Raw genomic sequence first — 576,716 nt, forward strand, 5'->3', positions numbered from 1 at the left:
CAGGCAGGACCGGCTGGCTGTGGGGTGTTGGAGAGCCCTGGCCACAGCTGTCAGTGTATGAGGTGCCACCAGGGCCCTCTCCAGAGCAGGCAGGGGATCTGCCAAAGCGCGGCCGGGCAATAGGGGTCTGGCTGCCACTGGTGTGGGTCTCTGAATCATTCAGTGCCCATCCCTTAAGCCCTGGCGGCCAATCCTGGGTCAGCCGTGCCTGAGGCAATGCCACCGCTTGCTCCTCCTCGATGGCGATGCCATGCAGACCTGACACCAGCCTCGAGCTCTGCTTCGGAGACGGGTCCCCGATCTGGCTCATGCACCAGCTCTGGTGGGAAGGGGCCTGCGCTAGAATCATGACACTGCAGGCAACAGTGACGGCATGAAAAATAACTGCTCTGCTCACATCTCATCATTGACTGAAGTCATTTCAATCCATTCTCTCTCCCGCCCCTCTGCAGCTGGCCTGCTGAAAAACCAGCATCTTCTCTCTGCGTGCTGAGGAATTACTTCTCCCCTCACTGCCCGCGGGAGCTTTCTGCTGCCAGGGACTTTGGCCACCTGCAGTGGCTCTTACTTGGCAGAGCCATTCATCCCCATTCCTACCAGTCTGTGAACCGCCTCTGATCTGCTCCTAACTTTCCCAACGCCCCAGCTTCTGTGAAAGACACTGTCAGGGAAAGGCAGGGCTCTCTGCTTTCCAGCTTTTAGTTCACTGAGCTTTTCCTTAAAACTTCCTATCTCTCACAGGACATGTCCAGTAGGAGACCAAAACTAACAGGTGTGGCAACACCTCGCCCAGTAGAGATCTGGCTCAGTTTGGCAGGGAGAGGCCAGGAGGAGCTCGCTTTCTTTTGCCTTCAGACATAGATTTAGTGGCCTTGCCCACCTTCATGGGTCTTAAAAGCGAAGTACAAAGGTGCTCACCATTGTGAAGGTGGCATGGATCTATGTGCTGAATTCCCCCACTAACCAGGCTGGGAGGTGGGCATTCAGGACACAGGACACCAAACCCTGAACATACCTTTACCCTTTGTAAAAATACTTGTACAGTATATTGCTGGCTATCCAAAAAGCATGGGGGCCATGGATTTTATTTGGATAACTGAGAGGGCAGGAACCATTCAGCAGTGGCTGGGGGGGTCATCCTCCTCCTTGCAATCCTGGCCGGGGAGTCTCTGCTCTGCCCCGCTCATACACTCCCATGACGACAGGTCTGTACTGCCGCAGGGCCAGTGACCCCCGATCCCTGCAGGGCAGAACAGAGTTCTGGCTGGGGGCTTCTGCTCAGCCTTTCCAGGACCTCAGCCTCCTCTCCACACCTTGTGCCTGAAGGGTTCAGGGGTCACTGTCCCACTCACTCACCCCATGACAGTGGGGCTGCAGAGAGCTCCATGTGCTGCCGCAGGAGCCATTCAGGAGTGGGGAGGTGTCTCCCACAGCCGGGGGAGCTTGTCCTCCTCGTTGTCCTGGCCAGGACCTGTGCTCTATTATCTGAACCTCTGCATGAGCCAATCCCCTCCTTATTCCCCAGCACGAGATAGAGAGAGACCGACTGCAGAGGGCATTTATCCATCTCATGCTGGGGGCCAAGGGGCGGATTTGGATAAGGCAGCAGTTCGGATGACAGGGTTTTGGAAAAAGGAGAATACACTGCACCCTCCTAGAGGAGGGAGAGCCCTTCACATGTTTTAGCTCCCCCTGTGATTTGTGGGTGGAACCTTTGGGCTGAGACCGAGGAGAGTCAGCAGTTGCATGTGACTAGAGGTCCCATATCCCGCCCCCAGGCTGTGGACCTGGTGAGATGTTGCAAGGCTGGGCCTGGTGAGTAGGAGGATGGGAGCCCTCCAAGGAACAACCCAAGAGCTTCAGCAGGTCTAGCACCTCCTCCTGGAGTATGTGCTGAACCAGGGTCCCAGCGTGGCACTTGAACAGTGATTTTCAACCAGAGGTACGTGTGCCCTTGGGGATACGCAGAGGTCTTCCAAGGGGTATGTCAGCGCATCTAGATATATGCCTAGTTTTACAACAGGCTACAGAAAAAGCACTAGTGAAGTCAGCACAAACTAAAATTTCATAGAGACAATGACTTGTTTATACTGCTCTATATACTGTACATGGAGATGTAAATACCATATTTATATTCCAATTGATTTATTTTATAATTATATGGTAAAAATGAGAAAGTTAGCAACTTTTCAGTGAGTGTGTTTTGTATTTTTATATCTGATTTTGTCAACAAGTAGTTTTTAAGTGAGGTGAAACTTGGGGGGTATGCATGGCAAATCAGACTCCTGAAAAGGGGTACAGTGGTCTGGAAAGGTTGTGAGGCACTGCACTAGAGGGTGCAGTGCTGATAAAGGGCGCCCCTTCAGGTCAGGGGTAAAAACTGGGCTCTGAATTCTTATGAGTCAGTTATTGATGAGTAGACAAAAGGCCCGTGACAGCATTGGCGGGAGGAAAGGTGGTGGTGGAATCCTTGTTTTCCTGGCCGAGTTCCAAGCTGGGTAAAGAGATTTTCAGCTTCCTAGTTCAGTGAATGCCTTCGGATCAAGACCTGTGTTTTCCCGGGATTAACCGTTCTAGATATTCTGATCAACGTTTACCTCAGCAGAACTCAGTGCGTCCAATTCTCTTGCCCAAGCAGATCCCCTCTGCCTTCAATACTGTTGCCTGGCTGTAACCAAGAGCTCGGTCTGACCATTCTTCTGCTTATGGTCACACCTCATGCTCTACAGTCCATTGCTACCTGGACAATTTCCACGAAAAGCTGAAATATGCCTGCTGCGAGCTCTCCCTCAGTACCACTCCTTCACTAGTAACCTTTATCCACTCTGGGGGATGGGCTCTTTCTGATCCAGGAGTCTCATCGTTCTTCAGGCTCATTTCTCACTCGTTCGTTCTGTGGTCCTTCGGCTTTTCTTCCATCCCCGTTTCCTGGCATCCCTCCCATCCCCTCTCCATCTGTCCCTTTTGTGAGCATGGAGGCAAAGAATTAATTGTAATTGTTCAGCAACATTTACTCCTTTGATCAATAAATTACCCTCTGCCATCTCTTAAGTAATAGAACGAACCTGCAGACCTAGAATGATTTTATTGAAATTAATGATTCTCTCCTCGTTTCCAAGCAGCAAATAGCTCATTCCACCCAACTATCGTTCCAGTTCCTTTCCACTTTCCTCTTTCTCTGAAGTCCCCAGGGTAAAACTGTTCTGCTCTGAGGGGGGACAGGGGTGATGCTTCAGGGGCCCTGCCTTTCACTTACTGTTCACTGAGTCCACCAGATTGACAGGAATCCGTTGTTAGCATCTGATAGCTGCACAGTGACTGACACTATGGGAAAGGAGTTACTGGCCTCAGGCTATTCCTAGTGGACAGGTGTAATCACAAAACCTGTCACCACAGGTTCTCCTCCCGCCACGCCCCAGGGGGCAAGGAGAGGTGGGATGGCCCAGTGGTTAGGGTGCTAGCATAGAGCTGGGTGACCAGGGCTCAATTCCCTGCTCCACCACAGATTTCCTTTGTGACTTTGAGTCATTTAGTCTCTCTGGGCCTCAGTTCCCCATCTGTACAATGGTTGGGAGTGGGGGCATAATAGCCCTGCCTGGCTTGTTGACTGTAACTATGGAGGAAGCTTACACTGTTGCTGGCCAGATGAATGCTGACACTGCAATCATTAGTGGTAGAAGCACCATACCGCTTGCCTGTGTGGTGACATGGCTTGGGCTGGCCTGAATGGATGGCATGAAATTGTGTTCTCTTTATGTGAAAGGGTTGTGCACTAGCCCAGGTCTTACACCCTTCTGGGAAGCTACTCCTGGGGGAATTCTGTGCCACTGTGCATGCACAGAATTTATGTCCTCAGCAGATTTTTTTGCTTCCCTACAGAAAAGTGACTTTCTGATGGGGAAGCCAAGGGCAGTCATATGACCCCAGCGGTATATTTCAGGTGCCTAGCGCAGCTGACGGAGAGGTAAATCACTGTGGGGTACAGGGAGGGACTGGGGAAGACCCAGCTTATGGCTCCTACCCTGCGCTGGGCTCAGCCGCTAGTTCTGGCTGGGCTGGGGAGGACTGGACTTTCTCTTTCCGTGCACAGCATCCAGGGCTGTGTCAGACCCACCCCCAGATTTCTCCCCCGACTGTAGGAAGCTCTGAAAATTCCATCCCCCTGTGCTTCCTGCACCCATTGTTCCTCAGCTGCAGGGGGAGGGATTACTATACAGGGAGCTGCTCCCCTATCTGCCCAACTCCCATGCATTCAGACCCCCTCATACTAGGACCCTCCCACCAAGCCTCACCCCCCCACACCCAAAACCCCCCCTATAAGCCCCCTTCCCCCCTGCACCTGGACCACCCCAATGAGCCACCTGCACCTAGATCTCCCACTGTACTGAGCCCCAACCATCTGCACCTGGATCACCACCCTACTGAGCCCCACTCTCCCAGCACCTGGAACCCACTACTGAGACCCTGAATCCCAAACCTCCCTGCTGATCTCTATCCCCCCCACACCCAGACATTCCCCCGCTGAGCCCCAACCACCTTCACCTGGACCCCCCTGCAGGTCCCATTACCGTTGCACCCAGAAACCCCCCAACAAGCCCCTCTGCATCCAGATCCCCCCTGCACCTGGATCCCCCACTGAGCCACCCACACCCAGATTGCCCCATGCAGAACCTTCTTACCCCACACGTGGATCCCCCCACACTAAGCCCCTCCTCACTTGTATCCTGCCTTTCTGAGCCTGCCTGCCCACACCTGATGCACTTGGCAGAGAGGGGCAGGGCCGTGGGGTGTTTTTGGGGCAGGCCTGGTATTTGTGCTGTGCCAGGGTTGGATGCAGCCTCACTGCTGAGTCCGTGTTCTGTGGGGAAGCTGCACAGTGATCTCCCACCTCTGTGCAGCCAGTGGTCTGTGCACCCCAATGCCATGCTGGCACCTCCACATTTTTTATTGACAAATAAAATATGCAGAATTTTAAAATATTGTGCGTAGAATTTTTAATTTTTTGGTGCCAAATGCCCTCAGGAGTAGTGAAGCACATGGAGTCAGAGCCAGCATGCTGGAGACAATGACTGATAATTTCTATTCCCATGTAGCAACTCCTGAAGCAGGGATTCCTGCCCCAGTGCCTAGGTTAGGAGAAGATCTAGGTTCTCTCTGCTTGGGAGTTTTTCTCCTCTTCAGCTGCAGGTGCAATGGAAGCTAGGCATACTGCTCCCTGCTCCCCTTTGCTTCTGCAGTCAGCTTTACACATCGCCTTGCATAGCAGTGTCAGGGCCTGCTCCTCACCCACCGAGTCCCAGTAGACATTGCTGCTTTGCCTAGCCCCTCTGGGGAAGTGAAAGGCTGGGTCTATATCAGTGGTTCCCAAACTTTAACAACCTGTGAACCCCTTTCACAAAAATGTCAAGTCTCGCAAACCCCCTCCTAAAAATAAATATTTCCAGGGATTTTCTCCTTTACCTGAGTATAAATTATGAAAGCAGTGATCTTGGAAATATAACATTTGTTTTTATGACATGCTTATTACACACTATTTATTATCAATTATTATCATTACAGTATTTTTATTACATTATGAAAACAGCAACGTTCTTCCAAGATCTCACTTTCGTAGCTTGTATCACTTTGAATAAGCCTGTTATAAGACAAGTCTCCTATGTTTCATCAAGGAGTATCAGACGTGAAACAGTATTTAAGTATTTAAGAAGCCAACTCAAAGAGTTCCTCCTACACAAGCATTCAGGTCTTGAGCAGTCCAGGCAAACAACACACGTTACAACAAAGCTTAAACTTGCTCTTCATAATAATTTTAAAAACACTACTAGTTGCCTATTTAATTTTAAAAACAGCAAAAAATGTCCACCTCCCTTTCCATTTATTATAAGGAGTCTCAGAGTAGCAGCCGTGTTAGTCTGTATCCGCAAAAAGAAAAGGAGTACTTGTGGCACCTTAGAGACTAACAAATTTATTTGAGCATAAGCTTTTGTGAGCTACTGCTCACTTCATCGGATGTCTTGAAGTTTAAATCTCCTCAGTGTGATAGATATGCTTGCTTTGATCCGCCCAGCTCTTGGAAGTCCAGGGGCTCCAGGCTGCTGGCCCCGTGCTGCCCAGGGTCCCCAGGGACAGCTCTGTCTGCCATGAGGGAGTTTTTTTCCTGAGAACTCCCTGTAACATTTCACGAACCCCCAGGGATTTACAAACCCCAATTTGGGAACCACTGGTCTAGATTTAAGCTTAACCATCCGTTGAACTGTCTGACGTACAGGAGCTTCACAGAGACTCCTGGCTGCAGCTGATTTTGTATATGTGTGCTTTTTTATGACATTTTAAGGCAAACACCTAGATCTGGGCAAAATTTTTCAACTAAAATTTTTTCCAGTGAAAAATGCAGATTTGGGTGGTCTGAAACATTTAAAGAATTTCTGTTTGTGTGGCTGAATTGTTGTGGTTTGGAAAAAAAAAAATTTCCCCCAAACTTGAAATGTTTCCTTTCCATGTTTTCAAAATGATTCTTAGTTTAGAAATTTCCTTCAGTTTAATTTTAAAAAAAATTAAATATAAAAACTCCTCAAAATCAAAATGAAACATTTTATCTTCCCCAAATTATTTTTTTTAACGTTTCACTTTGCCAAACAACTTTAAAACTTCAGTTTTTTGGATCTACGCAAATCAATTTTTTTTTAGATGTTCTGGATTTGCTAGCAAACTGAAAAATTCTGTACACACAGCTCTAGCAAACACAATACACTGCAGCAATTGGACTTTGAGTACTGAGAAGTGCGTAACAGTCACAGTATACTGCAAATGTGGTTTGTGGGGGAAGTTCTCTTTGTGCTGCACCTCCAGAATGCTTCAACCTGGTTAGCAGGGCAAGTGACTTTAGGAGTCAGAGGGTATCTGAATCTCTGTCCACATTCATCTCTCCCCTGCCAAAGCACAAGGCTGCCAACTACAGTGGTGGTTGTTTGAAGTGGATTCTTGTCCACTGGGTCCTGAACTGAGACTACATTTCATATAGATCAGACAGCCAATAGTAATAGCTTTTGGCTATGTCAGTCCTGGACTAGGTTGCACTGAACTACAAACCCACAATATCAGTGGGTTATTATCAATCCCTCTGCTTAGCCAGTCTCCAAGTCTCAGCTTTGCAAAGAATCAAGCAAATGTATCACAGATTTTTACAATTTTCCTCCCTATGTTTTTCTACTCACCCGGGTGCTAAATGACGTGAGAAGTTGGTGGTGGGGAGGGTTTAAGATCAGACACCAGACAATAGTTTGGGCAGCTTTCTCTCACTGTGCCCCTGACAGTGTGTTTGGATTTGGCAATGTAGACTTTGAGCAAAGACTGATCATTCAGTCACCTACTGTGAAGGGTTAAACCCTAGCCATCTAAAGGTTAGTAGAGAATCAATGGGATCTGTTGGTGCCATGTTTTTAAAAGTATTGTCTGGGTCTCCAGGGGAGAGTGGAAGTTACAGAAACACAGGTAGCACCTGCGAGGACAAAGGCGTTTAGCTGGTGGCTAGAGAAAGGGGAAAATAAGCAGTGCTCCAGATGCTTTTCCAGCCACTCAGAGATAATACTGTCTGAAAGGTGACCTTTAATGTAGGTCCGTGAGTCCGACCTGCTGTGACAGGCCAAAAGAATCAGGCCAAGCAATGCCGCTCTGAGGCTGAATGCGCCACGGCAAGAGGAAGAGGGGGAACTGCAGTCAGCCCAAATAAGGAAGGGAGAATGAGAAAATGCAGCGGTGCCTGAATCTGTGAACTGACACAGACAAACTTCAGTGCTGTTACAGCACAGGAGAGAAAAGGAGCCAGAGGCTGCCACTGGAGCCGAGAGGAGAATGCTGAAGTGTGTTGCAAAACACCAAGAGAGTGAGAATTGTTTACATGGGGCAATAGCCTTGCTCTGAGGGCCTTGCACTCCCATCTAGTGCATCCCTCCAGCAGGGTGAATGTCTGTGGGCTGTCAGAATACAGTGGAGAAGAAGGAAGGGTGTTGTTGTTATAGGGTCTAGGGGCTTCTTGGTTGTTGGTCGCAGTAAGGTCCCTTTGTGTGTTTCTGGCCTGAAAATGGGCGTAAGGTCCCATTACACTGCCGGGGTGCTCACAGAGGCTCTAGTGTAAATGAGAATTAGATCCCATGTCTCTGTTCTACAAAGAGCCATGTGAGGCGCCACATGCCTGTTCTAATACACAGAAAATGACAGCCACAGGCAGTCTCCATTTGGGACAAAGTTGTCCCAAGACTCCTCCCTGCTGTGTGTTGCTGTGATGTGTCTGCCTCCAGCTGTATGCAATTCCCCTTCCCCCTTTGTTAATAAATGCAACAAGGCTTATTTTTAAAGGTGACCTGTGAAGTGAGGAAATGGGTCTGTGCCCTTTTTTTGCCTGCTTCATGATTGATAAAGAACACTTGCAAGGGGTGGTTTTATCTTAGAACAGGGGTGGCCAACCTGAGCCTGAGAAGGAGCCAGAATTTACCAATGTACATTGCCAAAGAGCCACAGTAATATGTCAGCAGCCCCCCCTCCCCTTCCCCGCACTCCCAGTGCCTTTCGCCCACTGGCAGCCCCCCCCCGATCAGCACCTTCCCCTCCCTCCCCACACCTCCCAATCATCTGTTTTGTGGCGTGCAGGAGGCTCAGAGGGGGAGGAGTGAGGGCATGGCAGGCTCAGGGGAGGAGGCAGGAAGAGGTGGAGTGGGGGCAGGGCCTGTGGCAGAGCCAGGGGTTGAGCAGTGAGCACCCCCTGGCACACTGGAAAGTTGGCAGCTGTAGCTCCAGCCTCGGAGTCAGTGCCCATACAAGGAGCTGCATATTAACTTCTGAAGAGCCGCATGCAGCTCTGGAGCCACAGGTTGGCCACCCCTGCCTTAGAATCTCAACTCATGTCTGGCCTGTTGGTCCTGACAGAGACTAAAATGATTGGAGAACTAGCAGGATTGAGAATAGTTAGTGATTGCTGCACTCAAGGATAACAGCCTACAACTACTACCTGCTACCCCCGTCCCAGACACCTGCCCCTTCTGCGGCGTGAGGGAGACCCTGGCACATGTGTATCTGGAGTGCTCCAGGTTGGAGCCCCTGTTCCAGCTCCTCTTAGATATCCTATTGCATTTTTGGCTGCACTTTTCCTCTCACCTCCTTATCTACACACTCTCTATCCTTGGCCCCACAAAGTCGCGGGACCACCTTGTCAACCTCCTCCTAGCACTGGCCAAAATGGCCATTGTAGCGGGGTGGTCACCTGCTCTTGCCTTAAAGGGCTTAAAACGGCCCAGGAGACGGCTGTGGCTGGGAGCAAGCAGTTCCCAGGCTGATTGGGGGAAGCAGGCTCAGCTGTGGCCATGCTCCAATCAGGGCTCAGCTGGCCCTTATAAGAGGGCAGTGGGCCAGGAGCAGACAGAGTTTCCTCTAGCTGTGGGGGGAGATGGGTCTGGCTGCTAGGGAGTGTACCTGAGGGGAAACAGGGCTGGGGAAGGTTCGAGGAGCTGGGAGGCTCCAGACTGGAAAAGCCCCAGGCTGCAGGCCTGGCAGATGGCCTGAGACAGAGTACTGGGGTTGTAACAGGGCAGCGTATGGGTAGGGAGAGGCAGCAGGTCCAAACCCCCCTTGCCTGTGACGATTGGCTTACCCACTGCAGTATGTGGGGGCTCAATGGTGACTGGCAGTAGCCAAAGACTGAGGTGAGGTGGGGATAGTGGGTGGGGGTTCCCTGTGGAGGGGAGACCCAGAGGCTAGGGGTACTGCCAGGGGGCAGCATCCTGGGTAAAAGGGGCACTGGGGTCTGGGAGAGTCATGGGGGCCAGTGGCAGTGAGACACCAGCCTGCAGAGGGTGCTCTGGAGGCTGGAAGAGCTAATTCCCTGAGAGACCAGCAGGAGGCACTGCAGGGGTGAGTCCCGCCTCGTGACAGCCATCTACAAGACCAGGGAGAGGAGGTTGGCTGATGGGGTTTCCTGTGACTGTGGGACCTATTTCTGACTCTCTGTCTGCTCACGTGTCTAGGCAGAGTCCCTCTGGGTGGCATCCGCTGGCTCCCTTGACACCTTTAAGGAGCTGTGAGTGCTGTCTGGGGTTCTCTGCTCAGTGTCCCTGTCAGGTTCCCTTCGTTTAGCCCTGTGACCTCACTCCTGTCCCTGTTATATCTTTTGTTGCTTCCTGTAATTAACTGAGAGGCTGGACCTGGTGGATCCTCCCCTTAGGCTGGGGGAGGCCCTTTAGCAGTGGGCTGACTTCTGCCCGCCCACTTCCAGGATCCCAACAGGACTGCTACCAGCTAATGACATTTGTGCTCTAACTCCACGTGTAGAGGCCTGTGCTGAAGGGTACAGTTCAGCTAGTCGCTATAATGCTGTGAAAGTGTCATTAGAAAGGGGGAGGATCTGTATAGATACTACCTGAATTTTGAACTAGGCAAGTCTTTATTTGTGGGTTTTGTTTTTTGTTTAAAATACCCAGTTTCTTACCTATAAAATAATGTAGATATTGGATGACTTGTCTGCCAGTCTTCCCCCCACTGATCTGAAATGGGTCCACACTCCACCATTCTGCCTTACAGCTCCCACTAGCTGGGTGCCAAGGAATTACCATATGGGCTCAGACCAGTGGTCTGTGTAGCTGTTGAATGCTTCACAGAAAAGTACAAGAAACAATTATGGAATAATATACTTCTAGGGGAAACTTTTTCCTCCCCCCAGCAGCTAGTGATTGGCTTGTGCCCTGAAACATGAGAGCTTATCTTCATATTTTTTTATCCAATCTATTGTCTAGTGTGGCTCTACTATCTAGTGGGAGTGTTTGCATTATGAATATAACATTTTTTTGAATCCTTGGGAGCTCTTGCCCTCAATTATAGCTTGTGGCAATCAATGAGCTCTGCAGGTTAATTATATGTTTTGAAAAAAATCCTTTTATTTTTAATTTATTGCCTTTCAGTATTTTGAATGGGTGTGGGGTTTTTTTTCCCCCCCTTGTGAGAGAGGGTAAACAGGCATGTCTGGTTTACCTTCTCCATATCGTTCATAGCTCTGTAGACCTCTCATGTCCCCTCTTGTCTCCTGTCTGAACCTAAACAGTGCCTCCCATTCAATCTCTCTTCATATGGAAGCTTTTCCCATGCTGCTAATTGATTTGTTGCTTGTCTCTGGAAACCCCCGCCCACCCCCGGCCCCTTTTCTGAACTAGCCTCCTATGAGAAGAGCAGACCTGAACACAGAGGGCCGGGAGAGGGCATCCCATTGATCTGCAGAATGGCAGCAGAATAATTTTTGAAGAGTAGGATTTTCAAAAGGACTCCGCGTTGGCCTAACCCAGCTCCCATTGGCTTCAGTGAGAACGGAATTAGGCTGACCCGCTTCTGAGAATCGCACCCTTTTGTCTTTTCCCACTCCCGACGGCTTGGTTGGCTCTTCTTTTTGATCGCTGTTTCACTCTGCTCAGGGGGTTTTCATTGAACTGTCGGCAATGGGACTCAGATTTCTTTCCTAAATGGTTCTAATAAACTTAAAACCCAGCAAATTCAAATTATTTCTTTTGATGTGCATTGCCTTGCATTTGTTGTCAGTGAATTTTGTCTGCCATCATGCTGCCCTTCACCTACCTTTGACTCTGGAGTTTCTCAGTCTTTTTGACTATCCTGAAAAATCTACAGAGGACAATTAATTTTCACCAGCTTTTCCAGATTCTTAACAGACACAACACCAGCTGCAGCTGCAAACACTGATCGTGCTGAAAATTGACCATTTATTCCTAGTCTTTGTTCTTGGTCTCTTAGCCAGTTTCTGATCGATGATTGTAACTTACCTCTCACTACATGCCTACTAGGTTTCCTGAACAGCTGCTCATGGGGGACTTTATCAACAGCTTCTAGAAAGATCAAGTAAATTATACCAGCCAGTTCTTTAGCCACTCTCTTGCTGACATGCTATAATGTTCCAGTAGATTAGTGGGGCATGAATTTCCTTGACAGAAGTCCTGTGGGTTTATCACTACCATACATTCTTCTAGGTCAGTGGCTCTCAACCTTTCCACACTACTGTACCCCTTTCAGGCATCTGATTTGTCTTGTGTACCCCCAAGTTTCACCTCATTTAAAAACTACTTGCTTACAAAATCAGACATAAAATTACAAAAGTGTCACAGCACACTCTCACTAAAAAGTTGTTGACTTTCTCATTTTTAGCATATAATTATAAAATCAACTGGAATATAAATATTGTATTTACACTGAAATGTATAGTATATAGAGCAGTGTAAATAAGTCATTATCCGTACAAAATTTGTTTATACTGACTTTACAAGTGCTTTTTATGTTGCCTGTTGTAAAACTAAGCAACTATCTAGGTGAGTTGATGTACCCCCTAGAAGACCTCTTCATAATCTCTGCTCTAGGTCTTTTAAAATTCTATTTTAATTATAATTTCAACCAATTTCCTTGGCACTGAAAACAGCTCACTGGTCTGTAGCAACCAGCATCATCCCACTGCTTCTTCTTAAAGATATGGTCAACATTTGCTAATGTTTAATCTTCTGGTGGCATAGACTCCTTCACACCCAGTGGACTAAAGTCAGAGGTGATGGGTGAGGAGGAGGTTGTCCGTTACTCAGGTCTGACCTACACTACAGAGTTAGGTCAACATAAGCTGCCTTGTGTGGACGCTTCCATAGTTAGGTCGACACTTAAATTTCACTCCTAACAAGGTAAGTGCCCAACTGTGCTGACTTAATAACTCCACCTCCATGAGCAGCATAGAGACACAGTTGCTGTAGTTAGGTCAACGCAGTGTCAGCATAGACACTGCATTGCTTATGCCGATTTGTTATTGGCTTTCAGGAGCTGTCCCATGGTGCCCCACATTGACAGTAGGATTGATACAAGCGCTCCTGGCGAGGATGCGCACCAACAGAAGAGGCCAAGCACAGACATGCACAAGCAATGTAATTATTGGGGCAGCTGTATGCTGACTTAATTTTGTAGTGTAGACATGGCCTTAGACTCATACCCACATAGCATGTTAAATCTGGAGGGAGTCTAAGCTGATGTAGCGCTGTCCGGCTCTGGGCAAAATCGTTAAGGGTAGGCCAGGATGTAGGTGGTGCGTGAGGGGCTTGTTTCATTGCTGCTTGTCTGGTTACAGCATGGCATGTCTTATGGTGTGTGTGTGTGTTTCAGTCTCTTTGCTGCTCCAGAGTGTCCCACTTGGCTTGGTGGGTTTTTTTTTTCCTTGTAGGAACTAATTAGCTATGGGCTTGAGCAGTCAATTTTGCAGCCAAGGTAAATCATGGGGGGGCGCGTGGGGGGAGAGACGGGAGGGGCGGGGGAGAAGTTGCCATGTGCTGCTGAAGGGGACACGAGAGACCCCCTGGGAGGCTGGCCAACCTAATCCTCTCAACTAATCATAATTACAGCTCTGCCCAGCGAGATGCTCCCTGCAGTCAAGAGGGATGTGCACTCCCCGGGGCGCAAAGGCTGCACAGACAGGAGACAGCACAAGAGAGCAGAGGCTCTTGGTTGTGCAAATGAGTCCCAAGGGCTCTTAAAGGGATGCAGTGCCCTCCCCCACGATGTTTTAGAGAGGCTTTCAGGGCATTTAGATGCCAGATTGGTTATAAGCCAGGTCGGGAATGTCTTGTTGGATTCTAAGGCTGAGATTTTTCCTAAATCAGTGGGTGCTCAGTGCCCATTAAAACTAATGGGAGCTGGGCATTCAGATCCCATGGCTAGTGGCATTCGACCTCTTCTAGGGTGGGATCTAGCCAGGGCCTCCCTCCCATCTAGCCCTATGTGAAAGGCAGGGTATGGGGGAGTTCTGGGGGTACATGACTCCCTGGCTGAGAGCCCAGGCCTTGGGTGGCTCTGCAAATCTCAGACTAAAGACCTGCTTCCAGTTTTTTAAGCATGTTCTCCGCCCTCTCATAGGGGAGACAGCCTAGCCCTAAGGAAGGGGACACACACAAGCCTGTCAACAGTGTTCAGCCGGGTGCAATGCATTTGCCGTCAGCTAGTAACTTTTACAGCTAGAGCTGGGCTGCTGTCCGACATTGAGGCTGGTGCACCAGCCAGGAGGTGAGCAAAGAGCCAAGCTAAATGCAAACTCTGCAGCTTCAAAGCTATCCAAGGGTGACCTCCAATGAGACTTCGATGCCTAAGTAGCCAGAGTCACTACAGAAAATGGGACTTAAGTCAGATTTTTAGAAGTGTTACCTTTTAGGTGCCTTTTCAGTAGCTTCACTGACATCAGCAGAAGCACAAGGGAAAATACCCTCCGGTGTTAACCAAATGACAGATAGGAAGGAAAAGGAATATTCTCTTCAGCTTTGTCTAAAGGAAGAACCAAATTTAATGGGGAGTGGGGGGGGGGGGGAAGAGGAAGCAGCCAATGCAGAGGGAATGATTCATACTTCAATTCAGTACATATTCTTTCCCATTTTCCTCCAGTTCTCTTATTATCATCCCTTTGTTTGTATTATGCTAGCACCTTGAGGCCCCAACTGGGATCAGGGCCCCCTTGTGCTAGGTGCTGCACACACAGAGTGGGAGATGAGAGAGACAAAAGATGATGTCCCCATTGTACAGATAGGGGAAACTGAGGAACAGCATGATTAAGTGTCTTTTCTAAAGACAGTCAGTCTGTGGCAGAATGGGAACTGAACCTAGCTTTCATGAGACCCTGGCTCTTGCTCCCTAAGGGTGTGGGGGGTATCAGACAAGCTGAAATACTTTGTTTCTGGTATTTCCATTCTCAGAGCAATGGAGCTATGTCAATGTATACCAGCTGAGGATGTGCCTGTCCCTGGGTGACCATGGGGCAAAGTCCACAATAAACTGCTTTCTGCTCTCTCCACCCCACCTCCATCTCTCGATTGCTTTTTTTTTACAACTGTGTTGGTCTGATCTGACAAATAACATTTGGAAACCTAACTTGTTGTGTGTGGTTTCCCCCCCCCCCCTTGGAGAGAGGGGAATCATGTCCTGGATAGGTCACCTTGGGCCCAGTAGTGAGAGAGAAGGGAATCATGTGCTTTCAGTAAGTTTTACAGAAGAGAACAGAAAAGGAAAGTAACTAAACAATACCAGACTGATGCCTTCTGGGTGAAAACGCTAATTTAACCATATGATAGCTGTGTGGTAGCAGTTTGTTTTGTGTAGCCTGTGCTGGGAGGTGACGTATCCTTCAATGCCAAGAATTTTGAACTAAGTTGCATTATGGCTTTTCACGTATTTAGTGAAAGAAAAATGAATCTAGCCACTTTGGCACACAGTAAGCTCAAATCAGAGCTGTTAGCATTTTCTGCAAAAATATTATTTGTATTAGGGTCATGCCTAGAGATCTCAGCTGAGACTGGGGGCTCTGTGCTAGGTGCTGTACAGACAAAGTGTCAGACAGTTCCTGCCCTGAAGACATGGAAATCTTAATAGAAAAAGGGTGAGAGAGTAAGAATTAGTACCTGTGGTTTTTTTTTTCAAAGGGAATTGAGAGCCAAAGAGTTTAAAGGTAAAATGTTCAAAAGCACCTCGGTGACTTGCCCAGGGTGGGTCCCACAAGGAGTTTGCAGCAGAGCCAGGATCTGAGCCCAACTCTGTAGCCTAACTACAAGCCTGTCTTTCTCTAAAAAGAGTAATCGAGTGTCCAGTTATTTTCCTCCAAGGAGATAATGTAACTGTTAAGTAGGGCTCAATGCAAGCGCATTATTTATTTCTGGAATTAGTACGCCTCTGGCTGGCATCAATTGGTGTGTGGGTTTCATTAGTTTTGTTTTTGGTTCTCATTTGTGTTTGTAGTTACACAAAGTATAATAAGCAAATCATCTACAAATATTATGTGCAATAAAGCACTGACAAAACAGGTCAATTTCCTGTCTATCACTCTGAATACCCTGGGTTACAGGGCAGGAAATGCGGCTAGTTAAGAGAGGATGGTTTCAAAGCTGATGTCAGGAAAGTTCCATCCCTGGAAATCTTTTGGCTGAGCTACATTTCATTTCTCTAAAACACCATCATCCAGATGAATGCTCTGGTGCCAAGTATTGGTGAGATGGCAGCTCTCAATGGGAGATACCAGCTCCCTTCACATAGTGTAATAGAGTTCCCAGTGCTTTTGAAACTTCCTTTTGCACTGGACCCTTTATTTAGCAATCTGAACTATTAAACTGCAGTGATGGATTCTTGCTTTAATGAGGTAATAATACAAGTTACAGTCAGGGGAAAGTTCTCTCCACAAAAAACTCTTCAATGGAAGGTTACGTCACAAGGTTAGGAACTGAGGTGAACGCACAGAAAACATGATGCAGCAGAAACCCATCTGGTCCTAACATGCTCCACACAGGGATTGGGGGCAGGGAAAGAACACCCAGCTACTCTGCAAAACAGCAGCCTGTCTCAGCAGGGCCTACATTTTAAAGTCTTAGTCCTGGATCCTGACTAGCTTTTTCCCAAAAATCAACACTGTGGCTCAAGAATAAGTTGCAGCTCTGCCCCATGACTGTGAGTGAAGATGGCTGTCCCCTCAACAGGCCATTGGCTGTCTGGCATGTATGTACTGTAGCATGCCATGGCAAAAGACAGCCAGCAGGGACACTTTGAATGTGGGTAGGCAAAACTGACAAGGATTGCACAGGGACAGTTTACACTGGCAGGTAAAAGTCAGTATAGGAAATGGCTATCCTGAGGGAGGGGTCGACTCATCTGAGACCTGGCCTCCTGTAACATAAATAGCTGTGGCATCCAGGAAGGATCGAGGCAGTCAAGGGGCTCAAAGGACACTGAGTCCCCGAGGGAATACAGCCTTGGAATAAGGGAAGGATGGTCCAATGGTTAGTGTGCTGGACTGGGACTATTGTTGGCTCTGCCATAAACTCCCTGTCCGATCTTGAACAACTCAACTAGGAGAATTTTCAGAGGGCAATTCTTGGGCATGCTGATGGGTACTAGGCACCAAGTTGGGCACTCAGGGCATGTCTGCACCACCACACTACATCAGTGCAGCTGCAGCACTGTTGGTGAAGACACGCTATGCCGATGGGAGAGTGTCTAACCCGCTGACATAGTGTGGTGTGGATAGTGCATTAAGTCAATGTAACTTATGTTGCTCAGGGTGGTATCATTTTCATACCCCGAATTACATAAGTTACATGAACTTAAGAAGTAGTGTAGATAAAATGGAGATTTGACAAAGCTGAATGTTGTTGGTGCCTCTACTCTGCATCCTGTGCATGCAGAGGATCTGGTCCTGCAGATAACACGCGCTCAGGCAATGATACTTCCTTCGTCTCCCTGTTCCTGCGAAGTATGGTTTTCAGCCAGCGGTCTGCTCTTCATTTCAAGGTAAGTTTATGGAGGGGATGGTATGATGAGACTACTACAAAGGCATGTAGCTGATGTGCGAGTGTGAGCTGCAGATATCTCCAATGACCAGGATGAAGGGGGGTGAGTTACTATAGAGAATTCTTTCCCAGGTGTCTGGCTGGTGGGTCTTGCCCACATGCTCAGGATCTAACCGATCACCATATTTGGGGTCAGAAGGAATTTTCCCCCAGGCCAGATTGGCAGAGACCCTGTTGTGGGTTTCCCCTTCCTTTGCAGCGTGGGGCCCAGGTCACTTGCAGGAATAAACTAGTGTCAATGGTGGATTCTCTGTAATTTGAAATCTTTAAACCATGATTTGAGGATTTCAGTAACTCAGCCAGAGGTTAGGGGCCTGTTACAGGAATGGGTGGGTAAGGTTCTGTGGCCTGCAATGTGCAGGAAGTCACAGTGATCATCTAGTCTGGTCCCTTCTGACCTTAAAGTCAGATGAAGGGTGCAAATGTGACTCAAAGATAGCAGCTGACACTGCATCAACTCCGTGTGCCATTCCAGGACTCCACAGATACCTCACGAGCTCCAGATGGGGGAGAGAGAAAAGTCCCTTAACTACAAAGTGGGTGGGGGAAGGTAACCTGGAGCTGATGGTCATAGTGACTTTTGGATTCCTTTGAGAAGAGACTGAAGCAGATTAGAACGTTCCAGAACTATGCAGCTTCTTGAATTCCAAAATGGTCAGAACATTGGGCACCACCATTAGGGACAGGAAAGATACAAGCAAATTTCTGTGAGGGACAAACAGCCTGTGTTTTGCACTATGTTTTGTTACAAAACATTGAGAACTACACTGAATTCTCCTCTACCCCAAAGGACCGAAATAATTTTTCTAGGAGGTTTTACTTAGCTCGTTGCTAGAGGTGGGTGGTATCCTTAGTACAAAACTTTTTGATAAAAAATGCAGATTCATCAACACTGAAACCTTTTGTGAATTAGTGTTTTTGCTGAATTGTTTTTTTTTGGGGGGCGGGGGGGATGGGAAGGGTCGAATGTCTGGACATTTTCTAAAAAATGTCTGGTTTTTTTTTCCCGTTTTTTTTCTTTCCCAATGTGAAGGGACTTTTGCTTTCAAAATGTACTTTGTTTTAAAATCAAATTAATCAAACATTTTAAAAATGCTCAAAGCTAGATACTTTGGTTCAGTTACTAAACATTTTTTACTTTGATTTGTAAGAAGGTTTAAAAAAATCTTATTTTTGGTTTGCCCCCAAATGAATTTTTTTCCAACTTCAGAATTGCTAACAAACCAAAAAGATGATTATTCACACAGATCTAGTCATTACTTCATCCCATTTTTTTTTTTAATCTCAACCATACAAAACCAAACACTGTCATGAAGGATAGGCCCAAAATATAGTGGGGGAAGCAAGTCCAACAAAACTTAATATGAATCAAAACATTTGTGAAATTTAAAATAAAGATCTGTGCTGGCCATTGTTGGAAGACAGGATGCTGGGCTAGATGGCCCACTGGTCTGATTCAGTATGGCCGTTCTTATATAAAGTGTTTAATAAGGTGAAAATCCTGGTTAGTGTAGGGATCTTGACCTATCATTTCCTATTTGTTTATTGATTCTGTTGGTCTGATTTGCATAATCACTGTATGCTTAATGCTAAATGTAGAATATGCAAATTCCTATGCTGGGACTAGCTAATAACAGTAGTCAGCCAATCAGAGTGCAGAAGTTTGCATAATCAGGGAGCAATTTGTCCATAACCATGTAAATCTATGCTGATGGGCTACCATCATCCCTGTGTTCTGTTTGGTTCATCTAGCCAGGATTTTTTTGAACTGTTTCCCAGCAACAAATATGCCTCTGCAGCTTCTGTTTCCCTTCAGCAAAAGCAAGACACCAGTGTTAACATGCAAGAGAAGTGGGGGAAATACCAAATAGCACAGAAAATTAAGGCTGTGAAATTGAAAGGAAAAATGTTCTTAAAGTTAAGATTACAGCCTCCCCTCCCACCCCCCAACCCAACACAACCCTGGCCTTGATTCTCTTCCAGTGTCCACATTTATTCTGGCTCCCTCTTAATCTGATGGGAATTCTCCTTTTGACTTTATTACCATCTCCAGTGTGTTTTCATCAGTTGAATCCCAGTCTCTCCCTGTGAAATCAAAGCTGGTTGAAAAATGGCACAGTAACCTTTTTTCGCCTTGTCAAAATTTCTAAAGGTTTGAAGTTTTCCAACCAGCTCTCCAGATTAGTTTTGAAACACAGCGGAAACAAATATACTGTAGTGCAGTCTGGGGAGAGGAGCCTGTGGAACTCACTGCCAAAAGACATCCCTGAAGGCGAGAGCTTTGCAAGGTTCAGATAGAGGTTAGACATTCATGTGGATTAAAAATAACCCAAGTTAGAACAGCAATAATTAAAAACAAAACTCACCCAAGAGTTTTGGAGATGGACTTCAGACCCTCACGCTTCAAGGCTTAAGTCAATAATTGGAGGGAATTTTCTCTGGAAGCAAGTTCATTTCATAGCTGCCTGCTGCAGAGTTTTCTCTCTGGTGCTAGTCACTGTCAACCAGGATACTGGACTAGATGGATTCAGTATAGCAATTCCTATGAAGGGGTGGAGAAAGGAGGGAAATTATGGGGTGGAGAAAGAAGGGCACAAAATGGGTTAACTTCTTAAAAGCAAGTCTATTTTTCTGCAGTTTTGTGGCCCACTCTAGGGGTTTGCATTATCTTTCTTAGATTTAACATTCGAAAATTTCACTTAAAATATGCACTACAACAACTTGAGTTGTTCTCATCAGCTCGTTGCTAACCAAGTCCTTCACTAAGGAATCTGTAGGCATTTATCTTCTGAACTTAATAAAAATACCACAGCCACAGGCTGGAGTATGTTGTTCAGCCCTAGATACAATCACCTTGTAAATAGGACACACGCGCCTGTTATCAGAATCAGGACCTGTGCACACATGATCTCACTCCAGTCTGACTTCATGGAGTTATATACCAATTTGTGAGAGGGGAATCCAGCTCCCGGTGTGTGGAGTGGCCACTAGTGGTAATTCTAAATACAGTACTGCTTAGTACAGAAACTACCTTTTTCCTATCCAGAAGTCAGGTGTGTCATTCTTTTGGAGAATGAAAATAAAGTTTATGGGATTGTTAGCCTTATGGTCTGTTCCTACCCAGAGTCCAGTTTGTGAACCCCTTGCTACACTGGTGAGTAGCTATTCACAGGAGTATCGTCTCAATTCTTTTAAAAAGCCTACTCTATTTTGAACCTGACAGCATCCTTCTGTCTCGAACAATGTGGAATGAGCAAAGAAGTCCTCTTAGAGCAGCATTCTCAGGTTTTAGTTAGCTAACATGTACAAGGCCTTTTTGCGCTCAATGGTATAGTGCAGCTTTCCCTTGGAATACTCTCGCAGACCTGTTCATAGCATGTACAAGTCACCGCAATGAGTGAAGTATAGTCGGTGAATCAGAATTAGTTCTAGTCACTCCGTACCACTGAGCACAAAAGCAAACAATTTGCATGGGCCAAGGGGCTCTTAAAATATGAATGCTCTGGCAGTATGTGCTTTTTTAAAAATATTGAACCTCACTCACTGCATAAAGAGGGGAGCTACTGACTTTTGTTCTCCTCCAACCCACCTGGAGGCTTAATTTTCTGTCAGGGGCACAACATTGATGTTTGTACCAAAGAAGCTTCTAATGGGCAAAAGTTTGGGAACATCTGTAGTGCTCACAGAATGCACGTTGCCTGGAAGTCCCATGGCAACTCTTTACAGTGACTAACAGCCTCCTATACCAACATGTTCCTTCACAGTGGAGGGGAGGGAGAGCTCCCACTCACCCTGCACCTGGGATAGCCATCTTGGGGCCAGAGCAATCTCAAACTAAGCCTTCCTGCTGCCTTCCTAAGACCGCTCCTCTCCCTCAGTGTTCAGTAGAACCAGGGCTGTAGCCAGGGAACAGCTGGACACAGTTCTTTGGCTTCCTTCTCTCTTCAAAAGCAAAACCAGAGTTTAGCCCTGCTGTGGATTCAAACACAGCTAAGCCCAGATCTACACCCTTTCTTCCTGCAGGCTGAGTTGAAGGTCCTTTTAGCAGACTGCAGTACCGCTGGCCCTCTGGACACTCTCTCTCCTCAGAGCAGCACAGCCTTGCGAAGCAGGTGATAACCAAATATAGACAAATAAAAACTAACATGGCTTCTTAGAAGGAGCACATGTTTCCTGGCTCAGCCAGCCACTTAGACTGCTGCTCACACTCAGCAGCTGAATTCCTTCTTATAAACTTTCCCCAAAGGTTAATGGGCACCAGCTGTTTCCTGGCCTGGGTTGTCAATGTTTCCTTCTCTGCGTGGAGCTCCATGACTTTCAGACCCAGCCACTCTTGGGGCTCGGTTGGGTGATGGATCCAATCACATCTCTTCTAGTGCAGCCTTTCGGTCTGGGGATTAACATATACAGGGCAAGGCAAGCATGATTGGGAGCTTTCATTTGACATCAATGGGATTCCATCAGCGTTGCTGCACCTGCCTTTCCCAGCAGCTGTTGCTTTAGAATATGGTGCTGAAAAAGTGATAGAACGTCAGTGTTACTCCTAGTTCTAGGCTTTCTCCACCTTGGAACCACTGCAAGGAGGGATTTAGAGATTGGGCGCTGAGCCATGAAGGGCTGAGTCTGGACACTGAGTTTCTCAGTATAGCCATATCTGCTCTACCCTGCGTTGGCTTCTGTGGCCCTGTTGTATAGACTCATGGACTATCAAAGGCTGACAGAGGCAAAAGGAATTCAGGAGAAGATTGTCCACTTAGCACCGTGGCATCATGCCTGCAGTTCCCCTTCAGGTGCTTCTCACTCCTATCTCAGTGCCCCCAACGTCTAGTTTTTACCACTAACAAGAACTGTATCCGCATTCTCACTTTTTCCTGCTCGCATGTTAGCTCATTTCAGTAAACATGAGGGCTATTGAAAGTGAGACAATCAGTAGCACATGCCTGAGCTAAGCACAGGATGGACAGGAGATGTGGGAGATGACTGTACAGTGCTGCATTGATGGCTCAATAGTCATCAGTTCTGATGTGGGATTCTGAACATGCACCACCCATTGTAATCCTACTAGTATGTATCTTCCGGTTAGATACTGTCCTTTCATTCTAAAGGATCTCAAAATAACATGCAAACCGTATATGGGGATTGCATCCTTGACATGCAGCCACCTCCAGTGCAAAACATGGTAACTGCTTAACGCTGCCTAATGACACGAGAATTTAGGATATGAAGAACAGTGCAGCATCCTCTTGAAATGGCAAGGGGATTTAGTTAGACAGAGTGTGCACAATGGCTATTTTACCCCTCCTCCTCCTGGAGCTAAAATACTTGCTGGAGTAGTAACAGGCAATGTCTGATGATTGATCTCTCTATGGACTGTTCAGTCAATCATACTTTCCCCTTCCATCCTCTCTCCTACCAGCTAAGGCCCTAAAACTGACACAGAACCATGTTTCTTTTGGACTAATGTGAGATGTAGGCTTTGTCCTGATGAAGGCATACAAGAGCTGGATCCAGTTTAAATCACAAAATTCTCTGGAAACAGACAATATAATGCTTCAAAATTGCAGAAATGCAGGACTGGAAGGGACCTAGATAGGTCATCTTGTCCAGTGCCCTGCACTGAAGCACAACCAATTATTGTCTAGAGACTATCCCTGGCAGGTATTTTTCTTAAAAACCTCCAGTGATGGAGATTCCACAAGATGCCTAGGTAACTTGTTCCAGTGATTGATTACCCTTAAATTAGGGTGTTTTTCCTAATGTCTAACCTAAATCTCCCTTTCTGCAATTTAAGACCATTACCTCTTGTTCTGTCCTCAGTGGTTAAGGAGAAGCATTTATCATCCTCTCTCTCAGTACATTTTATGTACTTGAAGACCATTACCATGTCCCCTGTCAGTCTTTTCTTCTCCAGACTAAACTAATTAAATTTTGTCAATCTTTCCTCATAAATCATGTTTTCTAGCCCTTTAATCATTTGTGTTGCTCTCCTCTGGACTTTCTCCAATTTGTCCACTTCTTTCCCAAAGTGCGGTGCCCATATCTGGATACAATACTCCAGTTGAGGCCTTATCAGTGCTGAGTGGGAGAATTACTTCTCCTGTGTTGCTTACAACGCTCCTGCTAATACGTTTACCCAGAATGACGTTTACTTTTTTTTTTTTTTTTTTTGCAACAGTATGACAATGTTGAGTCCTATTTATTCTGTGATCCACTATAACCTGATTTTGATGTGTGCAACTGATTATTCCTTCCTAAGTGGAGTACTTTACATTTGTCCTGATTGAATTTCATCCTATTTACTTCAGAGCATTTCTCCAATTTGCCAAGATCATCCTGAATTCTAATCCTGTCATCCAAAGCAGTTGCAACTCCTCCCAGCTTGGTGTCATTCACAAACTTTAAGTGTACTCTATATATCATTATCCAAACCATTTATGAAGATATTTAATAGAACCAGACTCAGGACAGATCTCTGTGGGATGTGCCCTTCCAGCTTGACTGTGAACCATTGATAACTACCCTGAGTCCATTTTCCCAAACCGTTGTGCACCCACCTTATAGTAGGTTTGTCTAAGCTATATTTCCCTAGTTTGCTTATGAGAAGTTAATGTGAGTCAGTATCAAAAGCCTTGCATGGCCTTCTCATAAGCATGACTTCAGAGAGAGCTGCACATTAACAAACTCCTCTTTGTGCTCCACTTACCAAGATACCATTTTGGTGACATCCGTATGAGAGGTGACGTGTATTTAAAATGGTGCTCAGACCTGCTTTGTTCTATCTAAGGCAAATGAACAGAGCAAGAGTGAGTAGATGGATTACACACTTGAGGACACTGGAAGGGGCTGAGAGGGAGGAGGAGAGATGGCCTGGATTATGCTTCATTTCTGTGAATTTAATCCTACAGACTGCTTGATTCAGTCTAAATAAAACACACAACCCTTGATTTGTTTCCATAAGAGATGGCCAATCCCATAAAAGGTAATATAAAGTTGGGTTATTGTTGACCTCTGCATTGGTTTGTTCTTTGTGTAAGTAACTGCTTTAGCAGGATTCTCTACGGCACATGCTCTGTCTCCTCAAGTTATCGCTGGGGAAAAGAGAGGTTGGTCTGTCTGTTTTTTGTCTGGACTGAAGAAGCTTTTTTTTAATCATCCCATCACTGCAAACTAGCTGAAGGGAAGTTGGCTCAGATATTTTAAAAATACCCACTTTCCAGCAGCAATCCAGTGAAGAAACCCTTTAGCTTACAAGCTGAATGTTTCTGGAAGTTGAATGATAGCTACTTTACAGGGGTGGGACACAGCCATCTAAGTCTAGATCTGACCTTACACATAACTGAGGCTCTGTTTACACTGCACAGCCTATGCTGGCATAGCCCCCTAGTGTAGACACAGCAAACACCGACAGTAGGTGTCTTTTTGTTGCTGTAGGAACACCACCTCCCTGAACGACACTAGCTGCGTCACAAACGCTCTTCGCCAGCATAGCTGCGTCAACATTGGGGGGTTTGCCAGCACAGCTGTGTTACTTAGGAGTGTGTTTCTTTCACCCCCTGACCACTATAGCTGTGCCAGTATAACTTTCAAGCTAGGTCTGCACTTCTAAATTATGGCTCAGAAGTGTATTACGTCATGCCTTTCTTGGGCCTGCTTCATGGCTCTCATTCAGACTGCCTACGAATGAGATCATCTCTCCCAATATGTGAGTGAAAACACTTAAGATTTCCTCTGCGAGAGCATGGACTCAGACCACTTAGGTCTTCCAGTGCCCTTGTGGCTAGAAGAACCAGGGGGCTCGTTACGTTGAACATTAGGCACCAGCTCAGTGGCATTCATTTTTGTTGAGTATTTATGAAAGGAGTTGGATTGACAGCTCTGGGTTTTGTAGTGTGGTTTATTCACAAGACAGGTGCAGCAGCACAGGCACTGGCCGTGCGAGCTTCCCCAACCTTCACCCGCCAGGGAGCCTTAGTCATCTCATGCCCATTCAGTCCTTGACCTGAAAGACTACCAGCAAAGATGCCACTTGTGGTCCTGATTGTACCCACTGGGAAGTGGATTGAGGAAACCACTCATGCATTTCACCCGTGCCACCAAACAGCCCCTTGAAGGTAACAATTTCCCTCCTGACTGGATTCAAACCAACAATCTGGATGGGAAAGGCTCTTTACCAGTCCCCTTGGGATCTCATTTCAACTGACATACTGGGTGAACTGAATTAAACCTGATAAGAGCTGTCTCAGAGATATCCCAGCTCTCCTAGATATGGTACCTGACAGCCATTTCTGGAAGAGCTTAAATCACATTGTAAATAGTTCTGCTAAGTACAAGGATAAGAGCTATTTAGAATAGCTGAGGTTTAGGATATGGAGAGGTTTAATGTGAGTGGCTTGAGGATTAGTTTTAAGCATTGGGAACGTCTGCTCTTGCTTTGCGGGGAATGTGGAATGTAGCCTGTGCAGTAAAATCACTGCAATCTCCTTGTCATGGTGATTGTTTTCCTCGCTGCTCCTCTAAGTAAGCAAATGGCCCATAAATGACAGCATGCTAGTCTCTGGACACAGCTAGCACTGTTCATGATTGAAATGTAGACAGGAACACTGATGCTTTGGGAGTGTGGTTTGGTCCCATTCTGTGCTGCAAGAGTGAATGAGACTTTAATCTTATGGGGAACCCCTGACTCTGTGACAGGTCTCCTCACTACTGGAGGAACTATCGCTAGCTAAGAGAGGGTTGAAGAGCAACTTGATTATAGTCTATATGGACCTCCATGGGGAGTAAATATTTAATTATGGGCTCCTCGCTCTAGCAGCGAAAGGTCTAACATGATCCAATGGCTGGAAGCTGAAGCTAGACAAATTCAGACTAGAAATAGGACATACGTTTTTAACAGTGAGAGGAATTAACCATTGGAATAATTTACCAAGGGTCACGGTGGATTCTCCATCACTGACAATGTTTAAATCAAGACTGGAGGTTTTTCTAAAAGCTGCTCTAAGAATTACTTTAGGGAAATTCTGTTGCCTGTGTTATCCAGAAGGTCAGGCTAGATGATCACAGGGGTCCCTTCTGGCCTTGGAATCTATTAATTTGGGAGAAACTAAAACTTGGCTTCCCCAATCGCCTTCTGGGCTTTCTATGTCCAGGTTGTTTTTTGAAGACCAGTCAAGCGCACTTTGGGAAGGCGGGGGGTGGGGTTGCATACACAGGTGCCAACTTTCCAAAGTGCTGGGGGTCCTCGACCCCCGGCTCTGCCCCACCCCCACTCCACTCCATCCCTTCCCCCTAGGCCCCATCCCACCTCTTTCCACCCCCACTCCACCCCTGCCCCGCCTCTTCCTGCCCCTGTTCCACCCCCACCCTGCTTCTTCCTGCCCAGTTCTGCCCCCTTCCCAAAGCGTGCTGTGTCCTTGCTCCTCCCTCTGCCCCCGCAGCCTCCTGCACACTGCGAAACAGCTAATTGTGGCGGGCGGGAGGGAGGGGGAGGAGTTGATTGGCAGGGCCTGCTGGCAGGCAGGAAACACTGTGAGGGGGAAGGGGGAGGTGCTGATAGGGGGGCTGCCGGTGGGTGCTCCGCACCCACCATTTCCCCCTCCCCCCTGTGGGTGCTCCAGCCTCAGAGCACCCACGGAGTCGGCACCTATGGTTGCATACATACTTGAGTTCAGCCCCTAAGTATGAGACATTTTCCTTTAACTGCAGCTCAGAGGCATCCCCTATACTCTCCCAGAGGGATCAGGCTGCTCAGAGGCCAGAATTCCCAGCTGTCTCAGCTTTATAGTCTCTTAAAAAAAAAAACCAACAAGCTGTTGATTGTGAGAAATATTCCTTTTGTTTCTCACCTAGATGCGTTTGAATCCTTCTAGTTAAAGGCTGCCTTCATGTGTTAGCAGGAGGATAAACTTTGGGACTCAACTAAACTATAATATGTTGGATTATTGTTCATTAAATATTACAGTAATAACTAAAGGCCTGAAGCACGCTGGGGCCACTAGCAACCGGCCTCAGCTACCTGTTGAAAATGGCTTGGTTCCTAGTGAAGGGGAGAGGAGACTTTCCTGTACTGGTTCAGAAGGCTTGTTATAGACCCGTCAGAATGTGTTGTCTAGCTCACTGCTAACAGTGTTGCCAAAGGCTCTATGAAGTCCACTAGAAGCTCTGCTCTTACTATCCATTGTATGTGGAAGGCACTCAGATGCAATGGTAACGGGTTGCAGTATGAAACCGTAAGAGAAACAGAAAAGAGCATGGTTATTTTTTTTACACTAAGGGAATGTCTACACTATGAAATTAGGTCAAATTTATAGAAGTCGATTTTTTAGGAAGCTATTTTATACAGTCGATTGTGTGTGTCCCCACTAAGCACATTAAGTCGGCGGAGTGCATCCACAGTACCGTGGCTAGCGTGAACTTTTGGAGCGTTGCACTGTGGGTAGCTATCCCACAGTTCCCGCAGTCTCCGCCGCCCATTGGAATTCTGGGTTAAGCTCCCAATGCCTGATGGGGCAAAAACATTGTCACGGGTGATTTTTGGGTACATGTCATCAGTCGCATCTCCTTCCATGAAAGCAATGGCAGACAATCGTTTTGTGCCTTTTTTTCCATGCGGATGCCATACTGCTTTCTGCAGACGGTGCAGTAGGACTGCTAACCGTCGTCATTGAACCACCGCTTCCGCTGCAACTCTGCTCTCCTGCTCTTGTCTCAATAGTGAATTTCTCCATGTTGGCTGTCATGGGCTCCTGCTTCCGCTGCAACTCTGCTCTTCTGAATCCACCTTTCAGATCCTCTCATCGTTCTCTATAAATATCTATTCTCGTGGCATCCATCATCAGCCACCGCTTCCGCTGCAACTCTACTCTCCTGCAGATGCCATACCACGGCAAGCATGGAGCCTGCTCAGATCACCATGGCAGTTATGAGAATTGTAAACACCTTGCTCGTTATCCTGCAGTATGTTCAGAACCAGAACCTGCAAAAGCAGACGAGGAGGCGACGGCAGCATGGTGACGAGAGTGATGAGGACATGGACACAGACTTCTCTCAAAGTACAGGCCCCAGCAATTTGGACATCCTGGTGGCAATGGGGCAGGCTCATGCCGTGGAATGCCAATTCTGGGCCTGGGTAACAAGCACAGACTGGTGGGACCACATAGTGTTGCAGGTCTGGGATGATTCCCAGTGGCTGCAAAAGTTTCGCATGCGTAAGGGCACTTTCATGGAACTTTGTGACTTGCTTTCCTCTGCCCTGAAGTGCAGGAATACCAAGATGAGAGCAGCCCTCACAGTTCATAAGCAAGTGGTGATAGCCCTCTGGAAGCTTGCAACGCCAGACAGCTACCGGTCAGTTGGGAATCAATTTGGAGTGGGCAAATCTACTGTGTGGGGCTGCTGTGATCCAAGTACCCAACACAATCACTGAGCTGCTGCTATCAAGGGTAGTGACTCTGGGAAATATGCAGGTCATAGTGTGAGAAAGTGCAGCTTTGCTGCAATGGGATTCTCTAACTGTGGTGGGGCGACAGAAGGAACGCATATCCCTATCTTGGGACCGGACCATCTTGGCAGCCAGTACATTAAATCGAAAGGGGTACTTTCAATGGTGCTGCAAGCACTGGTGGATCACAAGGGACATTTCACCATCATCAGCATGGGATGGCCGGGAAAGGTACATGACACTCGCATCTTCAGGAATTCTGGTCTGTTTGAACAGCTGCAGGAAGGGACTTACTTTCCAGACCACAAAATAACCATTGGGGATGTTGAAATGCTTATAGTTCTCCTTGGGGACCTAGCCTACCCCTTAATGCCATGGCTCAAGAAGCCATACACAGACACCCTGGACAGTAGTCAGGAGTTGTTCAACTATAGGCTGAGCACATGCAGAATGGTGGTAGAATGTGCATTTGGACGTTTAAAAGCGTGCTGGTGCAGTTTACTGACTCAGTTAGACCTCAGTGCAACCAACATTCCCATTGTTATTACTGATTGCTGTGTGCTCCACAATACCTGTGAGAGTAAGGGTGAGACGTTTATGGTGGGGTGGGAGGTTGACGCAAATTGCCTGGCTGCTGATTATGCACAGCCAGACACCAGGGCAGTTAGAAGAGAACAGCAGGGTGCGCTGCACATCAAAGAAGCTTTGAAAACCAGTTTCATGAGTGGCCAGACTATGGTGTGACAGTTCTGTTTGTTTATCCTTGATGAAAACCTGCCCCCTTGGTTCACTCTACTTCCCTGTAAGCCATACGACCTCCCCCTTTAATCACCACTTGCAGAGGCAATAAAGTCATTGTTTCAAATTCATGCATTCTTTATTAATTCGTCACACAAATAGGGGGATAATTGCCAAGGTAGCCCGGGAGAGGTGGGGGAGGAGGGAAGCACGGAGTGGGGTGGGGGAGGAGGGAAGGACAAGGCCACACTGCACTTCAAAACTTATTGAATGCTAGCCTTTTGTTGCTTGGGCAGTCCTTCTGGGGTGGAGTGGTTGGGTGCCCAGAGGCACCGCCCCCAAGTTCTTGGGCGTTTGGGTGAGGAGGCTATGGAACTTGGGGAGGAGGGTGGAGTGCATGAGCTCAGAGAACATTTCATCGTGAGTGCATTTTTTTCGCCTTCTTATCTGTGTTAGCCTCTGGGACGGAGACGATAGGATGAGCGTTGAAACATTTGCAGCTGCAGGAGGGAAAAAAAGGAGAGTGGTATTTAAAAAGACACATTTTAGAGAACAATGGGTAGAGTCTCTCACAGTGAACCAAGCTGCTAACATTACATAGCACATGAGCTTTCGGTACAAGGTTGTGCATGCATCCCTCCCACCCCACCCCACCCCGTAATTCTCTGGGATGATTGCTTCACCCCTCCCCACACCGTATGGCTAACAGCAGAGATAATTTCTTTTCAGCCACAGGCAAACAGCCCAGCAGGAATGGCCACCTCTGAATGCCCCCTTAATAAAATTCCCCTATTTCAACAGGTGAACATGAATGATATCACTCTCCTGAGGATAACACAGAGAGATAAAGAACAGATGTTGCTTGAATGCCAGCAAACACCTGGACCATATGCTGCCATGCTTTGTTACGCAATGATTCCAGACTATGTGCTACTGGCCCGGTGTGGTAAAGTGTCCTACCATGGAGGATGGAATAAGGCTGCCCTCCCCAGAAACCTTTTGCAAAGGCTTTGGGAGTACCTCCAGGAGAACTTCATTGAGATGTCCCTGGAGGATTTCTGATCCATCCCCAGACAAGTTAACAGACTTTTCCAGTAGCTGTACTGGCCGCAAATGCATCCCAAGTCTTCAGGGCAAATTAATCATTAAACACACTTGCTTTTAAACCATGTATTGTATTTACAAAGGTACACTCACCAGAGGTGTCTTCTCCGCCTTCAAGGACCAGGAGCCCGCCTTGGGAGGGTTGGGAGGGTATTGGCTACAGGGTGATAAACAGTTCCTGGCTGTCGGGGAGAACAGTTTCATCCTCCTCCTCCTCATCTTCCTCTTCCCCAAAATCCTTATCCCTATTGCGTGAGACTTCCCCCTTGCAGGAGTCCATGCACAGGGGTGGGGTAGTGTTAGGGGCACCCCCTCGAATTGCATGCAGCTCATCATAGAAGTGGCATGTCTAGCGGTCTGACCTGGAGTGGTCGTTTGCCTCTTTGAATTTTTGGTAGGCTTGCCTGAGCTCCTTAAGTTTCACACAGCACTGCTGCGGGTCCCTGTGATAGCCTCTGTCCTTCATGCCCTTGGAGATTTTTTTTCAAATATTTTGGCATTTCATCTTTTGGAGTTCTGATAGCACGGATTTGTCTCCCCATACACTGATCAGATCCAGTACCTCCAGTTCGGTCCATGCTGGAGCTTGTTTGTGATTCTGGGACTGCATGGTCACATGTGCTGATGAGCTCTGCATGGTCACCTCTGCTGATGAGCTCGCCACACTGGCCAAACAGGAAATGAAATTCAAAAGTTTCCCAGTACTTTTCCTGTGTACCTGGCTAATGCATCTGAGTTGACAGTGCTGTCCAGAGCGTTCATAATGGAGCACTCTGGGATAGCTTCCGGAGGCCAATACCATTGAATTGCGTCCACACTACCCCAAATTCGACCCAGCAATGTCGATTTCAGTGCTAATCCCCTCATCGGGGAGGAGTACAGAAATCGATTTTAAGAGCCCTTTAAGTCGACAAAAATGGCTTCGTCTTGTGGACGGGTACAGGGTTAAATCGATCTAACGCTGCAAAATTAGACCTAAACTCGTAGTGTAGACCAGGGCTAATACTCAAGCCATTTCCAAGCAGCTGCAGAGGGGTGACACTGGATGTTCACCACACTGCTGTGTGTATTACCAAGACATTTCTGGTGGCTTCAGCACAGAGTGGAGGAAATGAGCAGTCGAGTCAGTCCTCAGTTGGAATGCCCTTTAGGGCGCATCATGTTCTTCGTATGATTATTTCAGAGCACATTATAAACATGAATGGGTTAAGGCTCACAGCACAGCTGGGAAGGTCGGTACTCTTCCCATTCTGCGCATAAGGAAATTGAGGCACGAGTGACTTGCCCAGGTCACACGGGCTCTAGGTAACATAACAAGAAGAGAGAATCCAGAGCCTCTGGCTGCAGCTTTGCTTCTTCATGTGTGTGTGTGATGTATAGAACCCTGAGCTGAACAAATGCCTGGAGGATTCCATGTCTGTATCTGACATTCACATGGTTTTTCAGTTCACCCTTTTCCATGCGATTTTTCTTTTAAACGGCTTATTCTGAGAATCCAGGGCCTGATTCCTCTCTGCCTTATGCCAGACCTACGCCAGTGAAACTCCACTGATTTCATCTTACGCCAGCATAAAGCTGGAATAATGCAGTGGTGCGAAGCAGGCCAGAGTTATTTAAGCTCCAGTCGGAGAATAAAGGGCTTGCAGTCTACCTGTTGTAGTGTGGGAAGGAGAATGCTTCTGAGGGTCCTCCACAGCCAGACTGCTTTCATTGCCACAGACAGTAACTATAATGAAGTGATGGGGAAAGCCCCAAACAGTTGGGCCAGCATCTCATGAGTGAACAAGGATCTATCCATAAATTCCTAGGCAACAATACCAGGGGAATGAGATTCATGCTCCTTTGGTGTTCAGGAATGTGGGTGAAAGGATTCTGTCTGCTACATCCTTCAGCATCAAAGCAGATGAATTAAATTCTGACTGCCAAACCCAGGGGCATCAAAAGGGGTGAATTAGGCACTGCCCACTAAACCCCTGGGTGTATTGAACTGCAGTCTCTTGTGTGAATGAGGAATGGAAGCATTTAGGGCAGTGATACTCAGACTGTGGCTATTGAGCTGCATATAGTGCTACGTGCCCCTAAACACTGCTCTCTTGGGGCAAGGTTCAGCTCAACCTCTCTAGCTTGCTCTGCTGGGTCTGGGGTAGGGTGAGAAGAATGCTTGTGGAAAGAAAGTGAGTCTTTCAAGCCACTGAAACTCCATGGGCTCTGCAGGTGTTGAAAGTTGAGTGCCAGACTAGTAGAGTGTCTGAAATCTTCCAGGAGCGAATGCTGATACCTGTCCACGTTAGCTGATCATGTACAGATTTATAAGGGATGTCTGTGGCAAAATGGGAATCAGGGGTCAGGAGGGAAGAGATCTAATTGCATGGGGGAGGTTGTTGAGTAGCTCCTGGAGTCTTTCTACAGTGTGTAGGGCAGTGGCTCCCATCCCCAGCCTCCCGTTGGTGTCCCTCGCTCCATGGCTCAGCACCATTGCAAATTTTCTCCGTTTTCCTCTCCACTGCCATTTTTTTTCCTCTGGTTGTCCCCTCTCCGGGGGGGGGGGGCGGGTTTCCTATTGAAACAGAAAAATTCTTCTGTTTTATAAATATTGTTCTCTCTGTGTGGCTAGGTTCCTGCGCTCCCCAGGAGGCTGGGCTGCTCGCCACCGACAGATGAGCGGCACTGGCAGCCCTGCAAGAGCAGCTCCCAACAGCCAGCTCCCTTGGAAAAGGGAGGGAAGATGAGGAGAAGCCCATGTGTGTTGGGGGGAGAGAGAGGTGGGAAGGTGGATCTGGGTGGGGTCATGCTGCTTGGCCCTTGCTGGCCCACTCCCCCAACCCATCTGCCACAGGTTTAGAAATACCATCCCACTCGCCGTAGAGGGCTCCCTTTCCACTACCCCTCCAGCCCAGGACTCGTCACACCCAGTTTGAACTAGCCACTATGTAGTAATAACACCCTCACCATTCAGAGCTTTCTGAATTACCCCAAGGTACCCGCCCAGTGCCTTTAGTATTCCTAATCCTCAGTTCCTCCTGTGTGACTGCACCTATTGGACAGCATTAAGGGCTGAAATCATTGATAAAGATCCCATTGACTTCTGTGGGACAGGGTCAGGCACCAAGCTACTTTTCCCTAAACTACCGTGTATCAATGACACCCAGTGCAGAAAGAATCAACTTCTAGCATTGCTGCTGCAAGGAATCAGCTTAAAAGTAGAAGGTAAAAAAGCTCTGATTTGCAGAGGGAACTTGCTGAAGCTTTAATATTGTGACTGAGTGCCAGTGAAATCCCTATAAATACTTGAGTCTTAGCTGGTGCTTCCAGTTCGCTGATAAGGAGAAGAAGGTGGCTGGTGGGTCTTGCCCACATAGAATCATAGGACTGAAAGGGACCTCAAGAGGTCATCTAGTTCAGTCTCCTGCACTCACGGCAGGACTAAGTATTATCTAGAGTCTAGACCATCCCTGACAGGTGCTTGTCTAACCTGCTCTTAAAAATCTCCAGTGATGGAGATTCCACAACCTCCCTAGGCAATTTATTCCAGTGCTTAACTACCCTGACAGTTAGGAAGTTTTTCCTAATGTCCAACCTAAACTTCCTTTGCTGCAATTTAAGCCCATTGCTTCTTGTACTGTCCTCACAGGTTAAGAAGAACCATCTTTCTCCCTCCTCCTTGTAACAACCTTATATGTACTTGAAAACTGTTATCATGTCCCCTATCAGTCTTCTCTTTTCCAGACTAAACAAACCCAATTTTTTTTTCAATCTTCCCTCATAGGTCATATTTTCTAGATCTTTAATCATTTTTGTGGCTCTTCTCTGGACTTTCTCCAATTTGTCCACATTTTTCCCAAAATGTGGCACCCAAAACTGGACACAATACTCCAATTGAGGCCTAATCAGCACAGAGGCGAGCAGAAGAATTACTTTTTGTATCTTGCTTACAACACTCCGGCTAATACATACTAGAATGTTGTTTGCAACAGTATCTTGGTCTGGTGTCTTTGGGGTCGGGAAGGAATTTCCCCCAGGATCAGATTGGCAGAGACCCTCTGCAGCATGGGGCACAAATCACTTGTAGGTTTAAACTATGAGTCTATCAGGGGAGAAATAGGCATGTGAGCAATGGCAGGCCATTATTAAAAAAATAAAAAGCCCCATGGAAATGAACTTCCCCAATACTTGGCAGTAGAACAGGGAAGTTTGGAGTCCAGTTATCCCATCAGCTGCACATGTATAACTCCCACTGACTTCTTAATAACGCAGGCAAGGTAAAAGTGTTCAACAAAAATGTCTGTTCTATATTTGCAAAATTTATTGCCAGATGATTTATTTGTATCAGATTATTCGTCTTTCGTATGGCACGAGAGGTGATTAGCAATGTTCAATATCAGATGATGAAGAAATACTTTTCCATTCCAACAGTAGCTAAAGAGGATGTTAACAGCAGCTATTTATGTTAGAGAGGCCATGTGAGTGAGGTAATATCATGTATTGGACCAACTTCTGTTGGCGAGAGAGACAAGTTTTAAAGCTTACACCAAGCTTCTCTTCTTCAGGTCTGGGAAACAACTTACTCAGAGTGTCAGCTAAATGCAAGATGGAACAGGTTGTTTTGCATAAGTAGTCAACACCTATTTCAAGGAGCTGTTCAAGAAGTGGGCCATTAACACCCCTCCAGTCATAGGGGGGAAAGGAAGTGGGAGGTGTGGGGGGGGGGGGGAGAAGAGGGGAGGAAGGTAGCTGGGCAGAGGTAAGGGCTGTTAGTGGGTTATATATTATTGTAATAAGCCATAAATCCAGTGTCTCTGTTCAGTTCATGATTTTTAGTACCTAGCAAAGTTATGAATTTAAGCTCCCAGGCTTGTCTTTTGAAGGTGGTGTGCAGGTTTCCTTTGAGGATGAGGACTGAGAGGTCGGATATGGAGTGATTGTTTTGTGACAAGTGTTGACCCACAGATGATTTGGTGTTTATGTCTTATTTTCCTGTGTGAGTTCATTCTAGACTTGAGCACAGTGACTGTCTGGTTTCAGCCACATAATTGTTACTGGGGTGGTTAGTGCATTGGAGGAGGTACACCTCATGTTGTGATAGGCATGTGTGGGACTCATGGATCTTGAAAGGTGTGTTGTGGGGGGTGTTGATTGTAGCAGTGGAGGTATGTCTGCAGGTTTTGCATCTGCTGTTCTGGCAGGATTAGGTGCTGCTTTTAATTGGTGTGTCCTGGTGTGTGGGGAGCTTGCTTCTGATGATGGGCTTGGAGAGGCTGGCGTGGGCAGGGGGAGTTTGTTTGAACGTCTGAAGAGGGGGTTCAGGGTTCATGGCTTCACTTTTAGCCCAGTGGATAGGGCACTGCCTCTAGGGTATGGGAGACCTAGGTTTGAATCCCCTACTCTGGAGCAGGGACTTTAACCCCAGTCTGCCCCTTCCCAGGTGAATGCCCTACCAACCAGACTATTCTGGGGTGGGCATCTGTCTCTCCTGTGGAAGCTACTCCACTCTGCACAAATACTTAACTATTCATTGGGCCAAAGAGAGAGAGAGGGAGAGTGACTGTAGTCTAAGGAGTAAGAAACTCCTCTGATTGCTGATAAAGGTAATAGTGTTTGATGTAATATACTTAGACTTCTGTAAGGCATTTGACTTGGTAATGCACAACATTTTAATTAAGAAACTAGAATGATATAAAATCAATGTGGCATGCATTAAGTGGATTCAAAACCAGCTGACAGGTCTCAAAATGTAATTGTAAATAGGAATCACCAAGTGGGATTTTGTAGGGATTGGTTCTTGGCCCTATGCTCTTTAGCTATTTTGTCCTATTTCTTTATTATTAAAGAAAGTGCAAAATCATCTCCAGCAAAGTGTGCAGGTGAGACACATATTGGGGGAGCAGTAAATAAGGAAGAGGACAGGTCACGGTTACAGAGCAATCTGAATCTCTTGGTAAGCTGGGCGCAAGCAAACAATATGTTTTTTAATACTGCCAAATGTAAAGTTAGATAGCCAAGAACAAAAAAGGTAGGCCATGTTTACAGGATGGGGTGTCACAGTTCAGGGAAAATGCACCTGTCTTTTCCTCTTGTGGTCTACCAAGGGCACCTGCTTCAGGCTCCTAGCTCCTCAGCTGTCACCTCTCTTGGGTGGAGTTGCTTGTCTCTCTCCCTCCTGACCGGAGTTTTTCCAGGTTGCACAGTGCCCTGCCTACACTGTGATATCCTCACACAGACAGACTTGACAGGCCAGTGTCTGTGCTTTGCTTTCTCTTCGAAGGGTAATTGGTCACGGTTTTAAGTTACCACATAGCTTTTTCTAAGCAATCACGTTAATTCTTAAGCGAAAAGCATTACAGAGAAAACACATTTAAAAACAATAAAAGTATCTATATGTAGGCTAAGAAGCTCACCAGAGATCCCCACAACTCCAGCAAGGGCTCTGGTCGGAGTCAGTCCTTCCAACCCTTCTCTAAGGATTGGGTCCTCCCGGGGACAGAAGGTCCCGTCTGTTTGCTGGATCAGAATGAAGGCCCTGAGACAGTTTAAACTCAGGCTATTTATCCAAATGTCCTTTCTTTGTCTATTGATCTTTGGAAAACCCAGTTTGAATTAGTATAGGTGAGCATCCCCAGGTGGGGGTACTTCACTGGAGGTGTTACAGCCTGAGTGAATTTGCCTAATCACTCTGCATTGTTCTTAATTCCTGGAGGACTGTAGTGACCCTCCCCCATGGAATTACATACAGCCCACAATGATACATAATCTTAATGCAGTAAAAAGAAAAGGAGTACTTGTGGCACCTTAGAGACTAACCAATTTATTTGAGCATGAGCTTTCGTGAGCTACAGCTCACTTCATCGGATGCATACTGGGGAAACTGCAGCAGACTTTATATATACACAGAGAATATGAAACAATACCTCCTCCCACCCCACTGTCCTGCTGGTAATAGCTTATCTAAAGTGATCATCAGGTTGGGCCATTTCCAGCACAAATCCAGGTTTTCTCACCCTCCACCCCCCCACACAAATTCACTCTCCTGCTGGTGATAGCCCATCCAAAGTGACAACTCTTTACACAATGTGCATGATAATCAAGTTGGGCCATTTCCTGCACAAATCCAGGTTCTCTCACCCCCCTCCCAAAAACCACACACACAAACTCACTATCCTGCTGGTAATAGCTCATCCAAAGTGACCATTCTCCCTACAATGTGCATGATGATCAAAGTGGGCCATTTCCAGCACAAATCCAGGTTTTCTCACATCCCCCTCACCCCCATACACACACAAACTCACTCTCCTGCTGGTAATAGCTCATCCAAACTGACCACTCTCCAAGTTTAAATCCAAGTTAAACCAGAACATCTGGGGGGAGGAGGGGGAGGAAAAAACAAGAGGAAATAGGCTACCTTGCATAATGACTTAGCCACTCCCAGTCTCTATTTAAGCCTAAATTAATAGTATCCAATTTGCAAATGAATTCCAATTCAGCAGTTTCTCGCTGGAGTCTGGATTTGAAGTTTTTTTGTTTTAAGATAGCGGCCTTCATGTCTGTGATTGCGTGAAGCAAATACTCACCAACAACCACATACCACACAACAGAACCACTAACCCAGGAACTTATCCTTGCAACAAAGCCCGTTGCCAATTGTGCCCACATATCTATTCAGGGGACACCATCACAGGGCCTAATAACATCAGCCACACTATCAGAGGCTCGTTCACCTGCACATCCACCAATGTGATATATGCCATCATGTGCCAGCAATGCCCCTCTGCCATATACATTGGTCAAACTGGACAGTCTTTACGTAAAAGAATAAATGGACACAAATCAGATGTCAAGAATTATAACATTCATAAACCAGTCGGAGAACACTTCAATCTCTCTGGTCACGCAATCACAGACATGAAGGTCGCTATCTTACAACAAAAAAACTTCAAATCCAGACTCCAGCGAGAAACTGCTGAATTGGAATTCATTTGCAAATTGGATACTATTAATTTAGGCTTAAATAGAGACTGGGAGTGGCTAAGTCATTATGCAAGGTAGCCTATTTCCTCTTGTTTTTTCCTCCCCCTCCTCCCCCCAGATGTTCTGGTTTAACTTGGATTTAAACTTGGAGAGTGGTCAGTTTGGATGAGCTATTACCAGCAGGAGAGTGAGTTTGTGTGTGTATGGGGGTGAGGGGGATGTGAGAAAACCTGGATTTGTGCTGGAAATGGCCCACTTTGATCATCATGCACATTGTAGGGAGAATGGTCACTTTGGATGAGCTATTACCAGCAGAATAGTGAGTTTGTGTGTGTGGTTTTTGGGAGGGGGGTGAGAGAACCTGGATTTGTGCAGGAAATGGCCCAACTTGATTATCATGCACATTGTGTAAAGAGTTGTCACTTTGGATGGGCTATCACCAGCAGGAGAGTGAATTTGTGTGGGGGGGTGGAGGGTGAGAAAACCTGGATTTGTGCTGGAAATGGCCCAACCTGATGATCACTTTAGATAAGCTATTACCAGCAGGACAGTGGGGTGGGAGGAGGTATTGTTTCATATTCTCTGTGTATATATAAAGTCTGCTGCAGTTTCCACGGTATGCATCCGATGAAGTGAGCTGTAGCTCACGAAAGCTCATGCTCAAATAAATTGGTTAGTCTCTAAGGTGCCACAAGTACTCCTTTTCTTTTTGCGAATACAGACTAACACGGCTGTTACTCTGAAACCTGTCATTAATGCAGTAAGATATTGCAGGAAATTGCCACATGTGTCACAGAAGGACTCTATTGTGGGAAGAGAGACTTGAGGTCTTGGTGCTTCTCAGCTAAACATGAGCCCCCCTCCCTGTGTAACGGTGTGGCCAAAAGGGCTAATGGAGTCCTTGAGTAGGGGTAAGGAGGTTATCTTACCCCTTTTTAGTGCCCTGACTTCAGGAAGATAGGGTTCAGTTCTGCTGTACACAATTCAAGAAGGATGTTGATAAGTAGGAGAGGTTTCAATGAAGAGTCACAGAATGGTTAAAGGATTAGAAAACATATCTTAGTGGGAGACTCAATGAATTCAATCTGGTTATCTTAACAAAGAGAAAGTTTAAGGGTGACTTGATCGCAGGCTATAAGTACCTCCATGGGGAACAGAAATTTAATTATAGAGGAATCTTCAGTCTAGCGCACAAAGGTGTAACAAGTTCCAGTGGCTGGAAGTTGAAGCTAGACAAATTCAGACTAGAAGTAAGGTGTAAATTTTTAACAATAAAGTTAATCAACTATTGGATCCGTTTACCAAGGGTTGCGGTGGATTTTCCCTCAGTGGAAATTTTAAAATCGAGATTGGATGTTTTTGAAAAAGATCTGCTCGAGTTCAACCACAGCTTGAAGCAGAAATGAATTCAGGGAAGTCCTATGGTGTGTGTCATACAGGAGGTCAGACTAGATGATCACGACTGGATGATCATCAGACTAGATGATCACATTCTGGCTGAAAAATCTATGAGATAATAATCAGGTCTTTTTAATGCACAGCAGCCAAATGAAGCCACTCAAGAGGCTTATTCTAGTATGATTTCAACAAGTTCCAAGCTACCTGCTGCTAGGGGCTGGGGGGAGTGCTATAGAAAGTGCACTGCTTCCAAGAGGAAGCTAATTAATTGAAAAGGAATTCTTATTTGTTTAATTTTTCTTTTCCCGTGTGTGAGAGCCCAAACTTGAACAGAATGACTAATGAATCAGACTGCAGGGCCTTGGAGTGCATGGCGGGACCTGGGCATGGTGCTTTAACTGAAGGATTTCTTCCCCAGAGGTGCATTCCCGTGGGAGGATTTAGGTGTAGGTACACTAAGAGCACTTGGAGAAACCTAGGGGTAAATCAGAAAGCACTGAGCTATGGTAGTAACAGTGGAGGAGACAGGTTTTGTGTGTGGGGAAGAGAGGAATACAATTGGGCTCCCACTGACTGAAGTTGGAATGTGGTGTTAAAGTGGCAATTCCAGTGGACAGTAGAGAAATCCCGTGACTGTGTTCGCTCAGTCCTGAGCTTCCCCAAGCTGTTCCTTCAATATCCCACATAGTTCGTGAACTGGACTGAACTCCTCCTCCTAGGCAAAAAGTGGGATTCAGTCTGTATGTTGATTCAGTGCAAGATGTCCTCTTCAGCCAGTGGTCTCCCAACAACGGACCTGACTGGGGTAGGCTCTGCACAGACATAGCGCTGTTATAATAATAATAGCAAGAGACAGTCCCTATCCTGAAGAACTTGCAGTCTAAGCAGATGAGACAGACGAAGGCTGGGAGAAAAGACACAGATCAAAGTGTGCATTTAATATAATTCAGCAGACCAGGCATCAGACCACAACAACGTCCAAAGCGATCAAAATCAAAGCTGTGGTTTGGCCTCTCGGATAGATCCCGAATGCTGAGCTTTCTGCTCCAGACTGAGTTTTTACCTTAAGTTCCTTTATTTGGCCCCTTCCCTTGTCTGAAGAATGGGCCTTTCTTGTCTGTGTGTTAGGGCCCTTCACAGTCCTCTGTTTTTTCACCTCATCGGTCTAGTTGTCACATGAGCAATGCCCAAGTCTGACTTTCAGAGCATGCTGTAGGGTTTATCTATTCCCCCAGGCAGTCAAGAGGGTTAGGTTAGGGGTTTATTACAGGAGTGGGAGGAGGAGGTTCTGTGGCCTGCGTTGTGCAGGTCAGACTAGACTATCATAATGGTCCCTTCAGACCTTAAAGTCTATGAGTCTATGACGGGGAGGAAGGACCCTAATGGTACACCAATGCTACAATAGATACATGGCTGTGACTGGCCCGGGTCAGCTGACTTGGGCTCATGAGGCTCCAGCTGCGGGGGATAAAAATTGCAGTGTGTGAACATTCGGGCTCAGGCTGGAGCCTGGGCCCTAAAACCCCACAAGCAGGGTGAATCTGAGTCTGAGCTACCTCCAGCCTGCGTGCCAATGTCTACACTGCAATTCTTAGCCCCACAGCCAGAGTCCCACAAATCAGAGTCAATTGACCCAGGCTCAGTGCCAGGAGTTTATTACAGTGTAGACATACCCTTTGGGTGGCTGGGTGATTACAACTAGTTCTCAGTACTTGAATGGCTGATTGACAAGGATTTGTAGCTGATTTTATTGTACATGTGCTTACAGCACTGTGACCTGGCAGGTACGCTTAAAAAATTACCCCAACTATGTAATAATGATGATTTTAGGAGGATTTTTCAAGGCAGGGAAATGGATCTTCTGGAAGATCATAGGAAAATCCAGTCACAGACTCCATTTATTTGAAGGCTAATGTGTGTCTCACTCTTTGCCAGGGGACAACATTTCTAGATGATATGGCTAGAGCATGAACATGTAGAGCTTTCCCTTCTGTGAGAGATGAGCAGGGGAGAGGGAAATGGGGAGTGCCTGAGGGAGGCGAAGGGACTTTAGGGTAATTGTGGGGGGGGGCAGAGGGGGCAAATGTGAGAGTAGGAGACAATGAATGTAGGGAGCATGGTGCCGCAGGAGAGTGTGGAGGGACAATGGTGAGGAGAGTGGGCAGGGAGGAAGACAGTGGTGGGGGATGGAGAGGAACAGAATAGTAGCAGCCCCAAGAAGGGAAGGAAAGGGCATTCTCCGAGCAGCCAGCGAGGAAAGCTGAATTGTTGCATCTTCCCTTCAGTTGAATTTTGAACCTGAAACGATCACACACACGTTGGGGGCCAGTAGCTTCCCCCCAAAGTGGGGCCAGTAATGCTCCCCCCAACCCCATGCACACCTGCTGCTGCACAGACCCAGGTTTTTCATCTCCTGATTTTTGTGCTGGCTGGCTCATTATATTTGAAAGCTGGGCCCCAGCTAACAAAGGCCCCAACGTGGCAAGTAGGTCAGCACAGGCCTTTCCCCTGCACTCCTCCAGGGCTCTGTGCAGGTGCGGGGGTCAGCCTGCGCAGAGCAGCTTGCCACATCAAGTCAAGAGGCTTCCCCATGGCCTAGTGGACTGTAAGAATTTAGACCTAAAAACAATAAACAAGACTCCATAACAGGCCTCCCCTTCCAGTGTCAAGATGCTTCTGTTGGAGTCCTTCAGAATTAAAGAATTAAAACAGCCCGAACCATCAACTCCAACTCTCTGGGCCAGAGTCCTGATTGCAGACTCCCTGTCTTCCTGCTAGGCTCACCAGCAGGGTAACTAGGCCACCTGCTGAGCAAACCCACTCACATAGGCCAGGGCAATATGAGCCAGTTGCTGAATCTGGGAGGACTTTGAGATATCTTATTAAAAGCTGAGTGAACACTGTGACAAAGTTCCTGCTCTACCTCGGTGGGTCTTGCGCTTATTGGTGGATTTGCTCACCTTGGAGCTTCACAGCAGCCCTCAGCTTGGCCATTTTTCTGAACCCACAGTCCAGGTCAACTCCTCCTGTGTCTGACCAGGATTTGGAAGGATTTGGGGGGGAACCTGGGCCCGCCCTCTACTCCGGGTTCCAGCCCAGGGCCCTGTGGTATGCAGCTGCTTAGAGTGCCTCCTGGAACAGCTGTGCGACAGCTACAACTCCCTGGGCTACTTCTCCATGGCCTCCTCCCAACACCTTCTTTATCCTCACCACAGGACCTTCCTCCTGGTGTCTGATAATGCTTGTACACCTCAGTCCTCCAACAGTCCACATTCTCACTCTCAGCTCCTAATGCCTCTTGCTCCCAGGTCCTCACACGCACACCACAAACTGAAGTGAGCTCCTTTTTAAAACCCAGGTGCTCTGATTAGCCTGCCTTAATTGATTCTAGCAGCTTCTTGATTAGCTGCAGGTGTTCTAATCAGCCTGTCTCCTCCTGAAGGTCGAAACAGCAGACTGGACTTCTACATAGACTGCTTCCGCCAACGTGCATGGGCTGAAATTGTGGAAAAGCAGCATCACTTGCCCCATAACCTCAGCCGTGCAGAACACAATGCCATCCACAGCCTCAGAAACAACTCTGACATCATAATCAAAAAGGCTGACAAAGGAGGTGCTGTTGTCATCATGAATAGGTCGGAATATGAACAAGAGGCTGCTCGGCAGCTCTCCAACACCACTTTCTACAAGCCATTACCCTATGATCCCACTGAGAGTTACCAAAAGCAACTACAGCATTTGCTCAAGAAACTTCCTGAAAAAGCACAAGATCAAATCCGCACAGACACACCCCTGGAACCCCGACCTGGGATATTCTATCTACTACCCAAGATCCATAAACCTGGAAATCCTGGGCGCCCCATCGTCTCAGGCATTGGCACCCTGACAGCAGGATTGTCTGGCTATGTAGACTCCCTCCTCAGGCCCTATGCTACCAGCACTCCCAGCTACCTTCGAGACACCACTGACTGTCTGAGGAAACTACAATCCATCGGTGATCTTCCTGATAACACCATCCTGGCCACTATGGATGTAGAAGCCCTCTACACCAACATTCCACACAAAGATGGACTACAAGCCGTCAAGAACACTATCCCCGATAATGTCACGGCTAACCTGGTGGCTGAACTTTGTGACTTTGTCCTTACCCATAACTATTTTACATTTGGGGACAATGTATACCTTCAGATCAGCGGCACTGCTATGGGTACCCGCATGGCCCCACAGTATGCCAACATTATTATGGCTGACTTAGAACAACGCTTCCTCAGCTCTCGTCCCCTAATGCCCCTACTCTACTTGCACTATATTGATGACATCTTCATCATCTGGACCCATGGAAAAGAAGCCCTTGAGGAATTCCACCATGATTTCAACAATTTCCATCCCACCATCAACCTCAGCCTGATCCAGTCCACACAAGAGATCCACTTCCTGGACACTACAGTGCTAATAAGCAATGGTCACATAAACACCACCCTATACCGGAAACCTACTGACCGCTATTCCTACCTACATGCCTCCAGTTTTCACCCTGACCACACCACACGATCCATCGTCTACAGCCAAGCTCTGCGATACAACCGCATTTGCTCCAACCCCTCAGTTAGAGACAAACACCTACAAGATCTCTATCAAGCATTCTTACAACTACAGTACCCACCTGCGGAAGTGAAGAAACAGATTGATAGAGCCAGAAGAGTTCCCAGAAGTCACCTACTACAGGACAGGCCTAACAAAGAAAATAACAGAACGCCACTAGCCATCACCTTCAGCCCCCAACTAAAACCCCTCTAACGCATTATTAAGGATCTACAACTATCCTGAAGGATGACCCAACACTCTCACAAATCTTGGGAGATAGGCCAGTCCTTGCCTACAGACAGCCCCCCAACCTGAAGCAAATACTCACCAACAACCACATACCCACAACAGAACCACTAACCCAGGAACCTATCCTTGCAACAAAGCCCGTTGCCAACTGTGCCCACATATCTATTCGGGGGACACCATCAAAGGGCCTAATAACATCAGCCACACTATCAGAGGCTCGTTCACCTGCACATCCACCAATGTGATATATGCCATCATGTGCCAGCAATGCCCCTCTGCCATGTACATTGGTCAAACTGGACAATCTCTACGTAAAAGAATAAATGGACACAAATCAGATGTCAAGAATTATAACATTCATAAACCAGTCGGAGAACACTTCAATCTCTCTGGTCACGCAATCACAGACATGAAGGTCGCTATCTTACAACAAAAAAACTTCAAATCCAGACTCCAGCGAGAAACTGCTGAATTGGAATTCATTTGCAAATTGGATACTATTAATTTAGGCTTAAATAGAGACTGGGAGTGGCTAAGTCATTATGCAAGGTAGCCTATTTCCCCTTGTTTTTTTCTACCCCTCCCCCCGACGTTCTGGTTAAACTTGGATTTGTGCTGGAAATGGCCCACCTTGATTATCATGCACATTGTAAGGAGAGTGGTCAGTTTGGATGAGCTATTGCCAGCAGGAGAGTGAGTTTGTGTGTGTGGAAAAGGAGGGGGGGGGGGTGAGAAAACCTGGATTTGTGCTGGAAATGGCCTACCTTGATTATCATGCACATTGTAGGGAAAGTGGTCACTTTGGATGAGCTATTACCAGCAGGAGAGTGAGTTTGTGTGTGTATGGGGGTGGGGGGGTAAGAAAACCTGTATTTGTGCTGGAAATGGCCCACCTTGATTATCATGCACATTGTAGGGAGAATGGTCGCTTTGGATGAGCTATTACCAGCAGGAGAGTGAGTTTGTGTGTGTGGTTTTTGGAGGGGGGTGAGAGGGTGAGAAAACCTGGATTTGTTGTGGAAATGGCCCTCCTTGATTATCATACACATTGTAAAGAGAGTGGTCACTTTGGATGGGCTATTACCAGCAGGAGAGTGAGTTTGTGTCGGGGGGGCGGAGGGTGAGAAAACCTGGATTTGTGCTGGAAATGGCCCAACTTGATGAACACTTTAGATAAGCTATTACCAGCAGGAGAGTGGGGTGGGAGGAGGTATTGTTTCATGGTCTCTGTGCATATAATGTCTTCTGCAGTTTCCACAGTATGCATCCGATGAAGTGAGCTGTAGCTCACGAAAGCTCATGCTCAAATTAATTGGTTAGTCTCTAAGGTGCCACAAGTACTTCTTTTCTTCCTGTCTTAATTGTCTCCAGAAGGTTCCTGATTGTTCTGGAACCTTCCCTGTTACCTTACCCAGGGAAAAGGGACCTACTTAGCCTGCTCTCCTGCTGCTGCCCTCTGGCCTGGGCTTTCCTTGCTTTTTGCCCCTGCTTTCGGCTTCCCCCCCTGACCGGGCCAGATGCTCTCCCCCCTTTCTTTTCTTTTTGTTGTTTTTTTTCTTTCTCTGCTGTTGCTAGAGTGCTGGCCGGCTGCTGGCCAGCTGTTAGGCCCCCCCCCGCCATTGGATGCTGCTGCCGCTCCAGGTGAAACCCCCCCCGAGAGAGGGGGAGCCTGCTGACCCGCTCCCTGGAGGGGGGGAGTGGAGGGACCCAGACCCAGCCGCTTGCTGTTTGTTTGTGGACCCGTATTTGGCCGAGAGGAACTTTTATCATCTGCTCCGGCATCCCTGGAATTTTACAGCTATGGAGAAAGCCCGGAACAGAGAGAAAGAGAAACAGCTGTCTACCAGAGGAACACCACCCAGGGAACTTACAAATCGCTGTGGAGGGGGCCCAAGACTGAGTAACTTTCGAACTGTGCTCGTGTGTGGGGGGAGGCCTTGACTGTGTCTTGACTGTGTTTGTAGGGACACAGGGGGTGTGGCACGGAGCTGCCCCCCAATCCATCTGTGTCCTCCCAACCCTCACACTACGATCTTCCTCACTGCCCCCTCCATCGTCATTGCTGGCTGTTTAACATCTGCCTCTGGACTTAGCTGCTTGCCCTGATTCCACCGTGTGGGCCAGAGGCACCAGCCAACCAAACAGGACTCTCTGGACAAGCGTACGGTGGTTCATATGCCCCTGAACTGCCCATCCCACAATCTGTCCCTTTTTACCTGACCCCAACTCCTGTTAACCACCTGCCACCACCCCCGCTGGGGCATTGGCAATGGAGGGCACCAGGCTGACCTCCGTCGCTGCCATGCCCACTGCCTCCCCAGACTCTAGGGGAGCCCCCTCAGCCGGCAGGAAAGGCCAGGGCAAGAAGAAGGGGAAGGGCCCCGGTAACACCACCAGGCCCTCCGTGGCAGGGGCCACCCCCACTGACCACGGTGTCCTTCCCCACTACCCCATCCACCAGCTCTGCGGGTGTCCCTCCCTCACCCCCCAGGATGTATGCCCAGGCGGCAGCAGCCCCCCGCCTGCCGCCTCGTCATCTCTCCTGCACACCGCCTCCGCCACCATCAACAGCGGCTGGGGCCCCTTCCCCACCATGACAAGGAAGCACGGTGTCCGATGCCTCCTGGTGCCCGCCTCGGCCCACGTGGAGACCTACGTGCAGGCGTTGGCGAGGGTGGTGGGGCCCTCGGCCATTGTGGCAGCCTCCAAAATGTATGGGAAGGTCGTCTTCTTCTTAGCATCAGAGGCTGCCGCCCAGGAGGCGGTGGAGAGGGGCCTGGCGGTTGGGGGGGTGTTTGTCCCCCTAGAGCTGCTAGAGGACCTGGGTGTCCGCCTGATCCTGACCTCTGTCCCTCCTTTTCTCCCCAATGCTGCCCTGTTACCCGCCCTTTCCACCCTGGAGAAACCTGTTTCTGTCATCAGCCCTCTCCCGTTGGGCTGCAAGGACCCCACCCTCCGTCACATCTTTTCCTTCCACCGGCAAGTGCAACTTCTACCGCCGTCGGCGGCGTGTGACGGAGAGGCGCTTGAGGGGTCCTTCCTAGTCCCCCACCAGGGGGCCTGTTACCAGGTGTATTTCTCCATGGGGGAAGCCCAGTGCTACCTCTGCCGGGCATCAGGGCATGTCCGGAGGGACTGCCCCTTAGCCCGCAAGGAGGGGCACCTGGGATCCCCGAGACCTGCCAGGACATCGGCCTCATCATTGCCAATGCCCCTGGCCGCCCGATACCCGAACCCGCCCCCCCTTCTCTTCGGACCACCACTTCTCCTGCTCAGACCCAAGGGGCACCTCCCCTACAATGCCCAGACGAGCGGGAGAGCCCCGCCCTCGCTGCTGACAATCTGGCGGGGCCTATGGAGGAGGGTGTGGCAGAGATACCACCAGGCATAGGAGAGAGCCTGCCCCAGGGAGAATCCTCCCTCCCTTATGCCGCCTCCCCCGCCCCCGCCCCAAGTCCCTGAGCCATCGCCTTTACCCCCTGACATGACCCCTGCTAACCAGCCCCCAGATGATGCCATGGAGGGCTAGGCCCTAGTCCAGGGGAATCAAGGCAAGCGGAAGGCTCGAGCTCCACCTCATCTACCTGAGGCGGAGGCCCCCCGGAAGACCAGGAAGGGGGGCACCGATGCCGAACCTTCCGATTTGCCCACGAGTGCGTCCCATCCACCGGTGTCAGCCGGGAAAGACGTGGTAGCACCGGAGGGTAGTGTCTGCCCTCCACGGGAGACCCTCCCCTCCAAGACCCTCGAGGAAGCCCCTCTTGTTCTGACACTACCCGAAGCCCCCGTGAACCCCGAGGCAACCGTTGTGGCGGGTGCCAGCGGGGAGAACCCCGGGGCGATGGAAAGTCTCCTCTCCTCCATGTTTGAGGAGATCGAGGCCCTAGATCTGACCCCGGTCGCCCAGGGGGAGGACGACTTTTTGCCAGCAAACCTCGATTTGGGTGACATCACTCCACCCCTTTTTTCCCCATGCTCCCTCCCCCTAACTGCTGCTTCTGCTTCCACCTCTGAAGAGCCCCTAGACTCCTTCATCGACCTGGCTGCTGATGGCACCCCGCTGACGACCACCGAGCCTGCTCAGGTGACAGCCGGCGCCCCGTGGCTGGGACACGAGTCGCCAGGGGCACCCCCCGTTGGTGCGGAGCAATCGACTTCCTTCCCGGGCGGGGGCCCAACAGAAGATAATCCACCTCCTGATGCTGTGGCCGCTAAATCCACCATAGAGCCCATGCCCGGTGTCACTGAGAGCTGCCTCCCCACCCCCTTAACCCTCGAGCCTGATCGGGAGGCGCCACCATCCAGCTGCTTGCCTCCCAAAACCCAGAACCTCTCCTCTGCCCCTGCCCCTATCCCTATCCAGTCTACCTCCTGCAATGTTATCGCCGCCCCCGGAGCTGTCTCCTTCCCTTTTCCAACTGATGACCCCCAGGGAGCGGCCTTTGCGTTCTCCTGCCCCGACCCAATAGGGGCTGCTATTTTCCCTCCACCACCCCCTATTGCCCGAGGGCTTGAGGCAGACCTAGAAGGTCCAGCCCATCAGGCACCCTGTCGGGGGTCCGCACCCTGCTTGCCCATTTTAGTGGGCCACGGGGCTGCACCAAGGGCCCCGCTGGGGAACAACCGGGAAATCGTAACCCCACCCTCCCCATGAGCTGCAAGGAGAGCTGCGGAAGTTTTTAGAGGATGTCCGTGGCTCCCGCAACAAGGTACAGCTTGCTCTCCAGCGATGGGGGGACTTTTTTCAAATCCTCCGGGCCATAAGGGCCCTCATGGGGGAAGGTAAAGGGACGGGGAAACAGGATGCCACGGCCTACTGGCGGGTCCGCATCTTCCGTGACCAATTACTCATCTACGGGACAGTTCAAGGACTGTTGCATGGCCCACTGGGGGATACGAGCGTCCCTGCTAGTGAGGATCCCCCCCGGCCCTCCCCATGACACCTCTCACCATCGCAACGTTGAACACCCGGGGTTGTAGGATGGCTCTCCGCAGGTCCCAGATGCTCTCCTTCCTTCGGGAGGGAGGGTACTCTGTGATTTTCCTGCAGGAGACCCATACGGATCCAACCGCCGAAGACAGTTGGCGACTGGAGTGGGGGGACAGGGTCTACTTTAGCCATTCCACGGTTCGGTAGGCTGGAGCGGCAACCCTGTTCTCGCCCGACCTACGGCCCGAGGTGCTAGGGGTTGCCAAGGGCGTGCCAGGTCACCTGCTGCATCTCCGGGTCTGTATAGAGGGGCTCGTGGTTAACCTCGTTAACGTCTATGCCCCTACATTGGGCCCGGAGCGGCTGCAATTCTATCAGCAGGCGTCCGCCTTCCTCGGCACCTTAGATTCTCACGAGTGCCTGGTCCTGGGAGGGGATTTTAATACCACCCTCGAGAAACGAGACCTCTCGGGGACCGAGCAGAGCCCGGCCACCGCAGACACCCTCCAGGAGATAGTTGAACATCACTCCCTAGTGGACATCTGGCGTGACCACCACCCGGATGACACTTCCATGTTCACCTTTGTCTGGGTGGAAGCCCATCGGTCGAGCCACTCCCAGTTGGACCGCATTTATTTATCATGCTTCCATCTCTCACGAGCCCACTCCTCCAGCATTCGGCTGGCCCCATTTTCTGACCATCTCCTAGCCACGATGACAGCCTCCCTCTGTGCGGAGAGGCCGGGGCCGGCCTATTGGCATTTTAACAACAGCCTGTTGGAGGATGAGGGCTTTGTGACGTCCTTCCGGGAATTCTGGCTGGCCTGGCGAGGGTAGCGGCGTGCCTTTCCCTCGGCACGGCGATGGTGGGACCTGGGGAAGGTGCGCGCCTGGCTTTTCTGCCGCGACTACACCCGGGGCACCAGCCGACGGAGAAATGCGGCGATAGAGCAGCTGGAACGGGAGGTCTTAGAGCTGGAGAGGCATCTGGCCGCCAGCCCCGAGGACCTGCTCCTCTGCGGAGCGTGCCGGGAGAAGCGGGAGGAGCTCCGGGCCCTTGAGGACCATCGGACCCGGGGTGCCTTTGTTCGATCCTGCATCCGCCTCCTTCGGGAGATGGATCATGGCTCCCGCTTCTTCTATGCCCTGGAGAAAATGAGGGGGGCCAAGAAACACGTCACCTGCCTCCTGGCAGAAGACGGCACCCCCCTCACGGAACCGGCAGAGATGTGCAGGAGGGCCCGAGCCTTCTACACAAGTCTTTTCTCCCTGGATTCGACCGACCCTAGCGCTTGCAGAGTGCTTTGGGAGGAGCTCCCTACGGTCAGCGCGAACAACCGAGATCGGCTAGAGTTGCCTCTCAATCTAGCCGAGTTCTCGGAATACCTCCGTCGTATGCCCACTAATAAGTCTCCAGGCATGGATGGGCTGACCGTGGAGTTGTACCGTGTGTTTTGGGACGTCCTTGGCCCAGACCTAGTCACTGTCTGGGCCGAGTCTCTGCAGAGCGGGGTCCTCTCTCTTTCATGCAGGCGAGCTGTGCTCGCCTTATTGCTGAAGAAGGGGGACCTCCATGATTTACGAAATTTGGCGTCCTGTCTCACTCCACAGCATGGACTGCAAAATCGTAGCGAAAGCAATTTCGCTGCGGCTAGGGTCTGTGCTGGTGGACATGATCCACCCAGACCAGACCTACACCATCCCGGACTGCAGTATCTTCGATAACCTATTTCTGGTTCGGGACCTTTTGGAACTCGGGCGCAGAGACGGTCTGTCATTCGCCCTCTGGTCCCTAGATCAGGAGAAGGCATTCGATCGGGTGGAACACGGGTACCTCCTGAGCACTCTGCGGGCGTTTGGCTTCGGACCCCAGTTTGTGGGTTTTCTCTGGGTGCTGTACGCCTCCGCAGAGTATCTGGCTCAGCTCAACTGGACCCTGACCGAACCGGTCAGCTTCGGGCGAGGAGTACGGCAGGGGTGCCCCCTCTAGGGCCAGCTGTAGGCTCTGGCGATAGAGCCCTTCCTCTGCCTCCTCCGCAGGAGGTTGACAGGGTTGGTGCTGCGGGAGCTGGAGCTGCAGCTGGTCCTGTCGGCATATGCTGATGATGTGCTTCTTGTGGTCCAGGACTCGGGCGACTTGGCGCGGGTGGAGGCTTGACAGGCCATCTATTCGGCAGCCTCCTCTGCCCAGGTCAACTGGGTCAAGAGCTCTGGCTTGGCGGTAGGAGACTGGTGGCAGGCAAGCTCCCTCCCACCCGCGCTTCAGACCATCCAGTGGAGCGCGGGTCCGCTGCTCTACCTCGGCATTTACCTTTCTGCCACGCATCCCTCTCCGCCAGAGAACTGGGAAAATTTAGAGGGTGGGGTGATAGAGCGGCTCCGGAAATGGACGGGACTACTCCGATGTCTCTCCCTTCGTGGGAGAGCGCTGGTGCTTAATCAACTAGTCCTGTCCAAGCTCTGGTACCGGCTCAACACCCTGGTCCTGGTCCCGGGTTTCCTGACCAACCTCCGGACATCGATTCTGGGGTTCTTTTGGTCAGGAATGCACTGGGCCCCTGTAGGGGTTCTTCATCTACCCCTGAAGGAAGGAGGACAGGGCCTGAAGTGTCTGCACACGCAAATCTGCGTCTTCCGCCTCCAGGCCCTACAGAGGCTCCTTTATGGTGCAGGCAGTTCGGCGTGGAGCATACCGGCACACGCCATCCTGCGCCACATCCGAGGGCTCCGATATGACCGGCAGCTCTTTTATCTCTGTCCGGGAGGTCTTCTGTGAGACCTCTCCGGGCTGCTGGTCTTCTACCATGACCTCCTCTGGACTTGGAAACTGTTTTTAATGACCAGGTCCGTGGCGACCACCGAGGGGGCAGATCTCCTTGCGAGCCCCTGCTACACAACCCTCAGCTCCGTGTGCAGGTGGCGAAGTCCCGCTCGGTGCGCCAGAGCTTGATCCTGGCAGAAGTCACAGGAGTCGGAGACCTCCTGGACTATGACTGGGGAGACTGGCTGGATCCCCTGATGCTCGCTCGGCGCATGGGGGTCTCCAGACCTCGTACCCCCCGGCGCGTACTTCAGGAGGTGAAGGCCGCTTTGCCGCCCGCTGCTAGAGCTTATCTTGATCGGGTCCTGCTCGAGGGCACGCCCCGCCCACCCTCTACCCCATGCCTGTCGGACCTGTTAATTGGACCTCTGCCCCATAGACCCAGTCGACCCCCTCACCCCTTTATGGTGAGCTGGCTGCATGAACTGCAGCCGGTATGCTTCCAAACCGTTCCAAGGAAACATCTATACACTCTCGTGCTCCACACCCTTCACACCCTCACCCTAGTGTCCCGCCCCGACACAAAGTGGCGAGACCTGCCACCTTTGGAGGGTGAGCAGCCCCGGTGGGCCAGCTTATATTCCACCTTGGTTCCGAGGCCTGTCGGGGACATCAGTTGGCGGCTCCTTCACAGAGCTATGAGCACAGGCACGTACTTGGCACGGTTCAACCCCATCCCAGATACTTGTTGCTTTTGCGGTGTGAGGGAAACCCTGGCGCACGTATATTTAGAGTGCGCCAGGCTGCAGCCCCTGTTCCGGCTCCTCACAAATCTTTTATTACGTTTTTGGTTGCATTTTTCCCCTCACCTTTTTATTTATGCACTCCCCATCCGTGGCCTCACAAAGCCACGGGATCTCCTAGTTAACCTCCTCCTGGTCCTGGCTAAAACGGCCATCTATAAAACCAGAGAGAGGAGGTTGGCCGATGGAGTTTCCTGTGACTGTGGGGCCATTTTCCGATCCTCGGTCCGTTCCCGTATCCGGGCAGAGTTCCTCTGGGCGGCGTCCACCGACTCCTTTGATGCTTTTGAGGAGCAGTGAGCGCTGTCCGAGTCTCTCTGCTCGGTGTCCCCGTCCGGCTCCCTTTGTTTTGACCCTTTGATTGGGGGAGAGAGTAAGGGACCCCAGCCCCAGCCATTGCTGCTGTGGACACCATCACCTTAGAGGGGCCCTTTCACACGTGGGGTGCTGCGGACACCACCACCTTAGAGGGGTCCTTTCCCCCCTCTCCCGGGTTGTCCACCCCACAGCCTGCCCCTTTTGTTGGGTGCTTTCAGAGGAGGGAATTGTTGGTGACACTCGGGCGTGGTGCCAGGTAACTCTAGGGGGTGGCAGACCTTGAGAGTCGATGAAGCCCCCTCGCTCTGGACCACCAGGTAACTTGGAAGGGTGGAAGACCACGAGAGTCGAGGAAGCCCCCCGCTCTGGGCCCAGGCAAGCTTGAACACTTCCCTCCCCTGAAGCTAATGAGAAAACAATTGTGATTGGTTGCTGTGTTACACATTGCATATGCTGTTATTTTGTTTTGTAAGTGTGTTATGCAAATAAAAAAATTACTCTCCTATAAAAAAAGAATTACTTTCCTATAGCCATCTGGCCTGACCCTGTCAGAACATGGAATGTGACATGGCTTTGCAAGGGGCAGGCTGTTTCAAGAAGCTAATGTAACCTGATCCAGAGACCTTTACAGAGTGAAATTACTAATTTACTAATAAAGTGCAGTTGTGGTCTCTGTGATCTAATACATAATGTGCATTTTTCATGTGGCATCATTTCAAATGTCTAAAACTAGAAAGGATGGAAAACAAAATAATAATCAGGATAGGAATAAATGGCTTCTGGCAACAATTTCTCCCGCACTAGATGCGGGGAGGAGACACAAGCCAAGAAATTGCTCAGAATTTGGTCAAATATGTCAAATGCAGCTAGAAATATAATCAAAGGTGTGTTGTATGCTTAAATCCAGGCATTTCAAAGTGGTTGGAGCACAGCCAGGCAATGTTGCAGATCTCTTTGTAGGCATAGTCACAGTGTCTAATTGGCAAGTGCAGCTTCAACGCTTAATGGCAGAGTTGTAGCCTTTAAACTGGATACTGGAGCACAATGCAAAATTAGTGCAAGGCAAATATATAATGCTAAGGCTAAGGAAACAGATTAGAAATCTAAAATAAAGCTTGTTTTGTAATCAGGACATAGACCAACTGTACAAGGTAAAGTACCTAGTGGGATTTGCTAGCACAACCTTTTCAAAACCAGTGACTTAGCATATCTGCTGTTTGGAAAGTTATCTGTGTTAGAATTAAAATTGCCATGCCATGAAGCAAATGAATGTTTGCTGTAAATGTAAGAGAATCACATAAAGAGTACATTAGGGACATTCTTGGATATCTGCCAAGGCCTATGATGTCTGAAAGATGAATGCTATATTAAAATAGACAAATCTGTAATTTCTGTGATCCATCAACTAAAAGAAATATTCCATTTGCCATATGTGATAAATTAACTAAACTTGATATTACAGTAAAGCTGGGAGTTACTGAATAGTAAGACCATCCTACAGGCTGGGTTAATTTTTCAATTGGAATCCAAAAGCCAAGTTAAATATTGATATGCATTGAGCCAGGTGATTTTTAAATGAAGTCCTAAAATATAAGTATTGATTGACTAAACTGTTGAAGTGGCAACCAAGTTTTCAGAAATGAAAATATTCCTTAGGATTTACAGCTGGTCAAAAATACTAATTTTTCTTGGCAAATCTTTCATTTAAAAATAATTCCCATGAAAACTTTTTGTTTTTTTGATGAAAACCCAAAAGAACAGCAAAGTCTCCTTTAGTTTTTAAAACTGTTTTTGGATTTTTTTAAATAGGCATTTCAGTAAAAATTCCTGATTTTTGAAAATCAAAATGATTTTTAAAAAATGGAACAAACCCCCAAATTTTGTTGGTTTGCTTTATTTGGAGGAAAACTGGAAAACTTCAACCAAAATGAAAATTTTCCACAAAGGATGTTTGTTATAATTTTTTTATGAACTCAAGTGGTATGAAATGTGGGACATGCATTTTGTTGCAAATAGCAATAAAAGACACAGCTTTAACAAGTATTTGAATACAGCATTTAGATAATATACATTTGTACTAAAAGGCATTCTCTTTGTTCTGCTCCTGAGTAGTCGGTGACTAATTTCACAGGTTTCTGAGGCATTACAAGGTGTTGAAACTATATGGAAATCTTTAACCTATTTATATTACTTATGGAAATTATGGGCCAGATCCTCTCTCCAATGGAAGTACAGTGATTTACACCAGTGGAGGATATAACAGGTGCCATGGTCTGCTTCTCTTTTACAGTTTTGCACTGATGTGAGAAGAAAATCACATACCCCATATCTTTGCAGCTTCAGCATCATCATTGTGCACTGGATTCTAAGCTATGCTAAAGATAAAGATAGATGTGTTTTTTTTTTCCTAAGAACAAATTTTCAAATGGCTTGTCGTCAGTTTTTACCTGTATCTTTTCTCTCAGATATTAAAATATATACATGGAAACAGGCTGGATTCCCTTAGCACAACCGCAAATAGATCACCTTGAAAGAGACTTTGATGAATATGAAATTCAGGAAGTGAAACTCATCCTGCTGCTACTTCAAAATTAGCAGCATTTCAAATCACAAACACAATCCTGCTTTGAATATTCTGAAATTAACAATTTTACAAGGATGCCCTCAAAAAAAAGCAGAGCTAGAGCCAGAAACTTAATCCATCTTGGAAATAAATTGATGAGGGGGCAATGCTTTATGAAAAGGAGAAAGAAGGCTTGTTCCAGAGAAAAGAAATGCTCATTATAACACATAGTTGTGATTTCTGTGCTGAAAAACATAAGCAACGGGCAAGAGCTATTTTGTCCTTGCCTAGGACAAGTGATAGAACAGTATCAGTAGTTGATTGTTATCCATCCAATTGTTTCCATAAAGAGCAAACAAGAATATACAGGATCACAAAATCACAGGGTAACCCTGGCAAAGCCAAGAAGGTGACTGATTTCCATTTGACAAAGACATGGATTTATTGTTAATTGATGGTGATTTCTATATTGATGGTGGTTTCAGAAATACCCAACACATGCAGAAGAATGGTGTTTCCCAGGATCAAATTATGATTTGAAAGGCACGGAATGTAGGAGGTTCCCATGATTGGCAAGAGGTAGATGTCCTCACAAGTGAGGCACGTCAGAAAATCCTACCACAGCTCATCATCTCCTTGCCAAAATCACCCCAAGAGTAATGGGATGGCCGAGAGAGCCACATAGAAAAATCCCTTAAAGATAGGATGATAAAATCCTTTGACTTGTGATGATAACGACCCATTTCTAACAACGCTGGATCTTACAAGAACAATAGTATGATGTGTGTGGCATTCTCTGCACAGTTGCTAAAGGGAAAATGGAGACTTTACTTCCACAAGACCTCAGTCACTCAAGACTAACCAAGGTAAAACTGGAAGAGATGGGGAAAACCATCACTGTGATAAACCTATCTAACCATTGTCCAGATCAGTCCACCTGATAACTGACTGCACCAGCTGGAAGCCTGTTAGCAGTGAGCATGGTTATCCCTGTTGCACAATCACAACCTTATGTTCTGGAAATGGAGGACGCAAGGAAACCAAGGGTTACTTGCAATACCACCTGTTGATACAGGAGAAGATGGCAAAAGCCCAGTTCCTCAAGGAGCAGATGTGGGAAACAGGGAGGAGACCTGAACTTTGCACCATAAGTCCATCTTGTCTGTACAGAGCTTAGCACAGTGGGGTCCTGGTGCATGGCGAAGGCCTGTAGATGCTACAATAATACAAATAATAAATAAGCTCTAGTTAAAATCCTGGGAACGCCAGACTGGCAGACTGCTGTGGAGAGACTCCAGCATGTGGGCGAGTGTGTGTTTTGTGATTTGTTCCCAAGAGACTAATGCAGTCTCAATGCTCAGTTGTCAGCACTGATATGACTACATCTTCCCGTGTTTCATTCCAGTCTATCCTTAGCTGAGTTAGTGGGAGTAGACTCTTTTTTCCTCTCTCTCTGTGGATGTGGAGTCACCTTCCTTTCGGTGTGTATAGAATCCCTTCCCTGTAATGCCCATTAACATCTGCTTCCCTGAGGAGCTGGCAAATTATACTCTTAATGGAGCCCTGGGGAAGAACCCTGGTTTGCTCTGCTCCCATAGAGCAGGTAAGGGCTGGAATTCACACTGGCATGGCTTATACCTAGAAGAGCAGAGCTGATCTGTGATGAAATGCAGAGAGAGCAAGAGTGCTGAATAGTGAACCCCAAGAGCTCAATTACCCCAGCTCCCACCACAAAAGGTAACCATGGAAACATCATAATCCAAGGCATCCATCGTCCCTGAGCAACAGCAAAAATAAAATAAATAAAAAATAAAAATCCTGAGCATGTCAGTGAGGGGGAGTAGGTTGTGTTGTATACACACAGCATGGGTGCCATGTTGGGGTTCCTTTGAGTTGTGCGTAGGCAGTGCCATTGGGCAGGCCATTTGGGCAGGGGAGCAGTACAAGATTCTTGTGTGCCAGCTGTCCTCTTGTATGTATAAGTAGGGTTTATGGCATGTACGTGTATGTTGGAATGTGTATGTTCCCAAACTTTCCTGAGGATGCTGAAATTGTGCATACTCACATACTCTGTGCATACTTCTTAGTGTTGGGTGTGTATATATGGAAACTGGTGGCTTAGTCTGCAAAGTGTGAACTGTAGTAATAAAGCGCATTAAAGTGTGTGTGGATGTGCTGTTCCGCATATTATGTTGATATGCATGGCTGCAGATAGGATGTGTATGTAATTCTGCCTCTGTGCTACACATGTAAAGTCTGAACCTATCAGGTTTTGTTTGTGCATATATGTGGGCACTATTTGTTTTCTCATGTGTGTCCAAAGGGGTGTGTGGACTCTATGGTTTGGTATAGGTTTGTTAGTCATTCACTGTGCTGTGTACTGTACTTCTGAATGAATCTGTCATAATATTAATGAGCTGGGTATGTGCAGTGTTTGCATGTGTTGTGCCCCAAATGTGGGTATACGGGCTTTTATTCAATTTGCTTGCTGTCTGAATGGGTGGCTCTCTTCATTTCGTACGATTGCCATGTCTCCGAGAAGCCTACAAGTAGAATTGCATTTGCATGGGAGCATATTCATTCTGTGTGTGTGAATGAAACACAGAATTCTGACGGCAGCATTTGAACAGAACACTTGTCTACAGGATTTTCCTTCTCCTAGTTTCATTCAGATTTACAGCTGAAGGTTTTAAAGGGACAGTGTCAAAATGGAACATACCCATAATATTATGGGTAAAAAAAAACCCACCTCTGGATCCTCCAAAACCTGACAATCCCTCTAAAAGAACTCAACTGTTTAAAATCCTGGCTTTTCAGCTAGACAGCCCACTTGCCTGCTCAAACCACTTTCCCAGCCCGCTTTTCTCTCCTGAGCAGGAAGTGTCAGACTGCCAGATTTACAAAGGCTGATGTTTCACTCTCCGGGGGTATCTTTAAAAACAAAACAGTAATTACATCTCAATTATATTGTAGGCCTGTCAGCCTTCCCAACATCCCTAACTTGCCGGATTGTCTGCAAAGAGGTCTGCTGCGTGAATCGATGTGCAAACGGATGTGTGACCTCCTGGGCAGTGGGCATTTCTATGCAGGCACTATTATGCTTGGCTATGCATGTGTGACTTTTTTGCCTTGCAATATGCCTCACCATGTTTAGCTGGCATGTGGATTTGGGCGTACTTCGTGTGCACAACTTTGTCCCCCATTTTGTCTGGGCAGCGATCTTGATTTGGATCTAGTGGCTCTCCTGAGATTGTACAAATTCCTCCAAGCAATTCTTATTTTCTTTAAGCAAGACAAAAGCCAAACAAGGAGAGGATGTCACACAGGCTGATGCCTTCTGGGAGCTGAGGCACTTTTGTGACATTAGTTGCAAGCAATCAGCAAAAACAAGGAAAGTGTGAAATCTGAATAGGATTAATAATGCTGGCAGAGGCTGCCTGTGCCAATATGTCATTGGAAAGTTTATGATGCCTGATAGTGTGTGCATGTGTGCACGCTCTTTCTTTTTTTCCCTTTCCCCTTCTAATAATGTCCTGCTTACAATTGGATGTCAGCAAGCTGGTTGCCATGGCTACTAAATGGAATCCATGCTGTCTGAATTATTAAACCGGGCCTTTTCTTCAGAGCTGCTGCTCCCATTAAAGAAGCCACTTTAGGTGGCACAGTCTGTGGAATGGAGCATTTGCTAGGCTATTGAAAGGCATTTGCTGTCGGGAGTGGCATCGGGAGTGGCTTCAGACACAGCAGAGAAGTGCAGGGAAAGGCCTCGCCAGCGAGCTCGACATAGTTAGAGAACCTTCCTTCAATCCCCCTGCCCTCCAAACGTGTGCGTTCAGGGATGCACGCTGGCGCATGGGGAAGAAGGGTACTTTTCAAGGGACCTCCCAGCCGCCTTGCTCCAGCCCCTCTGCCTGGAGGAAAAGGGCAGGGACAGAAGCCGTTGCTGGAGTGTGAGGGATAAGGACCAAACCCATATTGTGTGGTGCTGTTTGGAAGGACTCCACCTTGCTCTAATTGGTTGGTGGGTTTTGAGTGTGGTAGGGAATGAGGTGAGTGGCTGAACTGTGCATATTTGGGAGAGCACATGAGTATCATAGGGGCTGTGGACTCCCCACCCACCCACAAATACCCATCAAGCAGGGATGCCCTGGGACCATCCTATCATGGGGCTAGAGGTGGAGAGGATTTGTTGCTCCAGCATGGGCCTATGGGACAGATGCTTGGTGTTTGGGCGGGAGCGGGAAGGCCTGACTGTTGTTCTCTTGGTGATTTCGAAGCCAATGTCCTTGGTGTTGAAATTCTTCACTCCAATCAGCTGGTTTCTCAAGTGAATTTAGTATTGCTGAAAGCTGCTGGTTTGACAGCTCTGTGTCCGAGCTCTCTAGGACCCACGGGGTGGGCAGCCACAAGGTGCCCACTCAGTTCACCTCTGTACTGTGAGAAGGGAGTTCAGCCACCATGCACATCAAGTCCTTGGCCTCTTTGGCTTAGTTGGCAGAATCTAGCAGTGGTTTTTGAGAGGCAAAACCCCTTTTTGCTAGGAACCGGACTGAAATTCCTCATGATGTATCTGGCACAACTCAAGCAGGATACCAACTGACTCTCTGTTGATGCCTTTTCTTCCATCACTCCCTGGGTAAACAGGGCTGTCTCTCTTGGTGCCATTGAAGGGGACATAATGAAGGTTCTAGTTAACAGAGCATGTGGGACTAAGTCCACCCATCAAATTCTCCATTCTCTGCCCTCACTTTGAGTGACAGCATTCAGAAAATTGTTGCTAACAGCTGTACCTGCTGATGACCTACCTCACAGCATGGACCATTGATTGCAGTTACATGCAGTCACAGCATCAAGCCTGGGCTTCTAGTTGGAAACTTTTAATATGGAAACTTCATTCTGGGTGTTGTGCCCTTGAAAAATATATACCTTAAATCTGCCTTTGTCCAGATGGCTGCGTGGCAAGGATGGAGCTGGGGAAGCCATGTGTTATAGTAGCTCAGTTCCGAGTATCCTCATGCTGTTCCTTCAGTAGACCATGACCTGGGAAGGCCACCCTTTCCTTGAGCTAAGGGACGAATTCAGTCTCATGTTCATTTAACCATAGATTATTCCATATCTCTCCCTAATGAACCCTAAGCCTGGATTGGTGCTTGATCTCCTGGGAGGAGAAGAGGAATGCTGTTTGTACTGACATTCAGATATTTCAGGATTATTTATTTTAGCAAAGAGGAGAAAAGACCAGGAATAACCCTTAGCTTCTCTCTTGGTGTGTCTGCCTGTCCCATGTGGGACTGGGAGAGGAATGCCTAATGGAATGACATGGATTTCAATCTGGAATGCTTTACATAGACCCTTCCACACTTTTTTTTTTCCTTCTAGATTCCGCTGAAATTGGGGGTGAATATTTCCCAGGTTCAAGGAGCCTTTTACACAAGAATCCATTTAATTAATTTATCTTATAACTCTTTATTGTTAATTAGGGCTGAACTCAACCTGGAGTTTTTTTATTCAACCCTGTCTCCTTCTCCTGGACTCCGGGCTGTTGAAAAATGGGATATGGATAATTCTTGGCTGTGAAAGCAAAACATCACTGGTGTCTTCCAGCCCCGTTGCTGATCTCATTGATTGGCCCAAAAAACGGACCTCCTGATTCTCCCCACCTTCCTCCTTGTGGTTCCGAGCCATGCTTCAGTGGTTGGTTGAGGTAGAAATGATCATCAGGTAGGATTCTCATTAAAAAACTTGGTGTAGACATGTGAGGGGTGGGAAGTGTGGGCCATTTGAATGGGATTATGCTTTTCTGATTTATGATGTGGCACTTAGCATGTGACTATACTGGCTCGATTTACAGAGGTGTCCAGTGCTGTGGATTTTTAGTGCCTTTGAAAACCAGGTCATGGGCACATTAAAAACCAATAGGTAACTGGACTGCAAAGAAATCCAGCCTGTAAAGAGAATTTAATGACATGAGAATTTTGGCAGCCATGCATGATCTCCTTCACACACAGGTTGCCCATCCCGACTCCCCCGTCCTGGAGAACTTCCTCCCGGCAGTGCCCTGATCAATAACTCAGCAGCCTGTCACAAATCCCAGTCAGAGGTGGCAGAGCGAGACTGGAGCATGTGCGGTGTATTGGTTCCTCTCTGCAGAGATGGGAGGTAGATGCGGTTTTGGAATATTACAATTGTTTGTTTTTTTGTCGACTACAGCTAAGGAGTAAGTTACAGGGTGCTGAACTCTTAACAACAGTGCTGACCTGAATTCTCAGGCACGTGGCTGTTTACAACTCTAATTATGCAAAATGGGCCAAGCCTTTCCCCAGTCTTTTGTGTGTGTGTGTGTGTGTGTGTGTGCGCGTGTGTTTGATATGCCTGGACATTTCTTTTTCTGTTTTGATTTAGCTCCACTCGCTATTTCTGCTTTGTTATTCCCCGTCTGCCCCCTCTGGTATATGTGTGAGTTCTTTTTCTGATTGTCAGAAATTTCTTTTCCACTGTGTGGGCAGGAGACAGATTTTAACTGTCTCTATTTTTCCCCCTTTAAAAAAAAATCATTCTTTTATCCCCCCCCTTCCTTCTCATTCCTCTTTTTCATTCTCTCCTTCTCCCCCTCCTCTTCTTGTGTCTCTCCCTCCCCCCTTCTCTTCCCCCCTCCTCTGTCTTCTTTTCTCTTCATATTACAAATAATGTCTCTGGAATAGTATCATAACCTCTCCCAGCTTAAGTGCAGGAGCCATGCATTTAATACAAGGTAAGCTCTTGCTTTTGCTTGCTGTTTGTATGGCTGGTGTTTCTCAGTAGCTTTCTAAAAGTAGATAATGCTGTGTGGTTTTTTTTGGCATCTTGCATTCCTACCTAGTACAGGGAACCTTAGACTGGAGCCAGACTCCGTCAAGTGCTGCTACCTGTTGGGGGGGAATTGCTGGTGTTCTGCTCTCCAACTACCCCACACCCTTTTAAAAACATATTTATATATATACTTAAAAAAAATCCTCTCTGGAGAATGCGTGCCTCTTTGCTTTTATCTCAGGAAGAGATTTAGTCTCTGCTGAAAATTTTGCAAGGCTTTGTGTTATCTGTCCTTATGGCAGTGCTCTGGGCTCTGGGTCTGTATGTTGCTGCCTAATACAAACCATGCGATGGGAGCCTGGTCTAAAGCAAAGTACTGTGTTGTCACTTACAACTCTCCTCTCTGATGGATCTTCTGCACGCTACTGTGTCTGTGTGTGTTTTTGTGTATATTCTCTCTCCTCCCTCCCCACCAATGTCTCCACATTCTACTACAGGGGATTTACACTGCACTTAGGTGGCTTTGAAGTTGGAAGAGGAACTTCTTCACAGGAGAATTCTCTGCACCTTTGGGGCTTTGCTGTGCACAGGAAAAGCTCTGGCTCAAGAAAGTTTTTATTAAGGTAGCCTTTGTGCATTCTGAGGCTATTCAGTTACTTTAAGGTGGATCCTTTCGTTCCTTAAATGAGCTTTGACTAAGTGGGCAGAGGCTCAGGAGAAGGAGAGGGGCAAGATGCCATTCATTGGGACTGCAAGCTGAAGGAGGCTGGTGATGGGGAAAGTGGTGAGCTCTGTGTTGTTGGATTTATCTTGCCTTGGCTTGTTTTTTTTAAGGCAATTTGAGGCTATTTCCATCAGAGCAATTCTGGTTGCTTTCCCTTCCATGCAGGCAGAGTGTTCTAGCTCTTGCTTTATTGGTGCCAAACTCCTCAGGTCTCATTTACGGGTCTCAGAGTCGCAGCCGCGTTGGTCGGTATCCGCAAAAAGAACGGGAGGACGTGTGGCACCTCAGCGACTCACCCATTTATTTGAGCGTGAGCTTTCGTGCATCCGATGCAGTGAGCTGTAGCTCACGAAAGCTCATGCTCAAATAAATGGGTGAGTCTCGAAGGTGCCACACGTCCTCCTTTTCTAGTTACATGTTTGCGGACCCCATTCATTGGGGCTGCAGAAATGAGGCTTCCATTCACCTCTCTCCATGCTTGGGCCAATTGCCATGCAAAGGAATCCTCATTGTTTATATGGTGGGGGTCTGCGAGGGTCTTTTGTGAGGCTGTTGGTCTTAATATGCTGAAGGCTTAGATTTGACCCATTGGTGCCTCTGGTCCAGTGGTGTTGGACCAGTGTTTATAGTGGGGGTGCTGAGAGTCATTGAACAAAACTGTAAAACCTGTTGTATGTGATGGAAACCTCTTCAAGCCAGGGATTGCTGCCGCAGTGCCCCTAGTTCCAGCACTCCTGCTCTTGTCTCAAAGTGGGATGGTGCCATCCTACCCTTGCTCTTCTCTCTTGGCTGCCCTTTGGTGACTTGGGGTTGCGCCCTATTAGTGCAGCCCCCCAACTCCCTTTACTACTTTGGCTTGGCTGCTCCATAGGGTACAGCTCTGGCCCCTCCTGGTGCACAGCTCCTCTACTCCTCTGGCTTGGATGCACTTCAGTGAAGCAGCTCCAGACCCAATTGGCACATTGATTCTCTCTCTCCATTAGCTTGACTCTTCGTTAGTGATGCTGCTCTATATTCCACAGCTTCCTTGTTTCTCTAGCTTGGCCACTTGGCTCAGTTCCCTGCTAGTGTGTGGCTGTGTGTTCTTGTGACCCACGACTGCTGCTTTCATTTGTGTTCCCCTTCTCCCTATAGGGAGCCCTTGGAAACCTTGTTCCCCCTTCCAAAGGTGTTTTGAAAGCCTACTTGGGCCACAGCTGTCCAGGGTCATGTCCATTGCCCATCGGTTGGTTAGCCTGCTGGCCTTGCTCAAACAAGTCTTGGTTCTGTCCTTCTCCCCACACCTGAGGCCTCTGTAATGTACCGTATCTCCTTTCCTTTAGAAAGCTTGCCTCCCTGATTTCCCCCCTATAAAATGCATGTCTTTATGACATGTCACTTCCCTCGCTGCTCCACCTGCATGCCCTTGGAGCGATGACCCTGTAATAATCATACACATTGCTCCCTTGTCAAATGAGTTTGCATTTCTGTTTGGTCTGAGTGAGGCTGGGTCCTACTGCGGCTAACAAATGGAGCTCTGCCTGGGGCCATTCAAGACTCATTGGTTGCAGAGTGATGAATGATTGGCTCCAAGTTGTAGCACTGTGTTGTTTGTCTTGCTTCTGCAGCTCTCTTGGCTCTTGAGCATTATACTGAGTGCATGTCTGGCAAATGTTGTCCCCGCCTTAAAGTGCTGTGACCTGGCTCAACTGCAGCGTTCACTATAGGGAAGCCAATTCTTTCCTTTCTGAAAGACACTGAATGGATTCTTCTTGGCTTGCAGGAGTTGGATATTGTGGTTCGTAAGATCTTGGCCTATGTTACATTCCAAGATGCACCATGCCACCTGGGGCTGTGATTGCCTCCTAGTTCACAAGCTGGAGCAAGTTAGGCTCAGTCAGCGTGCACGTAGGACAGCTCCACCCTTGGTGCTGTAGGAGGTGGATGACACTCTTTGAGCTGGTACTGACTATTGTTCCAGCATGGGGTTAAAGAGGCATTGTGCTGCCAAAGGTGCTATCTGTTGGATGGGACATGAACTTGCAGCCTTGCCATCAGGAGTCATCTTTGGCAGGATCTGGTGCATTACGACTCTTGAATCCTTGGAATACTGGCTGCCAGCTGAGTAATGATTCTCCTTAACAGAATCCATAGCTTCTTTTAGAGACATTCCCTTCCACTGCCGTCTCCTAGTATCCTTTGTGTAGAGTTGTGTGTATGGTAACACCCATTGTTTCATGTTCTCTGTGTATATAAATCTCCCCACTGTATTTTCCACTGAATGCAGCCGATGAAGTGGGCTGTAGCTCACAAAAGCTTATGCTCAAATAAATTTGTAGTCTCTAAGGTGCCACAAGTACTCCTTTTCTTTTTGCGGATACAGACTAACACGGCTGCTAGTCTGAAACCTGTTGCAAAGTAGCTGCTCTGTGCCAGGGCAGCCTAGATCTGCTACCTGTCATCTTGCCCAAACCAGCTGTAGCTTCAGGCCAGCTACCTGCAGTCCTCCAGTAGTTCTCATAGTGCCTTCTGGCCACATGGATGCTGTGCAGGATGGCCTCCCTGGCAGCACTGCCCAGGAGATGAATACCCAAAGTTCCTTGGCCAGTTTGCTTATCCCCCAGCCAAAGGGAGAACTATGCGTTGCTTGCTGGAGGCCTCCAGAAGGAGTGGTCAGTAGGGGCTGTCCCAGGGAGTGTGATTGCCTCTGGTCTCTGCACCCTCTCCGCAGAGGAAGAGAGAGCTATGCCAGTTACCACCATCTCCAAGCTGGCCTCCTCCTGTTTTCATGTTGGGGGGTGTTGTACGTTCCCATGGCTCTTTACGTCCCGTACTGCTAGTGATTGACTCACTCTGATCACCCTGCTTCTGTCATTGGCAGGTTTCTTCTTCTTCTGCCCTGAGCATGCTCCACATTAAGGAATTGGACTCCAACCCTGGTGAAGGTCTGGGGTGCAGCACAGTCCAGCAATTTGGTTATAATGTGATTTGGGTCCTATCCCCACACACGAGACCAAACTGTATTATGTCCTGGCCAGGTGCTATTAAAAGCAAGAGCTGGAGCCTGCTATTGTGTGTAGTGTTGATGGGTCTCTGCTGCCTTGCTTCCTGTCTGTTGGCCCCCCCTCTGCTCCCTGTGAAGGAAGGCACACATTAGGCATTGTGGATTGAACCCTGCACAGCAGAGACTGTGGGCAAGTGTCAGTTCTTATTCAACGTGAATAAAACTCTTCCATTGATTATGACTTTGTGGCCCCTCTTCTCTCCTGCTCCCCCCGAGTGGTTGAGTCAATGCAGCCCACCCACTGAATCCAGTACAGTGAGTCACAGGCTTTTCGTACACTGGTGTGAATCACTCACTCACAGCAACAATGATGACTATAGTGACAGCTGAAAAGATAAAACAATTAATGACCCCCGCCGCCCCCCCAACGAACCAAGCTCTTTGGCTCAGGCCAGGTGGCTGGAGGCTGGAGCCAAAGTTCCCCTCACTTTTCTGTCCCCATGAACTACATCCATAGATTGAACCAAGGCACCTTCTGATCTGTATCCAGGGGCTTTACCAGCAGGGACCCACTGCTTAATGTCTAGGAGGATCCAGCAGTTTAGCCTTAAGGCTATTGGCTATGGGCTGAGGGGACATCCACCAGCAGGGGATGGAACCCCTGACCCACTGACTGCAGTCGTGTGTGTGTGTGTGTGTGAGAGAGAGAGGAACAGGCTTGGAACCTCTGGCCCACGGGCTGTGGTCGTGGGGTGTGTGTGTGTTTATGTGCGCAGAGAAGCCCTTGCCCATGGACTGCAGTCAGGGACGTGTGTGTGTATGTGAGAGACTTGGAACCCCTGGCCCACGGGGGGTGTGTGTGTGTGTGCGTGTGCGTGCGTGTGTGGAGGGATTGGAAACCCTGACCCATGGGTTTTGTGTGTGTGTGTGTGTGTATACAGGCGCCTTGGAACGCCTGGCCCACGGGCTGTGGTTGTGTGTTGTGTGTGGGGGGGGTGCTTGGAACGCCTCGCTGTGGACACGTGTGAGAGTGTGTGTGTGTGTGTGAGCGGAGGGCTTGGAAACCCTGGCCAATGAGCTGCAGTCAGGGGTGTGTGTGCGCGTGTGGGGCGGAGTTTGCAATCCCTGCCCAGGGGCTGTGGTTGGGGTGGGGTGTTTATGGGGGTAGCTTGGAACCCCTGGCCCACGGGCTGCGGTTGGGGGCATGTGCAGGGTGGGAGCGGGGCTTGGAACAACTGATCTGCGGCCTGGGTGCGGGTGGGAAGGGAGCTGGTTTGGAGGCCTGGCTCCACTGACTGTGGTGGGGAGAGTAGGGGAGAGGCATCTCCATGGGTAGCTTTGCCAGTGTCCCTTCCGATTCACTCCTGCTGCAAATACAGAGAGAAACCAGACTCAGTCTGCAGATCTGGTGACTATCCCCCAGCCCTTCCTGCCCGCCACAGGCCCCTTGAGTGCACAAGAAACATCTTAACCCCAGCGTGAGGGGCTGACAGGAGCCAGAGCCTTCAGAATGCTCTTTCTGCTCTTCTCCCTCATGCTGCTGGTGTGACAGATGGCAGCAGTCGTCTGCTCAGCAGGTGGCCAGGATACTTGGTTTGCTTCTCTGCTGAAGGCCTGGGCTGTGGCTGTGGCTGGCCCCCTGGAACCGGAGATACTGTTTTAACAATGGGAAGATGCTTGTTAATTACCTTCCTCAGCCCCCCTCCCACTCCATTCCTACTGCGCTTCTGAGAGAGAAACTCTGAATCATTGCAGAGATGGAGGGGTGCAGGCTTGGAGGGATGTTTCTAGCACCCTCCCTTCCCCCGTTCCCCTGCCAGGTTGAGTGTTAGAAACGGGGCTGGCGGCTGTTCCAGGTAGTGCTGTTTCTCGATGCTGGAGGGATCTTTCTGCTGGGAAGAGGATTCACTCTGGTAATTAGTGCAGCAGCCACGTGGCTCTGGTTTCCAGGGTCCATGATCTCATCCAAGTTGGATGGAGCTGCATTGCACAAGTTGTGGATTACTGGAAGTGTGTTTAATCTGCAAGAGTGGAGTTAGTGTCCTACATGCCATTAGGGTCCTAGCCCCCTGCCTCCAGCCCTTTCCTCTCTTTTGGCCAAACCCTACATCCCTGGCACATTTATTTCTGTTGTGCTCGTTGCTCTTGCTGCAACCCCTCCCCTCTGTCATTTCTGGCTTGGCTCCTCACCATCATGTCCCTCCTTCTTCCTTATTCCCTGCGGCTGAAATGAAGTGCTGGAGTATTTCAGAGATGTCAAAACATACCATTAGTTGCAGCTGTGAGGCCTTCTGCCCAGGGAACAACCGCTGAGCTCCATGGCAGGCTGAGAAATGAGCACAGTTTGCAGGAGCAGTACGTTTAGGGTGGGGGGAGAAGGGACTGTTGGAGGCCAGATTCTGGCTTTGGGATCTCCATGCCCTCTACTCTCTTCACCTGCTTCCCTCTGGTTCACGATTACTCTGGTGCAGATTAAGGCTGTCTTTCCCCCACTTTATGCTGAGATGCTGGCTGACCAGACAGGTGCCTCCTCGGCTAAGCTGCCCCTGATTAAGTTAGTGAAAGAATATAACCTCCCCAAAGGCGGAGAGGAGTGTAACTTGTGTCCATGCAGCAGGATGCTGAGGATGGGAGCCAAGTTGAAAGCTTGCTGGGAGATAGCCCATGGCTACAGCCTGAGATTATTTCCTGAAGCAGGTTTGAAGGCCGATTCTTAGGACCAGATGATAAGAACATGTGTTGTCTGGTGCCAGCTTGTGTGGGAAGAAGGGCGCGCCTTCTAAAAGTTCTCAGCAATCGTTCAGTTGTTCCAGGATATGGCCCATGGTGTTGGGTAGGTGGGGATTGACTCAGCATCTAACTCTCTGAGTCAGCGTTGAGCCGGTGCCCCGGCATAGTGCCAGGGCCACTGAGGCTAGAGCTGCCCTCTGTCAGATGAGACCTAGAACCAAAGTCCTGATTGTGAGTGGTCATTAAATCTGACATGACACTTTAACCAAGCGCAGGAAGAGTGTTACCTTTGGTGCTGTTGCTGGGTTACTGCAGTCCGCCTCTGAAAGCAGTCTAAATTGAATACTGTATTTTTTTTCAAAATATCATCTAAACAAATATGCCCAATGCTGAGTCCTGACTAGACCACTCCCTGTCCAAAACAGGACCAAGGAGTCCTGAGCTTCAGCCGTCTATTGCTGTCTAGTAAATAGAGGCACATGGAATTTTTTTTTTAAATGAGCATACCTTAGAAATTCCCCTTAAAACACACACACAAAATATTCGGGAAAAGGATGTCATTAAGGCTGTGGAGTCCAAGTGCTCCAAAGTTAGGCTTGGTCAGAATTAAGGTAGCCTGTGTAACTTTAATTCTGCCCCCCGATAAGGCTGGTTTCCCTTTCTCCTAACTTGGCAAGGTGGCAAGAAAACTCAAGATTGTCTAAATCCTTTGAAGGGGTTGGGCTTAATCTCTTCTCAGAGGTCACAGAGGATTGGTGCCTATAAATAAGTCTGAAACCAGCCAGAAGGGGTTCCTTAAAGTGCTGAGATGTAGGCAGCACTGGGCAGATAATGAGACTTCTCCCTCTCAGATGAGTGCACAGGGAAAGCTAATTAAGCCAAGGCTAATATTTCTAAGGAAGTCTTTTGGTTCAGCAAAATATTTTGTGTTGCCTTGTGTCCCCTCTTCTCGGTGTTGTCACTACACTGCAGGGAAAAAGAGAGCTCATTGTCACCAACGCTGTCTGCATGCTTTTATTATCCAGGGATAGCTGAGACATTGTGTGAGCTTCCTCACAGCAGTGTCCTGGCAGTGCCAATGGGTTGCTAGCAGCTTGTGCTTCATCACTGTAGTCCCCTGGTGGTGACAGCAGTGCCGGATTTACAGTGGCTCCATGGAGCCGGGCCCATACTCAGAAGGGGCCCCGGCCTGCTCCGCTTGTACTGTACCCCGAGATCCTACTGGCTTCCCCCACCCACCACTTGCTCCTCTCAGCCTGCCTGCTGGCTGGCTGAGAACTCCTCTTCACCCCCTGGCCCCACCCTGTGCTCCTCTCAGCCCCCGGCCGGACTCCAGTGCACCTCCGGCTCCAGGCAGTCTCTGCTTCCCGCCACCTGTGGGGCCCCACCTGTCTCCCCGGAGCTGAGCTGCCTCGGACTGATGCAGAAGCCTGGTCTGTCTCAGCGAGTGTGTGTGTGTGTGGGGGGGGTGCGGGGGGGGAGGGAATAGTGTGGAGGGCTTGGCTGGGCCCTTCCGGGCAAGTGCGTCTTGAGGGACCCCAGCCGGGGCAGGTTCTGGCCTGGCTGATCGTGCCACTCCTGAGGGGACGGAGCGATTCCTGGCCCTGGGACCAGCCCCGGCTGCGCTGCCGGCTTAGCCCGGCAGACACAGTCGCCTCCCAGCATGGCTGGTGAGTACGGCCGGGAGGCAGGGCTTGCAGGAGTGGGTCTGTGGGGAGTATGGGGGTGTGCTGGGCTGTGAAGGGGCGGGGAGGATCTCTGTATGTTGGGGAACTAGGGAGTGCGGGTTCTGTGGGGGGTGCTGGGCAGTTGTGGTGGGGCTGTGAGCAGAGGCGTGCAGGGCAGGGGTGGTGTCGTGCAGGGCGCTGTGCATTTGTGGGTGGGTCTGGGGGGGGTGCTGGGCATAGTGGGTCCAGGGGGCCTCTGGCCATAGGGAGTCGGGGGGTGTTGGGTGTGTGTGTGGGGGGGGGGAGCTGTGTGGTGTGGCATAAGTCCACTCCCGAGGGGAAGGGGCATGCTGGCAGCACAGGGCCGGGTGGGCCACTGTGTGTCTGGCAACTGCCGGTTTGTAAATAGTGCTCTCGCATTGGGTGGAGCAGGACCACCCTTGCCATGCCATGCCATGCCCCATTGCCTCTGGCTGGCCCCTCGCTCCGGGGACTGATCTCCCTGCGCCATGCTCCATTGCCTCCATGGGGGCCCACAAAATATGTTTGGCGCTGGGCCCACAAAAGGTTAATCCAGTCCTGGGTGCCAGTTGAAATCTCCAGCACTTTGAGTAGTCTCCCTGCATCGTGTCTGGAACAAAGCTCCCTATTAATGCCAGTGCAACCTTCCTTACCAGGGTGCCTGGTCAGATAGCTTTGTGAAACTGATAAACGTGTGAGGCAACGGAAAGAGACTAATGGTGACGGCTCCAGATTTCATTTGTGAAGGATAATCAACTAAATCCTAGCCAGCGGAGCACTCAGTTACATTGCAGCAGGCCTTGTCACCCAGTGATCTGCAAGCAGCCCTGGGAAATTTGCATGTCTGGGGGTTCAGGGATGGCCCATTCCCAATAAGGAAAGAAACAGCAGGCTGGCTGCTCCCTTGTAGCCGGAAGTTGAGAAGGAAATATGAGCTGTGGCAGTTAAAGCAAGTGTGTTCGCTACCCTGTGTCTGTGACCTTGTAACAGCTGGGCCTGGTGCCCTGTGTGAGGTGAAAGTGACATGAGCATGGGTTAACTGAGAGATGCCCCTCCATGTGATAATATGGAGGTGTTGGTCACAACTCCAGAGTTAAGAATGAGTTCTGTTTTGCATTCAAATCAGGGATTCAATCTCTTTGTTATGCATGAAAACTACAGTGTTGCCTCAAATTTACAGTGCTTGCCCTTTGAGTCCAGAATGAATTTTGTGGTAAATCCTGCAATTAGTTTGAGTTAAAATTAATGGATTTCGATCCCTGAAGAAATTTAACATTTGCCAGTCTTTTCTTTATCCAGAATGATCTTAACAAGGGACTAATGCAGACCCTTCACTTTCCATATAGTTAGAGTTAATTGAAATCTTGTGCACAGACTATATTTGAAGAAATTTAGGTTGTAATTAAGTGAAGTTATTAATGATTGTTGGATCTAATTGCTATGATTAATAGGCTACAGACAAGCTCAGCTCAGCAATTCAGATAGTTCTTAAGTGGGGGCATTGTGAAATCAGAGATAACGCAACCATCATTACTCTTCCTCTACAACTATGTTGCATGACTGATTCCGTTGGTTGTAGTGACTCAGTGGTGGGAGGGAGATTGGACACATGTCCAGAATTCTCATTGATCGACTGCTTGGCCCAGCTGTCCATGCTCTTTACAGGTTGTATGGCTGCATGCTAGTCTGGGGATCAGTGCATGAGAGACTTGCCATACCACTGCTGGTTTAGCTCCCCTGTACATCAAGGGAGCACTCTTTGAGGGACTGAGGCAGGGGCACATGAGGAACCCTCACAGCACAGAAAGATTGGGACTCAGGGAGTGGGCCGCCCCCCCCACCTCCCTTCACATTTTGCCTGTTTCATTAATACAGCCCTCTCAGCCAATCAGTCAGCTGCAAAGGCGGGGCCAGATTCACCAGTTGCTTGGGCTGCTTTGGACTGCTCAGGTGTCAGTGATGAATCTGGCCTTAAAAGTTAAAAGATGATTGAAGGTTAATGTTATAAGTCTTCATTAGAAGTATCAGATAGCAGTTTTCACTCTAGGTTTCTTCTTCAGTGTTCATGTCTGCAACGTTTAATAACTTTAATAAACGAGGAAATCCCAAGGGAAAAAACCATGCACAGAAGCCACAAATTCTAAAATGTCTTAATCACAATTGTATTGTGAGTCCCTGGCACAGCTACAGGACAGCGGGAGGGTTATCTGGGTGCCTTCATTGTGCATTTCTTATATGAACGTGCTTGGATTTCTTTTAAGTGTAACCTGAACTCTGAATTTCTGGATTTTTTTCCCTAATGTTCGGTTTGGGGATAATTTCAACTTCCCTGTGATGGTTTTTACTCTTAAGTTACTGTATGGACTCTCAACCTTACCTCCATCTTAATGGATCATGTTAGCTTGGATGTGAATATTATTTGTATTGGACAGACTCGGCTGCTTTGGAAAGGAGGACATGGAACCTTATGGCCTATGGCACCTGTTACCCCTACCTGAGCTGGCATTTAGTGGAGCATGAGGGCAGTTGCTAGCTCTAGATGGTTGCCCTCTGCTGGAGGTTAAGAATATGGGAATTGCTGTGCAAATGGTAAATTGTCTCTGTACTAGATGCTTCAGAGAAAGCTGTAAAATCCTCCGCATGGGCCATTGTGCAATAACACGTTCCTGGGGGAAATTCCCTCCTTACCCCAAGCGGGTAGAGGTTAGTGTAAAAAGAGCTGAGTCCGTAGCTTCTCCTATCTCAGCTTCTACCATACTCAACAGTTCAGACAGGTGTAGGAAATCCTCTGCCATAGCCCAGGCACCTGGCCTCTTTCCCTCACTGCAGGGCTCATCTCTGTCTCTCTCCTCCTCTTGCTCAGCCATTCACTCTCCATTTCTCTTGAGCTTCATTGTGCTCTACCCTTGGGTAAGCCCATATTTGGCTCTGTTGAGGAATATCTTCTCTTAGCTTTCTCTGACTTTGTCTTTCCTGGTACTTCCCTGGCCCTCATCATCATGGTATCCGAGTGCTTCCCGTGAGCTAAACGAGGACATTTGCTGCCCTGCCCCCACTTCACTGCCACCGCTCCTCTATCTCTCTCTTCTGTTTGTCCAGTTTGGGATCAAATCCTGCCCCCAGTTACCATCTCACAATCTTGCTGATGTCAGCGATCCTTTGCATCTGCGTTTCCTCTGAGCCCTCTTTTTCTCTTGTCTCTTTCCTATTACCTACCTTTTTGCCCTTTCCCCCTCTTTTCACCCCCAAGGTCTTGCTTCACCTCTCCTCATGGGGGTTTATATTTGCCATGTAAAGGTAACTGCACCAGCTGGGACAGATACCCCCACCCACCCACCCACCCACCAACCACTGTGACTTCTAGTTTATATACCAAGGTGCTATTGTCCCTAATTTTCATGATCCTGCCAACCACCCCCCTCCCACCGCAACCCGTTTTTAAACCTGGTTGCACTGTGCATGTATCTTTCCCAACTTCTGAGGCTGCCTGTTTCGCGTGTAACTCAGAGTTCATTCACTGGCTTGTCGTCACTTGTGTATAGTCTATATTTTCCTTGCCATGTGATTTTTTTTTTCTCTTTAGATCTGTGGATTTTCCCACCATCTGCTTCCCCACAGAATCATAGAAATGTAGGGCTGGAAAGGACCGTGAGAGGTTATCTAGTCCAGCCCTCTGCGCTGAGGCAGGACCAAGTAAACCTAGATCATCCCTGACAGGGGTTTGTACAACTTCCTCTTAAAAACCGCCAACGATGGGGATTCCACAACCTCCCTTGGAAACCTAGTTCAGAGCTTAACCACCCTTCTAGTTAGCAAGGTTTTCCTAATATGTAACCTCAACCTCCCTTGCTGCAGATGAAACCCATTATTTCTTGTCCTACCTTCAGTGGACATGGAGAACAATTGTTCACTGTCCTCTTTATAGCAGCACTTAACAAATTTGAAGATTGTTATCAGGTTCCCCTCGTCAGTCGTCTTTTCTTAAGACTAAACATGCCAGTTTTTTTAAACCTTTCCTCATAGGTCATGTTTTCTAAACCTTTTATCATTTTTGTTGCTCTCCTCTGGACTCTCTTCAATTTGCCATGTCTTTCTTAAAGTGTGGTGCCCAGAACTGGACACACTACTCCAGCTGAGGCTACACCAGTGCTGACAAGAGCAGGACAATTACCTCCTTTGCCTTACATATGACACTCCTGTTAATACACCCCAGGATATTAACCTTTTTTGCAACTGCACCACATTGATGACTTATATTCAATTTGTGATCCACTATAATCCCCACATCCTTTTCAGCAGCACTAAAATCCTAGCCAGTTCTTCCCCATTTTGTAGTTGTGCATTTGATTTTTTTCCTTCTTAAATGAAGTACTTTGCTCTTGTCTGTATTGAATTTCATCTTATTCATTTCAGACTAATTCTCCAGTTTGTCAAGGTCATTTTGAATTCTAATCCTGTCCTCCAAAGTGCTTGTAACCCCTCCCAGCTGGGTGTCATCTGCAAATTTTATAAAAATGTTCTCCACTCCATTATCCAAGTCACTAATGAAAATATAGAATAGTACCAGATCCAGGACTGACCCCTGGGAACTGCACTAGATACATCCTGCCAGTCTGACAGCAAACCATTGATAACTACCTTTTGAGTACAGTTTTTCAACCAGTTGTGCACCCATTTTATAGTAATTTCATCAAGACCACATTTCCCTAGTTTGTTTATGAGAATAACATGTGGGACACTGTCAAAAGCCTTTCTAAAATTGAGATGTATCACATCTGCTGCTCCTCCCCCCCCCATCCATCCATTAGGTCAATAACCCTGTCAAAGAAGGAAATTAGGTTGGTTTGGCAAGATTTGTTTGGGACAGGTCCATGCTGGTTATTCCTTAGAACCCTAGTGTCCTCCAGGACTTCACAAACTGATTGTTTAATAATTTGTTCCAGTGTCTCTCCAGGTATCAAAGTTAGGCTGACTGGTCTGTAATTCATGTTCAGCTAAAATGACTAAGCTGTCCCCACCAACCATCTGTGCTCTGCTCTGCAGCTACAGCCCAGATCTAATTAGCAAAGACTGTAAGTCATGTAAGGTTAAAAGCCACCCAATTCCCCCATGGTGGGAAGGCTTTCTTTGTCAGCGCTCTGAGTCCCACCACTCCACCCCACCACTTTATACCCCATTGTCGTTTTGCTCCCACCAAGCACTCTAGTAGCCCAAGATTGGATACTATCATCAGGGCAAACTTGCCAATGCCACGCCTCAGCCAGCTTAAGGAATTGCTGCTCGTGGCACATTCCCCCGCTCAGCAGAGCACCCTGGCTGCACAAGGGGCTTGGGTTGGATAACAAGCCTGGCTCTTCTAATGGCAGTAGTCTGCACTGCCCTGTCGGTCACCAAGTGCTGAGAGTTATATTTGAAGGCCATTGTCAGGTGGCCTAAGGGCTGCTGGCACTTCCAGGATGCACGCGTGTGTTTGAATGAACCCAACCATCTGCTCTGCCTCCAAGACGGAAAAGACTGTCGGTAACATTTGTTTCCCAATGTCACCTGCTGCTCAGTGCGGTGGGCCCTGTGGTACTCGGCCCGGCTCTGTCACCCTCCACTGGCTGAGCCACATAGAAGCTGAACGTTCCACTGCAGCCTTTGAGCTTGCAGAGCTGGGTCTTTTTGCTCCGGCTACAGATATTATGGTGATGGGAGGCTGCAGAAATACGTGTTTAATGTACCCCAGAGATGCCTGGAGGCAGATTGTACCTCACTGTTATTTCCAGCTGCCTGAAGACTTCATAAGGCAGTGTCATGCCAGGTCACCTGCAGGAATCCTTCCAAACAACCCAAATGGCTCGGACTAGTCATTAGTTGTACTACAGTAGTGCCTGGAGGTTCCAGTTGAGGCCCATCATGGTAGGCGATGCAGGGAAGGAGCTGTGCAGGGAAGTAAGTGGACATCGGGTACCTTTATATCTCTGGGCAGAGACCTGGATTGCAGGCCACAAAGGAACAGAGCAGCATCTGTAGAGCCTTTAGCGACTCTCCTATGCAGGAAGTCAGGGAGGTGGGCAGGCAGTGGTGAGGACGGGCAGAGCAAGTGGGCAAGAGCAAACAGGACAAATGCCCACTTTTGCCAAAAGTCAGGACAGCTGGGAGGGGCTTAAAAAAGGGACTGTCCCATCCACAATGGGGCATATGGTCCCCCAACCCATGCAGCCAAGAGAGAAATGGGGAATGAACTCAGAGTGGAGGGTGCTGCTGTGCACGATACACCCTGCCCCAAAGATCTCGCTGTCTCAGTGGAGCAGAGACAGGGTGGGAAACTTCATTTAAAAATAAAAGCTTAGGTTTTTCAGGAGCCGCTGGGTTAGCGCTACACCCTTCCGTGCCCCCAGTGAGTGGGCAAGCAGTGTCTTTGTATGGTTTTCATAGTGCCACTCTGCATTTTGTCTCCTATTAGCCCCCCCTTTTTATCTCAGACACATCAGAAGAGCGCTGCTTGTGTTTGAAGTTTAGCGACTTACTAAGCAGCCTGAAAAATGTTTACAAAACACAGCTCCGGTGATGCACGCAAATGTCTAGCTCTGTGTTCTGCCGCTTCCTTCAGCTATTTGCAAATGTGTCATTTGCTCCGAAAGTTGCTTTTAGAGTTTAGTTTTGAAACACAGGCACTGCGTGGGCTCTTCCACGGTGCCTAGTTCAGCATCCACATGCTACCTGCAGCCCTTCTTTCCACCATCACCTCCACCACTGCAAGATTGTGGCCAGTATCCTCCTCTGCCATGAAAACCTCCAACCTTGTGGTTAACTTCGATTTGTCCCTGTCCTTTCCAATAGTCCTCTCTTGCCTGGGCTTGAGTAACCAGTTCCCGGGGAGCCTCCTTGGCTCAGCCTCTTCAGCCCATGCAACTTCCAGCAGTTGAACTAGTATCTCAGAGGGCAGGTCAACATTACCGCTTAAATCGATGTAACTTCCATCGCTCGGGGGTGTGAAAAAGACACTCCCCGGAGCGACTCAGCTTACAGCGACCTAAGCACTGTCCACACTGGTGCTATGTCAGCAGGAGACACTCTCCCGTCGGCATAGCTTCTGCCTCTCGTGGAGGTGGAGTAGTTACGCTGACGGGAGAGTGCTGTCCCATCGGCACAGTGCATCTTCACCGGACGTGCCATAGTGGCACAGGTGCATTGGTGCAGCTGCTCTGGCACAGTGCTGTGGTGTAGACTTGCCCTGAGCTCCAACAACATCACCCTACCTCCAGTTCCTGAACTGGCTCCTTGTCTCTTTCTGCCTGACATCCTGGTCTTTGATGCTCTGCTCAGTGCTGTCTCTCTTCTCTCCTCTCCAGTCACTCTCCCACCTTGCGCTCTGTCTGGTCTCACCTTTGCTCCCTTTGTCTCCTCTTGCTGTTGCCTTTGTGCCTTTCTTTTCATGCTGCGCGCTGTGGCTGGGTTGACATCTCTCTGGCTGGGCACCCAACGGCCTTGCTCTCCTCCTGCAAACGCATTTCTGTCACCTTCCTTTCCACGGCTGATGTCCGATCCTGGGCGACATATTCCTCCCCTCTCACCCTGCCTTAGTCTACGCTAAAAATCATTAGCACCTAGCCTACAATATTCTGACTCTATCAATGCTGCAGTGTCACTTACGTTAATCCTCCTCCTTCTGTCCCATATCACCATGCCTTGCCTGCCTGAGTGTTCTAGGTTTGTCTCCTTTAGATTGTGAGATCCTAGGGGCATGGCCCATGGCCCTTTCGGGGTGGGAATTTCCAAAGCATTCAGCATCAGCTGCTCCCATTGGAGTCAATGGGAAAATTCGCAACAATAGGAAAATTCCCATTGACTTCAGTGGGAGCAAGTTGGATTGGTGCTGGGCATTCTTGAAAATTCCTCTCTTGATGACATTGAAAATGCTGCTGCTCTATTCTGTGTGTATCTGTGATTATGGAATAACAGTGTAATTCCTGTGGCTGGGAGGGGGAATTTCTTTCAACCCCTCTCCATCTAGTGGGATGCAATTGAGTGAAACAAATGTAGGCTGAAGTATTTCTTAATGGTGAAACCTATTAGACTGTGAAATAGGCTCTGCAAAGGCAGTGGTGCAAGCCCCATCGTCTGAGCCACTTACAAATCGATTGGGCAAAGCCCTGGGGAAGAGGTTTAGTAAAGGAGTGATTCTGCACTGGCCCCCGAGGGATGGACTGAATGACTGTGTCCCCAGTCATACTGGGAGCTCCTTAAATCAAAGTGCGTAGATTGAATAGTAATGTTGCTAGCAGCTTTATTGGTCATGTCTGCACTGCGTGGATATCCTAGCTACGCAGCACTCACGAGAGCCTGATCCAAAACCCACTGAAGTCAACGGGAGTCTTGGGCTTTGAGTGAGGCCCTAAACTCTTGTAAGGGTGGGATTTTTAGGAATATGCCATGTTGGCCTAACTCTGCTCCTGAGGAAATCAGTGTGAGCCACACTGTTCTCAGTGGGAGCAGAGTTAGGCCAAGGCACTGGCCTTTGCATTTGACTTGAGATGGATTTCCTAGGGGCTGTCTCTACTGAGGTTGTTTCAAAGCCCAAGACAGCAGTCCAGAGGGGATGTTCCCAGAGCATAATGATCAGGACTGGGCCTAGCCTATTTTGGGTAGGGCTGCAAAGTCATTTTTTGTCCCTCCTTCCTTGGACAGAACTGATTCCTTCCTTATTGCATCAGTATGCCTGGGGCCAGCCTAAGGGGGGCTAGTGAGATGATCCTTTGGGATGCACTCCATGCTTGACTGCAAAGTGCGGAGTGCTGGAGATCTTTAGAGATGAGGGGAGGACAAGAATTCTATTTTGTGGCAATTTTTGAAGTTTCAAAATGTGTTTGTTTCTCATTGGAATAAAACTGGAAGCTTTTGAACATTTTTGCAACAACAAAATTGTGTCAAAATGTCCATTTTCGGTTCAAAATCTGGGTTTCTTGTGTGTGGGTATTTAGCACTGGTGGTTAGGCCACTTGCCTAGGCTATGGGAGACCCAGGTTCAAGTCCTTGCTCTGACCGATTCATCTCTGATTGCTTGAATCGGGCAGAGCAGGGATTGAACCAAACTTCATTGAAATAATACATCTCTGCAAAATGTTTCCATTTAGAGGAAACAGCATATTTTGGCAAAATTTCATTTTGTGGAATGCTCAACCAGTTCTAATCTTTAGGTTATGCTTTGAGCAGGTCCGAAGATCTTCGATGGAACCATTTTCCTTTGCAGAATGTGGTTCTATCAAAATCAAAATGCTCTGTGAAATTGTCAGTTTTGCTGAAATTTTGTTGGGAAGAGAAATCAGGAGAAAAAAGTTCTGACAACACTGAAAATTTCCATTTTGATTTCATTTTGAAATGACTCTGCGTTCAGAAATTTTTATATTTTCTTATGAAATAAAGTGAAATTGAAATGAAATGTTTCAGTCAACCCCAAGCAATTTCTTTTGCAGAGAATTTAGAATTTTACAAAGTTTTGTTCCTCCTCATAATGTCGAAATTTTGAAACCCTCCACAAAACAGGATTTCCATCCTCTGCACAGCTCTATTGCTTATATCTTATGAGGGCCTATATGCAATTGCCAACGTTATAAAAGCATTGCAAGGGAGCATTGTCCAATTAAACTCAGGGACGACGGTAATACCTAGCTTTTATTATAGTGTCTCCTCTTCAGATGTCAAAGTGCTTTACAAAGGAGGTGTGTATCATGCTCCTCGCTTTACGAATGGGGACACAAGGCCTACAGGCAGTGTAGGGTTTTGAGCATGTTCCAGTGAATTACAGCACTTTACTGATACTAACAGCTCATCACCGCTCCCTGTAGCGGAAAGGAACTATTCTTACAGGATGGGAAAACTAAGGCAGAAAGGATCAGTGACTTTACCAAGGCTCCAGAGGGAGTCTGCATTGGAGTAAAGACTGGAATGCAGGGGACCTTGTTCTCAGTCCTGTGGTTACTTCACTGGACCCTACTATTGTATTGGGCCCTCCTTCTGGCCAGAGGTCAATGGCCACTTAGTAGAGGAGCCACCTTCAGAATCAGTCTACAGAATCGCCTCTGTCAGCCAGCAACTGATCATGAGTCCTCCCAAATATCGAGAGACCTCTGACCATATGTGCAATGGATGCTAAATTCCATCTGAGGCTGCTGGAGGGGAGATTGGATAACCTGTGATTACCAAGAAAAATCAATATGGGGCTTTCAGCCCTAGTGATCCATTGGTTTCCAGGGCTGCCTTCACAAGGAAAGGGGCTAGAGCTGCCCCTGGCCTTGTGGGTGCACAGAACCTTTGAAATTCAAGCCCATCGCTGTGATTTTTAAGTGAAAACTAGTCTTCTCCTTTACCCTTCTGCTTCTCTGTAGCAGGGGGACTCAGCAGTGGCTTTGAGGTCAGTAAATGCCAGCTCTGATTACTATAGCCTGATGCTTTTCCTATCTGTAATGTGTCCGATTCTGTGCTCATGCCACGTCCATGCAACCCATGGGCGTTCTATCTCTGCAGATGTAACAGTCCCATAGTATTGCTTTTCTCAGTCCTAGAAGAGCGTGGCGCAATTGTGGCTGTTCTGTTCAGGCGCATTAAGAAGAACGCGGACTCTTTCCAAAAAAAAGTCACACATTCATACAGGGTGGTTATTTGTAGGCCTGGGGCTGGCTCCCCAGGGTTTGGAACTTTGACACTCAGTGATTTTTATTCTAGTGGTTGCTTACAGCTAATTGACGAAACGTAGCTATGTGCATATCTCATTTGACTTATTTGTGAGTGTCGTGACTTAGTTTTTGCCATTTTTATGTTTTACTCATGCAGAAAAATATTCGTGTCATCAGGGGGATTATTAAGTTGAAAACTGTCACATGTTTTCTTTGGTATCCTAGTTGATTAAGTTAATGCACTGGGTTGTAGATGCATTCAGTCACAAAGGACAGTCCTGGACATTAGCTCTGTGCTAGATCCCTGCTCTCCAATAGCTCTTGTACAGTAAACATTACCTCTTCTCAAACAAGGGAGCCTACTGCCCAATGTTCATTAAGTACTGAGCTTTCCAGTCTGTTCTGTCACTAGGACCTGAAAGGATCACTCTCTCAAGCCTCGTCCGTGTTACGACAGGCTGTGATGGATGCACCATGTGGAACTTGCCATAATGGAAGACCACCTGGTCATTAAGCTCGCAGGAGCTGTGATCGGCTGAATGCCATTGGGAGCCTTTTTGTGGGTGGACATCTGAAGGTCATATCCTTGGTCATTCCCAGGGTCTGAGCCCAGGATTTCCAGAGCTAAAGAGTGAGCCTCTACAGCTTGGGCTAAAGGACCGAATCCCCAAGCTAGTGGCTGTAGCAGATTTGTATCTTCTGTGGAGCAGGCTCAGAGGGATATTCATAATGCACTCTGAGCAGTGGGTTAGACACATGGCGTGTCAAAGAATATCTGAGACGCTACTTCTCCAGCACTCAGCACGACTCACTCAGCGTATGGCACGGCTGAAACATGGTTTTGGAATTGTCATGTGGTCGCAAACCACGCTGTATATGCTGAAGCTAGTAGAGTGTGGGCGGGGCTGTGGAGCATGGGATTCATACGTTCCCCATTTCCCTTCATCCCGTCCGCTCTTCTTGCTGTTGTATCAACAGACAGCAATCCAACAGAGCCTTTCTCCTGCGGGGGAAGGGAAATCCACTCTCCAGACTCATTCAGTCTGAGCTTTTCCCACACTGCCCCTCTGGGGGACCTCAGTTCTGAACTGGCAGGAATTTCCCATAGCTATCAATGTGGTGGGGGGATGCTGGATTCGGCCTATCCCACAGTGTGTGGAGCTGCTGTTCAGCGTCCGTAGCCTTGCTTAGAATTGCAGATTTTTTCAGGTGGAATTTCTTGGCACTAGCCTTGTCTAAGCAAAGCTGAAGTCTGAATTAATGCTTTAATTATCTAGGAATCTTTCCCCAAAGGCCACATTCTCCATTTTAATTTTAGACGTTTCTCATACGCAGGATCTTTCTTCTCCTGATCCTGTCATCTATAATGCTGAAAGCATCCCCCAGGGAGCGTGACTGGGACACAAACGACTTCCCTGCATGAAACTGTCTGTAACAGCTGAGCGTGTTTGCAGAGCCATGCCCAGCGTTTTAGTGCAGCATAGAGCCCTTGTCAATGAAAGGGGGGGCTGGTGCCTTGATTCAGAGGGGCGAAGAACTTAGGGCCACATTTACAAAGGTATTTCAATGCCTAAAGATGTAGACGGGTGCCCAGTGGGATTTTTGAAAGTACCTAAGCAGGCTAGGTGTCTGACTGCCATTGGGATTTAGGCATCCTAACCTGCCTGGGAACTTCTGAAAATCTGGCCCTAGGCCTAACATGCAGGGCAACAAATTCTGTGTAGACTAGACCAGACAGGGAGTCCCCCACCGCCTTGTTCTGTAATAGATGGCACTTCCAGGGTATTTTCCCTCCAAGGATCTCTGAGCACTCTCCAAAGTGAAGAGAGCCTCCTGCCACGCTGGCAGATCGGGAAGTATTAATGTGCCCATTTTATGGATAGGTGAAGCTGAGGTACAAGGAGATTAAGGCCTTGTCTAATACACAGACTTACGCTGGTGTAACTAAATGTAAGCGGGGGAATAGTCCTGCTATTGCGGGGAACTTTCCTGGCTTCTGCACTACCCTGGTGAAGTGGGCTAGCGAAAGGATCTGTGTCCTCACTCCCACTTCCTTTACCCAGTGGCCTCCCTGCCCTTGAGGACTCCCCTTCCACTCTCCTGTCTGGCAGAGTCCTCGTAACCCCAACAAGGCTGGGCCCAGGATTCCTGGGGGGCTCAACCCCCAACCCTGCTGTGGTCACCTAGGACAGGGGCTAGGGTGTCCCCACTCCGGGGTACTCTCTCTGCACTGGGCACTTCTCTGACCCACTGACATACAAGTTAAAGCAAATGCAAGTTATTTAATCAACAATTAATTTTAAAAAGAATAAGGAAAAATGGGAAAGGTTAAAGGAAACACATCAACCGGCTCTGTGGCAGGGAACATCACAAACAGTGTCTCGGGAACATCCGGGCAGTTTACAGTCTGTTCCTTGTAAGTCCCAGGCCTTCTTCTCAGGCCCTGGCTGTGCTGCAGGGATGCTGTGGGTTGGACACTTGCTCTGGTGGTGGCCACACGCTCTCAGGCTCTAAGTGGTAGGACCCTTCTTCCCAGTATCACCCCCGCCCTGTCGGGGTTACGATCCAAGCCTGGCCTGCAGAGCCTCTTGGCTGAGGCGTCTCTCTGTGCTGGGCCTGCTGCCCAGGGTCCCCCTCAGTCTCCCCAGCTGCTCACCGCACCCAGCTCCGGGCTGCTCCAGCCCCAGCTGCACCACTTGGTCTCTGCGCTGCTGCTGCTGCTCTGTCTCCAGCTCCCTGGGCTGCTTCTTTGGCCCCTCTGGCTCTGGTTGCTGCAGCTCTGCTCCCAGCACAGGTCTGCTCTGCAGGCTGCTTCTGTGACTCTGTTCCCAGCACTGACCTGCTTCCTGGGCTGCTTTTCTGGCCCCTCTGGCTCTGGTTGCTGCTGCTCTCCTCTCAGGGCAAGTCTGCTCTCTCTGGGCTGTGCCTCTGGCTTTGGGGCCGCAGCTCTGCTCCCAGGACAGGGTCTGCTCTCTCTGGGCTGCTTTTCTGGTCCCTCTGGATCTGGCACAGCTCTGCTCCCCAGCTTAGTTTGGGCCCCGCCTTTCTCTTTAGCTCGGCCCCACTCTGTCTGACCCAGGGAAATCCAGCTCACATGGAGGACAGGAACTCCCTGGCCTCCTGACTCTCTGATTAGCCTGCCCACCCTGTCATTCAGGCTGACCCAGAGCATTGGCCTCTCCCCATTGTTCCTGGGGACTGTCAGTCTCAGGGTCCTGGTTTCCCATAGACCCTTCCCCTTTTAGTACTGGGAGCTAGCCAACCAAAACACCCCCACTGAATGTTAGTAAGGGGGCAACAGTCCCATTACATAAAGGTGTGTTCTTACAATGATTTGGGGAAACCAGTGTGTAGCCCTGTGTACACACCATTACTTCAATTTGAGTGGCTCATGTTGATTTAGCTTAAATTGATTCCTTACAAGCTTAATCTAACCCGAAATAAGAGTATCTATGTAGAGTTTTGCACTGGTTTAAGTTAAACTGGTTTCTCTGTAGTTTGCAAGCCATCAGCCCTAGAATATGGCTTCTCTTATGCTGTCCAGACCAGGAGAGAAGATTGTATTTTGAAAGGTGTCAGACTGAGGGCCACTGAAGCCAATGTCCTCTCTGCACAAGGCAGGTATGATCTGGCTGGCAGCCACAGGACAAATTTCCTACCCTTTGCCAGCGGGCTTCGACCTTGTCCTGGACTGAGGTACCATGTGTTGTGGTGGAGAGGGTAGCTTAATGTGGTATGTTGAGGAGTGTTTTGGAATTGCTCGTGTGTATGAGGCGGGGGAAGGGGGCGGTCCTGCTTGCAGGCTAGGAGCTCTGTAGCAAAGTGTGATATCAGAGTCATTGTGAAAAGAACCAGCTTAAAGCCAGGTGGGGTGAGTTGTGGCTTGTTGCTTTAGGGAGCAGCCTGTTTTCTCTCCCTTTCTGTTTTTGGGTTCTTGTGTGGTGGTGGTCCGAATTCTCAGAAATAAAATCATGTTACGTTGCCACCGCCCGCAAAAGTGTTTCTCTTTTTATCTAATTTCTCTGTGTGTGCTGTGAACATAACAGTTAAGACTCCACATTCAGTCAACCCCTAGCCTCTCTGTGGAGGCTGACAGCAAGGGAGTCTCTGCCAATTGGACTTGTTGCTTTTTTGTTCTGAGGTGAAGCTGTACTGAAGTTGCCAACTCCTTTCACAGAGACCAGATGAGGAACGGCTGCTTTCTGTCACCACTGACCTTGTAGGAGTTTAAGAGCAGTTGAAAGCTTTCATACCCTATTACTAGCTCCTTAAGTCAGCCAATCTCCTGGGACAAAGCGGCTTGAATTCCACAAAGCCTTTCAAGTAACTGACTTTTTTTGGCTTCATTCTCTAGTTCTCCAGCCAGAGCCTCGTTCCCCTACGCAGCCAATCCTTCCCCACCTTCTCTTCCTCAGGGATGAGCGGCAGCTTCTCAGAGCATTACCTTGTTAGCGTTTGTATTACATAGCATCCTAAGGCCCCAGACTGGATCAGGATTCTATTGTGTTAGAAGGTGCCGTGCAAACATATATATAGAGAGAGATGGTTACTGCCCTGAAGTAGTTACCATCTACCTGCAACAGGACACCATGAATGTAACAAACAGTAGGAGGGAGCGAGGACCCCAGCCTTCTCCCATGCAGAGCCCTGAAGCTGCCACCTTCACAGCACTGGCTCAAGCATGAAACTCTAACTGTCCCCCATCCTCTACTGTACCACTGCCGCTAAATCACCAGGCCCGCCACAGCCTATTAGTGTGTATTATAGGGAGAAGAAGACAAATAACCTCCCATAAGCCGGGGCTGATTCCCAGCACTATTATTTATAAGAAGCTGTCTCTAAGCGTGTTGAGTGCGTTTCTGGAGGGCTGGGTTATCTACACAGTTTGGGCTAGTCTCCTTGCTTGTTGATGGGGGATGGGTTAACACCTGATTTCAACACCCCCTTATTATGTGAGTTCAAAGTTTCAACATTAAGGGGCCAATTCACAGTTGCACTCCCAGTATTGCTAACTCCTAGTGTTCAAAAATCCTGAGTCAGGCCCCCCTGAAATCTGATATTCTTTCAAACTTACAACGCTCTTGCTTTGCTTTCTGGTTTCTGAGCCTTTAGAATGTGTTTGGGTCATGCTTCCAATCTCTTCGCCACAAACCAGGAGGGCTAGTAACTTTAAAAAAAATTTTTTTTAATGAAAGCAGAGATGCTCACCCAGTCACCTGACTCCAGAAGCTGGGGCTTTAAGAAGCATGTTGAACATTGTGAGATTTGAAGTAAAGTTCTGAGAGTTGGTAGCATAAAGGGGCTTTAAAATGGGTGTAAGTAGCTTCCAGAGAATACCTCCTGGCCAGTTCTAAACCAGACCTCCACCAAGGTCCTGGCATGGGGGCACATCAGGGTGTGTTGGGGACATGACCTGAGTGCAGCGCACTATGGCAAGTCACACTCTGCGTCCCACAACCTTGAGTAGAAAGTTAGAGCAGTCTTAAGGCTGCTCTAACTTACACTGGGGCTGGGTAGGCCCCTGCACTGCCCCAAAGTATGAAGAGTGCAAAAGTGGTTTTCAAAGCCACCTTAATCCTCCTGACCCCAGAGCAGGAAGGGAGTAACTGCGAATCAGGTCCCTGTGGATATGCTTAGGAGAGACTGTGGCAAGCAGGTGTGAGGGAGCAGAGAGGGGAAGAGAAATTCTAATGGAAAAAATAGCTACAGTATGAATGCTATAGGTAGGCCACTCACTCCTGTCTGCCTAGACTGCTGAGGGTGTGTGTGTGTGTCTGATTCCTCTTATACATGGTGCAGGATGTTAATCGTATGTGACAGGTGTTAGTCACGTCACAGTGCTACTGGAAGGCTCTCAGATGCTGTGGGGATGACAGCTGTATAAGAATCTGTGGAGAATAGGGTTGGCTTCCCTTGAATTAGGATTTATTACAAAATGGTTTAAATTATGCGGTGCAAAGGGCTCCCAGACTTGGCTAGTTTTGCAGACCTCCAACAATAAGTCCAAGTGCCCTTGAACTCCCCCACGTGGCTGCAGTTCCTGTTTGCTGATCCCAGGAAAGCCAGTCTCTCCACAGGGCTTGAGAGAATCTGAATGATGTGGCCACCACGGAGGCTGTGATGATTTTGTCCGTGATGAAGAAGGATTGTGCAAGTGACGAGCAGTCCTTTGGTTTCACAAGATGGAACATTTTCCTTTCCTAACCTAACTCTGCCCGGCGGGGAGCGAGTGGCAAGAGTAGCTTCCTGGCTGTGTCTGGAAATGCCAGATGCCAAATCGAGTTGTGTGTGAAGGTGAAGTGATGATGGCCACCAGGCAGTGTTATTGTGGGGTGGAAGTTCTTTACTGGAGCGCAGCTAGCTCCTGCAATGCCAGTTCGGATATGTCTATCCTGTCATCCCCAAGCTAGCTTTAATCTAGCTCCCGGCAGCGTGAGCTTCAGCTGGGGCTTGCCCCAGGAATAATTACCCTGGGGTCCAGGTGGGTTTGCACAGCCCGCCCTGAAGCGTGCACTGCCAGAACTTCACAAGTGCTGGTACCCCAGCCAGATTAAAGCGAGCTCAGGTAAGTCAGCTTGAGCTGCAGTTGCAGCCTGTGATTGCAGTACAGACATACCCTGTGTGTCACTTGTAAATGTCCCTTCAGACTTTTACCGGGGTAGTTGGGATGATCTAGGAGCTTGAGGGTTAATCGCTCATTGGGGTCTATGATGATGATTCTAGGTGGAGCTGGGAGGACATTGCTGGGGAGGTGTAGGTAACTCAAAGGGTTTATTACTGTCGGTGAGCAATGGAGAGTGAACATCACATAATACAGTGAGTACCACTTAAAGATCCAGGTTCACCGTTCCAGCCAAGCCGTGCTCAGTACAAGAATTGGGGGGCAGGAGAAAGCACAAAGATCGTTTGAAAATTTAGCAAGTGGGCGTTGGAGGCTCGTATCATGGGCCGATCAGAGGTGGGAGTCGACATTTGAGTGAGAGACGATAGGTGGGGCAGGGATAGGCCTTGAAGGGCCTTGAAAGTGAAGGCAAGTAGTTTACGTTTGGTGCAACAGAGGTGAGGGAGCCAGCGAAGGGATGCAAAGAGAAGGGGTAACCTAGATTCATGTGTCCCTAGTCATAGTTTAAAGATAAGGAATAGAACCAAGTCTCCAAGGTGGTTACTGATCATCTAATTTTGTGGAGGACGGTGAATGTCCCAATGAATGATAGCATTAACGACTTTTATTTAAAATAAAATAATAAGGTAAAGCCAACAGGGATTACAGCATAGCCACACTCTGCATTTGTATTCATGGTCCAAGAGGAAATGTTGCATCCAGGGTGCTCAGTTCCTGGATGAGAAGAATGGGTATACAGTCCTTTCCCTAACAGTATCTTGATGGTGGATAAGTGTGCTAATCTAAAATAAGCATTCTACCCTTTGACAATCAATTATAATTCCTCTTAGCATTTAGCCTACCTTTTTACCATATCTGTATTTCTGCTACCATACTTCATCTTCTGTATTCCCAGACCCTAATATCTTCTACTTCTTTATTGGCTATTAACATCAAACATCATTCTGATTATCATTAGCATCAATACAAATTCTGCAATTACCAGTATATCAGAACATCCAAAAATTCCCCCCCAATGCTTTCTAAAAGCAGTGGAAACCAAAAGATGTTTACAACATGGCCTGGGGTTGTGTCCCAACTTATCTCCAACTTGCTTCTAAATGATCTCACTTTACTCCACCCATATTTTATTTGGCCTTATTATTATTATTTACTATATGACCCAAGGTTATGCCTTGAGTCACTTCTATTGATACCTCTATTTACTCATGCTAATAATTTAACTGCAATTAATATGAAGCCTAAACTTTAGGCCTAAAGGCCGGCTCTCTACTTGTATTTCAGCACATTTCTATTTAACGTAAGCAAGCATCATCTCTATAGACTGCAAAGGTGACGTGATCAAAACGACAGACCAGGAAAATGACCATTGCAGCAGCATGTTGGATGAATCTGAATAGAACCCCAGGGAATTCTTCTGATTTTTCTTTTAACAGTTTGTCACTTTATTCTCCAGGAATCGTTTGTTTCATTGAATCCACTAAAATGTTTTTATTTCTTTTTATACCATTGATATTAATAATTTAAAAACCCTGCACTTCTCCATGCCCACTCAGTGATACAAACCCCATGGGATACCACGGATCTTCCCAACCCCTTCTGCTTCCTCCTCTTGTCCCCCGCCCTCCAGTCTCCCCGCTCTATATCCCCAGGGGCCCCTTCCTGATGCTCCCACCCCATTTATGTATTCCCCCCTTGTCCACTGAGTCCCCAGCCCCAATTAGCCCAAGAAACGTCTCCCCTTCCCCTCCCTCCCTTAAATATTCCCTCCCCATTGAGCTCCAGTGCCCCAGCCATACCACTAGTCCAAGGGACGACACCTCTATACCCCTTATATATTCCCCCTCCCTCACTGGACCCCAACCCCCCCACTAGTTCAACACCCCGGGGGGGTGGGTTGGGTCCTTCCTCCATGGGGTTGTAGGCCCTGGGTGTGCAGAGCAAGTCCTCTCTGCACTCACCCTGCAGCAGCGGTGCATGTGGCTCCTGTCCCGAGGAATTGGCTGGACTCTGCTTCTTGCAGTAGGTGTTACGACTTGGCACATTGGGTCGCGGAGCTGCTCAGCGTGGGCCTGGCCACCACTCACCATCAGGACAGAGGGGTGGGTGGGCCAAACCTGAGCAGTGCTGCCATCCTGAGGTGGTAAGGCTCAGAGCGGGGAGCTGAGCCCAGGCAGTCCTGGGGGGCAGTAGAGGCAGTTGCTGTGGTGCCTGGCGGCGTTTTTCATTTTGTGTTGGTTTTTGCGTTCTGCTTTGTTTTGTTTCATGCTATTTCACGTTTGCAGAAAACACGGGGCTCTACATACAAGTGTGGGCGAGAGGGCATTAGTCAAGGCCAGAGAAGAGGACAGTGCAGTAATACTGAGATGTGAGATACCCAGAGCCATCAAAGGGCTGATGGACCCCTGGAGTAAATTAAAGGTGCCTCTGGGCTGCTCTAACTTATGCTCTGCTGCAACAGCCCCTTTCATGGTAATTGCGGCAAGAAAAACTGGGCTCCAGCCAAGTTCCCCCTCTCTATGCCCACATCTGAAGCACCCCATGTGATGGAGACTGGGTGGAGCGGCAGAGGAGTGCTGTTCTTCCAGCTCTTCACTGCTCTGGTAACCCCGTTACATTGGGGGTGCTCTCTGGGGGCTGTTCCAACCCCCTTTCTGCCGGGGCCAGAATGCACGGGAGAACTGGCTCTTTGATAGTTACCACCTGCAGAAGCAAAATTTATTTCTGGGATTTGTAGCATTTCCATTCTATAGATAGAGGATCCTCCAACTTCCTCAGTAGAGATGAGTACTGCCATGTGAATAGCACTCATTTCTTAATGGCACCCACTTTACTTCTTTCATGGTTACTGCTGTGTCACCCCCATGCTGCCTCTGTCAGCTTCTCTTATATGGTACCTTGGATGTGTAAAGCTCCCTAGAGCCTGATCCTACAAGATGCCGATGTCAGTTGGAGCTTGGAGCTCTCAGCCCTTTGTCCTTAATAATAGTCCGTCAGTCATTATTTTAGTGCCTTTCTCCTAAAAAATCCCCATGCACTTGACAAGCGGATTTGTAGAGTGTCACAGAGATAGTGGTCATGGCTCCGTAGTTAAGGATGAACTGTGTCTGATTTAAAGGGATCACCTTACCACCAAGTAATATGCAGCCATCTCTGGGGTGAGGCACAGCAGTTGTTTAACAGCAACACTACACAACAGTTCAGGTCAAGAAGTGAAGCATGCTCTTTCACCCCACCATTACAATGACCGGCGAATGCAGGTGGAACAGTTAGAATTTAGCTGGGACACTTGTCTCCCTAAAGCTACCACCACAACATTCCTTCCAAATGAAACAGCTGGATGGGTGCCCCTGGGGCTCAATGCACAGCAATCATAGCAAGCGGTCTCCGTACCCCTTCACTGTTTGTTGTTTGATGCTTGTGTGGCATGCTTGTGGTCCTGTCAGTGCTCTGTTTGACTGCAGTCTGGGAGGGTTTCATGTTCGCACTGAGTCTTGTACCTCTGTTCTGACCAAAGAAATTTATGTAACGTATTTTACTTCTTGGCTGTTAAAATAACTAGTTGCTAAAATAAATGCTACATATGAATGCAGCAGCAAGGAAACTCAGCTAGTGGTGTTCTTTGTAAAGGAAGCATGTTGATAATCCGCTATTATAAGTTTTTCTTCTAACTCTAGTGTGAGTGGCACTCTCAGAAGCACGGGTTTTCTTAAAGATGGCATGATGGTTTCCCAGCAGAGGCTCTTTTCCTACTTAAATAGCAATGGAAATTATAGGAAATGCTTTATTATCTCGTCTCTGCTTTTTGACTTTTTATTTTTCATTTGCGTACGCCAGTAGCCCAGGGTGGAATAAAGGAGATTTGTCACCGGTTCCCAGCAGGCTGCACATATGTAATCTTTGTCTCCCGGGAGAGTGCAGGGTGGGTTTTCAAAAGCACTCAGCACTGGCCTAACCTTGTTCCCATGGTAAAATTCCCATTGACTTCCATAGAAGCAGAGTTTGGCCAAAGCTGAATGCTTTTGAAAAACCCACTTGTGCTGTATGTAGAATCCTAGGGCCTGTTTCTGTGAACTCTCCATGTTGGGAAAGAGGCATCGATTTCAATGGGAGAACTATGAACAGAAGCTTTGCAGGCTCAGGAGCAGAGGAAGGATGGCCTAGTGGTTAGAGTGCTCACCTGGGACTTAGGAGACCTTGCTCTGCCACATCCTTGGGCAAGTCTCTCTATGCCTTGGTTCCCCATCTGCAAAATAGAGCTAATGCTTCCCTACCTGTTGTGAGGACAAAGGCAGTAAGTATTACAAGGTGCTCAGATACTGCGCTGATGGGGGCTAGATAAGTATCTTAGATAACTAGGCTCTCACTCAAAAACCTTAGCAAAGCAGAGTTAAGTTTTAAATACATCAATTAACTCATAAAAATATTCATATTTATAATAAGCGCAAAGTCATAACATGTAGAACTCAAAAGTTAAAGTTCCATAAACAACCTTTGCTCTCCCCCTGTATTCTGGCGTACCAGGCTGCCTTTGTAGCATGTGAGATTGCTTTGTGTCCAGGATTATCATTACAGCTACCTCGCAAATGTCTGAAAAAGTGAACAATTCAGAAGGCATATGCTGCCAGCAGGTCAAGTCCCTCTTATCCTGCGTGTGCAGCTGGTAAGGTCAGAGTGTGCAGCTTACAGAGTGGGAAGCTGGTTGAATCCTTGATCTATGGCTAATATTCACAGAGTGGAGGGAAGTAGGGTAGATACCTGGTTCTGCCTGGATGCCTTAGGCTCAGACCCACACTGGAAGGCAGACTAGGGGTGATTTTGTATGTATAGAGAGTTGAGCTGGTCAGGGGGGAAAGGATAAAAATTGTGGGAATTTTTCAAAATGTATCACTCTTTCCTCCCATAAAATTGAAATAATTGTTGACGCTCTGAAGCTTCATCAAAGTTTTATTGTCAAAATTTTTTGACCAACTTTCTAGCTGGTTGGAAAACCAGAAATATCCTATTTTTGGAGGGAATGGGGGAGGGATTCTATCAAATTTGATTTATTTTTATTTTTTCCAGGGAGAAACATTATGCTCAGGATGTGGCAAATTTTGACCAGCTCTAATCGAGAAGCGTGGCCAGGGTCAGTTGAATCAGTTCTGCTTGACAGCCTTGCCTTTGTGGCTGATAGTGGCATAGTTAGTAGTGGCGGATGTTTGGGGACCTTGTGAAGAGGGTGAGATGTGCAAGTGTTGTAGCATCTTCACCATGGTGGGAAATGGAAGACAAGAGAGGGACAGATCTTCGGTCTGTATATGGAAGGTAAGAGGCAAGGGTTGGTGTAAGAGACTCATAAAGGAGGGTGAATTTGCACAGAGGGCAGCTTAATACAGCACCATGTGGGTCATAACAAATCTTATGCCAGTAGCATGCTGGTCTTGCTGGTCCACAGCCTATTACAAGCAAGTGTCCAGTAGGTAGTGAGGATAATAGGGTAGAGTACACAGCTCTACAGGGAATGCGCCATTTTCTTCCCCCAGCTGTTGATGATTACGTACTACATACCTTTCTTAGCATAGCAATGGATTCAGATGTGTAGTACAAAGCAGTGCCTCATGCAGCTGTATGAGATGAGTACAGCCCACAAACACAGACAGCCAAGACCAAGCTGCCAGGTTTGTGATACAGTGTTGAGGCACTGCTAGATCCATGAGACATGCACACCCATTGTGCTCAGCCAGCTGTGACCTGGCTTTCTGGGCTTAATGTCACATTGCTTGGGCCAGTTTTACTTTACAATTGCCATGTGCTTCTTGAACACTAATCGGGGAGGCCAGGCAGGTACATTTCCCATTGCCACATCTCCAAATGACCCGGTCTCTTTCAGCTGCTGGGCTTGGCCTGCATGCATCAGTTGTATTGTGCCTGCCATGTGCCATACTGTGCAAGGGGAGCTGAACAAGATTCACATTTGTATGTTGTTTGCCGCTTTTTAGCCAAGACAGATTTGTAGATTCCAAGGCCAGAAGGGGACCTTTGTGATCATCTAGTCTGACCTCCTGCATAACGCAGGCCATCCATCTTCTCTAAATTAATTCCTGGTTGAACTAGAGAATATCTATAAACCTGTCAGTTGTTCCAAGGGTTAAGTTCTTTCACTGTTAAGCATTTGTGTCTTATTTTGAGTCTGAATTTGTCTAGCTTCAACTTCCAGCCGTAAAATGCACAGCCTCCATCTCAGTAGAAGGGGAACAAATCGTGTAGGGGACAGGCTGGCTAGACTAGTCAAGAGGACATTAAATTAACAACGAAAGGGGAGGGTGAAAAGGGGAATCAGATGAGTGCTCATTTAGCACAAAGCCAAGATATTGAGAACAAAATTAATCAATGCACTCAGAGATGTGAAGAGAAGAAATTCTTTAATCGCCTGCACCAATGTGAGGAGCCTGGTAATAAACAAGAGGAACTGAAATTGCTCATAATGAGCATAAATACAACCTAGTGGATATTACTGAAACCTAGTGGGAAGATTTGCATGACTAGAATGTTAAAATCAGTGGTTAGAGCAAGGACGGAGTGGGCAAAAGGCGAGGGAGAGTGGCACGCTGTCAAAAATGGCATTACGTGGTTCCAAGTCATTGACAACTCAGAAGCAAATTATCTTGAATATTTATGGATTGGTGTCCTAACACTTAAAGGGCAAGATGGGGTGCTAGTTGGTGTCTGCTGCAGAACCCCAAATTGCACAAGAGACAAGGATAATCAGCTCCTAACGCACCTATCCATAATGTGTAGTAAAAAAAGCTGAATTATTATGGGGTGCTTCAATTTGAGTGACATGCCAGAGGTCTCATGTTGCCTGTACTAAAACATCCTTAGAATTTCTAAACATTATATATGACAATTTCATAAGTCAAAAAGTTTTGCTTCCAGCATGGAGGCATTCTACGTTAGGCCTTGTCTTGACAGGTAAATAGGAGTTGACCACAGAACCAGAAATTAGTGGTAGCTTAGATGCAATTGGTCATTACTTTACGATGTTTGTTGTATACTATCAGAATAAAGTCCAAACCAGTAATTTGTATACATGGTGTTTTAAAAGGGCCAGTTTCACAAAGATGGAAACAATTATGAGTCAAATCAGCGGAGAGAGAGAATTTAAACAGAAAAATGTTAATGATAATTGGGAACTATTTAAGAATATTTTACTAGATGCCCCAAAAGTCACAAGTGAGAAAAGGCTACACTGATTAAAAACCCTACTTGGATTAGAGGGGAATGTAGAAACAACTATAAAATGTTTATATATAAACAAATGGGGAAAAGGGATAGTAGATAATGATTATGAATTAGAAGCTAGGAACTGTAGAAAATTGATGAGGGAAGTAAAAGGACACAAGGAGAAATCTATAGAGAGCGGAGTTAAGGCAATAAATATTTCTGTTCTGTAATTAGAAAAAAGCCTGATGACATTGAATACTTCCCATTCCATTACTCACCCAGGAGGATATTAAACAGCTAATAAAGTTAGACATTTTAAAATCAGCAGATCCAGATAACTGACATACCAAAGTTTTAAGAACTAGCCAAAGAGCTCTCTGTATGGTTAGTGTTGATTTTCACTAAGTCTTGGAACACGGGGGAAATTACAGAGGACTGGAAGAAAGCTAATGTTGTGCTAATGATGACCTGGGTAATTATAGGCCTGTCAGTGTAACATTTATTCTCAGCAAAATAATGGAATATCTGATATAGCACTTGATTAATAAAGAATTAAGGGAGTGTAAAATAATTAATGCAAATCAACATGGGTTTATAGAAAATAGCTCTTGTCTAACTTGATATCTTCTTTGATGAGACTACAAGTTGGTTGATGAAGTTAATAGTGTTGATGTAGTATGCTTAGACTTATGCCGTAAGGCATTTAGGACTTAGTGCCGCATAACATTTTGATTAATAAACTAGAACTATGCAAAAATCAACATGGCACACATTAAATGGATTTAAAAACTAGCTAGCTGACTGGTCTCAAAATGTAACTGTAAAAGGGGAATCATCGAGTGGGTGTTTTTTTCCAGTGGGGTCTTTCAGGGCTTGATTTTTGGCCCTACGCTTTTTAACATATTTATCAATGACCTAGAAGAAAACATAAAATTCTCACTGATTGTCACAGGCTTTGTCCCATCCCTAGCTGATTGCTTATTCGGAGAAGACCTCGAGCACAGGGGCTTCACACCAGGGTAGTTCTGTGCCTAATATCTAGGTAGGCTGAGCAGGAGCATTATTCCTCTGCTCTGCTATTATCTAGTCCATAGCAAATTAACTATGGTCTAATGACCACCCCCTTTTGAAATCACTTGTTACACATGGTGCCAACACAGATTTTGCTGACACACTAGCTGGTGTCCCGTACTCAGCTACCTCCCTTGTGACCTGTATGTTGGGGCTTCACACCAGTGAACTGGTAGAAGAAGTGATGCTAGGCTGTAAGAGCCAAGCAACCCACAAAAAAGACCTCATCTGAAAGCTGAATACTCCAAGGCATTTCCTATAGCCTGCTAATGAATGTAGGACTGTGAGTTGCACCCTCCAGCCTTCAGGTTACAGATCAAATGTAAGGGTGGAGGAGAGGCCAGAGAAGTTACCACCCAGCAGAGAGGGAATGGACAAATGAGGGACTTGTTAAAGCTTGTTCTGTGCTAGAAAAGTAATAGCTGTCACCAATCCCAGGGGTCAAAAAGTCATGAGATAAAAATATTAAAGAGTGGGTTCATCTCCTTTGGTTTCTGGGCTTCGAGAGAACTCTCAGATCATATTTTCCAGCTTTTCTCTGCAACCAAGAGGGCTAGAAACTTTTGGTTTAAAAGAAAGTTGAGATTCTTCTAATTCCAACAGCTGGAGCTTTAAGAAAAGCACCAAATAGTCTTGAGGCATGTGATGAAATCAAAATTTGTCCACAGTTTTAATAACAGTAACTAATGCTTAGCACCTTCCATGCCTTCGCGCAGGTGGGGTGAGTGTTGTCATCCCCACTTTGTAGATGGGGAAACAGTCGCACAGAGCAGTTATGTGACTTACCCAAAGTTGCACAGCAAACCAGAGAAAACAATGGCAAATAAAACCCAGGGATCTTGGTCCCCTGGTCTCTTGCTCTAATCACTAGACCACACTGCCTGCTCCTTTCAGCTACGGAAGCACAGCCTTACATGCCTTCTGTGGTGCAAACCCCGGGAAACCACCAAGAGAAGATTGGGGTGTGTGCGTGGAGGGGAACAGATGTAAATGGTGAGTAGTGGGCTGTGGTCATGGCATAGGTAACGTGTTTGGGAAAGACCATCATGAGTAAATACAGGGCTTTTCATCAGAGGAATGACTGGGAGGGCTCATCAGAGGAGGGCTGGGTGCCAGTCTGCCTTTGACAGCCTTGACAGGCTGAGACGAATGGATCCACTTGCAATTAGCGTGAGCTCCTGTCATAAACAGTGCCAGGGCACTAACCAACCACCTGTTCAGTATAACACAGGGCACAGGAAGCCCCAGAACCCTGGGCACCCAGGGAGGCTGCCTAGCTCCACTGGTGTACAGAACTGCGGGTCCCGTGGGTGCTGAGGTGTTGTGTGTGTCCACATGGATTAGTCAGCTCTGAAGGGTCATGCTTCTTTTCTGAGGGGTGGGGATGGGGAAACTGGGATATCTAGTCACTTGTCTTTCCCTAGAAAATATGTCTATTTGTTGGTGCCCAGGCATCGAGGCATTAAGCGGGCAGTGGGCAGAGTCTGTGCTTTCACTAAGCACTCTTGTCTGGTCCTCTAATTGGTGTGTAGTAACCTCTGCTACCCTCAGTTCATGATCTCTGTGGTAAGCTTTTTGTTGATGGTGCTGTGAGGGCAGCGTGTAGACCTGTGTGCAGTGATTTGCATATGTATGGAGCAGTCTAATGCCGGAGAAACTCAGATGTCCACAAAATACCCAGGAAGACTTAGCATGTCGTCTGGGCTCTGTTCTTTCCACACGTTGGGGAAGGGGAATTGGCTGGACAGTGATGGAGCAGACGTGCATGTGGGCCGTTCAGGAAACAGTCCTTTTTGTTTGGTAGAAGTTCCTGTAACTAAGAGACTCAGCTATTTTCCCCCAGGTCAGATTAGCAGGGACCTTTGGGCTTTTCTCCTCTGCAGCATGCGGCATGATTGGCCTGCTGGGATCATCTGGGAATGTGCCAACTAATCAATTCCCTGCCATTGCAGTGACATGGGCATTGGTGGCACTTTGGTCTCTCCTGTTCTTTTTCTTTGGCACACAACAAGTTAGTCTCCTGAGGACTGAAATGCTTTAGTCCAGCCAAAGTGATTGGGCTCAGTACAGGAGTCACTGTGTGAAATTTAATGGCCTGTGATACACAGGAGATCGATCAGACTAGATTATCTAATGGTCCCTTCTGGCCTTAAACTCTATGAAATTGAAACTTTGATGTTATGTCTTAGGTGCAGCATGAAATGCACATGGGGGGCAGAGGGAGATCAAGCTCTTGTTCCTTCTATAGACATTTACTCTAATGAACACACATTCGGACCTTTTTAATGGGAATAGTCAGTGCAGTCTGCAATAACTATAGTGTCATTCCTGTCCCAGTCTTCATGATCCTAATGAACCATGGCTGTGACTGTAAGCATGTAAGTGGCATGCTTTCTGTATTCACGCTGCACAGAGTCCAACTGTTCTGTGTTCTGGAGCAGTAAAAATCAACGTGTTCATCTGGGAAATACAATCATCCCCGCCCCTTCTCTGTCTGCAAATGCCAGTCTTCCTGCTTGCACGGTCATCCCCGACTGCCACCTCCTGCAGCAGGTTGTGTCTGCGTGGTCAGCACCTTTTTCTGAAGAGCTCCAATGCCATTTAGCTACCTAAATGAAGTAGCCAGATGCTCAGAAGGGCTCAGCAGTGTCCAGCAGCTCCCAATGGGTCTCAGAAGAGCTGCAATCCCATTTAGCTACCTAAATGAAGCCAGATTTTCAAAAAGGTCTCAACACCCCTCCGCTCCTAATGGTTTTCTGAAGAGCTCTGTTCCCATTTAGGCACCTGCATGAAGTGGGTGCGTTTTCAAAAGGGCTCGGTCACTTCGTGCCGCTGTGTAATGGGAGCAAAGGTCCTAGGACTCTCGAAGCTACTCTGACTAGAATTCCTGGCCCAGGTCAAATGCGGGTAGATGGTGCCATAGATGGATACAGAGCCAGCTGCGGTCTCTTCATATTAAACATTGAACTTAGCTCATTTGTTCATATTTGCAGATAAAACAGGGTTGTCAAAATGTTCCTTTTAGCACCTCTTAAATAGTTATTTTCTTCCCCTTTCATACTGAGTACAGCTGAGCGATGAAGTGGGATCAGGGAAACTCTTTCAGAGGCTGAACTCTTTGTGTTTGTGTGACAGCCAAGAAGAATTCCCTATTCATACCTGTTAAATGACACAAGCAGGGAAGATGGGGAGTTACAGTGAGAGAGAGAGAGAGAGAGAAATGGCAGGGGTGGGGATGACAGAAAAGTCGGTAAGGAGAGAGGCAGTGTGGTCTAGTGCACAGGGCACTGGGCAGGGGCTCAGGAGACCCAGGTTCTAATTTGGCTTTGACACTAGCCTCCTGGGTGACCTTGAGGCTTGAGCAAATCACTTCATCTCTCTGAGCCTGTATTTCCCCTTGGCCTTGTGTACTTAGGCTGTAATGTTGTCAGGGCAGAGACAATCTCATGCTACTTGTTTCTAGCACACTTGGGCCTTGATCTCATCTTTGCTTCTTTAGGCACTACCCTAATACAAATAAACAGGGAGTCTCTGACTTTGGGCATATCTGCACCGCAGAGCATACCTGTGTCCATGCTCCTGTGCATACAAACCCATGCTTGCCAAGGCAACCTCACAGCATCCATGTTGCAGAGTCATGTATGACCTGTAGCCACGTCCACACTGGAGCTGCAGTGACACATGTCTGCTGGTAGGATTTCTGAGGGTGTATGCCAGGGTTCTCTGGGTCTTACTAGCTGGAGCTGCTGTAGTGGGGTTTTCAGCATGTATTGTGGGAAAACTTGTCTGTCCTTCTGAAGCCCCTGTGTAGAAGTGTTCTTAGTCCTCCAATGCCTCTAGCTGAGGAACTTCAGGCTTTGCACACTCCTGGCTTCTGTCCATCCAGTTGGAGCCAAACCATGGATCCAGTGCCAGTGGAAGAGCTGTTCCTGTTTTGCAGGATACAGCTAGAGGGTCTGAGAAACAGTGGCAGACGTTTCTGTGACAGTTTCCATCCTTTGGAAGCCCGTGGTGGGTCTCGGAGGGGAGCTCATCCCTAGTACAATTGAAACACCTGATACTTGTTGCCATAGTTGCAGATTTCCCAGATGTAGACCGGTGCTTCTGATGCAGGAGAGAAAGCCCAGCAGTGTGGCATCGCATCGTCCTGCAGACCTGGCATGCTCAGCAGTGGCTCCAGAACTCCTGGAGGTCAGGACCCTTCCCCCAAAGTCCAATGGCTGTTTTCCTTTGTTGTCTTAGTTAGGTGTGATGCCAGAGACAGATTGGGGAAGCAGGTGAGGGTGTCTTGGGGTGTTTGCCTCTGCTTTTCATCGTTTTAGTCCTGCTCTTCAAAAACATTTCCAGCTGGGAAAGAAGAGATACAGAGTCTATGTGGAAGGATTTTCCCTGCTGTTTTTCGCCCCCCCCCACCTGTTTGAGCTTCCTTTGTTTTTCCTCTGTTTGTTTTACTGCTTAAATGCAAATTAAGGCAAACATACACTCCTTTGTTCAAGACAGGCCTGTCTGACCAGTTTGGTGCTACATCAATTTTGAATGTAGATTCTTAATATGCCGGGGAATCTTGCAACTTCACCATTGCCGCCACACACATTTTATCGGGACGACACTGACCAACAAATTATACGTTTTCAAATGATACCTTACAAGGCACATTTTGCACAAAGATTATTACAGTAGTGTGTAGGGTGTGAACAGCGGAATGTTATTGCCATTGGGAAGTGGGCAACTTTCGATTGCTATAGGGCTGCGGCTAAACAATTTAGTGTTAGCAAATCACCTGTTGGCGCTGGGGTAGGGAGGGTTTGTGAGACAATTAATACTGTGATTTGCCCACAAGTGGTGGACATAATTAATGTGCCTGAAACAACAGCTGGCTTTGAGGGAATGGCCTTCCCAGACTGCACTGTGGCCCATTGAAGGCACTCAAATGCCCATAGCTTGCCTGCCATAAGGCACACGTGAATATATGGAGTGCAGTGGATACTGCTTGATGGTTCTGCAGGTCTTGCTCAGAGCTCAGGGACAGATTCATGAACACCGATGTGAAAAGTCCTGGCCAGGTGCAGGACACTAGGGTGCTGAGCTGAGGAGATGTGGTGTTTACCTGTTTGGACAAACAGGAATGGTATTCCCTCCAAATGACATGGTTATCAATGGTGTATCTGTGCCTGCTTTATTTTCGGTGACAGTGTTTACCCTCTCCTTGTGTGACTCATGAAACTGTACCCTGAGCTCACAAGCCTGGAAGAAGACACTGCAGTGCATGCTTAGCAGTTGCAGGATGTTGGTGGAGCGTGCATTTGGCAGGCTGAAAGATGCCAGTAGGGTCAATGCTGTCCATATGATTGTGGTGCTGCACAACATCTGCAAGGATAAGACTGAGAAGTTTTGCATGGAGTGGCTCAGGATGCTGTTGGGCTTGGTACAGGCACCCAGAAAGTGCAGCTGGCATCACCGCGTCCAGGTCTAGGTGAGCAAGGGAAATAAAGGATGCTGTATGCACCCACATCCTTGCATTGCATGGTGACCTGCATGGGGAAATGTGATGCTGTGTTGTGTTGTAGTAGACACAGAAGTTTATTTGCTACTGCTTTTATATGGGATTTGTTGTTTTTTAAAAGCCTTTAGCTACAACTTTGACTCACCCCTTTTTCCTGTGCATTCAAACACTGACATTGATTGCAACCAAACCAATCTGTTCCTAGACAAAGGAGCAGTGAAATAACATTAGAAAACCATTGCAGGCCTCCCAGCCTCCCAGCATTCTGAAAGTGCAGAATGAACAAACAAAAGTGCCGAACAGCCCACAACAGTTCAATCGTGCAATGAAACTGGGTACAGTGCAACCAGTACAGCCTCACCTTGGCCGTGAGTGCTGGAAGTAAGGGGGCTGTCCTGTGTTCAGAGGTCACCCAAGTGTTTGGAAGCGTGGGGGATTCTAGGAGAAGGCTGCTGGAGGTGACAGGTTAGGGAACCACAGAATGCTAGAGCTGGGCAGTGAGTAAAGGCTGAGCAGCCAATGGTCAGCACTGGGCCGAAGCGCGTGAAAGTCACCCAAGTGCTGGGCAGCACTGGGAATAGCATCTTAGGAGGGATGGTATCGAGCCAGATTCACATTGATACTAGGGCCCATTTACACCATTCTGGCCAGTGTCAATTACAGTTACATTCACTTTAAGGCCCCTTTGTGCTGCCGGAGTTGTGTGAAGGGGCCTTAGCATGAGTGAGAACTGGGAAAAGTTGTTGGGAGAATTAACAGGAGCAAGCGCCTTTTGAGCAACAACCTAAAAGTTAAGGAAAAGCTTAAAGGCAAACTACAAAATTAAGCCAGCTTGTTGTTCTTCCCTTTAGTTGCTGTTTAATGATGTATAAAGGTGGCCTCGGTGTTTAACAAGAAATGGTTTGGCTTGTACATTAAAACCAGCTGATCCTCATGTCTCTCTCTCTCTGCTGGAGGAGGCAGATGCCTTGCAAGATTTGGAGGCCATGATTAATCCTGCCTCATGAAGCTGCAGCTCCTTCTCTCTCCACCCCACTGGAAGGGCCCAGGGCTGCAGGGGGCAGCGCGGGGGGGAAGGGGAAGGAATCAACCTATCCTCCCTGTGCCGGCGAGTAAAGCCTCCAGGAAGTGTAAGATACTACGCTTTCTAGGTAATGTAGGTTGCAGCCGGGTGTGACATCATGAATTGGGTCCTACAGCTGTGACCAAGGGTCTCCAGAAAAGGAGAAATAAGGATCTGTTGTTTCTAATGCAAATTAAAAAAAATAATTGGGAGCAGACAATAAGACCCTTTGAGCCAGCCTTTGTGCATAATAAAGGAGGATTAAAGGGCAAAACCATGTCTTCCTTTGTAATTCATCTTTAAAGAATCCCATTGTTTTAACCTCTCTGGGGTGCTATGACTCCCTATGCTTTGAATTTGATGTTTGCAAGATCTTATAATTGCCTTCATAGGTCTATTGAGTAATGAGAGATGCACATTGTGGCTTGTGAGTCACCTTGGCCAAGGCACTAATGGCAAGGAGGACTCATTCTCAATGGCTTCCCCCAGGTTAAATAAGGGTTTCATCATTATTATGATTGATTATTTTGGTAACGATACAGCAAACTGCAGGAGAGGAAAACAAAGTGAAAAGAGCAGTGAGCAAGCTCAATGGGTATGAACCGTGAATAGGAAAAGCCAGAAAGAAAGGCCTAAAACATGGTTGTCTGTTTGCAGGGAGCTATTGTATTTGGGGATATCAGGGGGACTTCACAGACTTACCAAAGATCACATGATAAAGTATTATTTTAGCGTGGATTAGAACCTACAGTTCTCTGGGCCCCTGTCTTATGTTGTCAAAGTTCTTGAAGCGTACACATCCCACCTCCTCTTGGCTTGTGGATCACAATGGGAGAGGAAGGTTGGCCTTGCGCTTAAGGCAGAGGGCTATCAGACAGAAAATCTGGTTTCTCCTGGCTCTGTTTTGTGCCCTTGGGCAAGCTACTTAACAGATCTGTGCCCCAGTTTCCCCCCTTGGTGAAATGTGGATAATAGTAGCTACAACACATAGATGTTTCAAGGCTTGATTCACTGACGTGTAAAAATTGATCCTCTGGAAAGTACTATACTAGTGCAAAGTATTACAAATACCCTCCCTGCCCAGTTCCTTAGGGGTGTTATAGCTAGGTAGTAATTCCATGGGGCAGGTGTTCTTTTTTAATTTTGTGGGTTTTTGCTTGGATCTTCCTAGAAATGAATCTAGCAGGGGGTGTAGCGGCTTTAAAATAAATACAGTACATGTCTGGTGTGGGAGGGTAGTCAGCTCTGGATCGGCAGGACCTCAGCAGCTAGTAGCACAGAGGGATTGTGGAGCACGAGTATGCTGCCAGATGGGAGGTCTTGCTGATGACTGTTGTCTTGAACACAGAGGCTGGGGAAATACAACAGAGTGAAACCATCTTGAACGAGTGCCATTAGGAGGGATTATTAGTAGTGGGGGTATTCTGGTAGTGCTCACCCTGTTAGGTGCTGTCCATACACACCCCAACACAGCCCCTGCCCTGAAGATCACACTGGATCAGAGCCTGCGTCTACATGTTCAGAATTGGGAATCGAGACCATGTACCTTCTGCTCATCCTACCTTGGTGACTGGTGAGCAGGCCTGCATGGTTGGAAGGCACTGCTAGATTCTTTTCCTCATGCTCCTCATCCCATCTTTCCCTTTTATTCTACAAACACCCCCCAACAATAACACCACCCAAAACTTCAGAGATACAAAGTGGGGGAGGTAATATCTTTTTAATGGACAGCTTTCACTTTGGTGAGAGAGACCAGCTTTCAAGCCACACACAGCTCTTCTTCAGGTCTAAGGGCATGTCTACACTGGCAGAGTTACAGTGCTGGCAGTTACAGAGCCGCTCAGAGAGCACTGAAGGGAAACCGCTGTTGTGTGTTCACCCTGTCAGCTGCCTGTGCAATAGCGTGTTCACACTTGCAGCACTTGCAGTGGTATTCGGAGCTGTGCACTCTGGGCAGCTATCCCACAGAGCCTCTCTACCTCTTCTGCCGCTAAGAGTTGTGGGAAGGCTGAGGGGGACATGGGGCATCCTGGGTCCTGTGCCAATGCCCCGTGATGCATTGCTTCACATCCCAGCAATCCCTGTGCTTCCGTCCGCATTTGGCACCATCTTTCAACGGTTTGTGTACTGCACACCCTGCCTCTTTTGGGCTGCGGGAATGGATCCCAAACTGCTGACCAGTATGCTGCTCGCTCTGACCAACACCTCACGAGCGGCAGTGGAGTTATTCCTTAAACTACAAAGGCAAGAGGAGTGCGACATTGATCTCGCCACGCGTAGTAGCTACGACACGAGATTGCTTGTGGCATTCACGGAGGTGCTGACCACAGTGGAAGGCCACTTTTGGGCTCAGGAAACAAGCACATCGTCATGCACGTCTGGGATGATGAGCAGTGGCTGCAGAACTTTTGGATAAGGAAAGAAGCCACATTCATGGGAATGTGTGATGAGCTTGCCCCAGCCCTGTGGCACAAGGACACGAGAATGAGAGCTGCCCTGTCACTAGAGAAGCGCGTGGCAATTGCACTGTGGAAGCTGGTTACTTCAGACTGCTACCGATCGGTCGCTAACCAGTTTGGAGTGGGAAAGTCGACCGTTGGACTTGTGTAGGCAGAAGTGTGCAGGGCCATTAATTGCATCCTGCTCCGAAAGACTGTGACTCTGGGCAACTTGCATGACGTTGTGGATGGTTTTGCACAAATGGGCTTCCCTAACTGCGGAGGGGCGATAGATGGCACACACATTCCAATTCTGGCACCAGACCCCCTAATCACGAAGTACATTACTCGGAAGGGGTATTTCTCAATGGTTCTCCAGGTGCTTGTGGATCACCGTGGCGTTTCACCGACATTAACGCAGGCTGGTCTGGAAAGGTGCATGACACACACATTCTAATGTTATTGACATGATCTGTGACCATATAGATCATTGTTGCAACCAAGGTCCTGTACGCTCCATAATATTTGTAAAGGGAAGGGTGAAAGCTTCACTCAGGGCTGGACCATTGAGGTTCAGTGCCTGGAGGCTGAATTTGAACAGCCAGAGACCAGGGCTATTAGAGGGGCACAGCCTGGGGCCATAGGATCAGGGATGCCTTGAGGCAGCAATTTGAAGCTGAAAGCCACTAATATTTGTTGCTTGGGAGTGCAGTGCTTGTAATGCTAGGAGGTGATTGTGATTGGTGCAGACGATGCAATATGAAGGTTTAAGATAATTGTCTGTTGCTTTGCAAGGCTTTGTTTGCTTTCAATTAATAGAATAAAGATTGCTTCCAAACCAGCACAATTCTTTTATTTAAAAACAACAACCCGAGGAGAGAGACAAACAAACACATCAGCACTGAGGGTTGGGGGGAAGAGAAGGTCCCAGGAGGAGGTGAGGTCCCGGCACGGCTAAAGATTTGTGTATGTCCAGGGATCATTGTGATGTTTCACTCCATATGCTTTGTGAAAATATGCTTATGAATATGATGTAACTGGAATATGTTTTATGCAAAAGGTCTCTCGTAAGGTATCATTACAAAGCTTATAATCTACTGAGTGTGGTCATCCTATTTGTTTGCATGTATTAGTTCTATGTCTGGAGTTAGGAGAATAAGATATAAACTTGTATCACTGATGTAAACATATTAAGTGGAAGCCATTAAGGGTGCTTCAGAATCAATGAGCTGTAAGTGGCTCTGTTTTACTTGCAAACCTTCCTGTGTACGTGTGGGCCAGCCCAGGAAGAATGGAGGATGGGGTCTTACAGGATGTGAACCTGTCATATGATATTGGAATCCATCTTAAATCTGGTACTTTCATTTAGAAGGAAGGGTGGGGTCCCAGAGGGACAAAAGATTCCTGTCTTGTGCCAGAGCTATAAAAGGGGGTGGAGCAGGACAAAGGGGGCAACCACTCATGAGAAAACCCCTGCTTACCACCTGAGATGTCTGCTGGAACTAACAAGGACTGTACCGGGGAAAGGATTGGGCCCAGACTAGAAAGGAGTCTAGTCTGTGAAAAAAGCTTATTTGAACATCTCTGAGGGTGAGATATTACCTGTAATCAGTTTCTTAATGTATTAGGCTTAAATTTGCGTGTTTTTGCTTTATTTGTTTGGTGACTTACTTTGTTCTGTCTGTTATTACTTGAAAGCACTTAAATCCTACTTTTTATACTTAATAAAATCATTTTTGTTTATCAATAAAACCAAAGTAAGTGATTAATACTTGGGGGAGCAAACAGCTGTGCATATCTCTCTATCAGTGTTATAGAGGGCGGACAATTTATGAATTTACGCTGTATAAGCTTCATACAGAATAAAACAGATTTTTTGGGGGTTTGGATCCCATTGGGAACTGGGTGTCTGGGTGCTGGAGAGGTAACCTGCTGAGCTGTTTTCAGTTAAGTCTGCAGCTTTGGGGGCGTGGACTGGACCCTGGGTCTGTGTTGCAGCAGGCTAGCATGTTTGGCTCAACAAGACAGGGGTTCTGGCAGTCCCAAGCTGGCAGGGAAAACAGGCTCGGAGGTAATTTCAGCACATCAGGTGACAGTCCCAACGGGATCTTTGTGACTGAACCCGTCACAGTCATATCCCACCTTCTCCTTTGGAATACAGTGCAGCGGGTGCTGTACTTCAGTAGGGCTAAACTGCAGAGGGATGGGTGTTGAGTGCAGTGGGTAGTGGGAGTCCATAGTGCTGGACTGTGAGGGGGGAGGAGTGGAATGCCACAGGTACAGACTGGAGCCAGGAGGTTGATAAGAGTGTGTTGGCGGTGTCTGGGGGGCACATGGGAAAGAGTTTTGCGACAGCGGCTGCAGGGGAGGGCGGGTGTGGAGCTGCTCGGTTTGCAGTGCTAGTATCGGCTGGAGCGTGTCCGCTTGGCACTCCATAATGTTGAAGAGCTGCTCTGTGGCTTCATTCTGGCGTGCTGCATTCTCCTTTCGGTCCCTCTTCTTGCTGTCCCCCCACTCCTTCAATTCCTGTTTTTTGGCCACAGAGTGCATCATAACATCACACACAAAGTCCTCCTTCTTGGCCGCTTTCTAATTCTGCGCAGCCATTCAGCTGGCGATAACAAAGAGGGAGGTTGGGCTCCCAAGGTCATCTCTGTGAAGCCAAAACGCAACATTTTACATAAGCAGAATTGTTTGCAATACACATAACATTGATTCAGTGATTTAAAACACAGCCAGTATTCACACACTTGTCACTAATTGGCTGACCCCAGGGAAGCACACATGAGCCACAAGACCCCCCAAATGGTGAGTAGTCTCTGGGGCAGAGTAAATCAGTCTTCCCGGGCCCTACCGTACATTGGGCACGTGGCTCTTGGGGGTGTAGGTGGGGTCTGATAATCATTCCCATCCCTACATTTTCCACAGGCTGTGTTCATTATGGACATATCTTGCTGCTGAGGGTGAGCAGGGAATCTCCAAGACTGCAGCTTCTGCCCTGGCCCTTATGCGGCTTGCCTGTGTGCAGCAATGGTTCCCCTTCGCCCTCCCCTGGCCCACACACACACCCATGACAGCACAGTGGTGCAGGAAAGTTACCATTAATGGGGCAAGAAACAAAGCAGCTCTGCCAAAGAACCTGTGGCAGCGGATTGCCCAGTATCTCCACGAGAGTTTCCTGGAGATCTCTGAGGCAGATTCCCGTGAAGTGAGGGAATCAATCAACAGCCTGATCCGCCACTCAGACTAGGCATGTGGTGGGAGACAAGCCTGCTTTCTGCAACCCTCCTGCCCCCAACAGCTCGCTTCAGTGATTCCCAAAATCAAATCCACTTACCAGGGGCCTCCTCTCCTGTTTGCGCTTTGCCAGTATCCACTTGCTGTGCCTGGCTAGGCTCCTCAGGGTAGAAAAGAGCTCCTGGCTGCATGCATCTCTGACTCCAAGTCATCCTCTGTCTCTGGGTCTCCCTCCCACTCCTCATCCAAGATTTCCTCCTCTTGGCTTGGTCCACTCTCGACTGGCATGTGAGCCACCAAAATATCCACAGTGGCCTTCGCAGTGGAGTTGGGGTCACCACCGAGTAGCGCGGCCAGCTCTTTGTAGAACTGGCAGCTCGTGGGCGCAGCACCAGAACGGCCGTTTGCCTCCTGCACCTTGTGGTAGGTGTTCCGCAGCTCCTTCACTTTGATTCTGCACTGCAGTGTGTCCCGGTCATCACCCCTTTCTGTCCTGCATTGTGAAATCTGTTTGTAGGTATCATAATTCCTACGTCTGGAGCGCAGCTGGGACTGGACAGCCTCCTCTCCCCAAATGCAAATTAGGTGCAGCAGCAAGAACAGGCATTGTGGGACACCTTCCGGAGGCCAGTCGCAGCGCTGTAATCGACCAGGGTGTCTACACTGGCACCGCGGCGCTGTAGCCCCAATGCAGAAAGCTCGACGCCTCTCATCGGAGTGGTTTTTTACAGCGCAGCAACTGTGCAGTTTCTGCGCACTAAGTGGCTTGGCAGTGTGTACACCTCGGGAGTTACAACACAGAAAGCTGCTTTACTGTGCAGAAACTTGCCAGTGTAGACAAGGCCCAAGAAAGGTACTCTGAGTGTCATAGCTAAATGCAAAGTGGAATAAACTGTTTAGCATAAGTAGTTAGCACATATCATAAGAGACTATTCAAGGCAGAGTGGCCTGTTAACATCTCTGAAGTCATAGGACAAAAGGAGAGGGTTAGTGGATGATACCACACCCTTGATCATTACACTGACTGCTTTGGGAAGAAAATTGACTGCGAAATCCTTAACAAACATCACATCCACCATAATCTCTTCACTGCCCTGAAATCAAACCACCAGATAGTGATTGAATCAGCAATAAAGGAGGTGCCATTGTAGTCCTTAACCGTGATGATTACCTTAACCAGGCCAATTAACCGGGCCAATTGACAACTCTCCGACACCACCTACTAGGTGACTTTCTGCGTAGGTGCTCCAGCCCCAGAGCACCCATGGAGTCAGCATCTATGCTATGTGCTAACTACTTATGCTAAAAAATCTGTTCCACTTTGCACTTAGCTGTGAGGCTCGCAGTACCTTTCCCAGACCTGAAGAAGAGCTCTGTGTGGCTTGAAAGCTTGTCTCACTCACCAAGTTGGTCCAATAAAAGGTATTACCTCACCTACCTGGTCTCACTAATATCTTGGGACCAACATGGCTATAACTATACTTTATAACCAAAGTTTTATTAAGCTCTTTGCCTCAATAATATCATATGGCAGTGAGTTCCACAGGTCATATATGAAATGTAAGTTCCTTATAGCAATTAGCTGCTTTCTGAATGCCTCTCTTGTTTACATATTATGGGAAAGTGTAAACAGTAACTCCTGACTGGGTTTCTCTATGCCAGTGGTTCTCAACCAGGGATCCAGGGACCCCTTGGAGGCCGCGATCAGGTTTCAGGGGTTCCGCCAAAATAAAGCAGCAAGCAGGGCAGTTAGATTCACTGGATCCCAGGGCAGAAAGCTGGAGCCTGAGTCCCGTCGCCTGGGGCTGAAGCTGAAGCCCAAGCAATTTAGCTTCATGGGACTTCTCACGGCATGGAGCCCTGGGCAATTGCCCTGTGCGCTCCCCGCTAAGACCAGCCCTGGCTTTTTCTCTACCGGGTATGCAGAAAAACCAGTTGTGGCACAGGTGCGTGGTGGTGTTTTTATAGCATGTTGGGGTGGGGTGGGCTCAGAAAGAAAAAGGTTGAGAGCCCCTGTTCTAGGCTGTTCATTAACTATTATGTCTTTTATCTATTTTTGTTTTCTCCTTTCCAAATGAAATACTCTTAGTCTTACTCTTACACTCCTTGCACGGAAGCTCCTCCTACAAAAACATGCCTCCAGTCACGTCTTTTTTTCTTCTTCTTCTGGCTCTTTTCCGTTTCTGCTGTTGCTCCTGGGATGAGGCAGGTGACTAACATAGGAGCACAAGTCCCATTATCGCTGAAAGTCACTGAGGCACTTTTGAAGATCCCACCCAAGATCAATAGCTCTTTCCGCAAATGTATTGCAATCTAAAGGAGAGTAGGTCACAGCAACTACAGCCCCAGTCTCTTCCAGCAGGAGTCGCGGCTGGGAACAGTGCAGGAGCACTGACCCTGTAGGAGCTCATCCCTATTGCAGTCCCAGCTTCTTCCAGCAGGAGTCACTGTGGGGAATGGTGCAGGAGCACTGCTATGGAGAAGCTTGCCTCTATGCCAGGCCCAGCTGCTTCCAGCAGCAGTGGGCGAAGATGTTAAGATGGATTTAGAGCAGCCAGGAGGAGCAGTACTCAGGATGTGAAATGTGAAGAACATGCTCTGTCACATACTGCTTTATTAAACCATGAATTTCTGCTCTCCTCATTGCCGCTGCATGTAAAATGATGTTCCATATTCTATATCCTACATGTGCAAGCTGTCAGCTTGGAGTGCAGAGCTAAGACTCCACAGGGAATTGCAGGCTGTCCCACAGTGGAGCTCCCTCTCCCAGTGCAAATGGTTACGGGAGCAGCTTGGGAAGATGCAGGGCTATTTTGGGCAGGTGTTCAGTGCTGTTTACATGCATGGCACGTTATTAAAGTGTCCGCAGTCTGCATGGCACAGGACAAGGCACAGATGGTCCAGTGAAGAGCTTGTGATCTGAATAACACTTGCATCTCCAGTGACATGCTGGAGGGGCTCCAGGGAGAGCCTTGTTAAAACTCAAGCTGAAGGGAGTGGGAGGGGGATTTCCCTGCCTCTGATGGAGCTATCTCTGTCTTGGTACTCCACCCCTGCTGGAGCTGACTTTTATTTCTCGAGATCATGACATTCTTTCTGAAAGATAGAGAGGAAGGCTGGTCTTGTGGCTCATGGCACCGGACTGGGACTCAGGATCTGGGTTCAATTTCTGGCTCTGACATACCTTGGGCAATGATTCTTTATGCCTCAGTTCTCCCTCCGTAAAACAGGGAGAACAATCCTTCTTTTCTGCCTCCCTGTATCTGTCATGGCCCATGTCTACACTACAAACTTTGTCCAACACAAGTTACATCAGCATAAAGCCGATGCAGTTAGTATATCGCCTGTGCGTGTGCATACTTAGCTCCTTGCATCAGTGCTGCACGTATCTATCAGTCATGCTTGCGTCAATGCACAGTGCGGTGCACTATGGGTAGGTATCCAAGTGTGCAACCCACCACCGTCCAGTGCACTGTCCTTTGGGAAGTTTTAACAATGCATGATGGGGTGGAAGCGAGTTGCTTAGGGGTGACTGGGAGCAAGAGGTCAAGTTCCCAGCATGCAACTTTCTCCATCCCATAATGTCATCCGTATCCTATTATTTTTATGTCTTTTTAAAAAATCTCATGAACCCATGCGGTCCACCATTTCTGACAGAAGCATGGAGCCTGCACAGCTCTGCACCATTGTCATGAGCATTTCAAGCACAGGACTCATCGTTCTCTGGTATTTGCAGAGCTGGAAGAAGAATCGCATCAGCAGGGAACATGACTATTTCTTGGAGGATGATAGATTGCTGTGGGAGATAGTGAGAACCAATTCAAGGTGATTCGTGGCATTCACCGGGCAGCTGCAGATGGTGGAAAGCTGCTTCTGGGCCCGAGGAACGAGCACTGATTGGTGGGATCACATTGTAATGCAGGTTGGGGCTGATAAGCAGTGGCTGCTGAACTTTTGGATGTGGAAGGCCACATTCCTGGTTCTGTGCACTGAGCTCACCCCAGCCCTCCAGTGCCAGGATACCAGAATGAGAGCTGCACTGACAGTGGAGAAGCGAGTGGCGATCACACTGTGGAAACTTACAGCACTGGATTGCAACTGGTCCAGTGAGAAATCATTTTGGAGTTGGAAAATCCACTGTGGCAGCTGTTGTCATGCAAATATGCAGGGCCTTTAATCGTTTCTTGCTACGCAGGACTGCGACTCTCTGCAATATGCGGGACATAGTGGATGGATTTGCAGCAATGGGGTTCCTGAACTGTGGTGGATTGATAGATGGAACGCAGATCCCTATTTTGGCACCAGCCCACCTTGCCCAGAGTATGTCTGACAAACCTTGGATTCATAGAAGTATTGAGTTCAGAGTAGGGTTGGGTGCAACTCTAAGGTCTGAAACTCTCTAGTGCTTGTTAAGAGTAAAGTGACTGTGGTTAAGAAACCCTTTTGCTAAGCTTATGTTCCTTGCTTTCCTGCCATGTTAATGCTGAAGAGGTTAAAGTAGAAGCCAGAGTGCCCACAGCTGAGTGGTATGCTAGGGGAGCTTGTGTACGTGACTGTGGGGCTTGGGAGGCCTGAGGCACTGGTTTTGGATTCTAGGACAGCTGGATCGTGGCGTCCCATGTCTCGAGAGGTCTGAGTCTGAGCGTGCACCCTAAAGTCCCAGAGCTAGGAACAGTGACTACACTCTACCCAGCCCCAATTGGCTTCGAAGCACATGGGACCCACAGAAGTTGTTGGGTCCAATCTCAACACAGTGGTGTCCGTACAGGGCAGCACTGGGCCAGGTCATGCCAAGAGGTGTCTCAGACATCCAGGACCACAGCCATGAAGAAGGGTTTGTAGATCAATGCCTAAGCCTGGAATTGTACCCAAAGCCAAATAGGAAGCCAAAGTAAGTGCTGAGGACCGTCAGGCAGCCACATTCTGCAAAAGCTGGGGCTATTAAATGAAGGGTGGCCCTGGACAGAGCAGTAATACATTCTAAGAGTCGCACAGACATGGAGAGCTGTGCTGAGATAGATACCTGCAGCTTTCTTGCCATGTGCCAATTGGCTCTTACAGCCAATAATGCCACCGGAGATTCCAGCAGCAGAAGGGGATTACAAAGCACCCTCAAGATACCAACCTCTTAGACAAAGGGTGGACAGACCCCGTCCATCGCCAGGGCAGGAGCCGTCTTCAAGAACGTTCCTTGACCCCCTTCCTCTTGTCTACATTCACCTTCAGCCGCATCCCAAGCCCAGTCAGGCGCTGAGACACCTCACCATCCGGGCCTGAGGATAAGGAGTCCTTGATCGATGTGTCCTGCACATAGGACAATGCAACCCAGACTGTCCCTGTGTCTGCTCCAACAGCCTCACAGGGATCATTTCAACTCTGACTTGAGAAGGTGGCTGAGGGTTAATCTCCCTGCAGCCATCCCTGTCTGCTCCAGTAATTGCTTTGCTGAAGAGAAAGGCCTGGTTCCTTGCAGCCGCCTGCTCTCCCCGTGGTACTGTGCCTGAGGTGGAGGGCTGATTTCCTTGACATACATTTGTATAAATAATAGTGGGGTTGTTTAACAGTTATTCTTAAAGGAAAGATGAGATAATTTCATGTTTTGATATTCTTAACATTGATTCTCTTGAATCTGGAGTTTGGTATGTATTACGGAGAGAGCTGTCTTCTATCCTCCCTCTCTGAGAGGGGGAGGGCAGAGTCTCCAATCACTTGGGGAAGGGCATTGGAGAGAACAGGGGCAGTTGAGGAGGAGGGGACATGGGAATCTAGATGCTATTTGGGGTAGGTTTGGAGCAGCTGGAGAAGGGAGTATTGGGGAGCAGAGTGATCATGGAAAAGAGCTGGAGTAGCGAGTGGCCCAGGAAGGGCATGGGGCAGAGGCCTGGGTTGCCCCAGTAGGGGTGTGGGAGAATAGCCTTGGGAAAACATAGGGAATCGGCCTGGGGATGGTGTGTGGGAGCAGCCTGCATGTGGCTCAGAAAGGGAGGAGGGTGGAATATTCGCATCATTTCCCAAGGCTGAGCAAAACTGACAATGTGGCACAGAACTTCACCCAGAAGAACCTGGTGCCGTTTTGTGCGTTTCACACCCTTTCTGCCTCTCCCACCTCACATTTAGTGTATTTGCAATTTGAACAAAATTAATAGATTCCAAGGCCAGACGGGACCATTGTGGTCATAGAGTCTGACCTGCATAACACAGGCCGGAAATCTCCCCTAGGGATTCCTGCAGCAAACCCATCCCTTCTGTTTGAGCTTCAGCATCTCTTTTCAAAAGGCGTCCGGTCTAGATGCGTCTATCTTTGCTTTGGAAATGCGAACAGTCACATTGTTTGGATGAGAGCTGTCTCTGATTTCTATATAGGGTCTTACGCCGCACTCATCACCATAGTATCTGGGCACCTTCCAGTACCGCTTTAAGCATCGTGACTATCATCTGTCATGTGCTGTTTGTTCTCTCTCCCTCCCTCAGGGGAAAGTGTGTGCAGTGGAGTTGTCTTGTTACAGTAGAGGTTTTTTAGATACATTGCTCTGTATTTATGTTAGAGAAGGCAAGGTCAAGGAAATGTACCTTGCGCTTGGAGTGGAAGGTGATAAGGTTTGTGATAGTCCTTAGTTCCTGGGGGAGTTTATTCCATGGTCTGAGGCCAGCTCCCGAGAAGGACCTGTCTCCTACACAGATGAGCTTTACCCTTATTGTAGAGAGTTCCATTGTGCTAGAGGAGTGTAGTTGACCACTATCTTCATCCCAGAGATCTAGATGGTCTTTTAGATGCCCTGAGCCCAGGCCTCGAAGATAAGGACCGATACCTTGAACTTGATTAGATTATTCTGTGGGAAGCCAGCGTAGGGAGCAGAGGACAGGTCTGATGTGCTCATGGTAGCCAGTGTTGTTCAGGGAACATTCTGCTGTGTTCTGGACTAGTTGGAGTTTCTAGGCACTGAAGGCTTCATGCTCACGTATACTGCATCGCTGTAATCCAGCTGAGAGGTGATGGAAGTGTGAATCATTGAGGCCAGATCTGTTGTCTGCCAGGATGGGACCGAGTCTCCTAGCCAACTAGAGATGACAGCAGCATCTGCAAGTAATACTTCCTAAGCAAGAGCTTAGCATCAGTGAGGAATCCAGGAGTACATCGAAACTACAGACTGAATTTACCAATTATGGGTCTATACCTTCAACCATTAAGAAATGGGCCTCTTTCCCCCTGGAAATAGCCCTGAGTTCGTTCTCTCTCTCTCTCTCCCCCTTTCATGAGATTTCTGTGAAAAGAGGCTTGTAACTGACCTCCCAGTGTGTCTGGCTCTCCTCAGACCTGGCCTCCTTGTTGCACTGTTCGCAGATTAACAAAGCAGCCTTAGACTCTTTTGTACATCAGCCATTGTCCTTTTTTGATTCTGCCTTCCCTGAGGTCAGTTTCCTTTGAGATGCCTGCCAGTGATTGTGCCATCCACAGTCCAGTTCCAGGGATCTAAAATAGAAACAGACTTTCCTGAGAAATTAGAAGAGTCAGGAAGTAAGATTGGTCGAACACACCCTCGCCTGGCTGGATGCTTTGCAAAATTTTGCTGTGCAGGCCCATGGTTTAAGTTAAAGCATTGTGTGAGATACATGAGAAGTATTGTACAGCAGAACAAAGGCATTGCCCAGACTAAAGGCTGTCTGGATATCTAGTCCCAGAATATCTCAAGTCCCAAGGAGAAATGTCAGGTAATCAGAGCTCCTTCTTCCTTTATCTGATCTATTTTAGTTGGTCATAGTGCCTTTTGTTGTGGGATCTAAGCACTGCCCAGCTTGGCTCATTGCCAACAAGTAATTTTCTTTCACCTGAATGTTCATAGAAATATGAGCTGTCCCTTAAAAATCAGGTTTAATGGACTCTTGTTTGGTTCTATGCAGTTCCTGACTCCAAAACATGGTTGTATATTTGGTAACATCCCTTTGAGGCCCCAGTTCAGCAAAGTGCATAAGCATGCACTTACATAACAGCCATACTCATTCAGACCAATGCTCCATCTAGCCCAGCATCCTGTCTCTGACTGGCCAACGCCAGGTGCTTCAGGTGGAATGAACAGAACAGGGTAATTCCAAATGATCCATCCTCTGTTGTCCAGTCTCAGCTTCTGGCAGTTGAAAATTTAGGGTCACCTGGAGAATGGGGTTGCATCCCTGCCCATCTTGGCTCATAGCCATTGATGGACCTATCCTCTATGAACTGATCTAATTCTTTTTTGAACCCAGTTATACTTTTGGCCTTCACAACATGCTCTGGCAAAGAGTTCCATTGGTTGACTGTGCACTGTGTGAAGAAGTACTTCCTTTTGTTTCTGCCTTTAAACTGGCTGCTTATTAATTACATTGTGTGACTCCTAGTTCTTGTGTTATGTAACACTTCCCTATTCACTTTCTCCACACCAGTCACGATTTTATAGACCTCTATCATATCCCCCCATTAGCTTTCTCTTTTCTATCCTGAACAGTCCCAGTCTTTTCAATCTTTCCTCATATGGAAGCTGTTCCATACCCCTAACCATTTTTCTTGACCTCCTCTATACCTTTCCCAATTCTAGTATATCTTTTTTGAAATGGGGCAACCAGAACTGTTTGCAGTATTCAAGGTGTGGGTGTACCACAGATTTATAATGCAGCATTATGATATTTTCTGTTTTATTATCTGTCCCTTTCCTAGTGGTTCCTAATGGTTCCCTTTGAAATGAGTGGGATTTAAGAACATGCTTAAGTGCTTTAGTGAGTTAAAGTCTAAACCAGGTCTAATCTAGAAAACCTTTTCTGGCATAACAATGTCAGGGTGTGATTTATTTATTTTATTGTGACATTTCTATGACAGTAGGAAAGCCCTAGTGCGGATGCAGTTACACGGGCATAAAAGTGCTTTTGCTGGTATGGCATAGGTCTGGTCTGTACTAGAAAGCTTTGCTGGCATAGATATGATGAGGGCCCTACCAAATTCGTGGTCTATTTTTTTTTAATTTCACCATCATATCATTTTAATAATCTTGAATTTTATGGTTACAGATATTTAAATCTTAAATTTCATGGTGTTTTAACAACTATGAATATGTATTTTTCAAACAGCAAAATATAAACATGTAAAGTCGTTAAGACTCAGCGTTTCTCAACCTGGGGGTCCCAGCTAAAAAGGGGGTTGCAAAGCTATTGGGGGGGGGGGGCGTGGTATTGCCATCCTTATTTCTGCCCTGCCTTCAGACCTGGGTGGCTGTAGAGCTGCGGCTGCTGGCCAGGTGCCCAGCTCTGAAGGCTGCGTCCCCACCAGAAGCAGTACTGAGGTAAGGGTGGCATGGTATGGTGGCAGCAGTATTGCCACCCTTATTTCTGCACTGCTGGTGGTGGGGACGCTGCCTTCAGAGCTGGGCACCTGGCCAGCAGCCGCAGCTCTACGGCCACCCAGCAGCCGCAGCTCTACGGCCACCCAGCAGCTGCTGCTCTCCAGCTGCCCAGCTCTGAAGGAGAGGGTAAAAATACATAGAAGACCAGCTTTCACAGGGGAAACCAGATTTCACAGTTCGTGATGTGTTTTTCATGGCCGTGAATTTGGTAGGGCCCCAGATATGACTGCTAGGAGTGTGAAAAAATCACTGACTAATGGACATAGCTAGCATAGATAATGCTTACACCAGCGAAAGTCCTTTTGCTGGTATAACCTATTCTGTTCATGGAACTAGTTTAAACTGTTCTGGCAAAAGAACTTTTTTGCAGGTAATAAGCTGCGTTTCCACTTGGGAGGTTTGCTGGTATAACTCTACCGGTATTTCTATGCCAGAAAATCCTTTTAAATAGAGACAAGACTTTATTTTGCTTACCCAAATTGGTATAAGCTATAATAACAAAAGCAATTTTTTTCTGGCATGAATTGCATCTACGCTAGTAAAACACTACAAGTGAGCTGTAGCGCACGAAAGCTCATGCTCAAATAAATTGGTTAGTCTCTAAGGTGCCACAAGTCCTCCTTTTCTTCTTACTACAGGTATAGTTGCACCAGAAAAACTTGAGTCCACACTGAGTCCTGTTCTTCACACAGATTTTGTACTTATGTGGATTCGCGGTGTGATTTTTCCTTTACTGAGATAGTGATACTGGTAGAATCCCTAATGTGAATGCAGTTATACGGGAATGAAGATGCCTTAGTGTAGCTTATTCCCGATCCCATATGGGAATAGCTATATTGATATAAAGCACCTTTATATTGGTGTTACTTCATCCATGCTAGGGGCTTGTATCTCTTTACCTCTACCAGTACAGTTAACGTGGTACAATTTTTGTAGACAAAGCCCTTAGGCCTAAGTGCTCACTTCTGCTATCGCATACAGAGCCTCAACAATCCCAAACACCGGTTGTGAGAGAGGCCCTTTATTAACCAAAACCAAGCAGCTTTTGCTCAGGCTCAAGTAACAAACAGCCATGTGACTCAAAATTGTATACATCATCAGCTGAAAGTGACACCTACATTTACCCAGAGGTCATAACTGCAGACACAGCTGTCTGCTACTTGGCCAGTTTTTGAGTTTGTTGTTAAATGAAACTAAACCTTGAATTCCAAGTAGCTCTAGGTTTTGTTCACCCACTGCTGCCTTGCTATTGTGAAACAAAAGCGTAGATACAAGAGGAGTGAAGGGTAATTTACAACTAAACATATTAAGATGGTAAGAGACATAGTGAAGCAATGAGAATGAATCACTCATTTGAGGGTCCACTTGACTTTGCTCTGTGAGGCCTTGTAATTAATTTACTGTTATCACGCTAACCTTTTGTGCTCTGCTTCTGAGCACTGCTTTGCATCATTAAATGGTTCCCCCATTTTTCTCACATCTCTTTGACCAGGGACTAATATTCTGCAGCTCAGATAGAGTGAACACTGTTCAGGGAAGGAAAACAGGTGATAATTAAGGTTTCAGAGTACAGCCGTGTTAGTCTGTATTCGCAAAAAGAAAAGGAGTACTTGTGGCACCTTAGAGACTAACCAATTTATTTGAGCATAAGCTTTCGTGAGCTACAGCTCACTTCATCGGATGTGATAATTAAGTGGCCTGATGTTAAGGTAGAGGGGGTGAGTTGGAGTGGCAATGGGGGTGAAATGGGAGACTTAAGGGGGTGGTGGTCAGAGGGGTATGCCAGAGAGAGCGGGCAGAAACTGGGAAGGAAGGTGAAATGGGTGTGAAGTCTCAGGGAGGGGGAGATGGGGTGGCTGAGTGAAAAGATGCAGAGAGAGCAGGAGGAGTGGGCGAAAAGGGGAAAGTGTCTCCAAAGCTGCCTTTATCAACTTCTAAATCTGCCCTCAAGCAAAGATCTCTCCTCGTGCCTTACCGCTCTTGAGGTGACTGCCCCTTCCCTTGGCTCTGTTTGGTTTCTGTGATTGACTGGAGTCTGAATTCAGGGATACAAAGAGTTTGAATATTTGTGTTCTTGCTCTGAGGCTGGATGAAACCTCTTCCCTGCCACTTACCGTCTTCATCACCTGGTACGAAGAGGACTGTGCCTTGCAGAGTTGCCTCTGGAAGGTGCTGGTTGTAGTCATTCTGTGATGGACTCATAAACCAAGGGGATGTGACAGATGTCTAGTTTGGAAAGCAATAATCTGGTGTGGCATGTGCACCAGATGAGACCCCACCTTAGTCCTCCCTACCGCTAGGGATAGGGTGAAGGGAGACAAGTGGCTCAGTTTTGCAGACTGTATTGCATTAACCTATGAGCCATGGCCAGTGGCAGCATGCAGTGCCCAGAAGAGAGAGAACTGACACAGAGTGGATTTTTCAGGATGGCATCAGCACGACTCAGCAGCATGTTGTGCTGTGGCCTATGGGATGCCCTTTGATGGCTTGGACGTTCGGAGACACATTGTCCTCCTACATACGTGATGTTGCCCTGTTGTAGTCGGTGGAGTGAGAGCAGTGCAAGTGTGCAGCTAATGCAGGCGTAACTCGCAGGGCTCTGGTGAGGGTTATTCAGAGAATAGATGAAAAGTGCTTTGATCATTAAAAGTGCCACCTAAGTGCTCAATATTATCATGATGGTAATACATGGGTACTTTGATAAGAGATTGTATTGATGTCATTGCAGCACATGCACTGAGGCAGCAGAAAAACCTCTGACGTGACCTCCTTTTTTTAGACCAGCAATAATTCTTGCAGGCTAGAGTATAGCTCAGTGCTGTTTGCATTTATGATCTTGCTTTCTCCTCATTTTGTTTAATTAGGGTTCTAAAACTGCGAACAAAAGTTCTGCAGATTATAGTCTCCCATCTTCGTAAGTTTCTGGATGTGTCTTGTATACAATCAAAACAATGGGCCAAGTTTTTTTGTGGGTGTTGATTGGCACGGCTCTTTTGAAGCCAATGGAGCTGCGCCAATATACACAGCAGAGTGTTTGGCCTTGTATCTCTAGTCAACTGGATGTGAGTCATCAGGTTGTATGTGGCTACTCTCCAAATCAGACTGACTTCTTATGGGCTGTCTTTCAATGACTGTAACAAGTTGGGCTCCAAAAGAATTCCTGGTAATTTCTCTTCCATAACTTGTTCTCTGAGATCAACGTGTTGAGAGATTTCCAAACAGCCTTCTGCCCCCGTAAAAGATGTCTGGCATGCATGTTCATCTGGTGTCTCTTCTCTCATGAATCTGTGCATCCATTCTGCATGTACTTGAAGGAAGACCTTAATCTTTTTTCTTTTAGGAGCAAGGATATGTTATTTAGTATCTTGATGACTGTGTAATGCCCCACAAAATGGAGTCAATTTAGGGTTTCCTCCAGTTCTGTCCAGTGGTGTAGCCAAACTGTTTTTTCACTCATGGCATTCTGACCCTGAGTTGTTCACCTGTTTCACTGCCCACTAGAATGAACCTGGCACTTCAACTGCCCCTGTGCTTCTTCCCAGGTCTGTTACCTCCTGAAGTCTGAATGTCAAGTCACAGAAGTTGACTTCTTCTGTATTCATAACATGTGGGAATGGTTTCAAACTGCAGCGCCCTCCTTTCCCATAGCAACCAATGCTGGTTGGGTTTGCCGTTTAAAAGGAGGGGCTGCGGTTTTGAGTTGGATGTGTAGCACGTCCCTCCCCCCACCGTGTGGCTATTCTCCAGGTTGATTCCTTTTAGCCAAGCGCAAACAGCCCAGCATGACTGGGGTTCATGAAGGGGAGCAGGCGGTTATACAGTGGATGCAGCGGGGGTCTGTGCTCTTGTTGGCTTTCCTACAGCTCCAACAGATGCTTCATCGCGTCCATTTGCTCCCCCATTAGCCTCAGCATCGCGTCCTGCCTCCACTCTTCGCACTCACTTAATGCTTTCGTGGCCTATGCCACTGAATGCCTCCATGCATTAAGCTGTGCCCTATCAGTGCGGGAGGACTGCATGAGCTCGGAAAACATGTCATTGCGAGTGTGGTTTTTTTCACCTCTAATCTGCAATAACCTCAGGGACGGAGATGATAGGGGGAGCATAGAAACATTCTACGCTCTATGATTCTGGGGGGACTGCATGGTCACCTGTGCTGCTGAGTTCGCCACGCTGACCAAGCAGGAAATGAAATTCAAAAGTTCCCGGGGCTTTTCCTGTGTACCTGGCTCGTGCATCGGAGTTCAAAGTGCTGTCCAGAGCGGTCACAATGGAGCACTCTGGAATAGCTCCCGGAGGCCAATACCGTCGATTTGCGTCCACACTACCCCAAATTCGACTCAGCAAGGTCGATTTTTAGTGCTACTCCCCTTGTCGGGGAGCAGTACAGAAGTCGATCTTAAGAGCCCTTTAGGTCAACAGAACGGGGTTGGTTGTGTGGACACATTCATTTTTAAATCGACCTAGCGTGGCTAAATTCGACCTAACCCCACAGTGTAGACCAGGCCTAAGAGTCTGGCTTAGGCGGCCAAGACTGCATATTTTGCAACACTGCAGTGAGCTTGTGACCAGAGAGGCAGCTAAATGCAATACCCTACACAGCCTGATGCTGGTACAAGTTTGCCAGTTCTCAGAGTGGCTGTGCTGGGCCTGTGTTTTTCCAGCAATGTGGTTGCAAGTGAAAGTCGATGCCGGAGACAGAAGCTGCATTTTCTATCTTTGCTGTTCTTTTCTCTCCCTTTTTGTGTGTGTATTTTTCTTTTCTTTCTAGGAAATGGGATAGGACTTTAATTGCGACAATGACAGTCCCAGGCCATATCAACTAATTTTTTCTCTTTTCCCCCAAAAAGGACATCACCTCCCTACATGAGCAAATTGGGACCAGGATTGATAGATGCTGTGAGGTCTTCACATTCTAGGTCTTCCTCCAGCAGATCTGCTGGGCTACTGAAAAGTAACTCAGGGTATTTAGGCTACTCTTCCAAGATGTTTGAGCAAGACAAATTGAAGGCTAAGAATATATGCAACCACATGACAAATCTGTGTCCACAAGCGTAAGAACCTGCAGGGCTGCAACCTAGGTCTGTGTGGGTTCTGTGCCACTGATGCCTCTGCATCTCCACTATAGGCCTAGGCTGGGCTCCCACAGGAGGACCCTCTGAGTCTGGGCTCGACAGGAAGTATCACCCAACGGGACCTGTGTGTGTGCCCCTTACAGACCACTGATTGGCCAGTACCAGTACTTAAACCAGGAAGACGTGAAAGGGAGCTGTCTGAGAAGCAACACAGAGTGCCTGTCTGTCTCTGCTCCAGACCCTGCTTGCAGTGGGCCCTAGACTCCAGCTTCCGACCCTGGTTTGTCCTCAACTTCACTCCTCAATTGCTGTCTATAACCTGGCACCTGACCCTGGTCTCCTGGTAACCTGACCCTGCCTGTCTCCTGACACCTGAACCTTGGTCTGCCCTCTGGCCTATCTCAAACTCTGACCTCCTGGTTCCTGACTCCTAACTCCTGCTCTGACTGCCCTTGTCTAGACCCTGACAATAAGTGCCCCTCTGGATTGGAGCCCTCATTGTGTATACGCTGTGAATTCTGCACCTAACACATTTGCAAATTGGGGCTAAATAGCCAGATGCTCCAGTAGTTGAATACTTGATCTCTTTCTAATTCAATTTGTCCTAGAAACCACTGGTCAGTGTTTATCAAGGTCATCAGTCTTCTCCAGCACAAATCCAACAGCAGACTGTCATGCATCTTGTTACCGTTAATGGATGATCTGGAGTCTGAAAGTTAAGAGCCTCCAAAGATCTTATTCGCGAATAATGAAACAATCCAGAATGTGTCACAAAGGCAGCTTTTCCTTGATCTGCCTTTGCTGCTCCTCTGCTGGGGTCTGGATCCTAAATCAAAACTGCTGCAACATTTTGCTCCAGCCATTATCCAAAGTGTCCGTTATGTTAACAAAGGATGGCTGTCTTTACCTGTCTGCCATGTGTTTCCTGTCTCTATTAGACTTTTTAATAGAGTCCTCCAGCCAGGGATAGGGCTGTTCTTTCACTGCTGCCACCAGGGGGATGTCTTAGCGGGGCACTCCCAGGTTGATAGGAAATGTGCCGCAGCACTCAGTCACATACGTATTGGTGCAGCTGTTCTAATTATTTAGTTTCATCCCCTTTCACTGAAGCTTCTGTCCAGGCCACCTCTAAATTGCTTTCTGGATGGGGCTGCTTTTCATCTCTTGGCCACAGCCCCTGGGACAGATGATGAGGTGGCACCTCTGATAACACTGCCTCCTGCTAATTGTTTACCAGCAGTATCTGCTTCTCAATCACACTGATTACCCTGACCCAGAACTTTCCATTTCGGGGCTACTTGAAACCGAGTCGTGCTAAATGCCAGTTCTGACTGTGTATTGGTAACTTGGAATGCTCCTTCAGGGCTCGGCTACGCTGGCAACGCTAAAGTGCTGCCGTGGCCGTGCTGTAACGTGGCTTGTGTGGTCACGGCGCAGTGCGGGGAGAGAGCTCTCCCAGCCTCTAAAAACCCACCCCCACGAGGGGCGCGGCTCCCAGCGCTGGGGCACTGTCTACACTGGCGCGTTACAGCGCTGAAACTCGCTGCGCTCAGGGGGGTGTTTTTTCACACCCCTGAGCGAGAAACTTGCAGCGCTGTAAATTGCCAGTGTAGACAAGCCCTTAGATTCTCCACAGCTTTCCATTCTTTTTACAGGTGCATCCTGTAGTGGTGCATGATGACTTAACTTCATAGCAACTTTACTCCAGGCCAGGAATGGGACAGGACAGTTGATGTGGTGATCCTGACCTCTCCACCTGATGTTATGGTAGTGGGACCTCTGAGCTCCCAAGAGTTTCCTCCTGACCTCCTCACAGTGTGAGCACCTACTCCTACCAACATCCATCAGGAATATGTAGATATTGTGCAGGGAATTGTGCTGAACAGGGCTGTCCTGGTAATCTTAACACACTGGCAACCTCCACTTTTCCTAACTCCCCTCCTTCTTTCCTTTGGGTTGGGCAGTTATTTCCAAATGCCCTTTACCTCCCCTGTAAATGTCATGTGGCCCAACTGGGGAAGAGTTAGCCACCCTCATCTGATCAAAGGGTGGCTTGTGAGCTGTGTGCATGTCTGCTTCCTCTAGTTGGCCGAGTCAAGCAAGGCACGCAGTGGTATTTCTCTGTTTGTTTGTAGTGTGATAACTTGAAGATCACATCTGATCAATTCCAAACTCTCTGGGAGTGTTCTACGCATCAGTGGGAAGCATCAGAAAAGCCTGTTTTCCACTAAAACCATCACCTGGTCACTCAGGACACTGGGGCGAGGCAGTGACCGCCCCGTGGGAGGGGAACAGCAGAGGTCAGGCAGTGACCTCAGAGTTGAGGGTTAGGTCTAGTGAGCCTCTCACCCAACTCCAGCCAGCCTCCCTACTCCACCCGGGGTTTCTCCTCCCTGCTTTCCAACCCACCCCTCCCCCACACAAAAAAAAGAAGAAAAAGAAAAATCAGTGGAGCCCTTTGCTGCCACTCCTGCTACCTGCCTCCTGGTCAGACCCTTCTTGATTTTGATGGGAAACTGGAAAAGCCCGGCAGCATGTGACCAGGGGCGCCAGTTTCGTCCCTGAGGTCTGCTCACTGCACATAGCGTACAGCTTGAGTGTGATATATGATGAGTTCAGTGCTGCTCCCAGTTTCCCCCTTTGGGGCAGGGAATTTGTTTATAAACAGGGGCAGGGTGATTAAGACAACAAAAGGCTTGTCATTAAATTAAGGATCCTTAGATGATCCTGAAAGCATTGCTAGGCACTCCAGTTACAAGATAGGAAACAAAGGGTAGGAATAAATAGTGAGAATGGAGAGAGGTAAATAGTGGTGCCCCAGAGGGGTCTGTACTGGGACCAGTGCTGTCAAACATATTTGTAGTTGATCTGGAAAAAGGGGTAAACAGTGAGGTGGCGAAATTTGCAGATACAAAATTATTCAAGATAGTTAAATCCGAAGCTGACTGCAAAGAGTTACAAAGGGATCTCACAAAACTGGGTGACTGGGTGAATGGCAGATGAAATTCAATGTTGATAAATGCAAAGTCATGCACATGGCAAAATATAATCCCAAAAAATGATGGGGTCTGAATTAGCTGTTACCTGTCAAGAAAGATCTTGAAGTCATTGTGGATAGTTCTCTGAAAACATCTGCTCAATGTGCAGCGGCAGTCAAAAAAGCGAACAGAATATTGGGAATCATTAGGAAAGGGATAGATAATGACAGAAAATATCATTTTGTCTCTATATAAATTCATGGTATGCCCATACATTGAATACTGCGTGCAGATTTGGTCATCTCATCTCAAAAAAGATATATTGAATTTGGAAAAAGTACAGAAAAGGGCAACAGAAATGATTAGGGGTATGGAATAGCTTCTGTATGAAGAGAGATTAAAAACACTGGGACTTTTCAGCTTGGAAAAGAGAGGACTAAGGGGGAAATGATAGAGGCCTATAAAATCATGAATGGTGTGGAAAAACTGAATAAGGAAATGTTATTTACTCCTTCACATAACGCAAGAACTAGGGGTCACCAAATGAAATGAATCGGCAGCAGATTTAAAACAAACAAAAGAAAGTATTTCTTCACAGTCAACCTGTGGAACACTTTGCCAGGGGATGTTGTGAAGGCCAGAACTGTAATAGGGTTCCAGTAAGAACTAGATAAATTCATAGAGGATAGGTCCATCACTGGCTTTTAGCCAGGATGGGTAGGGATGGAGTCCCTAGCCTCTGTTTGCCAGAAGCTGGGAGTGGGCGACAGGGGATGAATCACTTGATGATTACCTGTTCTGTTCATTCCCTCTGAAGCACCTGGCATTGGCCACTGTTGGAAGACAGGATACTGGGCTAGGTGGACCTTTGGTCTGACCCAGAATGGGCATTCCAGTGTTCTTATATAGAACCCAGATATATCTGCCCCTGCTGTAACCTACTAGACCCCACTCCCCTCCCAGAGCTGAGATAGAACCCAGGAGTCCTGATGGGGTCTCTCTCTCTGCAGAGTTACAAAGTCAGAATATACATTAAAATTTTAAACCTAACCAGTGTCTCTTAAGTGACTTGCCACAAGATGTCCGAACATGTTAGTATTAGAGCGGAGTGGATCTAATATTTATTTAATTTTCTTTCTTTTATTTAGGAATTAGATACAGTGCTCCTGTCAGCTAATTGCTAAGTTATCTGCCAAAAAACTAGAGTTTTCAAGTGCCCAAGTAGCCCCTGGAATAACGGTTAAAGTTGCCCCCCCCCATCAAAATCTGAAATGGCAACCCTGGTGCGACTGAAAACTAATAGCTGACAGGCTAGTCAGAATCAGTCTGTCCGCTTGCATGTTTGTAACCCTGCTTCTAGTCTGACCCATCAGCTTATTCATGGGTACGTTATCTTCCTTCGCCAGCAGATCGGGAAGTTAGCTTGTTAAGCCATTTATAATCTGACTTTCCTAACAGGGCTCTGTCATGGGCAGCCGGTAACCCGGCCATTGGGGGAGGCTAGCCCCAGGCCCCACCCCTCCCTCTTCCATTCTGCTCCACCTCCCCTGCAGGAGCCCAGAGCATCCCCACCACGGCCCCTGGCCCCAGTGCTGGGTGGCCGGGCAGCACTGCCACAGTGCCCCCAGCCCTGGTGGGCCGGGTGGCCAGCCCTGGAGTGCCAGGGAGCAGCACCCCTAGTCCTGGTGCTCTGGCTGGCCAGCCCCAGCCCCAGCTAGCCTGGGCCAGGGCAGAGCATAGGGAACTGCAGGAGGGGCCTGGGAGCGGAGCTTGGGTGGGACCACGCCAGGCTGTTTGGGGAGGCACAGCCTCCCGCAGCCTATGATACCCGCCAGCCATGGGCTCCATCACTGCCTGCAGCACAGGGTCTTTCTAGCTTGCCGGCTTCAACATTCAGTACAGCAGGTTCTGTTTCACCTGGGTCTTCTCCGATTTGGGTGCGATGCTGTGTCAAAGCCTCTGTAAAGTGCAAAGGTAGCTAGCGAGGGGCTGCCCGCCTGGCGTATCCTGGCCTGCTATCGCTTGTGGCATTTCGGAAGAGCTAGTCCTCCTTGATAGTGGCTCTTCCCTTGGTTACTTATACTAGCTGTTTACACAATCCGCAGCCAGCAATGGGAGGCTGCTGACAAAAGGCCTTTGCATTGCCGGGATGCTCTGGTGCTTTCTTCCCGGACTGCTCGTTCACCCAGATGAAAAGTTATTCCCCAGCCCTCTGCGTGGCCGTGTACTCTTAGCAGGCAGCAGTGCTGTAGCTGCTGCCCCTTTCCTTCCTGTGACAACGCTGCAAATCCCCGCAACATGCACAGGTTAAAGAGGAAACCTGCAGGAGCCAGCAGCAAAGCCACATGCGCTGGGACCCGTGCTCGAGTTAGGGGACAGCACCACCTACTGTCACAGATGCTACTTGCATTTACCTTTGCAGCCTGAAGTTTTGTCAAACTCCCTCACCAGCCGCTAGAATGTGGGAGTGGGGGCAAGTTAACTACTTTCTGCCCTTGCATCCGATGAAGTGAGCTGTAGCTCACGAAAGCTTATGCTCAAATAAATTGGTTAGTCTCTAAGGTGCCACTAGCACTCCTTTTCTTTTTGCCCTTGGAAGAGCAAGCGGTGGGGGACATTTGTCTGTTCTTGGCCCAGGGCAAAAGAGGGTTAATCCATCGCTGTTGGTGGAAGGATTGGGCCTGTGATTAAGCTGGATTTAGACGAGAAGTGGGGGTCCCTTTCCAGCCCAGGCAAAGGGACCTAGTGACAAATCAAGATAGGGGGAGATTCACCTGCTCAGGCAAAGGCCCCGAGAAATAGGGTGTTGCAGGTATGGAGTAAACAGCCATCTCCCTCCTGCTTTGCAGCCTCCCGTCACATGCAGGTACCCGGAGGTGACTAGCTTTTTGTTAAACTCTTCGGTAGTGGTGGCACAACACACAGCCACCTGGGGATCATGGTTATGTTACTTCTCACTGATCAGGAGCTTGCTATTTATTTCCCCTGTCTGTCTTGTGCCCTCTCTAGAGTGATGTACCGCAACGGTGCCGAAGATGCTTGGACTCGGCGCATGTTCTCTCAGCACTCGCACGCTCTCCGAGGCCAGCTCCCTCACGGCCAGTGGCGTTGCCGAGCTGGACTCCGACTCCCAGAGATATGTCCTGGCCCTTCCAGAGGAAGAGACATGGCGCAAGCACCAGCTCGGCCTGATGCAAGCCACCCAGTCCTGCAGCCTGCTGGAGCCCGAGGCTTTGGGGGACGCTCTGGTCTCCCGCACGGCCAGCTTTGACGTCCTCTATGAGCCAGGGTCCCAGGAGGGGGAGGCCTGCTTGGGCTTTGAGGGGAGCAGCACTTTTGACCTGGGACTGAGCCAGTACATCCCAGTGAGCCCAGATGTGATCAAGCGCCGGAGGGGCGGGCTAATCGAACAGAGGGACATCATCAAGGCGCACGAGGCTCACAAGATGCAGAGCACGCCGCAGGCGAGGCGGAAGGAGTGGGAGTAAGTACCCAGCAGGCCCTGTGGTGGCGGCACGAGGCGGCTCTAGATAAGAGAAGATGTTACTTCTCACTGCTCACGGGTGATTGGAGCTCAGGCCCCTGACTCCAGTGGCCAGCGGGGGCTCACAAGGGTTCTGGAGGCAGCATGCCCAGCTTTGCGGGGAGGAAAAGCCTTACACAATTGCCATCCCACAATCACCCTTAAAGTGAGCCATCATCAGCCAGAAAGATAGGTCAACCCATTGTGCAGGCCCTTTGGGAAACAGAGAGGAAGAGCTGGAGGGATCGTGGAGGCCTTGCCTGCTAAACTACCAATGCCAATATCTTCCCGTGCCCCACCCAGCCTTCTCTCCCCTCCTGCAGGGAGCGATTCTAAAATAGAACGAAAAAATCCCTGTCTGGGGTCTTTTCTCTGCTGTTTCCCCTGGGAATGGGCCTGATCTTTAACCAGCTCTTTGAACCCGGGACATGGCTTCCAACCTCCCTTTGTGTTGCTAAGGAGTTTTGCTCAACGCTAGTTGCTATCCTTTCTTTGGTCCCTTCTCTGTGTCCTCCCCACCATTACTGCGTTCAGTGCTCTCCTGGCTTCATGGCTGTTACCCTTGGCTCTGCGCTGACGGTGGGAATTTCTGGGCACGTTGTTCTAAGGGCCTGGATTCCTTGTGCTTTGATGCTTTGAGGGGAGGAGGTTGGTATGTGTGCCATAGTGGACTGCACCATATTAGGGAGTTCAGTACTCATCAGTCAAGGCCAAACAGAATTCACGCCTCTCCCACTCCTGCCTGCCCTTGTCTCTGGGTTGTAGCGAAGTGTCTGACTGTAACTACACTAGAGGGCCAGGAAAAAGCTCTCTACAGATTACCTTGGTGATGGGTATTTAGCTGTACTGTGTAGTGGGGAAACCCTACAGGCATAAAATCCGTGATGTAACTTTGATCTCTAGACACAGTCTCCAGAGGCACAGGGAACAATCTAACCTAGTGACTCCTAAGGCACCAGAAGCTCTAAGGGCAACCCTGAAAGGAGGGTTTGACTGTCTGGTAGGACAGACACAGAGAACAAGCTAATATTTCTGGAACTGGGGACCTGAAAATGATGCTGCAGGCAGTGAGTTGGGGCAATGTGACCCTTTGCTAAACAAACAGATGCAGTTTCCAGGTAAGCCTGGTTGCATCCTGGAAGTGATTTATTTTAAATGGATCAGGAATGGAGACGTCCCTGATGCTGATTGTCTGGCTTCAAGCTTTATTGCTTATGTAAATGCCGTGCAGCTGAAGTGTGTAGGTGAGCTGTAGCTCTCGAAAGCTTATGCTCAAATAAATTTGTTAGTCTCCAAGGTGCCACAAGTCCTCCTTTTTTTTGAGGTGTGCAGGTTATTAGTTTGTCAACCACATCTTCCTTATGGGGATTTTAGTCCCCATCGATCCCGGTAGACTCATGCCAATAAGGTTCTGGTTGCCAGCACTCATGCCTTGCCTGTTGTCACATGAAGCGTCTGTTCTGGACTTCGAGCTCTTTTGAATTAAAATGGGGCTGTAATGAGAAAAGGGACTGTGATTACAAGTGATGCCATAGGAGCCCACACTTACAGCATCGCAGAGGCTCTCCTGTGGAATGGGGTCGGTTTGCACATCAAAGATAACTTTTCTAACGGCCAGGTCATCACTGCAGAAATGGTATCTTGTGTTTGATACTACACCTGGAATCTCCACCTCTGTGGCCTGGGACAAGTCTCCAACTTCTGTAAAATGGGGGAATAGTAACTCACCTCATATGGGTGTTGAGAGATAATTGGTCAGTGTTTGCGCAGAGCTTTGGAAAGGAAAAGTGCAATATACATACTGAGCTGTTATAAATGCCTCACCCTGTGTCCACCCTCTGTGTACACCCACTCTAACCACTAGGAATTAGATGCATAACATCTCTGCAGGACATTTCTAAGGGCAGGCTTGCCTATCCATCCTTGCAGCTAACACTCTCATCATCTTGATGACTGCAATGTCCTCTTCTCTGGCTCGGACAAATGCAATCTTGCCCTGCACATATCCAAGATCATTTTCCTATCCCATTGCTTTAACCATATCTTTGCATCCCTCCACGGACTCCTCTTTCTCCACAGTATCAAACATAAGCTACTCGTCTTCACTTTCAGGGCCCTTTATGGCTTATCCCCATCCTACCTTTCATATGCATCAGGTCCGTCTTGCGCTTCATCGTCCATTTGTTACATTTTCAAACAAGCACTGTGGTCCTTTTCCCCATGCTGCCCCTGGTGCTTGGGAGGTGCTCTCTGTAAACATCTGAACCGGGGCTGTGGAGTGCCATTGGAAGTGTGTGTGTGTGGGGGGGGGGCCATGAATTTCCCTGCACCCCCCACCCCCGACCTGATTCTCATCTTCCTCTCTGACTGTGGGCTCCTGGGCCCAGGAGGATGGCAGCTACAAAGGCCAGGGGATACTATCAGGCCAGGCCTGGCTTACTTAGGGGGTGGGGTGATACGTACTTCCCTGTACCTCCCTTGCTCCTGGGCATGTGCGTCCAGCTGGCGGTGGGGGAGACCTGGCATGGTGCAGTTCTGGTGGCAGCTCAGCTCAGCTGCTGGGACCTGGCTGGAGGCAGATTCCTCCACTGATATCCTTCGCTCTGCTCCCAGCCTCCTCTGCTTGGGCAGGCACTGTCCCCATGCCCTGGATGAGGGGGCTGCGAGGTGATGCTGGGTGAAAGCAGTGGTGCTTGGGGAGAGGTGCCTCATCTCAGGCCCGGACTCTGCATCTGCAGGGCACCATTACAAAGCACATTTCCCCAGTTACTGCCAGGTATGTTGTTTCCTGAAGGCTTGTCTACCCTGAAAAATTGACCAGAATTGCTGCTTTAGGGGCCCAGTTTGAGATGCTGGGAACCCGACTGATTCAATCACAAACTACTAGCCCTGCCTACAATAAAACGCACTGATAGCCACGCTCTTCTGTAATTGGCACCTGTGTCCCTATTAGACATGTCCATCCCCCTCCCACTTCGTGCCACCTGTACCAGAAGCGTGCACCAGCGTTCACTGTAAGAGCGACTCATGAAACTGGACGCAGGAGATAGGAATTGACACGTGGGCTTTGCAAGTGCTGAGTGCCTCGTTATCTTTTGGGACCCACCCGGGACACAAAATTAATAAATAATGGACAAGCAGGAGCAGAGGGATGGAGCCCTTCATTGTCAGCGGGTGTGCGGAGTACCTAAAATAGTAGGGAAACAGTAAAACTGACCTGATTATTTGCAGTTTTATTTCAGGCCAGTGAAATGCCATCCCATTCCTGACTGCTTATTCTGTTGCATGTATGATCTGTGCCTTTCCCCCACGTGGGTATCTGCTGTTCAGTCTAGTAGTAAGTCTAGCATAATACTGTACAGATGGGCTTTCTCCCTTAGACCCACGTATGGGAAGTACACAGAAAAATCGTTCTTGTGTGCGCATCTTTTTTTGCTTAATCTGCTTGTTCCCCTATTGGCAGGTTTAGGTAATGCAGCCCCATTGTCCTTGCATCCTTTGGATCTAAGGGATGCACCCTGCATGTGGCCTTTGGTTGGTCACACAAATCCTCATTTGTTCATTAATTGCCTTCAGCAGTCAACACTTCTTGAGAGGAGGTGCCGTTGTCATGCAGGTAGAGATGGCCTCCATTGCAGGCGGCCTGATTTCTACGGAGAAGAACACTTAAAATATCCAGCCATTCTAAGCCGGGTACAATTCACGTTATACAGCCTGGGTCCTGTTGGCCACCATTTCCTCGCCATCTAATTGTTACACTGTTGGGACTCTGTCATTATGGTGGTGATGACTGGGAGCGGTCCATCATATGAAGGCTCTTGGCGATTTGGTCACATCTAGCGAAATCCTTGTAACTGAGTTTGAGAAGTATGATTAAGCACAGTTCAAAGCCCATTGCTGCCCCAGGGTTTTAATATGGCTTGGATAGCCAATAAGGAGAGGGCTAAACTGTGTTCTAGGCTACAGGCCAGATTCCAGGTCCTATTCTGTCTGCTTTGTGCTGTTCCAGTAGCATAAATCTGGCAGATCAGGGTCTTCACTCTGTTTCTCCTGCCTAGGGGTATACTTAGACTTCTGTAAAGACTTTGACTTGGTACCACACGACATTTTATTAACAAGGCACTCATTAATAGATTAAAAACTGGCTAACTGATAGGTCAAATTGTAATCGTAAACGGGAAATCATCATCAAGAAGGCGTGTTTCTTATGGGGTCCCACAAGGATGGGTTCTTAGCCCTATGCTATGTAACATATTTATCAATGACCCAGAAAGAAACAAAATTATTGCTGATAAAGAACATTTGCAGATGACCTGAAAGTTGGGGGAGTGATAAATAATGAAGAGGCAGGTCCCTGATTGAGTGATTTGAATTGCTTGGTAAATTGGGCACAAGCAAATTTGGCTAAATGTATACATCCTGGAACAAAGAATATAGGCCATACTTGTCAAATGGGGACTCTATCCTGGAAAGCAGTGACTCTGAAAAAGATTTGGGATCATGGTGGATAATCCACTGAATGTGAGCTCCCAATGTGATGCTGTGGCCAAAAGAACTAAAGCAATCCTGTGATGCATAAACAGTATGAATAGACAGATTATTTTACCTCTGTATGTGGCAGTAGTGTGACTGCTTCTGAAATCCTGCGTCCAGTTCTGGTGCCCACTATTCAAGAAGGATGTTGATAAATTGGAGAGGGTTCAGAGAAGAGCCATGAGAATGATTAAAGGATTAGAAAACTTGCCTGATAGCGATAGGCTCAAAGAGTTCAATCTTTTTAGCTTAACAAAGACATGGTTAAGGGGTGACTTGATCACAGTCTAGAAGTATCTACATGGGGAATAAATATTTAATAATGGGCTCTTCAATCTAGTAGGGAAAGGTCTAACACAATCCACTGGCTGGAAGTTGAAGCTGGACAAATTGAGACTGGAAAGAAAGCATACATATTTGACAGCAAAGGTTATTAAGCATTGGAACAATTTACCAAGGGTCATGGTGGATTCTCCATCATTGGCAATTTTTAAATCAAGACTGGATGTTTTTCTAAAATAACTGCACTAGGAATTATTTGGAGGAAGCTCTGTGGCCTGTGTTATACAGGCGGTCAGATGAGATGATCACAATGGTCCCTCCTGGCCTTGAAATCTCTGATTTGTACCCTTTTCTGTCTCCTTATTAGAAAAATGTAGGATTTATTGGGTCAGACCACGGATGTCCAAATTGCAGCCCCAGGGATAATTTTGGATTGCAGCTGTCCTCTCCCTGTAACTGCAGAGGACAAAGCTGATCAGCTGCAGGGTTTTCTATTTGGGGAATCTTAGATGGCAATTTATATGTACTGTATCTATCAGGAAAGACAGGGGGACAGGCAAAGCACGAACTGTGTTAATATATTTAAATACATTTGTGCTGGAACCCTCAGGCTTCTGGCAAGTGGCCAGCAGGGCTGCTGCTTATGTTGTAGGAGAGGACCCTAGGTTGGAATGGTTTTGTTCATTCTATGTTTAGTAGAGTCCAGTGTGGTCTTATTCTGTGTATTAGACTCTTAATGCTGTATTTAATCATTTCAGGCTAAAGCCTACCCTGCCCATAGCCAGGTATCCAGCTGGTGAGGGGTTAATGGAGTCTTCCTCTTGCACAGCAACATAAGGTCTGGGTGAACTGCATTTCCTGTGCTCAGGAGAGTACAGTGTACGTAGGGGTGCCCTGTGCCCCAATGTGGGGCAGGGAGGGGTGAAGAGCAGTGGAGCTGGCTCCACCTAGTCTCTGGTGGTACTGCCCCTCTCCTTACTCTCCCTTCCGATGGTGGTTCTGACCCTTTGCACCCAGCCTTCTCTAGTGTCTTTGTCTACTTGCTCTGGTGGTCTGCAAGAGGAGCCCCCACTACTAACCTTCTGCATGGCTGTCTTACCACATGTGCTGCTTCCAAGGTCAGCAGCAGAGAGACAGGTGGCTTCATGGCTTCTGCCAGTCGCGTTCCTACCTCCTGGCACCAGGAAGAGCTTTCTGCCATGGGGGGAGAGGATTTGGCAGCTTTCCCCACTCCGCTGGTCCTCTGTTCTCCCATTCGATCATGCCTGCTGCTTCCCCTCTGTTCAGGTGCTTCTCCAGTATTCATCACAGGTGTAGATTCTCACTCCTCTCTCTCCCTGCAGGCCAGTTAGAAAGAGGGTGGAACATCTCTGGGGGTCTGATCCTTCTCATCTGCAACATACGTCCTGGAATCATGGGCCACCACACACTGCTGGAGTTGCTTGTGAGGCTGTGCTTTGATACAGTACAGTTAATGCAGTCATGTTTTGGTGGTGGAAAAGCCCATGTAATACGTGGAGGGTAATACAATTGTGTCTCGTTGCTGGAGGATCTTGGGTGCTGCACTGTAATACCGGGGGGATAATGCCATTGTATTTCAGTTGCTGGAGGTTTCAAGGCAATGTGACACAATACAGTGGTGATGCGTTGGGTCTCAGTGCCAGAGGGTCTCTGGTGCTACACTGTAGTTTAGAGAAGGAGGTGTGATCATTGTTGCTGGAGGACCCTGCCTTATGCACTATGATCTAGTGTAGGACAGAGGTAGTGCAGCTGTGTCTCCCAGGTGAGTGCTGTGTAATCTGATGGAGAGTGGAGGTAATGTGGTTGTCTTAGAGCAGGAGAACCCAGGATGCTCGAGCTATAATAAATGGCAGAATGCAGACTTTTCTCAGTGTCCAGTACACAGTGCTGTATTCTGATCACGTTATAGTACAGCACTCCTGGATAGGGCTATTATAAATGATCTAATTAATACAGCAGACCACTGTTTCATTATTTAGTCTGTGTGTTCTCTGCTCATGCAACGAAGAGTTACTGCAGTCATTTGTTCCCTATTCTGGTATTCATGTCACTAATGCACTACTTATGGCTTCCAAGACTTAATTAAATCATCAGAATCCTATGTTAAAGTGATGTGTAGTCTGTCTTGAATTCCCCAAACTGGAAAATTTATAGTTAAGTAGAGCAACCTTTTCAGAAACAGCACTCGGCTTGCTCCATGTTGCACCTCAGTATGTTCTGCAGCATGTGAGATATCCCTGCTCCTCAGTGACCCCTCAAGTGGGATTTTGGGAAGAGGTTCTTAGAACTTAGAGCAGTAGGGTGTGTGTGTGTGTGTGTGATGCACTCACCAGCCCAAAGAGTTTGGAGGATGGGTGAGAATAGTTTGGAATTGCTTGTGAATTGACCAAGTCATCTTGGACTCTTTCCAGGCTCTGGGTTGCAAGCAAAGCCCTACAGACAAAAGATGAGGATGAAATTCATCCCTGTGCATCACTGAAGTCCCACGTATGCCCTGCTTTTAGCGTGCGTGCGTTGTGCTCTGCACTGGGGTGAATTACGCCCTGTGTGGAAAGCAGTGCTATGGATGACTTAGTGGGTTTAATATCTTGACTTTGTTCATTCTCCCTTCCATCATCTGGTTAGCGACGGCCGATGAAATCCCAGTGGAACATCATGATGTCTCTGATACGTGGAGCAGGCCTGCCAGAGAACGTGCCATTTCCCAACCTAGTACAGCATCTGGCATATTAACCAGCATTAAAATGATTACGATGGAACCCTAATTTAGCATTTGTGGGTTTACTAGGAACAATAAGGGAATAAAACAGCTTAAAAATGCATGAGATGTATTCAGTGGCACTTTTGGAACTGGGACAGTCTGCTTGGTATGTGTACACTGCGCACACTGGAATCAATGCAGTTCAGCACCAGGAAATCCATCATCTTTAAAAGAGTCTTTGATGTTTATTGATCAGTCAACTCCAGCCGCAGAGTCTTTTTTTAAAAGCAGACATCTAGTCTGGCCTTCATCAGGCATGACTTGGCTAACTGACATACAAGGGTCTATTGTCTAGTATATCATAGGATTAGAGGTGGAAAGTTAATAGAGCCTTCTGACCATGCCCTAGAGGCCGGTCTAGAATGGTTGCCTGCAGCATATTCCCCAGGGCTTTGTACTGTCTAGCTTTAACTGGTGCGAGTGACTGACAGGTCACTGGGTTGAGACAGGATGTCTCAGCAACTTAGTGAGTTCTTGCACTGCTGGCATCAGCTCATTTGGTCCAGGGCCCAGCCCCCTTTCCCTTTTGATTCAACTGTTGAGCATCTTCAGGAAGGATTTCAGCTGTTGCTGCTGGCCATTGGTGAAAGGAGACAGCCCTCTGTAAAACTCCCTGTCACAGATGCCCGTACTTGTCAGATGTGATTCTGCGAGACATCAGGTCAAGAGGACACTGTCAGTTTCATAAAAGTGTATTTAAAAATTGGTGACTCCTCTTACTGATAAACAAATCCTTGCTGATCGTGTTGTGTCTGGTGCCACTTCTCTCTGATTGGATGGCCACAATCACTGTGGCATCTCACAAATGTGAATGAGTTCCTCCTTTACAACACCCCCATGAAATAGGGTAGCATTATTGTCCCCATGTTACGCTTGGGGACCTGAGACACCAGAGAGATAAGGGCAAGATTTTCAGCAAAGCTCAGCAGCCACAGGCGGGGGGACCAGATCCGCAAAACAGCTTGGCTCCTATTTAAGAACCAGAATAAGGGGTCAGATTTTCAAAACACATCAGCATATTGGGCATGTGGCTCTTTCGAAAATTTGACCATGATCCAGGGAATCTGTGGCAGATGTGGGAATCAAGCCCAGATCTCCTGAGTCTTGGGCTGCTGCCGTAGCTACAAAACTATCCTTCCTTTTAGTCACTTTCTGGCTTTGGCTTTCATGCACTGCCCAACGCTCTAAGTTCCTGTTAATGTTTTAAAATCCAAACAAGCCTTTGTTTTCATTGGTTTCAGAGTAGCAGTCGTGTTAGTCAGTATTCGCAAAAAGAAAAGGAGTACTTGTGGCACCTTAGAGACTAACCAATTTATTTGAGCATAAACTTTCGTGAGCTACAGCTCGCTTCATCAGATGCATACTGTGGAAAATACAGTAGATGTTCTTATACATACAAACCATGAAAAAATGGGTGTTTACCACTACAAAAGGTTTTCTCTCTCCCCACCCCACTCTCCTGCTGGTAATAGCTTATTTAAAGTGATCACTCTCCTTACAATGTGTACGATAATCAAGTTGGGCCATTTCCAGCACAAATCCAAATGGCCCAACTTGATTATCATACACATTGTAAGGAGAGTGATCACTTTGATTATCATACACATTGTAAGGAGAGTGATCACTTTAGATAAGCTATTACCAGCAGGAGAGTGGGGTGGGGGGAGAGAAAACCTTTTGTAGTGGTAAACACCCATTTTTTTCATGGTTTGTATGTATAAGAACATCTTCTATATTTTCCACAGTATGCATCCGATGAAGCGAACTGTAGCTCACGAAAGCTTATGCTCAAATAAATTGGTTAGTCTCTAAGGTGCCACAAGTACTCCTTTTCTTTTTGTTTTCATTGATACTTTTTATTTTAATTTCTGTTCATGTTAATTTTGAACAGTTTTCACAAACCCAACATTTTGGGTCCAAATTACCTGACAGGTCCCTTTAAATTGAGCTCCTTCAATGACTTTCTCTGTGCAAACTTACTGCTGCCCTTCATACTTTTCTTTTTATTATTTTTTTTTTTTTGGTAAATTTTCTTTGGGATTTGAATTTGTTTGATTTCTCCATTGCTCATTTCTGGTTTAAAGCTTCACATTGGAGAACCCGAATTAATGACAGAAAGGATACAGTATGTTGGCAATTTCAGATCCACTTCATAGCTATGTAATTTACCCACCAGGTAGCGCATTACTAGAAAGCAATCAGTAGGCCTAGCTATCTCTATATTTATCAATAGTGTAAACAGTTTTATTTCTGCTTTCATATCTTTGTCTGTTTGGAATGATATGGTGACAGGCTGCCACTGGGAATGTCATGCCTTGCCCTTTGATTAGCCCAGAATCTGATTTAACAGGATTTCAGATTGCTTACTTGGTTTTCAAGCACTGGCTTCTGGGAATTTAACAGCAGCCCTGGTTCTAACTTTCCCAGCTGGCCCTGCTGCTGTAGGGAATATCAGACCCTCATTATCTGAGAGAGCTGGCAGTTTTACCTTTGGTGTCCTGGTGCCGTGCAGTCTCTGAGTCAGAGAGGCTGCAATTTGCTTCTCAATGTCTCCTGGTGCTGGGCCCTACATAACTGAGGGAGGCTACAGTGCAAGTTTTAGCACAGCAGTGTGTCGGACCCTCTGTAATCAGGACAGCAGGAGGGTCAGTGCCTGTCTCTTTCTAGCCCTGGCCCATCCACAACTGATAGAGACAGGGGCTCAAGCCTTGTGCATCAGATCCTCCGTTACCAGGAGAGGCTGTGGTTAAGTGGCGAGACTCAAACCACGTCCTTTCTGTCATTCAGGGTCCAAAACACCAGCACTCTGGGAATCAAACTGCAGCTTCTCCCAATTGCAGAGGGTTTCTCTAGTGCAGGGCTTCTCAGATTTCTTCACCGTGTGGACCATGCCTCAACAGTGAGAGGGTCTCGAGGCCATCTCCTAGTCATGAGCGCTTTCACAATCATACAACAGCCCTTTGGCAACTACAGCAATCGCCTTCTCAGGAAGGTATTGGCCAACTGTCAAACGTGAATGATGAAAAGTGCTATAGAAGGGTTGCTGTTTATTATGAGAGTATTGAAATACAGAACTGAGTGCCCTAAACTTGGCACCTGCGTTTGAAAACTAATCTAATGGCGTGACTCCATTTACCTCTGGCAGCTCTGCCTTTTGTTTTCCTTGCCACGTGAGGGAAGGATCAACGCTGTTCGGGAGTGTGTCTTTCTCTCATCCTTCTAGCTGATTCAGGAGTGAAATCATAACTGTGAATCGGTGACTTCCTGTTCAATATGGCCGATGGTGGTACCGTAAACATCCTAAACCCATCATCCTTAAAAGGGCTGAGGCTGGGAAACAGCCTGGAGGCCTGGACCTTTGTTTTCTTTTCCTTGGTAACTGTTGTGGAAATAGGATTTTAATGAAAAGATGGGTCCAGGAGCTACGGCACCTTTACCTTTCAATAGGTCGTTTTCCTGGGACGTATGAGAGAGGACCCAGTTTAGTGTGCTTTTATAAGGTTATTAAAAGAATAAGTAAATAAAATGAAGCTATGTACCAATGTTACTAATTAATTTACTTTTAATTTTTTGAAACTAATTAAATATAACACAATGTAGTGATTAAATTAAAGTTACAATTGAAATTAAATTAACAGATTTATGATTTATTTGTCTTGCCAGTTACTATCATCAGTAATTAAATTAGTTTATAATGTTAACATAAGAATTACTTTAATAGGTGCAGGAAAGTTAAGGAAGAACATTTTAAAAATGTAGTTAATTGGGCTAAGAATGTGTTAAAAGCAGAAGCTGACTCTTGCCTTTGTTTTAAGAGAGTATAAGTTTTAGAATGATTTTTTTTAAATAGCTTTTCACTTTGGTGTTTTACCTTTAGTTTTTTTAACATATAACCTAACCTAGATTTTATTTGCTTGGCTTATTTATTTAGTTTTTTTACACCAATACAGTGTTTGCATTTTTTGACACTTTTACACAGATGGTGAAGTGATTTTTAAATTAGACAGTTAGCAGCTTTGGAATAACATGCTTTTAACCCAAAATAATCTTTTACTGATTAAATAAAAGATGGGGCGGGGGGAGGTTCTAGTATCAACCTGGGAAAATGGTTAGTGACACACAAATGCACACCTTTTCATGAAATGTTAGCGAATTCAGACTTTTCTGAATTCTATACAAAAGCCCTCTTAGGTTGTTTGTTTTTGTTTTTAACATATGTGATTTGGTTTTAGATGAGAATTAGTTCTGATGCTGCAAATAACCTGAGCTTCTTTTGCACATCAGGAGTTGATCAGTCCTTTTTTTCTTTTCTTTTAGTTGCAGACTTTAGGTCCCTGGCTTAGCTGATGGTTAGAGTTTTTTCTTTTATCGTTTTTGGATGTCTGGTTTCAGGAAGAGAGCAGTGTACAACTTTAGCTGTCGTTGGTGGTGCAAGAGAGCCTCCCCTTTTTCCCCCCTTGCATGATTTGAGTTTTTTTATAGGGTTTAGTGTTCCCTTGCTCTGCTTTAGGGACCACCCTTGTTTAATTAGAGATTTGAACATGGTCGCTATAGCTTATTGTGGACCAGTAATTTGGTATCTTGATTTGAGGTTATAGTAGAAGCTTTTAGTTGGAGTGTGGACATTTCTTTTGCAAGCTCCGTTAGTGGCCACAAGCGGATATCCTCTTTGTAAGCAGCACACGTGGGAGGCCCATGTGAGACTGCATTGGCAACAGACTTCTGTTTAATGGAATAAGGCCCATATTCCCTTTGTAACTGTGTAAGGTGTCACAAAGGCTGAGACTTGGAGCAGCCTGGAGGATCTGGCAGGAGCAAGAATCTGATTGGTGCCAGTGCCCATAACTGCAGAGGGAGTGCACACAATTACAAAGTGCATCGCTTTTAGTTTAAATGCTCTCTTCCCTCCCCCGTGCAAATATCTCTGTGGCTGAAACTGAGAGGTCTCGTTCCCTATTATGGTCTCTGCCTGAAATCAATCTGTGACCAGCCATAGCACTTTTAGTGTTCTGTATTATCATAGCACCTAGAAGCCCCAGTCATGGATCTGGACCCCACCATGCTAGGCACTGTACAAACACAGAACAAAAGGGCGGTCCCTGCACTGAAGAGCTTACAGTCTAAGTAGGCAATACAGACACTGTGTGGGGGAAGGGGGTAGAACACACTAGCAGAGTGAACAATGTGATGGTGGCAAACGACCCACCCGCGGGTTTCAGAATCTGGAACCTCTTTTTGTAATTCCTCTCGGTAAACAGACTGTGGAAATGTCATCTTCCGAGATGTCGCATGTGCCCCTCCTGGCTCTTGTGGGACCCTCTCCCTTCCCAGTCTTCTGCTGAAAGCAGGGAATTTGTCTGAGCATGCCTGAGCTCCTCCTTCAGAGAGCTGGATTGGCCAGTGACCCAGGCTGTTGCGAAGGCCACGAGTGCCAAAGTTTCTCATTCCATTTGTACTCTTCTCAGGGAGATTTAGCTGAAGAATCAGTTTCTGAGCCGGGAGCCGACTGACGGGGTGGAGGATGCACCTCCTCCACTGCTCCCTCCTGGTGGAGTAAAAATGCAACCATCCCAACGACACAGTTCAGATGAGGAGGCTGCGGTGAGGCATGTGTGGGGGTTTCCTTCCCTCCTTGTCCAGAGGTAAATGGTGAAATGAGCTTGGGAAGTGACTGGGTTCCTGAGTGGGTTTTTTTGGATGGAGTAGACTGATGAGAGGTGTGTCAATGAAGACTGTTAGCTCCTTAAGTGTGGGGCCCCAGGCTGCCAGAGAATGAGGATCAGGTTGTGAGTTGCTGTCCCATATGGGTCTTCTGTTGGGGAGGAGGGGAATCTGACAGGCACTCACTCCCACCATCTCTAGTCCCACTGCTGGGGAGGGAGGCAGGCAGGGCCAACCTTGGGACTGCAAGCCCTTGCTTTCCTTGAGGCAGCTGCTCTTTCTTGACTTGTGCTCATGGCTGCTGTTACGTGGGGATATTTGTATCAAAAAGGCTTTAGGTGGGCCTCTCAGTGTGTTACCTTGGTGTATCCCAGTGTGCAGGGCCAAATGTCCTGGGGGCAGTGTGGTTCCTGCCCTGTAGGGACTGGCCCCTTGCATCGCTCTCCAGCTAACCAACCCCCTTCCTTGCCAATGTGCTCAGGAGCAGCACTGCCTGGTTCTGGAGGGTGCTGTGCCCTGCTCACCTTGGCCAGTGGGTAGGTTCACGCAGGACCTAGGGAGAGGAGGAGGGAACATAAAAGGGGAGGGGATGAGAACTTCTCCTCATGAGAGACCTGTACGTATGATCTCGGCCTCTCCCCGTTCAGGCATGGATGGATACGAGATACAACCTCAAACAAAGGGCCAAATCCTCCGCTCTGACTGAACTGTACTCAGCCCCATGGGGGATGGGGGCCAGGGCTAGCCTTAAGCCACCCTTTACACTCTCCTAGTCTCTGGGCATGGCCTGGGTGTGTCTGCAACGTGAGGCTGTTCTAACCAATGGCTGGCCAGCCGTGGCCCAAGGAGCTCTTCTATCAGCCAGGGGTTGGCAGGTGGTAGGGATGCCCCAGTCGCACACCCTTTGCTCCGTGCAGGCTCCTGTGTTGGGGGTGGGATGAGTGCCGTAGCAGGCTCTAGAGTGCCACCCTTTCCATTACATGTCAGCTTTATGCTGCCAGGGTGGTGCTGAGGATCTAGCCTACAGTATCCTACTTATTCTTTGACTTGGCAGGCACTTCTATAGCACCTTCTGTCACAGGACCTCGTGCAGGGTTTGAAAAGCACAGAGATAGGTGAGTGCTGTACTGGAGAGATTTGAAATGACGCTTAGAGCCTGCTTGATTTTTGTCTAAGGGAATTTTTTTTAAAAGACCCCTGATCCACTGTCCAGTATGTTGTCCCCATTTTGTAGCTTCCTATCTAAGGTCTGTCAACACTTCACATGCCATCCCCTTATAATTTGTCTAGTTATTCAGCTCCTCTGATAGGATCCCCCCTCCCAACAAATAGACTGCTTGTTTGGGAGATTCATGAATGGTGCTTCCATGTCATGGGCAGGGGATAAAGGGGGTGAGGCTTGGGGAAGGAGGAAGGAGACAAAGGGATGTGTGGCAGGGAGTCACTGGGCAGTCAAAAGGAGAACCTCTTCTTCCCGAGCTGAAAAACGCAAGGGGGTGTGGTTCCACCTTGCAAGGGGCATGTCTTGCCTTTAGGGGTGGGACAAGGATGGTGCACGATTTATTTTTTGTCCAGTGGAAAGGTGACTTCAGCATCAGGGATGTGACTTGGATTGCTAATTAGAGACCGGCACTGAAAGCTAAATAAAGCAGCAGGGCACTTTGGGCAGTTTATTAATGGCTGATTATTTCATGCCTCTTTGGACATGTAAAGCACAGCAGCCTAAGGCAGAGGGAGTGAGCCCAAGAAGTGCTACGCTCTTCAGTGAACACGCAGCCTGGAGTGTCCTATTCTTATGAAATAGAAATGATCAAAACTAGTGTGGGGGCGTGAAAGGGGAGAACAAACCCCTGTCTACATTCCCTGGGTTTGTTACAGAACTAGAGTTGGTCTGAGTGGAGGATACAAGGAATTAACCTCTTATAGAGACAAACCCTGTGCATTCCAGTGAAGAGTGAGAGTTTGTTTTGGATGTATGAATTGGAGAGGTCATTGTGCTCACAAGCCTGAGAGCCAGGTGCTCAAGGGATTGAGGCTGCATGTCAGCTCTTGGAAAGAGGCTGATGTATTGAGTATAAAGTGGAAGGTTCCCACCAGTTACTGATAGTATGGGAGAGACCAGGGAATGTCCACTCTATCATCGACATAATGGGATAGTCATCACTAGCAGTGGGCATCGCATTGGGATGGGGGAAGCGGGTATCCCGGTAGGAGCAAATGCCGCTGCCAGCTCCTAGGGGTGTGATTGGTCACAGCTGATCAATGGTCGGAAATTTAATTACCTGAGTTGATATTGCACCCATGTCTGTGTAAACAACTCAATGAGGCCACTTAATTGACCCCAGTTAGGCCAGGTCCGCACACAGAACTCCACGGGTTTAACTAAAGGTGTGATTTTAAATGGATTCATTTAAATTGGTGCAACTCTGCATGGGGACACTCTCTGAAACTACTTAGACTGAAAGCTCTTTGGGGCAGAAACTGTCTTTTTTTCTTCTGTTTGTACAGCACCTAGCACAGTGGGGTCTGGGTCCATGTGCGGTGCTCCTCAGGCACGACTGCAATACAAATAATAATAGTACATTGATTTAAACCTGTCAATGTTATAGGTGGGGCTGGTAGCGCTGCGTATTATCAAGGTGCCCAATGTTTCCCATGACAAGACCCTGTCTCATTTGCTTATAACTTTAACAAACTTTAATGACTTGGGGTGAAATTTTCCTTGCTGAATGTCTACCTGAGACTGAATATTTTGGAGTAAGTTCAGCCACAATGGGTCAGCCGTTTCCAAGAATAAGGCTAGGGACAAATATGTTTTGCCCATGTTAAAAAAAAATTCTTGAGACATTTTCTTTGAGAAGCTGTTGCACCCCCAGGCTTTGAAAGAGTGTGCCAAGATGATGGCCATTAGGTCAGGGATGTGCTCTTTTGCTGTTCCTGTGAAAATCCACCCAAATTGGACAACTTATAAGCCTTTGAAAAATTGCAGTTTGCACATGCTCGGTGGAGACGTCTACAATTTTAGCAGCTAAAAATCTCCCAATATTCTGTCCTCACTGAGCATGCCCGAGCCTCTCATAGCTCCTGCGTGTGACCAGATGGTGCACAAGCCATCTCTACAGAGCAATTGAGCATGCACCAGCCGAAGGATATTGGGGCTCAGCAGGACTTTCCCTGCAATTGTAGTTCCCAGCTGCTCCGGCCCAGTGTGGGGTCGGGCACTGGAATCCAGCCCAGGGATCCTGTTTCTCCTGTGACCCCATCCTGCTGACACCTTCAGCATGGAGGAGGCAGCTGCCTGACTCTCGTGCAAGGGGAACAAGAGCTGGACCAGGAGTAAGGAAAGTAGAAGAATGGGACAAGGACACTGGGATTGGAGTTGGGGGGAAGAGAAACTGTGATTGGGAGCAGAGCTGTAAGTAGGCATTTTAGTGCTCAGCGTGAGCATTTGTGCCCCCACCCCACCTCTTTTTTTGTTCATTTTTCTGCCCAGAGGTGATGGGGTGGGGGGGGTCATGTGCCCCCCACCATATTTTTTTGGTTGTTCCCCCCAACCCAGACAGGCTGGGTAGTCCACTGAAGTGAGTCAGAGAATGGGGGTGGTGCTCCCTCCCCGAGCCCTGCTGTGTGGGGCTTTACATGTCGCCTTTGCTTGTGCCCCATTGTTCTGCCTCTGCATCTTGGCACCCTGGGCGGCTGCCCTACTCACCCCACCCTGATTATTTTCCTGACTGGGAGTTGTGGGGCACGGAGATTGGGACTGGTTGGTCAAGGGGACTAGGGCAGAAATCCAGTGAGTAGGGGAGGGGAGGACTGGCTGGGCAAGGCGAGTGGGACTGAGCGCTGGTGAGGGAAATGGAGTGAGGGGGGGAACTGGGAGCCAGTTGGCTGATGGGGGCAGGGCGAAGATGACAACGAGATTGGACAAATAGCTGGATGGAGCGGGAGACTGGGACTGGCTGGGACAAGGAGACTGGGACTGGGAATCAGTGTGAGAGGGAAGGGCGTAGAGGAAGAAAGATTGGATTGGAAGGTGAGGTATGGCTGGATAAAGAGACTTGGACAAGAAATTGGGGAGCGATTAGTGTGAGGTGAGACAGTAAGACTGGAAGGGGAGACTTGGAAAAATATTCCAGAGGGGAGACTAGGCAAGGAGGCTGGGAATCTTGGCAAGGAGACTGGGACTGGCATGAGAATCGTGAGTGGAGATGTGACTGCATAGGCAAGGAAAAATGAGATTGGGGCATGGAGCCCAAAGGTAAGGAAGAGACAGAGTCCCAGACAGGGACAGAGAAGATGAGGTCAATCCTATGGTGGGGAGAACAAGTAGAAGGGTCTATGACCATGAGAGGACACCTCCCTCCAGAGCCTGGAATGGAACCCAAGGTCCCTGAGTCTCCCCATTCCTCTGCTGTCAGCAACTATCTGTGAAACTATCTGGTAAAGTGTGTGTCCTCCCCCTCTAGTGCTGATTCTCATAGAGGATGACAGCCTACTACTGCTATCAGCTGCTTTGTTAGCTCCAGTGGCAGAGGTCTGTGCTGTGATCCAAAGGTTCCAACCCTGCTGATGATGCAAGTGGGTGTCAATAGGATGTCACATGATGGAATTTGTGTTTTTTCAGTTTGTTTTTTCTAAAAACAGAGGAAATTACACACAAGAACTACATTAAAACAACATTATTAAGGTTGCAAAGTCAAGCACTCAAAAGCTGGGAAATGCCAGAATGAAGGTTGCCTCTGCAACCTTAGTTTGCCCTGCTTGTGTGTATGCATTAGGCTACAGTCTTTAATTACATGGTCCAATTCTATTTTTTCCCCACAGCCCCTGCCTCATTCAGTGCACAGAATGGACAGTGTTCACTTAACTATTCAATATTTTGTTTTTTTGTCATTGCTCATCGTGTGGCCCCTGCCTTATATACTATTCGAATCGGAATGCTAGAGGGCAACTTTGATAAAGTTGGGGGTATGCTGGCTTTTGGGTGTGTGATGGAGATGGAAGTTGTGATAAGTGAAGGGGGCGGGGGAGAGCTCCCTTTTATGGACACCCAGCTAGCCAGTTAGCTATAAAATCCCTCTTAGTAGTTGTTCTCTACTTGCTTTACCTGTAAAGGGTTAAAAAGTCTCACTGCTGTGCACAGGCAAAAGTGGGCACCTGACCAAAAGAGCCAATGGGAAGGCTAGAAATTTTTAAAATTGGAAAAAAAACTTCCCCTTTGTCCATCTGTGAGGGTTCTACCAGCCAGAGAGGCGGACAGGGCAGCAGCTATGCTGTAAGAAGCTTGGGGCCAGGTATGAAAAATCCTCAGTATCATACCTAGAAACTACTAATTTGAAACCCCAGAGATGTAAGTAGATCAGGAAATGTCTAGGAAGACATGATTAGGTTTCTCTCTTTTTATTTCTTTATGGCTTGTGGACTCCTCTGGGCAGATGCTTTTGTTTTGCTTGTAACCTTTAAGTCTGACCTCAAGAAAGTTATTCTTGGTGCTTAATCCTTGTAGTTACTCTTTTAAAGTATAGCAATAGCCTGAGTTTCCAGTTGTATTTTCTTTCTTTTTTTAAAATCAAATTTACTTTTTTTAGGAACAGTATTGGATTTCTGTGTCTTAAGAGGTTGTGCACATATATTTTAGTTAGCTGATGGCAACAACTGATTTCTTGTTTTTTTCTTTTCCTTTCTCAGCTCTTCCCTGGAGGGGTGTGTGAAAGGGCTTGAGGGTACTCCACAGGAAGGAATTCCCAAGTGCACCCTCCTGGGCTCTCAAAGGGGTTCTGCACTTGAGAGGTGGCAGCATCTAGCAATCCAAGGTCAGAGAAAAGCTGTAAGCTTGGGAGTTTAATACAAGCCTGGAATGGCCAGTATTAATATTTAGAGGCCTTGCGGGCACACACCTTCTGTACTCGAAGTGCCAGAGACAGGAATCAGCCTTGACAGAAGTGAAAAGCCTTATGGAGCGCAGGAGTGTGTTATCAGTAGTGTTCGAGGCAACATGAAAGTGGAAAAGAATGCACAAGCCTTTCCTCTTAATCTTCTTCTTTCCATGCTTTTAAGGTTTTGGGTGGATGTGGTCTGTCCTGCCACAACCTTAACTGTCACTAAACATAGTTCTTGTTTGCCAGTATATGCAGCTACCAGACAGTTAACTGTGAACAGCAAGGCTATAAATATTCAGCTCAGCCCAGCCGCGAGATGTGTGTAGATCCCTAATTTCCACTTTCCCCTTGCCATCCATGTTTTATATTCTTGATGGGTAAGATTCCACTGTGAACCAAGTTCCTACTAAATTTCCATGCAGAGGCACCAAGCCCTCCTGAGTGCTTATTTTAAGTAGCGTTCTGTTTTTTAAAGAAAACAAAGCCAAAAGGACAAAAAACACTGGGGATGTTGTTAAGCATGAATCAGAGTGGCTGGAGGGTGGAAGGTGCAGAGGTTGCACTTTCGATTGTGACATTTGTGGTAACACACCTAACCGTGAAGAGCTGACCTTGATATGGCATGGTGCAGTTCCGCTTGTTCCAGATCTGCAAAAGTTATTCGGTGTTCTTCTTTTAACGTCATGACACTAGATTGGCAGATTTTTTGGTGTTCCCTTTAAAGCTGTTTTAAATTATTTTAGCCCTTGAAAAGTCACATTTCTTGGCTTACAATTTATTTGATGACAGAATATATGTAAAATCCCCTTTTTGTTTGCAGGTAGAGGTGCTCTGATACCATAGTGATGGGCAGTCTTATAAAAACTTGGAGAAATGGGCAACGTGCTTATGGGCTTAATTCTCAATTACTCTAGTGCCCCTTTACACTGCTTTAAGGGCCCCTAAAGTAGGTTTAAAAATATAATTCACACCCACTTTACAGCACCATCACAGTGCCAGAGCAGTCTGAAGGGGCCTTAGTGTAAATGAGAATGAGGCCCTCTGTGTCTCATTGGCATAACTTGCAAGTTGTCACAGGTTCAGCAGTATTTGTAGCCTGTGACTTTTACATCTTCCAAACACTCCTGACCCTACAGCATTTTTAGTGTTGAAGAACAGCGAGGAGGGGGAAAGTGGTAGGTTTTATAGTGACTGACTCCTGTTCTGACCTTTAATTTGACTTGCGGAGGCATCCTTGTCATAGCATTTGTTTCTCATGAAGGTGAATGTCATGAGAAACCAGGCATGGCGAGGTGTGTGCATGCGTGGCCGGAGGAAAGAGAGACTCATGAATTCTGTTCCCAGCACTGGCATTGGCTAACTGCACAGCCTTTGGGCAAGGCACTTAACCTCTCTGTTCCCCAGTTTTCTCACCTGTACAAAGGTTATAAGACTTTCTAGCTCCTATGGGTGAGTAAAACTTCATTCACTCTTTGCAAAGCATTCTGAGATCCCTGGGTGGAAGGGACTCCTAGAAGTGCCTAGGATTGCTACACTGGCAAAGAATTTGACCCTTTGTGTTTGCCCCCTGGCTACAGAGTTATCTGTTTTCTCTCAACTCTCATCCAAGAAAGGTGCACGACTCACTGTAGCTAAAGATCCTACCATTATAGCCCCGAGACTCTGGCAGTTAACATGTTTAAATCTCAGTTAGTATTTAGGGGATTACCTCATCCCATAGTCCAGATCAAGATGGGTATTTCCTTTTTGCTGTTTGCTCATTAAAATACATTCCTCTTTCAATAACAGTTTGGCCTGACTCATGTTACTTCCTACGCCCATCACACCCTCAGGAACTGCCTACATAATTATTAGACTTTTCTTTGTCGGTTCTAATGACTCCTAAACAGCATACACTTGGATAAGTGCCTGGATATGTCACCTAGGCAAACCCAGGAAACTGACTTTCCAAGGTCAAATGCATACATATATTCAAAGAGAAATTATATTGATAAGAGATCAGAGAGGCCTGTACAGTTAACACAAAGCTATAAATTATGCATCCAAATTTAACTAACTGTCACAATCTCCAAAAGCCCCCCGGAACAGCCATGCCAGGCATTGAGGCCAGTGTCAACAATGGGGGAGGGTGAGGTGTGTTTCAAACCATATTAAGTGAAATGTTTAATTTGCTCTACAGTGGTGTAAAGCATACTGTAATTCACACACACTGCTGCTTTTAATTGGAGACACCCTGGGAATCCAACTTCTGACTTTGGAGTTTTTAAAATGAATGGTATTGTCCCTACTTATGGGGGGAGGGAGGATCTTGTAATGGCTTTTTGCATGTGATAAGTACCCCACCACGGTAACATTGAAGGGTGGCTTTGTGGTGTTCATTGGTGCTAAGACCATACCTACTCTGTGCAGACAAGGAGTTTATCCACAAGGGATGGATTTCCAGAGACAGATAGCAACTAGGCACACAACTCCTATTGACTTTCAGTGGGAGGTGCCTAATTCCCATCTGTGCCTTTGAAAATCTTCCTCAAGAAGCCTGGTTCTCCACTGCCTTGCAAGGTCATTTGTACCTGGGCCACATGGCTGTAAAACGACTACCAGCCTGATCTGTTAGCATTTTATACACACTGGGTGTGGCTGTAAAATGTGTTCTGGACCCAATTGTTTGAAATACCTTCATTTTATATATATACACACACATACACCGTTAACCTGATGAGATCCTTGCTGAAACACAGGCCTGAAAAAAAAGGTCCTGCTAGACCTGAGGAGGTACAGACCTTCAATATGTATTGGCTATTTTATACTCAGGTCCCTCCTTGTTGTCTTTATCTGCTTGTTTATGTTCATGTTACAGTGTAAATTAGACAGATCATGTAGATTAGATCAGCAGATGGCAATCTGCTATCAACATAGCAATCAAAGTGACTGGAGCTGCATCATATATACACCAGGAGAGAATTGTCCCATAGGCTTCGTGCAGTGTAACTTTAAATTTAGGGCCAGGCTAGTGATCCTTTCCATAGTGTACAGTTGACAGGGATATTATGACATTTTGGGGTGCAATCCAGACCAGTGAGGGGCAGTGTCACTCTGTCCTGCAACCTAGGGAACCTCACAATGCCTTGCTGCTGTAGTTCTCACATGGGCCGCTCACAAACAGCTTGCCAGCATGCAAGTCACACCCTGAAGGTCAGTGTGTAGCTGCAGCCTGGCAGCCACTCTTCAGTCACACTCTGGCTTCCACCAGCCTTAGTTTCCACTTGCAGGGTGACCGCATCACACTCCCAGTCCTGGATTTCCCCCACCCCCTCCAAACATGTATTGTGTACTGCACTGTCCAGCCCTCTCCTGGACAATTCAGATAACAAAGGTCTGTTGCCTTGTAAGGGAATGATACACAACAACTTGCCACCTTAAATGAAGTGGCCCACACAGTTTACAACACTGGATTAATGTTGATTAAAGAACAAAAACAGTTTATTTAACTACAAAGAGAGAGTTTTCAAATGAGTGCAAGTATTAAGGGATTAAAGCCAGAAATGGTTACAAGAAAATAAAGATAAAATGCTTCCTACTACTAAATGTAACAGACTAGACTTGGTCTAAGGTGAAGTTCTTACCACAGGTTCCCAGTATCATTGCTGACCAAGTTTCAGGTCAGGATCTGCACCCAAAGTTCATAGGCTATTTCTTTTGTCGTCTTGGATGGAAAAGAGAGAGATGGATAGGGAGAGATCACTTGGGATGTTTTTGCTCCTTATTTTCTTCCTTCTTCCTCTGACTGTCTGAGGACTCTATTTACAATTGAGGTAAACACACATCCCTTTGTTCCAGACCTGCTTAATCAGTTTTACCTAATCGGGACTATCTGAGTTTTGAACATGTGTCTTCAACATCATACTGGGGAGATTTCATAACTTTACACACAGTGTAGCAATATACATTTCACCATGATGATATTGACCAGCAAGTTATTCATTTTCAAATGACACCTCACAAGGCATATTGTGTACGAAGATTATCATAATAGTGTGTATGGTGTGAATACAGGCATGCATTTGGTCATAGGTATAATCACAGCTCTTTATTTAACCATTTTCCATCTATTGGTATAAACAGCCAGTCACATTTTATTTTAAAACAACCTGTCCAGGTCTTGAGGGAGGGAAAGCCAGGAGTAGGTAATTGTCTGTGTGCAAGCTTCAGGGCAAAAAGCAGGAAGGGAATCTCCTTCCCCACTGGGTGCCATGGGTTGGTGAGAGTCATTGTAGGTGCAGGGGAAAGTTAAATGACCTGAAAAGTTCTATGCATTGTTACAGAAATAAAATATTATCATAGGATCTTCCATACCTGATCAGATCCATAGTCCACGAATTCTGGAGTTCTGCCTTTGACCGTGCCTACTATCTGATACTTCACAGAAGGGTGTGTCCCTTCAGAGGGAGAAATGCCCTAAACCCATAATGCACCTGGCCACATTCCCTCCTGATCCCTGCCAATAATCAATTTATGCCAGGAAGCAGGAGGTTTGATTGCCTGTATTGCTACAAATTTTGTTCTTGGTGACAAAATTATCTAGTCCCTTTTAAAATCCAGCACCAGTACCTCATATGACACTAATTTGACATTGGGAATTTTTTCCTATAATTGAAACATCATTTTTAAAGAAAGTGATGCTAAAAGTCAACTTTTTATAAAAGAGTATAACTCATCAAACATTCTGGCAACATCACAAATGAGGAAAGCAGAGTCCTTCACCATCCACAAACATGAGTCACTTTGATCTGATAGTTTTCATCCTTGGCTTTGTTAGCAGCTGCACTGTCCCTGAAGAACACAACTGGCTGATGGGAGTCATGATGTAGCCTTCGTTTTACGCTTTAAAAATGTCAAAACTGAAAAGAGGGTCAAATCTGAAACATCACCAACATTTTGAGTTACTGCTTCACTGTCGGTGTGTGTCCCCTTGTTTTTACTGGTTCTGAAATTGGACTTAGTCATAAATATGTATGAAGATTCTGACCATTATGATTAGTAGGCAGTTTCAAGATTTGCATCCCATTGTGCTAGGCTTTTTACAATAACGTATAAGGGACAATCCATGCCCCCAAAATCTAACTAGATGAAACAGAAAAAGAGTGGAAGGGAGGGGGTATTATTACTTTCATTTTATAGAAGTGGAACTGAGAAACAGAGAGATTAAGGTTTGTCTACACTATGGAACCTATGTTGGTATAGCTCCCTACTGTAGATGCAGCCTACACTGAGTGAGGGAGTTTTCCTGCTGGTGTAGGAACACCACCTTCCGAAAAAGCTCTAGCTACACTGAGGAAAGCACTCGTTCAGTGACACAGCTGCATCTACACCCAGAGTTTTGTCAGCATAGCCATGGTACCAGGGGTGTGTGGGTTTTCTACACCCCTGACAAGGCCAGATAGTTCTGTTCTCTGTAGGTTCTTATAACACACTAATTACTGACTTATCTGAATGCCTTCCTGTAGTGCATTAAGCCACATGCCTAACATCTGTCATGTGTTTCTGTCATCCTCTCCCCATGGGGAGAAGCATGTGTAATGGAGTTGTATAGTCAGTTCTACATGTTTGTTAGAGAAGGCAAGGGCAAAGAAATGTGCCGTGCACTTAGAGTAGAAGGTTGGTCAGGTTTGTGATGGTCCTTAGTTTCTGGGGGAGTTCATTCCACAGTCTTGAGCTGGCCCCTGAGAAAGCGCTTAGCTTGACTATTTGAGGAGGAGACAGTAATTGAGCCCAGATCTCCATAGTCCCTATCCAGTACCTTATCACAAAGCTATCCTTCATTTTACAATGAATATGATCCAAGATACTTTGGTGTTAATGGACAAACTCCTATTAACTTCCATGGGCTTTGGTTAGGCTCAGTTTGCTGTGGAATCCCCTCGTGGCTCATTGTGAAGTTCAGCCTTTATAAGCGCGAATAAAACGTTTACAAAGGTGAACTGATTCTTTGTGCTTGCCATACACTCAGCCTCTGTGTTTGTGTGTTTTTATCTATGGTAAAATGGGCCGATGTGGAGATAACACTATTTTTGCTATATTCATGCATTGCATAGTAAGCGCAAAAATATTTTAATCATAATTAGCGGAATTGGGTAGCACCTCATGGAGCATTTGTTACCTCTGTGGATTAGTGAAAAATTGAATCTGCTGGACAGAAGGAAAATGCAAAATATATTGTAGGCAATAGTTGCCCTTTTTGCTGTGTTTTGTATCGTCTTAGTGTAATTGCATTTGATAATGGGTTTTTTTTCTGGGAGGATAGCAGCCTTTGAGTCACATTCCAAATTCTTCAAAAAGGAAAAAGTCATTCTTAGTATGATTGTGAAGTCCCAATAAGTGAAATGCCTGCCTGTAAAATGTCCCGTTAATTGTAATGTCACTCTTTTCGGAGAGGTATGTGGATCTGTCGGTTCTTATTCAGTTAGAGATGTAACAAATAGCCAGAAGATGGCGCTGTGGTAGCAGAGAGAAGCTTTCAGGAGCTATGCAAGCCAAATGCAGTTTCTCTTATAACAATACTTCAGAATTATTGTTCCAAACAAAGCTGTATGCAAGCTGCCCCACCATTTTGGTTCGATCTTGCTCCTTGTGAAGTTGATGGCAAGTGCAGGATCAGACCATATGTAATACAATGGCATTTGTTAAAATAAGGCCCTATGCTAAAATATTCTCTTTCAAAGTCAGGCTATAAGAAAACCCGTATTCTGGCAGTGTGCTGCTCCCTGCCAGACTCTTGGATTGGTCAGTGTCCATTTAGGAACTAGTCGGTGCTCTGTCAAAATAGATTCCCCCCATTGTATTAATTTGGATGGAATAAATGGACGAAAGATGTTGTTACAACCTAGTCACTGTCCAGCGTTAAACAGTGTGTTAGGGTTTGGTATACAGAGGCTTCAGCCTGCTTGGTAGCATGGCAAACACACCATTAAAAATCCTTTTCACCTTTTATTAAAGATAAAGAAAAGAAAGAAAAACAGTTAAAGCATTTGAAATGTGAAGTATTAAGTGAGGCTTTCATTTGAACAGCATCCCTTGTTCCCTTCCCTTGAGCTGGAGAGAGTTTTTAGTAGGAAACCCTTCTTATTTGACCATCTCTTAGAGCATCTCTAACTTCTCTGGCCACTCAGTAAAAGATTCAAGGGTGGCAATTTTGCAACAGAAAAGCTTCAAAAACAGACTCCAACGAGAAACTGCTGAGCTTGTATTAATATGCAAACTAGATACCATTAACTTGGGTTTGAATAGAGACTGGGGGTGGCTGGGTCATTACACATATTGAATCTATTTCCCCGTGTTAAGTATCCTCACACCTTCTTGTCAACTGTCTAAATGCGCCATCTTGATGATCACTACAAAAGTTTTTTTCTCCTGCTGATAATAGCTCATCTTAATTAATTAGTCTCTTACAGTTTGTATGGCAGCTTCCACTTTCTCTGTATGTACTCCCTGCGTGCTGCCCCTGCCCCGAGCACTGGCCTGCACTCCCATTGGCTGGTTTCTGGGGGAGGGCGGTGCCTGCTGGCGAGAGTTGCGCAAAGCCGCTTGCACACCTCTGACTAGGAGCTGGACCTGCTGCTGGCCATTTCCGGGGCGCAGCGTGGTCCATGGTTCCAGGATAGGTAGGAAGCCTGCCTCTGCGCCCCGGCTGCGCTGCTGACCGGGAGGCACTGGAGGTAAGTCTGCACCCCAACCTTGTGCCCCAATCCCCTGCCCCAGCCCTGAGCCCCCCCAAACCTGGAACCCCTTCCTGCACCCCAAACCCTTCATCCCCAGCCCCACCCCAGAGCCTGCACCCCCAGCCAAGAGCCTTGACCCCCTCCTGCACCCCAAACCCCTGCCCCAGCCCTGAGCCCCCCCAAACCCAGAACCCTTTCCTGCACCCCAAACCCCCATCCCTGGCCCCATCCCAGAACCTGCACCCTCAGCCCAGAGCCCAGATCCCCTCCTTCACCCAAACCCCCTGCCCCAGCCCTGAGCCCCCCCCAAACCTGGAGCCCCTTCTGCACCCCCCAAACTTCTCATCCCTGGCCCCACCCCAGAGCCTGCACCCCAGCCCAGATCCCTGACTCCCTCCTGCACCCCAACCCTGTGCCACAGCCCAGAGCCCCCTCCCACACCCTGAACTCCTCATTCCCAGCCCCAGCCCTGCACCTCAACCCTCTGCCCCAGCCCTGAGCCCCTCCCACACCCCAAACCCATCATCCCCAGCTCCATTGGGTTGCGGGCATCAACAATTTTCTTCAACTGGGTTCTCAGAAAAAAAGTTTGAAAACCACCATCTTAGAAGGTAGCAAAGGTGGCAATCACCGTTCTTGTGAGGAAAAGAGAAGTTAGCTGAGATGGGCTGGAGCTGTTACTGCTGCTCCTGCTAAAGTTGAATCCTGTTTCATCCCAGGGATTCAGCTGGAGCCAGCAGAGCTGGTGATATCATCTGGGTCCTTCCACTCTTGTCTGGTCTGGTTGACATTTCTTAGGATTAGGACACAGAAGGTCTGTGGTCCCAGGAGATGGTGTGGGTTGTAGCCATGATGATGAAGCTTGCTCCAATAGCCAATTTTTATCCTAAAGGTCTCTTTTGTAAGTACCCCAAAAAGGGAGTGGTGGGTGGAATAGCCCATTCCCTCATTGTTTTGTCCACAAAGTAGGCCTAATTTCTGATGCATCAATTTAGATTCACTGGTTTCTGGTTCCACACTTTTCCTGTTTACCAGGCATGATCTTAACACAGTCCTCGATTTCTATCAGGGGGCTCTTTTTGTCTGGACTAATTCAGTCTGTCCACCTCCCTTTCATACCTTGTCCCATCAACATTTGTTACAAGTTATTGTGACATTTTATGAACTTTCTCTCACTTCTTGTGGGTAAGCTCATAATTCGAGTAAATGTCTAGGCCCGATTATCACAACACCCCCAATCCTGCTACCCTCAAAGCACTCCCCATGCCCCTGTCTGTTGGTAACACTTTATCCTGATATTTTTCATTCACAATATATTTAGCCAGCTCTAAACCTGTTGGGCCTTTGTACTGCTTAAACATCTGTATGTTCGTCACCTTTCTCACTGACCAACAAAACGCTAGCAGAGCCGTATGCCAGAGTGGGAGTCATTAAACAAAATAGTAATGATCCTCCTGGGGAATAAGTTCTGCAGCTCCTCGGCTGGCTGGGGCAATTTTGTTTCAAGCATCCTCTGTTTTCCCTGGGGGAGAATCTCTCTCTCTCAACACTGGCATTCCCTTTGTTCCACACTGGGACAAGTGAGTGGCCCGTCACACTGTCATCTTGTGCCGTGTAGGGGGATGTAGTGAGACGTCTTTGTCCCACTGGCATAGGGAAGTTGCTTCAGAAGCACCCCATCCCATGAAGGAATTCCCATATTACAGATTCCCTGGTGCACCCTGGGAAAGAGGAGAGGATGGGTGGGGAGACGACTACCAGACTGTTCCTTTGGGCTGGAGGGGAGCAATCAGGAGTTCCTTCTTTGCTCTGATGGGAGAAAGGAGCCTCTAGTTGTCCCTGGCTCTCACTGGAGGGGAAAGAGCCTATTGTTGTATTGCCTTCGGCCACCTTGGGTGTGTGAGACACAGAGGGAGCAGGGGGATGAGGAAATCATTTTGCATAGTTACTTGTGAAGTTAGCTATACCTGGTTAGCATTTGGCCCAGCGAGAATGCTCATACCAAAACCAAGAAGATCTTTGCTAACTTGACATGAATGAGAAAACCCAGGGAGCACCTGGCAGCGCAAGCGGAAGGGCAGGGAGCTCGGCTGGGCTGGGGATCGTTATATGGCAGTTTGCCATACTACAGGCTGAATTAACATAGTTGAAAGGTAGGAACAGCAACCTCATTCCTAATGCGGTGCTGGGTGGAGGGGAAGGGAAGAATCCACAAATCATAATTCAGTTAGGGCAGCATCTTGTCTGAAGTGAATCAATTGTACTGTATTTAGTCATCAATCAGTACTGCTTCCACCCCTTCCCCGAGCTAGCAGCATGTTGGCAATGCCTAGGAACCACTCCAGGTTGCACTGAATCTAGTGTGCAGTGCAGCCACGCCTCTAAGACAGCAGGCCAAATCCAGGGCTGTGGTGCCTCTGACTTCAGCAGTTATGGCAGGAGTGTGTTGAGCTCCCTACGCCCAAATATTTGTCTTTCTTCCCTATTTAGAACCTCTAAACTTAGGGGTGTTGGAACAATTTGTACAGTGGGGGTGCTGAGAGCCATTGAACCAAACTGTAAACCCTGTATATGATGGAAACCGCTTCAAGCCAGAGGGTGCTCTTGAAGGTGTGGGTTTTTTGCATCTTCCCTGTGTGGGGAAACTGTTTCCCTATGTGTGGGAACTGTGGGGGAGGGTGGTGGGGATGCAGGACCGGAGTTCCCAGCCTTGCAGATGTATTAAGGGGAAGCCTCTGGTTGTGTCTTTGTGCTAGAGCAGAGGGAAAAGTGGAAAGCTGTGGCTAAGGAGTACACAGCACAACACGGGGGAGGGGGAGGGAACAAAAGGTGGGTTTAAATCCATCTTTGCCCTCCTCCAGCCCGGTTTTCTCTGAGCTTTGCCAAGCTCTGAGATTTCCCAAGTAACCAGTCCAGTAGCTGAGGATTGTCCGAGCAGAGGGAAGCCACGCCAGCTCTGTGCCACCTGCCTGTGGGATGATTCATCCATTACCAGCTACGGCTCCTATTGGGCTGCCTTCTGCCAGCAGTCCAGTGTAACAGGCACAATGCACAGCCCAGGAGCTGGGCCAGTCATTCCCATGCAGAAGGAAATGATGAGTCCCACATGGCACGTTGGCAGTCCCCTCATGCTCGCTGGAGCTGGCCAGCATGAATACGCATTCCTAGAGGGCTGTACACAGGGATTCTTGAATATTGGCCCAAAGGACATGTCAGATTGTATGGCTGGTTGTTGATTTTACAGTGTGCACACACAGGTTAGCTACATGTGTGCCATCCCATCAGTGACCAGAATCAGTGGCAGTGCCATGTAATTATATAAAATTTACCAGCACCATGCGGACTGTGAATATTCACCACACACTGCTCACCCCGCCCCCCCACTTACTGAAAAAGCTCACTCCCTGGTTTGAGTAAAAGATGAGAGTTTCACAAACAATTCAAACTGTTAGCTTGGAGGCGGGGGGGAGAGGGAATGAAATCCATTGGATTGCTTCTGTGCTGGGAATTGCTTGGGTGGCTCTGGGAACCCATTAACTTCTCAGGGTGGGCCATGCGCTCTGCTCCCTTGGGGAGTTGGAAGACAATGTCAATGGGATCGCTCTAAGGGATCTGGTAAGACCATACTGAAACCACCAGTTATAATTCAATTCCCTGGTGAGATCAGTGCTGTGTGGAGCAAAGGTGATTGGAGACACAGCAGACGGGAAATCTAAATGTTAACAGGGTCCTAACAGCTGTTTGGGTTTGAAATAAACCCAACCCACCCATCCACCCCTTTTTTTTAAAACCCCAGTTTCACTCTGCCTTCTGAAGCAGACCTGTGCTCTAAGGTTCTTGTCTGCACCCCCTACCAAACCGAGCTTGCTTTCTAGCAGGGGTGATCATTCTGCTTAAAAAGAAAACTCAGGTGTTGTGGTTTATTATTTATGACAGTAGCACTTTGGGGCCCACTGTGCCCAGCGCTGTCCAACTATACCCTGGAAACAGCTCCAGCCTTAATGAATCTATAATTTAAGCTTTAAAGACCACATCTGGAAGTGGGCTCAGTGGGGCTTCTGGTGGATTGGGGGCCACTGATAGAGAGCATTAAAACAATGTTTTCAGGAGCGGTCCCTGACTTGGGTGGGCCTCTGCTTTTGGGTGACCAACTCCAGACACCTGGGCCTGGTTTTTCAGAGATGCTGTAGACTGGTGATAGCTTTTGGTGCTGGCTGGAGTCCTGGGGGCTCAGCGCCTCTGGAAAGGAGGCTAAGGTTTCCAAAGCTGGACAGGAGGTGAGGGGATTGTAAGTGTGAAAAATCGGAACACTTCTTTTGTGGGGGGATAGTTATGTCTATAAGACCAAGTCCCTAATCTGTGGAGGTCTGCTCACCCTCCTTGGCACGCACGAACTGAAGCACTGGAGGTCAGTGACCCCCCTCGTTGCTGGGAGGGTGCTCGAGGCAGCGTTGGCACATCTGGCGCTGGCTGGCGGATGTGAAGGGTGGCGATGGGATCCCGTGGAGCGGGGGCCGGAGCTAGAGCCCATCCGAGGCAGCCAGGGACAGAGGGCGCCCGGCTTTGGCTCGCGCCGGCGCTGGGGGCGCGCAAGGCTTAGAGCGCAGAGCCTCAGCCAGCAGCAGCCAAACCCGCCCGGGCCCCCTCCGGCGCGGCGGGTGAGTTGGTGCCCAGCAGGCCCGTGCCGGGAGCCCGGGCGGGCAGGCAGAGGAGGGGCGGCTCCCTGCGCGGGGCGCGTGCTGCTGGCTCCTGGGCCGCTTTGCTGGGCAGCCGGCAGGTTCCCCGGAGCGGGCAGAGGGGCTGTGGCGCCCAGGGCGGTGTGTGTGTGTGTGTGTGTGTGTGGGGGGGGGGGTTAGCTTTAAATCCCTGCCCGGGCTCAGCGCTTGGGGGCTGCCTGGCCAGGGAGGGGTCTCCCCACGTGGCCCTTCGGGGAGAAGGGAGAGTAGCGCGAGCCAGCCAGGCAGCAGCTCCCTGGAGCGGACTCCACTTCGCTTCTTTGTTCCCTCCAGAGCGCTCCCCCTCCCCCCGCGCCTCCTTCCCGCGGCTCCGTCGCTCGCTCGCCCCAAGAAAGGCGCCGGGTGGATTTTTGCCATTGGCTCCCTGAGCGCTAACGGACGCGGGGCTGCGGAGCCGCCGCAGCTTCCTCGCCGGCCCCGGTGGCTGCATCCCCCCGCCCTGCGCCGGGGCGGGCCTGGGGGGTGCGCCTTGCTCCACGCGCGCCAGAGAGCCGCTGGGAGGCTGAGGCAGAAGATGGAGCCCCTGGCGAGGAAGTTCAGCGCTCGGCTCTAGCGGGGCCGGCCTGCCGCCTGTGCTCCCCGCGCCCTGTTGCTCGCGCCGCCCGGCTGCATGGCCCGATGGCAAGGCTTGGAGGCGCGGAGGCTCTGAGCCGCCGGAGCAGAGGGGGCTCTGGCGCGGCTCCTGCGCGGAGTTAAAGGCGGCAGCCGGGGATCGGACCTGGCCTTTTGGTTTGCAACAAAGACCCGAGACGATGCTGCGCCTGGTTTAACCCCCGGCTCCGGGGTGGAGCGCGCGGATGCTGCCTAGGGGCTGCGCCAAGGGACTCAGCCTCTCCGCCGCTTCCCCCCCAGCTCCGCAAGCTGTTACCCTCCGGGACAGCCGTCTGCCTGCAGCCTGCCTGCTCCCTGCCCAGGCGGCGGGGCGGTCGGGAGAACAGCTCTGTCTCGCGGGCGGCCAGATCTAAAGCATGCCTCGGGGCTGGTTTTGAAAGGCAGAGGAATGGAGGAGACCCAGAGCGCTGGCCATTAGACTGAGCAGCTCAGAGCGGGGGATTGCCGACTGGGACCGCTTCACCCCCCTTCCCCCTCCTCCGGCTCTGTTGCTTGGTAGTTGGTGGGTGCCTTGATTGGATCGCCTCTCTGTTTTCTTCCAGGATGGCTCGCTTTGGGGAGGCGGTGGCTGGCCGCCTGGGACCCGGAGATGCGGGCTCTGAGCAGAACAGGATCCGCCAGGGACCCCCCGCGCCTTCCGGAGCGACCCCGGGAGCCTTCAAGCAAACCAAAGCGCAGAGGGCAAGGACTATGGCTCTGTACAACCCCATCCCAGTCCGACAGAACTGCTTCACAGTCAACAGATCCCTCTTCCTCTTTGGGGAAGATAACATGGTCAGGAAATACGCCAAGAAGCTCATCGACTGGCCATATCCTTTCCCTCCTCATTGCCCTGAGGAAACCCCTTGCTTCTCGTGCCCGGATTTGCATCGGTGCAATTCCACACCACATGTGTGTTGCATTAGCTGGCAGGCACGCAGCAGTGTGTCTAAGGTAAGCGCCTGCCTTCTGCTTTCAGTCCAGAATCTTTGGCACATGGAGGCAGAGTGCCTGGGGTAATCGGGTGCGCTCCTCTCCACCCCCTGTCCCCATCCAGGCTTGCATTAATTTCGGTTTTCAGGCTGTCTCTTTCTCCCCTTTCCTGGGCTTGGCAGGGAGAGCGGAAGCTGAGTGTGTTGTCTCCTCGGGAATAAAGGCTCCAGTTAGTTGACTTAAGAACTCTGGGCTAGAATCAAATTGGTCCCAGCAACTGACTCCAGAGACTCAGTTTTGGATCACCCATGGGGTCATGTCTGGCAAGGAAGCTTGGGTGCGGGTGTGTGTGTGTGTGTGTCCGAGTTCGGACCTACAACCAACTCACAGCTCAGCTCCTCAGCTTCTCCTCCAACTCTGTAGACACGCAGAGAAACTTAACAGGGGTCCCCCTTAGCTCATTGATGACTCTTCCCTCCTTCTCCCCAAGCCTCAAAGGTCTTGAAATCCTTTTGCTCTTTGTTACTTGCTGGAATGGAGGAGGCATTGTGGAGAGTGGATTCTGTGTTTCACTTTATGGGAACAGACCCCTCCTTGATTCTGCAGGACTCTGCTTCCTGGTATGTTGCCTTCTAATAAATGCTTCATTTTATCCTCTCTCCCAGGGGCTCCCATGCCCTCCCCAGGCCCCCACTGAGACACACAGGAAAACTCTGCCTTTTTCAGTGCTGTGCTGGAACTGCTAAGGGATGGCTACACTGTTTTGGCACCCAACGGCCCAGGGTGCACAAGAAACTAGGTTGCTGCCACTTGTGGCAGAGTGAGATGCTGAAAATTTCTGGAGGAGGCCTCCTCCACTCCCCCCTCCTCTATTGGGCTTGAGTACCAGAGCTGAGGTCAGCTGCCTAATCTTAGGTGGTGAGTTATATGGGCCCGTGGTGCCCCTGCTCCACCAATATTCAGGAACATGGGCCCGGCTCCACCAATGTTTGAGCTTATATTTAATCAGAGCCATCCTATCCATAAGGCAGGCGGGGCAAGCACCCAGGGCTCCGTGCTTTGGGGAGCCCCAAGCTTCAGGGTACTTGGGATCCAGGGCAGCCTGGGGGTAAACAGGGGGCCTGGCACCGGCAGCAGTGGGGGGCCTGGTGCTGACCTGCCCTGCTCTGCCCTGCCCCCACTCCACCCCTTTCCCCACGCTCCTGCCCTGCCTCTTCCCCCATTCCACCCCTTCCCCCAAGCCCCTGCCCTATCTCTTTCCAGCTTCCACCCCCTCCCCCGAGCGATGCCAGGAGCTGGTGGAGTGGGGTGGGCTGGGGCTGGGTCGCTTGCTGCTGGTGGCGCCAGGCCCCCCAGTGACCCCTCAGGCTGCCCTAGACCCCACATCCCTCTGAAGTGTGGGACCCCCCAAAGTGCGGGGGCAGGGCCGGTCAGTCCTGGCTCTGCTTGGACCCATTCTGGGCACCAGCAAAAATTATACAAACCTGGCGCCCATGGGCAGGGGAGTGCAAATCCCTTGGGTGGGTTCAGGGCCTCAAGAAGCTTGTGCACTGCTGTCCAGCTTCTCCCCAACCAGGGTGGGTATTGCTGTTTCCCCTCCTCAGCCATCCCCCCTTCCCTGGCTTCACCCCCCCAGCTGCTGTTCTGCGGGTGCTCCCCATGCCCCCACTGCTCAGCCCCATGCAGAGTTTCCGAGATGCTGGCGGCCCCTCTTCTGAAGGACGCCCCCCTTACAGCCTCTCTGACAGCTCTGTGGTATCCAACACTGCTGAGAACTCTGCCTGGGGTTACCCCAGGAGCCCCTCCCTTGTGTCCAGCGCCGGGCACTGGCTCAGAGAGCTCTCCTCTCCTTCCGTGTGTACCCGCAGGGAGCTCCTAGTACCGCCGCAGAGATCTCCCCCTCCCTCCTAGGCAGCAGCCCAGTCTCCACCCTCCTCATCAGCCCTTCTCCAACGCACGCGTTCAGCACCATAGACAGCTCCCCAGCGCGCGGCGTTCCTGCCGGCACTGCGTGGCGCTCGCCAGGAGATTCTGGCCAGGGCACGGGTACAGCTGCTGCTGATGCTTCAGCCGGGACAGTTCCCTCTTCGTGGTCAGCCGTGTGCCAGGAAGGACGCCCTCTGTAAAGTGTTGGCAGCACAATGGAACCTCCGGGCTCACCCTGCATCGCTTGCTGTCCAATGTATTGGAGAAGGAAGATTTTTGTGTAGGGTTGGGTGGGATACAGGGCACCCTGGAAGTTTTGCAGTAGGATGTGGGAGATGGGTTGCTTTCACACTGCTCTCTTCATAGCCTCTTCGGTGCAGAAGGGAGCCAAGCTGACAAGCTTAGAGCTGGCCATATTCACTTTTTAACTCTGCCCTATATTTTGCACTTGCAGTGACAAATATCCATAGTTTCGGCCATTACTTTTCTCCCCGGACACACTACTTGGCTTGCTTGAGGGAGCTGACGACTCCTTGCTTGGATGTAAAGGAACTTGCCCTGGTACCAAATGAAAATTCCCTTCATCCACTGCAAAGGGCTGTTTTTAGAAAGGCTAGAATATAAAAGGAGGCTAGAGGGACTGATTGAACAAAAATATGCCAAGAAAATAGTCCTGTTAACACCGAGGCCCCAATTCAGCAAAACTCTTAAGCACATGCTCAAGTGCTTTGCTGAAATGGGGCCAATCCCCCTGAGTGACATGATAAAAGATGTTAGGCCATTGGCGGTGCACACAAGGTAGTTAAGGCAAATGAAAGGGCTTTTTGTTATTGAAGGAGCTGCTTAAGTCTATTAAATACTTCAGATGCTTTATGACAGGTTTAAATCTCATTCTCCTAACTATCCATATAATGTATTACTCATCTCTGCAGTCTGGGCTGAGGTGTCTGATCACAAGCATCAAGAGATATCTAGAGCCCAGGAACATCTGTGCAAATTTCTTTGGGTCACCGCATGCCATTTCTTAGATGAATAAACCTCATTTTCCAAAATATGCCAAATTATTCATAAGCTTTGTTTTCTGAGATGGAGGGAGGGGCTAATTAATTTGCTTTATCATCATTTATTTGTATGCTGCTGATGGCTGGAATCCCCAAGTGGGTTCCCTTGTATTAGGTGCTGTACACATACATAATATAAAAACAGTCTCTGCCCCATACAGCTTATATTCATAGTGCTTTCCCACTATACTTAACCTCCCCACACACATTATTCTTCCCAAGAATTTACAAAGCATGACAGTAGTTTAGCTTTTAGTTACATTTGTCAAAGTAAATGCTATATTCCCATGCAAATAGTAGCCACAGTTCTAATTTAAATATTGGAATCCTGGTCTCCTTCTGATCACTTGTCCATTGAACAGATGGAACATATGAAGGTCTCCTCTTTCCAGGGAACTCATCGACCTGAAAGCATTCATGCTGTTCTTCAGCACATTACCTGGTAGCTTCTGCTATCTCTTACGTTGACGGGGTTTTTTGACAGTAACCTTGTACAATAAATGTGTGTCTTGGACAGAGTGGAATATGCACTGAGAATGAAAACTGAAATGCGGTTAGAGGCAAAGCGCCAATGCTGTGAACATTTAATCTTTTCAATCTGTCAGCATAATACTGTGATCCTTCTGTTTTAGACAGCATGGAAGTACCATCATCTTGTGCTGTGGCAAAATGTCTGGAATGACAGGACAGTTTATATTGCTCTTCAGTGGAGTGAGAGCTCAAAGTGCAATAATTTAGGACAGGGCTAAGCTTATAATGAGGGGGCATGGTAATTGCATACTATTATCAGATAATGTAAAATACTTGTTGTTTTCTCCTTGTAATTGTACACTGCTGCAATCAGTTAAAAGGGATAGTGCCTTTAGCCAGTGCTACTGACTTCAAACAGTTGTGTGAGTGTCTCCACACTTTACGGCAAAGCCTGCTGTTTGAATCCCAGAACCGCCTCTGAGCCTGCAATCAAACTAGTTGATGGAGGAGAGTATTAGATCTTGGCCACAGTAAATGAGAGGGTGACTTGCCCAAGGTAGGAGGCTGGCTGTTTTCAGCGGTGATTGGTGCTGGTTATCACGGGGATAACACAGAGGAAGACCAACTTGGATCAGGAAGGTGGGGGGAGGAGAGGTGCCTTCTTTATCAAAATCCAGTTGACTAGGTAATAGGGATAAAAATAACCTGGTGATTCAGGCCTGTATATCTGCTGGGTAAATGTGTAATTATAACCAGCAGCCTCTTCAGTTTTGCTTTTCAGTGTAAACAGGGATGATACATAAGGAGGAAGAAAGAGAAATATGAGACAAGGGCTTTCTTTTCTTGTGGGGGATCCAATCCTCAGTCATACAAAACTGAAAACCAGATTTATTAGTTCAGGTGGAATTGCCCCTTTTTTGCTGTTAGTGTGCAAAATACTGAACAGGAGCTGGTTGTATTTTAGCTGGAGGAGCATTAGAATTGTTTTTCTTAAGTCATTTTAAAAATTCAAATGAAAATTGAATTACATCTGTTAAAAACAAAACCCCATTTCTGCTCCCTTGACTGCACTTGTTCTGTCAGGGGAGCAGCTGTCAATGCCCAGACCTCCTGTTTTTATTTCATTTGCCTGGCTGCCTGGAGAACTACAATTCAGTTAGTGTGAGATGGGAAGCAGCTTATCAATATCTGCTCAATTCATCTTCTATTAATCAGGTTTGACCACAACTCGACCAACTCCCACCTCTGAAAAAAGAAAGTGGGAGGGAAAAGCAACCAAAAGGTGTGTTATGATTATGGCTCCTTTTCCCAAGGACTGACTCCTGTGCATCTTCATGAATTATACATTGGCCGTGCAGGCTTTCCGAGGATTACTTGGTGAATGCTGACATGCAAAGCTGTTGGGCTGATCTGGAGGTGCATGAGAGCTACTGCAGAGGGTCCGCTGGAGAAATATCCTGGTATTTTATTTTTTAACCCCTGTGTTGCTACCTAGGGGCTTGATTCTGCAAGGTTCTAAGCACTCTGGCCCTGATCCAGCAAAGCAGTTGAGCATGTGCTTAAACTTTAAGCATGTGAGTTGTCCCATTGGCTTCAGTGAGGCCCTTATAGTAGAGGAAAGACAGCTGTAGAAATCTCCTGTTTTGATAGCCATCTTTCTTCTGCCATACTTCTCTGAAAGAGAGACCAAACCGATGGGTATGAATAAGAAGAGAATTTATTCTCTTCTGCCTCATCTTCCACCCTCAGCTTGTCTGGACACCTGTGCGGTAAATAGTGGGCACTTTTTCTGCAGGTATCTTATCCCAAGAGAGAAACAGAATCTCTTTGTGTGTGATCTGCTGGTCCCTGGTTCCAGTCCCCTTTCTTCTTCTCTCCTGGTATCCCTGTTAATTCAATAAACAGCAGGGGGCACAGGGTCCCCTTGATGCTTGTATGTATCCCCTTGTTAATATTTATCCATCCACACTGAGGGGGAGAATGGCCTTCCTTGAGACTTGCTTCTGACTCTCTCTTCTCCAACATCCCTATGCTAATCAAGGCCAGAACTCTCTATGCAGCAATCGCTTAATTCAAACCCCCTCCCACCAGGAACCCTGTGCCAGTCTGGGACAGAATGGCGGTGAATTTCCACATAGTTGTAATTTACAAGATAGCTGTAATTCAAAGACATCCCAGTTGCATTTCCATTAGTACTGCGTTCCGAACCAGCGACAGAGCTAAGTTTTGGACATAGCAGCCTAGCTGTCCCTCCACGAGACTGGAATTGGAATTAGTCTGTGGATTTTGTTCTGTAGGAGATGCACATGGTTTAATTTTCTGCTCACATCACTGATACACAGACTGAGGATGCATTCCTGTTTGCTGGCTGCATTGGCACTGCCCACTGAAAGCCAACAACGCCAGAAAGGAGCCTCATTGAGATGTATTAGATTGTTCAGATGAAGGACAGTTGTGTTGATTGTGGTTGTCTAAAACCTCAGAAAGTGCTAGTTAACCCTGTTCAACTCAGGAAGCACCTGCCGCTGTGCTGGGTGTAATGACTTAGTGGCAGTGTGTGTATCATAATCATCCTGCTTAACTGGAGGAATTCACACAATGGCCCAAACGTGCAGGGCTAAGCTGGCTTGTTGCTGGCCTCCTGACAACATTTCTTTCTCTCCCTTCACCTTCATTACTTCTTCTCTACTGCGCTCGCTCTGATGTCATCTGCATCAAAAGTTCCAGTGGCAGAGGTTGTCTTGTGACAACCATCTTGCAACAGTACCCATTGAGATCCCAGATAGCGGGGGCCACATTCTCCACTGCCTTGCATCCTGTGAGGTCATTTGCACCCTTTGCCCCCATTATGCAGTCACTTTGCACAGGTGTACAAAGCAGTGGAGAAGATCCCTGAGGATCTTCCTTGCATTACTTTGTCTGGACCCAGTGAGGACTCTAGCAATGCCGTGACAATGATCAGTGAGGACCCGCTGTGCAAGCTTCCTTATGCAGCGCCCTATTGAAGCCCAGCTGTTCTCTGTCAGTGCCCAGCCAGGGCCATCAGTAGGTGCTTCCTTCACAGTGCCCTGTCAGTGCACAGCAGAGCCCTGTTAGTACCTAGCACGGACCAGCTGTGGGGGGGTGCCTGACTGCAGTTCCCTGTCTCTCGTGCCCAGCCACAATTCCAGCACGCTGGCTTATGCACTGCAGTGCCCTGTTAAAGGTGATCAGGGCCCAGAGAGGAGCCTTTAGAAGAGCCGAAAAAGTTTTGCATGGACTTGTTTGAAACAAAACTGGCTAGTACTGGGGATTTCCTAATGGGAGTAACTTAATCCATTGGCGTATGCCTCGGGATGGTAGCATGACCATGCTACCTGAGAGAAACATTCTGAGCCTTCTGACATCTTTCTGTTGTTCTTTCAGTGTTGCTTTCTTTGCCTTTCATTCATTAGATTTCAAGCCTGCTTTGGGAGTAGGTGTAATGGCAGGTCCATCTTTCTGACAGCTGGAGAGAGAGAGAGAGAGGCTGCCTGTCAGATGGTGAATTTAAACAGAAACAGCTGTTGTCATGGTGACACCAAGTTGCATCCCATTGCTATGGTAATGAAAGTTAAAAAACTGATGTTAAGGCAGCAAAATCACATGTGATTCTTCTTTGTTTGAGAGAGAGAGAGAGAGAGAGAGATTTGGTTTCCAGTTAAGGCAAGGCTGGGTGGAGAAAAAAGATTTGTATACATGTATGACTGCATATATGACAGGTAAAAACCACATGCATACAACTTATTAATATATGTATATATGTATAAATTACAATGGCCAAATTCAAACCTTATGTAGGTGGGGGCAGGCAGTAGAGTTGTGCCCACTTACACAGATCTGACTTTGGCCCTTCATGTAGATTTAGAGCGTGAACTTTTAGAAACATATACCATGTTTTTTTAATGCTTCCAAATACTAAGTCTGATTCCCCTGTAACATAGGCTGACCTAAATCAGGAATAACTTCATTAAAGTCAGCTAAATGGCACTGACGTGAAAGAAGGAGAATTAGGTTCAATAGCCCCAATCCTCCGGTATGATGGAGGTCTCTTTGCTGCAAGACATCGGTGTGAAGAGATGAGGAGGAGGGGCTAGGGTGATTGTACACCACATCTGTGCTCCCCCAATAGCCGGGGGCTGCTGTCAGCTTCTTTGGCGCTCTCTGCAATTTAGAGCAGCCTCTGCGCTTTTTTAGCTTGCATTGGCAGTAACAGTCCTGTCGAGGGCACAGCTCCAATTGAGGATTGCTGGAGTGCAGCACGCATCAGCCATACCTCTTCTTTTGGCCATGTTCTGACAGGCTCCCTGCAACTGGGGCTCCCTAGCTGCTCAATTTAGGCACCTTCACAGTTCTTGTATGCTACTGGAGACAAATGGACCATATCAGGCACGTAGGCCTGGCCCATTATTTGTATCTGTATCATGGTCAGGGCTTGGGCAGTCATGCCTAGTGGGTAGGACTGGAACTAAAGATCAGAGATGGAGTCGGAAGCCAGGAACCAAAGCAAGGCAAAGGAGCAGGGTCTGTCACAGCAGCCAGGTTAGGATCCGCCTAGTTGCCCAGGCACCTTCCTAGTGTTCCCACCCAGCTTAATAATGTGCCTGGACCAATCAGGGACTCCTGGAGCACTGCCAATCAAGCCCCTTGTGGGTGCCATATCCTGTGGTGCTTGGGCCCACGTGGCTCACAGCCCGTCAATCGTGGTGCCGCCAGAGCTGTCAGGTGGTGGTGTGAATGTGGCAGTCGCTTAGGGACCAGCAGACCCACGTGGCAGCCCTGCAGCTCCTCCCCATATGGAGACATGAATCAAATGCACATACCCCCACACACATTATATAAAAATATGCCATATAAGGTATATGCATAGAGTACTTTCAGTGCTATTTGTGTACCCAATGGCAATTGGTGTGTGTGGGTGATAGGTTTAGAGAAGTAATTCAGTCTTCTTTCAAGCATTAAACCAGACTTGAACTGGACAGAGGCATGAATGTCACAAGACTGAGTATGTTCATGAGACCATTGTCGAAATTCCAGTGTTCAGAGCATTGAACTAAAGACAGAAACAAACTTCCCTACCCACTGAAGAAAGGTTCTTCACTTTCTTGTGTCCCCTTTCCTTGCCCCAGCAGGGTTAGTGAAGTGGGGGTTTGGAGAAGCTCTGGGCTGAATTTGGGACAGTACCACAACTTTATTTTGTGAATAGAATCTTTCATGCAAAATGTACCCCAGAGTACCTTGCAGCGTCTAACAGGAAGGGGCAGAGAAGAGAAGTATTGCTTTCAGCTGTGATTTGGAATTAGATGGAGCGCTGGGGAGTCAGAGAGAGGAAGGCTGTTCAAGTGACAGGGGCTGCGGAGGAGAAGGCTCCTTCACAGGGGTCACGTCATGCGGAGGGAGAGAGAGGAGATTGGTGGTGGACAAGCAGAAGGAAGAAGGGATTGGGAGCAAAGAGATGAATGAATGAATGAATGAATATAGAGGCTGAATTCCCTCTCATCTCAGAGGGTAGTGCTTCCTCCAGGGTTTGGATTAGGGTCTATTGATGGGGGAAGTCAGAATCAAATGAAGATGGAGATGGAGAAGAAGCCTCGGAGAAATTGGTTCCTTGAGTGCAGGGCTGGGGGATCATTGGTGAGGCAGTGTAGCAAATCCTGATTTAATAAACATGGGAACTGAATTCCTGCCCCTATCAGCTGGTTTCTCTAAGGCAGATTTTAAATGGGTCCAGCCTTTATGCAGATGCTAGCATAGCTTCTTTGATGCTGCATGTATCCCAGCCCCCATTCCTCTCAATCCCACCCTTCTACCAGCACATTTCATTTCTGAAGGCAGGGAGGGAGTAGGCAGGAAGGCAGGGAGAGGCAGGAAGGCAGGGAGGGAAGCTAGCATGATCTCACTGCTTTCAGATCACTAAGTCACAGACGCTGCAGGTGAATCTGTGAAGGCTTTCTGCAGCACTCAGCCAGGGTGTGATTTATGTCCTATCCAGCCATTTGGGCATATTGCATCAGCGTGCCGTCAGCATCATAAATCCCCCTTCAGGGCTTGGATCTGGGCGTGCTTTCTGCATGAGTGAATCTGGTTTTAGCTCTTATCCTAGACCTGTTCCTGTGGTGGGTTCTGGTGCAGATGCACACTCTCTTGTAACCAGAGGGAAGCACCCAGTTGCATAGAGGCTGCTCCCCCAAAGCCCATATTCCTTAGCTGGCTGCTCTTCCTAAGAGAAGGGAAAGAGCTCCACATTCCCTTCTGTTGCTCTGCTGAGCTAATCCCCACGTGGTAACTACAAAAAAAGTTCTGCCTCTATCTCTCTGATGTAATTCAGTAGTTGATGGAGGAAGAGGGCTCAGCACCGAGCACCATTGCCACTATTACACAGACTTATGGCTCAAGCCAGACCAGGTCAGAACCTAGTGGAGTGGTCCCAGGGCAGGAGATAGCTGGGGGTGAGGGAGAAGTATGGGTTATTGCTGAAGCCTGGGCTAATTTCTGCCTGGCTTGGTGACTAACAACAAGTCAACACTGCTGCCACTGGCCTCTCATCTCCTTCCCCAGCTTGAAATTCACCAGGAAGGAAATTAACAAACGGCAGGTGTGCAGCAGGGCTGGAATTAGCTGAGTTGCTAGGGAAACAAGTCAACTATTCAAGGGAGAGAGCATTGGATAAAGGGGATAAATCAATAAGAAAACCTATTTTTATCGTTTCCCTAATGATCTTATCCGAGAAGCTAGATGAAGGTAAAATGAGAGAGCTGGCGAGAGACAGGCTCTCATTACTAGGCTCAGAGGGAGGCAAGTGTTACTGTGCATTTTGGGTGACTGTAAGTTTTTTATAATTAGACACCTAACAAGGAAGGAAGTGGGAGAGAGACAGGACATCTTCTGGGGGGTCCCCATCTCTGAGCTGGGAGGATCATCACCTCCTTGGCAGAATGAAAGGCAGACTGATTTTAGTGTTTATTGACTATCCCCTCACCCTTTTGCTAATAGTTTCCAACTCTTACCTCTCCTGGGGTGGGGCAGAGGAATCTGGGGATATCCAGACCATTTACAGCCCAGTTTTCCAAAGTGCTCTCTGATTTGGGGTGCCTCAGTCTTGGGTCCAAACTGAGAGACCATGGGCCTAATTCTCCGAGGTGCTGAGAGTGGCCAATGATGTCAGCTGGAACTGTGGGTGCTCAGTGCTGCTGGGATGTAGGGTCAAGGTGTCACATGGTGGGCACCTAAAGCATGAGGCTTTGAAAATGAAAAGCCACTTTTGAAAATGTTGGCCCTAACTCCTCCCTTGATCTGAGTGAAGGAACCTTATCCTCACACTGGCTGGGCCAGCTTAATCAGGGACACTCGCTCAGTGCTAGGTGTTCTGGAGGAAGGGGTAACACAAAGGCAGGAACACCCAACGTTGACCCGTTTGAGGGCTTCATTGGTAACTTGCCCAAGAATCCCACCTCATTTGTACAGAATGGGGCCGAGCAAAGCTGCCCTCTTCGATCTGGAGGTATGGGGCCTGTGGAGGCTACAGATCCCTGCTTGCAATGCTCAGTGTCCATCTGAATGCTTGCACTTGGTGTAAGAGCAGCACATGCTTGGGCCTTAAGGGTGGGATTCCCAAAGGAGATGGGTGTTGACCTAATTCTATTCCCTTTGAAGTCAGTAGTGAAACTCCCTTTGACTTCAGTTGGGGAAGAATTAGGCCAACACTTGTGCTTTTTGACCCGCCCCCATCGTCTCTGTGCACCACACCTCTGTGTTAAGGGTCAGGTGGCTACAAGCCACTTCTCCCCTCGTAGGGCTCAGCTATGCTGGCAACGCTAAAGTGCTGCTGCGGCCGTGCTGTAACGTGCCTTGTGTGGTCGCGGCGCAGTGCGGGGAGAGAGCTCTCCCAGCCTCTGAAAACCCACCCCCACGAGGGGCGCGGCTCCCAGCGCTGGGGCACTGTCTACACTGGCGCGTTACAGCGCTGAAACTCGCTGCGCTCAGGGGGGTGTTTTTTCACACCCCTGAGCGAGAAACTTGCAGCACTGTAAATTGCCAGTGTAGACAAGCCCTGAGTGGAATGTGCCAGCTTGTGTCTGTGTTCACAGAGATTAGAGGGCGCTGCCCTACCAGACAGTGCCATTGCCTCTGTCCCATTCTGTAATGCCCCAGCCACAGCATTCATGTCTCCCTCTGGTTTCTGCATCTATCAGAGCTACATGGTTTTTCCATCTGGATTTTTCCATCCTGGGATAATCAAATTTAAAGATTTTAGGAAGGGGAGAGAGGCATTAAACATCTGTCTCAGAAAGGAAGGGAGTGAGAAATAGCAAGCACAACTTGTCAGGGTGAAACAGACCCTGCGGGAGGAGAGAGACTCCAGTGCTGCCAGCCAGCCCCACACTTCTCATCTAGGCAAGTGGATCTAGTGCCTAGCGATTTGTCTTAGATTCATAGATTCATAGATATTAAGGTCAGAAGGGACCATTATGATCATCTAGTCTGACCTCCTGCACAACGCAGGCCACAGAATCTCACCCACTCACTCCTGTGATAAACCTCTCACCTATATCTGAGCTATTGAAGTCCTCAAATCATGGTTTAAAGACTTCAAGGGGCAGAGAATCCTCCAGCAAGTGACCCGTGCCCCATGCTACAGAGGAAGGCAAAAAACCTCCAGGGCCTCTGCCAATCTGCCCTGGAGGAAAATTCCTTCCCGACCCCAAATATGGCGATCAGCTGAACCCTGAGCATATGGGCAATATTCACCAGCCAGATACCCAGGAAAGAATTCTCTGTAGTAACTCAGATCCCACCCCATCTAACATCCCATCACAGGTCACTGGGCCTATTTACCATGAATATTTAAAGATCAATTAATTGCCAAAATCATGTTATCCCATCATACCATCTCCTCCATAAACTTATCGAGTTTAATCTTGAAGCCAGATAGGTCTTTTGCCCCCACTGCTTCCCTTGGAAGGCTATTCCAAAACTTCACTCCTCTGATGGTTAGAAACCTTCATCTAATTTCAAGTCTAAACTTCCCAATGACCAGTTTATATCCATTTGTTCTTGTATCCACATTGGTACTGAGCTTAAATAATTCCTCTCCCTCTCCGGTATTTATCCCTCTGATATATTTATAGTGAGCAATCATATCTCCCCTCCACCTTCTTTTGGTTAGGCTAAACAAGCCAAGCTCCTTGAGTCTCCTTTCATAAGACAGTTTTTCTATTCCTCGGATCATCCTAGTAGAACCTTCTCTTGAATTCATCCTTCTTAAACATGGGAGACCAGAACTGCACACAGTATTGCAAGTGAGGTCTTACCAGTGCCTTGTATAACGGTACTAAAACCTCCTTATCTCTACTGGAAATACCTCGCCTAATGCATCCCAAGACTGCATTAGCTTTTTTCATGGCCATATCACACTGGCGGATCATAGTCATCCTGTGATCAACCAATACTCCAAGGTCCTTCTCCTCCTCCGTTACTTCTAATTGATGCATCCCCAACTTATAACTAAAATTTTTGTTATTAATCCTTAAATGCATAACCTTACACTTCTCACTATTAAATTTCATCCTATTACTCCAGTTTACAAGGTCATCCAGATCTTCCTGTATGATATCCCGGTCTCTCTCTAAATTGACAATACCTCCCAGCTTTGTATCATCCGCAAACTTTATTAGCGCACTCCCACTTTTTGTGCCAAGGTCAGTAATAAAAAGATTAAATAAGATTGGTCCCAAAATCGATCCCTGAGGAACTCCACTGGTAACCTCCCTCCAGCCTGATAGTTCACCTTGCTTGCTGTAACAGCACTGCTAAAGCACTTGTTTTCTTTGAACCAGTGTTAATTGCTCACAGGTTTTCAGGAAAAGGGAACAAAAGACCCAAAACAGGCCAGTGGCTCAAATATTGTTTCTCATGTAATTGCTGGAAGTTGGCTGGTGTGGCTGGGGATCAAAGCAGTGTGTGGCCTTAACAGGAGCCTTGAAGGGAAATCACAGCTGATATAAAGCCCCCTGGGAAAATTTTTGATACCTGGTTGGTCACCTCATGGCAGTTTCCATCACCCTGTTCTGGCCCCATGCTGCGAGGTAAATGTTACGACTGAGCACAGAACATCCCCAGTTTGAGGGGTGGTGGCACCATAGATTTATCTATCGCTTTTCATCTGAGAATGGAGAACCTGCCACACTACTCAGAGCGTCCTGCCTCTGGTAGTGCCCCTGTCTGATGAGACCCACCCTCCCCCAAGGCCCACCACTGTGCAATGCTGCAGGTGGCCAACGCCTTCCTGCCTGACCGCTGGGGTGCCCAGCATATGCTCTGTAGCAGGAGATTTGATTCGCCTCAATCTTATCTTTTCTAATGACAAGCGTAATTAATGCTGCCATAGCTAATATCAGTAACAGGATGTCAATAACAGGATGTGACTTCATGGCAGTGAATTCCACAGGGTGACTATGTGCTACATAAAGGAATATTTCCTTTGATTTGTTTTTAAATTACTGGCCATTAATTTCATTGAGTGACCTGGTCTGTTCCATACCTCATCTGAATCCCCAGCTCCTCTCCATACCAGGCTAAAGAAGTATTAGCTTCTGCAATTACTCGTCTTGGCGAGATCACCGGCGGTTTGGATTGAAAGCCTGTCTTTGGTCACCAGATAGGCGATACTCTTGCCCTACTTTCAGGAAGCTGCAGAAATGAAAGGACATGCCCTAAAAATTGCTCAGGTCTTAGACCAAACCCAGAGGGTCAACACTTCCTGCACTTCCAAAGCCCTCAGCCACAGAGTTATGCAAGGCTCAGTCCTAGCTTTGTATAGGCATGCCAGCAATACCCAGCCCTATATCTCACCTCTCCCGCAAAGATAGATGTCACAATGTTCTAGCTCTCCCAGCGCCTATCCAAAACCAGCACCTGGATAGAAGAGCAGCTGGCTGAAGCTTAACCTAGGCAAGAATGAGGCGAGGATGGTAGCAAGAGGGAAATGCTTTGAAGAGCCTCCCACTTCTATAGTCTCACCCACGATCTGGGGCATCTGGCCTCAGATTAAATTGGTCTGCCACTTACAAGCCCTTTTGGACTTCTCAGTGCTACAGGATGCCCAGCTAGCTGTGGTGGCAAAGAATGTCCCCTTCCCTGTGTCTGGCCAGAAGATTGTGCCCCATGCTGTGGAACACAGACCTGGCTATGGTGATATGCACGTTCGTGATCTCTAGGCTTGAGTAGGGTAATTTAGTGTGCCTAGGAATGAAGCCACAGGCCCTAAAAAAGCTCCAGCCAGTGTAAAGCACAACAGCCCATCTGCTTAGCACCAGAAGTCACTCTGGTGCTCAGCTCTCTACATGGGCTCATTATAGAATGGGAGTCCAGTTCAAGGTCTGTCTGGCCCACTATTCAAAACTGCCCACAGATCTCCTCCTGGATTGCCTCTTCCTCATCACAACCACCCCCAAATCACCAGCTGTTTCAGGGAAGCAATTATACTGTTGACCAGCAGGGGGCGGTTCTGAGTGCAGGAGCAGAACTACCCAGGAGATGGGCCTAAGCGGTGGAACTCCCTTTTGGAACATCTGCCAAGGGAACGGGCCTCTCCACTTTCAGAGCTAAATGCAGACATCACTTCTGCTTAGCTTTAATTCATCCCATCCCTCCCTCTACACTGATCAAACTGTTCTCCTACAGGCTGGGGAGAGGAAAGCAGACAGAGAGAGATTGTTACTTCAGACTTTAAATACTTGGGAGAAGTTCAGATTCGATGGTGATGGGGCACTACAAGGACCTGCACAGAAAGAGAAATGGTGGAAATGAGTAGTTTGATCTCAATGTAATCCCTCGCCAGTGAATGTTTGTTCAGATCCCAGAGCCATCCCCACCCCTGTGACAGTCCATGCTAACTAGAGAACTGGACCAGTCCAGGGAGTGCAGGTTGGCATTGAGGTGGATTGGCAGAGGAGACAGTGCAGGGCACTGCAGATCAGGACTAAGGTACATGACTGAGGGTGTGGGTCCTGGCATAGCAGGAGGGGCGGTGGGGTCAGTGAAGTTCTGTGGCAGAGCCATGCCATGGGATGGCTGCACTGCGCATATGCTTCTATCTAACCAGTGCATGGCAGGGCCAGAGGGTGGGGCAGCTGGAGAGGAGAAGTTGACAGGGGCTCTGGTTTAAACGCACAATCCCTCCCTGTCAGGATTATTTCAGTTCTGCTTTAACTCAAGTGGCCCACACTTGGCAAAAGTCCCTGGCTGCTCCCTTCCTGCCGTGCTGCTCTCCAGCCAGCCAGCTCCAACACAAACACAGAAACCAATTTACGGGGCTGCACTTCTGCTTCCCCAGGGCTCCCTATCCTGCCTCCTGGTCAGCAACCCCCTCCTGTGTTTTTCCCAGGGGAGTAGCTCAGCCCCTCTGTGGAAAGTGCTGAGCCTAACTGAACTCAACTGGGCCTAATTAGCTCTCTGAGCTAATGCTGAACCCTAATTGCTAGGCTGCTGCCTGGTGCAGTGGGTCCCCCTGAGCACATCACTGCGTTTCAGGGCACAGCACCGACAGACCTGTCCAGCCAGCCCCTCCATGTTCCCAGTCTGTCACGAGACCTAGGATTCACTCAGTTTCTTTTACAGGGAAGATCAAGCCCAAATTTAAAAGAGGCACCTCTGGAGACCTCCTGCCAGCCGTGTAAACAGCCACTGCTATTCACTTTGCCCAGGATCTTTATTCCCATAACACAGCCAGTACAATGAATTGGTGCACTGGATCTACTGCCTCCTCTTGAACTCTGGGAGGAAAATGTCCCCCAGGAGGCAGGAGCATGGCAGTTGATTCACTCACCTGCAGGGTAAAGAGGTGTCTGTTCTCCATCAGTATCTCACTGTTCTTGAAACATGACTCTCTATCCCGAAACAGTGGTGTATCTAAGGTCCCCTCCTCCTGCCTCCCAGCTGCGAGGTAGCAGGGCTAGGAAGCATCGCCCGTCTCCTCGTGTTCATTGATGACAATTGTACTTTTATTACAAAGACATGTTAAAGATCAGTGGCCATTGACAAGGATTTAGTCGTTCTTTAGCTCTGAAGTGTGCTTTGTTTTGGCGCTGCTGGGCAGCAGGGCAGATGGGAGGAGGGAATTCTTTACGTGTCCGCCTTGTTTAACACAGCCGTCTTGAGATCAAAGGATCAGGGGGGCTAGGCTTCATGGTCTCTTCTAAATGTGAAGAACCCTCAATTTATTCCTCCTTCCCCCAATTAGGAGAATGTTAATATCTAGGTGATTTGTAGTGGGGTCAATCTAAATTGAAGGGAGGATATCTAATAATCCTAATAATTAGTTGCCATGTGTATGCTGTATCGCTTCTCTTTGCCAAGGACCCTAGCTGCTTCATGATAAAACACATAAAGACTCAGGCCCTGCAGTCAGATCGATGCGCCTGGGGCCTTACAGCTGGGTGGGGTCTCTTTGAAATCATTGATCCAGATTTTTCAAAGAGACCGGTTATTTTGGTTGCCTCCATTTCGGGGTGTTCAACTTGAGATACCTTAAAGGGCCCAAATTGTCACTCACCTCTGAGACTCAGGCTCTGCCAAAGCATCTCGAGTGGACGCCTGTACTTGGAGGCATCGCTTTTTGAAAATCTTGGGCCTCCTTGTGGGTGTCAAGGTGCACCCACACTGGTTGGGATCTAAATGCTGGGTCTTACAGAGTTCTACAGACAGCCCCTTACTCCTGGCTGAAGTCCCATTGATGGTAGATTGTCATCTTCAGAGCAGGGAGTGTCCATTTCCTGTGTTTGTCCCGCACGCTGGGTCCCCTATCCTGACGGGGGACCATCATGTTATAGATATTGGATGATGATACTGATTTTGGGGGTCCACGGGGCTGGGACTCTTTGCAGATCAGCCCCTAAAGGCCAGACCCTGGGAGAGTTGCCAAAGCTCAGGTTCATGAGGCTGAAATACGGTGATTAGCACCCATGTGCCAGTGCAATCGGTGTGACAGACCACAGGCTTTTGGAAAGAGAGAGGTGCACTGATGTGCTCTGGAAAGGCCTTACTCTTTGCTTGTGTTTGGGCTAAACAGGGGGAGGGAGGGAGCTCTGAGATCAGAGCCCAACAGCCATATCTCCTTGGATCACGGAGAGCCAGATGGAACGTACCCCAGGGAGTCAGAAGTGGCATCTAGGACCCAGGCCATTAATGGCCTGAAAAGTCAACCTCCCAACCTTTTAAAGTCAATCCCTGCCCACGCTGCCAGGTGGTGAAGGGCGCACAGCAGCAGGTAATATTAATAACAGTAATAATATTAATATTCGGTCCCTACATAGCGCATTCCAGCCCCAAAGCTCCGCCTTGCCTACCCTCCAGCAATAATGGAGAGGCCACATAATGGCAGGAGCTGACAGATCAGCCTTTTCAGTAGCCCACATTAAGTGCATATTGCACAGTCTGACCTCGGCATCACAAAGGGCCTCCTGCATAACAGTTATCAGATCAGCAGGGGAGAATTACAGCCGCAGCTGAGCTGGCAAAAACCTGTGTTGTTGTTGTTATATAATGTGCAGCTTGCAGCAGTGCCTAGAGGCCAGCCAGGTCAGGCTCCATTGTGCTACGCACAGGACAAACAAATAGGCAATGTCATTCTCTGCCCCAAAGAGCTTACAATCTCAAATCCAAGCCATAACAGGTGGGCTAGGGGAACCAGGGGGACTGATATGCCAGGGTGTATGCCATCCTCAGCCAGTCAGCAGCAAAGCTGCCAGCTGTTGTCAGAGGGCAAAGTCCTTATGCATTACAGCAGAGGTGAATTTTGAGGCGGTCAAGGCAGTAACTGTATGGGTTTTGCCTGGGAGCACGAAAGTGCTTGTGGGGGAAGAGGAGAATCAGGCAAGTGGGGCTGACAGTGCTTGCAGAGCGAAGGCGGGAGTCAACCTTGAGATCCTTGGGGCCCCCCCAATGCCAAATCTTCTGAGATCAGCCCCTGCTCTAAAGCTGTGTTCAGGATGAGATTCCCAAGAGCACTCGCCATCAGCCTTACTCTGCTCCCATTAAAATCAACAGAGAAATTCCCATTGGAGCAGAGTTGGGCTAATGCTGAGTGCTTCTGAAAATCCAGCCTTTAGGTTCAGAGTATGTTGCCCTTTGAGGGACTCCCCATTGCACCCCTTAGGTCCTGGGGTATGCTGCGCTCTGAGGGACTTCCCATTCTCACCCCCCGCCCAGGTCCGGTGGTATGCTGCCCTCTGTGGGACTTTCCACTACTGAATGGCTGACTTGTGGAAAGTCTCCTCACGTAACCTCTTTGACCCAGCTAAGATAATTTCAGCCTTGCCGTATTTTTTGTTTCTTATTCCTTGTTAAGTGCTGACAGCATGCTCAGTGCTGGGCTGTGCGATACGCTATATAATCAAGTGAGCCCCTGGCCTGGAGAGCTGTAGTTTAGTCTCCAGCCAATTCCAAGCCATCCAATATCTCATTTCCCCACTGCAAGCACCCAGACGCCTAATAACCTTCTCAAAGGCTGGAGAGGGCCAATGGGGAAATGGGTATTGTTCAGTCCAAACCTCACTCAGAGCTCCTAGAGGTACCGTGCAGAAATGACAGAGCAGAGGAAGCTGCATTGATCCCTAGGTAACTGCAGATAGCATCCGAGCTACAAGGCTGACAGGAATTGAACCGATGTTACAAGCGGGGTGGCCCAAATGGGTTCCAAACATCCCCAGGCATATCCAACTGACCAGCGGGGCAATGCAGTGCAATATGATGAGCAACACGTTAAAAGCAGCAAGAAAGGACAGATGTCCTCTGTCCATTGGAGGGAGTGTCTCATTTATGACACTAACAAACTAGACTCAGCCCTGTGTCCTTGCCTGAAACCAGACAGAAATCAGTCAGATGCACGAGTAAGCCCAGTTTTTCTCTGCCTTGATTCTTAGCCAAAAATGGTAGAGTATGGACTGGTCTATAATTCCCAAGCCCAGCTGGGCTGAACTAGGCTTTTATAAATGCAGGTGACTGATGTTAAATTCCATGTTAGGGGCTGTATTTAATGCCAGCACAGGCACTTATTGGCTAGAGAGGTCCCAAGGAAATGACAGGTGGGGGGCTTGCCTGAGGATGGCAGGTAGGACTGAGTAGGGAAGGAGTGGTGTGAGGGTGTGTGAGCCTATGTCGGATCTTTGAAGAGCTTGGCTTTCTCCAGATTCTCAGCAGAGCTTGGTGAGGGAGGGTTGGCTGGGTTGGACCTTTATAGAGAAGATAAAGCCCTTCCCTCCCGGTGAAAGTATGGGGGAGTTTTACATTTATATTTTGCAGCCTGACCTGGTAGGCTTGCTGGGTCACATGGCTTTTCATGTGGGCTCTGAAGGGGGCTTGTGGGCAATTTTAAACCTTTGTACTTATTCATCTTTGTATGTTATTCCGGCTTCCCAGCATCCTGCATGGTCCTAGTTCAAAGCTACTATGGGTGCCCAGTCCGTTGTATTGCACACCGTAGGCACTGGCTTCCTTCCATCACCAGTGCCAGCATAGTAGTTACCAGGTGGAGGAGGAGCACTGGGCACCACTGGATCCCTGGCGAGAAGCTGCTGATGAGCTTGGTACTCTTGGCTGTCTTGTCTCATTTCCAAACAGCTGAATCAGTAGGTCTCACCCTGCCAGCTAGGAGCACAGGAAAATGGAAGCTTATCTGGCTGCTGTGTGCACACCCACGCGTGCGCGAGGAGAAATGGTGATCGCTTCCTGAGCAGTCACAAGTAGCAACAAAGGGTGAGGAAGGAAGTGGATTAGAGTCTTGTTCCATCTCTGTTATGTCATTTCTGCTCCTTAACTGTCCTCTCCACGCCCTTCGAATACATGATCTTGGCCACCATCATTGCAAACTGCATCGTCCTAGCGCTGGAGCAGCACCTCCCCGAGGATGACAAGACACCCATGTCCCGACGACTAGTAAGTGCCTTTCTCTTGTATCTTCCTTCTCTCCTGGAAGTGGCTGCAGCTTTCTCACAGGCATGGGTGTTAGCTGGTAGCAAGCCCACTGGCAACCACAGTTGCTGAGGTTTAAGCCTCTGATGCCTACAGCTTCTCAGAAAACTGGAGGTGTGATCTCCTTTCTGTCTCTCTGATGGTGGTGATTCCAGAGTGTCTTTGGGGAAGGATGGAATGTGGCTGGAGCTTTCCTCTGGGCTCTTCATGCTTCTGAAAGACTTCTCCAACTCTGGGGGGTGGGCAGGGATACTTGCTATTAATGAAGGTCTCAGAAAGGGTTATCAGATAGAAAGTGGGGCAGGGAGGGTGACTGGGGAACAGAGATGAGGCCTGAAGCCTGCAGTTAACTATTCAAGGGTTTTGTGGGGCCTCAGAGTGTGTTGAGAGCAGAGCAGGCAGAGTGAGGTCCAATGCCAAGTAGTGAGCGTGGTGGAACAGCCAAACTCCAGCACAATGTTAAATAAAAAGGCATAAGCAGCATTCCCCTCCGGAGGTTTGCTGCAACTCCCTCTCTCACCAATCTCCTTCGTCCCTTCCCACAGGAGAAGACAGAGCCTTACTTCATTGGGATCTTTTGCTTTGAAGCTGGGATTAAAATAGTTGCTCTGGGATTTGTTTTCCACAAGGGCTCATACCTCCGGAACGGCTGGAACGTCATGGACTTCATCGTGGTCCTCAGCGGGTAAGTTCTCCTCGGTGCATGAAGTGGTGTGGCCAAAAGACTGGTGAGGAGGGTGCTGTGTGGTAGGATCCAACAGCAGGTCCCAAATGGTGTAAAATTAGGGGTCTAATGTCAAGATCTTGGGACAATTTCCCTATTGAATCCATTGTCAGGGATTAAAATACATCCCCAAAGGAGAGAAAGTGCACAAATGTTTGCGTTGCAACCTCATTAACCAAATGCTGTGCTCCTTTGGGGCCTGACTTTCACTAGCGCTACTTACTAATCCTTATTAAAGGCTGGGAGCTGCTCTTCAGTCTGCTTTAATCCTGGGCCTTGCTCCCCCAGCTTGGCAGGGGCTGGGCATGCTCCACTCGTGACATGCTTACTCTCACGGGCAAGAGAATGACCTCATTCTAACGTGCCAGATGGAGTCATGTTCAGCTCTCCTCAGAGCAGTGGTGTCACCTGGACATTGGGACTCTGTGGTGGAAAAGCAAAATAGGAAAGTGGGAGCGTGTGGGGGGTTCCTGTTCAAAATGAAGGGCAGATTGTTTTGATGAGGAGGTGGTCAGCTCTGGTACTGGAAGCAGGGGCTGTGTTAGAATTTCAGAACTGGGGCATGGAAATGTTCTTCTACCAGCCACTCCAAAAGTGCCTTCTGGGGCCCAGTCACTAGTGTGCTGGCTTCTGCTTTCTCAATAAAAATAAATAAATAAAATGAAGAAAAACAGAAATGAAAGCAGTTCCATGTGGGAATCCATTTCCACATAACACTCCCCTCAGCAATCCATTATGCTGGGGCGAGGTGCTGACTTCATGGATGGTTGTCTACCAAGCACTTCTAGACTCCTGGGAATTGTTGGGCATGCCATATATCACTGGACTGGTGGTTATCCCTGGGTTTGTGATTCAGTCTCGGGTTTCACCTCTGGATCTGATATCGAAAGATGTTAGCGGTCTATATATAGATAATATGAAAGCAAACAAACATCATTTTCTTTTGGTAAACTTGCTAGAATGATGATAATTTGCAAAGACAAATCAAATGATCAGGACTTCTTAGCTTCCCAAGTGCAATCCCTCTTGGACAGGGACCTTTGGAAAAGTGGAGTGTATGGAAACTGGCATCCAAGATTCAAAGTGGGGAAAAAACTCATCCAGACTGCAGCTCTAGTCCTTTGTACGTGTTGTGCTGATTGAAATATTGCCAGTCCATGCAAAGAAGCCAATTTAGTATATAGCAGCAGGTGGCTCCTGTCATCTGTGGATCTCAATGCACATTATTAATAATAATTAATGAAGTGCTTAATTAATAAAGCCTGGCATATCCCCTGTTTTATTACATCCCCCCATGTTGCACAGAAGGTAACTGAATCACTGAGGTGCAGTGAGTTGCCCAAGGTTTATTGCCTAATCAGAGACCGAGCTGGGGTAGAGTCCAGGACACCTGAATCCCAGAGCTCAGTTACGTTGTCATGCCTGCTGGGGAGGTTTATGCTTGGGTACAAGGTCCGAAGAGGAAAGGGCTGGAGTGTTGTTGAAGGTGGCAGTTCCCCACCTCATGGGCAGGCTGTGGAAATGGGATAAAATAAGGCTAAGGGTGGCACTGGCCATCTTGTTCAAATGTCTGCTGCCTAGGTATAGCTCATGGCTGCAACTGCCCGTCCACATCTCCTGGAAACGAACGCTGATCGGCTGGTATTCCGTGTTGCATTTAGAGAGACTCCATGTTGGGACAGTCCATGCAGGAGCACCTGTTTGATTGCAGTGAGTTCCGTCACTTGTCTGGCTGCTAAAGCCAATGAGGCAGGTCCAGGGAGTGCATGAATGTGTGTGTCTCCAGGAGTACGCCGTCATGGGGCAGTATCAACCATTCACTGTTCAGTGTCCACTAGGCAGGATGCATTACTTGGGGCATTGTTGGTTCCCTGCTTTGATGGGAGGGAGATGAAGGGGGTCTTGCCAGAAGTACAGTGACGGGCGATTCTGATTGGTTGCTGGCATGTTTGACAGATGGTCTGCTATTTAGAAATGTCTGTTTGGTAGAAGAACTGGGGTGAAGGAGCAAGGGACTGTGGCCATGGATTCTGCCTGCCCAGTGCCAGTAGTGATCACAGGACCTGGAGGGATTTGATGGGAAGCGCATACATCTCTGCTTTCTGCTGATGGTTTTCTGTTTGTCAGAGGACGTGCCTCACTCTTCAGAGAGTAACAAGCAGGAGATAGACTATTTCCTGGTGGATTTGCAACATCTTTTCTGGTGTGCCATAGGTTCAAACTGTAAAGTGTGCTGGGTCACGCTGGATGGGATGCGACTCACAATGGCCCTACAATGCACAGGTATGAGGGGTGGTCCTGTGCCCTGGGGATTGGGTGTGCGTGGAATTGCAGCTGGAGATGATCTCATGGGCTTGTCTTTGGTGTCCCTTTCTTAATGGCTTGGCCATTTGCCAGTTGGAGAGCAGCCCCTCAGGCTCTGCTGTCCATCCCCTTCTTGTGCCGTCGCCCGGTGCTCACCCACTGGCACATTCAGGCCATTTCCCTCTGGAGCTTGCTCCGAGTCTGCTTTCGCTAGTACCCATGCTAAGGAAGCTATTTCAGCCCTGAAAGGTTGCTATGAACCAATGAAATCCCATTGGCAGGCAGTGCCATGTCTGACCCTTCTCCAGGGCTACCTTAAGCAGCTAGCTCACTTCTGGGCTGTACGTACAACAAATACTCACACTCCGAAGGGCTGTGATTTAGGAGGAGCAGCTGGGTGTGTGCGTGTGGGGTATTCCTCCTCGCTTACTCCTTAGCAATGTTGAACACAAGGAGAAAACCCTCTCCCACTGCTCTGAGCCATCGCTTCCCCCAGGCACCCTCCTACTATCCCTCCTTGTCAGGCTGGTGAGGGCATGGCTGGCTGTGCTGCTCCTTATTGCAGCCGGGTCAACTACTGGTTTCTCTTCCCCACGACCCAGCAGTGCTTGGCTTGCAGAGGCAGCAGGGTCAGTGAAATTGATCTTATCTCGGTATCCTCTTGGGAGCTTTCCAAGCTGGCTCCTGGGCCAGATGAATGATTGTAGGGAGGGGAGCAGTGGCCTCTGCTGAGACAGATCAGTGTCTTTCCAGCATCATTTTGCATCCCCCTTCTCTTTCCACAGTGATGGCCTTGGCTGTGACTCGCTGTCCGGGGACTGGTGCATACATAAATTGTAGACTTGCACTGTGGCAGACCCAGAGCAGCAAGGAGATAGTCAGCTGTGCCGAGTCTGTGGACGCCTCAGGGCTGCAGATGTCCCAGAGAAGTACCATTCCCCTCTCCCCCTGCCCTCCCTGGGGTGGAGTTGGCAAGCCCATCTCTTCTTTCCAGGATGGAGGTTTCCTGGTTTATAGCCCCTGAGAAGCAGGCTTCCAGATGATCCCCTGCGACTGGGCTGGTTCATGTCACCTGGGGGGTGGATGGGGGGGAGGTTGCAGGGATATTCCCCCCAGTCTCCTGGAGAAAATGGAAGACAACCTCACCCCCTATTTACACTGACAGAAACATGGAAGGGAAGCTCCCCAGTGGGCTTCGGATGGGGCAGGCAGCCTTCCAGATGGAGGGGAATAAGCAGGAGGCTCTGGCTTGAATCTGTCTGTCAAAAAGCTGGGCATGCCCTGGGATGTGGGAGGGGGGCTGCATGGGCGGGAGCTGTGTAGACAGCCCTCACCAGACCAGGGCCCTTCAGTGGAGAGGCAAAGGGGGTTTCTGGCACAGGCCTCCTCTCAGTGTGGGGACATGGGGAAACACTGGCTTGAAGGGGAAGGTTACCAGTCACCTTTCCCCTCTCTCCCTGCTGACCATGACTGACAGGCGGCTGAGTCAGCACTCTGAACACGTTCCCAATTTCTTTTCGAGCTTCTCCGTGCTCTGGGCCTGGTGCTCTGGTGCCAGGGAATCAATCGTCCAGGAAGGGCTGTTAGCTCCATACAACCCCGACACGGTGACAAATGTCAGGGACCCAGTTACCAAGCGCATAGGCCTCAACAGCAAGTGTCCTCGGTGTTTATTGAGAAAGCGCTCCTTTTTCTGGGGGTGGTTCCGGGGGCAGCACCTCCTCCTGCCTCCCTCACATGAGACCTTGCTCTTGCCAGCTGTTGCATGGCTTTTACCCTGCCAGCGATGCACCTCTCCCAGCCCCATTCTTCTATGGGTCACTACCTGTTATAAGAATATTTGATGTTTGATGTATAAAGGATCTTGTAAGGAGGCCACTGCAATACTTGAGCCCATCTCTCCCACCCATCCAAGACCCGGTTCTGAGTTCGGACTAAGATCCATGCTGTCACATCTGAGAAGTAAAAGCTTGTGTAACTAGGAGATGAGGTAGGCTGAGGTTTGAGTGCTGTGGCATACTCAGGACACTACCATTGGTGTAGTGTTTGCCTTCACACCGTGTTACCTGAGGGGATTTTGTGAACCCCTGCTGCTCTGGGCACTGGGTTGGAAGATGTGGGTAAGATGCAGAACAAGTTTTGTTGTTCTGTGTAATGGATTTGTCGATTGATCATGAAATTGCCAAGTGTATTTGCTGTTCTAAATTATTAGAGGATTTCTTCATCAAATAATTCTTGGGCTGTCAATCATTCATGAATAGCTTGTGGTGAATATTTGCGCTGTGAAGTTCATGCTGGGTTGGTTAGTTACATAAGTCAGGTAATATTGTTTCTGCCCCTTGCCTAGGTGACTTACGTAACTAATCAGCTGAGTTCAAATGCAGGATTTTGCAATCAAATATGCAGATTGAAATTTGCTTTCAACAAGTGTTTCAGTGTTTGAGCTTATAAGTCTCTGTTCAGGAGGATAATGGGGTATACAGGCTATTCAAGGTTTATCAAGTGAAGCTCCCGGATACCAAAAAATTCCTGGGGGAAGGAGGACACTGTCATTGAAGTGGAAGATATGGTCCTTGGGAACTGCTCTGGAGTTTAGAAAGAAGCCCATCCTGTTGATCTCTGAGGAGCTAAACAGTTCAGGAGTCTGGATCAATGTTAACCAATCAGAATGCGTACATAATTGACTGCATCTTGACTAGATAGTGATCCTTTTTTGACGAGCCAATCAGCACACACAGATATCTGGTTCTTGACTGGCTCATCAGGAGTTAAGACAGTGTTCTTTTTCACAGACCTGTAGCTCATTTCCCCCCTTTACAAAGTGTCTAATAGGAAAAGCTGTTATGCTTTTGAAATCTGTGGCCCTAATGTAGGGCTGTTAAGATCTTTATGATGGAAGCATTTGGATGGTATGGAACAATACATATATTGGATTCATGTTTCCATGAACAAGCTGCGAATCTGTCCTGTTATTGTGTTGACATTGACTTTGCCTCAATCAATATTTATTTCTTAGATCAATAAATCTGGATATTCATCCCAACGGAAACCAATAATCAGAATTGACTAATGTTCTAGCTTCTACTTGGTAGCTAACATCACATGATCTGGAGTGGCTCATGACCAAGAGTGCCAACTTTAGAGCATGAAGAAGAGCTCTGTGTGGCTCGAAAGCTTGTCCCTCTCACCATAGATGCCGATTTTTCATTGTGCCGGGGGGGTACTCAACTCCTGGCTCTGCCCCAGGCCCTGCCCCCACTCCACCCCTTCCCTCATTGCCCCACCCCGCTTCACCTCCTCCCACCCCTGCTTCTCCTTGCCCTGCCTCTTCCCATCTCATTTCTCCCCCTCCCTCAGCACACTGCATTCTCGCTCCTGCCCCCAGTCCCCTGCATGCTGCAAAACAACTGTTTGCGGGTGGGAGACATGGAGAGCAAGGGGAAGGTGTTGATCTAGGAGGAGGGGGAGGTGCTGATAGGGGGGCTGCCAGTGGGTGCTGAGCACCCACCATTTTTTCCCCTGGGTGCTCAGAGCACCCATGGAGTCAGCGCCTATGCCTCTCACCAACAAAAGCTGGTCCAATAAAAGATATCACTTCCCCAAATCTTGCCTCTCTAACCTCAGGGCAGGCTCTTAAAAAGAAAGGCAGACACCTCAAACTGGTGGCATCTCCATAATTAGATTTCACAAACCTAGTAACAAATGGTAGGTTTCAGAGTAACAGCCGTGTTAGTCTGTATTTGCAAAAAGAAAAGGAGTACTTGTGGCACCTTAGAGACTAACCAATTTATTTGAGCATAAGCTTTCGTGAGCTACAGCTCACTTCATCGGATGCATACTGTGGAAAGTGTAGAAGATCTTATTATATACACACAAAGCATGAAAAAATACCTCCTCCCACCCCACTCTCCTGCTGGTAATAGCTTATCTAAAGTGATCACTCTCCTTACAATGTGTATGATAATCAAGTTGGGCCATTTCCAGCACAAATCCAGGTTTTCTCACCCCCCACCCCCCCCACCCCACACACAAACTCACTCTCCTGCTGGTAATAGCTTATCTAAAGTGACCACTCTCCTTACAATGTGTATGATAATCAAGATGGGCCATTTCCAACACAAATCCAGGTTTTCTCACCCCCCACCCCCCCACCCCACACACAAACTCACTCTCCTGCTGGTAATAGCTTATCCAAAGTGACCACTCTCCTTACATTGTGTATGATAATCAAGGTGGGCCATTTCCAGCACAAATCCAGGGTTTAACAAGAACGTCGGGGGGGGGGGGGGGGGGGGTAGGAAAAAACAAGGGGAAATAGGCTACCTTGCATAATGACTAAGCCACTCCCAGTCTCTATTCAAGCCTAAGTTAATTGTATCCAATTTGCAAATGAATTCCAATTCAGCAGTTTCTCCCTGGAGTCTGGATTTGAAGTTTTTTTGTTGTAAAATAGCGACTTTCATGTCTGTAATCGCGTGACCAGAGAGATTGAAGTGTTCTCCGACTGGTTTATGAATGTTATAATTCTTGACATCTGATTTGTGTCCATTTACTCTTTTACGTAGAGACTGTCCAGTTTGACCAATGTACATGGTAACAAATGTGAACTCCCAAAGTACTACAATCGTCTTGTAATGCAGTCACAGACAGTCCCTTTAGACACTCCATCTTGCCACCCAGGCGAGCTAGACTATCTGATAAATGAACTGAAGAAGAGCTCTGCGTATCTCAAAAGCTTATCTCTCTCAGCAGCAGAAGTTGGTCCAATAAATGTTATTACTTGACCCATCTTGTATCTGTGATAAATGGTCATTTACACCAAAGATCACAAAATATTTAGGTTGTTCCTAGTCTCAAGAGACAAGTCATTTTCCAGAGGTCAATTTGTACCTTAGATCTCACACCAGAGACAACACTTGTAGCTAATCCTGTAATAAATAACTAAAGATGTATTAACTAGGAAAAAGAAATGAGAGTTATTTACAGGTTAAAGCAAGTGAGCATATATATGCAAACGAGTGTCCGTCTGTGACAAGTGACAGAGTTTTAGTGACAGAGTTTTAGTAATCTGTCAATTCAAAATGTCTTTCAGGGCTAACCCATGCTAAGCAGTATGGTGATCTCTTTGCTTATGTTTAGGAATCTTTGCCCCGCAGGGTCCAGACAGCATGAAGGAGATTCAGTTTCTTCTTGTGAGAAATTTTTATCCCCTTCACTCCAGAGTCCAAACTGATGGGATGAGTTCATGCATAGGTCTCTCTTTCCTGAAGGGAGTTAGGAATACAATCAACAGGGCCTCTCTTTCTGATGCTACACAATACCTCATTTGCCTTCAAAAGGCCATCTTGTAGGCAGGATTAGCCCTTTAATTAATGCTTCTTTTCCTGTTTGCTGAGTTACACAATTACAGAGGTTTACAATGCAAACTTTACACCAAGGGCTATAGAGGTTATAAGTGAGATCAATACATGCAGCATCCTACAAACATTTTATAAAGTCCAAACATGGTAAACACATTCTTATCAATGTAACATCTAATAATCTATTTGGATAACGACAGGTTTCAGAGTAACAGCCGTGTTAGTCTGTATTTGCCAAAAAAAAAAAAAATTATTTGGATAATGCTAACACACAGGTGAGTCAGAGTGCTTTCCAGCTATCCATTTGTAAGTGTTCAGTGAGGCCTGGGATCTTGGCATGAGCTGGCAGCTGGTCTGACAGTGACACAGCTAACACTACAGTTAAGTATATCATCTTTTTCTGTTTCTAACCTGTATTTCCATATAATCATAATTTTCTGAAAAAATGCTTTTTTTCCATGCTTGCTTTTCATCTGAAAGGATGGGGTTTTTTAAATGAGAGCCAAAGTCTGTTCTTCATTTGGAGGTATGAGTGTTTGTGTGGAAAATGTGTTTTTCCCTGTTGGTATATATATATATTTTCATTTTTCCCTACACACAACTAAAAATTGGCCAGCCTTTGAAATTTGAATTGACAGCTCTCGTTGAGTAGTATGTCCATGATCAAATATGGACAAATATTGGCTGGAAATTAGCATAATTATCAACATTAGAAAACTGCCTATTGAGCATATGTAGGATCTTAGCACTCATCATTTATGTAAACAGGGACACTACTACTGACACCAATTACCATCTTTACTGCTAGTCTCAGCAGAGACACTAAGGACTGAATGGGTCTAGAGAATCAACTCCCTTCTGCCCCCTAATGGTGGCTATGCACCTGACAAGACAGTGGGAGAAGCTTACACTGCCAACGTCCAACCATGCAGTACCTGCTCCATAGACTTAGAGAGGACTTTTGTCCCTAGAGCTGTCAGTCAGGGACCTTTCACCTGAATTAAATTCACATGAAATAATTTTAGAAAGCAGGAAAGGAGAAAAAAAGGGGTTAACTCCTTGCAAACAGTTAGATGGGCGTGCTCTGCACACTGTGATTCTTTAGTATTATAGAATTTGTATTGGATTTCCCATAGCAATTACAGTAATAATACAATGACAAGACACAGCAGAGAGAGATTTCAGAGTAACAGCCGTGTTAGTCTGTATTCGCAAAAAGAAAAGGAGTACTTGTGGCACCTTAGAGACTAACCAATTTATTTGAGCATGAGCTTTCGTGAGCTACAGCTCACTTCATCGGATGCATACCGTGGAAACTGCAGCAGACTTTATATATACACAGAGAATATGAAACAATACCTCCTCCCACCCCACTGTCCTGCTGGTAATAGCTTATCTAAAGTGATCATCAGGTTAGGCCATTTCCAGCACAAATCCAGGTTTTCTCACCCTCCACCCCCCCACACAAATTCACTCTCCTGCTGGTGATAGCCCATCCAAAGTGACAACTCTTTACACAATGTGCATAATAATCAAGTTGGGCCATTTCCTGCACAAATCCAGGTTCTCTCACTCCCTCACCCCCCTCCAAAAACCCACCCCCATACACACACAAACTCACTCTCCTACTGGTAATAGCTCATCCAAACTGACCACTCTCCAAGGTTAAATCCAAGTTAAACCAGAACATCTGGGGGGGGGGAGGGGGTAGGAAAAAACAAGGGGAAATAGGCTACCTTGCATAATGACTTAGCCACTCCCAGTCTCTATTTAAGCCTAAATTAATAGTATCCAATTTGCAAATGAATTCCTACAGACAGCCCCGCAACCTGAAGCAAGTACTCACCAACAACCACATACCACACAACAGAACCACTAACCCAGGAACTTATCCTTGCAACAAAGCCCGTTGCCAATTGTGCCCACATATCTATTCAGGGGACACCATCACAGGGCCTAATAACATCAGCCACACAATCAGAGGCTCGTTCACCTGCACATCCACCAATGTGATATATGCCATCATGTGCCAGCAATGCCCCTCTGCCATGTACATCGGTCAAACTGGACAGTCTCTACGTAAAAGAATAAATGGACACAAATCAGATGTCAAGAATTATAACATTCATAAACCAGTCGGAGAACACTTCAATCTCTCTGGTCACGCAATCACAGACATGAAGGTCGCTATCTTAAAACAAAAAAACTTCAAATCCAGACTCCAGCGAGAAACTGCTGAATTGGAATTCATTTGCAAATTGGATACTATTAATTTAGGCTTAAATAGAGACTGGGAGTGGCTAAGTCATTATGCAAGGTAGCCTATTTCCCCTTGTTTTTTCCTACCCCCCCCCCCCAGATGTTCTGGTTTAACTTGGATTTAACCTTGGAGAGTGGTCAGTTTGGATGAGCTATTACCAGTAGGAGAGTGAGTTTGTGTGTGTATGGGGGTGGGTTTTTGGAGGGGGGTGAGGGAGTGAGAGAACCTGGATTTGTGCAGGAAATGGCCCAACTTGATTATTATGCACATTGTGTGAAGAGTTGTCACTTTGGATGGGCTATCACCAGCAGGAGAGTGAATTTGTGTGGGGGGGTGGAGGGTGAGAAAACCTGGATTTGTGCTGGAAATGGCCTAACCTGATGATCACTTTAGATAAGCTATTACCAGCAGGACAGTGGGGTGGGAGGAGGTATTGTTTCATATTCTCTGTGTATATAAAGTCTGCTGCAGTTTCCACAGTATGCATCCGATGAAGTGAGCTGTAGCTCACGAAAGCTCATGCTCAAATAAATTGGTTAGCAGAGAGAGAGACAGAGTTGGTAGAACTTTTTTAATATTCAAAAAGACAGTCTTTGCAAACTTGTAGGGAGACCCAGCTTTTATTAATTGCAGATGCTATTGGCCGGGCTTCTGTAGTGTGGTCCTGCTGATCCATCAAGCCTCACTGATACCTGCCAGATCCAATTCTTCGACATTTTTACACCTGTCGAATGCAGAGAATAGACTTGCCTGGAGAAGGGCTTAGAGGGAGTGAGGATCGATGTAAACCAGCTAGATTTTGCTGGTCCTCTGCTCCCACAGCCTTAGTTCTGTGTGAGTGGTGATGATGCGGGAAGCAGCAGATGAATTATTGACTGTGTAAAACCAGGATAAATAAATTGGGGTCAATAAAATAAGTACTAGCTTCAGGCCTTTTAACAAGAGTTTAATAATGGCTGCTGTACCTGAATGCCTCTTGGAAGCCCTGGGGGCTTTGTGGTTTTCATTAAGGTACTTCATGTGGTGGAATGTGGCCAGGGCGAATGAATGAATGAATGAACGAACAAACACTGGCATTTCGCAGTGCCAAGGGGTAGTGCCATGCGAAGCGCCGTGCCACTAACCACCTCACAACTGGCCTGACAGAACCAGCCTGCACTGGAGGGAAAGATGAGTAGCCTCCGAGGTATAGACCTTCCATTGCGGAGTGCCGAGGGGAATTCTGGGTGAGAGTCCCCCCAGTGGGGGGTAAACAGCGTTTGCTGGTGCATCCTATCCCAGCTGTGCTGTTCACTGGGAAATCCTCTTTGCAGTTACAGCCCATGCTGTGCCATGGCTGGGCTGAGGTGCAGGGGACAGTTGTTAAACTGTCTTATGAGGAGAGGCTGAGGGAACTGGGGATGTTTAGTCTTCAGACGAGAAGAATGAGGGGGGATTTGATAGCTGCTTTCAACTACCTGAAAGGGGGTTCCAAAGAGGATGGCTCTAGACTGTTCTCAGTGGTAGCAGATGACAGAACAAGGAGTAATGGTCTCAAGTTGCAGTGGGGGAGATTTAGGTTGGATATTAGGAAAAACTTTTTCACTATGAGGGTGGTGAAACACTGGAATGAGTTACCTAGGGAGGTGGTGGAATCTCCTTCCCTAGAAGTTTTTACGGTCAGGCTTGACAAAGCCCTGGCTGGGATGATTTAGTCGGGGATCGGTCCTGCTTTGAGCAGGGGGTTGGACTAGATGATCTCCTGAGGTCCCTTCCAACCCTGATATTCTATGAGTCTATGATTCTAAACAGCTGTGCTTCTATTGTTGTAAACCTCTAGAAAAGACTGAGAGGCAGAGGGGCAGCTCTGGAGCATTTGTTTCCCATAGCTGGTGACACGTTTCCTACGTGATGGTCATGGGCCCGATCCTTACTCTCCTTCTGGGAATCCGCTAGAAGGTTTGGCACAAGGCGGGGAAGAAAGCTCTTAGGTTCCCACCCCAGAATTTCCTCCATATTTTTATTTATTGAAGGGGCAGGCTTAGGGGAAGGGCTTTTCCCTTGTCCCCCTCCATACTAGCAGAGTAGCAGGCAGCTCAGCCCCCACATTTTGCAGATCCTTTGAGATGTGCTGGCATCTCCAAGGATCTTCCTGAGAGGCAGTATCTTGTGCGCAGAGGGCTGGCCTGAATCTCTGCCTGCTGCTCCCCTTCCCACAAGCCTACAGCTGCGCGGTTCCAATGGAATCCTGCCCAGGAGGCTGCTCCTGGCACCCCCATGAGGTGTGAAGCAGCTCTGCACAAGAGAGTTTGCCTTCTGGGGCTGATTCCCCTTCAGGCTTGAGGGAGGATGGTGTGTGTCCTCCAAGTCCATGGACAAGAGGAGATGGTGCCACGGAGGTGGCTGTGCCGAGCCTGAGAGGTCATTCCCTCCCATGGGTGTATTTTGCGCACGGGTATATGCGTGCATGTGTTCTCTCGCTCTCACCCACACAAACACACATACAGAGAATTGCTAGCGAGTTATTTCCCAAGAGCAAATGTCTCCATTTCAACAGGTGAAAGAGAACATTGTTACCCAGCTGTCTGTCCACCTATAGCTCCTGCTCCAGTCAGTGCTCTGACCCCGCTCATCAAGGAAATCTCTGTCCTTTTACCCTGGGGAAGAATATCATCTGTTTCTCCTAAATGGAGCTCCTTGCTTCCTGTGCAGCTGCGCTCTACTCCTCCTCTATCTAGCACCTAGTATCCCATGACATTAGCAGTTCACACATATTAACTAATCCCCAAAACTCCTGGAAGGCCACTATCATACTCTCCACTGTACAGACAGAGAATCTGTCTTGTCAAAGTCAACGTAGCACGTGGTTGGCAGAGCTGGGATTAGAACCCCAGAGTTCCTGGCTCCAAGTCCTGGACAATCCATTAGACAACGCTGTCTCTCAGATGTTCCCCACTTAAGGGGGCTTGATTTGTGTGCTCTTCCCATCTGTCTCAGGCTGACAAATGCTACCTGCAGGTCTTTAACTGAACACCCAAGCACGGCATAAGGTACATTCTCTCTGGACCTGATCCAAAACCTATTGAAACCAAGTCTTTCCACTGACTCCCATGGGCTTTGGATCAAGCCCTGAATGCAGGCACTGTATTGAAGGCACTGCTCCTTGTTTCCTTCCCCCTCTCTCCTGAGTACCCTGTTCCTCCTCACAATAAGGGAGCCATCAGAGAGCCTTGTATCTATCCATCTGTATTCAGCCTGTGCTGCTGCGGAGAGATGAACCCATTAAAGTTTGATGCACTGTCAGGAGCTGCCCAGAGGGGAAGGGGGTGGCTGGCGGAGGAGGAGCAGGGAATCTTTCCCCTTCTGTGGAAGGGGGGAGCTGATGTCCCTGTTTCTGGGGGTGTGTGTGTGCATGTGCAGCCTGGCATGCTGTGTGTGTGTCATTCCATGTGAAAGCACCTCTGTATCTTTACCCAGCTGCTGGTATCTCCCTGTTTTTGTATCCAGTGGAGAGCTGTGAGCACAAACAGCGCAGTAATGGTGTCCCTTTAGCTGCATTTTCTCTTTATTACCAATTTGGCTTAAAAGGCTTTAAAAGCCTTTTCTCTCTTTGGGAGAGAAAGTATTTCATTTGTATGAATTGCTCTAGAATAGATTCCCTCCTTCCCCAGCTCGGAGAGTTGCCGACCTCCCTTTGGCCCAGGCAGCGATTTCGGGATCCCCCGCAGTGTGTTTGCTGGTGTTCCCAGGTCTGTGGTGCCGTAACAGCAGCTGCATGCACTGGGGATGATGGCTCAGAGACCCACTAGACCAGTGCTGTTATGGCAGGTGTCTCACGGTTGTGGATCTCTCTTCCACCAGAAATGAGAACGATCCCAGACCTTCCTAGCTAGCAATGGGTCCAGTCACACCTGCCAACAGCTAAATGGATCATGATTTCAATTCCGTTCGCTTCTTAGGTGTGGGCGTCCCTGAGGATGTGCAGTGGGTCTGAGCCTGCACTGCTTTATTCCTTGTGTCCTCGTTTAAAGGCCTGTCGAAACACGACCTACTCTGAATGGGAGCCCCTGACATGCAAGGTGCAAGGCCCTGCATTTTTAACCGACCTGCTGCCTGCACAAAGTGGGGAGGGCCTTTCAGGGCTGCTTTCCTTTCTCAGAGATGGGTACTGTGAACCTCACAGACATTCCTCGGTGAATATCCATCCTTGAAGGCAGGTTACAATGTGGGTCTAAGTTACCGAGGGCGTTTCTTGACTGGAAAGTGGGAAGGCATGGATAGAAACACCCGTAAGAGAGGAGATACACCATAACATCAGGGAGTCCCTATCTAACAGCGAGACCCTGAGCAGCAACATGACTGTCATGAGGAAGTCTATGGCATTATGTGGCCACAGAAATGTGGCTGTTTGCCAGTGCATGAGGTTGTCCTATAAGGCAAACAAAGGGGCAACCTCAATTCTGAATACAAGCTAATTCTCTGGTCAACCCAGACAAGAGCCCCCACTTCTCTCTTTTATTAAATCAGTGAATCATGAATGCTGCTGGTTACCTACATGATGCCTTCCCGATCTCCCTCCCCCTCTCCCCCCTTTTCTGTTCTTCCAGGACAATTAGGAAAGTGCTTAGTCTTTGGATTCGATGAATAATTAATTCCAAGGCTTTGTGAATGATTCATGTGCCATATGCGATGGTGACAGGATGTGTGCGACACTGTCACCTCGTGCAAGGGCCATGCCATTTTCCCAGCCTAGCAGAGGGGTTGGTGTGTGGGAGGAGGGGGGGGTTCGCGCTGTGAGTGGCTTGTCTGGATTAAGATGGTTTTGGGGAGGTGGTGGGAGCACAGGAGAGGCAGGGATAGGCTTCGTACAGGCAGAGCTGCGTGTGTACTCGCAGCATATGGGCCGGGTCTCCAGGGGGCACCTCCTGCCAGCTTCATTGAATGAATGGGGTCAGAGAGTCCCTGTGTGTGTCTCCCACACAGACATGACTGAGGCCATCTGGTTCCTGCAGTCTGAGTCTCTGCCACATTCCTTTCTCAGCCCAGGAGGCGACTGTAGAGACAACTGATTCTCTGTCGTCATCTCTGGGCTTGATACTGAGTGGTGCTGGGCACCTGAAACTCCCATTGGTGTGAATGGGACGTTCGGCTCCTCTCAGAATCAGGCTGTCTTTCTGTTGCTGAGCAATGCTTCACCTGCCACCTTCTGTTTGGGCTTTCTAGGTACGAACCTGCAAGATGCTCGAGGGGCACTACTCCCACTGACTCTAGTGGGAGCTGAGGGCTCCCAGCAACATCTCCCAGGAGGCTCTCGGCACCTTGCAGGATGGAGTCCTCTCAGAGCCAGCTGATGGGCTAGGAAGCTGGGAATGGGTGACAGGGGGTGGATCACTTGATGATTACCTGTTCTGTTCATTCCCTCTGGGGCACCTGGCACAGGCCACTGTCGGCAGACAGGATACTGGGCTAGATGGACCTTTGGTCTGACCCAGTGTGGCCATTCTCATGTTCTTAGGTTATCATTCACCTGGAAATACTTCCACTTTGTATCGCTCTGACTGGCTGCATGTCTGCCTGTCATTCCTCTCCTTCCATCCACTCTAACTGCCTGGCTGGACAGGCTCCCCAGTTCTGTATAACATCCCCCACCTGAAGCAGCTCTTATATGTAAAGCGGGTGAATGAGGGAATCTTTTTGCTTGCCAGTCATGCCTGTGTTGTCTCGGGAGAGAATCATAGAATTGTAGGACTGGAAGGGACCCCGAGAGGTCATGTAGTCCAGCGCCCTGCACTCATGGCAGGACTAAGCATTAACTAGACCATCCCTGACAGGTGTTTGTCTAACCTGCTCTTAAAAATCTCCAATGACAGACATTCCACAACCGCCCTAGGCAATTTATTCCAGTGCTTAACCACCCTGACAAGAAGTTTTTCCTAAACTGCCCTTGCTGCAATTTAAGCCCATTGCTTCTTGTCCTATCCTGAGAGGCTAACGAGAACAATTTATCTCCATCCTCCTTGTAACAACCTTTTATGTACTTGAAAACTGTTATGTCCCCTCTCAGTCGTCTCTTCTCCAGACTAAACAAACCCAATTTTTCCAATCTTCCATCATAGGCCATGTTTTCTCGACCTTTAATCATTTTTGTTGATCTTCTCTGGACTTTTTCCAGTTGGTCCACATCTTTCCTGAAATGTGGCACCCAGAACTGAACACAATACTCCAGTTGAGGCCTAATCAGAGTGGAGTAGAGCAGAATAATTACTTCTTGTGTCTTGCTTACAACACTCCTGCTAATACATCCCAGAATGATATTTGCTTTGTTTGCAAGAGTGTTACACTGTTGACTCATATTTAGCTTGTGATCTACTATGACCCCAGACCCATTTCCGCAGTACTCCTTCCTAGGCAGTCATCTCCCATTTTGTTTCCCAGATGTGTTCTCTCCCCGAATCCCCCACTCCCAGTGTCCTGATGGAGAATGAGATCAAACGATAGGGCTGCACAGAGGGTCAGTAGCAATTTCCCTTTGGAAATATGAGTAACGAGGAGTGGCAAATGGTCCAGAGTCACCTGGAGAGCTAGGCAGAAAGGACCAGATGTGGGGAAATTCACCCTCTGCACAGCTGGTCCTGCCTCAGGACAGTTAACTCTTAACCCTGTCAGGCCAGCTCTGGGGACAGGTTTTCAGGGAGATCGGGGCTGGGGTACAGTCCAGAAGAGGAGAGATGGGGGTTCAGGGAACAGAAGGGGCTGGTATCACAAGGCTGGTACTGAGTTTAGACTGTTTAGAAACAGGAACTGAGTTTAGAAGGGTCTTCTTTATTTTTAAATCCTGTGGGAGTTGGATTCCTCAGGTTACTAACATTGGGGGCCAGATCCTCAGCTGGTGCAAATCAGTGTTGCTTTACTGAAGTCGCTGGAGCTACGCCAACTGCCTCTCCTGTGTTGTCCATGAGCTTCATGCATCCCCATGCATCACCTCAGGCAGCATTTTGAAATGTGTGGGCTGTTTGGAAATGAATCCCTGTCTCTCCTCCGCAGCCCCTTGTCTTCTGGGTTACCCTCTCCTCCTTCACGAACCCATCAGACCTTATAGAAAACCTTAGGCCTCTTCCCTCCAAAGCAGCATGCCCCATGCCATGGCCTTGAGATTGCTGAGATGGGATTGAGGCCTGAATTTCTATGTGCTAGAAGTCCTAGGTCACATGGGGAGCTGAGTAGGAAGCAAAGCCCTCACGTCATGCCAGCAAGGAAGGAATAAAACCAAACTCTGTCCCTGTTCTCTGACTTCCATTTCTCTGTGTTAATACAGACCTCTTCCTGTTGAGTCACAGGCTGCTGAGTGGCTGGTGGAAGCTTGGACCTGCTGCCTGGATGGAGTTCTGGTTAGAAATGTGACCCGAGGGGGAAAGAGGTTAAAGGGTTTATTCGTAATCAGATGCCTGTATTGAGAGACAGTATCTATTGCTAACTATAGGCTAAGTGTTAGAACTGGGCCCAGCCAGAGCATCGTAACTAAACTCCCCTCAGGCTTTGGATCGGGAGCTGAATACTGTGATCTGGGCCTGTCTCCTGACTCAGAGCTCACTGAAATCAATGAAGAGCCTCCCATTGAATTCATTAGGCTTTGGCCCAAACTCTGTAAGACATCATGGACACTGCAATTTTGGTTCACGTGGGTGCATCTGAATATTCCCTGTGGTGTGATCCATGTGGACTCTATCCCCCAGTCGTTGCTTTGAACTGTAGGTTCAAGCAAGCACCAGAGTGAAACTCAGTCAAAACCACTGTGTTTCTCTTAGGTTTCAGAGTAGCAGCCGTGTTAGTCTGTATTCGCAAAAAGAAAAGGAGTACTTGTGGCACCAAGTACTCCTTTTCTTTTTGTGTTTCTCTTAGTTTCACAGTCTGACTTGATGCTGTGTAGTCTAAATCCATGCATCTCTGGGGCAGGGTGTAGGGTGGGGGCGAGGTCGGGGCACTGACTTACAGCCCTAATCTGTGAGGATTGGTTTTCTTGGTTTCTTAAGAGATAATGGATGTCTTTAGGCCGTGGTTTGAGATATCCTTGCTATGCCGCATCTCGGAGAGCTGGCTTTAAAGCTGCCACTGGTGCCAGCTCAAAGGAGGTATAATGAACTCCTTCAGATGCTGGGTGCGTCTCTTTGTTGGTGGAGACGTCATGCTGGATGCAGCTGGCCCCCGGGACTGATTGCTGTGGGAGCAGAGGGTCTGTGCCTGGCTGCGCATCTGGAGCTGTCTGGTGACAGTGCTGTTTGTGTTGGGGCTAGGCTCCAGTCTCCCTCGCAATTAGTTTAGGAGTCCACAGGATCATTTGTTTAAATAACATTGCACAAACATCAGCTCATCCAGCCAAATCCTTCATTATTAACTATGTGTTGTGCAGACAAGGCATCTCAGGGCTTAATGGCTTTAGGAACCTAGAAGTGTGCCAAGGAGGGGAGGCCTGGGGGATTTCATACCAATCAGTATCAGACTGGTCCTCTGTTGGATGTGATTCTGGGGTGGTATTGCCCCCCTCGTTGGCATGCACACAGGGTGTTTTTGTGGAACGGGGGAGGGGAGGGGGCTGTCTCCTGGGCCCCGTCATGGTTGTGGGAGGGGATAGTAATAGAGGGACAGGCCTGAGAACAATGGAAGAGATTCAACCCAAGAGACCAGGGTCTGCCCCTGTGAACTGTGACCCCTCCCTGCATTCCCAGGGTCAGATCATCTGCCTGTCACAAGACCCAGCAACGGGGGCAGAGCGCTAGGGATCATTCAGTCCTGCTCCCCCTCCCCAGCAGCTGCTGAGTACCAGACTCTAGTGTCCTCCATGAGCTTGAGGGGGCTTGTTGCACAAGAGTCTACATGGTGTTCTGAGACTTGATTTCCTTCTTTGCCACGCCCCAAACACAGGCTGTTCTCTTTCCTTGTGCCCTGCCCTGATGGGGTCACTGCTAGAGCTGAGAGGGTAGCTCAGTCTCTGTGCCCAGTCAGTCTTCTGCATCTCTGCTGCGGTCTTGTCTACACTGGGGTTTGCCCTGGCTTTAGCCGTCACTGGCCAACAATCAGCGTAACAGCACTGGTGAACCCCTAGGGCAGGGGCGGGCAAACTTTTTGGCCTGAGGGCCACATCGGGTTTCAGAAATTGTATGGAGGGCCACTTAGGGGAGGCTGTGCCTCCCCGAACAGCCAGGCATGGCCTGGCCCCCACTCCCTATCCGACCCCCCCCCAGTTCTCGCCCTCTGACGGCCCCCCCAGGACCCCTGCCCATACCCCCCCTTCTCTCTGTCCCCTGACCACCCCTGGAACCCCTGCCCCTAACTTCCCCTGCCACCCCATCCAACCCCCCCATCTCCTTCCTGACTGCCCCCTCCCCGGGACCCCTGCCACATCCAACCACCTCTTCTCCCTGACAGCCCCTGGCCCCTAACTGCCCCCCACCGCTGCCTTCCACCGCCCCATCCAGCCCCCCCCTCCTTCCTGACTGCCCCCTCCCCGGGACCCCTCCCCCATCCAACCACCCCTTCTCCCTGTCCCCTGACTACCCCTGGAACCCCTTCCCCTGACTGCCCCCCGCTGCCCCATCCAACCCCCTCCTCCTTCCTGACTGCCCCCCAGGACCCCTGCCTCATCCAACCACTCCTTCTCCCTGACCACCCCCGGAAGTCCTGCCCCCATTCAACCCCCCTGTTCCCCGCCCTCTGACCGCCACGACCCCTATCCACATCCCCAGCCACTGACCACCCCCCAAACTCCCCTGCCCTCTATCCAACCCCTCTCCCCCCGCCCCCTTACTGCCCTGCCTGGAGCACCGAGGGCTGGCGGTGCTACAGCCGTGCTGCCCGGCTGGAGCCAGCCACGCCACCGCGCAGCACAGAGCACCGGGTCAGGCAGCCATGCCGCCCGGCGGGAGCCAGCCATGCACCGCGCAGCACAGAGCACCGGGTCAGGCAGCCGTGCCGCCCGGCGGGAGCCAGCCATGCACCGCGCAGCACAGAGCACCGGGTCAGGCAGCCGTGCCGCCCGGCGGGAGCGAGCCACGCCTCCGCGCAGCTCAGAGCACCGGGTCAGGCAGCCATGCCGCCCAGCTGGAGCCAGCCACGCACCGCGCAGCACCGAGCACCGGGTCAGGCCACGGCTCTGCAGCTTCGCTGCCCCAGGAGCTCGTACACCCGCCACCCAGAGCATTGCGCCGGCGGCACAGTGACTGAGGCTGCGGGGGAGGGGGAACAGCAGGGGAGGGGCCAGGGGCTAGCCTGCTGGGCCGGGAGCTCAGGGGCCTGGCAGGAGGGTCCCGTGGGCCGGATGTGGCCTGCGGGCCATAGTTTGCCCATCTCTGCCCTAGGGTGTGTCTACACCGGAAGCACTACAGCAGCACAGCTGTAGGCTATTCTTCCATCACTGAGGTAAATCTACCTCTCTGTAACGCGGTAGCTAGACTCTGTCTGTCGACCTGTGTCTACACTGGCGCATAGGTCAGCTTAACTGCATCTCTCAGGGGAGTGAATTTTTCACATCTGGGTGTGACGTAGCTCGGTGGGCCTAACTTCGTAGTGTAGATCGGCAAAGCTGCTATTTGCACTGTTGGGGACCTTGAGAAAGTGCATAAGTGCAAATCACAGCTTATCTTGACACACTAGGGGTTTGCCATGGCACAGCTTCACCAGGGACTGAAATCAGGGCACCTGCCCCCAGTACAGACACAGCCTGAGAGTGCCAGCCAGAAGGGTGCCAGTCGTGGTGTCTCTGTGATTTGGTCACCAGTGCACTGAGCCAACTAACTCATTGTACGTATGTTAATGAATAGTCATCAGGTGGCAGGAACCATCCTGGGCTTGATATGCACCATCCCTCCAGAAGTCTGTCTGCTATACATGATCTCCTAAATCCTCCTTCAGTGAAATTGGCACTCTCAAAAGTACAGGTCCTGTTATCCGTGACTGAGCCAAAATGACTGCTGCCGAGCCCTGGTTAGAGCTATGATATGCTTGAACTCCTCTGTCTTTAGTTTCCAGGATAGGAAGCACATGTGAAAAGTCCTGCTAGGAGGTGTAAAATTCACAGCCATTTTCACAGCTCACACAGGCTTGTTAATACATGGCTTTTTTAATTCTCTCAGAAAGGGTGAGATCAGCTGACACATCTGAAACATCACAAGCTCCATGAACAGAAACCCAAAACTTTCAGCAGGAGGATACTTAATTTTTACAGATGATCTGGAGTTGTGTGGATCAGAACTTCCCCGCAACTCAGGGGTACTCAGAGCCAGGGTTTTGGTCCTCTCCTGTACAGCTGGTCTGTGGAATTCAAAGCCGGATCCACACTCCCCCAAAATTCAGAATTTGGGGTTGATATGTTTCTATTCATTTGTTAAAGAAAAAAAAATTAGCAAGAGAATATTAATGTCTCCCTTCCCAAACAAACTCTTTACTGGAGCCTGTGAGAGCCCTACCTCTGGGATACCTCAGGTAATGACCACCAATTCAGTCTTTACAGTAGTAACCATATTTAGTGCTATGGTTATGCATGTGAGAGAAGTTCCCTGTGAAGGGGAAGGGGAGGTGGCAACTGAAACCCATTCACATCTCTCTGAATGATTCAGGTTGGGGTTGGAATTCCTTGCACGTTAGGTGACCCTTGCCAGCATAATGGCTGGTACAGCCATTTCTAGCCAGCAAAACTGACAGCAGTCTCAAGGCTGCTCTAAAATGTGCAGGGAGCTGAATTTCCCCTGGCTGGCTGCAGGACCAGTGGACGTAGCATCACCTTTGCACTACCTCTCCCCCGGCTTGCTAAACAGAGCTCTAGCACATTTCAGCATCTAGCCTTAGGTGCCGTCACACCGTGGTGCTGCATCCCCACATTGCATGAGCGTAAGTATATTGGATACATTGTAGCTGTGGGCAGTAGGCCTGGCCCACAGGATATGGGATGGATGCTCCCCCAGCCTGGACTGCAGTGCTTCGCTCAGCAGTTTGTGCAGTTTCGAGCCAGCTCTCAAGCAATAAGCCTCTGAAGAGACTGGGTACTTTGCTGTTGTCTGGGGTTAAAGTATCCAGATACAGAATAGCTAAGAGACAGTAAGAGGGTGCAATGCCAATGGGGGTGGCTGTCTCGGGAGCAGGCTGGCAATTCTGTGAGTCAGCCCTGTCAGCAGGTGTGGTTAAGGAGATGCTAAGTGAATCTTGCTGACTCAGTGTTGCAGGTGTGGCTTGTTTATAGGTATAACGGAAGCGAGAGTGGCCTTCTGTCTACAGAGATCTTGGATCTGAGGCAGAGAGGACCTAGAGCGTGAGATGACCATTCCTGAGGTAGGAACCCAAAGAGCAGTAGCCATGCCTGAAGACAAGGCTTCGGCTGCACATCATGTTATGTTTGTTCATAAAGGTGACCAAGGAAAGGTGAGCCTGGACTCTGCATAATGGGCTAGATCTCAGCTGGCGTAAGTTGGTGTAATGCCACTGAAGCTATTGTAATTCATTAATGTATGCCGGCTGAAGATGTGGGCCCATTGTGCGCACTGTGTTTTAGAGCAGCTTGGGAAAGGTGCCTGCTACCAAGATGATCTCTGGACAACCAAAAACATCTAGAGAGTCACTAGACCATGGGGTACAACTTTATTGGCATTTCTGACTGAGAAGCAGTTCAAGAGGAGTTTGATGATGAGACTGTTGGTGTAGAAATTGCATCCTTGGGGAAAAGGAGTAGGAACGTAGACAAATATCAGTAATTTCCAGATGTTCACCTTTTCCTTTCTGTTTAACTATGTGAGTGGGTAAGCAGCTTGTTCACAAACAGTCATTTGAATTCCGAGTGGTTGTTTGCGTTGTCCATGCCTGTACCCTGTCTTAGTCTTTCCTTGTGGAGATTCGCAGAAGTGGGATTTTATTTGCACAGATGTCTGGGGAATGTGAATTCACTCATCATTATTTTCTCTTCCCCTGTTCACGTGTTTCAGTCAGTCCAAGAAAGGATTGGGAGCAATGCCACGTGGCTTAAGTGAACAACCAGGAATAATGTATAATGGAGAGTCCAAGTGAACAGTTTGCAAACATTCCCTAGGCTGAAATTGGTTTGTCTGAAGTACTGGGCAAATATGTAATAATAATGGATCCATTTGTACAAACTGGGATTGATTCACCAGCAGAAAAAAAGGGCTAAATTCATCTGGTAACTTATTTGCAGTGAATAATTTGACCTGCTCTATTAATTGTGAAGGAGCCTCCCTAGCAGAATAAAGTGGCTGAATAACCCTTGAGGGGCCTTTTCATTTCATTATAAATGTTAATCTGCTCATTGCTCAGTTGACAACCCTGGATTGCCCAGTTTTTGAGTTGATTGGTGTCTGCCTCAGCTTGTCCTCTCATTGCTCTTGGACTTCTGATTGCTTCAGAAGAAAGGTCTTTTATCTCCAGCTGGGACACCATTACATGGGTCTCCATAGTTTGAGAAATAATAATCTGAAAAGAAAATGGTAGTGAATCTGTGTTCAAATCTAATCAAGGAATATCTTTGTAGGTGTCTCTTATCATACATCCCACAACAGGGACTGCCACCTGCCTGGTTTAAACTTACGTGCCTGTACTGAAGCCCTTTGCAGGTAGTTTTCCATCTATCTCAGTAACCCCTCTGCCTAATCCCAGGATAAGGATGAAAGGAATGTTGCTCTTATTCTTAGCTTTGCTGCAGCCGAGCCATTGTAAAGTGCACTGTGTGGCCAATCTTTATCGCCTGGAGAGAGCTCTCCTGGCAACAAAATAAAACCACCACCATCAAGGAGCGGTAGCTTTGTCGCTGCTGAGAGCACAGCTCCTGCCAATGAAGCACTGTCCACACGGGTGCTTTTTGTCACTAAAATGTCTGTTGTTCAGGGGGGCATAATGAGTAATACTGGACACATGAAAGCAAATTAGGTGTGAAACGCTCCCAGATTAGAAATTTGCCCTCACTTGAACAGCTGTTAATGATTATCCAAAGTGCAGGCCAGTGGGGTATCAGGAATAGGGATGCTTTTGTGTGTATGCAGTTGCACACTTAGACCCTACTTCTGACCTCACAGACTTTGGTGTCAATCCACTGAAGTAGATGCAGTTTGCACCAGAATAGAACTTGTGTGAGTGAGAGGAGAATCAAGCCTCCAGTCAACTTTCTTGTTTCGACAGAACCCAGATTTGTTGATCTTCAGAGTACTTGTGAGGCATTGATTTTTTTTCCAGCTTTCCCCAAGCCGGCGGTTTGAATGGGGCATTGAGGGGAAGAGCTTTATTTGTGGTGGGTTGAGAGCTTTGTTGCAATGAAACTTTTTATACACATTTTTGTTCTTAAGCAGAAGGGGCCTAACATTTTAATCCCTCACACTGGGACAGATCAGGAGTAACAGCACTAAAATCATTGGGGCCAGATCCTCAGCTGGGACAAATCAGTGTCACTCCATTGACTTCTGTAGAGCATTGCTAATTTGCTGTAGGTGAGATCAACCCAATGGAATTACACTGCTGGCAGGTGATCAGAGTCAGGGCCAAAGAATGTACAATCACACAGTTACAGAGTGGAGCTTTCTAATTAAACTGAAATGCTGTAAATAAATAATCACCCAGTTGTGTACACACAATATCAGATTTGCCAAGGTGTGTTTTTTCTGCTTTTGATTGCTCCCTAATCAGTTGCACTTTGCTCATTAGCCTGTACATCCCCTCCTGCCTCTGCCCTCATTTGCATCATGCAAATAGATTCTCTCTGCTCTTTTCTCACCTGAAATCTTTTTTTCCTATCCTTCAGGAGTTAAAAACTAACCCTTTGCCTGCATGGCCTATAAAACACCTTCACTCTCTTGTCAATATGTGTGATGAAAAGCATGTGATCACTGGGATTCTTATAGACCAATCTAGCAGTTTTTTCAGATAACTTGGACTGTGAGATATAATTTTAGTTTGGGTCTCTGTCTAAAAATAAGGAATAATTATTGGTGCTTCAACCTTAGATAAACTGTGTTTATTATAGCTGTTAGATAGAATTTAAATTGTTCTAAGGACATTGGAATTGCTAGACTGGATCAGACCAATGGCCCATCTACTCCAATCTCTCTCTCTAACAATGACCAGCACCAGATGCTTCAGAAGATGGAGCAAGGAACCCCATAATGAAAAGTTAAGCAACAAGATGTCCATGGGAGACTAGGAAAGGAAAGTTCCTTCCTAACCCCAGGCAGTGAGTGGTTGTTTTATATCCCAAAATACATGGGTTGATAGTCTGTATACAACTTAGTTCTAGCTTGTTTTCTATATTGCCTTAAACAGGTTTCCATGTTTTTCTATACTCAGGTTTGTTCCTTATTTCATTCTGGTGTATTTGGTACAATTGCTTGAGCTCTTTAAATTGTCTTTGTAACATTGCAGCCACTTAGCACAGAGAAAAGGAAATAATAACAAATAACCCAAAGAGGATCTTTCCCAAATGATTTCAGATTCAGATCTTGCCCCGTGTAATTTGATTTGTGGGAAATGGAGAACAAAATGTCATACAGATGAGATTCTTCTCAGTAAATCAGAATTGTATACACATGCAAATATGGGTCACGCTGTATAATAAAGTTCCAATTAGAAGTAGTTTTAAAAAGCTTAATACATGTCTATTAGATGTTGGGTAAAAATTTTTATAAATTCCTAAGTCTTAGGGCTATATTTATGTGCCTAAAGATGCCGATAGGCGCCCAGTGGGATTGTCAAAAACATCTAATAGGTGCCATTGCAGATAGGAAAATACCTTTGGCTCTGAGGCACTTATGAAAATTGTACCTTGTTGTAACATACTTGACTAGTGTGTGTGTTAGATGGTGAGACACAGCTCAGTAGACGACATTATGGGAGTTCCTAAACTATGGTTCTAAAAAAACCGAGTGGAGTGTTGTATTCTAGTCTTGATTAGCCATTTATTGAGACATCTGTGAATCATTTCCTAACCCTTTACAAAGGGAATCTTCATATCAAATGCGACCTAAATAGTCTCCGCCCAATGAGTGGAGATGAGCTAGAGGTACAAAGTTCAAGTATGTTTGGACCCAGCTTTTGACTAATTCAATGCCTGTACCTTTCATTCTGAGGGAGGTCCCAAAGCTCCTGCATTCTGCACACATTTGGCATCTACTTGCTTTTATTTTTGAATAATATTTGTGCCAGAAACAAAGAACCATGAAGTGGAGGATCTAGAAATCCTCCCAGAGAAGAATCCTGCAGCATTTCAAGTACCTTCAATGATTTTTGTTTCTGACCCTCATTTGAGTCTTTGCCACATGTTGCATTCCATCTTGGGCGTGGCAGATTGAAAGGACCCACTTTGGACTCAGTGCCTCCTTCGTGCTTGGAAAAAAACCCTGGTTAATGGTTGCCACACCCCATCCCTCATCTCCTTTAAGAAATGTCTAAATACCACCTCCTCTGGTGGTAACAACCACATAAATCTCTGTGTCAGTCCTGGTCCATGTTCCTTCTCTGATTTTAGACTGACAGGGGTCAATTCTTCACCTGGTACTGAACACCTCAACCAAAGTCTCTCTCTGCCTCTGTTTCCTCAGCTGGAAAATAGGGGTAATAACCCTTCTCTGCTTTGCAGGGGTGCTTGGAGGCTTAATTCATTCATTTATGTAAAGTGCTGTGAGATCCTCAAATGGAAGGGGCTACAGACATGCAAAGTAATATTCCTGTTTGAGTGCGCTACTAATAATTAGAGATGGTCTTCAGAAATGGTTCAGAAACTTCTCCAGAGTTTGGGGGTGTTGGGATGGGGATCCATGTGTTTGGGTCAGCCCCATCTCTGGTAATACTGGAGACTAGTATACACTTGCATGCTGGAATGGATGCTCAAGAGCCTGCTCAGCAATTTATCTGAGAGATCCAATCATTTCTTTACACTTAAGTGGCACCTGTTGTGAATATCAAAGTGTGTGCAAGGGCAGTTGCATATTCCATTGGGCATTGACTATCTGCTTTTGTGTTCGTAATGCAAGCTCCTGTTTCTGACAGTCAGACCCTAGAAGGAAAAATATCCAGGGTGATCCTTTTGATTGCAAGCAGATTTCAGAGCTGTCTCCTGCTCGGCACATCAGGTGTCTTGCTTAAATAATCTGTTCAAACCTGCTCTGAAATGATCCATGGACCCCACACCCCTGAGTGGGGACAGTGAGTACTTCACATTGCCATAAGATAATCCCCCTCTTAGTCACTAATTGAGAGGAGTGTGTATTGCCCTGATACAGGGTTTCCTCAGAGAAGGCTCATCTAAAGGTCCCCAACGCTTCAAATAAATTGGGGTTAATTTATGGCTTTGCGTCAAAAGTATTCTATATAGGTTCTTATACTACGCTCATCCCTGTAGTATCTGAGTGTCTTCCGTTAGTGCATTAAGCGACATGACTAGCATCTGTCACGGTTGTTCTCTCATCCTCTCCCCGGGTGGAGAAGTAAGTGTGTGCAGTGAAGTGTCTCGTTTGGGAATTTAATTACACCCACATACACACAGCTTGCTATATGTTTCTGTTAGAGAAGGCTGGGAAAAGAAATGAACTTTGGGCTGGGAGCGATGGGGAGGTTTGTTATGGTCCTTTGTTCTTGGGTGAGTTCAAGTCACAGTCTCAGACTGGCCCCTGAGGAAGTTCTGGTTCCTGCACAGACTAGCTTTACCCTTGTGTCAGAGAGTTCCATTATTCCCCAGAATTTAGATGGTCTTTTAGATACCCCAGGACAAAGCCTCTGAGAACCCTGCAGGTAAGACTCAAGGCCTTGAACTTGATTTCATGTTCTATGGGAAGTCAGCACATGTAGCAGAGGACAGGTTTGATGTGCTCACGGTAGCCTGTGTTGCTGACAAGATGCACTGTAGTGTTCCATAGCACTGGAATTTCCTAAGCACTGAAGGCTTCCTGCCCAGGTATATCACATTGCTGTTGTCCAGGCGAGAGGTGGGTGTTGCCGAGGCCGGGTCTTTGTCTACTGGGATGCAGGTTCAGATAATTTAGGTGTAAAACTGTATCAAACTTGGTTTCAAATTGGGTTTTGCTTGGACATTTAAGGCTCATTTGGACCCCAAACGTTGGAGGCATGTGAAGCTGAAGGAAAGGTTCTTTGGCACCCCTGCAACCTAAAGCATGGAGTTGGTACAGCTCTAAAATGCATGTTAAGTTGGCCAGAGTGTAACACTATAATTCCTTTTGCAGGAGAAGTGGGGAGCCTGCTGTGACAGCCTGGGCTCTAGTTACCAGTCAGAAGGAAGGGGAGAAATCTCAGCTTCTCTGCCTGCCCCCTCCTAGATACTACAGTGCAACCACAACTTAAGTCTAATGATTTTGACTTTACAGCCAGTTTAACAAAGCAGCCATCCTGGGCTTCTAGGCAACCTTGACTTAAATAAGGCCCCCATTTGCTGAGGTATTTACACCTGTGTCTAATTGCAGTCAATAGGGCGACTCACTTAAAATAAGGTATGTGCATAGGTGCTTTGCTGAACTGGGGGCTAAAAGCACAGTGGCAAAATGGGCAAAAGCCAGCAGCTCCCATCCCCTTCAAACTGGAAAATAGCCAAGCAGAGATTAAATGAATCCCAAACTGTATCTGACCTCAGCTCTTGTCCTGCCCCTCCTTTCTCAAATCCCCGTGGGGGGAAGGAGGCCACCAGCATGCCAACAGATTGGAGCTGTGGTGGCTCAGGGGAGGTGAGTTCACAGGGTGAGGACCTCTCCAGGACACTCCTTCTCTTTCTGTAGGAGTATTGGATCAGAGGAGAGGTGCAGGTCCCCCAGACCTCTTAGTTCTCTGGGCTTTAAAGCAAGGGCTTGCAGCACAAACGCACCTCCTCCTCTAGAGGAAGAGGCGAGCCCATAACCACCCAACGTGCAACAGCTGACCACATCTCTGCCGGGTCCAGGTCTCTGCATAATGCAGCATGTCACCACTGTGACTGTGGGAGGCTGGAAAGCAAGGCCCATTAAACGCACACATGCCATCCTCATCAGCAGCTGCCTGGCTATTTGCCACCTCCCTGGCTTTGTTCCAGCTCCCTTCTCTGTGCAGTCTAGACCGGATGTTTTCCAGTCTCTCTCATTTGTTTGCTATCAAGGTTTTCTGGAAACCATAACATTAGAATCCTCTTTGGGTTTTTTAGAATGGCCTTTGTACGCCTTTGCTGGGGAGCCTCTAGGGAAGGGTGGGAGATGCTTGGGAGGCATTGTGGGAGACCCCAGTGGCAGGAGAGACTCCATGGGTGGGGCACGGTGGGAAAGTCAGATTAGGGGCTGGGCCGGTGGGGCCTGCTGATCGCGGCAAAGGGGGAGCATTGGGCAGAGCGTGGTAGGGTGCTTTGGGAGTGGACTAACGGCTGTGTCGGTTAGGCATGGTGGGGATGGCTGGGGTTACATGGTGAGGAGGGAGTGCTAGTGGAGAAGTCTGGGAATAGCTGTGCAACGTGTTTCGGGGGCAGAAGTTTCCTTGGGCAGGAGATGCAGGGAGGGACAAGTCTAACATGGGGAGACAAAGTTTATTGGTGGCTCCTCCCTCTGTAGCCTGAAGCCAACCCCTTTGCTCTCTCCTTCACTCCCAGTTCCCACCTGCTCCCCACTCTGTCTTCCCTTCATCCCCTCTTGCTACCCATTTTTCTGTTCCTGTCTTCCTCTCCGTTTTGCCCCTTCTGCATTCCTGTACTGTGGCAAGGTCTGATACCTGATCCCTCCCCACTCTTCCTTGGGCTTTCTCTCTCGCTCCACAGCTCTGGTGTCAAGTCCTGCCTTTCGCTACCCCATGTCCTCTCCTCCCATTTCTCTCCAGCAACCCCCTCCTTAAGGCTCCCTGTGTTCCACCAGATCTTCCCTTTTCATGGCTGCCTGGTTTCTCATTCAAATTCCCACGCTGGGGCATGTTTGGAGGGGCGGAGGAGGACTAGTCATGGCAGCAGAAGTGCACCCACCCCAAGGATGGTAAGGGGAGGCTGTCCCTAGCCTGGGGCCATATGCAGCACGTCTGGCCCTTGATGGAGCAGCTGAAGCTGGGTTCTGGTTGTGGAGGGCAAGGGGATGCTTTGTTCAGCCACGCATGTGGTTGGAGCCTATGGCTCTTACCATGATCCAGGGTGGGATATTGTGGGATTAGGTGGCCCAGGCATGAGACTGTCGGGTCAGAACACCACAGCTGCAGCTACCTCCCAGATTAAGCAGGACTTAAGTTTGTCTCCCAGTGCTTGTCATTTCACCCCTTTTGAATCCAGCATGATAAACAGAAAGGGGGAAAAATCAGATGCAATGAGCTATTTTGATTATGTTAAATCATTTCTCCTGTCTGTGTATCCTAGGAAACAGAACTCTGGTTTCTGAAGGGGGTAGGTTTGTACCTACTGTACGTTGGGGCGGCGGCCGGAGGGGGAAGGGAGAGAGAGAGAGAAGATTGCTAATTGCGCTGCACACAAGAGACCTAGCACAGAGCTGCTCTGGCCTGTAATTAGATAAATTAGTGGAACAATGACCCAGTTTTCCTTGGTTTTTGGATTGCTGCAAACAGCTCTGAGGTCGCTCCCTCCTCCTGCCCCACTCTCCATCTTGTCTCCTCCTTCTAAAACATCCTGGGCAGTCTTGTCAGCTCTGTCTGTTGTGACCCCAGCTCCGCCCCTACCTGCCCTCAGCCAGCAGGAGTCAGGGCTGAGCAGTCCTGTCTTTCCATCACTACTGTTGTGCTTGACCCTGGGGTGGGATTGCTCAAGGGGGAACCACCACCACCTCTTTTTGCCTATCTGTGAAAGTCTAATCCCAGTGTGGCCCTCCGTCTTGCCTTGTGACCCGAGCGGAGCGTGCCATCTGGGGTCAACGCAGATGAGGCCGGGTGGGCATATAACTTCCCCGCAGAAGGAACCCATCCCAGTTGTTGCTTCCCCTACCCACCCTGATTACTGATTGCATTTTAATTCTTAAGTCTCATCTCCATCCTTGTCCTGCCGTTCTGTGGCACTTCCAGGTTCAGGGAGCCTGGTACCTTGAGCCTGCGGAGCATTAATCCTGAGATGTGTAGCTAACCACCCGGGCAAAGACTCTGATCTTCTGAGCACTGTCTCTGCTCCAGACTGATAGTGCCCTGGAGAGAGATTAAATTGATCCCAAGCAGGCAAAGTATAGATCTGAAGAGCACCGTCCTGGCAGTCTGAAAACCCAGAGCATAATTACATAGCATTGCTAATGGTTAGAGCAGCAGGGCATGAATCTTGGGGCCTGGCTCTCCATGGCCATGCACTGTAATCACTTGCTCCTGTGCAAAGCAAGTGTCAAACATTACCTGTCTGATTCGGGGGTGTTTTGTGCACACTTTGCACAGATGTAAATGGTCGCATGAGCTGAGAAGCAGCAGTGAATCAGGCCCATGTTGTGCTCTAGTGTGTGGCTGGTTGGGTCCCACTGCACTCAGAGACTGCGTGTGACTCCTGGCACTGATTGAGGGCCTGATCCTTGCTCCAGCAGCCACCTGGGGCTGGTCTGCCAGTGAAAAAACAAACTTAATTGGGGTCCTATGCATCCTTTTGTGATGTAGTGCTGGCAGCTCCTGGGCCACCCCTCCTGATTCTTGGTGTAGGGGGCATGGCCAGGGAACTGCTATGTCTGGACGATCTCTTGTCTGTCTTAATGAATTTGGGGGGCTAACTTAAGTCAGCCTTGAGGTTGCTCTGAGTTGTGCCTTGGGACCCAACTGATGCTCAGCGGCTCCAGGATCAGGGAGACATGAAGTTGGTTTAACATCCCCATGCAGGTCCTGAGCTGCTCCTGATGCTGACCGGCCTACTTTGAGGACCTGAGCCAAAGGCTAAGAGTATGACTCCTCATCCTGGCACGATGCAGGGCGGGTTGCACTGCACTCTGGCTGGGAATGCGGATCCTGGCAACAGTGTGTTTGTTTTAATTATTATCTCTATCACTCCATTAACACTGCTAAGTTTAGACCCCAGCAATCGCTGCTGACTCACTGGAGGGTAAGGTGCACCAATTCAGGTTGTCAGGTGCCTTGTCTGTGATGGCCCAGTCACGATGTCTCCCTCTCGCAGGCACGTTCGCACTGCCATGTCTCTGTGGCTAATAACTCTGCTTTCTCATTGTCTGGCTGCAGCATCCTTGCCACAGCTGGAACTCACTTCAACACCCACGTGGACCTGCGGACCCTGAGGGCAGTGCGAGTGCTCAGGCCTCTGAAGCTCGTCTCAGGCATTCCCAGTAAGTTCGATCTCCCACTCTTTGGCGGGGCACATGAGTTGTGTATGTCCCTCAGGCTTGGGAAAGCACTCATGCCACCGCTGGAGACAGAGGGCGAAATCCTGGCCTTATGGAAGTCAACGGCAAAACTCCCACGGACTTCAGAGGGACCATGATTTCACCAGTGATGTTTTCCAGCAGGGAGGAGTGCACCCTCTCCTAGATTCCTACAGGAGAGGTGCCATCGGTGATGTGGAAGGGAGAGGGGTAAATTCAGCATGCAAAGATTTGGGGCCCACCCCTGCATCTAGATCAGGGCCACACAGAGGTATTTGGGGGGTTAGGGGTAAACTCTGCAACGAAGCCCCCGCCCTTTCCAAAAAATTGCCACTGAGGGGGATGCTGTGGGGACAAGGGTGGGGGGGAGCGTAGTGGTGGTGTTAGAGCGAGCATGCCCTGCTGTCACCCCACAGCAGTGGCTTAGTTCCCATGCTGTGGGGATGGGCCCGGCTCCCCATGCTGTGTGTTGTGACCTGGCGCGCCAGGGTCACAGCACTGCACAGGTTTGGCTCTGCTGCCCCACTGTCATGACGGAGGGGCTGCTGGGCCAAACAAGGGTCACCGGCCCAAACCTGAGTGGCTCAGTGACCCCTCACACCAGGTCACAATGCCACACGGTTTGGTGGCCCTCTCAACCTGGGGGAGGGCTGGGGAAAATTGCCCCTTTTGCCTCCCCCGTCCCTTCTGCCCCAGGGGGCCCTGATCTAGAACAAGGCTGAATGCTTTCTGGTGGAGCACAACTGGGAATCCCAGGATTCACAAAGGCCAGAGACTCTAATTCCACTCCCATGCCAGAAGGCAATGGGTGGATTCCTCCGGGGCTGCGGTGTATCCATTAGTGATTTCCTTTTTCCCTCCCTTTAAACAAGTAAAGAAATCAGTCTATTGGTGCTCCTGATCTGTCCCTCTCCTGGGCCCTGAATGTATGGCTTGCTGGGTTAATAAATGAGGGGGCGGCAAGGGGCTAGGAGGGGGACTGTAAGTTAATGCCTGAGGCTCCCGCTTCTGAAGAGAGACCTCTGGGAAGTAAGGAATTTGGTCACAAGCAGAATGTCCTCAATGGGACTGGATGTGACTTGGTTTGTGGTCGCAGGGATTTGTCATGGGATATGATGCCTTCCACCTCTTGCTCACCGGGTGGCCTCTCTTCCCTGCATCATAAGTCAATTTCCATCTGAGAGCTGGTCAGTGGTCTGTGTAGGACGGTCCTGACCCAGATTCTAGTGCACACAGGGCCATGTCACAGAATCCAGCCTCACGGCAAGTGGTTCTCTTGTCGACAGCCTCGAGAGAGAGGCTGGGAACTTCGTAGTCACAGAAACTGAACCTCTCATCTCTTCCTCAAAGGTGGTGGCGCAATTGCAGGGCAATAGTGGGAGAGATTTGCTGTGCTGCTGTCCTTTGTACCCCTCATCTGTCCCGTCTCAGTCTGGCACTTTTCACCAGGACAAAATCCACTCTTTAAAGTATGAATTTGACAGCAAGCCAGCACTTGTGGTCCCTGCTCAGGAGAGCCCTGAGATGGGAGAACAAGTCAGGAGCGAGGTGCTGTGACAGAGCAGGGTGTGGAGAAAACACACCATTGCATTTGGCCCACATCATGCCTGGCTCCTGGCACTGCTGTCGGCACTCCTCTTGCCCTGTCAAAGTCAGGTGGGGAAAATCCTTAAAAACCTCCCTTTCTGCAAGGTACTTGGCAAAACTCTGTGCTCTGGATGGCTTTCCCCCATTGTTATCCAAAGTGAATGCATGGGTGGGCTGTTCAGAGGGAAGCAGTCAAAGGCCACACACAACATGGGAGCCATGCAGGATGTGCACTTACCCATTGTGCATGCACAAATGTGTGCATTTGGATGCACAAACTAGATACCTGCGCATGGACACTGGCAGCTGTACGTGCAGTTTCTTGATTTTTTTTCTTTCACAAACAGCTGCATGCAGGTGTGCTTTTGCATTGGCTACTAGGTGATGCTTCATCCGTTACGGCGGGACTTTGAAATATGGTCCTACCTGTTTACCTTGCAGTTGCCACTCGGAAGGCAAATCCGAATGAGTAGTGGATGTTTTTATATGGTAGCACCTAGAGGCCCCAACTTAAATCAGGGCTCCATTGTGCTGGGTGCTGCACAACACAAAGTAAGAGACTATCCTTGCCCTGAAGAGCTTTCAGTCTAAATAAACAATACAAACATGGGGTGGGGGGTTAAACCAAGGCAAAGACAGGTGAACTGACTTGCCTGTGGTCATGCAGCAGGCACTGTCAAGAACAGAACCCATCCTGAATCCATTGTCCTGTCCACTAGGTCATGCTGGTCCTCTAGGGGCAAAATTCTCCTCCCTGAGCCTCACTGCATGTCTCTATCGCCCATTCTATCCTTGCTTCTGGAGCAGAAGTCTGTAAATCTCAGTGGAAATTCCACAGGCGGAATATGCCCAGAAAGAGCTGCAGTGGAGAGAAGAAAGTTCCTAAAAACCCAGAAGTCGATGTTGGGCGGTTATGGGAGTGGCAGATGCCTATTTGGCAAAGGTTTCTTCACGCTGTGCTTTGCCTGGTCCCATCTGGCAGATTACTGATCCTTCCACATCTCTGTAGCTCACCATCCTTTTACCAAGAGCCTCTCCTTGAGAGATGTTGTCTCTGCTGTTAGCTGGGCAAGGTGGTGGGAGGGTCAGTGAGCTGTGTCCTCTCTCCTCTTTCCCAGGCTTACAGATCGTGTTGAAGTCCATCATGAAGGCCATGGTGCCCCTTCTCCAGATAGGCCTCCTGCTCTTTTTCGCTATTCTGATGTTCGCCATCATCGGCCTGGAGTTCTACAGTGGGAAACTGCACCGAGCTTGCTACACGAATAATTCAGGTAGGCAGGCTGCCATTCCACTCTGTCTGTTGTGCATGGCAAACCGTTGTGAGCAGCACCCTTCTCAGCTCAGATGAGGTGGTTGACTGTGTATGAGCCACTCTGTGGCCTTGCCACGCTGAACCCCAGCTTGTCTGGTTCAGCTGCAGCAAGGCATAAGCCATGCTGCGGCATGGTGGTATTGACACTTCAGACTGTAACACATAACTGTCACCACACGATCACAATGGCTGAGTAAAGACTGAGCTGCTGGTCCCTGTTGCATGGTGGGGAGAAATTCCATTTCCACACAATGCCCGCTGGAATTGGAGTCAGGCCATCTCAGGGGTCACTCCCTTTTCGCACTGCTATGTTCCTGTTGGAGCTCTGGGCTCAGTGATTTCCTCTCTTCTTTTACTGAACGCCACACTCTGTTTTCCTCTCCTTGAGCCTGCTATCAGCCAGGGAGGATGGCAGTGAGGTAGAGCTGGTTGTAAACATTCATGGTTAGAAAAATGTCAGCAAAAACAGATTTGTCGTGACTATATTTCCCATTTTCTAGCCAGCTCTCCAGTGGGGATGGAGAGATGGGTTGGTTTTGTAATAGATTCCAGCCAAGGATAACCTTACTGTGAGATAACGGGCAGCTTCTCCAGCCGGAGATGGTAAATACAAACAATTATAAGTCACTGCTAGTCTCTTTCCTCAGGGCTTAACAAAGTAAAATCCAGCTAAGAACAAAGCAACTCAATCACCTCCCAACAGCCCTTCCAGGCTCAGCCTTCCTCTTTCTCCATACTGCCCTCAGGCTATCCCTTATACAGTTCCCAAAAGCTGACCTCTGGACTCTCAGTTCTTTGTAGAGAACTATGTTTCCCAGAATGCCAGCTCTTAAAGGGCCCAAGGACCATAACGGGTGCACGTGTGCTCTGAGGCCCAGTGACTGATGTTGTTATGAGTGGTTTCTATCAATCAAAACCATCCCCAATATCGGTTCTTGTCTTCATATCCAATACCAGCTGATCTCATTTAAAGAGAGAGGATTCCCATTCTTGAGACTTAGCATGGGCAACTGTAAGTGTTCCAAAAATCATGAATAAGGACTCAAAAATCATGAGATTGGCATACAAATCATGGGATTTAAAATGATGATGATGGTAATACAATGTGGATTTTACTTGCCTTTGGGTTTTTCACCCTCTTGGGTGCACTTGAGTCACATTTTCAAGATTTTCTTCACAATTATAGGGGCTAGAAACTTGCTTTACAAAACTCTCCTGAGATGCTCAAGTAATCACAGGATTTCAGGAGCTGGGGCTTTAAGGAAAACACCAAGCATCATGAGACTCGTCATGAGGATTGATAATACTTCAATACAGAGAAGAAAAGCCACCTCTTTAGATTATTGTGCCCACTGTGTACTAGCTGCTTTCTAGACAGGCAAAAAGGGAGAGGTCCCTCCCCCAAAGAGTTCACAGTCTAAGGTTTGGGGGGGAATGGGAAGAAACATACTAACATACATCAACACAACCAGCCATCCCTGCTCAGGAGTGGCCAAATTCAGAAGGCCCAGCATTGTTTCAGGTCAGGAGTGAGGTGCATTAAAAGAGGCATGTGAGCTCTGGGGCTGCATTAGCAAGGAGTGCTTCGGGTCAAGCTTGAGATGTACTGGCAGAGCGTTGAGGGTCAGAAAGTGGGGGAGTAAATCTGGAAAATCAGGGCACTGCAGGTCAGGATTCCATGAACATTCCAGTGACCTAATGTCCCCCCAAATGTGAAAGCTTTAATAACACAGCTAGATGCTCGTCCCACCTCGCCTTCCACTGGGTATCCGGGCTGGGCTCTGTCTGCTTCTCTGCATCTCCTCCGCCCCTCCCTGATCTCTGTGCCCTCCGGGCATTGCTTTTTTATGATTGCAGGTGAACTGGAAGAACTGGATCCCCCACATCCGTGTGGGGTGCAGGGATGCCCCTCGGGTTACGAGTGCAAGGAGTGGATTGGTCCCAATGACGGGATCACTCAGTTTGACAACATCCTCTTTGCTGTGTTGACTGTCTTCCAGTGCATTACCATGGAAGGGTGGACCACAGTGCTGTACAATGTGAGTGAGGCTGCGGTGGTACTCGGGGCTCTTAGAAGCTCCACGGGTTGGAGAAGCAGAAGTGAAGTGTGTTTTTGCTGAACAAATCTTCCAGGCTGTGGAGCTCTCCTGGGTCTCCTGTTTGGGCTGATGATGGAAATGGGGCTGCTCGTTAGTGGTGGGATGTACAATTACAGGTGAGCGCAGGCCGGACTCAGTTCTGGTTCCACTGCACATCTGGGTACCTTTTGAGAAGGAGGAAAAACTAATTCATTGGAGAGCCAAATGCAACTTTGCACCCATCGGTGGTTGGATTTGTGATATGTTGCAAAGAGCTGGTCAAATGGCAAAGACCTGTCCCCCGTGCTGGCTCTAACGAACCTTCAGTTGAGGGGTGGGGCTTTGGGAAAAATGGGCTGGATCAGATTCAGCCCTACACACCGTTTCCTCCCTCACCCCTGTTGGCAACCAGCACAGCATGAGCACCTTTCATGGCACAACCGGTCCCAGTCCCCACGGAACAAACAGACTGCAGCCACTGTGTATGCCAAACTTCACTGAAGATTGCAGCATGACTGCAGGTGTGCTTCGCTGCGCTCGGCAAGGGCTGGAATTCAGTAACACGTGCAGCCTCCTGTGAGTGGAGCGATAAATGCATGAGTTGTGCTGCTTTGCTTGAGAGCGGAGAGGGGGTTGTGTGATGATGACACGAGGTGGATTTTGTGCCTTACACGTTTGTGGAGCAAGTTCCGTGATGCACTGATGAAGCTGCCTGAGTTTTGAGGCTTTTTCTTTGTAAGGGAGCTGTTACTGTCAAGTGTTAGACACTGACAACGTCTCAGGTGATGTTGTATTGTGGGGCTGAGGTTTTACGTATGGGTTTTAAGGTCTGGGCTAGAAACAATTGGGCCAGATTCATCCCTGGTGTAATTTCTGCTGACACCAGCAGTGTTACACCAGGATGTATTTGTCCCATTTTGTCTAGCCCATACAGAAGTTTGTAGAAAGGCTTGTATCACGGAGAGATCTGGGAATAGCAAACCCCAGTGACTGGAGAGCAGCACATCATGCAAACTCTGCTGCCTGGATGCTGTGCAGAGGTGCCCTTGGTTTGAATGTGTATTTTGTCAGCAGAGTTGCTAACCTAACCCTATGGTGGCAAGAGACACAATATGGCCTATCCAAACTTTAGAAGGGTCCTAGTCCATGTATATAAGACACAGGGCTTTTCTGGGAGGGAATAAGCAGCTGTGTGTGTGTGGGGGGGGGGGATTGCAGAGAATGGGGTAAAACAAACACGGCAAGAAAACAGAGATAGTAAGTTAAATCCACAAAGGGGCTTTGTTCTTCCTCCTTACAAGAAGCTCTTCAGTGTCTGGAATTCTCTGCCTGGAAGTGAGTGGCAAAATCTACCTTCCTGGGATTTAAAACGGAATATTTTCTTGGACACCAGTGGTGTCTCAGGGTATAAATGGGATTACAGGCTTAACTGTAGTGATGGCTGCCCACGCAGAACCGACTAGGAGGTGGAATGAGATTTTCTCCCACAGAAAGCCTTGAGGGTTTTTTTCCATTCCTTTGAAGCATTTAAATAGGAGCTGCCTGTTAGAATTATTTTGCGTCTCCCACACAATGTCCTGCAATAGCATGGGAAGATCAGGGTGAACGCTGGATCTTAGCCCTTCTTGTGTGTGTGGCTCTCACTCTGTGATGCATGCCCATACGAGACAGTGAGCTAATTTACAAATAAGATGTACATATTCCTCCTACACACGGCTTGAGCTTGATAGGGAATGTGCCTCTCTGCCTCTTCGCCTATTGTTCATTTAGGAATATTGGGACTGCAGCCCATCTCTGTCCCCCTGCCTACCTCACTAGCCTTTGTACTCTGCAATCTTGTTTTCTGCTCAAAACCTTGCTCTTATTCTCAGTGCATGTACATTCGCAGCTCCTCTTGCTGCCTTTGGCAGGCTGTTTCTCACATTAGTAGCTTACCCTCTGTGGAAGTCAGGTGTTTAGTTTAAATGCCTCTCATGCCCAATCCATCCTTCTCTTCTCCTGGCACACTCCCTTCCTAAACTGGTTTTGTTTCTCTAGAAATGGTGCATGGAACTGGTCTGCTTCAGCTGTTGCGTTTCATTCGATCAAACTCATTTGCCTCTTGCAAATATTACTGTATATACAAAAAAGAAAAGGAGGACTTGTGGCACCTTAGAGACTAACACATTTATTTGGGCATAAGCTTTCGTGAGCTACAGCTCACTTCATCGGATGCATCATGCTCAAATAAATTGATTACTATATATAGTTTCCCTCTAGTTTAGTTCAACCTGTTTGTTAGGTTAGAGACTTCTCCTTGGGACAGGGCATGCCCCAGTCCCCAGGCTTTAAACTCTGCGATCACTGTAAAAGTCCTAAGCCCATTGGCGATCCACATAATAGGTGTTTACTGTGCTTGGGCGAAGATCACATTAGTGGCAAGTGCAAAATCTGCAAGTCCTTCAAGCCCAGGACGAAGAAGGAGAGTGACATTCATTTGAAGGCGCTCCTGATGGAGTCTGCCCTTACCCCGGTACCAGAGCAGCGCTCTGATTCGGTGCAGAGCATTATGACCTTGGTGCGCAGCACCCTGCCAGTACCATCTACAAGCCGGCAGCAGTCTCCTTCCATGGCTCCAGCCAAGAAGCCTAGGAAGACAGGGCGAGGAACGTCTCCAGTTTCCCACAAGGGAAAGGACAAATCTGGGCTGGACCAAGGTGCATTCTCGGGTGCCTCTTCACCCCCTTGGGGATCCTGGGCCCCAGCTCAGGTCAAGCAGTGTAGCCAAGCCCACTCCCCGCCAGCTACCCCGGATAGCGGCGGAGGTCCTCAGCTCTGAGTGCCGTCCAAGATGGAGGCCCTCCAAGCGGCGCAGGACATTATTTCCTTCCCAGTGCTGCCCACTCTGGCCCCTGCGGGGTCCCAGTCCCGGGGTAAACCTGCATTGAGACCACCACAGTCTCCACCTTTCCGGCACTGCGCCCCGTTGTGGGGGACGTCCCACCAATGGTCGCCCTCTCGCAGCCGATACGCCTCTGATTGTGATAGGCAGAAGCTTCATAGTCCCATCCGGTCTCTCGACCTTTGCAAGGGCAGTGAGGCTTGAGGCATGGCTCGCTGGTAACAAGGCACAGACCTCTGGAGGCACACATCCCCCGTCCCCCCCCCAGCAGGAGTTTCGGAGTTGGCACCCGGAATCTCCATGGCACCGGTTCCACTGCAGGGACAGGTCGAGGGACCGACTGTTTTGTTCTCCAGACCGTCACCGATCCCCCAGGGTGGCGTCACCCCATGCAGCTACATCTTCACGACGCCAAGCCCGCTTTAGTTCCTGATCCCGCTCCACATCCCGGTCCCGCTCATCAAGTGTGAGGTGTAGATCACCGGCCTGGTGCTATTGCGGATCCATCGAGTTCTGCCGGTCCCCGAGGCCCCGATCCAGATGCTCATTGAGGTCAGCCAGATCCCAGGAGGGGCGACCAGTACCGATCGGGACAGGGCCATCAATCAGGGGAGCGACCGCTGGGTGTGGTGGACGTAGTTCCAGTGGAGTACAGGAACAAGAGGTTCTATTCCCGATACTTTTTAATCCCTAAGGCCAAGGACGGTCTGCGGCCCATACTCAACCTGCAGGACTTGAACCTCTACTTAGCGAAACTGAAGTTCTGCATGGTCTCCTGGCCTCCATCATCCCCTCCCTGGATCCGGGAGACTGGTGTGCCTCCCTCGATCTGAAAGATGCATACTTCCACATCGCCATCTTCGGGGGACACAGACGCTTCCTCCAGTTCACGGTAGGTCCCGACCACTATCAGCTTGCAGTCCTTCTGTTTGGCCTAGCGACAGCACCACAGGTATTTATCAAGTGCACGTTGGTGGTGGCGGCTTACCTCAGATGCTGGGACATCCAGATCTACCCATACTGCGACAACCGGCTTGTCAAGGGAAACTACAGGTCCAAGGGGATGTCGTGGTGCTACTGGGCATGTGCCATCGCCTTGGCCTCCTGGTGAATGACAAAAAATCCATATTAGTTCCAGTACAGAGGACAGAGTTCATCAGAGCTGTGCTCGACTCGACCTGCACCAGGGCGTTCCTGCCGCTGGAGTGATTCAGGGCACTGACAGACCTCATTGCGGAAGTCTCCGCATTTCCCCTGACCACGACCATGGTTTGCCTACGCATACTAGGTCACATGGCAGCATGTATATATGTGGTGCACCACGCCAGGCTCCAGATGCAACCCCCCTGCAGCAATGCCTAGGGATGGTCTACTCCCGGTCCAGGGACCACCTGGAGAAGGTTGTCACCATCCCCACGACGGTACTTACCTCACTGCGATGGTGGACCGATCCCGGGAAAGTCCTGGAAGGAGTTCCCTTTGTCAGCACTCCTCACTCAGTGGTACTTGTGGCACCTTAGAGACTAACCAATTTATTTGAGCATGAGCTTTCGTGAGCTCATGCTCAAATAAATTGGTTAGTCTCTAAGGTGCCACAAGTACTCCTTTTCTTTTTGTGAATACAGACTAACACAGCTGTTACTCTGAAACCTGTCACTCAGTGGTGTCCACTTTCCCCATGAGCCAGGACAGCTTCCTTCCAGTCTTCTGCCCTAAGCCCCATGAGACTCGTGAAGAGAGGCACCTTCACGCTTTGGATGTAAGAAAGGCTCTGGCTTTCTACCTAGATCGGACAAAGCCTTTCCGTAAGTCAACTCAGCTTTTCACCTCTACAGCTGGTAGGATGAAAGGCCTCCCAGTGTCCACACAAAGGATTTCTAACTGGATCAGCTCTTGCATTTGGACCCGCTACGAGATAGCGGGAGTTCCTCTGCTGCCGATCACCAGAGCCCACTCGACTAGAGCTCAGGCATTGTCAGTGGCCTTCCTGGCGCACGTTCTGATCCAGGACATCTGTAAAGCTGCAACGTGGTCCTTGGTACACACGTTCACAGCCTACTATGCCATCATGCAGCGGGCCAAGGACGACGCTGGGTTCAGCAGAGCTGTGCTGCAATCTACACATCCGTGAACTCCTTACCCACCTCCACGGGTACTGCTGGGCATCACCTAAGTTGAATGGACATGAGCAATCAGACAGTTACCTTTTTCCGTAACTGGTGTTCTTCGAGATGTGTTGCTCATGTCCATTCCACGACCCGCCCCCTCTCCCTGCTGTCGGAGTTTCCGACCAGAAGGAACTGAGGGTGGAGGGGATCAAGAGCTGAGCTTCATGGTTTGAGCCCCTCTTATGCACAGCTCTTTTCACAAGCACCCCAAATCTCCTTGCACACCATGTAATACGCAGAAGCAAAGAAACACAGCAGGCCAATGGAGACAGCCCCAATCAAGCCTTGTACAAAAAGTTTTCCAAAAAGCAGTTGGACCAGTATCCTTGCAGGCTTTGCATTCTAGTATGCAAGCACCGCTGGTTACCCATCTACAGTTACAAAGTGCCGACTGAGCCTCAAAAGGCTTGGAGTTTTGGCTCAGCTCAGCTTCTGTTTCCCCTGTCCTCCTCAGACTAGAAATCAGTCCGGACATCTAGTCCCATGAGGCTTCCAGTAACCTCAAATTCCAGCCAGACCAGAGATCCCATGGGAACAGCCTGTCCTGCACTGTTTTGGTAATTCTGGACCCACCAAACCCAGGAAGTGTGGAAATGCACAAGAGGGATTTCCCACTCATCACTGCTGCCAATAAGCCCAAACAACTCCATAGCTCATTTGCAAAGCTCAGAGACAGAGGAACCAAACAGAAATCCTGGATCTAAATAACCCTGGATTTTGTGGAAACCCAAATATTGATCCAAACGTTGTGGCTCAAGCCCATCTGTGCTCAGAAAAGGTTTAATACAGATGCAGATTTGGGCTTTAGTTTGGGGCCCAGTTCTTGTTTCCGAAGGCTGTGCAGCTTTGATAAATGTCCAAGGGGTTCACAGAAGTTCCCCTGCTCGGTGATCTCGCATCTTTAATTCCAGGAGTCAGTGTTTATATAGTTTACATTATGGTGATAATGTGAATGGAATTCGTCCCCACACACAGTCAAACTATCAGTGTTCACTGGGACTGAGACCTCCATTTGCACCTCTCTGCATGTACTATGGCCATCTCTGGTTAGGGCGCTGGGCTTCCGTCAGCAGAGGAGTAAGGGAAGAGCTGCATATTCAGGGGCCATGCTCTTTAGGGCTTCCCAGGATGCATTCTTCCCATCATGTACTGTAGCCTGGGGCACATCTGCACTGCAGCTGGGAGGTGCCATTCTGAGCATGGGCAGACATACACATGCTAGCTTTGATTGAGCTAGTGTGCTGAAAATAGCACTGTGGCTGCTGTGGCGTGGGGCGGTGGCGTACCCACCTAGGATTTTGGATGGCATTGTACTCAGGCAGCTAGCTTGAACTGCTGCCCGGGTTGTTATGGCCACAGTGCTATTTTTAGCATGCTAGCATGATCAAAGGTTGCACGTGGGGGTCCACCCAAAGCCTTTTTCCCCCGTGGAAGGAGATGTGGCATTTGATCCATTCTCCGGGGGACTCTGTTCGTCTCCTGCACAATGATTCAAACACCAGGCGTCGCTGCTGTGATGGTGAGACTCTGCCCCCAGCACGTATTTTGACTCCCAGAGGGGCAGCCTGCCTTTGGGCCAGCCCACTGTTCTGCCAGCGCCTCGCAGCACAGCCTGTTAGTCTGCGCAGCTCCTGACAAAACATCCACGGAGCGGGAGATGGCGAGGTGCGCACACGCGAGTGCACAGAGTTCAGGCTCCTGACAGCACGCGTCTGCCTGACACGGGCAGAGCTGGCAATTAGCTAAGTGCCACTTCTCAACATTCCCCATCCAGCCCGGCCCACCCCTTCCCTCAGCTTGTTCTCTTCTCCCCCCTGCTTTAATCACACACGTACTGAAGTTGGATAATTGCGTTCTGTGGGGATGACACAACTCCCGTGGGACCCGCATCACGTGGCTCAGATGAAAGCACCAGCAAACGCCCACGGGGGAAGCAGGTGGTGGGAGAAGATTGTCCTCCTTGGAGCTGGAGTGCCCAGCAGCCCTGGAGGGCAGGTGTGGCGGCTCTGCTCCCCCTGCTGGGAGGGAGTGGGGCTGCTGAGCTGCTCTCAGCCACACGCGCGGGGTGGCACCAGCCCCTTCCGACAGAGAGACAAAGTCCTTGCTTATCAGCTTCTGTTGCCTATGCCGCTGTAAATACCAGCCCTCAGTGCCAGGGGAAGGTTACTGCAGAGAATAATTACTGGTGTTCAGTCTGTGTGTGAGACAGAGCGCGTGCCTCGCTCTGAGACTATACTTATTTATTGCATTCGGCTTCAGACTATCCTCTTTGACCAAATAAGCCACAAGCCAGAGTGTTTCTACAGGACCCTGAGCAGCTTTCACCCAGCTTGGGGGAAAGGGAGTGGGCAGTTAGCATAAATGAAGAGGCCGGTTGTGGTTAGAGACTTCAGAAAGGGGACCAGCAGAAGGCATTCGATCTTGAAAATATGTGAGCATGTGTCTGCACCTGCTTGCAGGGTTTCTGCTTATCCGCACACAGCTGCAACCCTCCCGAGCGTGGAGAGGTTTGGAGTTGGCGCATGTTGAACGACAGTCCCATGATGGGGCAGTGTGCGTGGCCAATTTTACCTCGCTGACAGCAAGATGAGTGGTTTCCCTCAGAGCTGTATTTGGAGTCCTGCCCAGACACAGGACTGAAAGCTGAACAGAAACCCCAGCAAACGCAGCGTGGTCTGCCTGCCTCTCTCGAATACACATATGCCATGTACTTGTAGCCGAGTCGGTCCCAGGATATGAGAGAGGCAAGGTAGGTGAGGTAGTATCTTTTATTGGGTCAACTTCTCAAGGACCCAAGGAAGAGCTCTGTATAGCTCGAAGGCTTGTCTCTCTCACGAGCAATAAAAGATATTCCCTCACCCACCATGTCTCTCTCTAATATATACACACACATACACGACACCAAGCAATGTACCCTCCTCATCCCAGCAGCGGTGTGTAAAGCATGCATGGGTGGGCTGCAATAAACATGATGTTGGGATGTTTTTGGTATGTCTGTATTGGTTTAACTCAACTAGGGACTGTCTGGAAGGAAGGAAAAGATTGTCTCAAGCAAACACTTGAGAGTTCATAAGGGACAATGGTGGGACTGTTAGTTTTGATGATTTGCCTGCTCTCCAGCCAAGCAAAAAACTGGCTTGGACCAGGACAAGAGAAGGCCCCCAGCACAGGGCAAAATAACTGTGGCAGGATTCAAAGAGGCGCGCTCTCTCTCAAGAAGAAGGTGATAGTTGTTTGAGGGAACCAGGTTGTGACACAGGCACCTGCTGGGGGTGGTGTCTGGTGAAGCTAGGCCTATCTAGGTCATCACCACAGGATGGTAGGACTGCAGGTAAGTTAGATGGTTCTTGTGAAATCCCTTTTCTCTAGATGCTTTCTTCCTACTGCTAATGTAAAAAAAGTGCCCAGACAGTCTCTGTAAAGCTATGCGCCACTGGTCATACTCCCCTGAAGGGAAGAGCCACAGATGCTGAAGCCAGTTGGACCTGCTGGATAAGCAGGTTGGATACTCAGGGTATTATAGCCCAAGGCCCAGTCTAAAGATGGGGAAAACTGTGGAATTCCACCCCGCAGGGGGTGCACTCAAAGACCAGAGAATTGGACAGAGGTGCCGCTAGCCTTGTAACCATGACAATATTTATTGGTTTGTGGGGGTTTTTTTGGTATTCTTTTGCCTGTTAGGCCAGGGTGCCCTATTAGCTACCAGGGGCCAGAATGTGATACCTTTACTCCCACTATATTCTGTGTCCTTCGCTGAGTATGAGGTACTCCCTGACTGCAGTGGGACTGTTATGGAGTACCTACTATTGAGCAGGAGTACAGGGATCAGCATCTGGCTCCATGAGGCTTGCTGTGCAGGTTTTGGAGGGAGAAGAGAATCATAGCTAATACATCCTAGAAATCTCTAAAAGTTACCTGCAATAGTTTTTCCAAATATAACAATATAATGATTTTAAGATACAGTCTCATCACATGACTCCAGGACCTGGGGCTTTAAGAAAAATACCAAATCTAGTAAGACTTCCAGGAGCCGACAACACTGGACTTGCCCATAGCCAGAGGGGGAGCTGGGATTAGCATTCAGGAGCTCCTGACTTCTAGTCCTTTGCTCAGGCCACAGAACAATAATTTCCTAAACCTTGGGAGCTGGTGATTGTAGCATTAGCCACAGCCCAGCCGTGGCACAACCCAGCACCACGTTGTGTGATACAGCACTCCTCTGTATCACACCTTTATTATATGGCATCAAGACTTAGCTTAATTTGTGTCCCGGACTCTGAAGTCTCACAGTGGCAGTTAAACATGTGTGATTAGACAAACCCACCTTTCTGTCACTGCTGCAGCAAATGCAACCACCTGAATCTGGAAGGGAACCTGGTGGAGAATGGAGAGGGTGGATGAAACATTTTCAAGATTTCCCAGAAGCAACTGAGGTTGCAGAGAAACCGGGTAGGCTGAAAACCTCTACAGTGTTACACTGGGCAGGACCAGAGGCATTGGAGACCTACCGTAATTCCAGTGGGAGAATGAAATGCACTGCAAACTGCTATGCAGTCATTCAAGGATGTCAAGAATGCCATGATTCTGGCAAGAATGTCACTGGGAAAGGCATATTGTCTTGATAAGTAACTAGCTGCCAAGTGTGCCTCTTGATTGTTATGTTATAGAGCTAGTAAAGCTAAGCCATGTGAATTGTTCAAATTCACAGATAACTCAGTCTGTAATTAGTCTATCTGTGCAGTAACTGATAACCAAGCTACAGCAAGGTTATTGCAAGAAATAGACTTGACTTTGCAAAGAATAATGGCTTTTTGCAGGGCAAGTGAAACACACTTCCCAAATGGGAGTGCTAACAGGCAGTGAACAAGCAGACGTGCCTCTAATTAAAAATGAATGGCAAGGCATAAACACAGGATACAGACCAGATTAGCTAGCAATAAAAGTGGAGGAATCGGAGCATAATGCAGAGGTGCCCAGCAAAAGAGCTGCAACGGCATTTGTGCCACGAAATGCAACCATGTTTCAAAAGCGTGTCGCTTTCAGCACAACCTGCACAGAAGAGCAAAATGCATTCATGAGGATGCAGAAACTGAGTTCTTGGCTGGTCCTCTTAAATTTCCAGAGCAAGATGCTATGGCAGATTAGAGGTTGACATCTGACATAGATGGACAAAAGACACGTTTCAAAATAGCTATTGAAACTGAGCGTAGTCGTCCAGCAATACCGCACACACGCACAAAGGGGAATGATCTCTTGTTAGAGATTGTGTTAGATCGTAGACACAAAAGTAGACCTTGTGTTCATGATACGAAAGCTAGGCTGACTGGTCAGGCTAAGGAGGGATCCCACCTGGTAGGGTTTGAAGCTGTGGAACAGGAAGTCCCGCTTGTGCTGGAGTTGAACAGCAGTCTGTAAATGATCATGAAATGGCAAATGTTCTTGTTAAATATGAAATCCAAGCCTGGTATGGAGCTGCTGACAGCAGAAACTCCTTTCAAGATTGCCTATAAATAGGGAATCAAGTTGTTGCAGAAATAGGAGTTTGAAGTAAATATGACTCAAATGCTACACGTTTCTGCCACCAAACTTGACAAGCTGAAATGCGAAACACTGAATGAGTCAACCTTACAAGAGTAATTCTAGATCGATGCCCAGCAGAAACAGCCCAAACGGTTCCATGCATAAACATGTATTGGGAGCTAGAGTTGAAATTTCTGCCTATATTGGGATTATGCATAGAGGACATCATGTTGTAATACACAGCATTAGGTCAGCCATGATCCTCAGTATTGATGATCTGAGTATTGAAAAGCACAAGAACAGATTCTGAAATGTCCTCTCCTGGGTAGGCATGAAGGCTACCAACGAAGAGAATTTATCCAAGTGAAATCTGCAGTAAACCCAGGAAACTGAAAGCACAAGGACTACTGAAACCATGTGAGGTTAGGCTTATACTGGCTGGTATGAGTTAAATCTAGACACACATACACACACAAGTCCAGGTTTCATACTGAGGCCAAGATTACTTAAAGTGATCCGTGATTTGGGGTGGTTTAAATTCTTGAGTGCCCTACTTGAGACACCTTTAAAGGAACCTGATTTTCCCAAAGAGCTGAACACCTGTCCTTTGAAAATCAGGCCCCTTCTTGTGATCTCAGACGGGGCACCCCAAAATGGGAGTTGCCCAAAATCACTATCACCTGCCCTGGCTCTGTGCTGAACCACTGTGGTTCTCAGGTTCCACAGTATGGTGGCCTTACAGGGACATAGCATTACAGGACTTAAGTTTTGGATCTGTTTAAAATTCAATGTATTATTTGGTGTGTGTGTGTAGATTTTTGGCATGACTCCGTAATCCCAATTTAGGGAACGCTGCACGAGCCTATGCTGCCGCTCTCCTAGGTAATTCTCTGGCCCCATCACCATGGTATCCGAGCTCCTCACAATCCGTAATGTAGTTATCTTCACATCTCCCCTGTGATCTCCTGAGTCCAGCCCCTTCCTCTGGAATGGTTGAGATGAGTGATGCTCGGCCCTTCAGTGGTGCAAATGGCACGATTTCTTGCCTTGTTGTTTCTGTTAGGATGAAACCTGCCAGAGAGCCATTGCTCTGAAGTGATCATATCCAGAGAGAGAAGGACTCCTTGTTATCACTTCCCTGCGTTCTCATCATAGCATCAGCCCCGCTCCCTCTGCATCTTGGCTGAGAAAGAAGGAGAATGTGTTGTTGGATTTTTCCTCCTCTAGTAGCTGCTTTCTAGGTGTTGGGAAGTTTTCCCTGCCACAGTGATGACAAAGCTCAAAGCCATGCTGCTGTGGTTTAACTGCATACCAGTGACTGTGAAGAAGCTCCCAAGAGAGAAAAGTTTAAAACCAAACACAGGCAGGAAATGGGCAGTTAAAGCAAATGAAGAGAGATTAACCCTCAGTCACGAGGAGCCTGGCACTGGGAGGGGGAGTTCAGAGGAATTCTCTCTGGGAACGTCTACACTGCAGCTGGGAGCGTATTCCCCAGCACAGGTAACGGACGGGTACTAGCTGTGCTTCAGTTACTGCACTAAATATAGTAGTGTAGCCAGGTAGCACAGAGAGCAGCTCAGGCTACTGCCTGCCCACTGAGTATGGACTCAGACAGCGAGCTTGAGGCACGGCCCACGCCACCCCTGGCTGCACTGCTATTTTTAGCACGCTAGCTTGAGCAGAGCTGGCGTGTCAGTCCACCCAAGCTGGGAAGCGCCCTCCCAGCTGCAGTGCAGACGTACCCAAAGTTGTGAAGATCTAACATTCGGAGGGTCGTTTGAGGTAAAAGAAAAGGTGGATCTGGCTCTCGCTTGCAATGGTGTGACATGGGGATGGTTTTAAATCTTAAAGTGTCCCACGCAGAGCTGAGAACTGGTTGAACTTATTGTCTTCCTTATTTCAGCAGAGCAGAACGTGGCTTTCTGAAGCAAGGGTGGGGTGGATGAGTAGAACCAGTACAGAGGGGATCCAGGATAGGAATAGCATAGGGTGCGCTGCAGGCCAGGACTGAGGTATGTTCACAGAGCTTGCACAGGAATCATTCCTAGCGTTACACGTACTGAATCTGGCTCTCATCAGTACTTTTAATCCATCTATTTCAAGATCTGTACCAATTCACCAAACGAAGCTCCTGCCGTCCCTTCCTCCCCTCCCCCGTCACAGTCACACCCCCTTGAAGTTTGGAAAGTTTGCACCTGTCGCTGAACATGGTGGCTCAGCCCTATCTCGGTTTTATGGGCCCCTTTAACCGCCACCACAGAGAATGATGTGCTTGGTGCATCCAGGCTTCCCCCTCCAGGCCCTGGTGTGCAGTCTGTCTCCCCAGCTTCCGTTCCTCTCTGGCGAGAGCTCCCAGGACAGTGCTGTGCTGGGAAATTTGTACATTCATTAGATCGTCCTCACATTCGCTGGGGCAGTAGGGGCCATAGCCGTTTAGCCAGCCAGGGTGGGAAATGTTTTCGGTGCTTCCCCTCACCCCACTATCTGAGCCAAAAAAACCCAAAACCCTACAGTCAGCCAATCAGTGGAGGGTGAGAAAAGACCACCCAATCAGGGTGGAGCAAGAAACCAAAAACAACCCCCACCCTGTCAGCACAGCCCCCTGGAAGTTGGTGCCCAGGGCACCCGCCCTGCTTGCCCATCCCTAGAATTTGGGGAGGGGGACTGGGAAGTTCCCTGTTTTCCATCTTCCCCAGTAGTTCCTTTTTCAGAGAAGACAGTGGGCCAAACTCCTTGCTCATACGTCGGCGTGAAGGTCAGTGGAGTTATGCCGGCAGAGAGCTTGCCACAACGTTGTGTCCGTGACCCAGCAAACCAGCCATCTGATGGAGCCCCTGGACATCTGAGCTGGTGCCACTGACGACAAGCTGGCTGCGCTTGTGAACCTCAGACACCTTGCCCCCCTCCCCACCGCCAGGCCTGGCACTTTCTCTGTGGTTTCCCCACCCCTGCCATCTCTGCATGAGTTCTCAGGAGAGCTCTCCCCTGTGCGTGGAGCCAGACACACGGGGCTGTGGGGAGAGGGAGATGAAGGTGTCACTTTGGTGAGGAGTGGGCACCCTTTCCTTCTCCCCATCCTTGAGGTGCTGAAGCCCTCATATGCCCGCTTCCTTGATCCCACTGAAAGCCCCTCCTCTGCTTCCCCACCACCCCAGTTGTCCCAGCTCGAAAGGCCAGCCCCCCTAGACTGGAGAGAAGGCTGGGAGAGCCAATTTCTGTCCACGGAAGCCTGCTGTGCTTCATGACCTGTCACACCCCTTGTCCTACGAAAAGGGCGTGCGAAGCAGAGACCTCTGTAGCCAAAACGCCCACCCCGCAGAAAACTGCCTGGGGGCTTTGGAGGAGGAAAGGCTTGGCTCAGCCTTTTAGCAAACCCTCTGCATGGCCTGCTAAGCCAGCTGCTTTGGGGCTGGCTGGGAGCTTTCAGTCACCCTGCTGCTGGAGCAGCAGGGCAAAGGTTAAAGCAGAGGTGGGCAAACTATGGCCTGCGGGCCACATCTGGCCTGCAGGACCGTCCTGCCCGGCCCCTGAGCTCCCGGCCAGTCTCCGGCCCCTCCCCTGCTGTTCCCCCTCCCCCCGCAGCCTCAGCTCGCAGTGCGGGCTGTGCGCCTTGCGCCCGCCCACCTCCCAGGCTTTCCAATAAGCCTGTCCTGCTGCTCTGAGCAGCATGGTAAGGGGGCGGGGGAGGTTGGATAAGGGGCAGGAGGTCCCGGGGGGCAGTTAGGGGACAGGGGGCGGTTGGATGGGGTGGAGTTTCAGGGGGAGAGGCAGTCAGGAGACAGGGAGCGGGGGGGTGGGGTCCTGGGGCATCCCGGGATGGGGGGACAGGGAGCAGGGGTGGTTGGATGGGTCGCAGGTTCTGAGGGGGGGCAGTCAGGGGGTGGGAAGTGGGAGGGGACCAGGCTGTTTGGGGAGGCACAACCTTCCCTATGCTGCCCTCCATACCATTTTGCAACCCTTATGTGGCCCTCGGGCCAAAAAGTTTGCCCACCCCTGGGTTAAATGGTTGTGTCTGTAATAATGAAGCGAGGAGGAAGCAGTGGCTAATTGCTGGTTTCCCAAATGGTGTGCAGGCTTGTTAGTATGCCCTTTCCTAATGCAGAAAATAAAGGGGTGTCTTTGGAGAGAGAGGTTGTGAAAGTGAGGGGCAGCATGGCAGGGAGAGAGAAGTGGCAAATACAGAGGAGAGATGTCTGTAGGGGAGGGGAAGGAGCGGGCAGGTGGGGGGAGGGATCCAGAGGGCGGGAAGGAGTGTGCTAGGTTTTTAATGCATTGCAGCATACATAAAGGGTCCTGTGAGCAGCAGGAGCAGTGCCCTGGGGCTGCACCAGCTTCTCAGGCTGGAGCAGCTACAAAAAGAAAAGAAAAAGCCCTTCTTGTGCTTAAAACAAAAAAGATACAAAAATCCCTGTCTGGGAGGTATGAAAATTTAATCAACACCCAGTGCTCTTAGCAATTCTGCAGCAAACACAACTCTTATTACCTATTCAGCTATTTCTGTCAGATTCCAGCCCTCTCAGCGGTGCTGCTGCCCAGAATGTGTGAGGATCTGACTGCTTGACTCTGTACCAGCAAGAGCAGCGGCTAGGGAGAAGGAGAGAGGAAATAGAGTGACTGAGTGTGTATGTACGTACAAGAGAGTGTAATACATACAGGCACCCGTGCACACAGAGAGACAACGTGCTGGTGTGGCATGGTAGGACGGGTTTATTGATATGGGTTTTGGATGGCTACATAACTTGCAAGTGGCAAAGCAAAGTGGGTTATGCAAAGTAAGCAAATGCCAATACAGCCTTTATATCAGGGGTGGGCAATCTTTTTGGCCCAAGGGCCACATCTGGGTATGGAAAGTGTATGGTGGGCCATGAATGCTCACGAAATTGGGGGTTAGGGTGCAGGGGGGGAGTGAGGGCTCCAGCTGGGGTTACGGGCTCTGAGGTGGGGCCAGAAATGAGGAGTTCAGGGTGCAGGAGGGAGCTCCGGGCTGGGGCAGGGGGTTGGGGTGCGGGAGCGGGTCAGGGGTGCAGGCTCTGGGCGGCACTTACCTCAAGCAGCTCCCGGAAGCAGTGGCATGTCCCTTCTCCGGCTCTTACGTGGAGGCGCGGCCAGGCAGTTCTGTGCACTTCCCCATCTGCAGGTGCCGCCCCTGCAGCTTCCATTGGCCGCATTTGCTGGCGAATGGGAGCTGCGGGGGCAGCGTGCAGAGACCCCTGGCTGTCCTTACGCATGGGAGCCAGAGGGGGGACGTGCTGCTGCTTCCAAGAGCTGTGGGGAGCAATCATAGAATCATAGAATCCTTGAATATCAGGGTTGGAAGGGACCTCAGGAGGTCATCTAGTCCAACCCCCTGCTCAAAGCAGGACCAGTCCCCAATTAAATCATCCCCCCAGCCGGGGCTTTGTCAAGCCTGACCTTAAAAACTTCTAAGGAACTTCTAAGGAAGGAGATTCTACCACCTCCCTAGGTAACGCCAACCCCGCTCCCCGGCAGGAGCTCGAGGGCCAGATTAAAACGTCTGAAGGGCCAGATGTGGCCCCCGGGCCATAGTTTGCCCACCCCTGCTTTATATCATCACATGTGCTGGATATTCCCCTTTGTGGACGGGAACAGTGGTGTTTATTAGTGCGAGAGGCCAGCCGGCTCCAGACTAAGATTTGTACAGAATCTTTATAGCATTGCAAGCCTGTTAGCTCTAAACCCGGGGACTTACAGTATCTGGTGGTTAAATCCTAGCCTGACACATTCCAGTCAGACATTTTTTGCATGCATACCTTGCCAATGGCTGAATGGATTTTGTACAAGTTTGGCTTGTTTCTCAGATCTCATTGGGAGCTAAGGAGTAAACCAAGTGGGAAGGAAATTGATTTGGTAGTTGTAAAGTTGGGAACATTTTGGGTTTTTTTTCACATACATACCTTAAAGTTAGGCTTCTCTTATTTTTCGTTGCTCGATCTACAGTTCAGAATCCTGGTGCGTACCCATGCAGTAGGTTTTACCGTGAGGCTTACTTCCCATTTTAAAGTGGCTGCAAATCTATGCTTTAACATGATATAAATTTGCAAGGACTTTAGCAAGTTCCAACCTGAAGATTTAAAATCTTCATAACCTCTAAAATGAGAAAACCAGTCTTTTGCAAACTGGGCCCATTCTGATGCTGTCACTGCTCTGACCCCGATCTCTTTTATGCTTTGAACCAGAACCTGGATCCAGACATTCCCAAGCTTTTGTGTTCAGGCCCATCTTTAGTGAGTCACGTGTGGCTAAAACCTGCTTGAAAATGGTTTCAAACATGGGGACAAAGTCTGCTTGCTAGACTTGTGGGATGTAATACAGATCAGTGCAAACGGACTGGCCCACAATACCATGCTGCGTGGCGGGGTAGCCTAGGCAAAGTACATATACAGAATCATAAGATATCAGGGTTGGAAGGGACCTCAGGGGGTCATCTAGTCCAACCTCCTTGCTGTTTGGCCTCTCTCACCTTTGGAGAACTATTGGTCCTTCTTGTGAATCCATGTTTAGGCTGGTAGAGGAGCCTTTAACATTTTTGCTCTTAAACAGCAGGCTGTTGTCCCAATGGATGTGTGTAATCAGTGGATCAGATCCATCCCTGCTGGTTTTCCGCTGAAGTCAATACAGTTATAAAAGGAATTAGTTTGGCTCAGTGTTGCTCAATCTGCCCTCCCGAGCAGTTCTGCAGGGTGACAGGCGAGGGAGAAAGTATGTGGCTACCTAGTAAGAACAAGGAAAAATATATATTTTTTCTTCTTGGCTCATTTTTGGTACTTAGCACTCAGTGAAGTCAGAGCCCTGGGCATCAAATGCTCCTGCTTTTTGCTGAAATGACACAGGAAGAAACACATGGTGTCTGTTGAATCCATATAGTTAAAGATCTGTTCTGTCAAAAACTCCTTGCCCTTCCCCTTTTATAATGCTCTGCCCTGGGGGAAAGCACTCTCTTGAAAAGTCTGAGTAAGAGTTGGTATTTTAAAGGGGAGAAATGCACAAGAAACTTTGGGTTGGCACAGCAGCTCCTTTGGGAGCAGAATTAGGGGGTCTCGGGTCAGTCTGTAGCCCAGCAGCTATACGGATAAGTGCAGGGTCCTGCACTTAGGACGGAAGAACCCAATGCACCGCTACAGACTAGGGACCGAATGGCTAGGCAGCAGTTCTGCGGAAAAGGACCTAGGGGTGACAGTGGACGAGAAGCTGGATATGAGTCAACAGTGTGCCCTTGTTGCCAAGAAGGCCAATGGCATTTTGGGATGTATAAGTAGGGGCATAGCCAGCAGATCGAGGGACGTGATCGTTCCCCTCTATTCGACATTGGTGAGGCCTCATCTGGAGTACTGTGTCCAGTTTTGGGCCCCACACTACAAGAAGGATGTGGATAAATTGGAGAGAGTCCAACGAAGGGCAACAAAAATGATTAGGGGTCTGGAACATATGACTTATGAGGAGAGGCTGAGGGAACTGGGATTGTTTAGTCTGCAGAAGAGAAGAATGAGGGGGGATTTGATAACTGCTTTCAACTACCTGAGAGGTGGTTCCAAAGAGGATGGTTCTAGACTATTCTCAGTGGTAGAAGAGGACAGGACAAGGAGTAATGGTCTCAAGTTGCAGTGGGGGAGGTTTAGGTTGGATATTAGGAAAATCTTTTTCACTAGAAGGGTGGTGAAACACTGGAATGCATTACCTAGGGAGGTGGTAGAATCTCCTTCCTTAGAAGTTTTTAAGGTCAGGCTTGACAAAGCCCTGGCTGGGATGATTTAATTGGGGATTGGTCCTGCTTTGAGCAGGGTGTTGGACTATATGACCTCCTGAGGTCCCTTCCAACCCTGATATTCTATGATTCTATGATTCATTAGCTAGTTCAGTTTTGAGGTTGGAACATATCACTGAGAATTCACAGAGTTGCTCTATAAATCTCCCTATAATAATTACTATCATGTATATGTATTACAGAGGGTCTAGAGGTCTCAACCAAGATCGCCTGTTGTGCTAGGCACTGGGCGCACACACTGTAAGATGCAGTCCCTGCCCCCAAGAGATTACAATCAGCATAGGCAAGACAAAGGTGTAAGAGACGAATTATTGCCTCAGTTTTACAGATGAGGAATTGAAAGATTAAAGCCCCGATTCTGGAGAGCATCTCCACTGACACTGCACATAAGTGCTTTCCTGAATCAGGGCCTAAGTGGCTTATCCAAGATTGTACAGCGAGTCTGAGGTGGAGTGAGGGACTGAACCCAAATCCCTTGAGTCCTTGCAGAGAGCTGTAAATACAAGACTACCTTTTCCTCCCTAGATATACAATTGATTGACTAACATGGATGAATCATTCCCAGACCTTAATTTTAAAGCAAAGACATCAGGGAGGCCTCTGAATGTACCAAACTTATCAGTCAACACCATTTTAAAGAGCTAGGCCTGAACCAACACCTCTGGATGTTCAGAACATTAACATTCCAAATGTTCTGACTGAATGGACCAAGCCCCAGCTATGTCAGAGACCGAATTCTGATCTAGGAACTCCTGTGACAGCTGCAATCCCCTGGGACAATGCAGAACATGAAGCAAGTGAGAACTAGGGAGAAAGAATCATAGAATAACATAGTTGGAAGGGACCTCTGGAGGCAATCTACTCCAACCCCCTTCCCAGAGCAGGACCAATCCCAACTAAATCATCCCAGCCAGGGCTTTGTCAAGCCTGACCTTAAAAACTTCTAAGGAAGAGGATTCCACCACCTCCCTAGGTAACGCATTCCAGTGTTTCACCACCCTCCTAATTTTCCTAATATCCACCCTAAACCTCCCCCACTGCAACTTGAGACCATTACTCCTTGTCCTGTCATCTGCTATCAAGCATTTTCTGTCTAGGGGATCTGGCTGTGGAACAATCTTCCAGGGGAGATCAGGCAAATCCAGAATCTGACTATCTTCAGAAAACATTTCAAAGCTGTCCTCTTTGAGAAAGCCTTTCCACCATAAGTGACGCTCACAGTTCAAACCCCCCTTTTAGTTCCAAACGCCCCACAAAAAATCCCTGCTCTAAGCAGAGTTCTGACCCTATAAAGGGAGAAGTGCCAGGGATTCTATGAAATCTTGCTATTGATTTTATGCAGAAGGTGCTCACGTATGCTTGTGATGGGTGGCAGTATATAGCCTTGCAGTTTGGATCCATCTCTCCTTATAACTGGAAAATGGCCTAAACTTATTTTACCTTTTGGAAACTTATGGGATCCATCCTGCTGGAAAAGCAAAGTACGTGCTTCAGTCTGAATCCTGACATTCAAGTTTCACGCACCCAGGGACAGAGCTTTAGAGTGGAAACAGAGACACCACCCTAAGCTGTCGAGTTTAATAGATGATGAGTGCAAAGGACTTTACAAATATTGCATAATGAAAAGTTCATCAGCCCTGTAAGTATGTAAATATTATCTGCATGGGAATAGTCTATCTGAGTTGGCAAGGGTTCAAGAGGAGTCAACTTTAGAGCAAGGATTAGAACTTGGGAGTTCCTGGCTCTTGGGTTTGTATTCAGACCACTAGGTGTCACCTCTTTCAAGCTCCCTCTGCATAATAAAAAGGCTCTGGGGAGCCAGGGAGTTGTGCATGGGGAAGGTGTTAGTAATGGCTGTCAATGGAGTCCTGAGTTAGAGCAGAAGGGCCTCCTCGTACAGGGGAGTTGTGTTCGCTCCTTTTAGAGTTCTGAGAATTAGGGCAGGGTGGGAGTCAGAACTTGCTAAACCCCAACTGCCAGCTCATTGAAATGTCTTGAGTCTGGGCTGCCAGGTTCTAGGGTGATCACAACAGCCTTGCCACTTGGGAATCCAGTCCCCAGTGAGTGGGCAGGAGGAGAGGCCTGGCCTATAGGGGAGCAACCTGCACAGATTACCCCATTTGGGGAGCCGGAGGGGAGGCAGGGGCCCAGCTGCATGTAGAAGCAGCCAGCTGTGGGGGACTCAAACCCAAACTGTGCAAAATGATTTGGGTTAGAATCGGCCAAATTTTAGATGAAAAGGAGAGCCTGAGGCTGACCTGCGTGAGGATTCCTAGAAACATCCCCCTGCAATTCCCCTGCTTTAGCCCCCACATTGAGCCAACCAGAGCCAGCCACCGCCCCGACAGAATCAGCCAGAAGGATCACAAATAAACCATGCATGGGTCTTCCTCTGGTGCGAGAGGTGGGATGGCTGCCTCCACAGTGCTTCCAGCTCCTGCCAGAGTGGAAGTGAGGGAGTACACTTAAGTCCTAAATTCAGATCTCCTGGAAGGTAGGAGGAACCTGCATTTTGCCTACAGTGGCCAACTGTCAGCTCAAAGGAGAAAGTAGAAACACAGCTGCTGAGCACAGCATCACTGGCTCTGGGGCTCTGGTAGGATCCTGACTATAGAATCCTCAGAGTAGCATGTGCATTCTTAGTCACATGACACCCATAATTGACCCTCATGCCTCAGCAGTGCTCTGTAGAACAGCAGTCCAGCCCCCTAAGAGCCAGCAGCCCTTGTTCTGCAAAGGAAATTTACCAATTTCCTTGTTAAGCTAATTTAGAAAAGCAAAGCATTTTCATTCAAACCATGTACAGTAACTGGGGAGCCGATGGATGCCAGGAACCAGCAGCCAGGAATAAAGCATGGCCATACATACAGGAGATCAGATTACAGCTATTAAGGTGAAGAAGTAAATCTGGTTCCTTATGGACAGCTCTGCAGCGCGTGGCAGGGAGTTTGGGGCTGGGAGCAGGGGGAACGTTGTGACTCTTCGCTTGCAATATTCTAGTCATGATGGTTTTTCCTGCTTGGTGTCATTTTTGTGTGCAAGTCCAGTGGTGAGCTGGAGCCGGTTCGCTAGAACCGGTTGTTAAATTTACAAGCCCTTTTAGAACCGGTTGCTCTGCGAGGGACAATCGGCTCTAAAAGGGCTTCTAAATTTAACCGGCCAAAAGTGGCACCTTAGGCGCCGACTCCATGGGTGCTCCAGCCCTGGAGCACCAAGGGGAAAATTTGGTGGGTGCAGAGCACCCACTGGCAGGGCAGCTCCCCGCCTCACCCCTGGCCCCAGCTCACCTCCGCTCCGCCTCCTCCCCTGAACGCACCGCCCCGCTCTGCTTCTCGCTCCCCCAGGCTTCCCGTGAATCAGCTGTTCGCATGGGAAGCTGGGGCAGGCTGAGAAGCAGGCTGTGGCTTCCCGCTCAGGCCCAGGGAGGTGGAGGTGGGGGGTTGGGGGGGCGTGAGGAGGGCTGCCTGCGCTGCAGCAGGTAACCGGGGGGGGACGGGGACGCAGAGGAACCGCTCCCCGCCCCAGCTCACCTCCGCCATCCTCGGCCTGAGTGTGTGTGTGGGGGGCCGCGTGGAGAAGCAGAGCGGGGCAGCGTGTTCAGGGAAGGAGGCGGAGCGGAGGTGAGGTGATCTGGGGCTGGGCACGGGGTGGGGAGCTGCCGGTGGGTGCTCTGTACCCACCAAATTTCCCCGTGTGTGCTCCAGCTCCGGAGCACCCAGGGAGTCGGTGCCTAAGGTGTCACTTTTGATGTGATGAGTGGGGGGAGCGGCTGCTCCCCCTGCTCCCCACCAGCTACGCTCCCCCACCCCTGGGAGCCAGAGGGACCTGCCGGATGCTTCCTGGGACCTGCCCCAGGTAAGCACCTCTGGGACTCCCCACGCCCCCTGGCAGGTGCCTCTGGCTCTTAGGGGTGGGCTGGGCACCCACTACGATGGCCCACGAGACCCTCCTGCCCAGTTCCGGGGGCAGTCAGGGGACAGGGGAAGGGGTTGGATGGGGCAGGAGTCCCGGGGGGGCGGGGGTGGGCAACAACCCCCTCGTGGGGTGAGGAGGGAACCTGTTGTTAAGATTTTGGCAGCTTATCACTGTGCAAGTCCATCCATGTGTCCGTCCACCTAAATGGGATCCATCTTCCGTGGGGATGTGTTACATGTCAGGACAGGCCAGAGAGGAAGAGGTTTGAAGATGGGGTGGTAGGCAGCACTCCAGGTGAAGATTGTAGAGATGGGTCTGAGCCACATAATTCAGACCTTGATCCCAACATCTCCAAAGTCTGGGAGTGTTTTGCCCATTTTGAGAGAAGATGGAGTTGCAAAGTTTGAGTCTGGATCCTACTCTTGAGGTGGTTTAATACCCAGTGTTCCAATTTGGCTGATTGCTAGAAAATACCCTTCCTCTAAATGAGATGTCAGTATAAAACCAGCTGTGAACTTTAAGGCAGACAGAGTTATGCGGATGTTGGACAAGAGACTACTGGAAACAGCTGCCTTTCTCTCTTCCCCCAATTCCTCTTGTTCAAATGTATAAATGGGAAGGGAGAAAGGCTGTGGATCCCTTTGGTGGTAATTTTGACTTTAGCGAATATCCTTAGTTTAAAACCTTTCTTTCATTACTTTTGCTTTATATGACATTAATATCCCTCCTGTTGTGGTGAGATTATACAAGAAACTCTCCTTTGTCAGCCACTTCCACCTCACTTTGCCCTCAAGCCAGGCAGGTATTTGGCATGTCAACTTGCTGCTGAGTTTATTTGTGAGCTGGAATGAGATTATCTCATGTCTGAGTGATGCCATAGTGTCCTGGAGAAATTCCCCTCCCCGTTTCTAAGCAAGACTTTGAAATGCCCCAACTAGAGACAATCCCTGTGTAATCCTTCTCAGGTCTCTCACCAGGCGTGCTGGAACGGGATACTCCGGGCGGATCACCAGCCAAACTGGATGTAGTCATTAAAGATGTTAGTTAGTTATTGTAATACTGAGCCTTAGAATATTACTGAAAGGCTCCCCGCATCCTGGGACATCACAGATGCTACTTATTCATGGCAGCAACTGTGTCTCTTGCTAGAGCTATTCTTGTGGACAGGTGGTAGCATTATTGCTGGTAGCATGGCAGTATTAATGGATCTCTGTGTGGGTGAATTTGAGAATGGGTGGAAAATTCCTAGAGGTCTTGCCAGAGGCATGAAATGAATATAAGCTCCCCAGCAGCCCAAGGCAGACATGGGCCCCTCAGCTAACCCTGAGGTTTTCTTTGCAGAAAGGTACAGATTTGCACAATTATAGGCCAAGTTTGTGTACACATCATTTTTTTCCACTACAGCACAATCTATTCCATGAATAGGTCATGGAAAGCTGGTGACAGTAATGATTGTATGTTATACCAATCAAACTGTGTGCATCTTTGTCCTGGATTCCCAGCACCAGTCAGTGACTATCTGCTAATGTAGACGAGTTTGTGCAGGAAGGTCCATTGCATACAGGCTGCAGAGACTTCTGCTTGTGTTTTGAGGGGTTAGGTGGATTTGGCTACTTTTCTGGCCAAGAAGTTTAGACTGTAGAAATTCTGAGGCAGGGACTCTGTCTGTCTGTGTAGGCCCAGTGGGGTCTTGATCCTTGCTTGGGGCCTCTAGGTTCTACCACAATACAAAAAGTAACTAGGAAAAGGAACAGAGACTAGCTGCTAAAATGGCATGTTTATATTTATTTTTAGATAGGAGATGGTCCCCTCCACCCATGGCAGGTGCACCCCATATGAACACAGATCAGGGAAGGATACATGTAGGTTGCAAAATTGCTCTTGCATTCCACTTAATATATTGATTTCTTTGGATTTTTAAAAGCCCAAATGAGGCCTTATTTTATACTCTGTATGCCCCTAACTGTTCGTTACAAATGCATTCTCAAGAGAAGGGTTCCAGCAGCAACCCCACCAACTATGGCAGTAGGCATAGCTAATAGAAAGGTAGAGGGTTCATGTAAATAAATCCCCATCCCCTAGACATCCACTCCTCCAACAGCAATTTCCTCCTCTGGAAACTGAATTAAAGAGATTAGATTTGCAGCGAGCTCTGAAAGGCAACAGGCTTGGGCTCTTTCTGATCGGAGGGTGAGCACATGCCAAAGGCCCATGTGAAGACCACCTTGCGAGGAGCCCTCTTTCCATTGCACTGTAGGGGATTCTGCTCAAGCACCGTTGTGCAGCTCAGCAGTGTTGGCATGACACAGGGAGAGGGTCAGTCAGGCCATTTATAATATCCATGGCTTACACCCAGGGAGCTAGTGCAGATCCACAAGCTAAGTATGTGAACCCAAAAATCCAGTGCTAAAGACAGAGTAAAATTTGGAGCTAGCAGGGTGAGGGAGTGGGAGAGAAATGCTAACAAAAATTAAATACCCTGGGGAAGGCTGGTCCTGACTGATGCTGACTCATGGTCCCCGCTGGCCATGAGAATTGCAGGAGATCAACCCCAGTCAGGATCAAGCCCGTCTCACATGTGTAAATCAGCCCAGGCAACGTTCTGTGCTAGCACTAGTTTCTCTTCCACTAGAAAACCAGTTACTTTTCTTTAATGGAAAGGAAAAAAGGTTAAACTTACAGTGGAAAAAGGGATCAGAACCTAAAACCACCATATTCAGCCTAAAAGCGTGTCCCTTCTCCCTCCACCCTATCAATCTTCTCTCAACCGTCACAGGTTGCTAGGCCTGTCCTGGGCTCGCTTTGCTAACCTCTGTCTTTGCACATGAATCGTTGATATGCAAGGATTATATTGTAGATCAAATGCAAATCCTTTGGGCTCGGTGGAGACCAATATGAGGAAACAGTGCATGTCAAAATATCACAAACACAATAGGTCATACGGCTAGGGTTAGGACGTGCTTGGTTTCCTGTCATGATGGGCTTCAATTAGGAGGTGTGTGTTTGTAATATATGCACTGTAGCGCTTTATTATCCTGTGAAAGCTGTGCTTTTGTAGCACTTCTCTCTGCTAAAGGGCCAGAGAAGGAGCTGTCCATTTCAGGCTCAGTCCTGCGAGGCGCTAGGCGCTCTGGCCCCGATCTAGCAAAATGCTGAAGCTGATACGTGCCTTTAAGCACCTGAGTAATCTCAGTAACTTCTGTTTAAGGATGGGTGTAAGTGCTGTACCGGGGGGAGGGCCAGGTTGCTCAGCACCGCGCAGAATGGAGGCCTCAGCTTTGCCAGTAGAGGAGGTGGGCTTTGGAGCTGCTAGACCAGAACTTAAATCTTGTTAATGGCTGTAAGGACGATGACAATGTTATGTAGACATGAGCAGCCGTCATGGGGACTTCAGCTGGCTGGAAACTTTGTGCCCCCCACTGTGTGTGTTGGCAGCCACATTGGTGCAAAGTGGGCGTTAAACCTCAGTGCTAGGGAATTGCCCCGACTTGGACCTTGCAAGGGGACTCTGCCCTGATACAAAATAGGTGCAGTTACACCAGTGGGCTGCGTGAGACAGAGGGCTGGCAGCAGCGGTGGGTGCGGGGGACGATGACAGGACTTGGGGTTGGGGAGCACAAATCCAGCCCACATGTATCCCCCAGTTGGCAAAACTGGTGTGACCTAGGGGAACTGTGATGCTACTGTGCTCCCATTGAGATGGGCCAGGATTCAATTCAGCAGCAATATCTAATAAAGCCATGCTCCGTTTCTGTCAGGGTGCAGATGCCTCCTGATGGGACATGCCCCTTACCCAGTGCCAAAGCAGCTGAGCAGATTGCTGGTGGGAGAAGTGGGGTCCTTGCCCTGCCCCCAACAGCCAGTGTTTTTCAGGAGGGGGAAGGGGCATTGCAGGCTAAGATGTGGGTATAGCACTAGTGCAAATGTGGTGGGGCTTATGGCAGCTGTGACAAGGGAGGGAATGCGGTCCTAGGGGAGCTGTTCCACTGTGAGTGTTTGGGAAACACTTGTTCCATTTTCAGGTGCAGCAAGCTGAGATTCTCCTTTGCCCATGTTCTCCTCTCCCAGTTCCCTGAGCAGTGAGGGCAGGACCATCAGACTAGAGATCACCTTAGTCTTGCCAGGTTCTGCCACTCCTGCTGATAGCCCTGGTTAGGTTGGGATATCTGCAGGGGGGCTGTCAGAGAAACTTCTCAGGGCTTCTGAGGATGAATTGGAATTCTTACGTTTGGGACTCAAGGAAGAGCAGTGTGGTCCCATGGAGAGGGCACTGCCCTGGGGCTCAGGATCTTTGGGGTCTCTTCCCCGCTCAGCTACCGTCCACCCATATCACATACTCCTTTCTGGTGCCCCTCACCATAGCCCCTCATAGTCTGTAAGGTATTTATCCTCCATACACCCCTGTGAGGCAGGGCAAGGCTATTCCCTTGCTACAGAGGGAGAAGTGAGGCCCAGAGAGAGTGACTGGCTTGCCCAGGGTCACCCAGGAAGCCTGCCCTGATCCATGGCCTTGGGATGAGTCCTTCATCCTGTGACTTGGTTTCCCCAGTTCGCATAAGGCCGATAATCCTGAGCCACCTTTATACAGCGCTTTGAATTCCACAGATGGTAAAGTGTTCTCTGGGCGTTATTATTAAGCAATAATCCTGGTGAAGTTGCTTGTAATCTGCTTCTGAACGCTGCTCTGTAAAGTGGCAAAAAAAAAAAAAAAAAAAAATCCCAGGGTGCTGAATTCCCTGGGAAGCCTCATTCCAATTGAACTCCCGTCTTGATTGGTTGAGCCTCACTGAATCTCTTTGCTGGTGCCTGGGTTTCATTTCCAGCGGCTGGAGAGCGCTGCGCTCCCATGCGAACGTTCAGCGTGCCGCCTGAGGTCTCTTGTCACCAAGTCAGTCAGGGAGCAGGATGTGTTGCGCGTTGAGGTGAACAGCTATTTTTATTTTCCCGGGGGATAAAGTAAATGCCTTTTACTCAAGCGTGGGCTGTGCACAAGTACAGCATGCAACTGCCATAGAGAGTGTCCGGCTCACCAATTAAAATCCTTCCCTTATTGTCTCCAACATCCTTCTCATTCCCTCGCTCAGTCTTGACCCAATTTACAACCCCCACCCCCAATTCCATCTGCCCAACACACTGTATGTAGCTTGTTCTAAACCAGCTGTGGGGGGAAGAGACAGTGCAAATCGTCCCCTGTCTAAGTAGTTTTAACTCACCCTCCATATCAGTGCAGGGCATGTGTCAATAACACAAGCAATCTGTCTTGTTCCCTGTGTGATGTTGCGCAGTTGTGCTTGCTTGGTCGGGAATATTTGCTCACTGTCCTTGCCAGCTACAGGGAGCTGGTGGGAGGAAGCGTCGCATGACGAGGCAGAGCTCACCTTGTATTCTGATGGTGGGGTGATCTGCGGCCAGGCTGGTAGTTGGTGGAAGGGAGTTCATAGCTGTGGCCAGCTGCAGAGAGAGCCCTGATCCATCACCCAAAGTGTAGTTAACTTCAGTATACCTAAGGAACAGCTACCATGGTCCTGAGGAAGCAACTGACCCCTGAGATTGCCAGGTCCTCATGTGCTGGGGGCTGCCAGGAGCATCTGAGTGGGAAGCTGTCCATCTGCTCTGCTTGCTTGACTTCGAACCTGCAGCCCGGGAGTGTCCCAAGGCCTTGTGACAGTGGCTCCTCCTACCATATGTCTCCCTCTTGGGATGCTGAAACCCCAGGGCAGTCCGGCAGCACTGGCATGGCTGGAAAACTTTTGGGCACCCAACTGCCCCCTGAGCCCATAGGCTCCCAAATGCCTATCTGCACCTGCCCAAGCTTTTGAGGATGTTGCCTTTAGCCCCTATATGCCTCAGTTTCCCTGTCTGAAGAATGAGCATAATACTTTATAATGCGGGGGCACTGACGAGTGAGTGTAAAGCGGTTGGAGATCCCCTGACAGAAAGCAAGGTGGGGGGAAAAGCCAGTATCAATCTTGAACCGTAGCACATTTGTTAAAGGCTCTTGCTGACCTGGGACTCCACAAGCCTGGGCATTGCCAGAGTCACTTTGAATGTCAGAAGGAAGCTTGTGTGGTTTGTCTCCCAAGTTACTGCATTTCTTGTCTCCCCCTCTCCCCACCCCCACCCTAGCTCCCTATCCCTTTGGCATGTCGGGCAAACAGTCTCCCTCCAGCTGGTAAAGTCCATGGTGATTTTTCATCTCTGCTCCTGCTTTGAAGAGCACTTCAAACAAAGCTGCAGATGCTGCCGGTGGTGTGGCTGGAGCGTCCTGGCAAATCCATGAGAGGCTGGCATGTGGGGGAGCAGCAGAAAGGCTGGAAAGGAGAGTGCTTAGTGGCCTACCTAATTAGAACTGGGGACCTGGGGCTTCTTGGGAGGGGTCAGGCCGATGCTCTGGGTGATTGGGAAAGGAATAGAGAACTTCCAGATCAGGGGTGAGAATCTGCCCCCGGTCAGTAGTGACAGAAAGTTCCTACCTGCTTGCTATTGAGTCTGTTTCCCACTCAATGGGTGGCTGTCGCTCCCGCATATATCCTCCCCTGTCCGCGCCCCCAACCCCCGACCCCGGGGACTGACATGCAGAAAGCCTGGAGATGCCTCCTGCCTAGAAGAGTGTGTCCTCGTCCATGCCTTACCGGAGGGGGATGGCTGCTGCCCACGCTGTGCCTCTTTGGTAGATAAAGAGAGGACTACAGAGTCCAGGGCTATAAATCCGGCACTGGCCCCCCTGCAGTCAGTTCACATAGAAGTATGAAGGAAATAAACCAGCCAGTCCCTTAGGCTGTGAGCTGAAACCCAGTTCTTCTTGGCAACTTTGTCCTGGTCTGTTTTACCTGGAGTCAGAGTCCCCAGCACTATCTAGGCCAGGTGCATGATTATCTAGGTCATAGTAGTGCCTAGAGGCCCCACTTGAGGTCAGGGCTGCGTTGTGTGAGATGCTGTCTGAACACAGAGCAAGTCAGTCCCTGCCCAAAAACGCTTACAGTCAAAATGGGCAACGCAGAGAGGGAAATAGAGATGTGAAGTGATTTGCTCAGAGCTGGGAATGGACCCCAGTCAAGTGCCCTACCCACTAGGCCATGCTGCCTTAATCATCTAGTAACGGCCAGGGTGTCTCCTCACCTACACTGGGGTGGGGGAGAAGGTAGCTTAATGCAAAAGGCCATGTCAATATTAGGGATGAGTGAAACAGTTGTCACCCCAATCTCAGACAGGACCTCTGTGCTTTCAAGCTTTGAAAGATTTTGATCAACTCTGCCCCTTGTTGTGATTCATTCCTGTGCACCGTTACCTTTCCTGGTTCTAGCTGGAGCTGGGAGTGGCTGAGTGGGCCTAGATGAGGGGGTCTGGGTAGGGATCCAACCACTCTCATGCTCAGCACACCCCAGACTCCTAACTTTCCAGAGGTTTGCTTCTATCAGTTGTCGCGGTGCCTGGAGCTCCCACCCAACACCCGTGTCTACCCCTAGATACTGCCTCTCGTTATAGACTCATGAACATCAAGGCCAGAAGGGACTATCATGATCATCCAGTCTGACCTCCTGCACATTGCAGGCCACAGAACCTCACCCACCCACTCCTGTAACAGGCCCCTAATCTCTGGCTGAGTTACTGAAATCCTCAAATCATGATTTAAACTCTTCAAGTTACAGAGAATCCACCATTTACATTAGTTCAAACCTGCAAGTGATCCGTGCCTCATGTGGCAGAAGAAAGCAAAAACCCCCGGGGTCTCTGCCAATCTAACCTGGGGGAAAATTGCTTCCCAACCCCAAATCTGGCAACCAGTTCATGTGGGCAAGATCCACCAGCCAGACACCTGGGAAAGAATTCTCTGTAGTCACTCCCCAGCTGGCCTCCCCAGCAAGCTCCAGTTAGGAGGCAGCTGTCTGGCTCAGGCCACTGCTCAGGAGAGCCCCATGCCATCTTAGCTTTGTGAGGGCCTCAGGCTGATTCCCACAAAGAACATGTGTGAAGGGGGAAGCTTGGAGGCTGGGAGGCCAGCTGGAGGTGAGACTGATTGTTACCATGGGGGTGGGGGGTGGGAGGGTCTGTCTGACAGCTAGGCCATTGGGAAGAAGCATGGTGCTTGTCAGTAGGGGCAGGGAAGGGATGGCTCCCCCGATCCATCTTTCCAAGCCATGGTGAGTAGCAGGGCACAGGGACATGCTGGGAAGGGAGGATATCAAGGGAACAAGGAGAGCTTTGAAATTGCAGGGTCCTTTGGAGAGATGTGTGAAGGACTGGAAGAGGAATGAACCTATGCCTCTCACCCAAGCCCAGCCTGGCTGAGGGCAGCTGCCTTTGGAGAGATGGGAGCTTTGCTTCCATTTTTCCGGTGTTTTACGAATTGGGCTTCTCCTCTCATCTGGCTTTGATTACCCGTCTTCCCCAAAGGACTTGGGAAAGGCAGGAGACGCCCCTCTTTGCGCTGCCTGCAAAGCGTGGAGAGACACGGGTTCTAATCCCCGCTCCGCCACCACCGCCTCATCCATCCGCCCATCTCTCCCGCACTCCCCTCCGGAGGTTAATGTGATAATTGCCGTGTGTGACTGTTTACTTCAAGAAGTGGCACCGCCCCCAGCTGGGCACGTTCGTCAAAGAAAACATTGCCGCTGCGTCACGGCTGAAATGGCTGGTAATTGAGACCATTTTCCCGGCACAGGTGCACCGCCGCCCCCAAGCTGCTTTCACCGTCTGTCATGATCCCCCTCTCGTTTGTGTGTCACTCTCAGTAATTAGAGTCTGCAGGTGAGGAAAGCAAGGCAGAGACAACAAGAGAGAGACACAAAGCCTGGGAGCATCAGCAAGCAGGTATTAGGGCAGAGAGAAAGGCAGTGATGTACAGTGGCACTGTCTTGGGGGGGATCAGGGAATGGGCTGCCTGCCTCCTGGACAGGGGATGTAGTCCCATTTGGCCCTTTTTCACTACCTCCCAACACTCAGTGTCACAGTCTGTTCTGGGTTGACGGCAGGAGCTGCTTCAAAGCCTTGATTCGGTCTTTTCAGGAGCAGTTAGAGCAGAGGTGGGCAAACTATGGCCCGCGGGACCATCCTGCTCGGCCCCTGAGCTCCTGGTCGGGGAGGCTAGCCCCCGGCCCCTCCCCTGCTGTCCCCCCTCCCCTGCAGCCATGCCACCACGCGGGCAGTGCTCTGGGCGGCGGGGCTGCGTGCTCCTGCAGGGCGGCGGGGCTGCGTGCCTGGCTCAGGTTGGTTGGTGCAGCTGCCAAACATGCTGCTCTGAGCGGAATGGTAAGGGGGCTGGGGCCGGGGGGTTGGATAAGGGGCAGGGAGTCCTGGGGGGTGGTTAGGGGTGGGGGTGTGGATGGGGTCGGGGCAGTCAGGGGACAGGGAGCAGGGGGATGTTGGATGGGGCGGAGGTTCTCAGGGGATCGAGACGGGGAATGGGGGGGTTGGATAAGCATGGGAGTCCCGGGCAGCCTATCGGGGGAGGGGGTGTGGATAGGGGTCGGGGCAGTCGGGGCGGAGGGGTTGGATAGGGGGTGGGAATCCCGGGGGGCCTGTCAGGGCGGGGGGGTCCCGGGGAGGGGGCAGTTAGGGGACAAGAGCAAGGGGGGTTGGATGGGTCAGGGGTTCTGAGGAGGGCAGTCAGGGGGTGGGAAGTGGGAAGGGTCGGATAGGGGGTAGGGCCAGGCTGTTTGGGGAGGCACAGACTTCTCTACCTGGCCCTCCATACACTTTTGCAACCCTGATGTGGCCCTCAGGCCAAAAAGTTTGCCCACCCCTGATTTAGTGCATTGGCTTCACTTTCATTAAAAGCCTTTGGGAGGCAAGGCAGGGCTGGGAGGCACAGAAAGTGAGGAACCAATGTCATAGCTCAGGGGTTTTAGCCGGCAATTTGTCATCTCCCGTTAAGAAGGGGGCTTTTTCCCCCCTTGGAGATTTTTTTTTTTTTTTGGCCTGTTCTTCCAATCTTTGGAGATTACTTTTCTTTTTGAAGAGACTCGCGGTGGCTCCTACCCTGGCTGATCTGGAGATGCACTGCCGATGAGTCAGATGAAAATGAGGGCTTAATTAGCGTTAGGAAAAAAAGAATCTTTCATTCCAACAAGATTGATGCCACCTCCCACAGACGGTCACGTTTTGCCGCATCACTGCTCAGGCCGGCGTCATGCGCAGATGACTTGAGAAGAGGACGAATGGGAACTAGGAAGTGGCAGTGAGGTGGAGATGGGGCACTGCTTTATTAAAAGGCTCAGTGAATAATTGTATTGAGATGTTACGGAGCGGTGCTCGCTAGAAGCCTTTAAAGCTGATATGGTTTGGCCCTGTCGTTAGTGCTCTCCTGGGCGCTGGCATCTTCTCTTTCTGTTCCTCTGAGTCTCACCAGTGAGTCCATAATGCAGGACGGTTGATACGCTATTAACAACGACATGATCAGACTAGACGTGTGCTTGGAATAACCCCAAACTAGAAGGACAAACATTGGCAGCCTCTAGCTGAGATGCCAACTTCATTGCATAGAATTCTTCCTTCTCAACCCGGGCCACGCTTTACAGATGCAAACACTGTGGGTTTTGTATTGCTTAGCATGGTGTGGATGAGACAAAAGAGAGCCCAGAATGAAGTCAGACGGGGAACGTGCAAAGAGAAAAACCTCACATTCCGCTCTGTGCATGGCTTCAGGCCTTACCTCCTTGGAGAGAAGAATGGGTCTCAGCTGCCGTGTTTGGATGGGATGGAGCAAAATACTAAATCCAAACACTGCTGGACTCTAGAGAAGTTTCCATCCCATCCAAACACGGCAGCTGAGACCCATCCTTCTCTCCAAGGAGGTAAGGCCTGAAGCCATGCACAGAGCGGAATGTGAGGATTTTCTCTTTGCACGTTCCCCGCCTGACTTCATTCTGGGCTCTCTTTTCTTGTCTACACCATGCTAAGCAATACAAAACCCACAGTGTTTGCATCTGTGAAGCGTGGCCCGGGTTGAGAGGGAAGAATTCTATGCAATGAAGTTGCTTATCTCTTCCTTAATTGTAATGCGAAACCTGACTCCCACCCGTCCACGCAGGCTGGTCGCACCCTATTGGGAGGCCATTACAATGATAGGTGTGATTATAGCGGGGAGAGAGGAGGAAATGTGTCCCCATCCACCCACCTGTCAGGTCATAATGGGGGGACCAACAGTGTCTGTATCCCCAAGTTTGGTCAGCTGCGGTGGGATGGAGGGGAGGTGACAGAGAGGGCTGGGTGCCAATGCTTGCACTGCCTACGATGGTGTATAGCTAGAATCCAGGCTCTGTGGGGAGGAAGAGTTTTTACCCCAGCTTTGAGATGGCAGTGTGGGACTGGTGGAGGAGGAAAGGGCAGAGGCACAACATTTCAGCCTGGGTTTGGCACTGTGAATCCCTGTCTGTACTGAGCGAGGAGCACCGAGAGCATGTTCCTGTCCTGTGGGGCAGGGGAGGACTCCCTGACCTCCGCTGAGGTGACTGGCTCAGGCAGATGCTGTCAGCAGTCCGAGTCTCTGCTGCTATTCAGTTAGTGGGAGGCCTTCTGAGGGGTTCTAGGTGATGGAGTAGGGAAATGGTTTCCCAATCTAGACTCTCAGTGTGTGAAATGAGCTGGCTGACGTTGGTCCTAGGTATTCACCCACTTCCTCAGCTCACAGAGTACACTGGCAGCATTGTGTGTATGAGAGGCTCAGCTCTGAAATAATGGGGCGGTGACTGAGCTTTGTTATCAGAAACAACAGGGCCGGAAGAGCAGAGGGTGCTGACGGTCACCCAGGAGATGTATTTATACAGCAGTTCTGAGGGGGCTGGCCCTGGAATAGCAAGGAGATGCTGCAAGTCAGCCCTGAGGGGTGCCAGCAGAACAGTGTGACGGGGCCAGGATTGGAGTGGCAGAGGCTGCTCTGTGGGTCAGACTGGCAGAGCTGTGCGGGTGAAGTTTACACAGCACTTGTCTGCTCCATGCCTGGCCTGAGCCAGCATTATCATCTGCACATCCAGAAGAGCAATACATGAGTCAAACTGCCACCTTCCTCCCTCCTCTCAGACAGTTCTGGTCATCAGTCGATTTCTTTTGGGATAACGAGGAGAGGAGCCGTGTGTCTGCCAGTTCCCTCCTTTGGCACAAGTCCTGGCTCCATGTTCCTGTCCAGAGGAGGAAGGTTGTGTTGGAGGAACGCTAGAGGTCCCAAGCCGTAATGAGACTGCCGCTTTCTTGTCACACTAGGGCAGAGAGCACAGAACTGCAGTAGAGGTGGGGAAGAGAAGAGGGGTTCCTGGTTCATGTGCATGGGATGACCCGTTTTAGGGGAAGACTTGGGCTGGAGCTGTGCCCATTCTTTCCCTCAGAGAGCAGCATTCGCTATGTGTCAGGAGACTGAGAACCTCCCCTGGTTTGCATATAATGGAGCAGATTTCAGCTGCCTTCTCTAGTATGCCAAGGCGTGGCCTGCTGAGACACTCTGTCTCCGGGTATGATTCTCCATCCTTTATTTGGATCAAGATAAAACATTGTTTGGTAGGACCGGTAGTGTCTGTGGCCATACTTGAGCTCATAGACTCATAGATTTTCAGACCAGAAGGGACCATCGTGATCATCTGGTCCAGGGGTCGGCAACCTTTCAGAAGTGGTGTGCCGAGTCTTCATTTATTCTCTCTAATTTAAGGTTTTGCGTGCCAGTAATACATTTTAACGTTTTTAGAAGGTCTCTTTCTATAAGTCTTTAATGTATAACTAAACTATTGTTGTATGTAAAAGTAAATAAGGTTTTAAAAATGTTTAAGAAGCTTCATTTAAAATTAAATTAAAATGCAGAGCCCCCTGGACCGGTGGCCAGGACCCGGGCAGTGTGAGTGCCACTGAAAATCAGCTCGCGTGCCGCATAGGTTGCCTACCCCTGATCTAGTCTGACCTCCTGCAGCTAACGTGGTGCCATTCTCTCCATTGCAGCCAGGGTGTCCAGCTGCCTTAGCTCTATTCCAGGAGACTCAGACATGAGCAATACTCATTTGTTTGTTATTTGACCTGTGCTTCCGTAGGGCAGTGCAATAGCCAAGGCCCCGTGTATTATGGGGCAAGGCCCCCTAAATTCTCTGGCACGGCCTCCAGCCTACTGCCTGCAGTATCCGTCCCCTTCGCACCCCAGCCCAGCTCAGCAGGCAGCCCGCTGCCAGGAGCCAGCCCAGCTAATGAATCAGTTTAGCTCCCCTCCCTTCCCTTGGGACATGACTGGAGGGAGAGGCTTGGGGAAAAGCACTGGAACAGAAGCAAGGAACTGGGACTCTGTAAGAGTTTGCATGCAAACCCCCAAGTGCCCAGCTCCTGATGTTTGTGTAAAGATTTGGCATAAAGCCAGAGCTGGGATTCTGGCTGTATGCCACTGTGTGCAGTGTCAGAGCGGGCACCAACCTTTCTCTTTCCCTCCAGGCTGCTGCGGCTTGGCATGCAGAGCTTTGAGCATTGACTGTCCAGGAAGCTCATAAGCCAGCAGCAGCTCAGCACCACATAAGGTGTTCTGTGCTGGGCACTCAGTGCTTTCCATGCAGGCCAGTTCTAACGCTCACAGCTCCAGTTCCCTTCTCAACCTCCGATGAAGTGAGCTGTAGCTCACGAAAGCTTATGCTCAAATAAATTGATTAGTCTCTAAGGTGCCACAAGTCCTCCTTTTCTTCTCAACCTCGCTACCACCCGGCCCAGCTCTGAGCCCAACCCCCCATCCCCACCGCAGGTCACTGCTGCACAGTCCCTGGGGAAACAAGGGCAGCTGAGCCAGTTTAGAGCAGCTTCCCTCCCAAGCCTCAGTTCTCCTTCTCAGGCCTGCTGTGGTGCCGCTCTGCAGATACCATGGCTCCCCAAACCCCTGCCCATATCCATCAGGGCTGAGCGGGGAGCAGAGCTGTCTGAGCATGGCACAGCTCCTCAGCCTAATCCAGCCTGGTGGTGAGAGCTCCAAACAACACCGCTCCAAGGTGCGACAAGTGGCTCCTCCCTAGCTGGATCAGGGCAGGTCTGGATGTGCTCTTGGCTCAGGACAGGAAGATGCCAAGCCAGTTTCTCCCTCTCTGGCTCCTGCTCTGCCCTTTAAAGGGCCATACCAGGGGGCCTGTGCTGGTGAGCTGCACCTGACAGGGACAGTACAGGACAGCACAGGCAGGGTGGAGGCAGGGAGCAAAGGCTTCCATCCAGTGCTGGGTACCAAATGGCAACTTCAATGAATTACATGGGGTGGGAGGGTGGAATAGCCAGTTCTATGGCACTTGGGCAACATGCAGGATTCTGCAGATGGCTCCGTGGCTGTGGAATCCCGGGGCACACAGGGCCCTGGTTATAGACCCTGGGGGATGAAGTAACCGGAGCCCTTCATGGTCACACAGAGGTGGAATAAAGTGTAACGCTGTTTTTTTTTTTTTTTCCCTTTCAGACCAATGATGCCTTAGGAGCCACCTGGAACTGGCTGTACTTCATCCCCCTCATCATCATCGGCTCCTTCTTTGTTCTTAACCTTGTCCTGGGAGTGCTTTCCGGGTAAGCAAGCTGCTTTCCCCTTCTTTTGGGTCCATTAACCCCTGTTAACCCTGCTGTGTCCTGACCCAGTCACTGGTTGCTCTTGGATTAGCACTGGGGTATTTGGGAGCTTCCTCGTGCTCAGCCCTCCTTCAGCTTTCCCTTCAGTGACTCCTCCTGGGGAAGGCTTGGCCTGCAATAGTGTTTCTAGTGGGGTCCCAAAGAGATCTGTTCTTGTCCATAAGCTACTTAACTTTTGTATCATTGACCTGGAAGAAAACATAAAATCATCACTGATCAAGTTTGCAGATGACACAAAAACTGGGGGAGTGGTAGATAATGAAGAGGACAGAATGATCTGGATCGCTCAGTAAATTGGCACAAGCAAAGAATGTGTTTTTTTAACATGGCTAAATGTAAATGTAGACATCTAGATATAAAGTATGCAGGCCATATTAGGGGATGCAGGACTCTCTCCTGGGAAGCAGAGACCCTGAAAAAGATTTGGGGGTTGTGGTGAATAATCAGCTGAACATGAGCTCCCAGTGTGATGCTGTGGCCAAAAGGGCTAAAGTGATCCTGGGATGTGTTAACAGGAGAAACTGGGGTAGATTGACTGAAGGAGCTCAGTGTATTTAGCTTAGCAAAGAGAACATTAAGGAATAACTTGATGACAGTCTCTGAGTACCTGCATGGTGAACAAATATTTCATATTGGGCTCTTCAATCAAGGAGAGAAAGGTCTAACACATTCCAATGGCTGGAAGTTGAAGCTAGACAAATGCAGACCGGAAATAAGGTGTACATTTTTAACAGTGGGAGAAATTAACCACTGGAACAATTTCCCCAGGGTCACGGTGGATTCTCCATCACTGACGATTGTTAAATCACAACGGCATATTTTTCTGAAGGACACACTCTATGAATTATTTTGGGGAAGCTCTATGGCCTGTGCTGTACAGGAGGTCAGGCTAGATGATCACAGTGGTCCCTTCTGGCCTTGGAATCTGTGAATAGCAGAGAACTTGCTCATAACTGCATTGTTCCCTCCACGGCTGCCTGCTCAGAAGTGCAGCCACTAGTGGAGTGAGAAAGGCCCCCTTGATGCAGCTGTATCAGCAAGACTAACGTATCTCATGCCTCCTGGTCCCTCCCAGCTCGTCGATGTGATTGTACCGCTGTTGCTGCTGGCCAGTCCTCTTTTGGTCTGGGCAGGATGTTTTGTATTATGGTATAAGTGTCTCTGGAGCATCAAATGCCACTTGCAATTATCGACCACGCACAGTTCCCTTGACATGGCCCCAGTCTCACCAGACGTTTACTTTTCCAAAGAAGAAAACATGCATCCGATGAAGTGAGCTGTAGCTCACAAAAGCTTATGCTCAAATAAATTGGTTAGTCTCGAAGGTGCCACAAGTCCTCCTTTTCTTTTTGTGAATACAGACTAACCCGGCTGCTACTCTGAAACTAGGTTTAGAGTTGGCTTTGTCTCACCATGCTGGACATTCTCTCTACTCGGCTTAGTGCATGACACAGACTTCTGCCCTCCACACCACCTTCCCTGCTAATCCTCAGCGCACCAGCTCCACACATCTCAGTAGCTTCTCCGGGGGAGGAGGATGCCACAGGTTGGTCAAACAGTCGGTCATTTGCCTAGCAGGCGGGCTTCTGGGCCCTGTCACTCCACCCAGCCTCTGGTATGATGTGAAAGCTCAGCCCATTTCCAGCCTTTCTGAATCTCCCAAGCCGTGCTAAAAGACAAGAGACACACAATGTAACGGGCTCACTCTCTGGTGCCATACAGCCAGCTGCTACTGCCTCATTGTGGTGTTTGGAGGCTCACCCAGACCAGGAAGGGGTTCTGTCACCATCTGCCCTGTAACCCTGGGGTGACTTAATGCTGTGCTGCTGTGGCTGAAAGCGCCAACACCAGCAGCCTGCCCACAAGCACAAGGTCTCATCCTGGCTTCCACCAGCCCAGTTACTCCTGGCGGGGTGACCCCAATGGCCATTTCAGTGCCGAGTCTCCCCAAATCTGTCCTCCCTAAGTTCTTAATTACTGGACACTCAGACCTTTCCCCTCTGGTTTGCCTCCCCTGCCCCGAAGGTGTGAAACCAGCCCCCCCGTTATCAGTTCGCTTTGGCCCCCACACTGCACACAGTTTGCACACTGAGACCTGCTTGGGATAAAAATAAACACAAGGTTTATTTACTAGAAAAACCACAAATTCAGAGATGAAATAGTAGGGGAGAGCGAACACATACCGGTTACACAGAAAAGAAACATAAAAGATGCAACCTCAGACTTTACTTCTGTATTAGATAAAATCCCTTCGCTAATACAAGTTATCTATTGCCATTGAACAATTTCCCAGCGTACCCAGCAGCCTTTCATGGATAGCTTCCCGCCTACAGGCTGTCCCTCAAGTTCCGAATGCCTTTTACTTCCAAACCCTTCCATAGTTAAGGGATTTGCAGGTTTATTTTCTTCAGTCATTATAGATATTCAAAGTGGGAAAATCCTCAGGTCTCTCAATGTCTTTCCAATAACTTCAGTGGCCCAGCATTGTCTTTTCCTGGATTGTTCAATGGATCATTATTCATTACGTGTCTGGTTTTGTGTAAATACCTGGTTTGGAGGGTACTTCGCCTTGTCTGATTGCTCACTGTCCTGCTATGAGGTGGAGCCGAAGTTTATGAGCTCAGTTCTCTATATATACATGAATTCATAACTATGCTCTGCACATGTCTCATAATGATCATTAAGTTCAGATACAAGCTTTAATAAAAGACCGTACTAGAAACATTTTTATAACACAATACCATTGGCTCCAATCAGTTGACTCAGCTGCTTATTCTTTTGGGTTCAGCTCCCCAGTTTTCCACGTGGGATGTCTGGACCTGGATTGTCACTCGTGTCTTGCTGTTATGGCTGATGCAGTGTCACATGGTGCTTTGTGTTTGGGGGTGAAGATCTGTCGAGTCACCAGGCTGGGACGCTGTCTCGGTATCACAGGGTCATAGAGGGCGGTTGCTCCGAGTAGCCAACCAGAGCACGTATAGTTCCGTCACTACTAACACTACACACATACTTTGCTCTCTCTATTCTTGTCTGGCTCCTCAACCCAACCTAGACAGGGACAGTTGGCACAATATGAATGGAAAACGCAGTCTAGGGGTCTTTCAAGAGCTGGTCTGAGTCAGCCCTGGTGTTGGGATCTCTTTTAAAGCCAGGAATGGCATCTCCTTTGGCTGGAGAGCTCACAGCGCTGTCATGACAGATGCCTCATGAGCTTCGGGAGGAGCCTGTGAAGCTGCAGCAGCCAGGGAGAACTGGTGTGCAGATAAATCCTGAACTGGAAAGGGGTGTTGGCAGCAGGACGTGGAGCAGGGGCAGCAAGAGGCTGAACTGGAGTGTTTCCTTCTACCTGGGTGGTTCTAGCTGAGCCATCTCACTGGGGGCAGAGCAATGAGGGCAGGAAGGGCTGGCTGTTCTCTTCTCAATGTGAAGTTTGTGTTTTAATGTAGCCTCCCATTTGATGCTGAAAGCCGTCAGGGAAAATGGTCTGGATCGTTGTGTTCCTGGGGGGAGAGTGTGTGGTGTATAGTTTGGGTGTCAGGTGGGGGGGTGTTTAAGGTGTCGGGGGTGGGCACACAGAGAGAGTGTTGGGAGGTGGGGCATAGGGGGCTAGAGCATAGAAGTAGAGTGTGTGGGACCTGTAGTGTGTGCTGCAGGCTGGTTAGCTATGGAGCTTGTGGATCAGGATCTAGGGCATGGGCGTGGCTATGACGTGTGTATGGCTGTGTCTACAGTTGGAGCTAGGGGTGTGATTCCTAAATAGACATACCAGTGCTAGCTCTCATACAGCTAGCATGCTAAACATAGCCGTGCAGCCTGGGTAGGGGTGAGCAGCAGCACAGGCTCGCCATGCTGAGAGTGCACCCAGGGTGGCGAGTCCATGTAGCCTCTTGCTGCTGCCTGGCTACATTTCTATCTTCAGCATGCCAGCTTGATGGGAGCTAGTGTGAGTCTGTCTACGCGAGCTGGGAATCAGACCCCCAGATCCAAGTGAAGCCCTAACCTGCGTGTGAGAGAGTGAGGTGAGTATAGGATGTGGCTATGTGTGTTTGCTCTTTCTGTGTGGGAGTGCAGGGGCGGGCTGAGCTGTGTGGGACTGGGGGATATGGCTGGGAGTGTGGGGTGTGGCTCAGCTCTCTTTGAGTGCGGGCTGTGGCTGTGAGTGCGGGCTGTAGCTGAGCTGTGTATGAGTGCAGGGGGTGGCTGAGCTCTCTGTGAGTGCAGGGTGTGGATGCTTTGGGTGTGAGTGCAGGGTGCAGTTCTGAGCCAGGGTATGGCTGAGCTGTGAGTGTGGGGTCGGGTGCGTGCAGACAGCAGCGTTGGAACCGTTTTACTTGTCTCTGAGGACATGGGAGTTTAATGAAACCCATTAGCTGGGGATTGAAGAGAAACAGAGCTTCTTGTCTCCATGGTGATGAACCATGACTGCACCGGCATGTCCTGAAATACTGTCAGAGGCTTAGAGCATGAGATGAGCAAGAAGAGAACAACTTCAGCAAGTCGATCTCCTCCCTAATCCTCCTTTTTCATCATTCCGGAGGTCTGCACAGAAGGACTGAACTGGGGCTGTCCAGGAACAGCCATGTGGGGGGAGAAAATGTATCCCACAAGCTGACTTTCCATTGTAAAGCCCGGGGAGCTCAGTGCAGGTGTGTGGGCTTCGTAGCCCCATGCGCTGCTCTGCGTTGTGACACATGGAGTCATGCTGGTAGGACAATAATGACTTGACACTCCAAATGCCTGGGAATGAATGGATGCAGCCTTTCTGGTTTCTGGGGTGGCTCAGTGCTTGGAAGGGCCCTTTTCTATCCTTAGTCACCTAACACATCCAGGCAGCTGGAGAAGGAATGAGTTATGACAAGGACACCACGGAAACAGCAGTTCCATTTTGTGACATACATAATGACCATTGTCCTGTACTATTTGATGTCGGCTCTGAGCACCATTGAGACACCGTGAATAATAATAATGATAATGATTTGGATAGTGAACAGGGGGTTATGGAGGGCGTATAATAGCTGTAATGTCAGATAAGTGTTCCTCAGGTGTCATTCACTGGCTGATTATGTCAAACCCAGATGTTTAGTCCTCTTCGATATTAATGTCAGACAATCAACTCAGTGTCCCAGCTTAGCGCTAGTGGGAGCAGTGGTAGAGACGTGCTATTTTTCAGATGAAACATTCCCATCTCACTGTAGATCTACTTAAGTAAGAGTCGGGATATTGAGCCTAGCATCCAGGTCGGTATTATGCCTAATTCATTTCTCCTCAGGTTTCAGTCCATGATGGTACTCTTCTTCATTTCCCATTCTCAGTGGTTCTGTAGAGTTCATGAGTACCGCTGAAGTGTTGTTGGATACCACCCCACAGGCAGCTATTACCCAGCACGAGATGGAATAATTCCTGTTTGTGAAGCTGGTAAAATGCTCTGGGATGTTTCAAGGTGCAGGACTGAAAATTGGAACTGTCCTTTCTACTCTTCCCTCAGATTAGCTGACAGATCTGGGCGAAAGTTTTCAGTCCAATAGTAAATACGCTGAATAATGCAGTTTTGGGGCGATTGAGACTATTGGCGAATTTGTGTCAAATTTGGCATATAGTTTCAGCTGGATAAAACACGGGGAAAAATTCTTAAAAGTCTAAATGACCCATTTCAACATTTTGTTTTGAAATGAACCGTTTTGTTTCAAAACGCCATTTTGAAAGGATGTTCAAACAATTCGTTTGACCAAAACTAAACTTTTTCAGTTTTTTGTTTTGGCAAGAAAAAAACAAAAAATTCAGTTTCAGTTTGAAGTGAACCAGATATTTTTTTTTTTTTGATGTCTTGTTTTGGTCACTGAATCAAATAACCAGTTATTCCCTCAGCTCTTGCTGATGTCTGAAGTGATCCCACTTTCTGCTTGTTCCTGGTGGTCTGTGAGGTAATTCCGTATGTGGGTGATCTTCTCTATGTGGAAAAGTAATCCCTCACAACAGTAGGCTCTGTGGAGTGTAAATCTGCTGTCTGGGGTGGCAAGGAAGAGGTACGCTCTCTTTTCCTCCTTCACGGCAGTGATGGAGGTTTGTAGGAAAGTTGGTCCAAATTTGTCTGTTTCAGACTTCATTTTTTCACCTCTGACGCTTAAGCTTTCTTCTTCCCCTCTTTTCCTGTCATAAATCATTCAAAAACTGTGGCAATCTGTGTATGCGACGGGGTGGATGGGAGTGCTTTATAGCAGCCATCAGAGATAGTGGTTGTATTGCTTCATTGACTCTTCTCTGTGGCCTCTTGGTGGGGTAGAGTTTTCCATAATTAAATTCTGGAATCTGGCCAAGTCCAAGAGTTTTTTGGGGGGCAGACCATAGTGGGGGTTGGGTGGGTTTCTCACTTCCTTGCAATAAGGGGGAGTTATTTCCTCCTAGAGGAGGAAGTGATACAATTGGAACTGGGTGGCTCTTGCATTACGAATGTTCATGTCCAGCATTAGGATTCAGGCCAGTGTGTATCCAGGTATCTGTGCTGGTTCAGAATATGCCTATGAGAAACATAGTGTGGAAGGTTAGGATAAGAGGCTTGGGGCTAACCTGTCAGAAGCATCATCTACACTGACGTTAAAGTCTTTCAAGGCAGTGAATTTTGTGAACTTAATCACCATGTGGGTGTGTGGAGGTTTATAGATTTCCCAGGTTAGTCTTGTCTAAGGAGTCACAGATTAAATAGATGCATTCAAAGGATTTTGTTTTTAGTGAACGTTTCCTGCATTTGAGCCCAGAAGAGAGGGGAATGGCTATTCTGCTTCCATATTTGCCCTCCTTTGCTCTGGGTGTGTGACGACTAGAGTCCCGTAGGTAGATGAGACAATGTGAGCTCACATTGGTCCAGCAGTGTCAGCCAGCCAAGAGTTTGTGATGCAGACCAGGTTGGGTGACCCATCAGCAGTAAGACTGTGGATGGCAAAGGGTCTGCTGATCACAGATCTTTCTTTGCTCTGTGTGAGGCTGAGGTCTTGGTGTTTGTCTGTTCTGGGCCTATGTAAGGTAACTCGTTGCTGATTGCATTGCATTGCATTGGATATAGCTGTCTAGTGATCTTCCCAGGCGCTGGCTGGCATTTCCACTGTTTATTTATTCTTAGGAGGATTTGTATTGGGGAGGGATGCAAGTGGGTGGTTCGCCTAATTGGCAGTGGTGATGATCTAGTGGTGTGCTAGATACTTAGGGAACAGCAACCCTGTTCAGCTGCCAGGAGGACCGAGATAGGTGAAGAAGATTTGGCTTTTGCAAGATGCCCAGACAACAGACCGGGAGTGTGACATTCCTGCACATAGAAAAGGAGTACTTGTGGCACCTTAGAGACTTAACAAATTTATTTGAGCATAAGCTTTCGTGAGCTACAGCTCACTTCATCGGATGCATTCAGTGGAAAATACAGTATTTCCACTCAATGCATCCGATGAAGTGAGCTGTAGCTCACAAAAGCTTATGCTCAAGTAAATTGGTTAGTCTCTAAGGTGCCACAAGTACTCCTTTTCTTTTTGCGAATACAGACTAACATGGCTGCTACTCTGATTCCTGCACATGTTGCCATTGCAGTGCTGCAGGAGGGGGTGAAGCTTCACTCCAGAGCAGCAGAAAGTTGGATGGCTGTGAGGGAGAGGGGCATAATGTGCATCGCTGTGACTTGAGCCAAGGCCCCAGTGTGACAGGGAATCTGGGCTGTTCCCTTAATATCAACTACTGGAGCATTAACAGGTGCCCAGTGGAGACCTTTATGGCAAAAATGTAGAAAACTTTTCTTCATCTGGGACGCACAGTCGGATGAAGTCTGATTGATTGTCATAAAAATGTGCGTGCATTAGGCTGTGGTTAGAACACATGTTGTTTGACTTCTTTAGCCTTTATTAATTTATAATACGTCCTTTGCCTAGGGTTTCTGTTGTGTTAGGGGAAGTATTTGGGGTGTACTCCAGAGGCCAAAAACCTCCCTTTAAACTCCCAAGTGTCATAGTTAGACTGCATAAACCTAGGGAGTCTGTCACGTCCGGACTCTTTGCACAGATCTAGGTTTATTTGCAGTCAGATAGCATGGGACATTGAGGTGCTATGGTGATGAAATGCCTAGACATAAAATAAGTATTTCCATCAAGCTATTGCACTGCTTCGTGGAATAGTGTCTGAGACAGTTGGAGTGAGTGTCAATCTGAGTGCGTCTGAGACACTATCTAGCTCTGGGGAAGTAGAGTCAGGGACAAAGAAGATTTCAAATTTGTTAGTCTCTAAGGTGCCACAAGTCCTCCTTTTCTTTTTAGGGACAAAGAAGGAAGCCACGTCTCCTTTCCCGACTGATTTTAGGCCAGCTTTACAAGCAAAGATTCTGAAAGCCACTGGGGAAGCCATGACATCGAATGTGAACCGGGACATTTTCCTTTGTGACTTGTGGAACTCAAAGGGGTAGTTTCTAACAGAGCCCCGCAATGCTTTCCTCTGAAATCACATACTCTCAGCATCCCCAAAACATGCACTGATCTGGTCTGGGCTCAGAAAATTATCATCTGATTCCAACAAACCTGCCAACTAATGCCCTGTCTCTAACGTCTCCTTTCCTGGGTACAATCCATCAGAAATCGATGGCTGGCTAGCTCCAGCAGTGCAAACACCTCTTCTGAGATCCAAGAGCCCTTCCAATTTCGCTTCAGACATGGGTTTGGCATGGAGACAAAACTTGTAATGCTGACGGGCACTCTCCAAGGGCCAAACTTCCACACTTAGCTCTATTAAGCTATTGGCAGCATTTGACGTTATTCAATCATGAGCTCTCACTGACCTGTTGGACCTCACCAGTGATAGATGGAATCAAATTAAGCTGGGTAAATTACATTAGCTCTTTCCTCTCAGATAGCAACTCCTTTCTGAGAGCTGTCATGGGCCCAGTTCTTCAGGTCTCAGTCCTATCACCTGTCTTATTCCACACGTGTGTGGCTGCTGTGTGAAATCATGAGATGATATGGAATACAGTCTTGCCAAAGTGCTCCCAACGCTCTGCTTTACCTCTCCTCTAGGATGTGCAGTGCTGTCTCGCTGCTCTTCCAGTGTCAGAAAGGGTTAGCTATCTTGTGTGTACTCAGGAGAAGACGATGCCAGTGGGAAGTGGGATGCATTTGAAGGAACCAATGAAAATTGTTACCTCACGCTCTATTGAGGGTGCATGCCATCCTGTAAAGATGGTGCACAACCTAATGGATACCCAGATAGCATGTAGTCGGAAACAGCTTCTTTCACCTTTAGCTGGCCAAGAGGCTACTTCCTAACCTCTTAGGGTATGTCTTCCCTGCAATTAGCTGGGCTGTCTTAGCATGGGTGAAGTGTCTCCCCAGCAAAGCGCTTCTCGTGTAACTGTGTCCACAATGGGGTGCTATACGAGCCCATGTGCTGGCATGGACTGCTGGTGGGCTATTACGTGGTTCTTAGCGATGCATTAAACTTGGCCACTGTACGATTGCCTTTGCAGGTTGTGCCCTCTCTCTCCACTAGCATGAAGCTGCTGTCTAATATTCTGGTAAATAACCTCCAAGTGGACTTACTCATTATGAATGGCAACAGTTCTGAAGGTGAAAGCCAACAGCATTTGGCAGCAAGAGCTTTTACTTAGGGCTGTCAAACAATTAAAAAAATTAATCATGATTAATCATGAGATTATTTTTTTAATCGCGATTAATCACAGTTTTATTCACATTGTTAGACAACTAAATACCATTTATTTAAATCTTTTTGGATGTTTTCTACATTTTCACATACATTGATTTCAATTACAACACAGAATACAAAGTTTACAGTGCTCACTTTATATTATTATTTTTGATTACAAATATTTGCACTATAAAAGAGACGAACAAAAGAAATTGTATTTTTCAGTTCACCTCATACAAGTACTGTAATGAAATCTTTTTACCATGAAAATGCAACTTACAAGTGTAGAATTATTATATTTTTATATAACCACTCAAAAATAAAACAATGTAAAATTTTAGAGCTTCCAAGTTCACTTAATCCTACTTCTTGTTCAGCCAATTGCTAAGACAAACAAGTTTGTTACATTTACGGGAGATAATGCTGTTCACTTCTTATGTACAATGTCACCTGAAAATGAGACCAGGCGTTTGCATGGCACTGTGGTAGCCAGTGTTGCAAGGTATCTACATGCTAGATATGCTAAACATTTGTATGCCCCTTCATGCTTCGGCCACCATTCCAGAGGACATGCTTCCATGCTGATGACGAGTTCTGTTTGATAACAATCCAAAACAATACAGACTGACGCATGTTCATTTTCATCATCTTAGTCAGATGCCACCAACAGAAGGTTGATTTTCTTTTTTGGTGGTTTGGGTTTTGTAGTTTCTGCATTGGAGTGTTGCTCTTTTAAGACTTCTGACAGCATGTTCCACACCTCGTCCCTCTCAGATTTTGGGAGGCACTTCAGATTCTTGAATCTTGGGTCGAGCACTGTAGCTATCTTTAGAAATCTCACTTTGGTACCTTCTTTGCATTTTGTCAAATCTGCAGCGAAAGTGTTCTTAAATCGAACATGTGCTGGGTTGTCATCCGAGACTGCCATAACACAAAATATATGGCAGAATGTGAGTGAAACCACAGACCAGGAGACATACAATTCTCCCCCAAGGAGTTCAGTCACATTAACACATTATTTTTTTCAAGTGTCATCAGTGTCACGAGTGTCATCAGCATGGAAGCATGTCCTCTGGAATGGTGGCCGAAGCATGAAGGGGTATATGAATGTTTAGCATGTCTGGCATGTAAATACCTTGCAATGCTGGCTACAAAAGGGCAAATGTAAATCTACATTTGTAAGTTGCACTTTCACAACAAAGAGATTGCATGACAGTACTTGTAAGAGGTGAACTGAAAAATGCGATTTCTTTTGTTTATCTTTTTTACAGTGCAAATATTTGTAATCAGAAATAATAATATAAAGTGAGCACAGTATACGTTGTATTCTGTGTTGTAATTGAAATCGATATATAAATCGATATATGTGAAAATATAGAAAAACATCCAAAAATATTTATAATAAATTGGTATTCTATTATTATTGAACAGTGCGATTAAAATGGATATTACTTGTGATACATATTTTAGTCAAGTTAATTTGTTTTGAGTTAATCATTTGAATTAACTGTGATTAATTGACAGCCCTACTTTTAATGAAGATTGTCATTAAGGAATCCAGTCTGCAGACCACAACATAGCACACCTGACGGACTCTCTGTTTCTTTCCTGTCCACTAAACATAAAGGTGTCATTTGGGGGCATTTCCCCAAGTGATGGGCCTTACTGATCTCACATCCCAGCTTATGGCCAACTGATTGCTCAGGAAAAGGATTTCTTGGATGGCACCTCTACCGAAATGCTGTGGAAGAACAGCAGAAATGTAGCAGGCAAACATGGGTTTAAAAAACAATGGAGAAAAAGGGAGCTGTTAGACAAGAAAGCACAGCCCGTGTGGAATTGTGGGATAGCACTGGAGGGCTAAGTGCACCCGTTCATGATTAGCCAGTGTACTCACTGCGGAGTGAGGGGGGTTGCCAGTCCAGGCTGAAGCAAAACCCAACCTCAAGCCTGTACCCTCAGCTGTACCTGATTAATCAGGCTTAATGCCAGGTTAGAGCTTTTTCTGTGTGGACGGAAGAAGGGACGGAAGACCCAGGCTATAGCGCAGGCTAACTCTCTGGTGAAGACATACCCCCAGATACAGAGCGAGCCACAGTGATTAGGGTTTTTCACACTAGGAGACTGGATTATTTCAACGTGCTCTACTTTGACCTGACAAAGAAAAGATGGTTTCTATCATCTAGAGATGGTGCAACACACAACAGCACGAGCTACTAAGCAGAACAGCTCAGCCTGAGCATGTTACTCTAATACTCTATTCTCTGCTAATGCAATCCTGGGGTACAGTTCAAGGTCTTTCTCCTTCTCTTTCAAGTCCTACATAGGCTAGCTAACTCAAAGGCAGCCCCACTCCGTCACTTCATCAGGGCAGCTGCTTTCATTAGGGACATAATGGCGACAGAGCTGAGGTTTGAATCCGCACAAGCTGGAGAAAGGGCATTGGACCAGGTTATTTACTGCCACCAGAAATCTGACTGAGTCCAAATCTTATAGCCTTTAGGTTATATTGCTCATCTCTGTCAGCAGTCAGCCCCTGGTTGTTAAACTTGGCATGACCTCTGGGGTGTAAACAGCCTAGACCAGCGGTTCCCAAACTTGGTCCGCCGCTTGTGCAGGGAAAGCCCCTGGCGGGCCGGGCTTGTTTGTTTACCTGCAGTGTCCACAGGTTCGGCCAATCGTGACTCCCACTGGCCGCGGTTCGCTGCTCCAGGCCAATGGGAGCTGCTGGAAGCGGCGGCCAGTATGTCCCTCGGCCTGCGCTGCTTCCAGCAGCTCCCATTGACCTGGAGCAGTGAACTGCGGCCAGTGGGAGCCGCGATCGTCCGAACCTGTGGACGTGGCAGGTAAACAAACCGGCCCGGCCCGCCAGGGGCTTTCCCTGCACAAACGGCGGAACAAGTTTGGGAACCGCTGGTCTAGGCTGTTTACACCCCAGAGGTCATGCCACAATTTAACCAGAACACAGAAATATCTAATCCTTTTCTAAGGGTGATATGATTATTACTGTCCAGATTCTCCAGTGTAGTGTGGTCATTGCACACCCACTGCTGGCTAATTATGGCCCTAAAGCCAACGGGGGATCTTCTGGTAGAGTAGAGTGTTATAACACCTGTGCCACCCCATTTGCTATTGGTGATGTGTGTGGGTGGGGAGGTGGCTAGGAAGAAGAGGGTGTGTCTATAGTGTTCCTATATCCTACTGATCTCCGGCAATGATGTTGGCCCCTTGGGGTTGTTGGCCAATGTAATGGGACTGGCCTGGCACAGAGCAAGCTGATGTTGCTGTTGCACCCCACTAGAGCTATGCTTTGTGTTTCTCACCTATAGCCAAGGCTCTGGTCCTATGTCTTTATAGGGCAGGTCTGTAATTTTCTAATTGGGCTCTTTTTTATGTGAAAAGTTTTGGATCAGATTAATTCTTGCTGCTTTTCTACAAATCAAAACTAACAAAAATCTGATCACAAGAATGGCCAAATTGGGTCAGGCCAATGGCCCGTCTAGCCCAGTATCCTGTCTTGTGGCAGTGGCTGGTGCCAGATGCTTCAGAAGGAATGAACAGAACAGGGCAGTTGTGAGTGACCCATGTCATCCAATCCCAGCTTCAGGCAGTCAGAGGCTAGGGACACCCAGAGCATGGGGTTACATCCGTGATCATCTTGGCTGATAACCATTCATGGACCTATCCTCCATGAATTTATCTAATTCTTTTTTTAACCCAGTTATACTTTTGACCTTCACAACTTCCCCTGGCAACAAGTTCCACAGGGTGTTGTGTGAAGAAATACTTCCTTTTGTTTGTTTTAAACCTGTTGCCTATTTATTTCATTGGATGACCCTTGGTTCTTGTGTTATGTGAAGGGGTAGATAACACTTCCCTATTCACTTCCTCTGCACCATTCATGATTGTATAGACCTCTATCAGATCCACCATCTCTTTTCTAAACTGAACAGTCCTGGTCTTTTTAATCTCCCCTCATATGGAAGGTGTTCCATACCCGTAATCATTTTTGTTGCCTTTCTCTGTACCTTTTCCCATTCTAATACATCCTTTTTCATATGGGATGACCCAAACTGCATGCAGTATTCAAGGTGTGGATCAAAAGCAATGTAGCAAATTCCCCATCCATTTGGGTCTTGCACTGACAGTGCCATCAATGCTTTCTTTAATACCTAAATATAAGTTATCTCCCTGCCAAGCCAGACCCTGGAGAGGTCCTTTTTCCTATGGTCTTTGAGTTGTTTTCGTTAAATCCTAGGTGTGTGAAAAGGTGCCAAACTAATCAGCTTGTCCTTAAGAACAAAATAGATTAGAGTAGGGAGAATAAAGGAAACATGAACCATGCTTTGATTGAATAACTTCCAGGATCCATAGAGTTTCCTGGCCCAAAAGGGTGTGTTGTCCATGATCCTTCCTGCTATTCCCACTCCTGCAGAAAAACTCCTTGTCTTCCCATGCCAAGCAGGTCTCCCAGTCTCCCCATGTGGTTTGCAATACAGTTCCCCATTACTTCTATTCCCCAAAGTACAACACGTGGCCCTGCCACTGCCTGCATTACCTCTGACCATCCACCCATTGACCGTGTCCTTTCCTTTACCCACAGTCTCGGACTTCCAGCTCAGTACTGTCAGGAGCAATAATTTGAGTTTATAGAGGTGTGATGGGCAATGGAGTTCTGCCTGAAAGAAGAGGGAGACAGGATTTGCAGCTCTGAAGTGGCTCAGCTGAGAAGTAGGAGCCAAGAACAGCACAAAAAGTTAACCACTAGGGCCAGAAAAGTCCCGTCCAGCTGCCTTGCACCAAATGAGAGAGTGATTTAAATCCCCTTCTAATTGCCTGCAGTCATTCCGGTGATGTTAAATCTCATTTTCTCCATTTTTAAGTCTTTTCCGAAACACCCCCCCACACACACACACACACTACTAAGCCTTTGAAAGAAACGACTAATGTTATAATTAAAGGATCAATTTGGCAACATTTCTTTGTCTTAAGATCTTCTTTCTTTCAGGTTGGGTTACTGTAGTGTTCCCAGTCTCCGGAGAGCATTCTTCAGCTTCTTCAAGAAGCTTCTGAGCCATCACTGAAATCTTTTCACTTCTCCTAATTTAAAAAAAAAATTTCCAGCCAATTTTGGAGGCATAACAAACGATGAATAAGATTAAGTTTTAGCGATTAATAATAAAGCCGTTAAAGGAGCGAGTGCACATTTTTGACAGAGGCTGGGGTTTTGGCTGGCTGCGTGCAAAACCCGGGGCCGGCGGTGTTCCAGCTGGATTGGGAGGGTGAAAAAGAAATGCTTGCGAGATAATAGTTTACTGGGAAAGTGAGTGGGTGGTTTGTGGCGAGGGAGAATTGTCTCTAGAAGATGGAAAGGTTATGTGGGGAGAGATCATGAGAGATGTTAAGAGGCAGAAAAACACAACCAAGGAATACCTTTTTGGACTTCACTGCAACTAGCACTGTGTTTTCTTCTCCTTTAAAGAGTATAATTTCTGGAGAAGCAGCTTTGATGAAGCCGACAAGGGTGTGTGTGTGTGTGTGTGTTTGGGGAGGGGTGATGGTGAGTAGAGGGGAGGGAAAATAAACCTTGAAAATTGCAGTTGCCATGACAACTTAATGAGTTGTGAAAGTGGCCTCTTTGAACTACTTTTGAATAGGAAAGGCAGGGGGAAGGGGGTAGAGAAACACTTGCATCTGAAGAGATCTTCCCACTTGTCTCCGAACATCCATAGTAAATAGCCACTCTCCAGGTTATTTCAACTGACATCGCAAGGTGCATCTTGGATTTACAGAAACAAGAAGCTGATCTGCTCGATAATATCCTGAATAGTGAGCAAAACGCACCCAGATAATTCTGTTCTATTCTAGCAAGGTTCTTGTACCATCACCATGGTATCTGAATCCCTTCCCATAATTCAAGCAAAGGAGCCTTTGAGATGGTCATCTATATTCAGTAGACAGGTGGGCATCCATATTCAATAAGCTGCTGAATGCTTTGCACTTCTGTAGCACCTTTCATCTGAGGGTCTCTGATCCCGTTACAAACAAGGAGGGTCACAATAGCTTTGCGAGGTTGGGATGTGTTATCCCCACTTTACAGGACATAATATTCTTCTTACAGCTGAGTGGAAAAATCCACATCAAATAATTGAGTTGATAGTTCCCCCCTTTTATTTCTGTTCATGAATTATTCACCAACGGATCTTGTCTTTCAAACATGTTCATTACTGAGAATTCCTTGTGAATCTCTTTGGCAAATAATCCTTGCTCTGCTGATTGTTTGTGAAAAGCTTGTTGGAAATGTTCACAATTTGTGTTGTGGGGGTTAGTTACATAAAATCCTGCGGCACTGGCCTGATGTTGAGACTTACAAGTGGTTTTGGGTGTCTCAGCCAGGGCTGGATTAACCTTTTGTGGGCCTAGTGCCAAACATATTTGTGGGCCCCCATAGTACCCAGGCTTAAAATCAGGCCCAAGCCCACCTCAAACCCAAATCGGCATTTTTCAGTGGAAAAAAAGTTGGGGTTGGACAATTTCTCCCAGCCCCCACGTTAACTTACCTCCCTGAATGCTTCGTAGCCCTGGGGGAAAATAAAGTCTGTATTGTTTGGAAGATGCTGGCTCTGTGTCTCTGCAAACATGTGTTGTCACAGGCTCCTGCAGGGGAACGCTCCGAACCCACCTGGGCCTATGTCATTAACACAATTGCAGCCCCCTGGCTGGGTGGTTCCACCTGGGTCACCCAACGAGTGCGCTGGAGAGAGACCACAATGGGCACTGCTTGCACCACAGCGGTGGCCCCAGCCAACCCAGGTTTGCAAGACATGAGGCAACAGCGATTCAGACCGTGCAGGTGGAAGGAGCAGAGGGACCGGTCACTCTGGCTCGGAGCAGGGTGGATATTTCATTGTGAATCGGGCGTAGGGCGAGACAAAGATATTTGTGCAGAGATGAGCCGGCCAATTCTGGAGAGTGTGTGTCTGGCCCCTGCTCAAGGGAATGAGACCTGCTCTGTATGTGTGACTGACTGAATTAATGAATCCCCGCGTTAGGGTCACAGATCAGCCACACTGGTGTCATTGCTCCTTCTCCTCGCATGCTTATTTTCTGTGATTTAGAAGCACGCTTGGGCACTCGCATCTCTTGGGAGGCAGTGCAATCTAGGCCTGGTCTACACTGGGGGGGGGAATGGGGGGGATCAATCTACGTTATGCAGCTTCAGCGACGTGAATAACGTAGCTGCAGTCGACGTATTTAGATCTACTTACTGCGGCGTCTTCGCTGTGGTAGGTCGACTGCTGACGCTCCCCCGTCGACTCCGCCTGCGCCTCTCCCTCCAATGGAGTACCGGAGTTGACGGGAGAGCGCTTGGTGGTCGATTTATCATGTCTTCACTAGACATGCCCCTAGGCATAGCAGAAGGGAGAAACTCAGAGTCGGGACTCCTGGGTTCTCTCACCATCCCTAGGAGGGGAGTGGGGTCTAGTGGATTAGAGCATGGGGGGGGAGGGCTGGGAGCCAGGATTCCTGGTTTCTATCCCCAGCTCTGGGAGGGAAGCAGGGTCTAGTGGTTACAGCGGGGGGGGGGAGTCCTCACCATTGCCAGCTGAACATCTCTTCCCCAAGTCTGCTCAGCTCCCCATCCCACTGCTCAGAAACCCCATTGCCCCATCCCCTGCTTCCCAGGGTGATGGATCTGCAAAGCAAGGGACTGCACCTCCTTTCAGCCCCTCTCCATTGCATATCCACCTTCCTCTGCCCAGGTAAGAGGAACAGTCCTGAGCCAGGGAGTGGCTAGGCTCTGTCAGAGGGTGGGAGCCCCAGGAAGCTTGGGTAGAGTTGCATGTGGAACAGGCTGCACCTGCCAGATGTCACAGCTGGTGCTGCTCTGCGTAAGGTTTGTAGGGGAGCAGAAGGGGCTTGGCAGGGAGCCAGAGGAAGGGGACCCAAGCAGAGCCACTAACGGAGTCTGGCTGGGAAATCTGCAAGTGCTTATTTGCAGGACAAGAGACTGGACTGGGCAGGGCACCCCCAGGCACTAGGCCTTGTGGCTGTCTGCTGCCTGCTGGTGATGGGGGCAGAGAGGAGCCCTCACGGCTGAGAGGAGCGAGCAGTGGGTGGGAGGAGAGCCGGGGGCAGAGAGGAACCGGCTGGCAGGACTAGGGCGTGGAGGGAAGCCCTGGGTCAGCTGGCCAAGAGGAGTGTGCGAGTGAGGGCCAGAGGGTGGAGAGGAACTGGTGGCTCAGGGAGCAACACAGATTCGAGCGGGCTGGGCTGGGGCCCCTTTTGAGTGTGGGCCTGGCACTAGGGCACCACCTGCGCCATTGTAAACTCGGTACTGGTATTAGCATTTGAGCGTCCAACTTGAGACTGCTTAAGTGGCCTGATTTTAAGAGATTGGGTGTTCAGTACTTCAGAAAATCAGACCTCTTTAAGGTGACTCAAGATGAGTACCCAAAATTGAGGCACTAAGATTACTGGTCACTGTTTAAAATGTAGACCATTGTGAGTGTTCTGTGACAAGGTGACCTATAACCAAAATAGCATGGATTGTGAATTTGACGCTTAAATATACAATTCAAAATTCACTTTAGCTGACTAATGAAGTATTCAATTTGAGCACTTGAATGTTCCCAGGAAGTGAACATGAATGGGTGGTGAATGCAGTTGAATCAAAATTTGCTTTCGTAATTGCATGAATATTCGCGGGCAATTTTCCCCACTAGTTTTCAGCTTTAATACTTATACTGTGCTTTTCAACTGAGACTCTCTAAGCACCTGAAAAAGTTGGTTCCAATTGTTCTCAGTTTGAAGATGGGGGAAATTGAAGCACAAGGAGATCATATGATTTTTCCCAAGGCTCTGGAAGAGCTGAGAATAGAACCCACAGATTCTGAAGTCAGTGGCGCTACATCGGCTTATACTGGTGAGGATCTGTAAAGACACCATAGTCTTTGATGGCAGCAAGATGCACACGATGTTCCCTGCTCTGTATCTCCTTCACATCAAACTTAAATAGCACCATTTGCTAGTGTCCCCCGTGTTTGAGTGAAATCAGCTCCTGGAGGAAGGACAGCTATCTTAAGCTAAACCCAGGCAAGATAGAGGAATATTGGTGGGAAGAGGGAGGCATTTACAAGACCTTGCCAACACCATATCATTACCCATGGGGTTTGACTCCCCATCATATACCATACAAAGCATAGGAGTTTTCTTAGACTCCTTACTGATATTAGGTACCCAAATTGCAGCAACTGTTGAAACTGCCACCTTCTACCTGCAGTTGGCAAGAAGATTATGACCTATCTTGACAGGTCCAGACATGGTAAGCTTGTGACCTACAGACTAGATTATTGGAACACACTGTACCTGGAAATGAAAGTAGACATTTGAAAAGCTCCAGCAGGTGCAATATCTGTGGTGGTTTGCCTAATGACCTGGGTAAGACAACATGAGCACATCACTCTGGTGCTTCTGTCACTGGTCTGGCTCCCTATCAAATACCAGGTTGTTAAAATTCCTGAACTTGACCTTCAGAGTGGTCAATGGGCTGGACTGAGAGATCTCAAACAGCATCTCCACTATGCTGAAACCCTCCCATGACAGCAGCACTCCTCAGGGACAATGCAACTCCCTATACCAAGAGGGAGATCAACAGAGACAGTCTCTTTGTTGGCTGGCCTACAGCAATGGAATTCCCTCTAATAAGAGCTGAGTGGCCTCCATTTCATTGCCTTTGTAGCCCACACTAGAATGGAGTGGTTCTTTGTCCCCCTCTAGTGATTGCTCTGCAAAAGTAGAGTTTTGCTACAGCTGTCAATTAATGGAGTTAATCCTTTACCTCAACTGGGAGAGGCCCATGGTTTTACCACTGAAGTTTTGGTTTAAACCTATAGTCAGCCCCAGCTTGGTCAGTTATGCATTCAGGACGAAATTTAAGACCCATCTCTTTGCCATAGCTTTCCCACAATAATAACCCGAGTTTGGGGTTCAGATACCACAGTGATAACTGAAGTATAAATACCTAACTAGACAAATATACTGGAAAGAATAGTGTAGCAGAAAAGCACTTGCCATCTTTCTGTAAGAGCTCACCTGACATTGAGGGACACAGATGGAACCTGGGAGCAGGACTTAGATTGCAAAAATGCCAGTCCACTTTTACCATGGCAGATGTGAACCCTCCATAACGTTATCTGGAAACTAGATTCCAAAGACCTGACTTAAGGACTCCCTGTGCACATCTCAGCTTTAGCTTCCAAACCACTTTATGGAAGGGGTGAAATGGAGTCCAAAGAGCTGGCTTGGCTGGGATTCAGAGAGGTTTTACTTGTTTTGTGAGTGGTGTATTTGGTGCTGCTGAAAGGTGTTGGATCAGTGGCCTTGGATATGGAGGCTCTTTGTTCACAGCATGGATAGTGTTACCATCATTGATCTTAAAGTGTGCACCAAGCCTGAATGGAAGGGAAGCACCTGTAGGATGCCAGAGGATTTCAATCTCCATGCAACCCTTGGTTTCTTCGGTGCATCTGCCAAAAAGGGAGCCAATTGTCATGGTGAGATTTTTTTTTTTAAATATGAAGACACTTCTCCCTCTATGCTCCTCACGCACAGACCTGGGGACCCTGATTTAGCTGAAGAATCCCTCTCTCTCCTATACAGCCTGTGTGCTTGTAGGGAAGGGGAAACACTCCCCATTGCTGACGGTCAGGGTATCTAGTGACGTCTGCGTCCTGGTAGCGGATAGTACCTAAGAGATTCTCAGATCAGATGGAAGGAATGCCAAGGTTGTACTGGAGAGCAGCAAGGAACCAGGAGAATTCACAGTGAAGGGAAGAATTGTACCATCTGTGCTCCGAATGCCCAGATAAACTGGGCACACTGTTATGACGGTGCTCGCCTGTGTAGGGCAGATGGCGCGCTTCTCTCCAGTCCCTGCTTAACAGAGTTCCTTTGCTCCCTGTCACAACCCTCACTGTTTCTCTCAGTCACTAGTGAATGGCATCAGTTTTACAGAACACAATCCTGAGGTGCTGATGGGTCGCCCTCAGCCCCGGCGCATAAGTGGACGTCGTTCTGCTGACATCAGTAGGCTTTCACCTCCTTAAGCCAGTGCTGAGTTTGACCTGCTGTCCTTCACCTGCCAGAGAGGGAGGGTTATGGGATGTCACCAACACTAGGAACAGGGGCTCTGCTCATGCGTGGCAGTTTGGCCTGCAGGCTGGAGTGTGCTGAGGGGTGTGCGTACTACCCAGCCATTGTTTTAAGAATAGGGCAGCCGGGACAGCCCAGTGCTCTCAGTGAGCTCAGAGTTTGGATCCCCAACACTTCTTAGGCTTGCAGGATCTGGGTACCTGGAGAGGCAAAGAGATTAGGTCTTGAGAGAAGGGAGTAGCTCACACAAGTGTTGTGTCAGAGGGAGCCATGCCCTGCCTTCCTTGGCTGGGTTTGTCCAGTCAGAGGTATTTGAAGGGGAAAATGGAATATCATAGAGAACTCCACCTCCTCCATCTGAGGCTTGGTCTACACTACAGACGTACGTCGGTATAACTACGTCACTCAGGGGGGTGGAAAATCCGCGCTCCTGAGTGATGCCACCCTAACCCCCAGCATAGACAGCGCTATGTCAACGAGAGGGCTTCTCCCGTCAACACAGCTACCAGCCCTTGGGGAGGAGGAGCACCTGCGCCGATGGGAGACGCTCTCCCGTTGGCGTAGGAAGCGCCTTCGCTAAACCCTACAGTGGCACAGCTGCATCGGTGAAGCTGCGCCACAGCTGCGCTGTATGTATAGACAAGCCCTTGATATGCCAAGGGTGGGATTCCCCTGCCCAAAGCCTTTCAATGGGAGCTGGGCACCTCACACCTCTAGGCTCCTTTGAAAAGCCCTCCCTCCGTCTGGTTTAGCATGTCCCTAAATGGCTGTCAATCAGCCTTGCCTGCCCGGTTCTTATTCAGCTACATTATCTTTACCCAGTGCTGTAAATTGGTTCTGAGCAAGCCTTGATCTGTCAATTTTGCCCACCCACTTTCAGATGTCACCAGCCTCCGCTGCTGCCCTGCTCGGTACTGAGTCTCTTTGAAATGAGTTAATTCGTTACATTGAGTTTAACTTATTTTTCCCCCTCCTCCTAATGAACAAAAGCAATTAGCCCCGTATTCAAGCTTTGTAATCTGCCAAATTTTATCTTTGAAAATACAGCAGCAGTGGACTAGGCCCAATCCCTGGACATGCTGAACACCTGCCACACCCAGGAAACCCTCTCTCGGCATCAGCCCCTAAATTAGGTCTTCCCAAACAGGGGTTTGATTGCAGTGGAAAGAGACCATCAGTGTAAACCCCACCCCATTAATGAGGATTAAGGAGGGTGCGCTGGAGTGTCCTGCCTCATGCGCTGAGAGGATGTGAGCTCACTGTGCCTAATAAAGCTGCAGAAAGGGGGATTGGGAAGGGGAAGTTTCCATTGGCTTCCCTGGGGATTCAGTCCTTGAAAATGGCTGTTTTCATTCCCAAACCGCCTCTCTGGCTGGGTTGCTTCTTGGATGCATTTCCTAGATTGTAAAGCCAGAGGAGAACACTGTGAAGGTCTAGGTCTGGCTGCCATAGGACTTCCCTGTATTGAATCCTGTTTGAACTAGAACTTACCTATTGGAAAAAACATCCCATCTTGATTTAAAGATTTCCAGTGATGGAGAATCTGCCACAGCCCTTGGCAGGTAAGTTGTTCCCATGGCTAATTACCTTCAGTGTTAAAAATTTGCACCTTAGTCCTAGTCTGAATTTGTCTACCTTCAACTTCCAGCCACTGGCTCTTTCTACACCTTTCTCTGCTAAGCTGAAGAGCCCCCGATTACCCAGTGTCTGTTTCCCAGGTAGGTACTTGGAGACCGTGGTCAAGTCACCCCTTAACTTTCTCCTTTTTAAGCTAAACAGACTGAGCCTCTTGAGACGCTCACTTCCATCCCTTTCACCATTGTTGCGCAGTTATGACAGCTTCTCTCGCTAAGCAAGCGTCTCCTTCAGATAAAGGAGGCAAGGCCACCCGCACAGCCAAAGTGAGAGCTGCCAAACGTTTCATAAGATGGCAGGGACAGGCAAGAGGAAAGAGAGATGGGGCCAGATTCTCAGCTGGGGTAAACCAGCATTGCTCTATTGCCTGTGGCTGTGCTGAAGTGCACCAGCAGAGAATCTCACCCAAGATGTGTCTCCTGTATCTTCCGTGCAGTGGAGGGCCCACTGTTGGCACACAGTGAATGAAAATCAGAAATAGACCTCCTAGCCAGCGCATCCACCTAGTGGGGGCCAGGACCTTGCAGAAACTGATACTCCTTCCCGCTCACCTGAGCTTTTCATCTGGAGGAGAGTGGGTCTTAAAACACCAGCTGCCTGCAGCAGCGGCAGGATAGCCACTCGTGCTCACTTTCACAAGATAGTTGGAGCTCTGCTGGCTTTTGCCGTGCACGTTGGGCTTGCTGGCTGTTACGTGGCCCTGAAGGTGAAGCTTTACCCCATGAGGTGGTATCAGGAACATAATGATGTTGTGACAAAGCAATGAGCTCAAGCAGCAGAACAAACTGGGAGGCGTGGTAGCCCAACCTTTGACCCAAATTAGCTTAAGCCCTGTCTGCACTAAAAAGTTAGCTCAACCCAGCTACGTTGTACAGGGGTGTGAAGCGAAGCCGACCTAACCCCCAGTGTAGACAGAGCTGTCGCCTGTGTGGGAGGTGGGTGGAGAACCTCTCCCGTCAGCGTTGGTAGTGGCTACATGGAAGCAGCTGTAGCATGTCAAACGTAGACAACCCCTTAGTTTGTTGGGCATCTCCCTGTTTTGTGGCACCCAGAACCTGCTGGTGAGCAGAGATCAGGAGGTAATGAATGATCCAGAATAGACACTTTTGCATAGATGATTTTTACTGCCCTCTGCAATCCTGTACACACACCTTGTTCCCAAATATTAAGCCAAGAGCTGTGAGCCTATTTGCTGATTGGCTGTTAAAGACTCTTTCTTATCCCCTCTCCCATTCCTTTTCTCCTCTCCTTCCCTTTTTCTCCCATTTTCAGTCTCCTTTTCTCTCAGTGCTCTTCTCCCTCCTCCTCCTCTAGTGTAGGAGTAGAGAAGGTCTCATTTTTGTCTGACGTCCGCAGATGGAGGGGGAGAGCTGTTTGATGCTGAACACCAAACTGGCAGGAAACTTAACCTTCCTGGGGTGGAATTAAAAATGCTCGGATTGTCTGGGGCTCTTAAACAAAGGATTCTGGGAACAGTCAGAAAATTTTTTTCACAAAAAAATGTCCACACAGTGCTAAGTGTGTAATGGTTCTGCCTGGGTAATAAACTCAAACTCCCTCTAAAGCAGACATACAATTCTTTAGATTCCTTTGAATGTTTTGGGGAGGGAGATGGCTGCTGGGATCTCAGAAGAGTGAGACACTTGTCTTGTAAAAGAACACAGCCATTTGTTCTTCATAATCATGCCTCTTTCATGCTGTAATTAGAATGCTGCGGGGCCAGAAGGGGGGTGCAGTATATGAAGTGAAGTTCTTTGTGCCTTATTCTTCATGCATCATCGGCTTTTGTACCTGCTCCAGTATTGTGACTGACACTTACCTGAGCCATGTGCTCAGCGTGTGTGTGTATGTGTGTGTGTATACATACCACACACCAGCATGTGTGTGCCTATGTATGACTGGGCACAATGTGCAGAATTCATACATTTCACACTTGTGCATACATTTCCTTCAGTGGAGTGATAGCAGAGATTAATTTGGCCCACTGTGGGTATGGGAGTGGGAGTCTATGTAGGTGTCTGGTTGTATGTGTAGGTTCATATCCTGAAAGTATTATGTCTATGCAAGTGGCAACACAGAGTGTGTGTGTGTGCATGTGTCATCTTATGCTTATGACTAAACATGCATGTGTGGGTGTGTAAAGCAAATGCATCACTTTGTACAGTGTGTGTAGTCATGTGAGCCTCCATGCATATGGTTCCTGTTTTGACGTGCGTGCCATGCCTGCAAGCAGTATGCGTATGAGCCTGTGCATTTCAGTTCCATAGGTGTGTTACTTGGCGTATTCTCCCATGTTTCTGTTTCTGCAGCGACCTTTTGCTCCATACATACATAAGTGCGTGTAGTCCTGCATATTTGTTCATATTGGTATGTGGTCATTCTGTACAGCAGCATACAGAAGGGTGCATGTTTGCTTATGGATATGGTCACTGATATGTGTACACAAGTTTGTAAACCAGAATTGTCAGCATATGATCATGCATTTTGAGTGACTGTAAGTATAGGTATATGGTTCTATTTGCGTATTAGCATATGCATATCTATATATAGTTATGGGAATGTATGTATGCAAGTTTGCACTGGTGCATGGTGTGTATATGTGTTTGTGTGTTTTCCTGCCTGTGTGTATATATGTTGTTTGCATGTACATCTTTGATCATGTGTGTGATTGCAGAAGATTGTATTTATGGATTTCTTTCTTTCATGTGTTTTCATACATTTGGGTAGGCTCTATGTGTGTGTTGCTGTCTGAGTAATCTGGGGCGTGAGTGTGAAGCCTCAGGTGTGTGCATGTTTTCTTTTGCGAATGATTGGCATGGTGTATATATGTGCTGGTATGGTCACAGATTTGTCTGCATCTGTGTGCTTTTCTTTGTGTATGTCCAGCGTGTGGGTGTGCAAAACCTGCAGATGAGTGAGCCTCTGGGTTCCAGTGTATGAGCATTAATGCTCATGTGTGCAGACTTGTAGAGCTGTTTGCGTGTATGTAAGTATGTCTTTGCATCTTGCAGGCTTGCCCATCCCGGAGGGGTTCATTTCTGACTGGGTTACTATGACAACAACGAGAGACCCTGAATCCATACACAAAAGCTTTGTTTGTACTGAATCAGAGAACCATGCATTGCTGATCACTAAAGCAAAGCAGCTTCTCCTGAGTGAGGGGTCTCCCTACAAACCTTTAAGAAGTTCTCCCTCACGTAGATTAATCCTTTGACCCTCAGTTCAGGTGCATAAGGGATGGGGATGGGTGGAAATGGAGGAGCAGCTCCTGCATCAGGCATGGCTGCCATGGAGCTGGGAGATAACCCACCTGGTAGTTGGGTCTCCAGCCACAAATGCCTCCTGTTCTAGTGCCATCAAGGGCTTAACCAGTCAGGAGTAAGCTAGAGTTGATGCAGAAACTCCATGTTCTCTAGCTGTCCCGTGCTGTGCCTAGGAATTGCAGTAGGTAAGATTCTCAGAGGGTGGTGAGCCAGCAGCATGCAAGTACAATGGTGGTGGGTTAAGGAAGGAATCTCAGCCTTTACACTGAGTTTCCTGATGTTTACAGGTGTATGCTGGAGTGCAAAGGGAATCCAGTCATAGATTTAAGCTTCTGTGGTTTCCTTTTATGATCGTAACTATAGGAGACACCAGACCAGACCCAGTAGTCCAGTGTCCTCTCTCTGGACACAGCCAAACCTGGACGTTTCAGAGAAAGGTTTAACCCATCCACGCCCCCCCCAACACACACACAATTCCCAAGGTCAGAATTTTCAAAGGAGCTCAGCACCCACAAACTGGGCCAGGTTTTCAAAACAGCTCAGTGTGTTGGGTGCTAAACTCTGGAAAACCTGGCCCAATTGTGCAGGTGCCTAACTGGGAGCTGAGTTCTGTTTGAAAATCTAGCCCCAGTCATGCAACCTTATCCCACAGAGGGGAAATCTCCTCCTGCCTCTTGAGTGAGGAACAGCTTGGACTATGAAGCACGAGGGCTGATCATTAGCGGTGCCCCAGAGAGAACCCTTACTTGTGTGTCAGATCTTCCTTTGAAACTTACTAATCTGTTTGTTTCTTCTTAAAGATAGTAAAGTATTAAAATAGGGAAGGCTACTCCTCTGTTTCCTTTCCTCACCTGCCCCTGTCTGACTGGTGTGCAGGGGCTCCTGCTGACAGACCTGATCAGATTTAGCTGAGCTTTATGATCATTGCACCAAATGACCCAGTGTGCTCTGTGCTGTACGAGTAAACCTGAGGAAAAGAAATGACTTCCCATGCAGCCGAATCACTGTAGGGTTTGCCCAGATGTATAGCTGTGTATTTTTGGCTTGGAAAATGTCCCCAATGCCCTGTGCTAGTGCACACGTGATCAACAGCCTTCCCTCAAACAAGGAATGGGTGACTAAATAAGAAGGAGAAATAAGACAACAGAGGTAGGATGTTCCAGTGGTTAAGGCCCTGGACTGGGACTCAGGAGAGCTGGGTTCCCAGCTCTACTACAGCTTTCCTGGCCTGGGTCACCTTGGACGAGCCCTGTTGGGAGGGGGGGGCAGTCTCAGTGTTTGAGAGCTGTCTGGGAGCAGAAGGGGCATGCAGATAGCCTCAAAGGTTAAATCCCCAAACCCTTGGGCCCTTGATTCAGAGCAAACCCATGAACTGTCAGTGAATCAAGTGGCATGCTGAGGGGCCCTCTGCCCATCCCCCTCAGAGTCGTTCTCCCCCCCTGCCCCGCCCCGCTGTCCTGGCAGAAGGGGCCCTGAAGCCAGGCACTGAGGAGGCTGCGAACTTAAAATATCTGCCCGATCTGTTTTCCATGACTGAGAGATGGAGCGTCTCTTTGGCCGGGTGGGATCGCAGTGCTCAGTCAGTGCCATGCAGCAAGGGTGGAAAAATGTGTTCACCTAGGTCACGTTGGTCATTTTTGATTCTCCTTCTCATTCCCGTGCTGGGCTGTCAGCTCTTTGGGGGTGGGGAGAGAGAGGCCAGTCTAGAGGCCAGCTCGCCTTCACCTTGTGGCTGGAGAAGGCTGGAGTTACTGGGAGTTCCCATCCTCTCACGTCTGCACCCCAGCCTTCCCCAGCTTGCACAGATCCATGGAGCACATGGCAGGGCTGCAGTGGAATAAATTTTGTCTTAATGCTTTCTGCCCCGCCCCCGCCCCCACCTCCCAGCAACACTGCAGTGTGTGTGAAGAGGAGCTGTGCCTACTACAAGCCAGCACGTAGTGACTGAGTTGCATTTTAAGCATCTCTCTGGGAGATGGGCCGAGAGACTATCAGTTCATGCAGCAGGAACGCTCTCACCTGGCTTCCTGAATCAAGCACTGCAGGGACTGGCTCTACCCGCCCCGGTCTGCCCACCCCCTGGGGTTGCCCAGGGTTGGCTCTTCACCCACTGTGCATGCCCCTTCTCAGGTCCCATCTGCTATTTCTTTCCTCCCATCCAAGTGGAGGGACGCCAAGGAGTCTGCAGAGCATCTGCATGTCCCGCCCACTCGTGCCTCCCACACCTTTGAAAGGGGTCAGTGGGTGGCGGGGGCAGGGGGGAGGAGGCAGACCTTGGTGAGCCCTTGGAGGAGGGAGAGTTGAATTAGTATCTGGGCCATAACCTGCCCCTCTGGATCATGCACTGGTGCTGGGCTGGACTGCCCCTGGTCTGGGATGCTGGAGAACATGGGGATGTCATTGCACATTCATCAACTTCACTCCTCTCTCCCCCACCCCTCCTTACTTTTCCTACCTGTTCACCGCACTCCTTGCGCCACACTGTAGATTTGCTCCATCAGTACCGTGGTCCCATCCATTGATCCCCTTCATCCCAGTTATACTGATGCTTTGGCTCAGTAGATCTGTTCATCTCACCCATCTGCTCCAGCCAGACTTCCTCCGTGTGCCTCAGTCTGAGGGCAGTGTTTCCATCTGCCTCAGCCATCCCTCTGGCTTCCCTGTGCCCTAGCCGGCCAGCTGTGTGACCACCCCTCCACTGTGCTGGCTCTCCTCCCATTCCTCCCAGGTATCCTTCTGTCCATCCCTCGAAGCCTGCCACCCCACACTGTGCCCTGAGAGCTGTCCCCCGTCCCCCGTCCCAACCATGCTGCCCCGGGCCCACCCTTCTACCCCAACTGTCCCAGCCCTGCCACTGACCCTGCTGTGCTGTCCTGCACGCATGTACACACGCGCCATGGCCCCAGCCACGCCACCCTGCAACCCCCCCCCATGGCCCCAGCCACGCCACCCTGCAACCCCCCCCCATGGCCCCAGCCACGCCACCCTGCAACCCCCCCCCAATGGCCCCAGCCACGCCACCCTGCAACCCCCCACCCCCCATGGCCCCAGCCACGCCACCCTGCAACCCCCCCACCCCCCATGGCCCCAGCCACGCCACCCTGCAAACCCCCCCACCCCCCATGGCCCCAGCCATGCCACCCTGCAAACCCCCCCACCCCCCATGGCCCCAGCCATGCCACCCTGCAAACCCCCCCACCCCCCATGGCCCCAGCCATGCCACCCTGCAACCCCCCCACCCCCCATGGCCCCAGCCATGCCACCCTGCAAACCCCCCCACCCCCCATGGCCCCAGCCATGCCACCCTGCAAACCCCCCCACCCCCCATGGCCCCAGCCATGCCACCCTGCAACCCCCCCCCATGGCCCCAGCCATGCCACCCTGCAAACCCCCCCACCCCCCATGGCCCCAGCCATGCCACCCTGCAACCTCCCCCCATGGCCCCAGCCATACCACCCTGCAAACCCCCCCACCCCCCATGGCCCCAGCCATGCCACCCTGCAACCCCCCCACAATGGCCCCAGCCATGCCACCCTGCAACACCCCCACCCCCCATGGCCCCAGCCATGCCACCCTGCAAACCCCCCCACCCCCCATGGCCCCAGCCATGCCACCCTGCAACCCCCCCCCCATGGCCCCAGCCATACCACCCTGCAAACCCCCCCCACCCCCCATGGCCCCAGCCATGCCACCCTGCAACCCCCCCACCCCCCATGGCCCCAGCCATGCCACCCTGCAAACCCCCCCCCCCATGGCCCCAGCCACGCCACCCTGCAACCCCCCCTCCCCCCATGGCCCCAGCCATACCACCCTGCAACCCCCCCACCCCCCATGGCCCCAGCCATGCCACCCTGCAAACCCCCCACCCCCCATGGCCCCAGCCATACCACCCTGCAAACCCCCCCCCCCATGGCCCCAGCCACGCCACCCTGCAACCCCCCCTCCCCCCATGGCCCCAGCCATACCACCCTGCAACCCCCCCAATGGCCCCAGCCACGCCACCCTGCAAACCCCCCCCCATGGCCCCAGCCACGCCACCCTGCAACCCCCCCACCCCCAATGGCCCCAGCCACACCACCCTGCAAACCCCCCCACCTCCCATGGTCCCAGCCACGCCACCCTGCAACCCCCCACCCCCCATGGCCCCAGCCACGCCACCCTGCAACCCCCCCACCCCCCATGGCCCCAGCCACGCCACCCTGCAACCCCCCACCCCCCATGGCCCCAGCCACGCCACCCTGCAACCCCCCCACCCCCCATGGCCCCAGCCACGCCACCCTGCAACCCCCCCACCCCCCATGGCCCCAGCCATGCCACCCTGCAACCCCCCCCAATGGCCCCAGCCATGCCACCCTGCAAACCCCCCCACCCCCCATGGCCCCAGCCATGCCACCCTGCAACCCCCCCCCCATGGCCCCAGCCATACCACCCTGCAAACCACCCCCCATGGCCCCAGCCATACCACCCTGCAAACCCCCCCCCCATGGCCCCAGCCATACCACCCTGCAAACCCCCCCACCCCCCATGGCCCCAGCCATACCACCCTGCAACCCCCCCACCCAATGGCCCCAGCCATACCACCCTGCAAACCCCCCCACCCCCCATGGCCCCAGCCATACCACCCTGCAAACCCCCCCCCCATGGCCCCAGCCATACCACCCTGCAAACCCCCCCACCCCCCATGGCCCCAGCCATACCACCCTGCAAACCCCCCCACCCCCCATGGCCCCAGCCATAACACCCTGCAACCCCCCCACCCCCCATGGCCCCAGCCATACCACTCTGCAAACCCCCCCCAATGGCCCCAGCCATACCACCCTGCAAACCCCCCCACCTCCCATGGTCCCAGCCATGCCACCCTGCAACCCCCCCACCCCCCATGGCCCCAGCCATGCCACCCTGCAACCCCCCCACCCCCCATGGCCCCAGCCATACCACCCTGCAAACCCCCCCCCCCATGGCCCCAGCCATGCCACCCTGCAAACCCCCCCCCATGGCCCCAGCCATACCACCCTGCAAACCCCCCCACCCCATGGCCCCAGCCATGCCACCCTGCAAACCCCCCCCCCATGGCCCCAGCCATGCCACCCTGCAACCCCCCCAACCCCCATGGCCCCAGCCATACCACCCTACAAACCCCCCCCCATGGCCCCAGCCATGCCACCCTGCAACCCCCCCACCCCCCATGGCCCCAGCCATGCCACCCTGCAACCCCCCCACCCCCCATGGCCCCAGCCATGCCACCCTGCAAACCCCCCCACCCCCCATGGCCCCAGCCATGCCACCCTGCAACCCCCCCACCCCCCATGGTCCCAGCCATACCACCCTGCAACCCCCCCCCACATGGCCCCAGCCATGCCACCCTGCAACCCCCCCCACCCCCCATGGCCCCAGCCATACCACCCTGCAAACCCCCCCCATGGCCCCAGCCATACCACCCTGCAAACTCCCCCACAATGGCCCCAGCCATACCACCCTGCAAACCCCCCCCATGGCCCCAGCCATACCACCCTGCAAACCCCCCCCCCAATGGCCCCAGCCATATCACCCTGCAAACCCCCCCACCCCCCATGGCCCCAGCCATGCCACCCTGCAAACCACCCCCCCCATGGTCCCAGCCATACCACCCTGCAACCCCCCCCACCCCCCATGGCCCCAGCCATACCACCCTGCAAACCCCCCCCCATGGCCCCAGCCATACCACCCTGCAAACTCCCCCCCATGGCCCCAGCCATACCACCCTGCAAACCCCCCCACCCCAATGGCCCCAGCCATACCACCCTGCAACCCCCCCACCCCAATGGCCCCAGCCATACCACCCTGCAAACCCCCCCACCCCAATGGCCCCAGCCATACCACCCTGCAACCCCCCCCCCAATGGCCCCAGCCATACCACCCTGCAACCCCCCCCCAATGGCCCCAGCCATACCACCCTGCAAACCCCCCCCCCATGGCCCCAGCCATACCACCCTGCAAACCCCCCCACCCCCCATGGCCCCAGCCATACCACCCTGCAAACCCCCCCACCCCCCATGGCCCCAGCCATACCACCCTGCAACCCCCCCCACCCCAATGGCCCCAGCCATATCACCCTGCAAACCCCCCCCAATGGCCCCAGCCATACCACCCTGCAAACCCCCCCCCCAATGGCCCCAGCCATACCACCCTGCAAACCCCCCCACCCCAATGGCCCCAGCCATACCACCCTGCAAACCCCCCCCCCATGGCCCCAGCCATACCACCCTGCAAACCCCCCCCATGGCCCCAGCCATACCACCCTGCAACCCCCCCCCCCATGGCCCCAGCCATACCACCCTGCAAACCCCCCCCCCCAATGGCCCCAGCCATATCACCCTGCAAACCCCCCCACCCCCCATGGCCCCAGCCATATCACCCTGCACGCACACCCACACACGCATACACATACACATCCCAGTGGTCCCAACCATACTGCCCTGCATGCTCGCACACACACACACCATGGTCCCAGCCGCGCCACCCTGCACTCACTCTCTCTCTGTCTCTCTCTCTTTCTCACACACACACACATACCCCATGTTCCTAGCTGTGCCACCCTACACACACACACACACACACACACCCTTGCCCTTGCCATGCTGCCCTGCTCTCTCTCTCTCTCTCTCTCACACACACACCTCTCCGTTATCCCAGCCGTGCCACGATCCCTCAATAAAACCAACGTTGCCCTTCTGTGTCTACAGGGAATTTGCCAAAGAGCGAGAGCGGGTGGAGAACCGCAGAGCCTTCATGAAGCTGCGGCGCCAGCAGCAGATCGAACGGGAATTGAATGGCTATCGGGCCTGGATAGACAAAGCAGGTAAGGCTGGTGGCAGGCCTAGGGTCAGTGTTTCAATGTGCCTGACGGGGTGACCCCACTGGCTCGGGGGAGGGGAGCTGCTGCACTCGCTCTGTAGTTCAGCAGATGCCTGCGAAGTCGGAGGCTGCCATCACTGATTAATGCATTAGCTCCGTATTGTACAGCTTGTGGGTCCATACGGTTCTCTGCCCCCGCCTACACCCAGACTGGCTCTGCCGCACGCTTCCCCCACAAAATATTTCACCGGGGCAGAAAGGGTTCTGCTGAGTCACATGTGACTGAATTGCGCATTGGAGGCCAAAGGGCATGAAAGGTGCCACGGTTGGGCTGAATTCTGCCTTCGGTTACAAGTGCGCAAATCCACTGCCATCCGAGGAGATGACGGGGGTCGAAGCAAGGGCAGGATTTGGCTTGGGTGTGTATTTCTTTGGTACACTGTGATACTGAATGTGCACAACAAGGCAGGTCTATATCCCAGGCGGAGTGGGTGGGACAACGTGTCTTGTAGCCTATGAGCATTGGCGCTAACTTTAGTGGCCATTAACACATCTGCCCAATGACACAGCTAAAAGATTTTCGCTCTTCTCCCATAAGGATGCCCTGAGGAAATCAGAAATTCATACTTATCCTTCAGTACCAAGTAGTTTGGCCACAATTCTAGCGCTTCATACAACCTCCACCCACCAGTCCTGCAGGGAGCTCCCCGCAGGGAGATCCCTGTGCCTGCACGGAGCTCACTGTAGCACGGAAGCCAGAGTGCTTATGCTGCTGTATGACCACCATTGCGGTCATGCACAGCACACGGACAGGAGTCTGACCGATTGCTGTCAGTATGCTAGCATTCCCCATCCTCAGGAACGAGCTGATCCTGGGAGCTGCTGAGCATAGGAGGAGCTCAGCGCTAATGCTTCCATGGGGCAGCCGTTTGTCCAGGTGTCATTAGTGACGAGCTAACACATCTCCATGTACACAACCCTCCCGGCCTCAGATCATGAACTCAGGGCTCTCAGGAAAACAGCCTCAGCAGGTGTGATGACCCCAGCATAGCACTTAGGAGCTGTGTTGGAAACGTAGATGTACAAACCAGATTATCAAGCCCACATTCCGGGGAATTTATTTTTAATATTAAGAAAAGGAGTACTAGTGGCACCTTAGAGACTAACCAATTTATTTGAGCATAAGCTTTCATGAGCTACAGCTCACAGCATCGGATGCATACTGTGGAAAATACAGAAGATGTTTTTATACACACAGACCATGAAAAAATGGGTGTTTACCACTACAAAAGGTTTTCTCTCCCCCTACCCCACTCTCCTGCTGGTAATAGCTTATCTAAAGTGATCACTCTCCTTACAATGTGTATTTGTGTATCACTCTCCTTACAATGTGGATTTGTGCTGGAAATGGCCCACCTTGATTATCATACACATTGTAAGGAGAGTGATCACTTTAGATAAGCTATTACCAGCAGGAGAGTGGGGTAGGGGGAGAGAAAACCTTTTGTAGTGGTAAACACCCATTTTTTTCATGGTTTGTATGTATATAAACATCTTCTGTATTTTCCACAGTATGCATCCGATGAAGTGAGCTGTAGCTCACAAAAGCTTATGCTCAAATAAATTGGTTAGTCTCTAAGGTCCCACTAGTACTCCTTTTCTTTTTGTGAATACAGACTAACACGGCTGCTACTCTGAAACCTATTTTTAATATTGTGCATGCAAAGAAGGGCCAATGATAGGTTAGCATCTATACGGGAACAGAGTTAAGGCAGTTTGGTAAGTTAGCTGTGAACATTCATATGTTCGCAGATTTGGGTTTCTAGTTTAACCCTGAATATCCTTGGTTTCTAATGTTTGTTTTTTTGTGATTTTCTTTTAACTATCGCATTACTGAAAGGTCGTATACAAGTCATACCACCGGCATGCGCTTCACTTCACTCTAACAAAGATTTGTGTGTGTACGTAGGAGTTATCTACAGGTGCCAATTTCATATTTTAAATATTGAAACTCTGTGTGGTCAGACTTCCCGCAACACTGAGAGGCCTGGGTGGGCTTTGAATTTTCTGAAGTTATCTACCATGATGGGGCCATAAGTTAGAGTAGGTGAGGGTCAGTTAGTCACTTTCCAGCCAGTTCCACCTCTGCAGGGTTTTCTGACTGGATGCATGGTCCCTTTGTGAGCAACTCCGTCCCCAGCTCCCAACCTATGACTGAATCTAAGAAAACGAAGGTTTTTTCTGCACAACTAAAGATTTCCAAATAGGCATGATATAGACTTTGGATATCACACCTGTTTTCTAACTTGTCAACAGTGTGTCACTTATGTCCTCGTTTTGTCACTGAAGAATTTAGCCAAAGGATTCTGTTTAGGGCATGGTGCGTAGGAAGGGGTTTTAAATAGGATTGGGGGAGTGGATTCAGATAAAATAAGAAAAGACTTGCACCTTCATTCAAAACTCATACCAACAATGTGTTGAGATTCACAGAAGTTTTGTTAACTTCAAGATTTGCCTGAGCCACAAAGTTCAGCTGTAAATCTAGTTCCAGACTTCTCCAGTTTTGGGGGAGTTTGGATCTAGGGTTTTGGTTCATGCCTATGTGCTTCCTCGTTCTGGCTGGGGACAGAAAAATAAGCCCTCAAATACAACACAAAGTGTTGTTTCTATGGTATTTCTGCTCTGAGTGGAAGCAGGGCGTACTGGGAATCCTGCAAGGGAGAGTGGGGATTTCCAGGCATGTGTTGGAGACCCAAGAATTTTGGATAAAAAAATCAGTTCTCATCAAACCGAATCTGAAATTTTTCAGAATTTTCGGTGAATTGAAAAGGTCCCGTTTTGGGTCTGTTCTAGAGTAGGGATTTGAATCTGCATCTCCCACAACCCAGGGAGTGCCCTAATCACTGGGCGAAAGACTATAATGGAGGGGTGGTAGCATGACCACCTCCTCCTCCTGTGGCCATTTTGTGACTAACCAAAATTATTTGTGTCAAAATTTGTGAATAGTTTAAGGTCAACTGAAACTGCATTTTTCATCGAATAAATGAATAAACGTTTGTCTAAAAACGTAGCCCGACTCTACTTATTGAACATCTTTGTTAGCCTTTAAGAGAACTTATCTCTTGGAGGAGGCAACAGGACAGTGGATTGGAAGTCATTTTTCTTTCCGATTGGCTGACATAGTGTTGTGTAGCTAACTCTTTCCACTGCTGTCAAATCATATCTGCTCATTCACAAGGTGCAGGAAGCCATGGTGGAGCTCCCAGTCTCCACTGCACATTTAGTACGGTTCTAACCAACGCGAATGGCAATGCAGCAGCATCTCCTGACGAATCATGTGTTATCTCGTGTTGCTGTCATATGGTGGAACTGTTCCACTTCACTACATGGCTTTCTCCTGTAATGGATGCTGCCTTTCCTCCATCGTTTCACCTTCAAAACAAATTCAAAATGCTCTTGACAAACTGGAGAAAGGGTCTGAAATAACCAGGATGAAATTCAAACAGGACAAATAAAAAATACTCAGTTTAGGAAAGAATAATCAGTTGCACAAATACAAAATGGGAAATGGCTGCCTAGGAAGGAGTACTGAGGGCTATGGTGGATCACAAACTAAATATGAGTTAGCAGTGTAACACGGTTGCAAAAAAAGCGAATATCATTCTGGTTTGTATTAGCAGGAGTGTGGTAAACAAGACACAGGAAGTAATTCTTCCGCTCTACTCAGCACTAATAAGGCCTCAGCTGTAGTATTGTATCCAGTTCTGGGCACCACATTTCAGGCAAGATGTGGACAAATTGGAGAAAGCCCAGAGGAGAGCAACAAATAAATAATTAAAGGTCTAGAAAACATGACCTATGAGGGAAGCTTGAAAAAATTTGGTTTGTTTAGTCTGGAGAAGGGAAGACTGAGGGGGGACATGGTAACAGTCTTCAAGTACATAGAAAGTTGTTATAAAGAGATGGTTAAAAATAGTTCTACTTATCCACGGAGGCCAGGACAAGAAGCAATGGGCTTAAATTGCAGCAAGAGAGATTTATGTTGGACATTAGGGAAAACTTCCTAACTGTTATGGTGGTTAAGCACTGGAATAAATTGCCTAGGCAGGTTGTGGAATCTCCATCATTGGAGGTTTTTAAGAACAGGTCAGACAAACACCTGTCAGGGATGGTCTAGATAATACTGAGTCCTGCCTCAGTGCAGGGGACTGGGCTAGATGGCCTGTCAAGGTCCCTTCCACTCCTACACTTCTATGATTCTGATGGGTTCTGTGTCTCTTTCTTCCTCACTGCCCTTCCTCCTCTCTCTGGCTGGGAGCGCCAGACATCAGGTCTGTGGGAGCTCTGAGCTTTCTTTCTTTCATTCCCTGGCATATCAGACACTTGGAGACAATTTACTAAACCATTTGTTTTTCTGCAGAAGAAGTAATGCTGGCTGAAGAGAATAAAAATGCTGGGACCTCAGCCTTGGAAGGTAAGGAAAACAATAAGCTAGCTCATGTAGCTGCATTCCCTTTTCTGCCTCCAGCTGCAACCTCCAGTTTAGCTCACTAGAGCAATGGGAACCAGATAGGTGTTTGTTGGGGGTGCTGGGACCCAAACTACTGTTTCTGCTGGTTAACCGGAGGCTATCATGTTAGAGCAGTGGGGCTCAACAGCAGCCTCTCCTGGTTAGGAAGGGTGCAACACGCCAAAGAGCATGGAGCCAATCTGCAGCCTCTCTCGTAGAGCGCCGGACTTGGCTTGAGTGCTGGGAACTGGATGGCAGCCCCATTCAGTTACTGAGACCCCTGTTACCGGGTTAGCTAGGTACCAAGGAACAGCCTGGGTAGGAGACAGTCGAACAGTCTGTGCTCAGCATTTAGATGCAGTGGTAACTAGAGCTCCCCTCTTCTTCATTTCCAGTGCTCAGGAGAGCAACCATCAAAAGGAACCGGACAGAAGCCGTGAATCGTGACTCAAGTGACGAACATTGCGTCGATATCTCCTCCGTGGGTGAGTGGAGACCGGTTCGCCAGCCAGTGTGAAAGATTCTGACTTGGAGCCCAGTGCTAAGGCAGTCCAGAGTCTCCTCCCTACAAGTCCTCTAATGATGTGGAGCATCTTCTAAAATCCTGTGGGGAGCAAAGCCAAAGTGGACATGGACGAAGACCTTATGTTTCTGTCCGTTGTTAGCACAGGGAATGGATATTCCCTGTTTCTAATGCATTACAGAGCTTGTATAGGAGCTGGCAGGTTAAGCCCATCCTGCCATAGTGGAGCCCTTGAGTGAGGAAATAATTCCTCCCATCCCCTGGTCAGAAGGGAGTTTGACCTGCTCAGGTCCTCTGCTGAGCAAAACCACTGTGTTCCATTGTTCTCCCCCGGCCTCTCTCCCTCAGGTACCCCTCTTGCTCGTGGCAGCATCAGGAGCGCTAAAGTGGATGGTGCCTCCTATTTCCGGCACAAGGAGCGACTTCTGCGCATCTCCGTTCGCCATATGGTGAAATCCCAAGTGTTTTATTGGACCGTCTTGAGCGTGGTGGCTCTCAACACTGCCTGTGTGGCCATTGTCCATCACAACCAGCCTCCGTGGCTCACCCACCTCCTCTGTGAGTTCCAGGTCCCCCTCTTTGTCTGGGTATGTTACAGCGACACAGGCTGTACAGAACACCAGTCCCCCTGACCCCGGGTCAGCCATCTGTGCAAGCAAGGCATGTGGGTGCTTGGAGCCCCAGGATGATCAGCATATGGCATGGTTTGCCGCCTTTCCAGGAGGACTGGAGGGGGCAGCAACTCACAGCCTGTTACAGGAAGATCTTTAGCTGTTGGCTGATTCTCTTGTCACCCCAGTGTCAATCAGGAGTGAACTCCATTGAGATCAATGGAGTCAGACTGGCACGAACCTGGAGGGAGATCAGAATCACGCTTGCCACCCAGAATATTGTACACAGCCCATTTCTACTGATGCCCGAGGTCTTGCTCATTATCACTGAAATCCTTTTCAGTTCTGCTTCCCTCCCAGCAGATAAACAAGAATGAGTTTGACTGGACCCATGTCATTCAAATCCAATACAGATTTCAAGGGAAGTGACTCTGTTTTGTGTCAGTGTGAAGTGGGGACATAACAGTAAGTTTACCCTGCTATAGTAATGTAATGAACAAAGACTAATTAACACCCTCTGAGACAGGTCGGAGTGGAATCCTTTGTCCCAGCACAGAAATGCAGCCATCCTTGAGTTGTTTAACAGAGAACTATGGCACAACACAAGAGATCTGGGCTCAAATGAGAAGTGTATTGCAGCCAACTGAATCCAACGAGGATTGTGGGGAGACAGAATATAATTCCCAATTAGAGTTTGTCCCGGGCACCAGAGTTAAAAAAATTGCCATATATCTGACGGCCATGAGCTGACAGCCATGAATAATCAGAACCTCAGTTTTACATTTCGTCCTACAGGCAGCAACATAGTGCTCCTGCGGCATTGGTTCAGTACTCACAGGGTAGGAATAGTGACACCTACTGAATGTATACCACTCCTGCTACACCTTGAAAGACTCCCATTCAAATACAGATTCAGCTCAAGTCTCTGAAGCTGTCTGCTGAGATGTCAGCACAAGACGGCGTGGTATGGCAGCTGGTTCTAATGAGAGCCACCTTTTGGACAATATAGAAAACTGACTTGGCCATTCATGTTCCTGAAAGATCCTGTGACACTTTTCACAAGCATACAGCTGATAACTGCATGTCTTGGCCAGATTCCAGCTGTGGAGTAATTCCATCAGGGCTACGAAAGTTCCCTTGCAGTTTAATTTAGAGAAGTTCTTCTTTTCTGCCCCTAAAACTGTTGTGTAGTGTTTGTTGTGTGCTGTTAAACCACAGCTGTGTTCCACTGCAGAAGTGAGTGCACTTAAGTGAGTAAACCCATTCTTCTGTGACACTCTCCCTGCTAACATACGCCCTTTGAAAACTTAGTTTGGGGGTGCAGTTATCTATGATTCATGAAGGCAAGCAGCTTGATCCACACAGCCTTCCTAGATCTCCAGAGAGAAGCAACCAATTCCACATTCCTTCCCTACAGAGCCAGTGAAAAGGACTTTGATCCCCCAGTCTGGTTGTCCTATCTCCTAGAATGTGCTGAGTTGATTAGTGAGGTCTGTTTGGGGACTCTGCTTGTTTTTGCACAAGGTCGCATAAACTCTAGTATTGCTAAAGTCTGTCATGTCCCCCTCTAGTGGCTGGGCCACTAGAGCTTAATAACCTACAGCTGCAACCAGCTAATGCAGTTATTCCTTTAGATCAAGTGGTAGAGGTTTGTCCTGGAGTGCTGAAGGTTTGTCTGCTGACACCCCATGCAGGGGTCACTGTATCAGCTCTTTACACTGTATTCTAATCACAGATAAGGAGAAGCAGATGTGTAGCTAATGCACCTGAATTTCCCCGTTTCAGACTATGCAGAGTTCCTGTTCCTTGGGCTCTTCCTCCTGGAGATGTCCTTAAAGATGTATGGAATGGGGCTGCGCCTTTACTTTCATTCCTCTTTCAACTGCTTTGACTGTGGGGTAAGCAGCACGTGAAACTAGGGCAAATGCTGTAGGACAGCAGAACAGTCTGCAGGTCTTGGGGCTGGGCGTTTACAACATAACTTAAAGAGGGGAAGGGGAATGGGACAGTCCTTCCAGAGGGCTGTGGGGAGGGGGTGTGCCTTGTAGAAGGGATAGGAAGGCAAGCAACATAGTCTGTTACAGCAGTACTGAGATCCAAACTACTAGCTTCTGATTACATAGGACTGAGCATCACACGGAATTGCACACCTGAGAGGGACTTCCTGTGATTACTATGGTCCTTGACACTCTAGGCCCAAGTTATATGCACAGGCTCTATTCTCATGTGTGTTTCTGATCCCCCAGGTCACAGTGGGAAGCATCTTTGAAGTGGTCTGGGCTGTCTTCAGACCAGGCACCTCTTTCGGGATCAGCGTCTTACGAGCCCTCCGTCTTCTGAGAATATTTAAAATAACAAAGTAAGTAAAGAGGACCATGCATTCCTGCCTATTGGCTCCCTACCCCTCGGCCCACCTGGCCCTTTCACTGTCCCCTTCTGGCTCCTCGCTCTCATCTGGCTGCCATCACAGATCCAGATTCCCCTTGTCCTGCACAGTCCTATTGCTAGTGCTACAGTATCGTCTGCATTTTCCAGGTATTGGGCATCCTTGAGGAATTTGGTGGTCTCCCTGATGAGTTCCATGAAGTCGATAATCAGCTTGCTCTTCCTCCTTTTCCTCTTCATTGTTGTCTTTGCCCTGTTGGGAATGCAGCTGTTTGGAGGCAGGTAAGTGCATGAAAGGCCAGGGAAGATTGGAGCCCTTTTATTTACAGTGAATAATATCATCTCCCACCCTTTCAAGGAAAACACTGACCCACCAACTCGCACCAGATTACCAGTGATGTTCCTTTTTCTGAAGGACCTTAGATCAGGCTAGTTCAGGGCAAAATGGGCACGATGTCTGTTCAGATTCCTGCACAAGCGCTCCAGGGTCCTTATCTGTCTCATGATAAAGGTGAAATGGGGACAAAGAAGAAGGGAAAGTCAAGGGAAGTGGTGAATGGATGGGGTAGGCTGTTATAGGAGCAGCAGACCTCAGAGGACAGAAAACAATGATGTGGTGCCACCTTTATATTCCAGCTTGTGCATTTCCCTTTGGTTCATTTTCAGATTTAATTTCATGGATGGGACTCCTTCTGCAAACTTTGACACCTTCCCTGCAGCCATCATGACAGTGTTTCAGGTAGGGGCCTGGTAAAAACGAGGCAGCTGGATTTTTCTACCATACAGTCAATACCCCCGCCTATCTGATTCTTATCCATGACCCGGGGTGGTTCATGTTCTGAAGTTCTCTTTACAACCAAAAGATCTAGAAGCTTGATAAATGCAAAGTAATGCACATTGGAAAGCATAATCCCAACTATACATATAAAATAATGGGGTCTAAATTATCTGTTACCACTCAAGAAAGAGATCTTGGAGTCATTGTGGATAGTTCTCTGAAAACATCCACTCAATGTGCAGTGGCAGGCAAAAAAGCAAACAGAATTCTGGGAATAATTAAGAAAGAGATATATAATAGGACAGAAATTCTCATGTTGCCTCTATATAAATTCATGGTACGCCCACATCTTTAATACTGTGTGCAGATGTGGTCGCCCCATCCCAAAAAAGATATATTGGAATTGGAAAAGGTTCAGAAAAGGACCACAAAAATGATTAGGGGTATGAAACAGCTTCCATATGAGGAGAGATTAGTAAGACTGGGATTTTTCAGCTTGGGAAAGAGACAGCTAAGGGGAGATATGATTGAGGTCTATAAAATCATGACTGGTGTAGAGAAAGTAGATAAGGAAGTGTTGTTTACTACTTCTCATAACACAAGAACTAGGGGTCACCAAATGAAATTAATAGGCAGCAGGTTTAAAACAAATAAAAGGAAGTATTTCTTCACACAACACAAAGTCAACCTGTGGAACTCCTTTCCAGAGGATGTTGTGAAGGCCAAGACCATAGCAGGGTTCAAAAAAGAACTAGATAAATTCATGGAGGATAGGTCCATCACTGGCTATTAGCCAGGATGGGCAGGAATGGGGTCAGAGGGTGCCCCATTCTGCCCCTCTCGGCTCTCACACTGGCATTGCTCGGGTCTCTTAGGTGCAGGGAGTGTCCCATTCTCCCCAGTGTAGCCTTTTCCCCTCACATGTCTTTTGCCTCTGTTTGCCAGAAGCTGGGAATAAGCAACAGGGGATCGATCACTTGATTACTTGTTCTGTTCATTCCCTCTGGGGCACCTGGCATCGGCCACTGTTGGAAGACAGGATACTGGGCTAGATGGACCTTTGGTCTGACCCAGTAGGGCCATTCTTATGTTCTTAAGCTTAAGGCTTGGTTCTCCATGCAGCTACATGGGGGCTTATACCAGTGTATCTCCATTGCCTTCAGTGAGTTACGCTGGCATAAAGGAGTGGAGAGCCACACCCCTAAATTAAATGAAAGCTGGAGTTCTACTCCCACATGCTGTAGATTCCAAAAATCTCTGGAAGACACCTAACTCCTCACCACAGAGCGGATCTCTGCTCCCCCATGTAATCCAGCTGTGGGGCAGCATCGTCCGTGAGACAGGGTCTCCGTCCTTGGACCACCTCCTGCACACATTTGCGTACAGAAAACTGGTGGGCTCTATGTAAAATAATAGCGTGGGTGATCGTGCCGCCTGTTTGTGTGTTCAGATCCTGACGGGCGAGGACTGGAACGAGGTGATGTACAATGGGATTCGCTCCCAGGGCGGAGTCCGCTCAGGCATGTGGTCCTCCATCTACTTCATCATCCTCACCTTGTTTGGAAACTGTATCCTCTTGGTTGCTACGTTTTAGAGAGAGCACCCTCTGTCCTGTCTCTCTGTGAGAGGATAACTCCTCCCATTGCTCATCAGCGACGCAGTGCTCTGTTCATATTAAGGGAGTGGGTGTCCCCAAGTTCCTTTCTGCATCTCACATGGCAGGGGTAAGAGCCTTGTCCTACAGCTATCCCACCACAAATGCCAGGATGGGAGCCTGGTCCCACAGTCATCCCGCTCAGACATGGAGGAAAAAGTGTGTCCCTGACACTCCGCGCTCCTGCCCCTGCTGAGGGACCATGTTATAGGCTGGCCGGGGGACCCCTTCCCTCCCACCCTGGTTCAAATCCAACTTCTTTCTGCTTCTGAAAAGTAGAGGGTTTATCCCTGAAGTGAAGTAGGGCCCCTCAACTGCCTGGTCCTTTCAGTGGTGCTGGTTTCCTCTCTCTGAAGCCGGCACGTTCCTGTGTGTCAAGGGAGTGGGGTCCTGTGTGTTCCCTCATTGGTCACTGTAGAAGCTCAAGCCATTATCACATGATGTGTCGACTCTTAACGCCCCCAGACACCCTGCTGAATGTGTTCTTGGCCATCGCTGTGGACAACCTAGCCAATGCTCAGGAGCTGACAAAGGTAAGGGATGTGAATGCTCTCTCCCCTCCCCCCCCACACCTTACTACAGAATGAGCTTCGTTCAGACTGTCCATATGGACCCCACACAGGGTCCATGCCATATGGCCCAGGAATCCACTTCTGAGTCCTTGTCATGGTCACCTGGGAAGCCCATTCCCTATTTTTTCCTTCTTTGATTTTAAATTTGTGAGTAAACTTAGTGCTTATGGAAGAGGAGGGCTAGTAACACTGCATTGAGTCTGGCCTCTGTCCGCTTCTCAGTGCTAACCTTGCCCCACGCCTGCTGTTCTAGCCCGGTTCCCCCTCAGAGTTCTGTCAATGCATCTCTGTCATGCACTGCTCTTCCAGCCTTGGGCCTCTTCTGGGCAGTAGTTTTGAAGAGTGTGATGGCTATGACCACCAAACCTCACTTCCATTTGGAACCTAAGCAGGATTTGAACCTGTGTTTCTGTTGGTGAAGGGCAAGAGTATCAAGACCCTGCATCACTGAGCTCCTGCCTTGAGAAAGATGGCATGGCTTGGTGGGCTGAGGTTGGAGATGAAAGCCTGATTTCTAATCCTGGTTCTACCACTGATTTAGGGCTTGTCTACGTGGGGAAAATTGACCGGAATAGCTATTCCACAATAGCTATTGCACTTCAAATTTCCACCCTACCTTACTCTGAAGTAACTTTCAAGTGTAGACAAGCCCTTACCACTGGGCAAGTCACTTAGGCCCTGATTCAGGAAAGCACGTGCTAAAGTCCATCCCTGTTCCAAAAAGCACTCACACACATGGACTCATAGACTTTAAGGCCAGAAGGGACCATCATGATCATCTAGTCTGACCTCCTCACATCACAGGCCACAGAACCTCACCCACTCACTCCTATAATAGACCCCTAGCCTTGAGCTGAGTTATTGAAGTCCTCAAACCCATGATTAAACTAAAGCGTGTGCTTAAGTGCTTTCCTGAATCAGGGCTGAAATCTCTCCGCCTCAGTTTAGCCTATTTCCCACTCCCAAGGTGTGGTGTGAGGAGTCATTAGCTAAGATTTGTCCAGCATTCTGAAAATGGAAAGTGCAAACAATTTTAAAATCATCTCACCTATTACGTGTCTGACACTGGTGCAGTTATCATTAGTTAATAATCGCAGCTTGGGACGATGCCAGACTAGACTTCAGTGCCCTGCTGGGAAGTCTTTGGGCTGTGACACCATCTGGATTGCTGTGTGTAGGTAAAAACAGCCAGGATCATTGTTAGTCTTAGAATGGGTCGGTCCCCAAAGTGTAGAGGCTCCATGCTGCCTATTTCCTTTTTGGTCTGTCTGTTCCTTATGCTCTCAGGGCTCAGCGAGTAGCCTCCAGCACCTGTGTAAATCGGATTTGCTTGAGGCGAGTGAAATGGAGCAGAATAATCCATTATGTTATCTAACTTTCCTCGTGGCGGGGACACGGACACAAATGTGTATCTTCCCATTGGGGAGCAGAGCCGAGAGGACTTCATTTCCTGGGTAGTGCAGATGGCACCTCAGAGGGACGGGGAGGGGTGACCATAGGGTGACTCACGCAGGGAGATTATCACCTCCACTCTCTACTGTCACTGCCTCGCTAACTTCAGAGGGAGGAGACTGTTGCAGCTCTAATGCTTTCAGGACAGTGTGTGTGGCCGAAGTGGGGAAGGAAGCACCTGAGATATTGAAATCTAGGCTTTCCCAGTCACCTCCGTTTCCTCACATCCTTGATTCTGGGCAGCATCAATGAAGGAAAGAGTGTGCTGGGTTTTTACTGGGGCTGAATGGACATAAGGCGACAAATGGCATTTGTTGCTGCAGTAACTCAGCCAAACTCATGAGGGTAATATGATCCCAGGTAGGGTCAAGAATGGACCCCGACCACCCTGTCAGACAGGCAGAGAAATATCTAAATGTCCATGCTGCCCAGTACAGAGACTGCAGCCTTGGATCAGACCAGCTTTGGCAGGGAGTCCAGGCCTGGCCCATGCCTAGGCAGGGTTGGCTGCTGCTGCTGCTGGATTTCCTCTTTTAACTAGAATAGCTGCACCCTGCCACTAGACCCCACTATGCAGATACTGGCAGAGGCAGTAGCTGATTGGGCAAGACTCAGGGAAGGAGAAAGAAAGGGGGAGTCGAAAGTTGGGGTGAGATACAGGGGTCATATGGGGCATCTGCAGATATGGATAAGCACCTAAATATCTAGTAATTTATCCCAGCCCCAGACTTTTACAATCTCCTCAGTAATCTTAGAGAAAATCTGCTAAAATTCACCGGGATACACAGAACCGCCCCAGGCTTATGCTGAGAATTGTCCCGGGAAATATTTGTTCAGACGTTAGTGCCAACACATGCCCCCCCTGTGCACCACACCCCTGCGTGCACCCCCTACACTGCATGTGCACACATGCACCCCCTTGCGCTCCCCCCTACACCCACCCCCCACCCCCCAGCACTCACATGCACCCCCCACACACTGTGAATCCACACTTTTGTGAATACCCTCCCCCCCATTATGTGCTTGTGAACGTGTATATCTCTATACACTTTGGGGGCAGGGTGAGCTTCCTTCTCCTCAGCTCCTCCCCACATACTCTGGGGGTGGAGTGGCACCAGTCTTCCCCACACACCTACTGAAGCAGGTGGTCTCCCAATTTCATCCTCATGCACACCCCTCTGCCCCGCCCATTGTCCCACTTGCTTGGTTTGGGGTCAGAGGGTGCCCCATTCCGCCCCTCTCAGCTCCCACACTGGCGGTGCTCAGGTCTGTGAGGTGCAGGGAGTGTCCCATTCTCTCCAGTGTAGTCTTTTCCCCTCACATGTCTTTTGGGGGGAAGGAAGTACCATATACTCCCCCTCTTCACTGCAGCAGTATCGAAGGTATCCTGGGTTCTGGTCTTTACATTCTGGTCATAATAAGTCAGGAGCACTATGGGATTTTTTGTCTACTTCCTGATAAACATCATATATTAGCAACTGCCAGAGTCAGAATGCCAGATTGGGTAGGTCCTGCTATGGCAAATACTATGTGATGGGGCACTATGCTGGAGTCTAACCTGCTGAGAAAACCCTTGAAAAGATTGGGCATAATGAGGAAACCATGTCAGCTTTGACTGGGCTTTGTGAAAATAAAAACCACACTGGGCAATTCAGAAGGCTCATCTCAACTCTGGTGGCTTCATTCCGAGCCTTTTCTTACTGGCTGCACCAGGCCTGGTTTGCAGCATCTTGCATCCAGCATAACCATGCAAATCCCCTGCAACATCTGGATGGATGTAAGCTCCCTGGTGCTCCCTGGTAACAGGCATTTTTGTTTGACATTTAGGATGAGCAGGAGGAAGAGGAGGCTTTTAACCAAAAGCACGCCCTGCAGAAAGCCAAGGAAGTCAGCCCGATGTCTGCTCCAAACATGCCCGCGATTGAGTGAGTCACCCTCCGCATGCACCGTGCCAGCATCTGCCTCCGCCTGTCCCTAAGCTCTTTATGGTGATAGCCACTCATGCCGTGAAAGAGAGAGGGGACTGTGCAAGGGGTAGCACCAATGTGAGGCATGTACATATGCATGCACACCCAGGGTACAGGTAACACAGAGGTGTTGCTCTCGTGCAGGGCAAGGGCACCGTTCATTGATGGTGTTGAAGCCACACAATTGGATCAGACCAATAGAAAGGGGCCAGGTCTGCTGTTAATTATGGGGGACCTTGGCAGTTTCAAGGTGGTAGCTACATCAACAGACAGCGCTGGTTACTGATTGCGCTTGCTGTCCTAAACATCCCAAGCTCCAGTCTTTATACAGAAGCAATACAGAAGGTTTTCATCTCTGCATGTGCTAATAGTGGGAAGTCAGAGACCTGCGCCCTCTGCAAGAGGTCTGCACTGAGTCCTCTGATAAAGGAGAAGACCCCACAGTCATCCCTGGAGGAGGAGGAAGGAGCCCTGTTGGCTCCTCTGTAAGAGGAGCGCCCACTAACAATTCCATTGTGGCAGGGGTTGGGGGGCAACCATCAGTGACTCCATTATGGGGGCAAAAAAGGGGATTTAATGAGTGAGCCTCTGGATTAGAGCTGGTCAGAACAACGCCGACAGAACCATTTCCCATCAGAAAAAGCAGTTCCATAGAAATCTAAAGGCTTTGGGAAATTGTGTCAATTTTGCTGAGATTTTGTTTCAGGGGGCGAAAAAAGCAAAAAGGTTCTGCCAGTGTCGAAACTTCCCATTATGTCACTTTGGGGACAGAACATTTCCATTTTTCGTTTTGAAATGATTTTGAGTTTCAAACGTTTGTACTTGGTATTCTAAAATGAAGTCAAAATGGAATGTTTTGATTTTTTTCAAGACAAATGTTTTGATCCTAAAGGAAATCTTTTTGGAATTTTCCTTCCGTGGAGGATTTTGAAGTTTTCATGTTTCATTCCGATTCGAAACAAAACCAAATGCTGAAATCCTTTGCAAAACAGAGTTGTCATCCTCTGGTCAGCTCCACTGTGAAGGTTCAGGGAAACTCTTGACTTCATCTGTTTCTCCAGATAGCATCCAAACTGTCTGAACTTCTTGGGTCTGCAACACTGGGCTGAGATTGTCACGAGAACAGGCTGCTTTGCTGGAATTCTGGCATGTCCTACTTCTAGTTGAGCCAGAGATGCTGTAAGACCTGCCCATTCCCTGGGAAAGGAACTGCCTATGTGACGCTTCTGTGGAAGTGGAAGAGGCTATATTGGGGGATGGTTTTGGGGAGAGACCTCATAGTCTGACTGCTGCGATGGGCTCTCCAGAGCCATGCTGGCTGTCAGTGTGTGGGAAGCTGACTGCTGGATCTACAGAGTGAGTGTTGGATTTTAAGAAATGAAGGGATTTAGACTGCAGCAGAAGATTAGAGAATGGATGGATATAGGCAAATTGGGATGAAGTGGTGATAAATGGAATAAGTTTGATACTCAAAGGCTGTGTCTACACTAGACTTTTCCATCAAAGGTTACCAAGCATTGCCAGTACAGTGTACTCCACTAGCGCGAACAATGGTCGGGGAACTCGAATTTGGCCAGAGCTCTAGACAGCTGCTTGTGCCTTGTCTACTCTAGCACTCCCATGGTTGCTAGTGCAGGAGTACCAGTGGTAGGAACAGTGGGAATTAAAGTAGAGTGTACAAAAAGGTGAAGAGGAGAAGACCTAATGCTAAAATGATGTGGGGAAGAAGAGTGAAATTATGGAAGTACGTGTATCTGTGTGCAGACATGTGTGTACAAGGGTGGATTTGTACGTATGTGGGTGCCTGTCATATGCATGGGTTGTGTATATGGTGACTGGGTGACTACCATGAAGGTAGGTTTGAATGAATGGGATGTGGATGCCTACCATATGGACAGGTTTGCATGAGTGTCTACTGTGTGGATGAGTTCGCATGTATAGTGCACAGGTGCCTTCCATGCAGATGGATTTGTGTGTATGGTGCATAGGTTCCTACCACATGGGTAGGTTTGTGTGTAAGGTGCATCATGTCAGTGCCTAATGTGCAGATGGGTTTGGGTGTGCGGTGTGGTATGTCAGTGCCTAATGTGCAGATGGGTTTGGGTGTGCGGTGTGGTATGTCAGTGCCTAATGTGCAGATGGGTTTGGGTGTGCGGTGTGGTATGTCAGTGCCTAATGTGCAGATGGGTTTGCAGGTTTGGCACATGGGCATGTTTATGCTTTTGCCACTGAATGTAGGAATGGTCATATTAGCATGTACTTTTTACGTCTGCGTTTGTTCTGGCATATAACTGCATACATATGCATTGGTATTTGCACGTGTGAATATCAGTCATGAAGTCACTATGTGGGCACGTATGCCTTTATTAATGTGTAACTCTGTGAATATTTCTTTGCATGTCTGTATACCTTTGTTTGAGGTGTACAAAGAGGACTAGCATTCTTATCCCTGGTGATGAGTGTATAGTTATGCAGTTGTGTGCATGCAGTCATTGCTTCCTTGCATGTCCTATGTGCATGTACTTTGTATGGGTACCAAGTTCTTGCTTGTGTGCAGTCTGTGAATATATCCTTGCATATATCGTATGTATGCACAATATGTATGATTTGTATATGGGTTGGCAAAATGTGTACATTTTTGTACATATATTTACAAGTGTTTCATGCACATATGTTCTAGGTGGCATGTGTATGTATATGTGACTGAATGCATACAGTAAGTGTATGGGCATAATTCTCCATAATCCTCTTTAGGAATCCTTTATACTGTCAAAGCAGTGTAAAGGGCTCTTCATGTAAATGAAAATCAGGTGCTGTGTATTTAAGGATCAGTGAGTGTAGGTGTCTGTATATATATAATGTTATATGCCCCTCTTGTGTTGCCAGCCCAACACCTTTGAAATGCCTGTATCAGTATGTGGATAGCTCTGTATAAATCTGTTTGCGTGTGTGTGAATGGATGACTTTGTTTGCAAAAGTATTTGCTCCATGATCTCTACATGTTTATGTAGAAGTTGGTGGGTATGATGAACCCATTTCCATTTGTACATACATCTGCACGCTGTGCAGTTAGGCACACGTGCATGCTGGTGATGGATGCCTGAAATCACTGTATGCGTTTGCGCAGGAGTGCGAGTGTTTCTCTGCTTGTGGCTGGTGGTGTGCAAGTCCGTGCAGGGTTGAGGTGGACTGAACCCATTCATTTTTCTTTCCCAGAAGGGACAGAAGGAGGAGACACCACATGTCGATGTGGGAGCCACGCAGCAGCCAACTGTATGTGTGCCATATGGTTGCGTGTTGTGTGTGGCTGTGTGCATATGTGGCTACATGCATTTTTATGTGTGCTAAATTTAGGCCTCTACCTAGCCTATTTCGGAGCATATGTTTGCTCCTCTGGGCATATGATTTGTGTGTGCTCCTGCCTCTGCACATCTGTTAGTGTGTGTGTGCATTTGTGTGTGTCTAAACTAAGTGTGCTCTCTTGTGCCTCCGTTTGCTTGTATCTGTGTGTGCTTGTGTAGGTTAGCACTTTAGTGTGTGTGCAGATACTGTAGGTACATGTGAGCTGGTGTCTGTTTATTTGTGTGTGCCGGTATGTGTCTGCCTGTGCATATGTTTGTGCCGTATGTGTGTGCTTGCTTGTACGTGCGTTTATCAGTGTGTGTCAGTGTGCCTGTGTGGGGGTGTCTGTCCTTTGAAGCCTGTTTGTGTGCACATTTGCGATATTTTGAAGATTTTATTTGATCCCTTAAAACACACCCGTCAGCCTACCCTCTGAGCGCATCTATGAGAATGTACGTGTACAAACCTCCTTCCCCAGAATTTAGCCCTCCCCTGCCAAGGCACTAGGCCGAGCAGGCAGATGAACATTACTGCCACCCTGTTGGCCAAGAGACTCTGGCTCTGTCAGACCAGAAGAGAAGCAAGCACAAGAGGTGAGAGCCTTCCACTCAGAATGCCCTGCCTCCAACCATTCAGATGGAAAGACTGTGAGTAAAAGCTGATCTCAGCTGGTGCAGTGGTGTCTGTGTGTGTGGGGGGGCACTCAGGGGTGAAGTCCCCGACAACACAGGGCATTGTAGATCTGTAAAATCAGCCCCTTTTTCACCCAGCAGGGAAGCGGCAGCTTGTGCAGATGTTGCAGAACAGGTGTAGCATGCTCCCTATCGCTATAGCTCCCTGTACTGCTCAGTGAGCAGGCAGCTGGATTCTACACTAGGTTTAGTTTCCAACTGGTCTTTGAAGATAGCCTTGGGTAGGCCACATTGCAGCAGTCCAAGCTGAAGGTGACGGGTCTGGATCGCTGGGATGCAGTTCGTGTCCAAGATAAAAGTTTGCCATTGTTTCAACCAGAAGCAGATGGGATAAAAGCACACCCTGCTCCCAGTTCTGTAAGAGCTCCCTTTCCACAAGAGAGGCAGACCTTATACCTGACGTCCATTACCCAACCACCCTACATCTTGGCTGGACTCTTATCCAAACTCCTGTTTCAGCTACACGCTGAGTCAGCAAGGAGACTGTGCATTCTGGGTCTGATGCCAAAGACCTCCATCTCTTTGTCATTTGCATGTCAATGGCAAAGGAACCCAAACGCACCCCCCCCCCCCCACTGGCTTTACGTCCACACTGAAGAGGAGGGGTGACAAAACTGAATCCTGTGCGTGAGGGTAAGTGAGCAGTTGCCAAGCACTATCCTCTGGAATCTCTTCATCAGGGAAGAACGGAACCACCGAACCAGAGTTTGCAAGGTGACGAAGGCACATCTAATTAGCAACCGTTGTTTAATTCCTGGCAGATGGAAACTGAGATGTTGCTCTCCTTTCCCCTCCTGGTCTCTCCCTTCTTTTCCTTTCCTTTCTTTCCCCTCGCATTCCTTTACTTTTTTTGTTCTTTTGTCTTTTTTCCCTATTGTCCCCTTATTTTTGGAAGAAAAAAATTCAATTACTTTTTTTAAAAAAGGGTGGGGAAAGATACATCTGAAAGAATCAACATGGATATCTGCCCGTCAGCTTTTGCTAGAGGCAAGTCAGCTACCAGGAAGACTACCAGTATCTCAGCCACACAGTAGAAAGCCAGACTCAAAGGGGTCAAGGAAATCTGAGGGTTCCAAATGACCCCACACCTGCCTGGAACGCTTTTCCCCGTGACCTTCCCCACCAGAGGAAGGTTAGGGACAGGCAACATTAGAAGATGGTTTTCTGAGCTGGATGCTGAGAATATTCACTTGGAGGAGGTTAACATCCTGCCCTCCCCAAGGGAGGTGGTTATACTGTTATCCAATAATAGGCCCAGAATTCCCAGGCTAGATTTTATCCGTTGGCGCAATTAGAGCTCTTCTAGCGAAACAGGCTGAAATTCAGCCAGAGAAGATACTGCATTTATCCCCTCCAGACGCTGCCCTGCTGCCATGAAGGGAGTCCGTTTCAGTCTAGATCTGATTTATGCTCCCTAGGAAGTAAATGAAGAAATCCTTGCAGCAAAAATACTTGACTCAGTCCGCCTTAGAATGAACAGATCATAAGAACGGCCATACTGGGTCAGACCAAAGGTCCATCTAGTCCAGTATCCTGTCTTCCAACAGTGGTCAATCCAGGTGTCCCAGAGGGAATGAACAGAACTGATAATCATAAAGTGATCCATTCCCTGTCGTCCATTCCCAGCTTCTGGCAAACAGAGGCTAAGGACACCATCCCTGCTGACACCCGTCCTGGCTGATAGCCATTGGTGGACCTATCCTCCGTGAATTTATCTAGTTCTTTTTTGAATCCTGTTATGGGATGATGGCTCATTCTGACATTTAATCCATCACAAGCCACCTGGATAACACTGTGGTCTGCGAGGAAGATCTATGGAAAGAGGACATTTAATAGACAAAACATAATCATACTTTCCTATCAGGTCATTGTTAGAGTGGGCCATTGGCTACACAGTATTCTCCTTAGAGAGATCTGAAACCCAACCAAGTCTGTCAGTCCAGTAAAATAAATCCTCTGATCCAGTGGGAGTTATGGAGGGTCCTGACTTCAAACTTGAAGGAGCTATAATGAGAGCATGACACAGGAGTTCATCCTCCTCACCTCCAGTTATCTGTGCAGAGCCAGAAGTCACTGGGGCCATTCCGATAGTACTCATAGCAGCTCTGAGATCCCCCAGGAGCCCTGAGTGTGGCCTTGGGGTCACCCAATGCAGTACAGGCTTGATTCTTATTTATATTAAGGCCCCTCAGCACCATTCTGACAGGGAAGAGAGGCCCTGATGCGGGTGTCAATGTAAATGCCAGAGCGCTGCTTAAGGGGCTGTAGTGTAAACAAGAACCAGCCCAAAGCCTCAGTGACTCCAACGCTGACCTAGACAAATACCCAGGCAGCAGGCATGGGAAATCTGCGATGGCAGCCTGTACATTGTGATCCCAATTTCATTCTCTCCTGGGACACGTATGCCACTGAGGCCATGTGTACACCACCACTTATGTCGGCAAAATGTAGGTCACTCAGAGGTGTGAAAAAACCACCCCCCCGAGTGACAAAAGTTTCACCAGCACCAGTGGTGGTGTGCACAGAGCTGTGTGGGTGGGAGATCGTCTCCTGCCGACATAGCTGCCGCCACTTGTTGGCAGTGGTGTTATAACGTCAAAGGGAGAGCTCTCTCCCGCCGACACAGCTGCCGCCGCTTGTTGGCGGTGGTGTTATAACGTCAAGGGGAGAGCTCTCTCCCGCCGACACAGCTGCCGCCGCTTGTTGGCGGTGGTGTTATAACGTCAAAGGGAGAGCTCTCTCCCGCCGAGACAGCTGCCGCCGCTTGTTGGCGATGGCGTTATAACGTCAAGGGGAGAGCTCTCTCCCGCCGACACAGCTGCCGCCGCTTGTTGGCGGTGGTGTTATAACGTCAAGGGGAGAGCTCTCTCCCGCCGACACAGCTGCCGCCGCTTGTTGGCGATGGCGTTATAACGTCAAGGGGAGAGCTCTCTCCTGCCGACACAGCTGCCGCCGCTTGTTGGCGGTGGCGTTATAACGTCAAGGGGAGAGCTCTCTCCCGCCGGCACAGCTGCCGCCGCTTGTTGGCGGTGGCGTTATAACATCAAGGGGAGAGCTCTCTCCCGCCGACACAGCTGCCGCCGCTTGTTGGCGATGGCGTTATAACGTCAAGGGGAGAGCTCTCTCCCGCCGACACAGCTGCCGCCGCTTGTTGGCGGTGGTGTTATAACGTCAAGGGGAGAGCTCTCTCCTGCCGACATAGCTGCCGCCACTTGTTGGCAGTGGTGTTATAACGTCAAAGGGAGAGCTCTCTCCCGCCGACACAGCTGCCGCCGCTTGTTGGCGGTGGTGTTATAACGTCAAGGGGAGAGCTCTCTCCCGCCGACACAGCTGCCGCCGCTTGTTGGCGGTGGTGTTATAACGTCAAGGGGAGAGCTCTCTCCCGCCGACACAGCTGCCGCCGCTTGTTGGCGGTGGTGTTATAACGTCAAGGGGAGAGCTCTCTCCCGCCGACACAGCTGCCGCCGCTTGTTGGCGGTGGTGTTATAACGTCAAGGGGAGAGCTCTCTCCCGCCGACACAGCTGCCGCCGCTTGTTGGCAATGGCGTTATAACGTCAAGGGGAGAGCTCTCTCCCGCCGACACAACTGCCGCCGCTTGTTGGCGGTGGTGTTATAACGTCAAGGGGAGAGCTCTCTCCCGCCGGCACAGCTGCCGCCGCTTGTTGGCGATGGCGTTATAACGTCAAGGGGAGAGCTCTCTCCCGCCGACACAGCTGCCGCCGCTTGTTGGCGATGGCGTTATAACGTCAAGGGGAGAGCTCTCTCCCGCCGACACAGCTGCCGCCGCTTGTTGGCGGTGGTGTTATAACGTCAAGGGGAGAGCTCTCTCCCGCCGGCACAGCTGCCGCCCCTTGTTGGCGGTGGTGTTATAACGTCAAAGGGAGAGCTCTCTCCCGCCGACACAGCTGCCGCCGCTTGTTGGCGGTGGCGTTATAACGTCAAGGGGAGAGCTCTCTCCCGCCGGCACAGCTGCCGCCGCTTGTTGGCGGTGGTGTTATAACGTCAAGGGGAGAGCTCTCTCCCGCCGACACAGCTGCCGCCGCTTGTTGGCGGTGGTGTTATAACGTCAAGGGGAGAGCTCTCTCCCGCCGACACAGCTGCCGCCGCTTGTTGGCGATGGCGTTATAACGTCAAGGGGAGAGCTCTCTCCCGCCGACACAGCTGCCGCCGCTTGTTGGCGGTGGTGTTATAACGTCAAGGGGAGAGCTCTCTCCCGCCGGCACAGCTGCCGCCGCTTGTTGGCGGTGGTGTTATAACGTCAAGGGGAGAGCTCTCTCCCGCCGACACAGCTGCCGCCGCTTGTTGGCGGTGGTGTTATAACGTCAAGGGGAGAGCTCTCTCCCGCCGGCACAGAGTGACTACACGATAGATCCTACAGTGGTGCAGCTGCAGTGTACAGCTGTGCTGCTGTAAGGTCTCTTGTGTAGACATAGCCTACGACGAATCCATTTCTGAACAGGGCACCTCCTACCTCTGGATTTAGATGCAAATAACATGACTCCACTATTGCTCTGACTTCTCTCAGCTCATCCCAAACTGGGGGAAATCTCGGTCAGTGCAGGGGCAGCTGCATCAGCCAGCCAGGTCTTGGTGATACACACAAAGCTGAGCGCTTTGCTTGGACTAATCTGGGATAGCAATGATCTTATTATCCACCAACGTCACCCTGAACAGCATGAACCAAGCAGCACGATCCCTGTCAGCGGATGCACCGCGTTCTCAGGATGAGACCAGCAGACTGCTAACGAACGTTTGTGCACATCTGCCCATGGTTTTGCATGGAGCGGCTTCTGGATTTCGCGTAGAGTGGCCCATGTGTGTTTGTACATTAGGTACAATGGCACATTTGTGCATTAGGTGTTTACGTCGGTAGAGCTGCAATTGTAATATCCATATTTTTGTATACATTGTTCCACATATACTGGCTCCACGGGTTCAAGTGTTCATGTATTTGCATGTGTGGGCTCATGCATGCCCACGTTCCCTTGTGTCTGTAGGTGTATGGTTTTGTGTTTGCATATGTAGGCTCACACATGCTTGTGTGTATGGGCCTGCCCAGCTGTGGGGTTCTGTCTTTGGATGTACAGAGCCTACGTGTCTGCATGTCTGAGCTCTCCTATACATTGGGCTGGATTTCCCAGAGCCCTGCGTCTTGTGTAGGCTTTGACACCAGTGCCAAGTGGGTGCAGAACGCTCCCAAGGCAGAGTGGTAGCATTGCATGCCCGCTGCGTGGGAAGCGCCTGCCCAAGGAGCAGGGCGATGAGGGTCTCCGTGTGGGTCCGTTTGGTCCCAGGTGCACGCTCTATGTCTAGGGGTGGGTTCTCGGGTTTCTGACAGCACAGAGGTGGCCTGAACCCCTTTGTTTTCCTTTCCCAGGAGGGACAGGAGAAGGCGACATCACATGTCGGTGTGGGAGCAGCGTACCAGTCAGCTCCGTAGGCACATGCAGATGTCCAGCCAGGAGGGCCTCAACAAGGACGCCCCTCCCTTGATCAACCCTCACGCCAGCATATTCAGGAGGAAAATGCCTGGGGAAAATGTAACCTTGGAGAAGGGTGAAGAGGATCATGGAGGCAGCGCAGAGCACCCGCAGGCGGAAGGCCTGGACCAACCCACTGCAGGCACCAACTCATGCCCAAGCACCAAAGAGGACGAGAAAAGCCCATCCCCTCGAGCCAAGAGAGACAGGGAACAATGGCATCAGAAATCATGCCACGGGAACTGTGATCTGACTGAGCAGGAGGAGGGAGGGGGAGGCACAGGGACTGAAGACCGAGCACGGCTGAGGCAGAGCCAGAGGCGCAGCCGGCACCGGAGAGTGAGAACTGAGGGGAAGGAGCCGGCTGGGGCCCTGGAGAGCAGGTCAGCCAGCCAAGAGGCCAGCCTGGAGGAAGCCAATCCCACGGAAGGAGAGCAGGCCAGAAATGAAGGGGGGAAGGAGGACACGAATCAGGAGGAGCCACTGGCAGGCGAGGAGCTGAACAGGTAAAGGGCACACCATCCCTGACGGCTATGATCTGCAGCTCCTTCTTGTGGAGAGATGGCAAGCCTGGCGCCTGGGGGTGGGAGGGCAGTGTGGGTGGGCCGATCTCTCAATTGTTCTGCATCCCCAGGCATGAGCCCTTCCTTTCATCTGTCATCCAGCCTCTGGCAGCCTCTAGTCCATTTTTGCTTTGCTTCTCTTTCCCCACCCAGTCTGTCCTGAGGAGCCAGTCTGTCCCTTGATCCTGGTCAATAGCTCCCTCCCCTAGGCAGGAAGCACTGCTCAGAACAATGCTCCAGACAGTGCCCCAGTAATCACCCGAGGTGCAGTAGTAACCTTTCTGTAAGCCGTCATGTAGAATACCATCATCTGCTGGCTTTTAAACAAGGCACTGATTTGGTCTGTAATCCTCATTTCTCCAGGGTCTGGGAAGTCTCCCTGTCTCCTCCCAAGGTGATAAAGCTTTGACCAGGTCTATGTCTAGTTTCTGGCGTAAGAGAAGTATTTTCAGATTGGGAACAGGGACAGCAAACCTCATGGCTCCTGGTTTAAGTAGGACCCCTCCCCCCATCTCCCTACAAGGTCCAACATGAAATGTAACATTTGTGTTATGGCTGCTACGCCCAATCCATTAAATCTAATTGAATACAACAGCCTATTCAGATGTTCCCACCTGTGTTCTCCAGGGCCCCCTGGATATCCCACAGGGAGATCATTTCTCTCCCCATCCTCGAGACTGGAGATTAGCAAAGGCAGGAAAGGATCTGCTGGTTCCTCCCAACCCCCCAGCAGCTTGTTGCAATCCCAGCTGTTCTGGTCTTTTCTGCTGGCATGGGGTTTCGGGGACACAGGGCAGTCCTTGTCTCAGGAAAGAGGAGTCTCCAGTAGTAGGATGTTAAAGCACTTGGAGCACAGCGATGGATGAAAAATGTTATAGAATTGTTTGTTATTTCTGCCTTCACCAACTGGTGTCGCTGTAGCCAGAGGAACTCGCTGAGAAAAGTTCAATGCACACCAGAGCCAAATCCAACAGCTGCTAATAAATAGGAATATAACAATAATATAATAGTCATTATTTCCAGGAGTGCTTCAGATCCCCCTTTACTGACGAAATACTGGGAAATCCATTTTAACCAGCTATGCAAGTGACCAATGAAAACTTGGTTGGTTATCAGAGGCTGATCTTTAACTAAAGAATATTGCACAGAAAACTTTAGGAATACTTTAAAAGGGTCGCTTAAGACACAGAGGGTTGCTTTTTGGAGCTCGGGCACTGTATCCAGTGTTCATTGTATTCCAGCTGATGCCTTTCTAATATTGCAAGAACAATCATTCCAAAAGCACACATGGTTTCATTTCTCTCTCTTTCTCCCTGTTTTATCTTTACTTCCCAACCTCCATTTCTCCCTCTTTATTCTCTCCTTTGTCTTCTCCATTTGCTCTCCCTGCTCCCCTCTGTCATCTTCACTTCTGTTGTTCCCCCATCCCACCTCTTCCCACACAATCCCACCTGTCCTTCTCTCTCCCCTTGCCTTCCTCCTTTCTTCCTGTAGAACCAATGAAATCCCAGCCAGTGATGCTGCCTTTGCTGGGGCTATGCGGGAAATGAGCCCCCTCAAAGTCCCCCATGAGCTCAACGAGGAGAAGAACGCTAGCTTGACAGAGCAGGACTGCAGCGGCCTAGAGACCAGTGACCAAGCCCTGCTGGGCAGCTTGCAGATGGAGATGAGCCGAGCCATCAGCAGGAGTGAACCCGAGCTGTCCTCCGTCACAGCCAACATGGAGAAAGTCACCGAGAGCACCACCATCATGATCGATGTCCAAGACTCCACTGTGGTACAGAGTGAGGACCTGTCTCTTTTGCTGTTTGCCTCTCTCTGATCTGCCTTCCTTTGCAGTGGCCCCTGAGGCTGGTGGGAACACTGTGGATTCCCCAGGGAATCCTCCAGCATTCATGCAGCCCCAGCACTGTCAACCCTTCACCCCCACCCCATCGTCCCTCAAACCCTGAATTCATAGCCAAGGCCCCATATCCTGTGTGGCAAGTTGGACCTAAGTCCCGAAGGAAGCTCTGGATGGGGTTAGATGACACTAGTGCCCCCACTGTTGCTACCACATGTGGAAAGCCAACACTGAGGTTTTTCTGTGGCTGGGTGGTTACCAGGTTGCCTCACAGGATAACGGCACTTGCAGCTCTGATTCGCCATGTTCACATCCATTGCCTCGTGGTTAGGCCACGTCTCCACTGAGGATCTCAGCCATTAGTAGCCAGGGCCCAGTACAGCTGCACTAATGCACCTGCCTAGTGTAGACAGCCAAAAATGCTTTATACTGTGATTTGATCCAGGGCAGTTTATCCCTGCTTGAACCCCGCTCCCAGACACACAGCAGGAAACAGGCGGGGCATGTCTCTCTCCGCCCCCCCGCCCCCAATCCACTCCACTGTGGCCTTGGGGTAAAACTGCGGAGAGCAACCAGCCAGAGACTCCAGCCGTCAGGGGAAGGAGCAAACAAAGCAGAGACCTTCAGCCGTTCCAGTCAAAAGACTCAAAACTGTTCTCTCCCTTCCCCTGCCCTGCTGACCAGCTGTCTGCTCCCACCTTGCCTCCCTCGCCAGATATGTCTGTGCTAGAGCTGGGAGGTGACTGCTCCCACTCGAGAAGACGTACCCGCGCTGGGACCCATCGAGTTAGTGCTCTAGAAGAGAAGTGCAGCTGGGAGTGGCCTGAGTGACGGGGCAGGGCTAGTCAACCTGAGTATGTAGCTAGCGTCTCGGATGGCATCATCTGTCCTGCTGTTCGGGCCATCACAGTTGTGCTTCTGTTTTTAGCGTGCTAGCTGGCTAAGCACTAGTGTGGGTGTGTCTCCTCGAGCATAGACATACCTGCATCTTGTCACCTGAGCTTCACTCCACACCTGCCCTTCATACCTTGTCCCCTGCTCTGTCCCTTTCAACCCTTTCCCTTTTCTTGCCAGTTAGGTGATTCCCCTCCTGACTAAACACACACCCGCTAAAAAAAATTATGGAACTAATATGACACTTGCTACCATTCCATTAAGAAAAGGAGTACTTGTGGCACCTTAGAGACTAACACATTTATTTGAGCATGAGCTTTCGTGAGCTACAGCTCACTTCATCGGATGTATTCAGTGGAAAATACAGTGGGGGGATTTATATACACAGAGAACATGAAACAATGGGTGTTACCATACACACTGTAAGGAAAGCGATCATTTAAGTTGAGCTAATACCAGCAGGGGGGACGGGGGCGGGGGGGGGGGAGAAAACCTTTTGTAGTGATAATCAAGGTGGGCCATTTCCAGCAGTTGACAAGAACGTCTGAGGAACAGTGGCCGGGGGGGGGGGGGAATAAACAGGGGGAAATAGTTTTACTTTGTGTAATGACCCATCCACTCCCAGTCTCTATTCAAGCCTAAGTTAATTGTATCCAGTTTGCAAATTAATTCCAATTCAGCAGTCTCTCGTTGGAGTCTGTTTTTGAAGTCTTTTTGTTGTAATATTGCGACTTTTAGGTCTGTAATCGAGTGACCAGAGAGATTGAAGTGTCCTCCGACTGGTTTATGAATGTTATAATTCTTGACATCTGATTTGTGTCCATTTATTCTTTTATGTAGAGACTGTCCAGTTTGACCAATGTACATGGCAGAGGGGCATTGCTGGCAATCACATTGGTAGATGTGCAGGTGAACGAGCTTCTGATAGTGTGGCTGATGTGATTAGGCCCTTTGATGGTGTCTCCTGAATAGATATGTGGACACAATTGGCAACGGGCTTTGTTGCAAGGATAGGTTCCTGGGTTAGTGGTTCTGTTGTGTGGTATGTGGTTGCTGGTGAGTATTTGCTTCAGGTTGGGGGGCTGTCTGTGAGCAAGGACTGGCCTGTCTCCCAAGATCTGTGAGAGTGATGGGTCGTCCTTCAGGATAGGTTGTCAATCCTTGATGATGCGTTGGAGAGGTTTTAGTTGGGGGCTGAAGGTGACGGCTAGTGGCGTTCTGTTATTTTCTTTGTTGGGCCTGTCCTGTAGTAGGTGACTTCTGGGTACTCTTCCTGCTCTGTCAATCTGTTTCTTCACTTCAGCAGGTGGGTATTGTAGTTGTAAGAATGCTTGATAGAAATCTTGTAGGTGTTTGTCTCTGTCTGAGGGGTTGGAGCAAATGCAGTTGTATCGTAGAGCTTGGCTGTAGACAATGGATCATGTGGTATGGTCTGGGTGAAAGCTGGAGGCATGTAGGTAGGAATAGCGGTCAGTAGGTTTCCAGTATAGGGTGGTGTTTATGTGACCATCGCTTATTAGCACCGTAGTGTCCAGGAAGTGGATCTCTTGTGTGGACTGGTCCAGGCTGAGGTTGATGGTGGGATGGAAATTGTTGAAATCATTACACAAGGTAAAACTATTTTCCCATGTTTATTCCCGCCCCCCGTTCCTCAGACGTTCTTGTCAACTGTTGGAAATGGCCCACCTTGATTATCACTACAAAAGGTTTTCTTCCCCCCTCCCCCACCCCCGGCTCTCGTGCTGGTATTAGCTCATCTTAAGTGATCACTCTCCTTACAGTGTGTATGATAACACCCATTGTTTCATTTTCTCTGTGTATATAAATCTCCCCACAGTATTTTCCACTGAATGCATCCTATGAAGTGAGCTGTAGCTCACGAAAGCTTATGCTCTAATAAATTGGTTAGTCTCTAAGGTGCCACAAGTACTCCTTTTCTTTTTGAGAATACAGACTAACACGGCTGCTACTCTGAAACTTACCATTCCATTGTTCACTCTGCTTGTGTGCTAGACCCCTTCTCCCACCCTGGGTCTGGTCTAGTTCAACTGCTAGCTCTTCCTGGTGGGGCTGTCTACCACTCTGTGTTTGTACAGTGCCTAGCACAGGGGTGGGCAAACTGCGGCCTGCAGGCTGGATCTGGCCTGCCAGTCATTTTAATCCAGCCCTTGAGCTCCCACTGGGGAGCAAGGTCTGGGGCTTGCCCCACTCCGGCGCTCCAGCTGGGGAACAGGGTCAGGGGCCATTCCACACGGCTCCCAGAAGCAATGGAATGGCCCCCCTCCAGCTCCTATGCATAGGGGCAGCCAGGGGGCTCCACTCTGCACGCTGCCCCTGCCACAAGTGCCACCCCCGCATCTCCCATTGGCCAGGAACCACGGCCAACAGGAGTTGCAGGGGCGGTGCCTGCAGACGGGGCAGCATGCAGAGCCACGTGGCCATGCCTCCGCATAGGACCTGGAGAAGGGACGTGCTGCTGCTTCCGGGAGCCACTTGAGGTGAGTGCCACCTGGAGCCTGCACTCCTGAGCCTCCAGCCACGCTCCAACCCCCTGCCCCAGCCCTGATCCCCCTCCTGCCCTCCAAACCACTCAATCCCAGCTCGGAGCACCCTCCTGCACCCGAAACCCCTCATCCCGAGCCCCACCCCAGAGCCCACATCCCCAGCCGGAGCCCTCACCTCCCCACACCCCAAGCCCCTGCCCCAGCCCTGATCCCCCTCCCACTCTCCGAACCCCTTGGTCCCAGCCTGGAGCACCCTCCTGCATCCCAAACCCATCATCCCTAGCCCCACCCCAGAGCCCACACCCCCAGCCAGAGCACCCTCCTACACCCCAAACTCCTCATCCCCAGTGTAACAATGCTGCCTCTGGTGGGACCCAACTGAGAGTATCAATTCAGAACAAATTGCTTAGTGCAGGGCAGTTACAGCCCCGGGCTGGTGGTTCTTCACCTCTAAGGCACACCAAACCAGCCAAACAGAGAGGACTTCGGTCTCACCCCACTGGCTAACCATAAGTCACACAACCAATTCCCTTAGACACTCCAGTTTCCCAGTATCACCACCAGTGCCACTCATTACGGGGATGAATGGTTATGAAAACCAATACCCCCGTAAAAGAAGAAAGGTTCTCCCGATCCCAAAGGACCAAGCCGCAGACCCAGGTCAATATACAAATCAGATCTTACCCACAAATCATGCTGTTGCCAATCCTTTAGAATCTAAAATCTAAAGGTTTATTCATAAAAGGAAAGAAATATAGATGAGAGCTAGAATTGGTTAAATTGAATCAATTACATACAGTAATGGCAAAGTTCTTGGTTCAGGCTTGTAGCAGTGATGGAATAAACTACAGGTTCAAATCAAGTCTCTGGAGTACAACCACGGTTGGGATGAGTCATTCAGTCCTTTGTTCAGAGCTTCAGTTTGTAACAAGGTTTCTCCAGAGGTCAGAAGCAGGACTGAAGACAAAATGGAGGGGTTTTCAGGGCCTTTTATATTCTCTGCACGTGGAAGTCACTTGTCCATGCATGACTCAGTTCTTTGCAGGCCAATGCCATTTTTTACATGTTAGTTTGAACGTTCCCAGGAAAGCTCAGATGTGGATTGGCGTCTCCCAAAGTCCATTGTCAGTTAAGTGTTTCTTGATTGGGCACTTACTGAGAATAGTCCTTTCTTAAGAAGCTGACCAGATGCTTCACTGAGGCTACTTAGAATCAAAACATATTGAGATACAAGTATATAGCCAATATTCATAACTTCAAATACAAAAACGATACACACATACAGACAGCATAATCATAACCAGCAAATCATAACCTTTTCATAGACACCTTACTGGACAACCTTTGTACAATATTTGCTGCAAATATATAACAGTGGTTGCAACAATGATCTATACGGTCACAGTTTACATCAATAACATCATACCCAGAGCACACATCCCTAGCCAGAGCCCTCCCCCACGTCCCAGCCCAGAACCGCCTCCCATACCCTCAACTCCTCCTTTCTGGCCCCACCCCAAATCCCACACCCCCAACCAGAGCCCTCACTCCCCTTCCACACCCCAACCCCAATTTTGTGAGTATTCATGGCCCGCCATACAATTTCAATTCCCAGATGTGGCGTTTAGTCCAAAAAGTTTGCCCACCCCTGGCCTCAGGCACTGCTGTAACAACTAAGCAGATGAAGAAAAGCAGCAGTGGAGTGAAACATGATTTTTCCTTTCTACACGAGCGGTTTGCATTAGTACAGCTACATTGGAGGTTGTAACCGGGGCCGATCCCCAGCGGGGCAAGGCCTTCTTTCCACTAACCACAGAAATGCAGGAGGAGTCTCTCAGCCGTGCTTTGAGCCCACAGGGAAACTCCCCCCGCAAGAGCTGTGCTAGAAAAAAGGCCAGGCCTCTGCCAGGAGGGTGGAACAGCCTGATGCATATTGCTCAGGACAAACCCTCCAGCCCTCAGGCAAAACAGAAGCATCTCCCCTTTGGGCGTGTGCTGTGCTCAAATGTGCAACTCAGCCCCTACTTCTGGTCTTGACTCCTGCACTGTGCGGATGCATCTCACAGTCGTGGCTTGCTCTACAGTGGTTGTTAGTTGCCCACTTTCTCTCAGGCTGTGCCTTGTCTTTTTCTCCCTCTCCATTTCTCCTTCCTACTGTCCCTTTCATTCCCTCCCCTCTTTCCCATCCATCTTCACTCATGTGACTTCTTTCCCCTTCTCTTTTCCCTTTTCCCCTTTTCTCTCCTTCCCCCTTTCTCACCTCCATCCTGTCTCCTTCTCCCTACTCCCTCATTCCCTGTCTCCTTCCCACCCTTCTGTCTCCTTCCCTATTGCCAAGGCCTATGTGAAACACTAAATTAAACTTTATCTACAGTGAACCCATCCCACTCTGATTGCCTGTCAGTCAAACCCTAAAAATGAGAGGAACATTTCCCCTCACCTTCAAGGTGAGAGATTTTAAATTGTGTTATTAATTAAACATCACCACAAAAAAGTGCCTCATTAGAGCTCTTGTCTCTGTCTCTGCATGACAGTCTGTGTCTGTCCTTTCCTTTTTATCTGTCTCTCGCTAACAGCAGAACTTGGATGTGGGAATGTAAAACAGCAATCTTGCTGTTCACAGTCCCTCTCGCTGTGGAGAAATGATATTCTTAGGCGGTTGAGTAGTGTGCATCATTCTTTTTGTTGGTTTCACAGTAGCAGCTGTGTTAGTCTGTATCCTCAAAAAGAAAAGGATGCATCCGATGTAGCTCACGGAAGCTTATGCTCAGATAAATTTGTTAGTCTCTAAGGTGTCACAAGTACTCCTGTTCTTTTTGTTGTTGCATTCACAAGGCAGCAGCCAGAGCAATGACTGAAGAGCATGAAGTTTTACAGCAGCCTCCGTGTGCAATACTCTCTTGAAAGTGCTCTTGCAAGGGAGCTTATCACTTTAGATAAGCTATTACCAGCAGGACAGTGGGGTGGGAGGAGGTATTGTTTCATGGTCTCTGTGTGTATATAATGTCTTCTGCAGTTTCCACGGTATGCATCCGATGAAGTGAGCTGTAGCTCACGAAAGCTCATGCTCAAATAAATTGGTTAGTCTCTAAGGTGCCACAAGTACTCCTTTTCTTTTTGCGAATACAGACTAACATGTCTGTTACTCTGAAACCTGTCAATTTTGGGAGTGACAGTGTATTCCAGGCAGGAAGCCATCAACCAGTTGCCAGTTCCTTGTGGATAACCCACCACTAGCTCTGCAGCCAAAGCTCATTGTAGCTGTTGACATGGTCAGCCCATCTCCTGTGAAAATGTCCTGTACTTTCATCCAGGGTAAATGTCTCATGTTAGCCTGCTGGGTCAGTAAAAGGACTGATTTCTTTTGCAGTTAGCAACAAGACGGATGGAGAAGCCAGCCCCTTAAAGGAGGCAGAGACAAAAGAGGATGAGGAGAAAGAGAAGAAGAAACGGAAGAAGGAGAAAAGTTCAGAGACGGGCAAAGCGATGGTGCCTCACAGCTCCATGTTTATCTTCAGCACAACAAACCCGTGAGATATTCTTTGGTCTTTGTACCGGAATAACTGAGCCCTGGAGAAGGGAAGGATCTGATGGGTCAGGGTCTTGTAGGTTTTTACCATTAGCCAGTTGGGTCTCTGGAGGAGCTGGGGAAGCCTGAGCCAGCTTTGCGGCCCCCTACTTGCACCCCACCAACTTTCTGTATTTGCTGCTGCTTCCTCAGCTCCAGGGGGGCAGGAGCAATACTGGCCCAGGCTCCCTCACCCACCTGCTCAGCTACCGCAGCAACCTCAGATGGCCAGCTGGCTTCAGCAACACAACAGGGCTGGGAGATGCATGAGCAGCCTGATGCTTGCTACCCCTGAAGCCATACAGGGGTAGAGCTCAGCTCCTGCCGGTGCATGGACTCCTTGTGACTCCAGCTGCCCAGCTCCCACAATGCCTGGCTCCATTCCATTCGTCCCCCCAACGTGCGCATTGTGATCTTTAATTACATTTTCATTGACTGTTTTTTCCACAGAAGATCCCTGCCTGATTCAATGCACAGGGGGCCAAATTAAGGTTGCACAGGCAACCACAAATCTGGCATTTCCTAATTCTGAGTGCAACCGAACCAATGACCGTTTAATGCAGTTTTTTGTGTGTAACCTTGTCTAAGACCTGGGTAATGTAGACACACAGCTATTGATTGCTCTGAACTGTTTCTCCTGCAGAGTGCGGCGGGCCTGCCATTACATCGTGAACCTGCGCTACTTCGAGATGTGCATCCTCCTGGTGATTGCCGCGAGCAGCATTGCCCTGGCAGCAGAGGACCCTGTCCTGACTAACTCAGATAGGAATAAAGTGATTGCACGCTTTCTTACTGATCTCCCCTCCCCCTCCTGCCCAATCCATCAGCTGTGCTCAGAACAAAGTGGGGAGAGGAGGAAGAGCATTTGTACTTGCTAACTTGTCTTGCTCCTTTGCAGAGTGGTAGCAGATGGCATGCTGGGATATATTCCCCAGCATCCTCTTTGCTGCTGCACGTGCCCATCCACGTGACACCCACAATCCTGCCTCAGCGTCAAGTTCAGAACTACAAACCCTCAGAGCAACCAGATGCTCACGTATCATTTCTAAACCTGGCACCCTTTAGCGTGCTGTTAGAGAGAGGGAGATCTGAAGTCTAGGAATATGTGTGGAGGCCTCAGAGTCAGCTGGGAGAGAAAGATACAACTGGGTACCAAGGGTCAGGAAGGGCGGATGTTTGATGGGAGAGGATATGGTGTCAGGCCAGAGAAGGAAATAGGGTGGTTGAGGCAGGCTGGTGGTACTTGTCCGATGTGATGGATAGGTGAACTGAGGCTGCCCAAGAACTAACGCGTGATCATTATCCCACTGTGAAATCCTGGGGGCAACAAAGCACCTGTGGTTTTCCCCATGACATAGCAAGGTAAGGTTGGCACTATATCTTTGCCTGTAACTGACTCGCCTAGTGTATTGCATGGTAAAACTGCAGAGCCTGGCCTCCAGTAGGAAGTACAGCGAGATAGCGAGTGCATGTGACTTTCCTGCAGTAAACTGCACTTTTTCTTAACAGCGAAGACATAGCCTGAGTTGGGCTGGGGGATGTCAAGGTTAAAGGAAAGGAGACTGAGTGAGGGGCTATGCCGCGAGATGGTCACAGGAACAGCGTGAACAGAGGCCGGTGGTTTGATAGGGCTCACAAGAAAGAGAGGGAGCAGGACAGAGACGACCGTTGCTGTGACGTGGGTCTCATCTTATCACATCACGTCATCCAGCAGGAGGGAGGCTAGGAAAAAGGTTTTGTGTTGATTTGTCCAAGGAAAATTGAATCGGGGGCTCGGTTGTTGAATGAGAAATCACAGTTTGTTCTGGTGTTATTGTAGCCGGTATTTTGTGGCAATGTAATGGGTGTGTTACGTCTGTCAGTTCCTGGAGGACAAGCTGTTGATCTGATCTCACCTGCACTTAAGCAGCCTGGGTGCATTGACAGACCAACCAGACTGAGCAGGGGATGAAAGCACAGACCAGCCTTGGTTACTTTGTAAGCCACGTAGAATGGCCTCACGCCTAGAACGGAGGGGCCCTTCTAGGAGTGCCTACCTGAAACCAGCCATTCGTGCTCCATGGGGCAGAACCAGAGTTGGAATTTAGCAAGCTGGGATGGCAAATCCTTACTTGTCTCTGTTGTTGGTGACACAGACTGCACAGGAAAAGTGAGTCAGGAAGCTGGCATTAGTGAATCTCAGCTCAGGTGAGCCAGTCAGTCACTGCCCCGAGGATACCATGTCACAGTAGTCAAATCGTCCCCTTTCTACTGATGTTCATGCAGGCAGAAATTCATCCCTTTGCAGAGTGTCAGCCCAAAGGCGGTGCAGGATCTAAGACGTCTTTGGGGGGACATAAGAGGACGCACACCTGGTGCTGACCCTGCACAGCAGTGAATTTCACCCCCAGCTAGCAGAGTGGCGGGGCGCTGCCCCTTTAACAGGAGAAGGGAGGGTTTGCAGAAGAGGAGGAAGGAATCTGAAGTCAGTGCTGTGTCAGGAGCATCAGGGAGCCCTGGAGTGGGCAGCGAGGGAAGGTTAATGGGAGGCAGAGTGAAGTGGGGAAGCAGAGCAGGGCCAGAAGTGAATGGAAGTGGGGGAGGGGAAGGATGAGCGTGCCCCCAGTTATTTCTCACTGCGCTGCAGGGACACGGAGGGTTTGCATTCCTGTTGCACTGGTCTGAGTTAAAAATCAAAGCAGCGTTTGCTACTGCCCAGGTCACTGGAAATCCTCCTTAGCTACCCCCAGCGCTGAATGATTTCTAGACCCAGTGGCTGCGATGGGTTAGCTCTGGCGGGGTACATGAGCTGGGGGGAGGCGACAATGCTAGTGGAACAGAGGGCTTTACCTGCAGGGGTGGGAACTGGGCATCCCAGCCACAAGTCTCTGCAGAGAGGCCTCCAGCTTCTCCTGGCTGAGACAGAAAGGCACCCAAGATTTTATAGCATAGGTAGCGGCTTGATGAATGGCCAGGAAGTTTTCATGGGATACCTGGATTATGTTTCTGGCTGTGCCTTGCTCCTGGGTAATGGGCTCTTTCCTAGCTTGGCTCCAGGACAAGAATGTAGGCCCTTTTTTTGATTTTCAGTGGTGGAGGAGTTAATGTGCGTCCCTAGGAGGGTGCACGAGTGAGCCCAGGGCGTGCAGCCTGAGGGGATGTTCCTCACAAACACCCACTGCCTCTACTCTGTCTTCGCAGGTCCTGAGGTATTTTGACTACGTTTTCACGGGTGTCTTCACCTTTGAGATGATTATAAAGGTAAGAGAATCACTCGGAGGAGCTCCCAAAGGCTTGTGTAGGTGTGCTGAAGAAGGGAGCGGGAGGACGGGCGTGCATTGCTTTCCCAACAAGGTCCCCTTAAATTACAGCTGTTTCCTTAGTGCTGCCACCTGCTGGCTAGCAGAGAGGCTGTCAGGGCTGTCCCGCAGGCTGCTGCTCTACCTGTGCAAAATTCTGCCCAACATCTTTGGTCAGAAGAAAGTAAATGAGGGTAGCTGTCACTTTAATCCCTGGAGCCGCCCAGATCCGTTCCTATGCCTCGCCCTGTCACTGCCTGGCGTGCGGAACTGCCGGCTGTGCCGTGCTGTTGGAGGTGAGGGGACTCCAGGCAGCGGAGCTTAGCCCTGAACCGTCTCTCCCTTAGCGCCGAGTGAGCCTGGCAAGGTCAGGCAGAGTGGGGAGGAGAAGGGGGGCTGTTGGCACAGTCTCAATTTACAGTGACTTCCTCGTTGTGAGTAGAAATTGTCTGAGCATTACTGCGAACAGAATGCGAAATCACAGCTTGGGGTTAGTTCTGTCTTAAATTTGGATTAAAAAAACCCCCTTCGTGGAACCTCCTCCACATCCTGACCCGATTGCATCCCAACAAGACAGAGGCAGTGAGACGCAGTGGGTAGAGCACTGGACTGGGATACAGGAGTCTTGGGTTCTATTCGTAGCTAGGCCGCTAGCCTGCTCGGTGATGTTAGGCAAGTCACCTCCCTCCCTCTGCCTCAGTTTCCCCATCTGTAAAATGGGGATAATGTTCCTGACCTCCTTTGTGAAGCACTTTGAGACCTACTGATGAAATGTGCTATATAGGCACTGCTTGTTGTTGTGTTGTTATTACTGGCCACCTCTTGAATTCCATAGGGCTGAGTCTGTGTGGTGCTCCTCTAAGGACTTAGGGCCAGGATTTCTACACTTGGGTGCCTAGAGTTAGGCCCCTTAATCCAAAGGTGACCAGATGTCCCAATTTTATAGGGACAGTCCTGATATTCGGGGCTTTTTCTTATATAGGCGCTTATTACCCCCCACCCCCATCCTGGTTTTTCACACTTGCTACCTGGTCAACCTACTTAATCCATATTTAGGCAACTGAATAAGCCTGATGTTCAGAGGTGCTGAGCTCCCATTGACATCAGTGGGAGTTGAGTGTTCTGCACCTCTGATGACCAGGCCGCTTATGTAGGTACAAGATGGCCCAGGAGCAGGTGTCCCTGGTGCAGCCCCCTGCAGCTTCAGCTCAGCAGAGTCCAAGGGCTGGTCAACCATGATGCTCCCTGAAGTCAATGGGACCAGTGGGGTGCTCAGCAACCCTGCAAATCCGGCCACTTGTGGGGCGGTTTTTACTTGATGGTGCTAAGTGAAGTATTTACTGCCTGTGTTTTCATCCCTTCCCTGCAGATGATAGACCAGGGCTTGATCCTGCAGGATGGCTCTTACTTCCGAGATCTCTGGAATATCCTGGATTTCATCGTGGTAGTCGGGGCACTGGTGGCTTTCGCCTTGGCGTAAGTGGCTGTCTCCCATTTTACGCTGCCTTCCCAGGGAGGTGTGTCGAGTCGCTCTTGGCGGGGCGAGCTTAGGATGGCAGCAAGAGCCAGCTGCGTTTTTCTTGTGAATCCATTCCTCCTTCGGTCTCCTTCACTTTCTGAATACCTCCCATTCCCTTGGCAGTCCACAGTCACACTGCAGAGACAGAATCTTACGAGCCTGGCCCGACCGCCCAGCAACACAGCTGCTGGCTTCTCCCTGTCAGCGTTGGTGGGGACGTCAGCCAGGGACATCAGCCTCGGACGTGGAAGAAAGGAGGAGGCAGAGGGGGGAAGAAGGAAGGAGAGCAGGGCTCGCAGAGATGGAGTTAGGCATCTGCTAATTATACCTAAGGTGGACAGAGGTGACACAAGTACGGTGTGAGGCAGAGCTGGTACTGGCAAACAAACACTTAGTCCCATGCAGTGATAACATCCGCTGGCCAGTTCCCATCACACTCCTCCTGGTGGAGGGGAGGGCATTTCCCTCAGGATATGCTACAGGTTTGTGCTCCTCATTAAAGATAGCAGCACAACTGGCTGTTTTAGCCCCTTTGTCCTCTGTACCACCAGCTGCATTATCAGGGACATCCTGGGAGCAGTACATTAGCCAGCAGGGACAGGCCGGTTCCAAGGGGCAGGAAGTTCTGCAGTTCCTTAGCTTCGCCTTGATCGGCATTCTCCATTTTCAGGTGCAGGCTTGTGGCATGCAGTTTCTCAATCTCAGAGGGGTATGGCGTGAGGACTGGCTTGCCATTTAAAAGCCATTTGGAGCAGGAGAGATGCTTTGCACTTAGCACACAGTGTGGGTGGGGGAAGAACCAGACATGCTGACCTTCCTGAACACGCAGAAGCCAAGTGGTTGCAACCTAGACTGTTACCAAGGCGATGGCACCAGAACACCAGGATGGCACTGCCCTGCTTATTCTGTGCGTTGGGACGGGGACAGAGAACAGGAGCATACCTGCTCCTCAGGCTGACCTCATCAGGGCCTCGCCCCAGTCAATGAGGATCTGGCTTTTTTCCTTCTGTTTCCAAGGGAGATATTTGGGGGTTGGAATTAATTTCTACCGATTTGCCCAGCCCCCTCCCTCCCATTGAGTGAGGACATGCGGTGTCATCTCAGTGAGGGGCTGGGCTGTACTTCCATGGGAAGGATGGGGGTGGGTATCTAGGGGCTCTGAGCCCATGGTGATGGGCACAGTAGAAGAAGAATTTCAGAGAAGGACGTCTCGAGGGCCAATGATCCTGCTGAGCAGTGTCTGCTCAGTGCTCAGGTACCTCCTGAGAAGGGAAGAAGCGGAGAGCAGGGTCCTGTGTGCCAGCATGCTGTGAGTTTGTCATGTTGTTGTTCTTTCTTTGTGCCTTTGAAACGTGCGCTCGTGGCTTTAGTGCTGGTGGAAGGGGAGGGACTGACAGTCGTGGAGAGCGAAGCCCTCTGTTTGTCCACAGCTCAGGTACTGTGCAGGGGGCCTCAGGGATCCTGAGGCCTGAGGTCACTTGATGGATTATGGGCCATAATCCATCACTCCCCTTTCTGCGTGTCACTTTTCCTGCTCCCCCGGCACATACACCTGCTCATTCTCGCTCCCTCTCTCTCACTGGCTCATGCACTTGCTCTTGCTCTCTCTCTCACACTCTCTGGTCCTTTCAGTCATGGCTCTCTCTTTGCCAAGAGCCCTGGAGAATTCAGCTGGCTCTGCATCTGACCAGGTTAGCTCATGCACCTGTGGACCCAACCAGAAAGTGAAGTGGGGGAATGAGGTCAGCCCTCTGGGACCTACCTGGTGCCATATCTTGGGGATTGAGCCAGGCTGCCAGGTGACTGAGCAGGTGCTCTGCTAGGTGGGGATATGACTCTGACTCCTTGTATAGTCTTCAGGTGATTTAGAGTCAGCCATACCACAGGAGCTGTATAGTGGCTCTGTCAGGTGGGTAGAAAATACAGGTCTTCCTGCCTCCTGTCCAGGTTCTCTCTCTTGTGGAGATTGAACTCATACTCATTTGAGCTACTATTCTGGCTGTGGCTCCGCACAGGATAGCTGCTTGTACTGGGGATACCAGCAATTAAGGACAGGCTACGCAGCTCGAGGGATAGGTAGTAGGGTAATGGAGCCTTCCATGTCTTGGTCGCCATTCAGATCCAGGCTAATAGTTACTGAAAGTTCTTACCATCTGCTGGCTGTTGGTGGCTTTTCAGGCCATTTCCCAATGGACAAGTGTCTGCATCACGAAAACCACCGCCACAATCAGCACTAACCGACCCCCGGGTTTTCAGCCTCAACAGAAAGATAAAGATTGATTGAATGGGACGTGGTGACTATGCTGCTCTCACTCACATTGGTGGTCCTTCTTGGTCAGTTTGGGGCCCATCAGCAGGGCAATGTGGGGGAGCTTGCATTGTCACCACGTGGGCTGTGCCTGTTCTGTGGCTAAACAGAACTTCAGTCTGCAGAGCTGTCAGCCTGACACTGTCACCAGCACATTCTCTCCCTCCCACCAACCCAGACATTGCCCAGGTTCTGTCCCCAGTGTTTTGCAGACCCACCTGGCTTCCTCAGTGACTGGCAACTGGCTCCTTTACAACTATGGCCATCTCTAAGAAGGGGAATCTATCTTTTGGCATTGGGGAGCAGCTGAATTCTCAATGGAAAGCATTCTATCCATTGGTTTAGACACTCAAAATTCCAACACAGAGAAGGCCCACATGCCTTCTGTATGTTTGCAACAAACATATATGTTGCCCTACGTAGTAGTGCTAGATATATAGATCAGTAGCTGCTTACACCATGTACAAGAGCACTTTATAATGTAAACCTGCAAATTTTTCCTGGGGCAGTTGTCTCCTGTTTTTGAAGAATGATCTGATGCTCATAACCTTGGGTAGGGAAAGAAGAGAAGAATTGCCTCAGCATAATGACGGCTGCTCCTTTGTGATTTCCAATCGGCTTTACATTATAAAGCATTTATAAGAACACCTGTCTCTCCTTTGGATTGCCTGTCCCCTCCTCAGCCTGGTGGGTGGAGCTTTTTCTCTGGCACTGGGCACTGCCAGGCATTGGCACCTTCTGCTGCCATCCTCTGTTCCTGTGGAGATGCAGAATGTTCACCAACTATAAATGTCCATAGCTGCCTGCCTTGCTCCATTGTGGTTTCAAGGGGAAGTGCCTTCCAGGTTGCTCTTGAATTCACTTTTCTTTTCCCTGGATGATCTTCTTTGTGTGGAATTTGGTTTTCACACAGGGGCCATGCACCCCTCTCCCTCGTCCACCTTTGCTTTTTGTGGGAGCAAAACAAAGGCACACAGCCTTGGACTTTCTGGGTATTTGCACATCTAGCTGGGTTACTGCCATGCTATTTGTGAAGGAGGGGCTGTCTTACGGTCTTGCTGTATATTTGTGGCAACCCGTAACACTAAGTCTGCGGGTGATGTCAGTCTGTTATGTTTGTTATCAGTCGCAATGTGGTAGAGTCCTGAAATCGGGAGACTTGAGCTTAGTGAGTGAGAGATGGAACACTGAATACAGGTGGGTGGGAGGTGGGGAGAGAAGGTTGGCATGTATAGAATATCCTTACAAAGGTATGTCATCACCTTCAGCATTTCTCATGGGAAGAAACGCTAGAACACTCATGGAGTATTTGAATGTTCTGTAAATTTGTACAAGCTTTGACACCTTCTCTTCATTCAGGGAGGTTTGCCCTGGGATGCTCCCCTATGGTTGTGGAATCAGTAAAGTGTATCTGATGCAATCCAATGGGCACAAGGCCAGATGTCAGAAGAATGGCTTCTCTAGATACACAGCATTCAGTCTATTGTTTGATGGCGCACACTTGACACAAAATAGCCATGCAATCCTTGTGTAGTTCTTGTGAGGTTTCCAAAGAAATAGCCACAGCCCGGTTGTTATTAAAAACTAATCCAGACAAACCCAGATCTGTAAAGCCACAAATCCATAGATCACCTGCTACTTCACCATGTCACCTAAAACTCTGGTATGCCATCACAGAGAGCAGCCATCTCAACGCCTCTTACTCAAACTCTGCCTGGAGAGCTAATGTGTCTAACTAAATGTAGCCTACATAAACTTCCCAACACACCTGCAAAGGTCTCTGTTTAATAAATAATAATAATAATAAATTAATAATAACTAAATACACTGCTAGGTATTGTCTCCCCTCATGCTCTTAATAGGTATTATGTAAACTAGCAGCACTCATTTGCAGCTTTACATGTTCACCAAAGGTGGCGATAGCCATTTCTACAATATTATAAAAGATTGAGCCCCCGTACTTCTTGAGAGTGGGGAGCTCGAGCCATGGTCCTGTCAGTCCTCTCATTAATTTGGCCCTGAACAGCTGGGATAGAAGCAAGTCTTTCCATCCCTTGGTAGTAGCAGGTCTGAGTTCTCTTGGAGTTATGAGCAAACAGCACTATCCTAACACCCAGCATGGAAGAACTTTCAGTACTGTCTCTAGAAACAATGTCAGAATAACATTAATGGTGCAAGTTGTGTGTTTTTTTAGGTTTGATTAAAGCCCTAGTCAAAGCGAGGCCAAGTGTAAATAGCTACAGAGCAAATCTCCACATAGAACTGCTAATATATCTTAATCCTAACCTGCAGCACCTGTTGATATGCTCTTCATCTTCTCTCATACCTCACCTGCACCCTGATAATACTAATAATATAGAGCCCTATTTATGCAAACAAACCCAGTTTATACTAAACCCATGTTTAGACAAGTCAAAATAAAGGCTCTGTTTTTCCATCACTGGGAATATAATAGTTAACAGACCACATCTAACTTTATCTTTAAACTATTCCATTAGCTCAGGATTTTGGACAATGGCTGGGAACTGCTTCTAAATATCCAGGGCAGAGTGATTTTAAAAAGTGTGTTGCTTCATCAGACTTTCACCTACTTCACAGTCGTGCTCAGACTGGCCTCAGCAGATATCTAGCAGGGACTTGGCTCAAATAAATATGGGGAGCCCTTGGATGAATCACCAAGGCACAGTCAATTTGCTCTTTGACAAGAACTGGAGACGCTACTCCAGGCTGTCACCTCTGGGTTAGAGTGCTGTAATACTTTGTGGCCTCACAGAAGAATGGTGCACAGACTCCTGCACTCCCAAAAAAACTCCCCAGAGGTTTCTGGAATTTTCATGTGCCCTCGGCAGGGCTAGCAGCGAGCAGCGCTCCCTCAGAGGAGTGGCACGCCAAGAGTGCTGAGTGTGCGCGGAAATTCCAGAAACCTCTGGGCAGTTTTTTTGGGCATGCGGGAGTCTGTGCAGCATTTTTCTATGAGGCCACAAAGTAACTAACCCGCACTAGCACATTTTTCTATGAGGCCATAAAGCGCACTAACCCAGAGGTGACAGTCTGGAGTAGCGTCTCCAGTTCTTGTCAGCTTGAAGGAAAAAACAGAGCTTACCTGCCCCATCTGCTGTGGCATCAGAGGGTAGACACCAAAGCAAGCTGTGGACAGGTTTCTATCAGCGTTCCAGGCCTACCAGGAGGCCTCACTCATACGGGAAGAAACTCCCATCATCTGCTGCTAATCAACAAATTTATCAATGAAAGTTTATTTACTAACATGAAGCAGCATTTTAAAGCCAAATTGTGGGTCTCCCAGTCCGATTCCTTTGAAAACAAAAGAAGCGTATTTGTTTTGATGGTTGGGGATGAGCCATAGTCCTGAGAAGTCTCCTCATGAAACTCACTGCATGAAACTCTGCCTGTGCAACCATTTGCTAATGTCAGAGTGAGCCTCCTTCCCAAGCCAGGGCAGGAGAGGAGCAGTAAGGCATAAACCATTGGAAATTCCCATAGAAAGGATGGTTAAGGCACAAGACTGTGACTTGAGACCTGGGTTCAGTTCCTGGCTCTGCCACAGACTTTCTGTGTGACTTGGGGCAAATCACTTTTTCTGTGCCTCAGTTCCCCATCTGTGAAATAGGGAGACTGATACTTAACCAACACCCCCGTGAGGGAGGGATGTGAAGAGCTTCGTTACTATGGTGATTGAGGGTGGTGGTAAGTCTCATAGAAAAGCTGATTCATAATAGACCATGTGTGTAGGTGATGGGTCAGGGTCACAAGGCCCTGAAAACCACTGTTACAGAGATAAAACCTGTAATTAGAAACTAACAAAACCTTCAGTGCCTACAGAGTTCAGGTGAACCTAAAGGACACCTGTCTGAATCTAAATCCAAGCCAGAGCTAGTGCTCAGAGACAGAGCTCCCAGCATATGCTTCCTGGTAGTAGTGCCAATGTAGAGGAAACGCAGAGGTGGGAATCTTCATACAAACTGCCGTTTGGTTAACCTGGATTTCACCTAATTTTATTCCACTGCAAATCTAATGGTCAGTCGGCTAAACGGCCTCCAGCAAATCCTGGTCCATTTAGAGCAGAGGTGGGCAAACTACGGATGTGGCCCGCGGGACCCTCCTGCCCGGCCCTTAAGCTCCTGGCCTGAGAGGCTAGCCCCGGCCTCTCCCCTGCTCTTCCCCCTCCCCCGCAGCCTCAGCTCACTGTGCCGCCGGCACAACGCTTTGGGCGGCCGGGCTGCGAGCTCCTGGGGCAGCGCAGCTGCAGAGCCCGGCCTGACCCGGTGCTCGGTGCTGCGCGGTGCGTGGCTGGCTCCAGCCGGGTGGCACGGCTGTAGCGCGGCCAGCCACCGGTGCTCCAGGCAGCACAGTAAGGGGGCAGGGAGCAGGGGGGGTTGGATAGAGGGCAGGGGAGTTTGGGGTGGTGGTCAGGGTGGATAGGGGTTGGGGCGGTCAGAGAGCGGGGAACAGAGGGGTTGAATGGGGGCAGGGGTCCCGGGGGGCAGTCAGGAAGGAGAGAGGGGGTTGGATGGGGCAGCAGGGGGCAGTCAGGGGCAGGGGATCTGGGGGCGGTCAGGTGACAGGGAGCAGGGGGAGTGGTGGATGGGGCAGGAGTTCTGGGGGCAGTCAGGGGACAGAGAGAAGGGGTGGTTGGATAGGGCAGGGATCCCGGGGAAACAGTCAGGAATGAGAGGAGGGGTTCGATGGGGCGGTAGCGAACAGTCAGGGGCAGGGAGGAGTCCGGGGCCGGTGAGGGGAAGTGGAGTGTGGCGGGGTGGATGGGGCAGGAGTCCCAGAGGAGCCATCAGAGGACAGGGAACGGGGGGTGGATGGGGCAGGGGTCCCGGGGGGGCTGTCAGGGGACAAGAAGCAGGGAACAGGGCGGATAGGGGGCCACACAGCCTCCCCTAACTGGCCCTCCTTACAATTTTGGAAACTCAATGTGGCCCTGAGGCCAAAAAGTTTGTCTGCCCCTGGTTTAGAGATAACACGATAACCAGCTACATTCTCAGCAACATTCTGCTCATATCAAAGACCAATTTTCTAACCAACAGGGGAGAAGCCTGGCACAACAGCAGTTCCAGAGAGACCACAGCTCCAGTGAATCCCCACAGTCAAACCTTTAGCTTAGTTATTTTATATATATAGTCTCCAAAGTATATAATGCTCCGTATACATGTCCTTCAGGGACCAGACTGGGATGACTACCACATTCATTTCATGTTCTGTCTATTTTGTTCAGATAGGACACGGGTAGGGCTTGTGCCCATTGTGTCATCCAGAATACCACGCTCCTCTGGCTTCTCTTGTAATAGTGACCACACCTCAGCTACAAATCAACTTCCTCTTCTCATCCAAATTTAGAGTATGTTCATCAGGATTAAGAGAGGGGGGTAGCTCCAGGTTAGTCCTTCCTGACTTCCCATGGAGAAGAGGTTAATGTCTGGAATTGTGGTTCCTGGTAAAGGAAATCTTCTTAATGGTACCGTGGATATACAGATTGCTTTTTAAATTCAGGTTGGGTTGAGTTTGGGTGAGGGGGTGGGGGAGAGGGGGCGGCAAGCAAAATATGTCCTTGTAGTGCTGAAATGTGTAGAATATCAGAATGCCAAGGCTGTGAGACGGGCTTGTGATTCCACTCTAATGCAGATCTCGTTCCCTGTCATCCTTGGCTCTCTTTCTCTCTTGGATTTTCTTATCTTCTCTGTTTTCTCCCCACCTATTGTTCGTTTTTGTTTTGCTGCTGCCTGACTGGATCACCCACAGGAATACATTGGGGTAATTATACTGTTTGATTCTCTTTGGGGTTACAAGCCAGGGAAAATGGACTTCTGGGGAAGCTGGTTTGTCTGTCTGTGTAACTGAAGTTTTCTTATCCCATATGACTTCCTGCCTACATTTGTCCTTTCCACCTTGCAAAGTCATCAGCACTTCACGCTAAGGAAGTAAAGACGGAAAGACATGGAGTGGGGTGGGGAAATCAAAATTGTGTGGGTGCACACATCAGAACATTGTAAAGGATGCAAGTTCTGTGCCCCGTGCTCAATCTTTCCAGCTGTGACTATCAGGGCTCAATGAACTGGGCCTCAGATGGAACATCACCAGGTGTATATGGGAGATCCGCACAAGGAGAGAGAGAGGGGTTTGTATCCCAAGATAGATAGAAGAACACACAGAACTCTGTGTGTGTGTGTTGGAAATAAACACACAGTGGAGATCGATGAAGAGTACCATGTCCGTGGTACATTAGGAAGCCATGGTTATATGCCCTATCCTTCTTTTTTCATAAAGCAGTAGCAGATGCTACCCCAATCAGAGGGATCAGTTGGCCGAGCTTTCAAAACCTTGCATTCTGCTGTTTGGACTGTTCCATGTTCAAGTGGTAGAAGGCGGAGTGAATTATCACCTTCAACTGGGTGGCATAGACCAGCATAGCTCCAGAATCAGGTCCTGTATGTTTAATTTTGGACCCCAGAATGAAAAGAAACCTGAAGATCGTTTCCAAAAACATTTGAGTTCCTTTCCTTTGGGAAAAGTGGTTGATAACATTGTTCCCAGGGGCCACTAGTCAAAATGCTTGTGAGCCAGCCTGTAACTTTCCTAGAAGTATTGTCTGGGAACCGTGTGGTAATAGAGTGTCTTGTGGAAGAGACTCCCATGTTCTCACTGAAGAAATAGCACTGTTCAGTCATCGGTGTTCATGTTAGAGCAGTGTAACACATAATGGTTTTAGTTCCGTTGGCCGTTTTAAAGGGCCACTGTCTGTATGTGCACCCCTTGTGTTTTAGACACACGAGACAATGCTGCATGAAATTAAGCTGAAATTGCTGAGTCTTACCAATGCCCAGGTTAAAACTATGGAGAGTTCTACATGCTTTTCACCAGGCATTGTAAATCCCTCTCCGGCAGCCCCTTTCCATGGTCTCAGCAGGGACAGAGGGAGAAGATCCCTGACATCCCTTAATTCTCCCACATCTCAGGCAAGGATCACAAGCCCCAACAGACCTGGGCTTTCCACCTACACTTTGCCATCTTCTGTGGAAATCTTGTGGCTAGCTAGCTCTTCTTCTCCCACTGACTTTTCAGGGATGGCTATATGACCTGTCCCCCTCCCCATTCTGCTTCAGAGAAAGGAACAAGTCAAACACTTTTCCTTTCTCACTCCTTGCAAATCCTTAGCAGGTAAATTCAGGAAATAGGTGCTTTGCCCTATCCTTTTCCATCCTGCAGCAATAGGAATGAGAAATGATCCTCCAGTCCCACTTTATGCTGCTTCACACTGCCCTTTACCTTGGTCTGCGGCTGAGACCTCCAGGGTGCACTCGGCTATTGGCATTTCAGTCCCAGAATAAAGCAAAGGGCGGTGCACAGCAATAGGGTCTGAGCACCATTTTCTGGTCCCACTGTGAAATGCTTGTCTTACTGAGCATTTGGCAAGAGCTGGCTTGTCTTGCCATTGCTCCACCTTCCTGAAGAAGGAGGATCAGGGTAGGATCTGACAGTTGCCCCTGAAAAGCTCCTAAGGGCCACCAAGGTTTCCGCACTCCTCCCCCCAGCAGATACCAAAAGATCAGGAGGAAGCCTGTTTGGAGATGGTGATCCAGGACCTGCCAAGCCAAAAGAAACCTGAGACAAGGCAAAATCTTCCTGATTTCACATTTTGGGCCTAACCCTAAACTCCCCAAGCTTTGTTGAAACCCCTCACGAGCTCTTGGTTTCATGAGAAAAAGCTCACACAGTCCGAGTGTAATATGTCAGCCACTGACAGCTAGATGTTCCCCCCCAATCCCTTTCACAGCCTATTCCTCATGAGGAGAACATCTCACCGGGGGACCCTCACGCTGCTGGGTTGAGAAAATGGGCTGCAAGTTTGCCTTCCAAATAAAAAATTGTCTGTCTCCCAAAAGCTTTATAAAAAATCGGAGGTGAAAATTGCACAAATAGCGCCACAGGCCAGGAGAGTCTGATAAATACTTCCGGGAGTGGCCTCGATGTGTTGAAACATCTCCCACAGAGTAACGGTGGTGCCAGAGCATGAAGTGGGTTAATCCCAATGTTTGTGCAATTGCGTTAAATGGGGTATTTGTGGTGGTGTACTGTTATTGAAGAGTATTAATTAGTGGTTTTCTTTGCATCTGTTTATGGTTGGGTCTGTTATTGTGCTTTCTATTGTATTAACCCTTACAAAAGGAGCCGTGCAATTAGAAGTACCCTCTGTCATAAGTCTCCTTCTAGAGGTTTTCAAGTACAGCAGATGGATGCACAATGTACTGAAAGCCTTGTATATTTTACCAATACAAAATAAGATTCTGATTGTTCTCAGATCACAATAGTGGTAGCTACCTTCCTTGGTTTTGGGGTTTGGGGTTTTTTTTTTTTTTTTAAATCACAGTTTAAATCAGGGTTTTAACAGCATTTCCCTTCACAAAAATCTGTTTTTTCCTTATAACCATATCTATAACATATAGATTACCTGTCAGACTGATTAGGGAAAGCATTCCTCAGCCCAGCAAGCCACAGCTAATAGTAGGCTAGTTAATGGGAGTGTGCCCAGGTTTTTCAGCCATGAAACAACTGAGGACATGGCCTAAGCTTTTCTAGGATTTTCTTGTGGGACAGAGAAGGCTGATACTAGAGATGAGAGCAATAGAAAAATCTATGCTAGATACCAGTAGATAGAGCACTTTGCCAACAAAGGAAATTTGCATTCTTCTATTTTGTACATTATTGTTGTTATAGAGATGTAATTTTCTTACAGCAGAAGCAATTTTTTTAAAATTGCAACATTGGTGGCATTTTGTTCTTCACGTTTGCAAATAGCACAGAGAGGAGAAAGCGTTTGCATTAGGAAAACAAACTCAGACCTGCCAGGCAGCATGAGTTTATGACACCGCAGGAATGCTGCGTGGCGTGGTGCCTTTGAAACAGATGGCCCAGCACAGCGAAAGTGTTGGATCACCTGCTTTAACCTTGTTACCTCAGTCTTTCTCACAATAACAAGATTTGCTACTGAAGTTGATCCTCATTGAAGAGGGAATGCACTAAAGCTGATGTTGAGCTTAGTAGTCTGCTTGCCTTCCTCTGATCCAGAGAGTCCTAATTTTTCATTAGCAAACACTTTCAGTATGTGTTTTGAACACTCATTGCTTCTGGAGGCAGGTACAGCCCCGCAGATGCTAATAGATTGACACCTGCTCTCACCTAGGCTGCCTGTGGCCCTAGATTTCTCATGTGTCCCTGTTTTGGGAAGTAGTGAAAGCTGTTAAATATCTCCAGTGAGTTCCTCCCAAACTCTGGAAGTTTATTACCTCTCTTTGTTTTGTTTTTGGGTGTGCGTGCCTCCTTCCAACTCTGTAGGACCAACAAAGGCCGGGATATCAAAACCATTAAGTCTCTGCGTGTGCTTCGGGTCTTGAGGCCTCTGAAGACCATCAAGCGATTGCCCAAACTCAAGGTAATGCTTAAAATTCTCTGTCCTCGGTTCCGTTTATCGCCAGGTTCAGACAGAATCTTGGTGAGGTAACAATCAGAGAGTGTCCCCCAATGTAGAAGAGAGATCCTTCCTCTTTCCTCTCTCATTGTATTTGAATTCCAGCCGACAGAATGAGGACCAATTCCCGGTTAGAAATAGATAGAGTAGTGCTTGCACTTTATATCAATTGCCTTTCATTCCCAAACCTCAAAGAAATCAACAAACCTTACAGGTTGATTTACAGGTCTCCTACAAACTCAGTCTTCAGTCGTGGCACCTTACTAATAATAGACGGCTTAAGTTTCATATATGGATACTCAGTCATGTAAAGCAGGTGTGGATTCTTAAATGCCCGTTTGATGTGGGACTGGAGAACCTTGTTTCAGCACCCACAATATACAGGAATCATTTAACCTGCCATTGCAATGAAAAATAGCCTCAACACGAGCCCCCAGATCCTGGATGCTGACACTGGTAGGCTGATCGAACCTCCAGACCTGGATCCCTCCACCATCCAACTTCGGGAAAACTCAGCTCTTGATTTAAAGGTCTGTCTTTAGATCCCACCAAGGCCGCCTGGGCTCCTTTTGCACTGAGAATTGTTCCTTTTTCAGCATTGCTGGTCGTTCTGATGCTTCCACGAGGCTGGCTGAAGTATCTCTCACACCCCCTGCAGTTCTGACTTAATTAGTCTGGCGGAGTCCAGAATAGAATCCAGAATACTGCAATGGAGCCTGCATGAAGCGGAGACAAAATAAAACAAAATACTCCCTTGCAAGAGTGAACTCACAGAGCCCGATTTTTAAAGTCAGCCTTCACCTGCCGCAAGTGATAGCGCAGAGGTCTACCTATCTGATTTGCCAGCACAGGTAGGCCGGCAGAGGTCCAAAGGGTTCATTTGCTCTGGCAATTATTACTACTTTGTATGACCGTAGTGTCTAGTACAGTCATGGACTAGGACCCTGCTGTGCTAGGTGCTGCACAAACAGAGAACAAAAAAACAAGCCCAACTGCACTGGAGTTTTCACACCCTGGGTTGGTCACAGGACACATACATGGAAACTTGAGTTTTAAAAAACCCAAGGCTGATAGTATACTGAAAGCAGCTGAATGCTTTTACATTAATGACTTATTTAAAAAGTGTACTCTGTTGAGAGTAAGCCTTCTCGAGGTTATTTCCGAAAAGCATATTTTACAAAACAGCAGCGTTCTTTTATCTGAAATCCCTGGTAAGAATGATCACGCTGAAAGAGTAAACATCTAGTGCAAGTAAGGTTATGGATCTCATATCTGTCTGGGGCACCTGCCTGCAGTTCTTTATTCCTCAGGCCTACCTGCCATACAGGACAGTGTCTCTCAATTGTAATTAGAGATATCCAGTCTGTCTTCTTGTTGGAGGTGAGGCTAAATAAATAAGTGTTCACTAACTGTTCTTAAGTACTGCTAATTGTACTGTGGTGCTTTGTATCCTGCCCTGAGACATGGTTGTGAAGAACCTTTTTATGGTATAAATATCCTTTGTGCCCGTTGGGGCAATGCTTTCCCATAAGTGATTTTGGGATGTTCTGGTCATTTATAAAATAGCCTATTCTGCCTGGGACAGTGTCTGCTTCTGGCAACCTTTTCCTACCAGGAATGAGTCACATCTCCTCAAATGTCCTTTTTAGGTAGCTTTGGTCCCACCCTCTGACAAAATACATAGGTTCTCCATGGTGAATCATGCCATTGGGTTTGCATTCTCCTGCAGGCTGTCTTTGACTGTGTAGTGACTTCCCTGAAGAATGTCTTCAACATACTTATCGTCTACAAGCTCTTCATGTTCATCTTCGCAGTCATCGCTGTCCAGCTCTTCAAGGGCAAATTTTTCTACTGTACGGACAGCTCTAAGGACACAGAGAAGGATTGCATGTAGGTACACTGTGCAGCATGCATGATCCAGTCTGCTTCCCGTGTAAAAACATCCACTCCTGCCCGTGGTGTGGAGAGAAGTAGATACATGAAGGACTAGTAGTGAAAACTCTGGTCTTTCACCCCCTCAGATGCTTGGGGTGTGAAGTAAGTCCTTGGTCATGGGTTGGAGCCACTCCTCATTTCCCAGGGAATCAAAGCCACAAAGCATTGTTTAAAGGACTAGTACAGATGTCTGGACTCGGTGAGGGCTGAATTCCTTTCTCATCCTTTAAGTGAAATTTTGCTGCGTTTCAGAGCATGGTCCCTGCCATTCTGGGGGGAAGGCCACTGTGGGATCAGTAATGGAAGGCCTGTCTTTAAATGAACAGTGAGCTTCCCATCTCACTTAAAGACAGACTGGTCTCCTCAAGCCAGAGCTGTGCTTCCTTCGCTCCAAGGGCAGCTCCTGCACTATCACTGCTGCTTTCTAGCACATTTTTCAATTAAAAATTCCATGGGGAAAAAACTGATTCTGAATTGCTGCCCTGTTCAACATGTTCACATTAACTCCTGTGATGGGCTAAGAATCTGGAGGTGCAGCTGCCTGAAGAATCACATGAGCTCTGAACTCTCCTTCTGCCACATTCTCTGTTACAAGCTCAACCTACCAGCTCTCCCTTTTTCCTTCTCTCTTTCATTTTTCTTTCAATCTTTCCCTGACTCTTTCACCCCACTCTTCTCCCAGTCTGGTTTCTTCTTTCCTTCTCTTTTTGATTGCTTTTTCTCTCCCCTTCTCTCTGTCTCCTTCAACCTGTTCATCTTGTTTCTCCCCACCTCCAATTTCCTTAATTTTCTCTCCCCATCAAGACTTCTCCATCCTTACAAGGGGAGAAGAGTGTCCCTGCTGCCCCGCAAAATTAAATCCTCTTCAGTCCTGGCAGTATAAAGAGGTCCTGATATTCTCCCCTAACGTTACAGAGGCAACTACGTGGACCATGAGAAAAACAAGATGGAGGTGAAGTGTCGTGAGTGGAAGCGCCATGAATTTCACTACGACAACATCATTTGGGCTTTGCTTACGCTCTTCACTGTCTCCACTGGAGAGGGGTGGCCACAGTGAGTATTGTGCTTGGTCCTGTCTGCTTGCAGGTATCTGTGGGCACAGGATTCATGAAGAAACTTCACATTCCCCTTTTGAAGAGCTGTTTAAATGGTAGGGATAGTAACTGGGTTTCTCCAGTTGGGAAAGGGGTAGAAGGCACTGAGAGAAGAGTTGGGGGGGAATGAGATAGGTCAAGAAATTATATCAGTATGTGAGAACTCTCACCAGTTAATGGGTATAGGAGCCTGGTGGAACCAGTTCTCTTCTTGGAAGGCGAATGCTGGGATAGTCCACTACCCTGAGTAGGCCTGAGGGGAATTTGAGACCAGTCAATCTCCCAGCATAAGTCAAAGGGGAACTCTGTGGGCTAGTCCACTCACTGTGTTGGCTGAACTCGGACAATCTCCTTCAATGTGTGTGAACAAGGGAGTGCTCTGTGATACCCCTTTTTTATGAGGGATGTATGTTTAACTCTGGCAAAGCCCACCAGCCAGGGTAGACAATGGGAAGAGCTCTGGGACTCTTGTAATGTAGGAGAGGGGAATATCTTGTCATGAAACAGGTAACCAGAATTGTCAGAATGTGTCCATGACTGAGCAGGTGAGGTAGAAGGTTTGCTTTATCACCATAACCAGTTTGCACAGTGGGGACAGATGGAGATGAATATTAAAGGTGGTACCATTGGGTACATGATGTTCTCCTAGTCAAGTACACTGTGGAGAGGCATCCAGAATGGACCAGCCATTTGCATCTATGAGACCCTTTGTGCCTTTCTTTTTCCGTGTACATCCAGGGTGCTGCAGCATTCAGTGGATGTGACTGAGGAGGACCGGGGGCCCAGCCGCAGTAACCGCATGGAGATGTCCATTTTTTACGTGGTGTATTTTGTGGTCTTCCCTTTCTTCTTTGTCAACATCTTTGTGGCTCTCATCATCATCACTTTCCAGGAGCAAGGAGACAAAATGATGGAGGAGTGCAGTCTGGAGAAGAATGAGGTAACACATTAAAACAGGAGAGCAGAGGGCAGGATGAATTTATTTTTCATGTACTGTGGCAACAGACGGCTTCAGGTATAGACCATAGAGTGGTGGAGCTGAGGGCTAAGGCATGTGATGTGAAAGTCTGGCTGGAATCCAGTAAAGTTCTCTTCAGCCTAGACTCCAGCTTATGTGCCATCTGCCTTCCCTTTGCATTTACTTCTGGAACATAGGATGTTTTAATCACACCTGAGTCATTCTCACTAATTACATTTTTGTCCTGACCATGCAGCCAACAATAGTTCACCAGGCTTCCCAGCTATTTGAAAAGGAGGCTATTGTTATAAAGGAAACCCATCTGTGGCTGCTGTGAATCACCCCTATTGGCACTCAAATGGGAGAGCTAGGGATCCATGTTCCCTCCCCCACCTGCTTCCTTGCCAGAGAGGCTTTGCCCTAGACTGGAAGAGGAAAATTATTTTCCTCATCTTCATTTTATCCTGCATTATTGGTCCATGTAGCCCAGTATCCTGTCTTCCGACAATGGCCAACGTCAGGTGTTTCAAAGGGAATAAACAGAACAGGGCAACTATCAAGTGATCCATCCCCTGTCATCCAGTCTCGCCATCTGGCAGTCAGAGGCTTAAGGACAGCCAGAGCATGGGGTTGCATCCCTGACCATCTTGGCTAATAGCCATTGATGGACCTATCCTCCATGAACTTACCTAGTTCTTTTATGAACCTTGTTATACTTTTGGCCTTCATAGCATCCCTGGGCAAAGAGTTCCACAGATTGACTGCATTGTGTGAAGAAGTACTTCCTTTTGTTTATTTTAAACCAGCTGCCTATTAATTTCATTGGGTGACCTCCTGGTTCTTGTGTTATATGGAGGGGTAAATAACACTTCCCTATTCACTTTCTCCACACCAGTCATGATTTTATAGACCTCTATCATATCCTCCCTTAGTCTTCTCTTTTCCAAGATGAACAGTCCAGTCTTTTTAATCTCTCCTCACATGGAAGCGGTTCCATCCCCCTAAACACTTTTGTGGTCCTTTTCTGTACCTTTTCCAATTCTAATATATCTATTTTGAAATGAGGCAACCAGAACTGTACCGCAGTATTCAAGGTGTGGGCGTACATGTAACTGCCTGGATTTCCTGTGCTGTTACTGCCTAAGTGCTCCCAAATAATGGGTGATTTTCAGATGGTAATTTGAGGCCATTTCCTGTCCATGTGGCAATAACCATATCCTGGCCTAAAGAAATGCCAAGGTGGAAGGACACATGTGTTCATTATTCCAGGGTATGGCTATTACTGAGTTCACAGGAAAAACCCTAGTCTGACTCTCCTGGAACGTCTAGCGAAGAAACAATTTTGAGACATAATTCAGTTAAGTTTAGTTTTTTATATTCTGTCAGCTGGATAAAATAAGTATTTGGGGCCGCCAGCTTTGGTGTGATCATGTGGTTTGTAGGGAGTGTGTGCATGTGGAGGGCAGTATAGGACACGGGGATCTGTATAGGAGACAGTTTCTGAAAATAACTGTCACGTAACAGCTCAGTAAGTGTAGAGGGTCCCCATGCTCTGATTGACTAAGTTTATTCCAGCTGAGCCTAAACCACAGTAGTAACGTCATTAACTCATGCCGTTATTTTATGCTGAATGTGAATGGAGAGAAACTGCTTACAGTGCAGTCACGGGAAAATCCTTGTTTCACTACATCACAGGGCATAAATTTTGCTGCAGATTATAGTGACCTTCTGCTTCTTGGGACAGATCCTTGCCCCATGTTCAGCTTGATTAGCTCAGCTGGGTGTTGGGGAACTCATCATCCCCCAAGATCTCCGAATGGTGGAAGAGTTTCTGTAGGGCTGCGTCTCCAGCATAATGATCAGAGTAGCCTCCATGGCCCCGGGCAACCCACCTACCTCCAGGGGAGGAAGGACCTGAGGATTCTGATAGCAACAGATACTCTGCCCAATTTCTCCCCAGCTCATCTACCCCGGCTGTCAACACACTTCTGTGTAATGACATGCAGGAAACCCCCAGGGACTTGGGATTCACGCAGCTCAGGAGGACAATATTCACTCTCTTCCATTCGCCTGTAGCAGAGAACTAGTAACAGGACATCATGGGTAGTGGGAGGAAAGATGAGAAGCTGAGTGCAAGCTGACAGACTTTGTTTTGTTCCAGAGGGCGTGCATTGACTTTGCCATTAGTGCCAAACCTCTCACGCGCTACATGCCTCAAAACCGACACACCTTCCAGTACCGCGTCTGGCACTTTGTGGTCTCCCCATCCTTTGAGTACACCATCATGGCCATGATAGCACTGAATACCGTGGTGCTGATGATGAAGGTGAGCTGACCGGGTAGACCAGAGGCCCAGGATGACATGCCTCTGTGTAGGGAATTGGAGAGGAGGTGAAACAGCCAGGGTGGGATTTAGAAAGTATGTTTTTTGTTTTAAGAAGATGCTGGGGTCTTGGCACCCAGGTCCCATATCATATCATGTCTGTTAGTATAGTTGACTAGGGAAGCTGATGTGGTCACAGCCTTGGCTCTTACACTGGTGTCTTTATTACTGAAGCAAATATTTCCAGTTTGCACTCAATCCATTGAGCACAGTCCTTGCTGTGAAATGTGGAAGGCAATTAATCCCGAAGACACACAAGGACAGATTTTCAAAGGGACTTCACCCCAGCCTCTGAAATGGCACCTGCATTTTTCACACACACGTTAGGAATCTGACTAAATGATTTGCTTGCCCAAATGAGGTTCTTCCACCCAAGGATTTTTTTTTGTCTTCCTTGTGCAGACACTTGCATGTTCTACATTGAAGTGCCAACTTCCATCTCCTCAAATCTTGAGGAGGATGGCTAATACTCTCCTGTTTTAATACGACCCATCTCTGTTGTTGGTGTCCCCATAGCCTGTAGGAAATTCTTTCAAGAGCACAAACGCACACTTGAAAGTTCAGTACACCCTTACGATGTGAACAGTGTAGGTAACAAACAGTGATGCTGCAACAACAATTGCCCTCAACAGAAGGACCTCATGAATTAGTGGGGCACTGGCGACTGTAATGTGATCTGGGCTGATTCTGTGATAAACACGTAGCAGTGGTTGCCCCCTGAGAGACCCTTCTTCCCGTCAGCTCCATCCTCTTCCCTTAGCAGAAACAAAGCGGAAGGGCAGAATGAGGATTACTGGATATGTAGCTGGTTTAAAAAAAAGGGTGGGGGGCTTGTCACTAGCCAGTCAATAGTTAAACACCTGGGATAAATCTCAGGGGCTTGGGCAAAGCCTAATCCTACCATGGAACTAAAGGTTCATTGTAATATCCAATTTTGGTAGCTGACTGTAGATGGTTCTGACTCTTTCTCTTTCTGGCAGTACTATTCCGCGCCCTACACATATGAGTTGGCTCTTAAGTACCTGAACATCGCATTTACCATGGTGTTCTCATTGGAGTGCGTCCTGAAGATCATAGCTTTTGGCTTCCTGGTAAGTGATTTGGTACTAGTACTCCATACCAGCTTTGGGTACTCAGTTCAACTGGCAGTGGTAGTGGACTTTGGCTTCCTAGTGTGTAGCTAATACTCTCTTCTTTTGGCATTAGTAATGGGATGTAGCTTCCTGGGATGTAACTGGTATTTAGTTCTGGCATCTTCTTGAGAGCTGTACTTATTCTGGGTGTTGGAGTCTTGTTAAGCACCATGACACTGGATGTCTACCTGCTTTCTTGGTCAGTCCAGAGCTTTCCAAATTCCTAGCCCAACATCTGGAGCTTTCCAGATTCCTGAGTCAATATTTTAGAGTGAAATATCTGGGGTTTTCGTTTAATCTGAGCAACTGAGTGTCACCCCCACTGCTGAACCCAAATGGCGATGTTACTTTTAATGGACTTTTATATTTGGTGTGAATTTACTGCTGGTGACAGCTTTCAGATTGTCACCCCTCCCCACCTGGGCAATTCAGTGTCTAGACCTATTCAGCCTTTGTCCTTTTTGCTGATGCTGCTAACCAGGGTGCCAGTTTATTACCAGTTGTGTTGGCAGCTGATATTACATTGACGCCTGAGCACTAGGAACTGGATTGAGTACACTAATTCCTTTCAACCAGGCCATGAAATACCCATTCATTGATAACTGTTGATACCAGATTGGAACTGGTAATATAGTGGTGAAAGGCTTCATATTTAATTATCATTCCCTTGAGTCTCAGCCACTCCTCACTAATTATCTCATTATTCAGCCCAAGGAATCTGTTGTTTGTGAACATAACACTTTTTCTTGTCTTCAGCTACCCTTAGGAAAAGCTGATTCTGTTTTTTCTTTATTTCTTTTTCCTTTTGTTTCTCACCTGTCCTGCTGGATGACATCTATTGCTCTCCACTATGGCAGTCCAGCATATGGCACACTTACATTAAACTATTACTATCAGATTGCAAGATGCAAGGGGCAGTGACTTTTTTGTTGCAAGCTGACGAGGGGCCATGTACACCTATTGCACTGGATAAATAATAATTAATAGTGAATAACCAACCTCCGTGTACAGCCCTCCGTGACATGGAGACAGAATATTGAGCCAGTCAATGGACAGTTTTGTGAGGGCAAAGAGCCCTCCTCTATCCCAGCAGCATGTGTGCTTGGGGTGCACAGCACACCAGCAACTCTTTTCTGAATCATAGATCTATCTCTCTGGGAGGCAGCATGGTCTAGTGTTTAGAGCAAAGGACTGGGAATCGAAAGACCTGGATTCTGTTTCCGGCTGCATGTCTGACTTCCTGGGCTCTCTCTCTCTCTCTGTCTCACTTTCTCTATCTATCAGATGGGAACAATGATACTTACACACCTTTTAAAAGCACTTTGATTTCCTCAAATGGAAGGTGCTATGTAAAGGCAAAGTGTTATTGGTAGGCCGGTTCCTGAAATTCTTATTCAGGCGAAACTTCCATTGACTTCAGAAGTTGTAGATAGCCATTTAGGCACCTGACTGTATTAAATATTCATAGATAGATACTCCGCTGCATAGTTTAAATAGACAACTGTGTCTCTGGGCTCACCCGCTTGTGATTGTGCCTTCAGGAAGGACTGCAGTAGTTTCTCTGTTCTTATATTCCCCTTTTGACAATGCAAGAGAATTCTGTGTGTTCTTTTAGCAGTTTGGCCTATTCAATGCAAGAGTTACCTTATAGAAAATCTGCCTCACCATAGATATGTTCTGGGCTACAACCCCCTCAGACACAAGACAGTATTCCAGAGGCTGGTTTCACAGAAAGAAGACAATATCTGTGGTGGTGGTGGTAATGCGTGAAGACTTGGCATGTGTTTCAGCGTTGCCTGAATCTGACATCATTGTGCTCCCCATCCACATGTTTTTGATCTCTTCGCAGAATTATTTCCGGGACACCTGGAACATCTTTGACTTCATCACTGTGATTGGCAGCATCACAGAAATCATCTTGACAGACACCAAGGTGAATATTCTGACCTTGGACATTTGTGCCAGCGATGGAAGGCTGGAGGGGGGTGCCTTGCTCCTTGCCTCTCCTTGGGGGTGTAGATAGATGTAGTGATTTTTGCCTTCTTCTGATTGTTTGATCTTCTCACAGCTGGTGAACACCAGCAGCTTCAACATGAGCTTCCTGAAGCTGTTCCGGGCAGCTCGCCTCATCAAACTACTCCGCCAGGGCTACACCATCCGTATCCTGTTGTGGACCTTTGTGCAGTCCTTCAAGGTAAAGGACACATCAGTGTCCCCTGTCAGGGGCAAGTGTGGTGGTGGAACAGTTACTCAACTTGGGTCATTCTTAGAATCATAGAACTGTAAGACTGAGAGGGACCTCGAGAGGCCATCTACTCCAGTCCCCTGCACTCTTGGCAGGACTAACTATTATTCTTATGATCTTATGAGCTGTTGGAGTTCAGGAAGAACCAGAAAATTTTGGATCAGCATCCAAAGTGTGGAGGGTTTATATGAACCAACCCTCTGAACTTTATAAAATTAACCCACCTCTAATTCTAAATGCAGGAGGGAGAAACAGTAAAACCTTCCTTGCAAAAAATGGAGGGGAGGGGACTGCACCATTCCAGAGGGTCCTTGGAGGTCTTTTTGGATGTGCTCATTTGCATAGCAGTACGCAGCATGCTTTGCCAGCTGTTTGACAGTAGCGCTGTTGGGTGTTGTACTTTTGCATAGGCTAAATTCTTTGTCTGTATTTTGTAAACCACAATTATGTGGCATTTTAATTTCTAGTCCCTCTATTTGTTTTGGAATTCAACAGTCAGGAAGATGTTGCACCACTCCAGCAAGGAGTGTGATTCTGATTGGTTCTTTGCAACTAATTGCAATAGGCAATAGCAGGGTTAGCACAGGTCACAAGCTATTGCATTGTACTAATATTCTGAAGCCTCTACTGTGGTAAACCAGACTATTGTGTATTTCCCTTTCAGGCCCTCCCATATGTCTGTCTCTTGATCGCTATGCTTTTCTTCATATATGCAATCATTGGGATGCAGGTAAGCAAAGGCGTCCAGGTGTGCGTATCCTCCTACAAGGCTTCTTCTCCTGGGGCAGACAGAGTAAAGAGTGGTCCACTCTGTCACCCACTTTAGTATTATCCAGTCTAGCATCTGCTTATTGTGTTGGAGTCTGTTGACCAGGTCAGGTGCTGAAGAGGTTTGAAGGTTTGCGCAGTAGGAGCTATAGTGTTTAATACACCCACAGGTTGCAGTGTGTGTCCCCCAGAATCCTCTGAGTTGTACATCTCCAGACTGCCTTCTCCAGGGAGTATGTCACCGTGACTCCAGTGATGTAGTTCACATGGATGGAACCCTTCCTGTTGATTACATCATCAGAGATCTCTCATATTATGCTCAAGTGGGCAATCCACATGGACAGCTCAGTTTACCTCTTTCTTTCCAAGCAGAACTCTTTAGTTCCTAAAACCTTAGAAATGACTCAGGTCCCACCAATGTCTGGCCCCAACCTGCCGAATCCGGTTCACAACTAACATCGTGTCTGACAGGGTCCTTGCGAGAGCCTTTGGTGATTTGGTTCCTCTCGCTAATCTCTGTTGCCCAACATCCTTGTATGGGTTTGGGAAGGCCTTGTGTTGCAGAAACCAGGGCTAGCACCTGATCCTTCAGTTGAAGTCAGTGGGAATTGAGGGTACTCAGCGCTTTGCAGAACACAGGCTTTTAGGCCGCAGTCCAGCAAAGCTCATAAGCACAGGAGTAGCCCCACTGTAATCAATGGGGTTGTTCGTGCGTTTAAAGTTAAGCAGATGCTTATGTGGTTTGCAGGATTGATCTTGTGGTTTGAAGGCTGTCCAAGACCCACACTTGATGTCTGGGAAGGCAGCTTTGGCTGTTAATACTCAGGGCTTTGTTCCACGGTGATTGAGGCATCGTGACAAGTAAAACTGCCTGATGTTCACAGCTGGGAAGCGCTTTGGCTAGCGGGGGAAGGGGAGGTCATTGCTAGGGCTGTCATTGCCACCTGCTCTGGATAGAGAATCTGGTTTCCTTTGTTTGAGAGGAAATTTAGTTGTTTAGTGGGTTTTCCCCAAAAAAATTTGACTGACTGTGCTCTATTGGTCTATTTTTGGCCGCTTTCCCCTGCCTCCCCACCCCCCCATCCAGGCTTTCTCAGCCCCTCACAAGTGCCATCAGATTTAATCCCCCTTGTGGTGCGATAGTATTTGATTTGTTTTAACACCTTTGTGAACAAATTCCCCAAGCAGTGCTGAGTGGGCGGTGTTTGAGCAAAATAGCTGGAGGCAGAAAATATTCTACAATTACACGTTCCAAAACCCTTTGTGGGAAAAATAGTCAGCAGTTAGTGTATTTTTAGGTATGCTGAAAGTAGAATAGATACGTAATGATACTAACACAATACTTTTCCTCTTCAAAGTACTTTCCAGACACAAACTTATTCAGCCCTACCACACCTCAGGATTGTAGGTCACTACTATTATCCCCATCGTACAGATGGGAAACTGAGGCATGAGTTAAGTGTCACTGTCAGAGTCAGATTTAGAATTTAGCTGGCTCCAGTTCTGTGTTCAGACCGTGCCTCTTTCTCAAGATGCATGTACTCAAAGCTCACTGAAACACGCACAGGATGCAGCAACCATCATATCTAGATTTCTTTTGTCTTTGATACTTATGCAGCCCCAATTGACATAATATCTGAGCGCTTCACAGTCTTTCATGTATTGAGGTGTACCAGAAATGTCTGCACATACAGTACAGACCTGTTTATGCACAAATCCGCTTAACGCGCTGTAGCGCCATGCCTCCCAGTGCTGCCTATTTAACACGCGAGACTCGTTAACACGTAGTACAGGAACTTGCTATATAGTGCTACAGATTTGCTCACTAACTCACTGACATAGAAATCAACAGGAAGTGTGGAGCGGAAACGTATTGTAAGTCTTTACTGATATTGGTAAAGACGTATCACGCACGCTTAGTCACTGTCACACAAGAGAGAGATATAATATATAGTAGCTATATAGTAATATATATATACATTAGAAAATGTTAACCGTAGGCCTAATATAATGGCAGAGGGCAAGCGTCGGCGTTCCTACACTGCAGAAGAAAAGCTAGCTGCAATAGATCGAGTAAATAGCGGAGAAACCCAGGCCAAAGCCCCAAAAGATATGGGGCTTGTCAAATCTGATCTCCGAGGCTGGCTAAAAATGAATCTAAACTGAACGGCTTTGTACAAAATATCGATTCTGCCGCAGGGCTTAAGCGAAAACCTGTGCACTAGTCAGCCAAGCCCACAGCGGGCAAAGCCTTGCGCACGGGGTTTGCTCAGGAAAGGCTGAAAGGAACGCCGCTCAGTGGGCCAATTCTTCAAGCCCAAGCAGCAAAATTTGGAAATTTAACGGGGGATGAATCATTCCAAGCCAGCAAGGGGTTTATAGGTCGTTTTAAAAAGCGTCACGGCATAGCGCAGGTATCGATTTCTGGAGAAAGCCGATCAGCCGATAAATCGGTCACGAACGCGTTTCATCTGCGGCGGATGACAGACTTCATAAGAAAGAAAAAAAATGCGAGCCAGAAAGAGCAGAAAATAACCGTGTTTTTTTCTAAGTGAATCATAGACATTTTTTCCAGCATGGCCCTCTTAACCCACGGTCCGTCAACACGCGATCGTGACGGCTTGACTCCCGACATCTGCGCGTAAACGGGTCTGTACTGTATATTCAATAAGCCGGATTCTCCCGTCATTTATTACTGACGGGTTGGCTTCATGGAGTTGCACCAACATGCTTTGAAAGAGGGGAGAATTTAACCCAAGGCGTTACTACCCTTTTACAAAGAGAACCTCTTGATAGCATAGTGTGAAAAGCATTTGACGGCTTTCCTGATCTGCTCTTCTGAAGGAGACAGCTGCTGGCCAGATGGATTCCTCACCATCCCCACATATGTGTGTCTGTCTGTGTTAGTGCAGTTCCTCCCCTGGTGATAGCCAGTGTAACTGCTCTCTGACCTGAAGGGTGCACTCCAGCAGAAGGAGCAGCCTTTGTGATGTGTAATCCTTGCTGAGATCAGACCGGCTGTCTGCTCCACGGGCAGGTGGGAGGGAAGGTAACCGATGCCAGTGACTGGCTGCGCAGGTCGGTGCACTTCCTGGCTTGGCAGTTCTTGTGTGTTGAGTTTTCTTTCCTTTTTGCCCTTAGGTTTTTGGGAATATCAAATTAGATGAAGAAAGCCACATTAACCGTCACAACAACTTCCGCAGCTTCCTGGCCTCCCTTATGCTCCTTTTTAGGTACATGTGCATTTTGAATCATTACTAAACATATCAGTTTTCCCCATCTCATCCCTACCTGAGTCATAATACTGAAGGCTTGCCTGGCTGCAGGAGTGTCTGCCACAGCAGATCAGCTGGGGTGCCCCAGCTAGAAAAAGCGGGTGAGGATCACAAGTCCCTTAGCTCCAAACATACAACAATGACTCTTTAGCTTTACACTTGGAGCTGTTAATCTCCCTGTCCTCCTTGGGCTGCTGACGTTCAGGCATTGGATTTCTGACTTGTGGAACTTGCTGCTGCAGGATAGAAATGAAACAGCTGTGTCTATGAACAGCATCTGCAGTCATGCCATCTAGGTTGGAATTCAAGGATCCTTTCTCCTCTTGCTTTAGGGCATAAGATGATCACTAGCTGGAGTCAGGAAGCCACCTGCCTCCCACCACGATACAGTGCTGTATAGTTTAGTTTATTATGGGGGTTTTATGCCATCTTCAGAAGCCACTGGCATTGGTTATTGGCAGAGACCATAAGTTCTGAGGTAGCAGATTTTATTTACAAAGGGAGAGTTGTAGTGAATTTCCAAGCATCCCACTCATATGTAGTAAAGTTGTGGAGCAGTGAGGGGCTCTGCTTTGAGCAGCTTTTAATGGTGGGTGTGTTTTGGATGCAGGAGTGCCACGGGTGAGGCGTGGCAGGAGATCATGCTGTCATGCCTGGAAGGCAAAGGCTGTGAGCCAGACACCACGGCAACGTCCGGACAGCATGAGAATGAGCACTGTGGCACGGATCTGGCTTACGTATACTTTGTCTCCTTCATCTTCTTTTGCTCCTTCCTGGTGAGTTTGCCTCCTTCCACTCCATTGATCTCTCAGTTCTGGGGAGGACTCAGCACTGACTGCTCCTAACCGAGGGACATCCCCACCCTACTCTCCCCTCCCCTCCACTACTCCACGATGGGTGGGATTCACTATCAGAGAGACTCGAAGAGATCTCGCCTTCTGCTCTCTGCTCCAGGTTCCATTACCCTGGCGTGACCCCGTGTTGCTAAAGAAGCTAGCACTCTTACCCCAGGGACAGCAAAAACGGGTTTTATCACTCTAAGAGTCATGCCTAGCTGGTTTCAGGGGCAGTGGTAAGGAGGGGCTGTTCTAACCCAGAGGTCTGTCCCTTTCATCACGAATACAACTCAGCAAGATTTTGCCCTGCAGCTAATTTAGGATTTCAAATGATCTGCCCTGTGACTGCCAGTATGGAGAGCAGGCCCACCTGCTGTCTGGGTCAAGTCGATGTGTGTGATCTGTATCTGCCTTCTGTCCCTATTTTACCATTGAACAGGGAAGTTGTGGTTGCAAAAGAGAATGTATGCTCTCTGGGGCAGGAATCTGGGGGGAGTTACAGTTGTCCCCCCACCAGCGTGGGCACGCGCGCACAGACATTTGAGCCTACTCATGGAGTGGGAAGTGAACTCAATTGTTTTGTGAAAAAGGGGGTGCAGTCAGGAGGGTGCATGGGAAAGGCACCATTCGCGCTTGCACTGAATCAGTTGACACTCAGCCTGTGGCTCTTGGCATCCCTACATGTAGCTGATCAAAGCAGGTGGTATCAGTCCATGTATCAGAGCTCCACTTACACTGTCTGGTCTCAGTTCACAGTGGCTTCCTGGGATTCCATTCAAAGGTAAAGTAGCTCTCCAGGTCCTCACGGCTGGGAACCACTATGCCTCCAGGGCGACATGAGCTACACTGAAAAAAGGCCATTGTTGTGCCAGATATGGCTATATACTCTCTATCTGGGTATTCTTAACTATAGCACCAGTTACATAATGCAGGTAAATTTCCCTGTACAGCAAAGCCCCTAAGCCAGAAATGCGATGGAGAACCCCAGTTACAGTCAGCTGTCTAACTCTGCCCATCCTTCATAAGGAAGGCAAAGGTGTGGGATAGAGAAACTGCGAGTGAGAGGGACAGACAGAGAGACAAGAGGGGACACTGTATGTAAGGGAATGGAAGTAATAAAAGGTAGAGCCCTGGGCATGAAATGCGGTGATCCAAATGTAATGGTGTAGTATCCTGGTGGTAAAAGGTCATTGCCTCCACCGTGTACCCCTCAGCTAAAGAACGCTGCGGGGTTCGGAAAGCACTGTCGGAAGGCATTAGCTAGATCTCCTCGCTTCTGTGCTCTTTGATCCCTGACTCAGCCAAGTCACTGTTGTGAGGAGAGCCCAGGTGCTGTTCAGATTCTCACTGGTTAGCTAGACACAGCCCAGGAGAGTCATGCTGATGTACTAACCCTTTCTGCCTGCTTGCCTCTTGCCCAGTGTGGTGTGGTTTCTTACTCATGCTCTCGGCTGCCAGAAGGTTAAATGCTGGTGTTTAGGGGACATTCAGACCAGTACAAGCTGTGTGACAATTAAGCATCTGATTCTGTAGCTGCTCCACGCATGCACTTAGGAGTTCTGTGTATGGGGGAACTGCCACAAAACTGCCATGCTCTTTATTTACAGATTCCTTTTTCTTCTGTCTTCTTCCATATATTACTCTCCCATCTTCCCTCCCTCTTTTATGCTCTGTCTCTATCTCTCCATCCCTTTCTCTCTGTCTCTTTCCTTTTCACTTAGATGCTCAATCTGTTTGTGGCTGTCATCATGGACAATTTTGAATACCTGACTCGGGATTCCTCCATCCTGGGGCCTCATCACTTAGATGAGTTTGTCCGGATCTGGGCGGAATATGACAGAGCTGCGTGGTATGTAGCCAACTTCCTCCTCCTTTCCCTGGCCTCTTGAAGCCCCATTTTTGGGAATCCATTTGGCTGTAATACCTGGGACAGTCAGGGAAGGGAAGGGAATCAGAGTTGCTGGAACATGCAGCTGTGAGAGGAAAATACTGGCTGGCTTCCGGGAGGTCCAACGGCACGGAGCCACCATCCTGCTCGTGGGCCGCCTTATAGCCCCCAGGCATCCTGCTCCTTTGATAACTAGCGATGGGCTGAAGTCCAAAGGTTTTGGCTGGTTCTTTTCAGATAAGCATAATACGTACAGTGTTTATCCAAACCTTTGGAAGTTCCTGCTGCATCCCTCTCTGTAGCTTCTATGGTAGTCCCCAGCTACCTCCGCACACCGCCACCTTCCAACTGTTGGCTCTGGATCTTCCTCCTTTCCCATTTTCCTCCTGCCAATCAGATTCCCACACCCTCAAGACACTCTGCAAGCAGCTGTCCCTCCTCCAGCCCCCAAATACTTTGTACACCGGAGTGTGCAAAATCGCCATTTAAATCAATGTGTGAGCCCAGCAGAGAGACTGCGAAGGTAGCTGGGCTCCTGCTAATTTAGCTGCTCAGGACCATATTCAGACACTGAGAAAGGGTTGAGATGCTTTGGATGGGGATGAGCCTGAGGACAGGGCTAGATTTAATACAGCCAATGCACTTCATCCTTGTTGAGACAAGAGAAGGCTTTTGAATCCTCTAATGATTCCTCAGGCAGCTGCTCCAGGATCCCTCTGAAAAGAGAGCTCCCACTTGGGAGAGCAAGTCAATCTAGCCCTGCCACACTGGAGAAGAAGCATTGCATCAGGGTGGTCTCTCACATGGCCATTGGGGTGGAGCCGAAAGTGCTTTAGGGTGACTGCTCCAGACACAACCCCCAGTAGTGCTCCAGGAAGGCTGCTGTCAGCTTGCATGCCTGAGGTCACTGGGAGTGTTTCTGGGGCAGCTTACTGAGGTCTAACCCTCAGCAGCACTGGGAGTGCATCCGGGCTGTTGGTCACAGCATCAGCCCTTATTGGCATTAGGAATACTGTGAGTGCCCCCTCTGGGTGCAGATCTTCACTGGCACTGCGAGTGCCACAGGGCTCCATCTCCTGTCGGTGTTGGGTCAGCACTTTGGGCAGCCTCTCTGAAACCACATACACTCGGTGCTGCATCGGCTTCAGGCACGAGATGATGTCAGCTCCGGAGCCCTGCTCCACTTGGAATCTCACCATTTGGAATCAATCTACCCTCATGCCTTTGCAACCTGATTTTTTGCTTCCTGAGAGCTAACTCAGGCAGTGATTGTTCCTAACAGTACCTGTCCTTAGCGTGATCCACTTCAGCACCTTTTCCAACCTGACTCAAGTGAGTGGATGCCATCTCCCCAGGACTGCTTCTCATCAGCAGCATCCCACGCTGTGAAAGCATCCCCAAGGCTGGAGTAGGCAGGGCTGTCCTCTTATCAGATGCACATGCATCATACAGTTCTGAGACTTCAGTGCGTGGTGCCGTAGAGCAGAGAAGCTATGGTCATGTACACTCGGGAGGTCCAAGCAGCGCAAAGCAGGCTCATTCTCTCCTCAGAAGTTTAGGAAGGGTGACGTTTTGATACCAGCAATTCATAGTGCCCTTTGCCCTGGGAACTGGGTGCTACCGTGGGTTCTTCAGTCCAGTCAAAGAAAGAACCTGCTGTCAGGCCCTGTGGATGGCATTTTCCAAATGTGGTACAGTGCCTGCTCTCACCCAAGTCTCACAAAGCAAGAGAGCCCATGCTGTTTCGTCATGGAGTCTAGCCGGTTATTATGGGAGACACCGGGAGGAAACAAGCTGCTCTAGACTAATTTTTAAATTGGTGGCAGCTCTAATCCCCGTCACTGAGTGGGGAAGGGTCACTAGATGTGAGCGGGTCCTGTCACCTGAATGGAGCTGCGGGTCTAAGTGTTGAGAAGGGGATAGATAGATAAATAAATGAATGTCATCAGAGGCCCCCAGCTACATTAAATAAAGGGACCCATAGGGATGCCATGTACTCTGTCCAGTTGCCTGCACTCTGTTCTGAATGGTTTTGCCTAGACAAGTTGGGTTATCTCTGGCCAGTGATGGAAAAGTACCTAGGGTATGGGAGAAAAGTGTGGCGGGACCAGAGGAAATAACAGACAAAGCAGCTTCACCCCCTGGCTTTTCTAATAGTGGCCAGAGAGGCTTCAGTGGTCTCTGCCACTGAACAGCTGTGTGGCTTTGGGCAAGTCACTTTAACTCTCCATGCCTCAGTTTCCCTATCTGTAAAATGGAGTTAAAATATACTCATCTACTGATTTCATAGAAATATTGTGAGGATTAATTAACTGATTTCTATAATGAACTGACCATGTAGGGCAAATTTTCTGCTGGTATAACTAGGTGCAACTCCATAAAAATGCAAAGATTCCTAGAACCCTAAACAAGTAGTTGTGTACTCATGTACAATCATGTCCTTGGATTTCAGATCACTCTGACCAGTCGTAGGCTTGCGATATGGCATTATTTGGCCTTGGGTATCTGAGCTAGTGCACCTTTAGGGCAAGACTTTCCACGGGGAATCCCCAGTTTGGATGAGAATGAGGGTGCTAACCCCTTTGGAGTGGAGAAGGTGGTAGCTATGCTTATATAGTGGTGATTTTTCACAGCCTTCTCCAGTCTGGGTCTGTTGGAGCCAGAAAGAGAGAGACATGGACCTGAACTGGGTCTCTGACCCCTGGTTAAGCTCTCGTTTCCTCTTCTCCGTTATTTCAGTGTCCTATTAACCCACGTGTGCTTCCTTTACAGCGGCAGGATCCCGTATAAGGATATGTACAAATTAGTACGGGTGATTTCGCCTCCTCTGGGCCTGGGAAAGAACTGCCCCTACAGGGTGGCGTGCAAGGTTTGCCTCCCAGTCCCCAGCCATAACCTGGCAACGGGACGCACCATTAACCCCTCCTTCACCCTCCTCTGCTCCACCACCACTGCGTCTCACAAGGGAACCCTCACGTTGCTTTCCTTCGAGTTTAAAGAGGTCCAACCCCGCCCAGAACCAGCAGCTGTTACCTTAGGGTACAGGGGAGGGGGATCCGTCTTAGAGCCCCATTGATGTGGATTTAGACAAATTTATTCCCTTGCCTTCCTCCCTAAAGCAGAGAACCCTGGAGTTCCCAAAACGCTTGTGCAGCATGTGAATGTTGCCTGTGGCACAGAGAAGGCACCTTTAATTCCAAGAATCACAGAGCTGTCCCAATGGGAACTCTTTCCTGTGATGAATGGAGACCAAATGTTGTTTACAACTAGGGGATGAGGATGAGAAGGAATAAAAGCCAGGGGTTCGGGAATGTCACCAGAAAGAGGGAGCGCAAACTAGAAAGGAGAACGAAGCAGGTGACCGAGGCAAAGACCCCATTGATCAATCGCTGGAATCCTGTTCAGAGGTTCGGTCGCTGTGGTAGCTCGCAGGACACTGCAGTTTTCTACCATGGTGCACAGTGGCTATGAAGAGCTGTCACATAATGGTGACAAATGGGGACCACGGCTCTTGGTTTGCCATGATGCAAAAAGATGACAACTCAATGGAGCAGGTGACCCATTGGGACTCCAGCAGCTGGACTCAATGGCTTCTGGTTTATTCTGATCTCCCCCCCTCCCCAGTCCAAGACATCTGGGCTGTGCCTCTCTTCCAGCAGCAATTCAGACTTGTCCACGGGGGTCTTGGCCACACACTGCCACTGTTTGTGCTAAATTCTCTGCCTCTGGCAGGGCAAACAAAGCAGCCACTCGGCACCCCAGCCAGATCCTTTGCCGTCCCATCTTTCAAGCTCGTTTTGGGGCAGCAGTGAGCAAAATCTTCCTCCCATCTGCCTCCTCTTCCTCAGGAGGTCCAAATTTTTGCATTGGAACAGGACAACCCTCTGAGCCTCCTTCTCCCCATTTATTCTCTCCCAACTTGGCAGAACAGGTCAGGTGGAGCAAGCAGAAGAACCAGAGCTGCTCCTTTTGGGAGGAGACTCTCTTGGGAGTTGCAAGAGGGGTGCTCTGTGCCACAATCGTTCCCAGTCTACAGTCCCTCACTCCACCAGGGAAGGGGGTTCAGAGTTTGGATGGCATGGTGTAGCCTCCACCTCCACCCCCATCCCCCCACCATCAGCCCAGGATACTGTCACAAGAGTGTGGGTCAATCATCTTCAGTGCCTGGAACTCAACAAGCTGGATGGTCCTCAATGACCTTGGGGATAGCACAAAAGTCCCTCAACCCCTTTGGTCCAGTCCAAAAGGGAAAATCCCCAGAGGCTTCACCCCTATGCTCAAGTGGATAATGGACTCACATGGTGAAGAGGCTGCCGTGCTTTCCAACTTTCCTTCTCAAGCGGGGGATCTTGGCTTTTTCAGGGTAGATGTATACCAGCATTTCCTCATCAGTTACAGAAGCCCCTCCCACCCCACCAAGGGCTGAGCCCCAATGAAGAAAATAGACTCATCTTTGATGTGGTTGAGAATCTTCCTTCCAAAAGGCAAAATGGCTAGAAAACACAAGAGAGGCCAGAAAGCATCCCAGATCCTCATCTTCCTTCACCTGCTCCTTCTCCACACCACGGGAACTGTTTTCTTCCCAACATAGCCCTCTGCCAGAGAAGCAGAGACGTTCTTTCCCTGGGCATGTTTGAAACCATGGGGAATAGGCTAAAGCCAAGAGCAAATCTCTCCTGTCCAGAATTACAAGAAAAGTTGGTGTGTTCCTTTGTCCCTCCTTTGCAAAAGTCATTTGAAAAGAGTGGGAGATTCCTGACAAAAGGCTTGGTTGGTTAGTCCTGAAATTCCACAGGGGCTGAGAAACTAAAGACTCTGTCTTCATCTTCCTTTCAGCCAATGCAGCAGTGGCCTTCCTGGCAAAGGGCATGATAATTTTTGCTGGAGGTTCTTTCTTCCCAAAATACCCTGCAGACAAGAAGATAGAAGACATGATCAGAAGGGACTTCTAAGCTTCTTCAGCGGCCCTAAGAGTCTCACTGACAACCACCCACTTCACAAAAGCCACAATGTCTTGGTGCAACATTCTAAAAAGCATCAGCCTCCTCAGAACTATGACAAAGGGAATTCACTGCTAAAGAAGTTAAATTCATAGCAGGTGGATTCATGGGCATTACACTTTTCAAGCTTGAGAGTCTAGTTGACAGGTAGATACAGAAGAGAGTCGCAGTATGAATACTTTGGAGCCCCAGACTCTCCCCCTACCCATCCCTTCTTTAGTCCTTCTCCAACTTCAAGAGATGCTGAGAAGCATTGATCCATCCTGAAGGAGATCTTTCACGTCCCAGAGCTAGGGACAGAACAGCCCGTCTCTCAGCATGAAAACTGCTTGGAACTCTCCCCTCAATTCCTCATAGTCAGATAAAAATCTGGAGGAGTGGGGCTATCTTAGAGCTCTAGAGGCTGGACTGGTCAATGAAGGTGGTGAAATTCAGGATGGAGACACTAACTTCCACTACCTCCATGGTGTCAAGGAACCCAGTATCTTCCATCCATCTTCACCTGCAACTACTGAGTCTTCTGGGCTTATATATAGAGATCACTCAATGGGCAAGAGTGCCCATGAAAGAGCTTCAGGGATTCCTATTGCAGGTCTGGAACCAGTGCTTAATTTGTAATGAAAGAGGGGTTGGGGCTCAAGCAATTAAGTGCTGGGACTCAAGCAATGTTTTGACTTTCATAACTGGCACGGCAAGCCCAGGGGTGCCGGGGCTATGAACTGCCAAGCTGAGAGGTGCTGGGGCTCAGCCCTGGCAAGCCCCAGCACAAATTAAATACTTCCTAGAACCATTCCCAACAAGAGATGCAAAGGAAAGGAGAGGTGCCACCCACAATTGATGAAAACAGGAAGCACACATGATGGTACCATTCTTCCTCCACAATCCACATCCAAAAATTCTGACTACAAACACCAGCCTTTTAGCTTGAGGAGCATGCTTGGGACCCACGGGGCACAAGGAACATATTTAGGATCAAAGAGAAAAGAGCGATCAGGCTCTTGATGACTCAGAAGAGGTGAAGAAGGAGCATGCTCTGATTCGTTCAGATGGGACAATGGCTGTGCCATGCATAAATCCACAAGAAGGCAGGTCTAAATGCCAAAGTGATGGAGATAGTCTCCTGGGCAGAATGTTGCTTGGCCTCCTTCAGGACAGTGCACAAAAATGGACACTGAATACAAAAGCTGTCTGGCTAGGCCATCAGCAGATAGACACATCAAAGTGGTCACTGAAACGAGAAGTATTCTAGCTGAGATCCAACGAGCTAGGTTCCCCCAGGGGACCTATTTACATTCAGTCAGAACATGAAAGCAAAGCTCTTCATCAGCAACACAGACCAGAGATTGCTGGGAACGGAAGCTCTGACTCACTGTTTAGCCAAATCTGCTTCTTTGTGCCACCCACTTCCCTTCTACTACTACTAGGAAGAGAGATTAAAAGATTATTTTTAAAAAGGTGGAAGTTATGGTCATTCTCGCCACAAATTGTCCAAGATTGTCACCATGGTTCAGCCCTAGTAGAGCAGTCACAGAGACCTGCAATTCACCTTCCCAACAGACTGGTCCCATCTGAACGAATCCACTCCTGCATCACAGCCCAGACTATCTGAGCCTGACACTTTGGATGTTGAACAGTAATTTCTAACCAAGATGGGCAGTGCAAGGCCATGTATAATCTCCCAGCCCCCTGCAGGCTTTCTGCCCTTTCCGTTTATGCAGAGCATACAAACAGGATCCTCTTAGCGATGTTAGTTGGGAAACAAGGCATGCCTGTCCTGGATTTCTTATAGGTCAGCCAAGAATTGAGCCTAAGACCCTCCACCCATCACATTTTGCATCTCATCATAAACAGTGCTATAAAAGCAGACATGTCCAATTACTGATGGATTGCCAGATGATCAACGTCCCTTCCATCCAAACCAGCATTTAGGCCTGTCTGGGATCTGCCCGCAGTACTACAAGCCAATTACCCACCCCATTTGGGTTGATGGCCCCGGTTTCCCTGTTCTTCCTTGTCATAAAGACAAGTTTTCTGGTCACAGTCGTGTTGATAAGAAGCCTGTGAAATTTTGCTCTGAGAAGACACAAAGCTTACAGCATGTTCTGTGAGGATAACATAGCTCTCATACATCAGTCATTTATTACCAAGGTAAACTCTTCCTTCCACGCCTCACAGGAAATCATTTTTCCTTCATTTTGGTGAAAAGCTCCGCACTTCCGGGGAGGAGCAGGGTGCATGGTAGCTGTGAAAAGAACTGCTAAAATTTACCCAGATGGAATGGACCCATTCAGGAAACATCATCTTCATTTGTTTACTTTTGCCCTAAATGCCTGGTCTTGAGCACATCAAAATCCTCCATAGCCAGCTGGATCGAGTGCTGCATTTCTGAAGTCTCTGCAGACACTAATATGCCAATTCCAGGATGGGACAGAGCTCACTCATTACATTCCTTGATGGCATCCTGGACAGAAAGGGCATCAGCTGCTACAGAGATAATCTGCAAAGCTGCCCCCAGGTTATGCAGCAAGACCTGTAGAAAGCACTGCAACCTGTACCTCCAGTCCTCAGTGGTAGCATCATTCAAGAGGAAGCTGCTGCTCCCAAACTAGACTAATACTAGAGAAGAGGAAATATTCTTCCTCTGTCCTCCTTATCTGTCTCTCTCTACTAATGTTTCCTTATTGCTCGCTACATCTGATTGGGAAAGAGGTCAGGATCCTAAATGGAATGTTTGTTCCTTGACAATTTCCTCTCTAGAACTGACCGCTCTCCCAGTCAGCCCTACCTGAGATACCTTCTTCAGATGCCTCTGTAATGGCTGCCTCCCCACTCCATATGTATAGTTAATACGGTCACTGTTAAGCATTTACATTTATCCATCTGGTGTTTCAATTTAGATGTTGAAGTATTCATCTGGTGCAAGGGCAGAAGAGAAGTGGCCAAGCCTGGGGGCCCTGTGAGACCTATCTGAACTGCCTTCAGTATTTGCAGGAAGAGAGGTGCAGCCCAAATGTCTCATTGTGGGAGAGGTCAGTCCCAGAAAGGAAATCCATCAGATGACAAATATGTGATACTGTTCCTCAGCTCAACAGATCTGGACAGGTCATTGCAAACAGAGGAGCACAAGGTGGGAATCCATCAAGGAAGCAATCTTAGTAACTGTTCCATTTGGGGGAATCCCAATGAGCTCCAATCTTGGAAGACCAAACAGCTGCCTCTGCTGAGACTCTTTAAACTCCAACCTGGTGGAACTTGCAGTAGCATGTGGGAGAGAGCCGGGGCGGAAGCATGGCATGCAGAACTTTCCTCCTGGTTTTCTTTTCTCAGCCACTAGCATGCCTTTTGCACTGGTGCATGGTGGGAAAGTGCTCCATCCACAGGGCCAGACGGAAGCAACTGGGCATATTTCCTTTGACAAATGACCCTGGCCCACTGCCTTCTATGCAAGACGCTGCCCCCAATTGCATAGACATTACAAGATGGGGATACACGACGTTCCAGCCATGGGTTATGTGACATTTTGACATAGTGCCTGGGACACAGAAAGGGAAGAAACGGCAGAGTCCATGCAACACTGTTGGTTCCTCTGTGGCACTGAGGTATGTGCCACCACATCCCAAATAACCCATTGCTTCAGCGCCGTATATCTGATTTATGCCACTTGCACACAGCCCTGGGACTTGTGGAGCAACTGTATTTTGGAGGGGTGGGCAGGGTGGGTTCAGACTAGGAAGCGAACGCCAAAACTGCAGGGAAAAGTAGAACTAGCCAGCAGCAGAGAGCTGGAGAGGCAAGTGGTTTAAGCTGGCGTTCCTGGGGCTGTGTGCGGAGTGATATAAATCCTCATCAGGACAGACACTTGTGTATGATTTGCCTTGATTAACGGGTTTCCTATTCTTTTCCTGTTTGTCCATTTGTTTTTTTCTCTCCTGTTTCCCGTATTATTATTTTGTTTGTTTGTTTGTTTTTGCTCTCTGGGAATGCCTCTTCTCCTCTCCTCTCTCTCTCGCTGCATCTTCCTCCCTCTCCTCTCCTCCACCCTCCCTCCCTTACTCCTCCTCCCCATCTTTCCCATCCACCCCTTCCTCCTCCATGAGCAGTGGCCGCATCCATTACACTGAGATGTATGAAATGCTGACTCTCATGTCACCACCGCTAGGCCTCGGCAAGAGATGTCCCTCCAAAGTGGCCTATAAGGTAGACCAACCCTTCCTTCCTTCCTTCTGGGCTAGCGCTGAGGGGGAGGGGGAACTGTTGAATACTCAGGAAGATCCAGCCTGGTTTGATTTAATCAGAAATCACATGCCCCATAAGGAGAGGTACTGTCCACTCTGACAGAGCTCTGTTTTGGGTCTGACACACTCACCAGGACACCCAGGGATGTAGCATTCCTATTATGGGAAAGGATGGAAATCTGACTCAGTATAAGGATGGGAAGTGGAAGGATAATACAGGCCCTTTGCAGTAGAGACAATTGGACAGCCCCCCCAGGTGGGATTGATAGGGGATCTCTGGAACTAGGCCTCCTCCAAGTGATGGAGGAAACTCCAGGATGTCCCATCACCTACATGACCCTGAACCATACTGCTCCCAGCCCAGCTCACTTAGAAATGTTGAAATGAGAAGATGGTAGGCTATGAGGGTTCCTCCTGTAGGCCTGGACGTGCAGTGATCATGGTGTGCCAGCCTGGCACTAGTTCCCCAGGGAGACCTCGTGCAATCTGGAAAGAGAACACTCCATGCTGAGGTTGAGCTGGTGAGAGTCCCATCCCTTTGCCAGCTGGGGCTTTTTACCTTTGGGTGCTAGAATGACTATCTTTAACTGACCCTTTGATTGCTCTGCTGGTGCAGTGCCCTCTGCTCTTGCCTCTGGGAGGCACTCTAGAACCTGCTGGCCAGCTGCATGGGATGTGTGGTGTGGGAGGAAGCTGTGAATGGGACAGGAGCTATGCAATGTTGAGCTCTGGGCAGGCTGGCCCAAAAAGGTATGCAGAGTCGGATACCCTGTTGGAGACAAAACTCAAAGAGAATTACGAGGGAGACTCTAAGATCAGGGGCTGGGATACTTGGTTCAAAAGCCACTGGAGGATCTCCCAGGAACTTGGCTTCTAGACTTCCCCTACTGAATGCTGATAGTGTCTGCGGTGTTCCAGCTAGCAACAGCTTCTGCACCCACATATTCCTCTGTAGCTGCTAACACTCGCACAAGCACTCTCTCTTGCTCCCACGTACACCCCTGTTAGCGTTGTGGCTGGGTGAGAACCTACGTGCCCAGGAGAACTGCTGTGCATGATGCAGCAGGAAGCACTAAGGATGGGATGGATGTGGGTCGGTGTGGGAGAGGGAAATCCTGATGTATACACAGAGCAAAATATACTCTCTGGAAAGTGGATCTGGCCATTTGATTTGTCCCACTCTGGGTGAAGGGAGCATGGCCTGCCTCTCCTGCCTTGGTCGCCTTCCTCTCTCTCCCCAGCTGCCCTCTCTCTATCTCCCCCTTGGATAAGTTGGATCCTATGCATGTGTGATCATATGCCAGCAAATGTCATCTCTGAAAGACTCAAAAAGGGGGCGCCAGGATGTTGCATACTAGGCAAGCCAGCCAATCAGAAGTGTCCATGGTTTAGGGGTGTCCCCAGGGGATGAGGCAGAAGCTGGATTGCAAAGCTGCTGTGAAGCAGGAGATGGAACGATCCCCCGGGGCTGTCTCCCCCTCAGTAATTTCCAGAGCCGAATCCCTGAGTTTTCAGGAGTCCTTTCAGAAAGCACAGGGAACACCCCCAGGCTAAGGGGTTGCTCTTGGGCTGTAGCATAGGGTCCTGGAGAGCCAAATGACAGGCATAGGAAGGCAGTGAGCTGGAATATTGGGGGTGGAAGGAGCTGGAATGGGAGGGAGGGGCTGATCCTTGCCCTTCTTTTTTTGCCTGTGCTGTTTTACATGCTCTCTTGCTTTTTCCCCTCCTGCCTGCTCAATGTGTTTTTCGATATTGTTTTTTGCCTGCTGTTTTTTCTCTTTCTTGCGCAGAGGCTGGTGCTGATGAACATGCCTGTGGCCGAGGACATGACGGTCCATTTCACCTCCACCTTGATGGCGCTGATCCGAACAGCACTGGACATCAAAATCGCTAAAGGTGAGGGTGGGGAGCAGCGGCACAAGGATTCAGGAGTGGTCAGTGCAGACGGCGGGATGGGTGGTGGAGCTGATTTATTTATTACATCGGCAAGGGGCAGGGGGCCGTTCATTCAGTCCTATCTGCTTCCTCTGGCAGGCTGAGCAATATGTACTGCCATCACGGGGACACAAAGGGCAAAGTGTGGGATCATTGCTCTGGGGTCAGATGCAGGGATGGAGGAAATTGCTAGTAAGAGAAGGCAAGAGAGAAATCAACCCCAGTCTGCGGCTGGCTCTGTAACCTTTCCAGTGTGAAACTATCTTCGGGTCCAGAAGGAGCTGCTTTCCTCATAAGTACTGATGCTGCCCTCTTCCATGATGGGCAGCTTTCCACTTGAAGCTGTGGTGCTCAGAAAGCAGGAATGTATCTCCTGGCCATGACAGCCAGAGGGAGAGATGTAGGAGGAGAGCTCCCCTCCTCCTAGCAGAAGAGAATCACAAAAACCGACCCCAAGTACCTGATGTTCTCTAGCTACCTCTTTTGCCCAAAGGGCAGAAAGCAGCATTCATAGGAGCCTGTGGAAGTCACACCCTGCGCTCAGCAGCCTGTGGGAGCTTGAAAGGTGGGGGAGAGTGGGTGGAGCCCTGGAGGGAGACCCCTAGAAAGGGAAATATTTAAAATAACCCTTATGAGGATGTGGAAATTACTTCACTCCAATACTCTGCCCATTCTTGGTCCATGACAAGAGACAAGTAGAAAGTCCAATGGACAGGGCATGGTACTGGGTTTCTTGGGGGCCAGGTGTAAGAGACTGAAAGCAACCCCGATTTCACAGCTGTCCAGTGGCCTGTGTGAACGTGAACTGGAGTGGTGGCCTCAGCCACGGGGCCATGGGAGAAGTATCCATGTCGCCAGCAAACTGGCGCCCTTCTTGACAGCCTCAGCTAAGAGGCCATGGTCTGAATGGGTCTGGGGGGTGGAATTAGCTTCTCATCCCAGAGGTGGCTGCACCAGGTGAAATGTGAAGCCCGTGGGTAAGGCCATATAGGGAAGCTTGCAGTGGCTCTGCCTGGTGTAACGATGCTGGCTTTGGTGGTACCCAACGGAGAGTACCAATTCAGGACAAATTGCTTAAAGCAGGGCAGTTACAGTCCAAGGCTGGGGTTCCTTTGCACACCAAGGCAAACCAAATCAGCCAAACAGAGAAGACTTCGGTTTTATTGCACTGGCTAACCATAAGTCACACAAGCAATTCCCTTAGACACTCCAGTTTCCCAGTATCACCACCAGTGCCACTCATTATGTGGATGAATGGTTAAGAAAACCAATACCTCCGTAAAAGAAAAAAGGTTCTCCCAATCCCAAGGGACCAAGCCCCAGACCCAGGTCAATATACAAATCAGATCTTACCCATAAATCATGCTGTTGCCAATACTTTAGAATCTAAAATCTAAAGGTTTATTCATAAAAGGAAAAAGATATAGATGAGAGCTAGAATTGGTTAAATGAAATCAATTACATACAGTAATGGCAAAGTTCTTGGTTCAGGCTTGTAGCAGTGGTGGAATAAATTGCAGGTTCAAATCAAGTTTCTGGAGTACATCCACAGTTGGGATGAGTCATTCAGTCCTTTGTTCATAGCGTCAGTTTGTAGCAAAGTCCCTTGAGAGGCAAGAAGCAGGATTGAAGACAAGATGGAGGAGATGCAGCAGCCTTTTATAGTCTTTTGTTATGTGGCCTTTCTTTCTTTGTTCCAAAGACAAGCATTCCAGTACATGGCATGAAAAAACCTTAGAGTTCTGTCCATAGGCATGTCTCTGCATGCGTTGCTGAGTCATAAGGTATATCTGCCTTCTTTCAGTGGGTCAGTTGTATAGCTGATGGCCCTTAATGGGCCATCAAGCAGGCTAGGCAGTGCTGATGCTAAACTTTCTGGGGTGTCACCCAGAAGCACAGCACAAGTTTGAAATACAGACAGTATAGAGCCAAAACTTATAACTTTAAATACAAAAATGATACACACATACAGACAGCACAATCATAATCAGCAAATCACAACCTTTCAGTAGACACCTTACATGGCAATCTTTGTACAATATTTGCTGCAAATACATACAGTGGTTGCAACAATGATCTATATGGTTGCAGGTTATGTCAGTAACATCACACCTGGGTTACCCTTGTTCTCCCGGGTTGTCAATGCCTTTCACCAGCACTTAGTTTAAAGGAAGAGACAGTGGGCTAGCAGCAGGTGTGTGGGGGATGGAGGGAGGGAGATCTGCACTGGGTGAAAGGCTTTTATGTGGATTTGATTTCCCTTCTAGCACTTTATGCCATTGGATGTTCCCATTCAGAGTTGCCACTTGGTAGTGGCTCTTTCTCTCAATTATGGCTGCATGGTGCCATATCATTTAAAAGCAAATCCATCTTAACTTTAGAGAAGGAAAGGATTACGTTCAGCTATGCCCAGGGCATGGAGCTGGACTTATAGGGTATGTCTACACTGCAGCTGGACACCAGCAGCTGGCCCCCGCCAGCTGACTCAGGCTTGGGGCAAGGGGCTGTTTAACTGCTGTGTAGACATTTGGGCTTGGGCTGTAGCCCGAGCTCTGGGAGCCTCCCACCTCGCAGCGTCCTAGAGCCCAGGCTTCAGCCTGAGCCCAAACGTTTACACTGAATTAAACAGCCCGTTAGCCCAAGTCTCATCAGCCTGAGTCAGCTGGCATGGGCTGGCCATGAGTTTTTAGTGGCAGTAGCAGTCAAAAAAGCTAACAGAACATTAGGAACCATTAGGAAAGGGATAGATAATAAGACAGAAAATATAATGCCACTATTTCAATCCATGGTATGCCCACACCTTGAATACTGCATGCAGTTCTGGTCATCCCATCTCAAAAAGGATACATTAGAATTGGAAAATGTACAGAGGAGGGCAACAAAAATGAAAAAGGGTATGGAACAGCTTCCATGTGAAGAGAGATTGAAAAGACTGGGACTGTCTGGCTTGAAAAAGAGATGACTAAGTGGGGATATGATAGAGTCTACAAAATCATGAATAGTGTGAAGAAAATGAATAGGGAAGTATTATTTACTCCTTCATATAACACAAGAACCAGGGGTCACCCAATGAAATTAATAGACAACAGGTTTAAAACAAAAGGACGTACTCCTTCCCACAACGCATGGTCAACCTGTGGAACTCATGGCCAGGGGATGTTGTGAAGACCGAAAGTATAACTGGGTTCAAAAAAGAATTAGATCAGTTCATGGAGGATATATGTAACAATGACTATTAGCCAAGACGGTCAGGGATGCAACCCCAAGCTCTGGGTGGCCCTAGCTTCTGATTGTGAGAAGCTAGGAGTGGACAACAGGGGGTGGATCACTCAATGACTGCCTGTTCTGTTCATTCCCTCTGAAGCACCTGGCACTGGCCACTGTCAGAAGACAGGACACTGGGCTAGATGGACCATTGGACTCACCCAGTATGGCCATTCTTATGTTCAGTGTAGACATACCCATAAGGACCTCCCGTCCTCCCTGCAGCCCATCGTATCGGTAGTCTTGAGGACCCATTCTATCTCTCTGTTCCAGGTGGTGCAGACTGGCAGCAGTTGGATTCAAAGCTGCAAAAGGAGATTCTGGCCATCTGGCCTCACCTGTCCCAGAAGATGTTGGATGTACTAGTGCCCCTGCCAAAAAGTGAGTCTCCTCCTTCTGCATCATTGCTGCCAACTTCTCACAATGCCAGGGTGCGGGAGGCATCTCCCGCAAGGGGAACAGAAACATGGCAATAGCAGCACGTTGCTTAAGGAGAAGCCCAGAGGAGATTTTCTCTAACACGAGCAAAATTTCTCCTTGCTCCACCCCAATACCCTGGATCCGCTTGGAAAATAAATAGCATGCAGTGATCTTCTCAGATCAAACCCCTTTGATCAGGGGGATCCTCTGACCCTTATGTGTGTGGGGGGGGAGAGGATTGTTTGTTCCCCCTTTCTGTTGATGGTGTTACAGCAACTGCCTGATGAGGCTGCATATCTCCAATGTTTCATTACTGTGATTCTAAGCTGTCCACCTCCACACTGTCCTAAATCTGGAGGGATTTCCACCCACAATGCTTGGTCTTTTAATTCCATTTCTTCTGGAGCAGTGAACAGAGTTTGTCTTTTAAGGATCAGAAGAGTAAGATGGGTATCATGAGATCGCAAAGGGGTGGGCAATAGAGTCTTCAGACCTTCCCACCTATTGATTCTGCTAACATAAAAGTATTCCCCTTACGCTTGCAGCTTCTGACCTGACGGTGGGCAAAATATATGCAGCCATGATGATCATGGACTACTATAAGCAGAGCAAAGCAAAGAAGCAGAAGCAGCAGCTGGAGGAACAGGTGAGGTTCAACCACTGCAAGAGTTGGCTGGTGCTTTTTGGCTGTGGGGAGAGCGGAGAGCTCACACTGCCTTCAGAGCGAGGGTTCTGTATCAATGTGGCCTTCAGACAAGATGCTGACCACACACAGATTCTCGACCTGCTGGCAGCAAGTGGCTGGCACAGCACTAAGACAGTGACCATCTGAAGATTTAAGGGATGGGTGAGTGAAGGAGATGACAGGTAAAAGAAGAGGTGAGTGATTTAAAGCAAATGTATTCGTAGCAGTGTAGAGGTTATACTAGACAGATAGAAGATGGATTCAGAAAGGGGGAGCATTGTCATGCTTTTAACCTTCTGTACAAGGGATTTCTTTTTTATGCAGCAGAAATGTTTTGCACTTTAAACAGACTCAGTCTGTTTATTTTTTATTACAGAAAAACGCCCCTATGTTCCAGCGCATGGAGCCTTCATCTCTGCCTCCAGAGATCCTTTCTAATGCCAAAGCTTTGCCTTACGTCCAGCAGGACACCCTTTCAGGCCTGTAAGTATAGCCCTTAAATATCTGTAGAATATCTGCTCTGGTATTTCTGTTCCTACAGACATTATTTTATTTCCTGAATGAATGGCACTGGAGGTTCAGATAGGGGTAGTAGGCAGAGCCCAGGGGAAAAGGAAATCCTGGTGGTCAGCAGAAACATCTCGATCATTGTAGGATGAGTCCAGAAGTATGAGTTTCTGGTGTGTTTTCATTAGTGTTACCAAAGGACCACAAAGAGCCGCATTTCAGCCCATGGACAGCATCAACATGTATCCAGCCACATAGACATAGAATTGTGAGAATAACTGTTTTTTCAGTTCGTTGGCAGTTCCAAAAAACTGGAAAAATATTTCCATTCACGCACCAAACCTGAAATGTCTCGGACTTTTCAATGAATTGAAAAAGTTGGGAAACTTCTCAAATGTTTCATTTTGGATCCTTTTAATAAGAGCAAAGGAAATGAAGGTCTAGAGCAGGGGTTCTCAAACGGGGGGTCATGACCCCCTCAGGGAGTCACAAAATGGTTACATGGGGGTTGCGAGCTGTCAACTCCATGGAGCTGACAGCCTCAAGCCCTCATTAAATTAAATTCCCCCCCCCCATTTTTAATTTTTAAGGGGGAGAGGGGTCATACTCAGAGACTTTCTGTTTGAAAGGGGTCACCAGTACAAAAAGTTTGAAAACCATTGGTCTAGAGTCACAGAAAATAAGGAGGAAGAGCCCCCCCCCCATACACCCAATATCCTCGTGGTTAGAGCACTTACCGGGGATGTGGTAGACTCAAGTGTGAATCATTCAGGGACAGGGCCTTGAACCCAGGTCTCCTGGGTGACTGCCTACCCCCCAAGGTATAAGCGATTTTGAAGTGGGGTGCACTCAGTCTGCAGTTGTCCCACTGTTGCCCTTTTGAATCTTGTCAAAAAAAATTCAGAAGTTGTGTATTGATAATGTCGTTCTTACATTTTCAAACTTATTTTCTTTTTTCACTTGGGCCAAAATCATTTGCCGAAATCACCATGAATTTGCAAATAGTTTCAGTTGTCCCAAATCTGCATTTTTTCAGCAGACAAATTTCACTAAGCTCTATGTAGACAGCACTGAAAACCCAGCATGGCATTAGCAGAACAACCAGCAGTACGATCAAGTAGGACTAGTATGCGCCTGGGACTGGTAAAGAGATAATGAGCTTTTCACTTCAAGGTCCCTAGTTTAAAACCAGGTCAAGATTAGTAGTGACTATAAGTCAAAACTATTCCGATGCAAAGGGAAGATAGGAAGAGGCCAATATGGCTCCATCAGGTGCTCTTTAATTACCTGAAAATCAAAAAGGAATCCTACAGAAAGTGGAAACATGGTCAAAATGATAAGGAGAAGTACAGAAGAACAGCACAAGCATGTAGGGACAAAATCAGAAAGGCTAAGGCACAAATGAGTTACATGAAGAAAGGACATAAAAGCAATAAGAAGAGGTTCTTTACATAAATTAGGAGCACGAGAAAGACAAAGGAAAGTGTGGGCCCTCTACTTAGTGGGGAAAGAGAGCTAATAACTGATGACATGAAGAAAGCTGAGGTGCTTAATGCCTGTTTTGCTTTAGTCTCCACGAAAAAGGTGAATGATGACCAGATACTCAACACAAGTAATACTGACAAGCAGGGGAAGGAACACAAGCCACAATAGGGAAAGAGCAGGTTAAAGAATGTTTGGATAAGTTAGATGTGTTCAAGTCAGCAGGGCCTGATGAAACTCATCTTCGGGTTCTTAAGGAACTGGCTGACCCAATCTTGGAGCCATTAGCAATTATCTTTGAGAATTCTTGGAGGGCAGGGGAGGTCCCAGAAGACTGGAGAAGGGCAAACATAGTGCCTATCTTTAAAAAGGGGAACAAGGAGGACCCAGGGAAGTATAGACCAATCAGCCTAACTTCAATACCTGGAAAGATACTGGAGCAAATTATTAAACAATCAGTTTGTAGGTACCTGGAAGATGATAGGGTTGGAAGTAATAGTAAGCATGGATTTGTCAAGTACAAATTATGTCACACCGACTTAATTTCCTTCTTTGATAGGACAACTGACCTAGTGGATGAGGAGAAGCAGTAGACATGATATTACCTTTATTTTAGTAAGGCTTTTGACACAGTCCCCACGTGAAATTCTCATAAGCAAACTAGGGAAATGTGGTCTAAATGAATTTACTATAAGGTGGGTGCACAACTGGTTGAAAGACCATACTCATAGAGTAGTTATCAATGGCTTGCTGTTACATTGGGAGGGTGTATTCCCACAGGGGTCAGTCCGTAGTCCGGTACTATTCAATATTTTGATTAATGACTTGGATAACAGAGTAGAGAGCATGCTTATAAAATTTGCAGATGACACCAAGCTGGGAGCAGTTGTAATCACTTTGGAGGACAGGTTAAAATTCAAAATTGACAAATTGGAGAATTGGTCTGAATTCAACAAAATGAAATTCAGTAAGTTCTTCACTTAGGAAGGAAAAATCAAATACACAAAATGGGGAATCATTGTCTAGGTGGTAGTACTGCTGAAAAAGATCTGGGGGTTATAGTGGACCACGAACTGAATACGAGTCAATGTGATACAGCTTCAAAAAAGGCTAATATAATTCTGGAGTGTAACAAGAGGCATGTTGTCTGTAAGACACAGGAAGTAATTGTTCAGTTCTACTTGGCACAGGTGAGGCCCCAGCTGGGGTACTGTGTGCAGTTCTGGGTGCCACAATTTAGGAAGGATATGGACAAATTGGAAAAAGTCCAGAGGAGAGCAACAAAAATGATAAAAGGTTTAGTAAACATGACTATGAGGAAAGGTTGAAAAATCTGGCCATGGTTAGTCTGGAGAAAAGAAGACTAAAGCGGGGACCTGATAACAGTCTTCCAATATCTTAAGAGCTGTTATAAAGAGTCTGGTGATCAGTTGTTCTCCATGTTCATGGAAGGTAGGACAAGATGTAATGAGCTTAATCTGCAGCAAGGGAGATTTAGGTTAGATATTAGGGAAAACTTTCTAAGGGTAGTTAAGCTCTGGAATAGCCACCAAGGAAGGTCATGGAATCCCCATCATTGGAAGTTTTTAAAAACCAGTTGGACAAACACCTGTCAGGGATGATCTAGGTTTACTTGGTCCTGCCACAGTGTAGAGGGCTAGACTTGATGACTTCTCAAGGTCCTTTCTATCCCTAAATTTCTAGGATTCTAAGTCCTTGCCTTCTGATTGCTGTTTGGCTCATGTGAAGTGAGCACATGGTCTCAACCATTCTCCCAGTAGGCAAGCACCACCATAGCCGGTGGCAACTGTATCAGTCTCAGCAGAGAGGCCAAGGGACAAATGAGAAATGTGGCATAAAGACTGTGTTACCCTCTCGTCCCTAGAGGTGGTCCCTCTCGGTCAGAGTTGAGGGCCATTGCAGCACAGTATGAGGAAGCTTGCCCTGACTCTACTCTTGCTGTACCGTTTCTGAAAGTCAGTGTGCACTTCAGTCTGGGAATCTAGTAGCTTTCGCCAACTCTAAATTCACCTGAAAAAATTTTAAAAGAGGAAAAGAAAAAATCAATAATGCTTGAACATGACTGACACTTCTGTCATGAGTGGCACAACACCCTGTTCTTCAGAGACAGTGCAGCCACCAGGCACGTGCATGTCACATTAGTAATGCCATCCCCATAATCGCAGGCATCCCTGGGGAAGCCATCCCTGTACTACTGCACCACCGTTAGCTGCAAAAGAACTGGACTGCTTCACAGAGAAACAAAATGTCAATCTAGGAACAGTAGAGCTCTTGTGATTGTCAGCCAAGCATGACCGCCAGGTGGAGGCTCATTTTGGAACTGTCACTGTGCTCCCACATTGCAGGTGGCACAGCGGGTGTCCCTTTTCAGTGAAGTGCCAGTTGTCAGGACAGTACTCAGGAATGCCAGGTTGAAGTTTGTATGGGAGATGAGAAGTTGTTAATTTCAATTCACAGCGTACCCACCAAAGGAGCGCCTTTAGCCAGGAGAACTTTGAGAATGCAGTGCTGAGTGAAATGAGGTCGCCTTTTTCTCTTTTAGAGGTTTAAGTCAGAGAGGCTGTCAGTGATCGCAGCATGAAGATTTGTTCTCTCTCTCTGTCTCTCTGAAGTTGGAATATCTTTGCAGGAGCAGCCGGAGTGGATACCCGTCGCTGAGTCCACTCTCTCCTCAAGAGATATTCCAACTGGCTTGTATGGATTCGACACATGGGCAGTTCCAGGAGCAGCAATCTCTGGTAAACCAATGCCCTACCTTTAATGTAGTTCCTTTATGGTCTCAGCACCACTGCCCTGCTCTGTTTCCAAAAGGTAGTTCCAATTTTATTGCCCCAACCTGCGGGCGTGGGCGGTCCCACACACATGCACACCGCTCAAAAACCTTCTTGGATCCATGGTTCTCAACCTGTTTCCATTGTGGACCACATATACAGCCCACAATGTGTTATACTACATCCAGTACTACCTATATGGCCCTGAGCATGTCACATGGGCTGAAACTCTGTGCTGATTGGGCCGCAAGCAGCCTGTGGGCCACAGGTGGAGAACCACTGGTCCAAGCAATAATACCAACCCTCTTGCTACTTCTTCCCTCCATCCCCTCCCACTCCCCTACCCCTACCCTGATTTTGGGAAACAAATTCTTTGACAGCATCCTCCTGCTTGGCAGTGGGAAGTGTGGATCTCTTGTCACTGACAATGTAAGGTCACGATGTGCCGGCTTCTGCCAATAGGGGATCAATAGCAGGAGCAAAAGAGGGAGAACACTGATCTCTTAACTATTTTTTGGAACCCACTGTAACAAATTAAGACGTATTCCTGTCTAAGGGCCTGATCCAAAGCCCACTGCAGTCAGTGAGAGTATTTCCATTCATTGATTTCAGTGGGGTTTGGGTCCAGTCCTAAAATAGGTCACACCAGGATGGCCCTACATAAAAGGAATATGGAAACCCATTTCATGCTAGATCCTTCTCTAAAATTGCTTTTAACATGGTTTTAACCTTTGAGTCCTTCCATTGTAAGGCAGGTGGGCTTCAGCTGGCTCTTCACGCATGCAGCACTCTAAGGGCCCTGCTTCCTCCCCCATGTATAGTGCATGGGCTCCTCTGGCTACTTGACAAATGGTCCAGTAGTCTTTTGGGAGAAAGAGAGCCCAAGTGTGTACGGCTGTACTGAGCATGCACAAGCGTTCCGAGCCCATCTTGGTATGTTTCAGATCGTGCACAAGCCTGGTGTGTAGGGAGTGTGGAGATGCAAAATGTACACACACCACATATTGACAGGTAGACCCAGATGGCCAGCTGGTGTAAATCAGCAGGACTCCATTGGAGCTATGCAAGTTTACAGCAGCTGAAGATCTGGCCCGACATGTTAATCAGAGCTACTAAGGATGCCATGTGCCTGGTGCTGTTTAACTATGTTTCTAAAGAACATCTGAGCAGCCCAGTGTTCCTCCTCTCTCTGTTTCTGGGCCCAGAACATGAGTGCACAGGAAATATCACAGACTGGGAGGTGCTCTAAGACTTTGTGATGCTGTAGTACAATGGATTGATATAATGCAGTAAACTATCCTTTTCTTCACAGGTCGATTCCTTTTATTAAATACTCATTTCAGTGGGTACCCTGTGCTGAACGATGTATCGGCTGCTTTGGGATTCGTGTTCATCTTGTTGTCAGTGCTGGTGTCCATTATCGAAACTGAACTGTTGAACTGTGTTGCACAAACGTGAACATACACATATGCCCACATTCCAGTCAGCAGCACTAGTGTCTGTGTATGTGTATATATGTCCACGTGTGTGCATTGGGCACCACCCTTACACTTGTTGGACTGCAGTATTGTATCACTGTACATTTCCAGTCTGATTTGTATGCTTCTCAGAGTTTGTAGCACTATCTCTGTGAATTCTGTATCACATACACGGCACCTCTCCATACAATTCAGCCCTTCAGCCAAAAATGGAAACTGCCTGATCAACCTCTTGTGGAGACTGCTGGCTATGAAGGAGGGGGTCTCTGAATTCATCCCTTCTATTGTCACTTCCTGATGATGACCCACATCTATCTGATGTCACTTCCTGGCAACCCAAAATAGTAGCACTTGCTTCCGTTTTTCCTCTTTGACCAAAACAAAAGAGATTTTTAAAGCCAGAAATTAACCAAAATATACAAATGTGACATTGATTCATTTAACTTGGACATGACTGGAAAAATCTTTTAGAAAATCAAAACGTAGAAGATTCTGCAAGCTTAAAAAAAGGAAATAAAAGAAAACTAAGCAGCAGAAGGGTAGATATTCCAGGGAGCTAGAAAAATCAGTCTTGGTTTTCCTTCTCTCATTGCTAAAATAAAAAAGTAGTGAAGTTTACCTGGGTGTCAGCCAGCGCAGGAACCTGTGAGCTGGGTCTCTGTAATGGAGCCTGAGACTGAAACGGCTATTAATACCAAATCCAGCCATTCTCAGTGTTTGGCCAACCAAAAAACTGCACTCTGGTCCTGAGATTTGAAAGAGGCAGGTTCCCTTCCTGTCAAGTGGTTCCCAGTCCGACAGGAGCACAGACACTGGCAGGAGAGGAGTGGTGACCTAATCAAACAAAATCCCACGAGCTTGGCTGTGTGTTTATTTCCAGGAGCCAGAGGTTAGAGAGTTTCAAAGCGTGCAGCCCTCTAACCGTGGCAACTATCTCCCCGTGGACACTCAGGAGCGCGCTGTATCTGGGAGGGCCTCCTCCATGCCACGCCTGACTGTGGATCCCCAGGTAACACCAAACAAAACCGTAGCCGGACAAGCAGAAGTGGAAGTACATGGCTGTAGCTATCTGATATGAAAAGAGAACCCATATTTTTCCCTGTGATGTGTTTAATGCTGCACTGCCAGGCCCTACTGCAGTGTGCCAGGTATCGCTAGTGCTTTTCCGGTGGGTCTCTATCTGGAGGGCATTGGGAAACTGTCTATCTTAGGTGCTGACATGGCCCCCATTCCTACTGTACCTGAGCACCCCACAGTCCGTACTGTAGTTACCCTCACAACACCCCTGGGAGGGTGATGCTATTATCCCCATTGTACAGATGGTGAACTGAGGCACAGAGAGACTTGCCCAAGGTCACACAGGAAGCCTGTGGTGAAACAGGGAATGGAACCAGGATCTCCCAAGATAGAACCCAAGCCACTGGACCATCCTTCTGTTCCCCCTAGCCCACCCCCATTGTTGTTCAGCAGGACTGGTTCATTGGTGTTTCATTCAACATGCAACACTTTCAAAGTATCCCTCCCCACCTGACAAACATTTGTACTGACAATTACCCAATTTCTTCTTTCCTTCTTCTGCCGTTGTCCCCAAACATATGCACATGTGTCTGGCCCTGGGTAGTCTGTCCTGATCAGTCCAGGCCATGCTCCATCTCTTTGTTTGTCTGCCTGCCTGGTTTTCCTGTCTGTTTGTCTCGTATTCTGTTTTGACCGAGACATGAAAGCTTTTCTCTGGTTGTTTTCATAACCCTTTGGCACGGAGTATCAGGACCTCATATTTCTTCAGTAGTGGGGACAGTATCAACAGGCCCTTCCATGCCAAAGGGGGTGGGATGCAATGTTCCTAGTACTTTCTTTGGGTTAAATCCACATTGCTTGTCTACAGTGGCCCTTTGGGGAGTGGGGAGATAAGGAGAACTTTGCTCTGCTGATGCTACCGAGTGAACTGGTAATTTGGCACCTGGTAATGGATGGATGGATGTTTAATGGCTCTTTGTTGTATCTTTCCCAAATACTGCCTGCACAATCATCCCCAAATCGGCTGAGACAGTCCAAATGGACGCAGAAGCTGCTCTACCATCAGGCACAGAGGGGACTGACTATCTCTGGGAGGAGTGGCTGAACACAGTGTGGGGAAGGGAAGCAATATGGCAACAGCACCAAGGGACTGGAGGGAAATGGAAGGAAATAGCTTTGTTTTAAAGGGAAAAATGCACAAGCAGCAAGGGGAGGTGGCGGGAAGCAAGTCAGAAAGAAGGCACAAGGAGAGAAAGGGAGATAAATCCAAGGAGAGGGGATTGGGTGGGAGAGAGAAGGGAAGGAAAAGAATGGATACAAAGATGGAGAAGGGAAAAGCAGATGAAGAAAGGCAAGAAAAATACAAGCAGGGACAAGAGAAGACAACAGTGGAGAAAGGGAAGAAAACAAGGGTTGGATTACAGGAGGGGAAAGAAATGGTGAACGGAAGAGGAGAAGCATGGAAACTGTAAAGGATCCTTTGAGATGAGAGAGGAGAGGGAATGGGGAGGAATAAGGTGGCAGAAGGGATGGAGGGATGGAAGAGAAATGGTGTAAGGGGGGTGAAGGATATGGAGAGTGTATAAAGTTAGAAGGGCAGGTAGTCAGCTATGAGAGCAACAAGAGAGAGGGCAGATGGGGAAGGGCATGGGATGAAGGACAGGGTGGTGGGCTGGTGAGAAGGGGACAGGCCGAGGAGAAGTACATGGAAATATGGCAGTAGTTATGCAAATACATTGAAAAGGAGAGAGACATGGGAGCAAATAAGCCAATAGGAGCTTTCCTTTCTCTTCCCTTTTGAATTTCCTTTGCTCTTCCTTTTTCTGTGCTGATTAACACCAGCTGAGAATCTGGCCCTATCTTTTTAATTCAATGATAGATGCTGGAGCAGCTCTGGAGACTTTGCTGTTAAATTTCCTGCACTCCCTCCTGGAAGGTGTCTGAGCAGGAGACACTGCACTAGTCTTTCTCTGATATTAGACACCTTGACTTCGGAGTGGCCTATCTGCCTCCCCCTGCTGCTGCTGCTGGCTTCCATTAATCATCCCATGGGGTGCATTTCCAGGTGGTTACAGACACGAGCTCTATGAGACGATCATTCTCCACCATCCGGGACAAGCGTCCTAACAGCTCCTGGCTGGATGAGTTCTCCATGGAGCGAAGCAGTGAAAACACCTACAAGTCACGCCGGCGCAGTTACCACTCCTCGCTGCAGCTGTCTGCTCGCCGCCTGAATGCAGACTCAGGTGAGGGGGGCTCTTTCCCAGAGTACAAGAATCTTCTTCGGTGAGTAATTCACTCCTTTCTGCAGGCGGAGCTTCAGTGTTACTATTGGGTATGGCAGAGTCGTAGAGCACTCTGCCCAAAGACAATGGTAAAGAATCGAGAACTAGAAGTCCAATCCAGTCTAGCTTTATCATCATGCATTGCTCTTCTCATGTGAGATGTGCAGTAGAACAGTATACAGGATTAAATTATACAGTCGGAGAGTTCCACAAGGAGCAAGGAGATGAGGGAGCTGCTAAGAAATATGAGCAAGGGAGACATATTTTTATGAAATCTGAAAATAGATGGAGAGTCCATGAGCCAGAGAGATGCAGGAGCTGCAAAGAGGAAAGCTACCTTGTATCAGGTGTGGAGATGACAGAAAAGCAGCGGGGGCTGAACAAGCAGAGGGGGCAGCAGGCAGACCAGGGAAGAAATAGTGTTCTATAAAAGTTGCACCTGCAGTCCAAGAGTTGCCAAAATGAGGTGCCAGAACAGCTGCAGCAGGCCAGCTGGTGTCCCATGTTTGGGTCTTGGTCTGGGGTCCCTCCCACTGCGGTCCAGCATTCCTCCAGCTGGCATGGGCCACAAAACATCTGTCTCAGGTCCCTATGATTGGGCTACCAACCAGGCCCTTGCTCCAGTGTTCATCTGGCTCAGCTCTACTCGGTGTGGAGTGTTCTTCCTCTAACCCTGAAGGGGGCCACCCCCATCCTGGTCTCCTGTTGCTCCTTCACGCCGGCAGCAGCATGTACGGGAGTTGTGCTGAGCCACTAGCACTCTTCTACAGCAGCAATGCCATCTGTCCCCTGTCCCAGGCAGCATCAGGATTGGCAGTGGTCAAGTTTGCCATCCCTGCCTTACATGAGTGGCTGCAGATCCTCAACTCTGGCTCCCACTAGAGGTGCAAAGGATTCACTGCAGCGCCAGTTGAGTTTGGTGCCACTGGCTTTCTGATTGGCAAGTGCTATTTATGTGAAGGAGAAGAGGGGGCTATGCAGGGATGGGCCAAAACAAAATGGCAAAATGGTTTGGTGTATATCCATGAGCTGCCCCAAGAGGGAGTGAGAAGTAGAGAGAAATCAGGTCTGTAAGCTAAGCTGGAGTCAGTCTGTAGAAGACTTGAGAAACCAGGTGTGAACTGGATCCTGATGTGACCAGGGAGCCAGTGGAACTGTATGGAGACAGGGCTGCAGCATTCATAGAATCATAGAATATCAGAGTTGGAAGGGACCTCAGGAGGTCATCTAGTCCAACCCCCTGCTCAAAAGCAGGACCCATACCCAATTAAATCATCCCAGCCAGGGCTTTGTCAAGCCTGACCTTAAAAACTTCTAAGGAAGGAGATTCCACCACCTCCCTAGGCAACGCATTCCAGTGTTTCACCACCCTCCTAGTGAAAAAGTTTTTCCTAATATCCAACCTAAACCTCCCACACTGCAACTTGAGACCATTACTCCTTGTCCTGTCCTCTTCCACCACTGAGAATAGTCTAGAACCATCCTCTCTGGAACTACCTCTCAGGTAGTTGAAAGCAGCTAACAAATCCCCCCTCATTCTTCTCTTCCGCAGACTAAACAATCCTGGTTCCCTCAGCCTCTCCTCATAACTCATGTGTTCCAGACCCCTAATCATTTTTGTTGCCCTTCGCTGGACTCTCTCCAATGTATCCACATCCTTCTTGTAGTGTGGGGCCCAAAACTGGACACAGTACTCCAGATGAGGTCTCACCAATGTCGAATAGAGGGGGACGATCACGTCCCACGATCTGCTCGCTATGCCCCTACTTATACATCCCAAAATGCCATTGGCCTTCTTGGCAACAAGGGCACACTGCTGGCTCATATTCAGCTTCTCGTCCACTGTCACCCCTAGGTCCTTTTCCGCAGAACTGCTGCCTAGCCATTCAGTCCCTAGTCTGTAGCTGTGCATTGGGTTCATTCTGCACCTCTTGGAGTCTGGTGAGGTGGGACTTGGCAAAGCCATGGAGAAGAGAGTTGCCATGGCTCAGGCATGGATGAGAATTTCTGCTGAAAGTGAGGCAGTGGCTTGCATTGGCATCGTTGTGGAGCGGGTGATGAGCAGGTTTACAGGCACGGGCGATGTGGGAGGAGAAGGAAAGTTCAGATGCTAAGATTACAGGCAGTGGAGGCAAATGGGAGGTCTGTGCCAAGAAGGCAGGAGGTAGAGTTGTGATTGAGGATGGCCAGGCGTTCCCCTGAAAGAAGCTGCGACAGAGTCCTGGTGTTTACTTGGTTCAGACAGGTCGAAAGTACATGGGGCGCGGCTCACCAAATGCACTTACAGTTCCATCCGGCTGAGAGTGGTGCTGCAGGGAAGCATAAAGGTGGAGATAAGTTGACTGAGAAGGAGAAGTCACAGAACAGCAACAGGCTGAGAATTGAGCCTTCTGGGGCTTAGTCAAGGTGGTGTCTTGACACAGGAGGAGTCGCCATCAGAGACAGAGAGGAAACAGCCCAATAAAACGAGAGCAGAACCATTGTAGAAGGGAGCAGTACAGTTCAGAAGGTGCCGCAGAAGGAGAAAGTGGTCCATGGTGTCAGAGGATGCACTGAGGCTCTGGAGAAAGAGGAAGGAGAAAGACTTTGTCAGCCCCAAGTAAAGAGGTCATTAACTATCCAGAGGAGAGCAATTTCCATGCTATGAACAGAGCCACTGCAGACTGAAGGAAATCACAACGGCTGTCACAAGCACTTTGCTTAGGAGGAAGAGGAGGGTGTAAGAAGATACTAGGCAGTAGAGATACACTCCTCCTTTGGTGGGGCAGAGGGAGCTCTTACAGGATCCTAGGCATGGGGACAGCTCCGCACCTGCCTGGCCTAGGGGAAGTGTTGGTTTAGCAGAATGGAGAGAGTATGAGAGAGAGGGAGCTCTGGACATTAGAGTTAAGACAACAGCACCCTCCTAGGGTGGTTATGATCTCTGGACCCCAACTTTGAAGAAATTGCAGCAACTGTCCCACTGGGGAGCCTTACAGTCTGGCTTTGTCCTCCCCAGGCCACAGGTCGGAGACACATCGCTCGGGCGGCAGAGAACGAGGGCGATCCAAAGAACGCAAGCACCTGCTGTCCCCGGACATCTCCCGCTGCAACTCGGAGGAGAGGAGTCCTCAGGCAGACGGCGAGTCTCCTGTCCGGCGCCAGTCCAGGTCACCCAGCGAGGGCAGGTCGCAGACGCCAAACAGGCAGGTAGGGATGAAACCAGCAGCCCAAACGCCATTGTTCCAGGCAGGGATCCTGGGGCAGGAAAGGAGGCAAGCAATCATTCCCCCCGGAAATCTGTAAAAACACTGAGATCCCTGCACTCCTATCTCTGGGGTTAGGCAGCCGTTGGTCAATTATTCTGTATATTACGGTAGCGCTGAAAAGTCCTACCTGCCACTGGAGCTCTGTTGTGATAGGGGCTGTGCAAACACATAGCCAGAGACAGACTCTGCCTCCAAAAGCGTCCTAGCTAATTAGACAGGACAGACAATGTGTGGGAGGGGAAACATGGGCACAGACAGGTGATGTGACCTAGGTCACAGAGTCAGTCCATGGCAGACCCTGGACCAGGACGCCTGAGTCCCCGTTCAGGGCTCTATCCACTAGACCACACAGGTTGTTATTGTATTATCCTAGTGCAACCTGTGTGGTTTGCCTTTGTGAAAGCACAGTGCCCAGGAACGTAAGTGCCTCTTCTGTAAATCTAGCAGGGAACTGGTGGTGGTGGTGATAATAGTACCAAATCCTATGCCATGTGCCATCAATTAGAAAGCTTATTGTAGTGCTACCAGTAGCTGAGGAAGAGTCTCATTCCTCCATATAGCTCTTTGCCATAGGAGCCCCAGCCACCTTCAACCCATCCCTGTTTAAGTCTAAGGGTTTTTTGCCTTTTCTTCCCTATCATCCCCCCAACCAAGACACAAGCCCAGCTTCTGCAGGGCCTTGCCCCTTGTCCAATCATTTACACCCATGATGTGTGGGTGTGAAATGGTACCATTCTTCTTGGTAGTATTTGACACCCCTTTTCCACTAGTGCAAACAGCTTCCCAAGCAGCACAGCGGGGGAGAATCAGGCCTGTTCATGTGAACAGTTTCTTTGTCAGTGTGTTTGAGAACACCGTTAATTACCACTGACACCATGTGGGGTTGCAGACGTCCGTCCCTGACCTTGTCGGTGCACCTTTGTGATGCAACAAGTGTAGGACTGTGAAAGCACAAATGGATGATTGTGAGGCCCAATGCACACCATTGTGAGATCACTGAAGGAAAGTGGGAGCAGCTGAGACAATTTCCACCTCTGTTTACTCTGTTCTAATTTCCTGAGGCCTGGTCTTCACCAGGAGCTGGTCTATGCTGAAGAGCTACATCAGCATAGCTCCGTCTCTCAGGGGTGTGAAAAATTCTCACCCCTCAAAGATATAGTCAAGCTGACCCAATCCCTGGTGTAGACAGTGCTAGGTCTATGGAAGAATTCTTCCATCAGTCTAGCTACCGCCTCTCAGGGAGGTGGATTAGCTACACCAATGAGAGAACCCCTCTCATCTCTGTTGTGATTGGCTACGCTGAAGCACTACAGCAATGCAGCTGCAGTGGTTTGAGTGTAGACGCAGCCAGTGTGTTTTTAACTCGAGTTAGCTATGGTGTGTCTACACTACAGGGGCACTGCTGCGGCGTTGATGCTGTAGCATAGACGCTTCCCTACATCACCAGAATTCTTCAGTCGACCTAGCGGTGTCTACAGTGGGGTTAGGTTGATCTTACTCCATTGCATAGAGCATGACATTTTTCACAGCCCTGAGCAACGTAGCGAGGAATTTTAGGTGTAGCCCAGGTGTAACTCAAGGTAAAATCCTCGTGAAGACAAAGCAGATTGGAGTATTCACAGGAGTTTGCAGGTTGAGTTCAAGACCAGGCTCTCCCGTGGCTAACTGGAATTAAGAAGACACCTCATATTCTAGGGAAGACACAGCCATGGAGAGATGACTTTTCATCAGGGGCTTCTGAAGGGGCAGGACACAGCTTTTGACCAAACCATCCCATCCCAATTGTGCTGTACACGTGATTGTCTCCTTCCATTTTGCAGGGCATGGGCTCTCTGAGTGAAAGCTCCATCCCCTCTATATCTGACACCAGCACCCCAAGACGAGGCCGCCGGCAGCTCCCTCCAGTCCCACCAAAGCCGCGGCCGCTCCTCTCTTATGCCTCCATGATGCGGCACTCCTGTGACACCTCCCCGCAACCTGACGAGAGCGAGGGGGGGTCCCCTCTGTTCTCCCAGGCCCTGGAGACGAACGACACCTGCCTGACCGAGTCTTCCAGCTCTCCGCAGGGAAAGCAGAGCCGGCACTCCACCCCCCAGCGCTACATCTCGGAGCCATACCTGGCCCTGCACGACGACTCCCACGCCTCAGACTGCGGCGAGGAGGAGACGCTCACCTTTGAGGCTGCTGTAGCCACCAGTCTTGGCCGCTCCAACACCATCGGGTCAGCCCCTCCCCTGCGGCACGGCTGGCAGATGCCCAACGGGCACTACAGGAGAAGGAGGAGAGGGGCGGCGCAAGGGGTGATGTGTGGGGCTAGCATCGATGTGCTAAGTGATACGGAAGAAGATGACAAGTGCTAGAGGCCGCTCCCTCCCTCTGTTGCATGCTCTTCGCCACGCGTGGGAATGAAACGAACCCAAAATCAAATGCAGGAGAAATAAAATCTTTGTGCAAAAAAAAATTTGAACCCGCTGACCACTCCCCACTTTTTTTCTGCACAAAGAAGCATTTGATTCGCTTGCACGCCTCTGGTCCAGTAAGGCTCACGCACCAGTGGGATGAGTGTGAAACCATGGAAATGCCCCTCCCAAGCAAAAGAGGACTTTATGCCTATGGGAAACCAGAGGATGGATCTGCTGCCAAGCAAAACTCAGCAGGAAGCAGCCAGGACCCAGAGATTTATTTGTATTTGCCTTGTTCCCTTGAAGCTTGGCAAAAGATCCCGGCAGGCGGCTTTGAGCACGTTTCATTTTTCCCTTGGGAAGTCAGAGTGGGATGATCGAGACAGATGCGGGGCCCTTCCAGAGACACAGACACCATCACTGGGGTTCTCTTGTGCTGCCCGTGGCTTTTGGTTTGCTTCCCAGATGTGTTAGTGACAAAACTGCCAGGAGGAAGGTGGGGTGGGGGCGGGCGATGGCACTGGGGCCCAGCAGACAGCCAGCCACTGCTGTGCATGGTGGGAGGGGATGGGTTCAGGTGAAACCAAAACAAAACAGCTTGTACCATGGGGAGATTGTGGGAGGAGGGGCTGGGGGCAATGCTGCTGAACGTAACCACCTTGCTCATACATATATTATTTATATACTGAGAACTATATGTATGTGTGTGTGTATATACGGTATGTGTGTGTATATATATTTATATGCTGTATATATAAAGATATACACATGCAGGTATTTGTTTTAGTCAACTGGTGCACGCTATCTTCAGGGCCACTTTTCTCCCGCAGGACCTCTAGCCAGCAGGCGAAGACTTTCTCTTGAGTTACGGTGCCAGGTATGGTATTTTTCCTAACCTGCGTCTTGTTCAGTTGAACAAACGAGGCTGGGTCAGGCTCCTCTTTTCCCCTGCCTGGAATGCAGCAGACCTGTTGTTTGAAATGCAAAATACAGTTGTAGGTGGATTTAAAACAAAAGAAAACACCTTCCGGGAGATATTAACATGGGTGGCAGTTTTATTTTGGGCTGGGCTGTGATTTTTGCATGTGGTTGAGCACCAGCTAGATTGAGGATCTGAGTGTGTGCCAAGGAAGTTACCACTTCACAGTTTACACTTGGGCACTTATTTGAGTTCCTTGCTGGGCTATGGGACTTTGAAAATCTAGAGAAAGGGGTGGGAATATCTCTTTACACCAATACCTCCCCACTCCCTCTCGTGTGTGCAGCTGGCCTGGCACCATACTCTCCCGTCCTTGCGGCTCAGGTGCCTCTGTGTTTCACTGATGCACAGACAGAGTGTGCACTAGGGGTCTGATCCAAAGCTCACTAAAGTCAGTGGAAGTGTTCCCACTAATATCAGTGGGCTTTGGATCAGGTCCTGATTGATGCCCCTTTGTACTGGCTGAGCGTGAAAGTCTTGTGCACTAGCAAACTGCTTTGGCAAACACGAGCAGACTCTGCCCTAATGAGCCACCCTAGTGCCAGTTGAGCAGGGCTAGGTGATGCAGAGAAGTATGTAAATCTCTGCCCAGCCCAGTCCTAACCCAAGAGACCCAGAGGAAATGAATCCACCCTCTCGAACAATGAAACTGAAGGACTGAGCACAGTATTTTTCAAAAACAAACTAATTGGTTTAGAGAGGGGATGGAAGGTGTAGATGGAAAGCATGGCCATTGGGGGTGAGCCCTTCTCCCCAAGCAGATTCATCGCTGCATGGAGGGACACTCAGGCATATTAGCCTTTCAAGATCTCCTGCAGAGACAATGCTACAGACTGAATCCAGTCCCCATGTCCCTGCTGGAAAAAATGTGGGCAGCATCCTTTATTTCCCAAGTTCAGGTGCAGGAACTGGATGTGGATTGCATCACCACAATCATTGGAACTTCTCCTGGGCTTGGCAACCCTCTGACCTGGAATGGAGGAGGGTTTTGATCTGACCAAGGAGACCTGGATTGAGATTTTCAAAGCCGACTGGAGGATTTAGCTTCTCAGCTGTTCTCAATTCGCCATGAGCCATGAGCTACAGCAATGAGCCATGTGACCCCAGTCAGTTTCCAAAATCTTAACCTTCCTGCCTCGTGGCCTGCTGCCTACTCTTCCACCGGCAAATTACGGGCACTCTGGAGCAGTTCTAGGCAGAATGTTCTCCCCCAATTCACAAACAGATTGGCACCGTCAACGTGCCTTCAATCTCGTATGGATTGAAAAAGGTTTGTTTGAGAAGCTTTAAAATATATATATGAAGTACCTGATGGGACAGTGTCATGCAAGCGGGGTTTTATTAGCATTGGCTTGAGAAGGTTATGTTACTCAGGGGTGAATTGTCAGCTCAACCCAAACCAAGGGCCTATTCAACCTTTCCATTACACCATCGTGCTGTATAATGTCATGCAGTGTACAGAAACAATCCATTTGGGGCAAGTTTTAGACAGGTGTATTGGAACTGTTTATTGTATCCCTTCACCTGTTAGCCAGGTGCAACAGGACCTAAAATGAGCTTTATTAACCATAAAAATGTCATGGCTGCAAGGCCCAGTATCTCAAAGTATCTAAAGGCCCAGAGCTAGGAGCAGCATGCTGTGTATCTCGCTGAGAATCTCCCCTCTCCAATGGGATAAGGAGCCCATGGGGGTTAGGCACCGACATCTCATTGGAAGGTCAGTGAACATTGGGCACCTAACTCCCATTTGGGCCTTTAAAAAATCTCCCCTTAAAGCTCCCATTTCTAGCACTTCAGCATCATGTAGTATTTGGCTATCGAGCTGTCCCTGTGTCAGGAATGATGATCACCTATCAAGGGACCTCTGCTCAGTCTAATTATGATGGGGAGAAATTCCACATTTGAGGGCAAGAAGAAACAGTTCCGTGGCAGGTTGATTTGGGGAGCTGCTCAGGGTTTTCGGCTGTTCGAAGTCATCTTGGTGTGAGGATGGATTAGTGGGCAGAGTGCAAGTGAGGGGAATGAAGGAGCAAGATGAATGCAGTTTATTGCGCGGTTATGCCATTTTTCTCCCATAGCTCTGCAATTCTGCACGTGCATAGCACCTCAGTCTGTGGGAGAAGGACGGGGGAGCGCGTTTATTCTATATGATGTGGCTTTCTTGTAAACAGCAAAACCTGAACAGGACTGATTTTCCCTCGGAAGGTGTGTTTCTAGGCACATGCTCTGTCTTCTCTCTTTCAGCAATAATCTTCAAGGGAAGCACATATGTAATCAGCTGTGTGTGCTGTCCCCAATGTGCAGTACCTGGCACAAGTGCTTCAGAGGACCAAAGGACAGATTTAGCAAATCAACCGTTTCTTCTCCCATTCAGTGGCCTTTATGCAGAAATTGAGGTCGGAGGCTGATTTTCACTTCCGGTTTTAGGTTGTTCAGGCCCTTGGTTCAGCAATCCATCCCTCTCCAGCAAAGCATGGGAGCACATGCTTAACTACGCTGAATTAGGGAAGGATTTAAGCATGTGCTTAGATGCTATACTGAACTGGGACCTGAATGCACAAAGCATATACGAGTGCAGACCAAAAGCTTACCCGGCAGGCAGTACTGGATTGGAATGGATTTGTCTGCAGTTGGTTTTTGGCTGGCCTGGTCTGCTTGAAAATTGAAATTTTCCTTTCCTAAAGTCCAGCTATGCACAAAATAAATCCAGTCTGAGAGGAGAGGGCTGACTGCCCACGCTTCACAGTAAAACAACCGGCCAGTGTTCCCAGGATGGCCTGGCCCCTCCCTTCCACATACACATGTGCAAATGTAAGGGAACAAACCAGCAATCAGCGGCTGGCAACAATAATATAATGGAGTGGGTATTATTATATATCAGCTTTTGTCTTAAGGTACCTGTACAGATAAATGGGCTAAAATCCTGCTCCTGCTGAGAGCGGTGAAGTGGAGGGTGGTAGCGGATTCAGCATAAGGGGTGCTGGGGGACTCGGGGGTTGTCCAGCTGTAGGAAGAGGGTTGAGCAGTGTAGGATGAGTAAGCTTGCCTGCAGTACTGTGGTGCAGCATATTCGGGATGAGTGTGCTTATCCGTAGTAGAGTTCATGAAGTTGAGCCATCTGGGTTAACTTCCTAATACAGGAACTGTACTATTTAAAATACAGTGTGTGGCTAAATTCCGGCTCCAGTTGTAACTGCTCTGGTAATTCTGTTCTGCCAGCCTGAATTCCCCCTGCTCTGCTGTGCCCATTGTGGCAGAGGGATGCTAGTGTAGGATGGCTGTTTTGTTTCCACCCCAGAGGTGGTTGCATTTCAGTAGGGCGAGGAGTGATATTTGTACATACAGGGCCAAAGCCTGGTTCCTTTGAAGTCAGTGGGAGTTTTGCTAGTCATTTCAGCAGGACTAGACTTTGGCTTAGGGGCTGTATAAATGCTTTGGGACCGAAGATGCTATGTAATAATAATACCTAATGTACTATATTACTCGAGCCAATCGTGATGGCTGAATTGTGCATCTACAGTTACGTTGGTGTGCCTTGTCAGACTAGGAGGGGATGCTGTGCGCTGAAGGCACATGTTTGGGGTGGGTTATCTGGGAAGTGTGAGCACGTGGCCCTTAGCTTAGTTTCTTGCAGTCATGCCCTCGTTTCTGTCGGGGGGTTATTGTGTTTTATTTTGTCCATTTTGTGCAGCAGCCTCGACCACCCAGAACCTAACTCTAGACACGTGATGTTTAATTCTGCACCACCCACTGGATAAGCTACAGCTCGGTCCTTAGAAATCCCAGTGGTATTCGCTGACCTGCAACAGGAAGTGAAGATCAGCCTCCCACATCATTTTCTGAGTTTCTGAAAAAATGTTTCAATGAAAAATTTCAGCCGGCTCTCAGAACTGCCCAGTTCTCGAGGGCAGAGATTGGGGGAAAGATCTGTATTCTAGGTGCCAAATGCTTTCACTGCCTTTCTGTGCCCTTGGGCCTCACTCCAAGGAGTGTCTGTCCCTCTGTCCTGTGTGCCAAATCCTCTTGCCACCCCGAAACACCCCAACAAGCTGCCCAATTCCTCCCCAGCCATCCTACCCTTCTCCTAGCTATCTGATCCTCTTGCTGACCCTAAACAAGTGATGAATCCATCCCCACACAGCTCTTTCAGCTGCTGAAGTCACACAAAGCATCCCTAAAAGTGACCTGGACCACCCCCTTCCAACGCCTTAACTTCTCTCAGTATCCCCCAGCAGGCCTGTCAGCTCCCATGCTGGCCAGTTTCCAGGTCTCATCCTGCTAGACTGTAATGTGGGTTAACCCAAGGTCCAAATGGCTGCCCAGTAATTCTCTGCCATCCAAAACATCTTTGCAGGATCTCTCTACCTCATTATGCTTGATCTTGTTAGCCCACCTGCCAAACCATACAGAAACGTAGCAGTTTCATTTATTGTGTTGCTTGGTTTTAATTTGTCAGACACCAGATGATAAGGGGATGGGTGCATTTAAAAACAAACCAACAGTGATTAAAGGGCTGGGCTGCCATTGCCAGGGCTAGGCATGTGGCTCTGACTTTCAGTGTTTTCGAGGGGGTGGGGCATTTTGTGTTTTGAGCAGAGGGCCCTCTCAGGGGCTTTAGACTCAGGTTGCACTGGGCTGTGTGAATTCAGCTCAGAGAGTTGGGGCTGTCCGGGTCTGGGGGTTTCGTTCAGCTCATCTCCAATATGGAGCTTTCCCCTGCCAATCTGTTTGCCGTTATAAAGAGCTTTTGGTAGCTGCTTGGCAGCACGAAGAGCGTCTCTCCTGCAATTTGTAGTACATGTTATTGCCCAGGAAGCTCACAGAAGCATTTTTGAACAGCAGGGAGAGGCAGGCAGAAGAGACCTTGTGAACATATCTGCTGGGCTGCCTGTAGGCCAGGAGAAGGCAGTACAGGCCCCATTGTATATGGGTCCAGGCCCATCGATTTCCTTTCACTCTTTTAAGTCCTTCATTTAGCCAAAATGTAAAGACTCGCTCAGAGGATTTCCTGACCCAAATCTTTCCATGTAAAGTGAAACTGGAGAAGGTGCAGCTGTCTGCCGGCAGCAACCACTGTCTCTGCAGCTCTGAGCCAATAACTACCTGAGCCCCTGTCGCTTTGGGGCAGCGCACAACACCCCCAAGGAGACTTGAACAAAGACCCTTTGGTGAGCCTCCACCCGGCTGCTGGGCTTTTCTTGGCTAGATGTTGCTCCCACAATGCATCACAGCAGCTCCCTGGAGCTTGATGCCTCTCAGGTTAGGTGAAGTGCAGTGAGGCCCAGGTAGGGTTGCCAGGTGTCTGGTTTTTGACGGGAATGCCCAGTGAAAAAGGGACCCTGGCAGCTCCAGTGAGCACCGCTGACCAGGCCGTAGAAGCGGCGACATGTCCCTCAGCTCCTCGGCGAAGGGATGGCCACAGGGGCTCCGTGCACTGTCCCCACCCTGAGCGCTGGCTCCGCAGCTCCCACTGGGCGGGAACCACAGCCAATGAGAGCTGCAGGGGCGGCGCCTGCGGGCAGAGTCAGCGCACAGAGCCGCCTGGCCACGCCTCTGTCTAGGAGCGGAAGGACATGTAGCCACTTGTGGGGAGCCGCCCAAAGTGAGTGCTGCCCGGAGCCCTCACCCCCTCCCATGTCCCACCCCCCTGCCCCAGCCATGAGCCCCCTCCCGCATCCAAACTCCCCCCCCAGAGCCCACATCCCTCACCCCCTCCCATGCCTCAACCCCCAGCTCTGAGTCCCCTCCCACACCCAAACTCCCTCCTGGAGCCTAAACCCGCACCTGTGCCCCAGCCCCCACCCCAGCCCTGAGTCCCCTCCCACACCCAAACTCCCTCCCAGAGCCCACATCCCACATCCCCTCCCAATCCCCAGCCCTGAGCCCCCACCCGCACCCAAACTCCATCCTGGAGCCCACAACCGAAACCCCCTCCTGCACCCCAACCCCCTGCCTCAGCTCAGAACCCCCTCCTGAACTCTGAACCCCTTGGCCCCAGACTGGAACCCCCTCTAGTACCCCAAATCCCTCATTCCTGGCCCCACCCCAGAGACCATACCCCCAGCCCAGAGCCCATATCCCCTCCCATACCCCAACCCCCGCGCCACCCCAGTGAAAATGAGCGAATGAGTGAGGGTGGGGGAGAACAAGCGACAGAGGGAGGGGGGATAGAGCGAGTGGGGGCAGAGCCTCAGAGAAGGGGCAGGGCAGAGCGTGGGGGCTCAGGGAAAGTGGTCAGAAGGGGGCAGGGCAAGGGTGTTCAGTTTTGTGCAATTAGAAAGTTGGCAACCCTAAGCCCAGGTCAGGTCTTTTGGGCCCTCATCACCACCTGCTCGTTCCCCACCTCTCAGAGCCATTGGCGAGCTGTGAGGGGCAGGGGTCTGGGGAATGTTGGAGCTTGGGGAAAGAGCAAGAGCCTCGAGAGCTGCTGAGCATTGGCTCTGGGGCCTTCACTGCCACAGGGGCCATGGACCAGACCAAGCTGATCCTCAGGAGCATTGGTACCCACTCCCCAGTGAGGGCCCTCTTCGATTTCCTCGGAGATAAGCTTTAGTGTAAAAATAACTAGCATTTCTCTCATAATTGAGCAGAATGCAAACCAACGGGGGGGGTGGGGGGTGGGGGGGAGGGGGTCTAAGGCCTGGTCTGCAGCCCACTGAAGGCAATGGAAAAACTCACATTGGTGCCAGTGGGTGTTGAACTGGGCCTGGCTGAGCATACAGGAAGAATCAGTAGCGGTAAAAGGCCCATTCTGGCTCTCGTAACTCCCTGTGACTAAGGAACATTGTCGATGCTCAGTACCTGTCTGGATCAAGAGGTGAGACTTGCCTTATTCATCCCCGTTAGCTGTTTCCTCTGAAACCTAAGGATGAAGCCCACATTTATTATTCCATCTGCACTGGGGTGGAGGGGTGCATGGCTGTACTGTCCTGCAGTCTGATACCAGAGAAATGTGTCACAGTTAAACAAAACAAAGGGAAGACGAATTACTCCAGAACTGACTGGAAGTAATCAGCAGCTGGATAATTCTGAACCAATCAGCCTTGAGGAACTGACTCTAATTCTCCAGCAGCAGGAAGGCAGCTGTGCTACTGTCAGCTTGTTCCAAAGGTCTCTTGCAAAGGCATATCTCCTCATGGTACAAACTGTTGGGATAGGAGGTGGTTATGGGCGGGTGGGGTGTGGATGAGATGACCCCCCCCATACATATTGTAAATAAAGGGGTTTGCATCTTGACCTTCTAAATGCAAAAAGATTTATGACAATAAGCCATGCTCTGTGTAAATACATTATTGGGGGTGGGAGGTGGGGGTCTTTGTGTGTGTGCATTAGGTGGGGGGGAGGACTATAAAGAGGGTCCTTGTTTCATGTTGGTTTTAAAGCTTATAACTTATGTCTCATTATTATGGTTCTAGCAGAGACAAGCAAGTGTGCAATGAAGTTTATGAGTTTTGAAATACTAATTTTTTAAAATCATGTTTCAAGCTTAATATCACTTCAGCACACAAACTGATCTCTCTCCCCTATGAAGGCTTATCCTGGTCCCCCCACTGAAGGGAAGGTGTGTTCCCCTTGCCCCCAGGAATCTAGACTGAGTGCTGGTATATGCCACCAGGGAAATAATGGATCTTTCAGCTCAGAGTTTATTGACTGGCCATGAAGTTGCCGACTGGGTCATTTGCTCGTGGCTGGAACTAGAATCTAGCTTTGGCTACAGGTGGCTCTGCAGGTAGTGAAATCTGGATTCAGGACTGAGATCAGCTGACACTTTAGATCCTAGAGCACAGAACCAGGAGTGGGCTCAGATTTGTCTGAATACTACAGCAGGATCGGGACTTAGATGGAGTTTCCAGCCTAGTGATGGCACCAGAGGCTTCAAATGGGGCTGAGATAGGTCAGAGAGATCTATCTGATCAAGCTAATTATTTACACTCTGCTTATTGCCATAACATCTGAGCACCTACAGACGTTGGTCTGCTCTCCAGACACATGAAAGCAGTCTCCGGTTCAAGCTGTTTCCCAAAACGCCTTGAATCAGAATGGAGACTCAATCTCTCTCCAAAAGGTGGAGCCATGACACTCAAATCGGAACTGAGATTGGTGATGGGAAAGGGGCATGTCCAGCTCCTGGAGCCAAAACTTTGAAGTAGGATGAAGGTTGGATCTCTCTCCAGGTGTTAAAGCTGCCAGTCAGGGGAGCTGTGTGCTTCCCAGCTCCTGTATGGAATGTCTGTCTCCCCTTGTCCCCCCATGTATTGCACAGACACTTCACTACATATTTGGATTAGGAGATGGAAGCATTTTCTTCTTGACTATCCGTGATCTTGGGTGGGAATCATTTGAGATTTCCAGTTTGACAAGTTAGTTGCTGTTGAAACCATAAAAACAGGAGCGAGGAGAAACAGTAAAAATCGAAGTGCCATTAAAATAAAACACTGAGGGATGGCTGGCATCCATGGAACTAGAGCAGAATTTGCCCCTTTGTGTGAAACGAGCTAAAACATTGCCACCCCCATTCGAGCGTAGCCCTCGGCCAAATGATTTGAGGGGGGGTGCCGATGATACGCCAATACCAGCTGGTTTATTGAAAACCTGTTGGGTTCATCGGCCAAGTAATGAGCACCCATCGCTAGCATGGATACGGAGCCTGAGCAGAGCTTTTCACTCAGCTACACTGGTGTTTTGTTAACATACAGAAATTGTTCATTTGCAGCTACACTATGAACCTCAGTGTTGGGAGTCTTTCTTTTCACTGGCGCCATGAGCATGGACTGACTCGATCTACCTTGCAGAGTCCAGGGTGTGGTTACACTTCTAGAAGGGGATAAAGTACCCCAGGGGGGTCATGGGATTTGAAAGCAAATGGGGACAATACTGTATCAGCCTGTAAAACCAAAAAATGAGAGAGCTAAGGGAAAGACTCCCCCTAGGGGAGCAAATTGTTTCAAGATACTGTTGCAGCCTGCATACCCTTTTGTAAGTCTCCGGACTAACTTTGCTTCCTTATAATGTATCTTCCATGGCCTTGACAGCAACAGAACCTTTCTCCCCCTTGACAAGCCCATGAGATTCTGCTGCTAAGCTCTCCGCTTATGGTCAGGTTCCAAGCATCACTGCTGTACTTGAAGCAAGCACCTCCAAACCAAGGGGATGTTTTCTTAAATCCAACCATGACATGTTCTTTATGACTTAATAACCCTTCAACATAGCAGGGGGAAAACTGGGGCGGTAACAATATACTTCCATGTAGAGAGCGGGCCATGGAAGGACATCAGGTGGGGGAGGAGCTAACAAGAATGTCCATGCAGGGAGAGGACCATGGCCGGCTATGGGGAGGCAGAGGAAATCAGGGAAATAGTTCAATCTCTGGATCTGGATCTAGTGTTTCAGGATAAACCAGACCCCACTCAGTCCAATCCAACTGGAGGTGCACTGATACAATACTATTACCAGTGCACAGCTGGCTAACTGATCCCCAGTTGGTACTGAGACATCCAGCTGTTCTCAACAATAACCATTGCCTCTGGAGTTGACTCTGTGCAGTTTTCATTTGCTTGTTACCCGAAGCATGTGAAGACTGACTAAGAGAAAGCAGAGCAGCTGCTGAGGTGCAAAGTACATGCTCAGCAAATGGGCACACAGCATTCCCTTTTCGTTTTTTCCCCAAAGTCACAGTCCTGGCACATCCAGGGCAAGTCTGAGACCCTTCCAGTAAATACAGTTCTTATTGGCAGCCCAAAGCCGTGATCCCTGTGGAAGTCTGGGTGCACCTCTCCCAAGCCAGCTGCTGAGCTCAGCACTGCATGTTGATGAGGTGGATATATTGTAACATAAATGCTCGTTTGGCTCCAAGAGGAAAACCACCAAAAAAAAAAGGGGGGGGGGAGAAATGTAAAACTTTAATGTTTTTTTGTCAGAGAAAAAAATAAAATAAAAACTTGTTCTAAAGAATTAACCCAGCGGCTTCCTGTTTTTCCTTCTCTTCTGATTTGTGTCACAGTGGCGCCCAGCAGGCTCAGCTGGGATCACTGTCTATCAGGTGCTGTACAGACATCTGGGAAGAGACAGTCCTTGTCCCAAGGAGTTTGCAATCTAACTAGACAAAGGCCACAAGGGGAAACAGAGGCCGAGAGTTGATGTGATCTACTCAAGGCCATCCGGCAGGTCAGTGGAAGAGCTGGGAATAGAACGCAGGAGGCAGCTCCTCAGCTGACTTAAATTATTCCAGCATGGAACTATGATGCTTAATGCTGGCTGAGGATCTGCCCCAGTGCCTCTCTACACATGTTCTGTAGCACATACAATAAATAATACACACGGAGTGACGTTCCTTGGGAGGACATCACATTTAATTATATTGTGCATGCTGTTGCTTGGTGGTTCAAAGACTTTTCATTTCTGTGTTGACTCTGGTAGATTGCACAAAACTGGGTCAAGTGCACCCTCTCATTTTGTATGCTCTTTAACAAACTCTTACCAGCACCAATCATTTCTGGTGGTGAGAAACTCTTTCTCTGGCCCATGCCCCAATGTGACATTCTTGACTCTGTTTCATTCAGAACAGTTACATTCCCTTATAATTATTCATTAGGATGATTGTGGATTTAGCAGTCTCTCTGATCTCACTTGACATCACTCACCCACTGTTGCTTTTCTAGTCTGGCAGCTGCAGTACACTGGAAACAACCCATTGAAAAAGACAAAATTGGCTAGAGGCTTCCAATAGTTCATGTATGGCAGTTAGCGAATGCCCACAGCAAACTAGCAGGTAACATTCTTAGATGGAAAATTTTGCAAAAGTTCATTAAAATAAGACTTCGGGTTTGATCCTGCTCGCACTGGCTTGTGACGCACAAAAACGCTTGCATCACATTAGGAACGTTACAGGTACACCGAGTTAGTAATGGTAGCCAAAGTCATGAAACAGAGCCACAAGCTAGCCAAATAACCCAAACACCTGTTATTAGCCAAGCCCTACATAAGCTCTGGCATTACCTGTATAATAAAGTTATGCTCTGGCTTGGATTTAACAAGAATTTTTGTTAACAAACTGAAATATAACGTTCCACATTCAAAACGTTAAACACAACAGTTTAACATGATCAGGTCTCGACACTCCTCACAAACTCCTTCCCCAGGAATTACAGTAATGTTCTTCTGCACGCCAGACCCCCTTCCTCTTGAACTATATGCCACTGGGGCTGTGTGGGCAATGTGAAGCTGCCTACCTTTAGTGGCAGCTCCCTTCAAAACACAACCAACGTGCTCCATCTCACTTGCACTCCCTGCTTGATACCTTGGGTCAAGGGTCTTGCACCAGAAGTATCTCTCCATTCCCCAGTGGATATGGAGAAACCAGGTTTAGCTTTCTGAATGTTGCAGGCATGTCCATGCTCTTAAATGGCAGGATAGCAGTATTCTGGTGGGTAATACTGTATATCATGTTGTACTGCTTCAACAAAGTCTTTGAAACATGTTGAATGCCGTGGATTTTGGAATGCTATAAATAATTAAGACTTTGAAAATGTAGTAATGCATTTTTTGCCAACAGAGTGAGAAAAAGCTCTAACAAGTTTTTAATAACAATGTGTCACCAAGATGATTTGGAATGGGCATCCCTGAAATACAAGGTAGCAATTTTATCCACAGGACTAAATTGACTTGATTGACATCAGTGAAGATCTCAAGGCATGAAGGTTGCCAGAAAAAAACCATTTTGTTCTGTGAATGTCATAAAAGCATTTTGTTACAAGAGAAATTAAATTAAAAATTGTATACGAGGGTGTTTATTAAAAAGTTCTTGAAACCATGCTGACATCAAAACACCCAAGAATTGTTTATACCCAACATGGTATTTGGCATCATGTGTTTCTCCCCCTTCTTTTGCATAGTGTAGCTATCTGTAGCATACAGTGCACTAGCTAAGCCATTAGCTTTTTGTAGAATAATAAAAAAGACTAGGAAAATTCAGGGTACCAGGGCTCAATATGTGTCATAACCATGCCCTTTCATGCCAACTTCAGGGCGTTTGACAAGCCAACAGGATACTGTTTTCTCTTACCTGCTTGTTGCACTTCTCTACTCTGAACACAGTTCCGGCAGGGAATAAGACAACGCAGTGTGACCATTTGGAGGAGGCCGTCTGATCCAAAATGTGCAGAAAAGTAATCAGAACATGTATTCTGTGTCAGGCTCTCCATTTTTGCAGAGCTATTTAAAAAGCTGAGGGTTCTCAGTACAATAGCTGGTTCTTAATCAGCAGTGAAAGAGTTTTGCAGACTGTGCATCTGTGATAAATATTTTATAGGTTTTAAAAAAGGATTTTGTTTTTAAAAAGGCAGCACCAATAAATGAGTTCAATAAAAGAGCAAGGAAATTACTCCGCTCATCTTAGAACATTTAAAACTAGGCTTATTTATCGCAGAGGGCAGAAAAAAGCCCAAGGGAGATATGACAAATGATTGCAAATACAGGCAGTAAGGGGAAGTTATAAAGGAGATAAGGCTAACTTAGTCTCATTAGTAGTAATTGGGGTCAGAGCAAGCAGTAATGGACTGAAACTGAGGAGGAAAAATGGAGATGAAGTATCACAGAATACCAGGGTTGGAAGGGACCCATCTTGTCCAACCCCCTGCTCAAAGCAGGACCAATCCCCAATTTTTTTTTGCCCCAGATCCCTAAATGGCCCCCTCAAGGATTGAACTGACACCCCCCTGGGTTTAGCAGGCCAATGCTCAAACCACTGAGCTATCCCTCCCCCGATTAGGGTCTCTAAGCTCCTGCTTCTCTTGAAGTCAAGGTGAAGGGTCCTTTTGAGTTCTGTGTAAGCAGGCAGCAGTCCAGCACGGCACATGCGTAACTTTTGAGCATGGTGGAGTCTCACTGAATTCAGTGCATGTGCTTCAGAGCTCTGCTGGCCCAGGGCCTTGGAGAGCATTTAGAGAAATGGAATAACCTGCCAGCGGCGGCTCTCGAATGCCCATCACTGGAGATATTCAAGGCTCAGCTAGACACCACATGCTAGGGGTGGCCTAGGAATAATTCTGAACCCTCTCCTGGCATAAAAGATTAACAGGTCAGTTTTCCAATTATTCTGTGATGAATATGGGGACAGGAAAATACTGGCCAAGGTACTTGCCTGCCGAAGAGTTGAATCAATCCTACCCCGGCTAACGTTATTCATTCAAGCATTGTAAGAAAACAATACAGGCCAAGGAATTTGCAGCAACTGATCAATATAATGGTCTTGACACACGAGTCCACTGCCTCCATGATGCTAATCTCTTTGGAACCGAAAAAGGCCTTTGAGGCTTGAATCTCCTTTTTTTAGATCCAATTCAGGGAAGCAAGTAAGCATGTGTTAAGAAGCTTTTACTTCAATGCGTACGCTACTTACGTGACTCCATGAATATGGATACTTTCCTAGAGTTAGGTCCTAAATTCTCATTCTTGAATTAAGTAACGTTCTAAAAGAATTACAGCCTATGGTATTTCATCTGTCTGATACTCTATAGCCCCTCGTTTTCCTCATTTCTTATTACTTGTTTCTCTTTCCATTGGTGGTTCTTTTCTGATTTTCCTTATGGCATAAAGCAATGAACACATGTGAACTGTTGTTTTTCTGACCTATCGTGTTTGGCTTTATGCTGTACTTGCCTTTGTATTTTTTCTTACTTCAACGTGTGTGCTGGTTTCCCCTTTGTGCTGTAAATTGTTGGCAAACCCACCTCACAGTAAGAGACTTAATGTGCTCAATTTATTCAGTTTATCAAAGAGGAGTTGAAGAGGTGACTTAGGGCTTGGCTACACTTACATTGTATAGCGCTCTAACTTGCTGGCTCAGGGGGGTGAAAAATCACCCCCCCTGAGCGCAGCAAGCCTGAGGGCTTTGAAGCGCTAGCGTAGACAGGCTCCGAGCGCTGGCAGCCGCGCTCCCAGCACTCGGAGCTGATCCCCTCGTGGAGGTGGGTTACCAGGGGCGCTGGGGGAGCTCTCTCCCAGTGCTCACCCGTGACCACACTCGCACTTCAAAGAGCTGCCGCGGGAGCGCTCCTGTGACAGCGCTTTGAAGTTTCCAGTGTAGCCAGGCCCTGAGTCATGTCTGAAAGGACCTACATGGGGAAAAGAATACCGAGAGCAGAGGGCACTTTGAACAAGGAGACTGACAAGAACCAGTGGCAAGAAGTGGAAGCCAGACACATTCAGACCAGAAATAAGGTACATGTTGTTAACAGGGAGCGTGATTAATCATTGGAACAACTTCCCAAGAGATGTGGTGGATTTTCCATCATGGGAAATCTTTAAATCAAGGCTGTATCTCTTTCTAAAAGATGTGCTCCCACTCTGCCATGCCTTATTGAGCTTGCGCCTGGGGTGAGGCCTGTCAGACTAGGTAATCATAATGGTCCTCTCTGACCTTAAAATCCACAAGTCTATCACAAAGGAAATTCTTCCATGATGAAACCATGTGTGGGGGGAGGTTCCCAAAGAGCCCCCAGGCTTTTCAAACCTCTCTCTACTGGCCAATAACCCTGACTGACAATTTTTAAGAGGAGGCAGCTCAGCTAATTGTGTTTGAATGCCCCACAGAAGCTGCAAAACAAGGGCTGGGTGTTAGAACCCACCCCTTGTGGGAGGAATGTTTTACAGAACCCCAGCAGACTGCATTCCTTCCCCCTGAAGTGTGGTGGGTGAAATGTGCAGATATGGCTGAAGTGACTCAAAGGGGAATCTCTTCCCTGCTAGAGTTAGCCTGGGCTCTTACCTGAATGTTTTAGATTAATAGATTCCAGAAGAGAGGGGCCCATTGTGATCATCTAGTCTGACTTCCTGTATGACACAGGCTAGAGAATGTCCCCACATAATTTCTAGAGCAGATCTTTTAGAAAAACATCCAGTCTTGATTTAACAATTGTCAGTGATGGAGAATCCACCACAACCCTGGGTAAATTGTTCCCATGGTTAATTACCCTCACTGTCAAAAATTTACTTTATTTCCAGTCTGAATTTGTCTAGCTTCAACTTCTAACCACTGGATCATTTTTATACCTTTCTCTGCTAGAGAAATGTTTTTAATGAAGTAAATACTAATAGGAATTGTGTGATCATGGGAGACTTTAACTTCCTAGATATAGACTGGAGGACAAGTGCTAGTAATAATAATAGGGCTCAGATTTTCCTGGATGCGATAGCTGATGGATTCCTTTGCCAAGTGGTTGCTGAACCAACAAGAGGGGATGCCATTTTAGATTTGGTTTTGCTGAGTATTGAGGACCTCATATAAGAAATGGTTGTAGGGGACAACCTTGGTTTGAGCGATTATGAGCTAATTCAGTTCAAACTGAATGGAAGAATAAACAAAAATAAATCTGTGACTAGGGTTTTTGATTTCAAAAGGGCTAACTTTAAAAAATTAAGGAATTAGTTAGGGAAGTGGATTGGGCTGAAGAACTTGTGGATCGAAAGGCAGAGGAGGCCTGGGATTACTTCAAGTCAAAGCTGCAGAAGCTATCAGAAGGCTGCATCCCAAGAAAGGGAAACAATTCAGAGGCAGGAGTTGTAGACCAAGCTGGATGAGCAAGCATCTCAGAGAGGTGATTAAGAAAAAGCAGAAAGCATACAGGGAGTGGAAGATGGGAGGGATCAGCAAGGAAAGCTACCTTATTGAGGTCAGAACATGTAGGGATAAAGTGAGAAAGGCCAAAAGCCATGTAGAGTTGGACCTTGCAAAGAGAATTAAAACCAATAGTAAAAGGTTCTATAGCCATATAAATAAGAAGAAAACAAAGAAAGAAGAAGTGGGACCGCTGAACACGGAGGATGGAGTGAAGGTTAAGGATAATCTAGGCATGGCCCAATATCTAAACAAATACTTTGCCTCAGTCTTTAATAAGGAGTTTAGGGATAATGGTAGGATGACAAATGGGAATGAGGATATGGAGGTAGATATTACCACATCCGAGGTAGAAGCCAAATTCGAACAGCTTAATGGGACTAAATCAGGGGACCCAGATAATCTTCATCCAAGAATATTAAAGGAACTGGCACATGAAATTGCAAGCCTATTAGCAAGAATTTTTAATGAATCTGTAAACTCAGGGGTTGTACCATATGACTGGAGAATTGCTAACATAGTTCCTATTTTTAAGAAAGGAAAAAAAGTGATCCGGGTAACTAGAAGCCTGTTAGTTTGACATCTGTAGTATGCAAGGTCTTGGAAAAAAATTTGAAGGAGAAAGTAGTTAAAGACATTGAGATCAATGGTAATTGGGACAAAATACAACATGGTTTTACAAAAGGTAGATCGTGCCAAACCAACCTGATCTCCTTCTTTGAGACGGTAACAGATTTTTTAGATAAAGGAAACACAATGGATCTAATTTACCTCAATTTCAGTAAGGCATTTGATACGGTTCCACATGGGGAATTATTAGTTAAATTGGAAAAGATGGGGATCAATATGAAAATTGAAAGGTGGATAAGGAACTAGTTAAAGGGGAGACTACAACGGGTCACAACTGAAATGTGAACTGTCAGGTTGGAAGGAGGTTACCAGTGGAGTTCCTCAGGGATCGGTTTTGGGACCAATCTTATTTAATCTTTTTATTACTGACCTTGGCACAAAAAGCGGTAATGTGCTAATAAAGTTTGCAGATGACACAAAGCTGGGAGGTATTGCCAATACAGAGAAGGACCGGGATATCATACAGGAAGAGCCTGGATGACCTTGTAAACTGGAGTAATAGTAATAGGTTGAAATTTAATAGTGAAAAGTGCAAGGTCATGCATTTAGGGATTAATAACAAGAATTTTTGTTATAAACTGGGGACACATCACTTGGAAGTAACAGAGGAGGAGAAGGACCTCGGAGTATTGGTTGATCACAGGATGACTATGAGCCGCCAATGTGAAATGGCTGTGAAAAAGCTAATGCGGTCTTGGGATGCATCAGGCAAGATATTTCCAGTAGAGATAAGGAGGTGTTAGTACTGTTATACAAGGCACTGGTGAGACCTCATCTGGAATATTGTGTGCAGTTCTGGTCTCCCATGTTTAAGAAGGATGAATTCAAATTGGAACTGGTACAGAGAAGGGTTACTAGGAAGATCTGAGGAATGGAAAACCTGTCTTATGAAAGGAGACTCAAAGAGCTTGGCTTGTTTAGCCTAACCAAAAGAAGGCTGAGGGGAGATATGATTGTTCTCTATAAATATATCAGAGGGATAAATACCAGGGAGTGAGAGGAATTATTTAAGCTCAGTACCAATGTGGACACAAGAACAAATGGATATAAACTGGCTATCAGGAAGTTTAAACTTGAAATTAGATGAAGGTTTCTAACCATGAGAGGAGTGAAGTTCTGGAACAACCTTCCAAGGGGAGCAGTCTGGGCAAAAGACCTATCTGGCTTCAAGACTAAGCTTGATACGTTTATGGAGGGGATGGTATAATGGATAGCCTAATTTTGGCAATTAATTGATCTTTGACTATTAGCGGTAGATATGCCCAATGGCCTGTGATGGGATGTTAGATGGGGTGGGATCTGAGTTACTACAGAGAATTCTTTCCTGGGTGGCTGGCTGGTGAGTCTTGCCCACATGCTCAGGGTTTAGCTGATTGCTGTATTTGGGGTTGGGAAGGAATTTTCCTCCAGATTGGAAGAAGCCCTGGAGGTTTTTAGCCTTCCTCTGCAGCGTGGGGCACAGGTCACTTGCTGGAGGATTCTCTGCACCTTGAAGTCTTTAAACCATCATTTGAGGACTACAGTAGTTCAGACCTAGGTTAGGGGTTTGTTACAGGAGCGGGTGGGTGAGATTCTATGGCCTGTGTTGTGCAGGAGGTCAGACTAGACGATCATAATGGTCCGTTCTGACCTTAAAGTCTATGATTCTATGATTCTAGACTGAAGAGCCCATTATTCAATATTTGTTTCCCATGTGGGTACTTATACACTGTAATCAAGTCCCCTTAACCTTCTCTTTGTTAAGCGAAATAGACGGAGCTTTCTGTCTATCACTGTTTTCTAATACTTTAATCATTCTTGTGGCTCTTCTTTGAGGCCTCTCCAATTTGTCAACATCCTCATTGAATTATGGCACCAGAGCTGGACACAGTATTCCAGCAGCAGTCACATCAATGCCAAATACAGAGGTAAAATAACTTCTCAACTCCTACTTAAGATTCCCCTGTTTCTTCATTCAAGGATCACATTAGCTTTTTTGGCCACAGCATTGCATTGGGAGCTCATGTTCAGCTGATTATGCACCATGACCCACAAATCTTTATCAGAGTCACTGATACCCAGGATAGAGTCCCCCATCTTGTAATTGGAGCCTGCATTCTTTACATTCAGCCTAGATTTACATTCAGCCATGAATACAACACATATTGTTTGCTTGCACCCTGCTTACTATGAGATCCAGACTGCCCTATATCTGTGACCTGTCTCTTCCTTATTTACCACTCTCCAATTTCTGGGTCATCTGCAAACATTATCAGTGATGATTTTTTGTTTTCATCCAGATGATTGATAAAAAGGTTAACTAGCATAGGGCCCAGAACAATCCCTGTGGGGCTCCACTAGAAACACACAGGCTCAGTGACGGTTCCCCATTTACTGTTACATTGTGAGACCCATCTGTTAGTTGGCTTTGAATTAATTTAATGTGTGCCATATCAATTTTATACTGGTCTAGTTTTTTAATCAAAATGTCATGCAGTACCAAGTCAAGCGCCTTACAGAAGTCTAAGTATATTAAATCAGCATTATAACCTTTAGCAACCAAACTTGAAATCTCATAAAGAAAAAGATTTCAAGTTAGTTTGACAGGATCTATTTTCCATAAACCCATGTTGATTGGCCTTAATTATTTTACCCTCCTTTAATTCTTTATTAATTGAGTCCCATCTCAGTCACCATTATCTTGCCCAGAATCAGTGTCAGACTGGCAAGCCTATACTTACTAAGGTCATCCTGTTTACTCTTTTAAAATATTGACACACTAAATTTCTTCCAGTCTTCTGGAACTTCCTCACTGTTCCAAGACTTAATGAAAATCAATATTAACATCCAGTAATCTCTTCAGCCAGCTCTTTTAAAACTCTTGGATGCAAGTCAGCTGGACCTGCTGATTTAAAAATGTCTAACTTTAGTACCTACTGTTTAATATCCTCCTGAGATACTAGTGGAATGGAAAGAATGTTATCATCATATGATATGACTACATCATCTGTTTTTTCCCCGCAAATATAGAATAAAACTAGCTATAAAACATTTTGCCTTTTCTGCTTTATTATTGATAATTTTACCATTTCCATCCAGTAATGGACCAATACCATTATTACAATTCTTTTTGTTCCTAATATATTTTAAAAACTTATTTTCCTTAGATCTGGGCATCATAGAGGTCTCTTTGTATCCTTTTCCTTCCCTGATCAATTTTCTACAATTCCTAGCTTATGATTTATACTCTTTACTATCAACTGCCCCTCTCATCCATTCATTATATAGTATTATTTTATAACTGCCTTCACGTCTCCTCTAAATCAGGTTGACTTTTTTTTAACCAATAAAACCTTCTTCTTCAATTATGGGATTGTGGCATTTTGGGCATCTAGTAAAGTGTTCTTAAACAATTCTCAACTACCATTTGCATTTTTCTGATTAAATTCTTCCCCTCAGATGATTTGGCTCATAATTATTTTCAGCTTTGTGAAATTGGCCCTTTTAAATGGTCTTTCTTGGCTTTAGCCTCCCCTGCCCCCTTCTCTTCACAAACAAAACCCTCTCACCTAAGTATAGGGGTGCTTTCAACCCAGGTTATATGGCTCAGCTTGTAGTATAGGTAGAGCCCAAGTGAGGCTTTCACTGGAGCTGGTAACGTGCCTATTTTGCAATGAGGACTCAGGCTAAATCACTGGAGTGCTAATAGTCCTCCAGTGCCTTCCCACAATTCCCCTGTGAGACCAGAAGGACAAACAAGTTCTCCCACAATTCACTGTGAAATTTACTGCAGCACAAAGAACAACAGAATAAGCCCGCAGAAGTTCTACTGACCCACAGGAGAGACCAACACCAGTGAGGACACCATACGCTTGAGTCTAGCTTTGCAGCATGGCTACTCGCACTCTGAGCTAGGCTAACCCAGTTGCTCCGACCCAGATGCCGCTCACCTGTGTTTACTCTGCAGTGAAGACATACCCAAGGAAAGGTAATAGACTCCAGTCTCCTGTAAGGATAGTAACTGCACTGTTCCGGATAAGCTCCAGCCTGGGTTTAAAGGGACCAGCAATTTTGGAGAATAAAGAATTACAGTAAGCGTAGCCTTGAGAAGATGAAAGTATGAAGAAGTGGGTTTAAATCATCCCTAAGCAATGCCCTCAACCTGGTGCTAGTGCATAGCGGATAATGTGTAATTCTTTGCTAAGAGAGCAACGATATGTGCCTACTAATTGGGAGGAGATGGGGGGACAGTGCAATGACAAAACTTGGAGGCCAAGCTTCTCAGAGGGCGGCTCCTCAGCACTGTCTGGCAATCAGGACCCTTTTGGAGGGGGAACCAACTTGACCCCCCCCCCTTGGGAAAAAAGAAGCACCCAAAAGAAATCACCAGTTGCTACTGAAGCAATCTCAGCCATACTCAGGGGTGAAAGTAAGTTGAGTGACTTACCGATATGCTGGGGCTAGCTCTGGCCCCTGGAAGGGGTGGGGCCTAGGGCAGAAGGGGCGGGGTTGAGGGAGTCAGAGCCAGCCCCAGCCCACCCTGTAAGGTAAGTGCCCCCCTGTCCTTCTCCTCCCCTTCCTCCCCTCCCCCACCGGAGTAGCAGCAGCAGCCTGGGGCTCCGGGGGCTATTTAAAGGGCACAGGGCTCCCCTGCTTCTACTACCCTGGTCCTTTAATTCACTGCCAGAGCCCTGGGGAAGCAGCGGGGCTCCAGCGGCTATTTAAAGGACCGGGGCAGCAGAGGCAGCTGGAGCCCTGGACCTTTAAATAGCCTTGGAGCCCCCAGAGGGATAGCTCAGGGGTTTGAGCATTGGCCTGCTAAACCCAGGGTTGTGAGTTCAATCCTTGAGAGGACCATTTGGGGCAAAAATTGGGGATTGGTCCTGCTTTGAGCAGGGGGTGGGACTAGATGACCTCCTGAGGTCCCTTCCAATCCTGATATTCTATGAGTCTATGACTGCTCCAGGGGCTATTTAAAGGGCCTGCAGCTCCCCTGCTTCTACCATCCCGGTCCTTTAAATAGCCCCCGGAGCCCTGCAGCCGCTACCCCAGGGCTCCAGCAGCGGGGCTCTGGAGGCCATTTAAAGGGTCTGGGGCTCCAGCCACTGCTGGGAGCCCCAGGCCCTTTAATTGCCCCCTGGGGAAGCCGGGCTACCCCGGTATCGTGCACCGGCTCTTGCCCCCTGGGGAAGCCGGGTGTAGTAAGCGGAGGCCCTGAAACATGAATTCTTGTATCAGAGGCCCAGTCTGAGGCCTGAAGCCTGAACTAAAGTAAAGTCTGAACCAAAGTACCTCCAGGCAGTGATAAGCAAAGCTGGGCTGTGAGCCAGAGGCAGGTCCCATTCACAGAAGTTGGCAAGATCTCCTGGGAGAATAACATGAGGGGGAAAGGAGTCCAGGAGAGCTGGCTGTATTTTAAAGAATCCTTATTGAGGTTACAGGGACAAACCATCCTGATGTGCAGAAAGAATAGTAAATATGGCAGGCGACCAGCTTGGCTTAACAGTGAAATCCTTGCTGATCTTAAATACAAAAAAGAAGCTTACAAGAAGTGGAAGATTGGACAAATGACCAGGGATGAGTATAAAAATATTGCTCGGACATGCAGGAGTGAAATCAGGAAGGCCAAATCACACCTGGAGTTGCAGCTAGCAAGAGATGTTAAGAGTAACAAGAAGGGTTTCTTCAGGTATGTTAGCAACAAGAAGAAAGTCAAGGAAAGTGTGGGCCCCTTACTGAATGAGGGAGGCAACCTAGTGACAGAGGATGTGGAAAAAGCTAATGTACTCAATGCTTTTTTTGCCTCTGTCGTCAAAAACAAGGTCAGCTCCCAGACTACTGCACTGGGCAGCACAGCATGGAGAGGAGGTGACCAGCCCTCTGTAGAGAAAGAAGTGGTTTGGGACTATTTAGAAAAGCTGGACGAGCACAAGTCCATGGGGCCGGATGCGGTGCATCTGAGAGTGCTAAAGGAGTTGGCAGATGTGATTGCAGAGCCATTGGCCATTATCTTTGAAAACTCATGGCAATCGGAGGAAGCCCCGGACGACTGGAAAAAGGCTAATGTAGTGCCCATCTTTAAAAAAGGGAAGAAGGAGGATCCTGGGAACTACAGGCCAGTCAGCCTCACCTCAGTCCATGGAAAAATCATGGAGCAGGTCCTCAAGGAATCAATTCTGAAGCACTTAGAGGAGAGGAAAGTGATCAGGAACAGTCAGCATGGATTCACCAAGGGCAAGTCATGCCTGACTAATCTAATTGCCTCCTATGACGAGATAACTGGTTCTGTGGATGAAGGGAAAGCAGTGGACGTGTTGTTCCTTGACTTTAGCAAAGCTTTTGACACGGTCTCCCACAGTATTCTTGCCAGCAAGTTAAAGAAGTATGGGCTGGATGAATGGACTATAAGGTGGATAGAAAGTTGACTAGATTGTCAGGCTCAACGGGTAGTGATCAATGGCTCCATGTCTAGTTGGCAGCCGGTATCAAGTGGAGTGCCCCAAGGGTCGATCCTGGGGCCGGTTTTGTTCAATATCTTCATTAATGATCTGGAGGATGGTGTGGATTGCACCCTCAGCAAGTTTGCAGATGACACTAAACTGGGAGGAGAGGTAGATACGCTGGAGGGTAGGGATAGGATACAGAGGGACCTAGACAAATTGGAGGATTGGGCCAAAAGAAATCTGATGAGGTTCAACAAGGACAAGTGTAGAGTCCTGCACTTAGGACGGAAGAATCCCATGCACCGCTACAGACTAGGGACCGAATGGCTTGGCAGCAGTTCTGCAGAAAAGGACCTAGGGGTTACAGTGGACAAGAAGCTGGATATAAGTCAACAGTGTGCCCTTGTTGCCAAGAAGGCCAATGGCGTTTTGGGATGTCTATGTAGGGGCATTGCCAGCAGATCAAGGGACGTGATCGTTCCCCTCTATGCAACACTGGTGAGGCCTCATCTGGAGTACTGTAGTTTTGGGCCCCACGCTACAAGAAGGATGTGGAAAAATTGGAGAGAGTCCAGCGAAGGGCAACAAAAATGATTAGGGGACTGGAACACATGACTTATGAGGAGAGGCTGAGGGAACTGGGGATGTTTAGTCTACGGAAGAGAAGAATGAGGGGGGATTTGATAGCTGCTTTCAACTACCTGAAAGGGGGTTCCAAAGAGGATGGCTCTAGACTGTTCTCAGTGGTAGCAGATGACAGAACAAGGAGTAATGGTCTCAAGTTGCAGTGGGGGAGATTTAGGTTGGATATTAGGAAAAACTTTTTCACCAAGAGGGTGGTGAAACACTGGAATGCGCTACCTAGGGAGGTGGTGGAATCTCCTTCCTTAGAAGTTTTTAAGGTCAAAGCCCTGGCTGGGATGATTTAATTGGGGATGGGTCCTGCTTTGAGCAGGGGGTTGGACTAGATGACCTCCTGAGGTCCCTTCCAACCCTGATATTCTATGATTCTATGATTCTAAGAAAAGGTTGTTAGAGGCACGTGCGCACACACGCATAAGTGCTAAGTAGAGGAACTTGTGCCAAGACGGCGGCAAGACACTCCACAGACATAACAAGGAACAGGCAGGTGCATCTTAAAGACAGGGTCAAAAGGACAACATGTTGGATAGATTCCTTTGAACTAGGATGAGTAATCTGTCCTGCAACGGTATAAAAGTAGGTCCCGGAGCGCATATATTTGTCCAGCCTCAGGGGCAGTGGAGTGTCCCGCCACTGACTGAGCTGTGTCCATTGCCAGGGAGCACAAATTCGTAGTATGCCCTGTAGAGTCTATAGGGAACTATTATTGTGCTTCGTTTGACAATAAACTTGGCTCGGGTTCCTTCGTACCTTACTAGAGTCTGAGGGATTCTCTCGGGGTCTGCTGTGTTAGCTATCTGCGCAGAGCTGGGGCAGCACACAGAGGGAACACGCACACAGCCGACTGTTATCATCATCGAACAAGAGCAGAACACCATACCGGTAGCTACCGACAACACCGGGCTACCCCGGTACAGTGCACCGGCTCTTGCCAGTACGCCGTACCGGGGCATACCAGCTTACTTTCACCTCTGGCCATACTAAATGAAGATGGAGTCAGTGGAACCCTTATGGTGGGAAAAAAACACTCAGCTGGGGCTTCAAACTGACTGAGGCACCTCCAGCTCAGGGGAATCCAGTGGCATAAAATTATTCTAGCCATTGTTTGCTCTCCCCCACAGCCTGTCAGCCGCTGAGTCAAACATTTCATCCGGAGGGAATGGAAAGGTTAAATATAGCCGAGCAGAACAAGGGCAATGCAGAGCACAGCTGCTTATGATAGATTGTGGTGAAAGCCACAGGAATATAGAACAAAAGCGGCCCTAAAACAGGTCTCTCAGGAATGCCACTCAAAAAAGCAAGCAGGGGGAGTGGGTTATACCGGGCTGCCAAAAGCAGTACTAGGGTAATTGCAACAGATAAGATTTAACCCAAACGAAGGCTCTCCCAAAAACCCAGTGCCCGACTCCAGCTGTTAAGCATTCATTGTGACAAATGCCACTGAGTCACCCAGTGAGTCTAGGAGTGACCTGATAGCAATGTGTGGCCTGATTGCAAGAGGTGCTGAAGACCCATAGCACTCGCTGGTTTAAATGTTTGGGGTGGGGGCTCAGTGGTTCTGGACCTCAGGCACTAAAGGTAATAACACAGCCCCTGGGCTATGGGGCTGATGGAGACTAAGCTGATGCTTACACCAAGGCAGCAGAGGAATGTGGCATGGCAGCTGTAGACCCCACCCTGCCTTCACTGTGGATGATGGGTGAAGCCAGTCAGAACCTTTTAAATGAAGCGAAACATTCACAGAAGTTCCAAAGTCCCACCAAGGAGCCTGAGTCCCTTTGATTTTCAATTAGATTTAAGCGCCTACGTGCCCAGGTCTCTTTTGAAAATGGGGCATAGGCTCCGAAGTCATGTAAGTCTTTCTGAAATATGTGCCTGAAGGCTTTTTTTCATTTAAAAAATACAGCCTTTATAAGCAAATTAAACTTTTTGTGCAAAATCGTTGACATGAAATTTTTTGTTTCGCTCAAAATATTTTGTGGGTGTTTTTTTTGCTGTTTCCTCCCCCCATCTTTGCATTGAAAATGTTGTTAAACCAGCTAATGACATTTTTATTTTTGTAACCCTGGGGAGGGGGGTCATCTTGGGAGCATTTTTTGATCATCAGAAACATATATTGAAAAGAATTTTGGCCAGGTGAAAACAGGCCCATTTCAGCCCCTTCGGAAGGAGAGCCGCTTTGACATTGCAATTTCCCCCCCAATGTAGGTGACGGCAATGGCCTTGATTCCTTCATGGAGAAGGATGAGGCCTGATGAAAGCAAAGTCTGAGATGCTTTGAGTCTCGCCCCAAAGACTGGGGCTTCGAAGTGACCCATTTCCCCCCTTTCACTTCCCTCTGCTATCCCCAATGACCCTCTCACCCTGCTTCAGCTCAGTCTAGCTTCATTCTGAGCCTGTCAAAGGTGAGCTCCTTGCACTGGCCTGAGCGAAACCTTTATCCTCAAGCCCTTTCCTTCCCTACCCACTGCCCCCAGGTGCCTCATGGCAATGGCTTGGGGCATGTAACACCTTCCTCCTAAACCTGCCTTCCCCCTGTCTGAGGAGGGATGGAAGGCGTATTCAGACCAGCCTCCCCTTTCAGGTGTCTGCCATTACCTTGGTGAACCGACCCCACCTTGCTCGCCTCCTGAGTATCCCCTTTAGCTTCATCCTTTGCCTCTCTCTGCCCACTCAGACCCTTTGCGGGGACCTGGAGAAGCTCTAATATGTGAATGGGGGAACGCCTAGGGAGGGAGAAGAGGCACCTTCGTGTATTTTACACACTGTCATTTCTCTAAGAACTCTTTGCAGGGCCTCCCGCAGATTGGATTGTACCAAGGAGCTGGCCTTGAAGAGACCTGGAGGGTGTGAGCCCTTGGCCATGACGGATGCTTCGCCAGACATCAGGGTGTGTGGCAAAGTTGCCACTGCACCATGCCCCCTCACAGCTGTATGTGGCATTGCAACAGGTGGAACTCCGGTTCTCCCATGCCTCCTTGGCCTATTTCAGCCATTGGTGTGAGCTGGCCCTCCGGCCAAGCCAGGTACAAGTCCATCCCTTTGCAGGGCCTCAAATTGCTTCACTTAAAGACTGACAGAAAATAGCAAAATACTGAATCTTCAACCCAGCTGGGTTCAGAGCTGGCAGCCGCCTTCTTTGCAGGCTAGCCCCAGCTTCAGACTGTCCCAGCCCCATCCTAAATGTCCGGGTTTCACTTTCACAACCCAGGGGCTGTCATACTCTCCCTCTACCCAGGGTTTTGGCAGGCTGCAGTCCCGGACTCCAATCAGGCTTCCAGCTCAGGGTGTAATCTAGCAGGTTTGTTCCCCCACCTGCCTCTCCCCCGGGGCCTCCTCTGGCACTTGCTCCTCCCTTTATGAATACCCAGCCCCTCCGTAGCTGGATTGGATCCCCAGTTAGGCCTCACACCCCTCCAAGTGCACCCTGGTCGGTTAACTGGGCTCTTGGGCCACTATAACCTTTTGTCAGCTGTGGCAGGGGGCGGCAGGGGGGCATATGTAGCCCACCACGGGCTGTCTCTGCTGCATGGGTGCTCTGGCTGCCCTAGATTCAGCATGTTTACACTCCAGCTCCTTCTCTCCGCCCTTGACATGGAAAGTGACTGCGATGGTTTCACTTTTAGTAGACCAGCACCCTCCTGCCAACTGTCTCAGCATCCTCGTCCCACTTGCCCTGGGGTGTAGCGTACAAGGTATGGCTGCATACAGGTTCCCTGGCTGGGGGGACGGGTGTGGCCTGTAGTGCTCTGCTGTAGCACCCTCTCCCACCATAGCCTGCTTCGTGCTGTACATCACAAGGACATGGGTTCTTCTTGGAAGGAAACGGGTGTCGAATGAGCCATATCTCAAAAATCTCTGCAGCGCGAGTGAGTCGTGCCAACTTGGCAGGGGCCGCGGTGAAAGTCAGAGCGATGGCAGAGAACTGTGCTTTCCCTAAGAGCTTTCACTGCATGTCAGCGGTGCAAAGAGCCCTTTCCGGCTGAGCTGAGCTCTGCACAGTGCCAGCCAGCACGGCCAGCGGGAGACTGCCTTTTGCTCACTGGACTTGCCAACCCCTGTTGACGATAAAGCGGTGGCTTGTGAATTTACACACTTACACTTTAAAGTGATACTTAAAACCAGAAAGTCCTAATACGGCTGGATGATAATGTTGTCTATGAGGCAGCCAGAGGGTGTATGAGAGAAACCAAATTTATCTTTAAAAAGGGAAAGAGATGTCCCTGTCCTATTTCCTATATTGCTACTGTGCTTTCACATGTGACAGACACTTGTGAATGTTAGGGCAAATGAGAGTTGTTATTATGCCCCCAATTTAACTATAACTTGGCTAACCAACCGGGTGTTGAGCCGTCTGTTCTGGAGTGCAAAGCACTGCTGAAGATGTTGTAATGCTCTCTGGAAAGTCAGAGCTCCAAGGAATGGTGCAATGGCATCTGCTCTCTTCTCTTATGGAACAACCCAAGGTAAACCTGCGTTCTCCTAGGCAGCGTCACTCTTGACTGGGGATGATGTGGGGAAATAAGGTTGCAAATGGCACCCTTTGCTTTGGTCTCCTGAGCGGGCTTGTGGAGCATCTGAATCAGGAGCGACATCGGGGAAAGGGGAGCTGACTTCAAAGTGTTTTAGTGCCAGGGCTGTCCGTTAACACACAAATCACTCTCTGGTTTCCTATGAAAGTTCCCTGCACTGAGCCCAGATATAGACAAAGTCATAGATTGGCCACGTTCCCCGCAGCATGGGGCCAAAATCAATCATCTGCTGGGACAAGCAATAGACTTTGGCTCCCCTGATATAGCTGCTGTGTAGCAGCCACAAGGGTCCCATTGCGGCTCATTGCTGTGATACTGTGATCAGGAAGCAGGCCTAGAATCTGGGGACCCCATGTACTGACTGGTACGCTGTGTCCTAGCTAGCCTCTGACCACCCGCTGGTAGCTGCTACATCATGGCTAGCACTACCTCTGCCTTCTGTTTGATTCTACAGTGACGGCATCAAAACCCTGGCTGAAGCGTGGCAGCAAGGCCAGCGAGCCTATGAGCTCATGGCAGGGTCACAGCTGGCTTTCTGCTCTGCACTGTCATTTCATCCCTGCCTTAGGCTGTCACATCTATGCCAGCGTTTTTACCAGATGTATGGAAACTACATTGTTATTCAGGGCCGGGCATCTATCTCTAATCGGATCAGTGATCATCTACCATGCCCCTCCTGCGGGTATCTATGTGTCTGGCAAAGAGAGGCGGTCGGTCTTTACGGTAATCCAGCAGCAATGCACGTGCCATTTCTGGAGGCAGAAAGGTCTGCTCTGTGCAAACTGCAACCCTAAGTTATCCATGTGTCCTGAGCCCATCGCAGGAGCTGTTCACGTCAGGGCGAGACAGGGGTTTTTTTTGCCCTAAAATCTTTCTTTTCTTACCATAGTTCAGCAGGTCTTTTACTGGAAGGGGACAACCCAGGCAACAAATCTCTAGTGGCTGATGTCTCTGCCTGACCCCACCCCAGATCAACAAGTGTATTTTCACAGAGTCTTTCTCCGCCAAACAAGCCCATCTTACGGCCAGCTTTTGATCTCAGTTACACTGGTGTACATCCCGGACTAGCTCCACTTATTTCACCAGGAGATGCCCTGGATTTAGCCCAGTGTAAATGAGATTATAATCTGGCACTGAGCGTCTCTACAGTTGAGTATTCAAAAGGCGCCCAGCAGCATGGTACCTGAGCAGTGGTTCCAATTGTGCTCTGAATCTCAAGTAAACACTTCCGCGTCTCTAACTGGAGCAGCTGCCATCAGATGCAAAAGCTGCTGATAATGTGTTGCAGGCTAAAAGCAGCTGACCAACCAGCAATGGTGACAAAAGGAGAGGAGGCTGAATGGAGACAGAAGGGAGGAGACAGTGGAGGAGGAAAACACGTTGGGTTTCTCCTCCTTGCTACATTGACATTAAACCAAGACTAACGCTGTTGAGACCAATGGAGTTACGTCAGCATAACACTGGTGTGCGCACAAGCGCCGACTTTCTTCTTTCCGGCGGGGTGCTCCACTCCCGCTCCAGCCCAAGGCCCCGCCCCTTCCCTCAAAGTCCCACCCTCGCGCCACCTCTTTCCACCCCCTCCCCAATCACACCCCACCCTCGCGCTGCCTCTTCCTGCCCCTGCTCCGCCCCTTCCCCGATCACACCCCACCCTCGCGCTGCCTCTTCCCGCCCTGCTCCGCCCCCTCCCCTGATCAAGCCCCGCCCTCGCGCTGCCTCTTCCCGCCCCGCTCTGCCCCTCCCCGATCACACCCCGTCCTCACGCCGCCTCTTCCCGCCCCGCTCCGCACCCTCCCCTGAACATGCCCCGCCCTCGCGCCGCCTCTTCCCGTCCCTGCTCCGCCCCTTCCCCGATCACACCCCGCCCTTGCGCCACCTCTTCCTGCCCTGCTCCGCCCCCTCCCCTGATCAAGCCCCGCCCTTACGCTGCCTCTTCCCGCCCCGCTCTGCCCCTCCCCGATCACACCCCACCCTCGCGCTGCCTCTTCCCGCCCCGCTCTGCCCCTCCCCGATCACACCCTGCCCTCACGTCGCCTCTTCCCGCCCCTCTCCGCACCCTCCCCTGAACACGCCCCGCCCTCGCACCGCCTCTTCCCGTCCCTGCTCCGCCCCCTACCCTGAACACGCCCTGCCCTTGCGCCACCTCTTCCCGCCCCTGCTCTGCCCCCTCCCCAATCACACCCCGCCCTCGCGCCGCCTCTTCCCGCCCCTTCTCCGCCCCCTCCCTGATCATGCCCCGCCCTCGCACCGCCTCTTCCCACCCCACTCCGCCCCCTCCCTTGATCACGGCCCGCCCTCGTGCTGCCTCTTCCCGCCCCTGCTCTGCCCCCTCCCCCCAGTGCCTCCACCCGCCGCCAAACAGCCCTGGAGCACGCACAGAGTCGGTGCCTCTGGGTGTGTGAAACGGGGGGGGGTGATAAGCCTGAAACTGGCCCTGTCCTGAGCTGGGCTACAGCTCCCACGCAGGGATGCTGCTTGTTTTATGAGGTCTGAACTCCAGGGCTGACATAATTAATCAAATCAGGTGGTTTGTTTGGCTTTAGAAAACATCGGATCAAATATGTGGCTACATAGCCAACACCCCTTATAGCAGGAGTTCACAAACTTCATTGTACCATGACCCCCTTCTGACAACAAAAACTACTATACGACCGCAGGTGGGGGGACTGAAGCCTGAGCCTGCCTGAGCCCTGTCCCCCCGAGCCAGGGGCGGGGGAAACCCAAGGGTTTCAGTCCCAGGCAAGGGACCTATAAGCTGAGCCCTGCCACCCAGGGCTGAAGCCTTCCGCTTTGGCTTCAGCTCCAGGTTGTGGGTCTTGGGCTTGGGCTTCAGCCCTGGGCCCCAGCAAGTCTAACACCAGCCCTGATGACCCCATTAAAACAGGATCATGACCCACTGTGGTGTCCCGACCCACAGTTTGAGAACCGCTGCCTTATAGAGGACGCGACCCTATCCCACAGTGACTCTGCAGCTTACAACAGCATCATTGCTGTAATAGCCCTTCGGCTGTGACTGCTGTGAAGGGATGCTGTGTGTATGAATGGCCTTTGCCTCTCTCCCCTGGGAGCTCTCCTCACTTGCAAGCGAACTGCTGTTGGACAGGCTCTGAATTGTGCCAGCAGCCCAGTGAGCGAAGGAGGTGTTAGCAGAAGGTGCTTCACCCATTTTGCTCACTCAATCAGATTGGGTCTGGTGATACTTTGGCTCTCGGGGTGTCCTTTCCCTTTCCCTTTCCCTTCATGGTGCCTTTTGATCTGCTGCAGAATGGTCCCTTTCAAGCACACAAAACAGAGTTTAAGTTTCAACTCCCTGGGTTTTGCTCTAAGGTGGGCTACTTCCAGGATTTAAAATATGTGGTGGCCAAGGACTGTATGACCTTTTCAGCTTCCGTAGCTTCCCATCCAGAAGATACCACTTAGGGCCTGGTCCCAAGCCCATTAAATTCTTTCTATGACCGCTGGGCTCTAGATCAGGCCTTTATTGAGGGAACCCCAGAATTACCTTATAAACAGCAATAAAAGTTAAAGCACAGTGTAGAGAGGTGCAACCTGGCCAACCTCTGCTGCCCATAGAGGGTCTGGCCGCTTTCCTGTGATACTGCCTGGTGGCTTGTGACAGGATGTACTAGTCTCAAAGGCCCCTCTTCTGGAAGCCTCAGGGCCCTACCACACTATGTCTTAGAAAGAAGCAGAGTAGTTGAATCCTCCAAGTGGCCTAGAGAGGCTGCACAGGAAGCAGCCAGTTGGAGAGAGGCTGCAGGGAGCAGCGAATCAGGGCCCAGGAAGGCCATATAAAAGGAGTTGCAGAGCCAGAATCAGGTAGTTGCTGCCTGGAGCTGGAGGAGTGTAAATAGTATTCCTGGCTGGCTGAGGGAGCTACAGGACTGTGGACAGAGGACCAGGGGAGTAACAAGGAGTTCTTGGCTGGCTGCTGGGAAGGAGTATAAGACTTCAGTCCTATGGTAAGCATAAAGCATTCATGCTTGGGCTGTGGGGAAGTGACCCACAGAACTATAGCAGAATAGTGAAAAGTTAAAGTGGACATAGTGGCATGTGGCTGCTATTCATATGGTCCCTGGGCTGGGACCCAAAGTAGTGGGTGGGCTGGGTCCCCCTGTGATGGGTTCCCCCTTGGGGTGCCACTTGGAACTGGGATACCACTGAGCCTACCTGTCCCACCAGCCTGAGTTTCACTTACTCTGTGCTGCTGTGACAGGCTCTCAAGCCCTCTTCTAGCACACACAGGTAGAGACACACACAGATGCTGAGATCCGCTCTGCATGGTAGAGCTCAGCTAAGGAACTGCCCAGCATGCAAGTGCACACCCTATCTGGAGTGAAAACCCAAAATTGTATTGTCTTGAACTGCACAGAGAACTATACAGTGTAAGCTCATAAAATTCACCCTCTCCCTCAATATGGAGAGAGATATGCAACAGCTTTCTGCCCCAAGTGTGAGTGCCACACTGGTTTCAAAGACAAAACAAAACAAGTTTATTAACTACAAAAGATTTTTTTAAATGATTATAGGTGATAACAAACAGATCACCTTAGTAAATAAACTGCAAACTGAGCTTAAGACACTAGATAGGTAGGGTTTAAATTAGCAAATTCTCACCCTGAGTGATAAACAGGCTGGCAAATTCTTAAGGCACAAGTGGCTTTGGCTTTCCTGGGTTTTCATACACAGGCTAAAAATCCTTCTAGTCTGGGACCATCACTTCCCACAGTTCAGTCTTTGTTCCTCAGGTGTTTCCAGGTGTGGTGTTATAGGGAGAGTGAGGTCCCCCCATGATATAATTTTCCCCCCTTTATATCTCCTCCCCACTTGCTGGAAAAGTCTCTTCCTATGACCTCGGTCAAACAGTTCCCATTGTGTAGTGCTGTCTCTGAGAGGTTTCTATTGTACACAGTTCCTGGGGTAATCCTTGTGCTTGTGTGTGTTTCCTCAATAAGCCATTAACATTGTTGGGCCTTTTTACTGTCATACCTGAAAGGCTGCTTGTGGGTGTTTTCAACCTCACAACATGTTTCAGTAACACATACATAGCCAAACTTCACATATGATGATAGCACGTATGGTCCAATGAGGTATTACTGTCTAGCAGATCAACACTTTTAGAATGATACCTTAGAAGACATACTTTGTACAGAACATGTCCTAATTACATCACAGTGGTGAATATTTGGGTGTCACACAACCCATTAGCTATTGGATATTGGACTGCGATATACCCCTGGAAGGGGAACTGAACTGCTTAGTGGCTGAGCTGGGGCCAGAAAGGCCCAGAGAATGCAAAACCACTGCCGCCAGGAAGGAAGCCCTGTGGGTATGGCTCAACACTAGGGCTGGGATAGTGTAAAGACTGAGAGGCATTGTGATAGGCCTTGGTTTACCCCACGCGGGGTCTGCTTTGTTTGTGTTTCATGTGGACATGTGTGTGTGTAGGACTGAGACACCAAAACTGTCTGACACTACCAGCGGATCACCATAAACTGACAGAGGAGCAGATCCCCCCCGCAGCCAGGGGGCACTCATGAGAGGAGGGTGTCACATTCCTCTAGTAGCTGGCACCTGCCCCTGTCTGCTCCAAAACCATCCTACCCATTCCCACCATGAAGGAACCTTAATGGCTGCATGGCTCGAGTGAAACCATTTCCTTATCTAGTGCTTCTATCTAATGCTGAGTAGAAGCCCTGCCTTGCTGGCTATGTAGCAGCAGGGCAATAAGGCTCTTAGCTGGGGTTGCCATTTCTGCCTGGAGCTTTCTGGGAGTTTTGCTCTGCATTGATTCTGCAGTCCTGTCCCTCCATCGTATCACTCCCCTGCTGCCCTTTACAATCTGTCAGTAGGGTGAGATGCTGCTAGGCGCTGCAGGTAAATTAACTGCCTTCTCCCCGCTTCAGGGGTTTCCTGGTCCATGGAAAAGTATCTTTGCAAATCTTGACACGACCAGCAGCAATGTTCCCCTAGATGACTCATAGAATCATAGAATCATAGAATATCAGGGTTGGAAGGGACCCCTGAAGGTCATCTAGTCCAACCCCCTGCTCGAAGCAGGACCAATTCCCAGTTAAATCATCCCAGCCAGGGCTTTGTCAAGCCTGACCTTAAAAACTTCCAAGGAAGGAGATTCCACCACCTCCCTAGGCAATGCATTCCAGTGTTTCACCACCCTCTTAGTGAAAAAGTTTTTCCTAATATCCAATCTAAACCTCCCCCACTGCAACTTGAGACCATTACTCCTCGTTCTGTCATCTGCTACCATTGAGAACAGTCTAGAGCCATCCTCTTTGGAACCCCCTTTCAGGTAGTTGAAAGCAGCTATCAAATCCCCCCTCATTCTTCTCTTCTGCAGGCTAAACAATCCCAGCTCCCTCAGCCTCTCCTCATAAGTCATGTGTTCTAGACCCCTAATCATTTTTGTTGCCCTTCGCTGGACTCTCTCCAATTTATTCACATCCTTCTTGTAGTGTGGGGCCCAAAACTGGACACAGTACTCCAGATGAGGCCTCACCAATGTCGAATAGAGGGGGACGATCACGTCCCTCGATCTGCTCGCTATGCCCCTACTTATACATCCCAAAATGCCATTGGCCTTCTTGGCAACAAGGGCACACTGCTGACTCATATCCAGCTTCTCGTCCACTGTCACCCCTAGGTCCTTTTCCACAGAACTGCTGCCTAGCCATTCGGTCCCTAGTCTGTAGCGGTGCATTGGATTCTTCCGTCCTAAGTGCAGGACCCTGCACTTATCCTTATTGAACCTCATCAGATTTCTTTTGGCCCAATCCTCCAATTTGTCTAGGTCCTTCTGTATCCTATCCCTCCCCTCCAGCGTATCTACTACTCCTCCCAGTTTAGTATCGTCCGCAAATTTGCTGAGAGTGCAATCCACACCATCCTCCAGATCATTTATGAAGATATTGAACAAAACCGGCCCCAGGACCGACCCTTGGGGCACTCCACTTGACACCGGCTGCCAACTAGACATGGAGCCATTGATCACTACCCGTTGAGCCCGACAATCTAGCCAGCTTTCTACCCACCTTATAGTGCATTCATCCAGCCCATACTTCCTTAACTTGCTGACAAGAATACTGTGGGAGACCGTGTCAAAAGCTTTGCTAAAGTCAAGAAACAATACATCCACTGCTTTCTCTTCATCCACAGACCCAGTAATCTCATGATAAAAGGCGATTAGATTAGTCAGGCATGACCTTCCCTTGGTGAATCCATGCTGGCTGTTCCTGATCACTTTCCTCTCATGCAAGTACTTCAAGATTGATTCTTTGAGGACCTGCTCCATGATTTTTCCAGGGACTGAGGTGAGGCTGACTGGTCTGTAGTTCCCAGGATCCTCCTTCTTCCCTTTTTTAAAGACTGGCACTACATTAGCCTTTTTCCAGTCATCCGGGACTTCCCCGGTTCGCCACGAGTTTTCAAAGATAATGGCCAATGACTCTGCAATCACAGCCGCCAATTCCTTCAGCACTCTCGGATGCAACTCGTCCGGCCCCATGGACTTGTGCTCGTCCAGCTTTTCTAAATAGTCCCTAACCACCTCTATCTCCACAGAGGGCTGGCCATCACTTCCCCATTTTGTGATGCCCAGCGCAGCAGTCTGGGAGCTGACCTTGTCAGTGAAAACAGAGGCAAAAAAAGCATTGAGTACATTAGCTTTTTCCACATCCTCTGTCACTAGGTTGCCTCCCTCATTCAGTAAGGGGCCCACACTTTCCTTGGCTTTCTTCTTGTTGCCAACATACCTGAAGAAACCCTTCTTGTTACTCTTGACATCTCTCGCTAGCTGCAGCTCCAGGTGCGATTTGGCCCTCCTGATTTCATTCCTACATGCCCGAGCAATATTTTTATACTCTTCCCTGGTCATATGTCCAACCTTCCACTTCTTGTAAGCTTCTTTTTTATGTTTAAGATCCGCTAGGATTTCACCGTTAAGCCAAGCTGGTCGCCTGCCATATTTACTATTCTTTCGACTCATCGGGATGGTTTGTCCCTGTAACCTCAACAGGGATTCCTTGAAATACAGCCAGCTCTCCTGGACTCCTTTCCCCTTCAAGTTAGTCCCCCAGGGGATCCTGGCCATCCGTTCCCTGAGGGAGTCGAAGTCTGCTTTCCTGAAGTCCAGGGTCCGTATCCTGCTGCTTACCTTTCTTCCCTGCGTCAGGATCCTGAACTCAACCAACTCATGGTCACTGCCTCCCAGATTCCCATCCACTTTTGCTTCCCCCACTAATTCTACCCGGTTTGTGAGCAGCAGGTCAAGAAAAGCACCCCCCCTAGTTGGCTCCTCTAGCACTTGCGCCAGGAAATTGTCCCCTACGCTTTCCAAAAACTTCCTGGATTGTCATTCCAGAGGTGTAGATTCCAACTGTGTCCCTGATTTTTACCTCACGGGTACATCTGCCTCTTTCACATTCTCCAGGGAATTTTTTCATTTTACATTCTTTCTCAGCCTCAGTTCTCCCCTTCCTGCTTTTCTCTCCATCTTCCCCCCCCACCCCTTTAGTTTTTTAAAGAAGCTTAAGCAGGCAAGACTGGCTCAGTGGTTGGGGCCTGGCATGTGAGAGTCTTGGGTTCAATTCCTTGCTCCACCACAGACTTTCTTGGGTATGACCTGGGGAAAGTCTCTCTGTGCCTCGGATTTCCACATGTGAAATGGAGCTTATACTTTCCTAGCAGCTGGTGGTGCTGTGAAGATAAATGCATTAAGATTGTGAGACACTCAGGGTATGTCTGCTCTGCAAAGAAAAACCTGCAGCACCTAGTCTTGGAGCCCAGGTTAATTGACGCAGGCTTGAGCTGCAGCTCTAAATATAGCAGTGTAGCTGTTTGGGCCCAAGCTATGAGATTTTCTCCCCTTGCTGGGTTTCAGAACTCAGGCTCCATCCCAAGCCTGAACATCTACTCTGCTAGTTGTATCCCCACAAGCCCGAGTCAGTCAGCCCGGGCTGTGAGATTCAGTGCCAGGGGGTTTTCTTTTCAGTGTAGACATACCCTCAGATGCTACATTAATGGTGTGGTCTGATAAATACCTTAGATAGAAGCATCAGCTGCAAGTCAGTCTGTGCCGTTTGAGCCCTTCCTTTGCCATGTCTAAAGAAGCCCTGAAATTGTTGCAAACTATTCTCTTTTTCACTAGAAATTGAAGGGGGTTGTTAGTGCCTTCTCGGGAAGGCACAATAGGTTCATAGTTTAAGGCCAGAAGGAAGGCCGTTCTGATCTTGGAGTTCCTCCCTAGATGTTAGCAGAGCTGGTAGCATTGTGAGATTCCAGGCAAGGAAAACGAGAGAATTTTTTAATCAGACTTTTGGCTCCTTGGTTTTTTGATCCATTTAACTCGAATGCCTGAAAAATACTTGGGGCGGGGAGAGAAGATGTATCCTAGATATTCAGCAACTTAGCACCTTTAATGATGAGCTGAGAACTCATGTCCTTGGAGACTTCCAGGAAAATGAGTGCAACTCAGACTTGATATTCTTAAAATAAAAAGGGGGTGGAGAAATCTTTACAAACTGCAGACTTGTTATATTTTACATTATAACAAAGTAAGAAGGTGAACTAATTTAATTTTTTGACTGTCTAAGGATGTCTGTCTTTGGACCACTTCCTGCATCGGTGTTTAAATTCACTGGGCGTGGGCAGTTCGGACTCAAAAGGGAAGCTGCTCTTTCTTTTCTGTCTAAAAATGGCTCTAAAATGGCTCTAAACAGAATATATTTAATGGTAAGGAACACGATCTCTGTAACAGCCTTGTAAGTCCCACTGCTTCAATCAAATCCAGTACCTACCTATTATAACTGCTGGGCTTCCAGCTGGCAGTGATGGGTGATTGCTGTGAGGAGTACCTTACTGCTGACCTTCTGGCTGGGACTGCTGGGAAGAAGTTCACACTGCTGGAGTCCCAGCTGATAGCTGATACTGACAAGATGCCAGGAGCAGATCTGCCTTTCCCAAGAGTATCTCTGCCAACTGATTATTCTAGCTGGTGCTGGCTGGGGAAGCGAATATGCCTCTGCCCTCTGGTTCATAGAATATCAGGGTTGGAAGGGACCTCAGGAGGTCATCTAGTCCAACCCCCTGCTCAAAGCAGGACCAATCCCCAATTTTTGCCCCCTCCCTAAATGGCCCTCTCAAGGATTGAACTCACAACCCTGGGTTTAGCAGGCCAATGCTCAAACCACTGAGCTATCCCTCCCCCAAGGTTAAAGTCTATGGTTAAAGTCATAGAGTTGAGTTCTCTGCTGCTGGCTTTGATGGAGTTATGCCCACAGAGGATCTGGCCCATAGAACTGGGAGGGAAGAGGGATTTCAATTCTGAGACTAAGGAAAAGCCAGACCTTGAAGAGACTGAACTGAAAGGAATCATTAGACTGCTTTGCATCACAAACCCCCCTGCCTCCCTAAGGATTTTGTGTGTGTACAATATGTATGTATATGCAAAGGTATGAGCATATGTGTACACACAGGTATGTGAGATTTCTTTTGGACTCTGAGGATCCAGTTGGCTGAACTGTATTCCTTCTTTTCCAGCAACTGGTGGGCCTACAACCATACAGAGCTCAAGGAGACCTGGGATTAATGGTAAGAGATTTTGTTTCTCTTCCTTGGCTCTTAATCACACAGCCCATCTCCTGTCAGTAACTGAGTTACATGTACATGCAAGCTTGTAAGTGCTGCCTGCCCCAGCTTAGTGTCCTTCCAAACCCTTTGAGGACCCATAGCCTGAAACTGAACAAGGCTGTTTATCCAGTTATGCTCCAAGAGTGGCAAATAGAACAGAGGGCAAAGTTCAGCCTGGTGCAAGTCCCATTGCTTCACTGATGCCAGTCACATTTGGCTCATACCACTAATAACTTAATTGGTAACTCTGTTTTCTGGGCTACAAAGTCATTTATCCAAGTTATGTGCCAGGAACTGGGCTCACACACAATGCTCATAGGGTCTGATCCAAAGCCCATTCAAGTCAATGGAAAATCTTTTCAGTGTCATCTTTAATGGTGCTTGGATCAGGCCCATATTCATTGTGATGCTAAGGGCTGCTAAGCTCTTAGAGGCTAAGACATTTGGGGGTGCAATCCAGATCAGTGAGGGGTTGTCACCCCACCCTGCAACCTCGGATGCCTCACAATGCTTAGCTGCTGTAGCTCCTACCTGGGCCACCAGCATGCAGGTCCCACCCTGAGGGGCGGTGTATAGTTGCAGCCCTGGTCCAGCAAGTCTGACCCCATCAGCAACAAGCCAGCCACACTCTGGCTTCCAGCAGCCTTTGTTACTGGTCTTGGGGTGACCCCAGTACACTCCCAGTCTTGAAGTTCCCCAAAAAACACATGTTCTAGCCCTCTTCTAGACAGTCCAGTTATGTTAGGTCCATGCCCCTGAAAGGGGATCAATATACAACAGTTTGCTACTTTTAATGGAGCTACCCACACAATTCAGTGCAAATGCACCACATTAGCTTCAATTCAAGAATAAAACAAGCTTATTTAACTACGAGGAGATACACTTTTACTCAATTAAAACTTAAGGCATTAAAGTCAGAAATGGATACAAGGGAAATAAAGAGAAAATGCTTGTGAAAATACTAAAACTTAACAAACTAGACTTGATTCAAGGGGGAAGCCCCTTACTGCACATTCTGAGTAATATTGCTGACCAAATACTCAGGCTCCCAAAATCCAGTGGCTGTTTTTTGTCTTGGGTGAAGAGAGAGGGATGGATAGGGAGAGAGAATTTGGCAAGTTTTTGCCCCTTGTTTTTTATAGTCCAGGCATTCTTTGAAATGCATATTTCTGAGGGTTACCCCTAGATGAAGTTCGCTCCTGCTGTGAGGATGGAGATGAGGCATCTTGAGGTGAAAGAGGTTCCATGATCTTTACGAAGATGCGGATGTTGGTTCCTGCCCCGCTTCCTTGCCAAAGAATGGCTACTTGACAGGTGATGTCATCAAAGCTGATGGGCCCTGGCTAGAGGTGCCCACTTATCTTTTGTCTTTGAGAAACAGGCTTACCCCTTTGCCCCAGCCTCATCTGCTAAACACACTTCTGTCAGGATTTCATCTTATGTTCATAACTTTATGTATAATGTTGCTACAGGCATTTTATCATATTGCTGACCAGAGAGTTGTTAATTTTCAAAGGATACTTTGCAAGGCATATTTTGTTCACAGATTATTACAGTAGGGTGTGAATCCAGGGGTGCATTCCCTCCCAGAGGGATTGGCTTTCAGAGAAACTGCCCAACAGATCTTTCATGCATCTCCAGGTGGGCGTAAGGCAGTAATGAGCTGCCAAAATCTTGACAACCAGTTCCCTATAAAAAGTTCTGATTTAAGGGATGTGCCTTTGTCCTGCCCCCTCCCACCACCCCCCTCGGCTCCATTCTGCCCTCCCCAGGCCCATTCTCCATCCCAGGTGCCTGCTGGTGGCGCAGGAGTCCTGCAGCCCTTGCATCAGTGGGGTCGCTCCCGGCATGTGGGGCGGTGGCTCCCTGCAGGCAAAGGCTGCTCTCTGCCTGACTCCCCACCACAGGATGTGAGCAGCCCCGAGCAGCGGAGGCCGGACAGCTCCACAGCACAGGAGCGGGAGAGACTGGGACGGGGCTCGCCCCAGCATGCCCAAGGCAGCCCCCAGCCATGGCACCAGCTGGCCCTGCCCGGCTCCTGGGGCAGAGGAGGCTGCTGCTGCCAGGGGTCAGCTCCCCAGCCCTACGTAGCGCCCAGTCACAGGGTGCCTGATCTCCCTGCCCAGAGCAGCCAGTTGCACTTCCTGGGCCCAGCAGGAAGCAGCATGGAGCTTGGCCGCAGCCGCTGAGCAAGGCGGCATCGGATCGGCCTCTGCACTCAAGGCCCCGGAGCAGCTGCCCAGATGACTGCGCAGCACAGGTACCAGCCACAGCGCGGCCCCTGCCCCAAGACAGGACGCAGGATAGCCCTGTGCCCCCCAAATGGTGCTGCTCCATGCACCCCCCTCTAGCACCGAGCCTCTTCTCCAACCAGGGCTGGCTCTAGGATTTTTGCTGCCCCAAGCAAAATTTTAGCTGCTCCCGCTTTTTTTTGTGGCCCCCCCAGCTCCGCCCCTTCCCAACCCCTTCCCCAAATCCCCAGCCCTGCTGCCTCCTCCCCTGGGCGTACCGCATTTCTCCCCCCACCCCATTGCTTCCTGCGGCTCCCCCCCCAAGCTCACCTCCACTCTGCCTGCTCCCCTGAACACACCGCAGCTCCACTTCTCCCCCCTCCCTTTCAGGCGAGGGAGAGGCAGCACATTCAGGGGAGCAGGCGAAGCTGAGAGGGGAGCACAGGAAGTAACGGGGGCAGGTGGTAGAGGAACCGCTCCCTGCCCCAGCTCACCTCCGCTCCACCACTACTGCTGCCTCCCCCGGGCACACCACCACTCAGCTTCTCCCTCCCTCCCAGGCTTGCCGCGTGAAACAGCTGTTTAGCGCGCAGCAAGCCTGGGAGTGGGGAGAAGCGGAGCGGCGGCTGCGCACTCAGGGGAGCAGGTGGAGGCGAGCTGGGGCGGCGGGGGCACATTTCTAGGGGCGGCAGGGCCGGCGCTGGAATGCTGCCCCTAGAAATGTGCCGCCCCGAGGACCTGCTTGTTTTGCTGGTGCCTAGAGCCGGCCCTGTCTCCAACAGGCCCCTTCTAGAACAGTGAGCCCTACACCATGCACCCTCCCTAGCACCATGAGTCAGGGCCCCCTTTGCCTGGGGGGCTGCCCCAGCCTGGCTGGGACTTTCTGGGGCAGCGACTGCCTACCCATCCCCCCCCCCCCCGTTCCCCGACCGCCCCCCAGAACCTCCACCCTCTCCAACGCTCCCTGCTCCTTATCCAACCTCTCCTCCCAGCCCCGGCCCAGCCCCCTTACCATGCTGCTCAGGGCAGTGTGTATGGATGCTGCACAGCCCACTGGAGCTTGCAGCCCCACCCCCTTACCAATCTGTTCAAAGTGGCAGGCGCTGCCGAGCTGCCCAGGAGCGGTCCAGAGCGCTGGCAGGGTGGCACGCTGAGGCTCTGCAAGAGGGGCAAGGCTGGGGAGGGGCCAAGGGAGCCTCCCCGGCCGGGAGCTCCGGGAGCTCTAACAACCCAGTTCTAAAACTGCTTCTAAATTTAACAACCGGTTGGTGTGAACTGGCTCCAGCTCACCATTGGCATAAGGCCTGCTGCCATTGTTCAAATAGGCAGATGTTTTTGAAGCACTTGAAGATGAAAAGCTGTGGGTGCTTCTCAGCCGTGGGGTTGGTTCCCCCACGTTAGGTCACTGAACTGTGTTTCCAACCGTATCCCCAACCCAAAGGGGTTTTGTGTTGAAGTGGGCGGCTGATGTATTACCCGCAGGCCTGGCTTTCTGGCTAGTGTTCTCGCAATACAGTAGCTTTCAAAGGCGCTGTGTGGGCAGTTCTCTGCTGCAGTATTTGCCTACACGCTTCCTGCATCTGCTCCTCTCCTGGGGAAAGTGCTTGGTGACAGCGCCCATATAAAGGTGTTCTATAACATAAAGCTTCATTCTATTCTTGTGGCTTCACAATGCCACCCCAGCAGCCTCTCTCACACTGGGGCTCAGTGTATTCCCCTCCTCTCCTGGCTGGCAGGGCCTAGGAGGGTCACAAATGCTGCAGGTGGGTCCCGGGGGCATGAACAGGAGAACCGTGTTTTGTACTGCTCTCCATCCCACAGCAGCATTAGGGGTGGAAGCCATACACAGCTCTCTGCAGCCAGATGGGAGCTTTGGTGCTGTAGCAGGAAGGGTGACTCAAGGAGAAAGGTGGGCGGATTCCTGGAGTTTTCTCATCCCCCAGCCCTCAGGAGGTGTTACAATATATAAAAAACCCTGGGAGAGCAAGAATTTGTGGGTTAAAAGCTTGCATGTGGGTTGGACAGACAGGAGCAATGGAAGGTCCCCGAAAGTGGGTGTGTGGGGGGGGGGGCAGCACAGGACCCCAAACCATAGCCCCTTCCCCATGAGGCTCTGCCCCCTCCCTGTCAGTCACCCTTACAGCTGGTAGAAGGGGGGGCAGGGCCCCCTGGCCCACCTGTTCCCACACCCATGGTTCCAGCTCTCCTGCAGGGTTATGCATAATCTCTACTTTCTTTGCAAAACCACTCCCACATGGTTGCATCCAAGCCAACCTTTGCCTCCTTCGCCAGGATTGCTGCTGCTGCGAGGAGCTGAAGCCTCTTACTTAGGGTATGTCTACACTAAATTTGGGAGTGAGCAGGAGCAAGCCTCCCTTCCCAGGTTGACAGATGGACTCGCACTAGTGTTCGAAGAAAGCTGGGTAGACAGCACACTGAATTGTGGCTTAGGCTGGAGCTCAGGGTCTGAAACCTAGGGAGGGGGATGGGATATCAAACTGGGCTGGGGGGCCAGGTTCCCACTCACTCCAAAATGCTGTGTAGACTTGCCCTTAGATTTGGTAGTGCAGAGCCTGGGAGCAGAAACCACTCTCATTGCCTTTCCTGTTTCTCCAGGCAGGCAGCAGCACCTTGTCTGATCACACCCTGTCAGTACTGGCAGGGACTCTGGCTGTTATGATTTAACAGTAGCAGCTGGAGACTGTGTTAGGTGGTGTACAAACATCATTACCCTCCTCTAACAGGCAAGGCACAGAGATTAAGTGATTTGCCCAAGGTTATGCAGTCTGTCAGAGCCAAGGCTGAACCCAGCTCTGCTGAGTCCCACTCCAGGGCTTTGATTCTCCCTAGACCTTTATCATAGTAGGCCTGGCTGCTAGTGCCCAGTTCCAGCTATTGGGCTACTGTTGGCTCCAAGCTTGTTTGTGGAGCAGGTCCATGGCTGCTCCATTTCTCTGGAGAGGTTTGCTCTCTCTCTCGGAGGTTTGCTGTATACTGTTCAGAACAGGGAGCAGAGCAGGGAGATACAGCAGCCTGCCCATCCCTTCAGCACAGATCTGCCAGCACTCAGTCCACCTTTCACCAGCTGCTTCAGTGCTCTTCATACAGGATTCAGGAGTAGAGTTGGGTGCTTTTGGGAGATGGGGACCAATAAATCCAGTTTCAGGACAAACAAAACATTTTGTGACTGATTTTTGGCAAATTGTTTTCTTTGACTGAAACAAAGTTTGGAAATGTCAAAATGTTTGACCATTTCCAAAACCTCCACTGTCACTTCTGGTTTGGGAATGGTGCCTAAACACGAAACGTTTTGGGTCGAACAAAGCCCTTATTCCCAACTGACCACGCCACATCCTTGCAGGGAGGGCGAATGAAATCTAAGGGTTAAACACAATCATGTACCTGAGGCTGTCCTGATGATCCAACTGCAGGAAACTGGCTTCCACACTTTTACTTACTTGGAGCAATTGCCTTTGTATAATGCATCCAGTTAGCTCCAATATGGGAATGAGTGGTGTCAGGGGTGCTTGGCCAGTGCAGGTCCAGGATGCCAAAGAAATTAAGCATCAAATGGCATAATGAAAGGGGCAGAGCTAAAACAGCAGAGCCAGATTGTGCCCTTCAGAGTCTCACCCACATAATGGGGAGTGGAATTTGATCCATGGGCTGCAGCAGCAACAACTGTAATTTAAATCAGAAAGGGTCCTGCAGGCATGCTGTCTACTGTACTTGGCCAACACTTCAGCTTGGGGTTGGCATTGGCAGCCCTTTTCTTCTGCTTTAAGGGAACTTACATGGTTGACCACTTACCTGGCTGAATAACATGCTCCTGCTCATTATATCAGTGTGTTTAACCTTGTGTATAACATTAATAATAATGGGGGATTTCAATTATCCCCCTATTGACTGGGTACATGTCACCTCAGGACGGGATGCAGAAATAAAGTTTCTTGACATCTTAAATGATTGCTTCTTGGAGCAGCTGGTCCTGGAACCCACCAGAGAAGAGGCAATTCTTGATATAGTCCTAAGTGGAGCAGAGGATCTGGTCCAAAAGGTGAATATAGCTGGACCACTTTGTAATAGTGACCATAATATAATTAAATTTTAATATCCCTGTGGCAGAAAAAACACCACAGCAGCCCAACACTGTAGCATTTAATTTCAGAAAGGGGAACTACACAAAAATGAGGTTAGTTAAACAGAAATTAAAGGGTACAGTGCCAAAAGTGAAATCTCTGCAAGCTATGTGGAAACTTTTTAAAGACACCATAATAGAGGCTCAACTTAAATGTATACCCCAAATTATAAAGCATACTAAGAGAAGCAAAAAAGAGCCCCTGGGGCTAAGCAACAAAGTAGAAGAAGCAGTGAGAGGCAAAAAGGCATCCTTTAAAAAGTGGAAGTTAAATCCTAGTGAAGAAAATAGAAAGGAGCATAAACGCTGGCAAATGAAGTGTAAAAATACAATTAGGAAGGCCAAAAAAGAATTTTGAGGAACAGCTAGCCAAAGATTCAGAAAGTAATAGCAAAAAGTTTTTAAAGTACATCAGAAGCAGGAATTCTGCTAAACAACCAGTGAGGCCATTGGACAATCGAGATACTAAGGGAGCACTCAAAGACGATAAGGCCATTCCGGAGAAATTAGATGAATTCTTTGCATCGGTCTTCACGGCTGAGGACGTGAGAGAGATTCCCAAACCTGAGCCATTCTTTTTAGGTGACAGATCTGAGGAACTGTCCCAAATTGAGGTATAATTAGAGAAGGTTTTGGAACAAATTGATAAATTAAACAGCAATAAGTCACCAGGACCAGATGGTATTTACCCAAGAGTTCTGAAGGAACTCAAATGCGAAATTGCAGAACTACTAACTGTAGTCTGTAACATCATTTAAATCAGCTTCTGTACCAGATGACTGGAGGATAGCTAATGTGATGCCAATTTTTAAAAAGGGCTCCAGCAATTACAGGCCTGTAAGCCTGACTTCAGTACTGGGCAAACTGGTTGAAACTATAATAAAGAACAATATTGTCAGACATTTTGATTAACATAATTTGTGGAATTTTGTTCATTTTAGTAAAGGGAAATCATGCCTCACCAATCTACTAGAATTCTTTGAGGGGGGTCAACAAGCATGTGGACCAAGGGGATCCAGTGGATGTAGTATACTTAGATTTTCAGAAAACCTTTGACAAGGTCCCACACCAAAGGCTCTTATGCAAAGTAAGCTGCCACGGGATAAGAGGGAAGGTGCTCTGATGGATTGGTAACTGGCTAAAATATAGGAAACAAAGGGTAGATATAAATGGTCAGTTTTCAGAATAGAGAGAGGTAAATAGTGGTGTCTCCCAGGGGTCTGTTCTGGGACCACTCCTATTCAATGTAATCATAAATGATCTGGGAAAAGGGTTAAACAGTGAGGTGGCAAAATTTGCAGATGATACAAAATTACTAAAGATAGTTAAGACCCAGGCAGGCTGTGAAGAGCTATAAAAGGATTTCTCAAAACTGGGTGACTGGGCAACAAAATAGCAGATGAAATTTAATGTTGATAAATGCAAAGTAATGCACATTGGAAAGCATAATCCCAACTATACATATAAAATGATGGGATCTAAATTAGCTGTTACCACTCAAGAAAGATCTTGGAGTCATTGTGGATAGTTCTCTGAAAACACCCACTCAATGTGCAGCGGCAGTCAAGAAAGTGAACAGAGTGCTGGAATAATTAAGAAGGGGATAGAAAATAGGACAGAAAATATCATGTTGCTGCTATATAAATCCATGGTACGCCCACATCTTGAATACTGTGTGCAGATGTGGTCACCCCATCTCAAAAAAGATATATTGGAATTGGAAAAGATTCAGAAAAGGGCAACAAAAATTATTAGGGGTATTGAATGGCTTCCATATGAGGAGAGATTAATAAAACTGGGACTTTTCACTTCATAACACAAGAACTAGGGGTCACCAAATGAAATTAATAGGCAGCAGGTTTAAAACAAATGAAAGGAAGTATTTCTTCACACAACACACAGTCAACCTGTGGAACTCCTTGCCAGAGGATGTTAAGGCCAAGACCATAACAGGGTCCAAAAAAGAACTAGATAAATTCATGGAGGATAGGTCCATCAATGGCTATTGGCCAGGATGGGCAGGAATGGTGTCCCTAGCCTCTGTTTGCCAGAAGCTGGGAATGAGCGACAGGGGATGGATCACTTTATGATTACCTGTTCTGTTCATTCCCTCTGGGCCACCTGGCACTGGCCACTATCGGAAGACAGGATAGTGGGCTAGCTGGACCTTTGGTCTGACCCAGTAGGGCCGTTCTTATGTGCCTTGTTGCAGGGCTATGAAGAAGTGCTTGGGTGTCAGGGAGAGATGGGATAGAGGTAAGGAAATCAGGGTTCACCCACAGAAAACTGTAAGACTGTTTTTTAATAAGTGTGGAAATTCTACCACAAAAAAACTTTTTTAAAGTGAAGTTAAGGATTCAGACACATCTTGGGGATTTGAGGACATGTTACCTTTCCAGAGTGTTCCAGCTAAACCAACAAACAGCTCATTCCAGCCCCACAGAATGAAAAGCTGATGTTAGATTCCTCCAACAAGGCACTGACTCGTGCTCTAGTATTTATTTGTATTATGACAACACCCAGAGGCAACAGCCATTACCTAAATTGTGCCCCACTCGTGCTGCAACCATCTCATTTTAGAATAAAGCCAAATGTGCTACACACGTTTCCTATGGTTGGATTTAAGGAAGATTATCCTCTCAGCTGGCTGGCTCTCCCTGGGAGAACTGAGCTCCATCCATCAGTTAACTATCTGCCATAGATGACTTGGCTTATGGAGAATTTGTACAAGTCTCCACCATGAATGTCTGGCCTTGACTACTTTTTCGTTGTGTGGGGAGAGGAATATGGGCCTAAAGAAGCCCATGGATATCTTTAATTATGGAAAATATAATGCGATGAGGAGTAGCACTACAGTCCATTGCTTTCTTGATGCATGATTTGGGCACACACACTTGTGGGTGCAAACCTTGTGATGGAAAAATGTCTTTTAAATTATGCCTTTTTTAAATGGTGCTTTTCCCTTTACTTTTAGTAAAATATTTTTATTTCTTGCAAGCATGGAATTTGTTAAGCAAGAATCTGTAATGCGTCTGCCTTTTAACTTCTAACTCAAGAGCAAGAGCACACGTCTTCTCTGAGAGAGGTTTTCCTGATGCCCACAAAAGCAGAACGTAAAGCTAGTTTGGATTTGAGCGTGGAAACTGAAATACTTTGAAGTAGCTTTATTACAGCTGGCTTCTACTATAGCATTGCAACCTTTCTGCTTGCAATTGCTGATGAGCAATTAGTGTAGTGGAACACTGATTCATGTTTCTAACAATGATAGTTCAGTGCTGTTTGTCTCTGCTAGGGCAGAGTTAAGGCTGTGATTGTCGAAGTGTGCATCAGGGCCATATTTGAGATGTGCAGCCCTAACGCTGCATTCCCTGGGTTTCTAATTGTTCAGAAAAGAAACCCCTCTAACCTCTGTGGAGCTCCCCACTGCATAGATAGTAGTAGGGGGAGCAGGCCTCTCTAGCCACGGGTTGTCCATGATGCACAGGGCTCTTCAGAGCAGGGGTGCTGGGGCAATCTGTATAGTAGGGGTGCTGAGAGCCATTGAACCAAACTGTAAACCCTGGATGTTATGGAAACCACTTCAAGTCAGGGGGTGCAGCAACACCCCTAGCTCTCCTAGTTCCAGCCCCTATGCTGCAGAGTATTGGTGTGTGGGTTTAGTGGCCTTCTCCTGTCTCTGGCAGGGCAACAAAGGTCAAATGAGGCTGATGGGGGACTTGGCTATCATGCAAGTATCGCATTTGCCCAGTTGACACCTGTGATCTTCCAGATGCTCTTGCTCTCTGCTAACACTCTGTTCAGTGGCCCCAGAGCTTGATCAGACACTTGCTTGAGTGGCGGCAGCATTAATGAGACAGCAGCTCTGGGCTTGGGTCCTAGTCTTTAGATGATAGGGCCCAAGCTTGCATTCAAAAAGGCCTCCACATTAAGGGAGTGATAGGGTGTAAGAGAGCTATCTGGTCATCAGTGGCTCAGACTGGCAGGGGAAGGTCTGAAGCTGGGGTTACCTGTGGCCATTCCTTTGCATTTTGCTTTCACTTTAAACCTTAAAACTGTGTCTATTTAAATTTTGTGGAGGCTTTCTCACCAGATTAGAATAAACCTTAAAACTGACCAAACTGTGGGTTCCAACTGAATGGGAGTGTCTCTTTAAATAGCATCCCAGCTAAGAGTTGTGGCTTAGATCCCTGTTCCTAGAGACTGTGACACTGTCAGCTGGTCTCACCTCTTTTAACAGATACTAAGGAGTCTGTGTCAGCTGTGGGAAGAGCTGTGAATTTGCAGCCTGTCCCCTTTGCAGCTCTTGTCTTGCACCTCTTAAAAGGAATCAAAGCAGTTGCTTTCTCCAGCAGAAATGAGTGAGCATTGGAGTGTGGGAGGAGGTCCTGGTTCTGGATAGTTGTTGCATGACTCACCCTAGCAGCCCTTGTTCCTGGGTCTTCAGAGTGAGAGAGGGGCAGATCATGTCATCATGAGAGCAACAAGTGGGGAGGGAGAGCCTGAAAATGACTTCTGGAACAGGAACCGTAGCCACTGAGGGACCAGACAGGGGAATGGCTGTAAATCCAGCCCCCAGCCACACAGCTGAGCTGCCACTTTCTATGAAGGCATGGTAGACACAACGATAGAATGAGGCAGAACACAATTACACAGCTTGTTGGCCCTCCCATGCTGGGTCATGGCCTGGTTGCCAGCTGGGCTCAGGACGGAGCTGTCCTCGGTGTATAATATTGCACAGTTCTGACTTATGCCTTCTTCCAAAGCAACCCCTGTTGGTTGTTAACTGACTCGCTACAGCATACCCCTTACCCTGCACCTTGTGAAATCATTGACCCCAGTGCAAAATGGGCATTAGACAAAGGGGAAATTAGCCTCATTCTTCCCTTCTATCCCTGGGTTTCTATGGCCCTGGCTGGCCTCCATCTCTGTGGCTAGCTGCTGTGATTGGTCCTCCTGATCTTTGTGTATTCTGTCCAGGGCATCCCAGGCACAAACGGACCCAGTGGATGCATGGGACTGCTAGGACCTCCTGTGAGTAAGCACATTGCCCATCTGATATGGGTCTGTCCAGGCCCCCAGCTCCGGAGTCATGAGGAATGTGATATCTAACAGAGGAGCTGGCTTTCTCCCACCCCATTCAGGGACCACCTGGTGAAAATGGAGCATCGGGAACTCCCGGAGCCATGCTGAGCATGAGCTCACAGCCAGGAGGGCATCAAGGAAGTAGGGAGAGAAGGGGCTGTCTCTTCCCTTCCCTCTTCAGGATGAAATACCTGGGACATGTCACAGTAAAGGGTAGGGGAAAAAATAGTCTCCCTCTGAGCGCTCAGCTGGTCTGTGCTGGACCCATCCCATCCTCTGCTCACTCTCCATTAAGGGACCCATCCTCCATAAACGTCTTTTTTTTTTTTTTTTAAAACCCGTTACACTTTTGACCTTCACAGCCTCCCCTGGCAATGAGTTCCACAGGCTGACTGTGCGTTGGGTAAAGAAATACTTCCTTTGGTTTGTTTTAAACCTGCTGCCGATTAATTTCATTGGGTGACCCCTGGCTCTTGTGTTTATGAGAAGGAATAAATAACACTTCCTTATTTACTTTCTCCACAGCGGTCATGATTTCATAGACCTCTATCATATTCCCCCCCCCCCCCTTTTACTCGTCTCTTTTCTAAGCTCAACAGTCCCAGTCTTTTTAATGTCTCCTTGCATGGAAGCTGTTCCATACCCCTAATCGTCTTTTTTTTTTTCCACCCCTCCTTTCTGTTCTCTGTACCCTTCTCAGGCCATACTATATGGTGCCATGGCTGACAACTGAGGCGTTGTTGGCTGGACTTAGTCCTGCTTCCTCCAGACAATGACCGGCTGCCCGGGCGCAATACCTGCATGTACTTGTGGGGTGGTGTTTAGTAAGCGGAGGAGCTGATATATCGCCCACTACAGTGGGACAAACCTTTCAGCTCCCACCTCTGTCTCCTGACTAACGCACGTTCAGAGCAAACAGAGACTGAAGAGAAGCTGAGGGAGGGTGTGGGTAAGTCTGTGACAGACCTAGTCATAGGAAGGGAGGGGGAGAGGGGCAAATATGCTGCAGGGAAACCTTGGTAACTAGCACCTTCAAAATGCATATAGCAGTAACTGTAGGCCCTGATCCAAAGCCCATTAAGTTAAGGGAAAGACTCCCTTTAACTTCTGTGGGGTTTGAGTCAGGCCCAGAGGAGGAAAGGAACCACAAAAAGAGGGAAACCATGTGGTTCCAAAGGCATGGGAGCAGTGGGGAGAAGAAGGTAGAAGTGGGGAGTCTGCAGGGAGAGCAGAAGGAGAGACACAGAAGGCCACAGAGAGGGATGCGTCTGAGGGGAGCGAAGTGGCTTTTTAAGGTAAGTGAGGGGGAGAGCAGGGTGTCAGATTTCTGCAGAGTCCATCTGTTTTGGAAGCTGCACCTCTGTTCTGATCTCCAAATTCCTGTCACAAGAAAATCAGTAGAAGGCGGCGTGCGTCGAGGGATGGATGGATGGGAGCTATTTTTAGCGAAGCGTGCCAGATCTGCTGCCCAAGAGACTGAATTCCTCTAGTTAGTCACAGAACAAGTACAGCGGGGAGCGGCAATGCAAGTCCCCCACCCCTCATTGCTGACCATTAGGGACCACCGCCAGGGGTGATGTGAATCACAGAGGCTGAAATACCTATGTCACTGGATCATGGTCTATAAGTACCTTCAGGGGGAGAAATTTCTGGTAAGAGAGTGCTTTTCAGTCCAACAGACAAAGACCTAATGGGATCCAAGGGCTGGAAGCCAAAGCTAGACAAGTTCCAACTAGAAAAACTGCAGATTTCTCACTCGGAATGCATCCGATGAAGTGAGCTGTAGCTCACGAAAGCTTATGCTCAAATAAATGTGTTAGTCTCTAAGGTGCCACAAGTACTCCTTTTCTTTTTGAGAATACAGACTAACACGGCTGCTACTCTGAAACCTGTCACTCGCAGGGTAACTGATCATTGGGACAACTTACCAAGGACATAGTGGATTTTCCTACACCAAGTTTTTTAATCACTTTTGGGTGCTATGAGCTTGACCCAAGAGTCAATAGAAGACCTTTTACAGTCTATGTTATGCAGGAGGTCAGACTAGAGGGTCATTGTGGTTCCTTTCATAGGTGCTGGAATTAGAGATACTGGGAGTGCTGTCACACCCACTGGCTTGAAATAGTTTCCATCATTGTAAAGGTTCGGACTCATCCAGCAGTGCCTCCTGCTGGTAGTCATTGGGAATTAGCTCATCCAGCCACCAGAGTGCCCTGTGCAGGCCAGTGATCTGCCTTACTGCCAGCCCCCATGTCCCTCCCAGGACCCGGTGCCCCTTTCTCTGGGGTGCTGCCTCCCTGGCAGTACCCCCACCCTCTCAGGTTCTGGGTCTCCCCACTCAGGGGAACCCCCACCCTCTAACCCCACCTCACCTCACCTCAGTCTGGGCTACTGCCAGTCCCCACTTAGCCCCTTATATCAGGGGCAGACTGCAGCACATACACCACTCATCACAGGCAAGGGGGTTTTGGATCTGCTGCCTCCACCTACCCATGGGCTGCCCCTCTGCAACCTTGCACCTATTCAGCCTGAGGCTTTCCAGGCCGGAGCTCCCAGTTCCTCTGGCCCTTCCTCAGCCCTGCTCCAATCTAGGTGTCCTGCTTGGCACCTTGCAACCAGGCCCTTCTCCCTCTACAAGCAAAGGGAGACTGCCTCAGCTTCTGGCTCACAGCCTCTTATAGGGGCCAGCTGGGCCTGATTGAGCTGGCCACAACTGTGGCTGCTCCCTCAATCCAGCTGGGCTTTTCCCCCACAGCCCCAGCCCTCTGCCTACAACCACCCCCTTGAGAAAACCTTGCCTGGATCTGTCTGCATGGCCGTGTTTGGAATGAGCGACTCTGCTCAGTTGAAATGAAGTAAGCAGCCTGAATCTGCTCCCCTAGTCTTGCACTGAAATGCCCAAAAGCTCTGTTTCCTGAGTTCATCAATCTTTGGATTCTCCCCCCGCCCCCCTTCCTTATTTGTGCACAATTCCCCAAAGCCTAAACCCTACCAAAAAGGCTGTTCTCACTGGAGATTCTAGCTGGAATCAGAACATAGCAGCCAATTCCATAACCCCAAGCCAAGAGAATAAAGCAAGCTGTGTTTAACTGGCAGGTGCACCCAGTAAAGAGAGCTGGACAAAAGACCAGATCTGCAATATAGTCACCAAGCAATGAAACTGATTCAATTTGCTGTTCTCCCTGAGGGCTGATCCTGTTTCTTGTTTGGGTGACCACCAGGTTCATCAAAGAATTCATGAATCCTTAAGGTTTCATGGATTTGTACCAGAGATGAATGATTTGTCGCTTGTTACTCTTCTCTTAAACATTTCAGTCTTGATCCTGCAAGCTGCTTTGTGCAGGAAGAACTTTGCCCCTGCACAGAGTCCTGCGGCGTTCTGCAGGGCTAGATGGGCCAGGGTTTCGCCCATACAGATCAGCTTGCAGAATTGGGGCAGACCAGGGAGCAGAGATGGTAACACCAGGTGACTCATTGTGCACCAGCAGTTGCAAATAGTGAGTGGCTGTAGTGAACAGCACTCAAACAACACCTACACACACACATACACACACACCCTGTAGCTTGAAGATGATTTGTTCAGGCTGTCTGGTGAATGCTTAAAAACCTATTAATTCATTCATGGAAACCAGAAACAGCTTGTAAGTGGTTCTCAAACCGAAATAAATAGCCTAAATTTGACAAATAGTTGGTTTGACACAATGACCCAAACAGCTTTGACAGTGACTGAGAGTATTCAGGTTACATCAGCGACACTTCCTTCATCTTTTTTGTAGCAGGCTGGCTCTAAAGTGCAGGCACTCACTCCTTGCAGCCTTGGTACAAATTTCTGTAGCATCTGATCAGGATGTAAGTGATTGAACTGCTCCTGTTTGTTTTTTCTCCTCTGGATTTGTTGGGGAAACCTGGTAGGCCTGGCAGTTGGGCCGAAAAGGAGACAGGGTAAGTCCTCTGACACACGGATACTCTCTGTTTTGAGTGCAGAGAGATCTGGATGTGAACCAGCAGGGATTATCGTTGTGTTGGTGGCGATGTCTGCTCATGGCCATGTCTGGCAGGGCTCTCATTAGCATCACAGTTAGGGCCAGGGGACCAGGAATTAGAGAAGCAAAAGATCTGATCCTGGTCAGATGCAATAACAAGGCCCTTTCTGATCCAGGCCCTGATTCAGCAGAGCACTGACGCATGTGGCTAACCAAGCACATGAGTAATCCCACTGCCACTAACAGAACTGCTCACAGGTGTCAAGCGTGGCATGTGTCTAAGTATCTTGCTGAATCAGGGCCAAAAGCAGGGTGTTTGATCCCTGTGTAGACGTACCCTCAATAGCCATTGATGGGTCTAAGGGGTGAACTTGCTCTGTGCTGCAATCTTTCCCAGGAATCTGTGCGTTTCCTCAGGGTCAATCAAGAGAGTCCCCCAGCCCTTTGCCTTCAGCTGTCTGAGAACTCCGTGGGCTGTAACCAGAACCTTTTCTTTCTGGTCTCACACTGCTCCTACCTAAGCTGGTGATCTGTTTGGTAGTTTCCTTGACACATTGAGTCTCTGGGCTATTCTGCTTAGTCATGCTGGCATAATTCCCATGAACATGAGAGCAAAATTTGGCCCTCTATGTCTGAACTAACTCAAGGCACGACCTATCTGTGGTCCTTCTATGCCAGGCTTCCCAGGTTCACCCATTCTACCCTTGATGCCCTACACAGGAGCAAACGAAAACAGCTGCAGGTGTTCTACCATGAGGATGGTCAGAGGGGTGGATACTGTTACTGCCCTCAATATGACATAGAGGGAATGAATTTGAAGGGTGCATGGATATATTCCCTGGAATCCTTACAACTGTCTGCCTGCAGATAGGCTGAAACAATACCCCTTTTCCCATGCCAGGGATGGGCTCCTTCGTTTGCCTTGAGAATCCTTGCCATGAGAGTATAGGGTTTAAACAAACATCCAGGCCAGCACGTTATGGTAGCAATGAGGAGGATAATGAGAGAGCCTGGAATACGGCCCCACTGGAGTTCAGGAGGAAAACTCTGCAATAAAGGAACTTATTTTTGAGGCTACTAAAGAGGGATATTGGACATGGTCGACATGAGACAGAGTGGGGGGTGCCCTGGAGCCCAAGCCTGGCTGAGAGCAGGGGATGGTTAGGAATCAGTCTGCATAAGTGGTGCTCCTTGGTAGGTGGGAGGATTTTAACGGCAGGTAGGAGCTGTTTTGATGGAAAAATTCAGCTAACATTTAAGCCAGCACCCTGCAATAGAGTATGCAGAAAATCTGCATCTTCCCAGGACCACAGCTATCCTAGGCCCTGTTTGTCCTGTGATTCCCTTAAGCCTAGATCTGCCCTCCTTTTCTTGAGCCCCTTTTTCCCAGGCAACCTGGTGGGCCCTCGATAAACATTAAATATCTAGCAGATGTAAGCAAGCAAACAGGCAGCTATGTGATATGTAACAAACCAGATTTGACAGGTAGGGGCCAGTACGGAATGGATCATATGCAGAATCACTCTAAGGCTGTGTAAATAATTCAGGGACGTTTGTTTTGTCCTTCACCCATGTGAAAATATAGTACGAGATGCATAATGCAACAGGTGAACTTCTAAGCTGGTGGAAGTGGGTGTGACTCCACTGAATGCAATCTGGTGATTGCATCCCACCTACAGTGATCTTTCATCTCTGTGGAAACCTGTGCTCTTGCGATGGGAGCAAGAGTCAAGGGATATATAGAACCAAGATGCTAAGAAATGTACAACAGGTGCAGCTGAGCTAGCTCTGAATGCTATGTAGCTGCAAGCACAGGCCCTAGCAACCTATGGTTAGCAGCATTTAAAAAACCATGTTCAATCCAGCAAGGTTTTAATGGCTGAAGACATCTTGGCCTTGGCTACACTGGTAGTTACACTATGTTCAGCTCTGGTCGCTCACTGCCAGCAAAGGGGATGTTTTCCAGTGGTCATGAGGCCCCTTTGTACAAAGTGCAGTTACCAAATTCCATCCGTACTTATCAGCTCCCCTTTGGGTCCTCTATGTCCTTTCAGAGATCCTACAGTAATCAATTCAGGAAACCATAGAGTTACCCTCCGAGACTTTTTACATAGTATTAAAAAGCCAGCAAACTCAACCAACCATACTGCGAGCACTGTTTCCACGGCAGCATTCCCCCAACATCTGAAGCTCCACTGATGGTTATGCGCCAGCCAGGAAGTAAAACAAGAACCATGCTGAAACAGCATGTAAGAAAAAGGAGGGAAAGTCAGACAGCCCTATGCCTGGCAGAGGTTAGCAGCATTAGAAAGGTAGAGGGCCTGATTCACCATTGCCTTGTGTCTTGTGTTGTCATTTACACCACTGCAAAATTCCCAGAGAGAGAAATAGAGAGGCTCTGCAGGGAGAGAGGGCGAAGAGGACCAAGACCGATCTAGAGAAATTGAAGATGACGAGGAAGAGAAAGTAAAGGCTTTCATGTGACTTTCTGCATCACCTGCAGGCCCTGGTTTTCCTTGAAGGTCAGGAGTTCCCTAGAAGAAAAGGAACAAGAACATCAGTTTGCCTTCCTGACTATCCGCCTGTCTGAACCTGGGACATCTGTTTCTCTATTTCCCTCCAGGCTCTTGAGAATATCAGATTTTTCTGGGAGTGAGCCCTAAGCTGCACATTCAGTAAAGATGTGCTCAGAGGCCCCTAGGGGGCACTGCAGTGCACAGGGGTCTTTTCCCCATGTGTAGACATACCCGAAGTTACCCTAGAGATAGATTGGGTCCTGTCACTGTCTGGCCCTTTAAGGGAAGCCAGCCTGGCCAATGACCTTGTAACTAGCTCCCAGCTGATGATGATATGGCCACATAATGATAATTAGTGACCCCAGCTATGAAAGGTAACAGAGGGGAGAACTGCAGGGAGAGAGGGGGAAGACTGTGTAGAAGATCCTCTCTCTGGGAAGAGTCTGGAGAAGGCAGTACAGCCCTACAGGTGGGAAAACCCACAGGGAGTAGGGCTAGGCTCTGGGGGGGCCTGAGCTAGGGCCTATGAGGAGCAGGGAGAGCCCATGGGGAAACTGCTGGAGTCCCTGGGGATGGGAGGCAGGCATTGAGAGGAAACCTGCTGAGGCAAGAAGCAATCTGGGAAGAATGCTGCAGGAGGGGGAGGCTCAGCAAAAGCATGTCTGTGGTGCCTAGGAGGGGCAGGAGATGTATTTGGTTCAGCAGAGAAGGGAGAAGTCAGAGGCTGTGGGGAAGCAGCCTAAGGGGGCTTAGAGCTAGGAAGTGGCCCAGGGAAACAGCAGCATGTCTGCAGAAGCAGCAATGCAGGGTCCTGGGGCCAGAACACAGAGCAGAGGGTGAGCCTGGGCTCCTGTGCTAGCTCCTGAAGAAAGGGGCATGCAAGCCCAGGCTGCTGAGCGAGGGCTGGTTGGAACACTGCAGTGCAGCCTGAGTGGGCCAGGAGAATTATTTGGACACGTAGCTTAGACTGTCAATCAGACTCTTTTTTTGTCACCCTGGAAGGGGACTGAACTTTGTGATGTGGCTGAGCTGCAAAAGACCCAACAGGCGGTGCTGGAGATGAGGGTCGCTTGCAGCATTGCACCCTGCCGCAAAAGGGCGCTCCCGAGCGTGAGTACACTACCTTACGGCCCCAGACGTTTTTCTGTTAGATCGGGGTGGGCAAATTTTCTGGCCCGAGGGCCACATCGGGGTTGCAAAACTGTATGGAGGGCTGGGTAGGGAAGGCTGTGTGTCCCCAAACAGCTTGGCCCCCACCCCCTCCCACTTTCTGCCCCCTGACTGCCTCCATCAGAACATCCAACCCCTCCCCCTGCTCCTTGTCCCCTGCCCCAAACTGCCTCCTCCCAGGACCCCACTCCCATCCAACTCCCCCTCCCCCCGGTTCCCTGTCCCAAACGTGCCCCCCCCAAACCTCCACCCCATCCAACTGCTCCCTGTCTTCTGACTGTCCCCCAGGACTCCCTGCCCCTTATCCAAACCCTCACTCCCCATCCCCTTACCATGCTGCTCAGAGCAGCAGGAGCTTGCAGCCTCGCCACCCAGATGGAGCCAGCTGTGCTGCCTGCGTGGCTGCGGGGAGGGGGTCAGCAGGGGAGGAACTGGGGACGGGGAACTCGAGGGCTGGGCAGGAGGGTCCTGCAGGCCATAGTTTGCCCACCTCTGTGATAGATCCTGCTTCACCAAAGCTACGTTGATTGTACTGTTTTCAAGGGGATGGGGCAGTAGCTCAGCAGGCTTGAGAGGGCTTCCTGCCCCCAAAGAAAACAAGGTCTGTCTGAAATGAAAATAAGAGGCTTTCTATTTATCAGTCACTTCTCCTACAGAAAAGTCACCTGGGTCTTGAATTGTATTCCCAGGCAGGGACTGTCAAATCCAGTTAAGGCTATAAATAGATATCAATTTTCAAACCATCTAGGAATGCTGGAATTATTAATAAATATGACTAAGTCCAGAGACTTATAGTTAAGGCTCAAGAAGAGATTCGCTATTGAGTAAGCGCCTTACCTAGGGTCTGGCTGCTCTCCATCAGCACATTGGGCCTTCTTGACATACTGTGTTTGAACTGATTTAACCTTAGAAATGGATTTATTTAAATCCGTGCAACCCCTTAATGTGGACTCTCTGAAACGGGTTTCAATGTGCTTCAATTGCTAAATTGGTATAGCACACTCAAACTGAAATAGAAGTGTCCACGTGCTGACTGGCATTGAAATAATCAAGTGTGTGAATTAAACACACACAGACCTAAATCAGCTTTATAGACCAGCCCTTGCTAATGTTCTGTGCCTCTAGGACTGACAGGAATGTAGGGGTCAGGGCTTTGCTGGAATTCGTGGGCTGCAAGTGAGGCTTAGTCCATTCTTGCTGATTCTTGTACTCCATTGAAGCTATGTAATATGACTGCACTTGTTCTCTTCCAAATTTTTGGAAAGACTAGATAACTCAGAGGCATGTTAATGGCACATAAGAACTACCAGACTGGGTCAGACCAATGGTTTATCTGGTCCAGTGGGGTACTGGGCTATTTTTTTTACCTTTAAAGTTTGAAGGGTCAAGACACTTTGGTCAAGCATGATGCTCAGATCCCAGGCTGAACATCTCCTCTTCATATTTGTCAGTGTGTTTATTCTGGAATCAATATGCCCATGATACTGTTTGAGTCACTTCAGAGCCGAACCATGTTCTATGTCTGCCTTTGCAGTACTTGAGGGAATCTCTGATCTCCTAGCTTCTGGGTACTTGTAAATCTCTTCTCTATTTCCTGAGATCTTTCCTGACCCCAGGGTGAGAAGGGAAAGCTCAGAGCTGGAGGATCAGAAGGAGTCCCCATCCCGGGGTGTGGGGGGGTGTGGGTGTGTGCATATTTCCTGTTGCCGTGCGTCCTAGAGTCATAGCCATGGCACATTTTTCAGGATATGACTGCTCTCGTGCTTCCTTGTCCACCCAATCCATATGCTATTGGATAGACTGCTGCTGCCCTTCACAATGTCTGCAGCTCTATTCTAACTGTCTGTGCACCTAGCTAGTCTCCTCTTAGCTGACCACCTCACCTTAAACAGCAAGTGGGCAAGAGGGACCCTGTCCGTCTATTTAGCATGAAGGGGGATGAGAGAGCTCCTTCATAAGTACCTTTCAGCTGAACTAGAGGAGAAGGAACTTTGCAGGAATCAATGATTTGCAGAGACGCTTAGGTGTATGCTCCAAAACACTCCAGCCCCAGCATGAGGCTCAGGCTGTCTGCATGGCATACGGGGTTGAATAATAATAAGCTCATCAAGCATGTGGTGTACTGTGTGTGTGTGTGTGTGTATATATATATATATATATATATAAAAATTTTTAAATGAACTGTGTTTACCTTCTAGGTGATTCTGTGCAGGGGCTTTGTGTTCTCCCTCTGAACTGCTGATGCCCACTCCTGCCTCCATTCCAGTCTGAGAGTGTTGTTCAGAGCAGTCACTTCACATGAGCACAGGGTAGAAGTGGAGGGACACAGACTCTGCCCTCAAGCCACATGATAAACCCACTCTTGGCTTCTGTATCATCCCCTTCTCTCTCTCAAACTCCTCTAAGCCACTCGGTGCCAGGACTAAGCTCACTGTATACACGCTGCTTAGGATCCAAGACACTGACAGGAAAAAGTCACCTAGTCCGTCCTTCAACCAGCATGGGATTCTTCTTTGCAATGTACTCTCTAGTGTTTTTTGTCAGTAATCTACACACTGAAAATGGCTGACAGATGAGGCTCTACAAATAACCATTACCTTTCACATCACCCCAGGGAGGTCAGTATTATTCTATAACTGGAGAAACTAAGGCATGCTGTCACCTAGTTGGTGGCAGAAGTCCTGAGGCCTGGTTCCCTGGTCTAGAGAGACAACACTCTGAGTTAAGCAATGGGGCTTGAACCTTTTCCCTTCTGTGATGGGGTGTTCAGTCCCACACTAGCCTGGAAAGGAGTTAAGTAACCTGATAGGTCCCACCTGAAAGAGTTAGGCTTGATCGGCAAGCACTGATTGGGGATGGAGCTCAGCTGAGCAGTAGCAGGCAGGGCTGGTATAAGGTCCAATAATTCTGGTGCCAATAGCTAAGCCTGCACTGAAGTAACCCTGGGACTTTAGTAATAGGCAATACAAACTGATCAGGTTTTAGGGTGGAAGGATCTGCTGAGTTTTGTGCTGCTGAGTGTCTTGCCCACAGGGAGTCCTGATGGGGAAAGAAAACTGTTCTGGGCCAGAGGGACGGGGAGAGCGTACTCCTGTGAACAGGCTCCTGCAGGAGCTGCTCTTCCCACCCTCACAAGGGCGTGAGGGGAGCTTCTCATGCTCCACTGCATGGGCCACCTACATCCTGGCCTGCATGCAGTGGGAGAGAGCAGCCACTGCCAGGCGGCTGCTGCTGCAGCCAGTTGAGGGGCCCAGCTGGAGCCTTGGCCCACCCCTCCTTTCAGAGGGGCTCAGCCATTGGGGAGCTACCCGCTACTTGTAACCCAGAGCTCGGGGCCGCCCATGACCTAACCCAGTGAAAACTCATTGACATAGAGTTTTAGTCTTAGGGCTTGTCGACACTTGAAATGCCGCAGCTGTGCTAGTGTAGACACTACTTACCCTAATGGGAGGGGTTCTCCTGTCGGCACAGGTAATCCACCTCCCCGAGAGACGGAAGCTAGGTTGACAGAAGAATTCTTCCATCAGCCTGGTGCTGTCTACAGAGGTGGGTAAGTCGGCCGGACTATGTTGCTCGGGGGCGAAAGGGGGGGTAATGGATTTTTCACACCCCTGAATGATGTAGCTTGGTCAACATAACTTTAGTGTAGCCCAGCCCTCAGGAAAAGAAGCCTCCCCCTGTTGCTGAATCTTAATCAGCCGCCTCTGGCAGGGGGCTGTTCTTACAGGGCTGCTGACGCTTCAGACTTGACAGCAGACCGTCCAAATTGGAACCGCACCAGTGAGTGAGGTTAGACAGACCTACGCCTGTGAAACTGCAAGCCCCGTTTCTTTGCTCTAGCTGTGAGTGAGTGGGAAGGCAATGGGGGTGGATCTTCGGGCTGTATTTTGCTGGTTGCTGGGGCTAGGCTGCTGGATGGCTGAATGTGTGGTCGGTTTTATGGTGGTATATTTAAGGATTGCCCAAGCCCAGAAAAAGGTGCTCCTTTTTAATGGATGCAAATCAGCTGAACTCCAGTTATGGTCCATGCAGGGCCAGAGGGAGTAGCTGACAGGACTGGCCCCTGAGGGCTAAAGGTAAAGAAAGCAGAGTTCTATTGGAACCAGTGCAGAAAATACAGCCCAGGAAGTAGGACAGCTCCTCTCTGTGGGTCCCTCAAACCCCCTGGGACTATGCTGGCATCGCCAAGGGGACTGTTGTGTCCGAGCGCTTACGCTGTTGCAGATAAAAGGATGCTGCTGGGAGGCAGTTCATCCTGCCGGGGTCCCTGCTAGCTCTAATGAGGCACCGTGCATGCTGCTGCAGAGAGGGGAGCGCCGCTGGGGGGAAGCTGGCACTGCTGCATTCCTTGCTCTACGGGGACTTTCAGTGCAGTCCTTTGTCTTGATTGTGTGGATGTGTCTATCCCCCCTCATACAAAACTGAATTTTCTTCCCCTTTCCTAAGGGAATTAGTGGGTAGCCTCCATGTGCAGGGCTGGAGGGACTCCCTGGGGCACTGGTAAGTTTCACATAGGTGAGGGGAACAAGTGTTGGTTTCCCTTGAGTTGCCATAAGGGAAAGGAGGAGATGTTCTGTGTAAGGGGGAGTGTTTGTACCTCCAGTTCCTGAATACAAGCCTATTATCACTGGTGTTTAGATACAAACTGGGGTGGGCGTGTGCGCATGCCCAGACTATCAGTGTCTATTTTTCACTATTTAGATCCTACTGTAATCTAAATAATAGAGACCCACAATTAAGTCCATGTCCCTGTTGTGCTAGGTGCTGTACAAATACCCAGTAAGACAGGGCCTGCCCAAAGAGCTTGTGATCTAACTAGAAAAGCCAAGCAAAGGATGAGAGGCAGCATTCTCTCCATTTTACACCTGAGGCAGTCAGGCACAGTGCAATTTAGTGACTCGGCCAGGGTCACACAGGGCATCTGTGGCAAAGCCAGGAATTAAACCCAGTTCTCCTGAGTCCCAGCCTAATGGCTTAACTACATGACCTGCTTTTCTCTCTCTTTGGGCCCCGCTCTGTTTTGGACTGCCCCACGTGAGCCTGCAGCTGTGCATTGAAACTAGCACAAAGCTGTTAACCCTGAGGTGTGTCAGGCTCTGGAAGGGGGAACTTGGCTCAGCGTTTTTGTAATAGGAGTTGCCAGTCAACCAGACAAGGCTACTGAGCTGTAGCCATGACTCCCAAAAGCATTCGCCAGCTCTTGGCCAGGGCTGGAACGGGGCAAGGAGATAGGAGCTGCGTGCTCTCTCTCTCTTCTGCCAAAGGGGATTTGTTCTGTCACTTCCATCGGGTCCTTCTGGTGTACCGGAAATGCTGGATACGCAGCACTCTGTTCCTGCTGGCCTCTGTCATTGAAGCTCTGTAGTAATCAGCGCAAAGGATTCTGCGGCACAACTGGTTTTGAGTGACTGACCAGGAGGCCTTGGGCTGACTGAAGTAGAAACCCTCCAGCGCACAGTGCTGGAGCATCTCTCACAGTGTACTTCATAAAGAGTCAGTTTGTCCTTCTAATGCATGTCGCCGGTGAGGTTCTGCCCTTGGCGACGCTAGCCTGTGGGCCTGAGCCAAAGGCCCTTGAATAGAATGGGAGTTTTCCCACTGACCTCCAAGGGCTTTGGATTAGGCCATTCATACCGACCTACAGTAACTCCTCACTTAAAGTCATCCTGGTTAACGTTGTTTCGTTGTTACGTTGCTGATCAGTTAGGGAACACGCTCCATTTAAAGTTGCGCAATGCTCCCTTAGATGTCGTCGTTTGGCAGCCGCCTGCTTGGTCCACTGCTTGCAGGAAGAGCAGCCCATTGGAGCTAGCTGGTGGGGGCTTGGAACAAGGGTGGACCTGCAGCCCCACATCAGCTCCCTGCTCCCCTCAGTTCCCTGTGCGGCAGCTGCCCACCAATCAATTGCGGGCAGTTCAGCTGTCCCTCCCCCCCACCCTGCCATCTGCTGCTCCTGCCCTCTGCTTTGGAGCTGCTCCCAGGAGCCTCCTGCTTGCTGTGCAGGGGGAGAAGAGGGGCGCTAATGTAAGGGTGTACCCCTGCTCCTGCACCCCGCTTACCTCCTCTCCATAGGGCGGAGGGAGGGCCACAACAGGGCTCAGGATGGAGGGAGCTTGCTGGCAGCAGCTGCTGTCTCAACTTGCTGATCTACTTAAAAGGGCAGTGTACTTAGAGTGGGGATTGTGTCCTTAAAGGGGCAATACCTGTCTCTGTCTGCCATGCTGCCTCCCCTCCCTCCATTCGTGCTGCCTTGTAGAGTGTGAGGCTACATTAACAACAACCATTGAGGGCTCAGCCGAGTGCTAGTTCGTTATTTAGCAGTAAGGCATTCCCTAGGAACTATCCCACCCTCTGACTCCACCACCTCAACCAAGCTTCACAATCATCATCCCTGTGTACAGTAGTAAATTGTTTAAACTTACTCTGTGTGTGTAATCTTTTGTTGGTGAAAAAAGATTTCCCTGGAACCCAACCCCACCTATTTACATTAATTCTTATGGGGAAATTGGATTTGCTTAACATCGTTTCACTTAAAGTCGCATTTTTCAGGAACATAACTACACCATTAAGCGAGGAGTTACTGTACAAGGAGCCCTTGGTTCCCTCCCTCCCTCCCCCCCACCCCAGCCCCCTCAAACTCCTTTTCAGGTCTTCCTGTGACAGGAGTGCCAAAGGCCTGCTGGCTGAGAGGAAGATGGGAGAAGGGGAGGTGGTGGTGGAAGAAAAGGAAAGTGGGGAAGGGCCTTGGGGTCCAAAGCACAAAGATTTTTATTATCCCCACTGGTGTGTTTCCTCAGCCCTGTGGGATCCCTGGCACAGGGATCTTACCTTGGTGTGTGTCTGTACAGCACCATGTATGCCATATAAACAATCTTGTCACCCTGCCCTGGGGAGAGTGGTGGAGTGAGAAAGAGGAGGAGAGATGAAGGAAGGTGGGAGAGAGAAGGGAGACCGGAGTTTGCCATCTGCTGTGACTGTAATTGAAGGGAGTGGTGGTGACTTCCCATTTCTTCTAGCAATGGGCAAACTGGCTTAACTAAAATGTGACCTCTCCCTTCCAGAGCTGTGCTTCTGACACGGTGCAGTGGATGAATTTCATCCAGCCCAGGCAGTGGTGCACATACACACTAGCCAGTGCCTTACTAGACCCTTATGCTCCATGCTTGCGTGTGGGGAAACCCATTTATTTTGCAAATCAAGTGTGAAGCAGCTGCTCTTGGGGCCTTTACTAGCTGTCGATGTATGTCCCCGTGTTGAGGAGAAATAGCAACTTGAACGTCTTTCTTATCTGCACTTCAATAAGGATCCCCCCCGGCTCCAAAATGCAAGATAGCCCCAGTAATCACAGCTGGAGGTGCTGAGCCCGTGTGGTGTCTCAGACCTGTGCCTTCACCTCAGACTCACAAGCTGGTAATGCTGAGCAAGAGAATTGGCACTTGTTTCAGCCTAGCAGTCTAGAGTTCCTGAATTAAAGAGCTCATCCAGACTGTGCCGTGGCACCTGTCTGAACAGTGCTAGTGAGCAGGGGTTATAGAAGGGGGTGGCCATTCCCCATCCTCTCACTTTCCAGAGCTCCCCCTCTTCCCTGGCTGGTGCAATTAGATTCTCCTGCCTCAGGAGTTCTCAAGTGGGAGCAGCAGAAGGAGCTGAGAGCTGGCTGCAGGGTTTATGGGGCTTTAATGGGTCTCACACCAGACAGGAGAGGAACTGTACAAGCTGGCATCTCTCTTTCTGCCTTCTTTCTCCTATAGGAAGATCTGTCCCCAAACTTGTTCCTCATCCCTTTTAGGAGGCAGAAAACACCAGATGCCGCCAGCCCTCCCTCCCCTTGGGGGGGTGGGAGACCGATCCTAGACCTGGCCACTCCCAACTAGCTAGAATGAGTGGACACAGAATGGTCCTGTCAGCTGCCTCTCCCCTTAGGCTCCTACCTGCTCCACTAAGGAACAAGTGTGTCTGTCTGTCTCTCTCTCTCTCTCTGACCCACACCCCCAACCCCCCACCTGAGCTGTCTGGCTCTGGGCCTGCTTGGGGCCATGGGCGCTTTTTCATATACACTTCCCCATTTGCCTCCCTGTGTCATGGCCAGTCACACAAGTTGTTGCAGTGTCACTTGGTCACATGATAGTAACACCCATGACCGCGTACAGCCTCCGGGGTAAGGGACAAGCCACTCTTTGATCTACTTTAACCAGTGCAGCAAGGAGAGTTGTGCATAGCGCATTGCGTATCATACACTGTGGTGGGGTGGACTGAGGCATGACGTCAGTCCAAACCTCCTACCCTGAAAGGGGCTCCAAGGAGATCCTCAGTTTCTTTTCCTATCAGCTCAGCCCTCCCTGAAGCTGGATATTTTCCCCAGTCAACCTCATGGTTCTTGTCTCCAGTGATCTCATCGGCACCACTAGAGAACAGTTTGTTCTGTTCTAAGCTATGCCGTTTCCAATTCACACAGGCCACTTTTAGCCTTCGTCGCTCAATTTCCAGGTGCACAATTCTGAATAAGAGCAGCCAAAAAGAATGCCAGTTCTGAGAAGGGGCCCCTGAAGGAGCTGAGGCTCGTGGATGCCAGAGTCGCTCCACATGGGGATCAGACAGCCAGCCGAGCTGCGCATGCTGGTGCACGGGCCCCTCTCCATCCACCAGGGCTGGTTTAGCAGCGAGTGGGAGTCAGGAATCAATGGCTCTTCTTAGTGGCCTGACCTCAGGGAGTTCTTTCTGTTGCTCTGCAGGGTCTCCCAGGGAAGATGGGCTTACCTGGCTCCCAGGGAGCTGTTAGCATGCGTGTAAGGGCACTGCACCTGCTTCAGTGCTGCACAGTCAGTGCAAAACTTCGGGCTGGACTGTCTTACCTTCGGAGAATGTATTTCTCCTCAGATAGGGCCCTTTAATGAAGTAGTATGGGGGCAACCTGGGGCTGAACGAACATAGGGACCTAATCCCCTCTCGCCTCGGAAAGGGGGGAGAACATCCAGTTCCTCTTTACTGCAACCATGTTATGATCATTCTGAAATGCCAACTAAGAGCGCAGCTCCATTAGGTTTGCTGATGTATTTCAAAAATAAGGAACTGTTTTCTAAGCACCCCTACCCACCCCCTCCTCCTGAATTTATTATTTAATAATAGTAATGATAATAAGCAGTACACACCTGCATTCGCCGGGGGTATTTCTTCCTGCTTTTTTGCAACACTCCTGATCTTGTTGTATAGAGATGAGGAAACGAGGGACGTCCCTTGAGGAAACGAGGGACGTCCCTTGAGGAAACGAGGGACGTCCCTTGAGGAAACGAGGGACGTCCCTTGAGGAAACGAGGGACGTCCCTTGAGGAAACGAGGGACGTCCCTTGAGGAAACGAGGGACGTCCCTTGAGGAAACGAGGGACGTCCCTTGAGGAAACCCTAGGCTCCGTTGTGCTAGGTACCATACTATTTGAGGTTTGGTCTACACTACAAACTTACATGGGTATAACTGTGTCAGCCAGGGGTGCGGCTGGAATGTGTTAACCTGCAGTATAACATGAAATGTGGGTCCCAGGGAAGTTCTTCTTAGGTGTTAGAATCTACAGCCTTGGAATAGAAAAATTATCATTTGTATTACAGCAGTGCCTAGAGTTCCCAGCTCAGATCAGTGTACAAGGTGCTGTACAAACAGAGGGCAGGAGCCAGTCCCTGCCCCCAACAGCTTACAGTCTGCAGTGACGGACCCAGGGTGGGCAGTGAAGCAGAGGCACAGAAAGGTGTCCACTGTTGCACAATAAATCAGTGGCAGAGCCAGGAATACTCAGGCCTCTTGACTGCCAGACCATATTGCCTACACCTAGCAGAAAAGAGCCTAGAGCCCCTGTAGCTGAGCCAGGGACTCAGCAATACAATTACAGGGTAGGGGAAGACTGAGGGTAACATGGGTGTGGGTTTCCAAACAACAGCAGTGAAATCTCCACTCAATTACCATTGTACACTGCTTTGTGAGGTTAAGGAATCTGGAGCCTAATTAGTTATAAATGGGATCAAAATTCTAAACAATCCAGTGACTTTCTGTCACAAATGAGGCTGAGTGCCTGCAAAACGGAGTGTGCGACTGAAAGGGTTCCATCGCCACTAGTGAAAGGAAACCAATGATCTCACTGCGTGCCTTGTACGCACTATTGCGTACGCTTCCATGGTGACTGTGGCCCAGTGCCATCTGGTGAATCCTGCAGGTATCTAACGTAAAGTAGGCTAGAGGGAGGCATGGAGACAGGCAGCATTTAGGGGTACTCTGAGTCAGACACCGGATCAGGGTTGCTCCATTAGGTGGTTGCTATAGTGGGTAAATGGAAGCATTTCACTGAAACCTGACACTCTCTGCTTCCTGAAGGATAGTGTATCGCCTGCCTAGGACTTAGCAAAGGAAGGACAGTAACATAAAAGGAGTCTGCAGACACGTGCAACAGTGCAATGTGTCAGAGTAGATTCAAGCATGTAATCTCATAAATGCTCAGGTCAAGATGGACTTCGCTGGGGAAATAAATTGCCTAAATATTGAGATTCATCATACCCAAGCCTAGCTTCTGGGTGCTCTGTCCGGGACACACTGAGCCTGCTGGAAATCTCAAATTGTAGCCTTCATTTGTGGGACTGAGCTCTGGAGATGTTGGATGTAAGTTTGGTGGGAGTATTTCCTAGTATTGCAAAGGAAACTAGCTGGAGATGGGTTTGTAACCCTAAGAACCCCTCAGTGCCAACTTGTAAAGAGCTTATTGTTCGGCAGCAGCAACTCTTAGCAGGCCTGACAAACTCATTGCACGTAGCCCACTACTTTCATAAAGAAGATCATGTAAAATTGCTAATAAAAGCTTATGTAATACTGACCCTTGTGATCATTGCGTGATGTATGTATGGATGATATTTCAGGAGTTCTGAATATGTACTGGAAATAAAACCAAAGAGAAAAGCCGGATTCTTCCAGACAACTGTTAGGTAAATATACATCCTGTTGGGGTTCCCATGTAAATTAAGCCAACACAACGGTAGCCCAATTTACCTATGAAGTCAACAGGGGGATGGGAAGATGCTAGAGACTAAACCACAGGCAGTTATCCTGTCTTGGGGTTGAGGGGCAGAATTTGAACTTTGCAGAATATAAATAGAATGCAAGGAGACATTTTGTTATCCATGCACTTAGGAAAACCCATAGTGGAGGGGGATGCTATGTGAACGCTTGGATCCTGGTTTGTCTGCCGCCAGCTAGCCCTGCAAAACACTGAACCTTTGGAAGGAAATCTACTTTCAGTGGTTCGCAGACTGTAGGTCAGAGCTGTTCCAGGCAGGCTGCAGGGCACAGCAGGTGTGGTGACACATTGCGTAGGTGTCAGGTATTGGTGCCTCCTGATAGTTGTAGCCCTGTCCAGGATTCTGATTTAGGGGTGGGCTCTGAGGCTTTTTTTTGACCAAGGAAGCTCACGCCTAACCCAGCTCTCCTCCCAGGGTGGCTGCTTCAGGTTGCTTTTGTGGGCTGGAACTTCAGTGCAAATTCAGCTGTGATCAAAGGCGAGGATGGACCCTGAAATTGGTGAGGTCCCTAGAAATAAAGGCAGGAGAGTGACCTAGAGACAAGAGAGCAGCAGGGATTGTGGGAACCAGGGGGAGACTTAGTACTTATAAATGTTAAACCCTATGCCAAGGGGGAAAGGAAATAAACTGCTCAGGTACAAAATAAAAGGAAGTGGTTGTCACCAATTAGCTGCCCCTTTTGCAACAGAGTGATTTTATAATATTCATTTTGTCTCCTGAATAATATTTTAAAATAACTTTTTAATGCAACCGAGCTCTGTAGTAGCTGTTTATCGTTTGTATTACAGTAGCACCTAACCACCTCAACTGAGGTCAGGGCCCCATTGTGCTCAGTGAAACTCCTTTGGGTAATCAGGCTGCTTACTGACTTCACAAGTTCTACCCTGACTTATGCTCCATGCAACTCCATTGAGCTTGTGACTCCACAAGCAGAATTTGATCCCACATCTAGAAAAATGTCTCTTGTTCCAGCCCCAAGCTTAGCAGAGAATGTGCTGCATGCCGGAGGAGGAGAGTTCACAGCCATCGGGGAGATCTCTCTGAATTCCAGGGCAGACCCAGACCTCCTGGTGCACCAGGGAGACCAGGAGTCTAGTAAGTGACATGCTGCCATGGTTTGCACAGAGGAGTGACTGGGCTGGCTAAGAGTTTATGGAGAGGGGGTGGTATGGTATATGACCCATCTGTGTCTGCTACTAACCAATATCTCCAACAGCTGGTGTTGGGACACTAGAGGGGAATGGCTCTAGGTTACTACAGAGAATTCTTTCCCAGGTGTCTGGCTGGTGGGTCTTGCCCACATGCTCAGGATCTAACTGATCGCCAGATTTGGGGTTGGGAAGGAATTTTCCCCCAGGCTAGATCGGCAGAGACCCTGGGGTTTTTTTGCCTTCCTCTGCAGTGTGGGGCAGGGTCACTTGCTGATTTAAACTAGTGTAAATGGTGGATTCTCCATAACTTGAAGTCTTTAAATCAAGATTTGAGGACTTCAGTAACTCAGCCAGAGATTAGGGGCCTGTTACAGGAGTGGAGGGTCAGGTTCTGTGGGCTTGATATGCAGGACGTCAGACTAGATGATTATGACTGTCCCTTCTGGCCTTAAAGTTTGAGTCTAGGAGTCTACCCCCTCTGTCTCTGAGAGCTCTTAAACTCTCTGGCTTGTGCCAGGCAAACTCAAGCCATTCCCGCAAGCCTAGGGCAACCACATCAATGGCTGAGTCTCACTTGACCTGTGCAGCGTGTTACCATGGGCCCTGGCATTTCAGCAGCTGTCTCTGCACACTGACAGTCGCTGGCTGGCTGTTGATTGGTTGCTGTCACCCTTGTTCTTGTCATCCTGTGGGGCTGTGCTTGGGTTTAGCTGTTAGGTTCAGTTTCCACGTCCCTAGAAGCAGATAATGAGAACTGAGTTCCCTTAAGAAAAGAAATAGCAAGTGAGGGGTGTTGAGGGGAGATGAAAAGTCACCGCTTGGTTTTATTTACCAGGGCCCATAACTGATCCAGGGCCCAAGCTGGAGCCAGGGTCCCCGGTGGGGATTGCTCACGTTTGCAGCTGTTTGGGATGTTCTGACCCACATGCATCACTCCACACCAATAGGACAACACAGACTGTCCAGCTGCAAGTAGATGTGGCTCATTCGGGAGAGGGGCTGAGGTCTGATGACTAACATGGGGGCATGTGATGAGCTGTCTATATTCTCACCTTGAGAGCAGCCAGGGAGAAGGGAACCAGGACGCGGTCTCTTCTGAGAGTCCTGCTCCAGCTGCCGCATTTTTTGTAGAACAGTGACATCTGGTGGTCATGAAGATTAAAAACGAGGCTTATGCTTCCTCTACATCTCCCAAGTTGTATTTCGTTGCATTGACACTTGGGTCTAGGTTAGAATGACTGGTTAATTGAACCCCCAGGTGGCCAGTGGGTGTTCTCTATGGATATCTTGGGGTGACTCTCCTAGGCCCTGACTCCTATTTAGGGATAGTACAATGAGTTTTTGCCACGCTAGCTAATACAGTCTGGACTCTGTGGTCTAGGTGAGCTGTACTCAGCACAGAACCAGAGAGGGTGGAGGGCAAAGGTGGGTTTATGCCACCTTTGCAGTCCCCTGATCCTGGGGCTGGTGAGATGTTACAGCCAGTTTCCCACAAGCCTAATGACCCATCCCAACAGCTGGGGTTTGCCAGGGAGTAAGGGTGCTCCAGCCATGCCAACTTTTCCCCAGCCAGGCCTCCATGTGCGTGTCCAGAAGTGGGGTGGCATGAAGTCCATATATCACTTCTGCATCATCCAGGGACTCCCCTCAACAGGGGCAATCCTCGGGCCTGGATCTACTAGGTTTCCAGCTGCTGTATGTCGCCAGACCACATTTGAGATCAGGCCGCTGGTTCTTAGCTTCTCTAATTGCTGGAGCATACAGCACAGGAGTTTGGGCGGGTCCTATGGTCATCAACGATCGGACTGGATTGGAGAAGGAGAGGATGTATGGCAAAACAGTGTGTGTGGCAGGGGTGGATGCATCTGTAATAAAGAAATGGTAACTGAGATGATGATGTATAAACAAGTGACCTAGGAAGGAAAAGGAACAAGGGTCTCCACTCATACCAAATTTTATAGAAGCTCCCAGACTTTGGCATGTTCCCATATTCTGCAATAGCAGCATGAAGTAGCAGAAACTCCTAGTTCCATTCAGGTGTGGAAAAACCCTCAGGTGTTGCCATGCAGTGAGGCTGACAACATTGCATCACAGCTGCCATGACAATGGGCCCCGTCATGCCACGAGGCAGCACTGGCCTGTCATGGCACAGTCATGCTACAGCATCACAACATTCTCCATCGTAACAGGCCAGCGCAGCCACTTTCCACGAAGGGCAGATAGACAGTTAGGTGGAGAGTTGAGACAGCAACACACAGATCTGTCGATTCGACACAGAAGTGTAGCCACAGGTGGGCCGGCCCACTCACTTAGCATCCAGGCCCACACAAATCACACCCCGACCCTGCTCAGGAGCATGGGAGGTGGGACGCAGGCAGAAGGGGTGGGGAGGGTCCCCCCACTTGTTCTGGCCCAGAGCCCCACAAAACCATAATCCCCCTCTGGGAGTAGGCGGCCCCCCTGTCATTGCCCGCCCGCCCACCTGAAAGCCGGGGACCACCCAGTTTTCCTATCCTAGCTACGCCACTGGTTCTACATTGTGTGTAATGTAATGATGTTGACTTGCATCTGAGCAGCACCTTTGCTCCAGAAGGAGCTCAACGTGCTTTCTAAACTATCCATACAGGAATCGCTTTACCAATCAGAGCATGATTCTATGTCTCATCCAAACATCAGCAGCACCAGGACCCTAACGCCGTGCTGGAACACTGGCCTAACACTGACTCAGAGGGAAGAGCGCCCTCCTACTGGATCATCAGCAACATTTATTGCAGCTTCTTAAGCTGCCCAAAGAGCTGTCTTGTCCTTTAGTGACTAGACTGAACCCTGCTCAGTGTGAGAGTGGACAAGATCCCCACTTGGCTGCAGGCCAGTATCTATGTACACTGCACAGTGTTTGCTTTGTCACAGGGGCCCACAGGAGTGGCAGGAACTGGTGGGGACTTTGGCCTTCAGGGCCCTCCAAGTTGTAAGGGGCTTTCTGAAGTGAGAGAGCCTGCAGGGCACCTAGGACACCCAGTCAGTAATTGCTGGGGTTGGAAGGGGAAGATCTGCAAGTTGGGGTTTTTAATGGCATGAGCCTTTCCTTAGCCTCCCTTTGGTGTATTGGACTTTGTGTGTGTGACACACACACTCTCTCTCTCTCTCTCTCTCTCTCTTCTCTGTCAGGACTCAGGTCCACGCTGACTCCCTAATGACAAAGGTCTCTTGTTCCAGGGCCAGGCTGGTGACATGGGGATCTCAGGTGCTCCAGGGGGGAAGTGAGTCTCCTGGCACCAGATGCCTCTTGCGTTCCTGTTCGATCTCAGGTTAAGCTGTGCGCCCAGGGATTCTGCAGTCTTGTACTGTGGGCACAGCAAACTGCCAGGGGAGTCTGAGTGGCCTGGGTCCCTTTGTCTAATCTAGCGCTGGTATTTCTAATGGTGCCTGTCACCTTGGTATCTGCTTTAAGCACTGATGTTACCAAGAAAGCCCTTGCTCAGTCCCATCACACAGGTTGCTTTTGCTAATATTCACCCTTGGACACTCCAGAGTTCCTTCCTCAAACTTGACCACTAAATTGGGACCTTAGGAGCCAGGGGACTGTGCGGTTCAAGGGATCTGTAATGGGAGCTGGAGCCCCTCACCTCTGTTTCACAAGGTACATATCGAAGCCATGCTGCGCGGTGTTGCCAGCCACCTGATGGCTACTCTGTGGCTCATAAACGATGAATCAAGGGTCAGAAAAACCATCCCTACAGGACCCCATTGTTGGCTATCTCCTCCAGTTTGCCCAGGATGGAATGGTCTGGAGGTCACACCTCCCTCTTCCCTTTAGAGATGGTCTATCCAGAGCAGGGTTGAGGCATGCTGGCAGAGGAAGCAGGTGGGGACAGCTTGTACTGCCAGCCACTGCTCGTGCTGTATTCATTCTGCGCACAAATGGGCCCACGGTCCCAACAGCTGTCAGTCCTGCACATTTCATGAGCAATTGTAAAGCTCCCCTGGAGCCTTTGGTGCAAAATGGGGATAGGAAGAGTTTGGGAATGGCGCAGCCTGCTGCAGTATTCCTGCAGATGTCTTAGAGGATTGAAGCCTGTGCAACCAGCACCTTGTCGGAAGCAATGTGAGTTTAGCCCTCTCTCTGTGGAAGGGCTTATCTACCCTTTGCCTTTCTTCCCCTTGCTGCAGTGTAGGATCAGACTGGCTTCTGGGGGGATGAAGGGTTCCCTGGTCTTGCTGGGGAGCAGGGAGAGTACATCCCTGGGAACAGTCAGTGCTCTAGCTGCAGGAGGCTCAGAGGAGAGATGGCATCACTCTAACTAAATGGAAATCATTCAGAGACAGCTGTGTGCCTGCCCGTCACTATAGGTGAAGTCCTATTTCACGGAAATGCAGGAGCCATCTAAATTATTGCTCTGCCTCCTGTCCTGCTGGGATAATACAGAACAATCTCATGTGTATTTTCCCTTTATAATTTTAAACCTAGTTCCATGCAGCTGTTTTGACACTTTGCTTGGCTCTGCTGGGAAGAATGTCGCACGGATCTACACCCCGCTGGCATCAACAGGCCAGTGCTGTGAGAAACTGGCAGCACGTTGCTGGGAGTGCACGCCTAACGATGGGATGCCAGGTGGCGTGGTGGCATTGACAGCACGGCTGATCTCCTGTTCCTGTATCTTCCAGAGAACCATTAGCTAAATAGGAGCAAAGGGCACTCGGTTCCAAAGGCCCTTGGTTCGTACTATTTCCAGGCTGACAGGCCTTTGATGGAGGTGCTACTATCAGCATGTATAGTGCGGTGGAGTGGCCTCCCACTGAGCCAGAGGCAGAGGGACCACTCTGCAAACCCTGATGGGCGGAGCCAGGCTGCACTCCCCCCTCCTACCAGAACAGGACGTATAAAGGGTGGGGTCTGGAGCTCAGTTGTGCTGCAGCTGCTGAAGGAGAGAGATGCCTCCTGCCTACTCCCAAGTTGGGAGACTGGAGCAGACTCCCACTGGGCTGAAAACTGGCCAGAGCTACTCACTGACAAAGACATTGAGGAGTCACTGGGAGTGCCACTGGTTTTCTACCCTGATGAACTGGAGGACCCCCTACGGAGCCAGGTACAACCCGAGGGAAGGCAGGAAGTGGCCCAGGGACAGTTGACCCTAACCTGGCTGCATTGCTGCTGGAGACCCAATGGCAAAATACTTCACTGCTGTTAGGGCCGTGGGTTGGGTCGGGGGGGGAGTCGGGATGGCCCATGTCCCCTATCCCTGCCACCCCATCCTTGGAGTGGCACTTTCCCCTCTGCTTTTGTCGATCATTTGCTGGAGGTAGGATACCTGACTCTCTTGTGGCTTGGCCCTGAATACAGGCCTGAGCCATAGACTCGCTACTGCCTCGCCCTGACTAAGGGCTTGGCTTAATAACTGTTTGCTTGCTGCTTGGCCCTGAGTACAGGTCCAAGCCACAGACTCCTTACTGCCCCACCCTGACTGTCTGGACCCATAACTGTCTGCTCCTCTGCCCTGATTGCAGGCTAGAGACCCCAGCTGACTACTGCTCTGCCCGGACTGTTGGCCAGAAGCATGGGCTGTGTGTTGCTCAGCTAATTCCCTAACTGTGGGCGATGCCCAGCGCCATAGTGAGACGGAGTGGCCTCCCACTGACCCAAAGGGGGAAGGACCACCGCTAACCCACTACAGTATGACAACATTTTACGTTTGTGTCTCACCTTTCATGCTGAAAGCACTGTGCGGGAACTGCTTCCCTTGCGAGTGCTGGGCAGCACTTCCCATTCGTGGTCCTCTCCAGCGTCTCTGAGCTTCAGCATTTGTATTTATGTGCCAGAGTGGAGACATTTCCATTCTCCATGCCTCAAGCTGAGAGAATTCCATTTGTTGTGTTGTCGCTTTTAGTGGCTGGCGGCACTGAGTCATTACCATTCTCCATGCATGGGACAATTAGCCCTGAGACACTGCTGTTCGCCTTATGTTGAATCCTGGGCCCCTCTCGGGATGACACATTTCTGTCTGTCGCCAGGCCAGTCCCTGGGCTTCTCTAAATTGGGATATTAATATTCCTCACTCTCACTCATCTATCCTCATGGTGCTAAGCCATCCATTTCCCATGCTTCCCTTGGGGCTCCCCAGTGCTGGGAAATGCGCTGCCTGGTTTTATAGATCAGTGTGTTTATATGTGACTAGACTTAAGCACACTTATCTGTAGCTGTGGTGTAGGATGTGACTGGTAATCCAGGTCCCGCTGGCTCTTCGTGGGACCTCGGGGTCTAAACGGTCGATTTGGAGAGAGATGACCCAGAAGTGAGCAAGCTCCGCCTGTACCCATAGGGAAACAAGATTGACACCAGACTCTCACATCCCATATCTATCTGCAGTGCTATTGCAGATGTATTGGTCACTCCATCATTAAAGTTTAGCTGTGTAAAGATGCTGCTTTGCTGTGTTCTCACTGGTTCATAGCTGAGCTCCTACCTCCTCTCTTGTGTTTGCCTCAAGGGGAACCAGGAGCAAAGGCAAGATGAGCTACTGCCATACACAGGACAGGTTTGCAAGCCCATACCCCTCTACTGTAGGGTCTGGGCATGCATGGCATGAGCACGCTGAGGAAACTTACCACTGTCAGAGTGTGAGTGTGAACCATGACACTAGGGCGTTGGAAGATGAAGCCCGCTGCACTCAGAGGACAGGACTTTTAATCCTAGTCCTGGTGTGTGGATCCTGTACTGCTCGGTGGGCTAGGAGGATAAAACCTGGCACCAGCATATCAGTGGGTAGGTCCTGGCACACATGAGGAGGAGGGATAGCTCAGTGGTTTGAGCATTGGCCTGCTAAACCCAGGGTTGTGAGTTCAATCCTTGAGGGGGCCATTTAGGGATCTGGGGCAAAAATTGGGGATTGGCCCTGCTTTGAGCAGGGGGTTGGACTAGATGACCTCCTGAGGTCCCTTCCAACCCTGATATTCTATGAGCAAATGCTGCCACTAGGTGCACAGTAAGTGGATCCTGCTGCCTTGTGAGCTGGGTGTGTGAGAGCCCTGGCACTAGTGCACTCAGGAAATGAATCCCGTTGCACTGTAGTGAGGCGTGTGAATCATTGCATAGATTGCTGCCATGTGAAACCTACTCCCATCAGACGGTGGGAAATTAATTCAGATGCTGCTTCTCACTGTTGGACATAGATCTGCACTCTTTGATGTGCTGCAGACAAATGGAGAGTTTAACTGAGCTCTTCATAACCTTTTTCTTGGGTACAACTGGCACCCAGGGAAAGCGAGGCAGAAGTGATCTAACTATACCACTGGTAAGACCCACTTCTTCCAGCCCTGAATCATCAGTAATGAACTGTCTGGGATTCTTAAACAGCAGATTGAATGACTGGTTCTAACTGGAAAATTGTTTGTTTCCTGACTGTACTATTACTTGCATTTAATTAACACTTGTAGAGGCCTTAGGCAGTGAGTGGGGAGCTGAGATGCAATCCCCAGCTAACACAGCACCTTCAAAGTAATTTGGTTATATGGGACCTGTCCATAGCTGGTTAGCTGTGGGCGCGGGGAGCCTGGTTCGGTACTATACGGCCCGCTTTCAGGAGCAGGAAGCTTAGGTTCCATTGCCCATCTGGCAGGGCCTGCAGGCCACAACCAGAAGCTCTGGATTCTATCACTCAGCTGGCAGAGGACCCGGAGAGTAACCGGGGGCATTAAGTTCCATTACCCAGCTGGCGGAGCACCTGGCTTGAGTGTTCAGTTAATAGAAGGCAACTGACAGTGCCACATGGGCTGAGTTGAACTGGTGTAGACAATCCAGCCAAGGAAAAGCCTGAACAAACCCATGTTTGAAAGGGATGGTGTTTAGTTCTCAGGTGACCAGCCAGTATTCTGTGGACTACCAGCAAGTTCTCTACAGTTGTCAGGCCACTCTCACTACGGACCTTTGAACAATGACACCTATCTTTCTATGGAAATTTGGGGAGGAGGGGAAAATAGTTTTTAACTTTTTGCTTTTTATTAATGAAAACCAAAATCCACATATTTTCAGTTTCTGGGAAATATTTAAAAGTAAATAAAAAAGTAAAAGTTATTATAAAAGTAATTATACCACAATCCAATAATTATTACTGAAAACCAAATGTTTACCAAAAGAGTTCTGTTTTTAGTTTCCATTTTTTCAACTGGGGGGGGGGGGGGGAATGAACCAAAAGGTTGGGTGTTTTTTTGTTTTGTTTTTGGGTTTTTTTCCTGCAAAGGTTTTCATTTTGCTGGAAAAGCTTCCCCCCCCCCCTCCACATCAGAATAAAAATGTTTCACTGAAAAAGTGTCACGCAGTTCTAATGACCATGTCTGTCAGTCTCCTAACCCACTTACCAGGGCAAGTGACTATGGGGGAAGAGCCTCATTAGCCAAAACATACATTTGGATGTCTTGATTGCTTCCGGGCAAAAATCACCTGAAGCATTTAAGCAACATGTGGAAGTGACTATGCGCCCTACCAGGGCCAGCCCTTTGGTTACTGCTGTCTAGAGTCACATCTGAGTTATCTATGAGACAAATCAGACATCACTCACTCTGCCATTGTGTTTTTAGGGTGATGATGGCTTCAAAGGAAAGTGAGGCTCTCTGGTGCCCCAGGAAAGAGGGTAACTTTCTCACTCATAGACTATTTAGCTTGAGAATACAGAGTCTATTCTGAGGCACACTGAAGTCACTGAGCCGTTCCATTGATTTCACTGGGCTTTGGATTGGGCCCATATTGCATTTGCTGGTGTGATTCCATATGGAAAACACTTCTGGATTTACTAATGGGATACTGAGATCCTGGGGTTTAATAGTGAAGTATAGCCAGTATCTGATGTGATTTATGGAGTGTGTTTAAAGAGCAATAGAGGGCTAACGATACTCGTATGAAGAGAAGATTTCCTGAGTGTTACTCTGGTGATGTGTTTACAAAACTAGTTAATGTTCAGTCTCATACACATTGTAGCAACAATCCTGCTCTAATTACTATATATGGTTACTCAATTTGAAACTAGCAATTCACTGTATCCCTCTCATTTTCACTTGTGGAAGCATTGTGAATGAATCATATCCTACCTCTTATTGATGGATTATAGAGGAGACGTCAAGTCCCTCCTGCATAAGACATTAGGGTGTTTAGTGCACATTATTTTGCTGCCACTTCCTCTGTCCTTCATCCCTTCCTACACAGGGAGGAAAATGAAATCTTTGTGTTAGATGAGGCTGTGTGGTACTTAGCTTCACCTTTCACAACCAGCAACATGAAAGTGACTTTGCAGGACTTCGAACTGTCCTAGCAGATTTACCGTTGCAGTTCTATGGCAGAATTCTCAGACTCAAAAGAGAACAGTTGGCTGCCACAATATGGAACTCCACTAACCAATCCCGGATTTGGGATTAACCTGGTCAATCCCTCATTTTAACTAGCTGTTACTGGGAGAAATGGGACTGATTGGTTTGCCTGGGAAGCAGGGAGTGAGACTACTGGTAACATTTCCTCCTTTAACTCATGCCAAACATTAGAATTTATTTACTCTGACCTTTGTACTTTTGCACTTTCCCTAGATCCCTGTGTTTGGGAACTGTAGGCAGAGTTCACATTTACAGGTAGATGAGCCACATTTTTAACCAGTCTTTATTTATACGCAGCTGTTTTGGTGCATACAACTGACTCTGTGCCCACCAAAATGGGCATGCTTAACTGATGTTTGCACATACAAATGCCAGTTTGCCCACACAAAATAAGCATACATCTGCTTTGGCAGATGGGTGCACAGACAAAAATGGGCATGAAAACCCAAGGCCTGGTCTAAATATTTGCTGTATTTCTCACTTTTTTTTTTTTTTTTTTTTTTTATGGAGGTGACACTAGCAGCTCTGCAGTTAAGATTGCATTTAAATGTGCACTTCAAGAAGAGTTAAAATCCCTTTTATTTTGCACATTAATGATTAAATTTAGTTGCCACATTTTACCCAGTAATTCTTCCAAGGAAAATGGAACTTTCCATAATACTTGCTTGGTTACATTTTTACTAATATTTTATAATGATCCTCTTTTGAACTTTGTGCCTGAGAATCTCATGAGTTTTTGGCTCCCTGGTGTTTAACATCCCCAGTCATTCCAGACTTCACTCATGTTCACACACATCCATACATTCTTGTAACCTCTCAAACCGATACAGATCACATTTCAGATCTTCTGTGTTAATGCAAAAATAATTTTCTTTTATTCATAATTTAGCTCCTCAAAGAGAAGCCAAAGAAACTGGCCAGGTCTGCCAGCTCCTCCTGTCCTCTGAAGCTGTTTCCCTGCTTCATTAGCTCTCCTGCCTTCACTATGGCTTTGTCTACACATGAAAGATTGTACCACTCTGTAGTTAAGCTAGTTAAGCTGCACCTAGTATGGGTGCAGTTATACTGGTATCAAGGAGTCTTACACCTGAATAGCTTATTCCCATACAGGAAGAGGAACAAGCTACATCGGTATAAGACACCTTTATGCTGATCTGAAGCTGTGTCCAAACTAGGCCTTGTACCTAGATAACCATTTTGATTTTTTTAAAAGAATGTGTCCCTAACAGACACAGCTATAAAAACTGCACCAGGGGCTAACTTGGTGGTTCCAGGCATCAGTCCTTAACAACCTCTTTCCCTACCTGAAAAACAGGAGGCTTTGTATAGATTTAAATGTCAGTGCTGGAGTGACAGCCCTGAAGAACTCTAACCACAGAACAGGTACAGCACACACAGCTGGAATGCAAGGTCCCAGTCACCCTTCTTCCCTGGAGAAGGTTACCTCTTAAACTTAGGGTAGCGTAGTCTCAATGTCCTTTCAGGCCTTGGTGCATCTTCTGAGACTATCTAGAACTGGTACAAATAAGTGCCAACAGTGCGGTTGCTAGGAAGTGAAGGGAGGCCACAAAACTCGTATGTAATCTATCCATCATGGTATGTTTACTATCAGACCTAGGCTGGGCTGGAGCTGGCCACCTAGAGGTGAAAGATTCTCTGTTGCTCTTAACCAGATTTCCCTGAGCCAGTCAGTCCCCCATCTTCCCCCTTCCAATCAGTGGCTGAGGGCTGTTGGGGGCACGGCACAGCACACACATGATCAGCTGCAGCCCTCCCATAGGAAGCTTCACACATTCTCTTCCAAGTTGCCCGTGATCCATGGTGTGGCTCTAGAGATTATTTTTCCTGGCGGGGCTGATGGCTTTACCCCAATGTTGCTATGAAAATCCCTGTATTAACAAGTCCCCAAACTGCTCAGCGACAAAGTGGGTGGAGGAGGAAGCAGCATTGCCTCATTTGGGAGCGTGTGGGAATACCTTTGAAATGTTAATGTCTCATGTTTTTCAAAAAGCTGCCCCGAGGCAGCGACTGGTGGCTTTGTATCTGCCATAGATTTTAGTGAGGAAGGGGGAAAAAAACTTCAGGAAAAAAGACCTATTTCCCTCCACTTCAAAGTTAAAATGGGACATGTACATTCATTCCCCTGGTCTCTCCTTTTCTACCCTGATGCATTTACTGTTGGGGGAAAGTGTTGGAGGGAGAGCCCTGAGGACTGACATCCTCTGTCTACTGGATTCACGGGACAGGTACAGCCCAGACAACGGACATGGTAGCTTCCCATAACACACCCCTAAGCTGCAGGGCCCACCTCTGAGGTGTGGTTTTGGAACCGTAGGCCTCTCTTCACCTTTGCACTTTCTGCTGAAAATTCCCAGCTTGTGATGGTGACACTTGTGGACTGTGGAAACCTAAGGACTGAGCTGAGTTCCCAAATCCACTTACATAGGGCATCAGAGAGCCAGCAGATGGTACCAACTGCCAGTTGGTCCTAATGTGAGCTGGATTTGGACAAGCAACCTGGAGATGTGAAAGGCTCTGTATCCTCATTCTTGGTGTCCTGAGCAATCCAGTCCCTGATATGAAACCTCTCCGTCATCTCTCTGTAAAATTCTGCATGGATGTAAAGGACCTATTGCTTACATAACTCTTATAGTCTGGCCGCCCAGACAGTCTCTCGATGCTTTGCTGCCAGTAACGTGCATCCTAGGTGCCTCACTCATAGTTTCTACAAAGATATCACATACGACTTGGATCCAGGTTTGAACCTAAGACACCTTTTTTGGTCTGTTCTTTGTAACCGTGGCTAGTTCTGAAGAAGAAATACATGTTTGCTGCCACTGTTGATCAGTTTTAAGACTGAAAGCACCCTGAAGGTCTTGGGAAGTCTCCTCTGCAAATACCTTTTGTTGCTGTCAAAAAAGGCTTAACATAGCTGCTTTTAACCTTTTGAAAAATGTATCGTGTATCACTCTGACCTTAAAAAAAAAACAGGAGGACTTGTGGCACCTTAGAGACTAGCCAATTTATTTGCACATAGCTTTCGTGAGCTACAGCTCACTTAGTCGGATGCATGCAGTGGAAAATAAGTGGGGAGACTTTATGAACATGAAACAAAAGTTGCAATTCTTCAACAAAAAACCTTCAGAAACAGATTCCAACGAGAGTCTGTTTTTATTCAAGCCTAGTGTAGTGGTGTCCAGTTTGCAAATTAATTCCAATTCAGCAGTCTCTTGTTGGAGTCTGTTTTTGAAGGTTTTTTGTTGAAGAATTGCAACTTTTGTTTCATGTTCATAAAGTCTCCCCAGTGTATTTTCCACTGCATGCATCCGACGAAGTGAGCTGTAGTTCACGAAAGCTTATGCTCAAATAAATTGGTTAGTCTCTAAGGTGCCACAAGTACTCCTGTTCTTTTTGCGGATACAGACTAACACGGCTGATACTCTGAACTCTGACCTTGTGTGCCAGATTTGATCTAAGGATTTCTGCTCCCAAGAGCCTTGAAAATAAGAATGTATAACAGAAGTGCCAGGACAACCTGCACTGCGCACCTCAACCAAAATGTTATACTGAAAATACAAAACACTTTTCGCAGGGAGACCAGCTGGCTTGGGTGGGACATGGATCCTCTCCCCTGGAGGTAACCTGTCTGACTCCACCCAAGAACTATCTTTCTGTCCTGTCTTGGTTCTTACACTGCCTTCATCACCCTCTTATCCAAGCACCTTCCAATGGTGCCTTGTAGTAATGGCCAGAAGTCATGACCAGATGTTGGTCTATGTTAAATTGTTTGGGGCTTTTCAGTGGACGAGTGTCCTCCTCACCTCAATTGGCACTGACTGGCATCTTTCTGGCAGTCTCACTAGAGAGGCACCAGAATGAATGGGCCATGGAAACTGAACTCTCTTCTCACTCCTACAAGTGTTCCCTCCAGATAGGGGTTAAGGCTCACTGGCAGCATGGCTCAAGGTGATCTTACACTGCTATTGCCCATGCTGTATCTTGTTCTGTGGATAGAGGGGTTATATCTCCATGGCAGTCAATCTGTCACCTTTTTTCCAGCGTGTAGCTCTGTGGAACACACTGATCCAAGACATTGTGTAGCAAAGAGTCAGGCAGGGAAGGAGCTCCATACAGCTTGTTCTTAGTGATCTGTGGAGCCCAGTCCTGATGTTTGAGCAGAGTAAAACCTTTTGAGGACTGAGTTGTGGGGTGTTGAGAAGAGATGATCCAGGAAAGGCGCTTGCTTGCAAAGCAATTGGCAGAACCAAAGAGTTGGGAACCAGCTGCTTAACCCAAAGCACTTTCAGGCAAGCCTTGCAGGCAGCTTTTACAAACTGTTTTCCTTTGAAGAAAATCTTTCCTTTCAGGGACCCAGAGGAAGCCCAGGGCTGCCAGGCCCAGCTGGATCACCAGTGAGTAACCCATGGTATCACTACTTATTCTTGCCGGGAAACATGAGCAGGGTAGAGTCTGCGTCACTGAGGGTGGATTCCTTGGCAGTGAAGCAATATGTGAATAAGTTCCAAAGCAGGAGCCTTGGAAAAACAGTTTCAAGAGCTGATTATCAGGGTGCTTTCTCTAACAAAAGACTGATGTGAAGTCGGGTATCATTTAGGATTGGTGTCCCTGGTACTCCAAGACATGCCTCTCTGAACTAAGTCACTGCTACAAACAGTGTTTCTGTAAAGCATGTAGGGAAACCACAAGTGTGTCTCTGTTCTCACAAGGTGTTGCTGGTCCCAAAGCGTTTTAAAGGATCACTAGTCTGAAGGGAGGAAAGGAAAAGAATAGAAAGGTGGCACACAACTGAGCCCAGAGCTTTCTTATTCCACAGCACTTGGAGTCATGCAAATCACAGCATCAGTGAATGTCACATTTGGGAGTACAAATGCCGGAATTAGTGCACGGGTGGGTGGATCTGAGAACACACGTCTATTCTGAGGGTGAATCTAGGCACTGCAGTATGTGATCCCAAAGCGCTCAGAAGCTGGGAGTGCAAATGCCAGCAAAGTGCAATTGTGGAAGCTGCTCTCTGTTTCCAGACCTGGCAGTGGCAGAGCTGCATTTTGCAGCTGGCGGAGGTGATGGGTCATTTGGGCTGGAGAACAGGCGTACCTTGCTCTCACCTGGAGCTAAGACCAGTGTTTAAACAATCATTAGGATTTAGGGATTTACTGTAACCCAGTTACTCCAGTCTGGAAATAGAATCATCTAATGCAAAAAATAAACAAATATTTATGATGGACACGGTAAACCAAATGGAAGCCTGGGGAGGCTCTTAATACATTACACATTTATTTATATTAGGGCTGTCAAGTGATTAAACAAATTAATCGCAGTTAATCGCACTGTTAAACAATAATAGAATACCATTTATTTAAATATTTCTGGATGTTTTCTACATTTTCAAATATATTGATTTCAATTACAACACAGAATATAAAGTGAACTGTGCTCACGTTACATTTTGTATTACAAATATTTGTACCGTAAAAAACAAAAACAAAAGAAATCGTATTTTTCAATTCACCTAATACAAGTACTGTAGTGCAGTCTCTTTATCATGAAAGTTGAACTTACAAGTGTAGAATTAGATACAAAAAAAAAAACTGCGTTCAAAAATAAAACAATGTAAAACTTTAGAGCCTACAAGTCCACTCAGTCCGACTTCTTATTCAGCCAATCACTCAAACAAGTTTGTTTACATTTTCAGGAGATAATGCTGCCCAGTTCTTATTTATGTTACCTGAAAGTGAGAACAGGCGTTTGCATGGCACTGTTGTAGCCAGCATCGCAAGATATTTATGTGCCAGATGCACTAAAGATTCATATGTCCCTTCATGCTTCAACCGCCATTCCCAGTTATACGTCCATGCTGATGACAGGTTCTGATCAATAACAATCCAAAGCAGTGTGGACAGACGCATGTTCATTTTCATTATCTGAGTCAGACGCCACCAGCAGAAGGTTGATTTTCTTTTTTTGGTGGTTCGGGTTCTGTAGTTTCCTCGTTTGGAGTGTTGCTCTTTTAAGACTTTTGAAAGCAAGCGCTGCACCTCGTCCCTCTCAGATTTTGGAAGACACTTCAGATTCTTAAACCTTGGGTCGAGAGCTGTAGCTATCTTTCGAAATCTCACTTTGGTACCACCTTTGCGTTTTGTCAAATCTACAGTGAAAGTTTTCTTAAAATGAATAACATCATCTGAAACTGCTATAACATGAAATATATGGCAGAATGCTTATAAAACAGAGCAGGGTACATAAAATTCTCTCCCAAGGAGTTCAGTCACAAATTTAATTAACACATTATTCTTTTAATGAGCATCATCAGCATGGAAGCATGTCTTCTGGAATGGTGGCCAAAGGATGAAGGGGCATACGAATGTTTAGCATATCTGGCACGGAAATACCTTGCAATGTCGGCTACAAAAGTGCCATGCAAATGCCTGGTCTTACTTTCTATTGACATTGTAAATAAGAAGAGGACAGCATTATCTCCTGTAAATGTAAACAAACTTGTTTGTCTTAGCAATTGGCTGAACAAGAAGTAGGACCGAGCGGACTTGTAGGCTCTGAAGTTTTACGTTGTTTTGTTTCTGAGTGCAGTTATGTAACAAAATCTACATTTGTAAATTGCACTCTCACGACACAGATTACACTACAGTATTTGTATGAGGTGAATTGAAAAATACGATTTCTTTTGTTTATCTGTACAAATATTTGCACTGTGAATCAAGAATAATACACACTTTGATTTCAATTACAACACGGAATACTATATATATAAAAATGTGGAAAACATCCAAAATATTTAATAAATTTCAATTGGTATTCTGTTGTTTAACAGTGAGATTAATCACGATTAATTTTTTTGAGTTAATCACGTGAGTTAACTGTGATTAATTGACAGCCCTCATTTATATGGCCAGAACCTAATGCAAAGTAATAACAGGAAAACAGAACCAGGGGTTCTTCATACTAGGTATCCATTTTATGTAGCAGTGGGGGCTAAAATGAAACTATAGGGTACCTCTGTATTGAATCCTGTGGAAAAAGGAATAAATAGTGGAGACATAAAATGAAACCAGCATATTTTGACTTTCATTTTATATTGCAAAAAAGCCAAATTCTGCCGCTTTGACAATGCAATCTGTTTTACCAGATCTTTGCCTGACAGCAGATGACAATTTTTTTCATTAGCAAAACATTTCTCTTTCACAGAACTTCATGGGGGGAAAAGGACACTAAGGGCTCAGTCTCCCACTCCTGACTCAGGCAGACTTCCCTTCGGCTTTTGTAAAGCCTGAAAAGGAAAGAAGTGCACGATCAAATGCACTAACCGTGAAACTCTAGACATAATAGAAGCTTTGCTAAATTTGATTAAATTGGATGAAATTCCTCAATGAGAAATTGGCACAGCAGAAAACTGGAAGCTTCATCCAAGGTGTAATCATAGCCTTAAAATAGCACTAAGAGGGCTAATGGTGCCAGGCTAGCAACTAAAGTATATTACTAAATTGTGTTCTTTTAACCTGTTGTACTTATGGATATATTTCCCTTTTTCCCCGCAGAGATCTTATGAAGCCAAGGTAAGCAGTCTGCCAAAACCATTCCTGTATGTAACTTAACCATAAGTTATATTCCTTACAGTAGAGATCAAAGTTTGTTAGAATACTGATGAAGGCCAAATGCTAGAATTTGCAATAATTGGATTCCAGTCTGTAGTCTGGGATAAAACTTAAGCTGGGCAGAAGAATCCAGCTATCTGCTATCATGAGCCAGTCATGCCATTCCCACCTCCAGAACCTGTCCACCATATCCAGAGCTGATGACAATATTATGTGATCTGCCAGGCTAAGGCGGTTTGAGCACTGTCAGCAGAAAAAAAACTGCTCCTCCAACTAGCTGCCATCCGCAAATCATCATACTATCTTGCTGTATGTCAGTTTCTTCCTTACCAATGTCTTCCCATTATTGTCTTCATATTTACTGCCAACGCCAACATCCTGCTTATCTCCAGCATCCTTAGTGCAGCCCCCATGGTGTTTGTTCTCATAGCTTACTGCTTTTTGCACTTCACTGCTCTGAAAATTTTTGCTTACTCATCTTTCACCCTCCTCCTCTTTTCACCACTACTCTGGCTATGGTACAGTGTACCACATAATCAGTTTAATATCTGATGCTCCCTCTCTTGGATGACTGCAGTGTGTCCCGCTATGCCAGGAGGATGGACTCGACCCAACAGGCCATTTTCTATTACTGAATCTTAATCCCTCTTCTCTCTTAGTATTATTTTCAGGACTCCCAGTAAATCTCTCTATCGTCATTTAAAAAAATTGTTGTTTTTTTCTGGCATCGTATCTTCTTCATTTGTATCATCGTCATCATCATCGCCAGAACAACATAACCTATCACTGTCCCTGCTGAAGCATCCTCTTAATGCATATAAAAACATATGCGCTTCTCCAGTTACTCAGCCACCATGTGTTTCATCTTCACCATAATTGTCATCACAAACTACAGAATTGCTTCAACTTCACCCTCAAAACTATCCTCCTCATGAAATTAATATCCTTATTCCCCACTGTCGCCAACAGCACCCACGCCCGCTTCATCTTCTCCTTTCGCTTCCTTCTTCCTGGCAGTATCTTTGACTGCTGATTGCAGAACATCTCATTCTCCTTATCAAATTGCAGTTCATTCTGCAGGGGAAATGCACCCCCTTGTGCTACTTCCCAAATATTCTCCCAGCTCGCCCCCAAGTAAATGCAGTAATTCATATGTGAGCGTTGTCTTTGGACCAATCCCACAGGGCCAGAAAAATTTCTGAGGGGATCTAGGACCCAAGGGGCCTCAGGGACCTCCAGTGAGTGACACAGCAACCTCTTGATCCTTCCTCTAGTGATTCTAGGTACAGAAGGTGAACAACGTTTAGGATATCTTGATGTCAAGTGGAATAGGATTAAATCCTTCTGGCATCATTACACAGGGATGACCTACGTTTACCTCTTGATGTTTGCCTCCGTCAGTGAGCATGTCTGATGGGATTCTTTCGCTCCACCATCCAGATCCTGATTGAATGAAACAACTGCAATACAGACTGGGAAAATCAGGATGCTCAAGTGAGTGTACAGGCAAGTCCAACATTTCCAAATGTTACTGTTCCTCCCTTCCTTTGGTAAGATGACTTTTACGCACAGGAACTTATAACAACCAAGAGGCTTGGCCAAGATTCTTGAAAGTGACTAGTGGCTTCAGGAGACTCAATTTTGAAGTGCCTAGCTTTTGAGAGACCTTAAAGGGGCCTGATTTTCAGAAAGTGCTGAGCACCCACCCTCTGAGCTTAAGGTTTCTGTAAGACATCACAAGTTGGGAACCCAGATATACAGGCATCATTACTTTTGAAAATCTTCACCATTATTTATAACTATCTACAAGTGTCTTAGGCCTGTGATAGCCTGACTTGTGCTAAGGAGCACTTTACATCATAAGTAGCCCCATCAAAATTAACAGAACTGCTTGTGGAGTTAAGGGTATCCCAATCTGTCCTTTAGCGATAGCGCCGAACACAAGAAACGGGAGACTAGAAAAGGCTTTATACAATACATACCCATGCCTACCTTAACAATAAGGATCAGAAATAAAATACTAAAGAAAAATATCAACAGAAAAGAATCAGTCCTAGAGTATCTCAGCACAGGTTTGTAGTTGCGGGTCATTCAGGGCTCAGCTGACTGAAGGAATGGGCAGATACTGCAGTGATGGTGCTACTGAAATGTAAATATCTATTAGATATTAAAAAGATATTAAAAAAAATCTTTTTCTTCCATTCCTCACACATTCCCTTACCAGCCCCCACAAAACTGCACATGCAATTTCATTTCCAAGCACAAATCGTGCACTTGAGTGCCCCACAACCCAATCTGTGCATAAATACCACATGTGCAATTTTGCAGCTTCAAAAATCAGACTCTGCCTGAAAGTTTGGTCCTCTCTGGTCACGTTTGGATGTGACCTAAAGGCCCATACACCCCTGAATATATCAGCAGGGATTCAAAGTAGTTTCCTCAAATTTCAGAAGGCCTGAGCCTTGGTTCCACCATGACATTCCCATTAACTGACCTTCTGAAATGTGTAGGTGTCTCTGTCATTTGAAGTGCAGTTCTATAACAGTTGAGTTTCTACATTTATTGGGTCCACATCTGCATCCCCAGCCATTAAATAGATTGTTTGTTGATGGAACAAAGTTATATCTACCTCCGTTAGATAATTTAATGGTCCTCATCATGTAGTATCTGAATATCTCTCAATCTTCTAATGCATTTGGCATCACAACACCCATCTGAGGTAGGGAAGTAATCCCATTTTACAGATGGATACCTGAGGCAGAGAAAGGCTGTGCGACCTTGGGCAAGGTCATAGAGGAAGTCTGTGATGAAGCAGGGAATGGAAACCAAGTCCTAGGCTATTACTCTAACCATTGGACCATTCTTCCTCTCCAAATCAGGCAGTGGCATCAGATTGCTGACCTATATTCTGAAGACAAGGTTCGGATCCTATATGGCCAGACACCCACCCCCATCCCTCTAAGTGCAGATTCTGGCTATGTTCATCCACACTGTTCACTGTTTTAACATGCAGCCTTCTTTTCTCGGATATACAAGCTACACAACATCGAGATCTGAACCCCTGAAGGAGTCTTTCATGCAGGGTCCACCAGGACAATCTGAAAGACAGCAGCCATCCGGCAGGCATCAGGTACATTATCAGCATTACCAGCCTACTGCCTGGGTAATCGCTGCTGCAGCTGCTTATTGTAAAGAAATTGGGGAGTATCTCAATGGGAGCATCTAAAGTTTTTACCAGTTACCTTCAGAAATGTGAGCACAGAGCCCTAATGAAAGAAGGTTCTTATCAGACATGATCGTGTTTTTGAAGCTTCCTCTATTAGGTACAGAGGGAGGCTCTTTGACAGCCATATCTGTAAGCTTTTTTAAGGTTTATCTCATTTAAATTAGGGGTGGGCAAACCTATAAAGTTTCAGAGCCAGGGCTGGATTTAGATAGACAACATCTTGAATGATTTCCTTGAAGTCTCTTCAGTCCTAGGTCTGCAGACTTGAACCAGAAGCCTCACTGAGATGGGATGTCTTGAACTTCAATAGTGTAATGCCTTTCCCCTTCCATTTAATAGTTTTAAAGATTCAAGAACAAGGGCATTTTTGCTGCATTGGTGACACGTGGTGAGAGCACACAGAATATCTGGGCTCAGAAGTGACCTTGGAAGCTTGCTCGTCTGGGGGCTTGCAGAGGTGTTGGTCTCACTCTCAGTGGAGGACCGTTAGTTTTTAATACAAGATACAAACATATGACAGGTTGGATAGGTTCTTAACTGCTTTTCTGTGAATAGCTAATACACCCTGAATCCCCATGCTCGGATGATGAATTTGAATCTGTTAAATCAGTGCTGATTGTATGCCAATGGAGAGTATAGCTCCATTGCAGTCAGTGGAGTTGTGTCCATTAACAGCAGATGAGGATCCTGGCTTTAGGGTGAAGGATAAAAAGCACTAGCTGTGTTGTCTAACTATTACTCCTGGGGGAATTTTGTGCCACTCTGCATGCGCAGAATTCATGTCCCCTGCAGATTTCTTTGCTTCCCCGTAGAAAAATTAGCTTCTGACAGGGAAGCAAAGAGAAGCTGCAAGAGTGGTCCCTAGCAGTGCAGGTATATCATTTCAGGCACCCGGAGCAGTCAGAGGAGAGGTAAATCACCGCAGGACTGGGGACACCTCACCCAGTGGCTCCTACCCTGCACCAGGATCAGCTGCTAGTTCTGGCTGAGTTGGAGGTGGGAGAGGATGGAACATCCTCTTCCTCTGCAAGGAGTGGCTGGGGTGTGTCAGACTCGCCTCCCCCAAATGCAGGAAGCTCAGCATCCTCCTTTGCTTCCTATCCCTATCACTCCTCAGCCGCAGGAGGAGGAGTCACTGTACAGGGAGCTGCTCCCCTATCCGCCAAACCTCACTCTGTATATTCAGACACGCCCCCACAGCCTTCCATACCCATACCCATACCCCATCCCATTGAACCTCAACCCCTGCATCTGGAGCCCCCCTGCAACCAGACCCCCTGCCTCCAGACCCCCACCTCTGCACCCAGACCACCCCCGCACTGAGCTCCTTGCACTCAAACCCCATCCTGATGAGCCCCACCTCCCTGCACCACCCTGAGCCCCCACATCCAGACCCCCACCCCACTGACTGCCAACTAGCTGCACCCAGACGCCCACCCCACTGAGGGCCCCAACCACCTTCAGCTAGAAGCCCCTGTAGAGTCCCACAGCCCCTGCACCTGGAACTCCCTCAATGAGCCTCTGTGCATCCAGATCTCCCCCCCCCGCCCCCACCACTGAGCTTCCTGCTCCCATATTGTCCCACACAGAATCCTCTCCCCCCACACCTGGCTCCCCCCACACTGAGCCCCTTCACACTTGGATGCTCCCTGGTTGAGCCTGCCTGCCCCACACCTGGTGCACCTGGCTCAGAGGGGTAGGGGCCCAGGGTATTTCTGGGGCAGGCTGAGGCCTTGTGCTGTGTCAGGGTCGGGTGTAGCCTCACCACTGAGTCTGTGTCCTGGGGGAAGGGAGGGGCTGCAGGGTGATCTCCCACCTTCATGCAGCCAGTGGCCTGTGCTCCCCACTGCCATGCTGGAGCCTCCACTTTTATTTATTGACAAATAAAACTTGCAGAATGTTGCAGAAATTTAAAATATTGTGCACAGAATTTTTAATATTGGTGCAGAATTCCCTCAGGAGTAAACTATGCTCCCCTACCTCCTTACACTCTTCTTGCCATCCCTTCATTCCTCTCTCGCTCATTAAAATACCACTCATCTCTTTGGTCCTCTCTCCGCCCATCTACCCACCTTTCTATCCTTTGTACATCCCCCATTCAGCTCCTGCGTCTCAGCACCCCATCCTTGTATCCATTCACCCTTACCTATACATTGATATGTGTCTGGCTTCTTGTCCCCAGTGGTGACTCTTAATGTGACCATTGCAGGCTCAGCTCTGTCCAGCTGCATTTTCTCTGCCTGCAGAGTCCTGTCACCTTCCAGTGCCTCAGTTTACCATGCTGTGTATAACCCAGTCTGCACAATGGAAGCGTGCGTTCCTTCACCAGGACTACCTGACTGAGGGGAGACAACAGTGAAGAAATACGCTAGGTGCACCCCAGCTGTCCGGCTGCAAAGAAGGAATTGCAGGTAATCTCTAACGGCAGCCATATCTTGCAATAGCTTCCCTAAATTTCTCCCAGCTCAACTCCTTTGTAAATTTCACAATGCATTCAGGGTCTGGCCCCAAATCTGAGTTTTGGATTAGAAACTCAGACCCCCAAAAGAGTAGCAGGGATTGAGAGCACAAACAAGAGGAGGGAGGAATTTACAGTGGTATTGCTTACATGCCAAGAAGTAATTTTACGTACTGTTTTTACTACATCTGTAGTAGCAGGTAAAGCAGGGTAAAGTCTGTTAGAGAGCTTATTCCTTCACTCTCCCACTTCCCTGGTCCTTCTCGCATGAACAGAGAGCAACAATACCCGAAGTCCGAAGGTGCAAACAATTCGATGTTTATTGGGGTGAACTTCCAGCAAGCTTAAATACAAGTTCCTCTTTCCTTATTTTCGAATCCCAACTTACTTCCTGTTTTCCCCTAATTTATATAGTAATATTCTTAGCTATACCTTAACCAATCATTCTACTGACATTTAACTAACCAATCCTAACATATTGTAACATGATTAGCTAACCAATTATATCCCACCACAATAATTAGATTACACCCAGCAAAATTAATTATACAGCAGACAGGAACAATCACAGAATCAGACAGAGATTATACAGACAAACAATAGCAAAGTGGGAACTATAATGACAAAACAATACAGAAGTGAGGATTTCACATCCCAGCTATTGATAAGTGAGTTCTTGCCAGACAGGATGCTATCAAACTAAGTTTCCTTTTACATTTTCTAGGCACTTCCCTTTCTCTGGAGGTGATAGGAATACAATCCTGTCCTGATAGTGCCTAACAGCCCAATAGCACCTTATTTCAATGTGACTAGTTTGGAATGTGAGGATGTGACCGGTCGCTTCCCAGCTTTTGGCTGCCTCTGCTGCTTAGCCAAAGGCCTTAGCCTAAGAACAGGGCCCCAGACTGTCACAGTAAGAGAAGGACCTTACACTGGCAGACAGTGATTTTGATTCTTTCTTTTATACCTCTATAACTAGCCAAGTGATAAGAATACACCTAAATTCTTCAAGTACAGGCCTTTACAGACAGGCCTGAATATCTATATCTTAACAAAGTCTATCTCCTCTACAAATACCAGAAGCAAATGCATAACCCTGCCTAACAAAAATTACTTGTTTTCCTAGATAAGGTGACTGGAAGTGGAATAACAACGATTTGGCTTATATAGGAACATGACTTGTGATATTGTACATTAGTAGTCTGTAGCAGTTGGGAGAGGGTGGGAAGGGTATGATACTGAATCTGCAGAAGAAAAGAAGATGCAGATTTGGAGCCAACACAGCAGAGAACTTTTGAGCACAAATGTTGCCCAGTAATTCTTGGGCAGGTCTCTGGGGCAGTTAAAAACCAGGGATAAGGAAGTGATTTTAAAGACGACCCATTTGGGATTTTGGTTCTTTATTCAGATGGTTGAACAGCCAAGACAACCACATGCTATTCTGGACCTTATCTGAAGATATAAGCTAAGCATGGTAAATAAAGAAGTAGCTGTAAGGGAGCCATCCAAAATGTTCTGGTCAATAATCCATAGATGTGTGAGGTATTTTTAATAGTGATTAAAGGAGAAAGAAGCAGCACAGAGGGTTTGGGGCATGATCCAAAGCCCTGTGAAGTCAGGAAGAGTCTTTCCATTGAATTCAATGGATCAGGCACTTTGTCCTTGAATACTGAGTGTCATGTTGTCAGGGTTCCTTCCCCACTCTGAACTCTAGGGTACAGATGTGGGGACCCGCATGAAAGACCCCCTAAGCTTATTCTTACCAGCTTAGGTTAAAAACTTCCCCAAGGTACAAACTTTGCCTTGTCCTTGAACCATATGCTGCTACCACCAAGCATTTTAAACAAAGAACAGGGAAAGAGCGCACTTGGAGACATCTTCCTCCAAAATATCCCCCCAAGCCCTACACCCCCTTTCCTGGGGAAGGCTTGATAAGAATCCTCACCAATTTGTACAGGTGAACACAGACCCAAACCCTTGGATCTTAAGAACAATGAAAAATCAATCTGGTTCTTAAAAGAAGAATTTTAATTAAAGAAAAGGTAAAAGAATCACCTCTGTAAAATCAGGATGGAAAATACTTTACAGGGTATTCAGATTCAAAATACAGAGGATCCCCCTCTGGGCAAAACCTTAAAGTTACAGAAAACAGGAATAAACCTCCCTCTTAACACAGGGAAAATTCACATAAAACAAAAGCTAAACTAATCCGCCTTGCCTGGCTTACCTATACTGGTTGCAATATTGGAGACTTGGATTAGGATGGGTTGGAGAAGATGGATTTCTGTCTGGCCTCTCTCAGTCCCAAGAGAGAACAAACATGTAAACAAAGAGCACAAACAAAAGCCTTTCCGCCCCCAAGATTTGAAAGTATCTTGTTCTCTTATTGGTCCTTTGGGTCAGGTGCCAGCCAGGTTAGCTGAGCTTCTTAACCCTTTACAGGTAACAGGATGTTTCCTTGAGCCAGGAGGGATTTTATACCACTGTATACAGAAAGGTGGTGACCATTCCCTTTATATTTATGACAGATGTATTGTGAAATGGAAGCCCCTAAAGATTTTGATTAAAATACTGCATTATTTGAAGGACCTCTTGTAGGAAGCTGGGGAATATTAAAAGAACAGCTGGAGAAACTGGCTTCAGATGCCCTTTTCCCTATTTATACTTAATGGGGATAACATTTAATTGCTGTGTGATTCAATATGGTTATAAACAATCACTTCCACAAGCAGCAAATCATAAGCAATGTGGGAAGGAACAGAACTCAAGGACTATTAAAAAAAAATAATAAGCAGATAAAAGCTAGTGGAACAATTAAAGGAGCAAAAAACCTGAATGTCAAACTGAGAAGAAACTTCAATAACACCTCATGAAAACTGTTCCCACTTGAAATAGACAGAAGTTAAAAAGAATGAATGGGATAACAAAGACCAAGGATAAGAAAATGAGCGATTTAATCTGTCAAAGGGGATGCTTGCATAATGGCAAGCTTTAGAAAATAGACTTTGGTAGTTAGCAAAATGCATTTGGCCAGTATTTCGGGAGGCTATGGCTGTTTGTTACAGTGGAGTCGAGACCCCAGCCAAGATCAGAGCTCCATTTCACTCAGTGCTGTAAAAAAACCACCACCACCACAGGGTGTGGAAGAGTCCCTAAAGTGCTTACAGTCAATAGGAGTTTAGCACATGGTGCCATTTTGTGCCTTTTGGAAATTTCTTCTTCCATGGACAAGTCCCCCAAATGATGGGAGAGAGGAAGTGCTGTTCTCCTCATTTTGCAGATGGGGAACCGAGACACAGAGACTTCTGGAGTGTCTACTCTGTAACCAGGGTGCAACGGCAGCACATGTAGACGTACCCTAGCTAGTTCTACTACCGATAGCAGGGAAGCCGCAGCAGGATGCATTTCAGCACCAGTACCTGGGGTTGTGCGGCCAGGGCTTCCCCACGGTCAGCGCCGAAGCTAGTTCAATTTAAAGCAAAATTGGGTACCTCGACACATTCTGGAATTGCGCCCTCTGCTCGCAACGCAGTGAATTGGCCAAGGTCACACAGGGAATCTGTGGCAGAGCTCAGAAATGAACTCGGTTCTCTTGAGTCCCGGTCCAGAGTCTTAGGCTTCATTTTACTAATTAATTAAGGGACAATCCTGTGTGTGGCATCAGAACAGTTGCCGTAGCAGTGACTGTGAGATTAGAAATTCAGTACTATAACTTCATTGTAAGAGTATCATTTTGTGCATGGGACCTTTCTGCTACAGCATTTTAGGGTGCATGGGACCTTTCTGCTACAGCATTTTAGGGGCCTGGTACATTACTGAATAACTGCCGTCCTTGGTTGGTGTAACTCCACTGAGATCCACAGTCATTGCAATGGAGTTGAACCCTTGTCCACCTAATATCATCCCAGTGCCAGAGGGCAGGAGACTTCCTGGGATCTAGAAGTGAGTCTCAGCTGTCCTGCGCTGCTCAGTGTACCCCAAGCTCACAGTTGTAATAATCCGTACCTCGAAGGAGGTTGGAGTGCAGGGTCTGGCCAGGAGTTAGGGCGCGGAAGGGGGCTCAGGCCTGGGGCAGGGGGTTGGCATGTGGAGCGCTTACCTGGGGCAGTTCCTGTTTGGTGCGAGGGGTGCTGGTGGGGATGTGAGTGGGGGGGGGTGCAGGAGTCAGGGTGGGCTGGGGGTGTGGGGGAGCAGGGTGTATGGGGGGGTTACAGGAGTCAGGGAGAGCAGGGATTTGGAGGAGTGAGAGGGGTGCAGGAGTCATGGCTGGGAGTGTGAGGGGGGTGCAGGAGTCCGGGCAGGGGGTGTGGACTGGGGTCGTAGGGGTGCTCCCACCCCCCTGCCCCACCGCTGCCCAGAGCGGCTCACGGCAGGGGGCTGGGTCGGGGGGGCTATGTGTAGGGAGAGTATGTCAGGAGTATATGTCGGGGGGTATGTTTGGGCCCTGGCTTTGCGCCGCCCTGCCTCCACCTCCTCCCCCAAGCGCACTGTGGCCCCGCTCCTTCCCCTTCCTCCCTCCCAAAGCGCCCTGAGTGCTGGCAAACAGCTGTTCAGTAGTGGTGGCAGCGCTGGGAGGGGGAGGGATGGGAACGTTGCATGCTTAGGGGGGGAGGGAGCTTGGCTGCCTGTGGGTGCAGAGCCTGCAGCAGGAGCCCCAAGAGCCGGCAGGACCAAGCTTCTGCCCCAGCAGCTGCCCAGCCCTGGGACCCCCTGTCACTGGGGGGCCCTGTGCCAGGGCACCCTGTGTTTTACTGTAAATCCGCCTCTGGAATGGGGGATGGCCATTTAACACTGTCAGTGGGGGATGGAAGCTGCAGCCCCAGGAAACCTTTCTGTCTCCTGAAGCAAGGTCATTTAACTTCAGAAGTTATAAGTAAGGACACACAGCCATTTTGGTCGCCATTACTGGGCAGACACAAGAGGCCAGAGCTCTTGTACATCTGAGAAAAGTGGAACCTTTAACCAAGGGGGTTGTGAAAGTCTTTGGAAACTGAATATAGGTGAGAGAAACTTCTTTAAACAATAGATTTTAGTTTAAGTTCAGTTTTAGTCTTAAAAGCTTATTTTTACTTCGGTTTGTTTGTAACCATTTCTATCCTTATTCCTTATACTGGGCATCACTTAAACCTATGGCCTGTTTTAATAAACTTATTTTGCTTTTACCGTAAACCAGCTCAGGTCTTTGATTGACGTGGAGGGTTTGTCAACCCCAGCTGAGTTGAGAAGCTAGCTGTGTACTGTCTCTTTAAAGGAGCAGCGAACTTGTTAAGGTTTTATGGGTGCTGCAGAGAGAGGGGCTGAGCGCTACAGAGGACTAAGGGTGTTGGTGTTACCCTGCAAGGAGTAACCAGGCTGGTGGAAACCAGGGTCAGGTCAGCAGGCTGTAAGCAGGCTGTTGGGTATCAGAGCTCTGAACCAAAGCTGCACGGCATAGAGACGCTGAGGGTTACAGGGCAGGCAGTGACGCAACCTCTTACTGTCCAGGGTTGAACTCTAAAGCATTACAACCACCCTAGAAGTGGAGCAATAGCCAGGAATCAGGCCCTAGCTGCCTCCCAATAAGAGAAATGAACTCTGCACTTGTTCAACAAAAACACAGCAGATAAAAATAAGAGAAAAGCTGCACTGTGGGTTGCCAGCCCTTGTCTAACCAAAAACCTTTCAGTAATTGGCAAACACAGTAAGAAAATATAATACCATTTGAAAGGCAAGAGGACTTACTGTGCCACATGACAGATAGAACTAGTACCCAGTCCATGAATTTTAGTGGGAATTAAGAGAGAAAAACAGGAGGCATCATACGTAACTAAGGCATGTGATGACAGGTCAGGTTTGGGGAGGCTGCAAATTTGACAAGTAAATCTCTATTATTCAAAAAAAAAAAAAAAACCCCAACCACCTACACCAGTCGTTCTTAAACTTTTGTACTGGTGACCCCTTTCACATAGCAAGCCTCTGGGTGCGACCCCCCCTTTATAAATTAAAAACACTTTTTAATATATTTAACACCCTTATAACTGCTGGCGGCAAAGCGAGATTTAGGGTGGAAGCTAATAGCTTGCAACCCCCACATGTAATAACCTCACGACCCCCTGAGGGGTCCCGACCCCCAGTTTGAGAATCCCTGACCTACACTTTGAAGTGCAGTAAGCAATTGCTGGCCTATTTGTAGTGAAAATGTATAAAGTGGGGAATCTCCTTGAAAAATGCCATTTGAACTGAGACGGCCAACAGGGCTTAGAAAGAGATGAGAATGGGGTATTATGGTAATGGGCTATAAAACACTTCAAATAGATCTCTTGTTTAACTTATTGGCATTTTTTAAATTGCCATTGCAATTGATAGGGGAAATGTATTTGATTAATGGCTAGCAAACAGAGACTCCCAGTATGAGACAAAACATACCAGCCAGTACAACCATTGCAGGGCTGGGGGGCACAGAAGCCATGCCCTTTAGAAACATATGACCTCTACCGGCCAGTCAGCAGGTAGGTTCTCCTTTGCAAGGGGGCCTCTCATTGGACAATTCCCTTTACCTGTAACCATGGTGTGATGTTGCACCCCTTAATGCTTTATAGAAATTTGCTTATTAATGTAAATATGACATAACTGTAATATCTTTTATGCTACATATGCCATGTAACATATCTCTGCAAAGGTTATGATCTACTGAATATATTCATCCTATTTGTATGCATGTATCATTTTTCTATTCGAAGTGTGAGTAATTGCTGGACCCAGACTAGAAGGAGCCTAGTCTGTAAAAGAAGCTTATTGGACCATCTCTAAGGGCGAGATTTCATCTGTAATCACTTTCTTACTGTATTAGGCTTAGACTTGCGTGTTTATTTTATTTTGCTTGATAATTCACTTTGTTTTGTCTGTTACTTGGAACCACTTAAATCCTACTTTTTGTATTTAATAAAATCACCTTTACTTATTAATTAACCCAGAGTATGTATTAATACCTGGGGGTGGGGACAGCTGTGTCTATCTCTCTATCAGTGTTATAGAGGGCGAACAATTTGAGTCTACCCTGTATAAGCTTTGTACAGGGTAAAATGGATTTATTTGGGGTTTGGACCCCACTGGGAGTTGGGCATCTGAGTGCTGGAGACAGGAACACTTCTTAAGCTGTTTTTCAGTTAAGCCTGCAGCTTGTGGGACGTTGTTCAGACCTGGGTCTGTGTTTGTAGCAGGCTAGTGTGTCTGGCACAACCAGGCAGGACACTGAAGTCCCAAGATGGCAGGGAAAACAGGCTCAGAGGTAGTCTCAGCACATCAGGGGGCAGACCCAAGGGGGTTTCTGTGATCCAACCCATCACAAATGGTTTGTCCATGGGCTGTCACTGGTCATAAAGGTCTTTGTCCTGCTTTTTCCTGCCTCACCTCAAAGTGTCCTTTGAGGTCACTTTAGGGCCTCCTAGGTGAATGGTTTGGATGAGAATGTTAACTACAAAATCACATAGTTTCTGTATGAAAGCTGAGCTGAAGATGTGGCAAATCCAGCGTTAGTGGGATGGAGGAATCTTTTAGGTGGCTGGGCCAGTAAATATATGTTGTACACACAGAAGAGTCATCCAGCATGTTAATCAAGAAAAACAATGTGTTATGCAAAAATGCTTGGAGTCATAAATGTGATGCCATGGTACAAAAGGCCAATTGATTATTGGAGTGCATCAACAGAGAGACAGAGAATGCACATCAAAATAAATGATATTCTACGGATCAAATGGTTAAAACACAAGTACTATTTGCTAGTTGGCTTTTGTTGCCTATTCAGTGAAAGGATATTAAGGCCCTTGAGAGACAGGAGAAAGAGCCGGGCACCCAAGACGATTCCAAGTTATAAATTGCATGATGACTCTGTGTAGATGGGACATCACTGGGGATGGAACACAAGACATCTGGATTTAAACGTATGAGCAGCTACTGCTTGAGTAAAAGGTTAAGGAGCAGATTTTTAGAGCTATTTAGGTGTTGCTGTACTCAGCATTGCAATGCCTAACTGACCTAGGAGACTGTCTCATGGACTTGCAATGAGACTTAAGCTCCTAAGTGCCTATGTCACTTTGGAAAATGAGATTTAGGCTCCTAAATCAGTTAGGTGTTGCGACGCTGGGCAAAGCACTGCCCAAATATATTTAAAAATCTGGGCCTACAATCCCCTAGCTAGCAGCAGTAGCAGATTCTCTAGCTCCTTGTGGGGACCAGCTACTAGAGGTGGACAAAGACTCACACTGGCTTAATGTAGTGTGATAGGGTCAGACCAGTTGGCTACAGGAGAGTGATCCTCTTGGGATCCGGGAAGTGGGCAGGCAAAGCCCGCCCCACTGCTAAAGGATCCACTCCCCACCCTTCCAGCCTAAGAGGGAGATCCACAGGACCTGGAAACCAATTGAATATGGGGGACAACTAATAAAATAACAGGGACAGGAGTGTGGTCAAAGGGTCAAACAAAGGGAACGGGACGGGAACACTGAGTAGAGAGCCCCAGACAGCGCCCACTGCTCCTCAAAGGCATCATGGGAGTCACTGGATGCTGCCCAGAGGAACTCTGCCCGGATACATGAACAGACGGAAGATCGGAAATAGGCCCCACAGTCACAGGAGACTCCATCGGCCAACCTCCTCACTCTGGTTTTATAGATGGCCACTTTAGCCAGGGCCAGGAGGAGGTTGACCAGGAGGTCCCGTGACTTTGAGGGGCTATAGGAGAGTTATAGAAGGCAGATATATTAGCCCCAGATTAAGCAGGTCCCTTTTCCCTGGGTAAGGTAACAGGGGCGGTTCCAGAACTATCAGGAACTTGCTGGAGCCAATTAAGGCAGGCAGGCTAATTAGGACACCTGGAGCCAATTAAGAAGCTGCTAGACTCAATTAAGGCAGGCTAATCAGGGCACCTGGTTTAAAAAGGACCTCACTTCAGTCAGTGAGGTGCGCGCAAGGAGCTGAGAGCGAGAGGGCATGCTGTTGGAGGACTGAGGAGTACAAATGCTATCTGGCATCAGGAAGAAGGTCCTGTGGTGAGGATAAAGAAGGTGTTGGGAGGAGGTCATGGGGAAGTAGCCCAGGGAGTTGTAGCTGTCACGCAGCTGTTACAAGAAACATGATAGACAGCTGAGATCCACAGGGCTGGAACCCAGAGTAGAGGGCGGGCCCGGGTTTCCCCCAACCCCCAACTCCCTATTGGATACAGGAGGAGTTGTCCTGGACTGTGGGTCCCACCAGACGGGAAGGTGCCTGGCCTGTCCCCCGACCCACTAGGTGGATCAGCAGAGACTGCAGGGATTGTTCTTCCGTTTCCCCATGCTGGCCAGTGATGAGGTTAGCTGAGTGAATGACAGGTTTGAGCCACTAGCAAAAGTGTCCAAACTGAGGGCTGCCGTGAATCTCTGAGGCAAGCAAATCTGCCAATAAGCGCAGGACCCACGAAGGCAGAGGAGGAACTTTGTCACAGTAGGTTATAATGAGGAAAATTTTTTGAAGTTGAGCTTATTCTCACTGGGGAAGAGATTTTGAAGTCATCTAATTCAATGATTACACTAAAAAGCCCTGGAGGGGTTTGAGATTAGAGCTGGTTGTGAGGATCCATGAGACTAGATCCCTTGATCTGCAGAATCTAGGACAGCTGACATTCCCACATCACCCCTGGGAAGCTGTGCAGAGCCGTATCCAAGGAGCACTGTGGAGATTAGGCACTGCAAGAAGTACCGTCCAAAGGATCCAGAGTGACAGCACCCTGGGGCACTCTGATTAGCGTGCAGGGGCCATTTAACTCTGGAGGATGCCCCAAGAAGTTGTCTGGGAAATTACACAGACTTCTGGCCTGCTGATATCCCCTTGCTTTCTGATCACCAGTCTCTGACCTCACCCCAGCCAGACTCTGACCCTGACCTACTGTCTCTGACCCTGGCCTGACTCTCACCCTGACTTTTGCTCTTTGATCCTTGCTCTAGTGACTACTCCAATCCCTACTCGCTGAGTATGCCTCGTAGCTGTTCTTAATATGTGCACACCAGCCCAGCTGTGACTGCTAAGCCAGACTACCTATACCCTGATTCCTTATACTGGTTGAAAAGTTTTAAACAGAAAAAGTTTTTCCACCAGAAAATGCAGTTTTGTTGAAATCAGCATGCTCCCATGAATGTTTGCAGTGGTCTTGTAGCTATGTTGGTCCCAGAATATGAGAGAGATAAGGTAGGCGAGGTAATATCTTTTACTGAACCAAATTCTACAGGTGGAGGGGCAAGCTTTTGGGCTTACACAGAGCTCTTCCTTGGCTCTGGAGAAAGGAACTGGAATGTTCCTGTAAGGTGTTTTGATTTAGACTCAATTTTTTTATGAGAAAAAGTTTAAATGAATCATTTTGACTGGCATTTTAATCCATTTAATTTTTATTTTTATATATAAATAGAACATATAAATATATTTTAATATAACAGTCAAAATTAAATGAGTCAAAATGAAAGACTATCAAAACAAAATGGTTCAATGGTCCTGAATCAAAATTTCCTACAGAATGGGAAAAAAAATGTTTTTACTTATTCTGATTAGGAACAATTTTTTTTCTTGCTACTTTGGAATTCCCCACAGAATAGGAATTCCGGTTTCCTACCAGCTCTGGTGGTAGATCTGTCAGAATGAGGATATGAAGAAGAGTCGGGCAGATCTCTTCCACTCAGGGAACAATAAACATGTGGAAGAATCTGTCAAGTAAGGCCAAAGCAAGCAATGTACATCAGTCTGAGAGCTAGTGATGTCTATGGGGAGACTGAGAAGGAAATGAGGGGTGCCAATTCTCTTCCAATAGAAGTCAGTGGTAAGATGCCAATTGAATACAATGAGAGGACTAGGGCCCACAGAGAAGAAGGGCTGAAATTTAAGCATGCATTCTTATTTGGCTAAATGGCCTTTTGTTGTGCAATGATTTCTCTGTGGTATGTTACTATAGTGATACTCTAGCAAACTGTTTGTTTTGTTTGTGTTTTTAAGGGTGTATGGTTATCTTTCATGATTGTGTTAGCATAAAACAATACTGTGTGCATCAATGGCTTAATTCATCCTTGATCAGTAGAGAGCTCTTATCCCACACAACTACACGGGTCTCTGGGCCACATTTAATGCTGATAAATGGATGCAAGTGCTACTGAAGTCAGTCCTAGTTTTATCTGGTGCAGATTTCTCATTTGTCTAAGAAACAAGACCAGAAAAATGAAATTCTCTTCTGGCTGGAGGGGATTTGCACCCTGAGGAAGAGTATTTCAGCACTGCCCTGTCCCCAATCTGCTTTGCATAAAACATACTTCAGCAAATATACTTCATTGGTCACCAGACTGAGCTTCTAAAATAACAAAAGTGTTTTCTGAAGAGGAGATGATCAGTATAGAAGTCAGTTTTTTATCCACTTTGGATTAAATGACTTTTTAAATCAGGGAATGAGACGTGTCCAATAGAGAAAAGTTGACCTTGTTCCTACTTTGTAGTAGGTCCCCCAACCTAACCATTTACTACCTAAAAGGGAAGAGAAAAGGGTGGGAGAGGGACAACTCCACTGGGAGGTTACCGATCAGTCCAGCAGCCTACGAACATTGTCAACCTAAGTAATTCACATATCAACATACTAGAGACCAGGGAGGAAACTTACAAAGTAGCCCTAATTCCATGGACTGCGAAAGACACTGATTATGGTTAGTGAAGCTATTATGGAGAGGAATGCCTATAGCAGTGGTTCCCAAACTTGTTCTGCCACTTGTGCAGGGAAAGCCCCTGGCGGGCTGGATCGGTTTGTTTACCTGCCACGTGTGCAGGTTCGGCCGATCGCAGCTCCCAGTGGCCACGGTTTGCTGCTCCAGGCCAATGGGAGCTGCTGGAAGCAGCAGCCAGTATGTCCCTCAGCCCACGCCACTTCCAGCAGGGAAACAAACCGGCCCGGCCCTCCAGGGGCTTACCCTGCATAAGTAGCGGAACAATTTGGGGAACCACTGGCCTATAGCAAGCTGGGGCATGTAAGAAAGTGGTTTCATTGCACCTTTTTAATGCTGTCATGTACTTATGGCAGTGGGCTTTGAGCAGGAACCACAAACTACAGTATATAAATGCAGGCAACCATAGATATAATTTTGTTTATAAGCCATAGAACATGTGAAGTTGGAGGAAAGTATTTATTCAATTGTTCACCTTCCCTAATGGTTGCTTGTACAGTCAGACTTCAAATTAAATAAATAAAATTTCAACAACGAAAGTACTTAGACTCAGGTACTTCTGTACATTTTTGTCTTGTTTAGAGTGTAATTTCTTCAGGACAGGGACTGTCTCGTGTATGGATGTATATGTGTATTGTTCTGTACATTGCCGAACATAATGGAGACCCAGTCTCAGCTGGGGCCTTTTGGCACCACTGTTATACAAATGATGAATAATAACCAGAATTCTTATAAATGATAGAGCTGATCAAAGAATGAGAAATAGCGCTGCAAATATATTTATTAATAAACACCTTGAATCCCATTGGCTGCTATTTCCTAAGGCATGAATATGTGGATAGTGGCCAGGCATTTGTGAAATGTTTGGGTATCCTCAAAGTGTTAGAGTTGTACTGGGTTTGATTGTACTATTCACTATTTGTTGTCCATTATTTTCTGGTTTAAAAGTCATCCAGTGAAGTGCAAGAAATGGAACCCTGTGATTTGAGCAATCATTGTCTAGGCGTGGATACCGATTATTAACTTTGGATACTTTGCAAATAATCCATAGGTTGCCACTTGTTAACTGTAAACTTGGTGGCTTTGCAAATAAATCCTGGTTTTGGTGAAACTATTCAGAAGTATTCAACAAACATCACAAGTGAACAAGTACTATTCAACCAGCCCTAATATGTAGCAATATTTTATCCGTTGAATGGTGAGCTGGCTATGCAGGTAAGCAATGTTTGTGCAGAGCTAGACAATGTCCATAGAAATGACTAATGGAAAATCCAGGCCAGACAATTCATGGATACTTTGGATAAACAAGCAGAATTTTATTTTCTCGGTTGTCCACCCTCACTTTATTTCTTCTGCTTAGTCAATATCCAGACTCACCATCCTGAGTTTCCTAGCTCCATGCAAGAAATATAAATGACAGAGAATGTGCAGAACAATTAAAAATATACTTTAAGCTGACTTGTCTAGGTTTAGTATAACTTGTAAGGTTACTTTCATGCCAAACTAATGGAGACAACTGTTCAGGTTCCTACACGCTAAGGTAATATAAATAATAATGTACATTTGTGTAGAAGCATAGTGAATATTAGGTGGCTTTGTGCAGGTTATGAGTGTGTGTTTGTAATTTGAACAGCTATGGGGTTGTGAAAGAACAGAGGCAGGGATGTACTAAAGGAAACTGCATGTTACCATTGTGTCTAAAGCAATATTGTTGCCATTAATCAGTTTAAGCCAGCCTTTGGTCCTGTTTTCAGCTATACTATTGTTATGTCTGTTTGTTTAATTTCTGTTGTTTACTCACCTACCACTTCATTTCCTCCCCACCTGTGGACAATTTTAAAGGTTAGACTTATATTCTTACTGTATAGAAATCATAGGCATCAAAGTCAGATGAGTGTTTTACTGTGATCTCCTAGTCATAACAGGATAATATTGCATTTATTGCGGTCTGAGTTGGGGATACTACCAGATCCAAACCCATGAATGTACTATTGTGGCTTTATAGTCTACAGGGGTGTCCCTCTGCAATGTTTGTGATTAAATATGGGGGCTGGAGTCTGTCTTTTAAAATCAGTAGCATGATGGAGTGGCCCCGACACCCATATTCCTCCAATGTTTTACCAGCTCAGCTGAGTCGTGCAGGGGGGTGGATCCTTGTCTTGCTTTCTCCCCCACCCTTTTGAGTGGCTATCACTGGCAATGGCACTTAGCAACAAGCAGGGTCCATGCTCACTCCCCGGCCCCCTGGAAATTTGGTCGGCCTATGTGCTCGACCGCACAGGGAGACTCCTTGCACAACTTTTCACGGCTAAGCGCAGTGTGCCCCAAAATTGTGGCTGCTGAAGAAATCAAGCAGGCAGACCATAAAGCAGAGTGTGTGTTTTACATACCAGTGGCCAAATTCTGCTCCAGATTAAACCAATGTAACTCCTCTGAAGACAACAGTGTTGCACCAATTGAGAATTTGTCTCATGTACTAGATCTCAGTGACCAGCAAGAAAAAAATGTACAGAAAAAGGATCTAACAATGATAAGCCTTTTGATAAAATAAAGGGCTTATACAAATAATTTATAATGGTGATGATATGAAAGGGATCAACTATCTGAAATCCGTATCCGCATTGTGAAGTGCAGAGCTTTTAGTTTGTTCTAGGCTGTGCTCACACCTTACAAGAGCTGCAGTGATCACCTCCTGCAATCAGGGCAGTACAGATTCAGCTGCCTCCTGGAGAAGTGTGGGTGGATAACCTTGGTGGCTGAGGGTAAAGCACTGACATGGAGATGCATTGTAGAGCAAAGAAGGCTTCCTAAGAAAAGCTCCCCACATATTGGAACTCAGGCTTCTGGAGACATGTGAGTCAGGGTATGTCTACACTACGAAATTAGGTTGAATTTATAGAAGTCGGTTTTTTAGAAACATTTTTATATAGTCGATTGTGTGTGTCCCCACACAAAATGCTCTAAGTGCATTAAGTGCATTAACTCAATGAAGTGCTTCCACAGTACCAAGGCTAGCGTCGACTTCCGGAGTGTTGCACTGTGGGTAGCTATCCCATAGTTCCCGCACTCTCCGCCACCCATTGGAATTCTGGGTTGAGATCCCAACGCGTAATGGGGCAAAAACATTGTCGCGGGTGGTTCTGGGTACGTCGTCAGGCCCTCTCTCCCTCCCTTCCTCCCTCCCTCCCTCCGTGAAAGCAACAACAGACAATCGTTTTGCACCTCTTTTCCTGAGTTACCTGTGCAGAAGCCATACCACAGCAAGCATGGAGCCCGCTCAGCTCACTGTCACCGTACGTCTCCTGGGTGCTGGCAGGCGTGGTACTGCATTGCTACACAGCAGCAACACATTGCCTTGTGGCAGCAGACGGTGCAATAACCATCGTCATCATGTCCAAGGTGCTCCTGGCCTCCTTGGTAAGGTCAGTCAGGAGCACCTGGGCAGACATGGGCGCAGGGACTAAAATAGGAACGACTTGACCAGGTCATTCTCTTTAGTCCTGCCGGCAGCCCTTTTGTACTGTCTTCTGGCGAGCAGGCTGGAGATGAGCATGGCTAGTAGTCCTATTGCACCATCTGCTGCCAGCCAAAGATGTAAAAGATAGATGGAGTGGATCAAAACAAGAAATACACCAGATTTGTTTTGTATTCATTTGCTCCCTCCTTCCCCCTGTGAAATCAACAGCCGACAATCATCTTGGTGAGGTCTGTCAGGAGCACCTTGAAAAGTTTAATGGAGATTCAGTCCTGCCTGAAGTACAAGAGGAAGGGATAGCTTAGTGGATTGAGCATTGGCCTGCTAAATGCAGGGTTTTGAGTTCAATCCTTGAGGGAGCTATTCTGTGTGACAGTTGTTTTTGTTTCTCCTTGATGTGAAGACACCCCCTTTGTTGATTTTAATTCCCTGTAAGCCAACCCTTGTCGGGGGTGGAGTAAGGAAATCGATTTTAAGAGCCCTTTAAGTTGAAAAAAAGAGCTTCGTCATGTGGACGGGTGCAGGGTTAAATCGAGATAACCCTGCTAAATTCTACCTCAACTCCTAGTGTGGACCAGGGCTCAGAGTAACCTCACCTAGCGCAAGGTCTGGGCTGCATCAACATTGCAGAGAGAAAGAGGCTTGCAGTCCTCGGGCCAGAGAACAAAAGCTGCTGCCTTGTACCACAGTGAGTTCTGTTGCTATGGAAACTGTTGCTAAGTTGCTGAACTCTAGCCTTGGTGGTAGCCTCCTGCTGTTTCTGCTCCCCTCCCCTAGCCAATGAAGGCCACAGGCTGGGTCCAGCCTGAGCACATCCCTCTATGGTATTTCTAAGGTGCCCATCACCGTGGTAGGTAAGATGTCATGTGTGCTATTGGTTTCCCTTCTGTGGGAGACTGGGATTGTAGAGCACAGAATGAGGGTCGGAAGCTGGTATGAAGTCAGATCATCTGAACTGGGGAGCTGCATTTCTGCAAGGGATTCTCTTGTATTTCTCTCTACCCTGAGGTTCTCACAAGGAAAGCTAGAAGGGTGGAAATGGCTGACTCAGTGTGTGGATGACACTTCCCCTTTGATATAAAGTTCTTCCCTGAAGAAAGACCATTTTAGTTAACCAGGCCCAAGGATACCTTTATCCCCCTCCTATTCTTATACAAATCTCTCTCACAGTCCCTCCTTTCTTCATCGCTAGAGCCTTAATAGTGTAGATGAGGAGGGAGAGAGAAATAAAGAGCTATCCCCATTAATAAAGATGTACTAAGACAGGCCCTCTGCCACAAGGAGCTCCCTGTAATCATTTATATTCCATTAATGCTCACAATGTGCTAGGTATGATTGCTGCAGTCTTACGAAGATGAAGGACTTGCCCCGAAGAACTCCCAAGATAAGGCCTTGATCCTGCCATCAGGTCTGCGTGGGCAGATCCTTGCATCCCTGGACTTCAGAGGGGCTCCATGGTGATGTGAGTGACCACCGGCATGGCTCCAATTGATTGTAGGATCAGAGCTAACCTAAATAGTTATGACAGACAGAAGATAGGGGAAGGGAGTTTTTTTGTAATCTTTTCTGAGCTCTTGCCTTTTTAGCCCCTTTTAAAAAGAATAAAATCCCTTTCTGCACATTTTCAGCTGAAAGATGGGTTTTGTGGTAGAATACACACTATTGTAATCATCTTGGTACAACATATGCCTTGTAAGGTATCATTTGAAAACTCAAAATTTGTTGGTCTGTGGCCAGTATTTGGCAACATTGAAATGTGAAGTTATAAGATTCCACTGTATGGTGTTATTAACACAAGTTCCAAACCCTACAGCCCTGCCCAAACTAAGGTTGGCAAAGAGGTCTCTCCTGCATTTATGTAGTAAACAGAGTAATCAAGCAGTGAGAGGAAAAAAGAAAGTTCATAGGGGTGAGAAAAAAGCAGCAGGGAACATCCTTCCACATACACTCTTTGTCTCCTACTGCCCATCTGGAAATGTTTTTCAAGAGGGGGACTGAAACTATAAAAAGGAGGGACAAACAGCCCAAGGTACCCCAGCCCATCACATTCGCTGCACCTGAAGCAACAAAGGAAGCATTTGTTGGATTATGGGGAGAAGGGATCCTGACCTACAGGGTTGGGTCAGCAAGACTGCCGAAAGCATGTGGTGAGAAACTTTGCTTGAATCTAATGTAGTTTGTTAAATCAGGTAATAGTAAACATCATATCTTTGTTTTACTTGTAGCCATTTTTTGACTTTTATGCCTCATTACTTGTACTCACTTAAAATTGATCTCTTTGTAGTTAATTAACCTGTTTTATCTAATCCAGTGTATTTTAAATTGATGTGTCTGGGTAACTCCATCTGGGGCGACAAGTTGTGTGCATATTATTCTTTTAAAGGAGTAAGTGGCTTAATATAACTTGTATTGTCTGGGAGAGGGTTGGGCAGTACAGGGCATACTGGGTGTGTTGGGGTCACCCTGCCATATAGAAAGAAAAACACAGTTCTCACTCTCAGGTTGGGTGCAGCAAGTCAGATACACTTTATTATCTCAAGCAATTGCACAGAGGGAGAGAGTGCACTAGGACACAGGGTTTCCCCCACCTAGGCAGGTCTTTCTAAAGATAAACAATTAGATCAAGCATTTATACCTTTATTACAGACAATAATAAGCAACAGCTGCATATTGTGTATACATATTCCTTCATTATATCTTATTTTTCTGACCAATTTCTCTTATAGTCTACATTCTATTCTTATCTAATACAAGGTCACAACAGCCTCTTTCACAGTTCGTTTCCCACTCGCTTCGCACTATCCCCGCTTCTACAAATCTCACGTTATTAAAGCTAGAGTTAGCTTGACTCCTGCTCATTTCAGAGGCCTGCATCCAAATTCCCTTTATCTATTTCTACACTCCTCCCTTTTGTGCTTCCAGCACAACTATCAATTTTAAATTTCCATTTTCATTAAATTTTGTATTTCAAACTCTGCATCAAATACTTCAACCTTAGGGGTTTTACTTGGATACAATGACAATGCATGGTTAGTATGGACATGGAAAGTGTTATTATCGTTACATGCTTTACAACAACAGTAACATAACCCTAAACCAAATAACAGCAATACAAGCAATAACATTCCCATAGTGATAATATGATGGGGTTGTTGCACAGTTTTAGTCACAAAACACAGTACATCATACTTAGTACATAAAGTAGACACTCTATAAGCAGTATGAAAGGCATACTTTTCAACTTGATATATATTTTGAAGCATATGAAGTTGCCCTTGTAATTCAGTAATTTTCTGAATCTCTGGTAGGATTGAAAGTAAATTTTGAAATCGATCAGGTACTAGGGTGGTCCAGTTCAAGGGTATCTGAAACCTAAGGGCTGATTGTAAAATTCTATCTGCAGGCCAATAAATAATATGGTTGCCTGCAGCAGTGGTGAGATTAAAATGAATATCTTGTAACATGGTGGCCTCAACATGCACACAGCTATCATTAGCTTGGAAGAGTAGGTGTCCTGTCAGGGTAGTTCCTTGTCCCATACCTTCCCAACAAACGTTGTCATGAACGGTGACAACTTCCCCTGGCTTCAGTTTACGTACACACTGAAGCTGTGGGGGTTCTAATGGCCAGAATGTCCATTGACTCCCTATCCCTATCCAAATGTCGGGTGTTATTCTGGGAGCACTGACTAAAAATCGATTAGGCATACCAGGTAGTCTAAGTTCCCAAATGTCTCGGTGAATTACCCAGTCCCACATGCATCCTCCCCACGGACCCGGCAGGATTCGGTATGTGGGAGCCCACATCCCTCCAACTGGTCCGTATGCTTGGAAGGAACACTGCGAACGTCTGCACCTCCACCCAGAAAATCTCCAAGTGTGTCTCCATGGCCACAGATCAGATGATACGCCTGAAGTGTCTGTAAGGGCAGTAGGCCAGGCCTGATGCTCTAGATCACTCCGAATGGCCATCAGCTGGTCATTCAGGAAATCCTGGATTTCTGAGCAAGCCAGATCCCACTGCAATGCCTTCCCAGCCTCAGTGATATTCAGTACCATCTCTGTCAACAGCTTCTGGGTCATTGAACTAAGGGCGGAGATAACACGTAATTCACCAACTCCAGCCTGAACCTGGGTTAGTTGCGCTCCAGTTATAAGGCCAGTGGCTTTTTCCAATTGTCCTAATTTCTCTTCATGTTCTTGGTTTCTATAAATGTTCCAAATTGCTGCTGCACTATTGGCCCCATCCCATAGGGATCCATCTAAGTCCCTCTTCTTTCTAGAGGAAACCAAGGCCCTTTGTTGTGCTAACCTAATGGCAGCCCCTCTTGAGCAATTTGGAAATGTAGAGGTGATCTGAAAACTGGACAAGGGCAGTGTGAATTTTATAGTCCCTAGTGTAGTATTAATCACAGTCCATCGATATCCTACTACATCTCTTTCTGGTACAGTACTATACCACATCTGTTGGCTAAACACCTTTATATACTTCCGAGAGGCATTAGCATCAATGGCATAAGAGGGGGTATATTGCAGTATGGTACAGGTTAAATTATTATTTACTGGAATAATTTCAGTACAGGTAAAATTTCCAGTTACAGAACAAACTCTTTGGGTATATGTTTGGTTATTCACTAATTGGGTGACCAAATAACAACGAGGGCCTCTGTCATCTAACAGTTTACAAACTCCAGGAACGACCATCATATCTACTTCGCTATAGAACCCACTAATCACAATTTCTGATTCTCGGGGTTCATCTGTAGTGATATCATATATTTCTATTTCCACTGATCCATTTGTTTTCCATTCAATTGTTCTCTCATATGAACTATTCTGAATCTTAAAAAATAGGTTTTCTGAACAAAATTTCAATAAGTCACTCAGATGTGAAGGTCTTGGCCAATAGGTTTCATTAGAATATACAGTATCGTCTGTATTTGGATAACTTACAGGAGTGGTGGCAAAGGTGGAGGGGATGGTAGGAGTAATGTTCGTGGCAGTAAGGCGTTTTTGGTATTCATCATCCGGAAGCCAATTAGGGAGGGCAGTGCATTCTGCTGGTACTTGCCCATAAGCACAGATTCCAGCCCCTGGAATAAACCCACCCCACCACTTCACTCCACATTCCCAAGAATACATCCCGCAACTCCCTCCCTGCCAATGTACAATGCTCCGTCTTCGCCACCAAGGCCAATTCTCAATGTCTTTTGTAGTCAGGAATCCTTGCATCTTGGTGGTTTCAGCAGAGCGGGTGTTCCTTCTTCTCTCTTGGAACAGTCGTGGTTTTGCATTATACAGGGGAGAGGTTACTAGCACATCACCCTGAAATGCTTTGATTCTTCTAGCAAAATTCAAAGGCGCAGTAGGTCTGTCAGTGGACAAGGGAGAGGTTACTAGCACTTCACCTTGTCTTTTTCTCCTGCTGTCCAGATGGAACAGCAGCATCAGGAGGAGAGAGAGACTGATTATCAGTCGGGGAATCATCCCGAGGTGGAGGGGCCTTTTTGCACTGAGAAGCATGGGTCCAGGTAGTCAGTCCTTGGCACTTCACAGCGGTGTTGGTGGTTAGCAGGACTTGGTAAGGACCTTTCCAGCTTGGGGCCAGGGCGGTCTTTCGCTGATGGACCTTTATGTAGACCCAGTCTCCTGGTTCCAGCGAGTGGCAGGGGCGCTCAGGATCCTTGGGTAGGGCTTCTTTCACCTGTGTATAAAAGGACTTAACACATTTCATTAGTGCCTGACAATAATTAAACATTATGTCATCCATTAAATGAATGTCCATCTGGGCAAGGGTCAGCGGGGGTGCAGCCGGTCATCGTATCGGGCGCCCGGTCAGAATCTCATGAGGGCTGAGTCCAGTCTTTTGATTGGGAGTGGCCCTCATACTCATTAAAGCCAGTGGGAGGGCATCTGGCCACTTTAAGTTCATCTCAGCACAGATCTTGGCCAGTTTATTTTTCAAAATCCCATTCTGACGTCCACTGTCCCAGCAGACTGCGGATGGTGGGGGCAGTTGAGGTTGTGCTGAATCTGTAAGGCTGCACATAACTCCTTTACAATCTGTCCAGTAAAATGAGTTCCACGATCACTGTTGATACTCACAGGGATGCCAAATCATGGTACAAAATCCTTAAGCAGAAGCTTCACAACAGTCTTGGCATCTGCCTTTCTCCAGGGGAAGGCCTCAACCCAATTTGAGAATACATCAACTAAAACTCACACATATTCATAATTACAACATTTAGACATTTGAATAAAATCAATCTGAATATTTACAAAAGGTACCCAGGGAGGGGGATGGGCTGCCTGCTTAACTTTAACCGCTTTACCAATGTTGTGTTGCTGACAAATCACACATTGTTGGCAGTAGTGCTGGTCCACAGAGGAGAAGTCTGGTGCATACCAGTCTCGTTTAACTACAGCAACCATCCCCCCTTTGCTTATGTGTGACATTCTGTGGTATACACGAGCAAAATAGGGGAAACACATCTTAGGCGCCACCAGGCAGCCATCTGGAGAATGCCAAAGGTGATCAGTGTGTAAAATGCATCCAGCAGCACTCCAAGAACATTTCTCAGCTTCTGGCGCTGCCTCCTGGATCTTGGCAAGATCTTCAAGGGAAGCTAATGAAGGCTGCTCGATTAAGGCACAAGTATATGCAGCCTGAGGGGCAGAAAGGGCTGCAGTTTTGGCTGTAGAATCAGCCAAAGCATTTCCACATGTAACTTCATCATGAGGGGTTTGGTGAGCTGTACATTTGACAACAGCAATAGCTTTGGGAAATAAAAGGGCATCCAACAGAGTAGATACATACAAACTATTCTTAATAGGAGAACCAGAGGATGTAAGAAAACCTCTGTACTTCCAAAGCAGACCATAATCATGTACCACTCCAAAGGCATAGCGAGAATCTATATAGATAGTAACTGCTTGATCCTGAGCCAAAATTCAGGCTCGAGTCAAGGCTATGAGCTCAGCCACCTGGGCTGAAAACATAGAAGGAGGAAAGGGTTCAGAGTAGCAGCCGTGTTAGTCTGTATTCGCAAAAAGAAAAGGAGTACTTGTGGCACCTTAGAGAGTACTCCTTTCCTTTAGAAAGAAGAAAAGCGCTTTCAATAACAGAATATGAAGAGCACACAGCATAACCAGCAACCAATTTGCCCTTGGAATCTTGCAAGCATGAGCTGTCCACAAAGTAAATAAGATCAAGATTTTGCAAAGGTATGTCCATTAAATCATCTCTTGGATGGGTAAGCACTGACATCACAGACACACAGTCATGTGACTCCCCATCCTCCGGCCCAAGCAACAGGGAGGCAGGATTTAGAATGGGGCAGCGAAACAAGGTAATATGAGACGAAGGCAGCAACACAAGCTCATATTTTGTGAGGCAAGACGTGGACAGATGCTGTGTCTTAGATTTTAACAGAGGTGCTGCCACAGCATGAGGTACAGCGACAGTCAAGGGTGATCCTAAAACTATAGAGTCAGATAATTGAACAGACAAGGCTGATGCAGCCACAGCCCAAAGACAGGGAGGAAACCCAGCTGCCACAGCATCTAGGGCAGTACTGTAATAAGCAATTGAATGGTGTTTATCTCTGTGTTTTTGTGTTAGTACAGCCAAAGCAAACCCATTACGCTCACGACAGAAAAGAATAAATGGTTTAGCACAATCAGGAAGCCCCAAGGCCAGTGCACTAGAGCAGTGGTCTCCAAAGTGGGAGGTGCGCACCCCAGGGGGTGCGCAAGACCGTTCTTGGAGGTGTGCAGCAGGAGGAGTGCCGCCGAAGGAGCGCCACGGCCACGGTGGTGGCAGCTCGGCTCTCCCCGCTCTGTCTTCGGCGGCACGCCAGTGGCAGGTCTTTTTTTTTTTTTTTTTTGCTTCCCTAGAGCTGGCCCTGGGGGTGCGCGATCCGAAAAGTTTGGAGACCACTGCACTAGAGAGTGCCCGCTTAATAGTTACAAAGGCTTGTTCAGCCTGTGGGGACCAAGAAAGTGGCTCAGGGGTGCCTGACTTAGTCAGATCCTGTAAGGGCTTAATCACTGTTGTGTACCCCAAAATCCACTGTCTACAGTACCCAGTCATGCCCAGAAAAGTTCGCATTTCAGAAACAGTACCAGGCTTAGGCACATTTAAAATGGCTTAAATACGAGAGTCTGATAAATGGCGAGTGCCAGGTGAAATATCATGCCCAAAATAATGAACTCTGGGTTGACACTGCTGGAGTTTGTCCTGGGATGCCTTCATGGGCGGCGAGTTATATTCTCTCGTGGTGCTCGGGCTCCAGGACTATTCAGGGCTGGGGGCCCTGCTCCACCAATATTTGGAGCTGGGTCTCTCCCCCAGCCCTGCCTAGAGCGGGCCCCAGTCCCGGAGCACCCCGCGCCCCTCCCAGCCCCGGAGCGTCCCTGCCTGAATGAAAGCATGGCACACGCCTCTCCCTCGTCTGCCTGCATTTCCAGCTGCTGCTGCTGTTGGTGCCTATGGCAACAGCACAAGGGACACCGCTGGGGCAGTTGGCTGCTGCACCTCAGCAGGGGGAGGGAGAGGAGGCACACACGTGCTTGCCAGCCCTCCCCTCCCCCGGTACCCACCAGGAGGCGATGCCAAGGGGGCTTCTGGGAAACATGATCATCCAGAGTGGACCTCACTCACCTGAGCAGCTGCTGGGGCTTCGGTGAGAGTTTGACCCCCTGATGTGCCCCGCCCCCCCGAGCAGCCACCACTCCTGCCCCATGCTGGGCAAGGGGCAGCCCTATCCCTCATCCCCAGTGAGGCTATGGTGAGGGGCAGCAGGGGAGGAAGGAAGCCACATGTGATGGCAGTCCCCTTCCGCCCAGCACCTACTCACCCACTGCAGGGGAGATGGGGGTTGAGAGCTTCCTGGACCTGAGCAGCTGGGGCTTGGGTTAATTTTGTGACAACCTGCCCTCCCCGCCCTGCCCCGCAGCCACCACTCCTGTCCCACACTGGGCAAGAGGCAGCCCCATCCCCCACCCCCAGTGAGACTACGGTGAGGGGCAGCAGGGGAGGGGGGGGGTCCCTCACCTGGAGCTCGCTGCTGCTGGTGGGGGGAGGAGGCCTCTCTGATCCTAACTTTGGGGCAGCCTGTCTGTACCCCAAGCTCCCCATCCCTGGCCCTATCCCACCCTAGAGCCTGCACCCCCAGCACTCCAACCCTGAGCCCCAGCCCTGAGCCCCCTCCTGCACTATGAACTGCTCATCCCCAGCCCCACCCCAGAGCCCTCACCCGAAGGGAAAAACAACTTAAATTTGGCAGTTTCGGGTATGATTGTGTTTAGCACAATACTTGATTATTTTACACCCTTTAAAGTATATAATTGGTTGTATACAGGTGTTGTGAAGTGGGAATGTTCTTAATATTTTCTCTGAATACTGTGTGGGTGCCTCAGTTTCCCCTATGCATTTCTTAAGGATCTAGGTGGTGGGATAAGGGTGTGTGATTGTTGTAGAGTCCTAGAGGGCCAGTGTGATGTTATCTGCACAGAGAATGGCCGACATGCTGTCTCCTGGCAACTGATGGCCTGGGCCCTCCCCTGCAAGTGCCAACTGAAGCTGTTGGAGAACAAAGAGATCAGGTGCCCTCCTTGTCCAGAAAAGAGACAAAGGCCAGAGAAGAGGCTGGAGGGAGAGTCAGTTTGGAGCTGGCCAGGGATACTAAACTGCTCAAGATAGTTAAGACCAAAGCAGACTGAAGAACTTCAAAATGATCTCACAAAACTAAGTGACTGGGCAACAAAATGGCAAATGAAATTTAATGTGGATAAATGTAAAATAATGCAAATTGGAAAAAATAACCCCACCTATACATATGATGGGGGCTAATTTAGCTACAACTAATCAGGAAAAAGATCTTGGCGTTGTGGATATTTCTACAAAGACATCCACACAGTGTGCAGTGGCAGTCGAAAAAGTAAACAGGATGTTAGGAATCATTAAAGAAGGGATAGAGAATAAGACGGAGAATATCTTATTGCCCTTATATAAATCCATGGTGCACCCACATCTTGAATACTGAGTACAGATGTAGTCTCCTCATCTCAGAAAAGATATACTGGCATTAGAAAAGGTTCAGAGAAGGGCAACTAAAATGATTAGGGATTTGGATCAGGTGCCATATGAGGAGAGATTAAAGAGGTTAGGACTATAAAATCATGAGTGGTGTGGAGAAAGTGAATAAAGAAAAGTTATTTACTTGTTCCCATAATGTAAGAACTAGGGGCCACTAAATGAAATTAATGGGCAGCAGGTTTAAAACAAATAAAAGGAAGTTCTTCGCCCAGCCAACCTGTGGAACTCCTTGCCTGAGGAGGTTGTGAAGGCTAGGACTATAACAGAGTTTAAAAGAGAACTTGATAAATTCATGGAAGTTAAGTCCATTAATGGCTACTAGCCAGGATGGGTAAGGAATGGTGTCCCTAGCCTCTGTTTGTCAGAGGGTGGTGATGGATGGCAGGAGAGAGATCACTTGGTCATTACCTGTTAGGTTCACTCACTCTGGGGCACCTGGCATTGGCCACTGTTGGTAGACAGGATACTGGGCTGGATGGACCTTTGGTCTGACCCAGTATGGCCATTCTTATGTCCTTATGTTCTTATGAAACAGGGAGAGACCCAGAATTTGGGTCTGGGCTCCCCACCCCCAAGATTGGCCTGACTGAGGGGTCCTGTTATCTGTACCTACAACTCTGTTTTAGACTGTGTTCCTTCTGTTTTACTGGCTGGCTGAGAGTCATGTCTGACTGCAGAGTTGGGGTGCAGGGCCCTCTAGCTTCCCCAGGAGCCCCGCCTGAGCAGACTTGCTGTGGGAAGCACACGGTGTGGCAGACAGCATCACACTGACCCTCTAGGGTTCTACAACAATCACACACCCTTATCCCACCACCTAGATCCTTAAGAAATGCATAGGGGAAACTGAGGCACCCACACAGTATTCAGAGAAAACATTAAGAACATTCCCATTTCATCACAACAGATACAACAAAATATAATATATTGAAGCAGGCAAGTGCTGCTTCTGACTTTCCACTTTTAATTGACCCTTGTAAACTTGTGGTGCTGGCACATTGTAGCATCATTTTATCCCAGCACCCCCATCTCTTCCCCCACACCCCCTCCTGCACCCAAACTCCCTCCCAGAACCTGCACCCAAACTCCCTCTCAGAGCCTGCACCCCTCCACCCATACTGCACGCCCTCCCCGTGCCCCAGCCTGGAACCTGGACCCAGCACCCAAACTCCATCCCAGACCCTGTACCCCCACCCCCTTCCCACCCCCTCCTGCACCCAAACTCCCTCCCAAACTCTGTCCCAGGGCCTGCACCCCTCACCCCCTCCTGCACCCCAACCCTCTGCCCTAATCCTGAGCCTCTCCAACACACCAAACCCCTCATCCCCAACCACAGACAGAGCCCTCACCCCCAGGTACCCTAACCCTCTGCCCCAGCCCTGAGTCCCCTACTGCATCATGAACCCCCCCAGCCCCACCCCACAGCCCTCACCTCTGCACCCCGTCCCTCCACACCCTCCTGTTCCCAAACTCCCTCCCAGAGCCTGCACCCCTCACCCCCTCCTGCACCTCCACCCCTTGCCCCAGACCTCCTCCCCCGACCCAAACTTCCTCCCAGAGCCTTAGGCAGGTAGGGGGAGGAGTTGGGGGGGGTCAGAGGGTTCTGGACACCACCAAAATTTCTACAAACCTGCCACCCCTGGATGCCTTGTCACCCTTAGCAGCTAGAGCAATCAAAAGAACCAAAGTATCAACTTTACAGGATTCAAAGGAAGGGGATGCCAACAAAAGATCTACATATTGTATAAGCACAGATTTGCCTGGAAAGATCACATCATCCAGATCCTTCTTTAAGATCTGGGAAAACAGGAATGGAGACTCGGTATACCAGGTGGGTCCAGGTATACTGACGTCCTTTGTAGGTAAAGGCAAACAAATATTGACTATCAGGGTGAATGGGAATGGAAAAAAATGCTGAACAAAGATCCACAACAGTAAAATAAGTGACTGAAGGGGGAATACAAGAAAGGATTGTAGCTGGATTTGGAACCACAGGAAAAGAGGGCAAAACAACAACGTTAACCGCACGGAGATCTTGAACAAAGCGATAGGTGTTTTTTCCTGTCTTCTTGACAGGAAAGATAGGTGTATTACAAAAACTAGTAGTGGAAACAATAATATCCTGCTGTAATAAAGAATCCATTACTGGAGCTATTCCTTCCTCTGCTTCAGGGTGCAGTGGGTATTGTGGTACTTTTGGCAGTGGTTTAGAAGGGTCAACAAGAATCTGCAGATGCAGGAGTCTGAGAGGAAGGCGGAACAGCAGAGGGAGGTGCTGGCCCAGCTGCAGCAGGAGTATCAGCGAGCCCAGAGCAAGGGGACGGCTAAGGCATGAGCTGGTGCTGGAGGAAGCTGGATCCTTGGGGTGGGGAGAGCTGAATTTAAGTTTTTTGCTGTTTGAAATAACATGGTGATGCACATACACACAAAAAAAACCAAAACAAAAACCCAAGAATCTTAACTGGTTTGACTGTTTGAATCTGTCCCACTTCATTTGCATGTCGAGACCAAAGATAAGGGGGAACTTGTGATAGCAAATAAACAAAATCAGGGCTGAGAGCTGTCTGCAATTTAGTTGGCACTGCTCTATGAAGCATGGCCAACACCAGATTGGTATTCTCATCAGGAACTTGTAAGAATACGCCATCTGGTGTGCAGTAGATAGTACAGCCTAATTTGCACAAAATATCCCTTCCCAGCAAATTCACAGGGGAGGAGGGGCTAAGGAAGAACTTGTGTTGGTCAGAAAAGGGCCCTAGTGAAATAGAAAGGGTTTTTGTGACAGGATGTGGAACAGGTTGGTTTGAAATGCCAATGGCATTAATAGATGAAGATGACAAAGGAACAGAGGGAAATTCTAAGGATCTTAAGGCTGATCAGCTAGCTCCAGTATCCACAAGACAAGCAACAGATTGTCCTGCAATTTTACAATTTACATATGGGCCTTCTTGATTAATAGGAATTAAAGGATTCATGATGCAGTTATGTTCCCTCAGGCTGTCCTAATAAGAATTGGTGGGGGAAAGGCCGGTGCTTCAGGATTTGGGAAAGGGGGTGAAGGATTCTGAGATGTTCGGTTTGGGCATTCGTTCCTCCAGCGTCCCTCTGGGCCACAAAAGTGGCATGCAGTATTCCCTGTTGGGGCAGGATATGAAGGACCTTTCCCTCTCCCCCGACCTCGTCCTCGTCCTCCGCTCATTACCCCACGGCCTCTATATTGATAAGTTTGCAACTGCAAAGCCAAAAGTTTTGTTTCAGTACTTTCCTTCTTCTGCTCTATGCAAGCTGTACAATGGTTGGCAAATGTCACCAATTCAGAAAGGGGTTTAGTCTGCCAGCCAATGCAGATAGTCCTTAACTGCTGCTGGACCTTAGGCAAGAGTCCCTGAACAAAGGCAGCCCCTACTGCCTCTCTGGCATTTTCAGCTGGCTGGGCAATTCCTGAGTGTTGTTCAAATACCTTAGTCAGTCTGTCTAGATAATCAGCAGGGGGCTCTCCTTTGTTCTGTTTACAGTTGTTAATCTTTGTCCAATCCGTTTTCTTAGGGCAAACCTCCACAATGGAGTTCAAAAGACGGTCTCTAGCCTCTCTTAAATCACGTTCAATTCCAGGGTCAGCATCGGGCCAATCAGCCTGCCTGGAAAGCCGTTGTCGAACTTCGGCTGGCATAACTACTTGCAAGAGCTGATTAACATCCGCCCATGATGGATTATAACACTGAATCACTGTCCGGAGCTCTTCTCTAAACTTTTCTGGCTCCTCTCTGACATTAGGAAATTCTTTTACCAAGTTTCTAAGGTCCCCTGGTGTCCATGGGGCATGAACTATAACTAAATCCCCTCCAGCACCAGGCAATTCTCTTAAGGGAGCCTGGAGCGCTGATACCTGGCTCCTAGTGTGGTAGATTCTTGGACCAGAAGGATCAGGATCAGGTGAACTAGTTGGGGGCCTGGTATCGGAATTGCTTTTCTGTGGTGAAGAGGAAGGCCCTCCTCCAGGAGAAGAAGTAATCTGCTTAGTCGATACATGGGTGGGTGAGACTGACGCTGCTGCAGGGAGATCATTAGCAGGCACAGCCTGCGGAAGGGGAGGAGGCAATGGCGGCTGCTGTGGAACATTGCTGAAAAAATCCACAGTGTCCTCAGCAGCTTCCCCCTCATTCTCAGTCTTGACCAATTGGGGATATACAGGAACAGAGGGAATTGCTCGGGCAGGGGGGCATCCGGATGCTTTGCATTTATGTTTTAAGTCCTGTACTTGAGTTTTTAATTTTTCCTGGGAGTCCTTTAGACTCCGCACCCGAGACTCATGGAGTCTCTTTGTCGCTTCCTCCCACCAATAGACAAATTGCTCCCACTGTTTATCAGAGGCTTTTGATGATGTAAGGGTTCCTCTGAGGTATGTAAGTTTATCTAAATTGAAGGTACCTTCTAGTGGGAATTGTTTAGATGGATTATCACGCGTGTAAAAATTCCAGTTTTCTAAATACCTGCAGGTTTTGGGACCATAATACACATACATGTGGTATGCAGGAGTACCCTTAGGGGGTGAGGGGGAATTCTTAGACTGCCCCCCACCCATTTTCCAATCACACACACTGGGGGAGGCGCCCTGTCTGCTCAGCAGCTCATGAGCTAAGGGATTCTCACTCTCTCTCCTCAGGCACTCACACAGGAAAGATTTATTGAGGATGTCCACGACCCTCCTACACCTCCTTCAGCAAAGAGCGTCGGCTAGCCTCAGAAAGACAATGCCGCATACTCTAATTGCCTCCGGTGAGGTGATTAGACTAGTCAGTGGTTCAAATGGGGAGGAGAAGTGGGAGGAGAGATGGGGTCACACAATCCTAGACCCAGGCAGACCCCTCGCCGGTCATGCCATGCAGAGACAGCCGCCTTGGGTCAGATCTTTTACCGATCCACTAAGATGCAGCCACTGAGCTTGCGTTAGAGATATCCCCGGTCATGAGCTTACAGCTGCGCAGGGAGCTCTGGGCGTCTTTCGATGGCCCTCATTCACACTAACACACACACACACACCAAGACTTCTGTATCTTCACACCACGATGCATCTCCTGTACAATAATCGTAATGCTTTATGTCCAGACTTAATATAACCTTTGAGGCGGTAGCAACCCCTCAGCCCTGGTGCAATAACCTAATGCATTAACCTTATGCATTAACCTTACTGGGGGTGGCAAAACTAAGTCCCCAGCACCACATCAAACTAACCTTGTTGGGGATGGCAAAACAGTTCCCCAGCACCGCTCTGTATCTGATCTTGCTGCACAATCAATAAGTTCGGATGGCGTAAGCCCAAAAGGGACAGACGGCCTCACGGGCAGTCCTCCTCCGATACCCCAATAGAGATTTCAAAAGGTCTCTTACCTCTATTGTGGCGCCATGGGGTTCGAAGGGGAACGGTCCGCAGCAGCTGCCGTTGTCTCCACAGGCGTTGCCATCCTGGACGAGCCCCCAAATTGTTGGAGAAAAACACAGTTCTCACTCTCAGGTTAGGTGCAGCAAGTCAGATACACTTAATTATCTCAAGCAATTGCACAGAGGGAGAGAGTGCACTAGGACACAGGGTTTCCCCCACCTAGGCAGGTCTCTCTAAAGATAAACAATTAGAGCAAGCATTTATACCTTTATTACAGACAATAATAAGCAACAGCTGCATATTGTTTATACATGTTCCTTCATGATATCTTATTTTTCTCACCAATTTCTCTCATAGTCTACATTCTATTCTTATCTAATACAAGGTCACAACAGCCTCTTTCACAGTTCGTTTCCCACTCGCTTCGCACTATCCCCGCTTCTACAAATCTCGCGTTATTAAAGCTAGAGTTAGCCTGACTCCTGCTCATTTCAGAGGCCTGCATCCAAATTCCCTTTATCTACTTCCACACTTAATATAACTTGTATTGTCTGGGAAAGGGTTGGACAGTACAGGGCATACTGGGTGTGTTGGGGTCACCCTGCTATATAACCAAGGCTGGTGAGAGCCAGAATGTAACCCAAGTGTGACTGTCAGACTGCAGTTGCACACAGACACTCAGGGAAACCTGTTTGTGAGTGGTCCAGGTATGAGCTATTTCAGAAAGGCATTATAAGGCACCCAAGGTTGCAGGGTACGGGCTGAAACAGCTCCCCCTTAGTCTGGATTGTGATTTGCCAGGTACAGGATTGAGATTTGAAAGCAGGCAGAAATCTCTGTCTAATCAGATGGCTTCCTCCCTATTTTCTTCCCTTTCCATGTAACCTCACCAGCATAATTCTTCCTTTCAGATATATTTTTTCCAGTCAGTACTGTGCTCTCTTTCACCAACTCTGGAAATAGTAACTGTGATTTATTGATTATCTTTAATAAAGATATTTTATTTTTAAACATGCCATATACAAATTTTAAAGAAAAAGTCCTAAGAATTCCCTGTTGTTCTAATTATGCCCTCAGATCTGTTGAAAAGCAATGCATCAGTTATCAGGGGGTTTGGTTTAAAGTTACCAATCCTCAGAGACAAAAGGTATAGAAACATGTTGAGAATGATGGTCAGAACTGTGCACCAACATAAACACAAATATCTGCCACAGATGAAAGAATACCAGATTGCATCTCCACAATTTGAAATGTAGGTTGGTTTCAGACTCTGTCAATCAAGTCAGTTGGTTTGAATTGTTAAGCTTCTAGTGATCTGCTGTGGAGGATGTATGTGTTGCTTTCATAGAGGTGGCACCAGAAATTATATTTTTTCTAGGATGGCTTGGAAAATGGTAATAAACATTTAATCTCTGTTGTGCAGCCATTCTTGTATGAAATGCTATGTAGACATTACGCTTGCTTGCAAAACTGAGGGGTTTCTATCAAAGTTTCAACTTGATGTTTTTGGCTGTAATAGGTTTGGCCTCAGACTCTGTTCCCATAATATAGGGTGCTGTCAAATAATTTCATTAGTAGTTTTATTGGTGTATTTTATTTACTCATTGGTTTCTTTTATGGTATAAAAGGCCTGAAAGCATATTTTTTCTCCTAATGTTTTTACAGAAAGCCTGAAGTTCGAAGATGGAACTCAGATATGTATAATTCAACCTGTTCTATTTCTGCATTTTCCAAAATAATGTTTTTTTTAATTTATTTGGGTTGTTTAAAGCTTTTTTTGGAGACAATCATTATTCTTTTTTTTTTCAAGGTTGACCTGTAGAATCCATATGTTGCAGTATATTTGTAGCAGGTGTAGGTTCCTTTGCAGAGTATTTTGTGGGGGTGATAATATGACAGCTTACTTGCATAGTTCAGGCATCATACATCTGAGTCGGTTTAATATAGAGTCCTGGGTTTGGAGAGTTCTCTAATAGATTTGATAATGCACTGATATATATGCTGTGAAGTGTAGGGCTGAAGTTGCATCTATTTTATTCCTCTGTGTCTTGTAGGGATCAGGGATGGTTGGTTGCACTGTACATAGATTTAGTTTGTTTCCCATCAGTTCTGTTCAGAGACTTTAAAGGTAAGTCCAGAGTGCCCTTTTGAGTCAAATACTTTTAAAGGTTATGGAACAGACATATCTTCCCCTTTCAGGGGCATTTATGTAGTAAGGTAGGGAATTATGTTTTTCAACTTGTTTAACTGTATTTAGAGTAAAAGGTTGGTGGTTTATTTCTCAGGGGAGAATCCAATTTGTCTTTTACATTCTTTGTTGTTCCTGGTCAAATATTTTGTTGTTCTTTATCAAGGATTCCACAGACTAGTCTGCTCCTGATCTTGCTAATATAGATGCATCTGTGGTTGTCTTGATATCAGACTCCTTCACAGTGACTGGGACTGTGCAAGGGGGGAGGGTTGTATCTCTGCTTCTGTCAGTCACTCTGGGACTGTGCAGAAGAGAGGATGGTCTCTGGCTCTGTCAGTAACAATAGGGTTGGGCAGAGAGGTGGGATAGAACTGATCTGGGCCTGTCAATCACAGCAGGGCTGTGCACAAGGGTGAGGGAGGCAGTCTCTGGCTTTGTCAGTCACAGTGGGGTTGTGCAGTGGGGAGGGGGGACTGGTCACTGGGGCTGTGTACAGGGCTGGGGTCTTGGGGGCCAGTCTCTTGCTCTGTCAATCACACCGGGGCTGTGAAGTGGGAGGAGGGGGGATGGTATCTGGCTCTGCCCATGCAGAGGGGCAGGTGGGGGGGACTGGTCTCTGGCTGTGCCAGTCACATCCATCCTGGGCAGAAGGACGCGGGAGGTGTGGTCTCTGGTACTCTGTCAGTCACACCTGGACTGTGCAGAGGGGTGCGAGGTGGGTGGTTTCTGGCTGTCAGTCACAGCAGGGCTATGGATGGGTGGTGGTTTCTGGCTCTGTCAGTCAGAGAGGGCTGTGCAGAGTGGCGTGGGGCGGGAGAGGCTGGTCTCTGGCTGTCAGTCATGGCGGGGTGGGTGGAGGCAGACTCTGGCTGTGTCAGTCAGAGGAGGCTGTGCAGTGGGGTATGGGGGGCTGATCTCTGGCTGTCAGTCACAGCAGGGGGGGATTGTCTCTGGCTCTGTCAGTCAGATGGGGGCGGGCAGAGGGGGGCGGTCTCTGGCTCTGTCAGTCAGACGGGGCTGGGCAGCGCGGGGGCGGTCTCTGGTTCTGTCAGTCACACGGTGGGGGGTTGTTTTCCTCCTTCCTGCAGGCGGTCCGGCAGACAATGGCCTCCGCCGGCCGGGCCGGGCTGTGAGCGGCGTCCGGGGGAGGCTGTCGGGCCGAGGCAGGCTGGGTCTGCCGGCCGGCGCCGCGCGGAGCTAGGCTGCAGAGCGGGGGCTTCCCCCGTGTCAGCGGTTCCAGTCCTGGGAGCGCCGGTAACTAGCCGCGGTTCCTCCCTCCCTCCCAGCCTGGGTCACCCCCTCCCCTGCTGGCGGCGGGGAGCTGCTGCCTGGCCCGGTGCCTTCCCCGCCCGGCCAGGGCCGGGCTGCTGCCCCCTCCCCACCGGGCACCAGCTGGCAGCTCTGGGGCTGCCCCGGCGGGCTGGGGAGCAGGCCAGGGTACCCCATTCCCTCCCCGTCCTCGGCCTGGCCCTGCATGCCACTAGGCCCAGGAGGGAAGCCGCAGCCCGCAGGAGACTGGTCCTGCTAGCAAGGGTGGGGGGAGATGCCAGGAGATGTGTGTGCCATGCTAGTGTGGGGAAGGGGGTACAGGAGTGGACCTTGTTCTGCAGGAAGGGCCTGGCTGTAGCAGTGTGGGGAGGGGGCAGAGTAGGTGGTGCACAGTGACAGTATACACTGGGGTGCGGGAATAAATTTGTACAGTGAGGGTGCTGAGAGCCATTGAACCAAACTGTAAATGCTCCATATAATGGAAACCACTTCAAGCCAATGGGTGCAGTAGCACCCCTAGTTCTAGCACCTGTGAGGATACAGGCATTGCTATGCTAGTGGCTGGGAGGATTGCATAGAAAGGCTAGCCAAAGGTAATGTCAGCAAAGAAGAGAGGCGTGAGGCAGATCCAGTCTAAAAGATGAGCGTTTTCAGCAGGTGTATCAAAAGCACTGCTAGAATAGGAAAAAAGATGTCCAAGAGTCCTGAAGAGCTCTGCCTGGCACTGAGGAATACATTCATTAACGTATGTTAGTTTCACCATTGAAACTCCCTGTAGATAGATAAAGGAAAAGAGGGGCCAGGGAAACTGGTCCAACCGGGAGGTGAGGGATGGGAAATTGAGAGGTAAACCCTGGTCTGGAGGGGGAGAAAATAAGTGGTAGCTGGGCAAAGCCAGAGTGTATTGGGAGAGCTCTCAAGTGACTAGTATTTTGGGAGTTTCATTTTGCCTTCTAAAATACAGGCTTGGTTTTCTGTCTGGGAGAAATAGGTACTTGGACTCAGAGAAATCTTAATCACTTGGAGCGGAACTTGGACAAAACTCAGCAAGAGGAAATGGGGAGACAGCAGGGAATAAAGGGAGAAGTAGAGGAAATGTAGGAGGAGAGGGGTGTGGGAAGAGCATGTTACATAAGCAAAGTGAAGCTGAGGTACGTGTAGGATGTCTGTTAGGTACAAGGGGATTGCCATACTAGATCAGGTCTGTGGTCCATGTAGTTGGGTATCCTGTCTCTGACAGTGGCCAGCACCAGATGCTTCAAAGAAAGGGCAAGAAACCCTAGGAGGTAGATGTGGGATAATCTGTCCCCGTGATGAACTCATCCTAATCTGCCAATCTAGCCCAATCTTTATTACAATCTGGATTTATTTTAGGGCTTGTCTAAACTTAGAACACTTCAGCTGCACTGCTTCAGCACTTCAGTATAAACACTACCTACGCCAATGGGAAGGATTCTTCTTTCAGAGTAGGTAATCCACCTCCCTGAGCTGCGGTAGCTAAGTCGACGAAAGAAGTATTCTGGGGGTTCGGTCAGTGTAGCTATGCGTCTCGGGGTGTGGATTTCTCACACCCCGAAGATGTAGCTATACCTATGTAAATTCCTAGAGTAAACCAGGCCTTAGTGTTCATTCTAGTGGGACACTGGACTCTTCTAAAAGGAATAGTTGGGAAGGCGTGTCAGGAAAAGGGGAGGGAAGCAGCAGAGGCAACAAGACAAGTCTGGGGGCACATTGGGGAGGAGTTCCCTACAAACTGATCTTTGATATGCTTTAAATGAGTGCACAATCCTTACAGGAAGCCTGTCTGGTTTGGGGAAATTACTTATGTCCAATTGTGCAGAAAACCCATGTCCACTGCAAGTGAAGCTGTTAAAAGTTCCTCCCTGGAATCTAGACATTCCATAGGGAAGAATTAGAGAAATCCCACTTGTGTTTTGGATGCACATATAATTAGATGATGATACTTTCTGGAATCAGTAGATGACAATTATGATACCAAAAAATATAGATCAAAAATATTTGGTAGTCCTTCAGCGTATACAAGGATCTCAGTCTGTCTTAGTTTTTAAGGTTAGATTTGTGCATGTTTGTTTGTTAAATCAAATGTTAAATATGTACTAAATGCATCTGATGAAGTGAGCTGTAGCTCACAAAAACTTATGCTCAAATAAATTGGTTAGCCTCTAAGGTGCCACAAGTACTCCTTTTTTTTTTTTTTTGTAAATCAGGAGGAAAAACTTCTTCCCCACCACTCTTTTTTTTTTTTAAGTGTCAGAGGCTGTGCAGAAATTATTGAATCTGCACTTTCCTTGTCCTACCATACGTTAAGGAAGTCTGCAAAGCAATAGACCCACCTCTCGTGACTTCACAGTCTTGGACCCGGCTTATAAATTGAGCTGTCAGAGTGGATATTGGCAAAATGAGTTAGGATCCATTTGCTTGTGGAAGTAACTGACAATTTAAACTTGCACATGTTAAGAAAAAAACCACAGGTTTGAGAAATCAGAGTACTCGCATCATCACCTGGTCAAAGTGTTCCAGCAATTCTTTCCTAATTCTCTTCCTCTTCATTCCTTCCCTGCACAACTTCCTGCTATTTATCGCTCAGCCATAGATTTTGTGTCTTTGGTTATAGTTAGAAAACTTTTTCTCAACTTGTTCATTTTTTATAAAATCTCTTCTCTCTGTGGGACCAGCTGATTGTTACCAATGGTCTGGAAGATCCTGAAGAGTTTCACATAATGCAAGTTATGATGACCGGCTGGAGGTGGCTAAAGAGATCACAATGCTTTCGTGCCCCTGGTAATTTTGAGAGTGAACAGCACGAGCTTCGGCAACGTCTTTTGTCCCATCCCCATCCTCAGCTGCTCATTGCTATGGGGGTTGACTGTACAATCTCTCTACGGTGGCTGGAACTTGTAGCTTACATTCTATAATTAGTATCAGGAAAGAAATACTTGGTAGCAAAGCTTCCTGGTGATATGCATAAAAATTAAATGTCTCTAGCAACGTGGCGTACAGTGGCAGTGTAGTCTGGGTTGGTCCCAGGATATGAGAGAGATGAGGTGGGTGAGGTAATTGGCTTATAAATCCTCCAGTGCACTAACTGTCCCAATAACAACTGTGTGGGTGAAATGAGAATCACTATGCTGTCAAACTCGCACAGAAAACTGATTAAAAACAAAAACAAAATACCATATCGCCTGTGGGCGAACATTTCTCATAAAACATTCATTCCATATCTGATCTCTGTCCTCCTCCTTAAAGGAAGTCTGCACAACACCTTCAAAAGATGAGCCTGGGAGCTTAAATTTGTAACTTTGCTAAGCACTAAAAATCATAACTTCATAAACATACTGAATTTAAATAAATCTGTTAGTCTTTAAGGTGCCACCGGACTCCTTGTTGTTTTTGTGGATACAGACTAACACTGCTACCCCCGGATACTTGATACTGGATTTATAGCTCACTACAAAAATTTAAGGAGTACTTGTGGCAACTTAGAGACTAATCTGATGACGTGAGCTGTTGCTCACGAAAGCTTATGCTCAAATAAATTGGTTAGTCTCTAAGGTGCCACAAGTACTCCTTTTCTTTTTGCAAGTACAGACTAACACGGCTGTTACTCTGAAACCTACAAAAATTTGTAACCCATTAATCCTCTTTTGTCCTACAACTGCAAAGGTGTTAACTGCCCACTTCACCTTAAATGGTCTCTTGAAGCATGTGTGAACTCCTTATGCTTAACAATCTGTTCCATCTCCTATTTAGCTGTCACACTCTGAACACTTTTTCCAGACCTAAAGAAGAGCTCTGTAAGTTCAAAAGCTTGTCTCTTTCACCAAAAGAAGTTGGTCCAATAAAAGATATTACCTCACTCACCTTAAAAAGAACAGGAGTACTTGTGGCACCTTAGAGACTAACAAATATATTTGAGCATAAGCTTTTGCATGCATCCGATGAAGTGAGCTCACAAACGCCTATGCTCAAATAAATTTGTTAGTCTCTAAGGTGCCACAAGTACTCCTTTTCTTTTTGTGGATACAGACTAACACGGCTCTACTCTGAAACCTCACTCACCTTGTATCTCTAGTAACATACTTAACATGAATGTTCTTCTCCTGTTTGCTGAAAGAAGCTTGTCTTCCTCTGGGAGTTCTGTTCCTGGGAATTAAAGATTAGATCTGTAGCTCAGGGGTTCTCAACAAAAATTTTCGTGGCCTCAGAGTGCAGCTGCCAACTCTTGCAGGTGATCACTGACAATTTTTCCTAAAGTACTTAATTAACTTTAGGAAAAATGAATAAATATGCATATATACACATCCAAATCATTGTCATTTATTTATGTAGTAGGAGGGCAGTAGGAAGTAGAGCTCCCCATTCAGTGCACCTGGACTTTGCTCCTATTCTCGTGCTCAGAGCCTGTCATGGAGAGGGAGCCCTTCATCCTGCTGGGGAACTGCCAAGCCACTGAGCTGCTGGGGTAGCTACAGCAACTGTAAACAGTGAGTGTGGGCCCAGGAAGGGGAAGCCCTGCCCTGTTTCTCTGTCCCTGCCTCCCATGGCCATTCAGCAAGAGCTCTTCCTGGGGAAGGTGGGTCAGGATTTCACCAGTTACCTGCGGAGTTCCAGGCTCCCTGTGCCCCAGGCAGGAACAGGGGAGTGCCCTGGTGACCAAACATTGTAGCCACCTCTACTGAGAAGAGCTGATGTCGTGCACGCTGGCGCCACGTGTCTCCAGAGGTGCAGCCTGGAGCCTCTGAAGAGTGTGCATTGCTGCCCTTGGTAATGGCTGTTCAGGAGCAACATCTGGGTGCTGCAGGGAGGGCTGCTGCTTTGCACACACGCGCCCCCCCCCATCTCTGCCCATACTTTGGAGGCTGTCATAGCCACACAAAAATCTCCTGGTGGCCATGTTTGAGAAATGCTGCTATAGCCTAATTCAGGACAGTAACCAGGCTGGGGTCAGGTACCCCCCCCCCTTTTGCCCCCCCCCCAAGATTTCTGCCTTCCATTTAGCAGAGTTTGAAAACCGTCACCTCCTGCCAGGAGCCAGTGGATGGGAAGCTGGTGGAAGCCTCTCAGACCACTGGCTCTCTGCTGTGGGAGCCGAGGCCCTCTCTGCCCGCCTGGTAGCCCTCTCTGCCCTACTCCCTGAGCCAGGCCACCTCTGCACAGCCAGGTGCTCCCCAGGCAGGATGGGTGGCACAGCTCCAAGTAAACCCCTGACACACGCCTCTCCCCGAAGGAGCCCGCGCCAGCCAGCAATGCCCTCTGGAGCCAACCCCTGCTTGCGGAGCCCAACTATCATGAGATGCTCAGCTAGGCACTTGCTCAGCAGCAACAGACCCAGGAGTGCCAGGGCAGCGGCCAGTGACTGCCTCCAGGAACATCTCATGGCGGCCGGCGCCAGGCTCCTTCGGGGGAGAAACTAGAGTAAATGAGGCACAGGTTGGACTGCTGCCCTGCTTGCCTGGGGAACGCCCAGCTGTGCAGAGGTGGCCCAGCTTGGGAAACAAGGGAGGGAGGGCAGTCAGCTGGCACCCTGACCCCCACAGCGCAGAGACCCAGGGGCCTGAGTGGGCCAGCAGCTCCCACCAGCTTCTGATTCACCGGTTCCTGGCAGGAGGCAATGGTTTTCAAAATGTGGGATGGGCATCCTGGGGGGCATGCTCCATAGTTTGAAAATCTCTGTGCTAAATGGAAGGCAGAAATCTGGGGGGCACGTGACCCCCCCCATATACGTTGCCTTTAGGGAGCGCAAATAAGCTTGCTTGCCCTGAGCACTAAAATCCCTTGTTATGCTTCTGGCCTGGTGAGTTTGAATATCTCAAGCTGGCTCCTGCTGAAAGGGACCCATTTGTTAATTGCTCAGATGCTGGAGCTCTCTGATATGAAAATTTTAAAATATTCTGAAAAGAAATAGGCCAGGTGGGTAGAAGAAGGTGCATAGTCAGTAGGGATTGCAGCTCTCGATTGAATGTAGTTTAAAATATTTCATAAATTATACAGTACTAGCCCCCAGTCTGACTTGCACCAGCTAGCAATGAGAGATGATATCTTGTGGGGAACTTTCAAAGAAAATGGAGAACTCGGACATGGTTTTGGATTTGCCTGAGATTAAAAAAAAAAGTGTTCAAAATCTTGCAGCGAATAAAATAATAATAAAAGAAAATGTACCTGCTGCTTCTACTGTGTACGCTGACACACACTTCACAAACAGACTGTGGATAATGACAATGGTCAACTGGTTAGGTCCCTAGTTTAGGATTTTGGCAGTCTGGGTTCAAGTCCCTGATTCATCACAGACTTCTTTTGTGAACTTGGGCAAGTAACTTAGCCTCTCTGTGCCTCAGTTGTCAATCTGTACAATGGTGGTGATAGCACTTCCCTTCCTCACAGGGTATTGTGAGGATGAATGTTAGAGTTAGAGACTGTGCTCAGACACTGATGTAATATTAATGGGGACCATGTATGCACTACAGCTAGAAAAGTGCTTTAGTTAGCTTAATTGTCAGAAAAGTGGGGAGATCATGTAGCAATATATCTGGGCCAGCAGAGTTCAGATCTAACAAGGCACGTTTTATGAAAATGTAATATGGGTATGGAGAATGGAAACGGAAGTGCTCAAAGAGAGGTGGGGCTAACTTCTAAATAATTGTTAGAAAAGAAAAAAAATTACTTGGTGATGGGATATTTTGCACTTTCTATTTGAGGTAGTTGCATATGGGTCATCCAGGTATAAGAGAGAATGAGATTTTATCATAAAACAAATTGTTGCATTACATGTGGCTACTTAAATATTTCAATTAAAAGAATTTTCCATATGCCAGTGTAGTAAAATAGCAGGGTATCCTCTGAATGCATCCAATGAAGTGAGCTGTAGCTCACGAAAGCTTATGCTCAAATAAATTTGTTAGTCTCTAAGGTGCCACAAGTACTCCTTTTTCTTTTTAGACAGGCAGATGTCTCAGTATCATTTGTTCACTTTTCCTGACATCAACTTCAGCAAGTCAGGTAACGAAAAATTTTTTTCCCTCTCCTTGCCCCGCTCCCCCTTCCCCCTCTCTATCCTTCCCCAGGAGGCTGCAGTTGGAGCGGAAGATGAAAAGGTCTGATCATGAGAGAACATATGTACATGTCTCCATGATTACCCATCAGTAAGCACCTTCTGTGACACCACAGGATGGATGTGGAGGTTGACTGGGAGTCTGATAATGATACTTGTGACACCGGTGAGGAGCATTCAGATGACTCCAGCCATATCTCTGAACGGATGGGTCGCAAAGCCAGCCTCCAGCTGGAGGTAGAGGAAGATTACTCACCACCATCTAGTCCTGCTCACAGCCTTGCTGGACCTTCAGTTAGACAGGAACTCCCTGTAGAATTGCAGTGTGAAGAGGAAGAAACCTATGAAAACTACTACCAGAAGCGTGATTCAACCACCACTGCAGTATTTGTCACCTCCAGCACCAATTTTGACCTGCAATGTGAAGATGAGGATCTGGAGCTTTACTCCTCTGAGCACTCTGAGGAACCTCAGGGAGGACTAAGTGAGGATGATGAAAACATCATTCTTATTGATGCCTTTGGTGAGGAGGACCTGGAGCCTATCTCTGGAGAAGCTTTGCCTTATAGGTGCAAGAAGTGTGGTGTCTCTTTCCAGGATCTGGGTGAATTACAGGAACACAAACAGATCCACCTGACAGAGCATTCATACCGATGCCCCATCTGTGGCAAAGAGTTCTTCCGTGCTGCGAACTTGCGAATGCACAAGCTCATTCATTCTAGTGACAGACCACACAAGTGTCCGGAGTGTGACAAGGGGTTCATCCGCACAGCTGACGTCTGGAGGCACCTACGCAATGTCCACAAGATTGAACGTTCAAAAATTTTGGGAAATGGTATGGTTAGGAACCCATGGTCTTCAGTGCACCAGAACCAAAATGGTGGCGGAGATACCTATCAGCAGTGTTCAGATGACCAAAAGCCTGGAGGAGAACAGCCTAAACCTTACATCTGTCCAACATGTGGCAAAGGTTTCCATAAACCTAATTTGCTGTCCAAACACAAGGTGATCCACCGACAGGACAAACCATATCAATGTCAAGAATGTGGAAAGTCCTTTATCCAGCTGCTCAGGTTGAAAAGGCATCAGCAAACTCACTCTGGAGAGCGCCCTTTCTACTGTGAGGAGTGTGGCGGAACCTTCACGCGGCTGGCATCACTACAGCGTCATCAGCGGATCCATACTGGAGAAAAACCCTACTCTTGCTCTTACTGTGCTCAAGACTTCACGGAGTCAGGCTCCTTGAGGAGACATGAGCGCACTCACCAAGTGAAGACGTCTTAGATTTTATAGTACCTCACCTGCTGTAGTGGTTGTTTTGTTTCCCTTCTTATCTGAGTGAAACCTGTCCATGCTTCTTAAGAAACCTCCATACTCTATGAACATAGGTCATTCCACAACTACCTTCCCCAAATATTGCCAATATGACTCTAATAAGGAAGCAGAGCCTCAGGAGGAACTCCATGATCTCTACAAGTAAAGACATAAGTGAAGAGGAAAAAGCTGCTGTGCCACTGAAGAAAGAGGTTAGAGAAGCTGTAGGACAAATGTGGAGAGTGAAGCCCTTTGGAGGTGCTGGACATTGTCATAAGTAGCTGGATTTCTTTTGGGGTGTGTCAGATTGAGTTTTTCCCAAAGATTGATGTGTTAAATAGAGCTTTGGTGCAGTCCTGACCCTGAACTGATGGGTACTACTGTCTAGAAAGTGACTGCTCTCCAGCAGTGGATTTGGAGATCTGTCATTGCAGGCCATTGCCAGGACTGCACAGTTCTTAATCAGCTGTAGCCCATCCACACCTCTGTGCATTCTTTCATGGTTTTTAGTAAAGTACCTTTATTTGAAAGAGAAGGATCATGTCAGTTGCAAAATAATATCCAGGACTTTAATACACTGGAAACTTAATTAACAGTTGCACCCTTTGCGCACACACTTGCTTATGGATATACTGATCCTTCATGTGCTTCATAACCCATGTCACCTGTATGTATATTGGTGCATGGAGAGAGGGTTGGATGGCTCGCTGTGATGATGCATATGGGAACAGTGGGTTGTCTATGGATCTGTGCCACTTGTGTCTAGGTGGAGAGGCTTTACCCTGCCCAGCTATTGTGTTACAGTAACAAATGTTTTAGAATTTAAAATCACAAAAATGCTAATTAAAAAAAAAATAAGGAAAATAGTGCTGTTTTTTACACTGTTTAGTACTTGGATTAAAGGTTCCTGATTCTAGCTCTGACTCTAGAAGATCCAATATGGTAAGTAGCATCTGTCCTTATCACAAATTCTGGACATTTTTTAGGGGATCCTGGCAATTTAATTTTCTTTTTTGAACAGGCTAATTAAAAATCCTCAGTTTTGCGCTACTGAACTCTTAAAATAGCATGCCTTTGAATATTTAAAACATTCTTTTTTAAAAATGTGATGGCTTCTGGCTTTTTCCCCCACCTTGTTTTTTGAGAAGGATCTTTTCGGTTGGCCTAAGAGGAACACCTCTCCTTCTGCATGCTCTTTCATTGTATATGTGTACACCTGTTTGCTGACTGTTCACTTTTCATTTTGGCTCTGCTTCTGCTGTTACTGCTAAACACCCATTTTTTTCAAAGGTCTGAGAATGTTGTTCACAAAAACTGCATAAGATCAGGTTCACTACATGTTGTCAAATGCACAGGTAAATAAACAAAAAAAGTGTGAACCATCTCTTTTCAGTCATAGTAATTTTGGGGGTTACTCGTAACTATAGTAAGAACGATTACATACAATAGTTTTGTAATTTCAAGTTGATAGTGCCTCCTCGATCACTCGGCTAACCATTGGTACCATTATGTAAGGCATTTTATATAACATAATAGTAGGTAGGGACTTGAATGAGGGAGCTTGTAATTGGTAAAAGTCTCCTTAAGCCTCACCTGACCTTCCTGTTGCTGCCTCTGCTTCCAACACTGGATATGCCAACTGCTCCTGTAGCTGTCTGTATAATGGGAACTGTGGGAGCATGGTGATAAGGCAGGTGCCCTTCAAGAAGTTTCCTGCTGCATTACCCATGGCTGTAGGAGCTCTTCTTCTAGCAGTGGGATTGATCTGAATGATGAAGTGAAAACACACCCACTACTCCTCTTTTGTTCCCAAACCCTCCTTCATTTAGTCTGTTGCACATCTGGTTACAAAACACTTAAGATGAACACTTTATCCCTGAACTTCCTTATAAGCGTATATTACACACACTGGTATTCTCATATTCCTTAAATGCATTGTTTTAGAGTTGACTCAAGCTCACGACTAGTGGGTTCGTTGTTCTACTTGCCATGAATGGTTGTGAATGTAGATGGAGACAGACATGAAAAATTATTTTCTACTGTCCTCTTGCTCCAGCTGATATACCTACCATCCTTTGCAATACTTGCTCTGCCCCTAGGCTAGGCTGAAATGTGAATCTTAGACCTAACTGCAGTATCCAGGGATGGTATTTTTTAAATTTAAGACCATTCTTTACATACAAGTTGTGTGTCTGTGTTGCTACAGTGAGGCATCTGTGTATATCCACTTGGTTCCCTTAGCTTTGGAGAGGGGTCACATGAAATAATGCCTCCTAACTTTTTGAAAGTCTGGTTGCCATGAGGAGTTCTCAGCATTCTGTTTGCATTTTTACAGAATTGAAATACAAATGTTTACGGCTATCAGAAAATATTCCCCTGCAACAGTTAATGGCCCTGCAAGGAGGAGACTATATGCAGTCAGATCTAAATGCTTGAATTGATTTCTGATCCTGTCTTTAGCACGAGGCTGACTGAAGGAAAGTGTTTGCAGCAACTTTGTTCACAGTATCTAGACTGCTGGGGGGAAACGGGTGGGGAAAATCAGTTTGTGACCTATTTCTTCCAGTTACTAGAGTAATCTTCTGATGAGAAAGTAGGCACTAGAGTTGAATACAGACATCAGCATGTGATTTTCTTAACCAGAATCGTACAACCTGAATTGTTTTGACTCGATAGCATTACTGTCTAAAACAGTTCAAGCACTCACTCATTTTGTCAATAAATAGCGTGCAGCATGCTGAGGGGAGGGAGAGAAGTGGTGGGGTTGAAGCAAGAAATTCATCTTTATGTGAAAGCTCAGGACTTCTGCTCTTGATCTAAATGGATAGCAACTGTATTAATGTGCCATGGAAGAAAATATATAAGCTCTTCAAAGAGATCAGTTTTCATAAAGTGGAAATGACTTTCGTTGAAGTGGAATTATTAAATCTGGATAAAGAAGAATTGTGAGGTTTTTGGTAGGTTTCCCTACAAATGGTCATCCACCAGTGATGGAAAGGCCACCTGTTTCTGTTATGAGAAGAGAAATCACCATCTGTGTATTTATCATGCTGATGGAAGGAAACACATGATTCTTCAGGGAACCCTGTAACTATGGTACTTCCCAATATTAATTTCCATTTGGACAAAATGGTGAAAGTTCTAGCTGTGTAGTGTGGCAACTTTTGTGGTGAAATTTACAAATAGAAATCTGTCCTGTCATAGCTGTCTGTTATAGTAATCGTCACAATTGAGAGAATGGCTATACTGGGTCAGACCAAAGGAACGTCTAGGAATTGGTGTTTATACACACCAACCTCTCATTAACATGCATTAAGAAAGGCACTAGAATATAGTTTCATCAGTGTATTGAGGCCTTGATTCAAGAAAGTAGTACATGCTTGGTTGGCTATGCATGAGTCAGAGTCTTGTTGACTTCAGTGGGATCTTAGCTAGAGAGGGCAGACATCACCCAAGGGAAGAGGGATAAAACAGGAGCCAGTGACCTTTCCTCTGATCCCCAGAGGTTAAGGAGAGGGAGACTACAGAGCCAAATTTTGAAGTAACATTCATACTGGGCAAACACTATCCCTGACTACATTTTTTCAATCTGAGGGTAGAGGGGGAAGAGTGCGCGGCTGCGACCTAGGACAGCAGCTTGTGATTGGTGGTAGAGTAGGAAAAGAAAGTTTGGCGTCATGGTGCCGCTTGGTGTAAAACTAAGAAGACCGCTGATCAAGGATCTAAAACTATTTTCGCAGGCCGGGGGGGCTTGTCTGTGGAGCACTAACTGGCAGGAAGCTCTTGTTCAGCCCAGGGCCGGCTCTAGGCACCAGCCAAGTAAGCTGGAGCCGGGCCGGCAAGTCAGAAGGGGCGGCACTTCGGCCGTTCTTGGGGCGGCGGCGCTCCTTCGTCGGCGGCCCTTCGCTTTATTTTTCTTCGGCGGCCGTTTTTTGTTTTGTTTTGTTTTGTTTTTTGCTTCGCTGCTTGGGGCGGCAAAAAAGGTAGAGCCGCCCTGAGTTGAGCCAGCCAGCGGATGCAGTCCAAAAGACAGTGATGTGGTGAGAGACGAGAGGCTGGCAGAGGGTGAGGGCTGCAGGCTAGAAGCGATGCCCACGGCTGCTGCGAGCCCTGAGGAGGCTAAAGCTAATTAGGAAGTGAAAAAACCGGACACCAGATCTCTCTGTCCAGCAGCGACAGGGGCCCCCCTTCTGTGCATACCCCCACCTGCCTCCGGGCTCCGCCCCTCCGTTAACCGCCCGCCCCCACCCATCCGCGGGCACTGTCTCTCCGCCCGCCCGGCCGGGGGCGCCACCCCCACGCCCAGCCCCAGAGCTGCTTGAACCCTGGGCATCAGCAGGCGCGCAACCGGCTTCGGTACCGACAATGCGCATGCGCTGCTGCAGTTAAGCGCCTGCGCACTAAGGCGAAGGGTGAGTTTGTGTGGCTGAAGGTCCTGCCACTCCCGGCGCGGTATCGGGGGGGGCTCCCCCCACTCCGCTCCCCCGCCTGGGCCGCAGCCGGCCGGGTGAGCGCGAGGACACGCCCGGGAGGCGGCCGGGTCCGGGCGAGGAGCGCTGCGGGCAGAGCCGCGGGGCGGGGCAGCGAATGGCCGGCGTTCGCTCCACCGGAGCCGGGAGCAGGCGGGGGGCAGCGCTCCGCGGGGACCAGCCGCCAGAGGGAGCGTGTTGGCCCGGGCGGGGCGGGTCACGGTGCTGCAGGGAGCGGAGGGACCGGCCCCGCAAGGCTCATTCCCTGTCGGTGTCTGTCTCAGGTCGGGGGATGTAGCCCGCCCCGTCCCTGGAGCCGCTGCCTGATAACGGGACTGCAGGGAGCTGTGCTGGAGGCAGGTGTGTCTGGTGGGCGGGCCTGGCGCGGTGGGAACTTTCTTCTCTGTGTCTTGGCATGGCATCTTTCTCCCTTGATTTCTCCTCCTCCTCCTTCCCCTGCTGTCTTTTCTCCTCCTTCCTTCAGCATCTCCAGCCACAGTCCCCTCTGGTCTCTTCCCCCTCCTGTTGGCCTTTTTTTCTCTCCCATATTCCGCTTCCCTATACTTGGAGTGTCCGATGTTGGAACTACTAGTGTTGTACCGGGGGTAGTTGTACTACTGAGACTATGGTTGGGATTAGTTTACTCTGTAATATATGCTTGTAGTGCATCCAGTATGATGTGTCTAGTGTTAGTATTTAGAGCAATTCACTGCTGGGACATGGCATCAGATTCTTTCAAGGGGAGTAAGAGATGCACATTACTGAGTTAGGACAGTGCACATCTTGAAACAATTTACTGCTTCAGGTTTTATCCTGTGATGTATGTGGGTATGACAACAGAAGATGGGATGATAACATACATGATAGAATGAGAAAATGTGTAGGCAATAAAAAGAATGAAATGTAATCATAGAAATGTAGGACTGGAAGGGATCCCACTATGTCATCTAGTCCAGTCCCTGTGCTGAGGCAGGACTAAGTATTATCTGGACCATCACTTACATGTGTTTGTCCAACTTTTTCTTAAAAACTTCCAGTGACAGAGATTCCACAACATGCCTAGGTAATTTGTTCCAGTGCTTAACTACCCTAGCAAGACATTTTTCCTAATGTCTAAACTCAGTCTCCCTTGCTGCAGTTTAATCCCATTCCTTGTCCTGTCTTGAGCGGATAAGGAGAACAGTTTATCACCCTCTTTTTTTATAACAACCTTTTACGTTCTTCAAGACTGTTATGTTTCCCCCTCCCCCCAGTCTTCTCTCTCCAGATTAAACAAACCTAGTTTTTTAAATCTTTTCTTGGAGGTCATGTTTTCTAGCCCTTTAATCATTTTTGTTGCTGTCTTTTGAACTTTCTCCAGTTTGTCCACATCTTTCCTGAAGTGTGGTGCTCAGAACTGGACACAATGCTCCTGTTGAGGCCTTATCAGTGCTGAGCAGAGCTGAAGAATTACTTTTCATGTCTTGCTTACAACACTCTTGCTAATACTTCCCAGAATGATTTTTGCCTTTTTTGCAACAGTATTTTTGTTAACTCGTATTTAATTTTTGATCCACTATAATCGCCAGATCGTGATGGGGTGTGTGTGTGTGGTTTTTTTGGTAGTAATTCCTCCTAGGCAGTCATATCCCATTTTGTATTTGTGCAATTGATAGGTGGGTGATGGCTGGAGGTTAGTAGGTGCACGCTGGGGTTCAAGTGAAGGGTCAATTTAACACCAAATACATACAAATAATGATGTGTAAGGGTGGAGCTGGGGAATCACCTGAAATAGGGGGACAAAGATGGAACAGAAAAGGAAGGTGATAGGGCAACCCAGGGACAAATCACATATTATATGCAAGAGAATGAGGAGATGATGGGTATTATGGGAAGGGTCAGTGAGTTGAGAGGCTGTTGATTTTGTAGTTATCTGTTGGAAAGTATAGTGTCAACCAAGACTGCCCCCCTCTATGTGCATCTGGAGTGCATATTTGAGCTCATATTGTAGTTAGAGGGATTTGTTGCAGTACTGTATAGGTAGAATTATTAGGGCATAACTTTTTTCTTTTTTTCTCTGCTGGAATAAATATATATTCTGTATACTGAGAAGGAGTGCATGTGTTTTGGTTTATTATTTTTGTGATCATTCTGGATAAAGACCTTGGGTGAAAGCCTGGCCCCACTTAAATTACCCCCTTGTTTCCCAGGCTATGACTAATGAAGAGTTGAAGAGATTTAATATTTCATTAGAAAGATAGTAACAAAGGTCAGTTTGTTTAGTGAATAAAACAAGTCTTTCTTAAGACTTGTGTAAGTTAAGGCATTCAACCTAAATACATTACTAAGTTATCTTGAGATATGAAAAACACCAAGTGAAATTAATGAGACTGGCCTGGGCTTGATATTTATGTGTAAGATCACAATCACTTGCAGCCAGAGAAACCTTAATGATTTTGAGTGGAACCTGAACAAAGTTGATCAAGAGGAACTGGAGAGAGAGTTGGGGAATAAAGGGAGGAGAAAAGGAGAGGAGAGCAAAGGAAAAGAGGAATGTGAAAAGAGCTAGTTTCACAGGCCAAGGGCAGCTGGGATAATAGTATAGATGCACTTGCTGGGCTATACTGGCAATTTGAGTGGAGCTCAGTCTTGAGTGGAGCTTAGTCTCAGGGTGACTAAAATGTTAATGGGGTGGGAGGGAAATGTCAGGAAAATAAAAGAAACTGCAGAGGGAGTGGGATAGGTGCTGGAACTTGCTGGGGGAGGTCTGGAAAATGTCCTTCAAAACTACACTTTGATGTGGCATAAAGTGAGTGCATTCCTTACAAGAAGCTTATATGGATCAGGGAGATTGATTTTGACCAGTTCAGACAGGCCGTACCCACTGCCAATGAAAATTATTTGTAAAGGGAGTTTCTTCAGAGAGTATTAAGCTATTTCATTTGGGCCAGTGCTAAAGGATTCTCAGCTGTGTTTATGATGCACATAGGTTTAGCTGCAAACTTTCTTTTATAGATTGGCAACGGTGAAACATTTATCTTGGTTACTGGATTAATCTTGGCTCACTCTCTGAGATTTAGGATTTATTTTAGCCCTCAGGAAATAAAATCCCAATTAACCAGTGCAGTAGGGATTATTTCTCAAGATGCTGTTATCAGCCCGTCAACATTAGAAAGAGAGCCGGAATTAATCTAAATTCTGTCACGCTACTTGATTCTTGACAGATGGTGCCAGTGTTAGTACTTTGTACTGCTGTTGTGGGAAGGGTGATCAAAGTGGTCTGACACTGCAGCATCAACGGATATCGTCTTGAAAGGAAAATATTGATAAAATAACCCCATATTTTTGATCAAAAAGATCAGAATTGTAGAAACTCCTCAACCTAAGAACTGGATTTGTTCCTTATAACTGTCCCCTCCTCACTCTGCTAGCTTTCTTTGAAAAATCTTTCTTGCTATTTGCAGCTTGGCCGTCTACTGTAATTTTACCTGACTCTGGGGATAGTTCAGAATCCTTTTCTTGCCTACTTATTTCTCCAAAATGTTTTCTCTCTGTGGCATCAGCTGGAGGTTACCCAAGAGTGTGGAAGATCCTGGAGAGCTTCACAATAACGCAAGTTATGATGACAGGCTGGAGGTGGCTAAAGAAATCACAATGCTTTCTTGTTCCTGGTGATTTGAGAGTGAACAACATGAGCTTCTGCAGTTTCTTTCGGCCTTCACCCCACACATGGCTGCTTACTGCTATATGGTTGGCTGTTTGGTGTGCCTGATGTTGTTGGTGCTTGCTGCATGATTATGTGGTCAGTGTCAGAAAGAAAGAGTCTGGTGTTCACTCATACAAAATTAAATATCTTTAGCAATGCAAAGAGATCACTTAATATGAAACGTCTGACAAAACCAAGTGTGGTGAGAGTTAAGTCTAAGACCTTCACTTGAATGAGTTTGAATATCTCAATCCAGCCCATGTTTAAAGGAAGAAAGATGTTCATTGTTCGCTCAGGATGGGTTAGGGCTGTCTGATGTGGAAACTTTAGATGGCTGGAAAAGAAATAGGTCAAATAATGTAAAAGAATCAAAGTGGCTGGTAGGGATTTAAATATTGAATGAATACAATTTAAAATATTTAATAAATTATACTAGATCCTAGTATGACGTGCACTGGCTAGGAGTGAGAAATGATGATGTGTTCTAGAAAAGCTGAAAGAAAATAAGACTATAGAATGTTTTGGAATTGCCCAAGAACAACAACAACAAATAAAAATGTTCTTGCAACTTCTCTTATATTATCCTGGCAGGCTGCTTGTCACTATGGAACATTTATTATGAAAAGATCAGGTGGATTTCATTTAGTTTATTTGTGGGGTAAAGATCGTCAGGAACAAAGTTTGTCAGGAGGAATAGATCTGAGATCTATCAAGCCGCATCTTATAACAACATATATTGTGGAGAAGAGTAAAATAGATGTAGAAGAGTTCAAAGAAGTGTGGGAATAGTTTCTAAATCATATTACAAAACAAGGGAAAACTGAAAACCAAATCTCAGATCACCAAATATTTGAAGTGAATGGATCCATGTTATCAAGTTCTAAAACACAAATTATAGAAATTCTTAATGTTTTTTTTTAAGACTAGATAAGCCAGAGGTTGTTACATTAATTATTCAAATTTGCCAAAAAGATCCAATTAAAATAGAGGATTTAACTTCATGGAGATATAGAAATGTTTCATTAGATAATCATAATAAACTAACCAGTGTCCCCTACAGTGAAACTAATGTACAAAGTCTCAGTGGTATTCTGTTCACCAGAAAAAATCTCTTGTGGTTGTTAGCTTTACTTAATGTGAATGTTGGCAAATTGGCTAATGAAATCATCTCCTGTTTTTTTTAGGGAGGGCAGAGATTGGAGTTGAGAATGAGATGAGCCAATCATGAAGGACTATAAGAACATGGTATACTTACATCCACAATAAGCCATATATAAGCCCCGTGTAAGAAACCACATGATGGAGGTGAAGGTGGTCTGGGAGTCCGATAATGACACTTATGACACAGGTGAGGAGCATTCAGATGACTCCAGTCATTCCTCTGAGCGGGTTGGTCGCAAATCTAGTCTCCAGCTGGAGTTAGACTTAGACTATTCTCAACCATGCAGTCCTGGTTGTAGCGCTGCTGGACCTTCAGGTAGGCAAGAACTCCCTGTAGAATTGCAGTGTGAAGACGAGGAAACCTATGAGACCTACTACCAGAAGCAAGGTGAGACTACAGCTGGGGTCTTTGTCACTTCTAACACCAACTTTGACCTGCAATGTGAAGATGAGGATCTGGAGTTCTATTCCTCTGAGGAACCTCAGGGAGGATTAAGTGAGGATGATGAAAACATCATTCTTGTTGATGCTTTTGATGAGGCGGACCTGGAGCCCATCTCTGGAGAATCTTTGCCTTATACGTGCAAGAAGTGTAGTGTCTCTTTTCAGGATCTGGGTGAATTACAAGAACACAACCAGATCCACCTGACAGAGAATTCATACCGATGCCCCATCTGTGGCAAAGAGTTCTTCCATGTGGCGAACTTGCGAATGCACAAGCTCATTCATTCTAGTGACAGACCACACAAGTGTCCAGAGTGTGACAAGGGTTTCATCTGTACAGCTGATATTTGGAGGCACCTACGCAACGTGCACAAGATTGAGCGCTCCAAGGGTGTTTTGGGAAATGGTATGGTTAGGAACCCATGGTCAACATTGCACCAAAACAAGCATGGCAGTGGGGACGCTGACCAGCAGTGTTCAGAAAATAAAAAGCCCGTGGGAGAAGAGTCTAAACCTTACATCTGCTCGACATGTGGCAAAGGTTTCCGTAAACCTAATTTGCTGTCCAGACACAAGGTGATCCACCGACAGGACAAACCACATAAATGTCAAGAATGTGGGAAGTCCTTTGCTGAGCGGCTCAAGTTGAAAAGGCACCAGCAGATTCACTCTGGAGAGCGCCCTTTCTACTGTGAGGAATGTGGAAGGACTTTTACACAGCTGGTGACACTACAGTGCCATCAGCGGACCCATACTGGAGAAAAACCCTATTCTTGTGCTTACTGTGGTCGTTGCTTCACAGTGTCTGCCACTCTAAGGAAGCATGAGCGCACACATAAAGTGGACAAATCGTAGTATTTAGGGCACCATGGTTGTGGTCACCGTTGTTTCCTGTTACCTGAACGAGACCTGCTCAAGACTGCTAGAGAAACTACCCCAACCTACACACACAGGTCAGTCCACAGTCCACAGCCCCCTTCTCCAACGACGGCCAGCATAACTCTAATAAGAAAACATTGCCTCATGAGGAACTCCATGATCTCCACAAGTAGTCTTTGTTGACTGGCCCTGCACCTGTCCTCTGGAGTTACAAGAGGAAAAAGCTCCATTTCCATTAAATAATGAGGTCAGTGAAGTCAAAGGATATATATATGGAAGTGAAGTTTCTGGAAGGTACAGGGCATTGTCATAACTAGCTGGACTTTTCTGTGGGTGCATCGAGTTGAGCTTTTTTCTAGGACTGATGGGTTAAATGGAGCCCTTCTGCAGTCCTGGACTCTGAACTGGTTGTGACTGCTCTCCAGCACTTGATTTGGAGATATGTCATTTTTTTTGCCTTTGCAAGGACTGCACAGTTCGTTTAATCAGAGCTGGCCCATCCGTACCTTCTCCCTGTTTATTCTGTCATGTTTTCTAATGAAGTATCTTTATTTTGAAGAGAGGGATCATGTTGTTTGTAAAAATCCAGGACTTTATTAAACTGGATAATTAATTCAGTTGCATCCTTTATGCATGCACTTGCCTATGGATTTATTGATCTTTGATGTGCTTACATAACCCATGTCCTATATATGTATATTGATAAACGGAGAGAGTGTTGTATGGCTCACTGTGATAGTGCATATGAGTATGGTGGGTTGCCTGTATGGATTTGTGCCACTTGTGGCTAGGTGGAGAGCCTTTCCTCTTCCCAGCCACTGCATTACAGTAAGAAATGTCAGAAAGTTTAAAATCAGAAAATGCTAATAAAAATAAGGAGAATACTCCTGATTTTTACACTGTTAATATTTAGATTTAAGGTTCCTCACTCTAGAAGATGCAATATGCTAAGCAGTATCTGTCTTTATTAGAAATTCTAGGGCACTTTTAAAGGGATGGTGTCAACTTAATTTTCTTTTCTAAACTGACTAATTAGCCCCCCTTGCCAAATTTTCAGCTACTGAACCCTTAAAATAGCATGCCTTTTAAAGTTTTTTAACATGTTTTAAATGTGGTTTCTGGTTTGCTATGTGTTGGGGGGCGGTCCCAGAAGGGTCTTTTGGGTTGGCCTAAGAGGAACACCTCTCCTCCTGTATCCTTTTACTTCACTTGTGTGCTGATTGTTCTCTTTTTTTCATTTCAGCTCTGCTTCTGCTGTTACTGCTAACCACCCATTTTTTTTCAAATTTCTGAGAATGTTGTTCACAAAAACAGTGAACCTGACTCTCTCTACTTTGGGTATTTGACAACACTTTGTGTAAACTAAACAAGTGTGAACAATCATTTTTAAGTCCTATAAATCTTGGGAGTTACTTGTAACTACAGTAAGTACAAAATTGTTAGCTGTAATCATTATTTCAAGTTGATAGTGTCCCATAAATCACTCAGCTAAGCAGTTAGTACCATTATGTAGGGCCTATTAGATATCTTAAAAGTAGGTAGGGATGTTAATGAGAGCATGTAATTGATAAATGTCCTTTTAAGCCACACCTGTGCTTCCTCTGCTGGCAACATTGTATATGCCAACTGCTCTTGTAGCTGGCTATATTATGGGGAGGGATCGTGGGAGCAGGATGGCTTCCAAGGTGGTGTCTGCTATTTTACCCATGGTTGTAGGAACTCTTTGCAGTGAGTGGTGCGATAGATGAAGTAAAAATGCCCCCAGTTTTCCTGTCTTCTTCTCTTGCCCTCCCTTGTCTAGTCTGTTGCCCACCTAGTTGAAAAAAAGTGATTTAAGGTGAAAACTTTAGGAGTAAAATTCCTTATAAGCTTATATTACACATTCATATTCTAAAAATGCATTGTTTTAGAGTTTATTTCAGCTCATCACTAGTGGGTTTGTTGTTCTAATTGCCATGAATGGTTGTGGATGGAGACAGTGCCTGTGATGAAAATATTTTCTACTGTCCTCTTGCTCCAGCTCATTGAGCTACCCTCCTTCACAATACTTGTTCTTTCCCCTAAGGCTGAAGTATGGATCTAGCTGCAGTATGCAGGGATGGTATATATATATTTTTTTATGAAACACTTTGTATATAAAGTCTATATATTTCTGTAGTGTGAGGCATTTGTATACGTCTTCTGGGCTCCCTTAGATTTGAAGCGGGGTTGCACGAAATAATGTCTCTGGTTGCCATGGGTAGTTTTCAGCATCCTGTTTGCATTTTTACAGAATGAAAATACAAATGTTTAGGGTCACCAGAAAATATTACCCTGCAACAGTTAATGGCCCTAGTTTTTGAAAGGGAGAGACTAAATGCAGTCATGAAAACTGGTCTCTTTGAAGGTTTTATTTTTCATCCAGGAATGCCACTTCTTTGGTTGAAGTATCATTAAATATGGACAAAGAGAGATTACTGTGAGTTTGAGTGAGGTTTTCCAACCCAGTGGTGGAAAGGCCACTTGTTTCTGCTATGAAAAGGGAAATCAACATTTGTGTTCATGTATCATGCTGATGGAAGGACACACATGATTCTTGAGGAAAACACATAACAACTTCCCAATATTTGGACAAAATGGTTAAAGTTCTAGTTCTGTAGTATGGTGATCTTTGTGGTGAAATTTACTAATGGATGGTTACAGTCATCCTTGCAATTATAGTTTATATACATCCACCCCTCGAATATGCATTAAGAAAGGCACTAGAATATAGTTTAATCAGTTCATTGAGGTCTAGATTCAAGAAAGCAGCTTAGTATATGTTTGACTTTAAGCATGGGTGGGAGTCCCAGGGGCTTCACTGGGACTTAAGTATGTGCTAAAGTGCCCACCTTAAATAGGGATGCAGGGGCCAATGACCTTTCCTCCTCTTCCCAGGGGTTAAAGAGGGGGAGACTACACAACCGAAATTTGAAGTAACATTCATCGTGGGCAAATACTATCCCTGCCTGTACATTTTGGGGGGGGGGGGGAAGTGCGTGGCTGTGCCCTAGGACAGCAGCTTGTGATGGGTGGTAGAGCAGGAAAAGAAAGTTTGGAGTCAAGGTGCCAGTTGGGGTAAAACTAAGAAGACCGCTGATCAAAGACCTCAAACAAAGAGTATTTTCCCGGGCGGGGGGCTGCTGCAGTCACCAAGACAGGGACGTGGACAGAGACGAGAGGCTGGCCGCGGGAGGGCCCCGGGGGGAAGCGATGCCCACAGCTGATGCGAGCACCGGGAAGGCTAAATAAAAGAATAACACGTCAAAAAACCCAGCACCACTTCAGGCCCCCGCCTTCTCCCGAGCCCGCCGGCCCCGCCACTCTCTGCGCGCACGCAGCCGGCACCCCCACCCGCCGTGCCCGCGGAGCCCCCGCGGCTTGGTGGACTCCGGGCAGTAACAGCCGCGACTGGGGCTGCGGGGCGGCCGCTGCGCAGGCGCTCCTGCAGTTCGGCGCTTGCGCAGTGGGGCGGAGGGTTCCGGACCCCCGGCGCGGCATGGGGCGCTCACCCCGCTCCGTTCTCCCGCTTGGGCCGGCCCCGTTAGAGCTCCGGGCGGCAGCCTCGGGCTGAGGCGCGGGGCCGCCCCGCACGGTGAGCCCCGGGGCCAGAGCGCCCTGCCGGCAGCGCCCGCTGCTCCGGGCCGGGTGAGCGCAGGGCGGGCTCCGCCCCGCGGGGGGTGGGGCCGGGGCAGGACACGCCCGGGAGGCGGCCGGGTCCGGGCGAGGAGCGCTGCGGGCAGAGCCGCGGGGCGGGGCAGCGAATGGCCGGTGTTCGCTCCACCGGAGCCGGGAGCAGGCGGGGGGCAGCGCTCCGCGGGGACCAGCCGCCAGAGGGAGCGTGTTGGCCCGGGCGGGGCGGGTCACGGTGCTGCAGGGAGCGGAGGGACCGGCCCCGCAAGGCTCATTCCCTGTCGGTGTCTGTCTCTTAGGTCGGGGGATGTAGCCCGCCCCGTCCCTGGAGCCGCTGCCTGATAACGGGACTGCAGGGAGCTGTGCTGGAGGCAGGTGTGTCTGGTGGGCGGGCCTGGCGCGGTGGGAACTTTCTTCTCTGTGTCTTGGCATGGCATCTTTCTCCCTTGATTTCTCCTCCTCCTCCTTCCCCTGCTGTCTTTTCTCCTCCTTCCTTCAGCATCTCCAGCCACAGTCCCCTCTGGTCTCTTCCCCCTCCTGTTGGCCTTTTTTTCTCTCCCATATTCCGCTTCCCTATACTTGGAGTGTCCGATGTTGGAACTACTAGTGTTGTACCGGGGGTAGTTGTACTACTGAGATTATGGTTGAGGTGGAAAATTAAAAGGAACAGTCACAAGAGTGAAGTGCTTGCAAGCCGCATGGAAATTTTTTTCAAAACACCATTATAGAGGTTCAAACTATGTGTGTACATCAAATAAAAGAAAACAATGAAGAGCTGAAAAAAATGCCACCATGGCTAAACAGCAGTAAAAGATGCAGTCAGACACAAACAGATGTTATTTAAAAATTGGAAGTCAAATCCTACTGAGGAAACTAGAAAGGAGCATTAACTCTGGCAAGTTAAGTGTAAAAGTATAATTAGGCAGGCCAGTAAATAATTTGAAGAGCAACTAGGAAAAGACACAAAAATTAACAGTGCCATTTTTTTTTTTTTTTAAGTACAGCAGTAGGAAGCCTGCCAAACAATCGGTGAGCCCACTGGACAATTTTGGTGCTTAAGGAACACTCAAGGAAGATAAGGCCATTGTGGATAAGCTACATGAATTCCTTGCATTGGTCTTCACTGCAGAGAATGTTTAGGTGACAAATCTGAGGAACTGTCCTGGCTTGACGTGTCAGTAGAGGAGGTTTGGGAACAAATTGATAAACAGTAATAAGTCCTCAAGACCAGATGGTATTCACCAAAGAGTTCTGAAGAAACTCAAATATGAAATAGCAGAACTACTGCAGAAATGTGGTATGTAATATATTGCTTAAATTAGCCTGTGTAACAGATGACTAGTGGATAGCTAATGTAATGCCAATTTTTAAAAAAGGCTCCACAAGTGATCCTGGCAATTGCAGGCCAGTAAGACTAACTTCTGTACAAAGCGGATTGGTTGAAACTATAGTAAATAACAGAATTATTAGACACATAAAGGAACATGATGTGTTGGGGGCAAAGAATCAAGACGGCTTTTGTAAAGGGAAATTGTGCCTCACCAATCTGTTAGAATTCTTTGAAAGGGTCAACAAACGTGGGCAAGGGTAACCCAGTGAATATAGTATATTGGGACTTTCAGCAAGTCTTTGACAAGGTCCCTCACCAAAGGCTCTTAAACAAAGTAGCTGTTATGGGATAAGAAGGAAGATCCTCTCATGGCTCAGTAACTAATTAAAAGATAGGAAACAAAGGGTAGGACTAAATGGTCAGTTTTCACAGTGGAAGGAGGTAAATAGTAGGGTCCTCCAAGGCTCTGCACTGGGACCAGTGCTGTTCAAAATATTAATAATTTATCTGAAAAAGGGGGTAAACAGTGAGGTGGCAAAGTTTGCAAATGATACAAAATTACTCAAGATAGTTAAGGCCAAAACTGACTGTGAAGAGTTACAAAGGGATCTCACAAAACTGGGTGACTGGACAACAAAATGGCAGATGAAATTCAATGTTGAGAAATGTAAAGAATCAACATTGAAAAACATAATCCGAACTATACATACAAAACTATGGGTCTAAATTTGCTATTACTACTCAAGAAAAAGATCTTGGAGTCACTATGGATAGTTCTTTGAAAACATCAGCTCAGTGTGCAGCAGCAGTCAAAAAAGCCAACAGAATATAGGTCCCATTAGGAAAAGGTTAGATAATAAGACAGACAATATCATAATGCAACTATATAAATCCATGGTATGCCCACACTTTGAATATTGCATACAGTTCTGGTCACCCTGTCTCAAAAAGATATATTAGAATTGGAAAAAGTACAGCAAAAGGCAACAAAAATGATTAAAGGGATGGAACAGCTTCCATATAAGGAGAAATTAAAAAGGAGGGACTGTTCATTTTAGTAAAGAGACAACAAAGGGGGGATACGATAGAGGTCTATAAAATCATGAATGGTGTGGAGAAAGTGAATAAGGAAGTATTATGTGAAGGAGTAAATAACACAAAAACCAGGAGATCACCCAATGAAATTAATAGGCAGTAGGTTTAAAACAAACAAAGGGAAGTACTTTGTACAATGCACAGTCAACCTGTCGAATATGTTGGCAGGGGATGTTGTGAAGGATTAGACAAGTTCATGGAAGATAGGTTCATCAATGGCTATTAGCAAGATGGTCAGGGACACAGCCCCATGTTCTAGGTGTCCCTAAATTTCTGACTGCAGAAGCTGGGACTGGACAAGAGGGGATGGATCACTCGATAAATTGCTCTGTTCTGTTTATTGCCTCTGAAGAATCTGGTATTGGCCACTGCTGGAAGACAGAATACTGGGCTAGATGGACCATTGGTCTGACTGAGTATGACTGTTCTTATGAGATTAGTTTATTGTTTAATATATACTAGCAGTGCATTCAGCACGAGATGTCTAGTGTAAGCAGTATTTAGAGCAGTTCTCCATTGGGGTATGGCACCAGATTCTTCCAAGGGGAGTAAGTGACACACAATACTGAGTTAGGATGGCACATCATTCCCACATCCTTAAACAATTTACTGCTCCAGGTTTAGCCCTGTGAGGTATGTGAATGTGTGGAAGAAGATGGGATGATAACATGTGGGAGAATGAGAAAATGGGTAGGCAATAAAAAGAATGAACTAGGATGGGTGGAGGTTACTGGGCACACAGGAAAGTGCTGGGATTCAAGTGAAGGGGCATTGAACACCAAATCCATACAAATAAGGATGTGGAAGGGTGGAGCTGGGGAATCACCTATAGCAGGGGGGGAAAGATGGGACAGAAAAGGAAGGTGATGGGGCGCGCAAGGGGCAAATCACATACTATACGTAAGAGAATGAGTAGAAGGGTATGTATGGGGAAAGTCAGTGAGTTGGGGAGGGGGCTGTTGATTTGGTATTCAGAGGTGGATTACAGTTTTGTGGGGCACTGGGCCAGAGCAAGTGTGGGCCCCTCCCCATCCCTTCCACCTGCACTTTCCTTGCCCCCCACCCCCCTAGTGCTCCTGCTGGGAAATGGGGTTGGGGCATGGGGGCTTCCCCATCCTAGCACTCCTGCCAGGGAGTGGAGGCTTGCCTGGCGCTCCTGCTGGGGAGCAGATTCGGGGCACAGGAAAATAAAGTGCCTGGTGGTCACTCATACATAATGATATATCTCTAGCAATGCAAAGAGAACACTTAATATGAATCTTCTGATAAAGCCCTGTGTAGTGAAGGGAGTCTGTCCTGGGAGTTAAGTGAATAAGTTTGAATATCTCAGTCCCGCCCATGTTTAAAGGAAGAAAAATGTTTGCTGTTATCTCAGGATTGGCTAGGGCTATCTGATGTGGAAACTTTAGATGGCTGACACAGAAATAGGCCAAATAACATAAAAGAAGCAACATGGCTGGCAGGGATTTAAATATTGAAGAGATGCAATTTAAAATATTTTATAAATTGTACTAGACCCCAGAAGGACTTCTGCTAGCTAGAAGCAAGGAGACAATGATCTAGACTAGAAAAGTAGAAAGCAAGTAGAGTACAGTAATGTTTTGGAGTGGCCCAAGAACAACAACATCAAAAATAGATGATAAAATGTTCTTGCTGCTTCTGTTATGTAGCCTGGCTGTTGGTCATTACTGAGCGTTTAATATGAAAAGGGCATGTGGTTTATTTGTGTGGAAAAGTTTGTCAGGATCAATGTTTACCAGGGAAAATGAATTTCAGATCTAACAAGTCCCATCTTATAATGATATACATATTGTGGAGAAGAGTAGAATAGATGTAGAAGGGTTCAAAGAAGTGTGGGAATAGTTTTTAAATCATATTACAAAACAAGGGAAAACTCAAAACCAAATCTCTGATCACCAAATATGTGAAGTGGATGCATCCACATTATTAAATTCTAAAACAGAAATTGTAGAAATTCTTAATGGTTTTTTTTAAGACTAGAGAAACGAGTAGCTGTTACCTTAATTATTCAGATTTGCCAAAAGGATCCAATTAAAATAGAGGATTTAATTTTATGGAGATATAGAAATGTTCCATTTGATGATCATAGTAAACTACCCAGTGTTCCCTACAGTGAAACTAATGTACAAAGTCTCAGTATTATTCTGTTCACCAGAAAAAGATCTCTGTTGTGGTTGTTTCGTTTTACTTAATATGAATGCTGGCGAGTTGGCTAATGAAATCATCACCTGTTTTTTCTCGGAAGGGCTGTGATTGGAGTTGAGAACGAGATGAACCAATCATGAAGGACTATAAGAACATGGTATACTTACATCCACAGTAAGCCATATACACTCTCCGTATATGACACCACAGGATGGACAAGGTGGACTGGGAGTCCGATAACGACACTTATGACACAGGTGAGGAGCATTCAGATGACTCCAGTCATTCCTCTGAGCGGGTGGGTCGCAAATCTAGTCTCCAGTTGGAGGTAGACATAGACTACTCTCAACCATGCAGTCCTGGTTGTAGCCCTGCTGGACCTTCAGGTAAGCAAGAACTCCCTGTAGAATTGCAGTGTGAAGACGAGGAAACCTATGAGACCTACTACCAGAAGCGAGGTGAGACTACAGCTGGGGTCTTTGTCACTTCCAACACCAACTTTGACCTTCAATGTGAAGATGAGGATCTGGAGTTCTACTCCTCTGAGGAACCTCAGGGAGGATTAAGTGAGGATGATGAAAACATCATTCTTGTTGATGCTTTTGATGAGGAGGACCTGGAGCCCATCTCTGGAGAAGCTTTTCCTTATAGGTGCAAGAAGTGTGGTGTCTCTTTCCAGGATCTGGGTGAATTACAAGAACACAAACATATCCATCTGACAGAGCATTCATACCAATGCCCCATCTGTGGCAAAGAGTTCTTCCGTGCTGCAAACTTGCGAATGCACAAGCTCATTCATTCTAGTGACAGGCCACACAAGTGTCCAGAGTGTGACAAGGGTTTCATTCGCACGGCTGATGTCTGGAGGCACCTACGCAATGTGCACAAAATTGAGCGCTCCAAGGTAGTTTTGGGAAATGGCATGGTTAGGAACCCATGGTCAATATTGCACCAAAACAAGCATGGCAGTGGAAACACTGACCAGCAGTGTTCAGAAAATAAAAAGCCTGGGGAAGAAGAGTCTAAACCTTACATCTGTCCAATGTGTGGCAAAGGTTTCCGTAAACCTAATCTGCTGTCGAAACACAAAGTGATCCATCGAGAGGACAAACCATATAAATGTCAAGAATGTGGTATGGCCTTTGTCCAACTACTGAGGTTGAAACGGCACCAACAGACTCACTCTGGAGAGCGCCCTTTCTATTGTGAAGAGTGCGGAGGGACCTTCACAAGACTGGCATCACTACAGCGCCATCAGCGGATCCATACTGGAGAAAAACCCTACTCTTGTGCTTACTGCGGTCATTCCTTCACAGAGTCAGGCACTCTAAGGAGGCATGAGCGCACACATAAAGTGGACAAATCTTAGTGTTTAGGGCTCTATGATTGTGGTCACCATTCTTTGCCTGTCACTAGAACAAGAACTGTTCAGTTATCTTAGAGAGATTGCTCCCAGCCCCCCACACACACACAAACTGGTCCACAACTCTCTTCCTGAAGGAGGGCCAGTATAAGTCTATTATGGAGATATTGCCTTGTAAGGAACTCCGTGATCTCTGCAGGTAGTCAATACTGACTGGCCTGGCACCTGTCCTGTGGAGTTACAATAGGAAAAAGCTCCATGTCCATTAAATAATGAGGTCAGAGAAGTCAAAGGACATATATGGAAGTGAAGCTCCTACAAGGTAGTGAGCATTGTCATAACTAGCTGGACTTTTCTTGGGGTGCGTTAAGTTGAGCTTTTCTCTAGGCCTGGTGTGTTAAATGGAGCCCTACTGCAGTCCTGGGCTGAACTGATTGTGACTGCTCTTCAGCACTGGATTTGGAGATCTGTCATTGCAGTCTTTGCAAGGACTGCACAGTCCATTTAGTCAGAGCTGGCCAATCCATACCTTCTCTCTGTGCATTCTGTCATGTTTTTATTGAAGTATGTTTGTTTGGGAGAGAAGTATGTTGGCTGTAAAAATCCAGAACCCTAATAAATTTGACAATTAATTAAACAGCTGAAGCCAATACATACTCTTTTGTCCATGGTTATGTATGTATATCGGTGGGTGGAAAGAGACTTGTATAAGTGGCTGTGAAGTGTGTGGAAGAGTGGATTGTTTGTATGGATCTGTGCCACTTGTGTCTAAGTGGAGGAGAGACCATTCCCAGCTACTGCATTACAGTAACAAATATTTGAGAATTTAAAATCAGAAGAGTGGCAAAAACAACAAAGTGAAAATTACGTCTTGCTGATTATTACATTTTAATTTAAATTTCCTTGTTTCTGGGGCCCTGTGAGCATGAGGAAATTCATCATAACAAATCATTTGAATGCCATGAACTCACAATGCCTGTACCTAGGGCCTTGTGTGCTGCACAAAGTGTTCACTAGAATCTTAGCTGTCATTTTAAAAATTAAGTCCCAATAAAACCTAGTTCTCAGTGAGATCTGCCGGAGTCTGCAAATACTGGAAACAATTACTCTAAAGGAGGTCTGAACTGCGCAATTCATCTTAGGGGATCTGTTGACTTTGAAACCTAATGATGGACATTAAAATGTTAACATTAAATATTTAATGGCTGATCATTTTAGCAGGAACATCCAGTTTATGTATTCATCCCACAGTTCCAAACTGCCTCCCATGCCAAAAGATACTGGTATCCCAAAATTACTGGCTTCCCTCCACAAATTATACAGTGCAGTTATGCATTTTCAATATGAAGTTCTGCAGCACATTGACAATGTAAAATTTTGGGGAATCATAAGGTTACTTACATTTAGTATCAATTCAAGTAACATAAGGGATACTGTACTGATTGTATTATTCATTTGCATATTCAATTTAGTAAAATACCGATTTTTAAACTGATCTGAATTTCCGTTCTGCTTCACTGAAGAGCTGTGGACTCCAAGCCCCTTGCCACAGAATTTAGGTCAAACTTGCTGCAAAGTTCATGGCATGGACTATGCCTATACAATACCTTGCATCCGTAAAACAGCCATCCCAACTGTTTTACAAACCTTGGTCACGCTAGATTGTTGCTGTGTGTGGAATGGGGTCTTGAGCTCAGATCAATCTTAACTGCTTTAATCTACAGTGATTTATTTTGATTGTGGATGGGATGTCAACCATTAGTTTCTCAAATTCATTTTAATTTAATCCCACAAAGTAGTTACTGGCATTAGAAAATTAGCCAGTACCACAGCTCCTAGGAACACTGCTGGGCACTGTGGAATATAAATTCTGAGCTTCCCAAAATCACTAGTAAAACCATGACTGTAAGGCTTGAGGAGAAAAAGAGCAGCTAGCCTGAGAAAATAAAGCATAGGTCAGAGTAAATTGCCATACTTCACTCTTCATAAGTCTGATCTAACAACCCCAAGTGCGCATACAGCCAGGATTTCTTCCCCAGCTCAGGGCTCAGATGCTGAATTTATCCCTTCTTGTATTGCTTCCAGTAATGTCCCAGAATTGAAAGTATGTTTATGTGTGTTGGACAAGTCCTCCATATAGCACAGTATTAATGAGGGAAACTGCTGTGTCCTTCCGTGTCTTTTAGACACTGATATACTGAACATTTCGGACCCAGAGCTAGAGGGACTCTGGCAAATTTGGACAAAACAAAAATAATTTCTGTGGAGGCCACTAGCTTACTCCTAAAGAAAGTGAAGCTGCCAACTACAGTAAAAGCTGTTTTATCTGGCATGTTGGGGAAATGGGGAGTGCTGGTAAGTGAAAAATGCCAGTTAACTAAGAGGGAGGGAGTTTGGGTGCTGGAGGGGGTGCGAGGCTGGGGGCTGAGGTGCGGGAGGGCGTGCTGGGCGTGGGCTGTGGGAGGGAGTTTGGATGTGGGAGGGGCCTTGGGGCAGCAGTTGGGGGTGCAGGGTGCCAGATCCGGGAGGCTCTCACCTTGGGCAGCTCCCCACAAGTGGAGACCTGTCCCGGCTGCTCCTAGGCGGAGGCATGGCAGGTGGCTCTGCGCACTGCCTCTGCCCGCAGGTGCCCCCCTCATAGCTCCTATTGGCCACAGTTCCCAGTCAATGGGGGCTGCAGAGCTGGCACTCGGGGCGGGGGTAGTGCAGAGAGCCGCATAGGAGCAGCTGGGACAGGTCACCACTTGTGGGGAGCCACCCAAGGTGAGCAGCCCCCGAATCCAGCACCCCACATCGCCTCCCGCGCCCCTACCTGCTGCCCCGAGCCCCTTCCTGCACCCAAACTTCCTCCCAGAGCCCACATCCCATCCCGCACTCCAACCCCCTGTCAGCCCTGCACCAACCAGACTATAAACTGGAATTTCAATGAAGATCAGAAATGCCAGGTTATAGAGCTTTCGGGTTGGTGAAGTGCCGGATAAAACATCTTTTACTGTAATTATATTTGCCCTCTCTCCTCCCATTTTAGCTATTTATTATTGTAACTGGCCACGTAAACAGCATGGGGTGACTTTGGTGGTGTCCTAGTGTGCCACATGACAGAATCAGGGTTTGTAAGTGATTTCAGAGACTTCTCTACTCAGCTCGATAAACATCAGACGCTCTGCGGATCAGATGACTTTAACCACGTGTTGTAAATTCCTCTAGGTAAGATTTTGCAGCTCAAGCTGGAGAGTTCCTGTACCTCTGATTCCTTGAGTTGCAGTCATGGGCGTTTTCTTTGGATGGGGTTGCACATACTGTTCACAAGAGTCATCGTATTCTTGGTTAATTGGCACTTTCACATGCCCAAGCATCTCGCTTTGGAGTCAAACCACCAGATAGGTTTCTTTTTATTAACCTGTTCATTATGCTTAGTAAAGGTTTCATTTTGCTAAACTTTTAATTCTCCGATTAAATAATGTTTGGAACACTTTCAACATTGTTACGCTCTCATCGGCACAATACCCATTCTACCAACTGCCGCACCACATGCATGTATATCCTATCCCTTGTAAACAAGAACTGTAGTCTATGGCCATTTTAATAGCACTAAAATTCTGTCATTTAGTTCATAGTCTAAATGGATGGCAAATCAGAATAACTTTGGATTTCAGTAGATATTTAAAGACTGATATAAATGATTTCTAGTGAGAAGTCACAGTGGCACATTTTGCAGTTATGGACAATGTACGTAGGGCCGTACAGGCATTTCACACCTCTCCTGACCTTGATTGATACTGTAGTTCAGCTGTGGTTCAAGAAATTTTGGGGCTAGCTCTTAGGATTTGCCTAACCCAGGGGTGGGCAAACTACGGCCCACAGGCCACATCCAGCCCACGGGACCCTCCTGCCTGGCCCCTGAGCTCCTGGCCCGGGAGGCTAGCCCCCGGCCCCTCCCCTGCTGTTCCCCCTCCCCCGCAGCCTCAGCTCACTGTGCCACTGGCACAGTGCTCTGGGCAGCAGCGCAGCTGCAGAGCCGTGGCCTGACCCGGTGCTCTGTGCTGCGCGGTGTGTGGCTGGCTTCAGCTGGGCGGCACGGCTGCCTGTCCTGGTGCTCTGTGCTGCCCGGTGTGTGGCTGGCTTCAGCTGGGCGGCATGGCTGCCTGTCCTGGTGCTCTGGGTGGTGCAGCCGTAGCGCCGCCAGCCACCGGTGTTCCAGGCAGCATGGTAAGAGGGCGGGATGGGGTGGGGGTGTGGATAGGGGTTGGGGCAGTCAGAAGGTGGGAAACGGGGGTTGAATGGGAGCAGGGATCCTGGGGGGGGCAGTCAGGAAGGATGGGGGCGTTGAATGGGGTGGTGGGGGGCAGTCAGGGAGAAGGGGTGGTTGGATGGGGCAAGGGTCCCAGGGGGGCAGTCAAGAATGAGAGGAGGGGTTGGATGCAGTGGCGGTGGGGGCAGTCAGGGGACAGGGAGCAGGGTGGGTGTGGGAATGGGGCAGGAGTCCCGGGGCGGGGGGGGGGGGGGGCTGTCAGAGGGCGAGAAGCAGGGGCGGTCGGGCCACATACAATTTCGGAAACCCGATGTGGCGCTAAGGCCAAAAAGTTTGTTTGCCTGCCCCTGGTCTAACCTGAGCTTCTTCAGATTTAACTAACTTGGTAGAAAAAATGGTTGAGCTAAATCAGTGCAACGCCCTGGTGTGGTAGCAGTTAAACACTCCCCCCTCCCAATTTAAAACCAGTTTTCTCTCTCTCTCTCTCATTCAGCAGCCTCTAACTTTAACCATCACTGAAGTCCACACTCCATGTTCGTTATATACAGAAATTGTGGCCAGTTGGTTTAGCAGGCACTAGCTGGCAATGGACGGTTAAATGGAGCTGTAGCTATTTATTTTCCCTGTATTAAATGACCATTTAGAACAGAGGGTCTCCTACAGTTGTGAACTGTTTGTTAAGATAGCAGGCTTCATATTAACTCATTTCCCCCTCTAGCCTTAATGCCACGCCGTCCAATCTTACTGATTGATGGCATGAAAACGTATTAAGACAGTATTAAGGAAACAAGCTAGGAATACGAGTGCAGCTGTTTAGTTGTATTCCACCCCTTCTTTTTTTTATCTACCATTAGTTTCTTCTCTGTTGAGGGGAACTACATGCATTTGTTCTGAATAGCCCCTCTTCCCTGCAGCTCCTATTACTTTAATATCCTCAGACTACTTTGCAGCTTGTGTCATAAATATAAAGGGAAGGGTAAACCCCTTTGAAATCCCTCCTGGCCAGGGGAAAGCTCCTCTCACCTGTAAAGGGTTAAGAAGCTAAAGGTAACCTCGCTGGCACCTGACCAAAATGACCAATGAGGAGACAAGATACTTTCAAAAGCTGGGAGGAGGGAGAGAAACAAAGGGTCTGTGTGTCTGTCTATATGCTGGTTTTCTGCGGTGGATAGACTAGGAATGGAGTCTTAGAACTTTTAGTAAGTAATCTAGCTAGGTATGTGTTAGATTATGATTTCTTTAAATGGCTGAGAAAAGAATTGTGCTGAATAGAATAACTATTTCTGTCTGTGTATCTTTTTTGTAACTTAAGGTTTTGCCTAGAGGGGTTCTCTATGTTTTTGAATCTAATTACCCTGTAAGATATCTACCATCCTGATTTTACGGGTGGGATTTCTTTATTTCTGTTTACTTCTATTTTTATTAAAAGTCTTCTTGTAAGAAACTGAATGCTTTTTCGTTGTTCTCAGATCCAAGGGTTTGGGTCTGTGGTCACCTATGCAAATTGGTGAGGCTTTTTATCCAACGTTTCCCAGGAAAGGGGGGGTGCAAGTGTTGGGAGGATTGTTCATTGTTCTTAAGATCCAAGGGTCTGGGTCTGTAGTCACCTAGGCAAATTGGTGAGGCTTTTTACCAAACCTTGTCCAGGAAGTGGGGTGCAAGGTTTTGGGGAAGTATTTTGGGGGGAAAGACGCGTCCAAACAGCTCTTCCCCAGTAACCAGTATTAGTTTGGTGGTGGTAGCGGCCAATCCAAGGACAACGGGTGGAATATTTTGTACCTTGGGGAAGTTTTGACCTAAGCTGGTAAAGATAAGCTTAGGAGGTTTTTCATGCAGGTCCCCACATCTGTACCCTAGAGTTTAGAGTGGGGGAGGAACCTTGACAGCTTGGTTTTGCATCCTGAGGGTCTGGTACCTTCTATGGTACCATTGATGTAACGGGAATAATTGTGCTTTAAGTCAGGCATATGCTTAAGTACTTTGCTGAATCAGTGCCTAAATGTTTGCAGATCTGTTTACCATTCATTATTCACCAAAGAAGTATCTGACAAAAGCTGGCAAGCCGACAGGCAGAAAGGAGATTGTTGTTTTTTTCAGTTTAGGTAGTGAAAAATGGCTCTGGATACCCCCCCCCCCAAAGAATTCTCAGCTGGCTCAAATTTAGAAGCATTACCTCTTCGAGAGCAATGAACATTTTGGCATCGTGACAGAAGCATCTCCATGAATCTCCTGAAACAGATTGAGAACCACTAGCCTAGAAATTGGCATGGTCTATACTGTAAGGTTCAGCAGTGTGCTCGTTGCAAGCTCAGAATAAGAATGGAAGATGAGCTGTGAGAGAAGACTTTTGAAAAACCTGTTTCTGTTTTTTGTTATTCCTTATTTTCAGTTTTGTAAAGTGAACTTTGTGCTTGTGAAAGGTGCTGGAACGATAATCGTGAGACGGGAAGGAGCCTTTTATCTTCGCCCCAGGCACAGTACAGTCAGTGACACAGCATATTTGGCCAGGTGACATAATTCTGATCTGGAAGGACCAGCTCTAAGGGTGAAAGGACAGTCCCATTCTCATGTCCATTCAATCTTCAGCATCAGTGCAGAGAAGGCCAACAAGATACAATGCCAGTTGGCATGGCTTTGGTGATGTGAACACCTGTTTGAGGGAATGGACTAATTTCACACAAACCACCAAACAGGTATATTTTGGGAAACTCTCAATATTCCATTACTTATTCTGGGGACCACCCAGCATTTACTAGACATGTACATTTTAATCAGTTATCGAAAGGGACAGGGCAAACTACTGACCATTTAAAATAGTCATGTTAAAGTGTGATATCAATTAATATAGTTTTTCTAGAGTGGGATGATCTCTTTAATTAAAGCCTGCACACAGAAATTGCACTGATTAAATTACATTTAGTTAAATCAGCCTTTGGATAGGTACTTGTAAACTCAGTTATGAAATGAATTAAGCCAAATCAGTATTTGCCCCTCTTTCATATCTGTGTGAGAGCATCTAGTCATAGGGACTGCACTGACTTAACTAAAGTGATTCAGATCATGAATTAGTTAAATCAGTGCACTTGCTGTCTATAGACTCTAAGCGCTCAATTTACTGTTGTCCTGCACCAAGAGTAGCTATTTACATGAGTGCAAAGTGGATGTAACAATCCAAAGTGCAAGACAACAGAGAATCAGAAACCCTTGATTTTACAGGAGTTTTCACAAAATTGCACATCTAATTTGCATACATAAGCAGTCAGTTAAAAGCATAGCAGACTGTTTGCATATATAGATGCACAATTTACACACCATGGTAATTATACGCTCAAAACAGGTACTCACTTTATAAACACTAGGCCCTAAAAGCTAATGAGCTTACTGCACATACCTCAGAGACAACCAAGCTGTGTAGTTGTACTCACTATCTAAGACCTGCCAATAGACTATAATGTTAGGGCTTAGGAGGAATCCTTGTTTTGTACAGCAGTAATCTTTCTTATGAACAAATTTGTTACACAAATGTTCTCATTCTGTTCGAGTGCAGTGTGAGAATCGTCTTAAGTTGTTGCCATCTGTTTAAGTGTACCAGTCGCATTGAACTGTTGAGGTTGTAGATGGATCTGGCATCTGGCCTGGAAAGACAGTCTACTGTATAGCTTCTTCTCTCTCTACATACTGACTCCTGGCTTTGCAATGTTTGCTCTTTCCTCTATCTAGAGTGGGCCGAAGCAGGAATCTTTGACCTATGCTAGAAGCAGGGAATATTGCCTGGCAAAAGAGGTCAACCATTAAAAACTAATGAGTGAGGAGTTTGTAATCTGCTCATATAATACGATATTTGATTCTTTCCTGGGCTCTTCATATTTGAAGTAAGGCTTCATCAAACAGTGATCGCATCCCTACTTTGTAAGAGGATTTATGTTGTCATCGGGAGTCCCTCTGACAGAGATTTGCCTCTTTCAGAATGGAAATAAGGATTGGAATCCCTTCAAGGCTCAGACTCAACTGTAGTCTAGTGAGTGAATAAAATTTTATTAGGATAAAGTTTTGGAACCAAACAGGAAAATACTACCTTTTCTCTTAATATAGTTGTTTCTTCCGTGTCAGGAACTGTGAGAATATGCTATTGGGGCATATCGACCTTGATATGATAAGGGTCACCCAGTGGAATGATTATCCAGTGGGAAATGCACTGTGATATTGATAGTATAGATCTCTGAGATGACATGGCCACCATGGTGAATTTACTGTGGGATGATCACGCTTTCAAGCCTCCTCTCGCTACATATATATGTGCTGGTTTTCGTGTGAGAGAGAGCTCAAATAAGTCTGTTTGTGATTCGGGGAGTAACTTTTATCATGCTTATCTACCAGAGATATATATCAGAGCTCTTATTCTGATTGCAGCTGCTACCTTATGTGTCACCACGGTACTTTAAATCCCAAAGTGGGAATACTTATTCATCCTGTATTGGGGGGTCTATTCCTGTTCAAGTTGACAGCAGAATTCCCTTTGACCTCAAGGGGAGCAGGAAAAGGTTCTTAATCTTAAGAGCCTTTTAATAATTGGACCATTTTTGGTAGAAGAGTGTCTCCCGTACAAGAGCTTTGTTGGCTAAGGGGAAAACAGTGCAAAGCTTTATCAAAAGGGTCAGCCCATTTTGTGGAGATGGTTTTTGCAATTCAACATATCCTGTTTGAGAGAACTTGAGGTAATTTTATTTGCCTCTGAAGTCTTACCTACTTTTTGTACTCCTTAAAAAGTGCACTGCAGAGATCTGCAGTGGTAGCACTGCAGAGATCTTTAAGCTTGTGCTTCACATGGGTTCTCTCTCTCTCCCGTTGATTAATACTGACACACATGGGGAGAGAGGTTACTTCAGAATGTTACTATGAACAAGTATAATTAGATAGCTGTGTAATTTGTTCTGGAGATTTTTGTTTTATAGGTGTTGTGAATTATATATGATGTATCTTATTTTGTTGGAAGGGAAAATCATAGTGAGAACACAGCATGTGTTTTTTCTTAACCCAAACTTCAAAATGAAATTGCACAGGTTTCCTGTATAATATGAATTGATGAGCATTAGCATTTATATCACGATACTCATTTTCAAAGAGTTTTACAGTCATTAGCGGTACTTGATTTCATATTTACATCTTCCTTAATTTTTAAAAATAAAATGAATTTACCTGCTTTCTGGAGTCTATCTATATACTTTATGTGCAAAAATCATTGCTCCACCAGCCTGAAAAGAAAAGGTCCTTTCTAAAGTACAATTGTATTCAGGCTTTGACATACACATTGAGACAATTACAGCTAGTATGGTTCAGTGAATACCACGCAGCAATATTCTCCATGGCAAATGTGTCAGTTTTTTGTAATGTGTCAATATATTAGTGCTTACCATGCTACAAACCATGATTGTACTAGTGCACTGTGGGAAAATCTGAGCACTTATGTCATACTGCCTCAGCTGATGAGACCAAATCCATAGGATTGTGGGTGTTTTTCACATGTACTTTATGAGATGTTTCTTTCACAGAGACTGGAAGGTGGGAGGACTGGATAACCTAGGTACAGAGAGAGGATTAGTTGATCCCATCTGTACAACTGAGTCACCATGTTAGAATCCAGTTACAATCTAGAGTTGTGTTGCATCCCTGCCTGTGAGCAGAATGACAGTATGGTATATGCAAAATATTAAGGGCCATCTATTAGCCACGAACCATGTGTAGAACCAGTATTGATACAGCTTGGTGGCAAACTCATTTCAAAATCTGTCCAATTGAAATGCCTGCAGCTGTGCAGGGCAAGAGGTCGCACTAGGTTGTGTATGCAGGCTTATGTTCATACCTACAAATCGATGTGCACAAAACACATCTGTGATCAGTCGCATGCTTTCATGCTCTTGTGCACTTCTGAATACGCTCATATGTTCTTGCTGTTGTGGACACAAACAGGCTTTGGCTCAGGTCCAAGTGCAGAATTAGACACTGAATTACACCATGCATCTATATTTACACCTTATCTATTAATTACTCCTGGGGGAATTCTGCACCACTGTGCACATGCAGAATTTATATGCTGTGCAGAATTTTTTTCCCCCCACAGAAAATACATTCTGCCAGAAAGGTGCTGCAGTTAGCCCTTTCACCCACCAGGGGCTGCTGTGGCAGCAGAACAGAGAGCAGCTGCTGATAGGGAAGAGAAAGAAGCTGCGTTCCTCATAGCTCCCTGCCTGTGGGGCCTGGTCAGGAGGCACAGGATATGGGGGGATGAACAGCATGGGGACACATGGGGCTGGTGGGGGTGACAGACCGGGGTGGGGCTGCAGGGACACATGGGGATGGGGGAGGGTGCAGGGACATATGTAGGGAGGGGGCAGCTGAGTGGGGCGCAGGGACACATAGGGACGGGGCTGCAGGGCCACATGGGGGTGGCTGAGTGTGGGTGCAGAGACACGGGGGACAGGGATGCTGGGATACATGGGGATGGGGGGAGAGAGGTGGCTGAATGGGGGTCCAAGGACATATGGGAATGGGGGGTGGGGCAGATGTGCCTGACTGAATGTGAGAGGCTAGGGGTCAGCCAGGATCTGCATGGTGGAGGCTCCCTAACAATCCCTCCCCATCCAAAAACTCCCCATTCCAGACTTCTCCCACCCACACACAACAATCCTCCAAGTTCATACCCAGGCTCCTTCCCAGCAATTACTTCCCTCTCCCTCAGCTACTCCATTACCCCTGACTCCCCCAAGCCTTTGCATTGCTTCTGAGGGGTGCAGGAAATACGGTTCTGTATTGTAGTTTAAATGAATTATTACTCAGAGTTCTGTATTAATATGCCTTGTAAGGAATCTGTTTGTCAAAAAACATTTCTTCAATCTTTTTTGTCTGTATTGTTACAAACATAGTTGCTGATGAGTATTTCAAAATAAATTACCAAAATAATTGAAACTGGCATGATTATATTGTGTTATTTTGACAAATAAAATATGCAGAATTTTAAAATATTGTGTGCAGAATTTTTAATTTTTTGGTGCAGAATTCTCCCAGGAGTAACTAATGCATACCACAAGACACATGAGAGAGCCAGAGCCTGGTTCCTTTAAGCTACTCATGGAGATACATGAGTGGCAATAGAATATTTATTTTAGGTGTATTCGCTTGAGACATAACAACTTTAATAGCTCAAACATTGAGGAGTTCAAGGGAACACAAAACAATGTCCCCAATGTTATTTCTCTCTCTGTCCACATGGTATATTACAGCATCCAGTTTGTAATAATCAGAAACGGCAACCTTTGCAAGTGTAAAAAATAAAACTAGACTCCCACTCCCCAGCCAGTTCTTGGCAAATATAACCCCATTACAATACGAGCACATTTATTATTAATTATTATTATTACTATTATTTACAGATAGTTACATGCCTCAAATGTCACAGCGTGTTCAAGTAGTTGGTTCTATGTGGCGCCCACCAGCTTCAGCACAAAGGACGGAGTTAGAGAGCCATGAACAAAGTGTCACGTGAAGCATCCTGTCAAGTACAGAAGTCAGGAGATCTCCTCCATGGCAGCAGTAACTGATAGCATAGGTCTGGCCCACTGGAGAGAGAAGGTCAGAGACCCTGACCCTGCTCCTAACTGGAAGCAAATAAGTCCTCCTTTCCTGGTGAGACATGAATAAAGGGGAAGGTGAGGCCTGTCCTATCCACTTCCTCTCAGTCAGGGGAATTTTTCCCTTCCTTTCAGAAGCAAAGTATTGGGCTTTTAACTCTTTCCCTCCTGAAGATGCTGCACTCAGTGGCTAAGTTGTTCAAAGGTTCATTTTGCACTCCTTTTTTTTAAATCCCCTGTATGTGTGTGTTTATTTCTTGATAGTTTATTCATTTTGGCTCATGATTTTGTTGTAATCATTTGGTACCTTTTCATCAGGAGCTGCGCTTGTCAGGCAGAATTTTAAATGCCTTATGAGTCCGGGCCTGCTTTGTTACTGAAAAGATCGCCCAACTTAGCTGTCTCGCTACCTATGGAACCTTAGTGAGTTGGCCTGATGGGGGAGAGGGGCCTACCTCACCAGTGAGAGTGAACGGAGACAGTTCAGTGCACTCCTTTCCTAGCTGCCCAAACTAATCTTGTAACCTATCCAGGAGGAGCTGGAGTCTTGTGTGCAGGAGAGGACCAAAAATATTAGGATGAAATGGAAGAATATGGAAAGCAGAGCCATATGTGTCCACTACAGCTTTGTCCCTGGCTGCTGCTGCTGATGTGAAGGAGGTAGCACTTGGATGATGGAGCTCCTTTTATTACATTGGAAAGGCCCTTTCTCTCTGGAAGATAGTGGTGGCACAGATAGGCTCCACACAGAGCTGTATCTAGCTCTCCTAGATCCGAAAGGTGGTCAGGCACAGTAGGGAGAAGAAATTAATGAAAAACACTCTTCTTAAAAGGGATTTCTTGGGGGCTGTCTGGATAGTGCAGCGTGCTGCCAGCTAGGGAGCCTAAATACTGTACGGATCTTGAAACTCTTAACTCTGGGGAGACATGGAACATTTGCTGCTTTCCTTGGTGCTGCTCTGCCTTTCCTGCTGCTGAGTGACTGGCTATAGAATAGCTGCAGTTCTCACACAGGTTGCTCATCCTTTCTGCCATGAGGCACAGTCCAACAAGTGTTGCATCTACACAGAAGGGCAGCTGTAATGTGGAAGGGTTTGTGCAAATATCTGAAATATGTAGGGTGGGCGAGAGAGGTGGCCTAGAATGACACATGCAGCACTATCTGGAGACAGATGCAGAAAGCAAGGGGGAGACCACTTGTGAGTCTAGAGGCAACAGCCTAGGGAGAAGTTTAGCCCCATGAAGCACCCAGTTGCTTGGAAGGGTAGTGTCCCTGGACCGTGTTTGTGGGCTCCATCTATTGTATCAGCCTCTGATGAGTAGATGCCTGATAAATTTTCACTCCCTTTAGCACAGGGGTGGGCAAACTACGGTCTGCAGGCCGGATCCGGCCCATCGGAGCTTTGGATCCGGCCTGTAGGATTGCCACCCCTGTGGTGCCGTGGGCCCCGCGCTGCTCCCGGAAGTGGCCGGCATCACGTCCTTGCGGCCCCTGAGGGAGAGGGGGCAGAGGACTCCGCGCGCTGCCCTCGCCTGTGGGTACCTCCCCCAAAGCTCCTATTGGCCACAATTCCCCTGTTCTGTCCCCCATTCTGCTGCTGCTACCCCGGAGCCACTCCAGGTAAGCGGCACCAGGCCAGAGCCTGCACCCCTCCTGCACCCCACACCCCAACTCCCTGCCCTGAGCCCCCTGCCGCACCCCGCACCCCAACCCCTTGCCTTGAGGCCCCTGCCACACCCCGCACCCCTCCTGCAGCCTGAGCCTGTTCCTGCACAGTGCACCCCCTCCTACACCCCACACTCCCTCCCGCACCCCAACCGCCTGCCTCAGCCCTACATTCATGGCCCTGCTTGCAATTTCCCCACCCAAATGTGGCCCTCGGGCCAAAAAGTTTGCCCATCCCTGCTTTAGCAGCTGAAAGGGAGGAAGGAGCTTTCTGTCTCTTCTCTCACTCCTTTAGAGCCACCAGGCTGTTGCGAGGTGGGAAAATCCTCTTCTTGACAGCTGCCAGGAAGGTGAGAGGAAGAAGTTTCCCACAACCTCTGCTTTTTGGGTTCTCCTCCCTGGTGAGTAACTCCAGTGTCACCTCTTAGGCTATTCCTAGCTTTCTCAAAGAGCATGAAATTGACAAGATGCCTAACATCTTCACTGCTGCCCACCAGTTTCTGAAAAGCAGCAGTGGAACTCCAGTGTGCTGCTAGCCAGTAAAGTTTTTTAAAAGCAGCAGCAGAGACATTGGAGCTGGCTGTCTGCAGACTCAGAAAGACTGGTTCACATTCAGAAAGCTAGCTTCACCAACAGAGAGAGAGAGACAATAAAAGAAAGTTGACTTTGTTAAGTCTGCGTAATTAGGGAACCGACTGATGCCAACTGGTAATAAAACAGCAAGGAATGGGACTGCTGCTTAATCAGGAAGCTAATTCTGCTTAATTGGGATGCCGCTTGCTGGAAAGTCTTGAGGACAGACAGATGTTTTAAAGCAGAGCTATCTAGAGCTATGAATACTTCACGTGCAGAATTGAGCAGTGGGGGGTTGCTCCTGCTCCCACTGGCAAAAACACTCATCAGCTTCAGCAGTGCAGGATCAGACGCAAGACGAGACAAAAACTGACCAGTTGTGCATTTGCAACCCAGTATCTCTGCAGTTATTGGAAAATCACTGTGTACAGTGTCAATAATTCAGCCAGCCATGGCCAGCACAACCCCATTTAAAAAGTGCTTTCATCCTTTTCCTAGCAACAGGCCAGTAAGAAGGGAATGATGCCAGTGCCTTCATTTGTAAGTACCCCACAGTACATATATTTGTTTGGAATTACGTTTGTTTTGTTTTTCATGGTATCATATGAGAGGTATTTCAGGAAAGCTGTTTGTTGACAGGCTGGCCACTCCTCATTACGGAGATTATAATATCTCAAAGTGCAGTTATGCTCTGACAAAGGGATCTCTAAAAATAACATCGTTGGGTTCCATATTTACATTCTGTGAGTGATTTGTCTGCAACTTACAAGTAATAAGATATATTTTGTAGCTGACAGAACTGCATATGCAACCTGGGCTCTGAGAATCAAGAAGAGTTTTTTCCTTCTCCTGCATCATCACCAGTAATAGAGACTCTACACGTAAACCATGCCCTAAGTGATCCCTATTCCATCCTGTTTCCTTCCAACATGTTTCACATGAACTGCATGGAATGTATGTTTTGTCTTGCATCACTTTAACCAAAAGTATATTTTTAAATCTATTTAGTGAAACCAGTATGATTTCTACATGTAGACAGCTCTTCATTAACCATTCTCTTAAGGACACACAAGCAGGAATAGACTCCAGCTCACACTCCATTAGCTGAGCTGGCTCTGCAGGGCAAACAGGAGTAAAAAGCAGTGTTGTGTCAGATGCAACTCTGAACACATGTACTGGGAGCGGATCTGCCATTTTCTTACCTAGTCCCTTTTCAGAGTAGAACTACACTTGAAGGGGCAGCAGGAATTGGCATGAGGGCCCATGAAGGAGCAACAGCTATGGAGTGTCAATCAGTTTGGGATGTGCTTTTGAACTTTTGTCCAGCAGGAAGATCTTGGTAAACAGCTGAACTTGGTGCCTGGACAGATGACAAGGTGGATGTATTCTTCATAATCTCTCTCCTCGTCTGTATCCCCTGTCACAGGAGGGCTCTGGTTGGGTCCTTTCGTGTGCATTTATGAAGATAAGTACTTGCAGATCTCCTCCCCTAGTCAACAAGCAACTTGGTCAGAGAGTGGTGCCTGCTCCATGTTGTGTACAAACCCTCTCTCATATTTGCTCTACCCGATGAAGCCCAGGTCTGTTGTATATGGCCCCTCAGCAGACAGGTGTGTTGCGTGCCTGGTGTCAGCTGCCCCGCTAGGGAGGGACTCACTCGTCGGAAGAGGAGAACGGCTCCCCATTGCTGGCACCATGCTTGGCCTGGTGGCGGATGAGGTGGGTGGACTGAGTGAAGGCCTTGGCACACTGGGCGCACTGGTAGGGCCGCTCCCCTGTGTGCGCCCGCATGTGCTGGGTAAGCTGCGAGGCATGGCGGAAGGCCTTACCGCAGTCTGAGCACAGGTAGGCCTTCTCCCCACTATGGATCTGCTGGTGCCTCTTGAGGGTGGAGGAGCGGGCGAAGGCCTGTCCACACTCGGCGCAGGCGAAGGGCCGCTCGCCGGTGTGGATGCGCTGGTGGCGGATGAGGCGGGAGGACTGGGCGAAGGCCATGCCACATTCCGAGCACTTGAAGGGGCGCTCACCAGTGTGCAGCGTCTGGTGCTCGAAGAGGTTGGAGGACTTGGTGAAAGACTTGCCGCAGATGGCACAGGAGTAGGGACGCTCGCCTGTGTGGATGCGCTGGTGCTCCACCATGCGGCTGGCCACGGCAAACTCCTTGCCGCAGTCAGGGCAGCGGAAAGGCTTCTCTCCCAGGTGGGTGCGTTGGTGGCGCAGTAGCGAGAGCGGCTTGTTGAAGGTCTTGCCGCACTCCTGGCAGGGGAAAGGCTTGTCGTTGCTGTGCATGTTGCGTTGGTGCTTGCGCAGGTCCGAGGAGCGCACGAAGGCCTTCTCGCAGTCCAGGCACTGGTAGGGCTTCTCGCCGGTGTGCGTGCGGATGTGTTTACGGTAGTCCGAGGACCAGGTGTAGGCCTTGACGCAGAACGGGCACTTGTAGGGGCGCTCGCCTGTGTGCAAACGCTTGTGCTGCTGCAGGGTACCCTGGTGGGAGTAGGCCTTGCCGCACAGCTCGCAGGCATACGGCTTGGCCCCGCTGTGCGTGTCGATATGGCTCAGGAGGTTGCTGGATTTCTTAAAGGCCCGTCCACACTGCATGCATTTGTAAGGCCGCTCCTCCACCTCGCTGCTGCCCACCTGCTGTGCCCCAATCCTGACCCTCCTGACCGTGGCTGCTTTCAGGGCCCCGACACTGCCCGCTATCTCCGCTGGCTTGTTGGCAGCTTTCGGGTTCAGCCACTTCACCCCTCTCTTTCTTTTCAGGGGAAGCTCTTTGCTCCCCCCTGGCTTGCTGAAGTCCATACTTGGATTTCCTGGGAACACCCCTCCCTCTACTTTCCTGGTCATGTAGCTCTTGATGCTTTCCATGCCATTGCACGGCAGGCTGTCCCTGGCTGGGTCGTCCAAATCGCTGTCCAGGGTAACCACAGTGTCCACGTACTCCGTTGAGCTTGGCAGCACCCTGCCAAAGTGCTTTATGCCCTGCGGGCTGCGCCGAAGAACAGCAGGCTTCCTCACTGACCGGCTGTGCCACTTCTGACACGTCTCCTTGCTGCTTTCCTCATCGTCCTCATCACTCTTGGTGCGAAGACTGACCATCATGTTCAACTTCTTGGCCACGCCATTGGCATTGATAAGGGTGAAAGTCTCATAAAAGACCTCGTCTTCCTCACACAGAAGGTCCTCTGCCTTGCTCTCCCTCGGCATGGAGCTGCTGGACACCGGATCTTGGTCTTTCTGCATGCCGCTCCCAAAATGATCACTGTTGCTTTCCTCAGCTTCCTCCTCCTCATCGCCATCATCATTTTCACACCATGGGTTCGTGGTCCTCTTTCTGTCCCCATAGGATCCCTGAGCCAAACTGCTGCTGGGGTACTCCTGGTCCCGTCTCTCAGAGCATTCTATGCTTGCCATTTTCCACTTCTGCTTCTGAATATCTGCTTTCAGGATCCTTCAGCCTAAAGCTGACCTCAGGGTAAGTGACCTGTATTTTAGAACAAGAGATAAATGGACAGGGGATGGGGACATTTGTGAGGAACAGAAAGCAGCTGGGGATCATTATTACATTGACACCCAAAGTTCCCAGTTGGGCTAAGGGCTTACTGTGCCAGGCGCTGTACGAAAAGGGGTGGCTCATTACTTCCTCAAAGAGAAGGGAAAACACAAGACTGGCTATGATAACAGAGACAAACAAACAAGCAGCATTTTAGAGGTGATCTGGGATACATATCTTGTTAGCTGGTAATATTTTTTTAATCCTTTCCCTCGTTACTAATTTTAGTTTATTCTTAAAGCTCACCTATGTAAAGCTCATCTGTTTGTTACTTTGTTCTAACCCAGGGTACTGTTGTTTTAATTTCTATCTTTTCTATTTTAAGACCATTGCCTCTCTTCTGTGTTTTTAAAACAACATATCTACTTTTCTGCTTTCTAAACACAGGAGCACCAGGAAGCAAACAGATGCTCTTAATTATGGAGGCCCTGATGCACTATGGTGCTGGATATCAAACTGCTGTTTCTCTTGATTACCAGGGAGCTAAGACATCTAGAATGCTGGGTAAGAAATAAAAGTTAATTTCTCTGACAGAAGGTCTGGGGAGGATTTCTGGGAAGCAAACCACAGTCTCTCTCTATTTTGTGGAGAATCAGATGCTTTGAGGACATGATACTGACAAGGGAAGCCAGTTAATTCAAAGTTTTGCTATAGAAATAAAAATAGGAAGAGGGCAAGAAATCAGAGAGCTGACTTTCAGAACATCAGGAGCTCTCAGTTCTCCCCTTGAATAATAACACTTTCTCTTCCCTTGCTTTATTGCAAGATGCATGTAAAAAAATGACCACAAAATAGGCTAATAAAGTCACCTGCCTGATGCCACCCTGAGGGTTTGTTCACTACTGAAAGTTCTTGACTGTACAGTGCCTATAGCTGGAGACAAGATCCATAATGGAATAACTCCCTGGATGCAAGGTGTACACCTGCCGCCGGTGGTGGAGCAAAAAGGGGCGCCGAACAGCTCAGCCACTCAAGGATCTATGCTGTGATGGGGCCCACAGGTTTTTTTACTGGAGTGTGCATGTAATTTGTGGACAGGTTTAGGGCTCTGCACTTAGCAGTTGCTTGATTCAGCCTTCAGAGTGCTGTGCATAAGGGCCCACACGGAGTTAATGTGAGGTGTGTGTGCAAGACTTCATACCCCTAAGGCTACTGGATGGCAATACAGACATGGTTTGGCCAACCCAATCAAGCAGTCAGTTCTAAGGGTGGCAAAAGTACACCAAACCATAGAGGAATAGCAAAGGAATGCTACTCTCCACTGACAGTGGCCAATGCAGAAAATTTGTTCTCAAGCATATAAACAACCCAGGAATGCAGACACTATGAAGTCTCGGTCACAGACAGCAATTGCAAACAAAAAATAGCTCTCCCTCACTTCTTTCTCCTGAATCTAATTTTGCAGTATTTCCAGAGCTTCCTTGGATAATTTACAGGAGATTGGCTGCAACTCCAGCAATCTTACGAGAGCTGTTCAATCTCCAGGATTTGCAGGCATCTGTGGAACACAGGGATCTCTGTGTCTTGAACAAGTTCCTGTTGGTACCTGGGGAAAAACTGTCCAAGTCACTGCATCTCCCCAGGTGTATGACACAGGGAGAGACAAGTATAGAGACTTCTGTAGAAATCTAAAGCTGCCCACAGGGTGAGGGTGAGCTCTCGCTCCTGATCCTCAGCAGCCTGAAAAAACAGATTTAGTCCCAAATGCAATGCATGGACTGCCTGGAGGAAACTAGGTCTGACTGCAGCAAGTACCAGACATCAGGTCTTGAGAGCCCAGCTGCCTCCAGTCTGTGGCCTCTGAGATATTTTTCATAAAGCTCCCCCTCCCATTTCTCTTTCCCTATTGATTTCTGGCCTGCCTCTCCCCATTTCCCATTAAGCCCAGGTCTAGCTGCAATGACTCACCCTGGTATTTAAGTACAGGTGTGTCCCAGGCGGCTGCCCCCGTGGGATCATCTGCTCCAGGTTAGGAACGAGGAAAGGCGGGGAGTTTGGTGCAAAGCAGCAGTGGCAAATGTACCAGTGTCTCTCACCCTTTTGTGTCCAGTCTAGCAGCTGCAGAGCCTCAGGAGGTGGGGCCTGTGAATACACACAACCTTCCTGCCTGCATCACAGAGAGCAGCCTGGGAAATACAGCAGGGCTGCCCTGTCTGACTGCCTGACTGAGCCATTCTTCCAGTTCACTCCTCCTCCCTCTCTCCTTCCATAGATTCCAGTGATGGAAATGGACTCTGAGCCAGGTAGATTTTTGTCCACTCTGAATTGAAAGGTGGATTCCACTTCTACTAGGAGATTAACCCATAGGCTGATAGAGCTCCCTGTCTGAAAGTTTTTCCTAATATTCATCCTACCCGTTCCTATATTGACTCCATCCTATCGCTCTTCGTTACACCCTAGTTTATTATGCTAATTAATCTGCCTTCCTCCCTAATTACACCTTTCAGATGTACACCCCAGTTGATTGTTGCTTAGTCACAGTGTAAACCAATTACTCCAGCCCCAAAATCCTGGTGTGTGTCTCTTTCAGTGTCTGAACCTTCCTGCAGTCATCCTCTGGTCTCCCGCTCCTTCCTCTCCTTACTGACTCAGATCACACACACCACTCAGTTCTCTGACTTCTGCAGCACTGATTCTCCTCCTCTCACTAGGAATTAAATAGTTTTAACCTTTATTTCTTTGTTTAAATGCTCTGGAATCTTGTGCTTCCAAAGCACTGGTCCTCTTTTTTTTAAAAAAGACTACCCCATCCCTATTCATACCAGGGAGGAGAGATTCTTCAACTGTAACTTGTTCCCTTGGGGTACCAGAAGCAGATACATTTTGCTCTCTTGAAGCTGACCTGTAGAACAGTCCAAGTTCCCCTCCACTCCCTCACCTAAAAATGTTTACTTTGAGATTTTTATTTCTGGTGCATTTGAACTCTTTAAAGAGGGCTGTCAGGAGTACTGGATAGCTGCTCATGGGATTGAACCTGATCTGCTCACTTTCATCCCCAAACCACAGGTTCAATGGCCCATTTTGGTATTTATTGGAAAGTATTTCTCATCCGATGGCCTTTGAGAAATGAGTTAATGGTTTCAGGCCAGTTTCTAATGGCCAGAACATGTGTCCACTCTGAAGCCCACCATCACAATCAATGCTAATTTGCATGCTTTTGTGCAGACTGAATGGGCCAGGGAGACAGAACTCTCCTGTGACTCCTAGAGGCAGTCCCTTCAGGAGTGAGTTTGAGACAGTGGCTTGGATACTGTGAAGGAAGTTCACACTGCAGCAACCTGTGCTGTATCTGTTCTCTTGATTAACAGAGGCTTCAGTCTCCAAACTGGACAGCCTGCCACCTATCCCATGCACGTTTTCAAAGTGTATTAAAATATAGAAAAGGACTGCCAGGTTTAGAACTACAGAAAGACAGGGTTTGCCATGCTCAGTCACAGCTTGGTCCATGGAGGCTAGTCTGCGTTCTGCTTCCAGCAGGGACAATTAACTGAAGCTCCAGAGGGATGAGAAACCCCACTTACAATGCTGCTAGCCAACTGTGCAGTTCTCCCTCTGGGACCGAGAAAGGAGTGAACTCAGGCTTGTCAAAGAATGGTGTTTCAAAGACAATTTTCGAACAAAAGCAACTTTTCTTCAATTTTGCTACAATTTTTTTCACCGTTTTTAAGTTTTCAATAAATCAAAATAAAAAATTAATTTAGTTTGTTTGAACTCAAAATCTGCATTTCAGGTTTGGTTTTTAGCGACTTTTCAATTCAAAGCCAAAACAAAAATGTTTGTTTCAGTTCAGTCTGTTAAAAAATTACAAAGAATTTTCATGAAAATGTTCCTTTTCCTCAAAAGTCCATCTCTCCTTTAAAAAAAAAAAAGTTTTTTGACCAGGTGTAGGTAAAATTCCTTCCTGACCCCCAGAGGCAATTAATTTCTGCCCTGGAGCATGAGATATGATAGTCTTTATCATTACTTTAGCTTGCAAAACTAATTGTGTTGGCATGAAATTAACTGGTTCTCTTTTAAAATTCAGCCAAAGTACTTGAAAGACTTATGTAATATTTTATTATTCTCTGAGATTGGCTTCAAAATTTACAATGCCTGCTGTTAAGACAGTTCCACAACAAAATGCTATTTCTGATTCATAAATCACACAATTGTTGCATGAGTCATGCTAAAATAATCTTTTATGGAAATGTACCTTGGGGGAGGGGAATCAGATGGAGAGGGGTTTATGCTGCCAGAGAGGGCTACAGAAGATATGAGAGAGATGATTATTCGGAGATGGAGATCTAGTTATGGAGGAATATGTTATGAAGTTCATTTTTGGATCTGGATATGGGAGTACAGGGAAATACTCCTTGCACCTTATTTGGGGGAGCCTGGGTTTGGACAGGAAGGAGGATCAAGAGGCATGACTGTGAGGGGGCATGAGACCTGGGTGTTGGTCAGAGAGGAACAACCTGACATAGTTAGGAGAGGTGTTTTTATTTTAATCACTTGCTTGTGTGTGTCTGCAATAGTGATGCTGAAGTTCTGCATATTTTTAATTTTGTCCCATTGACAGTCAAAAAAATAGGGCAAGAATTCAATCAAACCCTGCTCTCTAAATTCATGCACATCTGCACTAGCCCCTTCCCATTGTACGTAGCAGCTACCTGCACTCCATAAATGAATTCATAAATTCACAGAGTTTAAGACAAGAAGAGATCATTACATCCTCTAGTTCAGGGGTGGGCAAACTACGGCCTGTCAGGGCTTTGGATCCAGCCTGTGGGATTGCCACCCCCATGGCACCTCGGACCCCACACTGCTCCCAGAAGCCACGTCCCTGCGGTCCCGGGGGTGGGGGAAGAGGGCTCCGTGCACTGTCCTCACCTGCAGGCACTGCCTCCCACAGCTCCCATTGGCCGGAAATAGGGAATCGCAGCCAATGGGAACTTCAGGGGAGGTACCCGCAGGCGAGGGCAGCACGCAGAGCCCTCTGCCTCCCCCGGCCGCAGGGATGTGGTGCCAGCCACTTCGAGAGCAGCGCGGGGCCAGGGCAAGCACGGAGCCTGCCTTCGCCCCACTGCGCGCTGCTGCCACCCCAGAGCCACTCCAGGTAAGTACACGGAACCCCTCCTGTACCCCACACCTCAACTCCCTGCCCTGAGCCCTCTGCCACACCCCTCCTGCATCTCAACCCCCTGCCCTGACCCCCTTCTGCACACTGCACACCCTGCACTCCCTCCCGCACCCCAACCCCCTGCCCCAGCCCTACGTTCATAACCCTGCATGCAATTTCCCCACCCAGATGTGGCCCTTGGGCCAAAAAGTTTGCCCACCCCTGCTCTAGTCAAACCTCCTGTATACCACAGGCCATTTAACTTCACTATATACACTTGTGCACATACCTCCAGCGTGCCCTTACGCACATATCACACACTATGCCCTACCTCTAGGCACTGGTATATGTATGCATACAGCCAGGTATGTCAGAAAGCACACTACTGTATATACATGTCCCTGTACACTGCATGTTCATAGAGAACCACATACAGCAGGACCCGCAAGGTTCCATCGCCCTGCCAATCAAAATCTGGCACTCAAGTCCCCTCTGTGCTGGGGTTTGAATTCCAGCACCCAGGGAAGCAGAAGGGTCTCAGTAACTGCACCCCACCCCAGGTCTGGCACCACGCTTTCATGTTGCTCAGTTTAGCCGTCAGGACACTTGAAGTTTAGATAGACACAGAAGGGTTTTTTAATCACAAACTGAATGTTTTATTCTGGCTAGAGAAGAGACAGGATTAGTAACAGAGATTTTGTTTCATCACAATGAGGTGGCAGTGTCTTAGCTACTTGCCTGCTCCGCAGTGCTTAGGTTCTCGATAGCAGCATCCTCAGGAAATGTTCTGTTCCCGTGTAATTGTTTATTACAATAAATATGGACTCTTCCAAAGTTGCTGATAACATGATCAGGCCCAAGCAATGGTAGTGATCATGCAGAGTCATACAGGTCAGCTGTGGCTACTTGTCAGCCCACAGCCTATTCCATGCCTCCACCTTCCTGCCAGCAAGACTAGAGTGGGAGGCAATCACTGCCAGGCCAGAGACCCTGGAAGCAGGACCAGAAGAGGATGAAATGTATAGGCTGATTTCTTTTCCTTACCACTGCCAGCACGCCTCTAGCAGTTTGGAGTCTCAGAAATCTCACAAGTGGGTCTATAATGGATCCCATTTGTTGCTGCTGCCTAGCCTTTGATCTACCACATCTGTTTGGACATTTCACACCCTCTAAATTCTGCAGCCTTAGTAGATCATCTTGGAACAAATATGTTTCTGTTCCTCCCTATCACTTGCTCAGTTCCAAACGGGGGTGGGGTGGGTACTGATGAGATGAAGAAAACCATTTACCAGGTAATATTTCTCTCTCCCCCATATCCATCAAAGCTGCTTTATCTGAGCCACCTCTTGCTGCAAGAGAGGAGGAGGATTTGATGAGGAGACACCCCTCTCTCCCATTGGGTTTCAGTAAATTACAGTCTGTGTTCAACTCTTTTCTCTTCCCCCCAGAAGAAGAAAAGGAAAAAACAGGTGCAAAATACAAAGAGCTCATGATAACACGGGCATCATCCTGGACTCCCAGGCTGAACGTTTTTCAGGATGGGAGATTTCTTCTGGTTTCAAAGAAGAACGAAACTTGAATTGGGAGCACTTGGAAAAACGGTTTCCAGAGAAATGGCAGGAATTCATCATCATGCTAATCTAGGACCCTTTACAACAAACTGGAGGGGTCCAAGTGGCACCAGAGACTGCCCAGCAGACTCCTAGCATTGGGTGAGAGGGTGCTGTGTGGTCCAAATGAGATTGGCAGGGCTGCAGGTTGAATGGGCTCCGAGTGGTTTCAGAGACAGCAAGTTGAGCGCAGAACACTAGGAGAGAGGCAGCCTCTTTGCCGGCCATGTTGAAATTGTAACAAGAGGAAGGTCTCTGCTGGATTGAAACACGCCTGCCATTGTCTACCACCAGTGATTCAAACACTTGAGAGAGTGGGGACTGGTCCTCAGCAGGCATAAAGGGAGCACAGAGACCTTGGAGCTGATAAGAGCAGGGCTAGAAGTTGGTGCTTGATTTCTTTAGAGCTAAGCTGAAAAGAAAGGGGCTGGTACTATGTTAAAGGTGAGAAGCCTGGAACTGCTCCACCTCCCCATAGGCAAGTGTTGCCCCCTTGCTTATCCCATTACACCAGGGAGAAGCAGATTTCAGTAATATAGTGACAACTGCTCACAAGGAATTGGCATTTTGCAAGCCACCCCTCATGTTGTGAAGTAGAATGAAAGTCTTGCTTTGTTCCCATGAATTCCAGTGTGCAAACGGGAATTCTGGTGACAGTGACCCTCCACTTATGCAGAAGTTACAGGAAAATTGCTTTGTGGGGAAACAAATGACCTAGTTATGGGAGGACTCCCCTGTAGCAGATGTTTTCAAATTCTGCAGCATAGACCGTGATCAAGACCTCCCAACCCACCCTCTGATTCAGGTCTCTTTTCACCTCCTCACACCCAACTTCCCTCTCTAGGCATTGAAGCTGCATTGTATTTAGCTCCTCCCATCCCAGTGGGTGAAAAGGGGAAGCTGGAGTTCCGACAGCATCCGCACCCTTGGTTCAATAAAACATCACTCCTTTCTTTTATACCTAACCAGCCCTTTCTGCACATCCCCTCTCCTCTATTTACCTTCCTCCTCCCATTGATCTGTGAGAGATGGACAGAGAGAAGGGTCCATACTGAGACACAAATGGCAGAGCTGGGCAATCAATTCCTGATCAGTCATTTTAAAAGTTGGTTGAAATTTTCTGAATTTTTTTGGTCAAAACGTTGATGGAGGAGAAAAAGGGGAAAAACATCTGGACAGCTTTTTCTGAAATAGGGCTCATGGCATGTTTCTGTTCCCTGCCTGGATGAAAACAACACTTTAGAATCAGGCTTCCAGTGAGATAACAGCAGATCTGTCTGGGATGGAACATAAGAATGGCCCTACTGGGTCAGACCAAAGGTCCATCTAGCCTAGTATCCTGTCTTCCGACAGTGGCCAGTGCCAGGTGCCCGAGAGGGAATGAACAGAACAGGTAATCATCAAGTGATCCACCCCTGTTGCTCATTCCCAGCTTCTGGAAAAGAGGCTAGGGGATACCATTCCTGCCCATCCCGGCTAATAGCCATTGATGGACCTATCCTCCATGAATTTATCTAGTTCTTTTTTGAACCCTGTTATGGTCTTGGCCTTTACAACATCCTCTGACAAGGAGTTCCACAGGTTGACTGTGCGTTGTGTAAAGAAATACTTCCTTTTATTTGTTTTAAAACTGTTGCCTATTAATTTCATTGGTGACCCCTAGTTCTTGTGTTATGAGTAGTAGTAAACAACACTTCCTTATCTACTTTCTCTACAACAGTCATAATTTTATAGACCTCAATCATATCTCCCCTTAGCCATCTCTTTTCCAAGCTGAAAAGTCCCAGTCTTATTAATAAACAGGAGTACTTGTGGCACCTTAGAGACTAACAAATTTATTTGAGCATAAGCTTTCATGGGCTACAGCCCGCTTCATCAGATGCATAGAATGGAACATATAGTAAGAAGATCTATATACATACAGAGAACATGAAAAGGTGGAAGTTGCCATACCAACTAATTAGCCTGTTAGAGTTGGTATGGTAACTTCCACCTTTTGGCCAGGACATTCTTGATAACATTTCTACTGTTGCAAAAAGTGCCTTGGAGCCTTTAATGACCACACTAGGTTGGAGGCTCAGTGCCCCTAATACCAAGGTTAGTTAGTTCAGTACTGACTTGGAGGGAAAAATGCCAGATGAAATCACCAAAATCCTCTTCCTCCCTTACCTGTGCTTTCCTTGGAGGTCTCCCATTGAAGTTCTGGCCCAGCATGACCCACCTAGCTTATCAGACTGCATGAGATCATAGGCTGAGAAAGTGAGGTAACTGCAGCAGGATGGAGAGAGATTCAGCTCTGAAAGGTGGGACAAGTGAGAGGTATGATAGGAAGCAAGGTGGCCAGTCTATGTGATATGGACGAGAATTCTGGTCTGATGTGAAGGACAGGTACTAGAAAGTGGAATATCAGCAGGTCTGTATGGGATGGACAGGAATTTGGACCTGCATACATAACATTTTCATTGGCAATATCTCCAATACCCAACTACAGCTATGTGAAACTGGGCAGGGTTGAATATACAGTACTAGGATTCCAGCTGCACAGCCAAGCTGGGGAGGGGACAGTCCTGGGGCAGAGGGTCATAGGCTTGGAACCTCAGTGTGGGAACATTCCAGTGGCTCTGCTCCTCCTCCCGCAACTCCATCTCTATCCGGTGGCCTTGGGCATGCATCCGCTGGTGGGAGCGGAGGCCTGAAAGCTTGGGGAAAACCTTGCCACACTCCCCACAGCGAAAGGCCTTCTGGACATGGGTCTGCCGGTGCTTGAGCAGGGCAGTGGAGCGGATGAAGGCCTTGCCGCACTCGGAGCAGACAAAGGGGCGATCATTGGTGTGAGTAGCCCGGTGGAAGGTGAAGCTGGATGACTGGCTGAAGGACTTGTTGCAGATGCCACAATGGAAGGGCTTGAGGCCCATGTGCATCTTGCGATGCTGGAGCAGGGTGGAGGGGTCAGAGAAGGTCTTCTCACAGAAGGGACACTCGTATGGCCGGTCGCCAGTGTGCGTGTTCTGGTGGATCAGCAACGAGGTGGAGCGGGCGAAGGACTTATCGCACACAGAGCAGCGGTAGGGCTTCTCGCCAGTGTGTGTGCGTTCGTGCCGCCGCACCATAGAGGCCTGGTAGAAGCCCTTGCTGCAGTAGGAGCACTTGTAGGGCCTCTCGCCTGTATGGATCCGCTGGTGCACTTTGAAGTCCGACTTCCTGGCAAAGCTCTTGCCACAGTCCCCGCAGATCAGAGTGGTGGCACCAGCAGCTGCCATGGGCTTGCGGTCTCTCAGTACAGGAGCAAGCTTGCTGATTTCTGCCACTGCTGCCAGCTCTGTGGATACAAAACCAGCAAAGACTCTGCCAAACTCTGCCCTTCCCTGGCCACATTCTGCAGGACTGTCCACCATCATGCTGTCCTCACCCTGCTTGCCAATGACTGGCAAGGCCCTTCACTCATGGACAATCCTCGATCTGTCCGATCCTACCCTTTTCCTTTGCTAGGTTAAGGCACAGCTGGATTGCTGCAGGGCTGACTACCGTGAATGGTGACCTGAGGAACTGTTGTGTGCTCACAGTCCATGCCTCCCAGCACCTCCGAGGTCTGAAACCAAAGACACACAAACATGAGATGCAAGTCCCCTTTTCAACAAACTTAGAGCTCTGCATTCCTTTCACAGGTCTCCCTTCCAGCATCCCTTAGGGGCCTCCGAGCCTGCCCCTTGTCTACGCAGGGATTAGCGATCCCTGATTTCAGTCATCAGTGGCTAGTAATCAGAGTAGCTGCACCAGTGCAAACCCATAGCATAGAGAAGGAAAACCATGATTTGCCACAACTGAACTTGGCCATGCAAATCACAGCTTTCCTTGTCTACAGTAGGGCTTTTCACCTCTGCTGCTGCATTGATTGCTGGCCACTGTGCCCAGCGTAGACATGGCCCCCATTCTCCCTCCACAAATGTTGAGGTCCGTGGTAATTTTTAAAAAAACGTTGAATGACTGAATGACATACCCCCCCTCCCCCATGTCCGTCATGAAGTGCGGTTATTTTGTCAAGTGTCCATCGTGCAGAATGGTGGCGCCGACCCCTACAAGAAAACCAAGAGTTCCCTTAACTCACAGCAGCCTCCTATCCCTACCCCTCTGTTGTCTGGTTGGTGCCTGCTATAGCGTGGTAGGTTCCCCCTACAGGAGGGTGACCAGATGTCCCATTTTTATAGGGACAGTCCCGTTTTTAGGGACTTTTTCTTACATAGGCACCTATTACTCCCAACCCCCGTCCTGTTTTTTCACAGTTGCTATCTGGTCACCCTAACCTACCATGACTTTTCCAAAAGCTTCAGCAGCTTTCTAGGAAAAATCCCATTTAGCATCGTTCTCTAGGAAGAGTCTAACACAGGCTGGAAGCTCAGTGCAGAGAACGCAAGCATGGGGGAGACTTCCCTTGTGTTGAAGAGCTACCAGCCACCAGCTGAAAGGGCTGGCTCTGGTTTGTCTGGCCAGGAGCAGCCGGGCTCCCGAACAGGCTGCCTGGCGTGTTTCACATGAGTGGGGACAGCCTGGGGTCAGGCCGGCAAGGAAGGAGCGCAGTGGCACTCAGGGAAGGACTGAGGGATCAGAGGCATGCTGCTTGCCTGCTCTCCGGCTTCAGGGGCATGGCAGGGCTGCTGCCGCAGGCACCGCTGAGCAGCAGGGCAGGGGGTTGCCAGTCTCCCAGCTGGCACGTATAGGGGGGCACTGCGCCTCCCGCGTCTCGCCTTCCCATGGCTGGACCCTGCCCGCTCCAGCCCCGCAGGGTGCCGGGCTGGGCCGGCCCAGGCTCACCTCCCTCGGTGCAGCCGCGCCCCGCTGGCTCTCCGCGGGCCCGGAGACATGCGCGCCGCAGCCGCCGCTGCTCTCCCGGCCGGTGCGCACAGGGGCCTCCCCTTGCCGAGGACCCCAGCGCACAGCCCCTGCGCGCACACACACACACACACACACTTTCCACAGGCAGCTGTCCGCCCTGGCTGCCTGTGCCGCGGCGGGGAGACACGGCGAGGCAGAGCCGGGCTGGCAGGGCGAGCCCGGCTAGGTGTGTATTTTTAAAGCCCCCCTCCCATCCAGGGCCGCCTAGAGCTTATTGATCCACACGCAGGCAGCAACCGGGCCGGATCGGGGAGGGCTGAGCCGCCAGCCTTATCTTTGAACTCCATTCGTTTAACACGTGCTGAAGGCACCTGCCCTGGACACACTAGGCTAGTAACACGAGTTAGCCAACACCTTCCAACTCATAGGGTATGGCTACCCTGTAAGCAGAGGGGTGACTGCACCACCCATGCTAGCTGTGAGGGCGCTAGGGTAGGTACAAATAGCAGGGAAGCTGCAGCAGCAGGGACTTCAGCACAGGCTAGCTGCCTGGCTGAGTACCCAAGGTGCCGGGGTACAGGGGTAGGCTGGTACAGCCACCCTCCTGCTGCAGCATCACTGCTATTGCTACCCACGCTCAGGGCTGAAAGTGAGCCGATACGGGCCTCCCCCGTTGGCGGCTGTACCGGCAGGGTCGCCGACGGGGGAGAAGGGGCAGCAACGTTAAAGCACTACCAGAGGGTCCTTTGCCATGGCAGCGCTTTAACGTCGTTGCCCCGGCTGCCAATTTGGGGGCGGAGCAGCTGCCCCAGGGCTCCGGCTGCTGCTACCGCGGCAGCGGCCAGAGACCCAGGCCATTTAAGTCAGTGCTGGAGCCCCGAGCAGTGCGGGCCAGGTGGCCTGGAAGGGCTGGCTGGGGCACACTCACCCCCAGCCCCGCCCCTTCTACTCAAGGCCCCTGAGTGGACTGAGGAGTAGAGAGTTCAGTAAACACAACATGTGAAATCCTAGTTCCAATTAAGCCAGTGGAAGTTTTGCCATTGACTTCCCTGAGGCCAGAATTTCACATTAAGTCTGTACAGGGGTCCATTGGCAGACCAGCATGGGGAAAGTCATCTACTCGGTGATCCTACCAGGTCATTTTAGACCGCATATTAAGGAGGAATGCTCTTCTAGCAAACATCTACCCAACATAGTTGTGTTATTAGCAGTGGCTATTGATTTAGTTCACTTCTGGCCAGTCCAAATCTGAATTAACCATGGTGCCAGTCGATCCTTTAACAATGCACTGAGGTCAAACACAGGTGGTGTGGCAAATTACTGTTTTTTATTTTATCCAGTGGCCTCTTTGTTCCCCCTATTACATGATATATGTTTTCTCCTTTTAGGAAATCCTTACGCCAATTCAGGAAGTCATCCCTACTCAGGAAAACTTAAGCACCTGCTTAAGTGCTTTCCTTAATTGGGGCCTTAGTCTGAACGGGGAAAAGGGTGCTGCTTTCACATTCTCATATAAAAAAGTATCTATAAAAAGTATCTACCAGAGTCCTTAACTATAGCGTGCATACAGGCATCACATGAAGGGTTCTGCACAGAGAGTTTATGAGTCATGCTGTTGGGATGGAAGGAAATGGGGGGTAGAGGGGAAGGTCATCTGTGTTTGAGAAGACAGATGAGTTTCCAAAGGCAGGAAGGTACAGTGAGACCCCAAAAAAACCCTGAAAAGGGAGAGGATTCCTGCATTGTGCTCTAGTCTAAAGGGCAGAAGTAGGCTAGGAAGAAAAGGGTGCCAGGAACAGGTTACTTGCTATTATGTCATTTTGAAGTTGAATGGAAATGCAGGAGGACACCACACTAAGTTGTGACATTTTGGGTTGTCATGTCTAGCACTGAACGGCAGGTGGCATCATCACCCTTCCAGTAAGCAGAAATTATACCAGGCAGTGGCACAGAGAGGAGACCCTGAAGGGAGAATCATCCCAGGCAGTGAGAAGACCTGTGTGTCTGTCTTCCACACTGGATTAAGCTCTCACCGGCAATCAATGCACTTGAAAAAAAGCAGACAAACCAAAGTGTCTCTGGCAGTGGGGGGGGGGGGGGCGGCGGTAATTTTGCTCCTTTATTCCCATCATTCTGGGACTCACTGCAAAGCCCCCACCCCACGTAATCGCACGCATACCCTTGGAAACACCCACCTAAGGGTAAGAGATGTCCTGTCTCCAGATCCCCTAAACCTCCTCATGGCATCTGCAGAACAGCCCCTGGGTAGCATGGCCTTTGCAACAGACATTCGGTAATTGGCCCAGCTGAGCGGGGATTTGATATGACCTGCCCTGTCACTGAAGGGGTAGCACATGGCTCTGAATACAGGCCAAGGGCCAGATCCTCAGCTGGTGGATATTGGCTCAGCTCTATGGAAATCAGAGGAGCTAGGCTGATTTACACCAGTTGAGGAGCTGGCCCTGAGTTTCTAAGGCCCTTTTGCACATTGACTTTTAGCCACCTTTGTTATTAGTGACATAATTGGCTCTGAACATTTGGCCACCTAAGGTTTTTCTGAACCCTTTCCCAGCACAATGTAAGTGATGGCAGGGTATCAGCACAGCCATCTCCACACACTCACTCCTGCAGAAGATGGAGGGGTAAAAGTCACGAAAGGCTAAACTGTGTTGTTGCTGCCAGAGCGGGAACAGCCTGCAATCCAGTGATTGTGCTTCCCCCAAGCTCCATGGCCTGCGCTGGGGGCATGAGCAGAGGACTCAGACCCTGGCCATGTCCCTTTGGGGTGATGTGTCCCTCTGCATTCCGCCCAGCACTGGGATACAGTTGTCCCAAGCCCTTTGTGGGTGGGAAGAGAGCAGGCTCTTTTCCCTCTTCCCCGTGTGACCCCAGCTGTGCAGTGTGACCCAGAGGAGAACTCCAGTTGATAGCCAAGCCCTGCATCTCCTTATTTAACGGGCACATCTGGGTGGATGGATAGGGATTCCAGTGTATCAGCCCATTTTTACAGGTGTAGAAACTGAGTCAGAAGGAGGGTGAGTGACTTGCCTAAATCCACCAAGAGAACGAGTATGAAAAGCAAACTTGGGGCTCCTAGCTCCCAGTTCTCAGACCTCTATGTCACACATCTCGTCTCCCAGGAGCGTGGTTTGGGTGAGTCTGAAAGATGCATGTAGGGCAATCAGAGCTCTGGATTGGTGACTGCATGTGTAAGGTGCATGTGTGCTCACTGCCACTTGGCTGTCTTTGCATTGCCCAGAAGAACTGTGCTTCACCTACTTGTCTGATAGAACATGGGCCAAAATTGTGTCCCCTCCCCCTCAGCTCCATTGTGTCCTTCATCAGGCTGGGCTGCTAAGCTCAGGACAACAGAGAAGAAAAGGACACTACCCCAGCAAGCTCTGCTGCCTGTTCTC

At 48.2% G+C, this 576,716-nt stretch overlaps 5 protein-coding genes across 10 annotated transcripts; 4 read left to right on the forward strand and 1 right to left on the reverse strand.

The window, feature by feature from the left end:
• Window positions 1-162,639: 162,639 nt before the first annotated feature.
• On the forward strand, window positions 162,640-387,859 carry CACNA1E (calcium voltage-gated channel subunit alpha1 E). 3 transcript variants are annotated; one of them, XM_077823463.1, is made up of 48 exons: window positions 162,640-162,905; window positions 183,311-183,416; window positions 183,998-184,137; window positions 216,211-216,314; window positions 219,056-219,208; window positions 221,107-221,288; window positions 257,987-258,090; window positions 290,591-290,706; window positions 295,123-295,176; window positions 295,608-295,697; window positions 296,084-296,293; window positions 298,132-298,244; window positions 298,593-298,705; window positions 298,882-299,013; window positions 299,398-299,470; window positions 300,960-301,077; window positions 301,629-301,696; window positions 305,015-305,112; window positions 308,371-308,427; window positions 314,567-315,175; window positions 316,727-317,016; window positions 323,844-324,003; window positions 324,685-324,814; window positions 327,222-327,281; window positions 328,689-328,795; window positions 336,913-336,924; window positions 340,504-340,600; window positions 342,366-342,526; window positions 343,487-343,624; window positions 344,404-344,605; window positions 346,785-346,949; window positions 347,987-348,097; window positions 349,989-350,072; window positions 350,208-350,333; window positions 351,049-351,114; window positions 354,294-354,385; window positions 355,038-355,203; window positions 356,985-357,112; window positions 366,252-366,348; window positions 368,177-368,282; window positions 371,859-371,966; window positions 372,551-372,651; window positions 373,067-373,173; window positions 377,330-377,438; window positions 379,830-379,958; window positions 382,032-382,212; window positions 385,250-385,440; window positions 387,320-387,859. In XM_077823463.1, exons 1-48 carry the CDS (start codon window positions 162,640-162,642, stop codon window positions 387,857-387,859), a joined length of 6,870 nt encoding a protein of 2,289 aa, XP_077679589.1. The 3 variants fall into 3 exon arrangements, with proteins under 3 accessions (XP_077679589.1, XP_077679590.1, XP_077679591.1); XM_077823464.1 differs by lacking the exon at window positions 379,830-379,958; XM_077823465.1 differs by lacking the exons at window positions 308,371-308,427; window positions 379,830-379,958.
• A 127,395-nt stretch (window positions 387,860-515,254) lies between these two features.
• On the forward strand, window positions 515,255-525,229 carry LOC144268544 (uncharacterized). Of its 2 annotated transcripts, none has more exons than XM_077823471.1 (2): window positions 515,255-515,452; window positions 522,550-525,229. In XM_077823471.1, exon 2 carries the CDS (start codon window positions 522,654-522,656, stop codon window positions 523,818-523,820), a length of 1,167 nt encoding a protein of 388 aa, XP_077679597.1. In that variant the 5' UTR covers window positions 515,255-515,452; window positions 522,550-522,653; the 3' UTR covers window positions 523,821-525,229. The 2 variants fall into 2 exon arrangements, with proteins under 2 accessions (XP_077679597.1, XP_077679598.1); XM_077823472.1 differs by lacking the exon at window positions 515,255-515,452 and adding an exon at window positions 516,914-516,933.
• Window positions 525,230-528,241: 3,012 nt separating this feature from the next.
• On the forward strand, window positions 528,242-535,111 carry LOC144268545 (uncharacterized). Of its 3 annotated transcripts, XM_077823475.1 has the most exons (4): window positions 528,242-528,262; window positions 528,604-528,679; window positions 531,862-532,100; window positions 533,189-535,111. In XM_077823475.1, the coding sequence occupies exon 4, from the start codon at window positions 533,301-533,303 to the stop codon at window positions 534,462-534,464; it is 1,164 nt and encodes a 387-aa protein (XP_077679601.1). In that variant the 5' UTR covers window positions 528,242-528,262; window positions 528,604-528,679; window positions 531,862-532,100; window positions 533,189-533,300; the 3' UTR covers window positions 534,465-535,111. The 3 variants fall into 3 exon arrangements, with proteins under 3 accessions (XP_077679601.1, XP_077679600.1, XP_077679599.1); XM_077823474.1 differs by lacking the exon at window positions 531,862-532,100 and having other exon boundaries at window positions 528,245-528,262; XM_077823473.1 differs by lacking the exon at window positions 528,242-528,262 and having other exon boundaries at window positions 528,269-528,679.
• A 3,147-nt stretch (window positions 535,112-538,258) lies between these two features.
• Window positions 538,259-544,711, forward strand: LOC144268547 (uncharacterized). Its single transcript, XM_077823476.1, has 3 exons — window positions 538,259-538,514; window positions 539,144-539,436; window positions 542,831-544,711. Exon 3 carries the CDS (start codon window positions 542,942-542,944, stop codon window positions 544,097-544,099), a length of 1,158 nt encoding a protein of 385 aa, XP_077679602.1. The 5' UTR covers window positions 538,259-538,514; window positions 539,144-539,436; window positions 542,831-542,941; the 3' UTR covers window positions 544,100-544,711.
• Window positions 544,712-559,862: 15,151 nt separating this feature from the next.
• ZNF648 (zinc finger protein 648) lies at window positions 559,863-571,868 on the reverse strand. Its single transcript, XM_077825346.1, has 2 exons — window positions 571,218-571,868; window positions 559,863-560,831 (listed from the first exon to the last, which is right to left on the reverse strand). The coding sequence occupies exons 1-2, from the start codon at window positions 571,866-571,868 to the stop codon at window positions 559,863-559,865; spliced, it is 1,620 nt and encodes a 539-aa protein (XP_077681472.1).
• Window positions 571,869-576,716: the final 4,848 nt, after the last annotated feature.

This window comes from Eretmochelys imbricata, chromosome 8 (assembly GCF_965152235.1).
Source record: "Eretmochelys imbricata isolate rEreImb1 chromosome 8, rEreImb1.hap1, whole genome shotgun sequence".
Taxonomy (NCBI): Eukaryota; Metazoa; Chordata; order Testudines; family Cheloniidae; genus Eretmochelys; species Eretmochelys imbricata.

Excerpts from the sequence above, each read along its gene's own strand:
- CACNA1E (XM_077823463.1), top strand. The coding sequence starts at position 162,640 with ATGGCTCGCTTTGGGGAGGCGGTGGCTGGCCGCCTGGGACCCGGAGAT. Across the intron at positions 301,697-305,014 it reads ATGCTCAGGAGCTGACAAAG|GATGAGCAGGAGGAAGAGGA; the intron begins GTAAGGGATGTG and ends TTTGACATTTAG. Across the intron at positions 351,115-354,293 it reads ATGCAATCATTGGGATGCAG|GTTTTTGGGAATATCAAATT; the intron begins GTAAGCAAAGGC and ends TTTTGCCCTTAG.
- ZNF648 (XM_077825346.1), bottom strand. The coding sequence starts at position 571,868 with ATGATGGTGGACAGTCCTGCAGAATGTGGCCAGGGAAGGGCAGAGTTT. Across the intron at positions 560,832-571,217 it reads TCAAGCACCGGCAGACCCAT|GTGGAGGAGCGGCCTTACAA; the intron begins GTCCAGAAGGCC and ends GGCAGCAGCGAG.
- LOC144268544 (XM_077823471.1), top strand. The coding sequence starts at position 522,654 with ATGGATGTGGAGGTTGACTGGGAGTCTGATAATGATACTTGTGACACC.
- LOC144268547 (XM_077823476.1), top strand. The coding sequence starts at position 542,942 with ATGGACAAGGTGGACTGGGAGTCCGATAACGACACTTATGACACAGGT.
- LOC144268545 (XM_077823475.1), top strand. The coding sequence starts at position 533,301 with ATGATGGAGGTGAAGGTGGTCTGGGAGTCCGATAATGACACTTATGAC.